Consider the following 576,716-nt stretch of genomic DNA (forward strand, 5'->3'; position numbering starts at 1 on the left):
ACAATATTTATTCTTCCAATCCATGAGCACAGAATGTTTTTCCATTTCTTTATGTCTTCTTCAATTTCCTTCATAAGCTTTCTATAGTTTTCAGCATACAGATCTTTTACATCTTTGGTTAGATTTATCCCTAGGTATTTTATGCTTCTTGATGCAATTGTGAATGGGATCAGTTTCTTTATTTGTCTTTCTTCATTATTTCTTCATTATTAGTGTATAAGAATGCAACTGATTTCTGTACATTGATTTTGTATCCTACAACTTTGCTGAATTCATGTATCAGTTCTAGCAGACTTTTGGTGGAGTCTATTGGGTTTTCCATGTATAATATCATGTCATCTGCAAAAAGTGAAAGCTTAACTTCATCTTTGCGAATTTTGATGCCTTTGATTTCCTTTTGTTGTCTGATTGCTGATGCTAGAACTTCCAACACTATGTTAAACAATAGCGGTGAGAGTGGACATCCCTGTCGTGTTCCTGATCTCAGGGAAAAAGCTCTCAGTTTTTCCCCATTGAGAATGATGTTAGCTGTGGGCTTTTCATAAATGGCTTTTATGATGTTTAAGTATGTTCCTTCTATCCCGACTTTCTCGAGCGCTTTTATTAAGAAAGGATGCTGAATTTTGTCAAATGCTTTTTCTGCATCGATTGACAGGATCATATGGTTCTTATCTTTTCTTTTATTAATGTGATGTATCACGATGATTGATTTGCGAATGTTGAACCAGCCCTGCAACCCAGGAATGAATCCCATTTGATCATGGTGAATAATTCTTTTTATATCCTGTTGAATACGATTTGCTAGTATCTTGTTGAGAATTTTTGCGTTCATATTCATCAGGGATATTGGCCTGTAGTTCTCTTTTTTTACTGGGTCTCTGTCTGGTTTAGGAATCAAAGTAATACTGGCTTCATAGAATGAGTCTGGAAGTTTTCCTTCCCTTTCTATTTTTTGGAATAGCTTGAGAAGGATAGGTATTATCTCTGCTTTAAACATCTGGTAGAACTCCCCTGGGAAGCCATCTGGTCTGGACTCTTATTTGTTGGGAGATTTTTGATAACTGATTCAACTTCCTCACTGGTTATGGGTCTGTTCAAGCTTTCTATTTCCTCCTGATTGAGTTTTGGAAGACTGTGGGTGTTTAGGAATTTGTCCATTTCTTCCAGGTTGTCCAATTTGTTGGCATATAATTTTTCATAGTATTCCCTGATAATTGCTTGTATTTCTGAGGGATTGGTTGTAATAATTCCATTTTCATTCATGATTTTATCTATTTGGGTCATCTCCCTTTTCTTTTTGAGAAGCGTGGCTAGAGGTTTATCAATTTTGTTTATTTTTTCAAAAAACCAACTCTTGGTTTCGTTGATCTGCTCTACAGTTTTTTTAGATTCTATATTGTTTATTTCTGCTCTGATCTTTATTATTTCTCTTCTTCTGCTGGGTTTAGGCTGTCTTTGCTGTTCTGCTTCTATTTCCTTTAGGTGTGCTGTTAGATTTTGTATTTGGGATTTTTCTTGTTTCTTGAGATAAGCCTGGAATGCAATGTATTTTCCTCTCAAGACTGCCTTCGCTGCATCCCAAAGTGTTTGGATTTTTGTATTTTCATTTTCATTTGTTTCCATATATTTTTTAATTTATTCTCTAATTGCCTGGTTGACCCATTCATTCTTTAGTAGGGTGTTCTTTAACCTCCATGCTTTTGGAGGTTTTCCAGACTTTTTCCTGTGGTTGATTTCAAGCTTCATAGCATTGTGGTCTGAAAGTATGCATAGACTTTTTTTTAAGCTGCTGGTAATGAAAGTAGTAAGAGGTAGGCTGAAAGAAGATACACTTTTAAGTTAGAACCAAGAAAATTTGTTAATGAAAGAAGAAAAATGGGGTATTACTCCAAAGCTTTTGGACTGAGCAACTGAGTTGATACTTGGTATAGTTGTTAAAAGGTTTGCCATTTTCTTTTTTTATAAATATAACTGATGGTCAAGTTAGTATCCATACAACACCCAGTGCTCATCCCAAGTGCCCTCGTCAACACCCATCACCCACTTTCCCCTCTCCCCCACCCCCCATCAACCCTGTTTGTTCTCATTATCCAAGAGTCTCTTATGGTTTGCCTCCCTCTCTATCTGTCAATTTTTTCCCCTTCCCCTCCCGCATGGTCTTCTGTTAAATATGTCAACATCCACATATGAGTCAAAACATATGGTATCTTTCTCTGACAGACTTATTTCACTTAGCATAATACCCTCCAGTTCCATCCGCGTTGCTGCAAATGGCCAAATTTCATTCTTATTGCTAAGTAGTATTCCATTGTATATATAAACCACATTTTCTCTATCTATTTATCAGTTGATGGACATTCAGGCTCTTTCCATAGTTTGGCTATTGTTGAAAATGCTGCTATAAACATTGGGGTACATGTGCCCCTGTGCATCAGTGCCCCTGTATCCCTTGGGTAATTTCCTAGCAGTGCTATTGCAGGATCATAGGGTAGATCTATTTTTAATTTTTTGAGGAACCTCCACACTGTTTTCCAGAGAGGCTGCACCAGTTTGCCTTCCCAGCAACAGTGCAAGAGGATTCCCATTTCTCCATATCCTCGCCAGCACCTATAGTCTCCTGATTTCTTCATTTTAGCTACTCTGACCGGTATGAGGTGGTATCTCAGTGTGGTTTTGATTTGTATTTCCCTGATGACGAATGATGTTGAGCATCTTTTCACGTGCCTGTTGGCCATCTGGATGTCTTCTTTGGAAAACTGTCTATTCATGTCTTCTGCCCATTTCTTCACTGGATTTTTTTTTTTTCAGGTGTGGAGTTTGGTGGGTTCTTTATAGGTTTTGGATACTAGCCCTTTATCCAATATGTCATTTGCAAATATCTTTTCCCATTCCGTTGGTTGCCTCTTAGCTTTGTTGATTGTTTCCTTTGCAGTGCAGAAACTTTGTATCTTGATGAGGTCCCAATACTTCATTTTTGCTTTTAATTTCCTTGCCCATGGAGATGTGTCGAGTAAGAAATTGCTGCAGCTGAGGTCAAAGAAGTTTTTTTTCTGCTTTCTCCTCTAAGGTTTTGATGGTTTCCTGTCTCACATTCAGGTCCTTTATTCATTTTGAGTTTATTTTTGTGTATGGTGTCTAGAAAGTGGTCTAGTTTCATTCTTCCTCATGTTGTTGTCCATGCACGTTTGTTAAACAGACTGTCTTTTTTCCATTGGATACTCTTTCCTGCTTTGTCAAAGATTAGCTGGCCATACATTTGTGGGTCCAATTCTGGGTTCTCTATTCTATTCCATTGGTCTATGTGTCTGTTTTTGTGCCAATACCATGCTGTCTTGATGATTACAGCTTTGTAGTAGAGGCTAAAGTCTGGGCTTGTGATGCCTCCCTCTTTGGTTTTCTTCTTCAAGATTACCTTGGCTATTCAGGGTCTTTTGTAGTTCCATACAAATTTTAGGATTGCTTGTTCTAGCTTGGAGAAGAATGCTGGTGCAACTTTGATTGGAATTGCATTGAATGTATAGATTGCTTTGTGTAGATTGTATTGACATTTTACCAATATTCTGCCAATCCATGAGCACGGAATGTTTTTTCATTTCTTTGTATCTTCTTCAATGTCCTTCATAAGCTTTCTATAGTTTTCAGCATACAGATCTTTTACATCTTTGGTTAGGTTTATTCCTAGGTATTTTATGGTTCTTGGTGCAGTTGTGAATGGAATCAGTTTCTTTATTTCTCTTTGTGTTGCTTCATTATTGGTGTATAAAAATGCAACTGATTCCTGTACATTGATTTTGTACCCTACAACTTTGCTGAATTCATGTATCAGTTCTAGCAGACATTTGGCGGAGTCTGTGGGGTTTTCCATGTAGAGTATCATGTCATCTGTGAAAAGTGAAAGTTTGACTTCTTCTTTGCCAATTTTGATGCCTTTGATTTCATTTTTTTTGTCTAATTGCTGATGATAGGACTTCCAACACTATGTTAAACAACAGTGATGAGAGTGGACATCCCTGTCATGTTCCTGATCTCAGGGGGAAATCTCTCAGTTTCTCCCTATTGAGGATGATATTAGCTGTGGGCTTTTCATAAATGGCTTTTATGATGTTTAAGTATGTTCCTTCTATCCTGACTTTCCCAAGGGTTTTTATTAAGAAAGGATGCTGAATTTTGTCAAATGCTTTTTCTGCATCAATTGACAAGATCATATGGTTCTTCTCTTTTATTAATGTGATGTATTGCATTGATGTGATTGTGAATATTGAACCAGCCCTGCAGCCCAGGAATGAATCCCATTTGATCATGGTGAATAATTCTTTTTATATCCTGTTGAATACGATTTGCTAGTATCTTGTTGAGAATTTTTGCGTTCATATTCATCAGGGATATTGGCCTGTAGTTCTCTTTTTTTGCTGGGTCTCTGTCTGGTTTGGGAATCAAAGTAATTCTGGCTACATAGAATGAGTCTGGAAGCTTTCCTTCCCTTTCTATTTTTTGGAATAGCTTGAGAAGGATAAGTATTAACTCTGCTTTAAATGTCTGGTAGAATTCCCCTGGGAAGCCATCTGGTCCAAGACTCTTATTTGTTGGGAGATTTTTGATAACTGATTCAATTTTTTTGCTGGTTATGGGTCTGTTCAAATTTTCTATTTTTTCCCGTTTGAGTTTGGGAAGTGTGTAGGTATTTAGGAATTTGTCCATTTCTTCCAGGTTGTCCAGTTTGTTGGCATATAATTTTTCATAGTATTCCCTGATAATTGCTTATATTTCTGAGGGATTGGTTGTAATAATTCTATTTTCATTCATGATTTTATCTATTTGGGTCATCTCCCTTTTCTTTTTGAGAAGCCTGGCTGGAGGTTTATCAATTTTGTTTATTTTTTTCAAAAAACCAACTCTTGATTTTTTTGGATTCTATATCTTTTATTTCTGCTCTGATCTTTATTATTTCTCTTCTCCTAGGTTTGGGGTGTCCTGGGTCTTCTCCTGGGTTTGCTGTTCTGCTTCTATTTCCTTTAGGTGTGCTGTTAGATTTTGTATTTGGGATTTTTCTTGTTTCTTGAGATAAGCCTGCATTTCAATGTATTTTCCTCTCAGGACTGCCTTCGCTGCATCCCAAAGCGTTTGGATTGTTGTATTTTCATTTTCATTTGTTTCCATATATTTTTTGATTTCTTCTCTAATTGTCTGGTGGACCCATTCATTCTTTAGTAGGGTGTTCTTTAACCTCCATGCTTTTGGAGGTTTTTCAGACTTTTTCCTGTGGTTGATTTCAAGTTTCATAGCATTGTGGTCTGAAAGTGTGCATGGTATAATCTCAATTCCTTTATACTTATGAACGGCTGTTTTGTGACCCAGTATGTGATCTATCTTGGAGAATGTTCCATGTGCACTCTAGAAGACATAGAGTTCTAACTATATCTGTCAAGTCCATCTGGTCCAATGTATCATTCAGGGCCATTGTTTCTTTATTGATTCTCTGTCTAGATGATCTGTCCATTGTTGTAAGTGGAGTATTAAAGTCCCCTGTAGTTACCACATTCTTATCAGTAAGATTGCTTATGTTTGTGATTGTTTTATATATTTTGGTGCTTTCGAATTCAGTGCCTAGACATTTATAATTGTTAGCTCTTCCTGATGGATAGACCCTGTGATCATTATATAATGCCCTTCTTCATCTCTTGTTACAGCCTTTAATTTAAAGTCTAGTTTTTCTGATATAGTATGGCTACTGCAGCTTTCTTTTGACTTCCAGTAGCATGATAGTTCCTCATCCCCTCACTTTCAATCTGAAGGTGTCCTCAGGTCTAAAATGAGTCTCTTGTAGACAGCAAATAAATGGGTTTTGTTTTTTTATCCATTCTGACACCCTATGTCTTTTGATTGGAGCATTTAGTTCATTTACATTCAGTGTTATTACTGAAAGATATGGATTTAGGGTCATTGTGTTATCTGTAGGGTTCATGTTTGTAATGATGTCTCTGGTACTTTGTGGTCCTTATAACATTTCACTCACCAGAGTCCCCTCTAGGATCTCTTGTAGGGCTGGTTTAGTGGTGATGAATTCCTTCAGTTTTTGTTTGTGTGGGAAAACCTTTATCTCTCTTTCTATTCTGAATGACAGGCTTGCCGGATAAACGGTTGTCAGCTGCATATTTTTTTCTGTTCATCACATTGAAGATTTCCTGCTATTCCTTTCTGGCCTTCCTAGTTTCAGTAGATAGGTCTGCTACTACCCTTATGTGTCTACCTTTGCATGTTAAGGCCCATTTATCCCTAGCTGCTTTCAGAATTTTCTCTTTATCCTTATATTTTGCCAGTTTCCCTATGATATGCTTTGCTGAAGCTCGATTCATGTTGTACCTAAAGGGAGTTCTCCGTGCCTCTTGGATTTCAAAGCCTGTTTCCTTCCCCAGATTGGGAAAGTTCCAAGCTATGATTTGTTCAAGTACACCTTCATCCCCTTTCTCTCTCTCTTCTTCTGGAATTCCTATGATATGGATATTATTCCATTTGATTGACTCACTTGTTTCTCTAATTCTCCCCTTGTGGTCCTGGATTTTTCTTTATCTCTCTTTTTCTCAGCTTCCTCTTTTTCCATAATTTTATCTTCTAATTCACCTATTCTCTCCTCTGCCTCTTCAATCCGTGCTTTGGCTGCCTCCGTTTTATTTTGCACCTCATAGCAGTTTTAAATTCATCGTGAGTATTTTTTAGGCCCCTGATCTCTGTAGCGATAGATTCTCTGCTGTCTTCTATGCTTTTTTCAAGCCCAGAGATTAATTTTATGACTATTATTCTAAATTCTTGTTTAGTTATGTTGCTTAAATCTGTTTTGATCAATTCTTTAGCTGTCATTTCTTCCTGGAATTTCTTTTGAGGAGAATTCTTCCATTTCATCATTTTGGCTAGTTTTCTGTCCCTTATGAGTTTTAAAAGCTTGTGATGTGCTCTGCACCTGCAAGCACTGCTATATTAAAGGGGGGTTATATACTGCCCATGGCATGGCCCTTAGGAGATGTGTTTTTTGGAGAGTGTTACTTGCTCTCTGTTGTTGTGACTTTGGTTATTTTATTTCCCTACACATAGTGATGTTTTGGACCTCCACCTTGTGTGCTTTGATTTGTTCCTTGAAGTACCCTCATACGGCTCTGGTGAAGATTCAGTGAGTCAAGTTGCTGCCTAACATCACTCATCTGGTCAGTAAAGTCCAGCTGTTGTTCGAAGCCACTCCACTGGCTCCAACATCCAACAGTGGTTCTAAACCACCATGCTGTGTAGCCACTGGGCAGTGGTCTCCATAGGATCTTGCTTCAGGTATCAGTAGCTCCAAGAAGCTTGTGTTCACTTCTTCCTTCTGACACACCAGAGCCCTCAGAAACAGCCAGAAAGACAGTGAACTCAAGAGTTCTTGGGGGCACCACACCTGTTTCTCATTGTTCCTGATTGCCAGTGGAAGTTAGCTTCTAATGCCATTGCTGGAAGATTTCCTTCATGACCACATAGAAAGACCAGGAATTATACAAAATGGAAGCCTCTTATAGGAAGAAGCGTCAGGCACAAAATTCAGGGTTTGCCATTTTCTAAGTTAAAAAGACGGAGAGAGGAAAAATAAAGAGTTGCATTTTGAATCTATTAAGTTTGCAATGTCTATTGAAAACCCAGAGGTTGGTAAGGCTTACATGGGCATCTGTTGCTTTTGCCTCCTATTGTCCATTTACCCTTCTTCTTTTTAAAAAAGTTTTTATTTAAATTCCACTTTGGTAACATACAGTGTTATATTAGTTTCAGGTGTACAACATAGTGATTCAACACTTTTATACAGCACTCGGTGCTCATCACAAGTGCACTCCTTAATCCCCATCCCCTATTTAACTCCCACTCCCCTCTGGCAACCATCAGTTTGTTCTCTATAGTTAAGGATCTGCTTCTTGATTTGTCTCTCTTTTTCTCCCCTTTCCTCATTTGTTTAGTTTCTTAAATTCCACATATGAGTGACATCATATGGTATTTGTCTTTCTCTGACTTATTTTGCTTAGCATTATACTCTTCAGCTTCACCCATGTCATTGCAAATGGCAAGATTTCATTCTTTCACTGTGAAAGAATGTGTGTGTGTGTGTGTGTGTGTGTGTGTGTGTGTGTGTGTGTTCTTTATCCATTCATCTATCAACGGACACAGGCTACTTCTGTATTTTCGCTGTTGTAAACAATGCTACTAGAAAAATAGGGGTGCATTTATCCTTTTGAATTAATGTTTTTGTATTCTTTGGGTAAATACTCAGTAGTGTGATTGTTGGATCATAAATAGTTCTATTTTTAACTTTTTGAAGAAACTCCATGCTGTTTTCCACAGTAGTTATACCACATTGCATTCCCACAAACAGTGCAAGAAGGTTCCCCTGTCACCACAGCCTTGCCAATCCCTATTGTTTCATTGTGGTTTCGATTTGTATTTCCCTGATGGTAAGTGATGACAAACATCTTTTCATGTGTCTGTTGGCCATCTGGATGTCTTCTTTAGAAGAATGTTCATGTCTTCTACCAATTTTTTAATTGGGTTATTTGTTTTTTTGATGTTGAGTTGTGTAAGTTCTTTATATATTTTGGATACTAACCCTTTATCAGATATGCCATTTGCAAATATCTTTGCCTATTCCATAAGTTGTCTTTTAGCTTTGGTGATTGTTTCCTTCCCTCTGCAGAAGGTTTTTATTTTGATGTAGTCTCAGTAGTTTATTTTTGTTTTTATTTCCCTTGCCTCAGGACACATAGAAAACAGTTGCTACAGATAATGTCAAAGAAAGTACTGCCTGTGTTCTCTTCTATGATTTTTATGATTTCAGGTCTCACATTTAGGTCTTCAATCCATTTTGCTTTGTTTTTGTTTTTGTTTTTGTTTTAATATAATTTATTGTCAAATTGGTTTCCATACAATACAAAGTGCTCATCCCAACAAGTGCCTTCCTCAACGCCCATCACCCACTTTCCCCTCTGCCCCACCCCCCCCATCAACCCTCAGTTTGTTCTCTGTATTTAAGAATCTCTTATGGTTTGCCTTCCTCCCTCTCTGTTTCAAACTTTTTTCCTCTTCTTTGCCCTCCATGGTCTTCTGTTAAGTTTCTCAAGATCCATATATGAGTGAAACATATGGTATCTGTCTTTCTCTGACTTATTTCACTTAGCATAATACCCTCCAGTTCCATCCACATTGCTGAAAATGGCCAAATTTCATTCTTTCTCATTGCCAAGTAGTATCCATTGTATATATAAACCACATCTTCTTTATCCATTCATCAGTTGATGGACATTTAGGCTCTTTCCATAATTCGGCTATTGTTGAAAGTGCTGCTATAAACATTGGGGTACATATGCCCCTAAGCATCAGCATTCCTGTATCCCTTGGGTAAATTCCTAGCAGTGCTATTGCTGGGTCTTTGAATTTATATTTATGTGTGGTCCAGTTTCTTTCTTTTGCATGTTGCTGCCCGCCATTTGTTGAAGAGACTGTCTTTTTTTCCCATAGGCTATTCTTTCCTGCTTTTTTGAAGATTAGTTGGCCACATATTTGTGAGTTTACTTCTGGATTTTCTATTCTATTCTATTGACCTATGTGTCTGTTTTTGTGCCAGTACCATTTTGTTTTGATCACTACAGTTTTGTAATATACCTCGAAGTCTGGAATTGTGATGCCTCCAGCTTTTCTTTTCTTTTTCAAGGTTGCTTTGGCTAGTTGGGGTCTTTTGTGGTTCCATACAAATTTTAGGATTATTTGTTCCAGTTCTGTGAAAAATGCTGGTGATACATTGATAGGGATTGCATTAAATGTGTAGATTGCTTTGAGTAGTATAGACATTTTAACAATATTTGTTCTTCCAATCCATTAGCATGGACTGTTTTTCCATTTCTTTGTGTCCTCTAACATTTCTTTCATCAGTGTTTTATAGTTTTCAGAATATAGGTCTTCACCTATTTGGTTAGGTTTATTCCTAGCTATCTTATTTGGGTACAATTGTAAATTGGCTTGTTTCCTTAATTTCTTTTTCTGCTGCTTCATTGTTGGTGGATAGAAATAGAACAAATTTCTGTGGATTGATTTTGTATCCTGTGACTTTAATGAATTCATTTATCAGTCCTAGCAATTTTGGGTAGAATCTTTCAGGTGTTCAACATAGACTATCGTGTCATCTGCAAATAATGGAAGTTTGGCTTCTTCCTTACAGATTTGGGTGACTTTTATTTCTTTTTGTTTTCTGATTGCTGTGGCTAGGACTTCCAGTACTATGTTGAATAAAAGTGATGAGATGGGACATACTTGTCTTGTTCCTGGCCTTAGGAAAAGCTCTCAGTTTTCCCTATTAAGGATGATGTTAGCTGTGGGTGTTTTACATATGGCCTTTGTTATGTTGAGGTATGTTCACTCTAAACCTACTTTATTGAGGCCTTTTTATTATGAATGGATAGTATACTTTGTCAAATGCTTTTTCTCCATCTATTGAAATGATCATATCATTCTTATCCTTTCTTTTATTAATATGATGTATCACCTTGATGTGATTTGTGAATATTGAATCACCCTTGCGACCGAGGAATAAATCCCAGTTGACAGTGTGTATGATTTTTTTAGTGTGCTGTGGGATTCAGTTTGCTAGTGTTTTGTTGAGGATTTTTGTTTCTATGTTCCTCAGGTATATTGGCCTGTAGTTCTTTTTTAGTGGTGACTTTATCTGGTTTTGGTATCAGGGTAATTCTGGCTTCATAGAATGAATGTGGACATTTTCTTTCCTTTTCTATTTTTTGGAATAGTTTGAGAACACTGGGGATTAACTCTCCGTTAAATGTTTGGTAGAATTTGCCTGTGAGGCCATCTGGTCTTAGACTTTTGTTTGAGAGTGTTTTAATTACTGATTCAACTTCTTTGCTGGTTATTGGTCTTGTCAAGTTTTCTATTTCTTCCTGTTGGCAGATAGTTTTTCATAATATTCTCTTTTAATTGTATTTCTGTGGTGTTGGTTGTTATTTCTCCTCTCTCATTTGTGATCTGATTTACTTGAGTTCTTTCCCTTTTTTTTCTTGGTAAGTCTGGCTAGAGGTTAATCAATTTTGTTGGTTTTTTTCAAAGAACCATCTCTTGATTTTGTTGATCTGTTCTATTGACTTTTTAGTTTCCTTATCATTTATTTCTGCTCTAGTCTTTATTATTTACTTCCTTCTGCTGGTTTTAGGTTTTGTTTCTTTTCTAGCTCCTTAAGGTGTAAGTTTAGGTTGTTTATTTGGGATTTTTCTTATTTCATGAGGTCAACTGTTTTGCTATAAACTTCCATCCTAGAACCACTTTAGCTGCATCCCAAAGGTTTTGGACCATCACATTTTCATTTTCATTTGTTTCCATGTATGTTTTATTTCTTCTCTAATTTTCCAGTTGACTCATTCATTGCTTAGCATCATGTTATTTAACCTCCTTGTATTTGTGGTCTTCCAGATTTTTTAATTTTTTTTTTTTGTGGTTGACTTTTAGTTTCATAGTGTTGTGATCAGAAAATATGCATAGTATGACTTCTATCTTTGAATTTGTTGAGGCTTGTTTTGTGGGCTAATGTATGATCTGTTCTGGAGAATGTTTCATGGACACTTGAATAAAATGTCTATTCTGCTCTTTTAGGATAGAATGTTCTGAATATATCTGAATAGAATATATCTGAATTTATCTATTAAATCCATCCAGTATGTTGTTCAAAGCCATTGTTTCCTTGTTGATTTTCTGTTTAGATTATCTGTCCATTGATGTGAGTAGGGTGTTAAAGTCTCCTACTATTATTGTATTATTATCAGATTAGTTCCTTTTATGTTTTTTATTAACTGTTTTATGTGTTTGGGTGTCCTGTGTTTACAATTTGCATAAATATTTATAATTGTCATACCTTCTTGTTGGATTGTCCCCATTATTATTATATAGTGCCCTTTGTCTCTTATTATGGTCTGTTTTTAAATTCTATTTTGTTCCACATGAGTATTGTTACCCTGGCTTTCATTTGACATCTATTTCCATGAAGGATGTTTCTCAATCCCCTCACTTTCAATCTGCAGGTGTCTTTAGGTCTGAATGAATCTCTTGTAGGCAAAATGTAGATGAGTTTTGTTTATTACCCATTCTGTCACCCTATGTCTTTTGATTAGAGTGTTTAACCTATTTACATGCAAAGTAATTATTGATAATTATGCACTTATTGACATTTTATTGTCTTGTGATTGTTTCTGGAGATTTTCTCCTTTCTAGTCTTTCCCTCTTTTATACAGGTTTTCTTTAGTTATATATTCATATTTCTTTCTCTTTATTCTTTGTATATTTACTAGTGGTTTTTGATATATAGTTACCAGTAGGTTTGTATATAACCTCCTCTGCATATAGCAGTCTATATTAAGTTGATGGTCATTTAAGTTTGAACCCATTCTTTACTCCTCTTCTCATGTTTTCTGTATATGTTGTCCTTTTCGTATCCTTTTTTTTTTTTTTTTTTTTTAATAAATGTTACTCATTTTTGTGGGGGAGAGGGGCAGAGAGGGAGGGGGCAGAGGATCCAAAACAGGCTCTTCACTGACAGCAGAGAGCATGATGCAGGGCTCAAACTCATGAATCGTGTGATCATGACCTGAAGTTGGCTCCCTAACCGATTGAGCCACCCAAGCACCGCTCATATCCTTTTATTTTGTGAGTTCGTTAGCTGATTTTTTACAGAAATATTCATATTTACTCTTTTTGTGTTTCCCACCTTTATACTGTCACTTTTGATCTCTCCTTTCCATTCAAAGAATCCCCTTTAATATTTCTTCCAGGGCTTATATAGTGACCATTAGCTCCTTTAGATTAGGTTTGTTCATTTGTTTGTTTTTTCTCTGGGAAACTATTTATCTTTCATTCTATTCTGAATGGTAGCCTTGCTGGATAGAGTATTAGCTGCAGATTTTTTTCCATTCAGCACTTTGAATATATCATGCCGCTCCCTTCTGGTTTGCCAAATTTCTGTTGAAAAATCTCCTGCTAGCCTTATGGGTTTTCCCATTAAGTTACTATCTTTTGTCTTGCAGCTTTAAAATTTTTCTTTTTTTATATTTTTATTTATTTATTTTGAGAGAGAGAGGGAAAAGGCGAGGGGCAGAGAGAGAGAGGAAGGGAAAGAATTACAAGCATTCTGTCAGTGCAGAACCAGATGCAGGCCTTGATCTCACAAACTGAACCATGAGATCATGACCTGAGCTGAAATCAAGAGTCAGATGCTTAACCAACTGAGCCACCTAGGTGCTCCTAAAATTTTTTCTTTATTATTATATTTTGCCAATTTAATTACAATATATATTGGTGTGGGTCTGCTTTTCCCCCAAATTAGGAAGCTTTTCAACTATTGTGTCTTCAAATAAATTTTCTGTCCCCTTTTCTCTTTCTTCTTCCTCTGTGACTCCTATAATATGAATGTTATTACGTTGATGGAGTCACTGAATTTCCTGAGTCTATGTTCATTTTGCATAATTTTTCCCCTCTTTTATTCAGCTTGATTACTTTCCATTACTCTGTCTTCTAGGTCACCAATTAATTCCTGTGCTTCTTCCATCCTGCTATTCTTTCTATCAAGAATTTGTTGAGCCCTTTATTAACATTTTATTTGTTGAGCCCTTTATCTCTGCTATGTTGTTCCTTATCTATGTGTTAAGGATCTCACTATGTTTTCCACTCTTTTCTCAAGTTTAGTGAGTATTCTTATGATCATTGTGTTAAGCTTTTCAGTCCTGGGGGTGGCAGAGCTGAGCCAGCAGCACCCACCCTCCAGCTTTCCATGCCTCCATTCCACTGACTGTTTGTTGCTCCATCTGCCCTGCCACCATAATGGAACAGGCCATTTCCTTTGTCAAGGATTTCCTGGCCAGAGACATCACCACTCCAAGATGGTGGTGGCCCCAATCAAACAAGTCAAGCTGCTGCTGCAGGTGCAGCATGCCAGTAAGCAGATCACCACAGACAAGCAATACAAGGGCATTGTGGACCATGTTATGTGTTTCCCCAAAGAGAAGGGTGTGCTTGTCCTTCTGGAGAGGGAACCTAGCCAATGTCATCTTCTACTTCCCCATGCAAGCCCTCGATTTCACCTTCAAGGATAAGTACAAGCAGATCTTCCTGGAGGTCATGGACAAGCTCATGCAATTCTGGAGGTATTTTGTTGCCATTTTTATGTTGCCTCTGTGCAGGCTGCTGTCTCTTTAAGGGCAGCAACTCAGCTATCACTTGCCCTCGTGGCTCACCCAGGGCTGAGTCAGTTGACTTTTTAAAGCTCTAGGCTCCAAGTCCCACTGGTTATACAAACTCATGGAATTCAGCCCCTCTGGTTTCCAAAGCCAAACATTATGGGGATTAGTCTTGCTCATGTGAGCTCCTGGTATAAGGGCCCATTTCTCTGCCCTATCTGTGTATGCAGCTCCCTCCCTCCTGTGGGCAGCCTCCCTCCTCCTTTCTGCCCTTCCTAACCTTTTAGAGGCAGCTTCCTCTCTATATTTGTTGTGGAGTTTGTTCTGCCAGTCTCCAGATCCCTATCTGCTTTATTTACTTGGTTGTGGATAATAACTAGTTGTAAGGTTGGAACAGGTTGAGCCAGCTTCCTCCTACCCTACCATCTTACCAAGCTCCTCCTACCCTTCTTCTAATAAGAGTCTCACTGCTCCATCTTCCTTTCAGAAACACCCTCATCCACTTCAGGCCATCACCTTCCAGAGGGGTTGACTCTGGTTCCAGGAGTGGGTATGGAATTCAGAGTATCCTACTTCTTCAGCCATATTGCTCTGTCTGAAGATGATGCAATTAGGAACCATGAAATTTTTGCTGGCATGGTTGAAAGGCATTCTCTTTCCTGCTGCTTGCTGAGGGTATAGAATTCCCACTTAATAGCCATCTTATCACCACCAGCAAACGTTGGTTGAGTGGCCAACGTCGGCTCAGGTCATGATCTTGTGGTCCGTGAGTTTGAGCCCCGCGACGGGCTCTGTGCTGGCAGCTTGGAGCCTGGAGCCTGCTTCAGATTCTGTGTCTCCCTCTCTCTGTTCCTCCCCTGCTTGTGCTCTATCTCTCTCTGTCTCTCAAAAATAAATAAATGTTTAAAAAAAATTTTTTTTAATGTACCATCTTTTGCCTGTGGATCTATTTACCCCATTTGAGGATTGTTCATGATCCTAAGAGAGCTAGACATCAACATTGGAATTGGATGGAGAAGACTGAGATCAAGAGATGTGAAGAATGAACTTGGAGGCAAAAAGAGCTGGATATGAATCCTGGTTTATACATTTTCCAGAAGACATTTTAAAAGTTTCAGTTTCCACATTGAAAAATAGGCCTGCATGTTCTATTTCTCTAATACTCTATAATTTTCAGCCCTCCCTACTTACCTGGCTATTGTAAGGACCAATCTAGTGGTGACATATGCCCATTCTCCTCAAGAGCATTTAGAAATCAATGACTTCTATGAGTCATTATGGACTGAGAGCTCATCATAGTTCTTAAAACTGAAAACTCGATTATCTTTTTTAAGTGGAGTTATTAGTAACCATATTTTAACACGATTTGGAAATAAATGGAGTATCTTAAATATACTGTATCTTGATTTTTAGAAAATATTTGATAAATTTTCTCATAGTATTTCTATGGATAAAATGATGAAAGCTAATGTCACTGCAATGCTTAGTGGAGGTACAGCTGATTGAATAACACATTGAAAGGATATTGATTAATGGTTCTGAAAAATATTTGCTTAATGGCATACCACCTACCAGTTTCTGTTCTTGGTCCTGTCAGGTACCATATTTTCTATTAATAACATGAAAGAAAATTACATATAATTGATTAACACAACCAACCAGAGATTAAAAATGATCCTGATATGTTAGCATATTGTACAGAAAATTTTAAAATAATAAACAAATAGTAAGTGGAAATTTAGCCTCAGGTTAAGAAATTCTGGACTTCAAAGCAAATCTTGTTCAATAGATCTGAGTGTATAGTTTATTACAAATACAAATTTAGTTGGGGGAAAAGTGTGGTTGCTTTTTAGCTAACTTAGCTTGAGATATCAGTAGAAGTGTAATACCCAGAACTCCAGAAGTAATGTATCCCACATCATTCAGCACTGATGAGGTATTATCTTGTGTTATATTCTGAAGAGAGATGTAGTAGAAAAACTAGCCTATGTCCTGGAAAAAGTGACCAAATGGTGGGGGATCTGGAAACATGGAGGCTGAAACGGGTTCTGGACTGTGTAACTGAGGAGGACAAGGACTAAGGGGAGATGTGGTCATCATGTCCTTCTAGGCTGGCATGGAGCACAGGCTATAGACTTGCTCCTCCTACCAGAGAGGAGGGCCCAGACCAAGAGGGAAATGGAGCAGGTGAACTGGGCTCTGGTTCAGGATGAGAACGAACCAAAAACCACTGAGTACATCTCCAAAGGCAAGCACTCTGTCACGGGCTGGTCTTTGACAAGAACTGCCTCCTGCTCTTCATCCATGTGCTCATTTGCTCATCTGACAAAACTAAATTTGAGAAACTTGTGGTTCCTTCAAAACCGAAGTTTATGAAATTTATTATAAGTTATTAAGACAAGAAGTTAAATCATATAGACATCAGCTCCTTACAATGTATATAGTTTCACAAACGTGAGGCAAGTCAAGAGGTGCCCACGGGTATCTTGTCTCACTATTTACCTCTTGCAGCAATTGTTTTGCTTCAGTCACTACTGGCAACCAAACTGGAATTTATGTCTGGTTTTACTCCATTTGTATAGATAGCAGTGAGGAGAATGAGCTCTGGAGACAGACTGGTTTTGCTTGAATTTTGGTTTTACAGTGTAGGTTTGGGATATGTTACCTGAACCTTCGAGCCTCTTTTTCCAATCTGAAAACCGGAAATAATTGACCTACACATGGGGTGGTTGTGAGAATCAGATGAGTTAGTGCATGTAAAGCACTTAGTGCAGCTCCTGCAACTGAGCAAACCCTCAGTGAATGTTACTGTGATTGTAATATTGGTAGTAATAAACCGTGCCCACCTTTGCAATGTAGTTCCTGGGTTTTACCTTCAAATTCACTCTATGTACTTCAGATGCTGAATAACTCAATTTGTTTGGGTCATCGTCCTGCTTTGGGAGTAGAATTTGAAAATACGAAATGGGGCTTCTTAAACAGATAAAGGGAAGCATGGTATGGTAGGAGCAGGAACCTGGTCCCAGTCCATTCAGACTAGCGCTGTGACTAGACAGACCACTTAGGCTAAACATCAGTACAATGAGAGGATTTTGTTCTTTCCTGGCTAAAATGTTTTGTCCTAAATGAGGCCATGACTGGAAAAGACTAATAAATCATGAGGATAGACAGAAGGAATGGGAATACTAAAAAGCCTAAACATTGACTACTTAGTCTGTGAACCAAAGTGCCTCCTTTACAAGCTCCAATGAGCAATTAATGGTCCTTGTGAGCTGTATAAAACAAGACAATAATAACCATGTCTTCCAATTACTTCCTATTAGAAATCACTAAAACTCCCCTAAATTTTAATAAGGGTGTACTTCATTCAACTGAAGTGAGGTTAAAGGTGACACCTGCCAGACATTGCCATGCTAATCACATACAGTCTTTCTTATAGTCTGGCATGCTATGTTAAAGGGTCACAGCCAAATGGAATAGAAAATTGCCTGCTGTATAACCCCAGAGTGTTGTTTATTTGATTTGCACTGGAATTCTGCAGATTGATTACAGGATCAAGAACAGATGGTATTAAAAGAATCCTTTTACTGCCAGATGGCCTCCTGAAGCTTTAACCTAGAGCCACATGCTCTCTGTATCAGTATCTAGCCCCAGTAATCAAAGGCACAAGTTTCACTAAACCCCCACCCTCTCCTTCCTCTACTCCCTTCCCCCAATTTAGCCAGCACCTCCAGTTTGAATGTACTGTGCCTACAAGGAATAAGATGCTTCGTTTGCCAGGAATTCAATGTCACAGAAAAAATAGACCCATAAATATACAATTCTTATGTAACGGGATAAGTGAAATGTAGAAGTGTGTGTGGAGCAGTGTGTGAGTATTAGAGGAGGGCTTTCTAGCTCAAATGAGGAATTGGGGAGTCAATTTAAATGATAGAGAGGACTCCATCATTGGGGGATGATAGATACTGTTTTGTTAAATAGCAATTAGCCAGGGAAATAAATGGAACAGGGAGGGGTGGGCCTTCTAAGCAGAGGGTGAAACATGAACATAGACGTGGCAACAGGAAACAGCATGGTGACCATCAAATGCACTATAAGCAGTTCCATGTCGCTGAATCACAAAGTACGGGGCGGGAGGTAGAAAATAATTAGACAAAAGAAGTTGGCGAGGGCTAACCTAAGAAGATCCATTTGTGTGCTGCTAAGTAGCGTAGACTAGTGGTTCACAGTATGGCCCATGGATCAGCAGTCTCAATATCACCTGGGAATTTGTTGGACTTGAAAATGCTCAGGTCCTATCCTGGACCAAGTGAATTAGAAATTCTGAGGGTAGGGTCCATGAACTGCTGATTCCACAGTTGATTCTGAGGTCCATTACAGTTTGAAAAACATTTGTGTAGACTTTATCCTATAGTAGGAAAGGAACTTTGAAGACTGTTAAGAAGAGTGCCATGGACTCTTCATGATATCAGATATGCACTCCCACATCTTTTGTGATTTTAGAGATTATTGCTCTAATGAAAGGCCACTCAAGAAGATGGACTTGCATTTGGGAAACAAAGTCATTTACATTTTCTCACATATCTATAAAACTATCAAGCTGGATAGAATCAAGCTATTGGGAAGGAACATATCCTGAAAAATCCTTATCATAGAGATACTATCTGGATAGGCTACAAAAGATATGTCTGGCACATTTGGAGATATTTTTCCTCATTAGTCAAAAATTACACTAGAAATTGTTGTTAAACTCATTCAGATACCATATATATGTAAACTTTGAAAAAGTGGCCCATCCTATCCATAATCCTGTACTTTTCAAGCTTTATTTTTAGCAGTGGAATGTTTTTGTTTTGTTTTTTTTTTTTTTAAAGAATCCTTTATACCATCTTCCAATATATAAAATAAATAAAAGTCAAGTCACTCTGGTTGAAGCTCAGGAAGGGGAGCACTTTACTTGTCCCCTTTAATTGTCTCTGAGACAACACCATCAAGCCCATTGTTTTAGAATCATTGATCTATTTTATTCCTGGTAGGCATGAATAATCCCACTTCATTAATAAGGCTGATGGTAGCTGTATCACACTCAGAATTTTCTAGAGAAACAGAACCAATAGGATGTATGTACATGAGTATGTGGTGTATCCTTCCAGTAGCATGATAAATAGTTCTCCATCCCCTCACTCTCAATCTAAAGGTGTCCTCAGATCTAAAATGAGTCTCTTGTAGACAGCAAATAGATGGGTCTTGTTTTTTTATCCATTCTGATACCCTATGTCTTTTGGTTGGCGCATTTAATCCATTTACATTCAGTGTTATTATAGAAAGATACAGGCTTAGAGTCATTGTGATGTCTGTATGTTTTATGCTTGTAGTGATGTCTCTGGTACTTTGTCTCACAGGATCCCCCTTAGGATCTCTTGTAGGGCTGGTTTAGTGGTGACAAATTCCTTCAGTTTTTGTTTGTTTGGGAAGACCTTTATCTCTCCTTCTATTCTAAATGACAGACTTGCTGGATAAAGGATTCTCGGCTGCATATTTTTTCTGTTTAGCACACTGAAGATATCGTGCCAAGCCTTTCTGGCCTGCCAAGTTTCAAAGGAGAGATCAGTCACGAGTCTTATAGGTCTCCCTTTATATGTGATGGCACGTTTATCCCTTGCTGCTTTCAGAATTTTCTCTTTATCCTTGTATTTTGCCAGTTTCACTATGATACGTCGTGCAGAAGATCGATTCAAGTTACGTCTGAAGGGAGTTCTCTGTGCCTCTTGGATTTCAATGCCTTTTTCCTTCCCCAGGTGAGGGAAGTTCTCAGCTATAATTTCTTCAAGTACCCCTTCAGCACCTTTCCCTCTCTCTTCCTCCTCTGGGATACCAATTATGTGTATATTATTTCTTTTTAGTGTATCACTTAGTTCTCTAATTTTCCCCTCATACTCCTGGATTTTTTTTATCTCTCTTTCTCTCAGCTTCCTCTTTTTCCATAACTTTATCTTCTAGTTCACCTATTCTCTCCTCTGCCTCTTCAATCCAAGCCGTCGTCGTTTCCATTTTGTTTTGCATTTCGTTTAAAGCGCTTTTCAGCTCCTCGTGACTGTTCCTTAGTCCCTTGATCTCTGTAGCGAGAGATTCTCTGCTGTCCTCTATACTGTTTTCAAGCCCAGCGATTAATTTTATGACTATTATTATAAATTCACTTTCTGTTATATTATTTAAATCCTTTTTGATCAGTTCATTGGCTGTTGTTATTTCCTGGAGATTCTTCTGAGGGGAATTCTTCCGTTTGGTCATTTTGGATAGTCCCTGGAGTGGTGAGGACCTGCAGGGCACTTCCCCTGTGCTGTGGTGTATAACTGGAGTTGGTGGGCGGGCCGCAGTCCGACCTGATGTCTGCCCCCAGCCCACCGCTGGGGCCACAGTCAGACTGGTGTGTGCCTTCTCTTCCCCTCTCCTAGGGGCGGGATTCACTGTGGGGTGGCGTGGCCCGTCTGGGCTACTTGCACACTGCCAGGCTTGTGGTGCTGGGGATCTGGTGTATTAGCTGGGGTGGGTAGGCAAGGTGCATGGGGGCAGGAGGGGCAGGCTTAGCTCATTTCTCCTTAGGTGATCCACTTCAGGAGGGGCCCTGTGGCAGAGAGGGAGTCAGATCCGCTGCCGGAGGTTTGGCTCCACAGGAGCACAGAGTTGGGTGTTTGCGCGGAGCGAGCAAGTTCCCTGGCAGGAACTGGTTCCCTTTGGGATTTTGGCTGGGGGATGGGCGGGGGAGATGGCGCTGGTGAGCGCCTTTGTTCCCCACCAAACTGAGCTCTGCCGTCCGGGGGCTCAGCAGCTCTCCCTCCCTTTGTCCTCCAGCCTTCCTGCTTTCTGAGCAGAGCTGTTAACTTATGACCTCCCAGACGCTAAGTCGCTAAGTCGCGCTTGCTGTTGGAACACAGTCCGTCCAGCCCCTCCGCTTTTGCCAGCCAGACTCGGGGGCTCCGCTTGGCCGGCGAGCCGCCCCTCCGCCCCGGCTCCCTCCCGCCAGTCCGTGGAGCGCGCACCGCCTCGCCGCCCTTCCTACCCTCTTCCGTGGGCCTCTCCTCTGCGCTTGGCTCTGGAGACTCCATTCTGCTAATCCTCTGGCGGTTTTCTGGGTTATTTAGGCAGGTGTAGGTGGAATCTAACTGATCAGCAGGACGGGCGGTGAACCCAGCGTCCTCCTACGCCGCCATCCTATTATCACATTTTCAGTATGTGGTGTATCCTAATTCACTAGTCTATATGTATGTGTAATAGATACATCTACATACAGACAGAAGGGAAAAGGGGGAGATTTATTATAAGGAATTCACTTGTGTGATTGTGGGGGGCTGGCAAGTCTACAATTTGCAGGGCAGGCCAGCAGCCTGAAAACTAGCAAGAGTTGACATTGTAGGCTTGAGTCCAAAGGAGTCTGGAGGCAGAGCTTTCTTCTTCCTTCAGGGACCCCAGTCTTTTCTCCTAAGGCCTTCAACTGATTATATGAGGCCCACCCACATTATGGAGGATAATATGCTTCAGTCAGTATCTACTGATTTAAATGTTCATCACACTTTCAAAAGACCTTCACAGTAATAACTAGGCTGGTTGACCAAACAGCTGGGTCATAATCACAGCCTAGGCAATTTGACAAATAGCTGAAATAGATGGTGATTTTCCTCGCTACTATAGTAATAAAAAAGGTTCTGAAGAGCTAGGTGACCAGAGACAAAAACCAAACATCTTAAAGTGCAAATGTATTCAAAAATTTCTTCTTTGCAATGAATAATGTAACTAGAGGGCTAGCAAGTGCCATATGAGGAAAGGCAGGGAAAAGCAAGCCTAATTTTGGTGAATTTATCTTACCTCAAAAACAAATTATAGAGTAGAAATTAGTCACCAAAACTCTGCCAAAAACTAAAAACTTTTCATTAAAGAGCGTTTAACATTTGAGGCTGATACAGCAGCAGATTAGAGTTTCATGCATGGCTCTGCTATTTCCTAGCAACTGGTTCTTATTACCAGGGATGTTAGTGAAGGAAATGAAATTCTTGCTTGTTGAAAGCTGAGCTCATGCCAAAAGAATAACAGCTCTTCAATTTAAAGGAAAGTAGTTCAGAAAGGAGTGGCAGAATGATAACCAATACAGGTCATGCATGCATTTAATCACTTAACAAGTGTTTGGACTGTAAACTGTGATCTCTTGCATGGCACAGCTCAAATCTCAGAATGGAACTTCCCTCTACATCCACTGCCAGGCTGGACTACATGAGTTACTAGGCTGGTACCACCCTTATCAGTTTGGCCACGGCCATTGGATCAGGGCAGCCATTTTGTACATCAACAACCTGTGAGGTAATTTAGCACACAAAAAAGAAAACTCTACCCCACAGAGAAGATAGTGACTAAATTACCAAGTCTTAATTCTCCCCTTGAGAAAGTTTTGAGTCCTAAAAAGAAAGTGAATCAGAAGTAGCTGGTAAGGGGAACAAAGTCTAAAAAACACAAAGAGAAGCCAAGGGATCAGAGCACAGAGCATGACTTCACAATATAGAAGAGGGTCTGACAAGAAAAAGAGAATGATAATACCATGTGATTAATGTCACAACAGCAAGGCATGTAAAACACTGTGGGGAAACATTGAAAAGGTACTTGGAAGGTGACTAAGAATGCCTTTTTGGAGGAGACCATACCAGTAGCAGAGTAGTAATAATGGCAGGCACTGTCAAGGATTCCATAAACTTCTATTGAGAGGGTGACTGATGGCTCCCTACAGCCAGAATTGGATCTTGAGGAAGAGAAACTTTCTAGTTCTCAAATTACATTGGATTGGCATATAGCCCAGGCATGTGTCTGTGGCTCTCTTTACTTGACTTCCACTTCTCTTGCTGATACTTGGTTCCATGTGGCCCCACACACTTTTTTTTCCCTATGTGTATTTGCAATAAGACCTCTTACAATCAAGAGTTGATGTTACTTGTAACACGAAAACCAAATATGCCACTTTGGGTTCATCACTTATTATACAATTAGGAAATTTTGCAAATCAAGGCCAAAACAATCTAAAAGCCAAAATTTGGCTTCAGAATAAGTCAATGTCCTTAAAATTCAAATTTATAAAATGGAAAAAAAAAAAAGACTTACTCCATCTAATTTTTTATTTTAATCCCTGAAAGATTTCACTTACATAAATTGTGACTGATACGTAGTAGACAAATGAAGACGGAATTTATACTGCCCTCCTTTCCAGTTAGGGATTGGAAACCATGAGTCCAAAAATCAAAAGTTAAAAAAAAAAAAGAAAAAGGAAAAAAAAACAAAAACAAAAACGGAGCGCCTGAGTCATTTGAGCATCCCACCCTCGATTTCAGCTCAGGTCATGAACCCAAGTTTGTGGGATGGAGCCCCACATCACGCTGAGCATGGAGTCTGCTTAAGCTTCTCTCTCTCTCTCTCTCTCTCTCTCTCTCTCTCTCTCACTCATACCCCCACTCCTCTCTCCTGCTTACACCCTCTCTCTCACTCTACCTAAAAAATTAAAAAAAACAGAAGTTACTGTCCCTCAAACCATATTCAAATGTCAGATTTTCCACAAAACACTGAATCAAAATGAAAATGAAACATATATGTACATACACACATATTTTATGAAAACCAGAATTATTAACTGGTATATCGTTTGGTTCAGTCTCTCCTTCCAGTTGGGTTTCCTTAATTGTCAGACTGCTACAGGACACAAAAGCAACACAACATAGACAACCATTGAAAAATGGAGAGAAATGTAGTTCCCTTTACAGATTCATTCAGCCATTAGTTGTGATTGTAATTGTAATTCAGCCATAACAGTGATTGTACCAACAGTGGTGTTAGTGGTTCTATCAACTGTGCAAAATTATTTGTTAATAGTCTCTTGCAACAGATAAGCTGAGTTAAAAATTTGAGCATCCTAATAACTACAAAGATGAATTTTCCGTTTACTGAACACAATGTAACATTCCTAATGGAAATGCATGCAGATTTGCATTGTGTTAACTTGAAAAAGCTGAACTTCAAACATCAGTAAAATTCTATTTTCAGCACAAAATTAGGAACAATGTAAATCAAATTTTTTAAGCTTGAAGAACTATAATTTTAAATTGGAGGAAGGATGAATGAATGATAAACTGTGTTTATGTTAGTGGCATATGTCTTAGCCACTTTAAAAAAATTTTTATAATTATTTTTGAGAGAGAGAGAGAGTGCAAGCAGAGGAGGGGCAGAGAGAGAGGGAGACACAGAATGCAAAGCAGGCTGCAGGCTCTGAGCTGTCAGCACAGATGTCTTGGCCACTTTTGATCTTAAACATCTTTGTCAGTCCTATGAGAGCAATTCAAGATGAAATATGCAAGTTTTGAATTTTGCCAAGTCTTTAGGAGCAATCATTTACATAAAATGAAACTATAATGTACTTTCTCCGCTTTAATGATATGCCAGTACCATTCATGTCAATAAAATTTCTTCAGTTTATTGACTGGCAACTGGGTCTAAAGAGGCAGAGAAGTCATAAGTTTATGTTTCAGGCTATTAGGTTCTGATGGTTAATTTTATGTATCAACTTGGCTGGGCTAAGGGCTGCTAAGATTACTGGTAAAACACTATTTCTGGGTGTGTCTGTGAGGGTGTTTCCAGAAGAGATTAGCATTTGAATTGGTGAACTAAATAAAGCAGCTGATCCTCCCCACTGTGTGTGGCATGATCCTATCTGCTGAGGGCCTGAATGGAACAAAAGGCGGAAGAAGGGCAAATTCACTTTCTCTGCTTGAGCTGAGACACCCATCTTCTCCTGCCCTCAGACATCTTCACCCCCTGGTTCTCTGACTTTTGGACTCAGATTGGGATGTATACTTTAGCGCCCCTATTCTCAGACCTTCAGACTTGAATAGCTGTCCTACTTCTCCAGATTACAGATCAAGGAATTTCTTGGCTTCCATAATTCTTATTGGTTCTATTTTTATAGAGAAACCTAATATGTAAGTGATATTTAGAAAATCTGAAATATACAGCTCATTGGATATAGTCATCCTGTAGGTTTCTAGTTCTAGGAGTTTTATGGGTTGTTTTTTGTTTGTTTTTTTTGCCTTTTTTGGGGTTCTGAAACCCTTTGACAGTCTATGACTCTAACCCCCAGAAAAATGCATATATGCACATGTACTCTCCATTCTGCCTACATGTACCATGGACCCCAAATAAAGAAACCCTCTTTAGATTGGCAATATTTGCGAAACAGAGGTGTGGGTAAGCAAGTACATGAGCCCTGCAACAAAGTAGCAGCAGTTCAGCACTCAATCTGTACTATGCACACGTGTAGATGGAATGTGGTCCTGGTTTCAAATTACTGTTTTAATTACGTTTCCTTCAATACTCTTTAAAGTCCTGGAATGTCTCTTTGTATTAAGGATCAAGGACTTTTAGACCATTAAACCAAAGATGCAACTAGGTCCCTGACGTTATAAATATTTGCAAATATTCTTTTTGGTAACTATTAGAGAACAGTAATGATAAGGAAAAAAAGTTAAAACACAGGAACAGAACAAACCACACTCGTACTAAATTTGTTATAATAAAAGTAAAATATGAGTGAACTAATCAAGGATTTTTTTTCTCTTAAAATAGGTTCTTAATCAACTTGTACCAAACACACAAACACACACACACACACAGATACACATATAAGGCTTAGAAAGCCAAGCTCCAAAATGACATGAACGTACATAGAATATGTTAAAATATATATATATATATATATATATATATATATATATATATATATTTAATGTTTATTTATTTTGAGAGATGGAGAGCATGAATGGGGAAGGGGCAGAGAGGGAGGGAGAGAGAGCATCTCAAGCAGGTTCCATGCTGTTAGTGCAGAGTCTGACACAGGGCTCAATCCCATGAACCATGAGATCAGGACCTGAGCTGAAATCAAGAGTCAGATGCTTAACCAGCTGAGCCACCCAGACGCCCCAGTATATATTTTTGATTATTGTTTAAGACTATGCCCTTCCCTAAAAGAATGCAAGATTTGAAAATCCAAAATACAACACAAGGATTTGTGGGTGTGTGTTTTTATTTAGAAAGTAATTCTTAATTGTCTAAGCAAAAGAAAGGTACAAAATGGTTTCTTTAACTAGAAGTTTTGTCTGTTCAATTGCCTGTCATACAGACGTAAGAAAAAGCATTTACCTATAGGATTATTCATTTGGAAAATGCAAAATGTGAGTTGAAACATATCCTCAAAGGAAAAGAAAGCCCTATTTTAAAGACATTTGAGAGCTCTAAAAATCATTATTTTCTCTACTAGATGAAAATCTAAAGACCATTCTCCAGGGGAACAGCAGCAGTGGACAGATCATGAACTCTCAGATTCCCTGTTGTTAGTGGGGATGGAAAACCTCCATTTTATGAAGTTAAGATTAGAGGAAGTGTTAACAAAATAAAGTCAGCTACACATTGAAAAAAATTCTGATACTAGTCCATTAAGGGAACAAGGGAATTACTAGAAATAACTCTGAAATTCTTTCCCACCAACACTGAACTTAATTACAGACAGGCGTTGTAAACAGAATCTATGAGAAGGAAGAGCAAAACAAGTAAAACAAAGAAATTCCTGCATAGTAAGTATTGTTTTGTTTATGTGTTTCATTATGAACAAATACATTTTTTATTTTTTAATTTTTTTATAACATTTTTTATTTGTTTTTGAGAGAGCACAAGCAGGGGAAGGGCAGAGAGAGGGTGGACAGAGGATCCAAAGTGGGCTCTAAGCTGACAGTAAAGATCCCAATGTGGGGCTTGAACTCATGAAAGGTGAGACTGTGACCTGAGCCGTGACTAAGTCACCCAGGCACCCCAAACAAATATAGTTCCTAAATGTTGTATTCTCAATGTTAGACACATCTTCTATGTTTATAAAAATGAGGTGATTTCTAGGGGTTTGGTAAAGAACAAACTAGCTTGTCAGGTTTGCATTTACTTTAAGAAAGGCAAATCATCTCATGTTTTCCTATAACAAACAGACCACTGTGAATTATTGGGTCCATGCTCATAAAATACCAGATTGCTTTCTCTTAGGAAAAACAGATTATGATCAGAAAGTTTTGAAATCAGAGAACAGAGCTTAATCAGAAATTCCTCCCAGGGACTATGGGAAGCAATTGAGGATGAATCAGAACACTCAGACTGAAGAAGCATCAGGTACTAGTTGTGTGTTCAAGGTTTTCCTGATGCCACATTCAAATTTATGTAAGACATGCAAGGCATGCGAGCCCCTGCCTTGCATCTTAGCACTTGGGAGGGCCTTTGGAATAGAAATGGAAAAGGGACATAGCTCCTGAGGGAAGCTGGGCAACTGTGGACTACTGACTGGAATAACTTTGGGACAATGTAGAAAGAGGGAGCATTATTTCGAAGGAAAAACAACAACCCATTGTATATATTATCAAGGACTAAAAATATCAAAGTAAACTTTTAGAAATCCTTGATAGCCTTGAAAAAAAATACATTTTTACAAAGCGTAAAGTAACACAGATTCTGAGAGCAGGGCGGGTGACTGGGTGGCTCAGTCGGTTGAACATCTGACTTCAGCCCAAGTCATCATCTTGTGATCTGTGAGATGGAGTCCAGCATCGGGATTTGTGCTGACAGTTTAGAGTCTGGAGACTGCTTCAGATTCTGTGTCTCCTTTTCTCTTTGCCCCTCTCCCACTCATATTCTCTCTCTCGCTCTCTCTCAAAAATAAACATTTTTTAAAAATTAAAAAAATACAGATTCTGAGAGCTATAAACACTTGAAAGCAGAAAGTGCTTGCAGTCTACTACTTAAGGTGGCATGATCTAAAACAAAAATTCTTAATAGATGGTAAGAAATTATCTAAAATGCATCCTCCACCAAATTTGTTTTTTTAAATCCTGCCTAAGGCTGAGATTTTTTTTTTTTTATTGACTTCTGAATAAGAATTTGGAAAGTCCCAATGTGAAATGTCCAAGAAGAAATTTCATGATCATAGCTCAGTGGTGTTCTTCCGTGATAAACATGGGAAAGCAATGTTACATTCCATTAACCTCACAGAATGGATTTTAGGATGTGTTACCTAGGCCTTCCTTCAGCCTCCTAGAGTTTACTTTCCTTCTCTTAAGGGTTCTTCTTTATGCTGCAATGAATTATGGTCCTAGTTTGATAGAAAACTTGAATACACAGTTTCAAACTTCTTTCCCCCACATATTCACCAAACATCTTAGGCAACATCTTTCACTTCTCTCAGCCTTAGTTTCATTATTTGTAATACAAAAATGAAAATATATACCACTCAGATCTTCCTTCCTAGGGCTTGAGTATAACTCCTTTTCTAAAACATGCAGTATCTTTCCCCTATATCTGAGAATTTACTTCAGTTTGATAGCAGCTCTATTTTCTCTTAGTTATGCTTTCAATGTTAGACATCTTACATGTTTATAAAAATTGTATTTGAGGGGATTTCTAGGGGCTTGGGAAAGAACAATCATATGGTTTACAGGTTTTGCATTTACTCTTAGAAAGGCAAATTATTTATTTTAGAAAGGCAATTATTTATCTTCAGCCATCCAATTTATTATGGATTTTTTTTCCACCTTGGCTCCTGAAAAGATACAAAGAACAATCCTGTCATTTCCTTTGTCTCTCTTTCCCACATTTCTTGTTTTTCATGGGTAGAAAAAATTTATACTCATATCCATACTAACAACATGACCTGTCCTTTTTCCCCATCATCCCATAAAATGTTGTCAGTCTGAAAATTTCAGACCATTAATCCATATTCACTTAAAAAAAATTTTAAGGAAAATTGCTCTAAGATTTCTCCTCTTACTATCAATCCACATCCATCTGCAGCCATCACCCCAAGACCTGTCCCCATCCCCTGCTTCTACCTGACTCGTGATCCACGGGGAACACTTTTGACTTACAGTCAGTATTTCTGATTTGAATTCTGGTTTGATTCCTTAAAAGCTCTAGAAAAATCCCCTTAATCAGAGTTCCCAGTTGGGTTCACTATCAGCATCATCTGGGAAGCCTTTTAACTGTTGAAGCAAAGTCTTGGAGGTTGAGTTGAGGAGTGAAGTACAGGAATCTATTTTATGAAATGTTCTCCTAGGTGATGCAAATGAAGACTTAAGTTTGGGATCAAGTTGCCAAATCCCCTGAATTACTTTCCTAGCCTACAAAATGCCAGGCCTATTTTATACTGATATCATGAAGGTTAAGCAAGGCAATGTATGGACAGAGCATTATAAATTAAAAACTAAATATAATACAAGGTATTATAAGTCAATATTCTTGTGGAATTTGGAGTAGAATAAGTCCATTGTCAATCATTTCTGCAGCAACATACACAGAGGCTGAGCAACAAACATTATCAATGCTAATGATCTGAAATGCTCATAGTATAAAATCTCAGGGCATACCAGAACACAACTTTAAAAGCATATAAAGTGATTTTAAAACCAACAGACAAAATATTTTTACTGTACTTTCAAATAAAAAACATCTAAAAATAAATTTCACCCTTTCTGGCTTCTTGAATTACATTGACTTCATGGTGGGAATTTGCTTCTCAACGTCCTAGTGTTGTAGGAAACCAGAGAAACATTGGAACACTTTGAAGCCAAATTAAAGGAAGAAAACTGATGTGCAAATACTGGTCTCTGTTCTTCCCATACCTAAGTTGTTTCCTGAAACTATAATAATTGAGATGCTAAGGGAGGTTTACTAAATCAGTCCCCATTTTGTGCATTTTATATTGCAAGGAAATAAATGGTACCCTAATAGCTTGGAAAAAATACTGCAGGAGGCGACTTCAGCTTTGGAGAGTTTCTAATTCATTATAATTTCTAGGATAAAATATTTACCTACAGCTTTTAAGTTCCTGGAGAGTTTAATCTACTTAAGCTAATGCAGGCTGGTAGAAAGGGATTATTACTCTAAAATAATTGAAATTGTCATTTTGCAAAGATCATGGGCTTTACATTCAATCTATCATGGATGCTTGATTTTCCTCTTTCAAGAAATAGAAACATTTGAAGTTTATTTTTTTCATTCTTTGGGGGGGAGGCATCTAATAAGCCTATAATCTAAATTTCATAATTTACAATCCAGAGTTCAACCTCATTAATTCAACAACACTTTACAATATCTGGCTGCTGTTCCTCTCTGGTCCCCTAGACTTCATTTCTCCAAATACCCTTCATTCTATATGGAACTCCTTTTGTTGTTTCTGCATGTACCAGTTGTATGATGACCTGGAAGGTGCAGAGATGACCTAGTGTGTGCAGAAACAATATCATGAGCACCCTGTTATCACCTATCCTCTCTCTGGAAAATCCAACTTCTACTCATTCTTCAAAATTCAGCTCAAGGATCCTCTCTCCTAGAAAGTTTTCTGGGCCCTCGCCTGATTTAGCTGCCCCTCCTCTGGGATTCCCTACCATCCTGGGCATATCTCTGTCCTAGCACCAAACACAACAGGCGAAAACGATTTCCACATCTCTCCCACACACTAGATGCTAAAGGTTCAGGTAATGGACCATGCCTAATTTAACTCTGTATCCACAGCACTTAGCTCAGGGTCTAGCACCATAGATGTTTGTTGGTGAAGGAAGTTTCTGTAATGAATAAGTGATATGATCTAAAGATGTATTACATGAAACCTCAGAAAATCAATTATGCCACTGTAAGTATTCCAATTTTTGGTGTAGCTAGATTTTTTTTTTTAGGTGGGAGAAGGTGAACTCCACCTCTCTGGTAAGCAAGTAGGCAATACAGACAGTCACCTTGGATGATATTCCTTGTTTTGTCAGTTGAATCATTCTTATATGTAAAGGAAACATAAGCCAAGTTCCTCTGCCTATAGAAAAGGCATTCCTCTTTGGAATGCAAAATTCCAAGAATGGGTGAACTTATTTGCATAAGTATCCTGGCCTTCAAAAGACCTTCCCAATGGGCCAGAGTATCCCTGAACAATACTTAGGGACAGGGAAGGACAGGGAAGGAAGGATCCCCAAAATAAACCTGGAGGGTAGAAAAGTACTGAATTGTTAGCTGAACTCAGGACTGAGTGGATAGAGAAGAGCAATAAGGATCCTGGGTCAACAAATGCCAGATGCCAGAACTTCATCAGCCCAGCCTCAGGGAATTTTTGGACCATGGGCAAGTAGCTATGTATGAACCAAAAGAGCCGGTTCTTAAAAGCTATAACAATTGGGGGATCCTGGCCTTCGCCTGGCACAGAGTTTCTGAATGTCAAGGTAATGGGTCATCTTCACTGCTGTGATGGGTGTTTTTTCATACCAGCACCAACAAGAACAAAGCAGAATAGTCGTAGCCCACCCCATCATCTCCCATTGCCCCTCCTGTGTCAGAGGCTACAGATTGATTTAGACCATTTTTCATTGCTGTTTCCCACTGTAGAGATTGGAAAAGCAAATCTAGGACTTGCTTCCCAACTCTTTTGCAGGTAGGAATGGTTGTGTGGCCCATGTATGACATTCAAGCAGAAGTCTCCCAAGGAACTTGACTATGCCTTGTTTCCATATAAAATGGAGAAACATATACCTGGTACCACCTGCCCTCCTTTATTCCTACCTTGAATATATGCTCAGTGCTTGATCTTCAGCAAGCATTTTGCAGTCTAGAGTAAACAAGCCATTACATTATGGATGGCAAAGCAGAAAGAACCTAGGACATTGATACTATCATGGAGCTGCTATATCAGCAGATTTCTTATCACTTAAATAAAATAAAATCCTATGTGTTTACACTGTTGTTAGATTACCTGTTACATGCAGTTAAAGCATTCTTAACTGATATAATATTCACACCCACAGTCCTATTCATCAGATACTAGTAACCACAAGTGAAACCTAGACATCTGGGGGAGGTAGACTTTAGCAGGAAATCTGGTAGAGTGCTACTCAGTACAGAATCGTGCTCTCAAGTATTGCATTTTGGGATGCTAGGGGGATGGTCTCTTCAGCCAAACAAAGGACAATGTAGAAATGAGTATGTTCATTTTTAAAGTTCAGGATTGAAGAGCAAACTCCAAATACCAGAAAGTGAAAGAAAAGTAAGCTGAATAAAAAAACATGTGCTGACACAGGAATCTCAAACCCTAGAATAAGAAGTAAAACTTCTAGAAGGTCAAATACAAACCAAATTGTTAATAGTGGTTATTACTTGATTCTGTAGTTGGAGTTGGAAGGAAGTGAGGCAGCCATTGCATTTTAAAATATATTTTTGTATATTTCTGCATTCTTTGAATTTTTATTATAAGAATGTATGGCTTTGCTAATAGGAAAAAAATTCTGATAAATAAACCCACCTCTAAGATGATACTTATCAAATGGTTACTATGCATTCTTCCATTTAATCCTTAACACTATGCAGTGAGCAGTTTCTTTATTTTCACCAATAAAGAAACTAAGGTGTAAGGACATCAAGTAACTTTACAGTATCACACAGCTAGTGCCTGGGAAAACAAGGACTCAAAGATTCCTCAATCCAGATTCAAAGTCCATTCTCCACCCACTGTGCATACTGCCTCTCCCAGATGTTTCTGTATGTGCAGATTTTTTTTTTTTTTTTTTTTTAGCGATCTGATTTATTTTTTATTTAAATTTTAGTTAACATACAGTGCAATATTGGCTTCAGGAGTAGAATTCATTGATTCATCACTTATATACAACACCCAGTGCTCGTCACAACAAGTGCCCTCCTTAATAGCCATCACCCATGTAGACCATCTCTCATCCACCTCCCTCCATCAACCCTCAGTTTGTTCTCTATTGTTAAGAGTCTTTCTTCGTGGTTTGCTTTCCACTCTTTTCTTCCCCCCGCCCACCTTCCCCATATATTCGTCTGTTTTGTTTCATAAATTCCACGTGAGTGAAATCATATGGTATTTGTTTTCTCTGATTGACTTATTTCACTTAGCATAATACATTCTAGTTGTATTCACATTGCTGCAAATGGCAAGATTTCATTCTTTCTGATGGCTGAGTAATATTCCATCGTGTATATATACATATATAAAACAAGAATGAGCCTACCTTCTTTTAGTGTCTCATTAGGGATTTGCTTACTGTTGTTAAAAAAGAAGCCTAGGGGTTGCCTGGGTGGCTCAGTCGGTTAAGCATCTGACTTCAGCTCAGGTCATGATCTCATGGTTCATGGGTTTGAGCCCCACATCAGGCTCTGTGCTGACAGCTCAGAGCCTGGAGCCTGCTTCGGATTCTGTGTCTCCCTCTCTCCCCTCCCCTGCTTCTGATCTCTCTCTGTCTCTCAAAAATAAATAAACGGTAAAATAAAAAAGAAGCCTAAAATGAAGTCATTTGCCCTCAAAGACAGAAAACCAAGATTTAATTACAATTTCAGTCTTTCCCAGGAATGTGATCTTTTAACATTCAATCTGACATGTCCTGATCAGCACTAATGCTGCATGACAAAATCTTCCCTTCCCTTCCTCCCCAAAAGAAGATGTCCTTTTTTTCCCCTTTTTTTCCTTTTTCTCCTTTTACTAATAACTTCTTGTCCCACCCTTCTTCCTATAAAATCCTTCCATTTTGTACACCTCCTCAGAGCATCTCCCCACTTGCTGGATGGGATGCTGCCTGACTCATAAATCGTTGAATAAAGTCAATTAGATCTTTACATTTACTCAGTTGAATTTTGTTTTTTAATACTGTTTACATTTGTCAAGACCGTCTAGGGCTAGTGTGTCCCTGGAGTCCAATCCTGGTAACTTTGGGGAAGAGCTTTAAATGCATTAGTCACTAAATATAGTAAACCAGACATTCAGAAGGAGTTTCATGGCACAAAGAATCGGGTGACTGGTTATGCTGTATCTCTAAGAAGGAAATATGTTTAAATGTGAGGAAAATTAATTCTTCAAAAGCAGGCATCATAGCTATATAAAATATTGGCATGAGAAACCAAATCCAGACTGCATCTAATGTCAGAGGAAATGAGTGCTTTATTTGATTAAAAGGCTGACGTGAAATTTTGCCTAGTGTAAGTCAGGAGGGCTGTCTGGAATATTTCATAAGACTCCAGATTCTGTATCTATTTTTTAGAGCTCTTGAGGCCTATATAAGGACTTGACCCTGGGTTATCCAAACTAAATCTTGGATAAGCTTCCATTAACTTATCTTATTTGCATAAGGCTTATTTTAAGAGACTCTGAAATTACAACCTACAACCATAAAGTATTAGAACATAAATCACCTCTAAGTGGGAGAGATGTTTGAATTCTCTGCTTAGTCAATAATCCAGTATTAGGCCATTTATGTATTTATGAATTGTATATATTCTCAACACAGGAAGAAATGTTATGGTGAAAAGACTTTATATGGTGTCAACTCCCTAAATGGCTGTGAAGGAGAGTCAGGTTTAAGTCCAAGTTTTGCCATTAATAAACTCTATGATACCCAGATTTTTATCTCAAACTCAGGCTTGCATATGCAGCTCCTTAACTCTACATGTCTAGTTATTATTTTTAAATTGATTTCTAGTTTAATTGCACCATGATCAGAGAATATATTCTGAAAAATTTTAGTCCTTTAGCAATTTTTGAGACTTGGTTTATGACTCAGAATATTTCATTTTTTATAAATGTTCTTAAGCATGCTTAAAACAAATATATACATTGCAGTTGGGTGAAGTTAGGTCAAGTTTATTAATGACATTGTTTACATCTTTAATAACTTCTCTTTTTTTCTGCTGACTCCATTAACTACTTAGGTACTTAAAAATCTAATACGATGGCAAATTTTTGAATGTCTATTAGTTTTTAAAAAATTTTTTATGTTTATTTTTGAGAGAGAGAGAGACAGAGTGCAAGTGGGGGAGGGTCAGGAGAGAGAAGGAGACCCAGGATCTGAAGCAGGTTCCAGGCTCTGAGCTGTCAGCATAGAGCCAGATGCAGGGCTCAAACTCAAGAACTGTGAGATGACCTGAGCCCAAGTCAGACACTTACTGACTGACCTCTCCAGGTGCCCCTATGCCTATTAATTTTTGCTTCATATAATTTGAAACTGTATTATGATTTTTTTAAGCTTTATTTATTTTGAGAGAGAGAGAGAGCGAACACAAGTAGGGGAGGGGCAGAGAGAGGGAGAGACAGAATCCCAAACAGGCTCAGTGCCATCAGCACATAGCCCCATGTGGGGCTCAAAGTCACAAACCTGTGAGATCATGACAGATCAAGAGTTAGTTGCTTAACTGACTGTGCCACCCAGGTGCCCCTGAAACTGTTTTATTAAGTGATTGCAGATTTACAACTGTAATAACTTCCTGATTAATTAAACGGTTTATCGTTATAAAGTGATCTTTCAGCATTGTCAACAACAGCCAAACTATGGAGAGAGCCCAAATGTTGAGTGACTGATGAATAGATAAAGATGTGGTAGGGGTGCCTGGGTGGCTCAGTCAGTTGGGCGTCAGGCTCTTGATTCTGGCTCAGATCACAATCTCACAGGTTTGTGGATTCAAGCCCCACTTCTGTCTCTCTCTCCCCTGACAGGGCAGAGACTGCTTGGGATTCTCTCTCTCTTAATCTCTCTTTCTTTCTCTCTCTTTGTCCCTTCCCTGTGTGTGTGCACTCTCTCTCTCTCTTAAAACTAAATAAATATAGGGGTGCCTGGGTGGCTCAGTCTGTTAAGTGACCAGACATTGGCTCAGGTCATGATCTCACATTCGTGGGTTTGAGCCCCAAGTCGGGCTCTGTACTGACAGCTCAGATCCTGGAGCTTGCTTTGGATTCTGTGTCTCCCTCTCTCTCTGCCCCTCTTCTGTTTGTGCTCTGTCTCTCTCTGTCTCTCAAAAATAAATAAATGTTAAAAAATTTTTTTTAAATAAATAAGTAAACATAAAAAAGTAAACATATAAAATAAGTATACATGTATGTATATATATATATATATACACACATATGTATATATATACAAACATATATATATATATATATATATATATATATATATATACACAATGGAACATTACTCAGTTATCAAAAAAAATGAAATCTTGCCATTTACAACAACATGGGTGGAACTAGAGGGTGTTGTGCTAAGCAAAATAAGTCAATCAGAGAAAAGACAAATATATAATTTCACTCATATGTGGAATTTAAGAAACAAAACAAATGAACTTTTGGGAAGGGGGATAAAAAGAAAAGAAAGGGAAACCACAAGAGACTCTTAATGATAGAGAACAAACTGAGGGTTGATGGAGGGAGGTGGGTGGGAGATGGGTTAGATGGGTGATATTAAGAAGGGCACTTCTTAAACAAAAAAGAAGGGCACTTTTTCTGATGAGCACTGGGTGTTGTGTTGTATGTAAGTGATTAATCACTGAATTCTACTCCTGAAACCAATATAGCTCTGTTTATTAACTAAAATATAAATAATAATAGTGATCTTTTATTTTTAATAATGTTTAATGTCTATGTTATCTGACACTAAGGCTATCTTATCTGACCAGCTTTCTCTTACTTAGAAATTGAATGGCATATCTTTTTTCTATACTTTTAACCTTTTTTCTCTTTAACATGTATCTGTTATATGTTTTATATAATTGACTTTTTTGATTCTGCATGACAACCTTTTTTCAAAAGTTTCCTGTTCTTTTAGTAGACACTCTAGAAATTACAAAATGCATACTTATTGCCTTTTATAGCCTAAAATTAATCAACTTTATCTTTTTTCCAGAGAACTTAGAATACCTTTCTCCTCCTTTACCTACTTACGTATTGTTGTGTATGTGAGTTTCATCATGTTTGCTTTTTAAATCTCATAAGACATTATTGTTTTATGTGTTCAGTGCTCCCACAGATTTGACTACAGACTTACTGATGTGGAAATGTTGGCGTTCAGAGCTAATGGCCAAGAAAGAATTATTGAGACACCTTTGGTGCAAAATGGTTTTATTAAAGCATGGGGGCAGGACCCGTGGGCAGAAAGAACTGCACTGGGGGTGACAGGTGACTGATTATATACTTTCTTTGGAGCCTCCTTCAGATTCTTTGTCTCCTCTTTTCTCTGCCTCTCCCATGCTCATGCTCTGTCTCTCTCTGTTTTTCAATAATAAATTAAAAAAAAAAACCCATTAAAAAAAAAAAAAGAATTTTGGAAACAAAGTTTCCAGGACCTTGAGGGGGATAGCTATTAGGAAAAGGTCATTTATTACTCTTCAATAAACTTAGTCATGAGAACTTTCAGATGTATATCATTGGCCCTATGCTTGGAGGATGACTGCTAACATGTATTTGGGGGGTTAGAGATAAAGGAAGTTTCCAAGGAATTTTTATATGTTAAAGTAGATTTACAGGATCCTGGGGGATAGGGATAATGTTAAACTAAGGTTGCCTTTTGCCCTTAGCAAAGCTGTTCAGAGGCAGCTGAGCTCATAGAGGAAGGTCACTCTGCCTGTCTCAAGGACTTGTCGATGGGCTGTAAGTTGTAAGGAAATTGAATTTTTTTTCTTTTGCCTTTGTTTCCCACATCCCTTACCACTTTGCTTCTCATTCCCTTTTGCTTCTCTGTCCCCCAGGCTGGGGGCTCTTTCCTCCCATATGAAGTATAGATCCTGAATCTCTTTATTTTGCTGATGGCAACTCTGCTATCCTGAAACGTCTTTATCTTATTCCTTTCCCTTGAAAAATATTTTCACTGAATATAAAATTTTTCATTAGAAATTATTTTTCTGTCAGCCTGGTGAAAATATCATTCCACATGTTTTAGTTCAGCTATCTAACTGCCACTACTTTGAATGTAATCTTTTTCTCTGTCACTCTTTAAGATTTTCTTTGCCTTTGATGTTCTCTAGTTTCCACTGTGTGCCTAGTGTGGATTTTTTAAATTTAATCTGTTTAGGAATTTATAAACTTCCTGAATTAGTGAACTGATATTGTTGGGGAGAGGAAAATTTTATTCTACCCTTCAAGTGTCTTTTGGCTGGTCTAAGAATTAAATGGACACCAGACAGATAAACCGGAGAAAATCAAATTTAATTATGTGTTTATGGGGGCTCCATTAGTATATGGGACTCATAAGGAGTCAGGCAATTGAGGCTTATATGCCATCCAGAGCTAAGAACTGGGTAGAGGTTTGGGACTTGAAAGGGACGAAGGACAGTTCCCAGGAAAATGAAAAAGAATAAACGTTGCTGGGCCATATAAAAACGATGAGACATAGACGAATCTTAACAGACTTCTCTAGGTTCCTCCCTGTCTACTGCCTCTAGTTCATATTACACCGTAGTCATCTATGGCTATTGCTCCCTTCCTGGAGTAGGTCCTCTATCTAAGTTATTTTAGACAGGTGGAAGGTCAAAGGTTCTTCCTGAGCCTTCTGTTTCTTAGATATAATGACTCTAAAATGAATCCACATGCTGAAAGGACACATTTTAGAATGGCAAAGTTTGTTCCCCTGTGGTAGTTTTCAACATTCTGAAAAATTTTCAATGATTGTCTCCTCATTTGGAATCTTGTCCTCATCCTTTCTCTTTCCTCTCCTTCTAGAACTCCTAGTACACGTATGTTAATCTGTCTCACTCCATCTGTCATGACTTATATCTCTTTTCTGTATCTTTCACCTTTATGCCTCTCAGTGGTATATTCTGAATAATACCTATCATCTGTCTTCTAGTTAACTCATTCCAGTTGTGTCTAATTTGAATTTTTTATTTTAGTTATTGTATCTTTTGTTTCTAAAAGTTCTGTTTGGATCTTTTTCAAATCCACTGTGGTGCCTTCTGTAACAGCCTATTTTCTGCCGTTTCTTGCCTTTTATTTCTTGAAGCACAGTAAATATAGTTGTTTTTATAATATGTCTCTGAATATTAATATCTGAAGTTTTTATTGGTTTGTGTTTACTCTGAGCTAGTTCTCATTCATAGTGTGCTTGATTTTTCCTTGTGTGCTTGCTTATCCTTTACTACATGTAGATCATTATCTCTGAAAAACTTATTTGGAGGAATCATTTGAAGCCTAGTATGAAAGTGGCTTTCCCCCAAAAGGGTATGTTTTTTCCAGGTTCCTAGTGTCAGAAGCTGTTTGGGACTATTTAAAACTGAATTCATTACTTGATGTTCTCTTGAACCACATAGATTGTCAATTTGGTTTGCCTGTCTTCTCAAGGGCTAGATGTAGTTCTGGATTTTGAGGGGGTGATTTTACTTTCGGGGTTTGTGTGGGTTCTTTTCTTTTCTTGCTTATTTGATATCTAAACATCTTTCTTTGTAGTAGTCAAGGTGGAGGTTGTTGCTGTTGTTTTTCTTACTTTACTTTTACCCCACAGGTGTAGCCCTCTGGAGTCCCAACTTTTCATCATGAGGGTTTGATTCTGGCCCCCATGACAAAGCTGAAGTCAAATTAGCTCACATGGACAAATCCTTTTCAGGGAAAACACCTAAGTAATATATTTAGATTTTTGATCTGGTAATTTCTTGGTCTCTTGTCAGCCCTTCAATCCTTTTAAAGAAAGACTATTTTAAAAATTACCTACCATTTTGAACTGTAGTCAGTAACAGGATTGATCCAAATGATATAGGCTGCCATATCCTTGGAACCACCTGGTAGTAGTTGTTTTCAGTTGCATATTTTTTTCAGGTATTTGATTCATGCCTTCTTGTGGGGATGCCTAGATGACATTCTGGTTAAATGGTATTGTGAGCTTATCAGTAGGCCCTTCTGTTTCTTAACAGTTGGCCAAATTGCCCTCCAAATATTATCTCTTTTACATTAATACCAGCAAATAGTTTTATATTTGGTATCTTCACTTTTTTGACATCTTGATCTCTCATCCTTATCTGATGCTAGTGAATAGTCACTATTGATAAGACACTCTTCTCTCTTGCCTAAAGGCACTAAAGTGATAACGTGTTCCCTTGGTATTCTTCCTACCTCTCTGACAGTGGCTTAAAATACTTGAGTTCCCTGGGACTCAGTCTATTTTCATTCTGCATTCTTTCTCTAGGTGATCTCACCCTTTCTCAAGGATTTAAACACCATCTATATGCTGAGGACTCCCAAATTGATCTCTCTGACCCCTAACTGTTGGCATGCCCTAAGTTTAGCAATTGAAATGCCTTTCTGTTCTACCTACATTCATTCCCTTGTCTTTTCATTCAGTCTGTGGCTTTAAATATTATCCATACCCTGACAACTCCTAAATCTTTAGATCAGACCTCTTCTTTCAACTCTTGATTTGTATATCCAATTGAATGTCTAATAAGAATCTTAAACTTAACAGTTAAAAATTAAACTCCTGATTCTCCACCCACCTCCCAACCTGCTCCTACTGTTTATCCTACCCCAGTTGATAGTAATTCTATTCTTCCAGTTGCTCAGCTCCAAGATCTTGGGTGTGTCCTGACTTGTCTCTTTCTCTTATACCTCACATTTAATCCATCAGCAAATCCTGTCAGCTATACTTTCAAAATATATCCAGAATCTTTATCATCCTAGGCCAAGCCATACCCTCAATGCTCATCTGAATTGTTGCAATTGTCCTCCAACTATTCTGCCTTCTGTCAGAGTACTTAGCAGTCAGAGTAATCACTATGCCTGGAAAATTAGATCATATCACTCTCCTGGATACTCAGAGCCATCTAACGACTTCCCATCACACTTAGAATATGAGGTCTTTGCCATGGCTTAAAAAGACTTGAATGATATGACCTTTGACTGTACGTCCAACCTCATTTTCTACTATTCGTTCTTCACATTCTGTCCAGTGATCTCTTTGGTGTTCTTCAATCATGTCAGGCTTTTTCCAACTCAGGACCTTTGCACTTGCTATTCCCTCTATTCAAAACATTTTTTTTTCTTTCTCACAAAGAACCCTAAGTCTTGCTCCCTTGCTTCTTTTTTATTTTCTTTTCAAATATCTTCAGTGAGACTTTCCTTAACCACTCCTTATTTAAAAAGTCTCCCATACCACTTCCTGTCCACCTTTGCATTATTCTTCTTCATAAAAAGTTCTGATCACATAACTAACTGTGTATTTCCTTGTTTATTTTCTATCTCACATGCACTAGGGTGTAACTTCCATGAAGGGGAAGGGGCTATGTTTTATTTGCACTGCCAAAAAGAGTTACACTCATTTTTACTTTCACAATTTCTGTGGGTCAGGAGTCCAGGCATGAATTTACTGTGTCTTCTGCTCAGGGTTTCACAAGCTGCATTCTTACCTGGAAGTGCAAGGAGGATGAATCCACTTCCAAATTCATTCAGAGTGTTAACAGAATTTATTTCCTTGGGCTACATGACTGAGAGCCCCAGGTTTTTGGCTGCCTGCTGACCAGAGGTCATCTTCAGGTCCAAGAGGCTGCCTGCAAGGTCTAGAGGAAATCCTACTTACTTCATTAAGCCAGCAAAGACAGTCTCTAAGTTCATGTTAGCAAGATGGATACACATATTGTAATTACAGAGTGACATTCATCACCTTAGCTATATTCTGTTGGTTGGAAGCAAGTCATGGGTGCCACCCACACTTGAAGGGAGTGAATTATTGAACATACTGTGGCCACCCTGGGTTCTGTCAACGAAACTAGTGTACAACTGGTGAATAGATGAACAAAACTATAATCAGTTTATTTACATGAGGTTTTTAATCCAGAGAGTCCCTCTTTGCTCAAAGATAAACCATCAAATAGAAATTATTTTGATATTTTAAGGTTCCCACAACGGTCTATGCAATTGTTGTTTTGGGAAAACTGAAATTTGTATTTGTCAAGTCACAATTGTCAAGATAAATGACTTTCCCATATTTCTAAAATGTCAGCAAAATATTTTTGCTAACTTAGTAGATTTGACAATGAAAGAACAATGGCAATTTCTCCATGTCTTCTAATTTCAATTTTATCATACTTTTTTCTTCTCCCTAATTCAGCAGGTTTGAGAGTATTATGACACTTGGTAAAAAAAAAAAAAAAAAGGGCGGTGGGAAGGACAGTGTCCGTTAAGAATGTCTTTGATGAAGCAGTAAAGTTTTTAATGTATTTGATTGAATTTCGAAACTTTTATGTGTATCTTATTAATGTTAAGTGACAAAATGGCAAGTACAGATAAAGAACTGCTGTAGCATCCCAAAGTGTGATGTTTGTCTTGAGAAAAAACAATTGTGTGATTGTATCGAGAGTTGAGCTAGCTAAGGTTTTTTGTTTGTTTTTTCCATAGAGTACCATTTGTGCTGGAAAGAAGGACAAACTGTGGTTATCTAGACTTGCATATTTGGCAGACATTTTCTAAAATATTAATGAAGTAAGCCAAACAGTACTGAGCCAACCTGGCACTCTTGATGTAACCCCCACTTACTCATTACATGCTAACTTTTTCATTTATCGTTGGATTCAATTTGCTAATATTTGCTACAGATTTTGTGTGCATGCCTATGAAGAATATTGGCTGTTTTATTGTAATGTCTTTCTGTAGATTTTGATTTCAGGGCAATACAGACCAAGCCTATCCTTTTCTTTTGTTTTTTTTGTTTTTGTTTTTGTTTTTTTGTTGTTTGTTTGTTTGTTTGTTTTTGGAAGAGCTTGATTCATATTATTTCTTCTGAAATGTTTGGATAAATTTGCCAATGAAATAGTCTGGGCCTGGGGCTTTCTTTTGTGGGAACAATTATTGTTACTTTTATTTAGAGAGAGAGAGAAAGCACGAACTAGGGAGAAGGGTAGAGGGAGAGAGACAGGGAATCTCAAATCAGGCTCCATGCTCACTCAGTGCAGAGCCTGAAGCAGGGCTCCTGGGATCATGACCTGAGCCAAAATCAAGAGTCGGGCGCTCAACCAACTGAGCCACCCAGGCACTCCTGTGGAGACATTTTAAACTACAAAATCGATTCCTTCAATAGATATAGGGTAAATAATGTTACCTATTTCTTCTTGAGTGAGAGTTGATGTTTGGGTCTTTTAAGGAATTTATCTAATTCATCTAAGTCAGAGGTTGACAAACTTTTTTTTTAAGTGCTACATAACAAATATTTTAGGCTAGCAGGCTACATGGTCTCTGCTACAACTACTCAGCCATACACAATATGTAAACAAACATGCAGTGCTGTATTCCAATAAAACTTTATTTACAAAACAGGCAATAAATAGCCCACCTCTAAATTACCAAATTTATTATATTAAGTTCTTAATAATATTGCCTTACTATCTCTTTAATGTCTATAGAATCTGTAGTAATGTTCCCTTTCTTGTATTCTTTCTAATATTCTTTCTAATATTGGTGGTCTGTGTATTTTTTCTTTGACTGCTCTAGCTAGAGGTTTATCATTTTTATTGACCATCTTTAAAAAAATCAGCTTTTGGTTTCATTAATTTTAGTCTGTTGTTTTCCTGTTTTCAATTCATTGCTTTATGCTTTTACCTTTAAATTTTTTTTCTTCTTCTTATTTTGGATCTAAATTGCTCCTCTTTTTCTAGTTTCCTGAGATAGGGGTTTAGATTATTCAGATCCTTGTTTTCAAATCTAGATATTTAGTGCTATACCTTTCCCTCTAAGCCCAGTTTTAGCTGTGTCATACATCTTAATATGTTTGCTTTTTATTTTCATTCAATTCAAAATTTGTCTGATTCTTTGAATTTTTCTTTGACTCATGGCTATTTAGAAGAACAGTGATTAATTTATGGAAGTTTGGAAAATTCCCAAATATCTTTCTATTATTGATATCTAGTCTAATTCTGTTGTGGCCAGAGAACAAACTTTATATGGCTTAATCTCTTTGATTAGTTTAGATTTATTACATGACCCAAAATATAATCTACTTTGGTGAATATTTCATGTGCACTTAAAAAAAGAATGTGTATTCTCTTGTTAGGTGGAATGTCCTGTAAATGTCAGTTAAGTAAACTTAATTATTGTTCAGGTCTTTTAGACCCTTGTAGATATTCTGTTTATTATTATATCAATTACTGAGAGAGTGTTGATGTCTCGAGCTATTTAATGGATTTGTCTGTTCTTCACAGTTCTATCAGCTTTTAAAGATCTCTTTTTAGATGCATGTGCATTTAGAATTGTTACATCCTCTTAACGAATCGACCTCTTTGTCATTTTGTAACCTGCTTCTTTATTCAGGCTAAAAGTCCTTGTTCTGGTCTTTTTTGCCTGATATTAATATAGCCACCACTCCAGTTATCTTTTTTGATTAGTGCTTGCAAGTTATATCTCATCTCATTATTTTTTAACCTATTTACATCTTCATGTTTAAAGTTGGGGTTTTTTGTAAAGTATAGAATTCCTTTAAAATCTACTCTGACTGGGGTGCCTGGGTGCCCCATTTGATTAAGTGCCAGACTCTTCATTTTGGCTCAGATCGTGATCTCACAGTCATGAGGTCAAGCCCCACATCAGGCTCCACACTGGGCACAGAGCCTGCTTAAAATTCTCTCCCTTTCCCTCTGCCCCTCCCTTGCTCATGCTCTCTCTCTCTCTCAAAAAAAAAAAAAAAAAAAAATCTACTCTAACAATTTCTGCCTTTGAATTGGGGTGTATAGACCATTTACTTTAATATATGGATTGCTATGTGTGTATTTAACTCTATCATTTTGTCAGCTTTTTCTTATTTGTCCTATTTTTGTTATAGTCTTGTCTTCTTTTGGATTATTTTCTAGTTAGTTTTATCTTTTATTTTATTATTTAGTTGTATCTTTTTTTTATTTTTAGTGATTGCTCAGGGACTTATAACAATTTACCTCTAAATAGTACTATACTACTTCACATAAAATAGACCTTTACTACATTATATTTCAATTTCTTCCCTCATTCTTTGTGCTGTGTTATTGTCAGATTTTTTTTATTGTCATAGATTTTACTTTTATATATGTGTGAATCTCACAATATATTGTTCCAGTTTTTGCTTTAGACTAGGGGTTGGCAAATTATGGCCAGCAGGCCAAATCCAATCTATGGCCTGATTTTGTATGGCCCCTATTTTTTTTTTAGAGTTGTAAAAAGGAGAGAGTGAGAGAGAACAAGAGAGGGAACAAGGATGGGAATCTGTTTCTTTGCCTAGCTTCAAGATTTTATCTTTGTTTTTTAGTAATTTGACTATTATGTGTCTAGGTGTTTTATTTGTAAATTATCCTACTTGGAGATTTGTGAGCATCTTAGATCTGTGATTTATTGTCTTTCACTAATTTTTGAAATTTCTCAGCTACTATCTCTTCAAATACTTCTGCTTTGTCTCTTTTCTCCTGGAATTCCAATTTCATGTGTGTTAAATTGTTTGATATTATCCCCCAGGTTTTGATTCATCTGTCTTGTTTTATTCACTTATTATTGTTCTCTTTGTGTTTCACTTTGGGTAATTTCCACTGACCTATTTTCAAATTCCACTTCTTTCCTCAGCTGTGCCAAGTCTATTGATGAACCCACCAAAGGCATTCTTCATTGCTGTTAGCATGTTTTGTCATCTCTAGCATTTCCATCCCAGCTAAAATTTACCATTGTTCAGGCAGGTTGTCCATCTTTTCCATCAAATCCTTTAACACCTCAATCCCAGTTACTTTATGGTCTCAGCCTCACAGTTCCAATATTTGGGAGTCTCTGAGTTTAGTTCCATCATGCTTTATCTCTTCACAATGGGTTTTTTCTTACATTTCTTTTAGTCTTAGAATTTTTGACTGAATGTCAGACATCTGTGGAGATTAGTAGAGACAGATGAATAATGTCTACACCTGGCCATTAGTGTGAAGGTCTGAGCAAATCTAGTCAGTTGAAACTGGTTTTGATTTTGTTATTTTTACTTTTATCGTACTATGGTCTGTGTGTTCCTTTAGGGATGGGCTGCTGTCACCTTGTACTTGGAGTCGGACCCAAGTGCCAGAGGTTTATTTCCTGGCTCTACCCTCAGCTTTCAGCAAGCCTTGGTTGCCTGTGTCATCCCACAATCTTGTGCTTCCCGAAGTCACAAACTGCTATTGTTTATTATTTCATACTGAGCTGATGATGGGTGGGGGTAGAAGTTCTTGGTTCTCCTTGGCCATTCTCAGACTTAGGTAGGGTCTGTGTACTTGGTACCTGTGGTAGTACCTTCTCAGAATTTCTGGCTCCTCTCCCATGGCAGCTAAACATGGCAGGGGCACTACTCACAGTTCTTGGACAGAAGTGTTCTTATGTCCTCCCAGTAATAGATTTCTGCTTGGTATCGGGGTAGGATCCTGGGCCTAAGAGATGTTCTGCCTCTCTCCAAGGGCAAGTTTTGTACTTACCCCTTCCCCAGAGGCAATGGGCCCTGGATACAGGAAGGTTTGCTGTCTCCACCAGTGTCTAATTGCTTTCTTATACCAGAGAAAGGTCTGAGGAAGTGAGTAGTGTTTCACGTCTGTCATGCAATACCATTCCATCAACCATTACCTGCATGTTTTGTCCCTGAGGGATCTCTTCCTACCAAGCTCCTTCCCTAGGGGTTCTCATTAGTACCCAGTGGAGATTTATAGGAAGGAAACCCTGGATGAATGAATGTTAATTACTGTCATATCAGGGCTCCCACTTATTCTAAGGGTATATTTTAATCCACATTCGGCCTTTAAAGAATACTCTAAAAATTCAGGTGATTCCTGTTGGAAGACAATTCTTCCAGGGTCTCCTATTTCCAAGTGATTTATGAATAGAAGCACTGACTTCATTTTGGACCACCTTTTCAGCCTGGGAAAATACAGATAGGTTTGATTACTGTCTACTGTCATAAAGATGTCTCCCTCGAGAGCTAAGGGCAAGCATGCTTAATACCTATTACAAAATATTTAGGTTCTCTGAGCTCAGGGTTCCTCCCTTGCAGTGCAACCCACTGCCTATATAGGTTTCACCTGGCCCTCTTCTGATGGCACTGTGGGATTGGGGATCAGAGATCTAGTACAAATACTGACCCTCTGATAAATGCTATTACAGTGAGTAATAAAGTCCTTTTTCTCTGATTCAGGAAACTGTGGCACACTAACTTATAATTTGAAAGTAAAGTAAAATCTTAGACTCTTCCAAAGATAGATAGATAGATATATATATATATATATATATATATATATATATATATATATACACACACACACACACATATATTTCTGCTTTAGTATTCTATTCTCTGCCAAAGGGTAAACGATTCATGTATCCTGTCTCCCCTTGAAAGGTCTTGTTGAGTTCCTTTGGTTACCTGCTCTGATGGGTGTTAAGGAAAATTACGATTTATGGGGCACCTGGGTGGTTCAGTTGTTAGAGCATCTGACTTCAGCTCAGGACATGATCTTGTGGTTTGTGGGTTCCAGCCCTGCATCAGGCTCTGTGCTGACAGCTCAGAGACTGGAACCTCCTTCAGATTCTGTGTCTCCCTCTCACTCTGCCCCTCCCCTGCTCATGTTGTGTCTCTTTCTCAAAAATAAATAAACATTAAAAAATTTTTAATTATGATTTCTTGTTAGGATGGGGTAACATTCTCTTGCAGCTTTCTACATCTTAAGGGGAGACACAGCTCCCAAGGTATACCTATTTGATTACTTTCTATTGCCAAAGATAGACACTTACTGATTTGTAAAGTCTATTGTTCTGCTAATGTACGTGTTTAGCTTTTGAAAGCAGCATAAGCTCAGACGAGGAACTCTAAGAATTTTGAAAAACTGTCCATGGGATGTTTCATCACAGAGCTGGAAGCAATGGACTAAGAATGTTGACCTTCCAGCATAGGTGAGGCCAGAGAGGGTGGAAGAATCTGATTCATGAGAGACATTCTGCAGAATGTACATGTGAAGTGGCCACCAAGTCTTCTAGAAGACCAGGGTGTGTGTGGGGGCGACATTTAGGAAAACTATAACCACTTGGTGTTAGAGAGAGGGCTTTTGAAGCTCTCAAAAATGAACAGGAGTATATGACAGAAAACCCTGAAAAGGATACAAAGAACAGATAGAAGAACAGCAAGTGGTATTGTGAGAAAACTCACTACATTCACTCTCACTTTCTGGTAAACAGAATCTAGATTTTTTTTTTTTTTTTTTTTTTTTATGTTTACTTATTTACTTTGAGGAAGAGAGCACAAGGGGAGGGGCAGGAGAGAGGAAGAGACAGAATCCCAAGCAGGCTCCATGCTGTCATGCAGAGACTGATGTAGGGCTCCATCTCATGAATTGGGAGATCATGATCTGAGCTGAAATCAAGAGTTGAACACCAACTGACTGAGCCACCCACGTGCCCCCAGAATCTAGATTTCTTTTGTGAGATTTACCTCTTCTGCATTGTGAAAGTCTGGTTAGGGCTCCCAACTAAAGTGCCCACTCTTCCCCTATCCAAGTTTCTCAGGATGCCCTGAGTCACAAAAGATAGAAAAGCAGTTGGAAATGATTCATCACTGAGCTGTTAGTTTCTCATACATCGATCCTAGAACAGCCTTGGTTCCCATCTTCTTAAAATGTGGCTTAATTTTTTCTCTAACTCTGTGAATTACCCAATATTCCCATTTTGCTTAAGTTTCTGTTACCTGCAACCAAAGAAATCCAATTGATACAGGGTAATACAGGTCAATTGATAATACAGTATCCATTGATACAGGTCCAACAGAGGGCATGACAGAGGTCAAAGGAAGCTTTTGAACATATGTAGCCTGAAATCTAGATACTTTATTTGAAATTATTAAAAGAACATGTCAACAACTGTCAAATTGGGTATGGTACAATAATCGATTTTATGTTTCTGTGTGCTTATAGTTAATTAGCATTTTCTAATGGTTAGGCTAGTGTTATTTTATTGCTACAACTATAATTAGAGTTCATTCTCATATCTCCCATGTTAGAAATGAAAACAAATGAGAATGAACTGAAATAATATCCATTACATGCTACAGGAAAAATATCAAGAAGGGGGTGCTAACAGTAGCAAATGATCTATGTTACAATGAAATATAGCTATTTTTGCTTTTTAAGATTCTATTTATGAACCCAATTGTACTAGGCAAACTGTATGTGCAGAAAATTTCAAGAACCAGATACCCCAAGGAGGTATTAAAAGGGAGAAATATAGTGGAGTGCAAAGTACAATGTTCTCAACAAATGTCTCAAAAATATGCACCAAGCAAAAATGAGACAAACTGCTACAAACAGATCACCCTGACAAGTAAGTGCTTTTGGAATGAAAAATTAATTTTTTGGCTAATCTTTCCCTCTCATTATATAGATGAGGCTCTATGGCTTCTCCTCTCCATTATATAGATGAGGGAGACCAATTGGTTTTTCCAAAGCTTACAAAGGTACATTTCACACATGGCTTAGATCGGGGAGCCTTTTTGTGAAGAGGATAGCAGAATGTTTAAATTCTCTTCAACTTAGCAATATAACTTGTAGAATTAAGAGGTTTTAAGATTCTCTTATATACATTTTTATATATTATAAACATACAAGGCTTATAGATCATACATAACTATATATAATGTATATAATCGTGTGTGTGTGTGTGTGTGTGTGTGTGTGTGTGTGTGTGTATACATCTCCTGAGTCCTTTTTAGTGTTATCTCATTACTGTTCAAAAATATAAAAAAGAATTTATAATAAAAGATATGGTTGTGTTCAGATATAATTGGGATAAGACCACCTAATATGTATTTATCTTTAATATCCAAGATTTTTTTCAAATATAACTAAGCAGAATAAGAACATTCTACCACAGGTTAGTTTCAAACAAGATTACTCAACCTTGGCGCTACTGATATTTGGGCAGGATAATTCTTTGTTGTGAGGGGCTGTCCAATGCATGATAGGGTATCTAGCAGCATCCGTGGCCTCTACCCACCCCTAGATGCTAGTAATACCCCTAGTCACAAGCAAAAATGTCTCTTGACATTGCAAAATGTCCCCTTGGGGCAAAACTCCTTGGTTTAAAAACACTGGTTTTAACATCATGTCTACAACAAAGCAAATACAACTTCCAGCTGTATGATAACACTCTGAAGTCAACTATGATTAACCTAGAGTTAAATTTTTATTCTAATTCAAAATATATCATGGCTAGACCCAAGTTAAATTAATTATACCAGTTTTTGTCTAGAGCTGAACATCCAATACAGTAGTCAGTCACTAGTCACATCAGAAGGGAGATGTATAGTGAGGGTGAAATACGCACTGGATTTTGAAGACTTGACAGAAAAAAAGAATGTAAAAATATCGTAATTTTTATGTTAACTGAGCTAGTTTGGGTATACTTGGTGAAATATTAAAATTAATTTCATCTGCTTTTACTTTTTTTAAAGGTGCTACTATAAAATTCTAAGTTACATATATGGCTCACATTATATTTCCATTGGACAACAATGGCCTAGAGACTGGAAGTGATTTAGTATTAATTTATAATAAGTTCTTCAGTCTACCAAATAAGCTACAAAGACTTTGTAAAGCTCTCCACAGCCCTATGAAACCAGCTCATAACTCTTTTGAGCATCACAATTCTTTATTGTCATGCCTAAATGATTTGTCTCCTTCTTTAAACCAATTACTTCTATTCCAATGCTTTATTCTCAGTGTTTCAACTGGTTCTTTTCTGATTGTTGATTTATCTTCATGTTGTTTTTTATCATTCTTTTGCATGTTAGTTTCTTTTGTACACTCAGGCTCTTTCCTTGTGGGATGTTGAGATGCTGCGGCATCCATCATACTTAGAAAATCATAAGCAGGAAGAGGAGGTTTCCATTCCTGAGCAGGTAAAATTGCTGGAAGGAAGATACAACCAAAGGTTAATAATAACATCATCATACAGTTACACTATAAAATATTTTATTTTGAAAAATATATGTGTAAGAGTAAAGGCTTTATCAGTTTTTACTTATCTAAACAAAACTAGATTTTGTCATTGTCTAAGAAACTTGATACATCTGTCATTACTAGCCATTTTCATTTTTTATATTATATTTGCAAACTCTTCTATTCTAAATAAAAGTTAGTATCAATAGAAAAAAATTAGGTCCAGAATCTCCCTGCTAGTTAACCCTTGTTGAGGTTAAAAAAAAAAAAAAAATAGCAATGTGGTAATGAGATTACATACAGATACAAGTTAAAATGAAAAATCCTCCTGTTTCCCACCTTACCCAACTTTATCCCAAAAAACTGAAAATTTTTTTTTAATTCCAGTATAAATAACATAGTGTTTTATTAGTTTCAGGTATACAATATAGTGATTCATCAATTCTACACATTACTCTCTGCTCATCTTGCTAAGTGTACTCTTAATCCCTTTACCTAGTTCACCCATCCCTCCACCCACCTTCCCTCTGGTAATCATCAGTTTGTTCTCTGTAATTAAGAGTCTGTTTTTTGGTTTGTCTCTTTTTTTCTTCAATTTGTTTCGTTTTTTAAATTCCACATATGAGTGAAACCATATGGTATTTGTTTTTCTCTGACTTATTTCATTTAGCATTATAACTTCTAGGTCCATCCATGCTGTTGCAAATGGCAAGACTTCATTATTTCTTTATGGCTGAGTAATATTCCATTGTATATATATATATACCACATCCTCATTATCCATTTATCTATCAATAAACAGCTTGCTTCCATAGTTTGGCTGTTGTAAATAATGCTGCAATAAACATAAATGCTGCATATATCTTTTTGAATTAGCATTTTCATATTTCATGGGTAAATACCCTATAGTGGAATTACTGAATCATACGGTCTTCTATTTTTTTTAAATTTTTTGGAGACCCTCCATGCTGTTTTCCAAAGGGGATGCTCCAGTTTGTAATTCCCCAACAATGCATGAGGGTTCCTTATTCTCTGCATCCTCATCAATACTTGTTGTTTCTTGTGTTTTTTATTTTAGCCATCCTGACAGGTGTGAGGTGATATTTCATTATGGTTTTGATTTGCATTTCTCTGATGATTAGTGATGTTGAGCATCTTTCCATGGGTTTGTTGACCATCTGGATGTCTTCTTTGGAGAACTATCTGTTCATGTCTTCTGCCCATATTTTAATTGCATTATTTGGTTTTTTGGTGCTGAGTTGCATAAGTTCTTTATATTTTTTGGATATTAACCCTTTCTCAGACATGTCATTTGTGAATGTCTTCTCCCATTCAGTAGACTGTCTTTTAGTTTTGTTGATTGTTTCCTATGCTATGCAGAAGCTTTTTATTTTGGTGGGTCCCAATAGTTTATTTTTGCTTTTGTTTCCCTTGCCCTAGGAGACATTATTAGAAAAATGTTGCTATGGGCAATGTCAAAGAGGTTATTCCCTTTGCTCTCTTCTAGAATTTTTATGGTTTCAGGCATCACATTTAAGTCCTAATCCATTTCGAGTTTATTTTTGTGTGTGGTGTGAGAAAGTAGTCCAGTTTCATTCTTTTGCATGTAGCTGTCCAGTTTCCCAACACCATTGTTGAAGAGACTATCTTTTTCTCATTACATATTCTCACCTCCTTTGTCAAAGATTAATTGACCACATGATTGCAGGTTTATTTTTGGGCTATCTATTCTGTTTCATTGATCTGTGTGTCTATTTTTATGCCAGTACCATACTGTTGTGGTTACCACAGCTTTGTAGTACATCTTGAAATCTGGGATTGTGATACCTCCAATTTTATTCTTTCACGAGATTGCTTTAGCTGTTTCAGGGTCTTTTTTTCTGGTTCCATACACATTTTAGGGCTGTTCTAGTTCTGTGAAAAATGATATTGCTATTTGGTTTGGGATTACATTAAAATCTGAAGATTGCTTTGGGTAGTATGGACATTTTAACAATACTAATTCTTCTAACCCACAAGCATGGCACATCTTTCCATTTGTTTATGTTGTCTTTGTTTCATCAATGTTTTATAGTTTTCATAGTATAGTTCTTTTACCTCCTTGGTTAAGTTTACTTCTAGGTATTTTATTATTTTTGGTGAAATTTTAAACGGGATTGTTTTCTTACTATCTCTTTCTACTACTTCATTGTTACTGTACAGAAATGCAATGGATTTCAATATATTGACTTTGTATCTTGCAACCTTATGGAATTCATTGATCAGTTTTTTTAACGGAGTCTTTAGGGTTCTCTACATACAGGATCATGTCATCTACAAATAGTGACAGATTTACTTCTTCCTTAGCAATATGGATGCCTTTTCTTTTTGTCTCATTGCTGTGGTTAGGACTTCTAGTACCATGCTGAATAAAAGAGGTGACAGTGGACATCCTTTCTTTTTCCTACTCTTAGAGGAAAAGCTCTCAATTTTTCACTGAGTTCAGTGATGTTAACTGTAGGTTTTTCATATACAGACTTTATTATGTTGAGGTATGTTCCCTGTAAACTTACTTTGTTGAGACTTTTTATCATGAATGCATGTTATGATTTGTGAAATTTTTTTTTTTGCATCTACTGAAGTGATCATATGGTTTTTATCCTTGGTCTTGTTGATGTGATGCATCACACTGATGATAATTTGTGGATATTGAACCATCCTTGCATCCCAGGAATAAATCCCACTTGATCATGGTGAATGATTTTCTTAATGTACTTTTGAATACTGTTTGCTAATATTTTGTTGAGGATTTTTGTATCTATCTTCATCAGAGCTTTGGCCTATATAGTTCCTTTTTGTAGGGTCTTTATCTGATTTTGATATCGTGGTAATGCTGGCCTCCTAGAATGAATTTGAAAGCTTTCCTTACTCTTCTATTTTTTGGAATATTTTGAGAACAAGGTATTAACTTCCTTAAATGTTTGGTAGAATTCACCTGTGTAGCTGTCTGGTCCTGGATTTTTGTTTGTTGGGAGTCTTTGATTATTGACTCATTTTCATTGCTGATAATCAGTCTGTTCAATTTTTGCTTCTCCCTGATTCAGTTCTGGGAGGTTCTAGGTGTGTAGGAATTTGTCTATTTCTTCTAAGTTGTCCAATTTGATAGCATATGATTTTTCATAATATTCTCTTATAATCCTTTGTATTTCTGTGGTGTCGATTGTTATTTTGCCTCTATCATTTCTGATTTTATGTGTTTGAGTCCTCTCACTTTTTTTTTCCTCCCATGATCTGGCTAAAGGTTTATCAATTTTGTTGATCTTTTCAAAGAACTAGCTCCTGGTTTCACTGATTTATTTTTTTTTATTTTTTTTAATTTTTTTTTTTAGCTTTTCTGTACTTTATATGGGCTCTGATCTTTATTATTTCCTTCCTTCTACTGGTTTTGGGTTTTGTTTGTTCTTTTTCTAGTTTCTTTAGGTGAAAGATTAGAGATTTTTCTTGCTTCTTGAGGTGGGCCTGTATTGCTCTAAACTTCCCTTTTAGAACAACTTTTGCTGCATCCCAAAGATTCTGGACCATTATGTTTTCATTTTTGTTGTCTGTCTATATTTATTTCCATTCTCTCTGTATTTATTTCCTTTTTGATTTCTTGGTTGGCCCATTCATTGTTTAATAGCATGTTACTTAACCTCCAGGTAGTTGTGTTCTTCCATATTTTTTCTTGTAACTGACTTCTAGTTTCATAGAGTTGTGGTCAGAATAGACACATAGTATTATGACTTCAGTCTTTTTTAATTTATTGAGACTTGTTGTGTGGCCTAATATGTGCTCTATTCTGGAGAATGTTTCACGTGCACTTGAAGAGAATGTGAATTCTGCTGTTTTAGGATAGAATGTTCTGAGTATCTGTTAGATCCATCTGGTCCAATGTATCATCCAAAGCCAATGTTTCCTTGTTGATTTTCTGTTTGGGTGATCTATCCATTGATGTGAGGTGTTAAAGTTCCCTACTATTATTGTATTACTCTCAATTACTTCCTTTATGTTTGTTATTAGCTGCTTTATGTATTTGGGTGCTCCCATGTTGATGTATAAATATTTATCATTGTTTGTATCTTCTTGGATTGTTTTTTTTATGAATATATAGTGTCCTTTTTTTGGTCTGTTGTTATAATCTGTTTTAAAGTCTATTTTGTATTATATACCTATTGCTACCCTGGCTTTCTTTTCATTTCCATTTGCATGATAAATGCCTTTCTGTCAGTTCACTTTCAATCTCCATGTGTCTTTAGGTTTGAAATGAGTCTCTTATAGGTAGCATATAGATGGGTCTTGCTGTTTTTAATCCATTCCCTCATTCTGTCTTTTTGAATGTAGCATTTAGTCCATTTACATTCAAGGTAATTATTCATAGGTATGCATTTACTGCCATTTGATACTTGTTTTATGGTTGTTTTAGTAGTTCTTTGTTCCTTTATTCTCTTGCTTTATTCTCTCATGATTTACTGGGTTTCTTTAGTGATATACTTGGATTCCCTTCTCTCTCTGTCTCTGTCTTTTTTTGCATATCTGTTACTAGTTTTTGACTTGTTGTTACCATTAGGTATATATATGTAACATCTTATGCATATAGTAGTGTAGTCTATATTAAGTCTATATTAAGTTTGAACCCATCCTTTACTCTTCCCATGTTTTAAGTATATGATGTCATACTTTACATCCTTTTATTTTGTGAATCTCCTGATTTTTACATATAAACTTAATTTTACTGCTCTTGTGCTGCCTACTTTTCTTACTCCTGCTCATGGGCTTTCCTTTCCACCCAAAGAGTCCTGTTTAATATTTTTCATAGGGCTATTTTAATGGTCACGAATTCTTTTAACTTTTGTTTGTCTGGGAAACTCTCCTTCTATTCTAAAAATATTTTTTAACGTTTTTACTCATTTTTTGAGAGACAGAAAGAGACGGTGAGTGGAGGAGGGGCAGAGAGAGAGGGAGACAGAATCTGAAGAAGGCTCTAGGCTCTCAGCACAGAGCCCGAGGCAGGACTCGAACCCACAAACTGTGAGATCATGACCCAAGCTGAAGTTGGATGCTTAACTGACTGAGCCACCCAGGCACCCCCTCTCATTCTACTCTAAATGACAGCTTCACTAGATATTCTTGGCACCAGAGATTCTCCTTTCAGCACTTTGAATATATCATGCCACTCTCTTGCAGCCTGCAAAATTCCTGCTGAAAAATCTGACAGCCTTATGGGATTTCCCTTGTAGTAACTGTTTTCTTTTCTCTTGCTGCTTTTAAAATTCTCTACCAGTACTTTTTGCCATTTTAATTACGTGTCTTGGTGCAGACCTCCTTAGGTTGATTTTGTTGGGGGCTCTCTGTGCCTCCTGGATCTACATCTGTTTCTTTTCCCAGGTTTGGGAAGTTTTCAGCTGTTATTTCTTCACATAAATTTTCTGCCTGCTTTTCTCTCTCTTCTCTTTCTGAGATCCCTATAATGCAAATGTTATTACACTTGATGGTGTCACTGAGTTCCTTATGTCTATTTTCATTTTTCATTATTTTTTCTTTCAGCTTAATTGCTTTCCTCCAAGTTGCCAATCCATTCTTCTGCTTCTTCTAGTCTTCTGTTTATTCCATCTAGTGTATTTTTACTTTGCTATTGAGTTAATCTCTGATTCTTTTTTGTTTTATAGATCTTTGTTAAAGGTCTCACTGAGGTCCTCCACTCTTTTCTCAAGTCTAGCAAGTATCTTTATGACCATTACTTTAAATTCTCTGTGAGGCATATGACTTATTTCCATTTTGTTTAGCTCTCTTGCTGTGATTTTTGTTCTGTTCTTTCATTTGGGACATATTCTTCTGTCTCATTTTTTCGAACTCTGTTTCATTGTGTTAGGAGAGTCAGGTATGTCTCCTGCTTTTGAAAATAGTGGCCTTGTGAAGAAGAGGTACTGTAGTGCCCTGGATTCCAGGGTCCCCTGTTCATCAGAACCTGGTGCTTCATGAATGTTGTTGTTGTGCCTATTGTAGTTGAGCCACTTTTGCTTCAGTGCAGTTGTCTGCAATGACTCTGCCTGCTGTGGACAGGGCAATCCCTGTGTTGTTAGTGGGCCAGTCTGGGGCCACCTTGGGCTTCAGCTGAGCCAGAACAGGTATTTGCCAGAGATGCAGTAGTACAGGGCATTTTCCCTGTGTTGTCCCCTGAGGAGCTTCTGTTGGTGGGTGGGGCCTGCAGTCTGACCAACTGGTTTCCCCCAGCCCACTGCTGGGGCTGCATTTGGACTGGTGTTTGTGGTTATCTTCTTCTCTCTCCAAGACCAGCTGGACCACTTTGAAGTGGTGCTGGTCCCTGTCACAGCTGCTGGTACACTGCCATGCTTGTGGCAGCACTTTGGATAGGCTCCAGCCAAAGGCATATTGGAGGGGCATGTCCACTGGAGAATGCAAAGGAGGATTAGTAAGTTAGGTGGAGAGTGTTGGCACTGAGCTGTTTCCCCCAGGTGTCATGTATCTAGGCTGGGGGGCGGGCAGGGGAGGGAAGTGGTGCCTGCCAGCTCCTTTTGCTTCCTAGAGAAGTCTCCTAGAGATCCCTACCACCCCCAGCACACACTGAGATTAGTAAATAAATCTCCTTCTGATATACCCCAAGTGTTTTTCAAACTGCTTCTTATATTCTGTATCTCTGTTTGGCTGTTTATTATGCTCTTTAAGGGTGGGGACTCCACCCTCCAAGTTCTCCCAGAGAACTCACTAAATTTTAACATTCTAAGTGTTAAGCCCTGCTGGTTGTAAGAACTTATAAAATTAGGCTTCTCTGGTTTTCAAAGCCAAAATGTGGGGGTTTGTCTTCCCCATGTGGGTTTCCCATGACTGTAGTGTTTTGTGTGAGGGTCTGTTTCTCTTTCCTCTGTGAGCCTGCAGGGTCTCTCTCTCCTGAGGATAGTCTTGTGGGTCTCTTTAGCTGCTCACCATGTCTCTGCCCTTTATACCTTCTTTGCCACCCCTTGTCTACAATTAGCTGTGAAGAGTCTATTCTGACAGTTTTTGAGTCATTTTCTGGGTTTTTACATTGATGTGGGTGTTATCTAGTTGTATCCATGGGATGAGGTAAATTTAGGATCTTCTTGTCATTTTCCCAAGAAGTTCCCCTGCAACTATTTCTTATAAATCATTACAGAAAATTTTTTTTGGAACAAACACATTTATTGTTTAGACAAGTATTCATTTACATTTTAAAGCATTTCGTTTTTGAAAATTTTTTTTCTTAAATTTCAGTGTATTTGACACACACAGTTACATTACGTTCAGGTGTGTAACATATTGATTCAATAAATTTTTATGTTATGCTACACTCACCATAAGTGTAGTTACCATCTCTCACCACGTAATTCCATTAAAATAGCATTGACTATATTCCCTATGCTATACCTTTCCATCCCCATGACTTATTCATTCCATAGCTGGAAGCCTGTATCTCCCACTTACCTTCACCTGTTTTTTCCCATCCCCCCTTTACCCTTCCTCTCAGGCAACCATCAGTTTGTTCTCTGTAGTTATACGTCCAGGCTTTTTCCTTGTTCATTAGTTTTGTTCTTCAGATTCCACATAGAAGTGGAAGCATATGGTATTTGTCTCTCTCTGACTTATTTCCCTTAGTGCAATACCCTTTAAGTCCACCCATGTTGGTGAGCATGTGGAAAAAAAAGAACCCGTGTGGAGTATTGGTGGGAATGTAAACTGGTTCAGCCAATGTGGAAAACATTGGAAAACATCTCAAAAAATTTAAATGGATGGCACAAGAACAGACACTCAGATCAATGGAACAGAATAGAGAACCTAGAAATGGACCCACAAATGTATGGCCAACTAATCTTTTACAAAGCAGGAAAGAATATCCAATGGAATAAAGACAGTGGTTCTGGGAAAACTGGACAGCAACATGCAAAAGAATGAACCTGGACAACTTTCTTACACCATACACAAAAATAAACTCAAAATGGATGAAAGACCTCAATGTAAGACAGGAAGCCATCAAAATCCTTGAGGAGAAAGCAGGCAAAAACCTCTTTGATCTTGGCTGCAGCAACTTCTTACTCAATACGTCTCCAGAGGCAAGGGAAACAAAAGCAAAAATGAACTACTGGGACCTCATCAAAATAAAAAGCTTCTGCTTTTTATTAAAAGCGAAGGAAACAATCAGCAAAATTAAAAGGCAACCGACAGAATGGGAGAAGCTATTTGCAAATGACATTTCAGATAAAGAGTTAGTATCCAGAATCTATGAAGAACTTATCAAACTCAACACCCAAAAAACAATCCAGTGAAGAAACGGGCTAAAGACATGAACAGACACTTCTCCAAGGAAAACATCCAGATGGCCAACCAACACATGAAAAAATGCTCGACATCACTCATCATCAGGGAAATACAAATGAAAACCACAAGGAGATACCACCTTACACCTGTCAGAATGGCTAACATGAACAACTCAGGCAACAATAGATGTTGGTGAGGATGTGGAGAGAGGATCTCTTTTGTATTGTTGGTGGGAATGCAAGCTGGTGCAGCCACTGTGGAAAACAGTATGGAGGTTCCTCAAAAAACTAAAAATAGAACTACCCTACGACCCAGCAATTGCACTACTAGGCATTTATCCATGGGATACAGGTGTGCTGTTTCAAAGGGACACATGCACCCCCATGTTTATAGCAGCACTATCAACAATAGCCAAAGTATGGAAAGAGCCCAAGTGTCCATCGATTGACAAATGGATAAAGAAAATGTGGTGTGTACACATATATACAGTGGAGTATTACTCGGCAATCAAAAAGAATGAAATCTTGCCATTTGCAACTATGTGGATGGAACTCGAGGGTATTATACTAAGTGAAGTTAGTCAGAGAAAGACAAAAATCATATGGCTTCACTCATATGAGGACTTTAAGAGACAGAAACAGATGAACATAAGGGAAGGGAAACAAAAATAATATAAAAACAGGGAGGGGGACACAACAGAAGAGACTCATAAATATGGAGAACAAACTGAGGGTTACTGGAGGGGTTGTGGGAGGGGGGATGGGCTAAATGGGTAAGGGGTATTAAGGAATCTACTCCTGAAATCATTGTTTCTCTATATGCTAATTTGGACATAAATTTTAAAAAATAAAAAAAATAAAAAATAAAAAAAATAAATAAAAATGGAAATACCATATGATCCAATAATTCCGGTACTAGTATTTACACTAATTTGAAAAGATACATGCACCCTGTGTTTATTGCAGCATTATTTACAATAGTGAAGATATGGATGCAACCCAAGTATCCATCTATAGATGTTTTTGAAGCTTTTGATTTAGTTTCCATACACTTTATGAAAACAAGTTCATTTTATAAAAATAACTATAGACAGGAATACTTAAAAATTGTGATAGAAGCAATTGTACTATAAAGAGTGATTGGATAGTGTCTTAGATAGGTTTCATGGTAGTGAATTTGAACATTATTTTAAAACATTGGTCAGAAGAGAAAAACTGATTTAATCTGATAACATATAAGTAAATTCGCTAACTCTTCTCCATTTAGTAGACATACTTTACAATAAAAAAATTAGAGTGTAGTTGCCCATTTAAAATAATATTTTGAGAAATAAAATAAGGAAATGTGCAAGTAAGCCTTTAAAAAATAAATTCCAGTGAAAGAATCTCTATACTATTAACATGAAAAAAAATAATGTTGATAAAATACAAACTTGAGCATGTCTCATAAATGAAATAAATACCTTTAAAAGCTTAGGAAATTCATATAAATTTAAATTTCCAGAGGCGGATTAAAAGCTCCAAGAAAAATTTGCATAAATACATATGCAGTTTATCTATACTTGATATATAATTTCCTCATGCAGACTCAATTATATGAAATCCTAGTACATGGTATATAGGCAGGTTATTAAATTTAGGCTACACCTGTAGTTGATATTTAAAATTACTGTTGTGAGGTTAGCAGATTCAAAAGTGACCAACATTTAAAATATTTTCTTCAATATAAGGAATAGGTAAGAGGTAAGAATGTTTGTTGTTTGCAAAATGCAGATAAAGTATGTTTATTAAAGACATTAAGTTATCCTTAAGGAAAGTCCAACTTGAAACATAACAAATACCTAGCATATTTATTTCTAGGTAAGGTAAACACTGCAGCCTAGTGGCCTGACATGATGGCAAAATGCCTGTAGGTAGGCATTTCAATTCTGCTAACTGTTTGCTAAGAAAACTGTACAAAGGTCCCAATGTTTTCAATTCCAAGTAAAACTGTACTCTCATCATGTATGAATAATAAATGCTTTATCAAATTAGTAATGATAATAATAGTTAACGTTTATTGAGCCTTTACTGTGTGCCCAACATTATTCTTTTAATCTTTACAATCCTGTGAAGTAAGTATAATTTTTATCCCAATTTTGTAGATGAGAAAATCAAGACCTAAAAAGGCCAACGAACTTGAAGAAGGTTAAATGGAAATCTCAAATAAGAACAGCAAGTTGTCACAATTTTACAGAGATTAAGATGTGCAACAAGCATAGTAAAGCAGTCACACATGGCATTGCATTACAGATTCAGGCTTTTGTGGGAGTAGCTACAACACCCCAATCTCAGATCTGTCTCTCAAAGAGTGACGACAGCAGGTCCTGTTAGCACAGAAGACAAGACCCAATACACCAAAGTACTACTCAGTTTGCTTCTTTCCTGCTGCAGAGGCTGCACGAATAATTTAAGAATAGGAACACTGATATAAAGAAATAATGGAAATCAAAGAGTGACTTGGCAAAGGCATTAACAAAATTACAATGGAAGATACACCAGTCTCAGGAAACTAAAAAGAAAATAACTCTGGTTCTTTCCTCTTGGTAATTTTGAGTTGAGGAATCAAAGCCCTACTGACGTTCCTTGAATGAAAGGATCTCTATAAGAATAATGGTAATACTTCAGATTTTACACCTTACAAAGTATTTTTATGTACATTACTTTTACTTGATTTTTAAAATAATTATGTGACATACAGTAGGAACTATTAATCTCATTTTACAGTTGCAGAGGAGGAAACAAAGACTTCCCTAGAGCCACACCATTAGTAATCAAGGAGGTTGGATAATGAGCTCAGGTTTCTGTACCTTTGAACATCACCACCTTTTTTACTTATTTTTTTTAATTGAAGTACTGTTGACATACAATATTAGTTTCAGGTTACAACAGAATGATTTGACATTTATATATATTATGAAATGATCACCATACATCTAGTTACCATCTGTCACCATAGAAAATTAGAATATTAACTACATTCCCTATGATGTACTTTTCATCCCCATGACTTATTTTATAACTGAAAGTCTGTACCTCTTAATGCGCTTTGTGTCTTTTGTCCATCCCTCCTCCAATCCCCTCCCCTCTGAAAACCAGTTCTGTGTCTGTTATGTTTTTTAGATTCTACATATAAGTGATATCACACAGTATTTGTGTTCCTCTCTCTTATTTCATTTAGCATCACTCTAGGTCCATTCACGTTGTCACAAATGGCAAGATTTCATTCTTTTTTATGGATGAGCAATATTCCATTGTGTATAAATATCACAACTTCTTTATCTATCTATGGACACTTGGGTTGCATCCATATCTTTGCTATTGTAAATAATGTAAATAATGCTGCAGTAAACATAGGGGTGCACATATCTTTTCAAATTAGTGTTTGCAATTTCTTTGGGTAAATACTCAGAACTGAAATTACTAAATCACATGGTATTTTATTTTTAATCTCTTGAGGAATCTCTACACTGTTTTCCACAGTGGCTGTACCAATTTACATTCTCACCAACAGTGAACAAGGGTTTGCTTTTTTCCACATCCTTGCCAATGCTATTTTTTGTCTTTTTGATACTAGCCATTCTGACTAGTATAAGGTGAGATCTCATTGTGGTTTTGATTTGCATTTCCCTGATGATTAGTGACGTTGAACGTTTTTTCATGTGTCTGTTGGCCATTTGTATGTCTTATCTGGAAAAAATGTCTAATTAGGCCCTCTGCCCATTTTAAATTGGATTATTTGTTTTCTTGGTGTTGAGATATATGTGTTCATTATATATTTTAGATATTAACCCCTGATCAGATATATCATTTACAGTATCATTACAAACATCTTCTCTCATTCATTAGGTTCCCTTTTCATTTGTTGATAGTTTCTTTTGCTGTGCAAAAGCTTTTTAGGTTGATATTGTTACAACTGTTTATTTTACTTTTGTTTCCCTTGCCTGGAGAGACATCTAGAAAAATATTGCTAAGGCTGATGTCCAAGAGTTTACTGCCTATGCTTTTTTTTTTTTTAAGTTTATTTGTTTTTGAGAGAGAGACCATGTGCATGCACTAGCAGGAGAGGAGCAGAGAAGAGAGGGAGACACAGAATCCAAAACAGGCTCCAGGCTCTGAGCTGTCAGCACAGAGTCTGGTGTGGGGCTCAAACCCACAAACCATGAGATTATGACCTGAGCTGAAGTCAGACACTTAACTGACTGAGCCACCCAGATGCCTCTGCCTATGCTTTCATTTAGGAGTTTTATACATTTAGGTCTTTAATCCATTTTGAGTTTATTTTTGTGTATGGTATAAGAAAGTGATCCAGTTTCATTCTCTGGTATGTAGCTATCTAGTTTTCCTAACACAATTTATTGAAGAAACTATCTTTTTCCCATTGTATATTCTGGCATCATTTGCTGTAGATTAATTCACCATATAAGAGTGGGTTTATTTTTGGGCTCTGTCTTCTGTTCCATTGATCCATGTGTCTGTTTTTGTACCAGTACCATTCTGTTTTAATATAGCTTTGTAATATTGTTTGAAACCTGACATTGTGATATCTCCAGCTTCGTTTTTCTTTCTCAAGATTGCTTTGGCTGTCTTTTGTGGTTCCATACAGATTTTAGGATTATTTGTTCTAGTTCTGTGAAAATACTATTGGTATTTTGATCCGGACTGCATTGAATCTGTAGATTGCTTTGGGTAGTATGGCCATATTAACAGTATTAATTCCTCCAGTCCATGAACATGGTATATCTTTACATTTGTTGTCTTCAATTTCTTTCATCAGTGTCTTCAGAGTACAGGTCTTTTACCTCCTTGGTTAAATTTATCCCTACGTATTTTTTTTTTTTTTTTGGATGCAGATGTAAATGGATTGTTTGCTTAATTTCTCTTTCTGTTATTTCATAATTAGTATTTAGAAACATAAAAGATTTCTGAATATTAACTTTGTATCCTCCAACTTTATTGAATTCATTTATCAGTTCTAATAGTTTTTTTTTGGTAGAGTTTTTAGGGTTTTCTATATATGGTATCAGGTCATCTGTAAATAATGACAGTTTTACTTCCACTTATCAATTTGAATGTCTTTGATTTTTTTTTTTTTTCTTGTCTGATTGCTATAGCTAGGAAAGTGGTGAGAGTGGATGGACATCTTTTCTTGTTCCTCATCTTAAAGGAAAAGCTTTCAACTTTTCATCATTGAGTATGATGTTAGCTGTGGTTTTGATATATATGGCCTTTCTTATATTGAGGTACATACCCTCTATACTCATTTTCTTGAGAGTTCGTTCATATGAACAGATGTTGAATTTTATCAAATGCTTTTTCTGCAACTATTGAGATGATTACATAATTTTTATCTTTCATTTTTCTAATGTGGCATAGCCTGTTGATTGATTTGCAGATACTGAACCATCCTTGCATCCCTGAAATAAATCCCATTTGACTATGCTGAATGATGCTTTCAATATATTTTAAATTCATTTCGCTAATATTTTGTTACAGATTTTTTCATCTATGTTCATCAGGGATGTTGGTCTGTAATTTTCTTTCTTTTTTTTTTTTTTTCTTGTAGCATCTATGTCTGGTTTTGGTATTAGGGTAATGCTGGGCTTATAGAATAAATGTGGAAGAATTCTTTCCTCTTAGACTTTTGGGATACTTTGAAGGATAGATATTAATTCTTTATTTTTGGTAGAATTCACCTGTGAAACCATCTGGTCTAGAACTTTTGTTTGTTGGAAGTTTTTTTATTACTGATTCAATGTTGGTGGAAGTAATTGGTCTATTTAAACTTCCTATTTTTTCCTGGTTTGGTCATGGAAGTTTGTAAATTTCTAGGAATTTATCCATTTCCTCTAGGTTGTCAAATTATTTAGCATATAATTTTTCATGGTAGTCCCTTATAATCCTTTGTATTTCTGTGGTGTTATAACTTCTCTTTCATCCTGAGGGTATTTGAGTCTTCTCTCTGTCTCTGTCTCTGTCTCTGTCTCTCTCTCTCGATGAGTCTGGCTAAAGGTCTATCAATTTTGTTTATCTTTCCAAAGAATCACACCTTAGTTTCATTGATCTTTTCTACTATTTTTTTAGTCTCTACTTCATTTATTTCCACTCTAATCTTTATTATTTCCTTTCTTCCGTAACTTTGGGCTTTGTTCTTTTTCCAGTTCCTTTAGGTATAAGGGTGTATAAGTTTTCTTGTTCCTGAAGTAGGTCTATATTGCTATAGACTGCACTCTTAAAATTATTTTTGCTGCCTCTCAAACATTTTGAACCCATGAGTTTCCATTTTCATTTGTCTCTAGTTTTTTTTTGTTTTTGTTTTTGTTTTTTTTTTTTTAATTTGCTCTTTGATTTCTTTGTTGACCCACTGGTTGTTTGGTGATATGTTGTTTAACCACTATGTGTTTGTGGGGTTTTCTTCCAGCTTTTTTTCCTTCTATTTCTAGTTTCATACCATTGTGGTGGGGAAAAATGCATGGTATGATTTCATTCTTCTTAAGTTTATTGAGACTTGTTTTGTGGCCTAACCTGTCATCTTTCCTGGAGAATGTTCCATATGTACTTGAAATAAATGTGTATTCTGTTGTTTTGTATAAAATGTTCTGTATATATCTATTAAGTCCATCTAATGGACTATGTCATTCAAACTCACTGTTTCCTTATTGATTTTCAGTCTGGATGATCTTTCCATTGAAGTAACCAGAGTGTTAAAAGTCCCCTACTAGTATTGTATTACTGTCAATTTTTCCCTTTATGTCTGTTAATATTTGCTTTATATAATTAGGTGTTCCTATGTTGGGTGCATAGATATTTACAACTGTTAATCTTCTTGTTGGGTTGATCCCTTTGTTATTGTTATGCCCTTCACTGTTCCTTGTTACAGTCTTTGTTTTAATGTCTATATTTCCTGATAGAAGTATTACCCCAGCTTCATTTTGTTTCCATTTGCATGAAATACCTTTTTTCAATCTTTCACTTTCAGTCTGCATCTGTAAGTCTGAAGTGAGTCTCTTGTAGGAAATATATAGATGGGCCTTACTTTTTTCATCTATTCAGTTACTCTGTGTCTTTTGATTGGAACATTTTTGCCTACTTAAATTTAAAGTAGTTATTGAGGGTTGCTTGGCTGGCTCAGTCAGTACAGCATGCAACACTTGATCTTGGGATTGTGTATTCAAGCCCCACAATGGGTGTGGAGATTACTTAGAAATAAAATCTTAAAAAAATAATTATTGATAGGTGTGTACTTATTGCCATTTTGTTAACATTTTTCTAGTTGTTTTTGTAGTTCCAATATGTTCCTTCATTCTCTTGTCCTCTTTCCTTGTGACTTGATAACTTTCTTTAATGTTAGGATTCCTTTCTCCTTATTTTTTGAGTATCTATTATAGCTTTTGGTTTGTGGTTACCATGAGGTTCATATAAAACACACTCTGTATAAAGTAGTCCATTTTAAATGGATGGTCACTTTAGTTTGAAAACATCCTAAAAGCACTACATGTTTACTAGTTTCTCCCGCCCCAAAGTTTTATGTCTTTGGTGTCATATTATGCATCTTTTTCTTTTGTGTGTCCATTAACTAATAACTTTAGAGATGGTAGATTTGACTACTTTTGTCTTTTAATATTCACTCTAGTTATAAGTGACTGATCCACTATCTTTATGTCTGCTTTTAACAGTGAGATTTTTTTCCTTTCATAACTTCCTTCTAGTTATGGCCTTTTCTTTTCCATTTAAATAAGTCTCTTTAGCATTCCTTGTAAGGCTGGTTTACTGGTGATGAACACCTTTAATATTTGTTTGTCTGGCAAATTCTTTGTCTTTCCTTCAATTGTGAATGATAACCTTGCCAAGTAGAGTATTCTGGGTTGAAAGGTTTTCCCTTCAGCACTTTGACTATATTATGCTATTCCCTTCTGGCCTGCAGAGCTTCTGCTGAAAAAATCAGCTGAGAGTTACACACAAGGGAATACCCGTAAGACTAGTTGATTTTCTCTTGCTGCTCTTAAGATTCTCTCTTCATCCTTAATTATTGTCATTTTAATGGTTATGTCTTAGTGTGGACCTCTTTGGATTCACTTGGGGCTCTTTGTGCTTCCTAGATCTGCATGTCTATTTCTTTCCCCAGGTTAGGGAAGTTTTCAGCTATTATTTCTTCAAATGTTTCTGCCCCTTTCTCCCTCAAGCATCCCATGCCCCCCAGAATGCAAATGTCCATCTGCTTGTTGTCTCAGAGATCTATTAAACTATCATCATTTTAATTATTTTTTTCTTTTTGCTTTTCAGCTTGAATGATTTGCACTACCCTTCCATCCATTCTTTGCATTCTCTAATCTACTTTGATTCCCTCTAACATTTTTTTCCTTTCAATTGTATTCTTCAGGTCTGATGGGTTCTTTCTCATAGTTTTTTTTTTTTTTAGATTCAAGTTTTTATTTACATTCTAGTTACTTAACATAGTGTAATATTAGTTTTAGAAATAAAATTTAGTGATTCATCACTTACATTTAACACCCAGTGCTCAACACAAGTGCCCTTAATATCCATTACTGTTTTAACCCATCCCCCCACCCACCTCTTCTCCGGCAACCCTCAATTTGTTCTCTATAGTTAAGAGTTTGTTTTATTGTTTGCCTCTCTTTTTGCTTCCCTATGTCCATCTGTTTCATTTCTTATATTCCACATGAGTGAAATTATATGGTATTTGTCCTTCTCTGACTTATTTCGCTTAGCATAATACACTCTAGCTCCATCCATACTGTTGCAAATGGCAAGATTTCATTTTTTTTGATGACTAATGTTCCATTATATGTATGTATGTATGCATGTATGTATGTATATAAATATATAGACACACACACACACACACACACACACACACACACATTTTCTTTATACATTCATCAGTTGATGGACATTTGAGCTCTTTCCCTAATGTGGCTATTGTTGACAATGCTGCTATAAACATCAAGATGCATATATCCCATCAAATCAATATTTTTATTTCGTCTGGATAAATATCTAGTAGTGTAACTGTCATATTGTAGGGTAGATCTATTTTTAACTTTTAGAGGAACCTTCATACTGTTATCCAGAGTGGCTGCACCAGTTTGCATTTCCAACAATGTTAAGAAGGTTCTCTTTTCTCCACATCCTCACCAACATCTGGTGTTTTGTGTATTGTTAATTTTAGCCATTCTGATAAGTGTGAACTGATACCTCATTGTAGTTTTGATTTGCATTTCCCTGATGATGAGTGATGTTGAGCATCTTTTCCTGTGTCTATTAACCATCTGGATATCTTCTTTGGAAAAATGTCTATTCATGTCTTCAGGCCATATCTTAACTGGATTATTTGTTTTTTGGGTGTTCAGTTTGATAAATTATTTATAAATTTTGGAAACTAACACATTATCAGATATATATGTTGCAAGTATTCTCTCCATTCTGTAGGCTACTTTTTAGTATTGCCCATTGTTTCTTTCCCTGTGCAGATTTTTATCTTGATGAAGTCCCAATAGTTCACTTTTATTTTTGTTTTCCTTGCCTCTGGAGATGTCTCTAGTAAGAAGTTGCTATGACTGATGTCACAAAGAGGCTATGTTCTCCTCTAGGATTTTTGAGGGTTTCCTGGTTCATATTTAGGTCTTTCATCCATTTTGAATTTATTTTTGTGTATGGTATAAAAAACTGGTACAGTTTCTTTTTTTTTGCATGTTGCTATCTAGTTTTCCCAACACCATTTGATGAAGAGGCTGTCTTTTTTCCAATGGATATTCCTTCCTGCTTTGTCAAATAGTTGACCATATCTTGTGAGTCCATTTCTGGGCATTTTATTCTATTCTATTGATCTATGTGTCTGTTTTTATGCCAGTACCATACTGTCTTGATCACTACATCTTTGTAACATAACTTAAAGTCTGGAATTGTGATGCCTTCAGGTTTGCTTTTCTTTTTTAAGATTGCTTTGGCTATTTTGCATCTTTTCTGGTTCCATACAAATTTTAGGATTGTTTGTTCTAGCTTTGTGAAAAATGCTAGGGATATTTTAGATCAGTTCTAGCAGGTTTCTGGTGGAATGTTTTGTTGGATTTTCCATACAGAGTATCATGTTGTCTGTGAAGAGTGAAAGTTTGACCTCCTCCTGGACGATTTGGATGTCTTTTATTTGTGTTGTTTGATTGCTGAGGCTAAGACTTCCAAAAATATGTTGAATAACAGTGGTGAGAGTGGACATCCCTGTCTTGTTACTGACCTTGGGGGAAGGCTCTCTGTTTTTCCCCACTAAGGATGATATTAGCATTGGGTCTTTCATACATAGCTGTTATGATCTCGAGGTATGAGCCTACTATACATACTTTCTTAAGAGTTTTTATCAAGAAAGGATGCTGTATTTTGTCAAATGCTTTCTCTGCATCCATTGAGAGGATCATGCGGTTCTTGTCCTTTCTTTTATTGATATGATGAATCATATTGATTGTTTTGTGGGTATTGAACCAGCCCTGCATCCCAGGTATAAATCACTTGGTTGTGGGGAATAATTTTTTTAATGTGTTGTTGGATCCGGTTGGCTAATAACTTGTTGAAGATTTTTGCATCCATGTTCATCAGGAAAGTTGGTCTATAGTTCTCCTTTTTAGTGGGGTCTTTGTCTGCTTTTGGCATCAAGGTAATGCTGGCTTCATAGAAAGAGTTTGGAAGTTTTCCTTCCATTTCTATTTTTTGGAACAGCTTCAAGAGAATAGGTATTAACTCTTCCTTAAATTTTTGGAAATTTAATCTGGCCCTGGACTCTGGTTTTTAGGGAAAGTTTTGATTACTAATTCAATTTCTTTACTGGTTATGGGTCTGTTCAAATTTTCTATTTCTTCCTGTTTCAGAAGACATCCAGATGGCCAACCAACACATGAAATAATGCTCCACATCACTCATCATCAGGGAAATACAAATCAAAATCATAATGAGATACCACCTCACACCTGTCAGAATGGCTAACATTAACAACTGATGCAACAACAGATGTTGGTGAGGATGCAGAGAAAAAGGATCTCTTTTGCACTGCTGGTGGGAATGCAAACTGGTGCAGCCATTCTAGAAAACAGTATGGAGGCTCTTCAAAAAGCTAAAAACAGAACTATCCTACGACCCAGCAATTGCACTACTAGGTATTTATCCAAGGGATACAGGAGTGCTGATGCACAGGGGCACTTGTACCCCAGTGTTTATAGCAGCACTATCAACAATAGCCAAAGTATGGAAAGAGCCCAAAGGTCCATCTATGGATGAATGGATACAGAAGATGGTGTGTGTGTGTGTGTGTGTGTGTGTGTGTGTGTGTGTGTGTGTGTACACACAATGGAGTATTACTCAGCAATCAAAAAGAATGAAACCTTGCCATTTGCAACTACATGGATGGAACTAGAGGGTATTATGCTAAGCTAAATTAGAGAAAGACAAATATCATATGACTTCACTCATATGAGGACTTTAAGATACAAAACAGATGAACATAAGGGAAGGAAAGCAAAAATAATATAAAAACAGGGAGGAGAACAAAACATGAGACTTATAAATATGGGGAACAAACAGAGGGTTACTGGAGGGGTTGTGGGAGGGGAGATGGGCTAAATGGGTAAGAAGCATTAAGGAATCTACTCCTGAAATCATTGTTGCACTGTATGCTACCTAACTTGGATGTAAAATAAAAAAATAAATTAAATAAAAATAAAAATAAATAAGTAAATTCTCAACCCAGATCTATTTTCTTGTGGTTCCAAATTCTGGCTCTGGACTAAAGGAGATGCTGGTTGGAATCTAAGTTTCCTCATTTACTGGTTAATTATGTGACTTTAAACTAGTTATCTTACTCTTCTAGAGTAACAATACTTCCTATGACTCTTAGGAGAATTCATGAGATAACACATGTGAATCACTAAGCATTTAATAAATGTTAGTTACTATCATTAAACTTAATGGTAGTAATTTATGGGAGTAATAAATACCCCCAAAAAGACTGTCCCATGGATAGTTCTATCAACATATTAATATTTAGGATACTTATAAACATTACAATTCAATTAATTTTAGCATTCATTAGTTATAATATAAGTTTAAAAATCTATGAAAATATAGAACTTTGTGTATTAAAACAGAAAACTTACTGATAGGACTCTCAAGTCCTGCTTCTAACTTCTTAAGCCACAGTAAAAGGTTTTGTTCAGTGATTGCCTGTTCTGAAGGAAATGCAAATACCTGGCCACCTGAATGCAGATTCACCACAACAATAAGAGGAAGGGGAGGCAGAGCATTAAAGTATGTCTGTAGGATTCCTCTTCCCGCAGGAGTATTCTTTCTACAAAAGGGAGCAAATGAATATGTTAGTATTTCTTTCTATAATAAAATTATGAAAATAATAGTTTGTATAACATTAAACTTTAAATATAGTATCACATCATTAAGTTTATAAAAAGATGCCCTAAAAACTAAGAGGTCTATAATTATGTTATTAGTAGTCAGATTCTTAAAGAAATGGGCACTGTGTTTCTCTCAGGAGAAAAAAAAGACAGTGATATTTTCATGAAAGCCAGTCATAGTTCAAAGATTTGTCAATTTAGGTTTGATATAATCAGTAGGTTCCTCCCAAAGTTGAGCTAAGTGTCTGATCACATGTCAACTCAAAAATTAAATGGTTACTAACTATAAAATAAGATACTTATAATAAATACTACAAATAAAATTGTTTTTCCTCAGATAAAAAGAGAAAGGGGTTAATTTAAAATTAAAAATACTTTTTAAAATTATGAACAAACATGGAAACCATAACTTTTAAGATACCCAGCTTTCCTGGGGCACCTGGGAGGCTCAGTCAGGTAAGTGTCCAGCTTCAGCTCAGGTCCTGATCTCGCAGTTCATGGGTTGGAGTGCCGTGTCGGGCTCTGTGCTGATAGCTCAGAACCTGGAGCCTGCTTCAGATTCTATGTCTCCCTTGCTCTCTGCCCCTCCCCCGCTTGCACTCTGTCTTTATCTCTCTCTCAAAAATAAATAAACATTAAACAATTTTTTTAGGGGCTGAAGCATGGAAGATGGTGGCGTAGGAGGAGGCTGGGCTCACCTCATCCTGCTGATCGCTTAGATTCCAACCCACATCTGCCTAAATAAGCCAGAAAACTGCCAGACTAGCAGAACAGACTCTCTGGAGCCAAGCGTAGACAAGAGGCCCATGGAAGAAGGTAGGAAGGGTGGAGAGGCGGTGCATGCTACAAGGACTGGTAGGAAGGAGTCAGGGCACCGGAGGGGGACCCCGTGCGGCAAGGCAGAGCTCCCAAAGTCCGGCTCACAAAAGTAGAGGGGCTGGACTGCGTGAGTTCTGATAGCCAGAGGGACTTAATTTCTGGAATGTTAATAGTCAACAGCTTTGCTCTCCAAGAGCAGGGAGGGCAAGAGGATGCTGGGAGAGAGAGTTGTTGAGCCCTGGAAGACAGAGCTCAGCTGGGCAGGGAACAAAGGCAGAGGCAAACACCATTTCCCTCTCCCATCCCCCAGCCGAAATTCCAAAGGGAACCAGTTCCCGTCACCGAACTTGCTTGCACCACGCAAACACCCAACGCTGTGCTTCTGTGCATCCATCCCTCTGACGGGTCTGCCTCCCTCCCGGAGCTGCAGGGCTCCTCCTGCAGGGGACCACCCATTGCAAAGCTAGGTAAGCCTGCCCCTCCTGCCCCTGTGCACCTTGTGGATCCACCCCAGCTAATATGCCCTTGGCCAGATCCCATCGAAGCAGCACCACAAGCCTGGCAGTGTGCAAGTAGCCCAGGCAGGGGCCACACCACTCCGCAGTGAGTCCTGACCCTGGGAGAGGGGAAGATAAGGTTCATACCAGTCTGACTGTGGCCCCAGTGGTGGGCTGGGGGCAGACATCAGGTCTGACTGTGGCCCTGCCAACCAACACAAGTTACTCCCTACAGCACAGGGGAAGTGCCCCGCAGTTTGGAGCTACTACATGGACTACCCAAAATGACGAAACGGAAGAATTATCCTCAAAAGAAACTCTAGGAAGTAGCAACAGCTAACGAATTGATCAAAACTGATTTAAGCAATATAATAGAACAAGAATTTAGAATAATAGTCATAAAATTAATCACTGGGTTGGAAAAAACATAGAGGACAGCAGAGATCTATTGCTACAGATATCAAGGGACTAAGAAATAGTCATGAGATATTAAAAAATGTTATAAATGAGGTGCAAAATAAATGGAGGTGGCCATAACACGAACTGAAGAGGCAGAGGAGAGAATAGGTGAATTAGAAGATAAAATTATGCTAAAAGAGGAAGCTGAGAGAAAGAGAGATTAAAAAAAATCCAGGAGTATGAGGGGAGAATTAGAGAACTAAGTAATGCAATCAAACAGAACAATATCTGTATCATAGGAATTCCACAAGAAGAGAGAAAGAGGATGAAGGTATACTTGAACAAATCATAGCTGAGAACTTCCCTGATCTGGGGAAGGAAAAAGGCACTGAAATCCAAAAGTCACAGAGAACTCCCTTCAGATGTAACTTGAATCGATCTTCTGCACTACATATCAGTGAAACTGGTAAAATACAAGGATAAAGAGAAAATTCTGAAAGCAGCTAAGGGTAAACAGGCTCTATCTAACTTATAAAGGAAGACCTATAAGACTAGTGGCAGCCCTACCTACTGAAACTTGGCAGGCCAGAAAGGAATGGCAGGAAATCTTCAATGTGATGAACAGAAAAAAATATGCAGCTGAGAATCCTTTATCCAGCAAGTCTGTCATTCAGAAGAGAAGGAGAGATAAAGGTCTTCCCAAACAAACAAAAACTGAAGGAATTCATCACCACTAAACCAGCCCTACAAGAGATCCTAAGGGGGACTCTGTGAGTGAAATGTTACAAGGACCACAAAGTATCAGAGACATCACTACAAGCATGAAACCTACAGACACCACAATGACTCTAAATCCATATCTTTCAATAATAACACTGAATGTAAGTGGACTCAATGCTCCAACCAAAAGACACAGGTATCAGAATGGATGAAAAAACAAGACCCATCTATTTGCTGTCTACAAGAGACTCACTTTAGACCTGAGGACACCTTCAGATTGAAAGTGAGGGGATGGAGAACTATCGATCATGCTACTGAAGTCAAAAGAAAGCTGGAGTAGCCATACTTATATCAGACAAACTAGATTTTAAATTAAAGGCTGTAACAAGAGATGAAGAAGGGCATTATATAATGATCACAGGGTCTATCCATCAGGAAGAGCTAACAATTATAAATGTCTATGTGCCAAATATGGGAGACCCCAAATATATAAAACAATTCATCACAAATGTAAACAACCTTACTGATAAGAATGTGGTAACTGCAGGGGATTTTAATACCCCACTTACAACTATAGACAGATCATCTAGACACAGGATCAATAAAGAAACAAGGGCCCTGAATAATACATTGGATCAGATGGACTTGACAGATGTATTTAGAACTCTGCATCCCAAAGCAATAGAATATACTTTCTTCTCGAGTGCACATGGAACAGTCTCCAAGATAGATCACATACTGGGTCACAAAACAGCCCTTCATAAGTATACAAGAATTGAGATCATACCATGCACACGTTCAGGCCACAATGCCATGAAACTTGAAATCAGCCACAGGAAAAAAGTCTGAAAAACCTCCAAAAGCTTGGAGGTTAAAGAACACACTACTAAAGAATGAATGGGTCCACCAGGCAATTAGAGAAGAAATTAAACAATATATGGAAACAAATGAAAATGAAAATACAACAATCCAAACGCTTTGGGATGCAACGAAGGCAGTCCTGAGAGGAAAATACATTGCAATCCAGGCCTATCTCAAGAAACAAGAAAAATCCCAAATACAAAATCTAACAGCACACATAAAGGAAACAGAAGCAGAACAGCAAAGACACCCCAAACCCAGCAAAAGAAGAGAAATAATAGAGATCAGAGCAGAAATAAACAATATAGAATCTAAAAAAACTGTAGAGCAGATCAACGAAACCAAGAGTTGGTTTTTTGAAAAAATAAAATTGACAAACCTCTAGCCAGGCTTCTCAAAAAGAAAAGGGAAATGACCCAAATAGATAAAATCATGAATGAAAATGAAATTATTACAACCAATCCCTCAGAGATACAAACAATTATCAGGAAATACTATGAAAAATTATATGCCAACAAACTGGACAACCTGGAAGAAATGGACAAATTCCTAAACACCCACACTCTTCCAAAACTCAATCAGGAGGAAATAGAAAGCTTGAACAGACCCATAGCCAGCAAAGAAATTGAATCGGTTATCAAAAATCTCCCAACAAATAAGAGTCCAGGACCAGATGGCTTCCCAGGGGAGTTCTACCAGACGTTTAAAGCAGAGATAATACCTATCCTTCTCAAGCTATTCCAAGAAATAGAAAGGGAAGGAAAACTTCCAGATTCATTCTATGAAGCCAGTATTACTTTGATTCCTAAACCAGACAGATACCCAGTAAAAAAAGAGAACTACAGGCCAATATCCCTGATGAATATTGGAGAACTGGACAGCAACATGCAGAAGATTGAAACTAGACCACTTTCTCACACCATTCACAAAAATAAACTCAAAATGGATAAAAGACCTGGATGTGAGACAGGGAACCATCAAAACCCTACAGGAGAAAGCAGAAAAAGACCTCTCTGACCTCAGTCGTAGCAATTTCTTACTTGACACATCCCCAAAGGCAAGGGAATTAAAAGCAAAAATGAACTATTGGGACCTCATGAAGATAAAAAGCTTCTGCACAGCAAAAGAAACAATCAACAAAACTAAAAGGCAACCAACGGAATGGGAAAAGATATTTGCAAATGACATATCAGACAAAGGGCTAGTATCCAAAATCTATAAAGAGCTCACCAAACTCCACACCTGAAAAACAAATAACCCAGTGAAGAAATGGGCAGAAATCATGAATAGACACTTCTCTAAAGAAGACATGTGGATGGCCAACAGGCACATGAAAAGATGCTCAATGTCGCTCCTCATCAGGGAAATACAAATCAAACCACACTCAGATATCACCTCACGCCAGTCAGAGTGGCCAAAATGAACAAATCAGGAGACTATAGATGCTGGAGAGGATGTGGAGAAATGGGAACCCTCTTGCACTGTTGGTGGGAATGCAAATTGGTGCAGCCACTCTGGAAAACAGTGTGGAGGTTCCTCAGAAAACTAAAAATAGACCTACCATATGACCAAGCAGTAGCACTGCTAGGAATTTACCCAAGGGATACAGGAGTACTGATGCATAGGGACACTTGTACCCCAATGTTTATAGCAGCACTCTCAACAATAGCCAAATTATGGAAAGAGCCTAAATGTCCATCAACTGATGAATGGATAAGGAAATTGTGGTTTATATACACAATGGAGTACTACATGGCAATGAGAAAGAACGAAATATGGCCCTTTGTAGCAACGTGGATGGAACTGGAGAGTGTGATGCTAAGTGAAATAAGCCATACAGAGAAAGACAGATACCATATGTTTTCACTTTTATGTGGATCCTGAGAAACTTAACAGAAATCCATGGGGAAGAAAAAAAAAGAGGTTAGAGTGGGAGAGAGCCAAAGCATAAGAGACTCTTAAAACCTGAGAACAAACTGAGGATTGATGGGGGTGGGAGGGAGGGGAGGGTGGGTGATGGGTATTGAGGAGGGCACCTTTTGGGATGAGCATTGGGTGTTGTATGGAAACCAATTTGACAATAAATTTCACATATTGGAAAAAAATAAAAAAAATAAAGGAAATAGAAGCAGTATAGCAAGGACACACCAAACCCAGCAGAAGAAAAGAAATAATAAAGATCAGAGCAGAAATAAACAATATAGAATCTAAAAAAAAAAAAACTGTAGAGCAGATCAATGAAACCAAGAGTTGGTTTTTTGAAAAAATAAACAAAATTGATAAACCTCTAGCCAGGCTTCTCAAAAAGAAAAGGGAGATGACCCAAAGAGATAAAATCATGAATGAAAATGGAATTATTACAACGAATCCCTCAGAAATACAGCAATTATCAGGGAATATTATGAAAAATTATATGCCAACAAGCTGGACAACCTGGAAGAAATGGAAAAATTCCTAAACAGCCACACACTTCCAAACCTCAAACAGAAAGAAATAGAAAACTTGAACAGACCCATAACCAGCAAAGAAATTCAATCAGTTATCAAAATCTCCCAACAAATAAGAGTCCAGGACCAGATGGCTACCCAGGCGAATTCTACCAGACATTTAAAGCAGAGATAATACCTATCCTTCTTAAGCTATTCCAAAAAATAGAAAGGGAAGGAAAACTTCCAGACTCATTCTATGTAGCCAGCATTACTTTGATTCCCAAACCAGACAGAGACCCAGCAAAAAAGGAGAACTACAGGCCAATAACCCTGATGAATATGGATGCAAAAATTCTCAACAAGATACTAGCAAATCGAATTCAACAGCATATAAAAAGAATTATTCACCATGATCAAGGGGGATTCATTCCCAGGCTGCAGGGTGGTTCAACATATGCAAATCAATCAATGTGATACATCACATTAATAAAAGAAAAGAACCATATGATCCTGTCTATCGATGCAGAAAAAGCATTTGACAAAATTCAGCATCCTTTCTTAATAAAAACACTTGAGGGGCACCTGGGTGGCTCAATCGGTTGAGCGTCCGACTTCGTCTCAGGTCATGATCTCACAGCTCATGAGTTCGAGCCCTGCGTCGGGCTCTGTGCTGACAGCCCAGAGCCTGGAGCCTGCTTCTGCTTCTGTGTCTCCCTCTCTCTCTGCCCCTAACCCACTCACATTCTGTCTCTGTCTCTCTCAAAAATAAATAAAGATTTAAAAAAAAAAAAAAAAACAAACACTTGAGAAAGTCGGGATAGAAGAAACATACTTAAACATCATAAAAGCCATTTATGAAAAGCCCACAGCTAACATCAGCCTCAATGGGGAAAAACTGAGAGCTTTCCCTTGAGATCAGGAACACGACAGGGATGTCCACTCTCACCACTGTTGTTTAACATAGTGTTGGAAGTTCTAGCATCAGTGATCAGACAACAAAAGGAAATCAAAGGCATCAAAATTTGCAAAGATGAAGTTAAGCTTTCACTTGTTGCAGATGACATGATATTATACATGGAAAACCCAATAGACTCCACCAAAAGTCTGCTAGAACTGATACATGAATTCAGCAAAGTTGCAGGATACAAAATCAATGTACAGAAATCAGTTGCATTCTTATACACTAATAATGAAGCAACAGAAAGACAAATAAAGAAACTGATCCCATTCACAATTTCACCAAGAATCATAAAATACCTAGGAATAAACCTAACCAAAGATGTAAAAATCAGTATGCTGAAAACTATAGAAAGCTTATGAAAGAAATTGAAGAAGACACAAAGAAGTGGAAAAACATTCCATGCTCATGGATTGGAAGAATAAGTATTGTTAAAATGTCAATACAATCTACACAAAGCAATCTACACATTCAATGCAATCCGAATCAAAATTGCACCAGCATTCTTCTTGAAGCTAGAACAAGCAATCCTAAAATTTGTATGGAACCACAAAAGACCCCAAATAGCCAAAATAATATTGAAGAAGAAGACCAAAGCAGGAGGCATCACAATCCCAGACTTTAGCCTCTACTACAAAGCTGTCATCATCAAGACAGCATGGTATTAGCACAAAAACAGACACATAGACCAATGGAATAGAATAGAGAACCCAGAATTGGACCCACAAAAGTGTAGCCAACTAATCTTTGACAAAGCAGGAAAGAATATCCAATAGAAAAGACAGTTCTGTAACAAGTGGTGCTGGGAGAACTGGACAGCAACATGAAGAAGAATGAAACTAGTCCACTTTCTTACACCATTCACAAAAATAAACTCAAAATGGAGGAAGGACATGAATGTGAGACAGGAAACCATCAAAACCCTAGAGGAGAAAGCAGGAAGGAACCTCTCTGACCTCAGCTGCAGCAATATCTTACTTGACACATCCCCAAAGGCAAGAGAAGTAAAAGCAAAAATGAACTATAGGGACCTCATCAAGATAAAAAGTTTCTGCATTGCAAAGGAAACAATCACCAAAACTAAAAGGCAATGGACAGAATGGGAAAAGATATTTGCAAATGACACATCAGATAAAGGCTAGTATCCAAAATCTATAAAGAACTCACCAAACTCCACACCTGAAAAACAAATAATCCAGTGAAGGGGCAGAAGACATGAATAGACACTTCTCTAAAGAAGACATCCAGATGGCCAACAGGCACAAGAATAGATGCTCAACATCACTCCTCATCAGGGAAATACAAATCAAAACCACATGGAGATACCACCTCACGCCAGTCAGAGTGGCCAAAATGAACAAATCAGGAGACTAAAGATGCTGGAGAGGATGTGGAGAAACGGGGACCTCTTGCACTGTTGGTAGGAATGCAAACTGGTGCAGCTGCTCTGGAAAACAGTGTGGAGTTTTCTCAAAAAATTAAAAATAGATCTACCCTATGACCCAGCAATTGCACTAGTAGGTATTTATCCAAGGGATACAGGAGTGCTGATGTACAGGGGCACTTGTACCCCAATGTTTATAGCAGCACTCTCAACAATAGCCAAATTATGGAAAGAACCTAAATATCCATCAACTAATGAATGGATAAAGAAATTATGGTTTATATATACAATGGAGTACTACATGGCAATGAGAAAGAATGAAATATGGCCTTCTGTAGCAACGTGGATGGAACTGGAGAGTGTTTTGCTAAGTGAAATAAGTCATACAGAGAAAGACAGATACTATATGTTTTCACTCTTATGTGGATCCTGAGAAACTTAAAAGATCATGGAGGATGGGAATGGGAAAAAAAAAAGTTAGGGAGGGAGCCAAACCATAAGAGACTCTTAAAAACAGAATAAACTGAGGGCTGACAGGTGGTGGGAGGGAAGGGAAAGAGGGTGATGGGCATTGAGGAGGGCACCTGTTGGGATGAGCACTGGGTGTTGTATGGAAACCAATTTAAAAATGAATTTCATATTAAAAACATTTTTTTTAGGGGCGCCTGGGTGGCTCAGTTGGTTGAGTGTCTGACTTGAGCTCAGGTCATGATCTCACGGTCCATGAGTTTAAGCCCCACATCAGATACTGTGCTGACAGCTCAGAGCCTGGAAACTGCTTCAGTTTTTCTGTCTCCCTCTCTGCCCCTCTCCCGAGGCACTCTGTTTCTCTCTCTCTCAAACAAAAAAATTTAAAAAAAAATTTTTTTAAGATGCCCAGCTTTCCTGAAACATCACATTCCACATTATGGAAAATAGTGTTTTACTGTTGAGATACCTACAAAGATAATTACCCTGGGGGAAATTTGTCTTAAGCAGTAGACTGTCAGTGAACTCTTCATAGAAAAAAATGTACACTGCCTCATTCTTCTAATTTTTCAAATAAATTAAAAATGAACTTTTCATCTAATGCATTTGAACAATGGATAGTGTGTAAATATGTGAACTGTGTTGACAGACATTAAATGTACACTCACACTCTTTCCCTCTCAAAATAAATAAAAACATAGAAAAAAGAAAGGAAGAAAAATGCCAAAGTATCACAATGTTTATTTTTCTGTATTTGCCAAATTTTCCTCAATGGACATCAATTAATTTTTTTTTAAGTTTGTTTATTTTTAGAGAGAGAGCGCACAAATGAGATAGGGGCAGAGAGAGAGAGAATTCCAAGTAGACTCCACAGTGTCAGCACAGAGCTCGATGCCAGGCTCAGTCTCACAAACCATGAGATCATGACTTGAACCAAAGCCAGACACTTAGCCCGTTGAGACATGCAGGGACCCAAATTACTTTAAAAATGAGAAAAATTACTATGTCTCAAAATCTGCATGACATGAAAGCAAAGGCAACAAAAGTAAAATAAATAAGTGGGACTACATCCAATTAAAAAGCTTCTGCATATGGGTACCTGGATGGCTCAGTCGATTGAGCTTCTGACACCTGATTTGGGCTCAGGTCATGATCCCAGGGTCAAGGGATTGAGTGCCAAGTCAGGCTTTGTGCTGAGCATGGAGCCTGCTTAAGACTCACTCTCTCACTCTCTCTCTCTCTCTCTCTCTCTTTCCCCCACACGCTCGTTCTCAAAATCTTCTATAGACAAAGGAAACCATCAACTAAAAAGGTAAACTTTGGAACGAGAGAAAATATTTGCAAATCACATATGTGGTAAGGGGTGAATATCTAAATGAGGGAAGAACTCACATAACAGCAAAAAATACCAATAATCCAATTAAAAATGGGCAGAGGAACTGAATAGACATTTTTACAAAGAAGACATAAAGATGGCCAAAAGGTACATGAAAAGATGTTCAAGATGAGTAATATTAAGGAAATTCAAACCAAAACCACAATGAGATATCACCTCAAACCTGTTAATATGGCTGGTATCAAAAAGACAAACGATAACAAGTATTGTTGAGGATGTGAACAAAAGGGAACCTTCAAGAACTGGTGGTAGGAATGTATATTAGTGCAACCACTGTTGAAAACAGAGGAGGTTCCTCAAAAAATTGAAAATAGAACTACCATATGACCTAGCAATTCTACTTCTGGGTATGTAGCTAAAGGATATAAAAACAAGACAGTGAAGAAATACATGCATTCCCATGCTTATTGCAGTATTATTTGCAACAGCCAAGATACAGAAACAACCTAAGTGTCAACAAATGAATGGATAAATATGGAATATTATTCAGCCATTAAAAAGAAGAAAATCCTGCCATTTGCTACAACATGGATGGACTCAGGGCATTCCACCAAGTGAAATAAGGCAGACATAGAAAGACAAATACTTCTACGTGAAAAGTCTAAAATAGTCAAACTCACAGAAACAGAAGAAAAGTGGTTGCTGGGCACTGGGGGTTGGGAGAAATAGGAAGAGGATGGGAAAAGGAACAAACTCTCAGCTACAAGATGAATAAGGTCTGATGATCTCATGTATAAATGGTGACTACAGTTGGTAATACTATATAGTTGAAATTTGCTAAGACAACAGAACTTAAATCTTAGTCCCCCTCCCCCCGAAAATTAAATATATATATATATATATATATATATATATATATATATATATATATACACACACACACACATTTTTAAAGTCCCCTGCAATTACCACATTCTTGTCAATAAGGTTGCTTATGTTTGTGAGTAATTGTTTTATATATTTGGGGGCTCCCGTATTCGGCGCATAGACATTTATAATTGTTAGCTCTTCCTGATGGATAGACCCTGTAATTATTATATAATGCCCTTCTTCATCTCTTGTTATAGCCTTTAATTTAAAGTCTAGTTTGTCTGATATAAGTATGGCTACTCCAGCTTTCTTTTGACTTCCAGTAGCATGATCGATAGTTCTCCATCCCCTCACTTTCAATCTGAAGGTGTCCTCAGGTCTAAAGTGAGTCTCCTGTAGACAGCAAATAGATGGGTCTTGTTTTTTTATCCATTCTGATACCCTATGTCTTTTGGTTGGCGTATTTAGTCCATTTACATTCAGTGTTATTATAGAAAGATATGGGTTTAGAGTCATTGTGATGTCTGTATGTTTTATGCTTGTAGCGATGTCTCTGGTACTTTGTCTCACAGGATGCCCCTTAGGATCCCTTGTAGGGCATATATATACATTTTTAAATGTTTGATGTAATGAATATGTTACTTAGATGGAGGAATCCTTTCAAAATGTATACATGTATCAAATCACCACAATGTACACTTTAAATATCCTAAAATTTTGTCAATTACACCTCAATGGATCTGAAAAAAAAAATACCAGTCAACAAAATAAAATTCATCGTAGAAAAGAATTCAATCTAAAACAAGGTCATCTTTTAGTTACTAAAATATCCTGATAATAATATACTTACAGATTTAACCAGCAAGGGGTAAGTGAATCCAAGTGTTTCTCTTTTACCAGCGTCAATATTGTTTTTGTATACTGAGGATTTATGCTGCCATCACTGAATAAAATAAGTAATGGTTTCTGAAGTCTTAAATAAATGGGAAGGTTTTCCACAGTTATTTCTGGCTATTAAAAAAAAAAAGAAAAAAAACATGGAAAATGATGAGGCAGAAAATAGAAAATAATGTTCAGATCAATCATGCAAGTTTAGTCTATAAAATGTAATTAAAACATATTTTAAGTGGAGATTTTGCTTTACTGACTAAACCTGTGACTATCAAGAGCTTTTCATTTTTTTACAATTTTTAAAAATGTTTATCTTTGGGAGAGACTGACAGAGAGAAAGGGAGGGAGAAAGCGGGATAGGAGCAGAGAGAGAGAGACACACACACACACACACACAGAATCTGAAGCAGTCTCCAGGCTCTGAGCTGTCGGCACAGAGCCTGATGCAGGGCTCAAACCCACAAACCACCAGATCATAACCTGAGCCAAAGTCGGACGCTTAACCGACTGAGTCACCCAGGCACCCCTCAAGAGCTTTTTATTTAAGCCCACTTTATCTTAATGAATTATTTAAAAAAAAAAAAGTACTAATTTCAAAATAACTTAAACTCCCTATTTTACAAGGATGTAACACTTCTAATAACTTCTTATGCTAAAATCTGGACCAGATTAGCCAACATGTGACATATGACAAACAAAACTCTTATTGTATCTAACATAAAATTTTTGAAAAAAGAAATGCTGATATTTAAAGATATCTTTCAACATCTATGATTCCTTAAAAATCTTATTTTGTTTCAATATTATAGATTTTAGTGTAATTAATATTATAAAAAATATGTTTAAACAAATAAAAATATCAGTCTCATTTCTTTTCTTTTCTTTCTTTCTTTTTTTTTTTTTTTTGGTTTAAGCTAAATACCAGGCTCTGGTATGTAGTTTTCCTTATTTAGTTCTCAGAGCCACTTTCCTCTGTCAATTCTCATTTTTCTTCTAATTCTTTCTCTTACACACTCAAAATCCTCTTCTTATACGTTCCTCTTTCCTATCTTAGATCTTAGATCCTCTCTTCTCCAAATTTCCCTATGTTGTCTTCTTATATTAACTATCATGTTTCATCATCTCTCATCTTCTATATGAGTTCCATCCCCTCCATAAAATTGACACATCTCATCAGGCTAGCAGATCTCCTCACTCTGAACAGATTTGAAACATTAAGGGAGATAGAGCCACCTGAACTACAAAGCTCAAGATGTGATGCTGGATACTGAATCAAAAAGAACCAAGATACTTTACTTTCCCTGCTCTCAAAGAGCTCATACTTTAGAGGAGGAGACCGGTACACAAACTGCTATGATCCAAGAAAGAATTAACGTATGACAATAAAATTAAGCCAAGAAAACAAAGTAGGGAAGCTCATGGATGATTTCAGAAGTGATATTTGATCTGGTCTTGGGCAAAAACCAAGATCTTGACAGAAGAAGGTATGTGCCAGAGCCAGGATTCCAGATATAGGGAGCATTGTGGGGACAGGCAGAGAGGTGTGAAGGGATACATGCCATCTGGTAACAGTAGGAGTGAAGCATGCCAGACTTAGGCATGCAAGAGGCAAATGTGGCCATAAGACCAGATGGTAAAATGTCTTGGTAGGTTTTCTAACTCCCAGGAATACTGAGAAGATCTGGAATCAAATGAGTGACATGGTTAGGTCTGTTTTAGAAATATGACTAACTAGAATACACATTTGTGAAAAGACACACAGGTGACACATTTCAGGGAAGAAAGACCAAGAGTTCTGTGCGTTTAGGAGAAAAGATCAGAAACTTCAATTTTGGAATCATCAGCTGGTATAATGATAGTAGAAATTATGGGTATGGATAAAATTTCCTAAAGAAAAAACAGCGAAAGAAGAAAAAGGGGTTGAAGATGTAATTCTAGAGTGGCCAGAGGGTTGAAGGAGGTATCTGGAATTGCAAAAGCCAGAAGAATAGAGAATTTTGAGAAGGAAAAGCATTGTCAATGGTTTTGGTTGCTACTTACAGGAAAGGTCATCAAACATGGTAACTGGAAGGTGTCCTTTGGCTATTTGAGTATACAAGAGGCTCTAACTTATGCATAATAAAACCATAAAAAAGGAACTCAATGTATCTGAGAAAAGTGCTAGAACTATTTGTTCAGAAGGATGTTTAAATATGACAGCCTTGGATAGATCATTGCTCATGTAGTTAATTATCATGTTTTTCAGATTTGGGCATATTTCCCTGGCCTAATTTGTCATCAGGTTCATCATGCCATATAAAAAATGTTTACTGTCTGGTCATCCAGTCCTCTTCCCTATCCAGATGAAGAAACCAAAGTGTTTCTAGTACTTCAGTGCAGGCCAGGAGATGAGCTTGCAGCTGGCTGGCTGCTACGTACTCTCATTTAAATCTCCCAACACAGAGAAGCTTTAAGAAATGTAACAACCACTTGAGGGTTTTAGAATTTATGGAAAGGTCATAAACTAAAAGCAAAACAATTTTTATTATAGCTGTTCAGTTTTTAGTTGAATGCTGCAAACCAAAACATTGTAAACTGAAATACTGCCACAATGCTTATCACATGTGCCTTAAAAATAAACAGATTCTGATAGTTGTTAAGTTTGCCCAAACTTTCTCAGCCATAAAGCATATAATCTTAACAAAAAAAAATAGATACCAATTTTTATATATTACGCAAAGATGAAAGAGTAAAATGTTCAGATTTCCTCTTGTACAAAATAGGAATAAGTATTAGCAGCCTTAAACATATACACGCCCTCTGGACTAGCAATTCAAATTCTGTGAATTTACCATGATTATGTAATCATGGAAACACCCAAAGATTATCCTCAAGGTTGGTCCCTGAGTAAAACAAAACTAAAGACAAATATTCAACAACAGGAAATTAAACAAATTGTGGTTTTTTAGTACAACAGAATATTATGTAGATACTAAAAAAACATTATGTGTGTGTCTTCATTTCTTGATGGAAATATCTCTTAAGATAAAAAGACAATCACATATATACACATGGGTTTTTTTTTAAGTTTGGGAAAATATTTCCCCCAATTTTAAATTTGGTTAAAGAGGTTACAGTTGATTTCAATTTTCTTCTTTCATAGTTTTCTGTATTGTCTGGGAGAAAAAAAAGGTAAAGGCTTATAATAATTCCAAAAATATTACACTATGTTTATGGCTAAATAAATATTCATTTAATATGTCATTGAAGACAAAAATGTTACTTTAATAATTTGGAAAACTACATCATGAAAATATTAATGATTTGACTAATTACAACCTGTAACTTGAATGGGGGAGGGAACAGAACCAATGCCACAAAAACACTTAAAGGCTACAGCCATTAATTTAACCTAAAATGTAATGTCATTTAGATCATCATGGCAAGAAACATAGTAACAGGAGGATGGTCATTATTTACTGCTGATTATAATGCTTATGTCACTTTAGAAATATAGAAAAGCATAAACTTGTTACATTCTAGCTATGTTTAATATAAATGCGAAAACAAGTGAAATCAAGAAATGCACGTTAAAAGTGTTATGCCCTTGAATCCACTATTTTCAAAGGAAGCACTGGAAAAGGCCTTTCATAAGACACTACTTTGTTCCAAAACTGTATAAATAAGAATCTTAGCTAACATTTGTTTAATGTTTACCAGTGGCCAAACACTACCCAAAACACTGTACACAGGTCTAATTTGGTTCTCATGATAAGTCTCTGCAGCAGGTACTACTACCAACTACATTTTACACATGTGGAAAGTGAGGCACAGAGAAGTTAACAAAGAGCCAGTAAGGAAACAAGCAAGGATTTAAACTTAGGCAGTCTGACTCCCCAGAATCCATGTGCTCTATACCAAGTTTCAGCCTAGATTGAGTACTTCCTTCAACTAGCCATCAGCTACACTAGTCTCCACAATAAAAAAAATAATCCAAAAACATGTAAACTTTTGGCAGTGGACTACAGAAGCTATATCATAATGAGTGAACAAAACAGAGCAACCCAATGAATTTTCAGCTCATAAAACATCATGCCCTCTGCCAAAAAAAGCTGGAAAATTGTGTATTAAAATATACTATTTTTAACTCTTCTAGATTCTCTATTTCAAATAATATCCTTATTATAAAATATACTCACAAATGTCTCCAGTAATGCATTTGTCACTATTTGAACTATGTCTTGCACACGGGAGTTAGCGAATGGAATGCTCTCTACTTTGCCCTCTTTGTGTCTGGCCAGCAGCAGAGCTGGAAGTGTTGCCCCATATTTATTTGACCTATGGAGAAACACAGTATTAAAATTTCCAATAAAATATAGCAAGTCATCAAAAACAAATAATTACACCAAGAGGTCAGATTGGGAGGAAGCAAATGAGAAGCCCTACTACTAAGGAAGAAATGAACTCAATTTGCAGGCAAATTTATCTTCTTTGTGAGGCTGTCTGAAGAAATTTAGGAGCCTTGACAACCTAGATTAAAAGAAAGCAACAGATAATAATCTAGACAGATTCTTTTTTTTCTAGACAACTTACTCATCAAGAAAATGTCTAAATAGGATTAGGAACATACTGAATGGTTCTCAATCTTTTTGGACTGCTCACCATACTGCTAAGCAAGGAGACAAGCATTTATTAGAAACCTACTATTTGCCAGGCACTCTTTTAGATGCCTTTAGTTTTCACTTAACCCCAGAACAGCCCTATAATGTAAGCCACTATCACCCCCATTTTATAGATGAAGAAACCAGGACTCAGAGAGTGATAAATGGCAGAGACAGGATTCAAACTGAGGTGCCCCAGATATAAACTCTATGCTCTCTCTACTGTAACACAGCCTAAATCTGCTCCTTCTTACCACTACTTTTGCTAACTAAACTAAAGGGAAATCACTAAACAGAAAAAAATGATTTCTGTAAAACCACCCCTGAAGTAGTCACATTTATATGATGTAAAAACTGATGCTAGAACCAAGTATAAACATTATAATATTATAAACATTAGTGGACAGTCCAGCCTTTAGATTACCTCTTAAGCTGATCAGTTGGTTATAAATAAAACATACTCTGAAAACTACTGGTCTAGCGCTTTGGATCTTAGTTAAATGCACAATGACAGCAGAACAGAACATAGTGGGTGACTATCCATGTGTCAGGTGAATAAGTCTCTTATTTCTTAAAGATCTGGAGTTCAGTATTTACTTTTCAAAAGTCACTGACTTCATGGGCAGAAATGGAGCTTGATCATCAAAAGTATACATCACCAGTGTTCATGATGGAAGATTTAAGCTCAGAAATCACAATTAGGAATACTATAATAAGCAAGATAAACTAGGGAGGGGGCTTACCAACTCCATCTGGACATGAAAACAAGCCATTAATGCAGAATGTGATATAGATGTATTACTGTATGTATTGTATATGTAATAATCTCCAAATGTTCAGTCCTTCATTCTGAGGCAAGTGAAATATCTGAGTTCCACATTCTACAAATAAAGCAACTTACATGGCTAAAAGAGCAACAACATGGGGAAATTCTCATTTTTATATATACCTTGGTGGCAAATCAAAACCTGGACACTTGAAGAAGTAAAATTTCCCCCAAAACTATGACAATTTCAGAGAACCAAAGTTGCAGATAATAGAATCCAAACCGGAAAAATTTTTATAGAAAGATGAAGTATTATGAATCCAAGGTTGCCCCAGTAGGGACTCTAGCCTAAAGCAAAAGAATATCTAAGAATTCTAAATAGCCAGATGCTGCTGCCCAGATCTTCTTACAAGGAAATTAAACATTTAATTAAAAATCAAAGTTAGTTATATTGCTGCCCTATTTTCCTTCAACTGTGTAAAAACTAGCAATGTATTATTTTGCAAACTTCTTCCTCTCTAAAATTAGAAGACCAATAAACTTACAGTATCAAAACATCTTCTTCAGAATAAATTCCAGTGATAACACATCCTCTTAGGTAGTTTCCCGCTTTGGTGAAATCTTCTTTTGCTATAAATACATAGACAAGACAAAAATCTGAAACCTTTAAAATTATGTGTGCTATTCAACCAATGGACAGATTTATAAATGATTGTGCTTTATTAGAAATTAATTATAAAGATAAATATTTACAGGTAGATCTTATATAACTTAGTGGTTCTAAAATCTGTGTTCTTTTTATGACATTTGATTACTATAGAAATGTAAATTGATATAATGCAATTATGGTTCCCTAAACAAATGTACTGTAAATGTGGATTTATCAGATTTACAGCACTCTAATCATACAAAGTTACTGAATAAATATTTGTTGCTTTTTAATTTACACTCTAAGGTGGGTAAATAGAGTTGGTTGCCTTATATACAGTTTGGAAAGAGAAGGAGATATGTGAAATAATGTGTGCACTGTCATTACAAAATCTAAAAGTACCTATATATACAGAAAAAATAGAAGATTAGAAATTATAGTCCTTTAATAATGTCTGTGTTAGGATTCTGCAATTATGAGGGATTTGTATCTTTTTTTATTTCCTGTATTTTCTGTAATGTGTTTTTGTTACTTTTGAACCTTGATTAATTTATGCATCAGTCTTTTCTCATTTGTTAGGATATTTAAAAATTATTATTTCTATAGCATTCTGAATACAGTATCATAGGTAATAGTATATTCTGATTCATGTTAATGACTATCTTATAACCAAGAAGCAACTGTGAATTAAATACTTGCAGACCAATGAGAAAAGAGCAGAGGAAAACTTATATAAATGATGTGTTCTTGCCAAGTGAAGACCAAATGATAATTTAGCTCACTACAAGGAAGGTTCATGGCAGTTCAAACAGAAAATTCATGATGGAAGAATTGAGTCATAAAGCACCTCGTGCTCTGGACATGCTGAACCCAAAAGATCTGTACCTTAGCAGTCACGACTATATCTCTGGTGTGAGCATCAGCACTCTTACCATCAGGTAACCACAAGGTTATGTTCTCTAAAAAGGATGCATACTTTCCACAAGACTGAGAAACACTGCAGGAAAGCCAACTTACTAAAGTGGCACAGTCAGCTAGTAGGCAGCATTCAGAGCTATTTATAACCATGAATTTAATGAGAAACTGTTACTATCACAGAAAATATTTTCTAAAGCCTGTGTTACACCAAAGCAGAAAAGGTTCATATGAAAAAAACTGGAAAGAACTGAGTCCCTATACTTTCATTTCTAAGAGAAAACAGAGCTAAATTCTGGTCAATAATTGATGATCATTAGCTAAAGCAGTGATATAATGGAACCTGTTTCAGCTTCTTTTCTTTTTTGGTAAAGAACAGTGGAAAATTACACTAATATTTCCATGTACTTTCCTCACACAGAAGCCTCTCTACTCATGAATACGTTTCTTAAAAGGCTCTTCACAAATTTACTTGCTCATAATGGAAGCATTTAAGACTGTAGAAACATATCCACTTCTACTAAACCAGACTGCAAGTTATCCTCTGAACACTTAAAACCAAGCATATTCTCCTCCTTGGTGAAAACAGCATATATGTCAGAATATACTGCAACCCCAAGTATAAAAAAATAATCAGTTAATCTAAATAAAAAGGTTTTTAAATCACAATAAATGTATCTGGGATGTAATAATAGTTATAATATTTAGTTGTGTAACTATAAACATGTTTTAATTGCATAAAATAAATACAGTAGTTTAGCAATACTGTTTTCCCACTATCACATTTTATTGAATAGTTACATTTATACACACACATATATACACATACTACTACACACACTTATTTTCTTAGCTCTGTCAACAAGAGTTGAGAAACAAGAGCCCTCCAGTAACTAAAAGCACTCCTAATCCCTAGATCTTGGTTTCTGAATTCAATGTCCCACTAAAAGGAACCTAGACTCTTGGAGAAATGGCTGATCCCACAAATGAAACTGGGAACATCTTGTGCCAAAAGGACATACTGAAAGAATGATGGAGACATGTCAAAAGGACACAAGAGTCAGATTGAAGGGGCTCCCACTGACCAAATCTGAGATGTTAGCAAATGAATGATTGTAACTGATTATAACCCACAGAATAAAATAAGAACTCAGGTGTCCATACTGAAAAACAAACAAATTAGAAGGAAAAGCTCTTACAGGAGAACTATTTGAGTATATATATAGAAGGAATAGGGAGTTAGAAATTTTCCACTGGCAACCATCATAGTGATAGTTTTTCAAGCAATGGATTCTAACACTGGAGTGCAAAAGTATAATGAGAAACAGGACGTTTACAAAGTCTTACATTCTATCCCCACAACATACTTATTAATTACAGAGGGAAAAAAACAGAGAGAGACCTCGCAGATACAACAATGGACAAAGGAGACATTTTCGCCCTCATTGAATTCGCATTATATTAATCTTTAAATCATTAGAATCTACATGAACAATAAATCAGTATCTGATATAAAATAACTGCACAGTAAATGTCAGTAGTTATATTTATGAGTCAAATACAAATGTACATAAAATGTTAATGAATTCATAGTAGCCTTTTACTGTTACACATTTTCTCATTCAATAGATAATTGAAAGTACAGTAACTATCACCTGGACATCTGCAAAAAACAAAAACAACAAAAAAGAGAAATGAATACCTGACTGAAAAGTCTGAGAACAATCAATCTAGTGAAATAATAAAAAAGCATTGTCCCCAGATTACATCATTCTGGCACAGCAAAACGATCTCTATATATTTTAACACTATACCTTTGACTTGTGTTGAGAGACAATTATATGCAAATCTTAGCATTTGTACAAAATTGTCATAAAAGTATACTGTTTCCTGTGCTGATCTCTTACATAAAAGATATATGTAAAATCCCTCTCAGCATTTACAATCAGGGAAAAGTTTTCTCTGTGGATGAGTCAGCATCCTAACTTTTATGTTGCCATTTATCATATAATGATGATTAGCTGGCAAAAATTTCATCTTTTTGTTTCCAGTTGATACCAGATTACTTAGGGTTAAGTTTTATGATCAACTGCAGTGTTTTCAAAGTATTCTACATAATTATCCCCTACTCTTTTATGGCTTAACTCTTATTCTTGTTTTAATGATCTTATTGTATGTGTACTTTTTATTATCTAAAGACCTTAATCCTTTTTGGAAGGAGGCCCAGAGTAAATAATAAATGGCAACCTTAGGGCACCAGAGGTAGACAGAAGACAAAGTCAACGGTGGAAGCAAAAACATTAGAAAGGCAAAAATACAGGAGTAAAAAATAAACTCCCTCATTTCACAATTTTTCATAAAAATACAAATGAAAAAGCTATCCCCTCTAGGATTTTGCCTTCTAAGATGGGAAGTCACAGAACACACATTCATATTCTTATCATTTCTTTCTAGTAAGTTATGTTGGCTTTTATTTTAAAAGATTGTGAAGGCCAAGTAGAGGGGAAAAATTACTAGACAGAAATTTGTAGAAAGCAAACTTAATAAGTAGATAGAAGATAGTATCCACTATCTGTAAGTTTGATGCTAGATATGGGGATATTCTTTCCATAAAAATATCCTTAAAAGATTGTATTCAGAATTTGAAATTCATCTTAAATGAAAGAAAAGAAAGGGGGCAGGTTTGTTAGATAAATGCCAACAGCTAACATGATGAAAAAAGAAAAAACACCACTAAGGATTTTGTTATCTAGTCAAGAAACCATCCATATGCAAAAGCAAGAGAATAACATTCTAAGCAATATTACCAGTTAGGAAGAATGCCCTGTGTACCCTTCCTTTAAAACTTATTGTAGGACATTCCTATGAAGCTAGAAAAAAAGAGTCTAAAAATAGAGAAGATGTGATATCAAAAGAACACTCTAGTCTATGATGCTATCTATGTAAAACTAACAAGGTAAAATTAATTGCTATCAGCAATGTATCAACGTTGAATGAAAAAAAAAAAAACATTAATTTGGGGCGCCTGGATGGCTCAGTCAGTTAAACTTCTGACTACGGCTCAGGTCATGATCTTGTTTCGGGAGTTCGAGCCCCACGTCAGGCTCCGGGCTGTGGAGCCTGCTTTGGATTCTGTGTCTCCCTCTCTCTCTCTCTGCCCCTTGCCTGCTCTCTCTCTCTCTCTCTCAGAAAATGAATAAAACATTTAAAAAAATTAAAAAGAAAAAACATTTGAAATGCATCAAAAATAAGATGAAGTAATTGATGGATGGAAGAAGGATGGATAGATGCACAGGCATGTGCTAAGTCAAGTACAAGTTAAATGCTAATAGTAGAAACTAGATGATGGGTATATGGCTGTTCACTATAAAATCTTTCAACTTTTGCTTTAAGTTTGAAATTTTTCATAATAAAATGCTAGAAAAATGCAAAAAATTCAAAAGAAATATATAATGCAAAAAAAAAAGTTCAAGAATAATGATAATCTGAGTTTACAATACAAGACTATAGAAGCCCATATAGAGAAAAAGATGACAGAAGAAATTGAAAGCATATTCCATGTAGACTAAACTAACTAAAGAGATAATAGTGAAGCATAAAACAAGCAATGGACATACAAATAAGTTGAGACAATTATGTGTAAAGGACCGAAGTTCACCTGGAAGAGTCAACAGGCAAAAAAAGGCAAACCAGAGTTGACCCAATTATATATTCAACATGTATTAAAAAACTATTATATTAGGGAGATAAAAGTGAATAAAAGAGAAAACATTTAAACATATATATACACACATACAGACATGGATTTAATATGGTGACAGTGGAATCAAAAAAAAGAGGGGAAAACGGATAATTAACTATTTAGACAAAAATAGAGTTGTCTCCTAACTTCATATCATGCACAAAAAATATCTAAATGGTAAAGACTTAAAAAGAAAAAAGGTCAAAGAACACAGTCAACAAGTGGAAAGGTATTCCATGGAACAGAAAGAAATACATGCAATTCATATATATGATAAGGGGTTAATTTCCAGAATATATAAAGAATTCCTACAACTCAACAACAATAACCCGATTAAAAAATGGGCATAGGACTTGAATAGACATTTCTCCAAAGAAGATATACAAACGGCCAACAAGACATAAAAAGATGCGCATTATCACTACTTATTAGGAAAGTGAAAATCAAAACCATGATCAAATCAAAACCTAACACCCATTAGGATGGCTACTATCAAAAAAACAAACAAACAAACAAACAAACAAACAGAAAATAACAAGTGTTGCTGAGGATATGGAGAAATTAGAACCCTTGTATACTATTGGTGGGAATATAAAATGGTACAGCCACTAGGGAAAACAGTATAGTGGTTCTTCAAAAATTTAAAAGTAGGGCTATCATATGACACAGCAATTCCACTTCTGGGTATATATCTAAAAGAATTGAAAGCAGAGTCCTGAAGCTATATTTGAACACTCATGTTCACAGAAGCATTATGCACAATAGCCAAGAGGTAAAAACAGCCCAAGTGTCCATCAACAGATGAATGGATAAGTAAAACGTGCTATATACATACAACGAAATATTATTCAGCCTTTAAAAGAAAGGAAATTCTGACATATGATACAACATGGATGAACCTTGAGGACATCATGCTAAGTAAGCCAGCCAATAAAAGACAAATACTGTATGATTCCACTTATAGGAAGTACCCAGAGTAGTCAAGTTCGTAGAGATACAAAGTGGAACGGAGGCTGCCAGGGACTAGGCCAACAGGGAAATGTAGAGTTGTTTAATAGGTACAGAGTTACAGTTTTGCAAAATGAAAAAGCTCTGGAGATTAGTTGTACAATAATGTAAATATACTTGTCACTAGTGAACTATATGCTGAAAAATAGTTAAGATGGTAAATTATGTTATGTGTATTTTATCACAATTTTAAAAAATATTCAAAGGAAGATAATATAGAGTAAGAAAATATTATAAATTAAAGCAAAAAGAAAATATACAGTTGAATACTAACTGATAAAGATGATAGGGATTTTCTATAATTGAAATCAATGGGAGAAATATCAAAATCAATAGATTTGAAACAAATTTTAAACTGTTAAATATAAAATTATTAAAGCTAAAAACCAAACAAACTGGGGGAAAATAATTGAAACAAGTGACAAGAACTTAATAACCTTAATACATCAAAATCTCATAGTAATTCATTAGACAAGCACTAAAAACCCATTTCTAAAAATGAATAACATATAACACACAGCTTATAGAAAACATAGTTATTCTCCTTTTGGGAATTTATAAATTTATAAATTTATCCATTAAATGGTCTAAATTCCACACAAAGATGCATAAATAAAAATATTCTTCACAGCAAAAATAAAAAAGGAAAACAACAGGTGTTATTTGTTGGTAAATAGTTAAATTACAGTATATTCATCCAAATATACAGCCATAATGTTTTTGAAGAATACTAATCACATGGAAAAGATGAACCCATGTAATATTAAATAAAAACAGCAAGTTACTAACCTAGATACACAGTACTAGTCCAATTATATTAAAACATATTAAAAGCAATACATAGGTACAAAGAAAAATGAGGGAAGGAATTACATCAAAATTTGATAACTCTAATTTTGGATTTTTATTTTTTCTTCAAATTTCTCTGCATTTTAAAAATTCTATAATTTGAGTTCTCTATAATTTAAAAAGATACTAATTCCTTTTTAAAAATAAAGCTAGTAAGCAAGTTTTTAACTATTACATAATTTAAAAGTTCACTTCTACTCACCTGTGGTCATGTTTGGGCTAAATAGTCCCAGCACAGACACACTAGAGTAGGGGATCAGGTCTTTATATAATTCCCCACTTAAATATTCTTCTGCTTCCTGCACAGATGTTATGTTCACTGGGCATGAAATCCTGTTGCTGAATGAATATATAACTACATTCAAAATTAATTTTTAAAGACACTTTTCAGCTTGCAAAAAATAAAAAATAAAACATATTGAACTTAGCAAACACTATATTCCACATGATAAATATCTGACAAAACAAAGACAATTAAATACTCTTGTAATTAAAAAAAAAATCACCCTCATTAAATAAAATTTCTATCTCCCCAAAAGTGATGTGGATAGGCTCTCCCCACCGTTTATCCTGTTATCTCAATTCATTACTCCTTAACCTATTCAAAGTATGTCAACAAAGCATGGGAATTAGAAGGTTTATAGACCTAAAATTTTTAAAGTCTTAGGAAGAATGTGAATACTTACAGCAGGATAAATTTTAGGAGATCTTCAGTTCCTAACATACCAGCATAAGATACTGGGTGCTTGCCTTCCTTGTACATCTTTACAACTGGAAATTCAGTGACATTTTGCTTAGTACATAAATCAGACCAATCTGCACAGTTCACTCTAGTAAGCAGCATAGTGGATGTGCCTAAATAAAACGAAAATGCACATTTTATAAATATTAGTGTAGAAAACTCAGTTGGGTAGACTTGACAATATTTTTATTGTCCATTCTTATTTTAACCTCTCATCAGCATGAACTGTTTCTGCAGGACTCTCTCTTCCCCTGATTTTTGCAACACCTTCCCCTTCTGGCTTATTTCCCCACCTCCTCTGCTGTTCTGTTTTGGTCCCTTTTGCATGTTCTTCTGACAGCAGAGATAGGAGTTCCTCAAGGCTCAGTTTAAGTTGCCTTCTCTTGTTATACACTCTCTTCCCAGACAATCTCAGTAATTATCAACAACAGAATGAATCCTATATTTATATCTTTGGCCCAGCCTCTTCCTTACAGTTCTAGACCCATGTATCCCTACTGCCTTCTGTATTTCTCTTTGAATGGAAACGTCCTCAAATTCAATACGTCTAAACCCAAATATGGTTTCCTGCCTATAGGCTGCCATTCTTACACAAATCAGAAAACAAAGTATCACCTTTAGTGTCACTCCATTCCTAAACTTCCATGTCTAGTCAAATCAATCAGCATGTCTTTTCCATCTTATCACCTAAACTTTATTTTAGAGTTTCAAGTTTTTATTTAAATCCCAGTTAGTTAACATGTAGTGTAATATTAGTTTCAGGTGTGGAATTTAGTGATTCATCACTTGCATACAACACCCACTGCTCACTTAAAAAGTTAAAAATAGAACTGCTTTACCATCCAGCAACTGCACTACTAGGTATTTACCCAAAGGATAAAAAGTAGAAATTCGAAGAGACACATGCTCCCTGATGTTTATAGCAGCACTATCAACAATAGCCAAATTACGGAAAGAGCCCAAGTGTCCATCGACTGATAAATGGATAAAGAGGTGGTATATATAAATACACACACACACACACACACACACACACACACACACACACACACACACACAGTGGAATATTACTCAGCCATTAAAAAGAATGAAATCTTGCCATTTGCAATGATGTGGATGGAGCTGGAGTATTATGCTGAGCGAAATAAGTCAGTCAGAGAAAGACAAATAACATATGATATCACTCATGTGGAATTTAGGAAGAAAACAGACCACCTAAACTTTAAATACAATTTGACCTTGGGGCGCCTGGGTGGCTCAGTCGGTTGAGCATCCGACTTCAGCTGAGGTCATGATCTCATGGTTTGTGAGTTCGAGCCCTGCATCAGGCTCTGTGCTGTCAGCTCGGAGCCTGGAGCCTGCTTCGGATTCTGTGTCTCCTCTCTCTGCCCCTCCCCTGCTTGTGCTCTGTCTCTCAAAAATAAATAAATGTAAAAAAAAAAAAAAATTAAATACAATTTGACCTTTGAACATGGGTTTGGAATGCACAGGTTCACTTACACATGGATTTTTTCTGATACAGTACAGTACTATAAATGTATTTTCTCTTACGATTTAACATTTTTTTCTCTAGCTTACTTTTTGAAAGAATACAGTGTATAATACACATAATACACAAAATATATGCTAATTGACTCTTTATGTTATCAGCAAGGCTTCCAGCCAACAGCAGGCTATTAGTAAAGCGTGGGGGAAGTCAAAAGTTATATGAGGATTTTTGACAATGCGGGGGAGTTGGTATCCCTAATCCCCACCTTATTCAAGGGTCAACTGCCTCTCACATCTGTCCATTTTTCATTACTGACTGTACTCCAGCCGTCATTTCTCCTACATAATACAACAGGCTCTTACTTTGTCTCCCTGAACCTGATTATGTCTCTACCCTGAACCTAGAGATAGATATCTTTTCAAAACTCGAATCTGTTTTGGGATCAGCCAACTCCTACCAACCTTTGCCATTAGGTCTCTCTCATCCCTTCAGATCTCTGCATGTATGATCACTACAAGAAAGCCTTCTCAGACACGCTAATCTACATCAGTTTCCTATGCTCTTATGAACCATCTCCTGTCCTTGTCTCATTAGTTAATTACATACTCATTTGTGTTGTTATATGACTAATGTGTCTCTATGAAGAGAGCTCCTTGAGAGTAGGGACAGTGTTGTTTTACTCAACACTGATTTTCACATCTAGAGGAGTCCTTCTACATGAAACACCTAAACAGTGTGTGAATAAATGACATACAGGAGACTCATATAAGGCTTCAGGTACCCCATCCTATCTAAATACTTTATTTTCTGCCTAAAAAACATATAGTAGAATCACAAATACAGATTCTTACTTGTTCTGTAAATAATATATGTAAAGTTCTCCAGAATATGTAAATTGTTAGGCAGAATGAGATCAAAACCCAAATAAAACAAGAACCACACAACTCAACTACCGAGAGTAAAAAATACATTCTAACAAAAGGAAACCTTAATATTGTATCAAAGAAGGAAACTGTATTAATTTGGGATATTTCCTATGTAGGGTATAACCTTATCATATAATTAAAGTTGTAAACTGAAATATTTTAATATTTTGTCACCAAAAAATTTTAAATATTAAAAATTTCTATCTTAAATAATTCTAGATTATACCACTCAGATGCAATAACTTATCACTTCAGATTTCCTGTTAGCTATCTGCTTCATAACTCATACAGGGTGCAGTCTGTCTTATTCACCACTATATTCCTGCTGCACAGCACAATGTGTGCTACTTAGTACGTACCCAGTGAAAATTTGTGGAATGTACCCTGACATTTCTTCGTGAACAAAATTTCATTTTTAACACTAAATTATATTAAACCTGAATATTGTATGAACATATAAACAAAAATAAATCCTTATTCCTTCTGAAATTACATCTGCTAAATGACTTCTCTACAAAGTTCTTTTATCTGTTATTTTAATCATTTCGTCAACAAATATCTAGTGATACTTATTCATACAGAGTACTGTATTATATAATGCCACCCAAGTATGAAACATAGAACTATTACAAATGCAGTTTTTTCCCTTCAATAGGCATTCTCAACAGGTCTATCACTGCTAAAAAAGTTATTATTCCTTTGTCCCTGCAGCCCTAGTTGAAAAATTTGATGTTATCTTCAAAACTGAAAAATGAATAAAACGGGGAAAAAAAGTGATAAGGCTAACTTATATTAAAGTTATCAATTTAAAATTTTAATTTTTTTCCCTATAAAATGGTTTTAATATTTAGGGGCACCTGGGTGGCTCAGCTGGTTAAGCATCTGAGTCTTGGTTTCGGCCCAGGTGGTTCATGAGTACAAGCTCCGGGTTGGACTTAACACTGTCAATGCAGAGCCTGCTTGTGATTCTCTCTCTCTCCTTCTCTCTCTGCCCCTCCCACACTGGCACATTCTCACTCTCTCTCAAAATAAATAAACTTTAAAAATTAAGTAAAATGGTTTCAATATTTAATCATGTTTCAACTAGAACAGTCTAATATTCTAAGATGCCTGCAGTATTACATCCTCCATACTTTATCAATGCAGGAATTTCAAACAGTGTTCCTAATTTAAATGAAAAAAAACAAAAAAAAAAACCAAAAAAAACAAAACAAAACAGGTTCTCTAAGCTAGAGGCTAGGTAAGTATAAATACTTGATATTTGCTGCCACCTTGTGACTGAGGATAAAATATCCTTCACCATCTTCGACTAAGATGAAAAGTGGCTTAAATGCCCAAAGTATTAAAATATTCTCCTAATTTACAAAGTTATAGTATGGCCTTCAATGCAGACATAAAACACTATAGTTACCTATACATGTCTCTACATTAAGCCCCCTGAACTTCTAAAACACTCCATTTATCCAATATCTAATTACTAAAAGGACTGTTACAAAGAACGTACTAAATGAAAAGAAATCACGTCTTGGGTTGGTTATCCGCTTTTTATTCTACAAACACATACAACTCAGAGTCCTGGGACTGAGAGATCAGGTAGGCTCTTTATTTGATCATTAATAGAGAAGAAAGTAAAGGAATCTTTTTCCATTTTCATTTAGTATCTGACAAATGGGCTGGATGGAGGGATAATTCTATTATTCAGGGACATTCTCTAATTATTACTTCAATATGGTTTATATTTCCCCCCTTTTATTTTCTCTCTTCTAATATTTTGCCAATGAGCCTGGGAACCTAAATGAAGAAACTTGAATCTTTCCATAGATTGTAACCATAAAGAAGAATCTGAAAGAGAGTAACAGGATTTGCTTTTTTTAAAAAAAGATTAGGAATCACAATATCTACAGACTTAATAATATCTTTACTTCAAATAATCAAAAGTTGGACCAAATGTGGTTAACAAATGAACTGAGGAGAAATTGTTCAAAAGTGATTTTTTAAATCTCTGATGTTTTTAGGGGCGCCTGGGTGGCGCAGTCGGTTAAGCGTCCGACTTCAGGCAGGTCACGATCTCGCGGTCCGTGAGTTCGAGCCCCGCGTCAGGCTCTGGGCTGATGGCTCGGAGCCTGGAGCCTGTTTCCGATTCTGTGTCTCCCTCTCTCTCTGCCCCTCCCCCGTTGATGCTCTGTCTCTCTCTGTCCCAAAAATAAATAAAAAACGTTGAAAAAAAATTAAAAAAAATAAAAATAAAAATAAATCTCTGATGTTTTTATTAATATAGAACATGTTATATTTAGGACTGACTTTCTGGAAGCAATTTCTTGAGTTTACAAAAGTCCCCAATATATAAATAAGTTGTACACTAGTATATATTTTCCACTAAACTCTACTATATTAGTTTATACATTTATTCAACAATTATTAAAAACCAAATATTCTACAGTGTGAGACAATATGTCAAGTCCAGTGAGCTAAGTATAAGGCATGCTACCTATCCATAAAGAACTTACTAAATAATGAAAGAGCCTGTAGGTTAGTGGCCAAAAAAACTAAATGTTAGAAACATTCATATAACAGCTATGAGAATAAGGCTGTTTAACTAGAACAACTTCTATTTATTTACAAGAAAAACAGTAGGAAGAAATCATATTACAGATACGAAGCATGATACATTCAATGATTACAAAACACTATCCTAATCCATCATCTCTTTTTTTTTTTTATTTTTTAATGTTTATTTATTTTTGAGAGAGACAGAGACAGAGCACGAGCAGGGGAGGAGCAGAGAGAGAGGGAGACACAGAATCTGAAACAGGCTCCAGGCTCTGAGCTGTCAGCACAGAGCCTGATGCGGGGCTCGAACTTACAAACCATGAGATCATTACCTGAGCTGAAGCCGGACACTCAACCGACTGAGCCACCCAGGCGCCCTCCATCATTATCTCTTTCTTACTAGCAATACTCCTTATGTGTTTGCTAGGATGACGGCATAAATATTTTGAGTTCAAGTCCATTCCTTGGATTCCATCATTATCTCTTTCTTACTAACAATATTCCTTATGTCTTTGCTGGGATGATGGTATAAATATATTGAGTTCAAGTCCATTCCTTGGATTCTTATTTGCCTACCACTGGATCAGGTTTCATAGAACAGTTAAATGATTGTGGCTATTAAGAAAGGTCCTGTGGGGCACCTGGGTGGCTCAATTAAGCATCTGACTCTTGATTTTGGCTCAGGTCACAATCTCACGATTTGTGAGATCGAGCCCTGCTTTGGGCACGGCATTAACAGAGTGGAGCCTGCTTGGGATTCTCTCTTTCCCTCTCTCTTTGCCACTCCCCTGTTCACACACACACACACTCTCTCTCTCAAAATAAATGAATAAACAAAAAAGAAAAAAAGAAAAGAAATACCATATAGAGCTAGATTGTATAATGCTAAATCAGATAAGTCAGTCCGTGGAAAGAAAACTACCATCTGATTTCACTCATCTGTGGAGTTTAAGGAAGAAAACAGATAAACACAGGGGAAGGGAAGGAAAGGAAAAGAAAAGGAGAGAGAGGGAAGCAAACCATGCAAGACTCTTGACTATGAGAGCAACTGGGGTTGATGAAGGGAGGTGGGCGGAGGATGGACTGGATGGATGGTGGGTATTTAGGAGGGTACTTATGGTGAGCACTAAGTGTTGTATGTGGGTGATGGGTAACTAAATTCTACATCTGAAACCAATTTTGCTATATATGTTAACTAACTAGAATTTAAATAAAAATTTGAAATAAAAAAATATCCTAGTTCATGAGGAGCTAACTGTATAGCTTTAAGAATACTGAGATCTTGGATCGCTGATTAGACTGTGACTGAGTCTTATGTGTCAAATTTTTAAGTGTATTCAGTATTTATTTAATAATATTTAAGAGTAACTGATTCAGAGTAGGCACTCAATACATGAATCAATTCAGCCAAAAAGATTACTGGATTGACTATGTGACCTCCAGTACTTAATACATAGGCTCTCTACTTTCTACTGAAGACAGTTCTATGAAGAGAGCCAAGACGAATGCTTCTGAGCATTTTTGAAACTCATGGTTCATTAATGTAATGTTAAAGACGCAAATATAATTACTTGAAATCTTATGTGGTTTTATTCATCTTTAGCATGATACGGTTTTACAAATAGCTACAGCTCAGAATCAAATAAGCATGCATACCACATTACAGTACCTTTCAATTTAATTGCCAAATCGATATAGGATTGCAGAAATGCCATGGATACTGCCTGCCCTACATTGAAACAAAAAATTCAACAGATATTGCAACATGCATATCTCCATCCATATCTATATATTAACAAACATATAGATTGATGGGGTTTCCCAAAATTGTTATTTCTTAATAAGAAATTCTAATATATAGTCCTCAGTATTATCCAAACATTCAAGAAGATTCCAAATGCAACTAATTTTCTGCACTCATACTGCAAGGAATATAGTTGAAGGGCTATTATTTGAAGATAAAAGCAATATGTTTCCTTTAGATCCATAAGAACTGTTAAAATATTAAAATCATTAGCTGGAATCACAATAATTTATCTAAGTTAGTAAATTGTTCAATATGTGCAGTCTACCTGGGAACTATGAAAGCTATTACATAGCTGTTACAACAGGCAATATATAGAACGCAAAAATAAGATCCGCCAACTTTAAATGTTCTAATATGTAATATCGTCCCCTCTAAAGGTTCATACTCACAACCAGCGTAGAAAAGCACTATGCTATCAGAAGCCACTACTGTCGCATTAAATGTCTCTTCTGTTAGTTCCACTGTGAGTTCCAAAGGTAACTGTGTCTTCCTATGTCTGTAAACAGTTTCTGCCACTTCATCATCTTGAATATCTAAAATGTTCAAAAAGAAATTAATGTATATATAAATGCATAAATTACATAAATTCCACTATAGGACAAGCACTGTGATGGACACTAGGGGAAAATAGTAAACAAAACAGATATAGTCCCTGACCACATGGGAGTTTCCATTTACCGAAAAGTCAGACAATAAACTGATCACTGACTAAACATATAGTTATAAATTGTGTCAGTTTAAGGAAGGAAAATAGTACAATGAGAGATTGTAATAGGGAGATTTAGATTTGGAGATCCAAAGCCTTCCAGCTAGAGAATTTAAAAAAATGTCTTAGGCATAAAGAATATTTTCAAAGCCTCTACGACATAAAAGAACTTAGCATATACTAGGTATTGAAGGAAGGCAAATTTGACCAAAACAAGATGGGATGAAAGAATAAATGGTATGAGAAAATTCTAGGGTAGGCAGTAGCTACATCATAAGAAGCCATACGAGCCAAGAATTTTAGATTTTATTCTAAGTGCATCAAGTTATGTGGATTTTGAATATGTAAAAACCTTTCATTAACTTAGACCGACCGACCAACCAACCAACCAACCAACCAACCAGTGGACTCATTCATTTATCCATCCATCCACCATCTGTGTATGGGGTAAACACACACACACACACACACACACACACACACACACTCTTTGAATTTGTAAATATTCTGTTGGAGGTTTGTATAGATTATATAGTAACACTGAAGGGACACCTAAATTGATGAGAGAAACAAAGTTTCCTAGAAGCGTTGACACTAGCTGAATATTAAAAGAAAATGAAACTTAGGTAGGCAGTGAAGGAAGGCAGAGGAGGCATACAGAGGAAAGAGAACAGCATGTGCAAAGGCACAGTGGCATGAAAGGGCATGCAACTAGAAATGCAAACCCTGACTGGCTACCTGATGATATTAAAGATTACTGTTAATTTTTTAGATGTAATAATAGCATTAATCATGCTCATTTTAAAAGGAGAATCTTTGTATTTCTGAAATACACAGGGAAATATTTTGGAGCGAAACTATATATTTGGGATTTGCAACAAAATAATAAGGGGTGGGCCAAGAGTGACTGGAACAGGATAGCCATGAGTTGATGGTAGTTGGGTGGAGCCAGGTAATGGATATCAGGAGATTTGTTCTATTCTCCTGTCTACTTTACGGTAAGTTCATAATTCTCTATAATAACACATTACAAAGACAGGAAGGGAGGGGGATAATATAATAAAAATTGGAAGTATTATTTTCATATGATTTCAAATGCTATAAAATAAAATACTAGATCTGGACGATAGTACATCTCAGCAAGTTTCAGCTGTGTGACTAATCAGTCACGTTACTCTCTGGGCCTCAGTGTTCAAATATAATAGCTGTACTACACTAACTTAAATATAATAGTTATATGTTCAAATATAATAGCTGTACTATACTAACTTAAAGGAATTTTAAAATACCACATTTCATGACACTAACAAGTTATGACTCTAATACTAAAATTAATAAAGGCCTATTTTCTTTTTTACTGTATTTTTTCCTTCTTATTCACATACTTTCATTTTCCTTCCAGTCCTTTCTTATTTCCCAATCTACTCTTGTTCTTCTCTTCTTCCAACACTTTCTTTTCCTCTTTCCTATTCTCTCAATAAGCTACCCTCACTTGTAAATTGACCCATTGTTTGGCTCTACCTTTCACCAATTCATCAATATATACACACTTTCTTTTAAGCCATACGTGTTTAATCCTTTTTCCATATCATCCTTTTACAGAATTCAGTCCATTTCATTCTGATTCATTCTGTGCCCATTTCCTTTGAAGGCCATTTTTCTTTGTGTTGTGTACTTATGTGGCAACAAACCCTTTCCTAATCCTCATATACAAATGGGAATAAAACAAGGTTGGGGGGACTATGTAGATGGACATGACTATGTACACTATTACGGGCCAATATGGATTATAGATGTAGAAAGTTAAGACACACATACACGCACAAAAAACCCTACAACAAAACAAGACTCAAACGGCAAAGGTGTCAAAGGAACTAGGCTGAGGAGAGAAAGCAGGCAGAGAGTCAAAAGAAAGAGAAGGCCACACCACAGGGCAAACTAAGGCCAGACAGTCAGGAAGCAATATAGGGGAAGCAATAAGGAAAGCTTGAAACAAGCAACTCCCACTGAGGACAGGAATCTCATTAAGCTGACACAGGGGCGATTCCCTTGACTGGAGGGTGGACTATATGAACCATGATAGGAATAAAGCTGGGAGCAAGAGACCAGAACACAGGTTCCGTGTAATGACAATGCTATGGAGAACTCTGGCTTAAACCACAAGCAGTTCCAACCTCTGCATATTAGAAAAAAACTAGAACATAGCTCAATCCAAGAAACTGGTCACTGGTAACTGTTAAGGCTCAGAGCCCTTATTAAATTTATAATATAGATTTTGATCAAAATAATGAATGGACTTCATGAAAAGAATATGTAAACTGCTCCCTTCTTAGAGCTCATACTCGTATTATGTAAAACATTCAAGTATATACTAAATGAATACAAAAATGAACAAGACATAATCCCTACTTTAGAGATATTATAGACGAGTGGATAAGAGAGAAATGTAAGTGAGCAATTACAGAATAGCATTAATCTTATGAAAGAAGTATCAGTAATAATAACGATCATAAATAATTTCAAGCCAGAATGCTTAAGTTCTAGACCAGGCTCCATCACGTGCCATTTGTGAGACCTTAACTCTGCTAAAGTAGAGTAGATACTCTAGAGTAGATCGCTTAACTCTGCTAAAACACCGATTCCACTACAAAATGAAGGAGACATCAGCTGAATGAATGACAGTCGAAGCAAATAATGTTTAGGGGAATAACCCTGAAACTACAAAATACTTCAAAAATATAAGCAATAAGAATAAAAAGAAATATAACATGTCAAAAGAAATTTTAAAATGTTATTGAAATTTACTTCCAAATTGTCAACAATCAGATTTATTTACAAGTACAACAATATTTATTCAGATTTTATTTTCTAATAGAAAAAATAAAAATAAAATACAATTTTGTGGCTCCTGGGTAATTTTTAAGCATGAAGTAGACCAGCAGAGCGGGAAGAACTGATTTTGAAGATAAAGGCACAGATGTGAAAAGCTAGAAGCCTGGCATGCAATAATGAAAGGTATCACACTAAACAAAATACAGCATCCCTACGTTTTCCACCAAATAAACTTGACAAAATGTAATGTGAAATGGATTTCATTAGGTTTTTTTCATAGGCTTGAATGTCAAAATATTCTAGGAGAAAGTTAATTCATTGAAATGTCACTGACCTTATGGGTACTGAGCAGGAATGAGGGGAAGTGGGGGAAGGAGCATCACAAAACATATTACCCATATCTGGACTTTGCACATCCTCATCTTCATCTTCTTGCATTTCTTCAATGTGTGTATTACCTTCCACACGGGATATTATTAATTCAGTATCATGTAACACCAAAAATTCCACTGGCGCTCCCTAGAAATACATGAATTTTTAAAAACATGACTAAAATATAAGAAAGCATTAAAAAAAAAATGTTTTACTTGTTTGATATTAAAATGAAACTAAATCTTTGAACTTCAGTTTTAAAATTAAATATAAGGGGCACCTGGGTGGCTCAGTCAGTTAAGCATCCGACTTCAGCTCAGGTCATGATCATGCGGTCCGTGAGTTTGAGCTTCGTGTCGGGCTCTGTGCTGACAGCTCAGATCCTGGAGCCTGCTTTGGATTCTGTGTCTCCCTCTCTCTCTGCCCCTCCCCCACTCACACTCTGTCTCTCAAAAATGAATAAATATTAAAAAAATTTTTTAAATAATATTAAATACAACAAAAAAGGAAATTCCACAATCCCTATAGAAAGTATCCAAAGCATACTTTATATAAAGATAGTGTGCACTACTGAAAAAAAAAAATGGGAAAACAGAAATGAAAGCCTCATTTGCTTCTTGTCACAACTACATTATTCAACTGAAGTCTGAAACATTTCACACATAATGGTATGTCCCACCTCAATATAAAAGGGATATGTGCAATTTTATTGCAAACAGGACCAATCAAAATTATTCTGATACTCCACAGAAATATTCAAAATAATATCTCATCCTAAAACAATTCCAGTAAAATATTCAATTGCCTGTTTAGCTAAAAATGTAAAACTAATATCTGCCCCCAGATACTTTAAGAATATTTTAAGACTAGACTATCTAGTCCATTGAGATTAGTCCATTACAATTTCTTTCACTAATACCCAATGATCACATTTTAAAACCATGAAATTTTAGGCCACTAGATTACTTCAGTAAATAATCCCTGATTATAACCATACATTTGAATAAAGCTATAAAATAACTCTACGTGTATGTGTTCTTTGATAGCACATATCTTCATCTTCTTAATATTACATTCAAAGCAAGCAATTTTTCACTTCTACAGAAATATAACGGAGTTAAAAGTTTAAGCAACAAAAGTCAAACTAAATTTGTTTGAAATACACATAGATATTGTTGTAGGATATTTTTGTATTCAAATGCAACATTCACATTGCTTCTCGGCCTTTTGGCTAAGATCAAGTGTAGTATCTGTTCTTATCAAATGCAACATTCACACAGGAAAGAACACAAACTTTAAGTATATAGTTTGACCAATTTTTACGAAGTTGATACACTTCTATAATCTCCATGCAATTGAAGATATAGAACATTATTACCAGCACAGAGGCCACCCTCTTGCCTCTCCCTGTCATTACCCTCCCCCAAAGGTAATCACTAGTCTTTCATCACCATGTACAATTTTGCCAGTTTTTCAATTTGTTTAGTGGAACTATATACAGTTTGTACTTTTTTGTGACCACTTGTTTTGCTCAACACTATTTGTGAGGTGTACATTTAAAAGCAGTTTATTGTGGGGCGCCTGGGTGGCTCAGTCGGTTAAGCGTCCGACTTCGGCTCAGGTCATGATCTCGCAGTCCGTGAGTTCAAGCCCTGCGTCAGGCTCTGTGCTGACTGCTTAGAGCCTGGAGCCTGTTTCTGATTCTGTGTCTCCCTCTCTCTCTGACCCTCCCCCATTCATGCTCTGTCTCTCTCTGTCTCAAAAATAAATAAACGTTAAAAAAAAGATTAAAAAAAAATAAAAAAAATAAAAGCAGTTTATTGTTTTTCAATGATGTAATCATTACATGAATATAATAGTATATATGTATGTATGTATGTATGTATCTAATGCATGCGTTTATCCATTATATTGCTCATGGACTTGTGTTATTTACAGCTTGGGACTATTATAAATACTAACTGCTATGAACATTACTGTAGCTGTCTTTTGGTGCACATGTATACGCATTTGTACTTAGGAATGGAATTGCTGGTTCACATGCTATATGTAGCTGCAGCTCTAGGAAGCACTGCCAGATACTTTTCCAATTTTCGTTGTACCAATTTTCACTCCTACCAGTAGTATACAAAAGTTCTTGTAACTCTACCTTCCTAAGAATCACTTGGTATTGTTACTTTTAAAATGTTTAGCCCATTCTGGTGGGTGAGTATTGGTATCTCTTGTTGTTTTATTTGCATTTCTACCTACAGTTTATTTGCTAATTGGATAGGGGAAATGCATCTTAGGATGGAGAGAATGAATCGTCTCCACCTTAATTCAGTATTCAAATGTGGTATCATTAAGTGAGAAAACCAGACCTCATCCACTTTAAGATAAGATAAAATACAAATAAACCAACATCTTGTCCAAAATGCTTAATGAAGCTAGGCAATCTAACTTCCTGTTTTTAGACAACATAAGGGAACAGAGGAACAAGGTAGATAACAGCAAAAGGAAACGGACAAATCCAGAATGAGGAAAAACTGGCCCCATTAATCTAAAATGTTAGTTGTTGAATCTAGGTAGTAGGTATTTGATTGTTCACTCTATTGTCCTACCTCTTGGTTTGATTTTATAAAAAATGCCAAAGAAAGGAATGAAAAAACTTAGATTTTAAGATTTTAAATTTTAAAAATTTAGATACTAAGAAAGATTCTAGGCATTAATACTATCCTCATAAAACTATGCTAATACACAAAGAACTCTTCTCAAAGCTTCTGAACATGTGTCCTCTCAGCCTAGAACATTCTCTCCCCATATATCCACAGGCATATTCCTTTGCTTTATGGTTACTAATCAGTGAGGTCTTCCAAGTCTACTCTCTCACCTTACCTTGACTTTTTTTTCCATTGTCCTTAACACCATCTGACATTCTACCTATACTGGTTTTGTATTTGCCTCCTGCCACTAGTATATTAGCTCCATGAGGGCAAAAATTTGCTTTTGTTCACTGTTATATCCTCAGAGCCTAGGACTGTGCATGAAACAAAGCAGGTATACAAAAAATACTTATGGAATGATTGAATGGATGAATAGTGTTTATTGAGCACTTACGAATGTATTGGCCCTGTGCCAATTTAGCACTTTATATATATTTTTTAATATACTGACCCAACTACTCTTTAAATAGATATTGTTATGAACCTTACTTTACAATGAAAAAAAAAAAAAAAAAAAAAAAGAGAGACACACACATAGAAATCAAGTAATTTGCCCAGAGTTACAAAGCAGGATTTGAACTAGGCAGTAAGATTCTAGAGCATAAACTCTTAATACTATATTGCTAATCACTGCCATAGGGAAAAAAAAAATTGGAAGAACTAATGCAATACTAACAGATATGTTTTATACCTTACTATATATTACAAGGCTTGTAGTGTAGTAATATGAATATACAATACTATCTCTGCAACCACTTCTATACTTTAAGGACCCTCAAAACCTTTACCTGGAAAGAGAGAAAGAAAGAATGATTATACAATCCCAGGATGAATATTACTGCCCTGAGGAGAAGGTTAAAAAAAAAAAAAATTGCACTGAACTCAATAAAGAGACTCATAGAAAAGACTATTCTATCCTTTACAGAAAACATCTTTGCAGAGATAGCTATCTTATAACCTATCTTACCTCATACTATACAAAATTTTTTATTTTAACAATTTAAGAAATCAAAACTGGGAAACGAGCAGGAGCTTTAACTTTTCCATAAAACCTACCTCCAAATAATAAATATTACAATTTCTCATTTAAGGATCTTGATCGACTAGGAAAAAAATAGCTTCAGAAAGTATTCTTTCCACGACCTGGCTAAAAAGCAGAGCATACTAGCCACATACTACACACATTTGAACAATACTACAGTTTTTAAAATATTTTCATATTTTGTCTTATAAATTCCTAATAAGTTAGATGGGAAGGTTTTATGAATATTTCACAAATGATAAAATTGAGCTTGGAGAAGTTAATTCATTTTTCTGATCTCAGAACGAGAAGGAACACAACTCAAGTCTTCTGACTCAACCTAGTATTCATGCCATAGACTTAGGCAAGAGAATTTACGTTTAATCTGTCTGGCAGTTCATAAACGTATCAATCAATCTTTAGCATATTTATATGATATTTTGAAATGTTCAGAATTAAAGAGTTCTTAAGAAAAATTTAAGAAAAATGTAAGAAAAAAGGGACAATAGCAGAAATTTACAAAGGAAATACAAATGGGAAATAAGCCTTTAAAAATGTTCAAACTCACTAGTAATCAAAGGCATGCAAATTAAAACAAGAGCTTTGTCTATAGAGAAGATTTTTTTTAAAGATGGTAATGCTCAGTAGGGGCAAAGATTTATGAGGAACAAGAAATTCTAAACCCTGCTGGTTTCTGGAGGGCAATTTGACAATGTATTCTATAAACATCCTTAAAAATTCCCACTTCCTTTGCCAAATTTCACCTCCAACAATTTAGCCAAAGGAAACAATCAGTGATGTTCAAGACAATGTAAAAAGGCAGGCATCATAGCACAATAGCAAGTAATTAAATATGATTTTATGTGAAAAGTAGGTTATAGAGCATGACCCTAATTTTCTTAAAAATATATATATATTTTTTTAAGAAAATGATGATATATATATATATATATATATATATATATATATATATATATATATATCTAGTATATATACCTAGGATATATAGATATGGAAATAGACTAACAAATGAGGGAAAATAAATAACACCAAAACGTTAACAGCAATAATCTTTGAATAGTGGCAATTTACAGAATTTCTTCTATAATAAGCATATACTTCTGACCACATGTATTAACTTTCTTTTAATAAACATTGTAGACCAATATATAAAATGACTAACCTCTTCTGCTCTTCTGAAGACCACATTAGCATGTTGAGGAATGTCCACTTCCAAAGAGTCCCTTTTTCAAAATGGAAATAAATGTTTTACATTGCTAATCTGAAGAATCACAGTCATCAGGATGTCAATATGAAAGAGAACTATATGTTCTTATACTGAACACAATTTATGAAAAAAGATTACAATTTAGTGACTCTCAGAAAGTGCAGACATAAAGACAGACCAGATTTGCTAGTCTCCATCTTGATCTAGAACTTCATATTAGCAAAGTTTAAAGGTCTAAATTTTAATCAAGCTACTAATTAATGCACAGAATTTAGCTCAGCGACTGGCTCTAACTATATGACAATTTACTAGAGATTTGAGTTTATTGACAAGTGAATATACTGCCATATTTAAAAAACAGAAAAACAGTGTTTTGCTAAATACAGTGACTATACAATGTTTAAGATACCTTAACAAGAGTAGAACTCCCGCTTTCCCCAGAAGACGCCAAGCAACCCATTCTGCAGTTCTTCTGTCAGCTTCATGTGTTGCTTGCTGACTAACAATAAAAACCAGTGGTAATCCTAGTTGCAGATGAACGGTTGAAACCTGTTGAGGGTCTTCAGCAACTTCAGTCTTCATTTAAAAAGAGAACAAAATGTCTTCACTGTGAGGAAATACGGTTCCAACATTTGGATGTAAACTCTAATTCTTATTAATAAAGTCATGAGTAAGAAAACCAAGTCTGTGAAATAAATCCAACATTAACAGAAATCATCTCAGCATTTCCTGAGGTTAAGCTTCTCAATGTACCTATATAGTTCAAGCATTATAAAACTAACATATTTACAAAGAGTTAAACGTGAAATTACAATGACAAGGAATAAGCATATTATAAAGAAATAAACAAACAAAAAACAATAAATAAAACAGTGTGGTACTGATAAATGAAGAGATATTTCAAATGAAATAGAATAACTAAGGAATAAGTCCTTTCACATAAGAATTAAACATGTAATAAATGACACAGAACCATGAGGAACATCTGAGTTTGGACAGCAGCTTGAACATATACATCTAATTTTACTCCCTCAAGAAATCCCAGGAAAACTACAGCAGGGAGATTTTTTTAAAAGAGATAAACATACATATGTGAAGAAAGGAAAAGAGAAAAGGCAAAAAATTTTTGGAAGCTAAAGAACAGAATAATAATGGACTTAGAGTCTAACAAAGCAAACCCATAAGCCATGAGAGAAAGCTAAGAAACAATTCAATTTTAACTGCAGAATCCTACAATTGCTCAAGATCGGTCAGTGCCTGGTATCTCTGGTACTGGGAGAGAAACACTGGAGGGGGAAGTGGCAAAAAGGCTAAAAAATAAGGAGGAATGGGTAAAAGCTTTGGAGAGAAGTTAGATCCAGAGATTCCTCTCCCTGACTCTAAGAGCTTAGGCAACTGTCCCTCCCTCACACCAGAAGAAATCTGGGGGGAACTTCAGGAAAGCTGAAAAGTGTGAATACCACGCCAGAAGAGAGGGGAGTAAGTAACCAAATGCTGAGGCACTCCTAGCTCCCTACCCACTCAGTTCCCAGAATATAGTGGCCAGACTTCTGTCCTCCCAGCAGAAGACTCGAAGATCCTTTTCCAAGAATTGTGAATAACCCCAAGAAAAAATCTGAGTATACTGACATTAGGGTTCATCAAAAAGAAACACCCTATGGAGCTCAGAGTTAACGAGTCTCATCTACATTCTCAGAACTTCCAATCAGCTTTTTAGTTTCATATTCTAACTCACAAACAGATATCCAAGAAGTAACAAACATCTGAGGAAAGCCTCTAACATAAAAGAGACCAGAACAAACAGAAAAATACAGAACATGGAAAAAATACAGACTATTCAGGAGGAAGGTTCAGAAAACTACTTCTCATAAGTTCAAGGTGATGGGAAGATATTGCATCCATAAAGAAATAAAAAATAAAGTTTAATAAATCTGCCAGAAAGTAGAGCAAAAAATGAAAAATGGGAGAGAAAATGTAATAAAGGTGAAGGACTGGTTCAAGAGGTCCAATGTCCAACTAAGAGCCCCAGAAAGAGAGAAGGAAGAAAATAAAAGGGGAGAAATCATCACTGAAATAAACACAAAAGTTTCCTATGACTGAAGGAACATAAACTGCCAGACTGAAAGAGCCCACTGAGTAACCAAAGAGTGGATAAAAGCACATACACAGGAAGATGTATTCTTGCAAGGTTTGCAATTATTGAGGATTTTTTTTAATCCTAAAAGTTTCTAAAGAGAAACTTTTTTCTCTTTAGAGAAACAGTATTTACCGATGGTAGGCGGAATCCTAAAATGGCCCCCAAGATTCCCAGCATACAAATCTTGTATAATCCCAATTCCTAGGATAGCCATTCCCTTAATTAGGTTACATTATAGAAGACTGTCATAGCACAATGCAGCCAGAGCCCTGCTGGCTCTGAAGGAGGAAGCAGCAATTTTTTGAGAAGACCATGTGGCGAGGACCTGAGAATAGCCTATAGGGGCTGAGAGCAACACCAGCCAACAAGCAGCAGGAAAGTGGAGACATCTTACTACCACATGCAACTGAATTATACCAAAGCTCGAATGGGTAGAACAGCATGAAGGAATAGAAAGACCTGTTTTCTTCTTTGTGTATTTGGAGAACAATAAGTAATTTAGCATTATAAAGTGAAAAGGAGGAACAAGCAATAAGGATGGAGATCTAGCAAGGGCCCAAATTATTAAAAACCATTATATCCTCCAAAGAAAGTAGGGCTTTCTTCTGTAAGTAAACTGAAATCATTTAGAAACTGTAAGATGGGTGCCTGTGTTGGTCAGCCAGTTAAGCGTCCAACTCTTGATTTTGGGGCCTAGGTCATGATCTCGCAGTCGTGAGATCGAGCCCCACTTCAGGCTCTGTGTTGAGCATGGAGCCTGCTTAAGAGTCTCTCTCTCCCTCTGCCCCCTCCCCTGCTCACACATGCATGTGCACACACACACTCTCTCTCAAAAAAAAAAATATTATAAAAAAATAAACTTGTAAGAAATATTGTAACGTGTTTAAAAATATTACTCTGACAGCAATAGTGAGTATAAACTCAACATGAGTAAAAAAAAAAAAAAAAGGGAAGACTAGAGACTAGATCAGTTACTATTACTAAAATAGGACATGAGAGTTGGTGAAAACTTCAATTAAGGCATTAGCTGTTAGAATGAATTCAAAAGATATCTAGGTTGTAAAATTATAGAGGTGGGGAGATGCAGAAAATGAGAATGATTTCCCAGGTTTCTGTTACTAATGACTAGACAGTAATTAACAAAGATAATGGAGAAAGAACAGATGGTGGAGAAGGACAACACATTGATGTTGGACATATTGAGCTTAAGGAGAGATACAGCTAATTAGTAGTTAGATATACAAGAGATACAGTGTAATTAGTAGTTAGATATATGGGTCAGAAAGTGCAAAGAAAAATTTGACCTGAAAGTTCTGATTATCAAATCAGTGTAGTTAATGCTATAAAAACAGATAAGATCACTTGGAGGGTATATTCTGAGCATCTATCACTGTGTATATAGAAAAGTACTCTAAAACCTAATGGCTTCAAATAACAAGAATCACTTATTTTGTTCATATATTTGCAAGCTTATCTCTGCTCCATATGGCATTAGCAGGGCGCCTGGACTGGATGCTGGAGGTCGGCTTTAAAGATGGATCATTCATTGGCTAGCAAGCTGATGCTGACTTTAAGAGCTCAGCCATCGCTGTGCACTAGGGGCCTCAATTCCTGTTCACTAGAATTTCTCCTCAGATTTAATCTCACAGCATGGTACCTGGGTTTCAAGAATGAGTAACCAAAAAGAACAAAGGAGAAGCACAAGGCATTCTGTGACATATAGCCTCAGTAGTTACACATCATCACTTCAGCCCCATTCCACTGGTGAAGGCAGTCACAGAGGCCCAACCAGTGTCAAGGAGAAGGGCACAGACTCCACTGGATAGGCACAGTGATAAGGTTAGCTTATGGATAAGGAGATGCTTATGGAATGGGAGATACTGTTATTTCCATCTTTGGAATATACAATCAAAGTCCGATGGGATAGGGCTTTGGAGGTCTTGGGGAGAGGAACCAGTGTATTTTGCAAGTAGGAGAGATGTGAATTGTTATGGTCAGCAGTCAACCCTCTGGCTGTAACAATTCACACCTCCCCCCACCCATATGCAAAACACACTTATCAAAGATTCTCAGGCTTCATCCCATCAGACTTTTGAAGATCAATGCAAAGTCTAAGATCTCATCCTCTACATTCAGGTCCAGGTGTTGATGAAGTTCCTCTAGTGTGGTCCCAAGGATAGAGGACCTTCAGAACTGTTCTCAGTCTGAAGACCTATGAACTAAAGAGATAAATTATTTGTCCCTAATACATACTCAACAATGACTGAGCAGGCACGGGATGAGGGCTATATACACTCCTGTTTCAAAGGAGAGAAAAAGGAGGCACACAGTAGTCATTAGGGCACAGGGTTCTTTAGTCCATCCAGGTACATGTTGCCAGTTAATTGATTATGGCTCAGTCCTACTCCCTAAGGGTTGTTCTCTGAGGCTTTTAATGATAAACTCTGGGCCCTCTGTCCCCCAGCTCATCCTTTCTTTCTTTTTTTTTTTTTTCAATATATGAAATTTATTGTCAAATTGGTTTCCATACAACACCCAGTGCTCATCCCAAAAGGTGCCCTCCTCAATACCCACCACCCACCCTCCCCACCCTCCCACCCCCCCATCAACCCTCAGTTTGTTCTCAGTTTTTAAGAGTCTCTTATGCTTTGGCTCTCTCCCACTCTAGCCTTTTTTTTTTTTTTTTTCCTTCCCCTCCCCCATGGGTTTCTGTTAAGTTTCTCAGGATCCACATAAGAGTGAAACCATATGGTATCTGTCTTTCTCTGTATGGCTTATTTCACTTAGCATAACACTTTCCAGTTCCATCCACGTTGCTACAAAGGGCCATATTTCATTCTTTCTCATTGCCACGTAGTACTCCATTGTGTATATAAACCACAATTTCTTTATCCATTCATCAGTTGATGGACATTTAGGCTCCTTCCATAATTTGGCTATTGTTGAGAGTGCTGCTATAAACATTGGGGTACAAGTGCCCCTATGCATCAGTACTCCTGTATCCCTTGGGTAAATTCCTAGCGGTGCTACTGCTGGGTCATAGGGTAGGTCCATTTTTAATTTTTTGAGGAATGTCCACACTGTTTTCCAGAATGCCCAGCTCATCCTTTCTAGTTTACAAAAAAAAGGTGCTGTGTTTGCAGCTGAGTAGATTTCTCAGCCTGTTCCTGCTGATAGAAATTTGGGGATCCAAAGAACTCTTCATTTTGTGCTGTTTCTGTGCTGTGCTGTGTCCCTTTCTGTATAAGCTGGTGTAATTCTTTTAAAAACTTGTAGTTTCATGGGGCACCTGGGTGGCTCAGTTGGTTAAGCGGCCGACTTCGGCTCAGGTCATGATCTCGTGGTCCGTGGGTTCAGGCCCCGCGTCGGGCTCTGTGCTGACACCTCAGAGCCTGGAGCCTGCTTCAGATTCTGTGTCTCCCTCTCTCTGACCCTCCCCCGTTCATGCTCTGTCTCTCTCTGTCTCAAAAATGAATAAACGTTAAAAAAAAATTTTTTTAAACTTGTAGTTTCTTAATCATAAAAGCTATAATCCATTCCATTAGACAAAAGACAAAATCAAAAAAGTCCTTGATAGATAGAAAAAGTAACAGATTATTACCAAAAAATTGCAATTAGTAATTTTATATATCCATAAAAATACTATGTACTTTATGTAAAATATTATAGTAATATATATTTTAGAAAACAGTATAATATATATTTTATATAAAATACATAAATGTTTTATAGTTGATATTTTTATAAAATATTTTATATTTTTTATAAAATATTTTATGTATTTTATGTAAAAATATATAAATTGTTAAAAAAGAACATACAAAAGTTAACAAAACACTCCTGTATTGGGGGGATTACCAATATTTTTCTAAAATTCATGTTACTATTAAATTACTTAGAAATTAATTTTCAAAAAAAGGATATAAAGGCGAAATGGATTGTAAGAGATGCTATGAACTACTATACACCTATACCTTGGATAAACTAGAAGATGTGGATAAATTCCCAGACACATACAATTTACTAAGACTGAATATGTAGAAATAGAAAATCTGAACAGACATATAACAAGGAGATTGAATCAGTAATCAAAAACCTCTCAACAAAGAAAAGCCCAGGCCCAGATGGCTTCACTGAAGAATTCTATCAAACATTAAAGAAGAATTAATGCAAATCCTTCAAAACTCTTCCCAAAAAGAGAACACTTCCAAACTCACTGTAGGAGGCCAACTACTTTGATACCAAAGCCAGGCAAGATACTGCAAGGAAACTGCAAGAAAATATCCCTGACGAATACTGATGCAAATATCCTCAACAAAGTACTTGTAAACTGAATTCAACAGCACATTAAAAAAACTAAACCCATTAGCCAGTAGAATTTATCCCTGGGATGAAGGGTGGTTCAAAATCAATCCATGTAATATACTACATTAGGAGGACAAAGGACAAAAATCACAAGGTCATCTCAACTGATGAAGAAAAAGTATTTGATCAAATTTAACAGTCTTTCATGACAAAAACATTCAACAAACTAAGAAGAGAAGATTACCTCAACATAATAAATGTTATATATGAAAAGCCCACAGCTAAAATCATACTCAACAGTGACAAACTGAGAGCTTTTCCTCTAAGATCAGGAACAAAGCAATGATGCCCACTCTTGCCACTTCTGTTTAACATAGTAATTAGTTAACAGAGCAACGAGGCAAATCAATCAATCAATAATAAATAAATAGCATACAATTAAAAAAGAAAAAGCAAAATTATCTCTGTAGACAGATGACATGATCTTCTATGCAGAAAACCCTAAAGATTCCACAAAAAGTACTGTCCAAACTAATGAATGAATTCACAAAGTTGCAGGATATAAAATCAACACTGAGAAATCAATTGTGTTTCTATGCACTAACAAGGAGCTATCCAAAAAGGAAACTAAGAAAATAATCCCATTTATAATAGCATCAAAAAGAATAAAATACTTAGGAATAAGTTTAACCAAGAAAGCAAAAGACTTATACACTGAAAACTATAAAACATTGCTAGAAGAAATTAAAGAAGATGCAAATAAACGTAAAGACATCCCAATCATGTTCATGGGCTAGATTTAATATTGTTAAAATGTCCATACTACCCAAAGTCATCTACAAATTCAATGCAATCCTTATCAAAATCCCAATGGCGGGGCGCCTGGGTGGCTCGGTCGGTAGAGCGGCCGACTTTGGCTCGGGTCATGATCTCAGGGCTCGTGAGTTCGAGCCCCGCGTCAGGCTCTGTGCTGACAGCTCAGAGCCTGGAGCCTGTTTCAGATTCTGTGTCTCCCTCTCTCTCTGCCCCTCCCCTGTTCACGCTCTGTCTCTCTCTGTCTCAAAAATAAATAAACGTTAAAAAAAATTAAAAAAAAAAAAATCCCAATGGCATTTTTACAGAAACAGAAAAAAAAAATCCTAAAATTCATGTGGAATCTCAAGGGACGCCAAATAGCCAAAAAAATCTTAAGAAAGAATAAAGCTGGAGGCCTCACAACTCCTGATTTCAAAACATACTGCATTTAAACACAGACCAATAGAACAGAATAGAGAGCCCAGAAATAAGCTCTTGCATACATGGTCAAATGATCTTTGACAAGGGAACCAAGGCTATACAATGGGTAAAAGAAAGTCTCTTCAACAAATGGTGCTGGGAAAACTAGATATCCACATGCAAAAGAATTAAGAAATTTTCATCTTATACCCATACAAAAATAACTCAAGATGAACTAGCAACCTAAATGAAACTATAAAACTCCTAGAAGAAAATGTAGGGGAAAGCCTTATGACACTAGAACACAAATGATTTCTTGGAAATGACATCACAGGCACAGGCAACAAAAGCAAAAATAGACAAATAGAACTACATCAAACTTAAACACATCTGCACTGTGGGACGAAATAATCAAAAAGGGAGAAAATACTGCAAGCCATTATCAGATAAGGGGTTAATATCCAGAATAAAGAACTACAACTTAACAACATCAACAACAAAATAACAACTTAAAAAAGGGCAAAGGACTGGAATAGACATTTCTCCAAAGAAGATATACAAATGACCAACAGGCATATGAAAAACTTAACTGATCATCGGGGATATGCAAAGTAAAACCACAGTGAGATTATCAAAACTATTAGAATGGCTAATATTAAAACAACAATAACACAAAATAACAAGAATTGGCAAGGATGCGGAGAGATTAAAAACTCTTGCACACAGTTGGTGGGCATGTAAAATGATGCAGCCACTATATAGAAAAGTATAAAGTTTGCTCAAAAAATTAAAAACAGAACTACCATATGATCCAGCAAGTTCATTTCTGGTATATATCCAAAAGAATTAAAAGCAAGATCTCAAAGAGAGATTTGCAAACCCATCTTCACTGCAGCATTATTCACAATGGCCAAGATGTGGAAGCAACCTACTCATCAATGATAAATCAATAAATAAAATGTTATACATAACACCTCAAGAAGGGAGGTGGGTGTGGGGATGTGTTAAATAGGTGATGGGGATTAAGGAGTATACTTGTTGTGATAAACACCAAGTGATGTATGGAAGTGTTGAATCACTATATTGTACATCTGAAACTAATATTACATTGTATGTTAGCTAACTAGAATGTAAATAAAAAAGTTTTTTTTAAGAATGCCAATATTCACAACATAGAAAAAAAGAAGGTAATCCTGACAAATACTACAACATGGATGAACCTTGAGGACATTATGCTAAGTGAAATAGCCAATTACAAAAAGACAAATACTACATGATTCCACTTATATGAGGTCTCTAAAGTAATCCAATTCATAGAAACAGAAAACAGAATGATTGCCAAGGCTGGAGAGATGGGGAAATGGGGAGCTGCTTCTCAATGGGTACAGAGTTTCATTCATTCAAGATGAAAAAGTTCTAGATATCTGTTGTACAACAATATGCATAGACTCAACAATACTGTTTTATACACTTATAAGAGGGTAAATTTATGTTATGTATTTTTTGCCACAATAAAAAAAAGGAAATGAGGCAATAATGAAAGGAGCCAACACCCTGCTATATATAATGCTGCACACTGCCACATGAGTCTTCAAGGAATAAGAGAAGCTAAATGAACAAACCATAATAGCATCCTTCTAATTACCTACAGAAAAGAGTAGGTTTAACTTAATTCAAGTGTCTTGAATCTGAGACAGCGTTCTCAGATGCACAAATAAAAAATTAACATTTTCAGATAAATTATACATTTTTATCTGTTTTTAAACATTTTATCAGATATTTGGACTTGAAGAGTCTCCTTGGTATCCAGATAAAATCTTTATTTCTATATACCAGAATAAATTGAATCCAATATAGAGAAACCCATCAGCATCTAAAATGTTTTTGGTATTAGCCAACAGGACAATAACCAAATCATCTTCCTATCTATCTTTAACATCGGGAACCTTAAGAAGGCACCTAGGTAACTCCATACCTGCCAGAATGTCTCTTAATCAATTCAAGATTGAAACCCACTTAAAAATTCTATGTTCAAGATTTATTTTCAGTTTGTGAGGATTAAAATGACATGCCCACAACCTGATTATAAGACATAGTTGTGTTATATATCTACAATTAAGTATACAAGCACTCTATCTTCTTAATACACACACACACACACACACACTCCCAATCTTCACCTATTTTCACATGCTTAGAAGTGAAATAATAATGTCAATCATTGCAATGATCAAGCACACAAAAAGTCTGCAAAAAAGTCCAAATCCCAGTTAATAGTTTTATTAATGTTTACAGATAATGTAAACACATGAATTATCTCATATTCTGGACCCACAAGCCTAGGCTAGTTTACAAGACACCTTACTAATCATACAAAACCTAACTATGAGTGAACCCCAAAAGCCTGTATATAGATTAATGTGGAAGACAATAAAGGAGGAATGGTTAAGAGAAATGTGAGAGGGGAGGATGAGCATCAGTGGGGTTGTGAGAAAATAAGAACAAAGTAAGAAACACTACCAAAGTAAACTACTACTAAGTCTTATTGTTAAGAACTTGTAAGAAGTAATTAAATTTAGGTACTAACTTCAAGGACCTCTCTATTGCCACCCCCATCCCCTGTTCTAGCTTACTATACCATCAAAAGGCATAAACCAGGTACATCAAATCTTGTTCTAAGAGGTGTTTTCTGTCAGTGTTTGGCCTTTGTTTTTTAACCTCCAGTGTTTTCTCCAAGAACAAAAACAACCTCAAATACTGATGTAGCCAAATGTTTAAAATACCAAGATGGAAAAGTGACCAAACTAGCTCAGAACCCTTTATCATCTTCCCATTCCTGCAGGGGTAAGCGTTAGCCATCCCACCAAGAGTCACAGGGAACCTTACATCAAGGCTTGTCTCCCTTTTCTGTACTTTGCATTCATTTGCTCTGTTCGGATGGGGACAAATCCACTAATCTGTGCTTTTGGACTGCCAAGGCTTTCTAGGCTGACACCAAGGTTTAGATTCTCAGCCTAGCTCTCCAACTTAGCACTGATTTTCAGTTCTGTCTTTCAGATCTTTCTTGGCTCCATGCTACTGGCCATTCCTACCTATCCCTGTGTTTAGCCAGGCTTCTGGAACCTCTGCCTGAATACTACATCTCAGTTACCTAGTTATCTAAGGGAAGTAAGATGCTGAGGCAATAAGACACTGAGGCATCATTTTGTGAGAGGGTTGAAACAAAATGCAATTTAGCTTACTTATTTTTTTAACTAGTACCTATTTTTTATTTACTATGAAAAATGGTACATGTACACCAAAGTAGAATGAATACTAAATGAGGAATATAATGACCTCCACACAGTACCCATTACACAGTTCCAACAGTTGTACACTTGTTTTTTTTGTTTTGGTTTTTTTTTTAATATATATATAATTTATTGTCAAGTTAGCTAACATACAGTATATACAGTGTACTCTTAGCTTCAGGGGTATATTCCTGTGATTCATCACTTACATACAACACCCAGTGCTCATCCCAACAAGTGCCCTCCTCGATGTCCATCACCCATTTGCCCCCTTCCTCCCAACCCCACCAACCCTCAGGTCGTTCTCTGTATTTAAGAGTCTCTTATGGTTTGCCTCCCTCTCTGTAACTATTTTTTTTCTTCCCCCATGGTCTTCTGTTGTTTCTCAAATTCCACAAATGAGTGAAAACATATGAAATCTGTCTTTCTCTGACTGACTTATTTCACTTAGCATAATACCCTCCAGTTCCATCCATGTTGTTGCATATGGCAAGATTTCATTCTTTTTCATCGCTGAATAGTATTCCATTATATATATACCCCATCTTCTTTATCCATTCATCAGTTGATGGACATTTGAGCTCTTTCCATAATTTGGCTATTGTTGATAATGCTGCTATAAACATTGGGGTATATGTGCCCCTATGAATCAGCATTTTTGTATCCTTTGGATACAATAGTACTAGTAGTGCTAATGCTGGGTTGTAAGGTAATTCTTTTTTTTTTAAGTTTATTTATTTTGAGAGAGAGTGAGTGGGGGAGGGGCAGAGAAAGAGGGAGAGACAGAATCCCAAGCAGGCTCCACACTGTCAGTGTGCAGAGCCTGATGCAGGGCTTGAACTTACAAACCACGACATCATGACCTGAGCCAAAGTCAAAGGTCGGACGTTTAACCAACTGAGCCACACAGGCTGCCCTTAGGGTAATACTATTTTGAATTTTTTGAGGAACTTCCACACTGTTTTCCAGAGTGGCTGTACCAGGAAACAAACTCCAATTTAGAAGGGACTTGGATTGACTAGTATTACTAGTATTACTAGTAATTACTTTTGGGTGAATAGTGGCTTGGAGCAGGGGCACCTGCTCTGCACAGTTCTAGGAGTGCCATTTACCTTGTTCTTTCTAGAACGTATGTTTCAGGAGCTGCCATTCACATATAATATAATACAAATGGTGTACATGGCATCGTGCTTTCAAGGAAGGCCACATTTCACTGAATACCAAGTCATTATGAAATCTTCAGAGTTTTTGTTTTTTAATGTCAAAACTAGCATTACAGGGGCACCTGGATGGCTCAGTCGGTTGAGCATCTGACTTCGGCTCAGGTCATGATCTCACGGTCTGTGAGTTCAAGCACATCAGGCTCTGTGCTGACAGCTCAGAGCCTGGAGCCTGCTTCAGATTCTGTGTCTCCCTCTCTCTCTCCTCCCCGGCTCATGCTGTGTGCGTTTGTGTCTCAAAAATAAACATTAAAAAAAATTTAAAAACTAACTTTCCATAATTTCTGATAAGTACATATAGTAAAGTGAAGTAAGACCAGAGAATTGCCCTCCTCATTATCTATCTTTAAAAAAAAAAAAACAGTTTTAAAACATAGCAAAACAAAACTAATAAGCAGAAACTTTAGGAATGGGACAGGACTTCAAGCCAGAATGTGGTAGTCAAAAAAGGAAATGCATATTTTTAGTAAAACTTGGGATTAGTTCTAGTCCTGCCTCAAAGAGCAAAAGTAGTACTGGTGAGTAGACAAAATCCTGAGAATTCTTAGTAATATTTCTGCATTGGGTAAAAAGGAAAGGAGTCTAGAGAGAACTGAGGCTTGTGAAGAACTGAACGTGAGCTGGTGTCTTTCTCAGGGTTCTATGCTGAAATGGAAGACAAAACAAATTCAGGGGATATTCTCTCCAAGGAAGTAAGAAATATGCCCCCTCTGCCATGTGAAAGGAAAGGAAAAAGATTTATATACCGCTTTAAAAAAAAAATATTTGAAGGCAAAATCCAACCAAACAAAAACTGACTCAAAATAAACTCCGGAATGAAGCCAGTAAAACTGGGGCTGATAAACTCTGAATCTATTTAAATGTAGAAGAAAAGCTTTTATAAGAGAAGGGAATTATAGTTACAAAATAAAATACAAGTATTACAAACCTTAATAATTAAAAATAACATAAAACTAACAAAAATCAGAGGGGTAAGAGGAGGGCCGCCTGGGTGGCTCAGTTGGTTAAGTGTCTGACTTGGGCTCAGATCATGATCTCACAGTTCGTGGGTTCGAGCCCCACGTGGGGCTCTGTGCTGACACCTCAGGTCCTGAAGCCTGCTTCAGATTCTATGTCTCCCTCTCTCTCTGCCCCTCCCCCACTGGCACTCTGTCTCTCTCTTAAAAATAAATAAACATTAAAAAAATGAAAGAAGGGTAAGAGGAGCTAAGATGGAAATAAATATATTAACTTGATTTTCTCATTTTTCACAGCAAAAAGTAGATCAATTCTATCTAAAATGAAAATGTGTAGTTTTTAAAAAAATAATTAGTTTCTTAATGTTTTTCATAATCATTTTCAACATTCAAAACATTTCCTAAAGAGCCCACAAATGAACAAATGATATATCAAAATTTCCGTAATCCCTCTTTTCACATCACCTTCTTTTTCCTCTGCTGAATTCAAGTAAGAATATAAATTTCTTAGTATAAAGTAGCACATACAATAGGATGTGTCCATTAATCCACACACCCACAGACACTGTATGTATCTATATGGGTACAGACTGGTGTGATGGTCATCTGACTTCTAATATTTCTGAGTGCCAGGATTAGATGGCTTAAAAATTTTTTTTTCTTTATATTTTGCCACACTGTTTGGATTATTTATAATACACATGCATCATTTTTATTTACAAAGGAAGTAGTCAGTAAGAAGGCCTACTGAAGGTTTTGTGCATGCTCAGGACAATCCTTCAAACTTTCAGAGAGAAAGGTCTGATGATCACCATCTCTATAAATTCTTCCCAGCTAGCACTAAGGAAAGTGGGGCACCAGAAATGCTATAGCCCAATATTTACCAACTTTTAAAGTAGCCATCAAAACATTCACAAAAGAAGTCTTTCCTAACCATGATATGATCTTTGTGATCTTGGAGTGGTTGCAGTTCATTATAACTACCAAAGAGGGGGGCCTGGATGGCTCAATCACTTAAGCTGCTCACTCTTGATTTTGACTCAGGTCCTGATCTAGATTCATGAGTTCGAGCCCCACATCTGGCTCCACACGATCTTCTTGGGATTCTCTCTCCCCCTCTCTCTCTGCCCCTCCCCTGCTCATGTTCTCTCTCTCTCTCTCTCTGAAATAAATTAAAAAAAAAAAAAAAGAAATATTTATTTAAAAAAAAAACTACCACAGAATATTTCCACTTACACGAAGCGATATTTGGATTTCAATGCAACAATACTTCCAGGCATTAAAATATCATTTCATGAATATTATTCTATTCTACCTTTAATAAGTAGTTACTCATAAATCACCCTCAATGAGTATGTCCAAGGAAATGGGAAAAGATAGAGCACATCTAAATAAAATTTAGCGTATCTGTGGATGAAAACTTAATAAATTTTATGTATGAATTATCTAATATATTAAAGTAAGAAACATACCAGCAGAGGTGCTTCCATTGTCTTAATAAATCGATGAATGTTTAGTGTAGCCAGTGGCTGTTCCATCAGTGTTCTTCTACATTGCTGGGTCAAATCCAAGACTTGTTTACAATGAAAAAAGTAGAAATGTGCATTTTCTATGGCCTCAGTGCTGCAAATTAAAAATTAGGGACACAAGACAACACATGAAGAAGTTCAACGTATGATCTTTCTACCATCCAGAAAGACATAGTTCCAAGTATCTTTGCCTTTAAGTCTCATGCTATTGAATTACCTTTTTAGTAAAAATGTAAAACAGTAAAACAAAATAAAATGGACCTAAGCGAAAAAGAAGGTACAGTTTTTGAGTTGTATAAGCAACTTTTTTCCCTGAGCTCTTTAATATGGTAGTTTCTAAATTAGATTACAGGCAGGTCTACACAATTTTTTTTTTTTTTTAATAAAAGACTGTCACCTTGAGGACAAGGAGATTATCTTCAAATGTAGTTGCTTTTCTAGAACTATGCTAAATAAAGCCTTGTAACACAAATTTTCTAGGTTTAATTTAAACTCAAATCTGTTTTGAATAAACTTCAGCCAAAACATGCCTTAAGATAGAAACCATGTGACAGTTTGTGGGAGTTTGTGAGTTTGTATCTGAAATATTACAAAACTCAGCAAATATGGCTTATAATTTGAGTTCTGGCATCCTGTCAATATGACAATTCAAAGGTAAACTTATAGTGGGTAAGTAAGGTTTGCCAAAATTAAAATAACATTTTAAAAATCTCCATATGGCATTAGTAGGGTTTGGTAAAAACTGTAAATTTTTATTTTTAAAATGTTATTTCAATTCTTGATACATGCTTAAACTGAGATCTGAGGTTCACTGATTTCAAATTTGATGATAAACCAATTTCTAATAGATTTACTGATTAAAGAAATGATCACTCAAGGATTACTTAATGTGTACTAAATACAAAAGACTCAGATGAATAAGATAATTCAAATACTTGAGGGGCTTAGAATAAAGTGAATATATTTAGTTTTTTTAATGTAGTTTATAAGTGCTATAACATGCAAAGTGCTATGAGAAACAGAAATATTTCATTCTGCTTCAAGTCAGGGAGAAGAAACAAAGGGAGAGGAAGATCACAGAGATTAAAAACAGTAAAGAAAAGAATGACTTCTCCAAGAAGATAAGACAAATGGGTACTTTAGACAAAGGAAATATATAGCCAAGACCCAATCAAAGTATGTAATTTTTTAAGGAGAACCCTAAATATACTGAAAGTAAAGTGCTGAAAGCAGGAGGACCCAGCTGAGGTTGGACCTCATATCATAACCTCTGAAATAATAAAATAATACTGGAAAATTACTGAATCAGAGATCATGGGTTGTAGGTAACCAAAAAGGTAGTGGGGGGGGGGGGCTACTTATTGGAAGTGTAGAACTATATACTACAGGATACAAGGAAAATTCAAGTAAGTGGATCAGAGAATGAACGTATAAATCTGAATAGCAAGAGTTCAAGGGACCTTCATTTTGCCATTAATACCTTTCAGCTCCCAACTCTCTCTATAATGACAACTCTCTCGGGGCGCCTAGGTGGCTCAGTCAGTTAAGCACCGACTTTGGCTCAAGTCATGATCTCACAGTTCATGAGTTTGAGCCCTGCATCAGGCTCTGTGCTGACAGCTCACAGCCTGGAGCCTGTTTCGGATTCTGTCTCTCTCTCTCTCTCTCTCTCTCTCTCTCTCTCTGCTCCTCCCCTGCTCATGCTCTTCCTCTCTCTCCTTCCAAAATAAACATTAAAATATATATACATATATATGTATATATATATATATGTGTGTGTATACACACACACACACACACACACACACGACAATTCTCTCTGCTTTACTTCTACATGGGCAAAACATTCCTATAAGCAAGAGAGCCAAAACACTGTATAGTTTAGTTTCTCCATGCTCAATTCCAAGTTCCTGAGAGGGGACCTAATTTGCTCAGATAAGCCAGTGGGCTGGCTGACCGTGGATCAGATGGCCATCTCTGATTTAACTGACAGTGATAAATGGGGTGAGGGTATAACATGTTTCTTGGTCTATACACAGATTCTTAAAGAAGGGAGTACGGGGAGGTAACAGAAACCCCTCGTGTTCCTATGGTATCTACCTCTTATACTACCTATCATGTACACCTCCCTTAACCAACATATAATTTCAAACAAATTCAGGCGCAATGTGCTATAACAACTAATATACTAGACTTATCCAGTGTTACAGCCCCAGCAACTAGAATAGTGCCTACCACACAGAAGGCATTCAATAAATATTTGTTGAGTAAAAGAATGAACAAAGGAAAAAATGCATTCACCTCTCCTCTACTAAGAGACAACCCAAAGTCATAGCCAACTTCTTCATCTAGAAGTCATGCCATATGACTATTGTACTCTGAATCCACAGTACCTTCCTGTCATATCAGGTCTAGGTATGATCACTCACCATCTTGCTATCCACGAAAAAATGAGTATTCAAACATCTCCAATGCATCATACACTCAAAAGTATACAAAAGAAAAAAAAAAGAAGAACTGGATATCTTAAAATTCTCATTTTAAAAATAAGGGAAAGCAAAAACCCCTCCAGAACATTACCATGTTTAGCCATAGATCAGAAAATATACTACGTATATAGTATATCTTGCTGAACAGAATTTGTAAGATAAAATGACAGAACCTATATACATAATAAATAAATAACTTAAAAACACTCCTCTATGTTTTAGGCATGTCACCTTTATTTACAACTATAAAGTTGAAAATAATAAATAAAGAAGCTAGTGACACACACAAAAAAGTATAAACAATTAACCCTCAGAAAAACTGTGGAGCTAGGATAGAACCGCCATGAGATGAGAATAAGAAGGCTTCCCCCAGTCTACACTGGGAGTAGCAAACCAGCTGCTCATCGTTATCTCAAGACTCCATGACTTAGGGCAAAGCTCTGTGGTACCGTCAACACAAGTCTCAAATTGTTAAAAATATTAATTTTTATACAAACAGTAAACACGCATCATAGTTTTATTTAACTCGTTAATAAGGGAACCAGCAGAATGACAGTTCACGAACAGATTAATGTAAAAAGGAATACGAGCTAACTTTGTACAGAGTGGTAAAAACAGAACTTCTCTTCTCAGGAACTTAATTCTCTGCCTACCCACTCCTCTCAAAAAACCATTTCACTTAATCTGCTTTCTATGCTCTAACCTCTAAATTTACAAAGTTGTAAAATGTCTGGGGTTTAATTAATTGCGTATAGTATATCAAACAGTCACTGTTTTCTGAGAGGTTAGCAAGAGGGCTCATTAAAAACTCTTGCATGGTGTAAGTCACAGAATCACCATTTTACTTTGCTTTGGGTTAATTTTCCTGACAAGCATTTTAAAGCCACATCTTTAAAATACATGGCTATTCCTTGTATCTGTAAGTACTAAAGAAAAGAAAAACTTCAACCCTAGGTTGCCCAGGCAAAAAGTCAAAAGAAGGTCTCAACCTAAAATTGTAAGCTAGAAACTAGACATGAAAAGTAAACACTTAAAACGTTCTGCTCAAAAACTGTACTTAAATATATTTAAGACTATTCTGACAAAATAACTTACAGAACTCTCAGAAAGAACTTCTGGAGCTTAGTTATGAAAGCTGTTATTTTATCACCTATCTGATCACTGTGGGAGATGTAATCCTAAAATACACTTGGCCACTCATGGGATCACATCTTGTGGCTTATCCATTTTGACTTTGTTCACCTTAGCCTAATATTACCTCTGTATATTTAAAATCATTTTCAGACTGTAGAACAGCAGACAATAGTAATGAAGGGGATTTCTGGTTTCATTTATATATTCACATCTGCTTACAATTCCTTTCGGGTAAGTCCACAATGTGAGTCTGATGGAGATGTTGAGTAAGTAATGTAAAAGAAGCAAACTTAAAATTGTTCACATATGCCTCTTGTACTTACCCAATACTTTCCAAAAGGGCAATTTCCGTGGTCAGGACAAACTGGTACGTGGTCCCATACACAAAAGCAGCTTCCATGACCGCTCTATGCTCTGAAGAAGAGATAAGGGAGTTGGGAGACATGAGGAGCCAGTTTGTGTGACTCTCTTCTGAATATTGCCCTACAGCCTTTTAGGCTCTATTATAAAGAAAAATCCCTTGTAGAGATCCCAGTTGGGAAAATGCAGGCAGTTAAAGCAGTTATGAAAAGTCTATTCTATTCAAGGAAAGAGAAGAGTTAAGAGGGAATAAAAGTGAGTTATACTTGAGAATATAACATATGACAAATCTGTACAGTTTTTTCCTTGTAGTGGGGGAGAGACTATGCATCTACCATCCGACTTTTATGTATTTTAGATGTGTATATGCCTGCTTATTGTTTCTGGCTTGGTTATCTTTTAATCAAACTTATTCTTATATATAGCTCAAAAATAAACAATTCCACAAAGCATAAAAAGAAAAACAACAATTTCTCCCCATTTTCAATTCCCAAGAGACATCTGCTTTCAATTCTCTCTCTGTTTCTTTTGGTATTTACCTCCAAGTCTTTAAATGACATTCTCACACTCTTATTTCCTGATTTTGTTAAGTGTTATTGCTATTACCTATTGACTTCCCACTTTGGCAGATGACAAATTAGCTCTTTCCCAAAACCTCACTTCACAAACATACATATTTCTATCCCCTCGATAATCCCAATATAGTTCTAATTTTTATTAGCTCAAATATCAGTATTTACATGGTTGTAACTCAGCAAATATTATTTACAAGTGAGACATAGGGTGTAAAATGAACATTTCTCTTTTCTCGAACAACTACCTTTTCCACTGGCTATAACTTTTTAATTTCTACTTAAATTTCTTTCTAAATTCTTCCACAACTGGCTAATGCTCTCAATACTCCAAACAGATCTGGCACACTATTGGCCTCCTCATCCTGGAGACATTTCTGCACAGCCTTCTGGTTTGCTGCAATGTAGACTACTGCAACTTGATGTGCTGCATGGCTTTCATCCTGGGAACTCACTTCGTCATCATCCTAGGAATTCTCTTACTCTTTCTCTTGTGTTGGGTCCTTTGGCCTGTTACCCATATCTTCTTTCTTTTTTTTAAATATGATTTATTGCCAAATTGGCTAACATACAGTGTGTACAGTGTGCTCTTGGTTTTGGGGGCAGAGTCCCATGGCTCACCGCCTACATGCAACACCCACTGCTCATCCCAAGTGCCCTCCTCAATGCCCATCACCCATTTTCCCCTCCCCCGCCCCCCATCAACCTCTAGTTTGTTCTCTATATTTCAGAGTCTCTTACGATTTGCCTCCCTCCCTCTCTGTTTATAACTATTTTTTCCCCTTCCCTTCCCCCATGGTCTTCTGTTAAGTTTCTCAAGTTCCACATGAGTGAAAACATATGATATCTATCTTTCTCTGACTTATTTCACTTAGCATAATACCTTCTAGTTCCATCCACGTTGCTGCAAATGGCCAGACTTCATTCTTTCTCATTGCCAAGTAGTATTCCATTGTGTGTATGTATGTATATATACATATACATATACATATATATATGTATATGTATATATATATATAAATCACATCTTCTTTATCCATTAATCAGTTGATGGACATTTGGGCTCTTTCCATAATTTGGCTATGGTTGAAAGTGCTGCTATAAATACAGGGGTACATGTGCCCCTATGAATCAGCACTCCTGTATCCTTTGGATAAATTCCTAGTAGTGCTATTCCTGGGTCATAGGGTAGTTCTATTTTTAATTTTTTGAGGAATCTCCATACTGTTTTCCAGATTGGCTGCACCAATTTGCATTCCCACCAACAGTGCAAGAGGGTTCCCATTTCTCCACATCCTCGCCAGCGTCTGTTGTTTCCTGAGTTGTTAATTTTAACCACTCTGACCAGTGTGAGCTGGTTATCTCAGTGGGGTTTTGATTTGTATTTCCCTAACGATGAGTGAGGTTGAGCATCTTTTCATGTGCCTGTTGGCCATCTGGATATCTTCTTTGGAAAAGTGTGTCTATTCATGTCTTCTGCCCATTTCTTCACTGGATTATTTGTTTTTCAGGTGCTGAGTTTGGTTAAGTTCTTTATAGATTTTTTTTTTATACTAACCCTTTATATGATATGTCATTTGCAAATATCTTTTCCCATTCCATCTGTTGCCGTTTAGTTTTGTTGACTGTTTCCTTTGCAGTGCAGAAGTTTATCTTGATGAGGTCCCAGTAGTTCATTTTTCCTTTCAATTCCCTTGCCTTTGGAGATGTATCGAGTAAGAAATTGCTGTGGCTGAGATCAAAGAGGTTGTTGCCTGCTTTCTCCTCTGGGGTTTTGATGGTTTCCTGTCTCACATTTAGGTCCTTCATCCATTTTGAGTTTATTTTTGTGTATGGTGTAAGAAAGTGGTCCAGTTTCATACTTCTGCATGTTGCTGTCCATTTCTCCCAGCACCATTTACTAAAGTGACTGTCTTTTTTCCATTGGATACTCTTTCCTGCTTTGTCAAAGATTAGCTGGCCATACATTTATGGATCCATTTCTAGGTTCTCTATTCTATTCCATTGATCTATGTGTCTGTTTTTGTGCCAATACCATACTGTCTTGATGATTACAGCTTTGTAGTAGAGGCTAAAGTCCAGGATTGTGATGCCTTCCCGCTTTGGTTTTCTTTTTTCAAGATTACTTTGGCTATTTGGGGTCTTTTGTGGTTCCATACAAATTTTAGGATTGTTTGTTCTAGCTTTGAGAAGGCTGCTGGTGCAATTTTGATTGGGATTGCATTGAATGTGTATATTGCTTTGGGTAGTACTTACATTTTAACAATACTTATCCTTCCAATCCATGAGCATGGAATGTTTTTTCATTTCTTTGTGTCTTCTTCAATTTCCTTCATAAGCTTTCTATAGTTTCCAGCACATAGATCTTTTAAATCTTTGGTTATGTTTATTCCTAGGTATTTTATGGTTCTTGGTGCAATTGTCAATGGGCCAGTTTCTTTATTTCTCTTTCTGTTGCTTCATTATTGGTGCATAGAAATGCAACCGATTTCTGTACATTGATTTTGTACCCTGCAACTTTGCTGAATTCATGTATCAGTTCTAGCAGCCTGATGGTGGAGTCTTTCAGGTTTTCAGGTAGAGTATCATGTTGTCTGCGAAAAGTGAAAGTTTGACTTCTTCTCTGCCGATTTTGATGTCTTTTATTTCATTTTGTTGTCTGATTGCTGATGCTAGGACATCCAACACTATGTTAAACAACAGTGGTGAGAGTGACATCCCTGTCATGTTCCTTATCTCAGGGGGAAAGCTCTCAGTTTTTCCCCATTGAGGATGATATTAGCTGTGGGCTTTTCACATATGTCTTCTATGATGTTTAGGTATGTTCCTTCTATCCTGACTTTCTTGAGGGTTTTTATTAAGAAAGGATGCTGTATTTTGTCAAATACTTACTCTGCATCTATTGACAGGATCACATGGCTCTTACCCTTTCTTTTATTAATGTGATGTATCACATTGATTTTTGAATATTGAACCAGCCCTGCAGCCCAGGAATGAATCCCACTTGATCATGGTGAATAATTCTTTTTATATGCTGTTGAATTCAATTTGCTAGTATCTTGTTGAGAATTTTTGCATCCATGTTCATCAGGGATATTGGCCTGTAATTCTCCTTTTTAGTGGGGTCTCTGTCTGGTTTGGGAATCAAGGTAATGCTGGCTTCATAGAATGAGCCTGGAAGCTTTCCTTCCATTTCTATTTTTTTGGAACAGATTGAGAAGAATAGGTATTAACTTTGCTTTAAATGTCTGGTAGAATTACCCCTGGGAAGCCATCTGTCCTGGGACTCTGGGAGATTTTTGATAACTGATTCAATTTCTTCACTAGTTATGGGTCTGTTACCCACATCTTCTTAACTGTTTTGCTCCCTTGCTCCCATTCTCTTCCACCTTCCTGTGAGAGGATATAGGAAATACACATTTTGTGAACTTACACTTCTGAAAGTGTCCTTATTCTATACTGTAACTAACTGTAGTTGTCTGCATATTGAATTCTAGGTTCAAGTAATTTCCCCTAAGAATTTCGATAGCATTGCTCCATTTTCTTCAGTTTCTAGGGCTGCAACTAAGAGGACAAATGCCATTCTGATGCTTGATCCTTTAAATGTATACACTCTTTCATTATTTCTGGAACATTTTAGAACAGTGTTAGTTCCCAATATTCTGAAACTGCATAATAAGATGCTTTGGTATGGCAAAGCATTCATCCATTCATCCATTATGCTGGGATTCAGTGAGCCCTTTCAGTTTGGAAGCTCAAATCCTTCAGTTCTGGGAAATATTTTCAAAGTATTTATTTGAAATATTTCTTCCTTTTCATTTCATTTTCCCTTTTTTCCTCACTGCCATTTCCAGGCAGTCATCTTCCTCTTCCCCGTGGATCTTCTACCATTTGAGTCAATTATCATCAGAGTATTCCCCTCACCATTCTGCCTTTGAGTGGTAGATGACCACCCCAGCCGGAGACAACTCCCCTCATTACACACACACACACACACACACACACACACACACACACACACACAATTGGCTTCTGTCACACTGTTACTCTCTCCAATACTACTCCCATTATAATCCTTTGTGATTTTATTATCCCCATAGATGATCCTTGCAAAATCCTAGCCTCTCAGTCTTTGGTCTTCTCTAGACACTTCAGTGATCTCTCTTCAAATCTACTTTAACTACTCACTGCTATGATCCTACTCCAGGCCTTGTAATAACCCAATCACTGCAAACCCCTCCAAAATCTCAGTGTCTAGCATCCCCAGCACTACCTCTTCTCTCCATAAATACACACACCCCTCCATCTCAAATTTACTCTGTCTAGTACATAATCCTCCAGGAACTACAGTCTTACCATTTTCACTGTCCTTCACTCCTTCAAGTCTTCTCTTCCCTCTTAACCCAGCTTACATTCCATGGTCAGTCTTTATATAATCACTCCCCTGCCTGTCTGGCTAAAACACAATCCAGGTTAAATCAGCCACTCTGCCTATTCTGTACTTACACCTATAAAAGTAAACATGGCTGGAGGGGGCAAAAAACAAAAAACCTGTTAGCATCACCATAATACTGATCTCACTTTAGATTACTGATATCAACTCTTATCGCTGCCTAGCAACCATTCTTTATTTTCAGGCCTTCTAAAACAACTATTTAATCTCTTCTCTCCTCAAGCTATCTGATGATTTTATTTCTAGTTCACTGAGAAAACACAGCCAATTAAAAAAGCAAAACCAAAGAAACTTCCATAAGCATTATATTTATCTACCCACTTAAAATTGAGGCCCATATTCTTTGTCTTCCCTCCTTTTACCACAGATGAATTTTCTGTGCTCCCAACAAAGAACCAACCCTCCCCTCATTCACTAGATTCAATCCCCTCTTGTCTACTCAGAGATGTTGCTTCAGTAATTCTCCCCACTTTTTCCTCCATGCTGTATTTACCCCTTCCTACTGGATCTTTCTTGTCAACATACAAATATGTTTCTTAAGAAATTCTTCACTTGACCCACATACTCTTCCAACCACTGCCCCATTTTTCTAGAAATTTCTTTAATGAGTCTCCATATTCACAGTCTCCCGTTGCTTTCTACCTATTCTCTTATATCCCCATTAGGCATTTACCCTTAGCACTCTACAGAAACTTGTCAAGGTCACCAACAAATTCCATACTGCTAAGAATGGTCAATAGGCAGCTCTTATCTTAAGTAACCCTTCAGCATCATTGACACAACTGTTCCTATCTCTTCCTCAAGATCTTGTCTTTGCTTACAGGGCATCTCTACTACACAGTCCATTCCTTCCCTTTACTGGTTCCTTCTCACTTCAGTGACCTGTAAATGTTGACAGATCTAAACAGTTCAGTCTTCTCTTTTCCATCTAGGATCATTTACTTTGTGATCTCTTCTGGTCTCACAGCTTTATCTCCCAAATTTATAACCCTAGTGTATATCTCTACCATCAAATGCAGATTAGTAATATCCAGCTACCTTGCTGATATCTCTTCTTGGGCATATAAAGGGTATTTCACAAGCATGATGTCCAAAAAGTCTAGAGCTTCCTCTCCAAACTATTTCCAATCTTCCCCACCTCAGTTATCAGCAATTTCACCTTTAAAGTAACTCAGGCTAAAACCCCAGAGCCACCCTTGTCTCTGCTATTTCTCCCTCACTCGGAATCTAATATGTCAGAAAATTCAGTTAGTCCTACATCCAAAATACTGCTAGAATTCAAATTTATTGCCACCTCCACTGCTCACACCCTGGTCCAAGCCACCCACCATCATCTTTCGCCTGCCTTATTGGAATAACTACCTAATTTTCCTTCCTTATTCGACTGTTGCTACTTCCAGTCTATTCCAAACATAGAAGTCAGATTGATCCTGTTAAAATATACATCAGGGAGTTCTGCTTCCACTGTAGCAATGTAAACCCTCTCTAGCTCATCCCTCTCACTGAGGACAAATAAAAACTATGAACAGTAACCTGAAAACCCTGAAATGTAAACAAAAACAGGCTGACTGTAGAGTATTATTTTACAAGTATATTAAATTCAGTGGCATGCTATGTAGCCATCAAGCTTTATGTTGATAAAAATTGTGATTTCCAGGGTGCCTGCGTGGCTTAGTCAGTTGAGCAGCTGACTTTGGCTCAGGTCATTATCTCACAGTTTGTGGGTTCGAGCACCACATCAGGCTCTCTGCTGTTAGCACAGAACCCACTTTGGATCCTCTGTTTCCCCTCTCTCTGCCCCTCCCTCTTTCTCTCTCTCTCTCTCTCAAAAATAAACATTTTTTAAACAGTGATTTACAATAAATGATTTTATTTCCTAGAGCATATGTGATTTTTAAAATATCTTTAACATTTTATATTAACATGATCAAGTTACAACCATTAACAAATAAAAGTCCTGAAAGCATAACTATACTTTGTTCATGTTTATAAACTTCTTTACTACAAAATTATATATTAATGCTCAAGATGATGCTGTCAGAACTATACATTTTTTTTTAAATCAGGAAAAAGTCATAAATGGTATATATTAAAAAAGAAAAGCATTTAGTCAACATTTATCAAATACTATAGACTACTATACCAGGTACCATGAGGACTATAAGGAAATAAAAATAGTAATTAACACTTCCAGAGCACTACTATACGCCAGGAAATATTTTAATTATTTGAATTCATTTGGTCCTCACAATAACACTAAAAGGTAGGCGCAAGTTATTTTCACCATTTTACTGATTAAAAAGCCTAAAGTTACATTAAGTTGTCCAAGGTCACACTGTAAGTTGTCAGGACAGGGTATCTAACCTAGGCAATCTGGTTCCAGGGTTTTTTTCAACCACGATACTATGCTGCTTGTTTAAAGAAAGAAAACATACTAGTAAGGATGCCATTTTAAGTCCTTCAACATTCTCAGAGAAGTGTAGAGGCACAACAAAGATTAAAAGAAAAGCTCAATACCTGGTGTTCCGATGGCTCTTACATATGAGAATGCAATGTTTGCTTTTCCTTTCAGAGAATTTTCTATGTTCTGTAGGTCTTCCAGGGTGGTAATATATTTTACTTCATTAAAAAGAAGAGCACTGAAATAAACAGAGATGTAATTTGTAGAAAAATCTGATATATAGTTATCTAACACATATTTTGAGTAAGTTAAAGAACCTAATCAAAAAAAGAAACTTAAATCTTTTGAACAAATTATCAGTAGTAAGAACCTAAGCATTTTAATACTGATTTAAAATCACTCTCTCAATCAACCAGGAACAGTTGTGAGAAATGGTGCTCATTCTCCACCCAAACCACGTTAATATATTTAAGTTGTATTCACTAACATCCCACTCTGGTCAAAGAATCCCTTACAAATCTCTAAGCCTTGAACACATTTCAGCCCTTTACACATCTAAACTGAAGGTTTCTTTTCAGAGAGTATAAGGCTCTGCATGACCTACTTCTCCCAACTCTGTACTGTTTTACCATTCCTCAGGTCTACATACTTTTGGCACACCTGAGGGCCTTTGCACACACAATTCTTGTTGCTGAAGACTATTCCCTCTGCTCCTTCTCACTTATCTGGTCTCAGTTTAAATATCATTGCCTCAAAGAAACCATCCCTGTTGGTCCTATGTAAGTAGGTCTATAGCATTTTCTCTTTAACTTACATTATCTGATCCTTCCTAGTTCTTATCACAATTTATAATTGCTTATATATTTATTTACTTGCTTATCCCTGCCTTTCTTATTGAACTGTTTCCTTCTTTCATCAGGACCTTGCATATTTTATCACTATATCCACAATAGCTTAGAACATAGTACACTGTAAGTAAACAATCAATATTTGTTGAATGCATGAAAGAAAAAACAAGGTGGGAATTATTTATTCTCATTCATTTGAAGAAGTGCAAATCCAAAACAGAAAAAGAGCTTACTTACTCAAAAATACATTTATGGAATTGAGGAGCCGGGAACAGAACATAAAACAGGTCTCTTCATTCCTAATTCAATGATCTTTCCACTTGACCATAATTCTTCCAAATCATCTTTTCAGTGTATAGATCAGACTAATTAGTCATATTTCTTCATCCAAAAGAATCTCCTTTTTAAATTTTCCAATTCTGTATAAATTATCCATAACAACTCATTCCACTTAATCCCCGTGTGTGTGTGTGTGTGTGTGTGTGTGTGTGTGTATTTTTGTTAGGCTAAACTTAAAGAATTTTTTTAAATTGTCCCATGTTCATGTACTTAAATAAACTATTTCCAATAGATTAGTCAACCATGGTTTCTTCTTAAGGAAAACATGGTACTTTCTGCTTACACAACAGTTCTCAAACTTTTTGGTCTCAGGATACTTTTGTACCTTTAAAAATCACTGAGCCCCTCAAAGAGCTTTTGTTTATGTAGGTTATATCTATTTATAGTAATTAAATTATAAATTAAATAGAAGTTAAAATAGAAATTAAAACAGCAATTTAAAAATATTTGTTATTTATTGTAAAAATAATAAACACCACTGCATAGTAACACTTTATTTTAAAATAACTAAATTTTCCAAAACAAAAGAAAAAGTTGGTGATAAGAGTAGCATTGTTTTACATTTTTGCAAATCTCTTTAATATCTGGATTAACATAAGACAGCTGGATTCCCATATCTGCTTTTTCACTCAATCTGTTGTGACATCACACAGTATATCATATAGACTCTGAAAACTGAATTCATAAGAGAATGAAAATGAAAAAGGCAAATAATGTCTTAGTATTATTATAAAACTATTACTTTATGGGTACCCTGAAGTAAGTACCCTAAATTACACTGGCTTACATCTACATTATAGATTTCTTCAATTTTTTAAAAGAAATGTAAAACTTGATATTCTGTAATTGCCAGGGCTCTTTATTTTTTTAAATTTTTACAGTTTTTTAAAGTTTATTTATTTATTTTGAGAGATAGAGAGAGAGTATGAGTGGGGGGAAGGGGCAGAGAGGGAGAATCCCAAGCAGGGTCCACACACTCAGTGCAGAGCCCCTGTGGGGCTCAAATTCACAAAACCGTGAGCCACCCAGGCTTCCCTCTGTTTTGTTTTTAAAAGAAATATTTACAAGGCATTACTCACTATATGCTAGATATTTTCAAGTTTTCATTTAAATTTAAATCCTCAATGGCATTATTTAAATATTATTTATTACACACACACATACACACACATACACGCACACACACATGAACACACACAAAAAACAGTTTGAGGGATTAAGTAACTTGTGGAGGTCATAGTGACAGTCACTGGTAGAGCTGAGATTCAAACTCAGGTCTTCTGGCACTAAGGCCAAACTGTGCTATTATTGGCTACTCATAAATGGGAAACCAGGTGAAAAGGGAGGTATCCAATGAATAGTAAGGGAGTCTTGGTGGCAATTTGGGTTTTTTGCTGCTTATACATTTTAGCTAGCCTGTCCAGAATTACCTTTGAGACATTTCAGTCTGTGGGGAGGTGCCATCTAGTGAACTTAACTGAGCTACCATGTAAACTGTAAGCCTGGAAATTACATCTGCCCATTCACCTTTATTGTTCTAGCAACTCTAATCCATTTGCTTCAAAAACCGTATCTGGGAGTAGAAATCCCCCTAACCTTGCTTCTCAACAAAACTGGCAACTATAAATTAACAAAAGTCAACATTTGGGGGGCACCTACCACATGTCAGGCATAGTACTAAGCACTCCATGGTAATGGTAATTTTATCAGTTTGGGAACTGACCAGCTCTGAACTCCTCTCTTTTGCTTTGGGGATTTCCAGTTTTCTATGTATTCAAGTCCCTCCCACACACACACATCAAAAGTTAATGATGTCATAAACTTGCTCTTCTAGGCTTCCTGCTGCAAGGCATGGCCATAAGACCCAGGATCACTTACCTAACATTCTGGACCAGAAGCCAGTGATGTAAAGTATACGGGACAGTATAGAATTATTTCAAGAGGCAACAGAGCAACAGTCAGCTTTAAATGACAGGGGCGCCTGGGTGGCTCAGTCAGTTAAACATCTGAGTCTTGATTTTGGCTCAGGTCATGATCTCCCAGTTCATGGGATCAAGCCCCACGTCAGGCACTGTGCTGACAGTGCAAAGCCTGCTCAGGATTCTCCCTCTCTCTCTGCCCCTCCCTGCTGGTGCTTTCTCTCTCCCACTCAAAATTAATAAACCTTTTTTAAAAATGTTAAAAGCAGGAATGACAACAGTATCAATGACAGCCCCAGCACAGGTGACACCGGCTGTGGCATCTGACACTCAGCAGTAATGCGGCAGGTCATCCCCAGACTAGTTGTGTATCATGCTTTGACTATAATTTAGAGCCGTATTAAGTCTGAGTCCAGTTCTCCAGCCCTTCTAGTGAGCCTGAGATTTCCTATGTCCACTCCAAATCCTTTTCTGCTTAAGCCAGTCAGACCCAGATTTAGAGGCTTATAACTAAAAACACTCAGAAATGCACTCAGTCTTGCTTAATTTTCATAGCAACCATCTGAGATCAGTACTATCATTAACTCCATTTTGCAGATAAGGTCATGGGGCTTAGAGAGGTTACCTTGCCTAATGTCCCAAAGCTCATTAAGTAGTCATTATCCATGAGATAATAATAACCAAAACTAATGACATTCATAATCTAATGATCTCCATGATTGTTTCCCAGTGGCTTCCTAACTTTAATAAGTTTTTAATGTTAATTTCCAGAATATGGGGACATCGAAGGATCTCTAGGATCCATGCATAAGCCTGTGCTCTTTCATTCAAGTCACAAAGAGGAGAAAACTGACAGAAATGGGTAAAAGGAAAAGTCTGTCTTGGCATTTCCTTGTTTAATGATGGGGTAAAACAGCCTGGGGTTGCTCTGACCTGGGCGCTCTCCTTGCTCTAGAAAGGCATTCCTTTTGCTTGGCATTCTTTTCCAGACACCCTCCTATCACAACCATTGGGTACATAAGATATATAACCCAGAACTGAATGGGTGTCAAAAAAAAAAAAAAAAAGAAAGAAAGAAAGAAAAAAAAAGAAAAGAAACTGAAGAGTCTATTTGACCCTGCTTTTGGAGCAGCAGGCATTCAGCCTTTTTTTTTTGGGAAAAAAAGACTATTTTTACATTATGTTTCTGTCATTACTCAGATTCTAAAACGCCAGTAAAAAAGGGAATATTCTCTTCTATTTTCCCATACCAAAATCCCTGTGACAAAAAAAAAATATATTTTTTTTTTTTTAAAGAAAAGAGGGTCGCCTGGGTGGCTCAGTCAGTTAAGTATCTGACTCTCGATTTTGGCCCAGGTCATGATCCCCCGGTTCATGAGTTCCAGACCCGCATCAGACTCCCTGCTGACAGCGTGGAGTCTGCTTGTGATTCTCTCTCTCTCTCTTTCTCTCTCTCTCTCTCTCTCTGCCCCTTCAGTGCACACTTTCTGTCTCAAAATAAATGAACTTTAATAAAAAAAGAAAAAAGAGAGGAGGAGGGGAAGGAGGGAAAACAACACAGGGAGAAGAACAAATTATACAACCTTCTAATCCTCATTTGAGATTATAGTGCCTTAATCTCCTATACCTCACTTGACCTCCCTCACACTGGTTAGATATATGATATTCTCAATCAACAAATAAATATTAGTTGCTATTTTAACTTTATTTTTCTAAATATTACCCCTTTTCATCCAAAAACTGGGAGTAAAATTTTCCTCATGTAATTATCAAACCACTGAATTCCACGAGATTTAACTATGTATATTTTAGAAACCATGGCTAAGAACTTCTAGAATATAAATCCCAATACTCATTCTTAATATAAGTTGCATTTATTTTGCAAATTGGTATCACTTTCCATATGGTTCAAAACACAAGGAACCAAAAAGTTAACAGTCTACCTACAACACCTTCCCCCAATCCCAGCTCCCCCATTCCATTCCTGTAAACCTGTATTATCAGTTTCCTGCGAACCTTCAGTATCTGTGCCATATACATACAAGCCATAAACATATATTTATATATGCCTCTGTTAGAAGACAATCCTCCCTGGATTTCTCAGTGTTCCTACACAGTCCAAGTCTCCTGCAGATGAAACCTGCCTGGCAGGATATGACGTTGGAAACTGTCTCGTCGGCACCTTCTAAGCTAGTCTCCTTTCCTCAGAAGCCATCAGCTCCCATTCAAAGAGCAATAAAACCTTTCCTATCTTCCCTGGAGACAAAGAGAAAAATTTAGGGACAGAAACCTCCTTCTCCTGCCCCAGAGAGGATTTGTTAACTTTCAGAGAAAAAGATAAGCCTAGCACTCAATCTCCAGAAGGAAATATTAGATGTTCCAGCTCCTATAGAAGCTCAGAGAGTCATAATTTCTGAGTTCTCCTCCAAACCTTACTATCAGTACAGGTGTAAGCATATGGTTCTTACTTTACTGCTCTGTGGAGAACTGGGTAGAGGGACTTAGCACTACCATGCTGCCCTGGCTGCTATCACTGTTGAGGGGTCTGATTGCTGATTCAGAGGGCTGGTGTTTCTGCAATTATATACCCAAGCAGGGTAACATCTGAGACCCTTCAGAGTTCTGGACTTAATACCTGCTATCTTACACACATGCAGCTGTATGATACTCTAAACACTTGGTTTATTTGACTTAATACATCCAGAAAAAATCAAGGCAAGAAAATTTTAATAGATCAATATGTCAGTATATTTTTAACCAATGATATTTTAGGAATATTTTAAATATCTTACCAAAAACATACTTAACTGGCAATAAATGGTCTAAAATATAGAATTCTTTAACTATTTTGTGTCAAGCTTACCCTAACTTTATACCTGTTATTCTATTTTTAGATTTTTACTAACTTAATCTTTTTCTCAATTGCAATTTTCCTATATTAAAAGAATAAAAAGTTAGCTAAAACCTTGATCTCTCTTTCTGCCAAAGAAGCAAAGTCAAATATAATAGCAGATCACTGGTCTCAATCAAAACACTCTACATAAAGAACAAATTAAAATGCTTTGAAGAAAAAAATAGCATGGTTACACCTTTTTAAAAAGCAAGCCAAATAAAACATATAAATATTCTCAAATGCACATTTTAAGTATATATAAAAGTATTTTTAAGAAATATAAAAACAATCCAAACATTATCCACAAACATTTATTTTTTTTTAAGAAGTGGATTTAGGTCAAAAATAACTGACAAGTTAGGGGCACCTGGTTGGCTCAGTTGGTTGAGTGTCTGACTTTGGCTCAGGTCATGACCTCACAGTTGGTGAGTTTGAGCACCATGTCGGGCTCTGTGCTGACAGCTCAGAGCCTGGAACCTGCTTCAGACTCTGTGTCTCCCTCTCTCTCTGCCCCTCTCCCGCTTGCAAGCGCGCACACGTGCTCTCACTCTCTCTCTCTCTGCCCCCCCTCAAAAATAAACTTTAAAAAAATTTTTTTTAAAATAACTGACAAGTTAATTGAAATTAACATATTTGAATAAATGCCAGTAAGTTTTGGCTCAACAGTTTATTGCCTAATAAAATTCTTAACTTAAACTTAGAAAAATTATTTACATATAACTATATACATACTATATAATATAAAATATATACGAATAGCTCTTATGTACATATTTAGTATCAGATAATGCTATCTTAGAAAAAAGATAAAGCTCTTATGTATGTATTTAATATCAAATAACAGTGTCTTAGAAAAAAAACACTCAAGGATATAAACATAAAGAGCTGTTTAGCTCCAGGTAATGGGATTATGAAGCATTTTAGGTGAGATTTTCATGGCTTTCTATATTTCTCATGCATTCTACAATAAAGATATTGTTCCTGTAATCTAACTAGTTTCTTGTTTCAGTCTTTTATTTTAATGTTTATTTTGAGAGAGCAAGAGAGTGTGCAGCAAGTAGGGCAGGGGCAGAGAGAGACTGCATGTGAATGGAGGAGGGTCTGGGAGAGAGGGAGAGAGAGAATCCCAAGTAGGTTCCACACCATCACCGCAGAGCCTGACATGGGGCTCAAACCTACAAACAATGAGATCGTGACCTGTGCCAAAACCAACTAAACCACCCAGGCATCCCTCCAGTCTCTCATAAAATAATAAAAATTCAGGAAGATCAAAGGGCACAAATTTAATACACAGAAATCAGTATTCATATATTTATATATATTATACATATAACTATACATCATACTTCTGTATTTCACATATACGTGTATTATACATAGATACACGCCCATAAAATATCAATGTGTGTATGTTAGAAGACAATGAAAGAAAAGAACCCATTTACAACAGAAACTAGAGAGATAAAATATCTAGCAATATACTTAAGTGTCCAGTCATAAATGATGAACGTATTAAAACACTATTAGAGGATAAAAAAGAAAAGCTGAACAAATGGAAAAAACATCAGGATCTGGGATGGGAAGATTCACTATAGAGAAGTCAACTGTCCCTAAAATAATTTCTATGAATTTAATATCAGTAGGATTTAGTCAGGGAGGGGAAGAAACCAGACAAGTTAATTTTAAATGTCATATGTAAACAACACAAATAAGCAATTCTAAAAACAGAAATATGAAGGGCCTGGACCGTTCAGATATTATATTATAAAGGCTCAATTATTAAAGCAATAGTACTGTAATATACAGAAATGAAACAGAAAGTGCAAAAATAGACCTAAATATATATTTATGAGAGTTGAGTATAAAAGGCAACATCTTGAATAATGAAAGATCCACTAATCTCAGTTGTGTTGAGTTAATTATGTAGCTACCTGGCTAATATAAATCCATTCCTTATACCATTCACTAAGTTAAATTCCAAACATCAAAGATTTAAACGAAAAACAGAAACCATTATAACACTAAGATAATAAATACAACCACATAAATAAAGCAAAAACAATTTAATGGAGAAAGGATAGCTAAAACAATTGGACATCCACATGCAAACAAATGAAATTAGACGCTGGCTTTACACTTTCACAAGAATAACTCAAATAGATCAGAGATCTAAATGTAAAACATCCAACTATAAAACTTTTGGAAGATAACATAGAAGAAAATCTTGGTGACCTTGTATTGGGCAATGAATTTTTGGATACAACACCAAAAGCACAATCCATGAAAGAAAAAAGTGTTAGGCTGGAATTCATTATTATTAAAAACTTCTGCTTTGGGGAACATGGGTGGCTCAGTTGATTAAGTGACTTTTTTTTTTCCTCTTTTCAAATTTTTATTTAAATTTCAGTTAGTTAACATACAGTGCAATATTGATTTCAGGAGAATTTTTAAACAATTCATCACTTACATACAACACCCAGTGCTCATCATAAGTGCCTTCCTAATACCCATCACCCACCTAGCCCATCCCCACCTCCCTCCCTCCATCAATCTTCAGTCTGTTCGCTATCATTAAGAGTCTCTTATGGTTTGTTTCCCTCTCTCTTGTTTTTTTCCACCTCCCCGCCCATATGCTCATCTGTTTTGTTCCCTAAATTTCTCGTCTGTTGTTTGTAAATAATTTATTGTCACGTTAGCTAACATACAGCATATACAGTATAGTCTTGGCTTCGGGAGTAGATCCCAATGATTCATCAATTACATACCACACACAGTACTCATCCCAGCAAGTGCCCTCCTCAATGCCCATCAACCATTTGCCCCACCTCCCCAACCTTCCACCCCCATCAACTCTCAGTTTGCTCTCTGTATTTAACAATCTCTTATGGTTTGCCTTCCTCTCTGTAACTTATTTTTCCTTCCCTTACCCTATGTAGGATAAGGATAAGTATTAGGATGCTCAAATTCTGCATGAGTGAGAACATATGATATTTGTCTTTTTCTGACTGGCTTATTTCACTTAGCATAATACCCTCCAGTTCCATCCATGTTGTTGCAAAAGGCAAGATTTCAATCTTTTTCATCACCAAGTAGTATTCCATTGTGTGTATATATATATATATATATATATATATATATATATATATATATATACCACATCTTCTTATCTATTCATCAGTTGATGGACATAGGGGCTCTTTCCAATAACCTGGCTATCAAGCACTGCTATAAACAGTGGGGTACATGTGCATCTATGCATCAGCACTACTGTAACCTTTGGATAAATTCTTAGTAGTGCTATTGCAGGGTCATACAGTAATTCTATTTTTAACTTTTTGAGGAACCTCCACAGTTTTCCAGAGCGGCTGCACCAGTCTGCATTCCCACCAAGAGTACAAGAGGGTTCCCCTTTCTCCACATCCTCCCCAGCGTCTGTTGTTTCCTGAGTTGTTAATTTTAGCCACTCTGATGTGGGGTGGTATCTCAGTGGGTTTTTGATTTGTATTTCCCTGATGAGTGAGGTTGAGCATCTTTTCATGTGTCTGTTAGCCATCTGAATATCTTCTTTGGAAAAGTGTCTATTCATGTCTTCTGCCCATTTCTTCACTGGATTATTTGTTTTTCAGGTGGAGTTTGGTAAGTTCTTTATAGATTTTTTTATACTAATCCTTTATACAATATGTCATTTGCAAATATCTTCTCACATTCGTCTGTTGCCTTTTAGTTTTGTTGATTGTTTCCTTTGCAGTGCAGAAGCTTTTTATCTTGATGGGGTCCCAGTAGTTCATTTTTGCTTTTACTTCTCTTGCCTTTGGAGACACGTCAAGTAAGAAATTGCTGTGGCTGAGGTCAAAGAGGTTGTTGGCTGCTTTCTCCTCTAGGGTTTTGATGGTTTCCTGTCTCACATTAAGTCTTTCATCTATTTTATTTTTGTGTATGGTATAAGACGGTGGTCCAGTTTCATTCTTCTGCATGTTGCTGTCCAGTTCTCCCAGCACCATTTGCTAAAGAGACTGTCTTTCTTCCATTGGATACTTTTTCCTGCTTTGTCAAAGATTAGCTGGCCATACATTTGTTGGTCCATTTCTGGGTTCTCTATCCTATTCCATTGGTCTATATGTCTATTTTTATACCAATACCATACTGTCTTGATGATTACAGCTTTGTAATAGAAGCTAAAGTCCAGGATTGTGATGCCTCCTGCTTTGGTTTTCTTTTTCAATATTACTTTGGCTATTTGGGGTCTTTTGTGGTTCCATACAAATTTTAGGACTGTTTGTTCTAGTTGAGAAGAATGCTGGTGCAATTTTGATTGGGACTGAATTGAATGTGTAGACTGCTTTGGGTATACACATTATATCCAATGTGTATACCCATTATAACAATATTTGTCCTTCTAATCCATGAGCATGGAATGTTTTTTCATTTCTTTGTGTCTCCTTCAATTTTTTTTCATATGCTTTTTATAGTTTTCAGCATACATATCTTTCATCTCTTTGGTTAAGTTTATTCCTAGGTATTTCATGGTTCTTAGTGCAATTGTAAATGGGATCAATTCCTTGATATTTCTTTCTGTTGCTTCTTTATCGGTGTATAGAAATGAAACTGATTTCTGGACATTTATTTTATATCCTGCAACTTTGCTGAATTCATGTATCAGTTCTAGCAGTTTTTTGGTGCAGTCTGTTGAGTATTCCATGTAGAGTATCGTGTCATCCGTGGAAAGTGAAGTTTGACTTCTTTGCCAATTTGGATGCTTTTCATTTCATTTTGTTGTCTGACTGCTTATGCTAGGACTTCCGACACTATGTCAAACAGTGGTGACAGTAGACATCCCTGTCGTGTTCCTGATCTCAGAGTGAAAGCTCTCAGTTTTTCCTCATTAAGCATGATATTAGCTGTGGGCTTTTCATGAATGGCTTCTATGATGTTTAGGTATGTTCCTTCTATCCCGACTTTCTTGAGGGTTTTTATTAAGAAAGGATGCTGTACTTTGTCAAATACTTACTCTGCATCTATTGACAGGATCATATGGTTCTTACCCTTTCTTCTATTAATGTGATGTATCAATTTGTGAATACTGAACCAACCCTATAGCCCAGGAATGAATTCCACTTGATGGTGGTGAATAATTCTTTTAATATAGTGTTGAATTCAATTTGCTAGTATCTTGTTGAGAATGTTTGCATCCACAGTCATCAGGGATATTGGCCTGTAATTCTCCTTTTTAGTGGGGTCTCTTTCTGGCTTGGGAATCAAGGTAATGGTGGCTTCATAGAATGAGTTGAGAAGCATTCCTTCTGTTTCTATTTTTTGGAACAGCTTGAGAAGAATAGGTATTAACTCTGCTTTAAATGTCTCATAGAATTTCCCTGGGAAGCCATCTGGTCCAGGACTCTTACTTGTTGGCAGATTTTTGATAACCGATTCAATTTCTTCACTGATTATGGGTCTGTTCAAATTTTCTATTTCCTCCTGTTTGAGTTCTGGTAGTGTGTGGGTGTCTAGGAATTTGTCCATTTCTTCCAGATTGTCCAGTTTGTTGGCATATAATTTTTCATAGTATTCTCTAATAATCGTTTGTATTTCTGTGGTGTTGATTGTGATCTCTCTCTCCTCTTTTATTCATGGTTTTATCTATTTGGGTCCTCTCTATTTTCTTTTTGAGAAGTCTGGCTAGGGGCTTATCAATTTTACTCTTTCAAAAAAACCAGCTCTTAGACACATCAATCTGTTCTACTGTTTTTGGATTCTATATTATCTGTTCTAATCTTTATTATTTCTCTTCTTCTGCTGGCTTTGGGCTTTTCTTTGCTGCTCTGTTTCTAGTTCCTTTAGGTGTGAGGTTAGGTTCTATACTTGGGATCTTTCTTGCTTGTTGAGATAGGCCTGGATTGCAATGTATTTTCCTCTTAAGACTGTCTTTGCTGCATCCCAAAGGGTTTGGGCTATCATGTGTTCATCTGCTTCCATACATTTTTTAATTTCTTCTTTAATTTCCTGGTTGACCCATTCATTCTTTAGTAGGATGTTCTTTAATCTCAATGTATTTGGAGGCTTTCCAAAGTTTTTCTTGACATTGATTTCAAGTTTCATTGCGTTGTGAACTGAAAATATACATAAATATAAAATATCTCAATCCTTTTATATTTGTTGAGGGCTGTTTTGTGACTCAGTACACGATCTATTTTGGAAAATGCTCCATGTGCACTCGAGAAGAATGTGTACTCTACTGCTTTTGGATGAAAACTTCTGAATATATCTGCTAAATCCGACTGCTCCAGTGTATCCTTGAAGGCCATTGTTTCCCAATTAATTTTCTGCCTACATGATCTGTCCACTACTATAAGTGGAATATTAAAGTCTTACAGTATTATTATCAATAATTACAGTATTATTGTCAATAAGTTTGCTTATGTTTGTGATTAATTGATTTATATATTCAGGTACTCCATGCTGGGGGCATAAACATTTATAATTGTTAGCTCTATTTGATGGGTAGACCCCTTAATTATTATATCATGACCTTCTTCATTTCTTGTTACAGTCCTTAGTTTAAAATCTAGTTTGTCTGATATATGTATGGCTACCCCAGATTTCTTTTGACTTCCAGTAGCACACTAGATGGTTCTCCATCCCCTCACTTTCAATCTGCAGGTGTCTTCAGGCCTAAAATGAGTCTCTTGTAGGCAGCATAGAGATGGGTCTTTGGTTTTTATCCATTCTGATACCCTATATATTTTGACTGGGGTATTTAGTCTATTTACATTCAGAGTGATTATTGAATAATATGGATTTGTGTCATTATCTGTAGGTTTTGTGCTTGTGGTGATGTCTCTGGTCCTTTGTAGTCTTTGCTGCTTTCCACTCACAGAGCTCCCCCTTAGGATTTCCAGCAGGGCTGATTTAGTGGTCATGAACTGCTTTAGTTTTTGTTTGTCTGGGAAAGCCTTTATTTCTTCTATTCTGAATGACAGCCTTGTTAGATAAAGGATTCTTGGCTGCATATTTTTCCTATTCAGCACATTGAATGTTTCCTGCCACTCCCTTATGGCCTGCCAAATTTCAGTAGACAGGTCTGCTACTACCCTTATGTAGGTTAAGGCCCATTTATCCCTAGCTGCTTTCAGAATTCTCTCTTATCTTTGTATTTTGCCAGTTTCATTATGATATGTCATGGTGTTCATCTGTTTTTGAATTTGAAGGGAGTTCTCAGTGCCTCCTGGACTTGGATGTCTGCTTTCTTCCCCAGATTAGGGAAGTTCTCAGCTATAATTTGTTCAAAGAAACCCTCTGCCCTTTTCTTTCTCTCTTCTTCTTCTGGAATTCCTATATTTGAATATTATTGCATTTCATTGAATCACTTAGGTCTCTAATTCTCCCCTCATGGTCTAGTAATTTCCTATCCCTCTTTTTCTCAGCTTCATCATTTTCCACAAGCATATGACTGGCTCTGGTCTGGAGAAAGTCATGCAACCCTGAAAACTGATCTTCATTCCTAAGGCTGTTTACAAGGTAGAAACTGGTTCTCTCTGTATTTTTTGTTCCTCAGTCCATCATCCAGAGAGGTTTTTCTCATGTCAAAATACAATCCCACACTTCCATAGCCTCTCTTTCTCCTCCTTTTGTCTCTCCATCAAAGGGGTTCCCCTGTTCCATGCCTACACTGCCCGTTTTATCTCTCCCAATTTGCAAACATGCACCTCTGTCCCACCAAGGTGTCTCTGTACACCCATGGAGATGTTTCTGTCATTCTGTAACATGGATTCCTGGAATTCCAAGTGTTTTGACCTCAATAATGTATTTGAGGGACAAGGGAAATTCTGGTTTCCCTACTTTTCTGCCATCTTGACTCTCCTGAATATCAAAGATCCGACTCTTGATTTCAGCTCAGGTCATAATCTCAAGGTCATGGGATTGAGCCCATGACCAAGCCCCACATGGGGCTCCATAATGGGTGTGAAGCCTGCATAAGATTCTATTTCTCCCTCTCTGTGTGTCCCTCCCCTACTCTTTCTCTCTCTCAAAAACAAACAAATAAACAAAACTCCTATTTTGCAAAAGATACTGCTGAGAGAATGAAAAATAAGCCAAGCCTGGGAGAAAATATTTGTGACAGGTCTGATAAAATATTTGTATTCATAAAACACAAAAGAACTCTTAAATGGTGTTGGGAAAACTGACAGCTACATGCAAAAGAATAAAACTGGACCATCATCTTATACCATGTACCAAAATAAATTCAAAATGGATTAAAGACTTGAATGTAAGACCTGGAATCACAGAACTCCTAGAAGAAAACATAGTCAGTAAGCTCTTTGATATCTGTCTTTTGGACTAGTCCCCTCAGGCAAAAGCAACAAAAGCTAAAACAAACAAATGGGATTAGATCAAACAAAAAAGCTTTTACACAGCAAAGAATATCATCAGCAAAAGGAAAAGACAACCTACTGAATGGAACAAAATATCTGCAAATCATACATCCAATAAGGAGCTCATATCTAAAATATATAAAAGAACTTATACAACTCAAAATCAAAAAAAAAAAAGAAAAACCCACCGGGATGCCTGGGTGGCTCAGTCGATTAAGTGTCTAATGTCAGCTCAGGTCATGATCTCACGGTTTGTGGGTTTGAGCCCTGTGTCTGGCTCTGTACTGACAGCTCAGAGCCTGGAGCCTGCTTCGGATTCTGTGTCTCCCTCTCTCTCTGCCCCTCCCCTGATGACTGACTCCCAGTCTGTCTTTCTGTCTGTCTGTCTCTCTCTCAAAAATAAACATTAAAAAAAAACCCAAATAACCCAATTTAAAAATGGGTAGTGTACTTGAGTAGACATCTTTCCAAAGAAGACCTACAATCAGGTGCATGAAAAGATGCTCAACATCACTAATGATCAGGGAAATGACAATCAAAACTACAATATCACCTCACATCTGTCAGACTGGCTATTATCAAAAAGACAACAACAACAAAAAAAAGTGCTCATGAAGATGTGGAGAAAAAGGATCCCTGTAGATTCTTGGTGGGAATGTAAATTGGTACAGCCACTATGGAGAACAGAGGCTCCTCAGAAAGTTAAAAATAGAACTACCAGGGGTGCCTGGGTGGGTCAGTGGGTTAAGCATCCAAATCTCAATTTCAGTTCAGGTCATGATCTTGCGGTTGGTGAATTCGAGCCCTGTATCAGGCTCTGTGCTGACTGCGGGGAGCCTGCTTGGGATTCTCTGTCTCCCTCTCTCTCTGTCCCTCCTCTATTTACTCTCTATGTCTCTCTCTCCTTCTCTCTAAATAAATATATAAACAACAAACGTTAAAAAAAAAAAATAGAACTACCATATGATCTAGAAATTCCACCTCTGGGTATTTATCTGAAGGAAACAAAAACACCAATCCAAAAGAATATATGTACTCCTATATTCATTGCAGCATTATTACAGTAGCCAAGATACAGACGCAATCTAAGGGTTTATGGATAGATGAATGGATTTAAAAAAATGTGACACACACACACAATGTAATATTACTCAGTCATAAAACAGAATGAAATCTTACCATTTGAGACAACATGGATGGACTTAGAGAGTATTATGCTAAGTGAAGTAAATCAGAGAAAGACAAATACCATATGATTTCACTTATATGTGGAATCTAAAAAAAAAAACAAAAGAATAAAACAGACACAAAGGGGTAGGGGTTAAAGGATGGGCAAAATAGGTGAAGGGGATTAAAAAGTACAAACTTCCAGTTGTAAAATAAAGTCATGGAAAGAGAAATTCATTGGTTTGATGAGAATCTGTGAGACCATGAGGTTCTTGATCTGTGCAAAGTATTAATGTGTAACAGCTGCCTATTCTAGGATTTCTCTTGAGGCTGGCAAGTGTCCTGAACCAGTTGCCATTTCTATCTTGCTGGTCTGACAGAGTTGGGAAGGTCCAAGCTTTAGGACCCACTTTCCTTTCTTATCCAATGTTTTCCTGCCAAAACCCTGTGGGCTGATAATTGCCTTGAGGTGGAAAACGGTTTGCATTTACAACTGTAAGTTTACTCATCCTTTTAATTTATATAAGGTTTTTATACACAATTCTCAATTCTTTAAGACAGGACAACAGGGGCGCCTGGGTGGCTCAGTTGGTTAAGCGTCCAACTTCGGTTCAGGTCATGATCTCACAGTTTGTGAGTTCGAGCCCCGTGTCGGGCTCTGTGCTGACAGATCAGAGCCTGAAGCCTACTTCGGATTCTGTGTCTCCCTCTCTCTCTGCCCCTCCCCTGCTTGTGCTTTCTCTCTCAAAAATAAATAAACATCAAAAAAAAAAAAAAGATAGGACAACAAATTTTGGTTTTCTACTGTCATATGAGAACATTAGGCCCCACCAACACATCACTAGGTCAGGAAAATCAAGTGCTACAGCAAAAAAAATTAAGTCATGGAGACGTATTGTGTAACATGCTGACAGTAGTCAACAGTATTATAATAACTTTACATGTGACAGGTGGCAATTAGACTCATTGTTGGAATAATTTTGCAACATATAAAAATACCAAATCACCATAATGTATGCCAAAAACTAATAGGATATTATATGTCAATTATACTTCAGTAAAAAAATAAAATTAAAAATTAAAAAATAAAAAATAGAGATTCTTGGTTGTCAAAAAGCCACAAAACTCAACCAAAAGAAAACAACCCAGTTAAAATACGGGCAAAAGATCTAAATAGATACCCCACCAAAAAAAATATATACAGATGGCAAATAAGCATATTGAAACATGCTCAACATCATATGTAATTACAAAATTGCAAATTAAAACAATGAGATACCACAACAATTGGAATGGCTAAAATTTTCTAAAAAGTTGACAATACCAAATGCTGACAAGGATATGGAGCAAGAGGAACCCATTCATTCCAAGTGCTCCTACAAAATACTACAGCCACTTTGGAAGACAGACTGGCAGTTTCTTACAAAGCTAAACATAATCTTCCCATATGATCTAGAAATCATACCCCTAAGTACTTACCTAAATTAGTTGAAAACATCATCCATTTAAAAAAAGTTACACACCAACATTTACAGAAGCTTTATTCATAAATGCTGAAACTTAGAATCAACCAAGATGTCTTCAATAGGTGAATGGGTAAACAAACAGTGGTATAACTATATGATGGGATACTATTTAGTGATAAAAAGAAATGAGCCATCCAGAAGAAATGGACAGACGTCTCTCTAAAGAAGATATGCAGATGGCCAACAAACACATGAAAAGATGCTCAACATCATCATCAGAGAAATGCAAATCAAAATGACAGTGAGATATCACCTCACGTCTGTCAGAATGGCTAAAATCAAAAACACAAGAAACAACAAGTATGACAAGGACGTGGAGAAAAAGGAACCCTTGTGCACGTTGGCAGAAAAGCAAACTGGTGCAGCGACTGTTTAAAATTTAAAATAGAACTATCCTACAATCCTGTAATTACATTATTAGGTATTTAGCCAAAAGAATACAAAAACACTAGTTCAAAGGGATACATGCACCCCAATGTTTATTGCAGCATTATTTACAACAGCCAAATTATGGAAGCAGCCCAAGTGTCCATCAATAGTTGAATGGAAGAAGAGGTGATATATACATACAATGGAATATCATTCAGCCATAAAAAGAATGAAATCCTGTCATTTGCAACAACATAGACGGAGCTAGAGAGTATTATGCTAAGTGAAATTAAGTCAGAGAAAGACAGATACCATGTGATTTCACTCATAGGTGGAATTTAAGAAACAAAAAAGTAAAGTGGAAAAAAAGAGAGAAACCAAGAAACAGATGCTTAACTATAAATAACAAACTGATGGTTACCAGAGTGTGGGGGGGGGGGGGGGGGGATGGGCGAAATAGGTGATGGAGATTAAGGAGTGCACCTGTGATAAGCACCGGGTGATATATGGAATTGCTGAATCACTACACTGTACATCTGAAACTAATATAGCACTATATGTTAATTACACTGTAATTAAAATTGAAAAAAAAAGAAATGGGCCATCAGACCATGAAAAGACATGGAGGAACATTAAATACATATTGCTAAGTAAAAGTAGTCAATCTGAAAAGGCTACGTCTGTATGATTCCAACTATATGACACTCTGGAAAAGGCAAAACCACAGAGACAGTAAAAGATTAGTGGTTGGGGAGTGGAAGAGAGGGATAAATAGGTGAAGTACAGGAGACTTTTTTAGGCTAGTGAAACTATTCTGTTTGATACTGTAATGGTGAATACATGTCATTATACATTTGTCAAAACTCACAGAACTGTACAACAGAAAGCATGAATCCTAATATGAACTATGTACTTTTGTTAATGTGTCATTATTCATTCATTAACTATAACAAATGTACCACACTAATGCAAAATGTTAATGAGGGAAAATGAATACAAAGGAGAAAGGAGGTATACCAGAATTCTCTTCACTATGTGCTCACTTTTCTCTAAACCTAAAACTGCTCTAAAAAAACAAAATCTAGGTCATCCTCTAAACCTGAAAGGGTAAGAGACTGGTAGTGGTGTCTTTTACACTAGCAACCATATCTCAGAGATAATTCCTAGTGCCATAGGCAGAAATTTACAAATTGCAAAACCTAGGTTTGATTTACTAATTCTTCTTTTCACTAAAGTTGTTTGTTTTGCACAAAATTCTAAAACTGGAAAAAATGGAGAAGGACCTAAGATGATGGAATAGCAGGAGGACCCTAGGCTTGCCTCATCCCTGGAACACAGCTGGATACATATCAAATCATTGTAAATACCCAAGAAGTTGACCTGAGGACTGACAGAATAAAGTGCAAAGTGAGTGGGGGAGAAGAGCCACATCAGGGAAGGTAGAAAGTTCAGAGACATAGTTTGGGGGAGAAACAGATGGCAGGTGCTGCAGAGGGAAGGAGCTCTGGTCACGGACAGAGTTCAGACAGACAGAGACAGAGGAGCGCACAGGGGTTCACACAAGGAAAACACTTCCCCAAAACCTTTGGGAAAATGAGAGGGACTGCTTTTGTGAGCTTTTGTGACCAGTGGGGCTCAAAGACTGGAGGAGTTTTGGAGGTCCTTGGCAGGACTGATGCGGAGCCCATCAGGTGCTACAGTATTCCTGTGAATAAGGGCAGATAGCCTAGGAGCAGATGGTGGGATCTGAGGATCCCCTTGGACTCAGTGCGAGAGACGGTTCCCCATTCTTGGAGCATACCTGGGAGACGTGGCAGTGCCATTCTGGGGACAAAAGAGCCAGCAGCCACCATTTCCCTTCCACGCCTCTCAGCATAGGTGCAGAGACACCTGCTGAGGGTGACTAACCGGAACACCAGCTTTTTGCTGTGCTTTCCTCCAAACTCCACAACTCTGTGCTTTGATATGACTGTCCTTCCGGGACAGACCTGCATCAGTTCCAGAGTGGCTACACCCTCCCCCAGAGGACCGGTATAGCTCCCCACCATGCCACATCCCTACAGTTTGGAGTTTTAAAACTCAGTGGCCTGGTTGGATAGACCCCAAGGTGCAATGTACAGCTAGGTGGGCAGACAGCCTAGACACAGCCAGGGATCTGAGAGATGCCTGGGACATATGAGAGGAGATTGTTCACACTTCTGGAAGGGCTTCCCAGATAGCAGTGGGCTCAAACTTCCCTCTCTAGAGATGAGAGAAGAGGCTGGCACCATATCCCTCCCCAACCCCTCAGCATAAACTAACTTCACTAAGCAGTACAGCAAGAACAGTGGCAGCCTAAACCACTTAACACCAATCCCTATCCCTCACCCCCACTGTACTCTGCTGGTGTTATTTCTTAGGTAAGTGTGCCTGAGAACCCCAGCAGTAGGCTCATCCCCCAAAGATCAGCACAAATCCCCTGCATGCACCAGGTCTACTAACCATAGAGTTTTGCAAAACTTCAACTCTAGTGGAAATAGCATCAGGTCTCATTAAACAAGGAGATTAGAGCACACCTAGTTAAAACTCGCCACACTCTGGCCAAGGTCCAAACACTTGCCTGCTGCAGGCAAGGAGAAACTCTGGGAGGACTGACCTGAGAAAAGAGCCATAAAACACAGCAACAGAGTACTCAAGCACATACAACAGACACACATCCTGAAGCATCAGGCTCTGGACAGTATATGACAGCTTCTTCATAAAGCCATTATTCTCAGGAGCAGGAAACATAACAGGCTTTCCTAAAACACAGAATAAGAGACCTAGACAAAATGCCAGAAAAGGTCATGGCCAGGGATCTAATCGAAACAGACATAAGTAATATGCCTAATCTAGAACATAAAGCAATAATCATAAGGATACTAGTGGGGCTTGAGAAAAGCAGAAAAGACACTAGGGAATCCCTTACCACAGAGATAAAAGACCTAAAAACTAATCAGGCCAAAGTGAAAAATACAATAACTGAGATTTGAAACCAACTGGATGTAGTGACTACAAGGATAGAAGCAAAGGAATGAATAAATGATATAGAAGATAAAATTATGGAAAATAATGAAGGTAAAAAGAAGAGGAAAAGAAAAATATTAGATCATGAATGTAGACTTAGGGAACTCAGTGACTTCATAAAGTGTAATATCATTCATATCATAGGAGTCATAAAAGAAGAGAGGGAAAAGGGGGCAGAGGTTTATTTGAGGAAATGATAGCTGAAAACTTCCCTATCTGTGGAAGGTAGCAGACATCCAAATCCAGGAGGCACAGAGAACTCTCATCAAAATAAACAAAATAAATAAATAAATAAACAGTAGGCCAACACCAAGACATATCATAGTTAAATTTGCAAGATATAGACACAAAGAAAAAACCCTAATAGCAGCAAGACAAAAGAAGTCCCTAAATTACAAGGGAAGACAAATAAGGTTAGCAACAGATCTCTCCACAGAAACTTGGCAGGCAAGAAAGGAGTGGCATTATATATTCAACATACTGAATGGGGAAAATATGCAGCCAAGAATACTCTATCCAGCAAGGCTGTCATTCAGAATAGAAAGAGAGATAAAAGGGTTTTCCAGAAAACAAAAAGTAAAGGAGTTCATAACCACTAAACCAGTCCTGCAGGAAATATTAAAGGAGACTCTCTGAGTGGAAAAGAAGACCAAGGGTGACCAAGACTAGAAAGGAAAAGAGAAAATCTCCAGAAATGAAAAAACAAGTAATAAAGTGGCACTACATTCATAACTACCCATAATCACTCTGAATGTAAATGTACTAAATGCTCCAATCAAAAGACATACAGTGTGTGAATGGAAAAACAAAAAGAAAAAAGACCCATCTATACGCTGCCTATAAGAGACTCATTTTAGACCTAAAGACACCTGCAGATCAAATGTGAGGGAATGGAGAACCATCTAGTGTCAAAAGAAAGCCAGAGTAACCATAATTATACCAGACAAACTAGATTTTAAGCCAAAGACTGTACCAGGAGATGCAGAAGGGTACTATATCATAATAATGGGGTCAATCCAACAAGAAGAGCTAACAATTGTAAATATTTATACCCCCAACTTGATAGCACCCAAATATATTAATCGATTAATAACAAACATAAGGAAACTCATTGAAAATAATATAGTAATAGTAGGGGACTTTAACACTGCACTTGTATCAATGGACAGATCATCTAAGCAGAAAATCAACAAGGAAACAATGACTTTGAATGACACACTGGACCAGATGGACTTAACAGATATGTTCAGAACATTTCATCCTAAAATAGCAGAATACACATTCTTTTCAAGGGCACATGAGACCTTCTCCATAACAGATCACATACTAGGTCACAAATCACATACTAGGCCTCAACAAGTACAAAAAGATTGAGATGAGATGATACCATGCATATTTTCCTATCACAATGCTATGAAATGTGAAGTCAATCACAAGAAAAAATTTAGAAAGTCCACAAATATATGGAGACTAAAGAATATCCCACTAAAGAATGAATGTGTCAACCAGGAAATTAGAAAGAAAATAAAAAATACGTGGAAACATATGAAAATTAAAACAGGATGGTCCTAAAACCTTGGGATACAGCAAAAGTTGTCATAAGAGAGAAGTATATATATAGCAATACAGGCCTACCTCAACAAGCAAGAAAAATCAACCACACCTAAAGGAGCTAGAAAAAGGACAACAAATGAAGCCTAAAGCCAGCAGAAGGGAAATAATAAAGCTTACAGCAGAAATAAATGATATAGAAACAACAACAAAAAAAACCCCCAGCAGAATAGATCAATGAAACCAGGAGATGATTTTTTGAAAAAATTAATAAAACTGATAATCTCCTAGCCATACTTATCAAAAAGAAAGAGAAAGGACCCAAATAAATAAAATCATGAATGAGACAGGTCACAGATATATAAACAATTGTGAGAGAATATTATGAAAAATCATATGCCAACAAATTGAGCAATGTGGAAGAAATGGATAAATTCCAAAAAACATATAAACTACCAACTGAAACAGGAAGAAATAGAAAATTTGAACAGACTGATAACCAGGAATGAAATTGAATCAGTAATCAAAAATCTCCCAACAAAGAATGGTCCAGAGCCAGATTTGTTCTTGGGCAAATTCTACCAAATATTTAAAGAAGAGTTAATATCTATTCTTCTCAAACTATTTCAAAAAATAGAAAAGGAAGGAAAATATCCAAACTCATTCTATAAGGCCAGCATTACCCTGATACCAAAACCAAAGACCCCACTAAAAAAGACAACTACAAACCAATATTCCTGATGAACATGAATGCAAAAATTCTCAATAAATACTAGCAAGTTGAACCCAACAGTACATTAAAAGAATAATTCAGCATGATCAAGTGGGATTTATTCCTGGGCTACAAGAGTAGCTTGCAAATCAATCAATGTGAAACACCTAATAAAAGGAAGGATAAGAACCATATGATCTTCTCAATAGATGCAGAAAAAGCATACATCAAAATACAGTATCCATTCTTTTTTTTTTAATGTTTATTTTTGAGAGAGGGAGAGAGAGAGAAAGAAAGAGAGCGCACATAAGTGGGGGAGGGGGAGGGGGGGGATACAGAGGATCTGAAGCAAGCTCTGTGCTGACAGCAGTGAGTCCAAACAGCATCCATTCTTGATAAAAACCCTCAACAAAGTGGGATAGTGGGAATATACCTCACCATCATAAAGGTCATATATGAAAGACCCACAGCTATTACCTTCAATGGGGAAACACTGAGAGCTTTTACTGTACGGTCAGGAACAAGGGAGGGATGTCCACTTTCATCACTGTAATTTAACCTAGTATTGGAAGTCTTAAGCCTTAGCAATCAGACAACATAATGAAATAAAAGGCATCCATATTGGTAAGGAAGAAGTCAAACTTTTGCTATTTACAGACAACATGATACTCTATGTATAAAACCCAAATGACTGATACACAAAATCAGTAAAGTTGCAGGATACAAAATCAACATATAGAAACTGCCTGCATTTCTATACACCAATAATGAAGCATCAGAAAGAGAAATCAAGGAATTGATCCCATTTACAATTGTACCAAAACAATAAGACACCTAGTAATAAGCCTAACCAAAAAGGTAAAAGACCTGTGCTCTGAAAACTATAGAACACTTATGAAAGAAACTGAAGAGTACACAAATGGAAAAACATTCCATGCTCATGGATTAGAAGAACAAATATTGTTAAAATGTCTATACTACCCAAAGCAACCTACACACTTAATGCAACTGCTATCAAAATACCTCAGGCATTTTTCACAGAGCTAAAACAAACAATCCTAAAATTTGTATGGAACCACAAAAGACCTTGAATAGCCAAACCAGTCCTAAAAAGTAAAGCAAAGCTGGAAACATCACAGTTCCAGACTTCAAGCTATATTACAAAGCTGTAGTCATCAAGACAGTATGGTACTGGCACAAAAACAGATGCATAGAACAGAAAACCCATAAATGGACCCATAACTATATGGTCAACTAATCTTTGACAAAGCAGGAAAAAAATATCCAATGGAAAAAAGTCTCTTCAACAAATGGTGTTGAGAAAACTAGAGAGCAACATGCAGAAAAATGAAACTGGACCACTTTTCATACACCATACACAAAAATAAATTCAAAATGGATGAAAGACCTAAATGTGAGACAGGAAACTATCAAAATCCTAAAGGAGAACACAGCTAACAACCTCTTTGACCTTGGCCAGAGCAACTTCTTACTGACATGTCACTGGAGGCAAGGGAAACAAAAGAAACATGAACTATCGGGACTTCATCAAGATTAAAAGCTTCTGCACAGTGAAGGAAAACAATCAACAAAACTAAAAGGCAGCCTACGGAATGGGAGATATTTGTAAATGACAAATCTGATAAAGGGTTAGTATTCAAAATCTATAAAGAAATTATCAAACTCAATACCCCAAAATAAATAATCCAGTTAAGAAATGGGCAGAAGACATGAATAGACATTTTTCCAAAGAAGACACACAGATGGCCAATAGACACATGAAATGATGCTCAACATCACTCATCACCAGGGAAATGCAAATCAAAAGTATAATGAGTGGGGTGCCTGGGTGGCTCAGTCAGTTAAGTGCCTGGCTTCAACTCAGGTCATCATCTCATGGTTCACGAGTTTGAGCCCTGCATCAGGCTCTGTGCTGTCAGCACAGATCCTGGAGCCTGTTTTGGATTCTGTGTCTCCCCCTCTCTCTGTCCCTACCCCACTCGTGCTGTTCCTCTTTGTCTCTCAAAACGAAATATTAAAAAAAAAAAAAAACTACAATGAGATATCACTTCACACCTGTCAGAATGGCTAAAAACAATACACAAAACAGCAAATGTTGGCAAGGATGTGGAGAGAGGGGAACCCTCTTAGATTGTTGATGGGAATGCAAACTGGTGCAGCCACTCTGGAAAACAGTATGGAAGTTCCTTAAAAAGTTAAAAATAGATATACCCTACAACCCAGCAATTGCACTAATAGGTATTTACCTAGAGGATACAAAAATACAGATTTGAAGTGGCACATGCACCCGATGTTTAGAGCAGCACTAAGGACAATAGCTAAATTATGGAAAGAGCCCAAACGTCCATCAACTGATGAATGGATAAAGAAAATGTAGTATATACACACAATGGAATATTATTCAGCCATCAAAAAGAATGAAATCTTGCCATTTCCAACAACATGGATGGAGCCAAATATCCTATGTATTAACTAACTAGAATTTAAATTAAAAACTTGAAAATAAATAAAATCAGTTAAGTGTTTTTTAAAAATCTTGAAACTGGGGCACCTGGGTGGCTCAGTCAGTTAAGTGTCCAGCTTCGGCTCAGGTCATGATCTCACGGTTTGTGAGTTCGAGCCCCATGTCATGCTCTGTGCTGATAGCTCGGAGCCTGGAGCCTTCTTTGGATTCTGTGTCTCCCTCTCTCTGTGCCCCTCCCCCACTCATGCTCTGTCTCTCTCTCAATAATAAATAAACATTAAAAAAAAATTTTTTTAAATCTTGAAACCAAAAAAATAATAAATAAAATTGGAAAAATATTTTAAAAATAAATAAAAAATAAATAAATGAAAAACCAAAAGCTATTCATTTTTTTAAAGGGGTAAATTCCTTTGTAGCAATGGCATAAAGGAAACCACAGTAAAGCGTATCATCTACAAGTCAAAAGAGAAAAGATAAATTTTGCACAGATAATTCTTTAAAAAGGAAATTCACAAGGTAAATGACAAACTTGGGGTAGGAAAGATAGTTTGTTTCCCTCATATAAAGTATCTAGAAGTTAATAAGAATAAAGTTCAAACATGATAGAAAAATGAGCAAAAGATACCAAACAGCAGTTCATTTCAATGAACAGTACGTAACTGCAAAAGAGTACAGGAGGGAGAAACTCTTGCCAGACACTGGGTATTTCAAACCGATGGTTTTAGCACATAAAAGTAGGATGACAGAATGAAAGGCGTTTTTTTCCCTCATGGTTATTTGGAAGGTGCAGCTATGATATGACACACGATTTAACACAGTCCTTCAACATTCTAAATATCACTACTGAAAATTTTTGTAAAATACTATATTTCACAAGTCATTTTTCTTACATTTTAAATTAAAATGAGGACATTACCTCTTTACAATTCTTCTTTCTTGAAATTTATTTTTCCCCCTCAGTTTCTTCTTCCCATAAGTGTTGGTCTTGTGTAGGATGCTCCCTGGATAACTTGTATGTTGACAACACCTAGACCTGTACTCCCCAAGGGCTCAAATCCCCACAGCTGCCTACTCTAGACTCAGGTCTGATGTGCATTCCCTTGTTAAAGTAGATTCCTCTTCCCCTGTAAACCTGTCCTTCCTTGCCTACTTCAGATGTTGATCAGAAAGGATTTGGGATAGAGTGAGATTGGAAAGACAGAAAAGAAGAGATTAGGGATTAACTAGAGTTTGTAGTTTTATGATTGTAAGCAAATTAACTTTTACTAAATCCAGTTAATTTCACCTCCTAAGCATTAAAAAGAAAATCCCCTCTTTGCTATCTTTATTTTATCTCCCTAGATTACATAATGGACACACAATGGTTTCTATGTGTGCTTGGACTTCACAAATCTGTCTCACACTCACCAGAAAAAGCTTTCAAGTACTATTCTGATCACATCACTTATCTGCCTAAAATCCTCTGTTGAGCAATCAGGTGTTGAGGTGGTCAGTTAGGACAATGAGCCAAACTTAACAATCAAGCCTTTATTTACCTACTGTGATAGCAAGAGCCAGAGGCCAAAAGAGAGGCACCAGCTCCACAATGTTCCATTCCTTGCCCCACTGACCATGGGTTGGCATTAGGCCAGAGTCATATGGGTGTAGTTCAGGTGCAGGGAGGCATTGCATTCCCAGGGGCCCCAAACAAATGGCTCCTGACTCTTTATGGACTCCGGGGCTCAGGAGAAAGAAAGGGGGAGGAGCCAGAAGTGGAATGGTACTAAGTGGAGAAACGTGTCTCAAGCAAAGACCCTTGATAAGGTCTTAGTGGAAGCACCTAGGAGGTGCCTCAGCCAAGGTCCCTGATAATGAGGCCTTCGAATAGAGACACTTGGGCTAAAAATACAGGTGTACCCATGAGCATGTCTGGCCTCAGGGACTGGAACTGTGAGGTGCTTGGTAGTTAGACCTTAACTTTCTCTAGAAAACTGCAATGCAGTGGGCATGCACCAAGTCTGGTGTGGGCAGGACACCTTCCCCCATGAGGCCTACCAGACAAAGCCTGTAAATGCCTGTTGTCAGGCCTGATAGATGACACAAAGATTCTGGCCTGGAGCTGAACTCCTAACTCTTCAGTGGCTACCCCAAAAGCCACAACTTCTTTACATGGTAAACACATATCTCTTCATCTGACCCCATACCTACTTTTCTGCTCTCATGTCCTGCGTCACATTTCATACTCCAGTAAAAACTGCCCCCTCCAAACTATTCTAACCTCTATGCATTTGCTCACAGTGTCCCCTGATCTCCCCACCTTCTGTTTCTTCACCAAGCAAACCTTCACTTATCCTTTAAGAATCATCCCAAGTGCTACATCCATCAGGAAGCCTTCTTAACAAATATCCACCCTCATTCTAGACACAAGTAACCATTCTCTATGCTGTGGATCCTTAAGCCTTATGCATCAAACTTCTATTTTACTTACTACATAATATTTTCTGTTTATGTATCTAACAAAACACTAAATTCCTAGAGAACAGAAGTCATATATTTTTCTATTATGTATCCCCAATGCCTACTGAGTATCAGGTACATAGCAGAAACATGGGGAATCATCTATTTGTGGAATTAGTATTCTATGAATCAGCATTAGCACAGCACTAGGAATAGGACACTCCTACAGCAGGATTGAATGACACAAGCTGCATGGGGTAACCAGTTCCCAGCATCGACAGCCTCTCCACACTAAGGCCCAATTGTTTTAAAACCACTTTGTCAGCAGGTTGTCCAACATGGGCCTGCTGCTCCAGGATTTGCTATCAAACTTGTCAAAGACAATCTTAAATCTTAGTATTGCCTCCCTAACCCTCAAAGAATCTTCTTTCTCTGTCTCTTCACCCTCTCATATCTGGGTCAAAGATTGTCATCAGGTATCCACTGTAAAAATGGCAGAAACTAGGGAGCTTCTTGAGAACAAGCATCATATCTATTAAAACTAGGACTTTGCTAAGCTTTTTATGACCCCCACCCTGAAGACACCTTTCTCTAGGGGGGAAGTCTCTGCACAGCCTAGCAGCTCTTAGGAATTCCTCTTCAAAAGGCCATTGTTCACCCTCTACAACTGGCTTCTTGGTCTACAGGCCTTAGACTCCATGGTTGTCAGTGAGTTCTGAGAACTTTTCATTAATATATAATTAGTACTGGAACATTTAAAAGTATCCATTTGCAAAGTGATAACCACAACCTTCCACCTTTAAGTTTTGTGTCTTGTCGTTTAACTTTCACCCAATTTTTATGGGAATCCAGTCAGAGAGAAGAAAGAGGGGAGCCAAGCAGAAAACAAACACACTCGGTGTCAGCAAAGGTCTTAGTGGCGAAGAGTCCAAGCTCAACATTAAACTGGAAAAGTCCACGTTAACTTGTGTCCCTAATGAAGTTGTAGTTTCCAGCTGTCACCAAAGAGAGTATCAGACTTCATTCAGGAGGAGACTGCACAAATGGACTCCACATAGGCCTAAACCCCAGGTCTAAAGACTCCATGCCATAGAAGTTAAATTTAGATTCACTCTCTCTCTCAGTAAACACTACAATGTGTGTTGAGACTATCTGCACAGTTTCTGTACCTACTGACCAGGCACAGAGCTACAGACTCCAGAAAAATCAGGCTGGGGTCAGAAGCATGCCAGACATTTTAAAACTCCTAGTGAGAACAGCAAAGACAAACTTCTTACCTGGTAAAATCCTTACTTCACAGGTACATTCAAAAGCAAAAGCAATACTATGACCATGTGGTCCTGCTGTGCCCTCTTCTACTTTTATACAAAGATGTATCTGTATCCTTTGCCAGTCAAGAAATTTTAGATCCTCTACGTAGGAAGACAGACCAGTAATTTGTGTGAAATTAATGCCTATGAATATAATGTTAAAACCCTAAAATATTTTAATGGGTTGTGGTTTTCTAAAATGAAATCAAGAGATTGTTAACAATAAGTGAATGAGTACCCCCTATACTTACAAGAGAACATGAGCAATGATAGCATTCACGTCAAACAAGGTATCAGTAGGGAATTCTCTCAGTAAGATGTTGCCCCTATAAAAAAATTTTAAAAAAGCATTACAGAAATATTACCCTGGAACTCATTTTTCTTGTCTTTCTAATACAGTAGGTTGTAAGTTCTTTGATGTTAAGAGCCTGGGTGTTATCCATTATCCCATTCACCTATCAGCGTGCTGACGGTAAAATATGCACAAATATTTATTGAATATACGTTCAATAAATATGTTGACTTGGAAGAATGTAGGCCCAGAACTTGGCAAAAAAACTAGGAAAACACATGAGTCTCAACACAGCTTCCTACCAACCTCCTTGTCACATACACACAGATTCCCTAAATGTGCTGGGAAGGAGACAAATAGGAGAGACAAACAAGTGTCCTCAGCAATTGGTCTGAGGAGACAGTATCTGTCCTCACTTCTTAGGCCAAATCCCAAGAGTTTGACAAAAAGATTTTGAGAAACTTCAGAGAGACTAGCAGACCAAAGTGGAGAGGAATCTGTAACTGGGACATTGGCAGATGTCTCAAAATACCTTTCTTTCACACCCAAATATGGACCTGACAGATCTACTCAAAACACTAACTTTGTTAAATGCTTACTTTCCAGGCACTTATAGTAGTAGTTTACATAAGAATTCTCATGTAATATTCAAAACAAGTCTGTGAGGTAGCTGTTATACCTATTTTAACTAATTTTATAGCTAAAGAAGCTAAAGTTCAGATAACAAATCTAGGACTTAGACCTTTTGCTAAACTTCATATAATCCCCCATGCATACAACTTTATCCTGGCTTAGTGATATTTTATATATTTTAATATTCTAGAAGTATAGCTTTAATTTGGCTATCACACTCAAAAACAGTTTACCTGAATAAATACACTTTCATCAAATCCTTTTCTTTTCCACAGTATCTTGATGTTTCTTCTTTGACACAATTAACCTTTAAAAGATTATATTTAAGGTTTAGAGTATATATCAAAAGGTCAAGTTTCTTGGTTATGGAAACAAGAAGGAAAATTAAACAGTAAAATCTGTCTCCAGGTCAAATTAAAAAAAATTTTTTTAATGTTTATTTTTGAGAGAGAGCGAGAGCGAGCACGAGTGGGGGAGGGGCAGACAGAGCGGGAGACAGACTCTGAAGGAAGCTCCAGACGTTGAGTTGTCAGCACAGAGTCCAATGCAGGGCTTGAACTTGTGAACTGTGCGATCATGGCCTGAGCCGAAGTCAGATGCTTAACCAACTGAGCCACCCAGGATCCCCTCACATTTTTTATTTTACTTTTCTTTCTGATTTGTATCCTATAATCGCTCATTTATTCAAGTGGGTTACCTCAGAGAAACTGTTTCTATACCTAAGAGTTATATTTAATTATACTTCAGAGTTTAAATTTAATTCAATCTTATGGAACAAGTACAAGGTAACCAGGTAGAAAAGGAAAGAAACCATTTAGGCAGGACAAAAAATCATGAGCAAAAGCCAAGAAGCAGAAGTAAGTGGTAAGTTGAGAGCATGAAAGCATCTCAGCAGCTGGAACACAGGTACGGCAGATACTGCTGGTTTCTATTTTTTTTTTCTTTCTTTTTAAACATTTGTTTATTTTGAGAGAGAGAGAGAGAGGCAGAGAGAGACAGGGAAAGAGAGACAATCCCAAGCAGACCCCGCACTGTCAGTGTAGAGCCCAACATGGGGCTCAACCTCATGAACCACAAGATCTTGACCTGAGCTGAAATCAAGAGTCAAATGCTTAACTGACTGAGCCACCCAGATGCCCCACTGCTGGTTTCTTATCCAAAATCCATCCTTCCCTTTTGTTTTATTAACAGAACTTCCCTAAACACAAATGCCCCCAGTGAAAGACTTTTCCAGGTTCCCCAACAACTATAGATGGCCAAACAATGTTAGGGAGAAGTTACTGGGGTCGAATCAAAGAAGGTTCTTAAAGGAGAGCTGACTTACACTTTTCCCACTTCTTCCTGACAAAAAACAGACAAGACAGTGCCAGCAGTAATTATGGACCATGAAGCATCTTTAAAGGATAAACCCTTGCTGAGGATGATGCAACAGAAACAGCAACATGAATGTAATGGAAGGCAAGGGAACACAAAGATAAGCAGGGAAGTTAAATGAGTATCACGTCAGTACAGGGCAAGGATGAATGAGATCTGAAGTAAAGCAGAAAAGGACAGAAGAGATTTGAGAGATTTCTCACCAATACAGTAAGTAAAACTAGGGAGAAGACTGAGCATGTGTATGCAGTAGGGAATAAAGGAAAAAAGAAGGAGATAAAAAGAATGAAGAGGTTTCTAGATGGGGCAAAGGGTAGCCACCAACAAAATTTACACTAAACTAAGGTTAGAAGAAAAACAGTCATTTCATTTTAGATTTTGTAAGTTTTGGTTTTGTTTTTTAAATGGGTTGGCTGTTTTGTATGTGTGTCATTCAATTTAATTTTAATGGAGTTTGAGGAAGCAGAATGACAACTAGGGAAGCTACATTTGTTTTCAAAAGCTACAAAAGGAGAACTGATACTCAGAAAAAAATACCAGGAATAGAGAAATTAGAATTAAAAGTTGGAATACTGCCATAACCAAAAAGAGTGAATTTTAGCATATGTAACTTTTTAAAGAATTCTTTAGGGGTACCTGGATGGCTCAATCAGTTGAGTGGCCAACTTCAGCTCAGGTCACGATCTCGTGGTATGTGAGTTTGAGCCCCACATTGGGCTCTCTGTTGTCAGCATAGAGTCCGCTTCAGATCCTCTGTCCACCCCACCCCGCCCCTTCCCCTGCTTGCATTCTCTCTCTCAAAAATAAACACTAAAAAAAAATTTTTTTAAGTCAGAGCATAGGGAATGGTTAACATTAGGACAATAGATTTTTTTTCCATTCAGCCGTTTAACATATATATGAACACCTACCATATGTTAGTCACTCTTCTAGTCACTGGGGGCACAATTAAGTTCCAAATAAAGATTTTTATCTTTAGAACTTACATTCTAAAAGTAGGGACAGACAATTTTAAAAACTAATTAATATGCAGCATTAAGTCCCACAAATTAAAAAAACAGTAAAGGGATAGTATGTAACAGGACATTTTATACAGGTAATCAAGGAAGGCTTGGTGGGGGGAGGGGAGGTGACCTTTGCACAAAGAACTGAAGCAATGTAGTGATGCATACTATTATATAAGTATGTTGAAAAGAGGAGTTCTGACAGAAGAGAAAATACTTGCAAAGGCCTTGTAGAAATAATACATCAAGCAGGTTCAGGTAACAAAAAGATGACTTGTAGGTGTCAGGAACAAACTGAGCAGGTTGGAGAGGCAGAAAAAGAAATGAGAGGAAGCCAGTGTCCATAAGAGTGAAGAGTTTCAAGTTTATCCTAACTGTAACAGGAAGCCTTTTGGAGGGGTAGCAATGTGACCTGACACATTTGACTTATGCATAGAGAAGAATTTAGTAGGACAAGAGTGAAAAGAGAAAGGCCAATTATTAGAAGGCTATGATAGTTTCCCATATGAGAAGTCATGAAGGTCTTTGACAACAGGGGTCAAAGTGGAGGTGCAGGAAGTGCTAAGATTTGGGAAGTTTTGATAGTAGAACCTAAAGGTTTATTGATGGGTTGGTTATGACAAAAAGTCAAAGATGATTCAAAGGTTTTTTGTTTTAAAGTCTACTTTGATATAGTAAGATAACTAAACCAGCCTCCTTTTGGTCATCACTTAACGATACATCTTTTTCCTTCCTTCAATACTTTGAAGATATCTGAAGACTGGCTTTATTTTAAGATGCATTTCTAAATAGCATACATTTGGGTTTGGTTATTGCACTCAGCTTGGCAATCTTTGTCTTAACTGGAACATTTAGTACATTTATATTTTAGTGTTTTCTTCATCTACCTCTGCCTCCTGAAATCTTAACTTTTCAAGACAATCTCAAAATGCTACTTTTTGTAAAGTCTTTCCAAATACCATACGTGACCTTCTGCCATGACCATCAGATATGAGCTTCCCTTCTTTAAACCTCAGTGGCATTTTATCTGTATCTCATATTACAACAATTATGTTCTGCTAGTTATTGAAGTGATTTGTGTTTTATCTCCCCTATTTAGGATCTAAACTCTCCAAAGAAATAAACTGGGTCTTTATCACATATCTATCTAAAAAACTAAATGAAGCAGCTCATTTCAATGTCATAAACATTTACCAAATATTTATTATGTGCAGAGAGTGAGCTAGGTACTTAATATTTGTCTGCCTTATTCACCAGTCTTGTTTCCACACAGCTTAGCATCCTCAACTGTAAAATCAAGACTTTACGTTTCTGTTAGTTCATAAAGGCAACACTCTAGGCATGAACTTTAATATTCTATTTTAGTTACCAGATATACAGTTACTAGTTACTAAATAAATAGTATGATTATCCCTTTTGAATGTCATACAAACTTAGTATTTCATCTCTAAACTTTAGTCTAGAATTTTATTAAAAGCTCCTCAAAGATGAGCACCATTATCATTCTAGAGTGTAATCAGCTGTTCAAAGTTAACCCAGTTATATACTGAATTAAGAAAAGACTTTTTTTTTAAATGTTTAGCAGTGACATAGAAATATAGAATTGGTCTTTTCCCCTGGTTCCTCACACATTCCTAAAACCCTTGTTATTTCCTGAGTGACAGGAGGGCTAGGAGTATCCTTTGTTCTAACACTTGGTCTTTAACCCCAGTTCCTTATAGAAGAGCTTCTAAGACCCTTGGAAACTCCTAGAGTATCTTTTTGCATGCTAAAACACTGATCACTGGGGGGCCCTAGATAGCTTCAAGATGGGGGCTGCTCACTAAAAAGACAAAGGCATGATTAGAAGATTGAACTTTCTGCCCCATCTCCCATCCTCTGCGCTAGAGATGAAGCCAATCACCAGTGGCCAATGATTTACTCAATCGTGCCCACATAATGGAATCACCATAAAAACCCTAAATAACAGGGCTTGAAAGCTTCCAGGCTGGTGAACACATCTAAGTAATGGGAAGGTGAAACACCCCATACTACAAGAGGACAGAAGCTCCTGTGCTCAAGGCTTCCAGACCTTGCCATATGCATCTCTTACATTTGGCTGTTCCTGAGTTCTATCACACATAATAAACCAGTAATAGTACACAAAGTGTTTTCTTGAGTCCTGAGAGCCATTACAGCAAATTATTGAACAAGCAAGGAGGGGGTTTTGAGAGCTCCCAGTTTATAGCCAAGTCAGACAGAAGTTGTAGGCAACCTAAGAATCTACTCCCTATGATTGGCATCTGAAGTAGAGGGCAATCTTATAGGACTAAGCCCTTAACCTGTGAGATCTGGGTTACATGGGTGGTCAGTATCATAAGTGACTGGTGTAGAAAACTCACACATTTGATGTCAGAAGTGTTCTGTGGATAGAGGGAAGAGTTTCCCTTTAATAGGCAAGGTTAGTTAACCTTTCTATGCTTCCTGCCCTGGGAACTCTAGCTGCAGGGACCAAGTGGGTCAGCAGCCATCTCTCAGAAGCAGAAGGCTAATGAACTAAGAAAGAATAAATGTACACAGAAAGTCAGGCAGACACTAATCTGACAGAATTTAATAATCACTGGGTTATTAATCATTCAATTTTCTGAGGTACAAATTCTAAGATTAAAGTAAATGAAAAGCTCATGTAGCTATCTAATCCATGATGCATGTGGAAATTTTCCATAATACTCCATGGCAAGTTCGAACATTTTTTGAGAAAAAAATTAAATACGTCATTTCAAGTTAGGCTGTTTTGACTTTGTCCTAAAAATAAAGGAAAAACTGCAACATAAGCAATTATAAAGACTTAGAAGAACAGAAAACAAAAAAATACTTCAATTACCTCAATTTTGATACTTCAGTTTGTGCTAATAGAAACTGAATAAATAGTTGAATGTGGAGATCTACTATATTTGTCAGGCAAAACAAAGCAAAAAAGCCTAAGTATAGCATTAAAAACTGAAACAGTTTATAAAACAAATTAAGTTCTAAGCTAACAAAAAATTCTGAACAGCTTTTTTCTTTATCTACATGTACTAATTTACACCATAATCTGGAAGTATCTTCTGTGCTTCTGTTTTTTCTTATGAAAAAAAGGTAGAAAAAAAATATTTTTCCAGTTTGGAAAAAGATCTGAAATGTAAGTATTTTTAGATACTCAGCATTAAGTCATATAATTATAAAATGTTTGTCACTAATAATTTAGTAACAAAAAAATATCTTTCTACCTTTGCAACTGAAATTCCAAAGTCCTGGAGAGGTTTAACAGCCTCATTCAGTTCTTCAAGAAATATGGAAGTTCTTGGCGAATCTAAAATAAGAAATGTTTTATGAATGTTTTATGGCTCGCTCCTTAGGAAAGATGAATTTTTAAAATTAAGGCCCAAAGCTGCAAACTGAAAAAGAAATGGATTGGTTTGCCCAACAAGTATATACAATACAACCAATAATCAAGTAAACATACCTGGTTATATAATTTTATACCCTTACTTCTTATTGCCTCATTATTCTTATTTCTAATGTTTTTATGATGATTTTAATTTTGTAAGTGAATTTTAAAAATTTCTAAAATAAGAATAAATAAATGTTTAATTCAAAGCTAACATTCGGCATTATTTTTCCAAGTTTCCATATACACAACACACATGTATACATGCACAAAACTTTCAAAATGATTTTAAAATACCATTTTCAAATCACAATTATAAGAACCAACAGAAACATGGATTAATTTCACTTACTAATTCCAGGAATAGTATTTTTTAAGGCATAAAGACTTAAATGAGACCATTACATTTTTAGTTATGTTCAATACTTACATTGGTTAATCAGTGTAATTAATGGTATACTAAAGCAGAGTATTAAATAAAAGCATTACTAATTCTTCACTTAAAGTTTTAAAATACTTTAAACATGTCCACTTGCTAAAAATATCAAGAAGTATACTTTCAGAAATGACTAGATGAGGGGCGCCTGGGTGGCTCAGTTGGTTAGGCATCGGACTTCAGCTTAGGTCATGATCTTGCGGTTCATGGGTTTGAGCCCCACAACAGGCTCTGTGCTGATAGCTCAGAGCCTGGACCCTGCTTCAGATTCTGTGTCTCCCTCTCTCTCTGCTCTGCCCCTCCCCCACTCACATTCCGTCTCTCTCTCTCTCTCTCAAAAATAAATAAACGTTATAAAAAAATTTTTTTAAAGGACTGGATGAAATTCAGGTGTTACTCTACTAATAGCTAATTCTTATCTAGTATTTACTAAAGACTAAGTCACATGAATAAAGTCATTTAATCCTCACAACAAATTTATAAAGTATTATTTCCTCATTATGGATGACAACAAAAACACAGAGAGGCTAAGTGATTTAACCAAAATCACACAGAAGGTCAACTGGCACAATCATGATTTAAACTCAGGCATATATATTTTAGTAACAGCTTTATAGCACATAATACTAATCTTGACAGTATCCCAGCAATACTACTGATTAAATAGCAAGAGAAACATCACAAAAATCACGTCAGAATATAAAAAATACTTACCGGCTTGACAAAAATAAGCTAAGGAGGCTTTTCCCGGTTGCAATGTACTGAAGTATTTCTGAGGGCTCAGTTCTGATAGAGAGTCTACTGCTGACTTATAAAAAATGCACATCATGACAAAAGAGATGCCAACTCTATATATATTGAAACTGGAAGACATCATCAGCTGTAGTTGTACATGGGCAGGAGATTTTTGTCTGTTTTGTTCACTGCTGTGTTCTGTTGCCTAGGACAATACCTAGCAACGGTAGGTATTCAACAAAGTTTTGCTGAATAAATTTGTTAAACAAATGAATGAAGTAAAATCTGCAAGAAGAATAATGTAAGACATTACTTACGTATTTGATTTTGTTAATACTTTCCTATTTCCTTCCAGTAAACATTTGAGAGGGATATCTATAATGACATTGATTTGATAATACGATTGATTCTGGATACTTGCAAAAGAGATCAAAGATATCCAGAAAATACAATATGAAATATTTTATGTTTAATAGATCTTTACTAGAGTATGTTAAGCTAATTGTCATTTTTAAGGGTTCTAAAACTAAGTCTCAAACCTTATCCACTCCTTGTTTTAAATTGGTCATTTTATCTTTCTCTACCCAAAGTTGATTTACAATGAATACTCAAATAGTTATTTCATACCATTACCATGGGAGTGAGGCATCCAAAACCTACATCTATTATGTTTACATTCTTTTTACTTTAAATTTCCTGGAAGATAGCTATTAAAACTATTTAAGGGGCACCTGGGTGGCTCAGTTGGTTGAGCGACCAACTTCGGCTCAGGTCACGATCCTGCAGTTCATGAGTTGGAACCCCACATGGGGCTAGCAGCTATCAGTACAGAGCCTGCTTCGAAACCTCTGTCTCCCTCTCTCTCTTCCCCTCCCCTGTTATGCATGCATGCATGTTCTCTCTCTCTCAAAAGTAAATAAAAATTAAAAAAAAAACTTGGAAACCAATTTGACAATAAATTTCATATTAAAAAAAACTAATAATGTTCCTTCTAAATATAGTTTTCATTTTATTTGTTTATAATTTTTTAATGTTTATTTGAGAGAGAGAGAGAGAGCATGCGCGCACAAGTGGGGGAGGGGCAGAGAGAAAGAGAGCAAGAGAGACACAGAATCTAAAGCAGGCTTTAGGCTTGAGCCATCAGTACAGAGCCCAACACGGGGCTTGAACTCACATGACCTGAGCTGAAGTCAGATGCTTAACTGACTGACCCACCTAGGTGCCCCATAAATACACTTTTTTAAGTATACGACTTAGACTTACTTATACAGCTTAGACATTTAAGTATCTTTTTCAACCCAAGTTTTAATTCAACTCTACCTTCTGAACTCAGACTTGTTTCAATACTCTCCTCTCTTCTTCCAAGCTGCACTTACTTCCATGCTGTCCTCTACATCTGTTGTCAATTCTTTGTCTCCCATTTTGCCACTTTCATATTTCTCTCCAACAATTTCTTCTTTCAGGAAGTTTTCCACTGATGATCTATAGTATCTAAGTTCTAAAAGAAGACAGTTTAGGAAAATTAATATAATATAAAAATATCATACTTCCAGAAGGGAGAGACATACCCACAGGTATAGGTGAGATTTTTAACTTTTTTTAATTTCAAATAGAACCCCTACCTTTCAAACAAAAGATCACTATCTCAAAACAAGAGACAGAAAAAAATAGCAAAAAATTACTCACAATGAGAGGGGTAGACTTTCTGTAAGAAATAAAATAATAAAAGAATGAAAATTTAGGGAAAATTGTACTAGATAATCTGCTCTTTCAATACGATCAGTAAGCATATAATACCTCTCCTTTAAAAGCAGGTATTCCTAAAAAAGGAGCTAATTACTAATTACTTCTTAACATTCTTTTCATTAGAGCTAATTTATATCAGTGAACAAATTTGTCATCAATATTTAATAATGAGCCAAGAGTGCAAAAATTCAAGTAGAATGAGTGAGGACTGTGAGTGAGAGGCATATAAAAAAGTAATTTTAATGATATAATTAGGGAGTATCCTTGGCATTAACATTGATTACACATTTTAGCCATTTTAAACCAGTGTATTTTAAAGCCACTTTATATTAATGAGGATGGTTTAAAATAGGTCATTCAATATTTTCTTTATTGGGGGGAAGGGAAATGCATGCATCCTGAGGCTAAGGGAATAACTATATAATGTATTTACTATATGAAATAACCAAAACCTAATTAAAAATGAACCTTTTAAGTAAAAGTACATTTGAACGAGTCAAGTATAAATATAATTTTTCCTGGACTTGTGGTTATAATTCAGTTATTTTAACACTAAATTGGACAGTAGGGTTAACACATTATTTTTTCCCCTAGAATGAATTTTGTAGCAGTAAAAGGTCTAACTGCACATTCAGTGCTAGAATACTTTCCCACATCTATTTCATTGGACAAATGAAATTATAGATGTTGAAGTACTACGCATTTGGTCAATTAGAGATGTTGGTGATTATTCTGACATACATATTTTCAGGGATAGGAATTCATTAGTAACTGTAACCTTTGCAATTTTTCCATCTTTGATAAATTTGATTATTTAAGTAATTACTTAAAGCAGAGAATATTGCAGAGATCCACCAGAAATATAATTTATGTGGTCTTAATAAAATAAGCACTGAATAATGATTTAACCAAATCTATGACAACCACAGTTCAGAGGATGGGGAGACAGAAAGTAAGGGAACATACAATTAGTGTGGGAAAAGAAATAAAAGAGCTAAATCTTCACTTTCACAAGACCAAAAGCCAAGTTTATTGGAAATAGGAAGATGAATGCCAAAAGAAATAGGGAACAATTGAAATAATTCCCCCTAAGGAATAAGAAATTGGAGGCAGAAGACACCAAGGGGACTTTTGAAGTCTTATATAAAACCATCTGACTCTTTAAATACCTTTTCATTTTGATTGAAAAGTTAAAGTCATTGTATTTGGACTATATCAAAATAAAAAGCTCTGCACAGCAAAGGAGACAGCTATCAAAACTAAACGACAATCTAGTGAATGGGAGAAGATTTGCAAATAACATATCCAAGAAAGGGTTAGTATCCAAAATATATATAAAGAACTTACATAATTCAACACCAAAAAAAACCAAAAAACAAAAACCAAAAAAAAACCAACAAAACAAAACAAAAAAACAAAAACCCCAAGTAATCCAATTTAAAAACGAGCAGAAGACATGAACAGACATTTCTCCAAAGATGGTACACAGATGGCCAACAGACACATGAAAATACGCTCAACATCACTCATCATCAGGCCAATGCAAATCAAAACCACAATGAGATGTCACCTCGAACCTGTCAGAATGGCTAAAATCAAAGCTCAAAAAACAACAACTACGGGCAAGGATGTGGAGAAAAAGGAACCCTCATGTACTGTTGGTGGGAATGCAAACTGGCGCAGCTACTGTGGAAGACAGTATGGAAGTTCCTCAAAAAATTTAAAATAGAACTACCCTATGATCCAGTAATTGCACTATTGGGTATTTACCCAAAGAATATGAAAACACTAATATAAAAAGATATATGCACTTCTATGTTTACTGCAGCATTACTCGCAATAGTCAAATTATGGAAGAAGCCCAAGTGTCCATCCATAGGTAAATGAGTAAAGAAAATGTGGTATGCATATGTAAGTATGTACACACATACATATATATACATACATACACCCACATAATAGAATATTATTCAGCCAAAATAAACAATGAAATTTTGCTATTTGCAACAACATGGATGGATCTAGAGGGTATAATACTAAGCAAAGAAGTAGGAGAAAAACAAATACCATATGATTTCACTCACATGCAGAATTTGAGAAATAAAACAAAACAACAAAGAAAAAAAGAGAGACAAATCAAAAAACAGACTCTTAACTACAGGGAACAAAGAGTTACCAGAGGGGAGGGTGGCGGGGGATGAAACAGGTGAAAGGGATTAAGGATACACTTATCTGGATGAGCACTGAGTAACATATGGAATTGTTGAATTGCTACACTGTACACCTGAAATTAATACAATGCTGTATGTTAACTACACTGGAATAAAATAAAATAAGAATTAAAGTTGTTACTTGTATGTAATCAAATTTTCCATAGCTTCTACTCATATTAATCCAACCTATCCTTGTGGGGCCACAGAAGACTGTTCATTTCACATGCATGGAAAATAAAATGCATTTGCCCAGAGACATGTTCTCCACATAAAAATATCTTTAAATTAAAAAGAGAAATTTTGATGGGAAAGGGTGGGGAATGAGAAGACCAGCAAGAACAGAGTAAAAGCAAAGATACAAAAGGTACTCGGTGACTTTTTCCCTCCAGTAGGTAGAAAGTAGAATAGAAAACAATACTTAATGATTCAAAATCTAAATATCAATAAAGAGATGAATACCTTGAGAAATGTGACATTGGTACCTTGGTGTAGTAGTTCATTGGTATGGGGTAAATAGTTCCAGTTCTGTAGAAGTTGAGATTACACTTAGCTTCCTGCACCTCCCACCTGTAGTGAGTTAGCTGTGCCCATTGTGTGACTTAATCTGGCTAATAAATGTAAGCAAAAGCTCATGTTTCTTTCAGGCAACAATTTAATAGCCAGTGTGTGATAGGGCAGGATTTATTTTCTTCTGTCACAGTCATTAAAAATGCTCAATTTGTGGCTGTTCCTCAGCATGAGTCCCAGAATGAGCACAACAGAGAACCCTCACTGATTTGTAATTAGCATGTGACATAGGAGGTAATCAACCTTATTGCCTTAAACTACTGAGATTTGAGGGGTCATCACTACAGCATAATCTAGTTTATCTTCACTATTATACAAACTAGAATGAGGTGCTACCTTAACAAGAACCCCAAAACATTGGCTTAGAGGCCAAGAAGCAAGGACTGTTCAGGATCTAATCAAGGAAACTTTCATCAGAGACTGGAGCTTGGCAATCCACAGTAAGGAGTGACAAAACATTTGCTGAAACGGTCACTATAATAATTTGGAGGTGACACATACTTAATGAATTTATAATGAGCATGTACCCAGGCTTGTGTGGCTAATGAACCTCTTTATGGCCCTAAGAGAGGAGGCTGGTAGTCAGAAGATGAACACTGTGTGATAGTTGCTGTTGGTTATGTTTAATAAGATATTCAAAGAAAGGTAGTCAAAGAACCACTGCCATCCAAGAGACTAGCTGGTTAATACTTACACAGTCCTTTAGCCCCCACCCTTCTGTCAGAGAGCAAGCTGACAAGCTGCTCAGCCATGGAAAGGGGCCATACTATCCAAAGCCAACTTCAGATGTGGCCAAAGATAATAAAGACGGAAAGACCTCTTGCAGAGTAAAGCCAAGGACCATGGAGAACTATGCCCCAGGGCATATGCCAGAATGTGAACTATTCGATACTGGTCTACAATCATGAGATAAACAAAGAAATTGAGAACAAATGTCAAAAAGTTTTTATAGTCCTTTTTACACAGTAGTTTTGTGTTTTATGAATCTAAAAAATTTTTAACAGGCTTGTCATGTGCTAGGTGTTTTCATTTTATTTTTCTTATAATTCATTTTTATTGTATTTAACAAAAATTCAAAGTAAATTGGAATTTTAAAAAACTGGTCATTCTTAGCAGATAGTTTGAGAAGCACTGACCTAGAGAAACCAGTGAACAGAACAAAAGCCCTAACAATAACTGCCCAGTGATATTTCAAAGTTGCTACAGTCTAAAGTCTGGTGTATGTCTTCCATTCTTCCCCTCTCCAAATTGGCACATGTATTATAGTTATTTGTCCCTACACTATCCTATGTATCCAAGTGGAGGTGGGAAACAGGTAACTTATAATGTCCTAAGACATTAACACTACTGGGCATTACTTAGAGATCCTGGACTGTTGAGCTTGGTACAGTGATTGAATGGGATTTGAGGGCTATATCCATTGGGAAGGGCCAAAGATGAATTACATGTAAGAAGGAGAATATCTGTTGACAAAAATGGTGGATTGTTCAAATGTTTCTAGTTCTCTACACATGTTAAAATTGTACTTCTCCACTTCCTTGAAATAGGAAGTGACTTGATTTGGCCAATGAAATGTACAGTGACATATGTAACTTCTGGGAGCTTTTAAGAGTCAATATAGGGGTGCCTGAATAGCTCAGTTGGTAGAGCATCCAACTTTGGCTCAGGTCATGAACTTGTGGTTCATAAGTTCGAGCCCGGTGTCAGGCTATGTGCTGACAGCTCAGAGGCCTGGAGCCTGCTTAGGATTCTGTGTCTCCCTCTCTCTCTGCCCTTCGCTGCTCATGCTCTCTCTCTCCCTCCCTCAAAATAAATAAATAAATAAATAAATAAATAAACAAACATTTAAAAATTAAAAAAAAAAAGAGTCAATATATACGGGCGGGGGGGCGGGGGGGGTGGGCGGTCTGGGTGGCTCAGTCAGTTAAGCATTCAACTTCTGCCAGGTCATGATCTCATGGTTTATGAGTTCGAGCCCCACGTCGGGCTCTGTGCTGACAGCTCAGAGCCTGGAGCCTGCTTCCCATTCCATGTCTCCCTCTCTCTCTCTGCCCCTCCCCCGCTCATGCTCTGTTTCTCTCTTTCTCTTAGGAAATAAACATTAAAAAAATTTTAAAGAAAGAGTCAATATATACATTTCATGAATCACAACTCACTTTTCTTCTGCTGTAATGAATGATAACACTCAGAATGAGGCCTTCTCAGGCACCTGGGTGGCTCAGTCGATTAAGCATCCGACTTCGGCTCAGGTCATGATCTCATAGTTCATGGGTTCGGGCCCCATTTCGGGCTCTGTGCTGACAGCTCAGAGCCTGGAGCCTGCTTCAGATTCTCCGTCTCCCTCCCTCCCCCCCAACCCCGCCCCAACCCAGCTTGTGCTCTCTCTCAAAAATGAATAAAAATTTTTTAAAAATGAAAAAAAAAAAATGAGGCCTTCTCTGCTGAACCAAGTCTCAGAAAGAGGACAACATAAGGCAAAGCTCCCAGATAACCCAGAGAGAGCAGAAATTAAACACTTGCTTTAAACCACTTTAGTTTGGGGGTTGTTATTACAGTATAACCCAGCCTAGCCTTATCGGTTTTAATAATAGCTAAGGGGAGAGTGACTTGAACATAAATACATATACTAGATTTTTAAAGCAGAAAATGTGAAAGAATTCACAGGAAATTGGGGCGCGTGGGTGGCTCAGTTGGTTAAGCGACTGACTTTGGCTCAGGTCACGATCTCAGTTTGTGAGTTGGAGCCCTGCATCGGGCTCTGCACTGACAGCTCAGAGCCTAGAGCCTGGAGCCTGCTTCAGATTCTGTGTCTCCCCCTCTCCTTACCCCTCCCCTGCTCACGCTCTGTGTCTGTCTCTCAATAATAAATAAATGTTAAAGAAAAAAAAAATTCACAGGAAATTGACCCAATTTCATTATAGGGAAGATTCTAAAAGAGAAGAGGACTCTTTCAAATGCAATGGACTATAACCACAACAGGTGTCAATACTAAAAGAAGGCGGAAGTCATAGGCAAATATTTGCCAATAGTACACACATCTCCCAACTACATGCAGACTCCTACCCTTAGAGCCTGGAGGGTCCCCTCAATTCATCAGGATAATGTTCCTGTCAGCACTAATCAGAGTTGGTATGCAAGATGTAAGTTTTGCCTCATCCCTAAACTCTAAACACGTATGCCTGCACAAGTCATTTAAAGTTGGAAAAAATGTGTGACAATTAAGGTCAAATACAAAAGGGTGACAAACACTGTAAGCATGGAACAATGAGACTGTAGTACAAAAAGAGCTAAAGAGCTAAAGCTTGCAAATAAAATGCATCAAAATTTTGTTCAGCACCTGAATACTGAGAGAGCCCCCAGGGGGCAATGAGGAGGAAAAATTTCAACAGGAAAACTCATCTCCTTGCAGGGAGGGCAGGAGGAAGGATCTGCCTTCATGTGTTCCACAGCTGGAGCAGCTGGTGAGTGACTCTTCCCACTTTGGGATTGGGTCCTATTTATAATAATACTAGAAAAAAAGTTCTGCTTTTAAATGTTTGAAGACCACTGTGCTAGAATAATGTACCCTTCTAGAACAATATTCAACCATTGTGCATTTGAACACTTTCATATTTTAGAATATCAAGCAGCAAGTTTTTCTAGAAGACTTTGGTTAGTTTCCCCTTTATAGACTCAAATTTCCCTTATGATTAACAATAAAACTAATGGTTTCCCACGCAAGAAAAAGAGGAAATTAACAACTGTAAACATTAAACAAATCATACCAAAATCTGTGGGCATCATTCTCTGGGAAAAGACACATTTTTTATTGTGCAACAAATGGAGCATATAATGCTTACAACTTCCTGTAAGAACATTCTGGCAAAAATTAGCTTAACAATTTAATGCTGCTACTAGAGACAACCTGCTCACTGAACCAGCCTCAAATAAAATGTTGATTAGCTCTCAGCACAGTTTATCAGCTAAGACTCGGTGCAGGACAAAAAAAAGACTCAACATCTCTCCACTTCACAGCCCCTTCACGGCAGCTGGGGCAAAATCCTCTATCTGCCCCAACTGCATGCCCATCATGCACCCCTAAAAAAGGAAGGAGAAAAGAGACAGCTATCTGGACTTGCTCTGGGATAAAAAAATTCACAAAACTATTTCATAGTAAAACTAGTATGGGTATTATCCTGATGTTGTTTACTATGACTCTGAGTAGAAAATATAAAAGAAACAGACTTTCATGGTGAAAGTCTGAAAGTGAAAGTCTATTCGTGAACTGAAACAGGTACCCCATCATTATGGAAGATACAAAAAAAAAAAGGCATGTCAGGGAATAAGAGGTTCCCCTGATTGTGATGAGTGCCTAAAATCACCAAACTCTGAATTCATGCTTAATTTACGCACTTATGCACATAACTGCTTAACTCACTTTAACTCACTGCTGCCATAAGCACTCTGTCGCAATTCAAAAAGAATTGTGTAAGTGCCCTAACCACATTCTCGGAAGTATCTTGTAAATTCCAATAAACATGAGATCCTTCTCTAAAGTGTGGATGTTGGATTAGACCTATTAATTTCTTTCAACAAGTTGTACACTACTCTAGGCTGCAATGAACAGCCTGCTCAGCTGACTGCTCCGCTGCATCTGAGGGATCCACATAACTGTGCCAGGCCTAAACGTCTATCACAGTCTGTCCTATGAAGAATCCAAAACACACCAGTATCTGGCGCCTGGGTGAACCACTGTCCCAGAATCTGTAGTACAAAACGGACTTTAAAGTTCCCTGAAGATCACTTAGCTTGGAAAGAAGGTAGCAACACTCCTCTTGCACAAAACATTAGGACAAAGTATGGTGAGTTAGGGCAGGCAGAGTTGGTGGAACCAGTACATGTAGCAGTGTCTTTCACAGGGATACTGAATCTGTGATGTGCCCATTCTAAGGAAAATACATCATTTTGTGTCACTTTGCTCATTTTACTACCAAACACAAGAAAGAAAGAAAAAAAAGTCAGCAATGTCATGTCAGTCCAATACAGGTTGGAAGTTCCCTCACTTATTTGCAGTAATAACACAGCATTTGTTTTGTACCTGTCTGAGGCCCAAGAGTAGCGCCACTGTCCACCGAAAACAGGACTGAGGTCTGAAGGAATACGTGTGGAATTTAAGGAGTACAAACCATTCTACTTCTTCCTAGACAGTACGTTCATCAACGACTTACAGTTCTCTTTCTGCCTTTTTTCTCTAAACTTATGCCCAGAGCATCTTTCCAAATTGTAACTTTCAAAGACCCACATTCCCCCTACTCACTTGTCGCTTGGACCTCCATCTCATCCTAATACCCCTCTTCCTTTAAGAGACATTTTCCGAGGAAATTTTTTGCTTCAAGCTTCATTTCACCCTTCTCATTCCATCCTTTCTCCCCACAAAGGGGTCATGTTTTTCTCGCCGCTTATGCAGGGGGAAAAAAGAAGAAAGCAAAGCGGCCCTCAGAAGGATCCGGGCGATCCCTTCTAAGCCAAACTCCAGAACTCGATGGTGCGGCCCATCCGTGCTGGCGGAAACCACAGCCCCTCGATTGAGGGACCAGCGCTGCCACTTACCTGCGGAGACCTGCGGGCCAAACCTACCCGGAAGGACCCGGACTGTTCCCGCAGCCAACAGTTGCCGCCACGTGAAGAAAAGGCAGAAGGCGGCGCCGTGCCCCTCTGGCGGGCAGCGGCTAACCGATGCGCCCACCTACTAGATAGAGCGCAGCACTCAAACCCTTCACACTTACTGCCACCACCGCACGGAGGGGTCGACCTGCAAAGCAAAAAAAAAAACAAAAAAAACAAACAAAAAAAAACCCCAAGGCTCCTCCCTCTCCTCGTGCTCCCTACGTGCGGCCTCTCCAACCAATGGGAAGCGCAGGGGGCGGAGCGAAAGCCGCCCCAGGTGACAGGCGACTACCAAGTCCTCCCGCCGGCGCGAGCTGGCCGTGTAGTTGCCGGGCCAATCGGCAGTGTGGGTGGGGAGTGGAGGGGAGGGAGAAGGCGAGGAAAGTGGGTATCCAATCAGATCTCAGAGCCTTCGAGCGACGGGTCCTGTGGCCCGTGGCCTTCCGAGTGCAGCGCGCAGGGGGCGTGCCCACCTGGGCCAATCGGCGCGAGCCCACGGTGCGGAGCGAGCGCCTCAAATGCTCGGGTTTCTCAGCTGATTGTCTCCAGCCGAGAGTTGTTTTTTGCAGCTACCGAGCGGAGCCGCAGCAGGAGGAGCCGAGACCCCCGGAGGGGGGGGGCGGGCGGGGAGAGGAGGCGGGGTCCGGAAAACCGCGGCTGCTCTGCGCGGGGCTCCGGGTCCTGTCACGGCGCTTCCTGGGGTTGGAGGTTGGGGTGGGTGGGGGGTAAGGGGGAAATCCTTCTCCCCCTCGACGGCGGCTCCGAGTCCGGCCTCTTCCTTCCCGCGCTCTCTCGCCCGCTCCCCAGCCCCCTCATGAGGGTGCCTGTGCCGGGTCCGGCGGCCGGCCGCGAGCCCTCGACGCCCGGAGGCGGAGGCGCCGTCGCTGCCGCCTCAGGCGCCGCGGTGCCGGGCTCGGTGCAGTTGGCGCTGAGCATCCTGCACGCCCTGCTCTACGCCGCGCTCTTCGCCTTTGCCTACCTGCAGCTGTGGCGGCTGCTCCTCTATCGGGAGCGGCGGCTGAGTTACCAGAGCCTCTGCCTCTTCCTCTGTCTCCTGTGGGCAGCGCTCAGGACCACCCTCTTCTCCGCCGCCTTCTCGCTCAGCGGCTCCCTGCCCCTGCTCCGGCCGCCCGCTCACCTGCACTTCTTCCCCCACTGGCTGCTCTACTGCTTCCCCTCCTGTCTCCAGTTCTCCACGCTCTGTCTCCTCAACCTCTACCTGGCGGAGGTAAGGCGGGAGGACGGGCATGCGGGGCCGGGCGGGTGAGCGGGGCCGCTACGATCAACTCGGGCTGAGGGCCGGGGGGGAGGGGGGATCGGACAGTGAGAGGCGGACCCGAGAGCAGCTTGGGGAAACTGAGGCACGCCTGGAGTGTGCGCCAGCGTTCTCGCCCTAAACTTAAGAAGCGGATTGACTCGGTTTCTCAGAGGCTGGCGGGGTTGAGTGAGTGAGAGTGTGGGTTCCGACAACTTGAAACAGGACAACCCTTTGTTCGGTGTTTTGGCCCTCCGAGGTAAGGTGTTGGTGGCACCAACAAAGTGGCATCGCAAGAAGTAGCGGCCCCGGTAGCTCCGCCAAAGCTGGACTGTGTTGAGAGAGGTTGGATGCTGAGGTAGCAGCAGCTCTGCTGAAGCTGGACTGCTGCCAGCCATTACGTCACCAGGCAGAGCTGTTCCTCTGCTATTGTTGCTGCGTTTCTTTTATTAGAAGCTTATATTCCCTCCTGCATCTCCTTTCCTGTGGCTCGATAAGCCTCACACAAATTCCGTTCGATAAGTTCCCCAGCAGGGTTAATGATCGATAACCGATGCCGAGGGTCGGTATAAAGACCTCCGTAACGCTCTTAATGTTGGCCCCACTTGCTCCATGCTTTGGCTATATATCCTACCTCTTCTAGCCTAGTGGTTTATTTAGAGCTAATTAAGATAGAAAATACGAGCTTAACCTATGACTGTTGCGGAAACAAACCACTAAACTGTTTTTGCAATAACTTAATAGCTGGAACCTAATCACACCCCCTTTCTCTTTTATGGGGAATTGCTGGTTGGATTGCATTGTTCTGCAGCGCTTAGGTATTTGACCCATTTCAAACAGGTTTGAGAGTGGAAGGTTGTCAATCATGTGTGTCAGCTAGTGGAATTTAAGCCACAGAATTTTGAGAATTGCCCAAAAACTCTCCCTTCCCCTCCCCCACCAAAAAAAAAAAAAAAGCTTGAGGAGGGGTGGAAACAAGGTGACATCATATGCTTAATACTGACTAATATAGAACAATATTGGTCTATGCAGCTAATCCTCTCAAAGGCTTTTGGAGGTGATGAGAATTAACATAGTTCTGTGCAAAAGTAAAAAAAAAAAAAAAAAAAAAAAAAACATTTGAGGCAGATTGTTTATATTCCCTGTGTAAACCAACTCTTTTCTCCCATAATAGATGGGGAAGTAGAATGCATAATTTTAAAATTACAGTCATAACTTCAGCTTTTTACCACACTGAAAACAACAGTTGGAAATAAGAAACAAAACTAATTTAACTTGAATTCCTTTCCTTCCCCACCCTTTGGAAGTCCAAGCAATATAATGACAAAACCGAAACAGTAAAAAGCAAAAGTAAAAAGCATGGGTAATCATAAATCACATAATCATGCCGTAGTCATGTCACTTATTTGATGATGTTCTCATCTTCTAGTTGTTGTTTAAGCTTCTGTTTTAACACTTCTGTCCTTTGTAGTTAAATCGATACATTGTGTTCTTCCTGACACCATTTCTGATAGAATACCAGAGACCTCTCATTTGTTTTACTCTAGCTTCAGATATAATTTACCTGAAAGAGATTAGCAATTCTTATGCCATGATCATCAGATAATTTGTTTTTCCCCTATACATTTGGACTTATAAAATCTTATTAATAATTCACTGTAAAAATATTAGGCATTTCATAAAGTAGCCAAATACTCATTTTTTGTTTTACCTTTTTTTTACCATTTTAGATATAAGATATGCTACAAAGGGCATAAATCTTAAGTGTACAGCTAGGTGAAATTTTATGTATGCCTACACTCGTGTTACCACCACCCAGACTAAGACAGACGACATTGGTGCCCCAGAAGATTCCCTTGTGCCCTCTCCCAGTCATACCTCTCACCTCTAGGTAATCACAAAGTGGCTAAATACTATCACAATAGTAAAAGCATCTATAGTTAAGTTCAAAATTATGAAAGTATGCTTCTACAGCATAAACTGCATCATATCTAGATTGGGTTTTCATGCTTTTAATTGCTGATGTTCCAAGCTAAATGAGGAAGAATTAAAAGTCTAAAAGTCTTGTTAAGAGAATCTTTTGTTTGTGTGATGTACTTTTCAAAAAGCAGTAAAACACAATAAACCAAGACACTGTAATTCAGAAGATAGATCAAAGCTTTTTCCTTTTGGAGTGTCTCCTAAAATTGTAGATTGTCTATGCTTCTCTTTTTATAATGAAATTAACAAATTTAAGACACATAACTGTACTTAAAACAACAAATTTTCAACTGAGAAAGATATCTTGACCAAAAACCATTTCCTTATTCATTAGAAAAAAATCCAGAGGAATCTGTATTTAAAAGAGAATTTGAATTTACATTATTAGAAGTACACTTTCAATTGATCCTTCTGAATTAATGAAGCTTTTTCAGTGAGTTCTTGGTATTGTAGAAGGATGGTAGGGAAAGCCTATGTAGTGGCAAATAACAAAACATAACTGACATTTGATTTTTTTTTTTTTACCAAAAGATCCTATACCTGTTTGAATAGTTGTACTTCTTGATTACCAAATCACTCTCTTTGCTGTCATTAAATGCCAATTTCATCTTATTGTCAGCCTCTTTAAAGCACTTGTTGCATACGTTTCTCACTGATTAAAAACATTCTAACTTTAAGGACTTAGTTACAAAGAACCATGGAGCAATATAAAAATAAAGTTAGAAAAACAACCATTACTACTTTGAATGCATTTTGGTGGTTCGTCTAAAACTCATTCAGTTTTCAAAAAGTTAAAACTACCTAAATCACTCTTTCTTTTGTTGACTACACTTGAGTGGAATTGAGATAAGGACAAGAAGCCCTTTTGAAATAACTAGACTTTTCAACTTAACCTCCTGGAAGCAGATAGTTGGGGAAAAAAAAAAACTGTACACTAATCTAAAAACACCTACTAAACTTTTTCTGGCATGATCAATAGAACAGGTACTTTACCAAAGAAAGGTTCACACTCCTGCACTTTTACCAGGGAAGACTTTAGTCTTTAAAATAGATTATCTGATAAAAAGATGCTACCTACCACTGGAACAAGTAAAAGCACTTAAGATGAGAGTTGATAGTATACTATCTTTGGAGTATTGTTATATACCCCAGAATCAACGAGTTCATCTTCAAGGCCCATGTTAACCTTTTTTTCTTGCAGTTTTGTAACATGATTGCCAGTTGCTTAATTGGGATAAAATATGGTGACCTAATCACAATGCCAAAACAACCAGGAAAATTAAATTTAGGAAAATTAAACTCCTACAATCATGGATGCTATCATTGTGCCTGACAATGAATACATTCTTCCAAATACGGATGATAGGTCAAATAGTGTGTAGTTAAACTTACATGTACTAGGGTGTCGTTATAATGTTTTGTGATTTCTCACAAAAGCATTCCACCACCAAAAATGGAAATTCTTTAAGGATAAGTTACTTTATTATATTTTTATCTCATGGCAGCTAGAACAATGGTGAATATATTATTGAATGACAATCTGGAAAAGGCCAAATCAAGAAAATATTTAGCCATCTAAAATTTGGACATTAACTTCATTTTGGTGAACATTTGAAGTAAATTATTTATGTACTTTCTAAGGTCTTTATGTTTTCTACTGAAAAGCTTGCCTATGGTATGAATGCCAAGATTCTTTTGGATTATTGTGACATAACTAGATAAAAGTTCATTTTGGTTACCACAGGTAAAATATTAGTAATGAAACCACTTTAATATATCTGAGTTTTGCTTAGCAATACTATTTTTATATCATGGTAAATGGCACATAGTAATTAGGACTTTGCTAATTTGGTTTCAACAAAATCTATTAAATAGAAAAGTCTGTAAAACAAGTCTCACATCATGAGTCAGTTACTATTTGCTGGAAATAGTGGTTTTAGTTCAATGTTGGATTTTGTAACATTTGTCTTCACAACCCCCATGATACAGGTAGATACAAGCAGGGTGTGATTTGCCCAAGGTTAAATGGTTATGCATCAGATGTAAAGCTACCATATAGCCAAAGGCTATAAAGTCTTATCAAGTGATTGATCCTTATAATATATTCTGATGGTCACCACCAACTTTTCATTATTTAGTACTTTACTATTTGCTTTCCCACTTTCCCCCATTTCAAACCTTTACTCTCTCCAGCAAACTCTTTCTTCCCCCTTCATTCTCAACATATGACCCTCAGCTCCTAGTTTATAGAAGTAGAAACCAGGGCCATCTGGCTGAACAAAGATTCAGAAAAATACCTTAAAATGCTGCAGAGAGTATTCAGTCTTTTTCAAAGAAGTGAAGAAATTCCTCAGAGGTAAAAAAACAAAACAAAACACGCACACGCACAGAGTGAATGCAGAATGTTAAAGTACCACACAGATGTTTGCCTTGGGGTTGGAGGTGGTTATTAGCTGCTTCCTGCTGGCCTAAAGCTTGGATGTTAATTTTATGTGTTGGGGGTCTGGCAAGGTGACATTGGAGGCAATACCTTGTGATGAAGTCTAATCAGAGACTTCATTCCCTCCAACTTAATCCCAGAATTCTCAAAGTGTATATCTTCAGGAAATGGACTATGAAAAATAAGCATTTTGTCAAAGGTTGATGGGCTTTGTGCCTCTCTCTGCCTTGGTCTTGGGTGATGGAGGTACAAATTGGGAAAGAAAAGTCTTTCCTGAGAATGCATGGCAAATTTATTCTCACACAAGTTCACACCACTTCTGTCAACTTGGAGAAAAAAATAAATAAAACCCAAACTGAAAATGTAGTTTATTGGTATCCTGGCTTGGTAGTAACCTCAAGAACCTGGAAGGAGCAGATGCAAATCATTTGTAGATGAGTATACTTTAAAGTTTTTTTTTTTAATGTTTATTTTTCAGAAAGAGAGAGCACGTGCAGATAGAGGAGAGGCAGAGAGACAGGGAGACACAGAATCCAAAGCAGGCTCCAGGCTCTGAGCTGTCAGCACAGAGCCTGATGCAGGGCTTGAACTGAGGAACTGAACTGAGAGGTCGTGACCTGAGCCAAAGTCGGATACTTAACTGACTGATCCACCCAGGTGCCCCTTGAGAAGTATACCTTAAACCCAGAATCCTAACAGATAAAATTTCACAGAACATAAGCATAAGATGAAAAATTACACTACAGAATCTACACTACCAAGATTAAAGATGTTAGAATTAATCAAATACATAACAAAATTTTTATGTGAATTAAGAAAGTAAAAAGTATTGATATATGACTTTAAAACTTTAGGCACATTTGGAAATCATTTTTAAATTAAAAATATTAAAATTAAAAACTGGAATGAATGGTTAAACAACAGATTAAACAAAGAAATTAGTGAGGATCTGAAAGTAAGATAACCCAGAATATAGCTCAGAAAAATAAAAAATCAAAACTATGAACAGGGATTAAGGGAGAATGAAAATAGAATGAACAGGTCCATTATATGTCTAATTGGAATTTCAGAGAAATTCTTCAAAAGAATAAAGACTTAGAATTTGCCCAAATTAATGAAAGACACCAAGTTTCTGATTATGAAATCCCCCCTGTCAGCCTGCTCATGCTTTCTCTCTCTCAAAAATAAACATTTAGAAAAGATTTTAAAAGTATGATACAGAAATCATGGAGCTGAAAATAACACAAAATCTGATGTGAAAATTCATTTGAGGGTTCATCAGCAGACTAGATCAAACAGAAGAAAGGATAATGAACTCAAAGACAAGTCATTGGAAATAATTCAGTCAGAAGAGCAAAAATAGAATGAGAAAGAATGAACAAAGCTAAAGAGACTTGTAGTACACCATCAAACAGACCAGTATATGCATTGAGTCCTAGATGGGAAAGAGACAGAGAAAGGACCAGAAGGCTTATTCAAAGAAATAATGGCTGAAAACTTCCCAAATCTGGAGTAGGAAATGGACATCCAGATCCAAGAAGCCAGAAGATTATTAAAAAAGAGGAATCCAAAGAAAGACAAATTATAATCAAGTTGTCAAAAGCCAAAATTATTTTTAAAAGCAGAAGAATAGAGCCTTTTCACTTACAAGGGAATCCCTATAGGACTGTAAACAGATTTTTCAACAGATATCTTGCAGGCCAGAAAAAGTGGGATGATCTAAAGTGCTGAGAGAAAAATAACTGCCAACAAAATAATATTTACTTTGTAAAAATATCCTTCAAAAATGGGAAAATAATGACTTTTCCAGATAAACAAAAGCTGAAGGAGTTCATCAACTGCCTTACAAAATACATACCTGCCTTGCAAAATAATGCCAAAGAGAATTCTTCAAGTTAAAACAAAAGGATGGTAAAAAGCCACATAATAGCATAATTATGAAACTCATGTAAAGATAAATACATAAACAAATATAGAATTGTATTATTGTAATGGTGGCGATTAAATCACTTTTAATTCCAGTATAAATGTTAAGGAAAAATGATTATAAAAATGTTAAAAGATACACAAAGTGGTACAACAAAAAAATGTTAAGGGGGAGAAGTTAAAGTATAGAGTTTTTGTATACAGTTGAACTTAAGTTATTATCAGCTTAAAATAAACTGTTATATTTTTTGTACACCCCAAGGTAACTACTCACACATACCTATAGAAGTTATACAATAGTAAAAGGGAAAGGAATCAAAGCTTATCAATACAAAAAAAATCAACAAATCACAAAGGAGAATAGCAAATGATGAAAAGACAGACCAAAGAATAACAAGACTAAGAAAAATATCAACAAAATGGCAATAGTAAATCCTTCGTTATTAATAATTACTTCAAATGTAAAAGGTTTAAACTCCCCAATCAAATCATTTAGAGTTAACTGAGTTGAAAATAATAATATAAGACCCAACTATATACTGTCTACAAGAAACTTACTTCAGATTTAAGAATACATATAGACTGAAAGCAAATACTAACAGAACTGAAGGAAGAAATAGACAGTAATAGCATAATAGTAAGAGACTTCAATACCCCATTTTTAATAATGGATAGAATATCCAGACAGAAGTTCAAAAAGGAAACAAAGCACTTGAGTAACACAATACACCAAATGAAACTAACAGACATATGCAGAACATTTCACCCAACAGCAGCAGAATACACACTCTTCTCAAGCACATATGGATCTTCCCCCAGGGTAGATGACATGTTAAATCACAAAATAGGTCTTCACAAATTTAACAAGACTGAAACCAAGTTTTTTTTTTTCTGACCACAATGAAATGAAAATTAAAAAGCAATTGCAGAAGTAAAATTGGAAAATTCACAACTTTGGAAATTAACACACTCTTGAACAGCCATTGGGTCAAAGAAGAAATAAAAAAGGAAATTAGAAAATATCTCTCATGACAGGGGCTTCTGGGTGGCTTAGTCAGTTAAGTGTCCGACTTTGGCTCAGGTCATGATCTCACAGTTCATGAATTCGAGCCCTACATCAGGCTCTGTGTTGACAGCCTGGAGCCTGCTTCAGATTCTGTGTCTCCCCCTCTCTCTGTTCCTCCTCTGCTCGCTCACTCTCAAAAGTAAATAAAGATTTAAAAAAAAATTTTTTTTAATATCTCATAACAAAGGAAAATACAACATACTCACACTTATGTGAACAAAAGTAGCACTAAGAGAGAAGTCTGTAGTGATAAATGCCTACATTAACAAAGAACAAAGATCTCATATGAACAGTCTAAACCTACAACTCAAGGAGCTAGAAAAAGAACCCACTAAGCCCAAAGTTAGTGGAAGGAAGGAAATAGCAATGATCAGAGTAGAAATAAATGAAATAGAGAATAGAAAACTACAGAAAAAAAAAAAACAGTGAAATTTAGAAAAAAAGAAAAGAAAATTATAAGTGAAAGAAGAGACTTTACAACTGATGCCACAGAAATAAAAAGTCTGAAAAGACCTATACCTAGTATGGAGAGCAAATCAGTAATCAAAAACCTACCAACAGAGCAAAGTTTAGATTCAGATGGCTTCACTGGAGAATTCTACCAAACATTTAAAAAATTCATGACAGTTTTTCTTACACACTCCCTCCAAAAATTGAAAAGAACATTTCCTGGGGTGCCTGGGTGGGTCAGTCAGTTAAGCATCTGACTTCAGCTCAGGTCATTATCAGTTCATGAGTTTGACCCCCACATCGGGCTCTGAGCTGTCAGCACTGCTTGGGATTCTGTGTCTTCCTCTCTCTGCCCCTCTACTGCTCATGCTGTGTCTCTCTTTCTCCCAAAAATAAATAAATATGAAAAGAAATTTTAAAAATAAAACATTTCCTAACTCATTTTATAGGGCCAACATCACCCTGATACCAAACCCAGCCAAAGACAATACATGAAATCTACAGGCCAATATCCAGATAAATATAGATGTAAAAATCCTCAAGAAATATGAGTAAATTGAATCCAAGAACACAGTAAAAGGATCATACACCAAGTTGGATTTGTCTCTGGGATGCAAGAATGGTTCAACATAGAAAAATCAACTAATGCAGTACACCATATTAACAGAATAAAGGGTAAAGTTATGTGATCGTTTCAATAGTTACAGAAAAGCATTTGACAAAATTTAACATTCTTTCATGATAAAAACTCTCAACAAAGTAGGAATAAAAGAAAATTACCTCAACATAATAAAGGCCATATATGGAAAGCTATAAGTAACATCATTTTAATACGTCTTGAAATATGTCCTAATTTTTCTTTTGGTTTCTTTTTTAACCCGAAGGTTGTTCAAGAACGTGTTGTTAAATTTCCACATAGTCGTGAATTTTCTATTTTTACTTCTGTTTTTGAAAAATATAAGGAACATAAAAATTTAAATATATTAAATATAAGGGCATACAAACAGTGATCATTCATGGAATAAAATTTCCAGCAACAGGATACACTTTCTTTTTATTAAGGAACAGTTTTAGAAATTGAGCACATACTAGAGCATGAGAGCAACATTAACAAATTAGAGACAGTGACGAAGTGATTGAGAGTACATCTCAATACCAGCTGTGCCTATGTCCCTTCTCCATAAATGGGTAATAATAATGCCCATCCCATAGGGTTGTTATGAGGACTAAATGATACCAAATTCAGAAAAAGTAATTATGGGGGCACCTGGGTGGCTCAGTCAGTTAAGCGTAAGATTTCAGATCAGGTCATGATCTCATGGTTCATGAATTCGAGCCCCACATTGGGCTCTCTGCTGCCAGTGCAGAGCCGACTTCGGATCTTCTGTCCCCCTCCCTCTCTCTACCCCTACCCCACTTGTGTTCTCTCTCTCTCAAAAGTAAACATCTAAAAATTTTTTGTTAAAAATAAAGGAAAGGGGCGCCTAGGTGGCTCAGTTAAGCATCCAACTTCAGCTCAGATCATGATCTCACGGTCAGTGGGTTTGAGCCCCATGTCAGTCTCTGTGCTGACGGCTCAGAGCCTGGAACCTCTTCAGATTCTGTGTCTCCCTCTCTGTCTGCCCCTCTCTTGCTCATGTTCTCTCTCTCTCTCAAAAATATAATAAACATTTAAAAAAATAAATAAGGGAAAAGGTAATTATGAAAAATAACAGCAAATATTAGCAAATCAAATCCAAAACTATGCATAAAAGATAACACATCCTGACGAAATTTTTTTATCCCAAGAATGCAACATTGATTTAACATTCAAAAATCAACATAAGGGCGCCTAGGGGGTTCAGTCGAGTAAGCAGCCGACTTTGGCTCAGGTCATGATCTCATGGTTCTTGGGTTTGAACCTGGTGTTGGTCTCTGTGCTGACAGCTCAGAGCCTGGAGCCTGCTTCAGATTCTCTGTCTCCCTCTCTCTCTGCCCCTCCCCCCACTCATACTCTGTCTCTATCAAGAATGAATAAATGTTAAAAAAAATTTTTTTTTTAATTTTTTTTTTCAACGTTTTTTATTTATTTTTGGGACAGAGAGAGACAGAGCATGAATGGGGGAGGGGCAGAGAGAGGGAGACACAGAATCGGAAACAGGCTCCAGGCTCCGAGCCATCAGCCCAGAGCCGACGCGGGGCTCAAACTCACGGACGGCGAGATCGTGACCTGGCTGAAGTCGGACGCTTAACCGACTGCGCCACCCAGGCGCCCCTAAAAAAATTTTTTTAAATCAACATAATAAACCTTATTGACAATGTAAAGGAGAAAATCATATCCTCTCAATAAATGCAGAAAAAGGATTTGACAAAATCCAACAACCATGATTTTTTTAAAAATCAACTTTTAGCAAAATATGGTAAAGAAGAGAAATTCCTCAATATAGCAATATAAATTTATAAAAAATTTATAGCCAACATTATACTTAATAATGAAAGATTGGAAGATTACTTCCATGCCTGGCTGGCTCAGTTGGTAGACCATGTGACTCTTGATTTCAGGGTCATGGATTCAAGCCCCACATTGGGTATAAAGATTACTTGAAAGGGAGAAAGAGAAATAGGGAGGAAGGAAAGGAAAGGAAAGAAAAGGAAAGGAAAGGAAAGGAAGAAAGAAAAAAGAAAGAAGAATTGGAAGGAGAGAAAATTGCCTCCATTGTAGGAGAGAGAGAGGAAGAAAAAGGAAGAAAGAAAGATACATTACTCCCTAGGACAAGAAGATACTTCACTTCTTATCATGGCCATTGTGCTAGAGGCCCTAGACATTGCAGTAAGGTAAGAAAAAAAAAAAAGACTTAAAAATTACAAAGAAAGAACACCAAGAACCAACCCCCCCCAATTAACCCAATTAAAAATGGGCAGAAGACATGAACAGACATTTCTCAAAAAAAGATACAGATGGTCAATATACCCAAGAAAAGATGCTCAACATCATTAATCATCAAGGAAATGCAAATCAAAACCATAATGAGATATCACTTCACACCTGTCAGAATGGCTAAAATCAACAACAAAAGAAATGCCAAATGCTGGCGAGGATGTGGAGAAAAAGAAAAACTTGTGCACTGTTGGTGGGAACGCAAACTGGTGCAGCCATGTGGAAAACGGTATGGAGGTTCCTCAAAAAATTTAAAATAGAACTACCATACCATATAATCCTATCCTGGGTATTTACCCCCCCAAATACAAAAAAATACTGGGTATTTATCTAAAGAATATGAAAGAATACAAAAACCCTGGTTTGAAAAGATATATTCACCCCTATGTTTATTGCAGCATTATTTATAATAGCCAAGACATGGAAACAGCCCAAGTGTCTATCAATTGATGAATGGATAAAGTAGATGTGGTATAAGTATATACAATGGAATATTACTCAGCCATAAAAATCAATGAAATCTTGCCATTTGCAACAACATGAATGGATCTAAAGGGTATAATGCTAAGTGAAATAATTCAGAGAAAACATGCCATATAATTTCACTCATACATGGAATTTAAGAAACATTTGTAGGTAATATGATTGTTTACGTACAAAATCCTAATAAATCAACAAAAAATTGTTGTAGCTAATAAGTGAATTTAAGAAGTTTGCATGATATGACTATATTTTATATACTAGCAGAAAACAATTAGAAAATGAAATAAAAATAGTGCACCACAAATTAAAATACTTAGAAATATATGTCATAATAGATGTGCAAGTCTTCTACAATGAAAAGAAGACAACTACTGAGAGAAATTAAAGAAGCCCTAAGTAAATGGTAAAATGGACCCTGGAAAACTCATTATTATTAAGATGTCATTTGTCCCCCAAATTCACCTATACATTCAATGCAATCCTCATTAAAATCTCAGGATTTTTTGGTAGTGATTGCCATGATGATTTAAAAATGTAAGTGGAAAGGGGTCCTGGGTAGCTCAGGCAACTGAACACCTAGCTCTTGGTTTCTACTCAGGTCATGATCTCACAATTCATGTGTTTGAGTCCCCACGCTGGGCTTTGAACTGGCAGTGCATGTCCTTCTCGGGGTTCTCTCTCCCTCTCTCGGCCCCTTCCCCACCTCTCTCTCTCTCTCTCTCTCTCTCTCTCTCTCTCTCTCCCTCTCTCCCTTTCTCTCTCTCAAAAAAAATAAATAATGCTTTTAAAATAAATGAATAAAATAAAATAAAAATGTATATGCAAATACAAAGGACTTAAAATAGCTGAAACAATTATGAAAAAGAATGAAGTTGGAGAATCATACTACCTGATTTTAAGATTTATTATAAAGTTACAGTAATCAAGACATTGTAATAATGGGAAAAAATAGACATGTAGGTCAATGAGGCAGAATAAATACAGAATTAGGCTCATACATATGTAGTTAATTGATTTTTTTTTACAAAGATGTGAAGGTAATTTAGGGAGGAAATGAATGCTATTTTTAAACAATAGTGCTGAAATAACTGGTTGTCCATATTGAAAAAACTGAATATTGATTCTTACCTCACACCACACACAGAAATCTACTTGACATGGATTATAAGCCTAAATATAAAAGCTAAAACTTGTGAAAGAAAAAAAAAAAATCTTCATTGCCTTGAAGGAGACAAAGATTTCTTAGGAAACAAAAACATGAACCAAAATCGACAAATAAGACTTTATAAAAATTAAACTTGTTTGCAAGGCAGATAAGGAAAAGGCAAGTTACAGACTGGGAGAAAATATATCTGACAACAAACTTGTATCCAGAATATATGAAGATCTCTTACAGCTCAATTATAATAAAATTCAATAAGAAACACATGAAAAGATACTCAAAATAATTAGGAAAATGAAAACTAAAACCACAATGAGATGCTACTAAATATAGTAGAAAGACTAAAATTAAAAACACTGACTATACCAATATTGGCAAAAATGGAGATTAATTGGAATGCATGCACTGATGATAGGAACATAAAGTTTTACAACCACTTTGGAAAACGGCAGTTTCTAAAAAGGAAAACAAACTTGTCATAAACCTAGTCATTATAGTCCTAGATTCCCAAAAGAAATGAAAGCATATGTCCGTACAAAAACTTGAATATGAATGTTCACAGCAACTTTATCAAGCTGAAATTAACGTAGATGTCCAACAAAACCAGAGATAAACAAATGTGGTATATCCATACAAAGGAGTACTACTCAGCAGTAAAAGGAGGAACGAGCCATTAATAGACAAAACAACATGAATGAATCTAAATATTGGTAGGCAGAATGAAAGAATCCAGACAAAAATGAACTCACACTATATTACATTTATATTAAATTTTAGAAAATCCAAACTAGGGATGCCTGGGTGGCTCAGTCGGTTAAGCATTCAACTTCAGCTCAGGTCATGATCTCACGGTTTGGGGGTTCGAGCCCTGCATCGGCCTCTGTGTTGATAGCTCAGAGCCTGGAGTCTGCTTCGGATTCTGTGTCTCCCTCTTTCCCTGCCCTTCCCCCCCCCCTCTCAAAATGAACATAATAATTTAAAAAATAAAGTTCAAACTAACCTATAGTCATAGAAACTGGATCACCAGTTGCTTGAAGCCTGAGGCAGAAGGGAAGATGTACAACAGAGGTATAGGATGAAATTGAGAGGGTGTGGAAATATTCTATATTTGATTGTTTTGGTGGTATATGTATGCATAACAAAACTCACCAAATTGTGCACCCTAAATACATGCAGTATGTTGTACATATATTATTCCTCAATGAAATTGACCCCCCTCAAAAAAAAAAAACAAACAAAAAACCTCAACCCAGTAAAGAATTCTGCTTGCAATTTACTCCAAGACTAAAATCTAAAGTGGGGAAGAAATGTAAAAAGTGCAGCCCTATCATGTACCAGTTCTACATAGCTTTGTAAAGTTACTTGGGTAAATTATTAACTTCTCAGTACCTATTTTCCCATTTATAAAAATGAGAATAACAATAGTACCTACCTCATAGAATCATTGTGACAACTAAATTACATAATTCATGTAAAATCTTCAGAGTGGCCCCTGGCATATATGTTGATTATTAGCTATTAATATTAAATTTCAAAGAATTGGAATTCCATAGACCATATTCTGTCACCACCAAAACATTGTTTGAATTCAGCAGCAAAAATAATGTGTGAAATTTTATTTGGTAAAACTTCAAACACATATGAACACATAGATAAAGGAAAGAATCACAATGGAATTTAGAAAATACTTAGAACATGATACTAAAAATATTACATAACAAAACTTGAATGAAGCAGCTAAGTTGGCATGCAAGAAGCAAATCTAGAACTTTAAATGTTTACACCAGAAGAGAACCTGAAATTTAACAAGCTAAGCATCCAATTTTTGTTAGAAAAAGGAAAATAGAATAAACCCAAAGGAAACAAGCAAAAGGAAATGAATGTAGAGATTAATAAAATTAATCTGAAAACAGACAAGAAAGAGGCTTAACAAAGCCAAAAGCTACCCCCTACCTTTCTTCATATCAGCTTCTTCAGGGATGACCATGCACGTGCTCACCATCTTCTTCAGCCATGCGAATGTGTCTTTGCCCCATCACTCTGCCAAAATAGCTGTTACCTTAAGATCCACAGTGAACTTCATGTCAACAAGTTCATTACACATTTTTCAGTCCTCACCCAAGTTAATCACTCAGCATCAAATGACCATATTTTTCTTTCTAACACACTGCATAGCACTTTTGCTAGCACACTGTTCTGGATTTTTTTTTTTTTTTTTTTTAACTACCTCACTAGCTACTGTTCAATCTCTGCCTTGCCAACAGAGGTTCACGTTTCTTAAGACCTGAGCCTCGGGCCCCTGTTCTTCCCAAGTGATCACATCCACACTCATGGCATCATGCCACCTAAAAGCAAATGACTCATACAAATCATACATCTTCTAACATCTCTTAACATTCTAACATTCACTTCTCTCCACCCACAACAGCTGGTACAAGCTACAACCATTTATTGCACGTCTATGGCAGTTAGCCTTCTAATTACTGTGTATGTATCCTCTGGTTGCCACCATTCCATTCTGCACACTGTTGCCAGTTATCTTTTTAAACAAAAATCTAATTTATTATAAAAGTCCCACCCCCAGATTCCTCCATTGGCTCTGATCACTCTTAGAATAAAGACAAATTCTCTCGTACATGTTAGAAGACACTTCATGGTTCCAACCTCATTTTATACTGTGTTCCTCCTTATTCCTCATCACGCCAGCCACACTTAGCATTCTTTCAGTCCTTTGTACTTGCCATCTCCCTTATACCACAGAACCTTTCTATGTTCTCTTCCCTCTTCTTAGAATGTTTTTTTTTCCTTTGCTTAGTTAACTCTTAGCTCCAAGGTAACATTTCTTCAGGAAAGCCTTCATTCAACTATCCAACCAGATTAGATTCCAAAATTATAGACTCTTAGAGCATTATGCTCCTTTCCTTCATATCATTTGCACATTTGTGATTTTATATTTGTGTGATTTATTTGTGAGAGCTTACTGGACTGTAAGCATTATTGGAATAAGGACCAGTCTATTCTTGCTGTATCCCTAGCACCTAGCTTAACACCTGGCATGTAATTGGTGTTTAATAAATATTTATTGAATGGATAAGTCCCTTGTTCACCGTATCTTAAATATTCTGGGGTGAAGGAATCCCTTAATATATAGTTTCACAGCAGAACTTTCTCCATTCATTTTTCATTTTTTCCCCTCTTTTTCCAATTATCTACCTCCTCCCCTCAAAAAGAATGTTTGCTTTAAACAGGGATCTCAAACTCAAATGCCCAGAGAGCCCTGGACACTCCATTTGAGAGATAACAGTGAGTGGTAAGTGACTGTTGTCAACTAGAAAGCACATATCTAAAGAGGACAGCCACATTAATTCAGTTGCAGCTGCGAGCTGGCATTGCCAAATCATCTGGTTTTTCATGAGAAGTCAGAAGTTTGGATTTTTTTTAATGGGAAATCTTTTTAAATAATGACAGGAGAGGGGAAGGAAAAAAAAAAAAGAGGTTAGAGTGGGAGAGAGCCAAAGCATAAGAGACTCTTAAAAACTGAGAACAGGGGCGCCTGGGTGGCTCAGTCGGTTAAGCCTCCGACTTCGGCTCAGGTCACGATCTCGCAGTCCGTGAGTTCGAGCCCCGCATCGGGCTCTGTGCTGACAGCTCAGAGCCTGGAGCCTGTTTCAGATTCTGTGTCTCCCTCTCTCGGACCCTCCCCCGTTCATGCTCTGTCTCTCTCTGTCTTGAAAATAAACGTTAAAAAAAAAAAATTAAAAAAAAAAAACAACTGAGAACAAACTGAGGGCTGATGGGGGGTGGGAGGGAGAGGGGGGTGGGCGATGGGTATTGAGGAGGGCACCTTTTGGGATGAACACTGGGTGTTGTATGGAAACCAGTTTGACAATAAACTTCATATATTGAAAAAAAAATAATGACAGGATATTGGAAGTATTGTTCAAAATACCATAGGCTAACACTGGATAAGCCAAACAAAACATTTTGTGGGTCAAACTCAACCCATGGGCTACTAATTTGTATTTTCTCCTCCCTATTTTACTTCTGTGTTATCTTGCTTAAAGGAATAAAACAGATCAACACAATCTTGTCTTTATAATTTCCATGTAACAAAGCTAAATTACATTTAATGCCCATTAAATGAACTCTGAGTAAGGTACACCTTAACTTAAGGGAAATTTATGGTGTCCTAAGTCTGACCAAATATAAAGCACTACATATCACATGACAAACCATCAATGTCAGCCTCCCTCCACTATACTACATATTGTTTAGGTCAGCCACTATTGTACATATATTTTGAAGGAAATGTTGCATGGGCTTAGGCATCTAGTACTGTAATATAGATGATCAATGCAACGATTCAGATAGTTGAGCAAATTAACGGAATTTAAAAGAAATGTTTCTTTCTCTCTGTCTCCACAAATAAAATCAGAATCTCTAACTCAAAAGTAGAATTTCTCATCTAATTTGTTTTAAATAAAGAGAAACTATTAAGTGACACTATTAAGTGTCTATTAAGAGACACTATTAAGTGTCCTTGTTATCTTTTAATTTTAACTTTGTTAAGACTTCTGTTTAAAGTAGTATAACTTTAGTATCCCTGAACTGGAAGTCTGGTAATCTGAATTCTAGTCCAAATTCTGTTTTATTTGGCTAATTGATATTTGCCAAATCATTACTTTTCTGGGCCATTTATTTAATTTGTAAAGTGGTTAGTGTCCGTGATATGCAAGATACCTTTAATCCTAATAGCCTGACACTAATAAAGTAATCTAGAATTTGAGGGTTTAAAAAAAGAAAAACTTCTGGGGCCCCTGGGTGGCTCAGTCGGTTAAGTGTCTGACCTCGGCTCAGCTCATGATCTCGCGGTCTGTGGGTTCGAGCCCCGCGTCAGGCTCTGTGCTGACAGCTAGGAGACTGAAGCCTGCTTCAGATTCTGTGTCTCCCTCTCTCTCTACCCCTTCCCCACTCGCGTTCTCTGTCTCTCTCTCAAAAATAAAATAAAAATATTAAAAAAGGGAAAAAAAGAAAAACTTCCTACTATATGACCTAGTTCTGAGATTTAATACAGTGTGAATTGTGAGTTCTGTGAGTTGTGAATACACTGTGAATTCTATCTCTGAGATATGAATGCCAATTTTAAAAGTTACACATATTATGTTAAAACTAATCAAAGTTTGTTTGGGACATAAATACATAAATATTTAGAATCATCTGCTTTCTAAGATAAGGGGTAGCTGGATACTTCAAATCTTTATAACTTTTTAAAAAATTCAATTATAGCAGCCGTTTTTCCTTAAGATAATGATCACACTCTAGAATTTTTTTTCAGCTTTAGTCTGAGGATAAAAATGCTTGAGTAATATTTTCTTAAACTTTTTTGCTTTTTCCTCACTGAGGAAACGCAGTACTTAATTGTATAGTACTTTATTCAACTGCTGATGGAAACACTTGGGCTAATTTAAGGTGATACAGTGTACTCGAGGGAACTTTTCCGTCATACCATGGAATTAAAAGGTTTTTAAGCTAATGTAATTATGTTACGTTCAAACTGATTTTGTTCAAACGGTTACTGTTTTTAAGAAATCAGGATAAAAAGTAAGCAGTGTTCCTTTTGCTTCTTCCTTCCCTGGGATATTCTATTACTTCTTCTGATAATATTCTGCCCATTTTTTTCTCCACCATTATCAGTCAGACCAATATTCTCCAATGAATCTGGCTCTCTTTCTCTATCTTCACAAAAAGCAATTCTGCTATTTTCCTGGTTCAAAAAGCATGAAAGGCTTTGTGAAAAATCAGTAATATACAATGGGAGATTTAGTGTTAGAAAAACCTTTTTAAAGGATAAAACAGTTTCAGCACAAATTCAATTTAAATTGGTTTCCTAAGGAGTCTAAAACCATGAGTGGTTTTAGATCAGAAATAAATTAGATCAGAAATAAATTCTGGGGGCTCCTGGGCGGCCCAGCCAGTTGAGTGTCCGACTTTGGCTCAGGTCATGATCTCCCGGTTTGTGAGTTCAAGCCCCACATCAGGCTCTCTGATGTCAGTGCAGAGCCCTCTTGGGATCCTCTGTTCCCCACTCTCTCTGCCTGTCTCTCTCTCTCTCTTTCTCTCTATGTGTCAAAAAGAAATAATAAACATTTTTTTAATAAAAAAAATCTGTATATTCCTTGACATAAAATATGTTAAATTATCTTCAAAAACTGTCCATACTAAGCTAATGAATAGGCCATAGTAATCTATTATGTTTTAGAGTGATTTTCAATAATGAAAGCTCATAAATTTTTCTTCTCATAAAATTAATACTTCATTCCTAGAAAATTTATTTATGATTTAAAAAAATACTTCTGGTTAAGTAAAGGGTATGGTAAAGGTACTTAATAGCATGCAAAATAACACAAAATGAAGGTGTTAAACTGCTCTAGGTCATTATATTTTACTAAATTTGGTTTCTGAATATATTTTTCCTGGACATGTTAATTCTTCAAATCTTGAACAACTAATAAGCAGTTGCTGTGACATACAGATGACACCACTATTAATAAAGCAGCATTTGTCATCTTAAAAATTAGGGAATTAACTTCAACTATATACCATCAAAGATCGAAATGTGTGAATATATCAAAGAAAACCAGGATTCATATGAGCCTTGATTAGGAGTCAGGACATCTGGATTTTAATTCTTTCAATTTCCTATGTGTTCTTGGACAATCCATTTAATCTCTGAAACTCAGCTTTGTTATTTGTAAAATTAAGTTATTTAATTAAATCTCTAAGGTTTCTCTTAGTCCAGGAGAGACCAGTGATAAGCTCAAGTTGTCCTCTCCCAGCAGAGTCTTACACATAACATTTATTCTCCTAGCAACAATATGTGGCACCTATGAAGTATTGTAACCAGGAGAGCTTGCCTAAGACACGGTATCCAGAGTTTTTACTGGGGGACGGTGATGTAGGAATGGGGTGTCTTTGGGGCTGACCTTTGTTTCTTAATCTCCAGCCTTCTCAAAGGTCAGATTGATACCACATGGCTCAGGCCTTCCACCATAAATCACATCATTAGCATAGACAATTTTTTGTGACCCAAGGCTCCAGGTAAACAAAGACACATGCAAAACTTTGAAATTATCTTCCAAGAGCCAAGGAAGGGCCAGATCTTTCCTTGAAATGTGCAGAGTTTAGGCAGCTCAGGCCTGCCGGGTTAATCCTTCACTGTATATCTTGTTTCAGTGAAGTAATCCATTAGTACCTCCTTGAGAAAGGGTGCTTGATAAGCAATTTTTTGAGGCTTTTCATGTATGAAATATTTTTATTCTACTGTCATACTTGATTGATAGTTTAGGCAGCTATAGAATTCTAGGTTAGAGATAATTTTCCCTAAGGATTTTTAAAGTATTGCTCCACTTCTAGTGTTGTTATTAAAGTTTGAAAGCCATTCTGATTCTTGATCCTTTATATGTGACTTGTTTTTTTCTTTCCTGAAAACCATTAGATTTTTCTTTGACCCTAGTGTTCAGAGAGGATGTCTCTTCATATGAGTCTGCTTTCTATCCATTTTGATGGGCATTGAACAGACCCTTTCAATTTAGTCACATGTATCCTTTAGGGAAACATTCTTTCATTATTCAATGATTTTCTCTCCTTTGTTTCTGTTCTCTTTTTCTGGAACTCCTAACATTTGGATGTTGGACCTCCAAGACAGATTCTTTTCTTACCTCTTCTCCCTTATTTTGCATCTGTCTTTTTACTCTACTTTTTTGAGGTGATTTCCTCAACTTCCAGCCCTTCTCTTTTTCACTTCCACAAACATGTTTAATTTCTATGAGCTTTTTTATTCTCTGAATTTTTTATTAACAGAATCTTTTTTTTTCATGAGTGCAGTATCTTATCATTCTATTAACAATAGGATTTTTTGTTTAGGTTTTTTTTCTTTCTGTATAATTTTCTTTTTCCTATGTTTGTTTTGATCTCCATCTTTCATTAAAAACTTTTAGGCTATCTGATTATCCTTGGGTGTCTTCATAATTAAGAATGGAAGTTCTAAACATGGGTGAGACATGTACACATTGTAGGGTGATCTGGCTGGTCAACTGGCTATGAAACCACTGATGCTAGTAAATTTAGGTCTTTTCTCTTGGGATGATCAGATTGTTCATGGTGAAAAAATGTTGTAATCCTTTGACAATAGAGGTCTAGTTTACAGCACTTTGAGAACCTACTTGGGGAAAAAGGTAAGGGATGGAAGAATCCCTATACTTGGTATTCATCATTAAACTCTCTTTTTAGCATGATGCCAAACTACCAACTGTGACTGCCATCTAATTTTCCAGGCCAGAGTAGTCTCTCCAAAAAAGTAAGCACCCAGTCAGGATGATTAAGGGGCATTTGCCCAGGTGATAGACTAGTAAAGAGATTTAAGCATTTAACTGCTCTTAAATAGCTTTTATCTATCTCTGTTTTAGCTACTTCCACATCTCAGTTTCAGTGGTATTTGGTTTTCTTGGTTCCTATATCTTTTGAAGATTGTGAAATGTATAGTAGGTTGGTCCTCAACCCTCCTCACCACTGTCATGGGATTCATCTTTCTTGGATAATCACACATTGTGTTTTGAATTTCCAAGACTACCCTCAGCCTCGATTATTTGCTAGAAGGACTCACAGTTATTATACTCATGGTTATAGTTTATTACAGTGAAAGGATAGCATAACATCAGCGAAGGGAAAAGACACATGGAGTAAGGTCCAGAGGAAACCAGGTACAAGCTTCCAAGAGTCCTCTCCCGGAGGAATTACAGGATATACTTAGTTCTTTCTGTAAAGAGATGTGACAACACATATGAAATGTTACTTACCAAGGAAGCTTAATAGAAATTCAGTGCTAAAGTATTTTATTGGGATTGAAACAGGTAAGCACTCTGCCAAAGACATACCAAAATTCCAGACTCCCAGAAGGAAAGCAGATGTTGAGTATAAATCATATTGTTTGCACAAACAGTTTAGGCTCAATGAAACACCCTTATCATGTAGGGAATGTTGGGAATCCTCCTGAAATCCAAGTTCCCAAATACCAGCCAAGGAGAAGCCTTACAAGTAGGCTTTTTAAAATTAACAGCCTCAAGCACACTATGTTAAATTTTCTGCACACACATCCATCTGCTTTCTAGCTTCTCAATTTTTGTTTTTGTATCCTTTTCCATTCTACTCAAACTTGGGAGTTAATGCCTTTTTTTCATGTTTATTTATTTATTTTTGAGAGAGAATGGGGGAGGGTCAGAGAAAGAGGAAGACAGAATCTGAGACAGGCTCCACGTTGTCAGTGCAGAACCTGTGGGGCTCGAACTCAGGAACCGTGAGATCATGACTTGAGCCAAAGTCGGATGCTTAACCAACTGAACAAACCAGATGCCCGGGGTTTATGCCTTTTAAGAAAATTCCTTTACTATTGTTTTAGTGGAGTTTCATTTGACAACAAAATTAGATATGTATGTTCAATATTAACCTGGAACTGTATTTGATTATAAATCAAAACTCCCCAGTTTGATTGTATAACGTCATTTTTAAGCAACTTAAAGAAAACAGATGAAGCAGAGAGAAAATACTTGTTTTTATTTTAGGGGAACTTGGGTGGCTTAGTTGATTGCACATCTGATTCTTGATGTCAGCTCAGGTCATGATCCCAGGATTGTGGGATCAAGCCCCGCATCAAGCTCTACACTGAGAGTGTGGAGCCTGCTTGGGATTCTCTTCCCCCCCCCACCCCTGCTCCCCTCCTGCTCATGCTGTCTCTCTCTCTCTCAAAATAAATAAGTAAACATTTAAAAACTAAAGTTTTTATTTTAATTCCAGTTAGTTAACATAAAGTGTTATATTAGTTGCAGGTGTACAATATAGCAATTCAACAATTCCATATATCACCTGGTGCTCATCTTGACAAGTGCACTCCATAATCCCCATCACCTATTTAACCCATCCTCCCATCCACCTCCCCTCTGGTAACTATCAGTCTGTTCTCTATAAATCCATTTCTTCATTTTTATCCCTTTGCTCTTTTCTTTTTCTTAAATTCCACATATGAGCGAAATCGTATATTTGTCTTTCTCTGACTGACTTATTTGCCTAGCATTATACTCTCTAGTTCCATCCATATCATTGCAAATGGCAAGATTTCATTCCTTTTTGTAGCTGGATAATATTCCATTGTATATATATACCACATCTTCTTTGTCCATTCATCAATTGATAGACACTTGGGCTGCTTTCATAGTTTGGCTATTGTAGATAATGCTGCAGTGAACATAGGGGTACATGTATCTTTACAAATCATTGTTTTTGTATTCTTTGGTAAATACCAGTCATGCAAGTACTAGATCTAGTATATTTCTATTTTTTAACTTTTTGACTCTCTCTGCCCTCCCCCACTCACACTCTGTCTCTCTCTAGCAAAAATAAACATAAAAAATTAAAAAAAAAAAGTATTATCCACTCACTCAACGTCCACGTGAGTGGGGCACTGCTGATTTGGGAGTATACCAGACAGCAGCTGCTTAAGCATGGGGACACCGAGTCATGAAGCTTGTGCCCTATCGGGGATGGATTACTGGTGCTCTTGAAACGTTTTTTAAAAACTATGTGTGCTAATGTAATAGATTCTGAAATTTACTGGGATAATTTGTATTCCTTTTCTTGCAACTTAATGCCAAAACTTCTTCATGTGCCTTAAATACATTATATCGTCCCCTTTAATAAATATTTTTAGCTAAATTACATTGTGTCTTTAATAAAATATTTTAAGCAATTGTGGAAATAATTGAAGAGCCTCCATACTGTTTCCCACATGGCTACACCAGTTTGCATTCCCACCAACAGTGCCCAAGTTTTTCTTTTTCTCCTCATCCTCGCCAGCACTTATCATTTCTTTTGTTGTTGATTTTAGCCATTCTGACAGATGTGAGGTGATATCTCATTGTGGTTTTGAATTGCACTTCCCTGATGATGAGCATCTTTTCTTGTGTATGTTGGTCCTCTGTATGTCTTCTTTGGAGAAGTGTCTGTTCATGTCTTCTGCCTGTTTTTTAATTGGATTACTTATTTGGGGGGGGGGGGTGAGTTGTATAAGTTCTTTATATATTTTGGATGCTAGTCCTTTATCAGATATGTCATTTGCAAATATCTTCTCCTGTTCTTTAGACTACATTTTAGTTTTGTTGACCTGTTGATTTCACTGTGCAGCAGCTTTTTATTTTGATATAATCCCAATAGTTTATTTCTGCCTTTGTTTCCCTTGCCTCAGAAGACATATCTAGAAAAAAGTCACCATGATTATGTCAAAGAAGTTACTGCCTGTGTTCTCTTCTATGATTTTTATGATTTTAGGTCTCATGTTTAGGTCTTTAATCCATTTTGAATTTATTCTTGTGTATGGTGTAAGAAGTGGTCCAATTTCTTTCTTTGGCATGTTGCTGACCAGTTTTCCCAACACCATTTGTTGAAAAGACTGTCTTTTTCCCACTGGATATTCTTTCCCACTTTGTTGAGATTATTTGGCCATAAAGTTGTGGGTTTGTTTCCAGATTTTCTATTCTATTCTATTCTATTGACCTATGTGTCTATTTTTGTGCCAGTATCATACTGTTTTGATTACTAAAACTTTGTAGTATTACTTGAAGTCTGGAATTGTGATGCCTTTAGCTTTACTTTGCTTTTTCAAGATTTCTTTGGTTATTCAAGGTCTTTTGTGGTTCCATACAAATTTTAGGATTGTTTGTTTTAGCTCTGTGAAAAATGCTGGTGCTACTTCGATAGGGATTGCATTAAATGTGTAGATTGCTTTGAGTAGTATAGACATTTTAATAATATTTGTTCTTCCAATCCATGAGCATGGAATGTCTTTCCATTTCTTTGTGTTCCATTTCTTTCAATTTCTTTCATCAGTGTTTTATAGTTTTAAGAATACAGGTTTTTCACCTCTTTGGTTATATTTATTCCTAGGTATCTTTTTTTTTTTTTTTTTTTTTTTTTTGGTCCAGTTGTTAATGGGCTTGTTTTTTTAATTTCTCTTCCTGCGGCTTCATTACTGGTGGATAGAAATGCAATAGATTTCTGTACATTGATTTTGTATCCTGTGACTTTACTCAGTTCATTTATTGGTTCTAGCAGTTTTTTGGTGGAGTCTTCAGGTTTTCTATATAGAGCATCGTGTCATCTGCAAATCTTTTTTACTGATCGGAATGACTTTTATTTCTTTTTCTTGTCTGATTGCTGTGGCTAGGACTTCCAGTACTATGTTGAGTAAAAGTGTTGAGAGTGAACATCCTTGTCTTTTTTCTGACCTTAGGGGAAAAGCTCTCAGTTTTCCCCATAAAGGATGGTGTTAGCTGTGAGTTTTTCATATATGGCCTTTATTTTGTTGAGGTATGTTCCCTCTAAACCTAACTTGTTGAGGGTTTTTATCATGAATGGATGTCGTACTTTGTCAAATGCTTTTTATATGTCTATCAAAATGATTATAGGATTCTCATCCTTTCTCTCATTGATGTGATATATCATGTTGATTCATTTGTGAATATTGAACCACTCTTGCAACACAGGAATAAATCCCACTTGATCATGGTGAATGATTTCTCTAATGTATTGGTTTCAGTTTGCTAGTATTTGATTGAGGATTTTTGCATCTAAGTTCATCAGGGATATTGACATGTATTTCTCTTTTTTTGTGGTGTCTTTATGTAGTCTTGGTATCAGTGTATTACTGACTTCATAGAAAGAATTTGAAAGTTTTCCTTCCTTTTCTGTTTTTTTGGAATAGTTTGAGAAGAAGAGGTAGTATCTCTTCTTTAAATGTTTGGTAGAATTCCCTTGTGAAGCCATCTGGTTCTGGACTTTGGTTTGTTGGGATTTTTTTTTTTTTTTTTTTAGTACTGATTCAGTATCTTTGCTGATTACCTGTCTGTTCAAATTTTCTATTTTTTCCTGTTTCAGTTTGGTAGTTTATGTTTCTATGAATTTATCCATTTCTTCTAGGTTCTAGGTGTCCAATTTGTTGGCATCTAGTTTTTCATAATATTCTCATATAATCGTTTGTATTTCTTGGTGTTGGTTGTTATTTCTCCCTCTCATTTGTAATCTTATTTATTTGAGTCCTTTCTTTTTTTCTTGATAAGTTTCTCTAAGGTTTATTAATTTAAAAAAATGTTTTTTCAAAGAACCAGTACCTGGTTTCATTGATCTGCTCTATTGTTTTTTTAAATTTCTATGTTATTTATTTTCTGCACTGATCTTTATTATTTCTTTCCTTCTGCTAGTTTTAGGTTATGTTTGTTGTTCTTTTTCTAGCTCCTTTAGGTGTAAGGTTAAGTTTTTTATTTGGGTTTTTTCTTGCTTCTTGAGGAAGGCCTATATTGTTATAAATTTCCCTCTTAGAATCACTTTAACTGCATCCTGGAGGTTTTGGACCGTTGTGTTTTCATTTTTGTTTCCATGTACTTTTTCTTCCCTTATTTCCTGGTTGACCTCTTCATTGTTTAGTAGCATGTTATTAACCTCAATGTATTTGTGGTCATTCTAGATTTTTTTTCTTGTGGTTGACTTCTACACAACCTTCTGACATAATGGTCAGAAAAGATGCATAGGATCTTTTTTTTTAATGCTTATTTATTTTGGAGAGACAGAGAGACAAGAGTGCGAGCAGGGGAGGGGCAGAAAGAGGGGGAATCTGAAGCATCTGAAGCAGAATCTGAAGCAGGCTCCATGCTGTCAGCACAGAGCCCCATGCAGGGCTCGAACTCACAAACTGTGAGATCGTGACCTGAGCTGAAGTTGAATGCTTAACCGACTGAGCCACCCAGGCACCCCTAGAATCTTTTTGATAGATCATTCAATCTTCATCAATTTGTTGAAGCTTGTTTTGTAAGCTAATATGTGATTTGTTCTGGAGAATGTTCAATTTCTTTCATCAGTGTTTTATAGTTTTAAGAATATAGGTTTTTCACCTCTTTGGTTATATTTTTTTATTAAAAATTTTTATTTAAAATTTATATAAAAATTTTATTAAAAAATGTAAAGAATGTGTGTTCTGGAGTTTTAGAATGGAATGTTGTGAATATATCTGTTAAATCCATCTGTTCCAATGCCATTCAAAGTCATTGTTTCCTTATTGATTTTGTTTAGATCATCTGTCCATTGATGTGAATGGGATGTTAATGTCCCCTACTATTATTATTATTATCAGTTAGTTCCTTTATATTTGTTATTAACTGTTTTATGTATTTGGGTGTTGCTATGTTGGGTGCATAAATATTTACAATTGCCGTATCTTCTCGTTGGATTGTCGTCTTTATTATTGCATAGTGTCCTTTCTGTCTTGTTAAAGTCTTTGTTTTAAAGTCTAATTTGTCCGATGTAAGTATTAATATTCTGACTTTCTTTTGACATCCATTTGCATGTTAGATGTTTCTCTATCCACTCACTTTCTATTTATTTTTTAAGGTAAGCTCTACGCCAAAAGTGGGGCTTGAACTCACAACCCTACGATCAAAAATCCCAGTTAGATACCCTCACTTTCAATCTGTAGGTGTCGTTAGGTCTAAAAGGAGTCTCTTGCAGGCAGCATATAGATGGATCTTGTTTTTTTAATTCATTCTGTCACCCTACACCCTATATCTTGATTGTAGCATTTAGTCTATTTATATACAAAGTATTTATCAATAGATATATATTTATTGCCATTTTACTTCTTGTTTTGTGGTTGTTTCAGAAGATTTTCTCTGATCCTTTCTGGTCTTTCTCTCTTTCATGGTTTGCTGGTTTTCTTTAGTGATATATTTATATTTCTTTCTCTTTATTCTTTGCATATTTATTAGTGAGTTTTGATATGTGGTTACCATTCAATTTGTGTGTAAACTCTTCTGCATATAGCAGTCTATATTAAGTTGATGGTCATTTAAGTTTGAACCCATTCTTTACTTCTTTCCTCCCCATGTTTTAGGTATATGGTATCATATTTTATATCCTTTTATTTTGTGACTTCCTTGGCTAATTTTTTACAGAAATAGTAATTTTTACTGCTTTTGTGTTTCCTACCTTTATAACTGTCACTTTGGTCTCTCCTTTCTACTCAGAGTCACCTTTAATATTTCTTGTAGAGCTGGTTTAGTGGTCATGAACTCCTTTAGTTTTTGTTTTTCTAGGAAACTCGTTACCTCTCCTTCTATTCTGGATGGTAGCCTTGCTGGATAGAGTATTCTTGGCTGCAGATTTTTCCCATTCAACACCTTGTACACACCATGCCACTCCCGTCTGACTTAGAAAGTTTCTGCTGAAAAGTCCCCTCCCTTGTAAGTTACTGTCTTATTTTGTCTTGCTGCTTTTAGTTTTTTTTTTTTTTCTGTATCACTGTCTTTTACCAACTTAATTACAATATGTTTTGGTGTGGATCTGCTTTTGTTGATTTTGATGGGAATGGATTTGCTTTTGTTAATTTCGATGGGAGTTCTCTGTGCCTCCTGAATCTGGATAGCTGTTTCCTTCTCCAGATTACAGAGTTTTTCAGCTATTATTTCTTCAAATAAATTTTCTGCCCCTTTTCTCTCTCTTCTTCTTCTGGGACTCCTACAATACAAATATTACATTTGATGAAGTCACTGAGTTCCGTAAGTCTATTCTAAATTTGCAATTTCTCTTTTCTCTTTTTTGTTCAGCTTGATTACTTTGCAATACTCTGTCTTCTAAATCATTAATTCGTTCCTCTCATTCCTCCATCCTGTTCATTCTGTCAAATGTGTTTCTCATTTTGTTTATTGAACCTTGTATTTTTGCTATGTTGTTCCTTATTTCTGTGTTAAGTGTCTCATTTATATCTTTCACTCTTTTCTCATGTCCATTGAGTATCCTTATGATCGTTGCTTTGAATTCTTTATCAGGCATGTTACTTATATCTGTTTCACTTAGATCTCTTGCTATGTCATTGTTCTGTTCTTTCATTCTTTCATTCAGGTTAAATTTCTCTGTTTCCTCATTTTGTCTGCCTGAAAGAAGAAAGTTAAAAAAAAAAAAAAAGGTTTTAGTGTCATAAGAGAGAGACAAGAATGTATTGTATCCTGTGTATCTCAGAAAGAATAGGCTGCTATAAAGAAAAATATGCTTTGAAGGTTAAAAAGAGAGAGAGAAAGTTCTTAAAAATGAAATATAGGCATTGAGAGGTAATATCTAAAAAATGTCTGGCTATTCAATTTATAGCTAAAGCCTCATTTTTTATATGCAAGCAGTAGCAATGGTAGGCTTGAAAATGGTGCACTACTCTTCATGGGAACTTAAGCAATTGAGATGGAAACTATGGATAACTGTGTCTGTGAAAGTAATTGCATCAATGCCAAATTTTCCAATAAAGTTTCCACTTGAAAATTCCAATGAAAATTCCATTTAAGTTTCTATTTGAAATCAACAAAAGTGAAAAAATCAACTAGGAAAAAAAATAAATTCTATAAAATGCATCAATTCTATAAGTATTTCATTCCCTAACATCTACATGCAACATGGGTCTACATGCAACAGAAAACAATAAATAATATATAGCTGTAGTGTCACTCTTTCTCAAATCTTGGGATACCTGTATGAATTAAACTTACATTAGATAACATTCACAAATAAAATATATTTGTCGTACTCTGATCTTTCTTCCCTTTACTTGAGGAGTTCAATAGGGAGACAAAATACGGAAGTTGACATTTTAAAATGGAAAAATTGTTTCAGATCACTTATAAATAGGTTGAATTTTTTTAATAAAATAAAGTGTGCTAAATGATAACAGTATTTTATATATTCATTAATTCAAAAATTCTAAATCAACATTTTCTAAACAAGGGGCTACTACTTTGTGGGATAAAGATAGGTTATATGATGAAAAACATTTGATATCGATCAAGCCATAGAATTCTTTATACTTTTGTAGTAAAGAACAATATCCTTCTGTAAATGGCTCATTTATTCAGGTTTTTTTTTGTTGTTGGTTTTTTGGGGGTTTTTTGGGTTTTCTTTTTTTTTGGTATTAAGAAAGACCTGGAAAGATATGGCCCCTCTGACATAAATTGACATCAGCAAGTCATTTAGATGTGTTATTTACCATTCTAAACTTCAAAAAAATCTACGTTTGTTATGTTTCATTAACTACCCTTTACTGTCTTAACAAATAATATGTAATTCCATGACATTTTTTATATTACTAATTTTTGGTTTATTCAGGATCTTGTCCTATTAGCTATATTCTATAAAGTACATATTCTGTATTCTACTAATATCAGATCATTGTTTTTAACCTTATTATACCCCAAATGTGATGTAAACCACTGGTTGTATTTATGACGCATTGTAATGTACTCTGCAAATCTAGGCTGATTTTTTTAATTTTTAATTATTTAAAATTTTAATTTTAATTTTTTCCTGAATTTCATTTAATTTTTAAAAATTTTTTCCTTATTCTCCTCAACTACTTCTCACCCATTTTTTATCCCTGTACATGACCTGTAACCTTATTATATTTCCCACCTTGTCCCCATTCTCTTCTTCATTTGAAACTTTTAAGTACCTTCACTAAAATTTAGCTTTCTCCAGATGACACTTTGTGCCTTATAAACCATCCCCCCCAATCTCAATTTGTGGGAAGAGCAATCAGACTACTTTATGTTTCCCAATACTACTTACTGATGTTATACCATCATCATCTCTGAAATCCATGCCATCTGATTAGGTCATCATTGGCTATAATAATAACTCGCACTTTCCTAGATGAATCAGCACTTTCTTCTGCCCTGATCTGCTGTTATATAGATCTTTTTCAAAGCCCATATTGATAATCCATCCAATGAGACTCAATTCAGTGGCTTCTCAGAGCTCTAAAATCCTCCCTTTCTATTTTAGCCACCCAAAAGCAAGGCCACACCTTGGGTCAACTCTTTAAAATGAAGCAATTCTTTCTAACTAGTGTCTTCTATCTCTTTTCCCTTATACATCTTAAAATCATCCTTTTATCTGTTTCTCAACCTTATCCCAACTTTTAATCACTTTACTACTTCTGTTTTTCCTACTCCATTAGCCACCTTGTGATCTCTTTTGCACTTAGAACCTACGATCAATCTAGTATTCCCCTTACTTGACTTCTTGCTGTGCCAACATAGTTCACTCACCCACTTTTTCTTTCTCTCTAATAGTTTTGCATATTACAGTTTTAAATTATTACATGAAAAATGCATCCTAGTTATTTAAACTTTTTGTAATGGCATCCATTTTCTTCTATTAGATTTTTTCCGATTTTAAAATTAGGAAATCTTGCAAACTGTATCCACTGACAACTGCTTGACTTTACCTGGACCTCTCTGCTTCTCAATATATTCCTTTATAACCCTTCTATTCATGTGTTCCAAATGTTTTCCATATTACCAGTGCTTAAATCTAACATCCCTTCCCAGGATATGACCTTGCCTCCTACTTTACTAGAAAAAAATAGAATCCATCTGCCCAATTCTCTCAGCCATCTTCTCTAGATCAAAATGTTTGTATCCATGCACAGCTACATCCAAATTTCTTATTTTAACAGCTGGTTTATAGATTATTTTAAATTTTCTGTGCAGACCTCCAGGTTTTTCTTCAACTATTTTTTTCTGACCTCTTGACTCAAAAGTATGTATTTTCCTTTTCAAGCTTCTTCTAGAGCCTTCTTTAATGATTGAACTCTCCCTTCCTCTCTCCTGCTCCCCATTTATCATTTCACCCTCTCTACTCTGTTTCTGACCAGCAGATTATTACATTAGAAACAATGAAAGGTCTGAGATTTTACCTTACTTGCAAGCTAACAGATTAATTTCCCACAGTTGTATATACATATACTAACAGAAAACACAAGACCCATGGGGTCATTACTCATTGAAAAAACAACCAAAGCAACGTCTTGCATCAGGTCCCTAGCCCCAGTTTCCATAAGGTTAACGGAGTGAGGGCCAGATGTTACCTATGCCTGCAGCAGGTATGTTACAGGGGAAGAACCCTGAAGTAAGGAAGGGAGGCAGACAGTCAGACCTTATCTTTACTCCGGAATGTAAGCCAGGAAGGATAGGGAGACTTTACTACCCCCTGAATGTCCCCACAGAGGGTGATGTTCTCTATCTTTATTCTATTATTTGGGAAACAAATCTTCCCTCTGGACTTAAGGTAGAGATAGTATCACTAGTATTCAAGGATGTTTGCTATGCAAAGCCCTTTGTACAGAAGACCTAGACCATGCATAAATATGCAGTATTCATTTAAAAAAATGTCTCAACACAGATTTTCCCAGATTTCTCTTATCTTCAAATATATCTCATAGAGTCTATACTCGCTGTCTTTGTTGTCGTACCCTCTATTAACTCCATGTACATTTGTTCTATTATTCCACTGAAAACTATTCTTTTCAAGGTACCAATGACATACTGGTAACCCAACCATATGACCTTTTCTTAGTCATTCTTGACTTTCTGCAGAATTTAACAAGGGCTATACTTGCTTCCTGTTACCTCTAAACTACTCTACTGTTTTCTATGACTAGTTTGATTCTTAGATCTGTCTCCTTTGCCCATCTGTCTCTTCTTCCCTCTTTGTTTTAATTCTATTAAATGTGAGCATATCACAGGTTGTCTTCCCATTCTACACTGCTCTCAAATATCTTCTAGTCTTAGTTTCAGTTGTTACTTCTGTAGGTGGCTGTAATTTCCTTCCTATATTCCAAAACTCATCTGTCTTCTCAATATTTCTTCCTGTAATAAATTTTAAAGCTAAGAATCAATTCCACAACCCCGCTTTTTAAAAATTGTTGTCAGTGGGGCCCTCATTCTATCAGTTCTTTATTATTTTTTTAAGAACAAATTTATTTCTACACACAACAATCTTACATGCATTTCCAAAGAATTATGGTGAGTGAAAAAAATCCAATTCCTAAAGGTTACATAGTGTATAATTTTGTTCATATAACATTCTTTTCTTTTTTCTCCAGTATAATTAATGTACAGTGTTACATTGGTTTCAGGTGTACAGTGTAGTGATTAAACAATCTGTACATTACTCAGTGCTCTTCACAATAAGTGTACTTTTAATTCTCTTTATATATTTCACTCATCCCCCCAGTCACCTCCCCTTTGACAACCACCAATTTGTTCTCTATATTTTCTCTAAGAGTCTTTTTTTGTTTGTCTCTTTTTTCTTTGTTCATTTGTTTCTTAAATTCCACGTATGAGTGAAATCATATGGTATTTGTCTTTCTCTGCCTAACTTTTTTCACTTATTTCCATCTAGATCCATCCCTGTTGTTGCAAATTTCACGATTTCATTGTTTTCTATGGCTGAGTAATGTTCTATTGTATGTATGTACCATATCTTCTTTATCCATTCATCTATCAATGAACACCTGGGCTGCTTCCATGTCTTGGCTATGCATGTATACATGCATGCATGTATCTTTTTGTATGAGTGTTTTCATATTCTTTCGGCAAATACTGAGTACTAAAATTACTGGATCATATGGCAATTCTACTTTTAATTTTTGGAGGAAACTCCATACTGTTTTCCCCAGTGGTTGCATCAGTTTGCATTTCCACCAACAGTGCACAAAGGTTTTCTTTTTTTCCACATCCTCGCCAACACTTTTTTCCTTTTTTCTTTCTTTCCTTTTTTATTTTAGCCATTCTGACTGGTATGAGGTAGTATCTCATTGTGGTTTTGATTTGCATTTCTCTGATGATTAGTGCTGTTGAACATCTTTTCACGTATATGTTAACCATCTGTATATCTTTGGAGAAATGTCTGTTCATGTCTTCTGCCCATCTTTTAATTAGATTATTTTGGGTTTTTGTTTTGTTGTCGTTGTTGTTTTGTTTTTTGGGTTTTTTTGGTGTTGAGTTGCATAAGCTCTTCACATATTTTGGATATTAACCCCTTATCAGATATTTCATTTGCAAATATCTTTTTCCATCCAGTAGGTTGTCTTTTTTGTTTTGTTGATGGTTTCCTTGGCTGTGCAGAAACTTTTTATTTTGATGTGGTCCCAATAGTTTATTTTTGCTTTTATTTCCCTTACCTGAGGAGAAATATCTAGAAAAATGTTGCTATCACCAGTATCAGAGAAATTACTGCCTGTGCTCTCTTCTAGGATTTTTATGTTTTTAGTTCTCACATTCAGGTCTTTAGATTCATAACCTGAGAATGTGGTTGAGTAGACTCACTCAAGTTCGACAGTATTTTAGCTAGAGTTCTTTACACCATTGTAATCCATTTTCTACACTTCACCTAAGAAATCACTCAAACATAAAGTCATATTATAGAGCTTGTGGGGGTTAAAGACAATTCTTTAGAATTTTTACACAAGGCCCCCATGATTGCCCCTCCAATTTCAATTTGTGCTGCATTTCACTTACCCACATTATAACAACATGCCAAAATACTTGCTTTCACTTAAATTCACTATTCATTCATTCCAACATTTTCTGAAAACCTACTATGAACCAAGAATTATGCTAGGCACTGGGGCTATAAATATGAGTAAATTATGTTCTCTCTTAAGAGGGAAATAAAAATGTAAATAAATGCCATAAAGTATGATTAGTAAGACAAGGATACAAACTAGTTCCTCTCTTCTTAAGGCACTTAAGGTGACAATATAAAAGATGACTCTCAAGTAAAATCTTGGGGGATGAGATGGAATTTGTTATATACCAAGAAAACTTACTTCAGGTAAAGTAAAAAGACATATGAATGCACAGAGATGTGAAACTGAATCCCTTATTTTAAAAGCTGTAAATAATCCATAATGACCAGACCATAAGATTGAAGATGGGATAAAAGGATGCAGTGTTGAGAAGGTGGGGTGAGATGATGAAAGACCTGTTATGTCAGAGGAGTGTGGGCTTTGTCCTGGAATAGTATGATCAGATTTACTTTTTAAGAGGGAATTGTCCCATTATAGTAATAATTTATTCAGGCAATAGGTGCCAAAACTACTGGATGAAAGTTTGAAGAACAAAAGATATTTACATAGTCTGTAAATACCTCTCTACATTGTACTCATTACAATGAGAAAAATGGTAACTTAGTGGAGAAACCTGGTGGTGTCTACCAGGTGGAGAACACTGGTAGATACCACCTTAACCAATTGCTCAAAGTGAGCATCATTGTAATGGGACAAATCAACATCTTGAGCCTCCTCTTATAATTCACTGAGAAGAAAACAGCACCATCACTTCTGTGGTATTCTTACCAAAATGCATTTCCTGAATCTAATTATGAAGAAACAGATAAACCCAAACTGAGAAGCATACTGTAAAATCACTGAAAAGACAATAGGAAAAATAGGAAATTAAAGGAGTTTAAATGCACAGATTAATGTATAATCCTGGAATTTTTTTCCATAAGTGGCATTATTGAAACAAATGGCAAAATCTGAATAAGGCCTGAAGATTAGATAATAGTTGTATAAATATTCAATTGTATGATTTTTGTAATTATATTGTGGTTATGTAAGAGAATTTTATTTTTTAGGGAAGTATACATTGAAGTGCACATTTAGGGTTAAAGGGGCATCACATATACAATTTACTGTCAAATGATTTTTTTTAATCATATTAAAACACATTCATATAGGGGCGCCTGGGTGGCTCAGTCATTTAAGCATCCGACTTCGGCTCATGTCATGGTCTCATGGTTCATGAGTTCGAGCTCCGCATCAGGCTCTAGGCTGACAGCTCAGACCCTGGTGCCTGCTTCAGATTCCATCTCTCTCTCTCTCTCTCTCTCTCTCTCTCTGTGTCCCTCCCCTGCTCAGGCTCAGACTCTCTCTCTCAAAAATAAACATTAAAAAAATTTTAAAAACATGTTCATATATAGAATATGCTATTTATAGCAGCATTATTCACAATATGCAAAAGGTAGAAGCTACTCAAGTGTCCATTGATGGATGAATGAACAAAATGTGGTATATACATACAAGAGAATCTTATTCAACCTTAAAGGAAAAGAAAATTGTGACACACTTTACAACATGAGTAAACCTTGAAGACATTATGCTAAAGTGATATAAGCCAATCACAAAACAACAAATGTTGTATTCCCCTTATATGAGGTTCCTAGAGCAGTCAAATTCGCAGAGACAGAAAATAGCATGGTGGTTGCCAGGTACTGGAGGAGGGAAAATGAGGAGTCATTTTTTAATGAATACAAAATTTTAGTTTGGGAGGATGAAAAAGTTCTGGAGATGGATGATGGCAATGGTTTGCACAGCAATGTGAATGTACTTAATGCAGTTGAACTGTACACTTAAAAATCAAATGGTGATGGGAATGCAAGCTGGTGCAGCCACTCTGGAAAACAGTATGGAGGTTCCTCAAAAAACTAAAAATAGAACTACCCTACGACCCGGCAATTGCACTACTAGGCATTTATCCATGGGATACAGGTGTGCTATTTCGAAGGGACACATGCACCCCCATGTTTATAGCAGCACTATCAACAATAGCCAAAGTATGGAAAGAGCCTAAATGGATGAATGGATAAAGAAGATGTGGTATATATAGACAATGGAGTATTACTCGGCAATCAAAAAGAATGAAATCTTGCCATTTGCAACTACGTGGATGGACCTGGAGGGTATTATGCTACGTGAAATTAGTCAGTCAGAGAAAGACGAATATCATATGACTTCACTCATATGAGTACTTTAAGAGACAAAACAGATGGACATAAGGGAAGGGAAACAAAAATAATATAAAAACAGGGAGGGGGACAAAACAGAAGAGACTCATAAATATGGAGAACAAACTGAGGATCACTGGAGGGGTTGTGGGAGGGGGGATGGGCTAAATGGGTAAAGGGCACTAAGGAATCTACTCCTGAAATCATTTTTGCACTATATGCTAACTAAATTGGATGTAAGTTTAAAAAAAATAAAAAATCAAAAATCAAATGATGAGTTTTGTGTAATATATATTTATAAAAATAATTAAAATTATATGTAGACAGCTGAGAAGAAAAGGAAATGTAGTAAAATGAACACTTATCTTCTAAAGATAAGAGTAAAGAATAGAAGCAGAGAGACCAATTAAAAAGCTGTTGTAATATGTACCTTAGTAGTGGAGACAGAGGAAATGGGTACATCTGAGAATGATTTAAGTGGTATGATTTGGACTCCTGTATCACATCTACCTTCTGCTTAACAAAAATACAATGGATATGAGTAGATGCATAGGCTGCTATCTTTGAGCATTTGCCTAACACTCATTTGCCCTTCATAACTTGGCTCTGGCTCAAGTGTGACTTCCTTTGAGAAGTCCTCCCTGACTCTATGCAGTCTTTCCCCTTTCTCCTCACCTCTTACCACTTCTTGGACTGAATTAGTCTTTCTCCCTTCCTAGATGTTGTGATAGCATCTTTTGCATGGACATCACAATATGTTAAAATAAATGGTTTATCTATTTCTTCAATACACTGAGCTCCTTGAGAGCAGAAACAGTTACTATATTTATGAATCGACAGCACCTTTCAAAATGTGTGCTCAATAAATGCTTGAATGAATGTAACATGTTATTGAGTACATATACTGTTTTTGTTTATAATGCTATTATGCTTGCCTCTTTCCTTCCATGCCCCCAAAGTTCATACCCTATTTCAATAGTCTTATAACTAGTCTTTCTACTTCAAGTACATAATTTCTCTAAAGTAGTCTGTGCATTGATGCCATATTAATGAAATTTCATATTTTGCAGCATCTACATAAAAAAACTTCAGTATCTTCCCGTTAGAAATAAAGTTCAAATTCATCAGTGAGAAATTAAGACCTTCTGCACTATGCTCTCAGAATTTACCATGTTCATTTCAAATTCTACTTACCTACCTACTTAATTTTATTCAACAAGTATTTGAGAACCTGCCCTTTGCAAGGCTTTGTGAAAGAAGGAAGTTTACTAAGTATGATATATGCTCATTCTCTTTGTGTTCATTTTTTGGTCCCCTGTTTCCTTTTGCTACTTCATTTCATCTTAGGGGAAAAAAAATCTTTGGAAAATATTCAGTCATATTCATATTTAAGTAAGTAGTTCCATTTTAACACAAAATGTGAGTAATATAATGAAGTTTAGAAAAGGTGGCAAGCTATCCAGCACAATGTCTGCCTCACAATAAAAGTTCAATAAATGTTTAAATTGAGTTCATTCTGTTTAAAATTTTAAAGATAGAAATTTAAATTTGGGACAAAGAAAATTATTATTGTTTTAAGCCTTTGGAAACCTGCTTGTTTTTGCTTCATGGTAGTTCAAATGTTAACATTTGAGTTTATTTAACTATTATTTTTTGTAACATTATTATTTGTAGTTTATCACTTTGAAACACAAAGTCAAAACAAATTCAAGAATACTATATTACACATTTTCAAAAACCTTTCTATACTCTTTTTATAGGTTATATGTAAAGTCAGATGTGCCACTGAACTTGACAAACACAAGTAAGTTTCGTGAGTAGCAAGATCTAATTTTTTTCCCAATAGACTTCTCAAAGTAGAAGGTCATGGTAGTTGAGGGTGCTGTAGCAGTTTTATAGGAAGTCCAGTGGTTAGATTAGCACATCAGAAGTGAATTGCGGATTCTACAGTTCTCCCCTCAGCCATATTGCTGCCTAACACCTGTTTTTGCTGTTCTGCTGCTGTCATGCTTTAGACGTCAGATATAGTTTCATAGGGCCTACACATATTAAAGTTAGATTATACTTTTTGGGGCAAGCGTGTGTAGAATAGTTGCATGAAATAAGGAATGTTTTGGTACTGATTAATGTCAAAAATGAGAGTGCTAAACTGGGGAGTTAGGAGACTTGGGTTTCAGACCAATTCTCCCGCTAATTCATTGGCTATTCAACTCATTTAACCTCTATATTTTGGCTTTCTAAACTATTACAATCCTCTGGACATAGGGACAATTTCAAGGTCCATTTTGGGTTTCAAGTTAATATTATTATTTTTATTATTTAATCTGAGAGAATATTAAGATCTAAACTTCTCAAACTAAAATTTTTGTACTTTGTACACTTAACAAACAAAGATTGCTTGTGACAGATTACACATTACCTTCAATTAACCTCTTTTAAACTATTTCCAAAGGCAGACAACATTTTATGATTCCCACTGTTGAAAATGATCCAAAATAAAAGATATTAGGATGCTGAATAAATTTCTGGCTCATCTTAATTTGGGTTATAAATGTATTTGAACTGGGATTACTTTCATATAGAGAGCTGTCACAGCTACTTAATACAGGTAGCCATACCTTACATGAAGAGTTTTTATGTGGTGGTCTAATTTTTCTTTACGAGATATAGGTGAGCGTTTCTTTTTCTTTTTTTAATGTTTATTTTTGAGAGAGAGAGCACAAGCAGGGGAGGGGCAGAGAGAGAGGGAGACAGAATCTGAAGCAGGCTCCAGGCTCTGAGCTGTCAGCCCAGAGCCCCACACAAGGCTCAAACTCATGAATGGCAAGATTATGACCTGAGCTGAAGTCAGATGCCTAACCCACTGAGCCCAGGCACCCCAAGGATACAGTTGAGCATTTCATTTTCAGAGTTTCTCTGTATGCATAGTAAATATGCAACTTTATAAGAAGCCAAGGTATTGAAACGCCACATATACTGTCCCTATGTTCTTCTTTAGCCATGTTTGAAAATGATATTTGCTATGGATAATCAGAAGCTCATAAGAATTGAACATTATTTAAAGCACGTTTCCCTCAACCTCTTAAAATTAATATTAGTGATCAGTTTACATTTAGATAGAGTGTATTAACTTTCCAGGAAAATTATAAAAACCTGGTAATTCCTAGAATGAAAAGGTCAATGAAAATATGGTTAGTAGTTATAAAAATGAAAAAGGCAGGATTCCTTGAATTAGTGTTAAAATAATCTTATATTATTCTTCCTGGTAGAGGCAACTGAATTCAAGTCCACGTGAGATTATTTTTAAGTTAATGTTTTAAAATCTAATGCCATTTTTAAAAGGTTTAGATACTAATTTTATAACAGCAAAGATATCTCAAGTAACTCTGAGTGGTTATTTAATTTGTATTTAATTAAATCATAAAGATTTTATACTGAAGGAGTTATTGTACCTAAAATAACACAACTAATTCAGAATTAAATCTAATCTCTCATTAGTATATAGATATCTAATAAATTTATTTTTTCCTTTCAGAATTCTGTTGCATTTGGGCTTCATACTGGCAAGCCTTCTTTTTTTAGTGGTGAACTTGACTTGTGCAGTGCTAGTCCATGGAGATGTCCCAGAAAATCAATTGAAGTGGACGGTGTTTGTTCGAGCATTAATTAATGATAGCCTGTTTATTCTTTGTGCCATCTCTTTAGTTAGTTACATATGCAAAATTACAAAAATGTCATCAGCAAATGTCTACCTCGAATCAAAGGTAAGTATGTTTCTTAAATTTATGCTTGAAAATATAACTTCAAATCCTCATCCTATGAAGCATGTTTTAGTGGAAAGCCTATGTTTTTTTTAAAGAGTATTCTGAATGTAAGGTACATTTTTGAGCTTGAAAGAATGGTCACAAGATATTAAAGTGCATTCATAACTTGGCCCTTACTAAATAACAATTTTTTAAAAAGTTTACATTGAGCATACTATATTTTCTGTGACTTATACCCTCTACATTGTAGGATAAATCAAATAGACCAGAATTTACATGAATGTATGACAAATGGTCTAATATATAAAGCCACATTAACAATTTAAGATTTCATCAGTAAGGGTGGCAGTATTGCCATTAAACAGTTTACCAGATTATGTCTGCATACATTTGAGTTAGCAATGTTAAGATGCTATACTTCCAAACTGGTGTTTATTTGCGTATAAAGATTTAGAAAATGTTACTTCACCCCATAATGTGAAGACCCTATGATTTTGAAACAGCTAATCATGTAATTAAATTTATAAATGCTTTGCTTCTGCCTTTCCTTATACTTTTTGTTTGGATCAACAAACAGAAGCCAAATGCTAACCTGTTAACAAAGAACTATAGAAGTTTCTACCACTAATCGACAGCGTGGTTGAGCAGTGAATCCGTCATCACAGTGTATATTTGATACTGGATGTGAGGGTATAGATGTGTGGATTTAGGGGTATGGTTTACACATACACACAAGCCTGTTTTAATTAGGCATCATTACCTGTTCACTGAAGATAAGCAAGATAGTGTCTTTAACAGAAGAGTTCTCTGAAATATACTTAGATTTCTATATTGTTGTTATCCATTATATAATCCTAGTAAGTTAAGGTGCTTTAATTCAATGTATCAACTTGTCCTTTAAATTTAGGTACAGACTTTAATTTTACTTTTTAAACATGTATCAGTAGAATGCAGGATAAAAATAAAAATATATATGCAAAGAGAGAGAGACTTTCAAAAGTATTAATCTTATCTAGGAAATTATTTTATCAATTAAAGGCTTAATTGTATAAAAGGTTAGCTCAGAAATTTAAATGTTTTAGCTCATTCTAGCTTCAGTTTAAGTGTTAAAAATAATACTGTCACTGTTACAGTACATAATCTTTTGGTGTAGCAACAGCATCTTCACTTAATGTAATAACATCACCGTAACATTCAGACCTGTGCTTGTCTAGTGATAAAGCATAAATAGATTTGGTTGAACTTACATGGCTTCTTTTCTGGATATTTAACAACTTTTAAAGTTTGGTTTTACTTGCTTTGAAATGTTTCTCTGAATATAAGTAAAGTTGCCGATCTAAGAAGAAAAGCTCATCTGATAACTTCTCCAGAATTATTTCAAACATCCCCTAACTATGATATGAAAGGTATTCATTTTTTTATTATTATTTTAGAAGTTTTACATTTAACAGGCGCATGGATTCAGAATTCTCTAAGAACATTACAGAGGGAAATGCTTAAATACATAACTTTAAAGGTAAACATAATAGATCTTTTGTATTACATTGTACTGTTATATAGTTCTTGGTCTTCCTAAGTTGATTATAAACTTATTTATTCAAAGAGTACAGCCTCTTGCTTTCACATTCTCCTTGTAAATAACTAGGCTCATTTTTATTTTTTGACTTCTGGACAGTAATAGCCATTTCTTTTATTTAGTCCACAAATATCAGCTAAGCATCTGCCTCTTCCCCTTTTAAACTGACCCTGTTTCCTACTATCCCTAAGAACATTTCCTTAAAAGCTCAGACTTGGATCCTTTGTTTTTCTTTTTATTCTTCCTTCCTTCCTTCTTCTAAATATTCATTGATAATGATATCTTACATAATTTGTTTCAACAAAATCTTACCTACCTTATTTCTAAATGGCACACAATATTCTTTCCTGTCTCTATATCTTTAGGCTGTTTCATTTTCCAGGAATGTCTCTCCCCCACCCACTGCTCTATTACTGTTTGTCCTCATCTTACCAAACTTTGAAGGCATTAACTCTAATGTTTCTCCTTTTTATGAACTTGATTTGATTCTTTCCCCTTCATCTCCAAAACAAAATTTAATTTTTTTAATGTTTATTTATTTTTGAGAGACAGAGAGAGACAGAGCATGAACTGGGGAGGGGCAGAGAGAGAGGGACACACAGAATCTGAAGCAGGCTCCAGGCTCTGAGCTGTTGGCACAGAGCCTGACGCGGGGCTCGAACCCATGAGCCGTGAGATCATGACCTGAGCTGAAGTCAGATGCTTAACCGACTGAGCCACCCAGGCACCCCTCCAAAATAAAATTTAGAAATAACTACCTGGATTCTCTTTTTATTTTTATTTTATTTTATTTTATTTAACATTTATTTATTTTTGAGGCAGAGAGAGACAGAGCATGAACGGGGGAGGGGCAGAGAGAGAGGGAGACACAGAACCAGAAGCAGGCTCCAGGCTCTGAGCCGTCAGCCCAGAGCCCGACGCGGGGCTCGAACTCACGGACCGCGAGATCGTGACCTGAGCTGAAGTCGGATGCTTAACCGACTGAGCCACCCAGGTGCCCCTGGATTCTCTTTTTAAAAAAAATTTTAAATTCTTTTAGCAGCTAGAACAATGCTGTGTATTGGTTCTCTTTTTCAAAGTAGCAACTCTAACTGGGTTTTTAAATATTAGGTTATTGTCGATTTGAATAGTTTGTTTCTGCTCTTCCAATTTTTGACTTTCTTACATATTTAAGGTTTTTACTTTGTTCTTTGTCTGTGTTCTTATATAGATACGTGATTTATTATTTTGTAAACTAATAAGATATTTAGAGCAACATGTTTTCTCAAGTACTGCTTTGGCAGCTTTCCATAATCTTGTTATATTGTACGAACATTCTTATTTAACAAAAAAAAAGAAAATTTTCTATTTGAGTTTAAGCCATGTCTTCAACATTACATATTTAGATATCAATGTGAATTAGATACTGTCTTTACATATAGGTCTTCCTTCAACTTACTTTGATGGAAAGTCTAAAATTCATACATCTATCTTATTCAGGTCCCCTAACTTCCTTAAGAAGTTATCAGTTTTACCCTCTGCTTGACTGTGTATGCATTTCAGCCTAAACAGTATATAATTTCTGTACTCCAGTTTCTTGAAATAAAGTCTCAACTGTTAAATTTAAAAGCTTAATTGCCAAAAAAAAAATGACCTGAAGGATTTCTTGTTTGTTCATCTCCATAGCTATTCTACATTTTATCCTCAACCCAGTCCAGATGTTTTGTACTCAGACTTCATTGTATCATGGATAGAATTGTCTGTTCTGACCTATACTTTGACCTGTATCAAGAAATATGTAAGAAACATTTATCTTAAAAGTCACTATTGTACAATGTTGAGGATATTATCTATACAGCGTTCCCCAGAAAAGATATTTTTCTCCAGTTCAGTCCCAGGTAAAACAGTATTGATTAAGTCCTTCTTTTCTCTGGCCACTATGCCATTCAGAGGCAAATATGTGGTTTACCTCTACATCAATCATAGATGACCTTATGATATCCACTTTGGTTCTGGCTCTACCTCTAGTTTTATTTTACTTTCTTATTCCCCCACCACCACCAGACACACATTCTTATATATTTTTTATTTTGTTTGTATCTCTGTAACTACTTCAAATTCTCTTTTGTAATGAGGGTGGTATAAATAAATAAATTAACATAAAAAATGGCATTGGATATACTGTTGGATATGTTTGTATCTCTTTTTTCAGATATATCAATTTTTAATTAATTTGGAAAGGCCTTACTGAGAGACAACATATCATAGTGATTAAGAGCTAGAAACCTGATTGGGCACCTGGGTGGCTCCGTTGGTGGTACATCTGACTTTTGATTGTACCTCAGGTAACGATCCCAGGGCCCTGGGATCCAGCCCCATTCGGAGCCTCATTTGGGTAGGTCTCCACACTGAGGGTGGAGCCTGCTTAAGATTCTCTCCCTCTCCCTTTACCCCTCCCCTGCTCACTGTCTTTCTGTCTCTTAAGAGAGAGAGAGAGAGAGAGAGAGAGCTGGAAACCTGAGATCAAAGAGATAAGGCAATAAATCCCATCTCTTCTGTTACTGGCCATATGGCATTGGACAAGTAACAGTATCTCTAAGTTTCATTCAGCTGATCTGTAAAATGAAAATTTTGATAGTGTTGATCTTATAGGTTGTTATGAAGATAAGAGTAGTACCTTCTAAGGTGGTTATAAGGATTAAATGAAATTTCATATAAAGTACTTAATATAAGGCCTAGCACTTGGGAAGTGCTTATGAATGTTAGCTATTATGATCCTAACGTACTAAAGGCTGGTAACGTAACTTCAAAAAGTTCTTGAATACCTGAAATAGTTGGCAAAATTTATCTGGAGAGGGGTGCTATACATGTAATCAGATTCTCAGAAGGAACATTGATCGAAAAAAAAAGAATAAGAATCACTGAAAAACTGAGTTTCTCTTTTAAATATTTTAATTTTACTCGACTCCACTTTCTTTACCATTTCGCATGGATTTCGGTAAGGGTTGAAGTCTCTTAATAGGTGACATTTCATCTAATATTTAACTAACTTTTCTTTAAAATCTTTAGAACAAATATTGAAATTATGTAATGGCATTTTTAATCATAGGCATTTTTGTTCTGTGATCTACTGTAACTTTTATTACAATTTCAATTTTCTTTTATTTGCATGCTCATGATAGACAATGCTTTTAACTTTTTATCTATTGCTAACATTTCAAGTGTGTCTCATTAACTTGGACAAAATATAGAATTATTTTGATTGTTTTTTAGAAACCTTTTCTATGATAAACAAACAGTTTGTATTTATTGACATGATTGCATGTTACTATTGGTCTATTTCTCCCATTAAGTTTTTTTTATTGCTGTTTGCCTTGACTTCATTTGTATGATTTCTGTGGTATATTTGAATTTATTTATTTTTTCTCAAAATTACACATAACTATTAACATTAAAATGCATACTGATAAAATTATTTTTATTCTAATATTTCTTCCAACTTCAGAAAAAAATAATAATATTTATAACAATATAGAACATAATGGACAAAATAACTTATCTACACAAAAAGATTTAAGCCAATGTAGATGCTTAGTCCCTGTAATGACAGGTTGGGATTATCTGTATAAGAGAACACTCAAAGGCAGGATGGGAATAGAAGTTAAGCTGTTAGGTTTATATCTCTGGTCAGGGAAATGCAAAATTTTATATCTGATGAAAGTGTAAAGGCAATAATTGTCTGATACTTATTGTCTCCTAGCCCAGTGGGCCATGTGCAAATAATGCATTCTCTCTCTCTCTCTCTCTGCCTCTCTCTCTCTCCTGAATTCCTAACAGTTTTAATTATTATGTAAACCTTTCTGTCCAATGTTCACTTAACCTTTTATCCATATTAATTTAACGTATTAAAATGGAAAACAGCATCAGCATCTTACAGAGACACAGTAACATTCAATTAGACTGATTTTTTTTTTTTGAGAGAAAGAGATAGAGAGCAAGTGGGGGAGGGGCAGAGAGAGAGAGAGAGAGAGAGAGAGAGAGAGAGAATCCCAAACAGGCTCCGCACTATCAACACAGAGCCCAATGTGGGGCTGGAACTCATGAACCATGAGCTCATGACCTGAGCTGAAGTCAAGAGTCAGACACTCAACCAACTGAGCCACCCAGACTGATATTTCTGATCTTCCATGCAGACTAGCTGATCCTATAAGACCAAAGCACTGATTTATGGTAATTTAAGCCATAATTAAAGAAATAGACTAAAATACTATCAGTGTCTTTTTCCATCACCCTAAAATATTATGTAACCAGACTTTGGGAGGATGATGGGTAGAGAAATAGAGACTGCACCTTCCTCTGTAATAGGTACGATTGCCATCTTCCCAATACTTTGCTATAATTTCTCTCTTGAATTATGAGGATTTACTCCATCCATCTTAAGCTGTGGCACTTGGCTGCCTTTGTTACTCCAGTTCTTATACCCCAAGTCTTATTTCCTCTTCTGTTGCTGAGCAGACCCACCACACACTTGTCACATTTTTAAAAATCCATAGGAGTCAGAGATCTAATTTCATTGTCTTGGAAGCATGAACCTTTTTGAACCTGTTTAAATTTTATAATTATCGAAATACAGTTGACCCTTGAACAACAGAGGGACTAGAGGCACTGACCCATTACACAATTTAAAATCCACGTATAGCTTTGACTCCCCTAAAACTTCTTTTAATGTCTTTGGGGTTTTTTTTTTAATTGAAGTACAGTTGACACACTGACTCCTCCAAAGTTTAACTGCTAATAGCCTACAGTTGACTGAAAGCCTTACCAAAATAGAAACAGTCAATTAACACACACCGTGTATACTGTGTGTATTATATACTGTATTCTTACAGTAAAGTAAGCTAGAGGAAAGAAAATGTTATTAAGTAAATCATAAGGAAGAGAAAACATATTTACAGTACTGTACAGTATTTGTCAAAAAATCTGTGGATAGTAGACTTCAACCTGTTTAAACAGTTCAGCAGTTCAAACCTGTTGTTCAAGGGTCAACTGTTTATTTTTTAATTTACTAATTGAGACTACTTTGTTTTCTTACTTTTGATCCTTAGTTTGGCATTTTATTCTCAAAATGGAAGTAGCATTTGTGAGATGTTTTCCAAAAATATGTGTTGGATTCTGCTTCTGGTAATGGCTAAGTAGCTTCTATTGGACAAACCTTCCACAGATAGCAATGATAAATTCTGGACAAAATATAAAAAGCACTGAAGGCACTGGAGAGCAACCACTTAGAAGAAGGAAATAACACTGAGTGAGTTTCCTGTTTTTTACAGCTTCTAACCTGAGGGAAGTTCTCATCCACGGGGCAGCCAAAACTAGAAGAGAAAACCTCTGTTTAACTTGCTTGAAGAATCAGAAGACAAAATTCAAGTAACTACCACAGATGGAAAATGAGTGGGAAATTTCAGGAAGAAGACAGCCAGATAGAGGAAGCCCCAAATTCTAATGATAAATTCTGCCAAATTTTTATCTGATACCTGAACTGCACGTGAGCAAGGCAGAATTCAAGCAGCGCAATTAAGAAGAAAGGAATTGAACTGATATTTCAGTTGCTCTCTATACATGGAAGACAGTTTGGGATTTGAGTCTAACCACATTAGTTTTTGCTTGAAAAAAAAAAAAAAGGGAAAGAGAAAAATCAATACTTTTTAGAAGAATATAACAGAATCCAGACTCTCTAAAACATGTCACTCACAAGGGGCAGAGCACAATCCAAGATTACTAGATATATGAAGAAACAGGAAAAATATAAGTCATACTTAAAAGGCAAAAAGTAAAACTCAAAAAACAATCTTTGGAGGCAATCCCCCCTTCCAGATGATGTAGGTGTTGGCTATATCAGACAAAGATTTTACATTATGCTTCAGTATGTAAAAGAAAATACACTTTGATAAATAAATAGGAAAACTCAGGAGAACTAAAAACTATAAAAAGAATTTCTAGAATTAAAAAATACAATATTTAAATTAAAAAGTCACCAGTTGGGCTTAACAGAAGATTGAAGATGAAAGAAGAAAAAAAATCAATAAATCAGCAGAAAGTATCCAATTTGAAGCACAGAGGAGAGTAGGGGAAAGATGATAATAAAATGAACAGAATCTCGGGACCTAAGTATGCATAAGTGGAAAAGGAAAAGAGGGAGAAAATTATTTTGGAAAAAATATTTGAAGAAGTAATGACTGAAATTTTCCAATTTTTGATGAAAGACATAAATTTACAGCTCAGCAACCCCAATCAGCATAAATATAAAGAAAGTGTCACACAGGTTCATTATAGTCGAAGTACTTAAGACCAAAAATAAAAACGAAATCTTGAGAGCAGAGAAAAATGACGCATACATAAGGGAACATTGATTCAAATGATCACTCACTTCTCATCAGAAATAAAGGAGTCCAGAAGACATGGAAACGACATCTTCAACATGCTGAAGGAAAAATGTTATCAACTCCGAAATCTCTATCCAATTAAAATATTCTTAAAGAATGATGAAGAAATAAAAAATCTTCCAATAGAACTAAGAGGGTTAGTTACCAACAGACCTGCACTACAAGAAATGTTAAGAAAATTCTACAGCCTAAAGGGAAATAAAGTAAACTTGAATTTCATCTCTTCAGGAAGGAATGAAGAACACAAGAAATAGTAAATATTTGGGTAAATATAATTTCTTAATTTCTAAAAAAGAAATATGACTGTGCAAAGCAAAACTTACAATGTGAGGCTTACATATGTAGATAAATAATTCTCTCTATAGTATATATAACAGTGATAGCAACTATAGTATAAAGGACAGGGGATAAATGTACCCATAATGTTGCAAAGTTCTTACATTTTATGTCAAAGTGGTATGATGTTAACTATTAGACCATGGAAGTTAAGGATATATATCATAATCTTTAGAGTAGTGGTTCTCAAACTTTTTGGTCTCAAGACCCGATTAGACCTCTGAGAATTATTGAGGACTCCAATATCTAGTGTTATATCCATCTATATATACATTATTAGAAATAAAAATTGAGAAATTCTAAAAATATTCATTTCTTAATTCATTTAAAATAACAATAATATATTATCCATTATGTTAACATGAATAACATGTTTTTATGAAAACTAATTGTATTTTCCAAAACAAAAATAAATTAGAAGATCGACATTGTTTTACATTTTGCAGATCTCTTTAATTTCTGACTTAATGGAAGACAGCTGGATTTTCATGTTTGCTTCTGCATTCAATCTGTTGTGATATGTCATTTAGGTTGAAGTATATGAAGAAAATCCATCCTCACACATATATGTAGTTGGAAAATGGAGGAGAATTTTAAAACCTTTTCAGATAATTGTGGATATTCTTCTTTAATACTACACCAAAAATCTGAAGTGGAGGTTTCTTGAAGGTTAGTTGCCATGCAGAATCTAAAACCATATTAGTGAACTTTCTGTACTACTATTGGTCTATCTTACACTTTGAATGATTGTGTAACATCATGCATTGATCATTGGAAGAGAGTGGTCAAGATCTTCAAAATGATGATACATTTCATTGGACAGTATTCAAAATCACATTTATTAATATTGCCTCCAATGTCATCAGAAAAGTGTTTAAGTTTTTAGAAGCTGCCATGCCAGTCTTATCATGGACATAAGAGTTTACAAGTTCTCAAAAATTCTAATTTTCATTAGAAAATTTATATTTCACCATTGACAATAGTGTCAGATATTTTCTATGAAGTGAGAGGATAATTTCACTTATTTTTAAAAATACATATTCCCGGTAACCAAGCATGAATAAGCATTGTTTGTCTTCCATAGTTGTCTGTTAAGTAAAAAATGGCGTTCCATGAAAAAGTCTAGTTTAGCTCACAAGTCAAACAACCACATAAGTGATTTTCCTCAAGACTACCACTATACTTCAGTATGCAGCAGAATTGCTTTAAGTGCATGTCTCATGTCATCACGCAGAATTTTTTTAAAGTTTATTTATTTTTGAGAGAGTGAGAGCAAGCATGAGTTGGGGAGGGGAGGTGAGGGAGGAAGGGAGAGAGAATTCCAAGCAGGCTCCACACCATCAAGGCAAAGCCTTTAGAGAGTGAGAGCAAGCATGAGTTGGGGAGGGGCGGTGAGGGAGGAAGGGAGAGAGAATTCCAAGCAGGCTCCACACCATCAAGGCAGAGCCCAACGTGGGGCTTGATCTCACAAACCATGAGATCATGACCTGAGCTGAGATCAAGAGTCAGATGCCTAACCAACTAAGCCATAGGCACCCCTCATCACACAGAATTTTAAATAGACACATACTTTAGGTTGATAATTAATAAATATTTTCATTGCTTCATCAAGGATATTCTTAAGTCACACTGACTTTCTTTTTTAATCAGGAATTCATAGTAGTAAAGAATACAATACAGTTTGGGGCCACTGCCTTGCTTTGTACTAAGGCCCAGAAGTTTTCCCTATCATTGCTTTTGTACCATTAGTGAACATATCAACACAGTTGACCCAGGATAAAAAATCAGAAGAGTTTTCAACACTTTGGATATTTCAGTGCCACTTATGTTTCTTCTCAGACATTGACATAAAAGAATACCTTTCTGGATGATTAGTTGATGCTCACACTGGATTATTACAAACAAAATTAGTCCTGCTTCATCAAGTTCAATCATTTACAGGACAAAAATATAAATCTATAGATAAGATATTAAATCTTTGTTTTCAGTTAAATCTTCAAATCAGTTAATTTCTGTACTATTGGAAAATGGCAATGCCATAATTTACTGAATGGACTTCCCCTCCGGCAGGCATTCAGTACTGTCCACTGTGTAAGGCTTTACTGGTTTCTCAGCTACTGTGTGTGCTTTCTCAGCCAGTGCAATATAGTAATATAGCCTGTAAATATTTGAATGGTGTTTTCATTTCTAATTTGGAAAGTTATAAAAACAATTTTTAGTGTTTAAAGTGCTCCCACATCTGCATTTAAATTTCAATTCCTCTTGCTTTTAAACTCTGGTCTCAAAATGACGCTGCAGCCTAACTTGGGCCTTAATATTATTCAGAAATGTTCTGTCATAGAAGACACAACAAGATAAATTATTAACGTTTGTAAAGCCTATTGAAAGATACTTTTCATTACATTTTATTTGATAAAACAAAACAAGAAATCAGTTTCATACAGTTCCTTTGAGGTAGTTTCCTTACTTTATTGAGTCAGAGAGTTCTAATCACTTTCCTATTTCTCAGCATCTTACAGATAAACAGGGAAGTTGTATGTTAAAGATATTTTTTATTGTGGTAAAATATATATAACATAAATTTTACCATTTAATCATTTTTAAGTGTATAGTTCAGTGGCATTAAGTACATTCATATTGTTGTACAACCATTGCTATCTATCTCAAGAACATTTCATTATCCCATAGTGAAACTCTGTATCCATTAAAAAAAATAATTTCCTATTCCTGAGACAATAATCCATTCTTAAATATTAAAAAAATATGTTTTCATTTTAGAGTAAAATATGATTAATTTTTAATATGAGTTTAATATCAAATTTCAAATTTTTTAAAGTTTTTGAAGAAAGTTCTTAAATATTGTAAAACAAATCTGTCAGGTATACCAATTCTTATTGTCTTTCCATGGAGGTACAAGGATTTCAAAATAACTACTTACCGGATGATAATGGAGTTTCAGCAGGTATAACCAAAGAAACCTAGTAAGAGGCCAGTAAAAGTAGGAAAACAGTCTGAGTTCATCTCTGAAAATGCACATATTTATACCCTAATTCTATTATATCAGGAATTCTATAAAACACAAGAATATACATGCATATAAAGTGTTGACATCATCCCTTATCATGTAGCCTCTGGAAAACTCTGCTGTACATCCAAAAGAGAATTAGAGTACAATAAGTAAATAACATCTTAGTATTTTTTTTATCAGTTTGATTTTGATCTTTAAGGTCCCTGGACCACACTTTAAGAACTGCTACCCTAGAGCAACCACTTAAAGTGAAAACAAAACAAAACAAAACAAAAACTGGAAAAGTATAGTTAAAAATCCAATAGATAAGTTAAAATGTAATCCTAAAAAATATTCAATTAACCCAAAAAAACACAGGAAGTAATAGATAGAGGAAAAACAAACACCAACAGCAAAACACAAGCAGAAGCAAACAGAAAACAAATAGTAAAATGTAAGATTTAAATCCAAACATATCACCAATTATATTAAATGTTAATGGACTAAACATTCCCATTAAAAAATAGAGATGTTCAAAATGGCACTTTAAATATAAAAAAAAGGTATGTCAAAAATAAATAAGTGGAAACTATAATATACTATGCATTCAGTAAGCATAAGAAGGCCCTTTAGTATCAGATAAGATAGATCTAAACACCAAGTATTACCAGATATAAAAAGATACCTTTCATCAGGAAGCAAAGAATATTAGCAAATATAAGAGGTATATTTCATCAGAAAGACAAAAAAATTATAAATGGGTACATGAAGCCAAAAATAGTAGGAAATAAAGCAGAAAAAAAGATTTACCAAAATAGTGAGAAATAAAAGGGGGGAATTTGTACAATTATAGTTGGAGATTTTATTGCCCCCCCCCAACAATTGATAAAACAGTCAGTACAAAAAATCTGAACAGCAATACCAACACCCTTGAGCTAACTGACTCTCAGTAACTGGAGGGTACACATTCCTTTCAATTGAGCATGGAAATGGTCATCAAAATAAACCATACAAGGCACCATAATAAAAGTATCAATACATTCAAAAGAATTGGAATCAAAGAATGTTTTCTAGCATAATGCAATTAAATATCAGTAATATGATATCTAAAAAAAATCCAAATATTTAAAAATTATAATTCTAAATAACCCATAAGAAAAGGAAGAAATCACAAGGGAAATTAGAAAACATTTCATATGGAAGGATAACAAAATACAATACATCAAAATTTGTGGGTTACTGCTAAAATAGTGCTTGAAGAGAAAAATATATCTTTAAATGCTATATTAGAATGGAAGAAAGATATAAAACTATGGCCTAAGATTTCACCTTAGAAACTATGGGGGAAACTAGGACAAAGTTAAAAAAAAAAAAAAAAAAAGAAGTAAGTCCAAAGCAAGTAGAAGGACTGAGGGACTGAGATAATAAAGATAAGAATAGAAATCAGTGAAACAGAAAATAAACAATAGAAAAATTAAAGCCAAAAGTTAATTCTGTGAATAGATGAACAAATTTTATGTACGGAAACAAGCAGAGTGAAGATACAAATTCCCAATATCATGAATGAAAGAGGGAATATCACTGTAGATCTTAACAGGCATTAAAAGAAAAATGAAGGAATATTATGAACAGCTTTTTGTGAGTAAATTTGACAACTTAGAGGAAATGGACAGATTGCTTTAAAAATACAATGTAACAAATTGGTAGAAGATAAAATATTAGTTCTGAATTGCCCTATATTTATTAAAAAAATTTTGATTTGTTATCAGAAATTTCCGTCAAAGAAAACTCTAGGCCAAGATGGTTTCACTGGTTAATTTTATCAAATCTTTAAAGATAATACCAATATTAAACTCTTTTGAGAATATAAAAGGAAAGAACTCTTTCCAACATATTTTATAAGGACAGCACTACTGTGATACCAAACTTGACAAAAATATTACAAAGCACATAAAAGCTACAATACTTAAAGACTCAGAATCTAAGCAATATGTAAAAAGGAAAAGATATTATAACCAGGAAGAGTTTATCCCAGGAATGCAACATTGGTTTCACATTGAAAATCAAATCAGTTTAATTCACTCATTAGGAGAACAAAGGGAAAAAATAAATGTGTAATAATTTGAATAGATGTAGAAAAAACATTTGATAAAATTCAGCACCCTCCATGACTTAAAAAAACACGGAACTCTCAGCTAATAGGGTATACAAGAAACAATCCTCTATCTGATAAAAAGCATCTATAAAAAACCTTCCATCAATATCATACTTAAAGTATTGTTTTGCCCCTAGGATTGGAAACAAAGAAAGAGTGCCCATTCTCACCATTTCTATTCAATATTCCAAGAAAACAAGAAACAAAAAGTATAAAATTGGAAATAGAAAAGTAAAACTGTCTGTACTTAACAGAATTGCTTTTGTAGAGCATCTTAAAGAGTCTGCTAAATAACTACTAGAATTCATGAGTGAATTTAGCAAGTTCTCAGGATACAAGGTCAAAATGCAAAATTATTGTGTTTTTATATATACCAAGAGCAGTCAATTAGAAGATAAAATTCAAATCACATTTATGTTAGCATCAAAAAACAAAATACTTAGGAACAAAATTTCTAAGGCACCTGGGTGGCTTAGTTGGTTAAGCATCTAACTTTTGATTTCTGCTCAGGTCATGATCTCATGGTTCATGAGATTGAGTCCTGCATCAGGCTCTATGCCGACAGCATGGAGCCTGCTTGAGTTTCTCTCTCTCCTTTTCTCTCTGCCCCTCCCCCGCTCACACTCATGTTCTCTCTCAAAATAAATAAATAAACTTAAAAAAAAAAAAAAGAAATTTTCCAAAAAAAAACAAGCAATATCTCTGTACTTAAAACTACAAAATATTACTGAGAGAAATTAAAGAAGACTATAAATCAATGAAGACTATTGTTCATGGATTAGAAGATGCAGTATTGTTAAGATGGCAATTCTTCCCAAAATGATTTACAGATTCAAAGCGATCCTAATCATAATTCTACGATGTGGTTTTTAAAAATAGAATTTGGCAATTTTATTCTAAAACTTATATGGAAACTCAAAGGACCTAAAAATACATTTAAAATGGTGCATTCTAATAAAACTTTGTACTATGATGAAAGTATTCTATGCCTGCATTGTTCAGTATGGTAGCTAGCCATATGTGACTATTGAGCACTTGAAAAGTAGCTATTGTGACAGAGGATCTGATCATTTAATTTAATTTAAGTGTAAATAACCAAATGTGGCTAATGGCTATTGTATTGAACAATGCAGAAAGAAACACTGAAAAAGCAGGGGACTTACACTACATGGCTTTGAAATTTAGGATACAGCTACAATAATTAAAACACTATGCTACTGCCATAAAAGAGGCAAACAGATCAATGGAACAGAATAGAAAGCCTAGAAATCAATCCACATATATAAGGTCTTCTGATTTTTGACCAAGGTGCTAAAGCAATCCAAACGGAAAAGGAAACCTTTTTAACTAATGAGGTTGGAAAAACTGGATATCCATATGAAATAAAATGAAGCCCAACTCCATCTCATACTATAACGCACATAAAAATATTTCAAAATGGATGATAGACCTAAATGTAAATGAAAAAATTCTAAAACTTCTGAAAATAAACACCAAAAAGTATCTTTACAACTTGGGCATAGGCAAAGATTTCTTAGGTCATAGAGTAATCAGAAGGAATAGATTGACGAATTAGACTTAATTAAATTTTAAATTTCTCATCCAAAGAAAAGACTAATAAAATGCAAAAGCAAGCCACAGACTTCAAGAAAATATTTGCATATTTCTGACAAAGGACTCATTTCCAGCATATATAGAGATCTCTTACAACTCAATAATAAAAAAAAAGACAACCGAATTTAGAAGTGGACAATGATATGAATAGATTTTTCACAAAGAAGATATACAAATGGCCAATAAACAAAATGTCATTAGTCTTCATGAAATGCAAATTAAAACAAAAATGAGATACTACCACACAACCATCAGCATGCTAAAATTAAAAAGATTGAAAACCGCTAATGTTGTCTAGGATGTAGAGCAACTGGAACTCTCATACTTTGTTGGAAGTATAAAATTATACATCCATTTTGGAAAGAGATCAGGCAATTTCTTATACAGCTGAATTTATACCAACCATACCACCCAGTAATTCCATTCTTAGGTATTTACCCCAAAGAAGTGAAAACATATGTCCACAGAAAGATGTATATAAGAATATTTATAGAAACTATCCATCAACAGAAAAAATTGTCATATAAACAATCTCATATAATTATTAAGTGGAATTAGTGTGATTAACTATCCTGGTTTCTCTGGGACTGAGAAGTTTTCTGGGACTTTCAGAGCTAAAACTAGGAAACTCTTAAGCAAATCAGGGCCAGTTAGTCATTCTAATTATCCACCTCAGCAATACAAAGACCATAGAATTACTAAAACATCCAACAACATGGGTGAAGCACAAAACATTATGCTGAGTGAATGAAGTCTACAAAAGAGTTCATATTCTATGGTCCTCTTTATAGGAAGTTCAGAACTAAGGTGTGGCAAAAACAGAAGCAGGAGAGTATACATCTGAGGGTTTGGCTGATGGGGAAGGGGTGCGAGGGAACTTTCTGGAGTGATGGTAATGCTCTCTATTTTGGTAGAAATGTGGGTTACACTGGTGTATACATTTGTCAAAACTTAGTGAATGGTAATTTGAAGTTTCTGCATATCTACATTTTAAAAATACCTGTAAACAAATATTGAACTCTAGCTAGTGACATGCATACCAATGTGTTAATAATATGCATACTGAAGTGAGGTGTGACTCTTCTTTCCTTGTGTGGTATGGAATTTCTAAAAAAAGTGGTGTAGATGTTAGAGATGGAAGAAGGGAGAATAATACCTTGAGGATTGCTTCTGAGTGGAATTGTCTGTTATTGACTCCATTCATTTTAGAAAGATTTTCTTTAACTTTTTGACAACAGCTTCCATGTTGCTGAATCCATTTTTCTGTTTTGTTTTGTAATCCTGTGTTTTGCAGGAAGAATCTTACTTTGCTTTCTAAATCAGTGAGCTTCTTTCATTGTTATATATATGTAATCTAGCTGTAATTTTGTTTTATTAATTGCCTCAGTGTTATTGACTCTTTGCTAACTTTTCTCACAACCTTTTTTTTTTTTTTTTTTGGCTTTTATAGTATTTACAAGTATAAGCAAAATATCTCCATATTATGTCTTTTAGTAGTCATTTTATTTCTCCAGAAAGTTACTTAGGATTATTTTAAAGGATGGCAGTGCTTACAACATTCTAACTTCTTGTTATCTAATGTTTCTTTAATACTATAGTACTTTTAAAATTGGTTCTGGATTGGCTTTAGATTAGCTTCTGTTTAATGTTTTGTTTTTTTTTTATATTTTGAAGAGAGAGAGAGACAAGGCATAGGCAGGGGAGGGGCAGAGAGAGAGGGAGACAGAATCCGAAGCAGGATCCAGGCTCTGAGCTGTCAGCACAGAGACTGACACGGGGCTGGAACCCACAAACCCTGAAATCACAACCTGAGCAGAAGTCGGATGCTTAACCAACTGAGCCTCCCAAGCACCCCTAGATTAGCTTTTTTATTCACAACTTTTTTGGGTATTCGCAAAAATAAAAATGTACACTGTAGAAAATTTTAGCCTTGATTTTAGAAAATTTTAATCTTGTTAGGGTTTTACTTGTTTTCACGCATACTTTTTGTTATGGTAATGAGGTAGGTCAAAAGAGTACTCTCAGCACCTGGGTGGCTCAGTCGGTTAAGTGTCCGATAATGGGCTCAGGTCATGATCTCCCATTTTGTGAGTTTGAGCCCCATGTTGGGCTCTGGGCTGATAGCTCAGAGCCTGGAGCCTGCTTTGGATTCTGTGTCTCCCTCTCTCTCTGCCGCTCACCTGCTTGTTTGTGTGTGCTCTATCTCTCAAAAATAAATAAAAAATTTAAAAAATAAGAGGGTACTCTCAACATCTTTCAAGGTATCTTTTATCTTTTAGTTCTCCTTCTTCTTATATACCTCTAAAATGTGTTGTTCTTATAAAGAAGTCAGTTATAATAATGGTTCTTAATCCTACCAAACCCAGTGCACGCTTCTAATAAGGTTTTTTTTTTTAGTTTATTTATTTATTTTTGAGAGAGAGAGAGAGAGAGAGGGCACACATGCACATGGGAAAGGGGCATAGAGAGAGGGGAGAGAGAGAATCCCAAGCAGGCTCCTTGCTGTCAGTGCGGAGCCTGATGCAGGGCTCAAACCCATGAACTGAGATTGTGACCTCAGCCAAAATCAAGAGTTGGATGCTCAACAGACTAAGCCACCCAGGCACCCCTCTAGTAAGTACTTTTTTTTTTCTTTAACGTTTATTTATTTTTGAGACAGAGAGACAGAGCATGAACGGGGGAGGGGCAGAGAGAGAGGGAGACACAGAATCTGAAACAGGCTCCAGGCTCAGAGCTGTCAGCACAGAGCCCCACGCGGGGCTTGAACTCACAGACCGTGAGATCATGACCTGATCTGAAGTCGGACGCTCAACCGAGTGAGCCACCCAGGTGCTCCTCTAATAAGTACTTTTAATAATTTTTTTCTATCCTGAAATTAATAGATTATTTTAATCTACCTACACACATAACCAAAAACTCAATGTAAGTGCCCTTAATATAAAGAGGAAATAAAAGGAAAGTAATTAACAACTATTTCAATATGTAAATTTAGGGGCATGATATACTAGTCAGATGCTTGTTATCTCTACACAGAAACCTAATGGGACAGCTACAATGCAGTGGATCTTTTTGGCAGTTGTGTCACTTCTCAGAATAATGTTTTGGTTTTTTGGGTTTTTTTTTCGGCATGAATATATTTTTTTTTAATTTTATTTTTTTAAATTTACATCCAAATTAGTTAGCATATAGTGCAACAATGATTTCAGGAGTAGATTCCTTACTGTCCCTTACCCAATTAACCCATCTCCCCTCCCACAACCCCTGCAATAACCCTCTGTTTGTTCTCCATATTTAAGAGTCTCTCATGAGGGGGACAAAACATCAGAATAATGTTTTTAATGCATAAGATAAATAGGATTACAAAGGAAACCAATTGTATTGAAATACAGACCCCATGTTAAGAATCCCTGCAACTCCATTGGGTGTGAGTACTAAATTGTGAGTGAGTACTAAATTATAAGAGTTTTCTATTTGGGGAAACGATGGAAGCCTCGATATTAAAATGTTATTGATTCAAAAGTGCATTTGAGTGCCTACATCATTTTGTCGTCAACATAATGACATCAATAGGGATTAACTAACATCAGCTCTCTAATAGAATGAAGCAAATAACATAAGAGCTGTATTTCTATTCTAATTTTGTATCTCATTGGAAACCAAGTGTATGAAATGGAATAATGCTTCTATTTCCCATACTTTTCTCATTAGGACTAAACTACCTCTCTGATTAATATCAATTTTGCCAACTTATTTCTTCATATTACTTAGGGGAGTAGGGTAACCTTGGCAGGACAAAATCTTCCTCCAGCTACCATTGGGCAAGTTGGCAAATAATTTATCTGTATTAATAGGGTAATTTAAACCCAAGTGGTTCTGAGAATAGGAATCATAAAGCAGGATAATCAAGAGTTTGTTTCAACAGGTGCTCACTCAGTGTTTTCTAAGAGTGCATTGCAAGAGGTGACCATGTTGTATGTGTATGAACAGCCTGTCATGACAAATGTGCAATGTCATGATGATGAGTTTTATTTCTTTTAGGGTATGTCTCTGTGCCAGACTGTTGTTGTAGGCTCTGTAGTCATTCTCCTCTACTCTTCAAGAGCATGTTACAATTTGGTGGTGATCACCATATCTCAGGATACATTAGAAAGTCCATTTAACTATGGCTGGGATAATCTTTCAGATAAGGTAAGTAGCTACCATGTATTGCTAATCTAATAATTTAATAAGGAAGTTAGCCTTAACTAAGAGAACATTTTAAGTGTTTGACTTACAAACAAACACTTTTATGGAATCTCTAGCTACTAACAGTAATCAGACTTAAAGCTTTATGTATAAAAATCCTCATTTACACATGTCACTTAAAATCATTAGTGAGAATATTTTCTTTTCTTTTTGCAAATAATACTACTAGTGACATAAACCTACTGTTCATAAACCTATCTTGCTAATTTTTTTCAAGGACAGTGTTTAAATACCTCTAGATAAATGGATTGTCTGTCATTAGCTAGTGAATATATCTTTAACTTGTTAGGATAAAAGTTATTCTCTCAAACCCAAGACCTACATATAATCTAAATATGTGGTTCAGTTTGTTTAAATAATGACTTTTTTGAAAATCTAGTATCATCAGTCATGTTAATGGGAGAGCATTCATAGTTCCTTGGGTGTCCAGGTATTTGCTCCAATAATTCCCAGTACTCTATATTTAACCTCCCAGCACTCTCCATCCCCTACCTAAAAGTGTAGTTTGACATAGCTACCTGTCATATGTTTACATTAACTTAACTTTGTAGTGAATTGAAGACATTCTGGAATACCATTTTATAAGAATTTCAGTTACCATTCTAAAGAAAAGGAATTTTCATATGTGGTTCCAGATGGCAGAATCTCTTCACTCCTTTTGCCATTTCTCTCTCCCAACATCTAGTAGGATAAGCAAACACAATACGAAGTTTAGGCCCAAAGACATATTTTTAAATAGCAGTGGAGCTGAACAATTTGATATGTGACATTTCTCTACAGGTGTAACTCAGTAAGTGCTATTATGTTGCCCATGGAGTAGTTAGAATGAGTAGTCTCTTTTATAACTCTCTTCAGACTTTGGGTCCAAAAAACGAGATCACTCCATTTTATCCATATGTTAAAAATATTTTCATAAATTGATGAATTGAAAAATAGCTTTTTATTCTACTTAACATCAAAGCACATTTTTACATCCTTTAAAGGATATGAAACCACAAAATATGGAAAATTGGAGATTTATGTGCCTGTGGTTGATGTGTTTTCAATTACCCTACCTGACGCAAGTTAATTGTGGAGGGTGACTGCTTACACATCAGACAGACTTAAACATTGCTCTGTCACACTCTGTTTACAGGCTCATCTAGAAGATGTGAGTGGAGAAGAGTATGTAGTATTTGGAATGGTCCTCTTTCTGTGGGAACATGTCCCAGCATGGTCTGTGGTACTCTTTTTCCGGGCGCAGAGACTAAACCAGAATTTGGTATGACATCATAAGATTCCCCAATGCCTGTTGCCCTTATCTTTAAAAACAGTGGAACATTTATATTGATTTTCTATTTTTGTCAAAGTTTAAGACTAAAAAGCATTCTAGATCTCATCCTTCTTTCTTAGTTGGAAAGTAAATCTTCATATGTTAATATTTTGTTCACAGGCACCTGCTGGCATGATAAATAGTCACAATTACAGTTCCAGAGCTTACTTTTTCGACAACCCAAGACGATATGATAGTGATGATGACCTGCCAAGACTGGGAGGTTCTAGAGAAGGAAGGTAGGTGTTCAGGACAAGCACTGAATACATCGAAAAGGAACAAACTGAAGCTTCGGGGCTAGTACTGAATACATTGAAAAGGAACAAACCTAAGCTTTTTAAACATTTTTTAATGTTTATTGATTTTTGAGAGAGAGAGAGAGAGAGCATGAGTAGGGGAGGGGCAGAGAGTGAGAGACGGAGACCCAGAATCCAAAGCAGGCTCCAGGCTCTGAGCTGTCAGCACAGAACCCGATGTGGGGCTCAAACTCAGGAACTGTGAGATCATGACCTGAGCCTGAACTGTGAGATCATAACCTGAGCCGAAGTCGGAGGCTTAACCAAGTGAGCCATCGAGGCGCCCCAAGAACAAACCTAAGCTTTGACCCAAATATGTAAAAAGTGATTTGGTGATATACGTCAATAAATAAGATAATTTAAACCAGACCTTAGAGCAGTAGATGCTACACTTATAGTGGAACCTATACTATAAAAAACTATCATCTGACTCTAATGTTACCTTTATTTGAGAAATGCCTTTGGGAGTAAAATGGTACCATCTTATTTCAGGATCCCATGTTGCTTCAAAGCTGGCAGAAGTTAGTAAGTAGGGAAGGAATACAATTAGAGTGATGTATATGTTTCCTTATCTATAGTGCTATTCAAAGCCCACAGGAAAACCCTAGATTAACCTTTTGGGAATCTTAGATGCTATAGGAAATCTTCTTGTGTCCTTCTTACTCTAAAATCACTGCAACTCCATACTATTAGCCGTGTATCAGGGCAAAGTGAAAAGCTAAAAGCATACCTCCATAATACTTTGAGCTTGATATAACATTTTCTGTAATTCTCATTTCATCTGGACAATTTACTTAACCTGTTTTTTTTCAGCCTGTTTTTCACCTATAAAATGGGGATAACAGAATTTATCTAATAGGATTGTTGTAAAAATTAAATAAGGTATGTGTGTGTATACATTACTTCATGTATATACACAGAAACATGTCTTACAAGAGCCTAGTCCATAATAAACAGCACTATATTATCATCTGATAATCAAGTTCTAATTCTGACGTATTTATTCTTTTGTAATATGTGATATAAAATCAAGGATATTAGATAAAAGTCATTACATTTTGTAGAAAGCCATCATATTACTTGGCAAAGAATATACTCAATATTTGAATACTGTATTATGAAATTCATTGAACACTAAAAATGCCAATGTGACTTACATCCTGATCACACTCCTATCACTTTTTTGCCTTTTCTTGTTGCAGTTTATCAAATTCGCAAGGTTTGGGCTGGTATGGCACCATGACTGGGTGTGGCAGCAACAGCTATACAGTCTCTCCCCACCTGAATGGACCTATGACAGACACTGCTCCTTTGCTCTTTACTTGTAGCAATTTAGATATGAGCAATCACCATAGCTTGTATGTAACACCACAAAACTGACAGCATTACCGAGCCGTGATTCTTCCATTGTTTCTCATGAACGTGTATATTCGATGTGTTTAAATGCCATCTACATAAACATTCCATTATCTGTTGCACCTGAAAACACAGCCTGGAAATGTGGTTCAGCAGAGAACACACCTGTTACTTTTGACTTCTTCATAGCAAAATGAAGTAAAATGGGAAGTTTGGAGTGGGAGAAAAGAAGGATTAGATCTTAAGGCACTTGATGGCTGCAAACATCCTGACTTTGGAACATCAAATGCATATTTGCACTTTTATCTTTGTTCTGAAAGAGTACACTGCAGTCCCCAAAGTCACACTCTAGGGTTCACACTAGGATATTATATTGTACACATAATTAGGAGGCAATTTCCCTATGAAAATCAAAGCCTGTATATTCAGTGGTATATTCTATGTGGAATTCTTACCCAATAAAAATTTTACAGTGTGAACAGTGTGCAGGATTAAGGTATAACAACGTACCATTCTTTTTAAAAATCTACTTAAAAATATGTGATCACTGAAGATAGTTCTTTTAAGCATGATTGTAAAATACCAACCAAAATTATTCCATCATTTTTTTTAAATGACAGAGTAATCCTTTACAATGATGACCAGCAGTGTTCTTTGGAAAGCCACAGTCATTTCTTCAAGAAGAAAGTATACCGGTGAAAATGATGTGGCTACTTTGAGTAGAATTGGTCAAGTGATCATTTTGTATGATTAAGATATATTATAGTAGTTTAAGCATGGCTCTTCAAGAAAGCAATAGTGATTTTTGCATAGGGAGATTTGGGTAGAAACTTCTTGGGACTAAACACATTTACAGATGCATTTAAGAATTATTCATAAAATGTACAATTCTAAGTTAAAACATGAATACATTTTCAAAAGCATCTGATTTGGCTGAACAAGATACAGCTGATTGTACCTATTGAATCAGGATTGTCCTCAGGTAAATTAAGTCATGATACATTATTGCAGTAAACTCAAGTGCAATACTTTGTAAGACATATAATTCCTCCTTTAGTTTTCCCATTTTTATATCTTGTATATGGGCAAAGCCAGATTAAATTTAATTCAAATTAATTCCAGCACTAGACTAAATAAGAAAACTGATGTACTAACTAGGTAAGTACAAAACCAGTGTTTAACAATATTGGAATACTTCTAGAATTATATTAAAACTGTCTTGAATGTCCTATCCCAAATCTAAAAATATATATATATGGTAGGCTAAGGTAATAAAGGATTTTAAAATGCACTTTCTACCAGTATCTATATGGAAAGAAGTAGATGCTGAATACCTCAAGATGCCAAGGGAACGGGCAACATTGGGAAGTTGTCACAATTGTGCTTAAAGATAACTGGCTACATACAGTTGTCTGCTGATCTATTTCTTCAGAACTGCAACTAATACAACTGTCCTGTTCTGTCTTTTGACTAGAAAGTTATGTTTTATTTCTACTATCATTTAAAATACCTTTCAGGGTTTTAATAATTGCTTATTCGGTGATTTCATAAGAGTATAACAGGAATAAATGAAATTTTTAATGCTTTTGATCTTTTGGGAGGCTGGTATACAGCCAAAGAAATTTCTTCTTTTTATCATACAAAATGACTTTGAACTCAATCAGAAGCATAAGCCTATAGTGACAAATGTTACCTTGGGTCTGTTTTAAATTCTCTGATTGTAACCAAATTACTTAAAAATTTATAGTACAGAAGTTAACCTTGGTATTTACATGACAACATAACATACACTTAACCGGGTATATTTTGATGACAACTTCAGTTCTTAGATTTCTATTCAGAATGCCAACTATTTATTTTCCTAATAATGTTGAGTATCTAATTACCTAGAACTATCTGAAAAGATGTGTTATCTCTTTTAATCCTTGAGGTTCCAAGTAAATAAGATAAATTTTTTTCTAAGGCCTCCCTACATAGTGTTCCTATTTGACCAGATAAGCAAAGATTACTTTAAAAAAAAAAATCCAGATAAAATATCTTGGTTCTTTCAGTGGCATTAGTTGATTCTTCCAAATTTCAGATTTGTAGACTTATTCTTATCACTGACTTAGGGTACCTGAATTCTTGCATTTGTCCCCTTGTACACATCTCCCACAATACATCACCAAAGACAAAGAAAGATAAGCTTCTGGCCCAATTTTTGCTTAAAAATTCCAAAGCACTAGGAGCACTTTAAGTTTGGTCTCGAAAGAAGGAGCTGTTTATGAAATCAAAGGGCTACCGATTCCCTGCTCATCCTGCACTGAAGCACATGATGACAATTTCAAACCTTCCTTTTTGGTTCATTAATTAGAACAGTGAATTTCATTGCTTAAGTGTGTAATTCTACAGTGATTAGCAGTACTTGTTTTTATTGTTTCATTTGGGTGGTCATTAATTTTGAAACTCTTACCACTCAGTGTAGCTGGTTGTAGTTTTATGAAAGATGTAATTTATAGCTAAAGTGGCTTTTTTATGCATAGCTGCCTTTTTTATTGTTTAACAGTGTTTCTCAGCTATACAATCAGTCTCAAACTGGTTGTGAAAGTATAGCTGTGGCCAATGAATGTATTTATTTGTTTCACTAAATTGTAACAAAACACTACTGTTAAAAATAAAAGTGTTTGTGCTTTTATTTGGAGGTCTGGTTTTCTTAAATGTCTCAACTGACGACACTGACTTCTATCATACAAGCATAAGAACCCTGGTGCTACCAAAGAAAAGAGAAAAATATCAGGAATTACAGATGAAGTTTGCTTTTCGTGAGCTTATATTTATATCTGGACATCGTGTCTCTTAATATTGTACACTAATTTGACATGAACTGGCACACACTTTATTTAAAAATAGCAATATGATTGTGATAGTATGTTTATTCAAATATTTAAGAAAAATCTTTGTAAGGGGCGCCTAGGTGGCTGGGTCGGTTAAGCATCCAACTTCGGCTCAGGTCATGATCTCACAGTTTGTTAGTTGGAGCCCTGTGTGGGGTTCTGTGCTGACAGCTCCGAGCCTGGAGCCTGCTTCAGATTCTGTCTCCCTCTCTTTCTGCCCCTACCCCACTCACGTTGTCTTTCTCAAAAATAAACATCAACAAAACTAATTTTTAAAAAAGTACAATGCTTAAAAAAATTTTTTTGTATGACATGACTTCCAACACCTCTTTCTCTTTGAATTTTAAACAGGAATAAATTTATCTAGCCTGTAATCTTGGGCAGCTAGTCATTGATTACTTGAGAAATTCTTCAGTGATGTTGCCTTTTCCCCCTAAAAGAAGAGTTCTTACTATTTTTTCCATAATAGAATCCCTTTATAATTTGCCAAAACCACACCAAATTTTGAATGCAATTTCAGGAGATTTACTGGCCACCCCCCCCCCTGAAGTCCACAAATCCTTGGGAATCTATTAACTCTTGTTGTAAAGAATATTTGGAGTGAAGGTATGACCTCTAATGCAATAAAGTCATTTTAAAAGCAATTTATTCAACAAACATTTATTAAGGGTTCATATGCCAAAAACTATGCTATGGAGATGCAAAAATGGATAAAGTTCCTTTTCCTGCCCTTAAGGAGCTCACATTCTAGTAAAGGAGGCTTAAAAAAAATACAGTACAATAAGTGACACAGTAGAGGTAGGTTGTAATTACAGTGGTGACATTTAAGAGGAAATTAGACGATCCTCCTTGGGTGAAATAAGGAAGATTTCACAGAGACGGGCTCTCTGCTGGCCTCCAGGGAGACACGGGAATTTTCCAGGTGGGGAAGGATGGCTAGAGCACCTGATGCAAAAAGAACAGCACGCATCAAGGTGTGGAGGCCTGATCCTGGCACATTTGAAGAATTAAGTGTTTTATCAGAGCATGGGGGCTGGGGTGGCACTGGAGACACATCAGCGGACCTTGTTAGAGTGCTTCTAGAAAGCCTGCTGTAGCAGCATGGTGGGGCACACGAGGGGAGACAGGCTGAGAATAAGGAGACAGGTTAGTGTAGTGCTCTAGGTTAGAGCAAACAAAAGGGAAAGACAGAGAAATGGAGATAAACTCCACAGCGCTTAGACACCGACTGGACAGGGGAAGATGGAGAGGAGTGAGCCTAGAGAATTAAGATGATGATGGTTCTGAAATTAGCCAGAGTAAGGAACACGGGCATAAGAATCGATTTGGGAGGAGAGTGATTAAGATATACAAGCATCTGTGGAACAACAGTAAAGACATGTAGTAAACAGATGGATTGACAGGTGTGGACTAATAATCAGGATTTAGAAATCATTGAATCAGAATTACTCAAGAGTGAAAAGTGGTGGTGATTAAGGGCAAGAATGAAAGTCAGAGGAATAACATTTAAGGCATTAATCAAAAGAAGCTACAAAGGGAAGTATCCAGAAGTGAAATATAAGAAACCCTGGGGAGAAAAGGAACCCTGGGACTGCCAACAGTGTCAAATGCAGGAAAACAAAAGTCAAATGGCTTGTGAACTGAACTGTGAATTTATAATTTGAATTTTTGACTTCAAAAGAAGCAATTGTTAGGAACAACAGAGCCAAAAGCAAGATTTTGGTTATGGAGCAAGTGGGAGGTGACAAAGTGATGATGGGAATACTCTTTCAAAACAACTGACTTTAAAAGAGGGCAGGGGCAGGACATGAAAGTTTGAGCAGCATACAGACAAAATTACCATTTAAACCCATCTTCCACATGTTCAGATACTACAAATGTCCTTTAAACTTTTACACATGGCACTTACTCCATACTCCTTTGAGTCTCCAAGAATATTGACTTAATTAGTAAATGTCTTTCTTTTCCTGCCTTATTCAAATGAGGGGTGGGAAGAAAATATGACATATTGTTAAACTTAGCTCTGTGATTATTCATTTAAAATATACTGAATACAAATTCATACATTCATTCAACAAATATGTATTGGGCACCCACTATGTGCTTACTACGTGCTTGGCACTACGCCAGGCTTTAGAAAGGGCACAGAAAAGAAAAAGTATACAGCAGTATAAAATGATATTTCTAAACCATTATATAAATAAATCCTGCTTTATTAATAATGTGACATCTCAACATGATACACCTGCTAAAACGCATAGAGGGCACATCCTTTTGAGGTATAGTTTTTTTCATCCACAATTACCATGTGATCAAAATTCTTATACTTCTTCAAATATTTTTATCATTGAAGGACTGCCACTAATGAAAAGCTCCCGAAATTGGTTAAGTTTTAGGGAGAAAAAGGAAATGAACCTCACGTACAAAAAAAATTATACGCCCTATGACTATACATATCAGGCATTAAAAGGGCAACAAACTCAAAAAGAACTTTACAGTGGAACTCAAAATGATTCCTTATTCTAAGGCTTACTGTATGATAGTTCCACTTTTATTTTTTCCTGAAAAAATCATTTAAAAAAATTATTCAGTATTACACACTGAAGTATTTATAAGGCTCAAAGGGCATGATGCCTGAAACGGACTTGCAAATGATTTAGGAAAAAACAGTATATGTCTGTATATATACAGAGAGAGCATGAAAGATGAAGCAAGTGTGAACGATTCGTGAATCTGGGTAAAAGAGTTCTTTGTACTATCCTGGAAACTTTTCTGTAAATTTGAAATCATATAAAAATAAAGAGTTTCCCCCAAATTTTATTCAGCACTAGGTAAAGTATTAGGAGAATAAATATATAAATCTATTCAACTTTTCACAATGTTTAGAAATCCCTTAAGTCTTTGAGTTGGTATTATATCTTTCTAGACACCAAAACGAGCCAATCAAAATAGCAATATAATTCTAAAACAGATTTACTTCATACCAACGTACTTTTTGGGTTGCCAGATAAAACACAGGATTCCCAGTTAAATCTGAATTTTAAACAGGAAATAATTTTTGGTGTAAGTATGTCTCAAATATTGCCTAAAGCAAGCTTACCTTAAAACATTATTCATTTTTTACCTGAAAGTCAAATTTAACTGGGCATTCTGTATTTTTTTTTTTTTTTTCACTAAAGCTGGTAACCCTCAATGTACTGAAAAATTTTAGGCTGTTAATTATGGATTATTCATGAGCCTCCTCAGCATTTTCCTATAAAGCGGTCAACACACCGACCATAGCTTTATTTATATTACATCTTCCTAACACAAAATTCTTGAGAGACTTACAACATTTACTTAGTTTTAACATATATGAATTTGATAATCCTCATTTTATTCAATGTTAAACTTTAAAATTTTTACCACATCAACAAAGTATTACTTTTACTCACAATAATATTGTACACAGACTTAACACAATTAAAAAAAATTGTCTACTTAAAACAATATAATTCTCCTTTTACAAAAGCAGCTTTATATAAAATGTTTGGCTTAAGAATGTCATTGCTCATATGCCTCTGAATGAAATTCCACTCTTTGGCCTTCATAGTCCAGAAACAGGCACATTTCAACTTGTTTTCTGTTTTCTTTAATGAATATTTTGTAACAAATTCCTGAAGTTTTCTAATTCTTTCACACTTGTGGAAATTCTGTAAACAAACAAAAAAATTTCACTCAGAAACGATCATAGATATCTTTTCTGTTATTCAACTCTGCATTTTTTAGAGCACAGAAAAATTTTCAAGTAATTTATTTCAGTAAATTTAAAGATGTATAAACCACGTAGTCAATTTTGACGTACTTGAGTTCTTAATTTGATGTGGTAGAACTAAGATAATATTGCCCTGAAATTAGTTATTTTTAAGTATTGAAAACTTAGTATTAAAGGTTTAAAATACAGAATTATAAAGTACATAAACACTAAAATACTTAGATATTTAAAGTATTCATAAGTATAGTCACATGCTTAGCATTTAAAGTACATAAGTATAAATTACATAAGCATTAAAATATGTAGTTTAAATATGCGTAAGTATATGAATAGTGAAATTCATCAATATTCCATATTTAGTAAATACACAAAGAATCAAAGCTTTTGGACTACAAAGAGTGACAATAGTAAATATGTGACCAAATTATTTTCACTACTTTTTATGAAAGTTTGATTATTATTTTGAAGTGTATTTTATTCTGCTCTCCACCATGAAAAAAGTACCATAATTCTCAATGAACTAAAACGTTAAGTTTCTGTGTACTAGAGAATAATTTTGAAGGTCAATTATTTCAAACCCAAAATATTAAATCATATTTTTTTTAAAGTGAAGAAATGTCATCCTTAGAAAATGTTGTTTGTATAAATCTCTGCATTCTCTACAAACAGTAGTCAGCAGGAAATGCATCTATACATAAAGTATAGATGTATAATGTATACATTATAATGTATAAAGTATAATGTAGGTTCCTTATTTCAAGTTTATCTTCCAATCATTTTATAAAAATTATTTTTAAAGAATTATTAACCTTTTCACATAATGGTGAATCCACAAAGAAATTGTATACATATACCTATTTTGAACAACATGATTTTTTCCAGGACCTTCAAAAAATATGTGGGCAGCACAAAAACTACTTTTACATAATTAGAAAAATATATACAAATTCAGTAAAATTTTATGTGAATACTGAATTCTAATCAATAAATTAATCATAATTATAAAAATCAATAGACGAAAGTAAAGAATATCATCTAATGATTGTGTGTGCCTACATTTCATAAGATCACAGAATTCTGTAGTGAAAAAATTTCACTAAAAAGGATATTCCTTACCCGTTTTATCTGAGAGTGTATGTGTTGCACTAGATTTACTTGGCTAACAGAAACAATTTAAGTACATTCAAACTAACCTTCCAAATGCATTAAATAATGATACTATTTCTTGTCGGGTTAGATGGAATTCATAGCTGGGCCCACTTTCTGGCATATTTGCTATCAGTTTCTCAGAAAACAAAATCTTCAGAGCAGTCCCCAAACCCTGTATCTATAATAGAAATAAGAAAAAAAAAAGTCAGAAAATTCTTTGGGTAGAGAATAAATGAAAAATAAGATTGAGCTAGATTTACTTACCTGAAGCTTTCCCCACAGTCGACACTTAAAACAACCAACACAATCCATGATTCTTGAAATATTTCTAAAATGCAGTCGAAAGTCCTCCTGAAAACAATTTAACGAGATTTTACTTATATTTAGCATATAATCAAACACTAAGTGTTTTCTGAGTGCCTTCTATGTGTCCAGCACTGTGCAGGGGACTAAAGGGGATTGAAAAAGGGGAAGAGAATTAAAATCCACATTCACTGAGTACCCCTGGGTACCAGAATCTACATACACAATTTCATTTTAACTTCCCCGCAAATCCAAAAGTAAACGTTATTATAATCTACGTGAATTAAAAAAACAAGGTTCAGAGAGGTTAGGTTGCCTAAACTCCCATGTGTAGGAAACAGCAAACAAAGACCCCTGGCCTGCCTGACTCAGAAACTAAACTATCTGCAAATATACAAAAAGGTAACTGAGTTGAGATGTTTTGCTTTATGTGATTATTAACTATATGTAAATATCAGAAGAAGGGGGACAGGGGTAGAATGGCATCATTTACCAAGAAAGAAAAAAAAGGGGCACCTGGGTGGTTCACTTGGTTAATATCCGACTCTTGTTGGTTTTGGCTCAGATCATGATCTGGCAGTTTGTGAGTTCTAGCCCCTGCCTGGGATTCTCTCTCTTTCCCTCTCTCTCTGCCCTTCCCTCGCTCAAGCTCTCTTCCTTTCTATCTCTTGCTCTCTCTCAAAAATAAATAAATAAATAAACTTAAAAAAAAAAAAAAAAGAAAGAGAGAGAGAGGGAGGGAGAAATTTCAAAATTTGGCTTCATAAAAGTTAAAGCTTTGCTTTCCGGTATTAATTAGGTAAAACAATCAGATATTTTATTGTTAATAATATTTTACCATATTTTTATTTTTAAATATATTTATAATTAATATTATCATACAGAAATATACAGAATATAGTGAACATCGAGGTATATGTCACCAATCTTTAAAAGAAACTATCACAATTACCACAGAAACCTCTATGTATGCCTCCAAAGTCCTGTATCCTACTCTCTATAATTATTCTGAATTTGATGTTTATTGTTCCCTTTTTGGTTTATACTTTTAATATGTAGATATATATTCTATAACACTAAGGTATTACATTGTTTATAATAGGACAAAATTAATCCAGATCATCCAAAAGTAGTATATGTCCTTAAGGAATAAGTAAAAAAAGACAGGAAACCAAGAACACATCCTACTTTTACTCCAATGGAAATTATTAGTTTGCCAAGTGACTCCTCTGTCCTGGACTTGTACTGGAATCCCAAGCTTTAAGCAGGAAATTTGACATACATTTCTGACTGAATATCCATTGTACCAATCAGCCCACAATTTGAGGAGTGTGTAGCACTTCTCTATTTTTAAATGTGACAAACCACATACTGGGCAAAACCAGAAGAGAACAGGACCAATGACTTTAAAATGGGAATAAATCAGCAAAGACTGGAACCCACTTTCAAAGTGTATTCACAATTCATCCTGAGGATACTTCTTCCCTAGATGCTTTATTCAGCTTGAGACTTTGAAGTAGGTGTAATGTACAAAAGATTTTTTTCTAGGATCCCAGATCTTGTATCTTTATTAATATAAATTTTGTATTAATTTAGTATAAAGCCCAAGTCAATAATATTACCATTTGTTAACAATATTCTACATCTGTTTCTGTACCTTTTGCACTGAGTTCAGTAAGAGGTAATCTGAATTTTAAACCTACTTTTTAAAAATATTTACCCAGTAATATTACTCTAAGTAAATTTTGGTGATTTAAGATTTCCTTTAAACTTGTGTTTTAACCTTGAATTAAAGAAAAATCACACTTCGGGCACCTGGGTGGCTCAGTCGGTTAAGCGTCCGACTTCAGCTGAGGTCATGATCACACGGTTTGTGGGTTTGAGCCCCACGTCAGGCTCTGTGCTCACAGCTCAGAGCCTGGAGCCTGCTTCGGATTTTGTGTCTCCCTCTCTCTCTGCCCCTCCCTAGCTTGCACTCTGTCTCTTTCTCTCTCTCAAAAATAAATAAAAACATTAAAAAAAAATTTTTTTTAATCACACTTTTAACAATAACAGCATAGTAAAATTACTCTAAAGCAGATGTCCCCATCCTATGAAGTGCTGACCTCTGAAGGGTTCAATAATTACAAGGGCCTACAAAATCCATATGTAGACAAGCATTGCCTACATACAGAATAGCTCTCATGTATGCACTATAAATTTCCAAATGAATATAAATACTATGATCAATAAAACACAACTTTTACCTAAAAAGTGTTACCAAATGTATTTTAGCCTTTTGGTAATTATATTGTCATAATCTATAGACACAAAAAATACTAGTCTTATAGGGAGAGCTTAAAGTTTTTGACTTTAGGGACTCACATAGTTGGAAAGGTTGGAAGCCTCTGTTCTAAAAGACTGTGCTTGCTTTTGTAGACACCTAAATTCTGGATTTATCTGGATCTGGATCTATGTTTGTTAATTCAAATACTTGAATATGGCAGCTCTTGAGTAAATCTTTGTATGGCATACACAGAGAGTAAGCATGATTGCTTACAATAGCCAAAATAACATTGCAAAATTAAAGCAAAGCACAATTGCTTATGTGAATTTAATATGCCAGAACCAAATTAATAAGCTAGAAATTTACTACATCAGAACAGGAGAAAATATCTGTGACTTCACAAATATCAATGTCCAATAACCTAAATATATTCCAAAGTTATCTCGGATTAGGAGAATTTATGATCCTTAAAACAACCAGAACCTAAATCACTTATAGATTCTCCTTGTTTATGTATACAGCTTTTAGGTCAGTACTTAAAATTATAGTCAGTGGGTAGAATGAACAAACATGCTGTGGTTACATACCGTAATTTACATTCAGTGAAACCAACTGACCAAAACACAATTCTCACCCAATCCTTAAATGTTTTAAAAGCCTTCAAGTGAGATCCTACTCTATTTTGAGTTGAACACTAAACAATTCTTTCATGCAGTCTTCTATGTCTAACCATACATTGACAGAGTATAAAGCAGATGAGTTTTTTTTTGAGAGAGAAGGGGCACAAGTGAGCAAGGGGCAGAGAGAGGGAGGGAGGGAGAGAAAGAGAGAGTGAGAGAGAGAATCCCATGAAGGGCAGAGAGAGAGAGAGACAGAGAAGCATGGCTCACCCCAAGCGGGGCTTGAGCTCACCTGATGTGGGACTTGAACTCACAAACCATGAGATCATGACCTGAGCCGAACTCAGATGTTTAACCGATTGAATCACCCAGGCACCCAAGATGAGATTTTAAAATGAATTTATATATACCCGAAACTAATATAACACCCTATATTAATTATAAAAAATAAAACTTAATGTGACTGTTCAAATCCATTGTGTTCACCATAAACTACTTTAAGAAAGTAAACTCTCTGATATTAACAAATTTTCTTGTTTTTTTACTTCTTTATTATAAAAGAATTCAGAAATCTGAATTCTGAAAAAATCCTATTAAACTCCATAGGACATCAAAGATGAGTGTTCCCCCATCCTTAGGAGCCCACTGAGTGGATGCCAGCTCCATGACTCCTAAGTGTCAATGAAGGCAGAGTCAGACACATAGTCAGGGAGAGGGAATGGCTACAGCCATGACCAAAGTACGTTCAATATTTCCACAATGGGAGCGAGACCAATGTGGCATGGAGATGTGTTTCTTCATTTCCCCAGGCCCAGCAAGGAGGCCAGCTCCCCACCCCTACATCTGGCCCATCCTCCAAACAGGTCTTGGGCGGACCCCACTGCCAAGGCCCTAGGGCTTAGCATGTCCATATCGTCCTGAAACCAAAAGGCCAGGGCTCCTTTGGCTCAACCTGTCCCACAGTCACAAGGGCTGATCCACATTGGACATCTCCAAGCCGGAGATAGAACTCTGGGAGACTGCATTTATATGGATCCTGAGACGAACTTTGATGGATAGTCAAAGATGTCATTAAACTTGAAAAAAAAAAAAAAAAAAAAAACTGAATGTTTCAGAGTTTTGATAAAATTAAAACATTATGAGAAATATTTCTAATCTGCACAATATAAAAAGAGTTGATGCAAAACAAGCTCCTATAAAACAGCAAGTATACTAAAAATAAGGATGACAGTGAAAATAGTAGAAAAAAGTCTTTTTACAGTATCTTCCCCCTCACTTTTAAGTTCCTGGAAGCTGCCTGGGAAGTTATATAAGCACTGAAGTATGTATTTCTAGCAAGAATGCTTTCAGTAGGAGGTAGATGGGAGGTCAAAAATAACTATTATTTCATAGCAAAAAAAAAAAAAAGAGTGCAAAAAGTATTGTGTTTGCAAACTGCATAAAATCAGGTTCTTTCCCTATAGAAAGAAACAAAGAATAACAAAACAGAGGAATATTGCCATAAATATTCTGAAAAAAATCAGATCAAGCCCAGAGCTCCCGAGGGCCACCTGCCTTTCCTTACTTATAGTTTTGTAACAAAGAACAGTAACATAATTTTACTTGAGTCCCCAAATAAACTGGAGTCTGCTGACGGTAGAAGCTGTCCCTTCCTTTAATGAAAGAATCCTATTTTGCATATAGTGAGTGTTTAATAAATCTTCCTAGTAATATTTTATATTTGTAGGATTTTGATGCAAAAATACACAAAGATGGTCTTTGCCTGAGCTTATACCCCTATTAAGAGACAATCCTCATTTTGTAGCGTATCATGTCTTTTCTTCCCATGGCTACATTGGCTTTCCTAAATACCTTTAATTCCTGCTGAATGAGATAAATGACAAACACTGTGCCCTCTCTCCCTAAAGAGGATCTTTGTAATTTAACCAAAACCACTTTCAGAAAGACAGACTAATATTGTCATTCATGCTCTAGATTCCTCTCCCTTAATTTACAAGTTCTATTTGCTACGAGACCATCAATGTGAAAGCCATCTGTAAAGTGTGCAGTGACACACAGATTTCAGTCGTTAACTTTGAACACAACACAAACTAGATATTAAGCTGACCTGCATTTGGACTTCCTTTTTTCGAGGAAAAGAAAGTTTATGACTCTGGCTTTTCATATAATTTCATATTTATATAATAAGATTTATTGTTAATTATAAAAACATGGGCTTATATTCATACCTGCATGAGTTTGAAACTAAAAATTAAGTTAAAGTATAAAATCATTACCTTTAGTTTGTTTGCTTCTTTTTTATCCCCGGCAAAAAAGGAATTCTCATCAAAATGCAAAGGAAATGACCTGCATTTCAAAACAGAGAAGATTCATTTTCAGGTATTATAAAATATTAAAAGTCCCGCTAATACAACATTTCACAGGTCGGTGATGAATAATATAATTAAATAGAGTAGAAAATATAAGGGCGCCTGGGTGGCTCAGTAGGTTGAGCTCCGACTTCAGCTCGGGTCATGATCTCACGGTTAGTGAGTTCAAGCCCTGCATTGGACTCTGTGCCGACAGCTCAGAGCCTGGAGCCTGCTTTGGATTCTGTGTCTGCTGCTCTCTCTGCCCCTCCCCAGCTGCACTCTATTTCTCTCCCTCAAAAAATAAATAAACGTTAAAAAAAAATGTTTTTTTTTTTAAAGAAAAGAAAATACAGTAAAATCAACACTCTTGCCCCAAAACAAATTCTTATCCACAAATCTAAAACAACTACATAATATAGAAGTTTGGCCCCAAACCCAGTGTGTTCAACCGAATATGAACATAATGTAGGTATCAAGTACTACCAGAATAATTCTTTAAAAACTTGTGGCTTATAGTACCTAAGTCAAAACAAAAACAAAATGCAATTCTAAAAGACCTATGTGCAAAATTAACTTCTAATTATTTTTTTTTAATAATTTTCCCTTCTTTAAATTCAATGTTCAAGAATTGAACTTTGGATACCGCCTGTCACTCTTCTATTAATATTTTAAGTTGTACAAGTTGTAATATGCAATTTACTTGATTTCATGAAGTATTTCCAGAAGTAACATTTTGTTTTCTGCATCCTGAACTTTATTTCCAGTGAAGAGTTGAAAATCTGGGCGCTCAAAGAATGGTACCACTTTAGATAAAGCCCTTAATTCTATTAAGTAGAGAAAATACAAATTCTTAAGCCTTCTTGGACCTTCTCCTTCAGTCAAAATTCCATCAAACCGCTGCTGAAATTCTGTAATGTTGTGTCCCCATTTCTTTTCCAACCACGTTTCTAAGAACAAAGAAAAATTAAATAAATATTAAAATCTGAATTTTAAAATTAACTTTCAGTTTACTTACATTGGGTTATTTATGCCTACAGAAGTTAGTTTCGTTTTGTATTTTAAAATATATAACAATGAAACGTGCTTTTGTAATTTAAATTTTAATAGTTCTACATTAATATTTTATCTTCTAGGATCCATCCTTAAAAGAAAAATAAATTCACTGTTGTACTGAGAGATATGGTTTCACAAAAATCAAATTTTTGAATATAAACATATTTATAAAACCAAAATACACAATTTAAACATGACTATCCAAAATTACTAATAAGTTTGAAGCCCTATTTAAAATTATAGTTACTATATTTTGCTCCTGAGACACAGAGCTACTTTAAATTCCAGAAGAAATAGGTTGCTGATGAAAATCAACCGTGGTCTTGTTTTGCAACAGCACTTTTAAAACATAAAGAGAAATGGGAAATGCTTTTACCCATTAAACTCCAGGCCTAAAGCTGGCACACAAATAAAAGGGTTTTAATACAGTAATATCTAATGAATAACAAACTGTACTTTTAGGAGCTATTTTAACTCCCGTAACAAAAGAATATTTCCAAAGTGATGTGTACAATTTTGAGCAGTTTCTTAAAAGAAGGTAAAGAGAGCTCTGATCATGCTGAACATGTCCTTATAATACAGTTCCTACATTCCTGATTACTACCAGTTAAGAATGAATTTTTACTGCCTAATATTCAATAGGGTCAACTTTTTCCCATTAAGGTAAATACCAAAACATTTTAAGAATATCTGAAAATAAATGTGGTAAAATAAATAGCATTGAATGTCACATACCTTGTAGAAGATATCGTGCACTCAAATGCACATTAATGCTTGCATGTAGGCCAGATATAAGTCTGTAGAATGCTCTTTTTTCTACACAGAGGCCTAAAAATAGTAATTTAGTAAGAGAAACTTCATATGTGAAACTTGTACCATTATAAAATTAATTTCATATGTCTTTAAAAATGAAAAACATTTTTAACATTTAAATTTGCTTAAAAGTTTCCAATTACCTTCTAGCCAGCTGTAAAAAGTGTTCTCTGAAATTGAAAGAAAATAAGTCACAAAGCTGTAAAAATGCCAAAATGTAAGTTTTTCAATATATAATAGCAAATTTGTGCCAAACAGTGATTTAAGAATTAACAAAAGGTCAAATTTTTATTTGCAATTTCTCCAAAGAAAGGAGAGAAGTTCTTGGTGTGGATTCAATTAAATACTATTCTCTTGCTCATTCTTTATTTTATTTCTTTTCTTTTCTTTTTTTTTTTTTAAATAGGCTTCCTGCCGAGTGCAGAGCCCAACATGGGGCTTGAACTCACAACTGTGGTCTCAAGACCTGAGGTGAGATTAAGAGTTGGATGCTTAGGGGTGCCTGCGTGGCTCAGTTGGTTATTCAAGCCCCACGTTGGGCTCTGTGCAGAAAGCTTGGAGCCTAGAGCCTGCTTTGGATTCTGTGTCTCCCTTCCTCTGCCTCCCTCTCTCTTTCTCTCTCAAAAATAAATAAACCTTAAAAAAAAAAAAGTAAAGAAAAGAAAAAAAGAGTTGGATGCTAAGGGTTAAGCCACCCAGGCACCCACTCTTGCCCAGTCTTTAAAAGGAGTCAGCATTGCCTTAGGTAGCCCAGGTCTCATAACTTTCCAGGTAAAATGTTTTACGTGAGGTCAGAACACAGGTGATGCTATGAAAATTAATAACTCATATGCTTTTCTAAATTTGAAAGTAAATAGAATTTATGAAATAGAATTGGTAGTGTATTATTTGCATTCAGCTTATGCCATTTTATGCCATTCAGTATATCAAAGAAGCAATACATGGAAATGTTATAATACCAAATATCGCTTATATTCTATGACCCAATCAGATCACTGTTCCTATACTTAGACGTGGTAATTCTGCTTTTAGAATTATGTTCTAAAGAAATAACTCAAATGATGAAGGAGTCAATAATTTGTACAATGATTACATGTAACTTTTAAAACCTGAAATAATCAAAATGTACAATAATGGCTAAATTAACACGACAGAATACTATATAACTAGGTAACATGGTAGAATAATATAAAACTATTTAAAATGGTAAGAATATGGAGCATGACAATACATGAAAATGTTTATTTGAAATAACATAAAAAGGCACGGGTATAATTTTTATAACTAGGTAAAGATTCTAAGCATGCATTTACTACAGATGGCAAACGTTGTACTATACAGTTCTTTTGACTAAAGTTCCTTGTATTTATATTAAAAATGAACTAAACAAGCATAAAAGTAATAGAAGGAATGACAAGTATGCAATAAATTAGACTATCTAAAAACTTAAAACATCTATTTGTCAGAAAGCCTTACAAGCAAAAGTAAAAGGCAAACAACTAAGTAGGTAGAATGTATGTTACAAATATAACAAAGGGATAATACCTTAAATACATAAAAAGCTCATAAACTAAATAAAAATGCTAGAGTGCCTATTTAAAGCAGGCAAATAATAGTAGAAAATTCACAAAGGATAAACTACAAATGGTAATAACAGATAAAAATTACTCAATTTCACTAGTAATAAAAATGCAAATTAAAACTATAGATATACCACTTTTAATAGCAAAGATAAAAATATGACAATACTCAATTGTCACTTGAAAAGGATCAGGTGAAACTAGCTGCACATTGATTGGAAGGGATGTAAATTAGCACATCCTTTCAATGACAAAATGCAACCTGGTGATACGTATGAGAAGCCTAAAATGTCTATAACTTTTGATCCAGAAATTTAGGCTGTTATGGATGAATATGTCCCCCCTAAAATTCGTATGTTGAAGCCCTAACTCCCAATGTGATGGTATTTGGAGGGGGAGGATTTGGGAGGTGATTAGATTAACTGAGGTCATGAGGGCAGGGTCCCCATGATGGCATTAGAAGCTTCTGATACGGGCCCAGCGGATCCTAGAGTTCTGCTCGAGGAGTAAAGGAGAGGGAGTTTTCCCTGATAGGGGTCGGGAGGAATGCCTAGCTTCCATGTGCAATAGGTAAAATGCACAAGTGAATTATGAGAGGCTGAGGCAGGTTGTCTCTACTGCCTGATCCCAGGCACAGTCAATTTTCTCTTAATCTGTGCTTTCACCTCCGGAATCTTAGACATGAGTATCAGAGTAGGAAGAAAAGTTTGCCAAATAAACATCTGAATGTATCTGCAAACATATATATAACATATGATAAAGAAATTATATTTACCTTCACTTTTTCCTGAAAAACAAAGCAAAATGTTTATTATTGTAAACTCCTTCCAGATGTCACTTTAAAATGCTATACTTCCATAAAAATAAGACTCTGAATAATGGTTAGTTTTAGTCCATCAGTTCACCCGCCTAAGCAAAATCTGACAGTAAGACACTTGTGAGAGCAACTCTATCTAGTATCTAGGCATAATAGGAATTATGCCTGATTTGCCTCCAGGGCATCATCTCCAAGAGCCTGGATAAGGAGTGGTTTTAGCTTATACAAGATTTAATATGGGCTGACAGGAGAGAAAAATCTAATCTATCATCTGAGAGCACTCTCAAGTATCTTAAGGACTTAACGGTTATTTGGTTGGCAGAGCCTTTTTCCACGTTTATTTATCCTAAATCTGTAACACAGTTTCTGCTAAAGATTTGTGTTCTTGCTTTGAAACCTCCAGACTGACATTGTGAATCTTTACCTTATTCAGGAATATTTTTAAAGACTATGTGTTATGATTCAAATGAGGCACAGTTCAGCGGTTTGTAAGCAACTGTTCAGTTACTATTAAAAACCTGTCTTCGTTTGCCCACGCTGATTCAATGCCATCATTGTTGGATTATTAAAATAACATATGCTCATTGCAAATACATATATTTTTTTAAAAAAAGGAGGACACAGATGGAATAAAAAATGTCACTCATAACTCCCTCCACCCTATATAAATACTGTTTACATTTTGGTAAATGTCCTTTTTCTTTGCAAATAGATATTTAGATTTTATATTAAGTATGTTTTTACAAAAACATATTATATATACTATATACATATACATACTGTTTGATACCTCAGTGTGCTATTGGTCACTACTTACACAAATGAATACAAATTTTCAGCAACATTTCTAACAGCTGCAGTCTACTACATGAATACACCATAAATCATCTAAACAGTTCCTTAATGAGGAACATTTAACTTATTCCCACTTATCTTTCAGATAAGTGAGGGTGGTTAATTAATTTATCAGATCATAATGTGAATTCCTAGTGAGAATCCCCTCTTACCTAGAAATTTGCATTTCATCTTATATTAAGTCAATAGCTTCCAGTGAGTTACCATATGTGACTCCATATAAACCCAAACCCTTGTTTAAAGATGTTCTTTCATTTCGAATCTAAGAAAGACTAGTCTGCCAACATTTAGGGAATGATGCAATCTTACTGCTTTCCAGGAGGAAATTTGTGTTTATTGACTCTATGAGATCAGCAGCTTTTCAAATGAATTTTAAAAATGAAAACCTCACACATTTGCTAAAAGCACATCAAAGATTTCATCAGTAAGCACATGTTAAGAGAACAGGGATATATATTTCCTAAGCAAAAAATCTGAAATCATACACTGAAATGGTTTACTCAACAAACCATTCTGCCTATTATAGACTGGGCAAGGTTTCTGAGTTTCAATTTTATACCCTCTCTGCACCTTCACAGTGCCTAGCGCATAGTACACGGAGGGTAATCATTTGCTGAAGGAACAAATGATCTTCACGATTGTAGACAAGACCATTAAATGAGGACAGCAATTTTCATCAATCATTTATTTAACAAACTACTACTCCATCTGCTATGTGTCAGGCTCTCTGCTAAGAGATGAAACCAATAAATACTCCCCATATGTCCAAAGTACTAGGTAGGATCAATAGATACATAATAGTAAAATAATGCTGCACAGTGGAAAGATGGTAAGAAAAACAAAGCATAAGACCACTTTATGAGGACAGAGAGGTTTCTTCCAGTTAGGAGGGTCAGGGAGAGCGCAAAAGGCAGCATTTGGGCAAGACCTTGAGCGTATGGAGAAAATGAAAAATGTTAATGAAACATAAAGACGTGAATTTTAAATCAGACTCCCAATATATACAATGATTTCAAGTTCTGGGAAAGATCTGAGGCAGAATGTTTTTGGATATTCATTTAACTGGAAAATGAGCAAAAACAGTGAAAAACTAAATACAGATGTTATATAAAAATGCATAGAAGAATAAATATTTAACCCAATCTCCATCCTATGATAATCTAATACCATGAACTTCATTACACAAATACTTCTTACTGGAGTATAAATATTTTAAACACCAATTTCTCTATAAGGGGGAGGCATAACTTCCATGGAAATAGGAATATATGATCTCAAACGCTCTTGCCAACCCTTACCTGGCCTTCCTCTTCCTTCTAACCAAAGTTCACTGCCTGATAAATAATATAACAGTGCAAATAAATAACTCACCTTGACTAGAAGCCAAAGGATTTAAAGGTCTTTTAATTGTCTGTGGCCTAGAAACAAAAGAATTCAATTATAGAATATAATTATGTTACCTATCATGTTACAATTATTTAAATAAAAGTGAAATTATCTCAGAGAGTTTCTTAATGACTATATCCAAAAGCAAACTGTTTTACTGAGCTTATAAAATATTTAGTTTTCTCTAATTGCTTTAAGGGAGGGTGGTTGTTATCTGTTTTAGCAGTAATAGCTTCTGATCTTTTCCCATTGTAGCAGCCAGAAGAAAGTCATTTCTTAATCACTTCTTCAAACAAAGGAAGAAAATACCAGTCACGCTCTGCTCCTAGAGTCATAAATGTTTCTATATACATTTCATATACATATACACATGTGTATGTGTGTGTGTTTGAGTGTGGCACAAAGCACACTCCTAAGTGAAAGACGAACAAACAAAAATGTAAATACTCAACCCAAGCATTCAAATAAAAAGGGGAAAAAAGTAGTGTGGGTAGATTATTTTCCACTTAGTTAATCTTAGGTACATCAATTTGCTCTGTGGCCACCAAGTTTGTTATGATTTTAGTAAAAGGTATTTTTTTTCAGATATATTTGTTTTTAAGAGACAGCGCAAGCTGGGAAGTGGCAGACAAAGAGGGGGACACAGAATCCGAAGGAGCCTCTCTGCTGACAGCAGTGAGCCCGATATGGGGCTGGAAATCATGACCTGAGCCGAAGTTAGACGCTCAACCGACTGAGCCACCTAGGCACCCCTATTTTAGTTCACATTTTAAAAAATACCCTTCAGGGGCACCTGGGTGGCTCAGGTGGTTAAGCGTTCAACTCTTGGTTTCAGCTCAGGTCATAATCTCACAGTTCATGGGTTCAAGCCCAGTGTTGGGCTCTGCACTGACAGTGTGGAGCCTGCCTGAGATTCTCTGTCTCCCCCTCTCTCTGCCCCTCCCTTGTTCACACTCTCTCTCAAAAATAAATAACCTTTAAAAAATAAACAAAGTAAGTTAAAATAAATAAAATTAAATAAATAAAAATTAATTAAATTAAATTAAATTAAAAATTAATTAAAATTAAATAAAAAATAAACCTTCAGGGGCACCTGGCTGGCTCAGTTGGTAGAGCATGTGACTCTTTTTAAAAAATACTTTCTTTGGGGCGCCTGGGTGGCTCAGTCGGTTGAGCGTCCGACTTCGGCTCAGGTCATGGTCTTGCGGTCCGTGAGTTTGAGCCCCGCGTCAGGCTCTGTGCTCACAGCTCAGAGCCTGGAACCTGTTTCAGATTCTGTGTCTCCCTCTCTCTCTGCCTCTCCCCTGTTCATGCTCTCTCTCTGTCTCAAAAATAAACGTTAAAAAAAAATTTTTTTTTTAAATAAAAAATACTTTCTTTTAGTTTATTTACTTTGAAAGAGACAGAGAGCACAGCAGGGGAGGGGCAGAGAGAAGGAGAGACAGAATCCCAAGCAGGCTCCACGATGTAATCACAGAGCCTCATGTGGGGCTTTAACTCACCAACCTTGAGATCATGACCTGAGCTGAGATCAAGAGTCAGACACTTAACTGACTGAGCCACCCAGGCGCCCTGAGAATGTGACTCTTGATCTTGGGGTTGTAAGTTCGAGCTTCTAGATGGGTAAGAGATTACTTAAAAATAAATCTATGAAAAAAAAAACCACCTTTAGAGTGAGTCAATATGTCAAACATCCCTAATAATAAACAAGGGAATTTAAATTAAACACATGGCAGAGATGAGTAAATTATGAAAACTCTCCACTTCAAAACTGGAGAAATTCAAGTCAAAAAAAGAAATAAACTGATACACAGTGAGTGTTCAAGTGTTACCCATTATAATTATTCTCTGAAATTAATTTAACTTCAACTTGAAAGCAGGTAAAATAGCTATAGCCACAAAAAGACGAATACAGAGTACCAAAAAGAGAATCAGTAATCTATTCTCTATTACTAACTACCTGATCTTGGGAAATGAAATAAACCTGGCTGGCTCTAGGTTATTTCATCTATAAAATGAGATTCTATAATCCACCGAAGGAACATGTATGAAATGTCCACAGTACTCCCATAAAAGTCTAACACTATTCTGTTTTTTAAAGAAGAAAAAAAATATTTGTTGAAAGTCATGTCCACATGTTTCTCCAGAGGGGAACTAGATTAATTAATAAGTATTTTCTATGTCCAAATATATCCTTTAACAAAGTGAATGTGATTTGCAATTTAGAGTCATTATGATTTTGTTTGTTTAGAGAAATCACTGTATCTTTCAGGATTTTCTAAATGAAATGACCCATACTTAAAACAGTTTTCTTCATAGATGACATTCCATATCTTCCAAGCATCTGGTCCTTTGTAACCCGTGTAGCGCTCAGGGTTAAGGAGCAAATCTACATATTCGGCATCAGGAGACTGTATATCTGTAAAATAAAATGTTTCATTAAGTCTTTTCCTTCAGTTACCTTAAAAAACTGGTATAATAGACTGTACTCCACTGATTCTAAGGCACTACAAATGTAACAGTGCATCCAGACTTTAAAAACAACCTTTTACAAGAGAGATGAGAGAAGGAACAAACAGCCACATTAAATGTACTCACTAGTTGCAAAAGCATCCTGCTTTTAAAAATGATGAAAAATAGGAATACGTGAATTTTAGAATTGAAGAAATATGGTAGTTCAATTCTCATAAGCTACCCAGGCAAAGAATATACTGTGTATTTCCACCCCCCCCCCCCATATTAACCACAAGCAATTCATCAGTAACTAAGGTAAATGAAGATTATGACTACCATACACTGCTTGTTGCCAAAAACTTCCTTCTTAACACGAGCACCATTGAGATCCACTACAAAGCTGTCCCAAAGGTATCATCCTAAACATGCAAAAAATTATAAGCAGGGTATTAGCATCAGCACTATTTATTAAAGGGAAAATCAGAAGCAAACTGAAACATCCAACAGAGCAGAGCCTGGGCTCTGGAGCCAGAGTGTGTGGGTTAGAATCCAGTCCCTACTCCTTATTCAGTGTGGAACTCAGGGCAAATTACATATATTCTAGGCATTGGTGTCGTCATTTATAAAATGGGGATGATATACACTACTGTGATTTAAGTTTCTATGTTTAGAGCTTAGAACAACAGTAAGAATATAAAACATATTAGCTAGTGGTATTATGACATATCTTAACAGACCATTATACAATCAACAAAATTGTTAAGTACAAAGACTATCTAATAAAATGAAAAGATAAGCAATTAGACACTAATGAAAAACATATAAAAATTGGTGGCAGGGACGCCTGGGTGGCTCAGTTGGTTAAGTGTCCTACTCTTGATTTCGGCTCAGATCATGACCTCATGGTTGTGACATCAAGCCCTGTGTTGGGCTCTGGGCTGAGTGTGGATCCTGCTTAAGATTCTCTCGGGGCGCCTGGGTGGCTCAGTCGGTTAAGCGTCCGACTTCGGCTCAGGTCATGATCTCGTGGTCCATGAGTTCAAGCCCCGCGTCAGGCTCTGTGCTGACCACTCAGAGCCTGGAGCCTGTTTCAGATTCTGTGTCTCCCTCTCTCTCTGACCCTCCCCCGTTCATGCTCTGTCTCTCTCTGTATCAAAAATAAATAAACGTTAAAAAAAAAAAATTAAAAAAAAAAAAAAGATTCTCTCTCCCTCTGCCTCTCCCCCACTCACGTGCACGCACAGGCTGTCTCTCTCTCTCTTAAAAAAATTGGTGGGATATTGGTTTCTCATATGTTCTCATATAAATTTGTATAATGTATTATAACTTTGAAAGCAAAAAATGGCCCTGGTTCTCCAGGGGCTTTGGGAAATTATTTAATATACATCAACACCTTATTCATTTATATTGTTTTATTTTTTTTGAGAGAGAGAGAGCAAGCGGCACAGGCAGAGAGAATCCTAAGCAGGCTGAGCCACCCAGGCATCCCCCCTTATTCATTTATAAGGTGTAACAATGTGAACGAATAATGAAGAAGTGGGCAAAAATGCCTCAAAGCAGCCAAAGTAGATGACAAAATCGGAGCACACAGGCGTATGCATGAAAGTTCATCAAGCTCTCAACAGACCTACTTCTTTTTAAAAACGCAATGACAGATGCGCCTGGGTGGCTCAGAAGGTTGAGAGCCCAACTCTTGATTTCGGCTTAGGTCACGATCCCAGGGTCATGGGATCAAGCCCCACATTGGGCTCCACGTAGAGAATGGAGCTTAAGATTCTCCCTCTGCCCCTCCCTCCTGTTCTCTCTCTCTCTCTCAAATAAAAAAATTTTTAAACAAAACACAATGACAAAAACAAAAATAAAACTAAGTTTGGTTAGTTTTATCCTAATTAACAGTACACTCGAGACATAAATTAGAGGAAATTTTGCTTCTAGAAGTAGCACAGTGACAACATCTAGAAATAACTGACACTTCATGCAGAAGTAGCAATTAACATAACTAGGAAAAGTAGAAATAAAAACTTAAAAACAAATTTGCATAGGGGCGTCTGGGTGGCTCAGTCAAGTTAAGCGTTCGACTCTTGATTTCAGCTCAGGTCATGATCTCATGATTCATGGGTTCAAGTCCCATATCAGGCTCTGCACTGATGATGGTGTGGAGCCTGCTTGAGATTCTCTCTCTCCCTCTCTCTCTGCCCTTCTCTCACTCACACTCACTCACGCTCTCTCTCTCTCTAACCAAGTAAACATTAAAAAAAATTTGCATGAACTCCTCTAGTTGAGGAACAGATTTTCTATTCATCTCAACTAATACTAAAAGTATTGCCACAGTATATATAGCAAATTATAATAAATTCATAAAAACTCTCATTTTTAAAATATACAAATAACGGCTCAGCATCTAGTACTTTAAGACAGAAAACTAATCACCAAGAAATTTATTAAATTTTTCATATTCTGCCTAATTAGACGTAAACATTAGGTGATTGGTAATTTTACTTACAGTAAATACTTCATCTTGCCTCATCTTTTTAATAAAAAATAATTGTTGCAATAACCATGTTTTGCCAGATGACAAAAGCTCAAATTTCTAATTAAAATGTGTAAAACACCTTTTGTCTTCTACCTACTATTTACATAATTTCTTCATTATAAAGCTATCCTTTTTTGTTTTAATATTGATCCTCCTTGAACAGAAGAAACAAATATAAATGGACAAGTGATTCATCCAAGATAACAGAAGTCCACGGATAACAAATGAATTATTGATTCTCAGTCCTTGCTACACAAATATAAGCATGTAGCCTCAAAACAATGGTAAACAAAGTTAAAGTATTACTGTTCGTTCTCTAGCACTGCAGGTCTAAAAAAATGTGCTGCATGTTATAAGCTTAATTTTATCTCACACGGTAACACTCAGGCCAAAGAATCTTTGTGAAAAAGACAGTAAAATTAGGGGGTTGAGAGAGTATTTTATCTCCCTAAGTTTACTAGTCTAAACCTTGGTGTAAGTCCACAACTCCTTATCCAACATCCCTGGGGTCAAATGTGTTTTGGAATTCAGAACTTTTCAGATTTTAGAAAAGTATTACAGTATATGCAACATATACTGAGTAGTATTACTCCAGCAGGGACCAGGGAGCAACTTTTAATCAAACACCAAAAATATTTCTGTAGTGCAACAGGTGAATATTCACACTAAATGAGTCTCTGCTAAACTTAGGGGGGAAATACTCATTTTTCAGAGCTTTCTGATTTTGAATTGTGAACACAGGATTATAAATATTATCTGACAGAACATGGTCATGTTTTACAGTAGGGGAAGCATACGTTTCTTTTTTTTTTTTTTTTTTTTTCTTCCAAAGTGAAACCACCAGGTTAAAAATAAGTACTTTCCCTTTGCCTTCCTCTTTTGGGGGGGAATTGCAGGATTCGGCTCTCACTTACAATTAAAATGATCTGTACCACTCTTTTTGCTAAGATTTTCAAAAGATCATTAATCTGCTTCAAAAGAGCGCCACTGAAGGATATCAAAATTCAGTCTGATTTGATTTTGTTTAGCCAATTAACAGGCTAACCATTCAACTTAGAAAAAGGAAGATACTAGGAATAGGAGAATAGGAGAATCCATAAATCTGATGAAAGGGTGCCAACAGGTGCTAGGGCTCCTGGATATGAACACGACCAGCACTCTGGCCCAGCTCCAGATGCCTCAGAGCAACTCATGGTTCATTCTTCTCTTTCCCAAAAGTAACGCACACCATCATTAAGGTAAATATGTAACAATCCAAGGCCAGTGCAACAAAAGCAGGTTTTTGCAATCTCTACATTTGAGCTATTTATGCCAAATGCCTGTGTATATTACAAAAATTACATATACATATTACTTAGATATGCACAACTGTAAGACTCAGGAGGTAATTTTTTTCCAGAAACGGAGGTGTTTTTTGCTTTTTTTTTTTTTTAACTTCGGTAAAACATGTATAACGTAAAACTTACATTTCAGCCGTGTTTAACAGTTGTGCAACCATCACCACCAACGGTTTCCAAACTTTTCTATGACCCCCAACAGAAATTCTATAACCATTACACAATAACACTCCGTTCTCCCCTGCTTCTAACCTCTGGTTACTCTATCAACTTGCCTAAATATTTTATGCAAATGGAATCATGATAGTTGTCCTTTTGTGTCTGGCTTATTGCATTTAGCATAGTATTTGCAAGGTTTATCCATGTTGCAACGCATATCAAACTTTTTTTCTTTAATGGCCAAATGATATTCCACTGTATATATTTATTATATCCTGTTTGTCCATTCATTAGTTGATGGATACATGGGTCGTTTCTACCTTTTGGCTGCTGTGGATAATGTTGCCATGAATATGGGCATACGAGTATCTGTTCCCCTGTCTTTAATCTTTTTCGATATATACTTAGGAGGTGAATTATTAGGTCATATGGTAATTTTGCCTTTCATTTTTTGAGGAACTGCCAAACTTTAGAAACTGAGTTCTAAAAACCATTTAAAAAGATTTTTCTTTCCTTAGGCACAATTTGAAACGAAATGCACACGATAAAAAGCGTTATACCATCAGCTTCACAGAAGCTGTCTGAGGAGTCATCATGCTTGGTCCACTGAAGCACAGCCTTCTGTGTTTCCTCGCTTCAAATGAAGAAAACAAGTAGTGTTATCATTTTTTTAAAATTAATATTTCACAAGAAAAAAATATAAAATACTAAAGCAAAAAAAAAAAAAAAAAAAATCAAACCTCAGCGATTCATCCACAGCTCCAAGCCGTTCAGCTTGCTCACATTCTTCAATGAGATTATTGGCTACCTCAGAATACTAAAAGGAAAAGGGGAATAGATGGATTACAACTTACTGCGTTTTTAAAACTTTCTCAAGTTCAAAGTTATTTAAGTTTCATTTATACCTAGCACCATTTCCGTGGCTTCAAAACTTAAAAAAAACAGGGGTGCCTGGGTGCCTCCGTCAGTTGAGCGACTGGCTCTTGATTTCAGCTCAGGTCATGATCCCAGGGTTGTGGGATTGAGCCCCATGTCGGGCTCTGTGGTGAACGTGGAGCCTGCTTGAGATTCTCGCCGCCCCCCCCCCCCCCCCCCGGCAACAATCTGTGATCTCTCTTAAAAAAAAAAAAACAAAAAAAACCCTGAAAAAAATTAAGCCCTCATTTCCCCTGAAGCTAAAAAAAATAAGTAAAAGGCTCTGCCTCTTGCTTTTGTTGATGAAAACATTTACTATAATGGTCACAAAATAAAGAATATAGTTCTGATAACTCATTACAAGCTGTTCATGAAGAAAATCTCTGAGGTAGACGGAACAATGGGCAAGGCATCAGGAGGCAACCTCCCACTGTTCTAATGGCTTAATTGCAAGCACCAGTTTTCTCATCCATAAATAAGTGGTTAGACCAGATGATGTGGGTGTAGGTCTGTCTCAACTCTAAATATGATTCTACATATGCCCTGGAGCCTACGTCTTATAAAAAGTATTCTTGTATCTTCAGGTGTTTAAAATACGTTCTGTAACAACCGCATTTCTTCTCAATATTTAAGTCACACACGCACACTCACACTCACTCACACACACACACATGCACACACACTATTCTGCTGGGAGTGTATGTGGCACAGGGAAAAGTGAATGTGGATCATAAGATTTCACAACACACTAGTCATCACCACCACAGAGATGAAAGGCATACTGGAAGAAGTCACAAATTCAATCAGCAAATATTTATTGGGTGCCTACTACACCCTTATTGCTTAGGATGACCATGCAAACGACTGCCCAGTCTATGATACTTCCAAGGATAAAAGGGAACCCTAAAATAACTGAAATGATACGTTTTTGAAATATTTATTTACTGAATAACGACTTTGTTTCTTTACATTCATTGATTTGTAAGACAGCTCAATTTGAAGACTTTTCAAAAATAAAATTCTTTTTATGCAATTAAGTATTAAGGGGTGAAGGGATATGTGTTCAATGTACTCTCGGATGGTTCAGAAAATAAGAATATGCATACAGAAAAAACAAGATAACACAAATGAGGCAAAATATTAAAAATTAGTGAATCTGTAAAGTACACAAAATGTCTTTTATTAATACTGCAAATTTTCTATAAGCCATTAATTAGCTTAAGATAAAAAGTTAAAAACACATAAAAAATGAACAGAGGCACCTATTTCAAGTAGGAATATGAATTTATCCAATTAAAAACAAAACAAGACTTTCTTTTTTTAAATTTTTCATGTTTTTTTGTTTGAGAGCGAGCACACACAAGTGGGCGAGTGGCAGAGAGAGAGGGGGACAGAGGATTTGAAGCAGCAGGGAGGGGGAGAGAGAGAGAGAGAATCCCAGGCGAGCTCTGTCCTGTCAGTGTGGAACCCAATCTGGGGCTCAATTTCACGGACCCCAAGATCACAACCTGAGCTGAAACCAAGAGTCAGACACTTAACAAACTAAGCCACCCAGGCACCCCAAAAACAAGAATTCGATCAATAAGAGACTCTTCCCTGGAGCACCTAGGTGGCTCAGTTGAGCATCGAACTTTAGGCTCAGGTCATGATCTCACGGTATGTGAGTTCAAGCCCTGTGTCAGGCTCTGTGCTGACAGCTCAGAGACTGGAGCCTGCTTCAGATTCTGTGTCTCCCTCTCTGCCCCTCTCTTGTTAATGCTCTGTCTCTCTCTCCAAAAATGAATTAACATTAAAAAAAATTTTTTTTAATGAACTTCCAAAAGTTCTGAGTCCATCAAAAAATTAGTCTTTTGGGGGCGCCTGGGTGGCGCAGTCGGTTAAGTGTCCGACTTCAGCCAGGTCACGATCTCGCGGTCCGTGAGTTCGAGCCCCGCGTCAGGCTCTGGGCTGATGGCTCGGAGCCTGGAGCCTGTTTCCGATTCTGTGTCTCCCTCTCTCTCTGCCCCTCCCCCGTTCATGCTCTGTCTCTCTCTGTCCCAAAAATAAATAAAAAACGTTGAAAAAAAAAAAAAAATTAGTCTTTTGAATTAAATGATTTTCTGTTTGAAACAGCTGATTATAGCATCATTTAACTATGTGCAAAGTTCTGCCATTGGAGCCAACACATTAATAGCTAGGACTTTATTTTTTTATGTGAACAAGAAAACATAGAATGAAAAATGAGCAAAATTGGGGTGCCTGGCTGGCTCAGTTGGTAGAACATGTGACTCTTGATCTTGGGGTTGTGGGTTCAAGCCCCATATTGGGTGTAGAAATTACTTAAAAATAAAATCTTTAAAGAAAAAAATGAGTGAAATTACTTTAGAATCTATGGTGAAAAAGTGCAGAATAGTGATTGCCCCTAAGGGAAAAAATAGAAATTGACTAGCACAGAGTACCAAGGAACTTTCTAGGTAATGGTAATGTTCTATATTATAATAGAAGCCTAAATTACACAGGTATATGCATTTAGAAAATGTACACTTAAAATTTGTGCATCTCACCATGTTAATTTTATAAAAATTAAAGCAAACATTAGACTCTAATGATATACTTCTAGTTGTGTGGTGTGTATATACATGTGTGTTATATACGTATATATATATATAGAGAGAGAGAGAGAGAGAGAGAGGTTGAGAGAGAGAGAGAGAGACGATGACATATTTAGGATAATGTGTACTGATGCTTGCAATTTACTTTGAAATGCATCTAAAAAATAAGATTTTTTTAATGGATAACTAGAAGGATAGACAGATACATATGTGAGAAACGTAAGTTTACAATAATGTTAATGATACAAATCCAGGTGATGGGTATGAGTGTTCACACGAAAATTCCTTCGGCTTTGCTGGATATATAAAAATTTTCACAGTAACATACCTATTAAAAATTTTAATTCAGAACAATAACTTAGTCTACATGAAAAACCACATATACCAGAATGATATGTAAATGCACCACTATAGCTGCACAAGTTATTATTTTTAGACATAAACGAGTAATTTACAACTAGTAATTTACAAAGTAGGTGCTTTGGCTTTGTCAGTAGATTTGTGTGTTCTGGTGTTTATGTGGTCACAGATATTTCTATGCCCCTTGCGGATGGTAAATGATGACCTTTTGTGTAAGTTATATATCCTCATCAACTGTGGTGAGAAATCGAAATTTAATACTTCTTCCTTAAGCATGTACTTCTTTATTTCTTTCTAGTTATTTCAGCTAAAAGGATTCATTGTAAAATTTTTGATTACTAAATAGTAAAATAATTATAAGCTGTCGATATGCACTTTACAAAAAAATATAAAACCACTATAGGAAGTGGAAGACTACTCTCTCTATGCAGGATTGCTCACCCACTATTTCCCGTATATATTTTAAATAAACCTGACCTATAATTTGCCAGGTTTCCCACTGACAAGTCAAATGGCAGCCTGGCAGCTTAGGATATATCAGGACACAGAACAATTGGCTGATAACTCCGAGAGACCAGCAGGACAGAATGTCGATGCTGTTCCCTCCACTTCCCAAGACTGTAAGGAGTTAGTTGCCCCCAGAATTGTGTCTGCCTGGAATTGTTTTATCAGCAGGTATTTTATCACCCTGTATACTGTCCTTGAAAAATCATTTATTTACATTTAGGGAAGGTCAGGAAAAGAGGTACAAATTATTATTGGTCAACTTGATATTAAAGTAAGAACTCTTTAGTGTACATACATCTCAGAGGAGACAACAAAGGAAACTAGAAATACAAAGTATTTGGTCAATTAAATTGATCTTAACTTATTTTAATTTTTTTTAATGTTTATTTCTGAAAGACAGAGAGAGACAGCATAAGCCGGGGAGGGGCAGAGAGGGAGACACAGAACATGAAGCAGGCTCCAGGCTCCGAGCTGTCAGCACAGAGCCTGACACAGGGCTCGAACCCACGAGCCATGAGATCATGACCTGAGCCGAAGTTGGACGCTTAACCAACTGAGCCACCCAGGCGCCCTCACCTTAACTTGTTTTAATGCAACTATTAATATTTTGTTTAAAAAGTTTAAAACTCAGGACAAATGATAAATCATTCAGGATGCTGGGGCACCTGGGTAGCTCAGTCAGTTAAGCATCTGACTTCGGCTCAGGTCATGAACTCACAGTTTGAGTTCAAGCTTCGCATGGGGCTCTCTGCTGTCAGCACAGAGCCTAGAGCCTGCTTCAGATCCTCTGTCTTCTTCTCTCTCTCTCTCTGCCCTGCCCCCACTCACGTTGTCTTTCTCTCTCTCCCTCCCTCTCTCAAAAATAAACATTTGAAAAACATCATACAGGATGCCAGAACAACAGGCATAAACCAGTCCTGCCTCAGGCAAACCTTGGTATATGGTCCCTTGATGTACTCTTGTTACTCTCTAAGTGCTTTGGATTTTACTCCAAGAGAGATGGAACACATGAGAGAATTTTAAACAGAGGAGAGATACTATCTGAATTCTTAAAAAAAAAAAAAAAAAAATCACTCTGGCTGCTGTCTTTAGAAGAGGCTATACAGATGCAAGGAGGGTAAAGTAGGCAGACCATTTAAGAGGTTACTACAATAATCCAGGCAAAAAATGATGGCATCTTTAAATACAGCAGTAGCAATAAAGATTGTTAAGATTCTGGATATATTTTAAAGCTTTGTAATCACAAATTGAATTTTTCCTACCAAAATAGGCCTTGAGACAATAATAACCCAGTAACATTTAGCACCCCTAGGAACCAGATTATAATCTCTAAACACCATTTCCCACTAAAAGAACCAGGACTATTTAGAAAAAACGTTAATAGAAAAAAGATTAACTCCAAGCTCAGAGTAAGAAAAATGCAAAATAAGCCTAGAAGATCTTTTCATAATAGAAAGCAAAAATTCTAGGGGCGCCTGGGGTGGCTCAATTGGTTAAGCAACCGATTCTTGATTTTGGCTCAGGTCATATCTCACTGTTCGTGAAATTTGGGCTCTAGTTTGGAGTCTGCTTGGGATTATCTCTCTCTCTCTCTCTCTCTCTCTCTCTCTCTGCCCCCACACCTGCCCTCTTTCCCTCTTTCTCTCTCTCTAAATAAATAAATAAACATTTAAAAAAGGGGAAAAAAAGTCTACTAAGACTACTGAGATCATCTCAAAGGCCATGGTCACTTACTTGAAGGAGCATCTAGTGACCAAAGATGGAAAAACTCAAGCATCAAAAGGAATAATAAAAAATGACTACAAAAGAGTCCAGTACATTAAATATGTCAAAACTCCGAAGTTCATAATAACACTTAAAAATAAAAATCTTATTGGTCATCTCTGGAGATGCTAGAGCACCAAACTCATAATTATTCTGAAAACTGGTAAGCAAAGGAAAAGAATAAAGCATTTATACTGTGTGCCCTGCATAAACTGTATTTCAGGGCATCCAAATAGTTGACAAGAAATGGTTTTATAGAATAAAAACAGATAAGAAGTATGGAAAGAATGATAAAAATATGTTTTCCATCATATGTGGAATTTGAGAAACTTAACAGAAGACCAAAGGGGAAGGGAAGGAAAAATAAGTTACAAATAGATAGGGAGGGAGGCAAACCATAAGAGACTCTTAAATACAGAAAACAAACTGAGAGTTAATGGGGGTGGGGGTTTGGGGGGGCAGGGAAAATGAGTGATGGGCATCGAGGAGGGCACTTGCTGGGATGAACAGTGGGTGTGGTATGTAAGTAATGAATCACAAGAATCTACTCCCGAAGCCAAGACTACACTCTATACACTATATGTTAGCTGTCTTGACATAATTAGAATATCAGCATTTTCAAACCCCTAATGAAAGAATGCAACAAGTAATAATCATCAAAGCGGCTAATAAAACTTTCAGGTAAAAAGCTAGTGGGTAACTTTATAACAGATACATAATGAGCCCAATGATAGATCTTAACATCATAAGAAAAGAAAACCAGACATTATGTGTCTTCTGATATGATGTAATAGTAAGTACACAGCAACTCCAATCAATATATATCAGAAAATGAATCTGAAAAGCCTTAATACCAAAAAAGAGGGAGAGGGAATGGACATGGATTGAAAGACATTTAAGAGACAGAAACATACAAGTAGTACCAGAAAATAAGGAAGTGCTAAAAAAAGAGAAAAACCACAATGATGGGAGTATGTTAAAGGGACACAGGAACAACTGAAACAACTCCCAATAGCCGGAATAGAATGATTTGAACAGTAAAATAAAGTCATACCTGATTATAATCCAAAGTATAAAATAAACATCTCTTGATATAAATAAATGATTGAAAAAATAAGTAAATGGAGGGAGATATAAATCTCCCATACTGAAAAATTCCAATTTATATCCTTAAGAAGATAGAGCCCTCCTGAAGTATGGGCTGTACACAGTGAGCTCCCTCCAAAGAATGCAGTGTGGAAAGGGTGGAAAGTAGTAAATCTACAGTGGAGAAAACCTGACAAAAATTATGTCAGTCAGGTGATCAAGGTTAACATTAACAGTAATAAGTCATGTTGATACTATGTACCTTTGATGCGATGTGATGAAAATGGCACTTTAACTCTGTAGTCTTCCTCCCCAAAACACATAACCCCAGTGTAATCATGACAAAAACATCAGACAAATCCCAATTTATGGACATTCTACAAAATACCTGGTAAGTATTTCTCTAAACACCTTATCAAAAACAAGGGAAGTTTGAGAACCTGTCACAGCTAAGAGAAGCCTAAGGAAACATGACTATTAAATATAATGTGGTATCCTAGATGGGATCCTGGACAGAAAAAGGACATTAGGTAGAAATCTGAACAAAGTATGGACTTGAGTGATATCAATATTGATTCATTAATTATAACAAATGGATCATAATAATGTGAGATGTTAATTATAGATGAAACTAGAATGGGGTATATGGGAACTATATTATCATCACAATTTTTCTGTAAATCTAAAAGTATTATAAAATCAATACTTTTATTTATAAAGGTAAAAATACTTTTAAAATCAATACTATTTAAAAAAGAGACTGGGAGGTGCCTGGGTGGCTCAGTCAGTTAAGTGTCTGACTCTTGATTTCGGCTCAGGTCATGATCACAGGGTCGTAGGATCAAGCCTCACATTGGGCTCCACACTGAGCACGGAGCCTGCTTGGGATTCTCTCTCTCCCTCTCTCTCTGCTCCTCCCAGCTCGCACTCACTCTCTCTCTCTCAAAATAAATAATTTTTTTTTTTTTTTAATTTATAAAAAAACAAAAGAGAGAGAAAGAGACCTAAGAGACACAGGAACCAAACACAATGTGTGAAATACGTTTGAATCCTGTTTCAAACAAACAAATTATTATGAAATGGAGAAATCTGAACCCTGACAGTGGTTATATTTTTTTAAGTATTTTTTTATCTTAAAAATATCTATGAAACTTTTGTAAACAGAGCGATTTTTCTGTGAATGGCTTTAAAAATAATTGGGAAAATGGAGTGCAAGGTACAGATGAAACAAGATTGGCCATACACTAACTGCTGAAGCTCTTTATTTATCTCTCATGTTTTCTATAATAAAAAGCTGAACAAAAGAAAAAATAAGGAATTAGAGCCATTGAGTATAAATGACTCCTAATGGGTTTTACTGTGAAGGACAACAGAGAAGTAGGGTCATGCCTGGCAGGAGAAATGAGTTTTATGAGTTTTTTGTTAAGATACTAGACACATTAGTAAGTGTATGTACATACCTTGTAGCTTGCCGATTTAATTCCATCAGGAACTTCATCCTGAAAAAGAAAAAAAAAATGCTTTTGTATGACATTTAGTCTATCTTCTGAAAAAAAATTTAAGTTTCTATGATTTATGAGATTATTTTTATTTATTTATTTAAGTTTACCTTATTTATTTATTTAAAGTAATCTCTACACCTAATGTGGGGCTTGAACTCATGACGCCAGGATCAAGAGTTGCATGCCCTTCCAACTGAGCCAACCAGGTGCTGCTTTGAGATTATTTTTATTTTTATTTTTATTTATTTATTTATTTTTAATATATGAAATTTATTGTCAAATTGGTTTCCATACAACACCCAGTGCTCATCCCAAAAGATGCCCTCTTCAATGCCCATCACCTTCCCTCCTTCCCACCCCCCCATCAACCCTCAGTTGGTTCTCAGTTTTTAACAGTCTCTTATGCTTTGGCTCTCTCCCACTCTAACCTCTTTTTTTTTTTTTTTCCTTCCCCTCCCCCATGGGTTTCTGTTAAGTTTCTCAGGATCCACATAAGAGTGAAAACACATGGCATCTGTCTTTCTCTGTATGGCTTATTTCACTTAGCATAACACTCTCCAGTTCCATCCACGTTGCTACAAAGGGCCATGTTTCATTCTTTCTCATTGCCATGTAGTACTCCATTGTGTATATAAACCACAATTTCTTTATCCATTCATCAGTTGATGGACATTTAGGCTTTTTCCATGCATAGGGGCACTTGTACCCCAATGTTTGAGATTATTTTTAAACAGAATTGTTTAGGAGGCGTCTGAGCGGCACAGTTGGTTAAGCGTCTGACCCTTGATTTCAGCTCAGGTGACCTGAGCTGAAATCAAGGGTCAGACGCTTAACCGGTTGAGCCCTGTGTTGGGCTCTGCTCTGAGTGCAGACCCTGCTTGAGATTTTCTCCCTTTGCCCCCTCCACTTGTGCACTCTCTTGCGCTCTCAAAAAATAAAGATGAAAAATAAAATAAAATAAAATAATAAAGTGTTTTTAAAAATTGCTTTAAAAAAGATTCAAATTTTCAGTAACTGTAAAACCAGTTGCTTTTTCTGACCAATGTTAATATAGCCCATTTAATGTGTAAGTGCAATTAAATGCCTTTATTAAGTGTCTACCATATTTTGAGCATGCTTAATAAGCCATATAAATAAGTTATTGGTAAACTTGAATTTCCCCAACTAATGTTTCCTATTACTAAATATAAATACTAGAACTTTGGGAAATAAAACAAAACATTTAAATTGACAATATCACTTTAATGATATTATCGTAACAGAAATGGTTTCACAAGTTAATCCATCCATTTTCAAAAACTTTTGTCTGAGAATATACTAAAAACATGATTCTTAATTATTTAACGATAAAAGACCCATAAATAATATTTTACATTTGCTTTAATTCCATATGCCAGATAGGTTATATAGCAATATTTTATTTGCACATATAAAAATAAACCACTCAAAAATATAGCATCACTTCACACCCATTAGGATGGCTATTATCCAGAAAATAGAAAATGGCAAGTATTAGTGAGGATATGGAGAAATTGGAAGCCTTGTACATTGCTGGTGGGATGTAAAATGGTACAGCCACTGTGGCAGAAGGCATGGTGTTCCTCAAAAAATTAAACACAGATTTACTAAATGATCCAGCAATTCTAATCTTGGGTGCATCCCCAAAAGAACTGAAATTAGGAATGCAAACATAGTCAGTCAAAGACAAATATCATATGACTTCACTCATATGAGGACTTTAAGACACAGAACAGTTGAACACAAGAGAAGGGAAGCAAAAATAATACAAAGACAGGGAGGGGGGCAAAACATAAGAGACTCTTAAACATGGAGAACAAACAGAGGGTTACTGGAGGGATTGTGGGAGGGGGGATGGGCTAAATGGGTAAGAGGCATTAAGGAATCTACTCCTGAAATCATTGTTGCACTATATGCCAACTAATTTGGATGTAAATTAAAAAATTAAAATAAAATAAAATAAATAAAATGAGCTGCAGAGTATTTCAAATAAATAAATAAATAAATAAATAAATAAATAAATAAATAAATAAATAAAGTTATTCAAGAAAGAAAAAAAAAAAAAGGAATGCAAACAGATACTTGTGCACCCATATCCCAAACAGCATTATGCACAATAGCCAAAAGACAGGAATAACCCAAAAGTGAATCAAGAGAACGGATAAATGAAATGCAAATGCATAACAATGCAATATTATTCAGCCTTAAAAAGGAATAAAATTCAAATACCATGTATAACATGGTACTATGGATAAAACTTGAAAACATTAGGTTAAGTGAAACAAGCCAGACACAAAAGGACACACTGTGTAATAATTCTCCTTATCTGAGGTACCTAGAATAGTCAAATTCATAAAGAAAGAAAGTAGAATAGTGTCTGCCGGGGGCTAGAGGGACGGGGGAATAGGGAGTCATTGTTCAGTGAACACGCAGTTTCAGTTTGTGAGGATGAAAAGGATGTGCACGTGGATGGTGGTGACGGTTGCACAACAGTGGGAATGTACTTAATGCCACTGAACCGTGCACTTAAAATGGTTAAAATGGTAAATTTTATGTTATGTATATTTTATCACAATAAAAAAATAGAAATATATGCTTTTAAAATGAAAAAAAAAAAAAAAGGCTTCATGGAAAGTGTAAAATTCTCTGCTTCCAGAGTAGAACACTTCAAATTTTAATGCTCTGAGAATTCCTTTTTTTTTTTTTTAAGTTTATTTATTTTGAGAGAGAGAGAGCCCACATGAACAGGGAAGAGGGAGAAAGAATCCCCAAACAGGCTCCATGCCCATCAGTGTGGGGCACAATGTGGGGCTTGATCCCACAAACCATGAGATCATGACTTGGGCCACAATCAAGAGTCAGAGGCTTAACCGACTAAGCCACCCAAGCACCCCTAATACACTGAGAATTCTTAAGCAACACCAGGTGTTTTGTTCATCCACTCCCCACCCAAGGAAAACAAAACACCATGAAGAAAGGAGGGAGTTTGTTTACCTGCCAATTAATTTCATTCTGTTATACTATAAACACACCTTTGGGTAAGATGTAAGAAGAAAAACAAACATCCTATTAATCTCACCAGTAAGTCACAGGATTATTACGAAAGAATAATTCAAAATAGGTTTTATATTGGTAAGTTGAGGTTTTTTAATATGTAAATATTAAACATTATATTTAACCTAAGGATTAAAAAGTTATTTTAGTTGTATTGCCCCCTTTTTAAAACATTGCAGTTATTTGCAAAAAGGTGTAACAGTTGTCACATGTATACTTGGTTCTTACCGACTGACACGGTTTGACAGCACAGTCTCTCCGACCACACTGGTTGATATCGTTCCAGAAAGGACACGGCCTCTTCAGGTTTACCTATAGGATAATAACAGAAAAAGTTACAAGAGTAAGAATCTTGAGATTATTATTCAACAGGTGTTGAATTATGATGTGATAACCTGGTCATGCTATCAGCTGCAATTATTCTTTTTCTTCGCTTACAGGTTGCCAAGTTCCAGTGATTGTATCAATGTGTAACTTGTGTTAAGTAAACTGGTAGACTTGGTTAGAAACACACAGACTGGTACTAAACAGATCCTGAAGATGGGAACTAGGAGCCAAAGTAGCTCATATCATCACTGCTCAGCTAATACTTTTTTTAAGCCAGTAACAGGCAACTGTTGAACTCAGACGATAACTACATATTCCAATGATCAGATATTTTAAGCCCTTTAAGTAGATATCTCAAGATAAAATATCAACAGTGACTAGTTAAAATAATACAGGTCAGAACAAAGTCACGCTTCTCAAAAAAATGTAGTTATTTTAATTAACTGGAGTCAAGCCAGTATTTTGGGAAAGTATGCATTGGCAATTTTGGTAACAGTATAATAGTTTCTCTTCTGAGTTCAAGTTAACCAACAAGTTTCTAACTCCAGAGTGCAAAACTCAGTTGTTGAAATTGAAAGTACCCAATGGATGGTTTCAGAACCACACTGTTCACTCTTGTGAACTGAATTTTAAATAATGGCCACAATTTTGAAGTTCAGGAATTCCTAAGAAAATACAATTATCCATTTAAACTTTAAGTATTCTTATACAAAAAAATTAAAAACAAAAATACCTTGTAATATCTAAAGTAGTCGCTTTCAAGAAGTTTTTGTAGTCTTGGGAAAAGCCTGTAGTTATTAAATCTATCAATGGTTTCAACATCACAGGTACAATCATCCAAGTAACCACTAACCTGTTACAAAGAAAATAAAACAATACATCAAAATACCTTAGTTGCAACAGGGTTCTTTTTCCTGACAAGGTTAGGACTCAAGCAACTCTTATCTTCCCTCCTCATGATTTTCTGAGATGAGACATGACAGTAATCTAACAATGCGATTGCTCTTGCTATACACCTACAAGAATGTGGTGCATACCTTTTGGAGGGTACACTGAGCTCATCACACACCCATGCACACACACACATAGGCAGAGTTGGTCCCCTGCAGCCACTTTGTAACCCTGCCCCAGACCTGACCAGGGGTCAGTATCTAACCCAAACCATGTCTTGGTCCCTGCTCCAGGAATCTGGACTTGAGAATAAGAAGAGATCTCTCTCCCTGCAGCTTGACCACTAAAGCAAATAAACTCAGACCATATTCCATCATGTGAACTGAGCAGCACATGAGCCAGTCAGCAAAAGAGAGGAAAGATTTTTAAAGATACACAGTGAAGCAGAGACAGGAAACAGAAAATATCTGATACATGGATTCCCTGGGGTTTTCCAGCTCCTACTTCCACCCAACTTCCTTGAAGCTCAGTTGCATTCCTATCCTTGGCCTTCCTGAGACTCCCATATTCCCAGGATTCAACTGTCTCTGTATTCCCTATTAAGTTTCCTACAGGATGTATAGGTAGGGGACATGCTTGGTGAACGTATAAAAAGAAGTGATACTGAATTTATAAGATAAACAATAATTCATTATAAGGATTTACCAACTCTCAAATACTAGTCCATGACAGTTTATTTGTCCAGGTTTGAAATGGTGCTTAGAAATCACTTATCATTAGCAGCACAGAGATAGCAAATTGACCACTAAGCCAATTCTGATCTTCAAATGCTTAAAACTAATATCTTAATGGTAATTACGATCAGACAATGTTATCAGAAGTGAAACTAAGGGCATTATGCTAAGTGAAATTAGTCAGTCAGAGAAAGACAAATATCATATGACTGTACTCATATGAGGACTTTAAGATACAAAACAGATCAACAGAAGGGAAGGGAAGCAAAAATAATATAAAAACAGGGAGGGAGACAAAAATAAGAGACTCTTAAATATAGAGAACAAACAGGGTGTTGCTGGAGGGGTTGTGGGAGGGGGGATGGGCTAAATGGGTAAGGGGCTTAAGGAATCTACTCCTGAAATCATTGTTGCACCATGTGCTAACTTGGATGTAAATTATAAAAAATAAATAAGTTATAGAAAGTAAAAATTAAAAAAAAAGTGAAGCTAAAAGTCTTAGACGTTTGTTTGGCGCTGTGCAAACATCTAACAGAATTAATTTAACATTGCTAACATTGTAACATTGTAAGTAACAAATATATCATGATTTAAGAACAGTAACTAGATTTTTTTTTTTTTTTTAATATAGAGCATGCTGTAGAAAAGAGATCCTTATCATACTTTGGTCTGCATACTTGCTTTACAAACTACTTTCGATTATATTTCAGAGAGACTTACTGTCAAAAAAATTTTTTTAATCTACTGGTAAGGAAGCAAATACTTTACTAAAATACTGAATGTAGGTGTTTTCCATTGGAATATGTAAAATCCTACCCTATTTTTAATTTTAGAATGTCACAAAACAGGAATGCAAAATTTTTACCTAAAAGTAAATACTTTTGGATGATGAGAGATAATACTTTGGATGATGACAGCAATATTTAAGAACTAAGATTTTGTCCCAATTTGTATAGTCTTATTTGTTTTGGACTAATGCAGGTTCTAGAAATCTGATCTACATATTTTTTACTGCAATAACTACTTATTTCCATTTCATATGCAAATTTGTCCTTGTTTCCTGCTAAAAATTCTCTTGAGTATACAAAAATCTTCAGGTCCTAATTTGGGGTACCACAAAAGTGCTTTATTTTTAATTAAAAAAATTTTTTTTAATGTTTATTATTGAGAGACACAGAGAGACAGAGCATAAGCATGAGAGGGGCAGAGAAAAGGGGATACACAGACTCTGAAGCAGTCTCCAGGCTCCAGCTGTCAGCACAAAGCCCGACATGGGGGCTCGAACTCTCAAGCTGTGAGATCATGCCCTGAGTTGAAGTTGGATGCTTAACCGACTGAGCCATTCAGTCACCCAAAAACAGAAGTGCTTCTAATCTAGATGATTTGATTTTTCATCTCTTTCTTTTGAGCCTTAAAAGTAGAACTTCTAAGGACATAAAATAGCTACTTTTTCCTCTTGGATACAAATTATTACACAAAGAAATAACAGGCACAGAGACTACAAACGCCAAAGGGACACATGCCTGATAGGGACAGTAGGTCACAAAAAAGAAACAAGCACATAAAAAAAAAAAAAAAAAAAAAAAAAAAAAAACAAGAGAATGGTTTTGAAGCAATTACTTTTTCCCCTGAAATAATTCATTTTTAAGGTAAAAATCTATCTTTGAAACTCAAGTTCAGGCATCACCTCTTTTGGAAAGCTACCCCTGGAGTACCACTCATCCCCTGCTGAGTTAACTGTCTCCTATGTGCTCCCATGGCATTCCACATACTCCTACATAAGGATTACCTCACTCCTTTGAATTTATATAGTTCACTACCTCCCTCTAGAGTTTACAATCCTTGAGAGCAAATCATGTTTGTTCATTTTGTATTCCCAGTCTTCAGCACTGTACTTCTAGAAAGCACACACTAGATGCTCAATATTTATTTGTGAAGTGGATGTGTGAATGAATGAATGAATGAATGCTGTCTACTGTCACTGTCATTCCCTGGAGACCAGCATCACAGTCTGATGATGACTAGGTTCCTCACATCATCTATGGTAGTGCTCTGTGCTCCAGACTACACAGGCCCAAGTGGTAGGAATGCACTCAGAGCAAGGGAAGCAAGCAGCGAAGGCAAATTACCCATCACATCCAACATTTTACCAATCTATACCTTAACTACAAAGGAAGCTAGAAGAAGCCACAAACCATAAAGGAATGCAAGGTGCATTCACAGCAGAGATGGCTTTGGCCCAGAGATCCCAAAGAGGGAAGACAGGACAATGGTAGATTGGAAACCCTCTGACCTTTACCTACAAAATTGAGCAGGAGGTATTTCCAACTACAACAAAAGGTAGCAGGGCAGCTAAGGAGGTAGGGCAGGGATGGAGGAATTTCAATAGATGGAGAAGGCCCAGCAAAGGAGAGGCAGGAAGATACTTGGAAACCAAAGCCATGTGACAGTTCAGATAAGCCTGCCAACAGGCAGAAACTGATCACTGGAAGAAAGGTTGGCAGGCATGATGCCAGGTCCAGTTCTAGAAACTAGAGAACCAGGCATGTTACAGGAATAGAGTCTCAAGAAAAGATTAAGGAAGAAATGCAATTAACAGACCCAGGGCAGAATCTTGGAAAACAAAGCAGTCTTAGTACCTAAACCAAAAGATGGACATTGATCTGGAACAAGGATGACCTGATACTGTGAACTGTGTAGCAGCTTCAGGAAGTGCTAAGGCTGCTTAAATAATTGTCACACTATCTCCTAAACTGAAACAGATTCTGACCCTACCATAAGAATGTGAATTTTTTTTAATTCTTTTTTAAATTTTTATTTATTTTTGAGAGAGAGCAGGGGAGGGGCAGAGACAGAGAGAGGGAGACACAGAATCTGAAGCAGGCTGCAGGCTCTGAGCTGTCAGCACAGAGCCAGATGCAGGGCTCTAACTCACAAACCGTGAGATTACGACCTGAGCCGAAGTCGGACACTTAACTGACTGAGCCACCCAGGCACCCCAAGAATCTGAATTTTTTTTTAAAATGCACCCCGCGCTCCCTACCACACACATGCACAAAGTGACTGATGCATGCTAAAAATTGAAGCTCATTGATCCATGCTTTAGGTGATAATCAGCCGTGGGTACGGAGCCAAACTAATAGGTGGCAAATAGAAGGCCCTTGCGGAGGAATGTAGATATAAGGACCAGGGTAGGTCTGACATAATGTCACCCAGCTTAAAGTCCTAGTCTCTTACCAGTTGAAAAGCTTTTGAAGGCCCTTCTACTGCAAACTCCCAAGCACACAACAATCCCCTCCTATATACTCTGAAGAAGGAGGCAATATATAACAATGGTTAGCACGTAGGCCCTGGACTCAAGCCTTCTTGGGGTTGAATCCCATCTCTGCTACTTACCAATTTTAAACATACCCAAATTTTTTAACCTCTCTTAAGCCTTAGTTTCCCATGTGAACACAATATAGCAATACTAATAGTTCCAATCTCAAAGAGTTGATATCAAGATGAAATGACATAATATAAATGCCAATGTTAGTATTACCCTACCACTGCTTAAATGCTTCTGGTGAAAGTGGATGTACGATTACCCCAAAGCAACTCACATTTTTTTTTTTAATGGATAAGAAAAAAAAGGCCAAGTTTGCAGCTAAAATTTTCCAAAACTTTTACATCTGTCACCCCAATGGAACATAGATCTAGACAGCCAAAAGTTAGCTGCAGAGGTAGCCTCAATTACTTTCTCCATGGACTCTGACTGGTTTGGACCAAATACCAAAATATAAAAGGCAAGAGAAAAGAAAATAACACGGGCCTGCTTGTTCCCTATTTTCTGCTTACAGGTACTCTTTAATTTACAATGAAAGACAAAAAAAAAAAAAAAAAAAAAAATTCTAAACAGTTTCCTTCTGTGCCAACAACTTCTAGTCCTACCAGACTATCATTTTTTTCCAAAGCACTTTGAGAATATATTCCTCATACTTGTATGAAATATGAAATGCCTTTTAAAAGTGCTCAAAGTGGGTTTTTTTGGCAAAGACCTTTAGTTGTATGTAATTTTAGAGTGTTCTGTGACCATTAAAAAGAACTTGAAAACTATTCATTGAAAAAAATTGATGGGGGTGTCCGGCTGGCTCAGTCAGAAGAGCTTGGAACTCTTGATCTCAGGGTCCTGAGTTCAAGCCCTATGTTGGGTGTAGAGATTACTTAAATTAATAAAACTCGATGACAGCATGGAGCCTGCTTAGGATTCTCTCTCTCCCTCTCTCTCTGCCCTCCCCAGCTCTCCAGCACACACTCTCTCTTGCTCTCTCTAAATAAACTTTTCAAAAGTTAAAAAAACAAAAAAAGAATGTTGACAGAGACACCTCTGTTAATGGAAACAAGGAAACACCAAAGATTCTATACTGGGTGGTTCCAAGGACACAGAATGCTACGAGCTATTTCTGCTTTAAAGCCTTAGTCTTTACAACTTTAAATTGTTGTTAAATAACCCAACGTATAGCAACCAATGAGACACATGCTTTGTTCCACATGCTTTGTTCACAAAGGCCTGGAAGGCAATAAGTACTCAGAGACAATGGACATCTCTCCAGTATAACCTGTTTCAAAGATCCCTCTAAGTTTCAATCCAGGCTTATTTCCACCTACCATGCAACATATTACCAAGTGTCTCTTCTGTGGCCTAGCCACTCTAACAAACAAAAACTATTTTTGAAATTGAGCTAAATAAGACACTAGACAGGTAAATCTGCTGAAATAGATGTAGGCAAGTGTATCTACAATGCACTCCAAATGAAAATAATCCATCTTGGGGTGCCTGGGTGGCTCAGTCGGTTAAGCGGCCGACTTCAGCTCAGGTTATGATCTCGCGGTTCGTGAGGGCTGTGAGTTCAAGCCCCACGTCGGGCTCTGTGCTGACAGCTCAGAGCCTGGAGCCTGTTTCAGATTCTGTGTCTCCCTCTCTCTGACCCTCCCCCGTTCATGCTCTGTCTCTCTGTGTCTCAAAAATAAATAAATGTTAAAAAAAAAAAAAATTTTTTTTAAAAAAAGAAAATAATCCATCTTGAAATAGTCATTTTGGATGATCTGCACTATTCCCCTTTCATTAGCCTGATAGAGATTTACTACACTCATAAGTAAGTGGATCTGAGCGTTATTAGCACTAGCCATAATACGATTAATAAAACATTTGGACTACATGGGAGTTTTACAACCTCATTTCCAATTAATTTAAATGAAAAACATGTCCATACTGCCTCCATATCTGGGCTTCAATATTTCTTCTGAGTTTACTTCTTAATCCTGGGATTCCACGCATTGAGACTAAAGTTCTGTTACATTCATTCTCTCTACTGGTGCATAATGGGGAAAAGGAAATAAGAAATTCTGTCAAAAGGAAAACAAGAAATCTTGTCTGAAGAATCTTCATTCATGGGGTGCCTGGGTGGCTCAGTCAGTTGAGCATCTGACTTCAGTTCAGGTCATGATACCACAGCTTGTGGGTTCGAGGCCCACATCAGACTCTGTGCTGACAGCTCAGAGCCTGGAGCCTGCTTCAGATTCTGTCTCTCCCTCTCTCAAAAATAAATAAACATTAAAAAAAATTTTTTTAAGAATCTTCACTTACTTGAAGCTCATACCTATTACAACAAATACAAATATTATTTTGGTTTAAAGAAAGGGTAGGTCATGATCATGGGGTTCTTTACACGAACTGTTACAGGCTTGTATACCAAAAGGGGAGGACAAGGCCAATTTTCTGTGCAAAAATGAAAAAAAAATTTAAATAGAATGATAAAATAAAAAGTGGGAAGCTGTATATAAGGAAGATTTACAAGTCTAAGGCAATCTATCACTTATTTGCAGCAACTAACACAGAAGCACTGCTATCAAAAGAACTTACAACATACAGCGAAAATGGTTTTAGTAGGATTTGATGTCAACAGGCATATGTAGTAACTAACTTTAAAGATTCATTTGGAGCTATCCACCCATCTGAAAGATGAATTCCAGAAAAACATGCAAATGGCCCACTCAGCAGAAAATGGAAAGAATATATTCCTGCTAGCATAGTGCTAACATCCTGTATTATAACTTGCCTAATACTTGCTAAGCACCCATTATGTACCAGGCTCAGTACTCTGGAGTATCAAGAAATGGGACTAAATTTTTAAATTTTTAGTTTATTTTTTGATCTCTTAAAACTCGTTCACAGTAGGCTTCCATGAATGTTTATTAAATTTAATCTGATTATTTGTAGAGCTCTGCACATTTTACTTCAATGGCTTTATAAGGCTAAAGAACCACATGTTGCTTTGGCTCAAATTAGAGCTGATATTCTGTTAACTGAACCCCTATACCGGGCCCCCATGCAAGAGGGTAATGAGGGATGATGATGCGTAATTCAAAGTAGAAGTGGTGCGAGAGAGTGGCAACAGACAGGGAGAAAAAGTCTATTAACAATACAGATTCAACAGAACTTTGCAGCTAATTGGGTATGGCAAAGAGAATGAGAGATTTTAACTTGAAATATTTTTTTAAACAGGGTTTTGTGTTTTTTGTTGTTGTTTTTGTTTTATTTACTTATTTCGACAGAGAGAGAGAGAGAGAGAGAGTGAGAACAAACAGGGGATGGGCAGAGAAAATCTTTTTTTTTTTTTTTTTTTAATGTTCATTTATTTTTGAGAGAGAGAGAGAGAGAGGGAGGCAGAGAGAGGGACCCAGGATCCAAAGCAGGCTCCGTGCTGACAGCAGAGTGTCCGATGCAGGGCTTGAACTGGTAAACCTCAAGATCATGACCTGAGCCGAAGTCAGATGCTTAAACTTCTGAGCCACCCAGGTGCCCCAGAAAAGAGAGAATCTTAAGCAGGCTCCACGCTAAGCTGTCAACCTGAAGCCTGACTCGGGGCTGGAAGCCACAAACCATGAGATCATGACCTGGGCCCAAAGCAGGAGTCCCCTGCTTAAGCAACTGAGACACCCAGATGCCCCTTTAACTTGTATTTCTAAACGTTAGGTCAACATTTAGTTTTTGATTTAGTGTCTAGCAATATTTACTGACTTGTTTGTTTGTTTTAAGATTTTACTTTGTAAGTAATCTCTACAACCAACATGGGGCTCCAACTTACAACTCTAAGATCAAGAGTCACATGTTCTACTGACGGAGTCAGCCATGCACCCCTGCTAACTTGTTGTTTTTTTAATGTTTATTTATTTTTGAGAGTGAGACCACAGAACAGGGCAGGGGCAGAGAGAGGGAGACATAGGATCTGAAGCAGGATCTGCACTGTCAGCACAGAGCCCTATGTGGGCTCGAACTCAGGAACTGTGATGTCATGACCTGAGCTGAAGTTGAATGCTTAACTAAGCCCCCCAGGCACCCCTTCTCACTTGTTTTTTTAAAATGCTTAGGATCTCTGCCTCTCCCCAATCTCCAAAGAACTTTATTCACTAACTTGTATCACACCATAGTTATCTCTATATTCCAAACACTCAGGTCAACATACACACTGTGTATAAATGTTTGTTGAATGAATAATTTCCACCATTCATCTCCCCTTATCTTTTCTTCCACCATTTATTTCCTTTATTTCTGTGTGTGTGTGTGTGTCTCGTTTCCATTCACATCTATATGCTTGTCTCCAATTTTCTATTCATATCTGTTATTGCTTGTTCCCTCTCCCCATTTCCCACCTTACCCCTATCTCTTCCATTACTGACCATAGTAGAACTAAAATGCATTCTTTTTCAGTCTATTGAACTGAAATTGATGGTCTCTGTTCTTAAGTTGATTTAAATAGATCATTTTTAATTTTTCTTAGATTTGTTTTTTACTATGGGACCCTCAATTTATTATTTTTTAAAGTTGATTCTAAAAAAAAAACAAAAACCTGTCACTTTTGTTCTAAATGGAAAAGAAAGGGATCTAACAGATTTTTGTGTTGGGGAGTATTCAAATCTTGAAAATGTTACAAAACGGGGGGGGGGGGGAGGAAGCTTAAATACTAATCAGAAGGAAAAAAGTGTAAAAAATGTAAAACTCCCCAATTTTAAACAGATATCTAAAAAGGTTATTGGAGAGGAAAGTGAAAGTTGAAAGCTCAACATGTACTTTTATTCCATTATCTAAAACTCTAGACTATAGTTGAAAATGTTATATTGGACATCTTCTTTCAACACTAAATACCTTATTTTGAAGTCTCTTATTTCTACTTTATTTTTAAATGTTTACACTTTGTGTTATGTTATATTTGTAACCTGAAGAAAAATGAACCTTCTTCCTTTTAAGTACTTGACTGTATGCAGTTTGCAACCTAAAGGAGCTTTCCCATCTTAGTTGGAAAGCAGCAATTTCCTTTTAACCTCTTACTCATAGCCAGATAACACCTCAACTCCCAAATCATTCAGCAAAACGACAGGATGCAAGAATATAAAAGTGAAAGAGACAGTTCTTCCTCCCATAATATGTAAAGCTGTTTCTTTCCTCTGTGAAAGAGTAGCATTGTCCCTACACAAATGTTATTTCTGATAAAAAAAAAAATAATAGTAAAATCCACTTAAAAGGAAAAATTTGGATTGCCTACCTCAATTTTGTATAAAATGTAATTTTTATCAACAGAAGCCAACCAAAACGTGACTTTAAGAGTAATTGTATTAAAATATAGGATCACGTAGACCAGAAAACCTCTAGATTTCTTTAATGTTTTTTTTTTTTTTTTCCTCAAGGAACCCACATCTCATGATCATAATAAGCTTGTAGTCAAACTTGTGCGCTGGGGGGTAAGGCTCATCCTCCCAATTCAGACCAGCCAAATGGGTGTCACGGTAAGAGAATCTCATTACATTTAGTAAATAGAAAGGACACACAGGGCGAGGAGGCACTGCAAGCCGCGGCCTCAAAAACACAAGGCAGATGGGCTTAGAAACAGTAAAGCCTCACGAAACGATTCTCCTGCCTGACAACGACATCTGAAAGTAGCCTCCCCCACCCTACAAAGGCGTACCCTGCCCAGGAAGGATGGCGAAGGCACCTAGCATGAACACATCGTACGCAGTTCCAGGTCAAGTTAGAAGTTAGGAAGACCCAGGTTCCGCGAAAATAACAAATACTGAGTGAGCGTGCACAGTGTGCACGCCCTCCCCGCGCAGGGAAGACCAACAAAGATGTATAAACCAACTCGGTAAAATCATACAGCATGCACCCACACCTCTCCCCCCACAACGGATCCGAAGCGCCGGAGGGCACGCTGACGTCCAGGCTGCGGTGGGAGACCTGTACAGACCACGCCAGGCAAGCCGCAGAGGGCTGAGCCCGGCCAGGGAGCAGAAGCTCAGGGGGCTCATCCCGGCGGGTGGAGACGCAGAGGCACTCCTAGCCCCTCACCTGCCGGGGTGCGCGGGACAGAGCGCAGGGCGGAGGCGGGAAGCACCGGGAGCGGCCGCGCGGCCGCGCACAACCCTCACCTGGCAGAAGCACCTTTGCGCCGCCGTCTCCGGGGGCTGCTGCCCACCGCGACCCGAGCCGAGCAGCCACACGGCCCCCACGAGGCCGATCAGGAAGCCCCAGCGGCGGCCCATAGCCGCTCTGGCCGCTCGTCGCCCGGCCCCTCCCGGTCCCAGCACTCGGGCGCAGGCCGCGCGTCCGCTGATGAAGCCCGCGCGGGCCGGCCCCCGGCGACGCCCCACCTCCCGGCCGCCTCCCAGGCCCGCCCTCGGCTCTCCCGCCTCTCAGCGGCCGCCACCTCCCGGCTGAGCCTGCGGACGTGCCAAGGCGCCCGCTCCGGCCGCCCGGGGCCTCGGGTCGGCTTCCTTCCCCGCGCGTGAGGCTGACGCACGAGCCCGCTTCCCGGCTCGGCCCCGCCCGGAGCACCGCGCCCGTCCCCGGCCCCCAACGCCCGGTGCCTGGAGCCTGGCCCCGGCGCGCCCGCCGCAACCCCAGCGCGGGCGTTGGGGGTCCTTCCCGCCGCCACCGCGCGAGCGAGCGAGCGAGAAACCCAAGGGGTCTGGGTCTCCCCGCAGGGCCCGCCCCACCCCGCGCAGTCCCGGCCAATCCTTCGGTCTTTCCAGACGAGGAAGTCAAACCGTACCAATTACGCATCCACAGTGTCCCTGACAGTCTTAAAGCTGAAAGGGATTATGAGTGATAACCTAGACCAGGGCTGCATAATAGAGTTTCTAGTCGTCACATCGAAAGAGCAAAAAGAAACAGGTGAAGTTCATTTTAATAATCTATTTTATTCAACCCAATATGTGCAAAACATTTCAAAATACACTCAATATTAAATTATCCATATTTTATGTGTTGTTTTTGAAAGCTGGTGTACATTTTATGCAAACTAGCCACATTTCGTAGTCAAATGTGGCGAGTGGCTACTGTATCAGTCAGCACAGGTGGAAACTACCCTCTCATTTCATAGAAGGAAACAGGCCCAGAGTGAGGCGATGCAAGGGGCGAGCTGGATAGTGAGAGAGCCATGTCCTATAAATCCCAGCCATGGGTCTAGTCTAAAAGCCCCCCCCCCCCCAGGAGAAATTTTCATGGTGAAACTGGAAAGCTTCCCAACACCTTACACATTAAAATTTCAAATTAAAAATTTTTTGGTATGTCATTTTTTAAAAGCCACCATTTAATGAAGTAGCTTAGGATATGGTAGGCCCCAAATAGGTTTTACTTCTGTTTTCTAGCTGAGAAAAATAAGCGTAGAAAGTTTATATATGTTACTCAAAGTCACATGGTATGATAGAGATGAGACTCAAACTCAGATTATTTCTTACTTCAATGCCCATAACCTATGGTCTGTCCATCACTTATTAATCCAATCTCCCTCTTTACCTAGGAAGTTTGTTTTCATCAGACCTGTGTACGGATGTATTTATCTCTCCAGGGCCCAACCCAGCTCACTCATTCCCTCTTCTATGTGGTCTTCTTGGTTTCCTCTTCACCCATTTCCAGTCTCTAAATGAGTTTTGATTCAATAAACTTACTCTATGCCAGACTGAGCTTGACATTACAGATATGAAGATACAGAAGGCCCAATCCCTGCACATGGAGAGACACCCCATGGAATTTAGCAGGTGATCTTTGATGACATTTCTGCTTCATGTTTCTACAACTGAATCGTAATCTCTTTAAACTTCTTAAGCAGGGATTATGTCACAAACATACCTGTGACTCTCAATACCTTAACAAAGCTTCTCTTTGCAAGTGTTTGTAAAATGAATGAATGTTTTATATTATATATATATTATATATATTAATGTATATAATATATATTAATACTGGCTACAGTATTAATATTTGAAGATATCAAAATATCTATCAAAAATAAGAGACATAATATGAAAATGGAAAAACTAAACAATAAAGCCTAAAACTGCAGAAGGAAGCAATCTGAACATGAATCAGCTCCGGATTTCACCCTGATGCAATAAGCCTGTAATTTGGGAGAGCTTAAAACTGTCAATATTCTCAGGATGAAAGCTTCCATTCCTAAGATTTGAACTCTTGCCCACAACAAATTTAGCAAACTTGTAATCAGAAACAATCACTATATAAGACTCTTTTTTATTTTATTGTTTTTTCAGCTTTATTGAGGTATAATTGACTAATAAAATTTTAAATGTATGTCATAATGATTTGGTATACAGATAACATTGTGAAAGGATCCCCCCATCAAGTCCATTAACACATCCATCATCTCACATATTTACCCTTTCTTCCTTCTTGGTGAGAACATTTAAGTTCAACTCCCTTAGCAAATTTCAATTTTACAATACAGTGTTTCCAACGATAGGCACCATATTATACCTTAGATCCTCAGAGTTTATTCATCTTATATTAGAAGCTTTATACCCTTTTACCAAGGTCTCCCTATTTTTCTTTTTTTAATTTCACATATAGGTGAAACCATGCATTTGTCTTTCTCTGGTTTATTTCACTTAGCATGATGCCCTCAAGGCCTATCCATGTTGTAGCAAACAGCAGGGTTTCCTTCTTTCTCATAGCTGAATAATAACCCATTGTATATGTATACCACACCCCCTTTATCCATGTAGCCATTGTTGGGCACTTAGGTTGTTTCCAAACTTTGGCAATTGGGAATAGGCGACATCAAATATGGGAGTGCAGACACCTTGTCAAGATAATGGTTTCATATACACCCAGAAGTGGGATTGCTGGATTTTGCTTTATTATCTTGATAATTATCATTTTTCCTTTCAGATTTGTAAGGGACTTTAGAATGTGCAAAATACAGTTTTGTGCACCTGATGTAACTACACTGACACTTCCCTAAGAATCCTTCAATTTGGTCCTTTGTGTGAGTTCAGTTTTTCCACTCTGCCTTCTCTGGCAGTCATCTCACCTGTGTTAGGGCCTAGGCAATAACTCATTAGTCATTCAGGAACTATTAAGGAGCACCCACAGGGTACATAGTTCAACCTTTGCTTTCCAAAAGTCCAGCCTCCAATTTATTATACCTTAGCTAAACAACATTAAATTTTTTACAGATGAACAAGGCCATCTAGTTATTCTAATACTAGTGATTATAACAACAACATAACTTAGATTTAGTGTACACAGCATTTCTTGATGGAATTCTGATTACTATGTAAACAACAGCTGTTATTATTATTTTTAATGACCAAAGCAGGAAATGGCTTGAGCCCAATTTCTCAAAATGGGGCATGGAGATTTACGTAGGGAGCTTCTCAGTACCTAAACATTTTCTGGCACTGAGTAGGCTAGAAGGAACTAATTTAAAGAGAAAAATTTGGTCAAGGAAAAGGAGTATTATGACACTCAAGAGGAAAAAAGGCTAAGTAAAAACCTAAAGGTTTTATTAGATCTATTTATCTAATATTCGTTGACTATAAATGTGCACATGGTACATTGCTAGAATTTTCTCTCAAGATGCTTGAGATTATTTGAGCTGGGGGAGAAATACCACCTAAGCTCTATCTTCACCTCCTCTCCCTCATATTCCTGGAAGAACAAGCTACATATAGTAGAAACTGATAAGTTCCCATTTATACCTTACCCCACTGTGCGGCCTGATTTCCAACTCTACCTTTCTACTCCTCTATACCTGGCCTTGTTATGGCCAAATTAATTCCCATTTTCATGAGATCATGAAATCTCTGCTGCATTTTGACAATGCTGATTTCTCCTTCCTTCGATTCTACTTTCTATGTACCAAACACTCCAGATTCTCCTTACACATTTCTTTTTTAAAAGCATGTTTATTTATTTTGAGAGAGACAGAGAGAGAGAGAGCACAAAGAGAGAATCCCAAGCAGGCTCCATGCTGTCAGCACAGAGCCCAATATGGGCTTGATCCCATGAACCATGAGATCATGACGTGAGCTGAAATCAAAAGTCAGATGCTTAACCGACTGAGCCACCCAGGCACCCCTCCCTCCTTATACTTTTCTAATATTATTTAACTGTCTCCTTCGTGGGCTTTCCCCGGCCCACCTCTAAGATGTGAGTGTTCCCCAGGATTCTATCCTCTGTCCAGTTCTCTTCTTCTATACTCGCCCCTGGAGAAACTTGACCAGTCTCATGATTTTAAATACCTCCTCCCTGCCAATGACTCTCAGATCTATTTTTCCACTTCAGATCTCTCCCTTGAGCTTCAAAATCCAACTGCCTATTGGACACAACCATCTGCTTTTCTTAGAACTGTTTGGTCACACCACCATCCATATCTAGACACCTAGAAAGTAGGAAGCCACCCTCAGTTTCTCCCACTTTTTCACCAATGAATAGATTGGTTGATCTATTGATCAACCAAGTTTGCCAGTTCTTTCTTCAATTTAGTCCCTCCTCTTCATCTTTATGACCAAGGACTTCGTTTCAGCCCTTATTTTTTTTTTTTTTAACATTTATTTATTTTTGAGACAGAGAGAGACAGAGCATGAACAGGGGAGGGGCAGAGAGAGAGGGAGACACAGAATCCGAAACAGGCTCCAGGCTCTGAGCTGTCAGCACAGAGCCCGACGCGGGGCTCGAACTCACGGACCGTGAGATCATGACCTGAGCCGAAGTCGGGCGCTTAACCGACCAAGCCACCCAGGCGCCCCAGTTTCAGCCCTTATTGTCACTCACCTGATTTATTGTCACAGTTTCCTAAATGATCATCCAGCCTCTAGGCTTGCACCTATTCCAAACAGCCTCCATGCTAGCCTAGTTTCTCAAAAATAGCAATCTGGAGCACCTGGGTGGCTCAGTCAGTTAAACATCCGACTTCGGCTAAGGTCATGATCTCGCAGTTCGTGAGTTCAAGCCCTGCGTCAGGCTCTGTGCTGACAGCTCAGAGCCTGGATCCTGCTTCAGATTGTGTGTCTCCATCTCTCTCTTCCCCTCCCCAGCTTGCTCTCTGTCTCTCTCTCAATAAATAAATAACTAAATAACTATTTAAAAAATAGAAATCTGACCATGTCACACCTCTGTTTAAAATCTTCAATGCTCCCAACTATCTGAGGACTCAAATTCAAAATTCTCAGCATGACATTCAAGGTCCTCATGATCTGGCCTAACCTCTTTCTCCAGCTAGATCTCCAATACCTCTCTGTAACTCCTCTGTGCCTGGATTAGGTTTCTCCTCTTTGGTTCCATAAGTTCATATAATTGTGCTTAGCACATGGAATCAAATAGGTATTTATGTAGAATTTCTTCCCCTTTCAACAGAGGGGTAGTGAACTTGCCTCGGTAGTCTCGGGTTGCCCAGCACTTAGCATTTTGTGTGTGCTTCACAAGATGACTTCTGAGTGAATTAATGAATGTACACATAAATTAACTAATGAACTTGAAAAGATAACAGCATGAGATGTCACAGGGCAATGTGTGATCATGTTTTAAACAAACACTATTAGCTTACAGGCAAAGCAATCATTTGGGGCAGAAGTAAATCTGGATGGGACAGAGGACACAACTGAATTGGAATTGACAAGAGAAAATTCACAAAAGGTGTGGATGTGGGAGAATTGGTGACAAAGTAGGAGCTCAACTACCACCTGATAGGTTAGAAAAAAACAAAATAAACATCTAAAATTCATATAGAAAACATTTCAATATCAAGATTATCCAGTCAAGAAACAAGTGTGGCTCCAAACTCAGGGACTCTAGACTCAGCGTAATTCCAAGTAGACCAGACAGAGTTCCAAAGTGAAAAAAGGGTGGAGTAAGTGAAGGCCCTCCCTGCTGAATGTTAAAACTTCTCCCCTACCTCCAGCAGATCACATGTAACTCTCAGCTCCAAAACTTGCAGACCTTATGCATACCTGCTTTCCACTCATTGCCTCATGCCTGACCCCTCCCTCTCCTATTCTAAAAGGAGAGTAGAGAATTCTTCTAGGAATAAACAACAGCATCTGAAACAACAGAACAGTTAGTCCCCCTACTCACACACTCAGAATTCAACTTCCTTTTTATTTAATGCCTCAGTCTATGATCAGAAAACCAAGGCTCACAATGTTGTTAAGGAAAGCCTCCAACATGACATAGCTCAAAACAAATAAGAAAATAGGAACTTTGAATGAAAAAAGGGAAGGAAGAAGAAAAAAAAAGCTATAATCAATATCATCAAACATGCAAGAGCAGGAGTCTATAAAAAGGAAAAATTACAGAGCAAGAAACAGATCTTGGAAACTATATGATAGCCAAAATAAGGTTTCGACAGAAACGTTGAGGAAATCTCCTAAACAGTGATATAAAAAGACAAAGAGGTAGAAATAAATGCAAAGAGATGGAAAAAATAGAAGGTTAATTAAAGGAGAACAGAGTCTGATTAATAAGGGTACCAGTAAAGGAGAACATGAAAATGGAGAGGAAATCATCTTAGAGGTTATTCAAGAAAATAGCCAAAAATGAAGGATGGCTATTTAGATTGATAGGGACACTGAGTGCCCAGTTCACTGGACGAAAAATTCCCCTGACAGATAAAATTTTCAGACAGAAAAACAAAAAACCCAATATCCTACAAAGAATTAAGAATCAGAAAGGCACTGATCAGAATCAGAAGCACTGGAAGTTCCAGGACAATGGAGCAAGGCCATTTAGCCAGCCAAGCTATTAATCAAGCCTGAGAATAGAATTAAGATATTGTTATGTATGAAGAATAATGTACATCTTTAAATCCTTTCTCAGAAAATTATGGGAGGATATGATCCAACCAAAGGAGTAAACCAGAAATGAGGAGACATGGGTATCCAGAAAGAGGAGATAGCACCCAAGACAGGACTTAAGAGAAGTTCTGAGAAGACAGCCCTAGAACCCAGATTAGTGCAAGGAGGGAGGCCTCAGGAGGAGTGTCGCCATGTAAACTGGACGGACACATGATGTGACTGACTTTATGGAAAACACTACTCAGAGGAAGTTAATAATTGTATTGTAAAGTTGGGGAAAAGTGATTAAAAAAAAAAAAAAGAAGAAGAGCATCTAAAAAATGAGGCAGCTTTTTAGGGCACCTGGGTGGCTCAGCGGGTTAAGTGTCCAGCTCTTGACTGGCTCAGGTCATGATCTCTAGGTTCATGAGTTCGAGCACCATGTCAGGGTCTGTGCTGGTAGCATGGAGCTTGCTTGGGATTCTGTCTCTCTCTCTCTCTCTCTCTGCCCCTCCCCCACTCACTGTCTTTGCCTCTCTCAAAATAAACTTTAAAAAGATGAGGCAGCTTTTAATTCCAGGAAGTTCAAATACCTTTACAATAAAACAAATGTAACTATTGTATATTGCTTGATTTATACAGCCCCACGATGAGACAAACATGGGATGTGATTTAACCAAACTTGTGTATATTATATGTATTGGAGGACAGAGGTAGGGAAAGTAGGGATCTGAAGTGATATAAGGATGCTAAATCTTTATCTTCCTTATTAGCAAGTGAAAAGATAAATCCTAAAATTGATCTATCTAGAAATAGAGCATAAGCATATTATTTACAAAGAAAACATGGAAGAAACGTGTTGAAGGGTTGGGGAATGGGACCTATGGGTAGAATAGGGTGGGACAATGGACTCCTCTTTCCCAATCTAAGTGTTGTAGTACTTTTTACTTTTTTAGTTTTTTGTTTTTTTTTTTTGTTAAGAGAGAGAGAGAGAGAGAGAGAGAGAGAGAGAGTATGCGTGCCTGAGCCAGCAGGGGAGGGGCAGAGGGAGAGAGAGAGAGGGAGAGAGAAAGAGAATCTTAAGCAGGTTTCACACTCAGCAAAGAGTCTGAGGTGGGGCTGGATCCCACGACCATGGGATCATGACCTGAGCAGAAAGCAAGAGTCAGACCCTCAACCAGGGTGCCACCCAGGCGCCCCAAAGTGTTGTAGTACTTTTTAAAAAAGGCCTTTATGTATTACTTTATTAAAGAAGAGTATTTCCCAGAAGTCTAGGAATTCCAACTTCTATTCCTACCTCAACATCTTACTGCTTAGCCATAGATACATTTAATTACATGAATTCTCGTGGGCATTTAGGGAGAGATATTTGGGATGACAATTTTCCAAAAACTCAAGTGTTGTGGCTGATTTGCAAGCAAAAGTAGTTGCTACTTGCCTATCTGGTACTGTTTCCCAATTTCTCTCTAGAATAATCAGTTCCTGTCCTATTAGTTATCTGTCACTGTGTAACAGATTACCACAAAACTTAATAGCTTAAAACAAATGAATATTTATCGCCTCACAGTTTTTGTGGACTTTTGTGCAATTCAGGAGTAGTTGAACTGGGTTGTGTGACTCAGTCTCTCACTATGCTGCAATCAAGACTAGGGCTTCAGTTATCTGAAGGCTTCCCTAGGGCTGGAGGCTCTGCTTCCAAGAAGCTTCACTCATATTGCTGCTGGCAGGCAGCCTTAGTTTCTTGCTGGCTCTTCCTTGGCATGTGGGCCTTTCCATAGATCTGTTGATATGTCCTCATGGCAATGCAGCTGGCTTCGCCCAGAGGGAGTAATCCAAGGGAGAGTAAGGAGGAAGCCCCAATACCTTTTATCACCTAGCCTCAGTAGTTGTATAAGGTCACTTCCACTTTATTTGACTCTTCTAGAGCAAGTTGCTAGATCCAGGGAAGGGGAATTAGGCTCTACTTCTTGAAGTGGGCAATATTAAAGAATTTGTGTATGTATTTTAAAACCGCAGCACCCATCAATGACACATCATAGGTAAGTAGATTAGGAGATTATCCGTAATATTTTTTTGAAGATCTAAATCTATCTCATCACTGTTTGTTATGACATCATTTTAAGTGACCCCCCCCCAAAAAAAATTAAGATATGCCTAGTTTTCTAAAAACTCTTTTTCTCTACTGTATGGTATTTTTATTTTTATTTTTTATATTAAAATTTTTTTAATATTTATTTTTGAGAGAGAGAGACAGAGTGCAAGCAGGGGAGGGCAGAGAGAGAGGGAGATACAGAATCTGAGGTAGGCTCCAGGCTCCAAGCTATCAGCACAGAGCCTGATGAGGGGCTCAAACTCTCAAATCATGAGATCATGACTTGAGCTGAAGTCAGAAGCTTAACTGACTGAACCACCCAGACATCCCTCTACTGTATGATATTTTAAGGTCCTAGAGTATTGATGACTCTTCTTAGTCTTTTTGTATCTGCTCCTATTATAATATCTGATATATTCACATACCCATTCATTCAATAATTTATATATATAATCATCTTCTGGGTATACAATAATAAGCAAGAAATAGTCACAGTCCTTGTTTTCCTAGAGCTTATAATCTACTGGGTGGAAAAGACACTAAACATTTAAGCATGCTTATGAATGTAAAATTACAAGTTGAGGTACATTTTCTGATGAAGAGGGATATGGTCTTATGGGTGCATATAAAAAAGAAACAGGGCTGTTCTGAGCAGCCATGTGGAAAATAGATAGGAGGTTCATCTGAAGTTGGACTTTCGCCAGATGGGTGACAGAAAAAGAACAAGGGTCAGGGAGTTTAAAATATTGGGCACTTATTTTGTGCTCATAAATATTTATTGGATTGAACCAAACTGAGCTGTCTTTTTTTTCTCTGTCTTATCCTCTCTTCTTTATTTCTTGTCAGAGGTGATATCTTTTGGTATCCACAGGCTAGTTTGACCAGAACAGTTGCAGCTGAGCAGGAGAAGGGACTACCCGTGCTCAATCCGTCTTCCTTGTTTATTATCTACTGCAATTTACAATTATATTTAGAAAAACAGAATATAATATTCATACAATACCCATAAGATTTTTTCCTAAGAAATTTGAAGACATCTTTTATGTGACTTTGGTAATTTAATTTGCATAAATTTGCACTTTATAGGTATATGTAGAACATACCTATTTAAACTCAAATATCCAGGACCACTGTATTAGATGAGATCAAATGGCATATATTTAGGGACTCTGACTGAGTCTATTGAATATAACAATAAATTCTCTCCAGGAACAATGCTAAGAAGAGGTGCAGCAATGGGGACCTGTTCTGCAAAAATTGAGGTCATTACTACCCTTAAAGTAAATAATTTAAAATCACTATTTAAAACACTATTGAGTGCTTACTGTGTGTCAGACATTGTGTTAATAGACACATATCTTATTTAATACTCATGATATCCCTACGAGACAGGTACAGTTATTACGCTCATTTTACAGAGATTTTTAAAGATTAAGTAATTTGCCCGAAAGCACAGAAATCTGAGTTCTGTCAGACTTTAAAAGCTCCTGACTCAGCCTACTTCAGCGTCTTCATTTTGTGCTCCGTTTCTCTATAGCCCACCCTCTTCCGGTCTCACTGGCCTCCTTTCTGTTCCTAGAAATGAGCCAAGCTCTTTTTTTACCTGAAGATCTTTGCACTTGCTGTTTCCTCTCTCTGAAAGTTTCTTCTCCAGTTTGTTGCATGGCTGGCTCCTTATCTCAGATGTTCTTCTAAATTAGTTCTCCTCACCTTACTGTATAACATCGCCATGTTTTATTTCCATCATAGTATTTATTACACTCTGAAATTATTTTTTCAGATCTTATCCTTAGTACCTCATTCACTGAATGAATGAATAAAATAGCCTACTCCTTCTGTTCCTGCAGGAACCGTGTTACCACCAATAGGCTATCTGTGTTATCCTGGTAGTCTATCCTGATACAGAGATCGCACATTGCCTACTTCACTGCCATCTCAGTGTATCACAAAGTCTTTGGTGGTTCCAGGAGAGCAGTGGTCTCACAATATCGAGGCCTCTCAGGGGACGAACAGACAACACCTTCCTGCTTTACCCAGCTCGACCTGCAGGGGACGGTGTCGCTGGAGGCCTCCTTCAGCGCACGCCGGCGCCCTAGGTGAACCGAGACGCAGAAGTGGGAGATGTGGAGTAGAGAGGCGGGGCCAAACGGAAGGGGCGTGGTCGCCCACGAATACGCCCCCCTCCCGGAGGCTTTCCGCCCTCGCCCCGCCCCTTTCCCCGCCCGGGCGGCCATGGCCATTCCCGGCATCCCCTATGAGCGACGGCTTCTCATCATGGCGGACCCTAGAGATAAGGCGCTTCAGGACTACCGCAAGAAGCTGCTGGAGCACAAGGAGATCGACGGCCGTCTCAAGGAGTGTGAGTGCATCTTTCTTAACATACAATCCTATGCCTGGACCTGCATGTGTCTCTCACAAAGCAGAGGCCCTTGGCCGAGCCCGGCAACCGAGCTCCGGGGGTAGGAAGGCCTCGGTCCAGGGACAAGGCGCTTTGTCATCCGGCCCTGAGGTTGGGAAGTACAGCCTCTTGAGCAGTAGAAATGGCCCACTCTGGTCCAGGTGACAGAGAGAACATCCCTATTTCTGAGATGGAAGTGGAAGAAGACTAGAGAAGGAATGGGAAAGAAGTGGGCCAGGGATGTTTGCCAGGTTGGGGTGCAAGAAGGGGGGTGTAGATGAGTCCTGGGACCCAGAACGGAGGCTTGAGTCATGGAAGCTCAAGCAAGAAGTGAGACTCGAGGTGATGGCTTGTTATTGGGGTGGAAAGCCGGAGCGGAGCCCATCGGTGGGACATAATAACCCTCCTCGTCTTTCCTCGTATTTTGAGTTGTACTCCATCAGGCACACAAGTTTCCCTTGCCTCCTGAACTAAAAGGGCGCTTGCGTATTTTCGTAGTGCACTTTCACTGAAAAGCCAGATGGTTTGATTAAATGAAGAAAGACCATAACCATATAATTCTGTGGGTCACTGCACCTGTTGACCTTATTTAGGGTGGAAAGCCATAGAGTATTAATCCGTGTAGGTGGCTGAAGAGATGAGGAAGGGTCTCTTTTATCATTTGGATTTGTAGTCGCAAATCCAAAAGTGTCAGTGTCAATATCTGTTAACAATGTAACAATGTTACGAATGTGCTTGAATAAGTATTGCCAATCAAGAAAATAAAAATATGGTGCTTTTAAACTGTAACATTTTGGGGAGCCTGGTTGGCTCAGTAGGTTAAGCCTCCAACTTTGTCTCAGGTCATGATCTCCTAGCTCGTGAGTTCGAGCCCCGCGTTGGCCTCTGTGCTGACAGCTCAGAGCCTGGAGCCTGCTTTGGATTCTGTTTCTCCCTCTGCCTTGCCCCTCCCCCCGCTCACACTCTCTGTCTCTCAAAAATGAATAAAAATTAAAAAAAAAAAAAACTGTAAGATTTCATTTTTAAAAATGTCCTCTGCAAATGGAATTATTTCTTTTGTGGTTTCAGTTAGTGGATATAAATTATATGTAAGGTGAAATAGACTGAAACAAACTTAAATAAATAAAGTAATACTTAGTGACTTAAACTCACTAAGATTATTGTTTAATTAAAAATGTTCAAATTATATTATTTCAGTAAGGGAACAATTAAAAGAACTTACCAAGCAGTATGAAAAGTCTGAAAATGATCTGAAGGCCCTACAAAGTGTTGGGCAGGTAGGTAATGGAGTTTGGGGTGTAGGGAGTGATGGTAATTTGTTTTTTTGTTATTGGCAAAAAGTAATGCTTTTTTTTCTTTCTCAGATTGTAGGTGAAGTACTTAAGCAACTAACTGAAGAAAAATGTAAGTGGATTGGACTGTTAAATAGTAAAGAAAAAAGAGTGGACTCTCCTTTCTCCCACCATGAACTTTTGAAATGCTTATTATTTTAATGACAGTAATGAAGGGAGATGATATTCTTGCCTAGACTTAAATTTTCTTTCAACTATTACCTTCTTGGAGGACAGGAATAAAACTCAACCTGCCATCAATGTGGATGTATTTATTTTTTACTTTCTATTTTTCAATTTGTCCTTTCATTCTCTTCCTCTAGTCATTGTTAAAGCCACAAATGGACCACGATATGTTGTGGGTTGTCGTCGACAGGTAACATTTTACATTTGTATAGTGCTTTATAATTGATAAAAGTGCTTTTGTATATATGTTATTTAATTCTTGAGGTAAGCAGGTCAGGCATTACGCCCGTAACTCCTAAAGGTGATGATTTGTCCAGATATAACTAACAAAACTTGATCTCAAACTATGGGCATTGACTCCTGGTATTCTCTACTTTCTACACTTATCACATTGTGTCAGTCAACTCTACATATTTAGAAATCTAAGAATTTTGGAACTGGAAAATATCTCAGGTCCATTTTATTTTAATGTCTTTTTTGAAGAGACTTAGACCTTATTAATTACTTATTACTTATGTCTTATATTTAAACATTCGGAAATGTTACTCAAAGACTTTGCTGTAGCCTGAGTTGATTTGGTGATTTGGTATGCCTTCATTTAGATTAGAATAGGCAAATTGAAATAACTGCCAATTTCATTTTCAGAATACATGTTGGCATTCAAAAATGCCAACAAATGGCTTTAAATAATTTAGTAGCCTCTGAGGCCAATTTATGTGCTATCCTATTCTTCAGGAAGGATCCTTAAAACATTCTTATAAATTCATTGAAAGAACTTTTTGTGAGTATTTGTCATATCAGGTTCATGTTTGAAAATATTGATACAACATGACTGTAGAGTAGAATATAACACAGGGACTAAATCTTATTCTTGCATTGTGCCTAGCATATAAATGGGAAGACATTTTCTAAATCAAAATATTAAATGTCTAGTCTGACAAAAGATTTTATGTCCCTTACAGGGCCTTCTGGATTCCAAGAGTTGGTATTTCTAAGATATTTCATGGTTGTATGAGGGCAAGAGTATTTGAAAACTGGAAAATCTTAGAAAAGCCTGAGTCTGTATTCTCTGTAGATATAAATGTTGAAATAGATTTACATTGATTTTTGTTCGGCTCTTTTTTTTAAGTACCTCACTTATTAGCAACTTTTTTTTTTTTTTTTAAGATTTTATTTTTAAGTAATCTCCACCCCCAAGGTGGGGCTCCAACTTTCAACCCTGAGAGCAAGAGTTGCATGCTCCACCCACTGAGCCAGCCAGGCGCCCCACTAGCAACTTTTTAAAGTTCAATCCATTATATTAAAACTAGTATTTTTGCCTATCTCCACTTCATTTTACTTGGCACTAAATCCTGAACTTAGAGTTCTTTGCAAAATCCTGTGAAAAGTAGTAATTTGTATTCTGAAATTGTATTGGCAAGTTGTTTTTTGAACTATCAAAAAGTAACTTAATTTTGGAAAGGTAACACCCTGAGTGTGAGGTGAATCTGTTGGATAGTCTCTATCTAATTCTAGCCAAATAAGTTACCCTGCCTAAGTATGCCAGTAAGTTGTTTAGTATGATTCAGCCTAATATATAATTTATGTAGCATGGTATCTGGCATGTGGCAAAAGCATGAATGATGGTTCTGGGGTTTTTTGTTTTTGTTTTTAGCATTTTAATAAAAACCTCTAAAGGGGTACAAAATGAGTATATTTCTCCTATAGTCAAGTAACATGTTCTTCCCCAAAGCTGTAGTTTTTAAGATAAATCTAAAGGGCATATTACCATATATAAATATATCAGAGTAACACCGTATACCTTAAACTTATATAGTGTTATATGACAAATTTATTTAATAAAAAATAAAATAGATTTTAAAAGAAAAAAATAAAGGGCACACCTTTAAAGTGCTTCCCTTTCCTTACCCCAAAATATTCACCTACAGATTTCTATATAAGTGCTTTGGTACAAATGTACCTATAGATTTCTGTATAAGTGCTTTGGTACAAATTGCCAAAGTCACTATATTATAGTGCCTGAATCAAAATAAACTATGAAAATAGCCTTTGGAAGTAAAATAAAAATATCCATTTTTTTCTTTAAAAGCAAGGCATTTTCCACCACAAACTTTGTATATTAGTGATTTCACATTTCACGCTGAGGTTGCATAAAGGGCATTATTTTTTTAAAGGAAGTAACTTTGAATTATTACTTTTACAAGCCCTTCTGTTGGCATGGTGTTTATAATCTAATATTAGTGTTCTCTCTGAAGACTGAAAGTGATTATGTGGCTTCTAAATATTGTGCTTTTTCTTTTTAAAGTAGTATTTCCCCTTTTAAGTGTTTATGTAACACTTTTTGTTTTATAAAATTAGCTTGACAAAAGTAAGCTGAAGCCAGGAACAAGAGTTGCTTTGGATATGACTACACTAACTATCATGAGGTAGGTTTCTTATTCTACCTTTTCCTTTCACAGAGAGAAGTTTTTATGCATAGTATATGCTTCTTGAGATCACTGAATATTTTGCCACTTTTTCCCTTTTACTAATTTCTAATTAATGTAAACACATTTTTATAAGATCATCTATAGATGCTTACATAAGCAAGTAATTTATACTCTGTAGGCTGAGAGAAAATACATCTTGTGAAAGAAAAATACACACCTTATCATTTTAGATATTTGCCAAGAGAGGTGGATCCACTGGTCTACAACATGTCTCATGAGGACCCTGGGAATGTTTCATATTCTGAGATTGGAGGACTATCAGAACAGATTCGGGAATTGAGAGAGGTGGGTAGTGGACGCTTTGGTCTCTGAACTTATTAACAAATAGTACTGGTTTTATGATACCCAAAGGGAGAAAGAAAATGAAAGATTACTTTGTCCAAATAGTGGTTACTGAATATTATACATTTAATATTCTTGCTGAGAGAAAAATAGCACTGAATTTCTAGCTCTGAAAATTATAGGTATTAAAAAAAATTATAGGTTTTGTTGATTTGGAGATAATTTGGTGTTGGAAAAACTCTGCTCTTTTTGTGACCAAAAAAAAAAAAAAAAAAAAAACCTAATAATTGATATAAATCCAATGCCCATGCTATCTGTGGTTTTGATTATCCTAGGTTGCTGGGATCAGAGCATATATAGATAACGTGTGTAATACAGTTTTTCCCGTAACCCTACTAATAATTAGCTTCCCATCCTTAAAGTCAGTTACCTGTACCTTAAATACATTTTTTTAAGATGTCAAAACAATTTTTTTAAAGTAATCTCCATACCCAATGTGGGGCTTGAATTCAAAACCCCGAGACAAAGAGTCTCATGCTCCACAAACTGAGCCAGCCAGGCTTCCTGTACCTTAAACATGTTATTTTGATAAAGCTGTTTGCTGCCATTTAAGAAAAATATTGGCCTTAGGGTGACATAACCCTTTTAAGCTCTTCGGATCAAATCAGGATTGCCTTGCTTCATGGCACAGATGGCTTTTTTGTTTGTTTGTTTGTTTGTTTGTTTGTTTTGAGAGGGGAGGGACAGAGAAAGAGAAGAATCCCAAGCAGGCTCTGCTCTGTCAGCACAGAGCCTGACACAGAGCTCGATCTCATGGACCTCGAGATCATGACCTGAGGCATCAAGATTCGGACACTTAACTGACTGAGTCACCGAGGTGCCCCACAGATAACTTCTTAACAATTCTCTTTAAAATTTTTTTTTAATGTTTATTTATTTTTGAGAGAGAGAGACAGAGAATAGGAGAGGGGCAGAGAGAGGGAGACACAGAATCTGAAGCAGGCTCCAGGCTCTGAGCTGTTAGCACAGAGCCTGATGGGGGCTTGAACCCACGAACTGTGAGATCATGACCCGAGCTGAAGTCAGATGCTTAACTGACTGAGCCACCCAAGCACCCCTTAACAATTCTCTTTAAAAGCAAATTACATTGTCCCATTGGTTTCATCCTAATTTATGATGGCAATATGTAGGAATGAATGAGGATAGTTGGTATAGCTTACATCATCTGATTTAAGCCTTAAGCCAGTAGTTTTCAGATATCAGCATATTAAGTTTTCTGGAACTCTTATTAAAGATACAGATTCCTAGGCCCTCTGCATGATATTGATGCAGTAGATTGGGGGTGGAACTCAAGAATTAGCATTTAAGCATTCCAGGTGACTATGAAAGCAAATTATTCTCCTCCTCTTCCTCCTCCTTCTCCTCCTTCTTCTTCCTTATTTTTAAAAAAATGTGTATTTATTTTTGAGACAGAGGGAGAGACAGATCATGAGCAAGGGAGGGGCAGAGAGAGGGAGAGAGAGAATCTGAAGCAGGCTCCAGGCTCTGCGCTGTTACCACAGAGCCGGATGCAGGAGTTGAACCCATGAACCATGGGATCATGACCTGAGCCAAAGTCGGACACAACCAACTGAGCCACCCAGGCTCCCTGAATCCAAATTATTTTTGACCATACTTGAGGAAGCACTAGCCTAATTCTAAATAAAAGTCTATTCTTCTCACTTTGTGGTTAATGAAAGGGCAACAGGAAGAGCAAGTGCTTCATGGAACTATGAAATCTTGTCTTTGACAGTGATTTGCTACATCAGCCATAGGAGTAGAAAGAATGTCTCTCTGTCTCTCTCATACAAAAACATACACATACATAATCCACAAAACATGCACATGTGGTACTTTTCCATCTGCAGACACTAAGAATATGGATTCTTACACTTTTTGCTTAGTCACACCTCATGAACACAACTATTCAGTAGAAGCTTATGTCTCAAGTTACTGGTACTATAAAGAGTTTAAGCTGGGCATCAAACCCTCAATTATTCTCCAGCTTTCTTTCCTTAAATCAGTCTTAGTAGGATATTGAGAGCAGACTATATGGTTCTTTTTTTAAAAAATTAATTTATTTACTTTTCTAATCTCTATACCTGTCATGGAGATTGAACTCATGACCCTGAGATCAAGAGTCACGTGCTGTCCCAACTGAGCCAGCTAGGCGGCCTTAATATATGGTTCCTTTAAGGCTGCTATGACAAAATGACAACATGTGAAAATTTTTTATGCCTTTTCCCCTAATTGCCGTTCTAACTTACTAAATTTCTTCATTTCATAATTATTTTGTGTTGCATTCCCAAATGCAAAATAATATAGATCTTTTTTGCTTACCTCATTTTTTTTGTAGTATGATTTTTCATTGAGGCGTGATTTACATTCAGTAAAATGCACAGTATTTTTTTGTGAAGTTTATTTATTTTGAGAGAGAGCAGCAGCGTGCATGTGTGAGCAAGAGAGGGACAGGGAAGGAGGGAGAGAATCCCAGGCAGGCCCTGCACTGTCAGCTGCAGAGCTTGATGCAGGGCTCTAACTCACGAACAGTGAAATCACGACCTGAGCTGAAACCAAAGTTGGACGTTTAACTGACTGAGCCACCCATGTGCCCCTGCAGATGTTTTGAAAAGTTTATTTATTTATTTTGAGACAGAGCATGTATACGCACGCACATGAGTTGGGGAGGGGCAGAGAGAGAAGCCTAAGCAGGCTGTGCGCAGACAGCTGGATCGAACTCACGAACTGTGAGAACATGACCTGACCCAAAATCAAGAGTTGGACGCTTACTGACCGAGCCACCCATGTGCCCCTAAAATGCACATACTTTTTAAGTATATAATTCAAATGTGTTTTGACAAATTATGTCTGTGTAACCATCTCTTTCGTTAAGTGTGTAGTTTGTTAACATAACTACTACAGGCTTTTAAATTGATTTTTACATAAAAATTTTTTCTTAAATCTACCTGAAGAAGAATCTCTAATACAAATATCTTTATAGGGGTTCCTGGGTGGTTCAGTTAATTAAGCATCTCACTTTTGATTTTGGCTCAGATCATGATCTCAGTTTGTGAGATCAAGTCTCAAATCAGGCTCTGCACTGACAGTGTGAGCCTGCTTGGAATTCTCTCTACCTCTCTCTCTCTGCCCCTCCCACACATGTACATGTTCCCTCTCTCTCAAAATAAATAAATAAACTTAAAAAAATAGCTTTACATAGCATAGAATTCTAGATCTATTATGAATTACAATATGTACACCTAATTGTGCTGATATTTTACTTGAAGTATTTTAAAGTTCATCAAAATCTTTACTGACTTTTTAAGAAACATGCAACTTCTTTTCTAGGTGATAGAATTACCTCTTACAAACCCAGAATTATTCCAGCGTGTGGGAATAATACCTCCAAAAGGCTGTTTGTTATATGGACCACCAGGTTAGTGTTGAATTATGTCTGACCTAGTAATAAATGAATGAATGAATACTTACTTTTTTAAGTAAGGTGAAAATTTAAAGTGAGCTATTACAACCTCCATTCTATTCATAGTGGGGAAGGTATAGGAGATGTGTGTCTGCTGTTCTCTCAGGTGTGCTTAGTCTTCTTGTGCCTCATAGGATATGCATCTTAACATGCTGTATGATTCTAGTGCATTGGTCCTGTGTGGTTCACAGACCTCTGGCTGTTCCCGAGACACTTTCAAGGAGTCTGCAAGGTCAGACCTTACTTTGATAATACTAAGACATTAGTTGCCATTTTCACAGTGTTTACTTCTGCGCTGGTGATGCAAAAACGATGTGGGTAAAATTGCTCATGCCATAGCATGAATCAGTTAAGTCAGTGGCATGAAGTGGTACTATTAGTCATTGTGTTATTGACTGCTCACACTTGTAGTATGAAACAAAACAAAAATAGGAGTTTTACTTTAACATGTCCTTATCGAAGCAGTAAAAATTATTTTTATTAAATCCTGATCTTTGAATAATGTTTTGTATCCTATGTGATGAAGTGGAAAATCTGTGCAAAGCACTTTTGTTGCGTAATGGATAGAGTAGTTATGTCTAGGAAAAGCACTTGTGCAGTTATGTGAGTTGCCAGCTGAATTAGCTGCTTTTCATGGAATATAATTAAAATATTTTTTTTTTACTGTTCATTTTTTTTTGAGAGACAGAACAAGCAGAAGTGGGGGAGAGAGGGAGGGAGACACAGAATCTGAAGCAGTCTCTAGGCTCTGAGCTGTCAGCACAGAGCCCGATGTGGGGCTCAAACTCATGAACCATGAGATCATGACCTGAGCCAAAGTCAGACGCTTAACTGACTGAGCCACCCAGGAGCCCCTGGAATATAATTTTTTTTTTAATGTTTATTTTTGTGTGAGAGAGGGAGAGAGGGAGAGCGGGGGAAGGGCAGAAATAGAGGGGGACAGAGGATATGAAGCAGACTTTACACAGACAACAAAGAGCTTGATGCAGAATTTGAACTCACGTACCGAGATCATGACTCGAGCCGAAGTTGGCCGCTTAACTGACTGAGCCACCCAGGCACCCCTCATGGAATATCATTTTGTCTTTCAAACATGATTTACAGACATTTCTGTCATTGTCAGGCTGGTTATTGGTTATTCAGACTGGTCATTGCTTATCTGGCAAACATTTTTTCAAAAATGAATTAAGTTAGCCTGTTATGTTAAAACAACTAACACTGTCTGTAACCAGTGAGAAAAAGTTGAGCTTTCAACCAAAATTAGTTTTTGAAAACTTATATCTGACAACTTTCTAATGCTAATACTTAGGAGATGAGATGGGTGATATTCACAAATGTGAGTTTTAAATACTTGTATATTAAAAAATGCCAACATGTGGAAGATTTTCATAACTCACTGAACCAATAGTTTCCAAATAAGCAATATTTGATGTTACAATATGCATAGGTAAAAGATCCATTCATTATGCAGGATAGACCAATGGATTATCAGGTAACATAAAAGGCTTCTATTGTAGTGCCTGTAAATAGGGGTTGAGATGTTTTTGAATATAGGTATTCAGTATGCTTAGAATTACAAGAGATGTTTTGAATAAAATTTAAAATTTTAATATTGAGAGTAGAAGTGCTTTAGAATTTTAAATGGAAATTCTCTTTAGGATTTAGCATTCATTTTGCAAAATTTACTATCTGAAGGATAACATTCTTAAAAGGCTTTTGAGAATTTGTTTTGCTTTCCATCTATTTAGGACTTCTTTTGTCATTTTAGGTACAGGAAAAACACTTTTGGCAAGAGCTGTTGCTAGCCAGCTGGACTGCAATTTCTTAAAGGTAAAGGAAAGATTCTTTTTGTAGCTGTTGAGATTAAATTTTATTTGAATTGTTTTATGTTTACCTTAATGTTTTTTCCTTAATCAGGTTGTATCTAGTTCTATTGTAGACAAGTACATTGGTGAAAGTGCTCGTTTGATCAGAGAAATGTTTAATTATGCCAGGGATCATCAACCATGCATCATTTTTATGGATGAAATAGATGCTATTGGTAAGAATAACACTTTTTAAAATTTATTTTAAACTTTTCTTGAAAGTGTTGGAAAATTTTTAAAAAATGAAAGGAATTCCTCTTCCTGCCCCCACCAGCTTTACCTCTAATTGTAATTTGTATGAAGTAGCAAAATGAATTGACTCTTACTTTAAATTCTTTTTTTTTTTTAATTTTTTTTTTTAATGTTTTTATTTATTTTTGAAGGAGAGAGAGAGAGAGAGAGCATGAGCAGGGGAGGAGCAGAGAGAGGGAGACATAGAATTTGAAGCAGGCTCCAGGCTCTAAGCTGTCAGCACAGAGCCCCATGCAGGGCTCGAACTCACGAACTATGAGATGATGACCTGAGCCGAAGTCGGATGCTTAACCGACTGAGCCACCCAGGCACTCCTAAAAAGAATTCTTAAAGAAGTTTAATTTTGACATTGACAAAATGAGACATGTCATACCAAAATCAATTCTAACTTTGTCAGTATGATTTTTACTATTTAATTCTTAATCTTCATGTTTTTAACTCCAGACATTATCATTCTTTTGTTAAATGATGATTGTAGAGGAAGAGAGTAATCCATGATTTTCCATATCATTATTTTAGGTGGTCGTCGGTTTTCTGAGGGTACTTCAGCTGATAGAGAGATTCAGAGAACTTTAATGGAGGTAATACTTGGTAAAGGTTTAAAAAGAAGCCTGTATGTATATATGAAAACATGGGTATTGGAAGGGCAAAATATGTACAATTGTTTAAATGAAGAACACACTTAAGTATGAAATTTGAAAATTTGATCTGGAATAAACACATTTCTCTACCACAATCTCTAGTAAGAAAATATCCACCAGAAAATAATAGGGGTATCTACAAAATTCCATTTGATGTACAGGTATATAATTCCATGTATTTTGAACAGACCAACCATTTAGATGTTTAAATTTTTTTTAAATGTTTATTTACTTTTGAGAGAGAGGACAGAGTGCGAGCCGGAGAGGGGCAGAGAGAGAGGGAGACACAGAATTTGAAGCAGGCTCCAGGCTCTAAGCTGTCAGCACAGAGCCCAATGTGGGGCTTGAACTCATGAACTGAGATCATGAAGTCGGGCGCTTAACCGGCTAAGCCACCCAGGTGCCCCAACCATTCAGATACTTAAATTGTATATTGTTCTTCTGATAATTCACATTCTGTGAACACGATCTTGTGCTAGTTTTGTTAAGATGTGTTATGAGAAATGGACATATTAAAACTGGTGGCAATAAATGAGTTATGAATGCGGCTGCTCTAAAAATCACTAATACTTTCTTCTCTTGCTTTATTGCTGAGAATAAGAAGAAACTAAAATAGTTTTGATAACTGAAGAAGATGGATGATGGAATATTAGAACGTACATATAGCCTTTCCCCACTCCAAATTCTGTGAAAGCGATGGCAAGATCCCAAACACATTTTTCAACGTCTACAAAGACAAGCTAGGTAGCATAGGTAATACAGTGCCAAATTCTACCTCAGTAGGAGTATTTGAAAATTGCTTTTTGTAAATTATAATGATCTGCTTAGAATATATACAGTATTTTCAAGTTAGTAATAGATTCTCTTAGAAACCTTAAATTGAGGTATTTTAAGACAACACAGATGCTAGTCTTATTCAGGTAACTGATGTGTTGTTAGCTAACAGATATTTTGGAAAAGAAATAGACATATTGTTAAGCTAGCTATATTTAAAAAAATTTTTCTTAATGTTTATTTATTTTTGAGACAGAACATGAGCAGAAGGGCAGAGAGAGGGAGACACAGAATTCAAAGCAAGCTCCAGCCTCTGAGCTATCAGCACAGAGCCCAATGTGGGGCTCAAACCCACAAACCACAAGATCATGACCTGAGCCGAAGTCGGATGCTTAACCAATTGAGCCACCCAGACGCCTCATGCTAGCTGTATTTTATTATTTAAAAAAAATTTTTTTTAAATGTATGTTTATTTTTGAGAGAGAGAGAGAGAGGGACAGAATGTGAGTGGAGGAGGGATAGAGAGAGGGAGACAGAATCCGAAGCAGGCTCCAGGCTCTTAGTTTTCACCACAGAGCCCAACATGGGGCTCGAACTCGTGAGCTATGAGATCATGACCTGAGCCAAAGCCGGATGTTTAACCGACTGAGCCACCCACGTGCCCCCATGCTAGCTGTATTTTAAAGAGTTTGTTGAATGCAGTTAGGTGTTTCAATATTTATTCAAAAAACCTTTTAGGAATTGAAGTATGTTTAGTGTCTCAGTATTTCTATATATAGTAGAATTATTTAAAAGTTATTTAATAGATTTATTATCAGACTTATAGAAATGTCATTGTATCTGCTTATCTGAATGTAAATTTATGTTTGGCTAACTTAAGACATACATTAGATTTTATTAATAGTGTTTATTTTTAAAAGGAACTATGAAAACAATTTGAATATTGGAAATTAGATCCACATAGTTTAGTTTTTTAACTCTTGACTAGATGGAAGCCTTCAGATTTATTAAACCTTTTTGATAGCTATAACAAGGTACATAATTAAATAGTCTGTCTTGGAACTATGAGGCTAGAAAACATGCTTTTATAAGAGAAAGAAAAGATACTCCATCAAATGGTCATTCTGAAGATTGCATACTATCTGTAGACAATATATTTTATGGTATTAGACACGTAAAAGTTGTGTATGGTTTAGTTTTTAATGGTTGGGATGTTTTATAAAAGTCTGTCAATGATTTTTGTTTATAAATGTATTAGTTACTGAATCAAATGGATGGATTTGATACTCTACATAGAGTTAAAATGATCATGGCTACAAACAGACCGGATACACTGGATCCTGCTTTGCTTCGTCCAGGAAGATTAGATAGAAAAATACGTGAGTTAAAATTCTTTACCTGCTGTCTGTTCTCTTTGTCTATGCCCATTTCTCTTTCCATATCTCTTTCTCATTCCCTACTTTAAAAAACCTGACTGCAAAAGAATTTATTTTAATTTTTTATTTTCAGATATTGATTTACCAAATGAACAAGCAAGATTAGATATATTGAAAATCCATGCAGGTCCCATTACAAAGCATGGTGAAATAGGTAAGGAAATAACCTATTTTATGTATATTTACATTTGGTAAGTGAAGCAAACTGCTATTGGATATTGCTGATAATCTACCAAATCTGGTCTTAAATTCAGCAAATGTCTTAAAAACAGCTAATATTTGTTGAGCATCAACTTTATGCTAGGAATTATTCTAAGTGCTGGGGATGTAACAGTGAACAAAACATGACAAATTCCTACCATGTAGACATTCTTGTCAGGAAAGACAAAGTCAGTAAAATATTTGGTATATTAGACGGTGATATGTGCTATGGATAAATATAAAGCAAGAAAAGGGAAATAGGTAATGTGAGGAGCCAGAATGAATATTTACATTTTTTAAAATGTATGTTTATTTATTTTTAATGTTTATTTATTTGAGAGAGAGAGAGACCGAGAGCAGCGTGAGCAGGGGAGGGGCAGTGAGAGAGGGAGAAAGAATCTGAAGCAGGCTTCAGGCTCTGAGCTGTCAGCACAGAGCCTGATATAGGGCTCAAAGTCACAAGCTGTGAAATGGTGACCTGAACTGAAGTCGAGCACTCAACTGACTGAGCCACCCAGGTACCCCATAATGTATATTTATTTTTGAGAGAGTGCAAGTGGGGAAGGGGCAGTGTGAGGGTAGGGGGCGGGTACAGGGTCCGAAGCGGGCTCTGCGCTGACAGCAGACAGCTCGATATGGGGCTTGAACCCATGAACTATGAGATCATGACCTGAGCCAAAGTCGGACACTTAACCAACTGAGCTACCCATGCGCCCATGATTATATACATTTATGTATTTATTTTTAACTTTTTAAAAAATTTATTATTGAGAGAGAGACACAGAATGTGAGCAGGGGAGGGCAGAGAGAGGGGGAGACACAGAATTTGAAGCAGGCTCCAGGCTCTGAGCTATCAGCACAGAGCCCCATGCGGGTGTTGAACCCACAAACTATGAGATCATGACCTGAGCTGAAATCAGATGCTTAACCGACTGAGCCACCCAGGGGCCCCTATATACCTTTTTAAATGGAGGTGGAGAGGAGGAAGCAGAGGAAAGCCTAACCAAGAAAGTGATTTTCAACCAATGACCTAAAAAGGTGAAGGAACTAGGTATAGATATTTAAGGGAAAATCAAGCAGAGGGAACAGCAAGAGGAAGAACTTGAGGCAGGTATATGACTGGAACATTCCAGGAGTAGCAAAGAGGCCAGGGTGTCTGTGGCAGTGTAATCGGGATAGTAGTAGCAAGTGAAATCATAGAAATAATGGGAATCAAATTGCATAGAGCCTTATTGAGGCCATTGTGTAAGAACTTTGGCTTTTATTTTATTTTTGTCATTGGAAGATTGTGAGCAGAGGAATGCTATGATCTTACGTTTGTTATTTTAACTTTGTAATGTAAAAATTAGAAATACATAGAAGTGGAGATAAGAGTATAATGAACTTGTAACCCTAGGTACTCATCACCTACCCAGCTTTAATAATTAATAACTCTTGGCAAATCTTGTTTCATCTGTGATCTCTTCCACCTCTTCTTACCTTCCTTCTGGATTTTTAAAAAGCAAGTCTCAGGCATTATATCATATCATCTGTAAATATTTTATAATTGACTTATGTTAAATAAGATCATTCTGGTTGCACACAGAAGGGCAAAGACAGAAACAAGAGGATAAGTTAGGAGGATATTTGGATAATCCAGGCACAAGATGGTGGTGTGGTCTCAGGTGGTAGCAAAGTCTTACAATAATGAGATTCTGGACATATTTTGAAAATAGAAGTGACAGGGCTTGCTAATGAATCAGTTATGGGGTGTAAGGTAACGAGAAGAACCAGGAAGACTTAGGTTTTTGACTCATGCAACTGGAAAGATGGAGTTGTCATCATTTAAAATGGGGGAGACTGGAAAGATTAGGTTTTAAAGGGAGAATAAAGAATTTGATTCTGAATATATTAAATCTGAGATACCAATTAGAGATCGAAATAAAGACGTTGCTTGGTAATTCTATATGCATGAATAGTTTATTGGGATGGTGTATTCTGGAGATATAATTGTGGATAATAACAGCATAAAATTTTTTTTGAAGTCTTGAGATGAGATTTCTAAGGAAGTAAATGTAGATAGAGAAGATGTTCAAAAACTGAGCTGAGGGGTGCCTGGGTGGCTCAGTTGGTTGAGTGTTTGGCTTTTGCTCAGGTCATGATCTCACGGTTTGTGAGTTCAAGCACCACATCAGGCTGGCTGCTGTCTGCACAGAGCCTGCTTCAGATCCTCTATCCCCTTCTCTCTGCCCCTCCCCTGCTCATGCTCTCTCTCTCTCAAAAATAAAGAAACATTTAAAAAAAAAAAAAAACTGAGCTAATTCCAATTTTAAGAAACTGAGATGAAGACCATCAAAGGAGACTGAGAAGGTACAGTCATAGAGGGAAGTTAAACCAGGAGCTGGTGATGTCTTGGAAGATAAATGAAGAAATTGATACAAGGAGGGAGTAATTCCCTGTTAAATGCTGACAGTGAGTCAGATAAAAAGAGTTCTGAGAATGGATCTTTGGATTTACTATGTGGAGGTAATTGGTGACCTTATCAAAGCAATTTGTTTGGAGTGGTGAGAGAGAGAGAGCCTACCTCAAATGAGTTTCAAGGAGATTGTACAGAGAGGCATCGTTTTTAGACATTTGTTTCAAGGAATTCTGCAGCAAAGAGAGAAGAAATGTAGCTGTAGTGGAAATGGAGGTGAATGAAAATTTGGGAGAGTTTATTTAAGATGGAAGAATTTACAACACTTTTTTAGTGCTTAATGCAAATAATCTAGGAGAGAGAGAAATTGATAATGCACTTTCCTTGAAGAGAGGTTGGCCCTGTCTGTGAGCATAGACTTGTCATTTGTGAGGATAGGAGGGAAGGCAGAATAAATAGATACTGATGATGGCAGTATCTGAAATATGGCAGAAACTTACAAAATTTTTCTTCTGAATGCATTTATTTTCTCAGTGAAATAGGAAGCAAGTTCAGAGCGAAGATGGGGAAGTATTGCTAGACATTTGAGGACAGAGAAAAAGTTAAAAAGTAGTTAGCTACGATAGTGAGAGAGTGGACTCTAGGATGGAGGTCAGCAAACCAATGATATGGGCCAAATTCTATCTGATGCCTCTTTTTGTAAATAAAGTTTTATTGTAACACAACCACTCCCAATTGTTTATATATTGTCTATGACTGGTTTTCCACTGCGTTAGCAGAAATGCATAGTTTTGACAGAGACCATATGGCCTGCAAAGCCTAAAATATTTACTTTCTGGCCCATTACAGAAAATTTGCTGACCCCTGGACTAGGGGATTCTAGTATAATCTATATAAACCAGGGAGCTTTATAGACCCTTAGAAGTTAATGGTCCAGAAATAGTTACAAATAGTTGATTATTGCCTCTCACCAACTTTCTCATTGCTTAAGTAAATACAGTTTTGAGCTAGAAAGACTGAGCTTAACTAGGGATGCCAATGTATAGGTTTCTTCAATACTGAGCTCTTGCTAGGTACCAGATACTATGCTAACCTTGGGAATCCCTGCTCTCAGGAAGGTTATATGAACTTGAACCTGAGGGAAAATTAATTAATGAGTATCTATCTAATCTCAAAAAGAGACTGACCTACTCTAGATTGCCTGGCAAAGGGTGTCTCATCAGAATTACATTGTAGTAGCTCATGCTGTCTCTTATTTCTGTCCTTATTCTATATCAAGTCCACAACTGCTGTTCCAAACCAACAGCTCTTCATTTCAAGTCTGTCATGTGGTTAAGAAGATCACTTAACCATTACTATTACCATAGATCTGATACCTCACCACTTGGAGCTTGCACAGACACCAGAAAAGCTAGCCATTTAAAATGGTTATATAAAAATATATGAGGGGCGCCTGGGTGGCTCACTTGGTTAGGCATCTGATTTCAGCTCAGGTCATGATCTCGTGGTTTATGGGTTCAAGCCCCACGTCAGGCTCTGTGCTGACAGCTCAGAGCCTGGAGCCTGCTTCAGATTCTGTGTCTCCTTCTCTCTCTGCCCCTCCCCTACTTGTGCTCTGTCTCTCTCTCTCTCTCTCAAAAAAAACATTAAAAAATGGTTTTTAAATACGATAAAAATGTGAAAATTATTTCTGATATTTGTTTTTGGTATATTTTATATTAATGTGACTAAATTCCATTGTGGTTACAGTTGATTTTGAATATCTTAGGTTTATTCAAATTAAAGATTTGGTTATAGTTTTTTTTTTAATTTTATGTTAATTTTTATTATTTATTTTTTTGAGAAAGAGAGAGAGATAGAGAGCAAGCAGGGGAGGGGCAGAGAGAGAGGGAGACACAGAATCCAAAGCAAGCTCCAAGTTCTGAGCTGTCAGCACAGAGCCCAGTGTGGGGCTCTGACTCACGAACCATGAGATCATGATCTGGGTCAGAGTCAGACACTTAACTGACTGAGCCACCCAGGTGCCCTGGTTGCAGTTTTTCTAAGATTCCTGGCTTGACAGATATCTTAAGTTCACATGTGCATAATTGTTTCATTGCATAGAAACAGGTTAAGATGCTTTCAGATCTTGATGCTATTTCTTGGTTTTAAAATGTCAAAAGCATGTTTATTTCTGCTTGGTGCTGGTTTACTTAATAGAAGTATAATTTTTGGTAGTTAATATTGTGGAGGACTTGCTAAATATTTTGGAGGAATGTCAACAGAGATGATGCCTAGCTGGTCAAATTCAAAGCAAGGTCTGCAGTTAAATTTTCTATATAGGCATAAATCAAGAAAAAGCCTAAATTTTTTTAAAACTAATTTCCAGTATTTTTTCCTAAACAGATTATGAAGCAATTGTGAAGCTTTCAGATGGCTTTAATGGAGCAGACCTGAGAAATGTTTGTACTGAAGCAGGTATGTGTTTAAAGTACAGTTTTTATTATTGATGTTGATTTATTTAATTTGCTAAAAATGTGTTTGGATTTGTCCAAAAGAAGAGCCTGGGCTTTGCGAGGATTTAGGTACTTGTTTTTTTTGCGGGGGGTGAGGGAGGGGGAACTGATTCCAGGAAGCAGGAGAGAACAGGAAAGTGCAATGGAAAGAGGTAAAGCTATTGTAAGGGTGCATCATTGACGTAGCTGCTGTAGACAGGTGGGATTTGATTTGATGACATCTCAGACAAACATACAGAATGGCTGATCTATGGGAGACTGGAGCATTTATTTACCAGCTGTCATCCCCCACTAGATGATAATTTACCCTTGGGGATGTTAACTCCTTTATACTTCTAGATGCCTTAGACCAGAATGTGGTAAGACTTGCATGTGATAGCATACTGGCCCCCTGAAGTAAGTCTGAGACTGTACAGAAGTGTCTGCCACAACTGTGGCTGAAATTAGACTGTGCTAGCACCAGAAGTATCTGCTGCAAAGTGGATAACTTGTTTTCTGATACTAGTCTTAGCAATAAGCTTTGTAAGATTGATTTATGAATTTTGTGATCATGCAACTGTATAAAATGTAATAGTTTTTTAATACAGATTTCTCTATGGATTGTGTGATCCTGTTTTTAAAAATTTTATTTCTGGTATCAGGTGGCATTAAAACCATACATAGAGCCATTTAGTTTTTGTCCTCCACACAGAATCTTAAAATTAAAAAAAATTAATTTTTACCCTAGTTTTTATAGTTACTGACTTTCCTAGGTTGCGGGTGAACAGTTTTTTTTTTTTTTTTTTTTTTTTAAGTATTACAATATGTCATTTCCTCTTGTTTTCATATCACCTTTAGCATTTCTTATAAATTTAACAGTTTAAAGAGGCTGCTCAGATATGGCTTCTCCATAGCAGTATCTTCATGGGTATATGGTGACTCAGTACCTGGATCAGAAATCTGCAGGTTTAGAAACTCAGTACAGATCAGAGTAAATCATGCTCACAAAGACCTCCTAATAAACAAAACACATTAAGTGGTAAACTTGGATGTAGCTTGAACTACTTAGAATAATTTATGACAGTGTCTTTCCAAAATCTACACTGGACCAAATTATTAGAATATTGCTTTGATGAAATTGGAATCTAAACAAAAGCAATGTCATAATCCTAAAGGTTCGCACCATCAAATTATATTTGTTTTTTGCTTTTTTTTTTCAGTTTTATCAACAAATAATTGACATATATCACTGCATAAGTTTAGGTTGGACAGCATGATAGTTTGGTTTACATATATTATGCAATGATTTCCACAATAAGTTCAGCTAACATTTATCTTCTCATATAGATTCAGTTAGAAAAAAGGAAAAATATTTTCTCCTGTGATAAGAACTCTTAGGATTTACTCTCTTAACTTTCTTATATATCATATAGCAATGTTAGCTATAGTCCTTATGTTGTACATTACATCCTTAGTACTTACTTATCTTACAACTAGAAATTTGTATACTTCACATATTGTAAAAACATTTTAGGCTGGGGTGCCTGGCTGACTGAGTTGGTAGAACATGTGATTATTGACTTCAGGGTGGTAAGTTCAAGCCTCATGTTGGGCATAGAGCTTACTTAAAACAAAACAAAACAAAAAAATGATTTTAGCTATTTCCAGTAAAGAGCTATAACTTTGGTATAGATTACAATCTTAGCTTTTTAAATGGCCTGGGGTGTTCATATTTGGAGACACTAAAATTCTTTGGTTTTCTTATTATCAGACTTTAAGCCTTTTTTGTTAACATCTTTCTGCAATGTAGAATAAACTTGATTCAGTTATAGTTGTCTTTTCCATTCACATCCTGAGATTAGCCTTTTTGGATTGGAATGTAACTCAGGCTCAGCCATTCACTAAATAATGGTTTGGAAACAGTCATATGCACAAAGTTTGGAAAAATAAGTAGTCTTCAAAACAGGTTTTATTTTATTATTTTATTTTATTTTGTTTTGTTTATTTTTATTTATATCTTATTTTATTTTTATTTTATTTCATTTTAAAGTTTATTTATTTATTTTGAGAGACACAGAGAGAGCTGGGGAGGGCAGAGAGAGGGGAAGGGAGGGAGAGAGAGAATCCCAAACAGCCTTTGCACTGTCAGCACAGAGCCCAAGCCCAATTCAGGGGTCAATCCCATGAACCGTGAGATCATAACCTGAGCCAAAATCAAGAGTCGGACGCTTAGCCAACTGAGCCACCCAGGCACCTCCGAAACAGGTTTTAAAAAACTTCAATATTAAAAACTAGAAATTTCCATTCACCTGATTTCTGAGTACAACATAGAATGGCTATTTCCAAGACTAGGTAGAAATCTTGGAAGATAGAAAATAACCCTTGAAATCTTCTATTGCACTCATTTTACATAAATGAAAATATAAGCAGATCTTCAATGAAAATATTAGTACATAGTGATAACTTACCAGCTTTAGCTTATCATGAAATTGGGATTGTCTCAAAATCTTGGACCCATATCCATGTCAAGTAGTATTTGACAAGTAACTTATCATTAACTTGAAAAAGTTGAATTGTGATACTTGAGTGTGAAATTCATATAAAATATCAATTTGTACATAAAAAAGGTAAATTTTAATTATGTGGTTATTGTCACTGATTTTTGATAAAGCCCAATGTTGACTTTGTTTAATTCCTATTCTTTAAGCTTTTGATTATTAAGAAGGAAAGGCTATCAAAATTACTGAAGGTGTTTTGTGTTTTCCCACATTATACACGTGTTCCCTCCTTCCAGGCAATTGTTGTCTGTAGAGTTAAGAAACCACAGCTTAAGATGTGTATGTTTTATTGATAGTAGGGCTTTATTTTGCTTTTTCGGAATGTCATTAGATACAGGGACTGTGTGAGTTAGATTTTAAATATCCAGATAGTTTTCTCATTGTTGTCTTGCTTTTGGTTTGGAAAATAATACTCAATATCGCTAAGCAAATTAATTGAACAATGATGGTTGTTTTTAATAAATTAGAACTATTGTCTCAGAAGTAGTAAATCTACGGGCAACTGGCTGGCTCAGTCAGTGGAGTGTGTGACTCGATCTTGGGGTCATGAGTTCAAGCCCCATAATGGGGTAGTGTTTACTTCCAAAATAAATCTAGGCTCCTTCACATTTACTCCACAGAATTAAATTACTTAATTTTCCTGAAAAAAAATTTTTTTATTGTTTTTTATTGAGATAACAATTGTCAAATATTTCAGATATACAACATAATTATTTGATATATATATTGTAAATGATCACTACAATAAATCTAGTTAATATCTGTCACCACATATAGTAAACAAGGTATTTTTTTCTTTGATGAGAACTTTTAAGATCTACTCTCAGCAATTTCAAATATAGACTACAGTATTATTAAGTATAGTCACCATGCTGTATATTGCATCCTCAGGATTTATTTTATCCTTAGAAGTTTGTGCCTTTTGACTACCTTCACCGATTTCGCCCACTCCCTCTTAGTTTTCTTACAATAAATTATTTACATGTTATATATAGCAGTCATGTTGTTCTGTTCTCCACAGGTATGTTTGCAATTCGTGCTGATCATGATTTTGTAGTACAGGAAGACTTCATGAAAGCAGTCAGAAAAGTGGCTGATTCTAAGAAGCTAGAGTCTAAATTGGACTACAAACCTGTGTAATTTACTGGAAGGTTTTTGATGACTGCATGACAGATCCTGGCTTAATGTAAAAATAAAGTTAAGGAAAATAATGTATGTATTGGCAATGATCTCATTAAAAGCATATGAATAAAAATATGTATGGATAACACTGTAAAAATTAGTAATTGAGTAATTCTACTTTTAAGATTGGTACAGAAGAAATTTGTATGTTTGTTAATATTGCATTTATTGCAGCAAAAGTTATGACTATGTTGAAGCTTTTCGTATTTGCTGTGTGACCATTTTTGTAAAACATTGAAAGTAGTTTGAAATCGTAGTATGAGAGCATTTCTTATGACTTATATCATTTGTTTTCCTCATTTTAAAAAGTTGAATAAAATCTGTTTTAGTTCTCCTACATATATTTTTGTCTTTTTAAAGATTACATTTATGATGGTCCTTTTAGTAAATTATTTAATAATAAAAATGAATTCTATTTAGATTACAGGCTTTTGAATTTTAAAACCGTACACACACTCAGTGTTCCTAACAGCGTCTTGTTATATAAAGCATAGATGTGTATATCTATATTGATAATGGAAGGTCTTTATTCACTCTTCACCTATGATTAGACTGTATGATAGCTAATTGAAATAGTACATGCATGTCCATAACCATTTTTTAGATTGATTAAAAGTAGTATTTGCTAACAAATGTGACTTGGTTTTCTTGATTTATGTGAGATGATAGTTCCCTTTTCAGAATATTAAGGTGTGGACCCTCTTCCCAGAAAAAGTCAGATGTACATACACACAATTTTGCATACACTAAAATTTAAGGAGATTTATTATTTCCCAAACTCACCCATTGGCTCTGTAGGTATCTATGGATACTAAGCTAAGAGTGTTTGATGTAGGGGATGTTGATGTCAGAAATGTTCAAAGCAGAAGTTCTGTTACCTACACACAATTCTTATATCATGTGGACTTAAAGCTTTAACAGATTAAAATAGGAAATTGTTGGCGTCACCTGAGATTATCTTATTAAAGGTGCTGTTTAAACAAAAACAACTTGACTTCACTTTTCATAAACACTAAAGAATGTGCGATATATGACTTGGATAATTATACAATCATTTTTCAAATTAAAAAGTTACTTGCAGAGTATTGTATGTCTTTTTATAACTTTAAAAGGTAGAGAATAGTTTACAGTGATAGAGAAAATGGAGCACTCAAACTAGCCGTCTAATACTCAAGTTATTGAATGGTTCTATTTCTATATATGTTGGTAGTGTGTTTGATAAATATGACAATATAAAAATAATAGTATGTTTGTCAAGGGCGTGTAGGTCAAATATGTGATTCTTTTAACCTTATTCATTGCAATTTGCAATTTAATGACTTTCTCACCTTTTTACTTTGGTTTATTTTTTGGTTATAAGAATCAGTTTGGTTTACAAATCTTGAAAGTTTAAGTATGGATTCTTCCGCTTCTAAGTTTGATATTCCTCGTGTTTAAATTAAATGGAGAACAGTATCTTCCTAGGCCCAGAGAAAGTATATACCTCACTTCTATTAACAATATAGTATTAACAGACTCAAACTCCTTTTTAAGATGAAAGCCATGTATTTTATTAATATATTTATATTATATATAATTAATATTTCAACATAAACTTAGCATTAAAGGGAGAGACCTTCAGTATGATGTGTAATTTACTGAGTGAGCTATCGGTTGTTTCTATTCCTTAGGATTTTCTATATGCCTTTGTTTCTTGAGATTTTGTCATAGTCCCAAGTATTCTTGAAAGCCCACCATTTCAATTTGCTTAAAAACCAAGGGTGTTTCATTTTCTGTGTAGCATAACACAGTTTTAAGATGAACTCTTCATTTATTACTCTTTCGGTTATAACCTCACCACAGATTGCGCAGGATTCTGAGGGGAGAAAATACAGTTTTCCTTTCGGATGCCAGTCTCTGGTGGCTAGGATGTTTGCCGGTTCTTACACTACAGATTTGCGTCCTCTCTGGGAAAGGTTAGAGCTGGTGCGTTTGGTCCCACTGCCTTTCCCAGGACCTTCAGTCGTTGCCCCCTCCTGCCGCAGCCCCATCTCCTCCACACCCGGTGAGCTTCGGCCGTTGCTCCTCCGAGGCCCCGCCCCCCGCGTCTGCGCTCTGGCGGAGGGGCGGGGCAGCGGCGCGCTGACACCTGGCGGCCGCGGGGGGCGGGCCGAAGGCAAGCGTGGGCTGGGATTGGCTGGGATAGCGAGGGGTGGGGAGGGGGGAAAGGAGGGGAGACGGTTGTAGGGCTCTTGCTAGTGCCCGAGCCTGTGCGGCCTGAGGGGCGCGGAGACTCAGGGGGAGGGAGACGGCAGCAGCATGGCGGCGGGGTATGAGCCGCCCAACCCTCCTCTTCCCCGCTGTCGCCGCCGTCGCCGCCGGAGTCGCTGGGACCCTTTAGTCTGCGTGTGTTAGTTGTAAGCCCGCTGCCCGCCCGTCAGCCCTCTGGCCCACCCGCCCTCCTCCCTATCTCTGTCACTGGCAGCCCGAGGGTCGGGCGGGCCGGATAAAACTCCCTCTCCCACCCCGCCCACAAGCCTCGGGGCCCGGACCATGGAGGACGTGAAGCTGGAGTTCCCCTCGCTCCCGCAGTGCAAAGAAGACGCCGAGGTGAGTTTGTCCAGTGACTGCCACGCACAGGCCTTCCCGTGCGGCTCTTCGGCCGCGGGGCGACCCCAGGCCCCAACCGTCGAAGTCCCCAAGCTCCACCGGAGCCCTGTTGCCTCCTGAGAACGTCCTGGGACCTTGGGGAGAAGCGTCACTCACCGAATTCCTTTGACCCTCCTGAGACCCCGGCGGAGGGGCTGGTGGGTCTATTCTGCTTAATTAAATGGGAAGGGCAAAATTAGTCCTTTCTCCCCCAGGCTCGGCGTTGAGGACTGACTTTGAGTAAGGTTCCCCTTTTTATTGGCAAGGCAGTACGAGGGTAATGTTTTAAATTTCAATTTGAGGGATATATTTGGTGTCATTCGCATGGGGGACACATGGTCCCACATGTGAGATAGATCTGGGGCCTGAGCTTTCCGAGTGCGCCTTCAAAAAGTTTTCCAAAGTAGTTGTTTGGTTTTGTTTTTTGGTATTTTTGAGGGAAAGCCGTGACCCGCAGAATAAAATGTCACAAAGCTAGCTCATTTCAATCTAAAAACTTCAATCATGAAACTTGCCCTTTGGAGGGGAGTTGTTACTGAGAATGAAATTGGTTTTAAACTGTCCTCCTGATTTCTGATTTGGGCTTCTTTTTACTCCACCTTATATCTTCTTTGACCAACGTTTGTATTGAGTTTTTTCCCCATCTATTGCTAGTTTAAAATACTTTCTGATGTTGCAGACTACTAAATTAGAATTTTCTGAAGACTAAATTAGTAAAAAAGACAAGGATACTCAGTTATGCCCTAGTAGGATCAAGATAGAAATTAAAATTTCTAGGTCTAAATATCTTAAAAATAATTGGAAAGTAAAACTTGTTAAGAAACCATTCAGTTTATACCAAATATTCATTTTTTTGAGTATCTTCATTTGGGGTTCACATGTGGAGGGATCCTTTGCTTGTGGTAGTGGTCTTTCAGAAATTCATATTTTAAGAGTAGACTCTTAAATAGGAAAAAAAAAGTTGAATTTAGGTTAGTCAAAAATGAATTTACACTTTTTTATTTGTTTAATATGGAATAATGTGAATGAGGAATATGCTTTTTGTCCTTAAAAATGATTCAGTGATTTCATCGTGAAAGCAACCTTAGAAATAACGTAGAACATTCTCTCTTTTCAGGTGAAGAGAGTGTAGTTTACTGAGAATAAGTGATATGCCAAGTTAACAGTAGCATAAGACACAGTTGAGAACCTTGGTCTCTTGGTTCCTAATTCGTTGTTTTTAATACACCTCAATTTTTCCCTGCTCTAATCTGAAAAATTCTAATTTAAAATGTTTGCAGACTTGAATTTAATCTTTTATTGTGTATATAATATGCCTTATCCCTGTAAAAATGATAGTCTTACTGGGAATATAGCTTTCTTTCCTGTGTAAGGACAGAAGTAATTCTTAAAGCCCAGTAGATAATGATGCAAATGTTACTTACTGAAAGCCAGTTCATGCCTTTTTACATAGCATTGGATGTTTGTTTTCTTTTGGTTGCAAGTGACAAAAACCAGCTCAGACTAGCTGAAGCGAAAAGAAACGTAGTTAAATCCAGAAAGGTGGGGATGCAGCTGGTCTCAGGGACTTCCTAGACAGTATTATGATGCATCAGAACTGCCTCGGCCCCTTATCAGTGCTTGTCTCTACTTTCGGCATTTCTGCCTTTACTCTGCCTTCTCTGCAGATACGGACTTTGACTGTCAGCTGTTCAAGGTCATACCCTTACAAAGCTTACACATTGAAGAACAACAATATGTGTAAGCTTCAGTATTTGAAGTCTAGAGGATTGGCCTAACCTAGGTCATGTGCCCATCCGTTGGATTAGTCCCTATAGCCAGAATGGAGAAAATACAATGAAGAGCCCAGTATATGACCTAGAATATACCCACTTGTGGCCAGGGGAGTGAAGTTTGTCATTGGTAGCCCTCCCACCAAAATCATAGGGGCATTTCCACAGGAGATGGAAGGTGCTTTCTGGGCAGACAGAACTAGAAATAACCATTAAATAGGGCATATAGTTACTCATGATAAACTAATAAAGCAGTGTTAATTTTCTAATTTGCCATGAAATATGTAAAGTATCAAATGGTCTTATGTAGTTATGATGATCAGCCAATAAGAGTGTTCTTCGACCTAGGAAGCATTTCATTGAAACCTAAATTACAGACCAAATGTTGCTTTAGTAAACATGGAATTCAAGTAGAGAGATTTTTATGCATGCACTTAATGATTGATGTGATCAAGCCATGACAGCTTGATGATCCTATCATCTCTGTAAGAATATTACTTCCTTGTTTCTTGAAACACTGGTCAGGGCATTCTTTTAGGACAATTCTAGCAAAAATTTAGCTGTGTTCAGATTGGTTTGGAAACAGATTGTCACTCCTTTGTTTAAACTTGGCTGTGATTTCCCATTGTTTTGAGGATGAAGTTCAAACCCTTAACTTTAAAAAAAAATTTTTTTAATGTTTATTTATTTTAGAGAGAGCACCAGAAGGGAAGGGGCAGAGAAAGGGGGGGGGGGGCAGAAGATCCAAAGTGGGCTCCACGCTGACAGTAGAGAGCCCAATTTGGGGCTTGAACTCAGGAGCTGTGAGATCATTACCTGAGCTGAAGTTGGAGGCTTAACTGACTGAGCCACCCAGGTGCCCAACCCTTAATTAACATCTGCAATGTTGTGTGTGATCTGGCATCTGCCCTTTTTTTTTTTTTTTTTTTTTTTGAGTTTGTTTATTTATTTTGGAGAGAGCACCAGTGAGGGAAGGGCAGAGAGCAGCGAGGGAGAGAGAAAGAATCCCAAGCAGGCTCCAGAGAGAGAGGGAGAAAAAGAATTCAAGCAGGCTCTGTGCTGTCAGTGCAGAGCCCTATGTGGGGCTCAATCTCAAGAACTGTGAGAACACAACCTGAGCTGGGAGCTTAACCTGCTGAGCCATCCAAGTGCCCCCTGCCTACCTTTCTAACCTTATAATGAGCTACTCTTCCTCTTGTTCCCTTCTCTGTTTGCCCTAGCCATGTTCATCTTCTCTCAGTTCTTGGGATGTTTTAGGCCCCACCCCCACCCCAGGACCTTTACATTTGCTATTACCCCTGCTCTGGCTGCCAACACTACACTTGCCCTCACCTAATTAACTATTTGCTTTTCGATTAGATCTCAATTTAGGTAACATTTTTTCAGAAAGACGTTCCCTGATTTTGCCAACTCCTCCTGTTCACAGCCCCCCCCCCCCCAATAGTTTAATCCTGCAGGTACACAATTCTCTGTAGCACTTGGTATTTTTATACCTTCCTTGTAACAGATATCATACTGATGGTTTTCCTTAATGTCTATTCTCCATATAGACTGAAAGTTTCCTAAGGGAGTTTATTCACCAAAATGTTCTTGCCTTATTCCCCACTGTTTCTTGCACTTACTCCCCACTGTTTCTTGCACTTACCACAGTGTCTGGTATATACCATAAGCTTAACAAATGTTGAATTAATATAAGAATCTTGGTTGGTTTTGATAGTAGAGTCTTGTGACAAGATTACAGTAGGTTTTTTTTTTTTTAGATGTGAAGAAGAGAGCAGCTTACACGACCAATTTTTAAATTAAAAAAAATTTTTTTTTACATTTATTTATTTTTGAGAGACAGAGCACAAGTGGAGGAGGGGCAGAGAGAGAAGGAGACACAGAATTGGAAGCAGGCTCCAGGCTCTGAGCTGTCAGCACAGAGCCCGACGTGGGGCTCGAACCCACAAACCGTGAGATCATGACCTGAGCTGAAGTCGGACGCTCAACCGACTGAGCCACCCAGGCACCCCACACTACCAATTTTTAAATAAATTAGTTGCATAGTTAGGGCTGTTGGTTTTATAATTCAATAATTGTTTTCTTTTCAGATAGAAAGTGTTATTTATTTCAGTTGCAATTTGGCAACTTAAATGTTACTCTTTCTGTTTTCTCTTTTGACTCCCATAGTACAGAATAAAAAATAGGAATTGCTTCATATTTCTGACTGAAGATCCTTTAAATTTAGAATGTTGCTGTTTAAACCTGACTATAGAGTAGAATTACTCAAGGGGCTTTTAAAAAATAACCATTCCTGGGCCCTATCATCACCTTCTCTGATTTAACTGATCTGAGATGGAACCAGATAATTCTAATGGCAGCTAGGTTTATGAGTAACTGACTTAAAATCATCTTACTTGAATGCCCTTCTGCCTCTCTATATCCCTTCAATATTTATTTATTTATGAGTGCACCTGCATTTATAATCTATTTTGGTATTTTTTTAAATGTTTTTATTTATTTTTGAGACAGAGAGAGACAGAGCATGAGCAGGGGAGGGGCAGAGAGAGAAGAAGACACAGAATCTGAAGCAGGCTCCAGGCTCTGAGCTGTCAGCACAGAGCCTGACGTGGGGCTCAAACTCACAGACTGTGAGATCATGACCTGAGCTGAATTTGGACGCTTAACTGACTGAGCCACCCAGGTGCCCCAATCTATTTTGGTATTTTTAAAGATTTTTTTAAATGTTTATTTTAGAGAGAAAGACAGAGGGTGAGTGGGGGAGGGGCAGAGAGAGAGGGAGACACAGAATCCAAAGCAGATTCCAGGCTCTGAGTTGTTAGTACAGAGCCCCACGCAGGGCTCGAACCCACAAACCGTGAGATCGTGGCCTGAGCCAAAGTTGGACGCTTAACTGACTGAGCCACCCAGGTGCCCTTATTTGGTATTTCTAAATGTTCTAGGTTTTAGCCAGCCTGATACATGTGCTGATAAGAATTAAGTTTTTATTTTATCTAATGGTTACAGCCTGTATCCTTTGCTGAGTTTATTTACTTACTTATTGATCTTTGAACATTTTTATAACATTTCCTACTCCCAACGTTCAATTTCTATCCCGTCAATGCAATTGTATAGCTCATGTAACTGCATTTGTATGAGAAGGAAGGAGAGAACCTGAAAGAAGTTTTAATATGCCGTACCTTCTAGGTCATATTGATGATTGAAGGATTTTCACTTGTGAATTAATTTTCACCAGAAGCATGATATATATCACAATTAGGGGTATTTTGGTTTAGCTGGGTTGCTTTGGTTTGAAAAATGTAGTTGGACTGCTTAACTAATCATCTGTGTTTGGGAAACCAATTCTACTAATTAACTATAGTAGTAATTCATAATAGATCATTGGGAATTTGCCCTATTACTACTGCCATATCTAAAAGATGGATTTTAGCAGCAGTGTGGGCAGGCTGAGATTAAGATTGAGTGTAATATAGGTTTGGTTGTAATATAAGATATGGTTAGAAACATGTTCAGACAGATGGATGTCTGGTAGAACAAGACAGTGAGCATGAATGACTTAAAATCTTGGTCTAGTATTCTAGAGGCATAGGCAGAATTGGTAGACAAGGCAGGATTAAGATTTGTTTTGCAGAGTAATAATCAGGACTAGGTAAACAAAGACGATAGGCGCTTGAGATCAAAATCTAATGCTAGCACTAGGAATAGTTAATGACATTTTCTGTGAGAGAAAGCCTTTTCGATTTCAAAGGATCCATACCTATTACAGCAAGTCTGATGGTCACAAAAGTAGGCTATGTGCTTATTTGTTAGGTGTATAGGAATAATTTTTCATTCTCTCCTGCTATACAACTTGTTTTTTACTCCTGTAATGTCTTCCTTATATAAATATAGCATACACGTTCCATTGTATACAACCTTTTGGAAGTTCAAAATTTCTTTGAAGCCTCTTGATTCACTTAAAACTTCAGGTAAATTTTGCACTCTGTCCCATATGGTCATGTTTGTTTTAGTATAAAAATATTTTAAAGTATAGTGAAGATACTTTTTCTCCAAAAAGAAAAATTTTCTTGGTAAAATTGATATATTCTAGAAGGAAGCACATTTATCCTGTGTCTTTGAGTGCCTTCTGACATGTTTATTGTGAGATATTCCCTGGAATATGTCCTCCTGTTTTTCTTTTTTCATGCATAATTTTTAGAGATTTCATTTGAGATAAACTCAAAAGTACACATTTCTTTAATCACTTTTCTTCTTTCTGGCAGCTCTGACAGGTTTCCTCAGGAAGATAAGGCTGTCAGACTAATCAAGAATCTTTTTTCTTTTTTTTAAGAAAGGGGAAAAAAGAAAGATCCATAGAATCTAGTGCCATATATCTCCAAAATGCCTGTCATGTACTTATGCTGTGGCAGGCACTATGCTCAGTGTTAGGGGTACCATGATGAAAATGACAGTCTTTGGCCTAAGTTCTTTAAAAACTTTTCAATATAAAAGGTTATAACATATTGGTAAGTTAAAGAAGCACATGAACATTCATGTGTTCAATGTACAAATTGATTACATTTCCCCCTCTCTTGGCTTGGAAATTACATACTTTATTTCTGTTAATCCCTATTTTAATAATATAATCATTTTATGTAGTCAATATTTGTTTGATTACTGTTTGCTATATAGTTCCTTCTTACATTGAGAGGCTGTTGGGTGTCAGTTTTTCTGGAGTCAGACTGCTTTAACTCAGTTACTTAGGCTCTGTACCTAAAGTAGAAATGAAAGATAGAGAAAACAATACCATTTCAAAAATATGTTTTGGAAGTTCCTTTAATAGGAGTCTACTGGTAGTAAACTCTCTGTTTTTGTTTGAATGGAATCAATCTTCTTTCTCACTCTTGTTCTTGAAAGATGATTTGCTGAGCATATATTCTAGGTTCACCATTATTTATTTCACTACTTTGAATGCATTATTCTTCAGTCGTTTATTCTTGCAGTTGAGAAGTCAAGGACAGTCTAATTGTCTCTTTTGTATTTAATATCTTGGTTTTGTTGCATGCTCTCTTTTCTTAAGTAGGAGTAAAATTTATACAGAGTGTAATGCACAAATATTAAGTCCACAATTCAGTAATTTTTATTAAATATATACACCAGTATAATCCTACTCTTATCAGGATATATACCAGTTCTATTAGTGTAGAAAGTTATTTCATGTTCATTTCCAGGCAATCCCTACCCTGCTCCACAATAGGCATTGAATAATATGATTTCTGTAACCATAGTTTAATCTGTTCTTGAACTTTAAATAGAATCGTGTAAAGTGGACTCTTTTGTTTATGGCTTTTTTAATTTAACATAATATGTGTGAAATTCACCTATGTTGTACTTATGGGTAGTAGTAGATTTTTTATTGCTGAATAATATTTCATTGTATGAATATACAGTAGACATTTGGGTTTTTTGGAGTTAATGATGGATAAAGGTGCTTTAAATAGTCTTGTGTAAGTCTTTTTGTGGAGATATGTTTTTATTTCTCTTTGTTAAATCCTAGGAGTGGAATTGCTAGATTATAGGGTAGCTGTATGTTTATCATTTCATTTTACACTCCAGTTAGCAATGTTTGAGACTCCTAGTTGCTCCACGTCATCACTAACATTTGGTGTTGTGTTTTTAACTTTAGCCATTAGTGGTTATGTAGTGGTATCTTGTGCTTTTAATTTGAATTTCCCTAATGACCAGTGATGTTGAGCACCTTTGTGTGCACTGTTGGCCATTTATATACCTTCCATGGTGGGATGTCTGTTCAGTTCTTTTCCCATTTAAAAAATTGGGTTGTCACTTTATTGTTGATGCAATATTTATGTATTTTGGATATACGTCTTTTGTTGGGTATATAAATTACAAATATTTTCTTTCAGTTTGTGGCTTGCTTTTTTGTTTTGTTAGCAATGTATTTCATTGAGCAGAAGTTTTTAATTTTCATGAAATCGAATTTATCAAAATTTTTTTCCTTTATGCTTAGTATCTTTTGTGCCCTCTTTAAGACATCGTTGCTTTTCCCAAAGTTGCAAAGATATTCTGTTTTCTTCTAGAAGTTTTATCATTTTTGCATTTATATTTATACACATACACCTTTTTTTCCCCCATTTATTCAACAAATATGTATTGAGTGCATACTGTGTGCCAGGCACTGTCATCAAATGTTGGGAATACATACAACAGTGAAGACAAGATGTTTGTATGTGAGGAGGGTTTAGAGTGGGAGGTGATGAGGGGTCAGGATCAAGATTTATTTTATTTTCTAGATATTTGTCTAATTGTTCCAACACCATTTGTTGAAAGATTTTTTTTTTTCTACATTGAAATGCCTTGTTATCTTTCAGGAAAATTAATTGAGTGCATATATGAAGGTCTTTTGGACTCTGTTCTTTTCCATTTCTCTCTTTGCTTTTAGTGTGGAAAAAGAATTTCTTCTCTTTATGTGTGGTGTGCTCTATTTAACTTTGTATTTCTTTCCTTTATCTTGCTTGGGAATTGTGGAGCTACTTATTTCTGAGGTGTGGTGTCTTTAACCAGTTTTGGACAATTCTTATTAATATCTTGTGTAATTTTTTTTTTTTAATTTTTTTTTAACGTTTTATTTATTTTTGAGACCGAGAGAGACAGAGCATGAACAGGGGAGGGTCAGCGAGAGAGAGACACAGAATCTGAAACAGGCTCCAGGCTCTGAGCTGTCAGCACAGAGCCCGACGCGGGGCTCGAACTCACGGACCGCGAGATCATGACCTGAGCCGAAGTCGGCCGCCCAACCAACTGAGCCACCCAGGCGCCCCAGTATCTTGTGTAATATTATCTCTCCTTTATTTTCTCTCCCTTCTGGAACTTAGATTTTATGGAAGTTAGACTTCTTAATTCAATCTTAATAAGTCTATTAACTGATCATATTTTCCAACACTGAATTTAGATCATTTTTTCAATTCTATTTTCCAGTTCACAAGTTCTCTCTTTGTCTACTGTTTAGTCTATCCACTGATTTTATTTATTTATTTATTTATTTATTTATTTAATGTTTTATTTTTATTTTTGAGGGAGAGAGAGACAGAACACGAGTGGGGGAGTGTCAGAGAGGAGACAGAATCCAAAGTAGGCTCCAGGCTCTGAGCTGTTAGCACAGAGCCCCACGTGGGGCTCAAACCCATAAGCCCTGAGCTATGAACTGAGCCGAAGTCTGCTGCTTAAACCAGTATTTTCCTCCTCTTAAAATTTGATTCTTAATTGTGAGCTCATTGGAATCCATCTCTGTGAATTATTTCTGATCTAGGTTTAGGGTATGCTTCTCCAGAGAGAAAATGCATTTGTTTTTTCCAAGAACCCATGGACATGATCTACCCAGGACCACTTGACATTCAATTTTCACTTGACCTCACAAAAATAATTGAATTCTAATGCCAAAGTTGAGCAAAGGCCAGGTTGTGGCCACCACTACTACCACATTCTACTCAGAGCCAAAGCTCAGAAAGGCAAAGGTACTCATTTTCTGGGGATGAGGTGAGTCATCCCCCACCCTCCCTGCCAACCTCCCCAGTTTATCATTCACTGAGAGTGTTGCCTTTTGGGTGTTTCTCATTTACTGAGAAACACTCTCATTTACTGAGAGTGTTTATCCACTGAGAGTGTTGCTTTTTGGTGTTGATCTGACTTCCCTCTTGATCAGGTCCTAGGCTCTGTCTTATGTCTCACATATACAGTGTCATTTAAATTAAGGCCATGGTGAGGATGTGGAACAGCTAGAACTCCCATATGTTGCTGGTGAGAGTGTAAATTGGTTTTGGAAAACTTTTGATAGTGTCTAGTAAAGCCAAAAATAGGCCTACTCTGTGACCTAGTAATTCCATTGCTACTTTTTTTTTTTTAAAGATTTAATTTTTTAAGTAATCTATACACCCAATGTGGAGCTTGAACTCACAACCCCAAGATCAAGAGTCACATGCTCTTCTGACTGAGCCAGCCAGGTGCTCCTCCATTGTTACTTTTATATCCAAGAGAAAGACATGCATGTGTGTATCAAGGGGAACATAAAATAATTTTCATAGCACCTTTATTCTTATTTGCCCAAACCCTGAAGCTACTTAAATCTCCACCAACAGGATAATGAGTAAATTGTGGAATATTCATACAATAGTATACTGCACAGCAATAAAAAGGACCAAACTACTAACATATGCAACATGGATAAATCTCACAGGCATTAGGTTGAGTGAAAGAAGCCAGACATAAAATAGTACTGTTGTGATTCCATTTATATTTGGTTCAAGAATAGCTAAAACTAATCTATATTGGTAGAAGTCAGTGGTCACCTCTGAAAGAGAGGGTTTTGACTGAGAAGAGAAAGGAGGGAACTTCTGGGATAACAGAAATCTTGATCTGGATGGTGATTACAAGGATATATTGCTTGTAAAAATTCATTGAGCTCTACGTTCATATTTGGGCATTTTAACACTTCATTCTGTGTTCTTTTATACTCCCATTTTAAAAGAACAAAGGTAATAAGGCCATGAAAGATCAGTAGATCCTCTCAGGATATGGCTTCTCAGGTTTATAGTCTATTTCTGCTACATTGCCAAGATCCATTTTCAACATGTAAAACAAAAAATACTTAGTTTCTCCTCTTTATTAAAAAAAAAAAAATTGCTGGCTGTCATTGCAGGAGTACTATTCTGTCTTTTCTGTAGCCAGACTCAAGAAGTTTGCTGCTTGGGGTACATTAAATTGAACACAACCCAAGGAAGTGTTGAAAGCAAAGAGTTTTTATTACTTGTCGCAGGTGAGGAGACAGGGAAATGGCTCTCAAAGCACTGTCTCCCCTTGGGGTTCATGCATGAAGCTTTTGTTCAGTGTGCTAGGAAACAGAGCCAGGATGCTTGATACATTAAGGAACTTACATATATTTTGTTACCTAGGCTCTTGGGTTCAACTTTGCCTGCTTAAGTATGTCAACATACTAGTGCATACATTGTATGTTCAAAAAATGGTTGGAGAACCTTGCCCATAGGAGATCTTAGTCTTATAATGAGCTAAAGGTAACTTTAAGGGCAACTCAGGGCACTTCTACATAGGTCAAAAGCTCCAAACTGGGTCAAACTGGCTCAAACTGGCTCATGCAAGGAGGTAACTCTGGTGGAACACCTAGCCATAGCTGCTTGTTCTGCAAAACACCACATTCTTTCCTGCTTTCCTTGCTTTTCCCTCTTCTCCCTCCTCCCATCTGCTGATAGCTTGCCAGCCCTCTGATAGGGGTAATTCCCCATTGCATCCTAGCTAAGATGGAATTCCATTACAGGTATATAATATTTCTACCTTATGTGTTAAAAATACTTTTCTAATTTAGAAGAGCTAGGTGAAGGGTAAGGGGAATTCCTTGCACTATTTTTAACTTTTCTGTAGTCCTAAAATTATTTAAAAATGAAAAAGGTTTTTTATCTGTTTAAATGAATGTTTAAATGAAGTGTATTTGACATAGCGTTATATTAGTTTCAGGTGTATTACATTGTGATTGGACATTTCTGTATTTTTAAGTAATCTCTACACTCAGTGTGGGGCTTAAATTTACAGCCCCTTGATCAAGAGTCTCATACGCTACCAACTGAGCCAGCAAGGGACCCCTGGACAGTTCTGTACATTACGCAGTGCTCACATTGATAAATGTAGTTAACTTCTGTCACCATACAAAGTTATTCCAAATTATTGACTATCTTCCCTATGCTGTACTTTTCAACTCCATAACTTATTTTATAACTGGAAGCTTATACCCTTTGATCCCTTTCATCTGAAAATAAAAGTTGTGTTGTTGGTTTTTTTTTAAAGCTTTTCCAGTTTTAACTTTAGGAAGCTCATTTCTATTTATAATTTTGAGTTTTAAGCAGTCAGGTTAGAAACTTGGAATGCAGTCCATTTACAAATGAGGATTTGATTCTTTATCATATCAGTTCACTGGAATTGCTTTTTTCTTGTCCCAAATTTTAAAATGTTTTCTGTCTTTTGCCATTGGCATTTTGCATTATTTTCCAACTTGTTTATATTGATCTGCATTCCAAAAAACAGGATGAATTCTTTACTTCCATGAAATGTATATTTAAAAGGAATTGAACTGAAAGAATCTTAAGATGAAGTAAGGTATGCGAAAGCCTGTTTGATAAGCATCTAGAGGTTTAGATCAGGGATGGCAAATACCTATTACTTAACACTCTTTGAGTCCATTGCAGATACTGCTCATTGATCAGAGTACTCATCTTCCAGAGTCTTTGCTCACAGTGTTTTAGCTATCTACTGTCAGTTGATTAGAGTTAACTGAATGACAAAAAGCTATTTGACATTTCTGACTCGGTGGATCAGTTTTTGGGAGAAATTTCTGGAATATCCGTTCTTTTAGTTAATGAGCTATTCTATCCGTTGTATGAAGTAACATAATCATAATTTTGGAAGCCCAGTTACCTAAAGAATACCTTAATCGTTGTTTCTTGCACTTAAATTTTTAGGTGTTTGTGAAGCCAATTGAATCTATTCATAGAATATTAAGTATAATGTATTTTTTTTTTTTAATCCATACACTTGTATGTCACATCTTAAACTTTTAATTGGGTAACATTTTTCATAATGTTATTTATTTTTATTCTTGGGTTTTCTTTCTATTTTAAGGAATGGACCTACCCTATGAGACGAGAGATGCAGGTAAGATAACCTTTTTGTTTATTCAGGCCAGTCCATATTATTATTATCATCAAATAACTGATTTCACAAAGGATTTAAGACCTGTTGGCTCATGATCTGTAGGTTCCTCATTGAGTATTTAAAAAATCAACATATTTAAAGGTTAACATTAAAAAATGGGAAATGAATTGTTGCCTTTCTTCCTTATAGTAGAATCATGGTTATATATATATATATACACACACACATATACATACTTATATGTATGTATATACATATAAATGTAAATATACATATATATATTACCATGATTCTACTATATACATACATACATGTATGTATATATATGTGCTGAGTCACTGTTTTTCCTTATCTGAAAAATTGGATACAATATTTATATTTCTGTTGAAAACAGTTTGCTTTCTGTGTTTGGCTAGTTTAGACAAGTCTATAAGATTTGACTATAAAGCAAATCACTCTTGAGTAATTGTTCCTCTTTGTGTCTGATTTCCAGACACAACTTCCATAATGAAGTCCTCCAGAAGACTGATTTGAATACTCCAAATGTGGAATAATAAAGTGATAGCTAACCTTCATAGCAGTTTGTTTTTCTTTTGCATTTGTTACTTACAGTCACTCTGCTAGCCCTAGAATCAAGCAGTGTCTCCTGTTCCTAGAAATACCTTGACTTTTAAAAATATGTTTCCTTTTTCTATTAGTGAAAATTCTCTTTTAAAAAATATCTTAGTACCTATGAAGCATTTACTTGGTGCTATGGGAAATGCAAAGGTGAGTAAAATGTAATTTGTGCCCACAAGAAGCTGATAGGAGAAATCAGACCTTTACGAAAATAATTATGATGTTTCATAGAAGAGAACTACAGAATTATACTGTATTATTATCTAGGCTATGGTATAGGTCAACTAAAATCTTTCTATATTGAATTCACATAGAAAAATTTTAATCTAGTATTTGGAAAGTATTTAAATTGCTGAAACTGTCAATAGGCAAGCAGTTGATATTGGTCTTTTTTAAACTTTGCAAGAATACTTTTATTAACTGAAGGAAACAGTTCTAATCTTCTTGTATCTTGTGCTACTTTTGATTTGGCTGAATAAGGTTTTGTGTAATTCCAAAGGGGTAATTTTTCTTTATGTCTACTTTATTTCTAGAGTAGAGAATATAAGTAAAATAAGAGATGTGTTATTAATCTAAAAGCCAGTCATACAATATGCTAATTTTATCCAAACTGCTTATAAAAAGCACTGTGGAAGTTCAAATATCTGACTTTTCAGAACTGTATTTAAACTTTAAATGTTTCGTTTGATATATAAAGCAAATCTGCATTTCTCTTCCTGGTCTTCGCTCAGTGTGACTAGGGAATATTCCCTAGATAGCAAGCTTTTTAATAAATTATTATAACAACTATGAAAACTCCACAAGTCCATTTATGTGGTACATAGTTTGTGTATATTTAAATTGTTGATGGTAAATATCTCAATTTTTTTTTCTAGGAAATTTTACCTGGATTGTTTTTAGGCCCATATTCTTCTGCCATGAAAAGCAAGGTATGAATTTTAGATTAAGTTCATCAAGAGACTTTATTAACCAGCTTTTTTGGAATAAATTTTTTTAGTTGTAAGAGAGAAGGTCCACAAATATTGCATGTCACTCTGGAGTACCTGCCTCTTTCCAAATTTTACTGTACCAGTGATTCTCAAATATTTCATCATAAATCACAAATGAGCTTTTCTGTATTAGTTTTTTCATGAATCCATGTGTTTGAAAGATTTACCAATTGATAATTGACCTTTACCCTCTAAAAGATTAGGTATCTGTCATTGCTAATCATATCTCTGAACAGTGAGATAGAATTAAAGCCCAAAATAAGTGTATTTAACATTTTAGTTTATCTTTCCTTATCAAGGGTAAATGTGTGTATATGTGCATGTGTATGCACGTGTTTTAATTGGTAAAATCTTATTTCTGTTTTTCCAAACTTTAGAGACCTAGATGCTCCAGGTTGTAAAGTATTATACCACATATATGTCTCTTGTCTCCTATATAGTCAAACTGAAATGGATTTCTTTAGTTACACATTTAACATGGTAGATTCTTTTTTTTTTTTTTAATTTTTAATTTATTGATTTTTTTAGATTCATTTTAATATATGTAGCAATTTGCCACTTACTAGGGGATTCAGTCTTAGGAATTATGACAGTGCTACTAATTTGCTTTGAGTTATAATGTGAAACAGTGTATCACAAATGTTTTCTCTAATACCTTATTTTGAAGTCACTATTCTTGTGTATGATACCTACTCTACCTATGGTAAGTTTTGTAAAAAAAAATTTGTAGAATTTTTTTTTCTTTTTTCTTTTTGTTTCGTTTTGGAGACAGAGTGTGAGAGTTGGGGAGAGAGAGAGAATCTCAATCCGGCTCCACGCTCAGTACACAGCCCGACGCAGGGCTCAATCCCATGACCTTGGGATCATGACCTGAGCTGAAATCAAAAGTAGGATGCTCAACCGACTTAGCCACCCAGGTGCCTGCAAAACTGTAGAATTTTTAAATCTAATGATTTAATTTAATGTATTTATGAATTTTGGGTGGGTGGGAGTTTTTTTTGTTTTGTTTTGTTTTTTAATGTTAGTTTATTTTTGATAGAGATAAAGGATGAGCAGGGTAGGGGCAGAGAGAAGGGGAGACACAGAATCAGAAGCAGGCTCCAGGCTCCAGCTGTCAGCACAGAGTGCAATGCAGGATGTCGAACCCACAAACCATGAGATCATGACCTGAGCTGAAGTTGGGCGCTTAACCAACTGAGCCACCCAGTTGCCCTTTGATTGGGAGTTTTTTTAGAGTTAGAGTCATTTCTTTGAAACTGGAAGGCTTTTTGACTATTGAGGCATATATAAGAGTAAACCTAGTTTTGATGGTCTACAGCTGGGTTGGAAAGGCACAGTGTTGCTTAAAAAAAAAAAAAGTACTAAGGAAAGGATAGAGTAGTTAACTATAGACTTAACTGATTTACTTAAGACAAACAAAAGCCAAATAATGTAGTATTCACAAAATAGTATTCACAAAAATTGTTAGATTACTTTTTGTATTCCCACAGCATTTTATAAATATATCTATTATAGTATTTGTCACATGAAATTATTTGTTTATAGATTTCCTCAAAACCTCTTTACCATCGCCTTCACCATGGTCTAATTATTAGACTGAGGAAAAGTTTCTATGGCGAAATTTGATTATTTCTCATTTTGAATCACCATAGAACAGCTTGTCTTCCTTTTCATACCATCATCCTAAAAATATGTAACAACAACAAATAATAACAGAGATAAATCTTAGGGAATAAACTCCCTTTCTAATACTTGTTTAGTTAAGCTTATCTTTTATTACATTCAAATACAGTTTTAATAAAAGGGACAAATTGGGGCTCCTGGGTGGCTCAGTCAGTTAAGTCTGACTTCGGCTCAGGTCATGATCTCGTGGTTTGTGAGTTTGAGCCCCTGAGCATCAGGTTCTGTGCTGACAGCTCGGAGCCTAGCGCTTGCTTCAAATTGTGTCTCCCTCTCTCTCTGCCCCTCTCCTGCTCATACTCTGTTTCTGTCTTTCAAAAATAAATAAATGTTAAAAAAATTTTTTTGAAAAGGGACAAATTTAGGCTTTTTGTCAGTAGTGAATTGTTTCTTTTTATACAATTTTTTCTGTAGTTTGTAGGTATGAGTAAGTCATAATTTGCTTTATATAAATGAAAATCCATTGGAAAGTAAAAGTATTCTGTATGCTATTACATTTGGGTCCTATTTTGTTAAGGTTTTTTTTTTTTTTTTTTTTTTTTTTTTACTTAGTAATAGTTTAATGTGCCTTCAATATTTGTGTTAAAGCAGATTTTTATCCATAGTTATATATATCTTCCTGTGATTTCTCACATTAATAAAGTATCTTTATATATCACAGATCAAGTATAAAGAATGGATATTGAATACATTTTGACAGTTTAGTAAATGTGAATATGAAACATTGATTAAATATTAATCCTACCAAGTGTTTACCTCCCTTCTTTTAACTCAGGGTACACTCAGGAAATACAAAGATAATTAAACTCTATCTAATATATGCCAGACATCAGAACATTTGCTGCAAAAATTAACATTTTAAACTTTTGAAAGCCATATTTTCTTAGCTCAGGCTGCTGTAATAAAATACTATAGACCAATGGCTTAAACATCAGACATTTATTTCTTGTGGTTGAAGTGGCTGGGAAATCTGAAATCAGGGTGCCAACATGGTTAGGTTTTGGTAAGGGCCCTCTTCCTAGCTTGCAGATGGCTGCATTCTTGCTGTATCTTTACATGGCAGAGAGACAAAGTCCTGATGGCTGTTCCTTTTTTCAGGGCACTAATTCCATCATGTGGGCTTTACCCACATGACCTCATCTAAATCTCTGATTACCTTCCAAAGGCCCTATCTCCTAATACCACCTTGGAAGTTAGGACTTCAACATACAGATTTTAGGGAGATACAAACATTCAGTCCATAACAAATATAAATTATTCTTTGACTTCTCTGATGGATTATTAGTATTATTGTTCTGGACTATTTAATGCAGAAAGTGGGAATTAAATATATGAGCGTAAGCTGAAAAGTTTCATAGAAAACTCAAAATTATGAATTCTGATTCCTCATGCCAGCATGATTTGTTAAATATATTTAACAAACATATAGTTGTTGAACAGTTAATATTTTCAAGGCACTGTTATACATACTTAATATGAATCTGTGAACAAAATCATAGTTCTCTTGGAATTTACATTCTATTAAAATAACACGTATATGTATTATGCCACATATAGTATATGTATATAACATGTTATATTAAATGTTAATGTATTTAATATATTAAATTGCTTTGAATGTCACATTAAATTGCTTTAAATGTATAGCCAAAAGACACCACAGAATATATCATTTGGAGTTGCCAGTTAACTTGAGAAAAATTTTTAAACTGAAACTTTAGTCTGTGAACTGTATATGTTAATTCTGGCTTGTATCAGAAAAAGTGTACTGAAAGAGGCAGGGAGATTTGGGCCCTGGTATTCCAATTAACTATGTCAGTGATGTTCAATAATTGTTTATGTCTTAGCAGTCCCTTCTAAAGAATAAAGTTTGTAGTCAGTATATGTAATTACCATTTACTGAACGCCTGCCATGTGCCCCAGGCACTGTGCCAAATTCCTTACATATATTATCTTATGTAATTCATCTAACCACTCAGTGGAAAGGTTAGTACCGAACCACAGAGCTCAGGTCATTAGCAGAGCTGGAAGATAGAGGTTGGGATTCTCATGACTAAAAGCCTTTAACCACTATATAGTATTGTTTACCAAATAAATGATCTTTAAGGTCTCAACAAGCCCTAAAATTATGGATGTAAAATAATCTTATTAGCCTTTTGAGCTTATGTAGTATATATTAATCTTAAATCATTGAAATATTTTACCGATCACTTCAGGTAAATTATTGTAAAATTAGCTTTAATACCCTGTGCCTAAAGTTCAGATGTGGCTATGTAATTTTAATGTTCAGTCCTGTGTATTTCAGACACCTGTGTTACAGCAAGGCGATGTTTTGTATTTTAAACTATTTCTCTCCCTTGTCCCTCTCTTTTTATAGCTACCTATTCTACAGAAATATGGAATAACCCATATAATATGCATAAGACAAAATATTGAAGCAAACTTTGTTAAACCAAACTTTCAACAATTATTTAGGTAAGAATTATGGTTGTGATGTATTAAAATGTTATGGGTAGCAAACATGTATTTTTATTTCAAGTTAATTTTATTATAGCAGACTTCTGTACATATCTGTTTTATAAGGATGCTCATCTAGGTATATCATTTAAAAAATAAACTTCTTTAAATTCTTAAATAAGTAACTAAATCATATAATGCAGAATTTTAAAGATTCAAAAGCATGTATAGTATACTGAAAAGTTTCCCTATCCTTATCCCTTAGATAGCCAGTTCCCCTCTAGAAGCATTCACTGTTACTCTTTGAGTATCCTTCCAGGATTATGTTGTATATACAAACAGTCCTACAGATAAACTTTTATTTTTTACACTGGCTTAAAGATTTTTTTTTTTTAATTTACTTTTAGAGATTGCTTCATATCATTACTTAGAGAGCTGCACTGATTTTTTAAATTTTCATAGTAATCCATTGAATAGCTATACTAAAATTTATTCAGTCTGTCTCCTGTTGTTGGGTATTTAGATTGTTTCCAGTCTTTGCTAATATAGCAGGTATTCCCATACATTTCATTTAATTCATGTGTGAATATATCAGTTGGATAAAGCGTAGAAGTGGAATTATTGCATCAAAGAATATGAGCATTTAAAATTTTAATGGATGTTGCAAATTGCCCCCCAATGAGTTGTATCAGTTTACATTCCTACCATGAAGTGAATGAGAAGAGACTATTTCCTTGGTATCTCTAAGACAAATTGTAAAACAGTTGTAATTTTCCCCAATTTTCTAGAGTAAAAATGATGTCTCATGTAGTTCTAATTTGCCTTTCTCGTTTATCTTCTAATGAGTGTGGTTGAGCATCTAATGGTTTTTAGTTTTATTTTAACTTTATTTTAAAAATAAATCTATATATTACAGTGATATAAAAAAGGGTGCAAAAAAGGTGTGTAAATAAAGTATGTCTCTTTTCTCCTCTAAACCCAAGCTCCAGCTTCTCTCTTGGGAGGCAGCTACTATTAACTCAAATATTCTAGAGATACTGTGTATCTATATAAAACATATTGTTGTAATTCTCTGATTGATTTATTGATTGTAAAAATGAAAGCAACCTGATTTTCCATCAGAACAGGACATTCTGAAATATATTGTGTAGGGGTGCCTGGGTGGCTCAGTCAGTTGAGCATCCAGCTTTGGCTCAGGTCATGATCTTGCACTCTGTGAGTCTGAGCCCCACATCCAGCTCTGTGCTGACAGCTCAGAGCCTGAAACCTTCTTCATATTCTAGGTCCTTCTCGCTCTCTGCCCCTCCCCCACTTGTGTGTACGCTCTCTCAAAAATAAACATTAAAAAATTTAAAAAAATATATATATATATAGTGTGAATGTACAATAGAATCCTATAACCATGAAAAAGAATGAAATATTTCTGTGTTGATATGGAATAATCATTAATATTTATTAAAAAAGCAAGGTGTATAACCAAGTGTATATATACTCTCAATGTGTTTAAAAATACATACATTAGACATAGGTTCTTGTATATGCATGGAAAATTTCTAGACTAACACACCAGAAATTTGACAGTGGTTGCTTCTGAGAAGAGAAATTTAGAGTCTGGTAGAAGGGCCTACTTTTTTATTGCAAATATTTTTATACTGTTAGAATTTTTTACCATGTGTACATATTTTTCAGTTAATAAAAACTTTTTTAAAATTTTATAAATATTTTAAATTTATAAAAATTTTAATGTTTATTTGTGTGTGTGTGTGTGAGAGAGAGAGAGAGAGAGAGACAGCATGAGTTGGGGAGGGGCAAGAGAGGGAGACACAGATTCTGAAGCAGGCTCCAGGCTCCAAGCTGTCAGCACAGAGCCCGAAGCTGGGCTTGAACTCATGAGCAGCAAGATCATGACCTAAGCCGAAGGCAGATGCTTAGCTGACTGAGCCACTCAGGTGCCCCTAAAAACTTATTTTAACAAAGAGATGTTCTATTCTAAAATAAAATAGATTGAATTTTTTTTCTAATTGTGAAAGAAATCCTTCTTCTTTATAGATACTATGGAAAATACAGAATGACACTAAGAAAAATATAAAATCATCCACAATTCCACAACCCAGAGAAAACACTTTAGTTAACATTTTGGCATGTTCCTTCTAAATCTTACTCTATCATACATATGTGTATTATGCATACACACATATAGACTTACATATATTAAAGAAAATTAAAGTGTGATATTTTAAAATGCCATCCTATACATTTCTAATTTGTGTTTTTGTTTTTAGTACCAAAATGTCCTGTGTGCAGCTATTTTATCCTAATGGAAGAATTCTTTCTCCTTAGATTTAGAATATTGGCTTATAGATTGATAGTTGTGCTAATAGTTTTTGACACTCAAAATGGTGTGCAATAAAATATGCTAGATTGATTCTGAATTAACTTTTTTTCCTATGAAGCCGTGTTTTATGTAACAGTTCAGTCTACAAAATCACTTGAGGAGACAGCCATTATCAGAATCCTTTTGGTTTTTACATTGGATTATCCTTGGATACTGAGTTTTGGGTTCTCTGTGATAAACCCGGAATTTACTGAAGTTGTTAACCACCTAAATAAGAACTGTAATTTTTAAGGCAATATTGACTTTAAAAATTAATTTTGTAACTTAATTACTATAGATGTATTAATAAGCAAGTAGTCTTGGATAGGTTAGAAATGGAAGTTTTTCACAAAATAAAATAAGCCTAGCATATGAGTAATATCTTATTTTCAGTGTTTTCCAAAGTGTAAAATTGTAGGACAGGTGGTCTCTTGGTTGAATTTTTTTTTTTTTTTTTTTTTTTTTTTTTTTTTTTTTTTTTTTTTTTTTTTTTTTCTCTCTACTGAAGGTTAGTTCAAGCAATGAATATTTGACTCCCATCATTCTGGCTCCATCAGACTTCCTATTTTGATTACCTTCCTCTCTTTGAGACTTTGGGCTTACTCTGAATCGTCCTATATAGGGTTGTGAGGAGTGGTCACAGGGCCACTCAGAGAAGAATCTTCTAATCCATGGGGAAGTTAGTAGAAATAGAAGAATAACAATAAGGAATACAGACACTTTTTGTCTTTATATTCTAGGTCCACTCTAATATAGAGGAAAGTTTCTTCCTTCTTGGGATTTTACAGTTTTAACTAGATAGATTTTTTATACTATAAAATATCAGAGAAATATTAACTTGTTATTTAAGGCTGAAGCATTTAAAAATGCTATGTATGTATTTAAGCAATATAAAATCTATGACCCAGTTCTTGGGAATATGACACTTTGAAAGTTGTTTTGCATTATTTTCTTGGTTGCCAAGAAATTTTGTAAATTTTTTTATACGTAGATAGAATTTTATCTGAATGTGTGCTTATCACAAAATATTCTATTTTCAGATATTTAGTCTTGGATATTGCAGATAATCCAGTTGAAAATATAATACGTTATTTTCCCATGGTAGGTATAAAATATTTTAATATTTAGAATTTGTGATTTGACCTCTTAATTATGGTTCTAAAACTTAATAATGAAACTAATTCTTTCCCATGCTACTTTTACTTTGTTATGACTGAAAATTGTGGGATTATATTTAAAGAAAATTTATTATTAAAACCATTTTATGATCGCTAAATATCTGAGAAATCACACCTTGAGTTTATTAAATTCAAATAAAATTTTAGCTCCTGTATAATTAAAAAAAATTGTAAAGTCACATTTGTAGTATTTTGGAAATTCTTGAATTAAGGTGATTTGCATTCATATAAATTAGCTGGAATTTTTTTCAATAATTTTTTATTCTGTGTATTTTATGCTAATATTACTCCAGATGTTTTATTAAAACACATGTCTTTTGCCTTCAGACTAAAGAATTTATTGATGGAAGCTTACAGACTGGAGGTAAATAGTAATTTCTTTATGTAGCCAGTGTTTATTTTCAGGAGATTATGTGTTATAGTTAATTTTTTAGTTACCATTTGTCTTAAATGAAGGGTATGGAAGTTGGAATTGTATGTAATAGACTATTCCCAAATTTGTTTTTTCCCAACTCCTTGTTTCATTTGGATAGGCTTTCTTAAGTAACCCTATACAACCATTTTTGAATTCTGGGTCAGCTTTAAATGTCTTTAATTTCAAAGTTTACAGGTAATATAAATTGTAAAACTTGAAAGTTAGTAAGTATCTAAATGGTATGTATAAAACATAAAACGTTTAAGAAAGGATTTATCTTACTATGGTATAGTACATGGTTTCAATATATTTTAGTTGCTGAATTAGATATATATATATTGTCAGAGTAATTATTTCTTGTTTTTCAGGAAAAGTTCTTGTCCATGGAAATGCAGGGATCTCCAGGAGGTATGAAGTTAGAGATTATCTTTTTTTTCTAGCATTTAATTAATGAGTTGTGTTTTCTATTTTTTTCTAAAATATTTTCCCCCTCTTCAGTGCTGCCTTTGTTATTGCATACATTATGGAAACATTTGGAATGAAGTACAGGTAAGAAAGTACTCTGAAACCTAGCCAATTTAAATTCTCATTAAAATGAAGCTTAATGGAAACAGTTTGGGAGTTTGAAGTTGATATTCTCTTCATCATTTTGTCATCTAGTCATGTTTGATTAGGCAGGTTCTTATATTCCATGCTTAGTCGTTTAACCTTTGTAGCTTGTCTACCTTGTGTAGATATACTTTAGGCTAATATTTTGTGGTTTTAGGGAACTAGTGCTAAATGTTATTTTAAGAAGCTATGATAGTTACAGTTGGAAATAACCCTTGGAAAAGTAATTATTTACTACTAGAGAATTGTTCAGTCTGAGTTTAAAAACTTAGACACACACACACACACAAACTCGTACACACAGATGTTTATTGCTTCCCTTGTTTAGAAGGCTAATCTAGGGGCATCTGGGTGGCTCAGTTGGTTAAGCGTCCGACTTTGTCTCAGGTCATGATCTCACAGTCCATGGGTTCGAGCCCTGCGTTGGGCTCTGTGCTGACAGCTCAGAGCCTGTAGCCTGCTTCAGATTCTGTGTGTCCCTCTCTCTCTGCCTCTCCCCCACTCATACTCTGTTTCTCTCTCTCTCTCTCTCTCTCTCTCTCTCTCTCAAAAATAAATAAACGTTAAAAAAATTATAAAAGGCTAATTTATTACGTTTTCCTTTAACAATAGTTGGGTGAAAAATTACCTAGGCACTGTTTCATCTTCTGTTCATAATTCAGTGTAGTCTTTCTTATCCAGAATCAACTTTTCCAAGCATACTACCTAGATAAAAGAGAGAGAGCCCCAGAACAAAAGAAAAAACTGGTCAATGTACAGTGTTTCCTGTTCTTAGTGTGTCTTGTACAAGTTAGAAATCTTGTAATCATTGACACCTCCTTGTCATTCATTCCTTACCTCCTAAACTGACCCTTTACCAACCTGTTTTATGTCCTAAAATATACCTTGAATCTGTCACTTTATCTTTCTCTTCATCATCATTTAATCTTCAATCCAAGCTCCAATCATGTCTTTCCTGGACTCTTCCAATGGTAGCCTTCTTAGTGGTTTTATGTATCCTTTTGTTTCTCCAGTCGGTTTTTTTTCTGCACTACAGTAGGAGTGAACTTTTCAAAAGATAAATCTGGTCATATAATCACCATACCCCCAAAAAGCTCTCAAAGGTTTCTGATCCTTAATAATTTTTAACATGGCCAGTGAAACTTTGTGTGATATGCCTGTATCAACTTATCTATCATTGTATCATGTTCTCTGTTAGTCTCTTCATTTGAGCTGTATTCAGCATTGGATCCACATGACTAATACATACTAGACATTCAAATACTTGTTTAATTTGTTTGGTATCCTTTGTGTTTAAATTTCTTAAAAGTGTGAGTTCCTAGGGATACCTGGGTGGCTCAGTTGGTCGAGTGTTCCACTCTTGATTTTGGCTCAGTCATGATCTCAGGGTTGTGAGATCGAAGCCCACATTGGGCCCTGTGCTGGGCATGGAGCCTACTTAAGATTCTCTCTTTTCCTCTTCCTCTGCCTCTCCCCCCACCTGCTCGCACACTCTCATTCTGTCTCTCTAAATAAAAAGTGTCAATTCTTAATATTATTTGAATACAAATCATTTATTTAATTGAAAAAGATAAATGCTGGCTAGACGTTATGTTTTATATATTCTCTTTATTATTTGGTGTCTTGTCAGTAATAAAGGTGAAAATAGCTTCCATACATTGGGTCTGTGGCAGGTACTATTCCAGGCTCTTTTATCTCATTTAAGCCTTACAACAACACAAGGGAGTAGATAGAGTTCTCCTTGTTTAAACAATGGTAATATTTTGAGCATGTACTGTGTGATAGATACTCTACAAAGGTGCTTTACACTTATATCTTCCATCTTCACAGTAGCCTATCTAGATAGGAATTATTATAATCCCTAATTTACAGATGAGAAAAATAAAGTTTAGAAGGTTGAGCAGCTTCCCTTAGAACACAAGCTGGTAAATAAGCGGGATTGTGATATTTCATCTGACCATGCTGTCGATTTTTCCTCTACATCTCCACCTCTCTGTAGTAAAAGCTGTATATGATTTCCTATTTTAGGTAAATTTTTGGGATAAGTTCTTATTTTAGGTAAATTATGAAAAAAGTGAGATTACTCATGAAATAATAACATCACCTTAGTTTTCTTTTTTTGTTTTCAGAGATGCATTTGCTTATGTTCAAGAAAGAAGATTTTGTATTAATCCTAATGCTGGATTTGTCCATCAACTTCAGGTAACTTTTCTCTTCTTCCTCTTTAAGGTATCAGAAAATAGGATAATTCATTTTCTTACGTCCATGTAGATTAAATGTAGAATTTACTTTAAATACCTAAAAATTGCCATAATCTAATTATTTATTTAATTTTATTATTTTTTTTTTAACTTTTCAAATTTATTTTAAATATAATCTATACACCTAACATGGGGCTTGAATTCAGGACCCCGAGATCAAGAGTTGCATGCTCCTCTAACTGAGCCAACCAGGCACCCCCTAATTTGATTTTTTATTCAAGTTTACATTTCCAGTTAAAAGTTTTTTCTTTTTCTTTTTTTTTTTTTTTAAGTTTATTTATTTTAAGAGAGAGCGAGGGAAAGAGAAAATCCCAAGCAGAGTCCACAGTGTCAGTGCAGAGCCCAATACTGGGCTCAAACTCACAAACCATGAGACCATGACCTGAGCCAAAGCTGGATGCTTAACCAACTGAGCCACCCAGGCGCCACTCAAAAGTATTTTCTTAAAAGCTGCTATTACTGTGAAAAAAGGGTTAAAGGCACATTGTTAAATGTAAGATAAAATAATTGTTAGAAATTTCATTTTTTTCCCTCTATTTTGATTGTACACACAGAGACAAGAGTTTTGATTCTAAGTATACTATGTATAGAAGCTTTTATATTTTATTTTCTATATTATAGGCCTTATTTTTTCCATGTTTCAAATTTTGTTGGTGCCTAGAAGATGAACTAAAAAGACAGTAAGATAAACCTGTGAGGTATCTGATTAAACTAGTTTAATTTTTTCCAAAAAGGAAAATTATGGATTAAAGGATGTCTTCTTACTCATTCCATCCAGTTATGCAGGAGTAAATAAGTTTCTTTGCCTTTTAACCCTGTTGTGTAAAAACGTTGTCTTTTTAAATTGATTTTTTTATTTAAAGTAATATATACTTATATATACTTATGGTATTATATATACTTATGGTTAAAATTCAACAATATATATACAACTGTACCAGCATTTTTATATGTATATATACATATATGTACATATGCATCATAACTTTATATTATTAATTCCTTATACATAAACCTTTAGATTGTTTCTAGTCTTTCATGATTATGAACAATATTGGGAAAAGTATCCTGGTAGGTACATCTTTGTTTACATGTGTGAATATGCCTGTAAGATATATACATATATAGAGAGAGCTATTGTTGGGTCAGAGGCATTTGAAATTTGATGTTATCACGTAGTCTTTTAAAAGGCTTAAATAATGTAAGCCACCAGGAAACTGGAAGTACCTTTTTCCCAATATCACATTCAGCACCAATAGCCAAAAATATTTTATCAGATTTTTCTGATCATTGTCATCATGGTGGTAAAAGTGGCAACTCCAGTGGTTTGCCCATCTTTCTATCAGATTATTGATATTTTTCTCATTGGTTTATAAGAGCTCTTTATATATTAAGGAACCTATTTTTAGCTAACTGAGTTGAAATGCTATTTTTATTATATACTGAACTCTTATCTATATTTGGGCCTGTTTCTGGACTTTGTGTTCTATTCCATTGCTCTGCTTACTGCTGCAATTGTGTCAAACAATTTTAAATACTATATTATATAAGTAAGTTATGGTATAGCTCAAGATTCCCTCATTAATGTTCTTTCTAGAATTTTCCTGGCAAGGTTTTAACATTGTGTGTGTGAGCTTTACTGAAAAGGGCTCTATATTTTTTATTTTATAACTATGTTTACAGTTCAGAAAGAATTGATACCTTACATTTTTAGTCTTTGTTTCTAACTATATATTCCATTTATTCAAATCAATTTTTATGTCCTCTAGTGTTTTAAAGTTTTCTTTTTGGGGGCACCTGGGTGGTTCAGTCGGTTAAGCATCTGACTTCAGCTCATGTCATGATCTCGCTGTTTGTGAGTTTGAGCCCTGCATCGGCCTCTGTGCTGACAGCTTCGAGCCTGGAGCCTGCTTTGGATTCTGTGTTTGCCTCTCTCTCTGCCCCTCCTCTGCTTGCACTCAGTCTCTGTCTCTCAAAAATAAACATTTAAAAAAATTTTTTTTTTAATCTTTCTTTTTGTAGAATATATGTATTTCTTATGAAATTTACAGTATCCTATATTCAACACAGTTTACTCAGCAGAATAGCCAGAATCTTATTACAGGTTATCCCTCCACTTAAAATAAAAGCCACAGGCCTTATTTACAATGACTTTTATAGCCTTACACTTGCAGTCCTTTACCTTTCAGTTCTAATCTCCTACTATCTCATTTGCTTACTATGTATGTTCCAGTCACATTGACCTTCTCACAATTCCTTGAAAATACTATGCATGTTCTCATCTCAAGGCACTTGCCCTTATTCCCCCCACCGAGAATGCTTTCCCCCAAACATCTGCATGGCTTGTTCCCTTAATTTTCCTTTGACTGCATTATTGCAATAGCATTCTAATGGGTATTAGGAATACTTGCTTCTGCCCTTACCTCCTAAATCCCTACATTCAAAAGAAATATTAGTTTGGACAAAAATGGTAGCAAGGGAAGAGGTGAGAAGAGATCACATTTTGGATTTGACAGTATAGCTGACAGGATTTGCTGATGGATTGGATGTGAAGAGAGAAGATTAAGATGAATCTAAGCCTTTATGGAAGATATGAAAGAAACTGCATGAGAAGATTTAAGGGGAATAAAATCAAGTTCGGTTTTGGTTACATTAAGGTAGAGAGGGCTGTTAGGCGGTAGGCAGTTATACATATCAAAGTCCAGACTTCAGGGGAAAGAACCATATATCTAATTAGTATTATATAAATGCCAATGAAAGCCCTGAGACTGGGTGAGATCACTACGGGAATGTAGATAGAGAAGAAGTTCCAAAACAACCCTGATGCACTCCAACATGTAGAGGGTGGGGAGATGAGGAATTAGCAGAAAAGATCGAAAAGAATGGCCAATGGGATAGGAAAAAAATCAGGGTGGCTTGTTTGAGAAGTCAAGTGAAGGAAGTGTTTGAAGAAGTAGGGAATGATCCTACAAAGGCTGATAATAGGTCAAATAAGATAAGGGCTGAGAATTAACATTAGGTTAGGAACATGAGGTTATTGGTGTCCTTGACAAACAGTAGAAGGCAAAGGATAAGCCTAATTGGTCAGCATTCAGGGAAAAATGGGAAGAGAGGAATGTGAACAGCAAGAATAGATAATTGCAGGAATTATGCTTTGAAGGGGAAAACAGAAATGACAGCTGGAGGGGAAATTAGGGTTATTAGGGGGGATTTTGTTTGTTTTCTAAAGTCTAGCATATTTGCTGTCTGGGCAATTCCAGGAGAACAGAGGAAATTGATATTATGCCAGAAATGGATAGTATGGTCTATTCTCTTTGTTGAGTTTATTATATTTATTGTTTATTAACCCATTGACCTTGAGAGTTGATATGTCATCTCTTTCATTACTACATTTCTTCCTTGAGTCCTTTTATCTCTTCTTTGTATTCATTTCAGAAATGTCATATTCTCATTGACTTCATAGAGAATTAATCATGTTCATTTGCTTCATGGAGTGATTTTCGTTTTGTTTTTTTTTTAATGTTTTATTTATTTTTGAGAGAGACAGAGACAGAGCGTGAGTGGGGAAGGGGCAGAGAGAGAGGAAGACACAGAATCTGAAGCCATCTCCAGGCCCTGAGCTGTCAGCACAGAGTCCCCCGACATGGGACTCAAACCCACAAACAGTGAGATCATGACCTGAGCCAAAGCCAGACACTTAACTGATTGAGCCACCTAGGCGCCCCCATGGAGTGATTTTCATGCTGTGTTCTTCATATGACTTTTGGTTTATAATGTTGCTTTTTTTCCCCTTGTGACATCTTTATGCTAAAAAACCTACAATGGTTCCTTTTTGATTATAGGTCATCTTTGAATTAGAAGTATTCTTCTTAGATCAGCTATTTGCCCAACAGTGAAGTTGTGGGAGAGGAACCTGGGTAGTGGTTGGGAAAGACAATAGCTTAAATTTTCCCAGTTGTCTTAGAAGACTTTCTTACCAACACTTTTCTCTGGTGGTATGACTACTCGATGGAGTAGGAAGCAGAGCCCCCCACCCCATGTCACAGGTTTTTCTCATTTAGATTGATGAACACCTCATGCATGTTAGAATCACCCAGAGGAAGCTAAGCTAAACCAATTAAGTGAGAATCACTGGGGGTGAGACTTAATATTTAAGGTTTTTTTTTATTTTTGAGAGAGAGAGACAGACAGAGAGAGCACAAGTAGGGGAGGAGCAGAGAGAGAAGGAGACACTGAATCTGAAACAGGCTCCTGGCTCCGAGGTGTCAACACAGAGCCTGACGCGGGACTTGAACTCATGAATCCTGAGATAATGACCTGAGCTGAAGTTGAATGCTTAACCAACTGAGGCACCCAGATGCCCCTGTATATGTATTTGAAGCCTCTCCGGTGATCTTTAGGTATAGCCAGACTTGGAGAATTACTGGTTAAGGTTTTATTTTTAACTAAGATCAGATACTTGGCTTCATGCTTCACCTTACTATCATATAGCCTGTTTCTTGCAAAAATATCATGTGTGGGCATTTACATTTTCCCTGATAAGCCCTACCTCACCCCACAGCCCACTCACATTTCCTGATCATCATACTATTTAAAGGCTTGTTAGTTTTATCTTAGGCACACCATCTTTCTTTGGAGAACTCTGAAGTGTACCCATTCTGCCTGATTTTTGCAGTCAGGCATCTTGTGTTCTAGCTTGTCTGGTTCCATTTTTTTTTTCTTAATTTACTGTGGAATATAATACACATATAGAAAATGCATAAGATGTAAATACACATTCATGTAACCACCATTAGGTCAAGAAACTGAACCTATGCTAGGATCTCAAAAGCCCTGTGATGCCCCTTCCCAATCACAGACACTCTTTCTCCTTTTATAAAGGTAACCACTATTCTGACCTATTTGGTAATTATTTCTTTAGTTTTCATTCTTCTCATATTTACGGTTATGGTTGTTTCCTAGTTTCATCAAATGAGGTGTTCTCTATTATCAGAGGAGAGGGATAGAAATGCCTTTATTCTTCCATGTTTGGAGGTAGAGGACTATTAATTTTAAGGGATCAGAAAATCAAATACATATTTGAATCCATTAAATGCCTTATTAGTCTCATTTTTAAAGGGGTGCCTGGGTGACTAAGTCAGTTGAGCGTCTGACTTCAGCTGAAGTCATAATCTCGCAGTTCATGAGTTAGAGCCCATGTTGGGCTCTCTGCTATCAGTGTGGAGCCTACTTGGGATCCTCTGCCTCTCTCTCTCTGCCTCTTCCCCTCCTGCATGTGCACACACTCTGTCTCTCAAAAATAAATATTAAACAAATAACTCTTCTCCAAAATAGGGAGCAATACAGTATTAAGGTGAAATGAGGAGAAAGGAGTAATAAGTTACATTAAAAAAATAATAAAATATTCTACGAAAACATTTTATCTTTATTGAACTTTATTTCATTTTATTCTTAGTCATTTTATGAGATTGCTTGTTTGGGTTTGTGGGGTGTGTGTGTGTGTGTGTGTGTGTGTGTGTTTTAACAGAGGAGCTTAGATAACATGTAATTAACACCGCAAAGGCTTGTGTTTTAACAGAGGAAGTCAGAGATCATATAGCTAATGCCCCAGTGGCAGAGAACATATACCAGCAGTTCAACGTATGATACCCTAGTGCAAGCAATTAGCTTGACTTGATTTATAGTTTCATCAGTAAATGCAAAATTATGAGGTCAGAATTTTAAACTTGTATTTCTCTTACAACAATTATGGCACCAGATTTTTCAGTATCAATAAGAATACCAGTAATGAACATGGTAACCACTGTTTTGGGTACCCAAGAATTTAAATGTATATTCAAGTTAATTAAATCTTTTTTAGGAATATGAAGCCATCTACCTAGCAAAATTAACAATACAGATGATGTCACCACTCCAGATAGAAAGGTCATTATCCGTTCATTCTGGACCCACAGGTAAGGATGTTTTTTCATTTTGGAGAAGGTTGGGGAGAGAGATGATGGTATGAAAGGTAGAAAGCATCTTTTGCTCTTTATTGGTTATACTGAACAATTCAAATTGTTTAGAAAACTTGGGGCAGACTATTGAATTAAAACAAGGTAATTGTAAATTTTAATTTTATACTGAATACATGTGTATTATATTGAGCTTCTACTGTGTAAACACCACTGTACTTGGTTAATAGAATAGGCTAGTTAGAAGATCACATTTCTGCTTCGTTTTAGTTTAAGTCTTTAAGTGGTGTAACTGCTGTAAAGATTAAAATAAGAGGGATCTGGAGAAGGGGCTTTAAGTACACTCCATGATCTTACTAAAAATAAAAGATGGTTAAATAAGTGAAAGCATGTTTCAAGTTAAATAGGGTGACTAACGTGAGCCACCCCAGTTTTTCTCTTGTCATCAATATTTCAGTCCCTTCTCCCTTTCTTCCCTTTTTCAGAGTATTCTCTCCATTATTTTCAAAGTTAATGATCCAAGCATGCTCTCAAAATCTTTTAACTTTATCTTTCTTCTCCAAGACCTTTGTTACCCTTGTTTGTATCCTTTCCTTTTTACTCAATCTCAGTCTATTTCAGGTTCATATTGGCCTCCTATCCAAACTCTAACTTGGTTTATTCTGTACATTCTTGCCAGATTTATTTTCATAGAAGATAGTTCATAAAAGATAGTTCTAATGTATTTTTCCTGTACAAAAGCCTTCATTGGTTTTATTCCTACAGAAAAAAACATAGAGTGTCATAGTAAGTAAAGGCACTTCTGATCTTGGTGTCTCTCAGAGTTCCTCTTTATATATGCATTCCAGAAAACTGAACTCATGGTTTCATTTGTGTCTTCTTTTCTCCACCTAGAGTGCATCACATTGTCTCTCTACCCTTAAAAACTTAGTTCACACGTTACTCAAGAGAAAGGATGATTAACTTAAACTTCCTCCAATCCCTAGTTATTTGGAATTCCTATACTCTAGAGCTTTATTTGTACCTCCTCACTTTCTGCTTGCATTAGTTGTTGATGTCTCTTACCTCTTTTAGATCCAAGTTCAGCACTTCATCTGAAACTCAGCTAGACCAGCTGTATTTAGCTTTATGGCTAGCATATTTTCTTCATCCCATTGCCTTGATATTCTATCTTTATTTTATTGATCTTATAGTGAGACATTAGTTTCATGTTAGAATCCAACCTCTGATACAACATTATTACCATGATTTAGCCCAACCTTTTGGGCATAACTTTAAGCTTGTGCCATTGTTAGGCAAATAACACAGTAGACCCTTTACCATTTTAATTGTTCCCCTAAGTTTTCCTCCATGGAGACTCAAATTTCTTGACTATAACTATTGGCCATATAGGGGTAACTTTGATTCTATGTGGAAAATTTCTGTACTAGCAGACTTTGATGTAAAGAGTAGGTAAAATAAAATCTGCTCTGTGACATGCCATCCTTTCTCTTAGTTTTAGACTTCTTGGTAATCAAACCACAGCTTCACTGGAAAAATATTTTCAGCAGTGTCTATGAAAGCAAAAAGATAATCATATCTCAAAAATAAGATTGCAAAAATACAAAATTAATCTCTTAAATTTTATGTTCAAAGTCACAGGTTTATGGTGCCTAAAAAACAAACTTGGCAACCAAACATTTAGGTACCATTCTCTCTTTAAAAATTCTGTTTTCAAGATATTTTAAAAATTAATGATTGTGGGGCACCTAGGTGCCTCAGTCGGTTAAGCATTTGCCTTCCATTCAGGTCATGATCTCACACAAGAGATTGTGAGTTCGAGCCCCACATCGGGCTCTCTGCTCTCAGTGCGGATCTTCTGTCTGCCACCCCCACCAAAAAAATAAATAAGTAAATAAATAAGTATTAATGATTGTTATTTGTAATATCTAAGACATAGTTAATTCTCAAGAGGGGAAATATATCCTGTCATGAAGATATAAAATTGTTTGGGTAACAGAAGAATTTACTAACATTCACTAAAAATTCAGTCATGGAATTCTAGTGAATATCCATACATTTATGAAAATGAAATTTTTACTAGATCTAACATTGTAGCAATTGGACTTATGTAAGTTCCCATTATATGTTATATTCATGCAATAATTTTTAGGCAGTTTGAAGAGAACACATGAAGAAGAAGATGATTTTGGAAACATGCAAGTGGCAACTGCACAAAATGGCTGACTCGAGAGCAAGATTACAGAGGATGTGAATTTCTATTTGGGAAGGAGAAAATACTAGAGACAATAATAATGTAAAATGGTAAAAATACAAGTAGTTTTTTTTTTTTTTCCAATTATATGTTGCTTCCAGACGTGTTTCTCTGCAACTTGTTGAGCAACATTTTAAGAAGATGTTGGACTTCTGCCATAGATGGCACTGATGGTTTTACTCCTTTTTTCTTTTTCCTTTCTTCTTTTTTTTTTTTTTTTTTTTTTTTTTTACACTTTACAGTTTTATTATAAACCAAGAATTTTGGACTTGCAAAGAGGTATTATTGCAATAATGCACTTTTCATACTTGAAATTTATTTGTATGATATAAAGTTATTACTTTAAACAAAATGCAAGTTAGGGGGGATTTGTTTATAAAATCTGGGTAATTTATAACAAGAATTTCCTAAAGTTTGCTAAAAATTCATTTTGTGTTCTATATATTACATTTTAAAAATAATTTTACAGTTCACTTTTATGATGGAACCTCTTATGGAAACATTAGCAAATGCAGAAATCTGCCACATACCTGTTTTAGTATAATTCAGTAGCTTCATTACCCTTTTATTTTTTTAAACTTCTTTATCCCTTATTAATAATCTTTGAATCATGACATTAGCCAACTCTTCTTACTTTAACATGATCCAAGTATTGCTTCTATTCCTATTATCTTCGTAATTTGTTTATTCTAAAGAAAAAAAGTATAATGAACAAAGGAAGATGTTTTGCTTGGTGATACCAGATGCTAAAAACAAGGAGTTTTAGACTTTTGAGTGACTTTCCTTTTTTCCTTAACAGCCAAATGTTGTGTTTGTTCTTTTTAGAGTTGCCGACCCCATTTTTTCTCTGTCCAAAATAGTTCGAAATAGAATCTAATAACCAATGTAGCACTATTTTTTTTCTAAATGAAGCCCAAAAGAGAAAAGTGCCTTGCATTATTAAAAAATTAAAAATAAAAAAATAAATCTTCACGACCTCTAAATTAGTATGTATAACGGTGAAAAGTTTTTAACGTTCTTTTGTAATTTCTTTTTCTTTTTAACCACAAATTAGTTAAAACAGAGTCTGCGGCTTAAAGAAACCTCAGTAAGTTATTAATGTGAAATATTTACTCCTTCATTTTATGTTGTCTTAATGAGTCTGTGAGGTTGTTCTGGCTCAGATAGCAGCTTTTCTTGAAGATGCATTTATTGGGGAAAGTGGTTTGTGGGAAACCTCATTGTATTTAAAATTAGTGTTTTAATTCTTTACATTGAGTTAATCCAAATTTCCCCCATAATTTGCATTAACAAAGTCACTTTATGGATCCTTAATTCTCCATATTTTTATTTATACATATAAAGATTGTTCTAAGAAAAACATTTTTGCTATTTTAAGTATGCCATGAGGGAGGAGAGGAGTGTTTTTAACTTTTTATAGTTGATTTAGGGTAGCACAAACAAAACTCCTTTATATCTCATTTTTCAGTCCTCTCTTGAGGTGCTTTACTGATGGGAATGATTTCCATACATTCCCTTGGTACCATCAGGTACTATGCAAGGTAACCCATTACACCAAGTTACTTGTTTTGCTTTCCTCCCTACAATGTAATATAATACAGTAAAAAAGCTTTTTTTTATCCAGCATAGCAGGAGAGTGGAAATGAATTAAAATTGTTTTATTAACTAAGAGTTAATTCCTATTGACCGAGGTGGTATTCTTCTGATTCCTTTCTCTTCCCCTATTTTACCACCCTGAGAAGAGCCTATGATTAATCCCACTGTGGTCTTGTATTCTGTTGTGTGATTAGGTCATGGTGTGGTAGTCCAGTAGAGTCAAGATTTGCATTGTGTTCAGAAATTCCACTTGGCAAAATGCCAGATAACACAGCTTTCCTGTATATAGATCACTATATAGGTCAGCAAAAACCTCTCTTGCAATCTAATAATCTGTGATGCTTCTTCATTCAGCAGAAACTCTGCTTAAAAGAATCTTCGTAATACTACATTTAGGTTTTAAAATGAGGGAGTTAAGATTTTTAAAATTAGTTTCTTAAATACATATATCCTCTCTAGTCTAGCCAAAAATACAGATTTGGTCATTTATTAATTTAAAGCTGGTAATTTTCCACTTTTTCTAACCACTGTAATTTTTATGTTGTCACTGAAGTGCCTGCCCAGCACTGTATATTAAAGACTGTCTCTTGAACGCTAGGAAAAGGGACTATCATCTTCTTGAGTACAGTACTAATGGGGACAAAACATGAAGTTTATTTTTCTTTCATGTAAGAACACCCCAAGTTTGTTTTACCTAAATTCAACTAGTTCTGGTAGCTCTTCTAGTCTTTCTTCTGTTTGGTTCCATTTCTGTTAATTCTTTTATTTCTACAGATGTTTTGTGATAGTTACCTATAATACATTTAACCAATCATGACTTTTTTTCTAGACTATTTGAATAATGTATGAGTGATGTAGCACCTAATTTTAGACATTAAATATGTTATCTGGGCAAGGATTTAAACTGAAATTGCAGGAAAACTGCTTTACTGTCCACGTTAAAAGTATGAAACAAGTATTGAAAATATGCAAACTTGAATGGCAGTATTCTTACCTTCTAATTTTAATTAGTTCATGTTAATTTCTTATCTATTATGTGTTTAAAGAGCAGTTACCTTTATTTGTATCTACTCTATGGTGGAAATGTTAAACCATGATAGCTTCTGGCTTCTGATACCAACTCTCAACCACTTAACTTTTACAGCAGAATATTTGTTTTGGGGGGAGGGGGATTTTGTGCTTCATATGAGTTTAGAAGTAATGTCAGAAAATGTTAAGCATGTCCTTTTTAAGAAAATATAAGGTTTCTAATTGTCTAATTACCATGGTAATTCAAGTGAATTAGAAGTATTTAACTGCAATCTTGAATTATAAAGTTGGGATGCATACACACACACACACACACACACACACACACACACACATATATCAGGATCTCAACTTGATGTAAAGTAAATGAGCAGTTACCTGGCGGATTTTTTTTTTTTTTTTTATGACTGGTTTAATCCATAATTCCATAACAAACTTAGCTTCACTTCAGTATTTACTTTATCTTTGTCCATCCAAACATGCTCCAATGTGGAAATGATAGGAAATAACTAAGATTACTAAAAGATTTTATTTTATTTTTAGAAAGATAAGTTTCTAGGATCTTTGAATGCTGGATTTTTTTGTCTTACCCATCCATGGCAGCTAAAAAAAAAAAAAATCAAAATATTCAGGTTTACATGTTAGCTCTCTCATAGGGAGTTGCCATACCTCACAGTTCAAAGTGTATTCTGTAGATCAGTAACATTATACTGACATGTAATTGCAATTTACTATGCAGCAAAAATGATTCAAGAAGAAAAATAACCTACAGTGTCTATTTACCTTTGTATAGGGAATTGCTTAAGTTACTCTGCTTTTAACATTTGTACTTGGATAAAATGCTTATGTATGTATAGGAATGTCACAGTGCAAGATGCTGCTAGCCCAGGCACAAAGTATTAAAATTATTTTGTGAAGATTGGTGGTTGTATTAAAACTGTTGTGCCATTATACCTCAAAAAGATTGAAACGTTCATTTATACTGCTTATGCCTCAGAACTTCTTTAGATTGTTGTCTTCTAGGTAAAAGTAAGCTGCTTTTACTACCTCAGATTAATAAGGATGAACAAACATTGGATGTTAAGCATTTAAGAGTATCTTCCAAAAACACTATATGGTCACACACACACACACAAATCCAGGCAAGGCCTGAATTTTAGCTCAAGAATATTTCTTAAGTATTAGTTGAACAGACTTGGAGTCGGAAGTGAGTAAATTCATGTCTGAAGGAAAGAGTATAAATCATCCACAGAGCAGCTTCTAGCCTGTTAAAAACAACACTACTTGTGTTCACAGTACCATATTCCCCATCAGCCTACATACTACTCTTCATCAAATCTAAGATGCTATCACTACACTGTTCTTTTAGATACCACTAAAAGGCAAAATATTGTTGAATAAACTGTGGCAAGCCATTGATCAGAAAACGCATCCTGATTTCCAAAATGTTAGCATAAAAAATGTGCATCTTAGAGTCAAGGAAATATAAAAATACAAAATATATGAGGCATGATAAAAATCACAACTGTCACTTCACCCTATCTTTTCAAAGCAAATAATGCTTTAAAATGTGAATATATAGTTTATATATTATGAAACGTTTTATGCAATTTTCTCAAATTTACTCACAATATGAGTTAGAAAATTTTAAACATACTCTGGCTAACTTTAAAAAAAAAAATTATTTTTTTATTTTTGAGAGACCGAGTACAAGCGGGGGAGGGGCAGAGAGAGACACACACAGATCTGAAGCAGGCTCCAGGCTCTGAGCTATCAGCACAGAGCCCAACCTGGGGCTTGAACCCATGAACCGTGAGATCATGACCTGAGCCAAAGTCATAGGCTTAACCAACTGAGCCACTGAGGCACCCCAATGGCCAGCTTTTATTTATTTATTTTCTTTCTTTCTTTCTTTTTTTTTTTAAATTTTCTTCTTATATAACTTATTGTCAAATTTGTTTCCATACAACAACACCCAGTGCTTATCCCAACAGGTGCCCTCTTCAGTGCCCATCACCCATTTTCCTTACCCCCCCCCCCCCCACTTCAGTTTGTTCTCAATATTTAAGAGTCTCTTATGGTTTGCCTCCTTCCCTCTCTGTAACTCCCCCCCCCCCCCCCATCCCCCCTGGTCTTCTGTTAAGTTTCTCAGGATCCACATATGAGTGAAAACGTATGGTATCTGTCTTTCTCTGCCTGACTTATTTCACTTAGCATAACACTCTCCAGTTGCATCCACATTGCTACAAATTGACCAGCTTTTAAAATAAAGCTAAAAATACAGGGGTGCCTGAGGTGGCTCAGTCAATAAAGAGTCAGCTAACTCTTTTGGCTCAGGTCATGATCCCAGGGTCATGGGTTTGAGCCCCATGTAGGGCTCCACACTGGCTGAGTGTGGAGGCTGTTTAAGATTCTCTTCCTCTGCCCCTCATCCCCGCTTGCACACTGAGGTTAAAACTTTAAATAAAAATAAAGCTAAATACAGATCACCACTTTCATCAATGACAATTTTTATATACTTTATAACTCTTATAGGGAGGGTTTAAAAGACCTTAAGAACACTATTTAAAGGGATTTACTGAAATACCAACCTTGTAGACAATTTTATTTCAAATTATTTACAAGAATGGTAAAGCATATAATTTTGCCTTCTTTTAGGTTTATTTTTTTAACATGGGTTTTAAGTACCATAATGTACTTAATAAAGCTACCATCGTGCCAAGGTTGTAGGACTCCTGAAAAGGCAAAACTAGCTGAAAAGGCAAAAGCAGGTTTGTTGCTTTTACTAGAAACATCAGTTCATAAGCATGGGTCATTAGCAGGTAAGTAGTGCACCCTCTATTGGTGAAGGGTTTCTATGGCTTTAGAAAGCCAACTTGAGCTTACTACAAGGACAGAAATCCTAAATCCAGTTGAGGTTTGTGTGAGTGAGAGGGATGACAAGTGGTGGGTCTTTACTTTCCCAATTAATTTTACAAAGAGTACACAAAACTGAAATCTTCTGAACCAGGACATAACCTAATAGTTCAACAAAAAATGCAAGAAAAACACAGACATTAGGATTCTAATGAAAGACTTTTCATCATATGAACAGGTTTAATGTAACATGGAATGCAAAAGATTAGAACCATTAATAAAATATCCAATTTTCCAACTTAAAAAAAATAATTAAAATAAATAAAATCAAAACAAGATAGTGACCAGAATAATAGTACCATGACAATCACAGTAAATAGAAAAGCTTCCATCAACATTTCAAGGATTTAACAAATGCAGTATGATACTTACTTAAAATATTCCACTCAATTTTGTAATCTTTCATAAAAATGTTACTTAGAAGACATCAATGAAAAGATGAGAAATCAGGTTAGAAATACACAATATGCCAAGATTCGCTCATTCACTGTTAAAAAGTACCTCATATTTGCTCTTAGGTATTTTAAACAAATGAATAATTATATTTCACATATAAGACAGGTGGTACCTTAACTGCATAAGAATTATATAAACTTTCAGATGTACACTTAAATTGTTTTATTTTGAATCCTGTCACATTTTATAATTTTCATTTCTACTTACTGAAAAGGCTAACCAGGTTGTTTGCCAGTTCAGTATTAGGACCAACAAATGTTGGTCTGCACTACATTTAGTTATCTTACCCAATTTCACGTAATATATGGAAAAATGATAACACTCCTAAGTGATTTTTGGTGTTTCTTTGATTGAAACAAAAATATTAATTTTGTGAATGTGATATAGCCTTATTTATGGTATATATATATATTTTTTTAATGAGCAGTACAGATTGCAGACACATAACTCTATACTACCTATACTCTTAACTACAAAGAAATGAAGCCAAACTTTAGAAAAATACAATGCAAGAAAAGATTCAAGTTAAAAATATATTCCTTTGGTTAAAAATCATCCCCTTTATAAGACTCATTTGTAATCTAAACTCACAGCATGTCCCACAGGCCAAAGTAATCTTCTAAGTGTCATTATACCTGTTGAATTACCATGTTATTTTCAATCCAGTATTTATGGAGGTCACTGGGTTGCAGCAACAAAATATTTTAACTCTAAGAAGAGTATTGCCTTGTTGCATTAGCTCCTTTGATAAATGTCTTTCTTAAAAGATTTTTACTTTAGAAACCTCCGACACATGTAGTTTTCTTCAGATACTGTATATCCAAACTTTTTATAGAAACCAACATTTTGTGGTAGACATTCAAGGGTAATCTTATAACAGTTCAGTTTCTTGCTTAGCAAAGTAAGGGTTGATAACAACCTGCAATTCAAAAAGCAGGGGGAAAGCATAGAGCATTTGTTAATGAAAATGCATTTGAGTAACTTAATATAAATGAATAAATATTATATAAATAAAATTTCAAATTTATATTAGAAATGGGTTTAGGTCATGACCTTTCTCACTATATTCATTTAAATATTCAAATTGTAACTGGACAAGCTTTAAATCACCCAAAGCATTTTACTGTTTCAAATATAACTTATCTAAGTTGTCTCTAGCACATTAATAGAACAATACTAAATTCAACCTAAAATTAATGTTAACACTGGGGCACCTGGGTGGCTCAGTCAGTTAGGCCTCCAACTTCAGCTCAGGTCATGATCTCGTGGCTCGTGAGTTCAAGACCGGCATTGGGCTCTGTGCTGACAGCTCTTGCACCTGGAACCTGCTTCGGATTCTGTGTGTCTCTCTCTCTTTTTCTGCCCCTCCCCTGCTTGCTCTCTCTCTCAAAAATAAACAAACATTAAAATTAAAAAAAGGATTCATGTTAACACTAAAGACTGTCAACTTTTTAAAAAAATATGGCCAAAATTTTGAATCTTTTTCCTAAATCTATTCAAACTACTTAGGAACAGTCAACATTTCCACATAAAATGAGTAAAAGCTTTGTTCTGTATCATTTTTAAAGCTAATATTTGTGAAAGTATATATCAGATTACTTCTGGATTGCTCTAAATAATATGAAATAGAAACAAAACAAAAAAAGTATACATTTTTCAAATCCTTAAAGAATCCAAACCCCAGTATAAGACTGTGATTCTAATGGCCTTAGGGAGAAAAAACTAGATCTACAAAAATTTACCCAAAGGGTTTTCTCATGTTCGCACAGACTGAAAAGTTGTATCATTTTGAAGACAGAACATCTTGACTGAAGTTAGGAAACTATAAAAGGTATGACATTTAAGTGGACTAGAATATTAGAAATTGGTCTGTTTTGTTCACTGATGTATCCCAAATATCTCAAGTAATATCTGGCACATAGCAGGTCCTAACTTATTGAGCAACTTCCTTAAAATTCAGAAGAGATGGTATTAAGCAAGTTAAAAGATTTGGATAGGGACGCCTGGGTGGCTCTCAGTCGGTTAAGCGCCTGACTCTTGATTTCAGCTCACATCATGATCTCACTCTGAGTTCAAGCCCCACATCAGGCTCTGCGCTGAAGTGTGGAGCCTGCTTGGGATTCTCTCTTCTCTGCCCCTCCCCCCCCACTCACGCTGTCTCTTGTCTCTCTAAATAAATAAACAAAAAATTTAGATAAATGCATAGAGAATTATACAGGAAAGGCTATTTTAGTATATGTTTCTAAAACTTAAGAGGCTGAGGACATTTCCTTTGTTTTTAAATAAGACTGGGAAATAGGTGAATCACTTGACTCGGCCAAAAGTTTGTTTCCTATTAGTATGAAAATATTAAAAGTCAATAAAAATGTTAGTCTATAAGACAGTATACTCCCAATTTCCTAACTTCATGATAAAACATAAAAATACTTTGTTTCTTCCATTAAATTTAATTTAAACTACAGGGTGAGCTTAATTAAGGACACCTAAAAAGAACTTCAAACAGGAAAACATTTTTTTAACAAATATCTGGGTAAGATACTACTAACTAAAACAGAAAAAGTATCTAATTTAATGAGGGTTACCTTGTTTCTGCCTACTTACAGTTTGCCAAGCTGCTTTCCTCGGCATTCATCACTAACAACAACATCTTCTACTCTTCCTCTCTGAAAATATTTACAGCATTTAAGGGACTAAGCATGTAGTTTTGTTTTTAGCTACATCAACAAGTGACAGAATTCAATGATAACAATATTTTGTAAACTTGGAAGTTCACAGAAACCAAAATGCAACCCTTTTTTACTTATTATAGAGGAAATAATATAATGAACCAATTTGTAGCCTAATCTTGTTTTGTCTATATCGAAAATCTTACCACTCCATTGTTTTAAAGCAGATTTCAGAATCCACAGAACCAAAATGTAATCTTGTCATGTTCCATCATCTTACTCCTTGCTTAATAGCAATTTCTTTCAAACATCCAAATATAATTTACTAATTTCTAGTAAAGAAAGCCCACCAAAATTTGTACCTCAGAATACATTTGAAGTGTTTCTAATTTTCACTGGATTAGCTAGGTTCTCATGAGTCATGAGGAGTGATCAGGAGTTAGAAATGTCACAGAGCAGAATACAGTTGAATAATGTGGTTTGTTTGAACTGTACAGGTGCACTTATGCAGATTTTTTCTAATAAATGCAATACTGTAAATGTATTGTCATTATGATTTAATAACATTTTATTTTCTCTGGGGTGCCTGGGTGGCTCAGTCAGTAATCATCAGACTCGATCTCAGCTCAGGTCATAATCAAACTCTGTGTCAGGCTCTGGGCTGACAGTGAGGAACCTGCTTGGAATTTTCTCCCTCCCTCTCTCTCTGCCCCTCCTCTGCTCACATTCATTCTCTCTCGCCTTCAAATAAACTTAAAAAAAAAAAAAAGTAACATTTTTTTCTCTAGCTTGCTTTATAAATAAAAATACTATATATAATATGCATAACATAATCAACTGCTTATGTTGTAGGTAACCAGTCAACATTAGTTTTGGGAGTCAAAAGTTACACGCAGATTTTTGACTGCAGAGTGTCAGCATCCCTAACTCCAATCTTGTTCAAGGGTCAACTATATAATATTCTGAATCTTTTAGTGCTTGGAAATGGATGTGGGAATTTGTGTTACTGTATATACAAAGTATTATTTTGTTTGTTTGTTTTTTTAAATAGCATTAGGGATTCTAAACATCACTGCCAAATTTCATGATGCTGACTTGGTTTCCCTATGACTATACCAAATCTGACACCTTACAAAACAATGTTTAGCAAACAATTCAGATAGTTAATACATCTTCCTCCTAACTCTGAGAACACAAGACGAAAATGTTACTAAGTGATGTCTAAGAAGCAAAACTTTTTCCAGGGCAATACAGCTCTCATTTTACATTGAAAAGCAGTGAGAAAATAGATTTGTCTAATGGAAACTCAAAGTTGATTTTGCTAGAAAACATTTGTTCATTTTATTCATAAGCATTAATGTGAACACATACCTTAGCACAGGAATGGATGAATTTATGTTCTATTATCAGAGTTGCTGTAGCCACAATTTGTCCTAAAGTCACATCTTCCACAACTGTAACATAATAGTCCCCAGATTTCTTCATGTGCTCAAAAGATTCTGTGGAAATCGGACAAGTGTTATGTGGTAGACTTTAAACTTTATTAGGTGCCATAAAATTATTAGGATTAGCTGACTCATTATTGAATATTTAAAGTGATTTCACCATGGCAATTTACTTTGTTTTCTAAAGAAAATATTAATTATTATGGGGTGCCTGGGTGGCTCAGTCAGTTAAGCATCTGACTTGATTTCGGCTCAGGTCATGATCTCAGGGTTCGTGCCCTGCGTTGGGCTCTGTGCTGGCAGTGCAGAGCCTGCTTGGGATTGTCTCTCTCCCTCTCTCTGATCCTCCCATGCTTGCTCTCTCTCTCTCTCTCTCAAATAAACTTAAAAAAAAGTTTTCAAAGAAAATATTAAAAATGACCAAGTGGTTGAAACATCAGCAATTACTATCAATTAGAATACAGTCCATACATTAAAAAAAATCTGCTAGCAAAGTACAACTATTAACAGCTATTTTAGGTGAGTAACACAATGCAAGTAAATTACAGAGGCTTCCACTTCTGTGACTAATGAATAAAAACTCTAATATGTTTATTACTTTAAATAAGTTTCTTTAACCTTTACACTCAATATTAAAAAAAAAAAAAACTGCAAACCTCTTGTTTTTAAAAATTTTTAACGTTTTATTTATTTTTGAGAGAGAGAGCATGAGCAGAGGAGGTACAGAGAGGAAGACAGGGAATCCCAAAGCCCAACATGGGGTTTGAACCCTAAACTGTGATATCATGACCTAAGCCAAAGCCGGACACTCCACCAACTGAGCCACACAGGTGCTCAATTTACATGCTCAAATTTTAATTAAAATGTTTACATGGCTCCATTCTGTAATTTTTAGTCTTCTGGCTTCAAAATATTTTGACAGTGATCTGGTGTTTCAGGACTCTGACTTGCTTTAGAAACAGAATCTGGCACACCTGGGTGGCTCAGTTGGTTAAGCATACAACTCTTGGTTTTGGCTCAGGTCCCATCTCCTGGTTTCTCAAGGTAGAGTCCCACATCCGTCTCCATGCTTACAGTGTGGAGCCTGCCTGACATTCTCTTTCTCTCTCTCTCTCTCTCTCTCTCTCTCTCTCTCTCTCTCTCTCTCCCCCTTCCCCACTCACTCTGTGTGTGTGTGTGTGTGTCTCTCAAAAATAAATAAATATTTAAAAAATTAAAAAAAAAGAATCTTTGTTTGCTTTGAAAGCACCTTGTGAAGTAGCTAAAAAATGTTTCCATACCTAATCATCCCAAAGTCACATGGCAAATAGGAGCAAAGATGGAATACTTTTCTCTCAAATTGATTTTTAGCACTTATCTTGGGTTTCTCATCTAATCAGACATACAGGCAAAGAGGAATTCAGAAATAAAAACTGATCCTAATATTCTCACATACTATTTATTTCCAGTCTTGTTCTAGATAGGGTTCTGGAGTGGGAAGAAGAAATAAATTCAAGGAAAACAGTGAGAATCAGAAAAGAGTGATCTTCATCTTGGGAGGATCAGCTACAGTACAAAAAAAAATTACCTGGTGACAGAAATGAAGAAATTGTAGAAAACAGGAAACGACAGTGTTAGAGCACTGGATGGGATCAGGAAGGTTCTAATCCTTTCTTTATCAGTAACTATCTGTGATCTTATGTCATTTGACCTCTCTGGATTTCCATTCTTTCATATGCATTATAAATTTTTTTTTAATGTGTATTTATTTTAAGAGAGAGACAGGCTGTGAGCAGGGGAGGGGCAAAGAGAGAGGGAGACACAGAATCCGAAGCAGGCTCCAGGCTCTGAGCCATCAGCACAGAGCCTGACGCAGGGCTAGAAAGAGATCATGACCTGAGCAGAAGTCAGACGCTCAACTGACTGAGTCACCCAGGCACCCCATCTCTCATATGTATTATAAATGCTTATGACACTGGTTGACCTTAAAATTCAATATAAACAAACTAAATAAATTGAGAACATAATGTCTCAATCACTCTTTTTTATTTGGTGATGAGATTTCCATGATTAACCTAACCACATGAAAAATACTATAAGGGGCGCCTGGGTGGCTTAGTCAGTTAGGCAGCCAACTTTGGTTCAGGTCATGATCTTCTGGTCTGTGAGTTTGGGCTCCATGTCGCATTCTGTGCTGACAGCTCAGAGCCTAAAGCCTGCTTAGGATTCTATGTCTCCCTCTTTCTCTGCCTCTCTCCTGCTCATGCTTGGTCTCTCTCTCAAAAATAAACAAACAAACAAACAAAAAAATACAATATAAAACAATCTCTAAAGATGTCACCTAGATTTAATGCTACGATAATTGTCTAAAAGGTATTTTGTAAAACACGAGAATTGCTACATTTGGATTCTAGAACAGGTAATCACATTAAACATTTAAATAAGAAAATGGGCATCTGAGTGGCTCAGTTGGTTAAGCATCTGACTCTTGATTTCGGCTCAGGTCATGATCTCACAGTACATGAGTTCAAGCCCCAGGTGATAGCATGATAGCACAGAGCCTGCTTGGGATTCTCTCTTTGTCCCCTCCCCCCGCCTCTCTCTCTCTCTCAAAATAAATAAACTTTAAAAAATAAGAAAATAGCTAATTATCCTATGAATAATTTCCAGCTATTTGAACACAAACACACGTAGACACTGAACATAGCTCTAAATGAAAAATCTTGTTTCCCTTTATTTTCATTCAGGAAAAAGATGCTGTAGTACTTACTCATAAATTGTTCAGGGTTGACAACTCCGGTTTCAGTCAGCTGACCTAGTACTTTAAAAAAACCTAGTTTTGAAAAACAGATTTCAAGTCATGAGAAGACCAAATGAAAAATCTATCAAAAGCAATGTGTGAAGGTGGTGGGATTATGGGCACTTGTGTTTTCAGAACTTTCTGTAATCATTTTGAAATTAATCATTTTATTATTTAAAAATATTAAACTGAAACCCATTTCTCTTTCTATAATCACTACATGAAACAAAGAATAATAGGTTTTACCAAGGATTTTGCCTGGAAAAGGATTTTTTAAGATTTTAGAATCATGCAGACCTTAATAATTCAATATTTATAAAACAAGCAGGTATATTTTTCGATGTAATTTGCATTAAATTTGCTGCAAGGAATGCCAAATTTTCCCAAATACATGCTTTGGCTTTATTTACTTAAACGTGCAAGATCGTCATGGTCAAATATGATATTATTTTTGAATTAAAATATAAATATTGTTGAGACTAAGTTTTAAGGAATACTAATTAATTTCATTAATGTTAAATCAATGTGAACATTTGAGAACTTTGAGAATCTTAACTTCTACACACTCAATAATTAGTCTGACCAAAATTAGTTTCTTCAGATTTCCTACTAAAAAGAAAACTAAAAAGTTGACTTCTTATTACCAAAATTTAAGGAACTCATTTTGGAGAATTTATATTTAAAAAAAAGAAATATATGTAAACAAAACCTCTGCAACCTTTCCAAGTAAATTATCTCCACCCTCATTTCCCATCCAGCTTCTTAGAGAAGACTCTTCCTTATTGTCATTATAGATGATAATTTTACCTTTATGAAAAGTCTTTTTAAAGGATTAATTAGGAAGGAGTAGTGTTGTACTTAAGACATTTGAAATATTTCACAGTGATACCTGGTCTTAGCCATTATATATACATATTGGAATTGAGTGTCTCAGTCACTTTAGAAATTAAGTACCAAAAAAATCCAAAAATCAAATATTATTTTTTAATATTCTCAGCATCATCATATTTTGTGGAGAAAACAGAATGCTAATTACAGTTGACTCTTGAACAACACAGGTTTGAACTGTGCGGGTCCACTTGTACATAGATTTTTTTCAATAAGTACATTACAGTACCATAAATACATTTTTCTTAATAACATTTTTCTCTATCTTACTTTATTGTGAGAATATAGTATGTAACACATAACATGAAATATGTATTAATCAACTATCTCTGTTATTGGCAAGGCTTCTGGTCAACAGTAGGCTATTAGTAAGTTAAACGTTTGGTGAACCAAAATTTAGACACAGATTTTCAAATGCACAGGGGTCAGTGCCTCTAACCCCCCATGTTGTTCAGGGGCTAACTGTATAATTCTAACCAAGATTTGTAAACCAAGTCCCTACCTCTATTTAAGTCAGCAGTACAAAGGGGCCTCAAAACCAAACCTTCTCCAGGATGTGTTGGGGAAATGGCTGGAGAAAATGTTGCTGTATTCTGGCTCCAGTCCACTTCTTTGAGTAGACTTGGGTCAAACATAGGAGTTTCATCAGGTTTCATCTTTGTAGTAAGGTCTAAAATAAAATTTTAAATGGTAAGGCATTTATTTAATAGGGAATTATGGCTGGTAAGAAAGTCTATTTCTTAATAAAAGTTAATGCAATTAGAAAATTCTTTTAACATATATGCAATATATGTTCTATCCCGAATCTAGCATAAATGCCACAATCACAGATGAACAGAAGACTTATGGTTAACATCAGATAGTAAACAAATGACTAAATTTGTAAGTTTTAAACTTTAAAACCATGTTTTCTAGCAAGTCTTCTAAAATATTTTTCCTATCGGCTGGTGCTAGCATAGCACTGTGATTAGCTGACTTTTCATGGGCTTTTACTTTTTTTTATTATTGGGCTAAGAGATGGTTGGTCTTACCACTAAGAAAGACTTATTGGCCATACTACTTGGTTTTTTATATGAATCATAAACAGAAGATAATTGATAAACTGGCTTAAATTATTTACTCCACATTCACTGTAGTATTTGGTCTCAGCTAGTAAAGATTCATATTAAGGGTATCTGTTGGATTTTGTTTTCAGACCAGATTTTCTAAGAACCTATAACGTAATTTTCTCAGCTGCAATTAGGAAGCGTGAGAAGAGCCAGTGTTATTCATACTATTAAAAAATAATCAGTTATAGTATTATCCTCTTGTTTGAACATTCAGAAACTGGTAGATTCTTACTAGGTGTGGTCTAATAAAACAGCGTAAACAACAGATACAAGGACAGAATGAAAAAATTATATAAAACGTAAAAATGGAGGCAGTGGCACGTCTGTGGAACCCAGAGTTGCAAGAACAGAATCTTCGTAACAATTATTAGTAGACTGTAAAGCAACCCCTAACTTTCATTTCTATTCCTTTACCCAGTTAAAAAAACTATTCTATTTGATACTTGCTTCTAGCTTTCCTTTGAAACAAAGATTTTAAAGATATATATCCATGATATTAACATAACAAAAGGAAACAAACAGGAAAAATTAAAGTCTATTTGATGACAATTTTCCCAATAACCTCACTCCAATTATGTTCCCTATTTCCTAAATCATGATATGCTTAAGGGAAATTAGTCTGAACTTTTCCTTAAAGGTGGATTAAACCTCTGCATGTGTAACTGACAACCATACAGGCAATGCTGCACTTACAGTAGAGGCTTTGGGAAGGTAGTATGGTATAATAACAGAAGTTAACATTTGTTCAGCATTTACAATAGGTCAGACATTATTCAAAGAACCTCACACATTACTAATTCATTTACTTCAACAATCCTACAGGATAGGGATGATTATTATCTCCATTTAAACAGACTAGGAAACGAAGTAACCTGCTCAAGATCACAAAGTTAGTGGAGTCAGGATTTAAACTTAAGATGGAAAAGAGCATGAGCTTTGGAGTCAAGCTGGTGTCCAAATGTCAAATGTGATTATAGCTAATGTATTCAACTCTAACAATCCGTTTACTCATTTGTAAAATGGAGATGAAATTATTAGAAGGACGTGAATTACTATATACAGCACTTAACAGTGCCTGGCATACTGTAATTGCTCAACAAGATATACTTCAGTTAGCAGCTAATTAGAATTCATGTTTATAAATCTTTAATTTTTTTCATCTTTAAATTAATTCATGAGTCAGGCACCGTGCTGGGTACAGACAGGGGCTACAAAAAAGATGACAGGTTATATGTTTATATTAAACTGAAACATTCTTGGATAGAAAAAAAAAATCATAGTTTATTATGTAGAACACCAAGGGGTTTTTTCCCCCTCAAAAAGGACTTAAATATGTTAAGCTGTAAAAAACAAAACAACTATATCTGGTTCTAAGACTAGTAAGAAAAGGAAATAAATTGTGATGATTAAAATATTAAAACAGTCATTCATATTGGGGCACCTGGGTGGCTCAGTTAAGTGTCTGACTCTTGACCTCAGCTCAGGCCATGATCTCATAGTTTGTGGGATAAGCCTCACATCAGGCTCTGTGCTGTCAGCACAGAGGGATTCTCTCCCCTCCTCTCGCTCTCTGCTCTTCCCCCACATGTTCTCTCTCTCTCAAAATAATAAACATTAAACACACACACACGCACACACAATCTAGGGGCGCCTGGAGCGTCGGACTTCAGCTCAAGTAATGATCTCACGGTTGTGGGTTCAAGCCCCACGTGGGGCTCTGTGCTGACAGCTCAGATTCAGAGCCTGGAGCCTGCTTCAGATTCTGAGCCAGCCTCCCTCCCTCCCTTTCTCCCTCTCTCTCTCTGCCCCTCCCCCACTCATGCTCTGTCTCTCTCAGAAATAAACAAACATTTTAAAAAACCACACATTCATATCAAATTTAACAAGCTTACAGTCCACTTGAAACAGATTTTGTATCGGTTAACTTTAATGCATGCATTTTAGTGTTTGTCCCTGGTAATTGGATCCCTGAGGCTTTTGGGTATTCTCTCATCGCAAACATGGGTAACAACATTTTTTCAGGTAGGCAGATAAACAGGCTAGATATTTATCAATAGAGTAAAATGTACACATTAAATACAGAAGCCCAAAAGTGTTAAAAATTTAGTTCCTCAGGGCAACACACTATTTAAACAGTTTGATGTTCATTTTATTTAACATACAGTTGTAATCATGAACTTTAAAGAAAGCTCAAAAGGGAATTTCGATGAACATTAGAACAATTTAAAGTAAGTAGATTACTTTTTCCTATGAAGTTGCCTGAGTTTACAATAAAATGTAGTCTAGAAAACACACAAAATACAGTTAATAATTTCCAAGAGAGAAGGGGGAGAGGAGGTACACAGGAGAATTAGGATTACAAAGCCTTTAACTAATGAATTTTAAACAGTAAATACTAATATTTTCCTGTGCTTTTATTTAACCAGATGGTCCTATTCCCTGAATGATCATAAAAAAATAGTATTGGCTAAAATTTATGAAGTGCTTTGTACCTGTTAACTCATAAAAATACAATGAGAGATCTTTCATTATTATCCCCATTTTACAGACCAAGAAATAGGCACAGTAACTTGCTCAAGATAACAGGGCCAGTAAGGAACAGAGTAAGGATTCAAAACCAGGCAACAGAGCCGGCTTCATAGGCACTGGGCCCCACTGCAGTTGCCCTGGGCCTCACACTTGGTTCTACTCTCTGCTGCCACAGAATTGAAATTCTTAACAATTTTTAAACAAAGAACCCTCTATTTGCATTTTGCACAGGTTACCACAGACTATGCAGCCATTGCTGCATGACTCCAGATTCTGTACCTTTAGTAATGAAGATGCACTAGTGAAGATGAATTCCCTACTTCATTGTACAAGTTAAAAATTTAGTCAAAAGCAACACCTGTAAACTATATTTGGAAAACAAGAGTATTCGACATGTCAACAAAATACATTGAACAAAGCATTCTGGATAGAAATAAGAATCCATTAACTGGGCAATCAGAAATTAACATCAAAATGTCTTGATGAGTTATTTTACAAAATAAAGCCATACTTAAAGTTACTTTCCTTTATCTCACTCCATCCCCATTTAGTAAAATTCTGCTGGTGCCCAATTAATATGCTGGGGAAGTTAAAATAGTATGTGATTTGATTATCAAATTTCAAAAGATTTTTAGAAAGGAATGAAATAGATTTGGTTTACAAAAAATTATTTTAGGATCTTAAGGTGCGCTGAAGTATTGCAAAACTAGGAAATTTCAGTAAACAGAATTGCAGATGTCTGAAGCTGAATCTCATCATCAACACTAGGGTGACTGATTTTAAAAACTAAACCTTAACCCTCCCTAAATATTTCTCCAGAACCTTTCCAATTTAACTGTGAAGTTAGCATGCATTTACAAGGCCCATATAAGCCTAACAGCCCAATAAATGCCTAGTGAATGAATAACAAATGGTATAAGACTTACTCGGTCACAACTCAGAAAATCCAAAAGAAGAAAGTTTCCCAAATTGCCACAAATGATATCACAAAAACGATACACCAAATTCGTTTTTACTAGGATCATCAAGTTCTCGTTCAATTGACTATTCTTTGGGCAATTTCAACAATTTAGTTTCCCAACTTGTACAGCAGACTAAAATACAAACAGGGAGGAGATGCTGCTAGAAGCAAGCAATTGAGAGCAACAAGTAGTAGACACTGGGAATGAGGATTTTTAAAGTTGATACAAAAATTTAAAAAGCATAATCCAAGGCTAAACCTAAACTGCTTTACATATCTCAAGAGTTCCTGGGTCATCGCTACATTACTTCATGACATGGTGAATGGGGGAAGGGGGAAGTTTTGCTCTTTGAGACTTTAGTGTTTGTCTACATGCACTTCGTAACAATTTCGATACTAATTTGACTAATTTTTTAATCTAAAGAACACTTTATTCGCTGATGATTTTTAACAGACCTTGCCATATTTATTAAGCTATGAAATTATACTTCAGCAGAGAATTTTAAAAAGTATTTTCTGATCGTTTATTTGATCCCTATAATCTGGTACTATTCCCAGGCTACCCATTAGGAAACTGGAGCACGTGGAGCCTCAAGGTAACACTGCAAATGTGTGAAGTGGGACTTAGAATCCTATCTTGTTTTCCCATCTTGAGCTCTAAAACACCATATTCCATAGACTACAATCTTCACATCATCGTACCAGACAGGTAGCTTTAATTCTAAAAAATATCAGCGAATTCTACCTAAAAGGCTGATCTAAATGATTTCTTGAGACCCATTCTAAGATTTATTCATGAGTGCATAACCTAACAAAACTAATTCTATAATCTCCCGTTTCAATTTTGCACGAAATTTTAAGAGTTCGGTTTACATAAACATCAGTTCCTCCTATAAGGAAAATCATAGTGTTCAGTGTGTCTAGGGGTACGAGCCCCGGGAAAAGACACAAAGGATGTCCTTCCCTTCCGCAGCTGAAGCCCCAGTTTAGTCAGTGCAGGAGGTGATCTTCCGGGCAGAATCAGGTCCTCAAGTGGCTCCCGACCGCCGCGGGGTGCACCTCGGAAAGGAACAGGGAAAAGGGGGATCGGGGCATTCGTGCCCCTTCAAAATTGATGGCAGCAAGGTTTGTGAGCAGTCTCGATCCCCCACGTTAAAATCTGGTGAGCGAAGAGTTAGTTTCGACCCCAGACCCTGTGCCCACCACGGTATGGCTGGACCACTAGCCCTCATCCCTAACCTCTCTCTGACCCAGGCGCGCTCAACTTGCTCCGAACCGCACTCCACCACCACATGTGCACCCACCTGGCGAGGCTAAATGCGCGGCTCCCGGAACAAACACCTCCCACCCGGGCCTAGCTCTCCTCGCCCGGGGACAGCGGTCACACCTGTTTGATAAATGTGAAGGCAGGCCCACGACGGCCCCCTGGACACCAGGCGCGGCCCGGCTCTCGCTCCCCGGCCCCCAGCCTCCCTCACCCGTGGAGGCCTCGCGGTCGGCGCTCCTCTCCAGGCCCGTCGGACTCTCACCCACCCGGGCACACAGTACCGGATCCGGATCCGGCTTCAGCGCCAGCCCCACCTCCTCCTCCACCTCCCGCGCCACGGTTGCCGTCGCGGCCGCCCCTGCGCGAGCCGCCACCGGGACGTGGCAACGCCGCCAACGCCTCCGCCCCACCCCGGGCCGCTTACGCAGGGCCTCGCGCAGGCGGGCGGAGGTGCTCCGAGGGCGAGGGGCGGGCCGGGGCGGGGCGTGCGGCGGGCTTTCGCACGTGGGGCGCGGCGAGGACCGCCCCCGCGGGGACTCCGCCTCCCGGCGGCGCGGGGGCCCCACCCTGGCTCGCTCCCTGCGGTCATTCCCGCGGCCTCCAGCTCTCGGCTTCTCGGGAAATAACTCTGCTTAGGAGTCAGCGAAGCACCGTAAGTGGTGATAGTGTGGGCCTTTTGCTTTCTCGGAACCCGGAGGCTCGGCCTCTTGCCCTCTGCCGTTGCCCCTTGTTGCCCCTTCTCTTAATAGTGCATTTAATTAGGACTTGGGCGACTGGCTGGCAGCTGGAAGCTCCTCATCCCGTTTTCTGAGTCACCTCCGTGAAGTGAGGCCACTGCAGTCCTTTCAGATCCTTTTTGGATGAACCACAGGGTTAAGACACCGGTTCTCAGCTGTGGCGGTTTCGCCTGCCAGGAGACAGTTGGCGATGTCTGGAGTTTTTCAGCCTGTCTGTGGGAGAGATGTCACTGTTATCTGCCAGAGGGTAGAGACCACCTAGGCTGTTAAACGTAAAATACACAGCAGGGACCCACGACAACATTGGAGAGCTAGTGGAGATGCTGAGGTGGAGAAACCCTGGATTAGAAAAGAAAAAAAAAAATGACTTTTGAGTTCCCATTTCCAAAACAGATGTCCTCATTTTACGGGTTAGGGAACTGAGGTTCAGAGAAGTAATTTACCAAAGTCATATAGCTACTAGCACCCCTTCCTTGCCTTATACCATAAATTTCAACTTCTTGGAATTGCAAAGTATTTTATCCTTAATACTGTTTGAAGAACACTGTATGTAGTCTGCCAGAAATGATATTTTCTGCTTATTTGTGAGATTTAAGTTTCAGTGAACACTTTTACTGGTTCATGTATTCTCACACCTTCAAACGTCTGTGTGGCTGATGGCATCCACATTTCTGTATCCATCCTTCTTTTTACCGTTTTGCATAGCAAAAATGTATAAGACGTAAAAAGAAACACCACAAATCTCAAACATAGATCCTTGTTTACTTATCACACTTCTGGCCCTATGTTTTCGATGAATTTCTTCTGAGCAACAAAATGCTGTAAAATTTACAGTTTAGCAAAAAGTATAGCAATCAGTTACACAATTTATCACAGAACACAGTTCTGAGAGGTACCCCAAAAGATCTCCCGCATTTCAGACGTATTCCTCCTTATCCCTTTTGTGCCACAGAAATATGATTTCTCCTTAATAGTCACTCTAGCCAGCACACTCTAGCCTCCTCCTTTGCCTGTTGGTTTACTTGCAATGAGGTAGCCAGGTGACAATCTCAACTTCTAGTTTAATGGAATCATTGGTGTGTTCTCTAGTGATTTTTATTTATTTTTTATTTTTAAATTATATTTGAGAGAGAGTGAGTGAGCAAGCAAGTGAGGGACAGGGGCAGCGGGAGAGAGGGAGGGAGAGAGAGAGAGAGAGAGAGAGAGAGACAGACTCAAGCAGGTTTCTTGCTCAGCATGGAGTCCAACGCGGGGCTTGATCCCAGGATCCTGGGATCATGACCTGAACAAAAATCAAGAATTGGACGCTCAACTGACTAAGCCACACAGGTGCCCCTATTTTGTTTTTTCAATTGAGATATAACTCATGTATAACATAACAAGGATTTTATATATGTATGTATTGCAAAATGATTACTTCAGTAAGTTCAATTAACATTCCTCACCATACATAGTTACAAATTTGGGTTTTTTTTGTGTGTGATGAGAACTTTTAACATTTACCCTCTTAGCAACTTTCAAATATACAATATTGTTAGCTATAGTCATAATGCCTACGTTGTATCCCCAGGAGTAATTTAACTTATAACTGGAAGTTTGTGCCTTTTGACCCTTTCAGTCATTTTGCTCCCCACCCCCTACCTCTGGCAACTACTAATTTTTTCTCTATATCCATGAATTTATTTGTTTGTTTTGTTAGATAGAACATATAAGTAAGATCATAGAGTATTTGTCTTTATCTTTCTGACTTGTTTCACTTATCGTAATGTATTAAAGCTCCATCTGAGTTGTTGTAAATGACAGGATTCCCTTTTTTATTGTGGAATAATATTCCACTATTTGTATTTGTATTTATATATGTGTGTATATAAACAAACTTCTTTATACATTCATCTAACAATGGACACTTAAATTGTTCCCATGTCTTGGCTATTGTTAGTAATGCTGCTATGAACATGTGGGTATGTATATCTTTTCTAGCTGATGGTTTAATTTTCTTTGGATAAATATCCAGAAGTGAAATTGCTGGGCCATATGGTAATTTCTATTTAAATATTTTTGAGGAACATGTTTTCGTTTTTGTTTTGTGTTGTTTAGAACAGTTTTTTTTTAAGTTTTTATTTTCATTCTAGTTAACATACATTGTTATATTGGTTTCAGGTGTACAATATAGTGATGCCACAATTCCATTCACCACCTGGTCCTCATCACAGCAAGTGCGATCCTTAATCCCCACAATCTGTTTAACCCATTGGTTACATAGTTGCAGTGGAACTGATAACCATCAGTGCTTTATAGTTAAGAGTCTGTTTCTTGGTTTGTTTCTTTCTCTCTCTTCCTCCACCCCCATGCTCCTTTGTTTTGTTTCTTAAATTCCACACATGAGGGAAATCAAATGGTATTTCTTTCTTTGACTTATTTTGCTTAACGTTATACTCTCTAGCTCCATCCATGTTGTTGTAAATGGCAAAATTTCATTCTTTTTATGGCTGAATAATATTCCGTTGTATACATACATCACATCTTCTTTATCCATTTATTAATCGATGGACACTTGGGCTGCTACCGTATCTTGGCTCTTGTAAATAATGCTGCAATGAACATGAGGTGCTATATCTTTTTGAATTAGTATTTTTGTATTCTTTGGGTAAATATCCAGGACTGCAGTGGCTGTATTATGGGGTAGTTCTATTTTTAACTTTTTGAGGAACTTTCATACTGTTTTACATAGTGGCTGCACCAGTTTACATTCCCACCAATGGTGCAAGAGGGTTCCTTTTTCTCCACATCCTTACCTGTACCTGTTGTTTCTTCTGTTGTTGATTTTAACCATTCTGACATGTGAGGCGATATCTCGTGGTTTTGATTTGCATTTTCCTGATGGTAAGTGGTGCTGAGCATCTTTTCATGTGTCTATTAGCCATCTGGATGTCTTCTTTGGAGAACTGTCTGTTCATGTCTTCTGCCCATGTTTTACATGGATTATTTGTTTTTTGGTGTTGAGTTGTATAAGTTCTTTATATATTTGGATACTAGCCCTTTATTGGATATGTCATTTGTAAATATCTTCTCCCACTCAGTAAGTTGCCTTTTAGTTTTATTGATTGTTTCTTTCACTGTGCAGAAGCTTTTTATTTTGATGTAGTCCCAATAGTTTATTTTTGCTTTTGTTTCCCTTGCCTCAGGGGATCTGTTTAGGAAAAAGTTGCTACAGATGATGTCAAAGAGGCTACTGCCTGTATTCTAGGATTTTTATGGTTTCAGATCTCACATTTAGGCCATCAATCCATTTTGAATTGATTTTTGTATATAGTATTAGAAAGTGGTGCAGATTCTTTCTTTGGCATGTTGCTGTCCAGTTTTCCCAACACCACTTGTTGAAGAGACTGTCTTTTTTCCTATTGGATATTCTTCCCTGCTTTGTCAAAGATTAATTGACCATATGATTGTGGGTTTACTTCTGGATTTTCTATTCTGTTCCACTGATCTTTGTGTCTCTTTTTGCATCAGTACCATACTGTTTTGACTACTCCATCTTTGTAATATAACTTGAAGTCCAGAATTGTGATGTCTCCAGCTTTACTTTTCCTTTTCAAGATTGCTTTGGCTGGCTGGGTCTTTTGTGGTTCCACACAAATTTTAGGATTATTCTAGTTCTGTGAAAAATGCTGTTAGTATTTTGCTAGGGATTGCATTAAATATGTAGATTGCTTTGGGTAGTATGGACATTTTAACCACATTTGTTCTTCTAATCCATAAGCTTGAAATGTCTTTCCATTTCTTTGTGTTGTCTTCCATTTCTTTCATCAGTGTTTTGTAGTTTTCAGAGTACAGGTCTTTCACCTCTTTGGTTAGTTTTATTCCTAGATATCTCATTAGTTTTGGTACAATTGTAAATGGGACTGTTTTCTCTTAAAAAAATTTTTTTTTTAATTAATTAGGCTCCATGCCCAATGTGGGGCTTGAATTCATGACTCTGAGGTTAAGAGTCACACGCTTTACTGCCAGAGCCAGCCAGGCACCCCTAAATGGATTGTTTTCTTAATATCACTTTCTGCTGGCTCATTATTGGTATATAGAAATGCAACCAGTTTCTGTACATTGATTTTTGCATCGTGTGACTTTACTGAATTTATTTATCAGTTCTAGGAGGTTTTTGGTGGAGTCTTTTGGGTTTTCTATATATAGTAGTATCATGTCATTTGCAAGTAGTGGAAGTTTCACTTCTTCCTTTCCAGTTTGGATGCTTTTTATTCCTTTGTCTTGTCTGATTGCTATGGCTAGGACTTCCAGTAATGTGTTAAATAGAAGTGGTGAAAGTGGACATCCTTGTCTTGTTCCTGACCTTATGGGAAAAGCTCTTAGTTTTTCACCCTTGGGTATAATGTTATCTATGGGTTTTTCATATATTGCCTTTATTATGTATAATAATAAACATATAACATATGTTATATATGTTCCCTCTAAATCTACTTTGTTGAGGGTTTTTATCATGAATGGATGTGGCACTTGTCAAATGCTTTTTCTGCATCTATTCAAATGATTATATGGTTCTTGTCCTTTCTCTTACGTGATGTATCACATTGATTGATGTGCAAATATTGAGCCACTCTTTCCCAAGAATAAATCTCACTTGATTGTGGTGAAAGATTTTTTTAAATGTATTCTTGGATTCAGTTTGCTGTTATTTTGTTGAGCATTTTTGCATCTATGTTCATCAGAGATATTGGCCTATAGTTCTTTTTTTTTTGGGGGGGGGTGTCTTTATCTGGTTTTGGTATCAGGGTAACACTGGCCTCATAGAATGAATTTGGAAATTTTCCTTCCTTTTCTATTTTTTGCAATAGTCTAAGAAGAAGAGATATTAACTCCTCTTTAAGTGTTTGATAGAGGGGTGCCTGGGTGGCTCAGTCAGTTAAGTGTCCAGCTCAGGTCATGATCTCATGGTTGTGAGATTGAGCCTCGTGTTGGGCTTCACACTGGGCATGGAGCCTGCTTAGGATTCTCTTTCTCCCTCTCTCTCTGCCCCTCCCTTCCTCTCAAAATTAATTAATTAATTAAAAAATAGGAGAGGAAGCTTGAGATGGTGGCATAAGAGGACGCTTGCTCACTTTGTCCTGCTGATCACTTAGATTCCACCCACATCTGCCTAAACAACCCAGAAAACCACCAGAAGACTAACAAAACGGACTCTCTGGAGCCAAGTGTAGACGAGAGGCCCACGGAAGAGAGTAGGAAGGGCAGAGAGGTGGTGTGTGCTACCTGGACTGGTGGGAGGGAGCTGGGGCAGTGGAGGAGCAGCCCGCCCGGCAAGGCAGAGCCCCCGAGTCTGGCTTGCAAAAGCAGAGGGGCTGGAAGGAGTGAGTTCTGACAGCCAGCGGGACTTAACATCTGGAATGTTATAAGTCAACAGCTCTAGTCAGAGAGTGGGAGGGCGAGAGGACACCGGGAGGGAGAGGTGTTGAGCTCCGGACGACAGAGCTCAGCTCAGCAGGGGAACAAAGGCGCTGGCCAGCGCCATCTCCCTCTCCCATCCCCCAGCCAAAACCCCAAAGGGAACCAGTTCACCTCACCGAACTTGCTTGCACCATGCAAACACCTAATGCTGTGCTTCTGTGGATCCATCCCTCCAATGGGTCTGCCTCCCTCCTGGTGCCACAGGGCCCCTCCCACAGGGGACCACCAATGGCAAAGCGAGCCAAGCCTGCCCCTCCCACCCCCATGCACCTTGCGGATCCACTCCAGCTAATACACCAGATCCCATCAAAGCAGCACCACAAGCCTGGCAGTGTGCAAGTAGCCCAGACAGGGGCCACACCACTCCACAGTGAGTCCTGCCCCTGGGAGAGGGGAAGATAAGGTTCACACCAGTCTGACTGTGGCCCCAGCCATGGGCTGGGAACAGACATCAGTCTGACTGTGGCCCCGCCCACCAACTCAAGTTACTCCGAACAGCACAGGGGAAGTGCCCTGCAGTTCTGCGCCACTCCAGGGACTATCCGAAATGATAAAACGGAAGAATTCTCCTCAAAAGAAACTCCAGGAAGTAGCGACAGCTAACGAATTGATCAAAAACGATTTAAGCAATATAACAAAACATGAATTTAAAATAATAGTCATAAAATTAATCACTGGACTTGAAAAAAGTATAGAGGACAGCAAAGAATCTATTGCTACAGAGATCAAGGGACTAAGAAACAGGAGGCTTTCTGGTTGTGGAGTCTAGGGAAGATGCGCAGAAATGGCACCTCGAAAGAGGAAAGAAAAGAAAGAAGAACAGGTCATGAGCCTTGGACCTCAGGTAGCTGAAGGAGAAAATGTGTTTGGCGTGTGTCACATCTTTGCATCCTTCAGTGACACTTTTGTCCATGTCACTGATCTTTCTGGCAAGGAAACCATCTGCCATGTGACTGGTGGGATGAAGATGAAGGCTGACTGAGATGAGGCCTCTCCCTACGCTGCCATGTTGGCTGCCCAGGATGTAGCCCAGAGGTGCAAGGAGCTGGGCATCACCACTGTCCACATCAAACTCCAGGCCACAGGAGGAAATAGAACCAAGACCCCCAGACCTGGGGCCCAGTCAGCCCTCAGAGCCCTTGCCTGCTCAGGAATGAAGATTGGGTGGATTGAGGATGTCACCCCCATCCCCTCCGATAACAACTGCAGGAAGGGGGGTCGCCGTGGTCGCCGTCTGTGAACAGGATTCCTCAAATTATTGTTTTCTGGTAATAAACTGCCTTTGTGTAAGCTAAAAAGAAAAGAAAAGAAACAGGAGGAGCTAAAAAATGCTATAAATGAGGTGCAAAATAAAATGGAGGTGACCACAGCTCACATTGAAAAAGCAGAGGAGAGAATAGGTGAATTAGAAGATAAAATTATGGAAAAAGAGGAAGCTGAGAAAAAGAGAGATAAAAAAATCCAGGAATATGAGGGGAGAATTAGAGAACTAAGTGATGCAATCAAACACAACAATATCCGTGTAATAGGAATTCCAGAAGAGGAAGAGAGAGAGAAAGGGGCTGAAGATGTACTTGTACAAATCATAGCTGAGAACTTCCCTGATCTGGGGAAGGAAAACGGCATTGAAATCCAAGAGGCACAGAGAACTCCCTTCACACGTAACTTGAATTGATCTTCTGCATGACATATCATAGTGAAACTGACAAAATACAAGCATAAAGAGAAAATTCTGAAAGCAGCTAGGGATAAACATACTCTATATAAAGGGAGACCAATAAGACTAGTGACAGATCTATCTACTGAAACTTGGCAGGCCAGAAAGGAATGGCAGGAAATCTTCAATGTGATGAACAGAAAAACTATGCAGCTGAGACTCCTTTATCCAGCAAGTCTGTCATTCAGAAGAGAAGGACATATAAAGGTGTTCCCAAACAAACAAAAACTGAAGGAATTCATCACCACTAAACCAGCCCTACAAGAGATCCTAAGGGAGATTCTGTGAGTGAAATGTTGCAAGGACCACAAAGTACCAGAGACATCACTACAAGCATGAAACTTACAGACATCACAATGACTTTAAACCCATATCTTTCAATAATAACACTAAATGTAAATGAGCTAAATGCTCCAACCAAAAGACATAGGGTATCAGAATGGATAAAAAAAACAAGACCCATCTATTTGCGGTCTACAAGACACTCACTTTAGACCTGAGGACACCTTCAGATTGAAAGTGAGGGGATGGAGAACTATCTATCATGCTACTGGAAGTCAAAAGAAAGCTGGAGTAGCCATACTATATCAGACAAACTAGACTTTAAATTAAAGATTGTAACAAGAGATGAAGAAGGGCATTATATAATAATTACAGAGTCTATCCATCAGGAAAAGCTAACAATTATAAATGTCTAGCCACCAAATTTGAAGGCACCCAAATATAGAAAATAATCACAAACATAAGCAATCTTATTGATAAGAATGTGGTAACTTCAGGGAACTTTAATACCCCACTTACAATAATGGCTAGATCATCTAGACACAGGATCAATAAAGAAACAAGGGCCCTGAATAATACATTGTATGAGATGGACTTGACAGATGTATTTAGAACTCTGCATCCCACTTTCTTCTCAAGTGCACATGGGACATTCTCCAAGATAGATCACATACTGGGTCACAAAACAGCCCTTCATAAGTATACAAGAATTGAGATCATACCATGCATACTTTCAGACCACAATGCCATGAACTTGAAATCAACCACAGGAAAAAGTCTGGAAAACCTCCAAAACCATGGAGGTTAAAGAACACCCTACTAAAGAATGAATGGGTCCACCAGGCAATTAGAGAAGAAATTAAACAATATATGGAAACAAATGAAAATACAACAATCCAAACGCTTTGGGATGCAGCAAAGGCAGTCCTGAGAGGAAAATACATTGCAATCCAGGCCTAGCTCAAGAAACAAGAAAAATCCCAAATACAAAATTTAACAGCACACCTAAAGGAAATAAAAGCAGAAAAGCAAAGACACCCCAAACCCAGCAGAAGAAGAGAAATAATAAAGATCAGAGCAGAAATAAACAATATAGAATCTAAAAAAACTGTAGAGCAGATCAATGAAACCAAGAGTTGGTTTTGTGAAAAAATAAACAAAATTGATAAACCTCTAGCCAGGCTTCTCAAAAAGAAAAGGGAGATGACCCAAATAGATAAAATCATGAATGAAAATGGAATTATTACAACCAATCCCTCAGAAATACAGCAATTATCAGGGAATACTATGAAAAATTATATGCCAACAAACTGGACAACCTGGAAGAAATGGACAAATTCCTAAATACCCACACACTTCCAAAACTCAATCAGGAGGAAATAGAAAGCTTGAACAGACCCATAACCAGTGAGGAAATTGAATCAGTTATCAAAAATCTCCCAACAAATAAGAGTCCAGACCAGATGGCTTCCCAGGGGAGTTCTACCAGACGTTTAAAGCAGAGTTAATACTTATCCTTCTCAAGCTATTCCAAAAAATAGAAAGGGAAGGAAAACTTCCAGACTCATTCTTTGAAGCCAGTATTACTTTGATTCCTAAACCAGACAGAGACCCAGTAAAAAAAGGAGAACTACAGGCCAGTATCCCTGATGAATATGGATGCAAAAATTCTCAATAAGATACTAGCAAATCGAATTCAACAGCATATAAAAAGAATTATTCACCATGATCAAGGGGGATTCATTCCTGGGATGCAGGGCTGGTTCAACATTTGCAAATCAATCAATGTGATACAACACATTAATAAAAGAAAAGAACCATATGATCCTGTCAATCGATGCAGAAAAAGCATTTGACAAAATTCAGCATCCTTTCTTAATAAAAACTCTCGAGAAAGTTGGGATAGAAGGAACATACTTAAACATCATAAAATCCATTTATGAAAAGCCCACAGCTAACATCATCCTCAATGGGGAGAAACTGAGAGCTTTCCCCCTGAGATCAGGAACACGACAGGGATGTCCACTCTCACCGCTATTGTTTAACATAGTGTTGGAGGTTCTAGCATCAGCAATCAGACGACAAAAGGAAATCAAAGGCATCAAAATTGGCAAAGATGAAGTTAAGCTTTCACTTTTTGCAGATGACATGATATTATACATGGAAAACCCTATAGACTCCACCAAAAGTATGCTGGAACTGATACATGAATTCAGCAAAGTCTCAGGATACAAAATCAATGTACAGAAATCAGTTGCATTCTTATACACTAATAATGAAGCAACAGAAAGACAAAGAAACTGATCCCATTCACAACTGCACCAAGAAGCATAAAATACCTAGGAATAAGCCTAACCAAAGATGTAAAAGATCTGTATGCTGAAAACTATAGAAAGCTTATGAAGGAAATTGGAAAAGATAGAAAGAAATGGGAAAACATTCCGTGCTCATGGATTGGAAGAATAAATATTGTCAAAATGTCAATACTACCCAAAGCTATCTACACATTCAATGCAATCCCAATCAAAATGGCACCAGCAGTCTTCTTGAAGCTAGAACAAGCAATCCTAAAATTTGTATGGAACCACAAAAGGCCCTGAATAGCCAAAGAAATATTGAAGAAGAAGACCAAAGCGGGAAGCTTCATAATCCCAGACTTTAGGCTCTACTACAAAGCTGTAATCATCAAGACAGCATGGCATTGGCATGAAAACAGACACATAGACTAATGGAATAGAATAGAAACTCAGAATTAGACCCACAAAAGTATGGCCAACTAATCTGTGACAAAGCAGGAAGAATATCCAATGGAAAAAAGACAGTCTCTTTAACAAATGGTGCTGGGAGAACTGGACAGCAACATGCAGAAGCATGAAACTAGACCACTTTCTTACACCATTCACAAAAATAAACTCAAAATGGATAAAGGACCTGAATGTGAGACAGGAAACCATCAAAACACTAGAGGAGAAAGCAGGAAAAAAACCTCTCTGACCTCAGCCACAGCAATTTCTTACTTGACACATCCCCAAAGGCAAGGGAGTTAAAAGCAAAAATGAACTGTTGGGACCTAATGAAGAAAAAAGCTTCTGCACTGCAAAGGAAACAATTAACAAAACTAAAAGGCAACCAACAGAATGAGAAAAGATATTTGCAAATGACATATCGGACAAAGGGCTAGTATCCAAAATCTATAAAGAGCTCACCAAACTCCACACTTGAAAAACAAATAATCCAGTGAAGAAATGGGCAGTAAACTGAATATGAATAGAAAAATGAATAGACACTTCTCTAAAGAAGACATCCAGATGGCCAACAGGCACATGAAAAGATGTTCAACGTCGCTCCTCATCAGGGAAATACAAATCAAAACCACACTGAGATACTACCTCACGCCAGTCAGAGTGGCTAAAATGAACAAATCAGATACTGGTGAGGTTGTGGAGAAACGGGAACCCTCTTGCACTGTTGGTGGGAATGCAAACGGTGCAGCCGCTCTCTGGAAAGCAGTGTGGAGGTTCCTCAGAAAATTAAAAATAGACCTACCCTATGACCAGCAGTAGCACTGCTAGGAATTTACCCAAGGGATACAGGAGTACTGATGCATAGGGGCACTTGTACCCCAATGTTTATAGCAGCACTCTCAACAATAGCCAAATTATGGAAAGAGCCTAAATGTCCATCAACTGATGAATGGATAAAGAAATTGTGGTTTATACACACAATGGAATACTACATGGCAATGAGAAAGAATGAAATGTGGCCTTTTGTAGCAATGCGGATGGAGCTGGAGAGTGTTAGACTAAGTGAAATAAGCCATACAGAGAAAGACAGATACCGTATGTTTTTACTCTTATGTGGATCCTGAGAAACTTAACAGAAGACCATGAGGGAGGGGAAGGAAAAAAAAAAAAAGGTTAGAGAGGGAGGGAGCCAAAACATAAGAGACCCTTAAAAACTGAGAACAGGGGCGCCTGGGTGGCTCAGTCGGTTAAGCGGCCGACTTCGGCTCAGGTCATGATCTCGCGGTCCGTGAGTTCGAGCCCCCCGTTGGGCTGTGTGCTGACAGCTCAGAGCCTGGAGCCTGTTTCAGATTCTGTGTCTCCCTCTCTCTGACCCTCCTCCATTCATGCTCTGTCTCTCTCTGTCTCAAAAATAAATAAACGTTAAAAAAAATTAAAAAACAAAACAAAACAGAACAAACAGGGTTGATGGTGGAGGGAGGGGAGGGTGGGTGATGGGTATTGAGGAGGGCACCTGTTGGGATGAGCACTGGGTCTTGTATGGAAACGAATTTGACAATAAATTTCATATTTAAAAAAATAATAATAAAAGAAAATAAGCTGATGCTTTGCCTAGGTATCTAGATCTGACTTGTAATTCTAACTGTAACCTGAGCAACCCTGGAAAAGTTATCTTGCCTCTCTGAGTCTCGGGTTCCTCTTCTGTAAAATAGAATACATAAAACCTCTTTCAGGGACAGTTGGAAAAAATAAATATGATAATAAATAAATAAATAAGTATTTGGTAGGATTTGAAGCCATCTGGTCCTGAACTTTTTTTTTGTTGGGAATTTTTTGATTACTGATTTAACTTCATTGATGGAAACTGGTCTGTTCAAATTTCCTATTTCTTCCTCATTACATATTGGGAGGTTTTGGGGAATTTATTTATTTCTTCTAGATGTCTAGTTTGTTGACATGTAAACTTCCCTCTTAGAATTGCTTTTGCTGCATCCCAAGGGTTATGACCCATTGTGTATTCATTTTTGTATCCATGTACCTTGTTTTAAATTTTTTTTAATGTTTTATTTATTCTTGAGAGAGAGACAGAGAGAGAGAGAGAGAGAGAGAAGGAGCATGGGCAAGGGAGGGGCACAGTGAAAGAGGGACACAGAATCCAAAGCAGACTCCAGGCTCTGAGCTATCAGCACAGAGCCTGATGTGAGGCTTGAACTCATGAGCCGTGAAATCATGACCTGAGCCGAAGTTGGATGCTCAACCGACTGAGGCACCCAGGGGCCCCAGTATCCATGTACTTTTTAATTTCTGCTTTTATTTCTGGTTGATGCATTCATTGTTTAGTAGCATGTTATTTAACCTCCATGTATTTGTGGTCTTCCAGATATTTTCTTGTGGTTGACTTCTATTCATTATGGTCAGAAAAGATGCATGGTATGATTTTAATCTTTTTGAAATCGTTGAAGCTTGTTTTGTGGGCTATTGTGTGATCTGTTCTGGACAATGTTCTATGTGCACTTGAAAAGAATGTGTATTCTGGAGTTTTAGGATGGAATGTTCTGTTCCAGTGTGTCATTCAAAGCCATTGTTTCCTTATTGATTTTCTGTTTAGATGATCTGTCCATTGATGTAAGTAGGGTGTTAACGTCCCCTACCATTATTGTGTTATTATCAGATTAGTTCCTTTATGTTTGTTATTAACAGTTTTATGTATATGGGTGCCTCTGTGTTGGGTGCATAAATATTTACAATTGTCATATCTTCCTGTAGGATTGTCCCCTTTATTATTATATAGTGTCCTTCTTTGTCTCTTGTTATTGTGTTTGTTTTAAAGTCTAGTTTGTCTGATATAAGTATTGCTACACTGGCTTTCTTTTGACAACTGTTTGCATGTTAGATGTTTCTCCATCCCCTCACTTTGAATTTGCAGGTGTCTTTAGGACTAAAATGAGTCTCTTGTAGGCAGTATATGGATGGGTCTTGTTTTTTTATCCATCTGTCACCGTATGTCTTTTGAGTGGAGCATTTAGTCCATTTACATTTGAAGTAATTATTGATAGATATGTATTTATTGCCATTTTGTTTCTTGTTTTATGGCTGTTTCTGAAGATTTTCTCTGATCCTTTCTGGTCTTTCTCTTTTTCCTGGTTTACTGTTTGTTTGTGATACATTTGGATTTCTTTCTCTTTATTCTTTGCATATTTTAGTGGCTTTTGACATATGATTACCATTAGGTTTGTATATAACCTCTTTTGTATATAGCAGTCTACATTAAGTTGGTGGTCATTTAAGTTTGAACCCATTCTTACTCCTCTTCTCCCTACGTTTTAGGTATATGGTGTCATATATTACATCTTTTTATTTTGTGAGTACCTTGACTGATATTTTATAAAAATATTCATTTTTACTGTGTTTGTGTTTCTTTCCTTTGTACTGTCACTTTTGGTCTCTACTTGAAGGGTGTCTTTAATAGTTCTTGCCAGGCTGCTTTACTGGTTACGAACTCCTTTAATTTTTGTTTGTCTGGGAAACACACACACACTCTCTCTCTCTCTCTCTTCTGAATGATAGCCTTGCAGATTATTTTTTCCCCAGCATGTTGAATATAACATGCCACTCTCTTGTGGCTTGGAAGGTGTCTGCTGAAAAGTCCTCTGATAGCCTATGGGGTTTCCCTTGTATGTAACTATCTCCTTTTGTCTTTCTGCTTTAATAATTTTTTCTTTATCAGTATATTTTGCCACTTTAATTATAATATGATTTGGTGTGGATCTGCTTTTGTTAATTTCGTTGAGGGTTCTCTGTGCCTCCTGGTATATCTTTGTGCCTCCTGGATCTATATATGTATTTCCTTTCCCAGGTTAGGACAGTTTTCAGCTATTATTTCTTCAAATAAATTTTCTGCCCCCCTTTTCTCTCTCTTCTTCTTCTGGTACTCCTCTAATGTGAATGTTATTAAATTTGATGGAATCACTGAGTTCCCTAAGTCTATTCTCATTTTGCATTATTCTTTTCTCTTTCTTTTGTTCAGCTTGATTAGCTTCCATTACTCTGTTTTCTAGGTCACTATTTTGTTCTTCTGCCTCTTTCATCCTGCTGTTAATCCTGTCAAGCATGTTTCACATGTCATTTATTGAGCCCTTTCCTCTGCTATGTTATTCCTTACTTATTGTATATTCTTGGCTCCTTTTTCATAAATTGACCATATATGCATGGGTTTATTTCTGGGCTCTGTTCTATTGCACTGATTTATGTAGCTGTGTTTATGCCAATACCATACCGTTTTCGTTATTATAGCTTTGTAATATAGTTTGAAATCAGGAAGTGTGATGCCCGCAGAATTATTCCTCTTTCTCAGAGTTGCTTTGGCTATTTGGGATCTTTTGTGGTTCTGTTACAAATTTTAGAATTGTTTTTTCCATTTCTGTGAAAAAATGCCATTGGAATTTTGATAAGGATTGCATTGAATCTGTAGATTACTTTGGGTAGAATGGACATTTTAACAATATTAATTCTTCTAGTCCATGAGCATGGAATATCTTTCCATTTGTGACTTCAATTTATTTCATCAATGTCTTAGAGTAGGCATTTTATTCTTTTGAAACAATTGTAAATGGAACTGTATTCTTAATTTCTCTCTTTCAGATAGTTTGTTATTAGTGTATAGAGACTCAACTCATTTTTGTATATTGATTTTGTATGCTACAACTTATTATTCTAATGAGGTTTTTTTTTTGGTGAAGTTTTTAGGGTTTTCTATATATAGTATCATGTCATCTGCATGTAGAGACAGTTTACTTTCTGATTTGGATGCTTTTTATTACTTTATCTTGCATCATTGCTCTAGCTAGGACTCCCAGTACTATTTTAAATAAAAGTGGTGAGGGTAGACATCCTTGTCTTGTTCCTGATCTTATAAGAAAAGCTTTCAGTTTTTCACAATTGAGTATGATGTTAGCTGTGGGCTCATTGTATATTGTCTTTAGTATGTTTAGGTATTTTCTCTCTGTACTCTGTTGAGAGTTTTTATCATGAATGGATGTTGTGTTTTGTCAAATGCTTTTGCTGCATCCTTTTAATGTATTGTTGAATTCAGTTTGCTAATATTTTGTTGAGGATTTTTACATCTGTGTTCATCAGGGATATTAGTCTGTATTTTCCTTTTGTTTTAGTGCCTTTATCTGGTTTTGATATTTAATGCTGGCCTCATAAAATAAGTTCGGAAGTGTTCCCTCCTCTTCAGTTTTTTGGAAGAGTTTGAGAAGGATTTGTATTAATTCTTTAAACATTTGATAGAATTCACTAGGGAAGCCATCTGGACTTTTGTTTGTTGGCGGTTTCTGATTACTGATTCAATCTGCTTACTAGTAATTAGTCTGTTCAGATTTTCTCTTTTTTCATGATTCAGTCTTTGTAGGTTGTATGTTTGTAGGAATGTATTCATTTCTTCTACATTGTCTAGTTTGTTGGTATGAAGTTGTTCATAATACTCTCTTATTTGTATTTCCATTGTGTCAATTGTGACATCTCTTTAATATCTGATTTTATTTTGAGTTTTCTCTCTGTTTTTTCCTTGGTGAGTCTAGCTAAATGTTTATCTTTTCAAAAACCAGCTCTTGGTTTCATTGATCTTTTCTACTGATTTTTTTAGTCTCTGCTTCATTTATTTCTGCTCTGATATTTGTTAGTTCCTTCCCTCTACTAACTTTGAGCTTAATTCTTTTTTTAGTTTCATAAGGTATAAAGTTGGGTGGTTTATTTGAGATATTTCTTATTTCTTAATATAGGTATTTATCACTGTGAACTTCCCTCTTAAAACTACTTTTGCTGCATCCTATAAATTTTGGTATGTTATATTCTCATTTTCATTTGTCTCAAAATTTGATTTCTATTTTTATTTCTTTTTTGACCTATTGGTTGTTTGGTAGCATGTTGTTTAATCTCCACATAACTTGTCAGTTTTCCAGTTTTCTTCTTGTAATTGTTTTCTAGTTTCATACCATTGTGTTTAGGAAAAAATGCTTGATATTATTTCAGTCTTTTAAATTTATTAAGATTTATTTTGTGATCTACCCTGGAGAATGTCCCATGTGTGCTTGGGAAAAATGTTTATTCTGGTGCTTTTGGATGGAATGTTCTATAAATGTCTGTTAAGACCACCTGGTCTAACATGTTGTTTAAGTCCTATGTTTCTTTATTGATTTTCTGTCTGGATGATCTATCCAATGATGACAGTGAGGTATTGAAGTCTCCTACTATTATTGGATTGCTGTTTATTTCTCCTTTTAGGTCTGTTAATATTTGCTTTGTATATTTAGGTGCTTCTATGTTGGGTGTATGTAAATTTACAAATGTTCTGTCATCTTACTGGATTGACCCTTTTATCATTAGAAAATTTTTTAATCATAAAAACCATAAAAAAATTTTTTAATGTCTATTTATTTTTGTGAGAGAGATAGCAGGGGAGGGCCAGAGAGAGAGAGGGAGACACAGAATCCAAAGCAGGCTCCAGGCTCTGAGCTGTCAGCACAGAGCCCAAACCAGGGCTCAAACTCATGAATCACGAGATCATGACCTGAGCTGAAGTCAGATGTTTAACCAATTGAGCCACCCAGGTGCCCCTATATAATTAACTTCTTTGTCTCTTATTACAGGTTTGTCTTAAAGTCTATTTTTTCCTCATACAAGTATAGCTACTTTAGCTGTCATTTGATTTCCATTTGCATACACTGTCTTTTCCCATACCTTCCCTTCCCTGTGTGTGTTCTTAAAGTTGAAATGAGTCTCTTATAGGCAGCATATAGTTGGGATATTTATATATTTAAAATCTCTTCAGCCACTCTGTGTCTTTTAATAGGAGAATTTAGTCCATTTACGTTTAAAGTAATTATTGATAGGTATGGACTTACTGCCATTGTGTTCATCGTTTTCTAATTCCTTTGTTCCTTTTTCTTTTGTTCTCTTCGTTTGTGATTGGATGATTTTCTGTATTGGTATGCTTACATTCCTTTTCCTTTATCTTTTATGAATCTAGTATAGGTTTTGCTTTGTGGTTACAGCATGGCTTACATAAAACATATTTATAACTGTCTATTTTAAGTTGATAATAACTTAAAATTTTTTAAAAAAATATTTATTTATTTTTGAGAGACAGAAAGAGAACACAAGCCAGGGAAGAGTAGAGAGAGAGAGAGAGAGGCCCAGAATTCAAAGCAGGCTCCAGGCTCTGAGCTGTCAGCACAGAGCCCAATGCAGGGCTTGAACCCACAAACCACAGTGAAATCATGACCTGACCTGAAGTTGGATGCCTAATTGAGTGAGCTACCCAAGAGCCTCAAGTTGAGAACAACTCTTAAGTCCAACTTAATTATAAAGCTCTACATTTTTACTGCCCCCCTTTTATGTTTTTGATTTAACAATTTGTATTCTTTGTGTATCCATTAACAAATCATTGTAGTTATAGTTATTTTTCACTACTTTTGTCTTTTAACCTTCATACTAGTTTTATAAATGATTAACCTACCACCATTACATTAAATTATTGTGAACTTAACCTTATATTTACCTTTACCAATGAAATTTATACTCTCATATGTTTTCCTGTTACTAATTAGCCCCCTTTCATTTCAGCTTAAAGAAATTCCTTTAACATTTCTTGTGGATTCGGTGTAATGGTGCTGAACTCCTCCAGCTTTTGCTTGTCTGGAAAACTCTTTTTCTTTCCTTCAATTTTGAAGGATTTTTTTTTTTTTTTTTTTTTTTGCCAGGTAGAGTATTTTTGGTTGGCAGATTTTTTTCTTTCAGCTCAGCGAATATGTCATGCCACTCCTTTCTGACTTGCAAGAATTTGTTGAAAAAATTTGTTGATAGTCTTATGGGTGTTTCCTTATACATAACAAGTTGTCTTTCTCTTGCTGTTTTTAATATTTTGTCCTTGTCTTTAACTTTTGATAATTTAATTATACTGTGTCTTGGTGTGGGTCTCTTTGAATTCATCTTCTTTCGAATTTCCTGGATCTGGATGTCTGTTTCCTTTCTCAGGTTAGGGAAGTTTTCAGCCATTACTTCTTTAAAGACTTTTTTCTGCCCCTTTCTCTTCTCCTTCTGGGACCCCTATAATGTTGGGCCTCTTGATGTTGTTCTATTAGTCCCTTAACCTATTTTATTTTTCTTTTTGCTCCTCTTTTTGGATGAATTCTACTGCCCTATCTTAGAGTGTGCTGATTTTTTCTTCCACTTCATCTGCTATTAAAACTTTCTATTGAGGGGCACCTGGGTGGCTTAGTCAGTCAAGCATTGGACTTTGGCTCAGGTCACGATCTCACAGTTTGTGAGTTCGAGAACTGCATCGGGCTCTGTACTGACATTTCAGAGCCTGACATCTCAGATTCTGTGTCTCCTTCTATCTCTGTCCCTCCCCCACTTGTGCTCTCTCTGTGTCTCTCAAAAATAAATAAATGTAAAAAAACATCTTCTATTGAATTTTTCAGTTCAATTATTAAATTCTTCAGCTATGTGATTTCTGTTTGGTACTTTCTTATATTTTTCATCTCCTGTTGAAATTCTCACTTTGTTCATGCATTGTTTTCCTGACCTCAGCAAGTGGTCTTTATGACCATTGTTTTGAACTTCTTGTCAGGTAAATCACTTATCTCTCTTTCATTAAGGAATTTTTCTGAGGTTTTAGTTTGTTGTTTTGTTTGGAACATATTCCTCTATTCATTTTTCTTGACTCTTTCTGTTGATTTTCTGTGCATTAGATAAAACAACCACGTTTCTCGGTCTTGAAGAGGTGGTCTCATTTAGGCAATGAACCTTATTATTCAATCCTGACTTCCTTGTGGTTTTCTCTCAAAATTTTGTGGTTGTCCAAATGGCCTTCTATGTTCTTAGTGGCTTCCAGTAGTTGAGGGTGTGCCAATATTTCTCATCCCAAAGGGGAAGATCTCAGTCAGCACTAAATGCAGACAGATTAGAAGCAGACGCTCAGGGAGCATCTTTTTAACTTTTTAAAAAAAAAATTTTCATTTTGAGCTCAGAGAAAGTATAGAAACCCTTGTAGTTATAAATGTCTGTATTAAAACCTTTTCATCATTGGTTAGAGCTGATTAGTCTTTCATACGCATACATAATTACCCCCACAGATATCTTACTCATCCATCAACAAGTTCTCACTATTTTACTGTCACTTTTATGAACACACATCCACACACGTATGCATTCCTAACTCTAGACATAAGCCCTTATTGTTTTAAATTACTTTTGCTTCTCAGAACTACAAAGATCATGCATCAGGTAGATTGGAAGGCCTCTGATACTCAGATTTGGGTATTTTCATCATTGAGCCACTTCTTTTTAAAGTATGTAAATATACCTCTTGGAGCACCTGGGTGGCTCATTCATTTAAGCGTCAGACTGTTGGTTTCGGGTCAGGTCATGATCTCATGGTTTGTGGGTCGACCCTGCATTGGGCTCCACACTGACAGTGCAGGGCCTGCTCAAGATTCTTGTTCTCCCTCTCTCTGCTCTTCCCCCCATCTCTGAAAATAAAGAAATAAACATTAAAAAAAAAAAAAAGATTCTCTCTCTCTCCCTCTCTCTTTGCCCCTCCCCTGCTCATGCTCTCTCACTCTCAACAAAAAAATTAATTAAATTAAGTATGTAAATATACCTCCTTCAGGGGCAGACTGGGAGATGTGTGTTTCTGTCTGCTCCCTCTGCACATCAAGCCCTGAGGGGGATAGACAGTTAAGAATTGTTTCTTTGTTTGCTACCAACCCACTGAATCCATGAACACGAGTCCCACTGGCTACCAGTGCCAGGTTATCAAGAGATGTGTCCTCTGGGGGGCAGCCACAAAAGCCAGGGTGGCACCCGTTATGCATAAGCTCCTTTCTCAAAGACGTTGGTAACGTGGAGTGGGACAAAGGGAGAGCACAAAGATGGTGCCTGCTGGCCTTCCTGGTTTCTGGAGAGGATGGCAATGGGCCTCTAGATGTGCGTTATGATAGAAGCCTGCCCCACAGGTCACAGCTATTGAGAGATAAACTAATAGGCCTCTTTCACAAAAAGGTTGCGTGTCAATCTGCTGCCTCTGCAGTGTGCAGTGAGGGATGGATACCTCCTTAAGAATGGTTTCTCTCTTACAGTCTTGTGGTACCTGCAAACATAAGCCCCATTAGAGGGCTTCCTCTGGGAGCAGCTGCAAAAACTGGGGCACCAGACATGTGGACGAGCTCCTTTTTGGGATATACTGATGACCTACCTGGAGTGAGGCAGAGGGAGAACAGGAAGATGTCCCTATCAGTCTCTGTGGTTTCTGGAGAATATTGCAGTTGGCCTCTAGAAGTGTTTTAAATTAGAAACCTGCTCCTCAAACCAAAGCTTTAAAGGTAAGCAATAGCTTCTTTCGTGGGGAAACTGGGCATGATTCAGTCTGCTCCCTCTGCGCTGGGCTCTGAGGGCCAAGCCATGGTGAGTCCACACAAATCCTGTAAGAACTATTAGTTCACTATAGACTGTGGATCTGGTGGATGTAAGTCCCTGTTGGCTTTCAGAGCTAGATGTTTTGTGAGTCCATTTCTCAGGTAGAAGTCTTAAAAGTTGTGGTGCCAGCTCTGGTGTCCAACCCCTTCTCTCCTCAGAGAGAAGCTGGGAGTTGTGAGCTCCCTCCTAGTTGTGTGTTGCTGCTCCAGGGATGAGATTGTGTCTGAGGCTTTCCCACTCATTTCAGTGGGAGTTTTTTCTCACTTGCCTGATGTGTAAGAGTTACTCAGCTAGTTTCTAGATTTCTTTCAGAGGGGATTGTTCTGTATGTAGCTGAAGATTCAGTGTGTCTGTGAAAGGAGGTGACTTTAAGGTTCTCTTTTGTCACTGTCTTGAACCAGAAAAACAGTTTGTGGATTCTTATAAGAAATGCTATATCATCAATGTTTCTGCTGGCAAAGATCATGATACTATGTGGGAAAACATGCTATCAGTGATTGAGTTGAGAAATGATTTGGGAGTGTTGGGTTCAATGAAAACTGTTAAGAATACCTTAACCCATTTATTTCATTCATATTTTTCTTGTAATATTTGCACAAGAATTATATATAACAATCTATGTCTACTTACATAAATGTCTCTTTTGCTAGGTTTTGAAATAGAATTTCTAAGTGTTAAGAAAGTATGTGTTATAGTTTTTAATTGGCCGTATTGTTTCTTTTTTTGTGGTATATAAACTAATGATAGGTCTTACAGTAGATGTATCTTAAGATTTGATGAAATAGTACATACCTTAAGCATATTAATGTTCATAAATGATTTGATCCTTATGTTAATACTGGGAGATAAGACAGGCATTATTATTTCCATAAGACAAATGAAACTCAGGTGGTTTTCATTTTGTTATAGGTGAGGCTGTGTTATATTTTATAGACTTTTAAACTTAACCTAATAAGATAGTTCAGTAATTTATTTTTTATAATGTTAAACCAAAACTTTATAGCATTTTTACTGTTGAGTAGATCATGTTACATAATGACACTTTTTTGAAAGTGTGATGTTATAAAAGAAACATGACTGGTGATAAAGCACAGGGCTATTTATGTGTGGAGTTAGGGACACTCGGATATGACAGCAATTCCTGGAAGGGAAGCAAAGGATCAAACCTAGGAGAAATGTGGTTGTATGTAAAACATCTCAAATCTAATCGAACTGTGAAGTGTATTTATTAACATGTTATAGATAACAACATATGTCTTGTTGTTCAGACCTTCAAAAGTGGCTCATTTTTTCGTAGGTGCTGTGTCTTCACATTATACAGTTGCCTATATCTACTGCTTGGTAGTCAGCTTCTTGCTTCCAAGCAATAGAAACCAACTGTGGAAGGATTGTTAGTTTATAGAGTCAATGGGAAGGCTGGAGAACCAACCAGGCTCAAAAAACAATAGAGGCCAAGTGAGGCTAGGCAGCCAAGAACAGCCAGCTGCCCAGAGTCTGGGGAAACTGTTTTGGTCTTTCAGTTTCCTCCTGTCCAGAGTCAGACATTGTTGAATTTTCAAAATCAGACCCAGGGCAGCCAGAATAAGCACGTGTACACTTTATTATAATATATTATGCCATATATATTTTGTTTAAATATGATTGAATGGAACATTTAAAATGTGCATTTAATGAGGCCACTTTTGGGGCGCCTGGGTGGCGCAGTCGGTTAAGCGTCCGACTTCAGCCAGGTCACGATCTCACGGTCCGTGAGTTCGAGCCCCGCGTCAGGCTCTGGGCTGATGGCTCGGAGCCTGGAGCCTGTTTCCGATTCTGTGTCTCCCTCTCTCTCTGCCCCTCCCCCGTTCATGCTCTGTCTCTCTCTGTCCCAAAAATAAATAAAAAACGTTGAAAAAAAATTAAAAAAAAAAAAAAAAATGAGGCCACTTTTAGGTATAAAGAATTGCTTTATTATAATTACTTTTCTTTTGAAGAGTGCTCTTAAATACTGGAAGACATTCCTAGAACCACAACATTCATCCTGCTGTTGGCACAGCCTATTTTATTAACTCCTTCCTTGCTGAAAGTTAAAATATATAGGTATTTCCTCCTGCCCCTGCGCAGAAACTAAGCCAATTTTATTGTGAAATATATTATGATTCACCTTACTTGCTGGAATTCACCTATAAAACTAGGTATGGCTATGGGTGGCAGAGAGTCATTTTTAGGCATTCCTTGATTATACCATTCTCCAGTGTCACTTGACTTCCATCTCTGAATTCAGTCTTTAAGTATCTAACATATAGTTTGTGTACCCATTTATTTGTTTATTGCTTACTGCAAAGGTAATGAATGGTTGTTTTAAAATCTGTAACATTACAGAAACACAGAACAAAGAGTGACCATTCCCCATAATCCTGCTCTCAAGGATTATGTTAATATTCCTGTTAATAATATTATGTTAATAGTTTGGTAGATCTTCATCCAGACTTCCTGGGTTCCATTTCCAGCTTTTCCATTTAGCTGGCCACCTTGGACAAGTTATTTGTCCTCACACTGCCTTAGTTTCCTCATTTCAGCATAATAGTACTGGCTTACAAGGTTTTGTGAGGGTTTAATAGATAAGATGAAAAGTGTTCAGCATAATTACTAGCGTGTAGTAAGTGCTTGATAAATGCTAGTTTGTGTGTATTGGTCAAGATAAGCTAGATTATATTGCAATAACAAACAATCCATCCAAATCTCAGTGGCTTAACACAACAAAAATTTCTTGCTAATGCTGCATTTCTTACACAGATTAGCAGGGTGTTCTCTCCATGTAGTCAGTCAGGGGCCCCGGCTAATGGAGGTTCGACCATGTTGTGGCCACACTCTATAATACGTTGTGCTTTTAGTCACCATAAAGAGACTATAAAATCACACATGGATTTTTTACTGCCTCAGCCCATAATTGACATACTCTACTTCCATTTACAATTTATTAGTCATAACTAGTAACCATGGCTCTGCTCTGCTGCAAGTCAGGTGTGACATGTGAAAGGGGAGTGCAGAATATTTTGGTGAGTGCTACAACCTGTGGCAAGGCCATTCCTCCCCCTACTCCCCAGTGTGGCATAATATTATCCAAACTGTGTTGCAGGTTTTTTTTTTTTATTTCATAGTAAGACTAAATTTATTCAATACCCTAGTAAAAGTTTTGATTATAGTTATCCAACAGTATAAAAAGTACAAAACAGATTGGTAGATTTCTAATATATTAATACAAAGTGCATGACTACATACAGTACATCCTACAGGCAAAGAGGTGGAAGGGGAAAAAGAAGGCCTTGGTTGAGGTCTAGTAATAGATAAATAAATACAGAGGTAGAGATGATCCATATTATGGTATATTCTAACACCAATACTGCAGCCAAAATGTACAAAAAAAAAAAAAAACATTTTGAAACAACAGGAGGAAGATGATAATGGCTGGGACTCTTGTAATTTACCTCAGAGGCTGTGGGAGAGCCAACCCAACTCACAGTGTAATCTGTGCATATGGTGGCTTGTAGTTTTTGCCATAAGGAAGAAATATAAAATTTTAGGTTTGGATTAAGAACTATAAAACTATAGGGTGCCCATAAAAAGTGGCTCACTCCTTACTGTTATTTATACTAATTTTTAAAATCCAGTTTTAAAAATAAGCACTGCTGGCACAAGAACGGACACTCAGATCAATGGAACAGAATAAAGAACCTAGAAATGGACCCACAAACGTATGGCCAACTAATCTTTGACAAAGCAGCAAAGAATATCCAATGGAATAAAGACCGTCTCTTCAAGTGGTGCTGGGAAAACTGGACAGCGACATGCAGAAGAATGAACCTGGGCCACTTTCTTACACCATACACAGAAGTAAACTCAAAATGGATGAAAGACCTAGATGTAAGACAGGAAGCCATCAAAATACTCGAGGAGAAAGCAGGCAAAAACTTCTTTGATCTTGGCCGCAGCAACTTCTTACTCAATACGTCTCTGGAGACAAGGGAAACAAAAGCAAAAATGAACTACTGGGACCTCATCAAAATAAAAAGCTTCTGCTTTTTATTAAAAGCGAAGGAAATAATCAGCAAAACTAGAAGGCAACCGACAGAATGGGAGAAGATATTTGCAAATGACATATCAGATAAAGGGTTAGTATACAAAATCTATAAAGAACTTATCAAACTCAACACCCAAAAAACAAATAATCCAGTGAAGAAATGGGCAAAAGACATGAACAGACACTTCTTCAAGGAAGTGCATCCAGATGGCCAACCAACACATGAAAAAATGCTCAACATCACTCATCATCAGGGAAATACAAATCAAGACCACAATGAGATACCACCTCACCCCTGTCAGAACGGCTAACATTAACAACTCAGGCAACAACAGATGTTGGCAAGGATGCTGAGAAAGAGGATCTCTTTTGCACTGCTGGTGGGAATGCAAGCTGGTGCAGCCACTCTGGAAAACAGTATGGATGTTCCTCAAAAAATTAAAAATAGAACTACCCTATGACCCAGCAATTGCTCTACTAGGCATTTATCCACGGGATACAGGTGTGCTGTTTCGAAGGGACACATGCACCCCCATGTTTATAGTAACACTATCAACAATAGCCAAAGTATGGCAAGAGCCCAAATTTCCATCAATGGATGAATGGATAAAGAAGATGTGGTATATATATATAACGGAGTATTACTTGGCAATCAAAAAGAATGAAATCTTGCCATTTGCAACTACGTGGATGGAACTGGAGGGTATTATGCTAAGTGAAATTAGTCAGAGAAAGACAAAAATCATATGACTTCACTCATCTGAGGACTTTAAGAGACAAAACAGATGAACATATGGGAAGGGAAACAAATATAAAAACAAGGAGGGGGACAAAACAGAAGAGACTCATAAATATAGAGAACAAACTGAGGGTTGCTGGAGGGGTTGTGGGAGGGGGGGGTGGGCTAAATGGGTAAAGGGCACTAAGGAATCTACTCCTGAAATCATTGTTGCACTATATGCTAACTACTTTGGATATAAATTTTAAAAAATTAAAAAATTAAAAAACTAGAAAATAAAAAAAATATATTAAGTGTAAAAAAAAAATAAGCACTGAGTCATGTTGTTATAGGGTAGGCAAATGATCCTCCCTGATTATGAAAAGTCTGAACCGGTGATAGGTTATTCCTGAACGTTTAGAAAAGAGGCACTGAGAGTACTTTGGTTTGGGTTCAAGTAAAAAGCGTTCAAATGAAGATTTTGGAATTGAAGAGCTCCGTCTTCAGGATGCATCATCTGACATCTCAATGTTCACAAAGCCTGACTGAAAGAAGCCATACCTAAACCAGCCCACTCAGCATTAACACACACCTCTTTTCTTTTAGAATTTTACTTTAATATAGAGTGGAAAAACAAACAAACAAACAAAAAACCCAAACCCTAACAGGTTAAAATCAAACAACCACTCTACACAGACAAAACCTTCACAGAGGTCAACTGAAGTAATCCAGAGCTAAAACTGAATTGTGCAGATTTTCAATGAAGTCACCAGTTGTGTAACACAAAGGCAATTATTTACACACTAGGCAAGCCCTCTAAGAAATGTGCCCCAAGAAGCATTAACCTTTGTTTTTTGTGTGTGCCATCCTGAAGATTTGCACATTTTTTTTTAGATAATTTAACATTTTTAATAGAATGTGATCTCTACCGTGCGGTAATGCTGTGGTACTCTTTATTTAGGATTCCTCATCCTAAAACTTGACATTTCCCCAGAGGAGCTTTGATTCTGCTTTAGAAGTTTCAATATAGATTAAAATCTTTATCAAAAATCAATACAGAGGGAGGTGACAGAGGATGCAACATATATGCTCAAGTTACCTCTTTGTATGTTTAGAAATTACTCCTTCAAGGTATTTGCACCAGAGAGCTTTGTCCTGCTTAATATTCAGTAGTACAGGTTTGAATCATCAGAACCTTGGCAAGACCTTAAATTATTAACAACTACCTCTTGGGGCAAGTCCGTGTTACTGAGTTATGACAAATTTATTATCATGAAGGAAAACAAGCACAGCCAGTCATCCTAAAAATGCCCCAACCACTGCTTCTCAATATAGAAAGACTAAAACTACATGTTTATCATACAACAAATCCCATCTCTGTCCTCTGAAATTCCCCTAGTTTCATTCATTAAAAGGGGATTAAAAAAAAAAAAAAGACTTAAAGAGCACTTTACAGCATCATTCAGCTTTCCTATGAAATACTCAACATCTTAAATATTATGTATACTTTTTTTCTTTTAGTAAGCTAGACACTGGCTTCAGAGTTTGTGGAACTGGAGGAGAAATAACAACCCATTCAAAACTATTCTAGAAAGTGTCTTTTGGAGAATAGCAGGTATCCAAGTTAAAAATAGGAGGGTTTTGTTGCTTTGTTTTCTTTCCAAAATTTAAATTGTTTTTTTTGTTCCCCTTCTACCTACACCTCAGTCACCACTCCTGAGTGGAGATGGGCAGAGGCTCTGGCCCCTGCTCCTCCGGCTTCTTAGCAGCTGCTTTCTTATTGCTGCAGCAAGGCTTGAATAGATGTGTGTCAATGAGAACTTCTCCAAAACGGCCTTTATAGATAATCCCACAACGTATTTTCTGTCTTTTCCAGTATGTGAGATCTAAAAAGGAAAAAAACTGGTGTTCTGTTAGAGCCAGAAGCCATCTCTGTATCTGAGCCACCATCTGACGGGTTACTGTAACAAGGAGACTGAGCTGGAAAGGCACTTGAGGTGGTACTGTGAGCATCAGAATTGTGACATTTAAATTCCTTCTGTAGTTTACTGATCTGGTTGCTTTTTATCCTGTTTCCAGATAGAGTTTTCACTTTCTTTGGTTTCAATGTTGTCTTCAGACTGAATCCTGCCCTTGTATCTACCACATGATTCCAGTTTTTTTTTTTTTTTTTTTATCCTGCTGGCAATTTCTTCCATCTTTTCACAAGCAGGACACAGGCATTACAGATGTCTCCTGAACAAGTCTCATGCAACCCAAAACAGCTCTGGAAGTCCTTTTCATAGCGTTTACTGTCAGTGAATCGAGAACTGGAGGACTTTGCTCTGCAAATACAGCAGCCGTCTATACTTTGGTACATCTTTGGCTTGTGAAAACCAAACATCTCTTCTTCTGGGCAGTAGTCTTCCAAAATCAGCCGTTCCACGCACAATAACGTTCCTGAGGTCTGGAGTGCACGCCAAGCTAGCCCCCCCCCCCCAGCCCCCCTTCTAATTGCTCCCTTCTCCTCAACTGTCTTGTCTAGAAAGATGGTCTACTGCAGTTCTGCAGTTGCTACCACTGGCCGGGAAGGTGTAGTAGATTCCCCAGTTCTTTTTTTTTTTTTTTTTTTTTTTTTTAATATATATCATGAACATCTCCCCATGTCAATATGTATTAATTCGTTGACTATTTATTGAGCCCTTCTTTGTAGAAGGCCTTGTTCTGGGTACTGGGAATGAAGAAGACATTTAATAAACCCTGTCTTCATGAAATTTATTGGATTGCAAACAGATAAGAAATAAGATATTTTTTAAGTATAATATGTTAGAAGGTGATAAATGTTATGGCAAGAAAAAAGAAAGGGAAGAGGCAGAGGGAATTTGGGTGGTACAATTTTAATTAGAGTGGTCACTGAAGGTCTTTTGAGGTGATTTGAGTTAAATTCTGAAAGGTGTGAGAAATATCTTGTGAATATCTTTATGGAGAGAACATCCTAAGAAAATAAAACTATGTGGCTTGGTGATGTGAACATGAAGATGCATTTTCCTATTTTTGTATATGTTTAAAATTTTGTATATGTTTAAAATTATGAAAATAATTAAAAATGAAAAGTAAAGCTGGTTATAAAGCTGATAATCAGATTTTATAGCCACATTTTGGAAAAGAAAATCAGATAAAAAATATAATAAATATTGTCAATTTCTTAAAAAACAAAAGAAAGGTTTTACCAGTTTACCTCCTTAGAAACAAAGCTTTAACTTGTTTCTTTGTAGCCTCACTAACTGCTATACAATCCAGCACTTGATTATTGCTGTTTCTCACTGCATAATGTTTCCAATTATTTGTTAAACTTTTAATTGTGTCTTACTTTTTATCCCTCCTATCATTCCCTTTAAAGTGATTAGACATATAGTAAATTCCCTATAAAAGTTACAGATTGAGAAGTAAAACTTAGTGATGACTTTTTAAAAATAAAATCTCGGGGCGCCTGGGTGGCTCAGTTGGTTAAGCGGCCGACTTTGGCTCGGGTCATGATCTCGCGGTCCGTGAGTTCGAGCCCCGCGTCAGGCTCTGTGCTGACAGCTCAGAGCCTGGAGCCTGTTTCAGATTCTGTGTCTCCCTCTCTCTGACCCTCCCCCGTTCATGCTTTGTCTCTGTCTCAAAAATAAATAAACATTTAAAAAATTTTAAAAAATAATAAGAAAAAAATGTAAGTTTAATAAGTATCTTTTAAAAAAATCAATGAACATCTTAAAAGCTAAAAACATAAAATCTTATCCTTATAAAGAAACTCCTGACACATACAACACAGATGAGCCATGAAGACCTGCTACCTGAAATAAGTCAATCATAAAACTAGAGCAGGGGGGGCGCCTGGGTGGCTCAGTCAGTTGAGCGATCGACTTGGGCTCAGGTCATGATCTTGCAGCTCATGAGTTCAAGCCCCACGTCAGGCTCTGTGCTGACAGCTCAGAGCCTGGAGCCTGTTTCAGATTCTGTGTCTCCCTCTCTCTGACCCTCCCCCGTTCATGCTCTGTCTCTCTCTGTCTCAAAAATAAATAAACGTAAAAAAAAATAAAATAAAATAAAAATAAATAAAAATATAATCTCAATTGTTAATAACTCTCAAAGCATTTTGCTGTGTTGAGAATGGAAAAAATTAATAAATAAGCCACACAAAATATATCCACAAGCAATTTAAAAGTTTGGAGTATTAGAGAACCGGTTTAAAAATACTTTGAGTATTGGGGCACCTGGGTGGCTCAGCCAGTTAAGCTTCCAACTTTAGCTCAGGTCATGATCTCGCAGTTCATGGGTTTGAGCCCGTATCAGGCTCTATGCTGACAGCTCAGAGCCTGGAGCCTGCTTCAGATTCTGTGTGTGTGTGTGTGTGTGTCTCTCTCTCTGCCCCTTCCCCGCTCATGCTGTGTCTTTCTCTCTCAAAAATAAATAGACATTAAAAAATAAAATACTTTATTTTTTCAAGTAATTGGCTGGATGTGAAATACAGTTTGAATAGAAACATTTCTTAGTCACATACTTATCATGATTCTTTCACTAAAAAATTTGTTTTTTCAGTGATTTACTTTCTGTTGCCATACAACTAGGCTACACTGCACAAACATTTTGAGTAACTTCTGTCAATTTTTCCTTAAGATGACCAAGAGTCTGAACAATTAGATGATTATGGTTGAAGCAAAAAATGAAATCAGCGTTGTTCAGCCCAGAGAGTTTACTGAACTTTATAAAAGTTATTTGGCCAGATTGTGAGGTAACGCCCAGACACCAATGAGGAGTGTATCTGAAGGATCACTCATTTAGAACCACCCTGTATTTAGGGGAAGTGGTGACAGGCTGGTCAAGGAAGACGTTTGTTACAGACAAATTTGTCAGTGTTAGTCACACAGTTAGAACATAATGTTTAGAAGAAAATGCATGACACTGTTGGGAAGCTATGTTGGAAAAGCTGTGGCCAGAGAAAAGAGATTACAAATTGTACTTCCATGACAGAGATAACTTGGAAATATGCATAAAAAGTTTTGTTTTCATAATTTAGTTCACTCTAGTTATCCATTTTATATGAGGCAGAATCTCCGTTTTGAGAATATCATTACCTTAGGAAGGAAGGATTACTACATTATGCTGACATTAAATTAGAAATATTTTTAAGATTCAGAATGATTATTTTTTCGGCATCAGACTGTCTAATCATAGGCCTTATCTAATCATTAAAACAGTTTCCGAAAAGTGGCCATTTCTCATTGTCAAACACAGAAACCATGGCATCATCATAATTCACAGGTCACCAAACTACTTTTAGACCATAAACCAATAATTTTGATGTCTGAACCTCAATTCTCTCATCTGAAAAAATAGAGACACAGATTACCCTCCTTCACCATTTTATTGGTATGTTTTGAGTATACCAATTTCATGAGCCTCGTTCTTCTCAGCAGAAACTTGAGCAAAGGGAAAAATAAAGAATAATAATACAACCATTCATGGTGCCCTTGAAACAATGTTCCCATGTTAATTGCTAATCCTCCTCTGAAGGGAGAATTTCCTTATATTTCTACCTAATTACTAGAGGTACTTTACACTGCTCTGTCCTACCTAGCACGCATTCTGTGCTCATTCATCATTTATTCATTCATTCTTTTAGTGAGTTGGTCATTTACCAAATATTAAGATCTTACTGTGTGTCAGCTAGGGACTGGAGATACAAAGAAGGATAAAACAGTTCCAATTCTCGTGGAACTGATAATAGAGGAAGGGAGACCATCACTATAAGTAGTTACAAATGCACTGAGTTTATGCAAAAGTAGTACGGGGTGCTATGGGAGTTTTCAGCAGGGGATTAGGTAACCTATTTTAGATCAGATTGGGTTTTAGAGACATCAAAGCTAAAATAAGAAAACTGAGGAGGAGTTGGCTAAGTAAAGAGTATAGGGGAAAGTGATTTAGGCCGAAGGAATAGCACTGATAGATTTTGAGGTACTGAAAGGAAAGCCAACATGGCTACAATGTAGAGAGACAAAATCCAGATCTTGGAGTCTTTATTGTTTGGTCTTTATTCTGAGAGTAATGGGAAGCCATTGAGGATTTTTATTTTCTGTTTTATATGTTTAAACAGGGAAGTAACATAATCACTTGCATTTTTAAAAGATCATTCTAGGCACTATGTGAAGAATGGAGGAGAGGATGGCCCACAAATAATACATGTGGGTAAACAGAAGACAATTGGAGGAAATGAATTAGGGAGTTGGCAAAGAGGAAGAGGAAAAAGTGGACTGATTCAAAAGATATTTAAAAGACAAAATCAATAGGATTTGATTGTGAGGGAAAGATGAATCAAGGATGACTTCCAGATTTCTGGCTTAAGGAAATGGGTGGATGTCATTTATTTAAATAAGGAATACTGGAGGAAGAGAAGGTTTGGGAAGGAGAATCATGAATCATAGTTGACCAGTACATAGCATACACAATAAGCCCTTTAGAATACAAAAATCTCAGTATAGAGATTATACATAGATATGCAAATACAGGTTCTCATCAAAATCATACTCATAACTTGATCCTTAAGTCTTTTTAAATTATGGATGATATTTATATACTTTGAGTGGTCCTTTTCAGTCCTATTCTTGGGCATTTCAGATCCTTTTAGGCCAGGTCTTGGGTGTTATACTGGTTCCAGCTTTAAATTACATGATTTAAAGCCTCCTCTTTGTTTCTTTTTTTTCTTTTTCTTTTTCTCCTCTTTCTTATAGATTATAAAACCATAACTTCTTCTTTTCTTTTATCCTAACATCTCTCACATAGGATCTGATGTCGTCTGAAGATCATTCCCGTAGCTTGAATTTTCTTTATTTCTTACATATTTTTTTTCTCCATTGGGTTATAATAACTCAATAACTTCCTTCCCTCCAGCTACTAATCTTCCCTGTGTTGTACCATTTCCAAAACTTAACAACAACAACAACAAAACTGTCATGAAGGAAGAAGCATTTTTAATCACAAGCCATTATTGCCAAATATTGCTGAGGAACACCTGTTTCACAGTAATGAAACAGATGTTTTGAATGAATGTCTACAGATGTGTTTCAGTCTTCACAAAAGATACAGCTAAAAAATAAGAATATAGAAAAATTGAAAATAAAGTAGTAGAAAATATATATTAGGTAAATACTGAGTGAAATAAAGCTAGTATAAATCTATTAATATCAGAAAATGTGAGATTTTAAAGCAAAAAGCAATTAAAGAGGATCACTAGAGATGATAAAAGGATCAAATCACCAGGAACAACAGGGAGCTAGAGACAAATTCCACAATTATAATGAGAAATTTCAACAGCTATTTCTCAGTGTTAAGCACACAAAAAAGCAAAGTTAACAAGATTGTTGAAAACTTGAACGAAACAAATTAATATGCTTGATTCAATGGACATATACAGAACGCTCCACAGAAAAACTGCAGAATACTTTTGATAATATTTCAAAGTGGAATACTTTTGATAATATTTGTAGCCATATATTGGGCTATAAAGGAGGTCTGAACAAATTTCAAAGGACTGGTATCATACATATTGCATTCTTTGATCACAGTGGGATAAAATGAAAAATCTGTACTGAAAAAATAATTATAAAAGTTCGTATGTTTTGGGGCGCCTGGGTAGCTCAGTTAAGTGTCCAACTTTGGCTCAGGTCATGATCTCGCAGTTGGTGAATTCAAGCCCTGCATCTGGCTCTCTGCTGTCAGCGTGGAGCCCACTTTGGATCCTCTATTCTCCCCTCTCTCTACCCATCCCCCGCACTCTCTCTCTTTCTCTCTCTCAAAAATAAACATTAAAAAAATATTAAAGTTCTGGGGCGCCAGGGTGGCTCAGTCAGTTGAGCATCCGACTTCGGCTTAGGTCATGGTCTCGTGGTCTATGAGTTCAAGCCCCATGTGGGACTCTGTGCTGACAGCTCAGAGCCTGGAGCCTGCTTCAGATTCTGTGTTTCCCTCTCTCTCTGCCCCTCCCTTGCTCATGCTCTGTCTCTCTCTCTGTCAAAAATAAATAAACATTAAAAAAATTTTTTTAAATATTAAAGTTCTTATGTTTAGATACTAAGAAATGTATTAATGAATCAATGATAAAATAATGGAAATTTGAAGATCTTTAAACTGAAGGATAAAAATATTGCATATTAAAAAATGATGGAGATTGCTGCTTCTAGACATGATGGAGTAACTGGTATTGGACTTCACCTTGTGTCACCAATAACTTTAAAAGTAGCAAGATCTGTGAAGCAACTGTTTTCAGACAGTAGATGATAGCACAGGGAAATGATCCTTAAAATAAGGGAAACATGTAAGGTGTCCTTAATGTTTGCCTTCCCTTTCTGAATGAGGGCACTTTCTGATGTGTGGTGTAGGTCTCTCTCAAATAAATAAATACAAACTTTAAAAACAAAGAAAAAAAAAGAAAATGGAATATGACAGTATGTAAAGGAAATAATACATCATTACCAGGATGGTTATATCTCACGAATCCAGGATTAGTTTACTATTAAAAACAAAACATGCTTGATAAAATTCAACACAGTTATGATTTTTTGAAAAAACTTCTTAATAAAGGAATAAAAGAGACCATTCTAACCAGATAAAGGTTACCTTCCAAATACAACAGCTAACGTTATTCTTTTTTTTTTTTTTAACGTTTATTTATTTTTGAGACAGAGACAGAGCATGAACGGGGGAGGGTCAGAGAGAGGGAGACACAGAATCTGAAGCAGGCTCCAGGCTCTGAGCTGTCAGCACAGAGTCCCACATGGGGCTTGAACTCACAGACCGCGAGACCATGACCTGAGCCGGTCAGATGCTAAACCGACTGAGCCACCCTGGCGCCCCCTTAATTTGATATATTGAAAGCATTCTCATTAAGCTTAGGAACAAGTAGCATAAAGGAGAAAAGATCTAAGTGGATCTTGTGGTGAGAAAGATACCCCTGGAACTCTGCAACACCGGCTCAATATAAGTAAATGAATTATGTTTATTGATTATAAAACTCAATATTGTTTTCTTAAAATAATGTCTTCCCAAAATGATCTATAAATTCAATGCAATATCAATCAAAATCCAAATGAAACTTGTGTGTGTGTGTGTGTGTAACTCGTTAAACTATATCTATAATTTATATGTAAGAGCCATAAATATACTTATGAAGAAGAATAAGATGGGGAGATTTGCCATAGAGGTTACCTTATTAAAAAGCTATAATAACTGAGCCTTTTGGCTCCTTGAACCTTGTCATGGCCGTTGGCAAGAACAAGCACCTTACAAAAGGTGGCAGAAAGGAAGCCAAGAAGAAAGTGGTTGATCCATTTTCTAAGAAGGATTGGTATGATGTGAAAGCACCAGCTATGTTCAGTATAAGAAATATTGGAAAAACACTAGTCCACCAGAACTCAAGGAACCAAAATCACATCTGATGGCCTCAAGGGTCGTGTTTTTGAAGTGAGCCTTGTTGATCTGCAGAAAGTTGTATTCAGAAAATTCAAGATAATTTTTGAGGATGTTCAGGGCAAAAACTGCCTGACTAAGTTCCATGGCATGGATCTTATCTGTGACAAAATGTGCTCCTTGGTCAAAAATGGCAGACCCTGATTGAAGCCCATGTTGATGTCAAAACTACTGATGTTTATTTGTTTCATCTATTCTGTATTGGTTTTACTAAAAAATGTAACAATCAGATTTAGAAGACCTCTTATGCTCAGCACCAACAGGAGATGATGGAGATCATGACGTGGGAGGTGCAGATAAATGACTTGAAAGAAGTGGTCAATAAATTGATTCCAGACAGCTTTGGAAAAGACATAGAAAAGTCTTGTCAATCTCTTTATCCACTCTATGCTGTCTTTGTTAAAAATGTAAAAATGCTGAAGAAGCCTGTGTTTGATTTGGGAAAGCACATGGAGCTTCATGGTGAGGGTAGTGGTTCTGGAAAAGTTACTGGGGATGAGACTAGTACTAAAGTTCAATAAAACCTGTTTAAAATTTAGATATTTAATGGTGACAAATAAAAAAAGGTTTTAAAAAAAAAGGGACGCCTGGGTGGGTCAGTTGGCTAAGCATCCAACTTTGTTCGGCTCAGGTCATGATCTCAAGGCTCGTGGGTTTGAGCCCCACATCTGGCTCTGTGCTGAAAGCTCAGAGCCTGGAACCTGCTTAATATTCTGTGTTTCCCTCTCTCTCTGCCGCTCCCTGACCTGTGCTCTGTCTCTCTTCTCTAAGATGAATAAACACCAAAAAAAAAAAAAAAAATAGACAAAAACATATAGTAATTTTAAGATAGTGTTACTGGTTTAAGGATAGAAAAAGTGACCAATAGAATAGAACAGGGTACCCAAACAGAACCACACCTATATGGAAACTTGATTTGTGACAGATTTTTTTTTGTGGATCAGTGAAAGAAAAAATGGACTTAAAAAAAGTGTTAATACAGTTTAAAAGCATGACATTAAACCCCTACCTCTTATCATGCACTAGAATAAATTCCAAATAGATCGATGATTGGAACGAGAGGGGCAAATGATAAAACTTCTTTTTTTATTAATAATGTATTTTTTAATTTACATCCAAGTTAGTTAGCATATGGTGCATTTCAGGAGTAGATTCCTTAATTCCCCTTACCCATTTAGCCCATTCCCCTCCCACAACCCCTCCAGTAACCCTCTGTTTGTTCTCTATATTTAAGAATCTCTTATGTTTTGTCCCTGTCCCTGTTTTTATATTATTTTTGCTTCCCTCCCTTAATGTTCATCTGTTTGGTATCTTGAAGTCCTCATATGAGAGAAGTCATATGGTATGTCTTTCTCTAATTTCGCTTAGCATAATACCCTTCAGTTCCATCCATGTAGTTGCAAATGGCAAGATTTCATTCTTTTTGATTGCCGAGTAATACTCCATTGTGTATATATACCACATCTTCTTTATCCATTCATCCATCGGTGGACATTTGGGCTCTTTCCATACTTTGGCTGTTGTTGATAGTGCTGCTATAAACATTAGGGTACATATGCCGCAGGATCCTGTGGATAAATGCCTAGTAGTGCAATTGCTGGGTCGTAGGGTAGTTCTATTTTTAATTTTTTGAGGAACATCCATACTGTTTTCCAGAGTGGCTGCACCAGCTTGCATTCCCACCAGCAGTGCAAAAGAGATCCTCTTTCTCAGCATCCTTGCCAACATCTGTTGTTGCCTGAGTTGTTAATGTCAGCCATTCTGACAGGGGTGAGGTGGTATCTCATTGTGGTCTTGATTTGTATTTCCCTGATGATGAGTGATGTTGAGCATTTTTTATGTGTCGGTTGGCCATCTGGATGTCTTCCTGGGAGAAGTGTCTGTTCATGTCTTTTGCCCATTTCTTCACTGGATTATTTGTTTTTTGGGTGTTGAGTTTGATAAGTTCTTTATAGATTCTGGATACTAACCCTTTATCTGATATGTCATTTGCAAATATCTTCTCCCATTCTGTCGGTTGCCTTTTAGTTTTGCTGATTGTTTCCTTCGCTGTGCAGAAGCTTTTTATTTTGATGAGGTCCCAGTAGTTCATTTTTGCTTTTGTTTCCTTGCCTCTGGAGACGTATTGAGTAAGAAGTTGCTGTGGACAAGTTCAAAGAAGTTTTTGCCTGCTTTCTCCTCGAGGATTTTGATGGCTTCCTGTCGTACATTGGGTCTTTCATCCATTTTGAGTTCATTTTTGTGTATGGCATAAGAAAGTGGGCCAAGGTCATTTTTCTGCATGTCACTCTCCAGTTTTCCCAGTGCCATTTGCTGAAGAGACTGTCTTTATTCCACTGGATATTCTTTCCTGTTTTGTCAAAGATTAGTTGGCCATACGTTTGTGGGTCCATTTCTGGGTTCTCTATTCTGTTCCATTGATCTGAGTGTCTGTTTTTGTGCCAGTACCATACTGTCATGATGATTACAGCTTTGCAGTACAGCTTGAAGTTCGGGATTGTGGTACCTCCAGCTTTGGTTTTCTTTTTCAAGATTGCTTTGGCTATTCAGGGTCTTTTCTGGTTCCATACAAATTTTAGGATTGTTTGTTTGAGTTCTGTGAAGAATGCTGGTGCTATTTTGATAGATATTTCACTGAACATGTAGATTACTTTGGGTAGTATTGACATTTTAACAATATTTGTTCTTCCTATCTAGGAGCATGGAATGTTTTCCCATTTTTTGTATCTTCTTCAGTTTCCTTCATAAGCTTTCTATAGTTTCCAGTGTATAGATTTTTCGCCTTGTTGGTTAGATTTATTCCTAGATATTTTATGGTTTTTGGTGCAATTGTAAATGGGATTCATTCCTTGATTTCTCTTTCTCTTTCTTTATTGTTGGTGTATAGGAATGCAATTGATTTCTGTGCATTGATTTTATTTATATCCTGTGACTTTGCTGAATTCATGAATCAGTTCTAGCAGTTTTTTGGTGGAGTCTTTTGGGTTTTGCATATAGAATATCATGTCATCTGTGAAGAGTGAAACTTTGACCTCCTCCTGGCTGATTTGGATGCCTTTTATTTCTTTGTGTTTTCTGATTGCTGAGGCTAAGGCTTCCAATACTATGTTGAATAACAGTGGCAAGGGTGGACATGCCTGTCTTGTTCCTGACCTTAGGGGGAAAGCTCTCAGTTTTTCTCCATTGAGGATGATATTAGTGGTGGATCTTTCATATACGGCTCTTATGATCTTGTGGTATGATCCCTTTATCCCTACTTTCTTGAGGGTTTTTATCAAGAAAGGGTGCTATATTTTGTCAAAGCTTTCTCTGCATCTATTGAGAGGATCATGCGGTTCTTTTCCTTTCTTTTATTGGTGTGATGTATCACATTGATTATTTTGTGGATATTGAACCAGCCCTGCATCCCAGGTATAAATCTCACTGGATCAGGGTGAATAATTTTTTTAATGTATTGTTAGACCTGGTTGGCTAGTATCTTGCTGCGGATTTTTGCATCCATGTTCATCAGGGAAATTGGTCTATAGTTCTCCTTTTCAGTGGTCTTTGTCTGGTTTTAGAATTGCTGGCTTCATAGAAAGAGTTTGGAAGTTTTCCTTCCATTTCTATTTTTTGGAACAGCTTCAGGAGAGTAGGTGCTAACTCTTCTTTAAATGTTTGATAGGTGGGAATGTGAGCTGGTGCAGCCACTCTGGAAAACAGTATGGAGGTTCCTCAAAAAACTAAAAATAGAACTGCCCTACAACCCAGCAATTGCACTACTAGGCAGTTATCCACGGGATACAGGTGTGCTGTTTCTAAGGGACACATGCACTCCCATGTTTATAGCAGCACTATCAATAATAGCCAAAGTATGGAAAGAGCCCAAATGTCCATCGATGGATGAATGGATAAAGAAGATGTGGTATACATATACAATGGAGTATTACTCGGCAGTCAAAAAGAATGAAATCTTGCCATTTGCAACTACGTGGATGGAACTGGAGGGTATTATGCTAAGTGAAATTAGTCAATCAGAGAAAGACAAAAATCATATGACTTCACTCATATGAGGACTTTAAGAGAGAAAACAGATGAACATAAGGGAAGGGAAACAAAAATAATATAAAAACAGGGAGGGGGACAAAACAGAAGAGACTCATAAATATGGAGAACAAACGGAGGGTTACTGGAGGGGTTGTGGGAGGGGGGATGGGCTAAATGGGTAAGAGGCACTGAGGAATCTACTCCTGAAATCATTGTTACACTCTATGCTAACTAATTTGGATGTAAATTTTAAAAAATAAAAAATAAAACAAGTTAAAAAAATATTTAAAAAAATGTTTGATAGGATTCCTCTAGAAAGCCATCTGGTCCTGGATTCTTGTTTTTTGGGAGATTTTTGGTTACTAATTCGATTTCTCTACTGGTTATGGGTCTGTTCAAATTTTCTGTTACTTCCCGTTTCAATTTTGGTAGTTTATATGTTTCTAGGAATTTGTCCATTTCTTCCAGATTGCCCATTTTATTGGCATATAACTGCTCATAATATTCTCTTATTATTGTTTGTATTTCTGTTGTGTTGGTTGTGATCTCTCCTCTTTCATTGTTGATTTTATTTATTTGGGTCCTTTCCTTTTTCTTTTTGATCAAACTGGCTAGGTGTTATCAGTTTTGTTAATTCTTTCAAAGAACCAGCATCTGGTTTCGTTGATCTGTTCTGTTTGTTGTTGTTGTTATTGTTGTTGTTGTTTTTTGGTTTTGATAGCATTGATTTCTGCTCTGATCCTTATTATTTCCTGTCTTCTGCTGGTTTGGGGTTTATTTGCTGTTCTTTTTCCAGCTCTTTAAGGTATAAAGTTAGGTTGTGTATCTGAGACCTTTCTTCCTTCTTTAGGAAGGCCTGGATTGCTATATGCTTCCCTCTTATGACCGCCTTTTGATAAAATTTCTTGAAAACCACATAGAAAAATATTTTATGGCTTTGGAGTCCAAATGGATTTATTTCTTTTTTTTTTAATGTTTATTTTTGAGAGAGAGAGTGAGAGAGTGAGTTTGGGGGTGGGGAGGGGCAGAGAGAGAGGGAGACTCAGAACCTGAAGCAAGATCCAGGCTCTGAACTGTCAGTACAGAGCCCGACGCCAGGCTTGAAGTCATCAACTGTGAGATCATAACCTGAGCTGAAGCAGACATTTAACTGACTGAGCAATCTAGGCGCCCCAGTCCAAAAAGATTTCTTAAAGGAGATTCACAAAGTATAAATCAAAAAACAAAGATGACAGCCAAAACAGTCTTGAAAAAGAAGTCCAAATTTGGAGGATTCACACTTCCCAATTTCAAACCTAGTACAAAACTACAGTGATGAAGATACTATGGTGATGGCATGAGGAAAGACACATAGATCACTGGAATAAAATGGAGAATCCAGATATAAACTCTTCCATTTATGGTCAATTGATTTTTCACAAGGGTGCCAAAATAATTCAATGGAGAAAAAAATCATCTTTTCAAAAACTGGTCCTGGGACAACTGAATATCCACACATGAAAGAATGAAATTGGATTCCTACCGGAAACTTACACAAAAATTAACTAAAAATGGATCATAGACCTAAATGTTAAAAAACAAAACAACCCCCCCCCCAAAAAAAAAAAACCCACTATAGAACTGCAAGAGGGATAACTGAGTGGCTTAGTTGGTTAAACATCCGACTCTTTATTTTGGCTCAGGTCATGATCTTATGGTGATATCGAACCCCACATTGGGATTGCGCTGGGCATGGAGCCTGGTTTAGATTCTCTCTCCCTCCCCTGATTGCACTTGCTCTAAAAACAAAACAAAAGCAAGGAACACCCCTCCCCCCCCCCCCCCCCCCCCCGCAACACACACACATTTAAAACTACTAGAAGAAAACATAGGGGTAAATCTTAGTGAACTTGGGTTAGGCAGTGATCTCTGAGATACAACCCCAAAAGACAAGTGACAGAAAAGAAAATTTGAAAAATTGGATTTCATCAAAATGAAAAACTTTTGTGGAAGAAACTATACCATCAAGAAAGTAAAGGACAGGAGTGCCTGGTTGGCTCAGTTGGGGGAGTTTGTGACCCTTGATCTCAGGTTGTGAGTCTGAGCCTCATATTGGGTATAGAAATAACTTTGAAATAATTAAATCTTAAAAAAAAAAAGCAGGGGAGGGGGAGAGTGCCTGGGTGGCTTAGTCAGTTAAGCTGTGACTCTTGATTTTTGGCTTGGGTCGTGATCTCACGGTTTGTGAGACTAATCCCTGCCTTGGGCTCTGTACAGACAGCACAGAGCCTGCTTGAGGTTCATTCTCTCTCTCTCTCTCTCCCTCCTTTGCTTTTGAGGGAGCATGTGCACTTTCTCTCTCTCTCAAAATAAATAGGCAAAAAGAAATTAAAAGACATCTCATATAGTGGGAGAAAATACTGAGGGTGGTAAAGAAAGCCCTCTAACAGAGCACAGATGTAAATGCTGGCGGTCAAGAAAGCAAGCCCTGTTAATATTAAGGCCTGAAGACATATGGATAGGGCACCAACAGTATCAGCTACACAGTCCCAGGCTCTCTTCAGTAGAATTAGGCAGGCCCTCGTCTTAGCTTGAGTTTCCTCAAAAAGTATACATAACCTGAGGCAAAAGACTTATGTGCTATTATTAAGGCAAGCAGTTCCAAGAAACAGGGATAGGAAAAGAGAAATGAAGCAGAGGAGGGAGAACCAATATGAAATTGCATTGTGGACTTAGGCCATTATTAAATGCTATTGATTGCTTGATCTCTTGGGCAAGTCCTTAAGAAGCCTTAAAAAAAACCCTTGAACTTTTGCACTTGAAAACCTAAGAAGCACCTGAATACAATTTTTAAAATACTGGTTTTCCCTCACAGGGTTAGTTGATATCTGTAAATTAAGACTCTCTTAGACCTCATTCATACCTTAGGTTCCCTTTAATCAATATCCAACACATAATTGGTGGTAATGGATAGCAGGGATAATTGCAATCCACAGAATAATAGCTACCATTTAGTAAGTACAAGGCAGTTTTATATAATATCTAATCCTCACAAAGTAGCTTTTGTTATACTGATTTTATTAATGTCCAAGCTGAGATTCAGCTAACTTAAGGAGCGTGGCCAATATCACAAAACTAGCAAGTAGCAGACCAGGTTTTGGAAACATGTCTTTTTTTTTTTTTTTAACTCCCATAAACAATGTTCTTTCTATTATATCAGGATGCCTCATAGAAGAAAGGATTGAAATTCCTAAATCTCATCTTAGCCAATACTTTTAAAAAATGTTATTTATTTTTTAAATAGGTCATACAAACACATGGTTTAAAATGCAAGAAATACAAAAGCATATTCAATGAAAACTCTCCTTTAAACTCTGTCCAGTTCCTCTTTTCAGGGGCAACTAATTTTACCAGTTTCTTGTGTATTTTCTCTAAAATATTTATGCATAAATATAAATACTATTTTTTACCCTTTTATTTAAATGTTTATTTTTGAGAGAGAGAGTGAGAGAGAACATGAGTGGGTGAAGGGCAGAGAGAAAAGAAGGCAGAGGATCCGAAGTGGGTTCAGCACTGACAGCAGAGTGCCCAGTGCAGGGCTCGAACTCATTCATGAACTATGAGGTCATGACCTGAGCCATAGTCAGATACTTAACCGACTGAACCACCCAGGTGCTCCTGTGTTTTACCCTTTTAACAGAAATGGAGTTATTCTATGAAATGTATACTGTTGTTAGACATCTTAGAGTATAAAAAAAATAAATGGTTGTAACATTTTAGGCTTTGTGTGTATAAGAGTATGTAAAAAGCACTTTTCTAAGATGCATGTTTCTGATGAATTCTATTCAAGCTATAATTTATTATTGTTTGGCATGTCTATTACCTCTGCTCAATATAGCTTTTGTTTACTATTTCTTTGTCATGAAAGAGCCAGATAGTAAATATTTTAGGCTTTGTGATCTCTGTCATGACTACTCAACTCTGCTGTTAGAGCACAAAAACAGCCATTGACAATATATAAACATGCTGGATTCCAATAAAACTTTACTTACAAAAACATGTGGCAGGCCAGATTTGACCTGTAGGTCATAGTTTGCTGACTCTCTTAGGGGTGCTTTTTTTTTAAACTAGAAAAAACAGCATTGTGTACCAGCACACCAGCATTGTACAGGTACAGCAGCATGATGAAATAAATCCCTGATTTGTACTGTTGGTCAATTTCTGTAGGGTCAACCCTCCCAATAAAATGGCTGACTTCAAGGTCCCAAAAGTTTAGCAATCAGATTGCAGAATTCCTAAATATTTAACAATGGTTCTCATGATCTGATGAGAGACTGTTACAGCCTACCACTGCATGCAAAACCTTGGGATACAGGATAATGTACTAGGAGTAGCTAAAGCCAAAGAAAATATAGGGAGAAAAAAGTTTTGCTTTTTAAAAAAATTTTTTTTATGTTTGTTTATTTTTGAGAGAGGGAGAGCACTTGAGTGGGGGAGGTGAATAGAGAGAGGGAGACAGAGGATCTGAAGTGGGCATTGCGCTGATAGCAGAGAACCTGATGCAGGGCTCAAACTCATGAAGGTGAGATCATGACCTGAGCCAAAGTTGGATCCTCACCTGAGCCACCCAGGTGCCCCCTTTGCCCTTTTTCCTTCCTTCCTTTCTTTCTTTCTTTCTTTCTTTCTTTCTTTCTTTCTTTCTTTCTTTTACTCTTAAAGGTTTTGATACACATGAATAAACAAAATTTGTAGAATGTACCTTCCTCATACTCACTGGCATTTTTGTTGTTTTTAATTGTAAAACATGGAGAAAAAATTTTATGTAGACAGATCACTTTTGTATTATCAGGAAATCTAGTGACATTGGCACTGAAGTTAAGTGTAAAGTGAAAAGGGCTGGAACAAAAAATATGTGTATGTGCATATAAGACATGTATGTTATATGTGTGTATATTATGTATATGTGAATATTATATATAATATTTAATATATTCTGAATACACGTGTTTTATAGCACATATCATTTTTACGTCCTTTTCTGGTTTAAACTTTTTTCTTTTTTCTATGTCTAGTGATTTTTTATTTGATATCAGATGTTCCAAATGTTATGTTGTTAAGTATTTGCATTTTGTTGTCTTTTTTTCAGTTTTGAAATTTATTTTTGCACACAGGTTATTAGGGTAGTTGTGGATCAACTTGATATTTTCAAGGATTATTTTCAGCTTTGTTAGAGTGTGTCTAGAATAGCCTTTGCTTACGGGCTAGTTTAGTTTTAATATTCCACCTTTACCCCTCTGATTGCCCTGTCACTCAGCGAGGTCTCTGTTCTGGCTGGGTACAATTTGAACATCTCAGAGTCCTCTCTGTGCTCTGAGAATGTGCAGCTTACAGCCTCTAGTAGTTGTCCAAAAACAGTTGTGTCATATATTTTGTCCAGGTTTCTAATTGTTTACCGTTGGAGAGCAAGTTCCATACCAGCTCCTTCTTCAGGATCAGTAATGGAGCTCGACATCTTGACAGTGTTGAATCTTCCACTCCCTGTGTATTTAGGTCTTCTTTGCAATTTTAAATAAACTATTAAAATTCTCTCCATAAATTCTCTGCATACCATCTAACATTTAGAGTTAGCATTGTTCCCAAGTCTTCATACTTTTATTCCATTGCAAAGGGTATCCGTTTAAGATTTTTATTTTCTACCTGCTAGTTGCTAGTATGAAGGAAAAAAAATATTGTAGATTGATTTTACTAAGCAGCAACTTTGTATGTTGATTTTTCTATCCAGTAATTAAAGTATTAATTATTTTGAATTATTTAGAATCATTTTCAAATATGGAATAATGATAGTTTTGTTTCATTATTTTTTAAGTTTATTTATTTCTTATTTAAGTAGTCTCTACACTTAAAGTGGGGCTCAAATACACGACCCCAAAATCAAGAGCCTCATGCTCTTCTGACTGAGCCAGCGAGGTGCCCATAGTTTAATTTCAATCCATATGTGCGTGTGTGTGTGTGTGTGTGTGTGTGTGTGTGTGTGTGTGTGTATCCTTGCCCTACTTCACTTTTTAAGAGGTCTAATTAACTACTGAATAGATGTTCCTTTCTATTTGTAGTTAGCTGAGATTTTTAAAAACTTTTAATTCCAGGGGCGCATGGGTGGCTCAGGTGGGTAAGCTTCCAACTCTTGGTATGGGCGTAGTTCATGATCTTGGTGTTTTGTGGGTTGGAGCCCCACATCAGGCTCCACGCTGACAGTGCAGAGCCTGCTTGGGATTCTCTCTCTCCCTCTCTCTCTGCCCCTCCTCTTCTCACTCTCTCTCTCTTGAAATGAATAAACTTAAAATTTTTTTTAAATTTTAATTCCAGTGTAGTTAACATACAGTGTTATATTCATTTCAGGTGTACAATATAGTGATTCAACAATTCCATATATTAGTGCTCATCAAGATAAGTGTCCTTTTCAAAAACACAAGGAACAATAAGTGTTGCTGAGGATGTGGAGAAAGGGGAACCATCCTGCACTCTTGATGGGAATACACAGTGGTGCAGCCACTGTGGAAAACAGTAGGGAGCTTCCTCAAAAGGTTAAAAATAGGACTACCCTACAATCCAGTAATCAAACTACTGGGTGTTTACCCAAAGAATACAAAAACACTAATTTGAAGGGATGCATGCACCCCTATGTTTTTTGCAGCATGATTTACAATAGCCAAATTATGGGACCAGCCCAAGTATCCATTGATAGATGAATGGATAAAGAAGATGTGAGATGGATATCTATCTATATAGATATATATATCTATATTTATCTACCTATAGGTAGCTATCTAGCTATCTAGCTATGGAAACAGACTCTTAACTATAGAGAACAAACTGATGGTTACCAGAGGGGAATGGGGCGGGGGAGACGGCGATGGGTGGAATAAGTGATGGGGATTAAAAAGTACACTTTCCATGATGAGCACTGAGTAATGTATAGAATTGTTCAATCACTATATATTATACATCTGAAACTAATAGGACACTGTATATTAACTATACTGGAATTAAAATTTAAAACTTAATAAAAAAATAAGTATACTCTGTCTCCTATAGTTAAGAGTCTGTTTTTTGGTTTGTCTCTTTTTTTTCCTTTATTCCATTGTTTTGTTTCTTAAATTACACATATGAGTGAAATCATATGGTATTTGTCTTTCTCTGATTGGCTTATTTCACTTAGCATTATACTCTTTAGATCCATCCATGTTGTTGTAAATGACAAGATTTCATTCTTTTTTCATGACTAATATTCCATTTGTGTGTGTGTGTGTGTATACACATATATATGTATATATATAACATCTTTTTTATCTGTTTATCTACCAGTGGACACTTAGGTTGCTACCATAATTTGGCTAATGTAAATAATGCTGCAGTAAACACAGAGGTGCTTGTAAACCTTTGAATTAGTGTTTTTGTGTGCTTGGGGTAAATACCTAAGTAGTGTGATTACTAGGCCATGGGGTAGTTCTATCTGTAATTCTTTTTTTTTTTTTTAATTTTCTTTTTACATTTATTTATTTTTTGAGAGACACAGAGAGACAGAGCACAAGTTGGGGAGGGGCAGAGAGAGAAGGAGACACAGAATCTGAAGCAGGATCCAGGCCCCGAGCTGTCAGCACAGAGCCCAATGCAGGGCTCGAACTCACAAACCGTGAGATCACGATGTGAGCCGAAGTCGGACGCTTAACCGACTGAACCACCCGGGTGCCCCTATCTGTAATTCTTTAAGGAATCTCCATACTGTTTTCCACAGTGGCTGCACCACTTTGTATTCCCATCAACAGTGCAGAAGGGTTCCTTTTTCTCCACATCCTCACCAACACTTGTTGTTTCCTATGTTTTTGAGTTTAGCCAGTCGGACCAAGGTGTGAGGCCATATCTTATTATAGTTTTGATTTGCATTTTCCCTAATGATGAGTGCTATTGAGTATCTTTTCATGTGTCTGTTGGCCATTTGTGTATCTTCTTTGGAGAAATGTCTGTTCATGTCTTCTCCCCATTTTTATTTTTTACTAAAAAAATTTTTTTTAATGTTTATTTTTGAGAGAGAGATAGAGTGCAAACAGGGGAGGGGCAGAGAGGGAGATACAGAATCTGAAGCAAGCTCCAGGCTCTGAGCTGTCAGCACAGAGCCCAACACGGAGCTCAAACTCACAAACTGTGAGATCATGTTCTGAGCCTAAACTGGACGTTTAACCAACGGAGCCACCTGGGTGCCCCTTCCACCCATTTTTAAATTGGATTTTTTTGTTTTTTGTTTTGGTGTTGAATTCTATCAATTCTTTATATATTTTGATTATTCACCCTTTATTGGATGTCATTTGCAGATATTTTCTCCCATTCAGAAGGTTGCCTTTTAGTTTTGTTTCTTTCACTGTACAAAGCTTTTTATTTTGATGTAGTCCCAATAGTTTATTTTTGCTTTTGTTTCACTTGTCTCAGGAGACCTATCTAGAAAGATGTTGCTAACGACTAACATCAGAGAATTACTGCTGCATTCTCTGCTAGGATGTTTATGGTTTCAGGTCTCACCTATAGGTCTTAATCCATTTTGAGTTTATTTTTGTGTTTGGCATAAGAAAGTGATCTAGTGTCATTCTTTTGAATGTAGCTATACAGTTTTCCCATATTGAAGATACTTTTTCCCATTGCATATTCTTGCCTCCATTGTTGAAGATTAATTGACCATATAACTGTGGGTTTATTTCTGGGCTTTCTATACTGTTCTCTTGCTCTACATGTCTAATTTAGTGCCAGTGCCATCCTGTTTTGCTTATTACAGCTTTGTAATATAACTTGAAGTCTGGAATGTGATACCTCCAGTTTTGTTTTTGTTTTTCAAGATTGCTTGGCTATTTGGGGTCTTTTGCAGTTCCACACAAATTTTAGGATTGTTTGTTCTAGTTCTGTGAAAAATGCTGTTGATATTTTGATCGGGATTGCATTAAGTGTGTAGATTGCTTTGGGCAGTATGGACATTTTTTTAAAGAATTTTTTTTTAAGTAATCTCCACACCTAACATGGCACTTGAACTCACAACCCTGAGATCAAGAGTCATGTACTCCACTGACAGAGCCATCCAGCTACCTCTGGATAGTATGGACATTTTAACGATATTTGTTCTTCTAATTCATAAGCATGGCATGTCTTTCCATTTCTTTGTGTCATTTTCAATTTCTTTCATTAGTGTTTTATAATTTTTAGAGTACACGTCTTTTACCTGTTAGGTTAGGTTTATCCTTAGGGATTTTGTTATTTTTGCTGTAATTATAAATGGCATTGTTTTCTTAATTTCTATTTCTGCTGCATCATTGTTAGTATATAGAAATGCAACAGATTTCTGAACATTGATTTTGTATCCTGTCACTTTACTGAATTCATTTATCACTTCTAGCAGTTTTTAAGTGGAGTCTTTAGGGTTTTCTATCTATAGCATTATGTCATCTGGAATAGTGGAAGTTTTACTTCTTCCTTACCAATGTGGATGCCTTTTGCTCCTTTCTGTTGTCTGATTGCTGTGTCTAGGACTTCTAGTACTATGTTGAATAGAAGTACTGGGAGTGGACATCCTTATCTTGTTCCTGACCTTGGAGGAAAAGCTCTCAGTTTTTCACCCTTGAGTGTGATGTTAGCTATGGGTTTTTCATATATGGCCTTTATTATGTTGAGATATGTTCCTTCTAAACCTACTTTGTTGAGGGTTTTATCATGAATGGGTGTGGTACTTGTCAAATGATTTTTCTGCATCTATTGAAATGATCATATGATTCTTATTCTTTCTCTTACTGATATGATGTATCATATTGATTTGTGAGTAATGAACCACCCTTGCATTCCAGGAATTAATCTCACTTGGTCATGGTGAGTGATTTTTTTTAAATGTACTGTTGGTTTCCATTTGCCAATATTTTATTGAATATTTTTGCATTTATGTTCATCAGAGATATTGGCCTACACTTCTGTTTTTTGTGCGTGGTGTCTTTATCTGATTTTGGAATCAGGGTAATGCTGGCCTCATGGAATTAATTTGGAAGGTTTCCTTCCTCTTCTGTTTTTGGAAAAGTTTGAGAAGAATAGCTATTAACCCTTTTTTAAATGTTTGGTAGAATTCACCTGTATAGCCGTCTGGTCCTGAATTTTTTGTTTTTTGGGAGTTTTTTATTATTATCATTAATTTTTGAGAAAGAGCAAGCGCAAGTGAGTGAGGGACAGAGAGAGGGGGGAAGAGAGAGAATCCTACAAGGGGCAGAGGAGAGAGAGAGAATGTGGAGCCAGAAGCAGGGCTCGAGCTCACCTGATGTAGGGCTCCACTTCACGAACCACGAGATCATGACCTGAGCCGAAGTTGGATGCTTAACTGATTGAGCCACCCAGGCACCGTTTTCTGGGAGTTTTTTGATTCCCGATTCAGTTTTCATTGGTGGTAATTGGTCTGTTCAAATTTTCTATTTCTTCCTGATTCTGTTTTGGGAGGTTATATGTTTCTAGGAATTTATCCATTTCTTCTGTGTTGCCCATTTGTTGGCATGTAGTTTTTCATAATATTCTCTTCTCAATTGTTTGTATTTCTGTGGTGTTGGTTGTTATTTCTCGTTTTTATCAATTTGGTGTTCTTTTCAAAGAACCAGCTCCTGGGTTTCATTGATCTGTTTTTTAGTTTCTACATCTTTTATTTCTGCTCTAATCTTTATTGTTTCCTCCTTTTGCTGGGTTGCTGAGTTTGGGTTTTGTTTGTTCTTTTTCTAGCTGCTAATAAGCCATCTAAGACTGGAGTTCATGAAAATTTTTAACCTCTGTATCTCTCTAGCAGTGCTTTTTGCCTCAAAGTTTATTATGTCTCATATTAATATGCCATACTAGCCATCTTTTGGTTAAAATCTGCATGATATATGTGTTTTACCATTCTTTTATTTTAAACTTCTCTCTGCCTTATTTATTTATTTATTTTTTTTTATGTCTTTCAAAGAGAGTATAATTGGGTTTTAATTTTATCTAGTCTGGCAATCTTACCTTTTATGAAGCATTTAATCCCCATTATCATTTAATATCATATCTCATATATTTAGGTTTAAATCTATTATTCTACTTTGTGATTTATATTTGTCTAATTTCTTTTTCTCTATTTTATTGAATTCTTTTGGATTCATTAAGGTTTTTTGAATAATCATTCTATATTTTCCCCTTTACTTAGGAGTTATGGTATGTTTTTAGTCTTTTTTTTTTTAAGTTTATTTATTTATTTTGGGAGAGAGAGTGTGTGAGCATACACCCATGAGCAGGGAAGGGGCAGAGACAGAAGGAGAGGCAGAATCCTAAGCAGGCTCTGATTGAGCCACCCAAGTGCCCCATTTTTCTATTCCTTTTTTTTTTTTTTAATGTTTATTTTTGAGAGAGAGGGAGAGAGACAGAGCATGAGTGGGGGAGGGTCAGAGAGAGAGAGAGGGGAAGACACAGAATCTTATGTAGGCTCCAGGCTCTGAGCTGTCAGCACAGGGCTCGATGTGGGGCTCAAACTCACAGACCACGAGATCATGACCTGAGTTGAAGTCAGATGCCCAACCAACTGAGCCACCCAGGCACCCCCAATTTTTCTATTCTTATACCGGAAACAGTATTAGTTATTACGGCTTAAAAGAAATTCTTTTTAAATTAAATTTTAATTTTTCTATTTAGAGAAAGTGTAAGTTGGGGAAAGGGGCAAAGGGAGAGAGAGACAGAATCTCAAGCAGGCTCCATGCTCAGCATGGAGCCCGAACCCAGGGCTCAATCCCACAACCCTGGGATCATGACCTGCACCGAAATCAAGACTCGGATGCTTAACCAACTGAGCCACGTAGAAGCACCCCTATGGCTTGAAAATAATTCTTAATTCAGGTCCTGTTGGGTTCAGTTCACGTGTGTTGTTTCTTCTTGATTGCTGAAGATGCCACAGGCTATAGCTATATGGATCAGAAAGCATCCACTTAGTGGCACTGCCTAGGCTGAATCATCAACTGTGGTCCATTGACCTCCACAGAGTCTAATAGCTGTCTCAAGAGTTGAAACATTTGACATACCCACTTAGTATATTTATTGAATGCCTACTATATGCTGGCATTGTGAATGTTGTAACAATCCAAACAGTCTCTGTTCTCATGACATTTATATTCTAGTTTATTAAAAGGAAATTAGTTATTGTTTGTTGAGTACAATGCTTTACTTAAAAAATACTAAGGGCCTTCTTCATGATTATTAATGAAGTTTGGTCCTTTATTGGTCTTTGTTCTCTGCATTTTAAATACTTCTGAAGACATGGTAATTTGAAAAATGCTTGATTGCTGGTGATGCAGTCTTCAACAGAGGTCCATGTTTTAGTGTGTACATCATTCACTGGATAAAAAAGTATGGATTTCTGTGAATTGAGGCCAAATTTATGGCAGCTATCTGTGTAATGAGGCCAAATTTATGGCAGGCTACAACACCTGCAGGAGTGGAAAAGGCTGCCACCAAAACCTGAACATACTCTGAAGGTACCTGCCCCCCTGCATCCTTCCTGAAAATACCCTACCCACCGAGAATGCATGTCTTTACTTTCTCAGTCTGTAAAGAGGGATGGCTGAAAAAAAAAGGAAATTTTGCAAATAGTCTTATTAATACTACTAGCCTTTTATGAAAACTAGTCACACAGAGAAGTAACTGAAAATTGCTCTTTTGGATACATGCTGACTCAGGGAGGGGACTGGTGGAAATTTCTTTGAATTCAGGTTTAAATTATTTCCCTTCATAGAAAACCAAAAAGATACCACACCAAGCTGAATGACTCCATTGTTCACCTTAAATGCTGGTGGGTGACTTAGAAAGCTGGCTTATTTTAACAACTGGAAGGCAGAACTATACATTTCTGCACAAGATTGGTGAATTAATATTTATCATGGAAACTATGAGTTATTTCAGATTCTTCATTACATGTCATGGATATTACAGTATTCATAGTAAAAATCACGATTAGTCATCTTTTCTAAAACAGTTCTTTGACAAATGTGTCTCTGAGATTCTAAAAGACACAGGAGAAAAAAAATCAGAGCACATTGTAACCCAGTCAAGACATAAATGATGTACGTTCTTGCCAGATGATACTTATCAGAATGTTTACCAAAATGAGGCTGCGTTCAGTGCCCTCTGTTAGCTCCTTTGCACGGTTCTGTGTATATCCTGTAAAGATTGGCCTGTCGTAACTCACAAAGATTAAAATATTATTCCTCTTTATTTCTATATCTTTATGTAGATCTGGGTCTCAAAATTCTGTGACCTAAAAAAGAAAAAAAGAAATGGCCTAGATTAGGGGGACCTGGCTGGCTCAGTCAGTAGAGCATGCGAGTCTTGATCTCAGGGTTGTAAGTTTGAGCCCATGTTGGGTATAGAGATTACTTAAAAATAAAATCTTGAAAAGAAAAGAAAAAAGAAAGAAGAGAAGGGAAAAGAAAAAAAAAAAATGTCCTGGATTCTAAACATGGCATTTGCTTTTGGCTTCCTTTAAATCACTTGTGGTCAAATTTGCTAAAACTTGTAGCCTGATAAAACAAAGGAGAAACTTTTCCTGGGTGGCTCACTTGGTTAAACGTCTGACTTCAGCTCAGGTCATGATCTCGGCTCAGGTGATGATTTCAGCTCAGGTCATGGTGTCACTCACGGTTGGTGAGTTCGAGCCCTGCATCAGGCTCTCTGCTTGCAGCACAGAGCCTGCTTTGGATTCTCTGCCTCTCCTTCTCCAAACATAAATAAACATTTAAGAATAAATAATAAATAAGTAAACATCATCAGAAGGTGGGGATTAAAAAAACCATTTTTAATAGAACAAAAAAATGTATATATTGAGTAGATTCAAATTGGCATGAATTATAATTGTTATCCTGGTTGCTTCAGACAGCTGATAGTGGACTGTTCAGTTGTTTCCACCAAAGTGCCCAGAAAGGCCAGTGAGTGTGAATGAGAGTTACCTCTGCCTCAGTGTTTTATCACAGCAGATTATGTAATTTACCATCATGTTTCTATTGTAGTTTTTCCATTGGAATGGACAAGCACACCATGTTTCATTTATTCCACAGCTATCTATATATTAGTATCTAGTATGTTCAAGGCTCTGTGTTAGATTCTGAAAATATGATGGTGAATAACAAATACATCAGAGTGTTCAGAAGTAAGCACTTTATCACCATTTTACATAACAACAAACACTTCTCTCATATTTTCTTATAAAAATTAAATAGGAAGTTCTGTGTAACCTGAGACATAGTAAGTGCCCAAAACATGAGTGCTTGAAAGACAACATGAACTATATGAAATGTATGAATCTTGATTAGCTCTCAAATAGCAAACAAACAGCTCAAAAGGATGACATTCTTGGGTCAATTATGAACATTTAGAGTCCAAATGGATATGTTTATGAAAGCATTATTGTTCATTTTCTTCAGTGTGGCAACAACAATGGGATTATGAAAGAGAACATCCTTGACCATAAATGATGCTTGAGGAAGTATTTGGGGTGAAGCATCATGATATCTGCAGCTTAGTTTCAGTGTTTCAGAAATAAGTATAGTCATATAAAGAAGAACGTTAACAATGGTTTCATGTTGGTGGTGGGTTATGGATGTCCATCATACTGTTCTTTTAGCTTTTCTGGAAGTTTGAAAACTTCCAGCATGAAAGTTGGGAAAAAGGTTTAGTTCCTTTTTCTCCCCTGTTAAGAATAATTTACAATTAAGCAATTCCCCCAAAGGGAATCTATCCCCCAAAATATTAGTTAGAAATTAGAGACCATACAAATTTAAGACTGTTTCAGGAAGGATTTTGTTGTTTTTCTTTTATTTATTTTTTTCTTTTTTTTAAATTTTATTTTTTATTTTTTAAAATTTACATCCAAATTAGTTAGCATATAGTGCAATGATGATCTCAGGAGTAGATTCCTTAGTGCCCCTTACCCATTTAGCCCATCCCCCTCCCACAACCCCTCCAGTAACTCTCAGTTTGTTCTCCATATTTATGAGTCTCTTCTGTTTTGTCCCCCTCCCTGTTTTGTTTTGTTTTTTTTTATAAATATTTTTTAATGTTTTATTTATTTTTAAGACAGAGAGAGCAAGAGCAGGGGAGGGGCAGAGAGAGAGGGAGACACAGAATCTGAAGCAGGCTCCAGGCTCTGAGCTGTGAGCACAGAGCCCAATGCGGGGCTTGAACTCACAAACTGTGAGATCATAGCCTGAGCCAAAGTCGGACGCTTAACCAGCTGAGCCACCCAGGCGCCCCCCCCTCCCTGTTTTTATATTATTTTTGCTTCCCTTCCCTTATGTTCATCTGTTCTGTATCTTAAAGTCCTCATATGAGTGAAGTCATATGATTTTTGTCTTTCTCTGACTAATTTCACTTAGTATAATACCCTCTAGTTCCATCCACGTAGTTGCAAATGGCAAGATTTCATTCTTTTTGATTGCCGAGTAATACTCCGTTGTATATATATACCACATCTTCTTTATCCATTCATCCATTGATGGACATTTGGGCTCTTTCCATACTTTGGCTATTGTTGATAGTGCTGCTATAAACATGGGGGTGCATGTGTCCCTTTGAAACAGCATACCTGCATCCCATGGATAACTGCCTAGTAGTGCAATTTCTGGGTTGTAGGGTAGTTCTATGAGGAACCTCCGTACTGTTTTCCAGAGTGGCTGCACCAGCTTGCATTCCCATGTTGTTGTTTTTCTTTTAAATCTAAGTTACCTAAATCAAGGGTAAATGCAGATCTGAGGCAACATTGTTCCTGAACTTTGTCACAGTAATTTAACTTTTATTTGCCTGAACTCTGTTTTACCTTGTACATTCACCTTTGCCAGAGGAATTGTCTCTTCACAGTCACTAGCAAGGTACTTTCACTTAGTCCACACAAACTATTACATTATAGCAAACCAGGGGGTCAGGGGAGTGTGGAGCCAAGATTATCAGAAGATACAGTTTCACTTGGTGAGTTTACAGTTTTATTGGGGGGTTAAACATGATGAAGGTGAAGAACACACTCAGAACAATTTAGAAGTTACAGTTGAAAATAGTACAGTTCCAAAGGGACTTATAAAGAGGAAGCTGTAGCTAATATCAGCTTAGAAACAAAGCTGTCACGGTAATCTAGATGTTAACAGCAACTAGACATCCATTGATTTAAGACCTTCCCATAGATTAAATTTTTCTTCAAGTCCCAAGCAAATGCAGGGCACCACCACTGGAATTTTCTGATGCTACCCTCATTAACAACTCAGGCATTCTTTTCCCTGAAGTTGAAGGCAGGGAGTAACATTATACATGTAATCATACAGAAATTGTTTTTTGACCGTGGTTTTCATCAAGTCCACAAAGCTCCAAATAGTAAGTAAAGAATGTATCTACCATGCCAAATATATATTGTTTACTGCAATATAACACAATAGTAAGTCCTTCAAGTCAGACTTAAGAGAGTGTCATTGACTTTCTCAAGCAATGCCCGAAAAAATGATTGATCCCCTAAAAAAGTGATGGTAGGAAAAAATGAGCTCAGTTTATAACAGGCACTAAAAACTTCTGCAGAGTCTGTGACAGATTCATTAAAAATGTTTATCCTGTCTGACCAAGACTATTAAAATTATGATATATTTGCTCAGGCAGCTTCTGCTAATACAAAATTCATCAACCTGATATTTTGCTGAAGACTGAAGATTCATTTTTAACTAAGGGAAAATGTAGAAAACTGTTTCTTTTTACCTGTAGGTGGTGCTATGTATTGTATTATGTAAGCACAAGCCTGCCTAGTTTTGAAGTTGGAAAGCTTGCTAAAGATTATGCATCTTATTTTACAGATAAACAAACTGAGACTATTGAAATTTTGTCCTGTTTAAAGTAAAAATTCTGGGGGCGCCTGGGTGGCTCAGTCGGTTAAGCAGCCGACTTCGGCTCAGGTCATGATCTCACGGTCTGTGAGTTCGAGCCCCGCGTCAGACTCTGTGCTGACAGCTTGGAGCCTGGAGCCTGTTTCGGATTCTGTGTCTCCCTCTCTCTGACCCTCCCCTCTTCATGCTCTGTCTCTCCCTGTCTCAAAAATAAATAAAACGTTACGAAAAAAATTTAAAGAAGATAAAGTAAAAATTCTGGTTAGAGGCAGATGCAAGACTATAGCCTCTTTTGTAAAATTTTTAATGTATGATTTATTAGAGAAAAAATTAGTCATTCCATAATTAATTCAAACAGTATTCTACTGTTGTGACAGGTTTAAGAGTTTATTTTACTGATTCACGAAGTCTTCTTTAGAAAGTTCTAAAAGAAAATTTGCCTAACTTAAATGAAAACAGATTATAAAAAAAGATGATAGGCTATCATTATGCATACATCTAAATTATTTTACCAAAGAGGAATGCCCAGTGGTGAAAGAACATGTTTAAAGAAGTAATTCATTTAAAAGGAAACACAAATTCTTAATAATAATAATAATAATAATAATAATAATAATAATAATAAAACTCACTGGGGTGCCTGGGTGGCTCAGTCCTTTAAATCTCTGACTCTTCATTTTGGGTCAGGTCATGATCTCAGGGTCATGGGTCCTGGGATCAAGACCAGCCTCAGGCTCCATGCTGGGCATGGAACCTGCTTGGGATTCCCTCTCCCTCTCTTTTTGCCCCTCCCTGCTCTCCCTGTCTTTCTCTCTGTCTCTCAAAACAAACAAACAAACAAACAAACAAACAACAAAAAACACAAACAAAACAAAAAACCCACAACTCACTAACAATCAAAACAAAACTAAAACAGCAGTGTGGCACTCCTTATTTCTTCTAGATCAGCAAAAATTCTGTGATTATCCTCAGAGATATTGAGGCAATGGTAAAATAGACACCTCGCCCCCTTGTCAGTGGGAGTGTAAATTGGTACCACTTTTCTGAAAGTTAATTTGACATATGTTATCAGGAACCTTAAATTGTTCAAACTCTGACGTTTAGTAGTTCAGCCTCTGGGCTCTTGCCTGGAGGGATAATAAGAAATGTGGACAATGAGTTATATACAAAGATATTGATCACAGCATTATTAATGGTATATATAAATAAGAAAATCATTTTCTAAATTAGGGTGTTGTTATGATTTTAGGCAGCCATTTACAGACTGCTTGCAAATAATTTTAACTAATATAAGAATATATACATAATATTTTACTGAATTAAATAGGAGGTTAAAATCTACAAATCTGGTGTTTCCTCAGTTATATAAAAACATTAACCATACTTGGAGAAAAAGAATGAAAAACACTAACAGAGGTTTTTCCTGATGTGAGATAAATTAGTACTTTTCTCCCTACTTTTCAAGTTAATTATACTTTTTACAAAAGTATACTAAGTATATTTATAGACAGATTTTTTTTTTTTTTTTAAGAAATAAGTAGCATTCATTCATTCATTGAAAGTAAGCTCTAGGCCCAGCATGGGGCTTGAACTCACAACCCCAAGATCAAGAGTTGCATACTCTACTGACTGAGCCAGCCAGGCCTCCCAGTTAAGTAGCATTTTAAAAGATTTTGAAACTTGTCACTCTGTAGATCATCTGAGGCTGGGAGATTCTCTGTCTTCCTGGTTTGCTCCCTTTTACTGGTAGTCAGAATGAGGAAACCCTACAGTGTTATTTCCCAGAGGCAGAATAATTATGGCTGACTCACTCTCCCTTTTAACTCTTTGAATAAGACTGAGAAAAGTCAGTTGAGCGTCTGACTGTTTGTGCTCAGGTTGTGATCCCAGGGTCTGGACTGAACATGGAGACTACTTAAGATTCTCTCTCTCTCTCTCTCTCTCTCTCTCTCTCTCTCTCTCTCTGTCCCTCTGCCCCTTTCTCTGCTCATGCGTGCTCTCTCTCTCTCTCTCTCTAAAAAAAAAAAAAAATGAAATAAAATAAATTGAGAAAGTTTCTAAACCCCAAAGTCTAAAGTTCATTTTACTATTATTTTTTTATGTTTACTTATTTTTGAGAGAGAGACAGAGCATGAGCAGGGGAGGAACAGACAGAGAGGGAGACAAAGAATCTGAAGCATGTTCCAGGCTCTGAGCTGTCAGCACAGAGCCCGATGTGGGGCTTGAACTCAGGAACCCCGAGATCATGACCTAAGCCAAAGTTGGACACTTAACTGACTAAGCCACCCAGGTGCCCCCTAAAGGTCATTTTAAATGATCATCATGTCTAAACACACCTCCCTTAATATATGTTGTCCACTTTTCTTCTTCAAGATTTTATTTCTCTCTTCTTTGTTTTAGCCTATGGTTTTTGTTGACTCGATTTTAAAATCTATTTTTGTGCATTATAATTCATATTAAGTTTTCTAACTAAGAAACTTTTCTAACAGTGTTAATACATTCATAATAAGGAGCAGTCTTGCTAGCTGCTCCTTAGTTCATTCTTAAATTGGTTACTGAAAGCTGCTCAGTTTAATTGAAGAAGCCACCTGCTAGCTCCCAATATCCAACTTAAAACCATTCATTCTTGTTCTAGGAAAAAAAAAAATGTTGGCTCATCTGAAACTTCTCTTTGTAATTAAAATTGTCTTGTAATGATGCAACTCATAAAAAACATATTCAGTGTTATGTAGTGAAAAGAGTCTAGAATTAAACTGTGAGAGACCTTGACTTTTGTCCTGGGGATTGGTTTGCAGGACAGTGAGGAATGAATGCTTTAGCATTTCCATCTGGCATTAATTACATGTGTAATCTTTGGCAAATTATTTATCCTCAGCTTCTTTGCCTATAAAATTACAGTGGTGGCCTGATGAACTGACAGAGGAGGAGAATATTTGAAATTGTGCTTACATTAGAAAGTCTGGGGCATGTAGCTCCCATCCACTTAAGATACCTTCTGATTTTGAAATGTTTTGCTGCTCACAGCATCCCTTCATAACAGCATCTACAGTAAGGAACCTCCTGGACCCTTGTCTCTCAAATTTGATCCCAGATCCCATAATTTAAAGGTACTGTTGGCTTCCATTTTCTTAGTTACTCAGATAAAGACAGTGCTTAAGTGTTTGATCAAGGGGCATAGAAGCTGCTACTGAGCTCCTAAAATAATGCCTCGTGTCAGCCACAGCCATGAAGACATCTGGAAGAGTACAACAGCCATATGTGCAGATATTCCTTTGTTTTGCCCAGGGAAATGTTGGCAGAAACTAGTGTGTACTCTAATCCTCCCCATCCAGGGCCTGCCTTAACATGGGCGGGAATACATAGTTGGCTACCTACCACAAGGCATGATTTGAGGGGATACCAGACAAGGTGCTTCATCCAAAAATACCTTTTCCACTGCCAGTTAATCCAACGTTATTGAGCTTAACTTTGGCCCTTAAAAACCACCACAGATGCTTTAAAAGCACACTTTTCAAAAATGGGAAGAAAACTAACTTTAGGAGAACAAGGAGCACTCATAGTGTATAGTAAGTCAAGTTCAAACTAAAACTTTGGTGCGGCTGCCAGTGAAACTGTAAGAAAGGTACTTCTGTACATTTCCTCTGACAGGAGTCCAGGGCATCCACATCCTAACACCTTGAATGATACATTAGCATCTTCACATTTCACATTTTCTTTATTCACTCCTAGGTTAGCAAATGTACCACGCTTTAATGGTAAGACAATTTGTGATGTCTCTCGGTTTGCCTATTTGTGTTTGAGTTGCTGTTGAAAACATAGATTTCAGGTCAAGATTTACTTTGTGCCTATTTTTAAAGTATTTTTTTGATCTGAATCATACTATAGTTTTTGGCCATCAGTGTGTTTACAGGGAAACATATTTCTTTCTGGGTGCCTTCTTAAACAACTACATTTAAAGGCAATAATAGTGAAATAAATAAACTTTTAAATAAGAGATAATGAAAATATATTAAGTATAGGGGATATTTCTATGCCTTGCATTGTAAACTGTAAAAAATGAACAGGCTTTATGTTCTCTCAGTTCTTTGAACTATTCATAGTTTATAAACATAGTCATGGTATTAGCTTATAACATAAATCTATCATCTTAAACTTACTTTATATTAATTAGTGCTGAAGACAAAAGTAAGACTCTGAGAAAACAGAATTCTGAGCATCCCAGATAGGTAGTATAGCATGATCATGTTTGGCCACAGCTTGCCTAGTGAGATTTACAGTATACTTGACCCATTTTGTTGATATTTTTGTGATTCCTCTTCCTCTGCACATGAGAAAAGTATTCTCTCAAGTTTTAGATGCTTATCCATGTGTTCAACAAATTATCTGTTGGGCACTCACTGTTTCCTGGGCGTTATGCTTATGCCCAAAACTACAAAGATGAATGAAAGCTCTCAGTGTTAGTGGGAGACAAAGACAATTGCAATGTAAAGATGCACAAACAACTATGTTTGAAGTTTGAAGAGGTCTCATGGGAGGGAGCTCGTGGCTCTGCCTGGGAATGTCAAGGAAGACCTGCCTGAGGAGGGGATGATTACCAGGGAAAGATACACTTGCCATCAAGGTTGAGTGAGAGAGAAAGGTGTATGTAGGAAGTGCCTGGCTGAGCTGCAGAGCACCTAGCCAGCCTGAGAGGTTCTAGGAAGCTGCTCTGAGAAGGACCCACTAAGGGTTGAAGAAAGATATGGGATAGGAGGGTCTTCGAGAAAGGCAGAGCAGAGGTATTGGCTTCACTTATTTAGGGGATAGCAAGTATTCAGAAAGGCCAGGAGACAGGATCTGTGAGGGAGTTGATGAGGGAGGGATGAGGAGAAATAAACTTGGGAATGATAGCAATAGCTAATACTTACTGAGTTTTTGCCATGTGCAGTGCACCATGCTGAACACTTAGCATGTATTAGCTTATTTAATCCTCATATAATTCCATGAAATAGTTAGTATTATTATCTCCATTTTACAGAGGACGACATTGTGGTAGCATTAAAATATGCCCACAAATTCTTTGATACACTTCCTTTGAAGATGTAGACCCTAATTCCTCTTCCCTTGATTGTGGGCTAGTTAATGGCTTCCTTCTACTTAATAAAATATGGCAGAGGTGACGATTTGTGACTTTTTTTTTTAAAGTTTATTTATTTGTTTTGAGAGAGACAGAACACAAGCAGGGGAGGGGCAGAGAGCACTTTCAGCACAGAGCCTGATGCAAGGCTTGAACTCACGAACCGTGAAATAATGACTGAGCTGAAATCAAAGTCAGTCGCTTAACTGACTGACCCACCCAGACACCCCTGACGATGTGTGACTTCTGACACTAAGTCATAAAAGGCATTATGACCTCCTTGCTCTCTATCATTCACTCTGGAGGAAGCCAGCTGCCATATGTTGAGGATACATAAGCAACCCTATGGAGAGGCCCACATGGCAAGAAAATGAGCCCTCCTGCCAGTGGCCATTATGGAACTGCAGCCTCCTGCCATCTGCCATGTGTGGGAGCCATTCAGAAAGATCCTCTATCCCCAGCCAAGCCTTCAAATGACTGCGGCCCCAAGCCTTGACTGCAACCTTATGAGAAATCCTGAGCCCAAATTACCTAGCTAAGCCCCCTCCCTAATTCCTGATCTCCATACAACTCTGGCATAAGTGTGTGTTGTTTTAAACTACTAAGTTATGAGGTGATTTGTTAGGCAGCACTGGATAAGTAATATAGGTAAGGAGGCATCAACATGTTGAACAACTTTCCCAAGTTCACATAACTCATAAATTACAAAATTCAAATTTGCACCTAGACATTCAAACTCCAGAGTCTGTGCACCTAAGCTGTACTCTTTGCCTTGAGAAGTAGACGGGGGCCTGTCTTTAGAGATCCAGTGCTTACATTACATTTACATACACACGCACCTATATATACACACATGTACACATACACACGCTTTCTGTGTTTTTTTCTTTTCTTTTCTTTTCTTTTCTTTTCTTTTCTTTTCTTTTCTTTTCTTTTCTTTTCAGGACTTTATCTTGGCAGTAATAGGGAACCACTAAAAGCAACTGCATTTTAGAAAGACCTTTTGGTGTAGAGGCCTGATTGCTAGGGCCACAACTGGACTTAGAAGAACATTGTCAGGTAATCAAAGTAATCCAGACAGAGAATGGTGAGGTCTTAGACTAAGGCATGAGAGAGAAAGGATTAGACAGGTTCAACAAGTATTTATGGGGTAGACTTGAGGGACCCCTAGGTGACTGACTAGGTATCTGTGCTGGCCTGTGAGAGGGCAGGAGGGGCAGTGGGAGGACTTTCAGAACTGAGTCCATCATGGTGCCGCAGTGGATGGGTTAGTAGAGGATATTGGCAGCTGGGGGGACAGTGGGAGAGGATCATAATGAGTTCTGCCCTGGACATGGTGCATTTGAGATGTCTTTGAAACATTTAAGAGACACTCAAGTGGTATCTGTGCTGGACTGGCACTGTAGAGGAGTGGTCTGAGCTGAACTGGAGATTTGGAGGTCACCAGCCAGCCTTTTAGAGGACGTTGAAGTGACAGCATGGATGACTGAACCCTGGGAGAGTGTGTGCAATGAGGGGAAGAGAGCCCTCTCCAAGGAGAGAGAAGCCAGAGAAGGGAGAACCAGAGCAAAAATGGCATCAGAAGAGGGGAAAGGGAGTACAGTTAGAGTGTCAAATACAGCCTTATTTTCTGACACATGCCACTTTCTGAGTCCATGAAAACCAGGCCACTGTGACTTCTAGGCCTGCCACGTGGAAGAGCGCCTGTGGAGAAGCTTCTGCACTGCGTTCTGAGGCATCTCTGAAAGCTCCCTGTGAACTTCCTGTGTGCGCCTGGTCTTATAGCTCATCTACTTAACTCATTTAGGCTCAACATTTATGTGAAGTTTAGCATCCAGAAAGCATGTAATAAATGAGTTTTGGAAGACACTAAATGCTTATTAATAATACATGCAAGGCAGTGGGTAGGGCAAGGCTTGACTCTATTTGCACATGCACAAGTAATGGAAGAAGACCTCTTGAAGAGTCCCATTGACTCATTAAATAGCTGCAGATTTTAATGAGGGTTTGATGTTTCCCATAGAGACACAAAATTTTATTTCTCTTTATTTCTGTCTCATTAGTGTTAACAACAATATAAAAAGGAGTCCCAGGCCTGGGATTACAAAATTTTTCCTGATATTTTTAAGATTGAGTTTGCAGATGTAGTTTGGGGAAAGTTAACATAGACTAAGCTGAGGGGCACCTGGGTGGCTCAGTCGGTTAAGCATCTCTTGATTTTAGCTCAGGTTATGATCTCACGGTTTGTTGAGTTCGAGCTCCACATTGGGCTCTGTGCTGACTATGCGGATCCTGCCTGGGATTCTCTCTCTCCCTCTCTCCTCTTACTCTCTCTCTCCCCCTCCTTTCCTCAAAATATACGTTAAAAAAAAAAAAAAGATTAGGGGCACCTGGATGGCTCAGTTGGTTAAGCGTCCCACTTCAGCTTAAGTCATGATCTCAAAATTCTTCATGAGTTTGAGCCTGACATCAGGCTCTCGTTGTCAGTGCAGAGCCTGCTTTGGATCCTCTGTCTCCCTCTCTCTGCCCCTCCCCTGCGTGCTCTCTCTCTCTCTCTCTCAAAATATAATAAACATTTAAAAATGTATTAAAAAATAATAAATAAAAAAATAAAAAAGATTAAACTGAGATTCTAAAGAGGGCTTCTTTAATAACATAAGCTTCTTTCACTGCCAGCTGTTCTAATGGTAACTTCCTGTCCATCTGGTAGTCATTATTTTTAAAAGTTGTATTTAAATGAAATAATGTCAGTGCTTAAACTTTTTTAGTAATTAGATATAGTGATTAGCTTCTTTTTAAAAATTATCCTTGGATTTTCAATTAAGAAAACCACACAGTCTTGAAATAATTGGTCCATAATATAGTTTCAAAAGCCCAAAACTTTTACAGACTAAAAAATACTGAATTAGAAAAATTGAGTTCCGTGGCTTTCATATTAAAGGTAAGCAAAAGTTTCCTACATATTTAACTAATTAAGACAGTTAGAAAACTTTAAACCAAGTTTCAATGCTATAGCTCTTTATAGTATGAAAATTGCTATAAATCTGCTGGGTATTTTAACTGAGGATGCTCATTTAGTAGGGTTATTAAGCCCTATAACATAATGCTACTTACTGAAGGCTTGTTTTGTTTATTTTAAAACTCTCCAAAAGTAAAAAGGCTGGGAAAAGAAGAGAGTTAATTGAGTTCATCTGGAAGAAACTCCCATCTAATCCCCCAGTGTAAACCTTCTTACCCTTAAATCCTGCCCTACTTTGTCTCTGAGCCCAACCCCTGCCCAGGTCCTTCTCACCTGCCTTGAATCTTATGCTCTGTAGCTGAGTGGTGAGGCTTCATTCTGTCATTTAAAATTATTCTATAGTTATTTCATAGGTACTTAGGACAGGTTGGTTTCTACAATTTACTTTTCTTGAAGACAACATTCTCGGCTTTATCTCCATTTTCCCATAGTGGATTAAACAATGATGATCACTGAACTTCCTGTTTTGAGTACTGTGACAGTTAATTTATGTGTCAGTTGGGCTAGGCTGTGACACCCAGTTGTTTGGTCAAATACCAGTCCATATGTTTCTGTGAAGGTATTTTATAGATGTGATTAACACTTAAATCAGTAGACATTGAGTAAAGCAGATTATGTGAGTGGGCCTCATCCAGTTAGTTGAAGGCTAGAAGAGCAAAGACTGAAGTTCTCAAGACTGGAACATAGAAACCCTGCCTGAATTTCCACCCTGCTGCTCTGTGGATCAGACTCCAGACTGCAGTATCAACTCTCCCCTGAATCTCTAGCCTGTTGCCTGCCTGCCTGCCTGCCTGCCCTCGGATTTTGGATTTGTCAGCCCCCAGTATCACATGAGTCAATTCTGTAAAATCTCATTCTCTCCTACTGGTTCTGTTTTTCCGGAAAACTGTGACTAATACAAGCATGAAAAATCTACATTAAAGGATAGATATGATTGTAAGAGATTTCAGTGGGCTGTATTATTTTTATAGTAATCCTTTGAAGAAAATATCTAGCTATCAGTTTGCCTGATAGTGATAATGCCTTCAGGAGCCTTAAAGAACTTAACCAGTCAGCCATTGTTCCCGTCTCCAAACTGTATTAAACTCATGCCTCATTGAATTAAAGAAAAAAAAAATTTTTTTAACGTTTATTTGTTTTTGAGACAGAGACAGAGCATGAACGGGGGAGGGTCAGAGAGAGAGGGAGACACAGAATCCAAAACAGGCTCCAGGCTCTGAGCCGTCAGCACAGAGCCCGATGCAGGGCTCAAACTCACGAGCTGGGAGATCATGACCTGAGCCGAAGTTGGATGCTCAACTGACTGAGCCACTCAGGCGTCCCTAAATTTTTTTTTAAAGAGAGAGAACATGAGAGTGGGGAGAAAGACAGGGGGAGCGGGAGAATCTAAAGCAGGCTTCACGCTCAGCACAGAGCCCGATGCAGGGCTCAATCCCATGACCCTGAGATCATGCCCTTAGCCAAAATCAAGAGTCAGATGCTCTTGCCATCCAGGCACCCCATGCCTCATTGATTTTTAAAAATAATTTTATTTGGAAATAATTTCAAACTTACAGAAATGTTACAAGAGTAAGAATAATACTGGGAAAACCCAGATACCCTCTACTTGGCTTCATCTACTTTATCCATTTAATTTTATCGTTGTGCATGCATTGTCTCTCTCCCTGCAAACACACACACACAATTTCTTTTTCTGAATCATTTGAGAGTATATACCTGTGTATACCATAACTCTTCACTTCTAAACGCTTCAGTGTATTTCCTAAGAATAGGGATATTCTCTTACTAATATAATACAGTTATCAACACAAGTAAATTTAATATTGATATAAGTATTATAAGTACTTATAAGTATTCCATGATCTGTATTTCAATTGTATTCTTTGGTCTAATATTGTCTTTTAAAGCATTTTTTTAAAGTTTATTTATTTATTTCGAGAGAGATAGAGCAAACAAGGGAGGGGGAGAGAGAGAATCCCAAGCAGGCTCAGCACCACCAGCACAGAGCCTGACACGGAGCTAGAACCCACAAAATGCAAGATCATAACCTCAGCTGAAACAAAGAACCAGACGTTAAACCAACTGAGCCATCCAGGTGCCCCAAGCATTTTTTCTTTAGTAAAGGATCAAGTTACCGTGTTTCTCTATTCTGGAACATTTCCTTAGCCTTTCTTTGTCTTGTATGACATAGGTGCCATCAAATTTCTATGAATTTGATGCAAAGTTGTTCAGCTAATGCTGGTTTTAACAGAACTCGGAGTCAGAGATAAATCAATATACAATGTAATTTTCTTTCTAGGACTTCATTAGGATCACACAAAATTCTGACTAGAAAACACATACCATAATAATGCCTGACTAATCAGCTTGATGGTCCTCTCTTCTCTAATATACTTTGCTAATCTAAGTTTTCCTGTTTGCCCTGGGCACAGTCAGTGCATAAGACAGACCCTGTGTCTGAAGTTCTATGACTAAAGAGCTTTTCTGAATTGAGCTGGGCTTGGGAATTAAAACCAGATATACTTTTCAGTTAATTAATTCATAACATAAAAGAAAACTAAGAGCTTGAGTTTTTTAAAAAATTAATGAGAAGACATTGAAGTCACTGGGAACAAGCTTTTCTAAAGTATGTTCTCTTCAGTATTATTTAATATATTTCCTAAAAAACTAATATAATTAAGCTAGATTTAGCCCATAGTAACCTCTGGCTTTTCTTTCTTTCTTTCTTTCTTTCTTTCTTTCTTTCTTTCTTTCTTTCTTTCACAGAGGGGAACATTTGATTAAATTACTATTAGTTGAAAATACTATTCGATGGGGAAAAACCCATAAGATATATAAAGACAGATAACATTAAAATAGGTCATTGGGAACAAAAGATCACATGATGTAATACAGATAACTAAGAAAAGAATTCTTCATTTTGAAATGCATTTTTATGCAATGTCATATGGTCTAGTTAAAATCACTGTCATGGTACCTTTTGGTCCAAAAATGGAAGTCATATAGTATATCATGTAACATCTTTACTTTGGCTGACTCACTGTCTTGGCATTGTTTTTACTGCAGATATATATAGAGATGGCTCATGTCATACTTTGGAAAAATGTCTTTGGACAACAGAGCAGAAAGAACACAGTTAAGGAGACTTCCGAATTATTAGATTTTTAAAAAAAAATTTATTTAAAGGCATAATCTGTGAGCAATGAACATAACTTACTTTTTTTAAAACAGGAAGAAAATTAAATTAGAATTTGTTGGGGTGTAGGGAGGGTTGTAAATGTTTAGGTGATTAAAATTAGCTGATTTACCAGTCAGGAATCCCCAAAGTAGTAGATGTTACTTCTGTGAATATAAAAACTTTTTTGTTGTTTTACTTAGAAAACTTGATGAATCAAATGATTGCCATTTAAAAAAACTTAATACCATTCTCATTTAGAAACCACCTAATTGTGGGGCCTATAACCAGGGTCAGAAAGTTCAATAATAAAGTTTATTAAGACAGGTGGCTCACTTATCCAACACCCCTAACTTGGGAAACCCAAATGGCCTTGGCTCAAAGGAAGATCTCCTAATACTAAGTGTAAAACATCTCTGATGAAACAAACATTTCCAGACACATCTCTAAACTATTTTCCATTATTTACCATACAGGAGGTTAGATGTGGTGCAAACGAAAGGTGATTATTTTCAGTTAGTGACAGCCACTCAGTCTTCCCTGGGACACCTTGATAAAGGACAAAGACAGACTTCTTTCTCACTGGGTAAAGAGAATAAATTGTTTCCTTCTGAATGAGTCTGTACCAGCTGAATGCAGAAGCAGTCATGTGCCAGGGATAAGTTCTGGCCTTTGGCTTCCTGCTTCTTCCAAGTGGCTTTCCACCCCTTAATGTATCTACATGGAATTTGGGGAGGCTGCTCCCTACTTCCTCCCAAAGAGACAACTCCTCCAATGAGTCATGTAGACGCACACTCGAATGTTTCAGGCATTTTCTTGTCTAAGTACAGACAGGATCGCATTGCACCAGCATCCCATGTCACCTACAGCTTCAGCAGCCTCCTCCACTTTCTCAGAGTGCCATGGCCTAGTGCCACAGCCCTGGAGAACCAGGGCATGTGTCTAGGGATCCTACAGAGTGGGAGGGAAAAGCTGGTAATCGATGCCCATTTCAGAACAAGAGCAGCAGGTGTTTGTGCTTTGCCCAGGCTGGGGGTATAGGGTGGGTGAGTGGGTAAAAGTGTGTTGGATCTGGGGTGGGGTAGACTGGTGGAGCTAGTAAATGGGTGTAGGGTTTGGATTGCCTGCAACAGTATTTCAAGCGTTAGGTATTGCTTTTTAAATCACCATGAATAATTTCTTTTCCGTTCTCCCAAGAGAGTTCAAATATGATCATTAAATTTTCTAGCTTTTAGAAGATTATGAACCTAGGACTCACCACTATTGGCTTTTATTTACCAGAATGCAATTAGATGATTGGATAAATTATTGGTAACTTTGCCAATAACTGTGATTCCTGTGGGATTATTATGAAATGCTAATTTTTTAAAACTTTTAAGTCTCCTGTGTTAAAAAATTATTCTGAAAAATTATTCTAAATTTTAAAATTTAACTTAAATACTTTAAAAATTATTTTAAGATTTATTTTTGTTCAAATAGTAAAGAAGACTTCATTCAGGACTCTTGTGGTAAAAGCATTGCTGTAGGGGTTAGAGAGAGAGAGTGCTCCAAATACAATAAAGACAGCTGGAGATTAATAGCCAGCGAGCAGAGAGAAGAGGTCAGTGGATGGAAAATTACCAAGAGGAGACATTGAGGATGGGGGAACTTGCCAAACCACCTTAACAGGATTCTTGCCAAAGGTAGGACAAGGACAGACACATAAAAAGTGGGGGGATAAGGAACACCAGCCCAGCAAGGATAAGGGTGGAGACTGGAGGCTGAGGTTTTGTTGAGAAAAGGTCTTAGAGGAGCCTGACTAAAGTTTGGTCAAAGAGAGTCTTTGTCATGCGTACTAAATTTGGTTGTCCACTACAGAAAGCGTTCAAGGAAGGGCTCTGGTAAAGTTAATCTGGGAGCGGAGAAAAGCCCTCTCAGACTTGTAGTTGGGAGCTAATTCACACAGGGTTGCTATGAGAGGGCCCAGTTCTTCTCTTTTGAAGGGTGGCCACAAATGCCGCAGTGGGGAGCAGGGTCAACAGCTGGGCCAGCCAGACCTTACAGACCTTCTGCTCACTATGGCCCACCCCATCTAGTCCAGCCAAACAATTTGCTGTTAAACTAGATCGAGAGATTATTTTTGTATATGCTGTAAGAAAGTAATTTAGTTTCATTCTTTTGCATGTAGCTGTCCAGTAGTTGGACCACTCTTACACTATACACAGAAATAAACTCAAAGTGGATTGAAGACCTAAATGTGAAACCTGAAACCATAAAATTCCTAGAAGAAAACATAGGCAATAATTTATTTGTCATTGGCCATAGACACCTTTTTCTGGATACAGCTCCTCAAGCAAGGGAAGCAAAAGCAAAATTAAACTATTGGGACTGCACCAAAATAAAAAGCTTTTGCACAGCGAAGGAAACCATCAACAAAAAGGCAGTGTACTGAACGGGAGAAAATATTTGCAAATCGTATATGCAAAAGAAGTTAATGTTTAAAATATATAAAGAAGTTGTACAACTCAACACCAAAAAACCGAATAGTCTGAATTAAAAGTAGGCAGTGGCCCTGAATAGATATTTTTCAGAAAAAGTTGTAAGGATGGCCAACAGACACATGAAAAGATATTTAATATCACTAATCATCAGGGAAATGCAAAAACCACAATGAAATATCACCTTACACCTGTCAGAATGGCTAGAATAAAAAAGACAAGAAATAACAAGTGTTGATGAGGATGTGGAGAAAATGGAACCCTCATGCACCTTTGGTGGGAATGTAAATTGGTGCAGCCACTGTGGAAAACAGTATGGAGGTTCTCAATAAATTAAAAATAGAATTGCCATATCATCCAGTAATCCCATTCCAGAGTATTTGCCCAAAGAAAACAAAAACACTAATTAGAAAAGATATATGCACCCATATGTTAATTGTTGTTTTATTTACAATAGCCAATATACGGAAACAACCTTTGTCCATCAATTGATGAATGGGTAAAGAAGATGTATGTATATGTGTGTGTATATATATACATATATAGAGAAGGAGAGAGAGAAAATTACTCAAACATAAAAAATAATGAGATCTTGCCATAAAAAATAATGAGATCTTGCTAATAATGTGCACATACCTAGAGGTTATAATGCTAGAGCAAGACAAATACCATATGATTTCACTCATATGTGGAATGTAAGAAACAAAACAAAGACAAAAAAACAGACTCTTAGGGGCACCTGGGTGGCTCAGTTGGTTAAGTATCCGACTTCGGCTCAGGTCATGATCTCATGGCTCATGGGTTTGAGTCCCCCATTGGGCTCTGTGCTGACAGCTCAGAGCCTGGAGCCTGCTTTGGATTCTGTGTCTCCGTCTCTCTCTGCCTTTCCCCCACTCATCCTCTCCCTCTGTCTCTCCCTCAAAAATAAACAATCATTAAAAACAAAAACAAAAACAACAAAACCTCTTAAATGCAGAGAAAAAACTGGTGGTTACCGGAGGGGAGGTGGGTAGAGGGATGGGTGAAATAAAGGGGATCAAGATGAGGACTGAGTAATGTGTAGAAGTGGGTTTTCGTTTGTTTTGTTTTTAGATTTTATTTATTTATTTTTTAAAGTAAATTCTCCACCCAACGTGGGACTCAAACTTATGACCCCATAATTGAGAACCACATGCTTTACCGATGGAGCCAGCCAGGCACCCTAATGTGTAGAAATGTTGAATAATTATATTGTACACCTGAAACTAATATAACACTGTATGTTAATTATACTTAAACAAACAAACAAAAAAGCCAAGCGTGCCTGGGTGGCTCAGTCGATTAAGCTTCTCACTTTGGCTCAAGTCATGATCTCGAGGTCCATGGGTTTGAGCCTCACAACAGGCTCTGTGCCTCCAGCTCGGAGCCTGAAGCCTGCTTCGGATTCTGTCTCCCTCTCTCTCTGCCTCTTCCCTGCTCACACTCTGTGTGTGTGTCTCTCTCTCTCAAAAATAAACAAACATTAAAAAAAAAAAAAAAAGCCAACTAGGTCCAGGGAGTCTTGGAAGTCTTTATTGTTGCATGTCCCAGAGTCAAAAGAGAAGAATCAGATCACCTTTTACTAGGCTAATGTATTTTTTTGAATTGGACAAACATTTTTAGATTATAAACTTGATCTTGTTTGTAATCACTTCGAAGGCTTGTTCAATTTCTGTGTGTGTGGTAAGGTATACATGGCATAAAATTTATCATTTTAACTTAAAAAATTTTTTTTCATTTTGAGTACGCAGTTCAGTGGCATGAAAGTACATTCGCATTCACCACTATCCATTTCCAGAACTTTTCCATCACCCTAAAGTATTTAACACTAAACTCCTAATTCCCCCTTCCCCTTAGTCCCTGGAAACTCTCATTCTACTTTCTGTGTCTATGAATTTGACTACTCTAGGTTGTGACTGGCTTATTTCACTTAGCATAATGTCTTCAAGATTCATTCATGTTGTAGCATGTGTCAAAATTTCCTTCCTTTTTAGGGCTGAGTAATATTCCATTGTATGTATATGTGTGTGTGTGTATGTAATATATATATATTACATATATATATATATATATATACACACACACACACATATATATACACATATACATATATACACTTTACCTTTATATATACACACACACACACACATATATATATATATATATATATATATATATATATATACCTTTATCATACACATACACACCATATTTTGTTTATACATTCATCTGTCAAAGGACACTTGAATTGCTTCCAGCTTTTGGCTATTGTGAATAATGCTGCTGCAAACATAGATGTAAAAATATCTGTTTCAGTCCTTTTAATTTTGGGGGGGTATATACTAGAAGTGGAATTGCTGGATCGTTTGGTAATTTTTTTAAATTTCTTGAGGAACCATCGTACTGTTTTCCACAGTGTCTGCACCATTTTACATTCCCACTAACAATACACAGGAGTTCCAGTTTCTCTGTATCCTCATCAATATTTGTTCTTTTCTTTCTTTCTCTCTTTTGTTTTTTTTTTCTAGTAGCCCTCCTGATGGGTGTAAAGTGGTATGTCCTGGTGGTTTTGATTCGCGTTTCCCTGATGATCAATGATGTTGAGCATCTTTTCATGTGATTATATTTGCCATTTATAGATCTGTTTTGGAGAAATGTCTGTTCAAGCCCTTTGCCTATTTTTAAATTGTTTTTTTTTTTGTTGTTGTTGGTGGTGACTGTAGGAATTTTTTATATATTCTGGATATTAATTCCTTATCAGACATATGATTTGCGAATATTTTCTCATTCTGTAGGTTTCCTTTTCACTCTGTTGATAGTATCTTTTGATATATAAAGGTTTTAAATTTTGACGAAGTCCAATTTATCTATTTTTTGTTGTCTGTGTTTTGGTGTCATATCAAAGAATTCACTGCCAAATTCAATGTCATGAAGATTTTGCCTTGTATTTTCTGCTAAGAGTTTTATAGTTTTAGGTCTCATGTTTAGGTTTTTCATCCATTTTTTAAAATGTTTATTTATTTTTGAGAGAGGAGGAGGGAGGGCCAGGGCCGGTTGGGGGCGGAGCAGACAGAGGATCCGAAGAGGGCTCTGTGCTGACAGCAGAGAGCCTGATGTGGGGCTCAAACTCACGAACTGTGAGATCATGACCTGAACAGAAGTTGGACGCTTTACTGACTGAGCCTCTCAGGCGCCCCGGGTGTTTGATCCATTTGAGTTAGTTTTTGTATATAGTGTAAGGTATGAGTACAATTTCATTTTTTTTGCATGTGGATATTCATTTTTCCCAGCACCACGTGTTGAAGGCTGTCTTTTCCCCATTGAATGGTCTTGGCGCCCTTGTGATTGATCATTCAGTTTTATCTCATGTTGAGGAGAGGAAACTGCTAGAATTGTATCACTTTTAGATGTGCATTTCACTTTTCAATAGGTTTTCAAAATCTATGTATCCACCACAGTTTTTCACCAGCCTTTTGTTAGAAAGTCAGTGGGAGGTAGTGACTTTACCTTTATTATGTATGACAAGGCCTGGCCCTATGAAGGATTCTGCCAGTCTGATGTACTTGTATGGTTTGAGGAAACGCAGACCTCTCCAAATTTTCTTCGTTGGGTGTCCTACAGATTGGGCTTTCCTCCTAAGGAATATATTCCTTTAGTCTAACAAACCTTTAGAATGCCAGTACATGTGGGAGGAATAAAAAACATTAGTCATTTACACACCAGTGTGAATTCATTTACAACATTACATTCCTCACAGTTGATTAACTGAGAAGAAGGGAATTTTAACTTAAACTTTATTGGAGGTTTGGGGAGAAGGAAAAACACTACTTTAAGGAAAAGGCCACATTCCAAGGAGGGCAGGCCTGGCTTTCGTGCTACCCTGGGCAGCATGAGGCATTGAGCCAAGAGAAAACCGTAGCGCAGAAGGGGAAGTGGCAGAATCTAAAGATAAATTTTGCCTACTTCACAGCTATGTCAGGGAGAGGTTCTGGAAGTGAGCATGAGTAATCCATTGATGTGCATGTGCATGACCTAGACCCGTCTCTTTTATGTTTATTTTAAAGCAATAGCTCATGTTTCTCCAGGCCTGGCAGCATTTCTTTTAGTTATTAGTTATTTCTTTTAGTTATTAGCCTGCAAATAACTAACAGAGGATTTTCTTTCTGTGACCCTCGCCTCTACCTCCAACACACACACACTCACACACATTTCTCTCTTTAGGATTTGTTATGATTTTGTAATGATTCTAATTTGAGTTGATTATGCATATTTAAATAGTAGATATACTGAAGGTGGTGAGTACTGGATATTTTATTTTATTTTATTATTTTATTTTTTGAGAGAGGGAAGTTGCAAGTGAGAGAGGTACAGAGAGAGAGAATCCCAGGAGGGGAAGAGAGGGAGAGGGGGAGAGGGGGAGAGGGGGAGAGGGGGAGAGAGGAGCGGGGGAGAGAGAGAGAGAAAGAGAAGCAGGTCTCACCCAAAGCATGGCTCAAGCTCACCTGACATGGGACTCGAACTCATGGACAGTGAGATCGTGACCTGAGCCAAAGTCAGATGCTTAACGACTGAACCACTCAGGTGTCCCTGGATATTTTAATAGTTACATTCCTACATTTAAAGAATTAGAATGTTTTTAAAATTTTTAAAGAGTGGCATTCTGTCCTTTAAGCTTCTGTTTCTAGCCAAAATCATCTCTACTACACACTAGAGAAAAGCAGTTTTAAAACTTGGTTCAGTTATCTCTAAAATACCTTTTATTCACAAAGGAAAAGGTGTATCCAGATCACATTCAAAGTTTGTATGTCATTAACACCTTAGTCTCACTAATGTGGCCGCAGAAGACTTCACCACTGCTGGATGTAAGTCTCAGAAAAAGTACCACGAAGGCCAAACACACTCTTTCTTAGTTTGCTACTAAGGTTTTCCCCTCTTCTATTATGGAACTACTTCTCTGTCACTTCTTGGTCTTTGTACTGTTATACGGGAGTGGACTTGTGACAACAGAGTATAAGATACCACATATCACCCTAGCCAATACTTTTCCTCTAACAAATCACACTTGACTGTGTTTCAGAAGCTAATGACAGGCTGTCTTGTGCTATTATGAGGAAGCTGGGGTTTCCACTTTCCATTATCTTTTAGCTGCCATCTACTTTCTTTATTGTTTGTTTCTTTGTTTGTTTTTGTTTTTAACTTATGTTGTCCAACTTCAGGACCACAAATCTAGTGACTAATATCCCCTACTCTTAGATAGCCTATATGACCTTCCCTGAAAAAAATGTATACAACAAAGAAAAACGTACTTTAACACAATAATGGTCATCTTGCTTGATTAGCTCATATAGTTCCTTTGCGTTTTGAGGAATATGGTTTTCCCTGTTTGGAATTATTACTGTTATTTGAGGTAATCTATGACTAAAATAATACAGTAGCTAATAAGTTTTTGAGTAGAGTAGAATGGAATAGAAAGCATCTTTAACCTTGTGATATTTTTGATAACATTTTTCTTGTAAGATTCCAGTGTGGCAGCAGGGGTATATCATACGTCCCAACTCATCAAATTCTGCACATTAAATATGTGCAGTTTTTTTGTTATTAACTATGTCTCAACTAAGCTGTTTATTTAAAAAAATAATAATTTTGTTTCTGTGAAAGAGGCCCAGTCTTGCCAAAAAAAAAACCACAAAAAACATTCTAATAAACAGAAAGAGATACCATAATCATGGATTGGAGGGCTCAATATTGTCAAAATGTCAGTTCTCCCCAAAGTAGTGTAGAGATTGAATACAATCTCAATCTTAATTCCAGCAGGGATTTTAAGGTAGAAATTGACAGGATGTGATTCTAAACTCTCTACAGAAATGCAAAGGATCTAGACTTGCAGAACAGTTTTTGAGAAGAATAAATCTAGAGAACTTAAGTTATCTGAGTCAAGATTTACAGTATAATGCTACAATAGTCAAAGCAGTGTGGTGCTGTCAGAGGAGAGAAAAGTGTGGTATGAGGACAGAAATAGACGGTCACTTACTGGGCAACTGATTTTTGTCAAAGGGGCAAGCAAGATAATTCAATGAGGAAACAATAGTGTTTTCAACAAATGGTGCCGGAATAACTGGATAACCACATTAAGAAAATGAACTTTGACCAATACCTCACATCATATACAAAACTTCATTTAAGATAGATCCCAGACCTAAATCTAAAAGTTAAAATTATAATGCTCTAGAAAGAAAACATAAGAGAATACATTCAAAAACTAGGGGTAGGCAGCTATTTTTAGATAGGACTCAGAAAGCAATAACCATAAAAGAAAAATTTATAAATTATACTTCTTCAAAATTAAATATTTTTATCAAAAACACTATTAAAAATAAATAAGCAATATATAGCCTGGAAGGAGTGGCAAAATGTTATCTAATCTAATAAAGGACTTATATCCTTAGATCCTGAATATATATATAACTGTGTAACTCAGTAATAAAAACAATCCACTTTTTAAAAGATGGAAAAAAGCCTCAAACCAACGTTTCACAAAGGAGAATATATGAATGGTCAGTAAGCACATGAAAAGATGTTCAACGGCATTAGTCATCAGAGAAATGCAAATTAAAACCACAATGAGCTCATGCCATACACCCATTAAAATAGCTAAAATTGAAAAGACTGACAACAGCAAATGCTGGTGAAGCTGTAAGCAACTCTTATATATTACCAGTGGAAATATAAAGTAGTACATCCACTTTGGGAAAAAGTTTAGCAGTTTTACCTATCCTTTTTTTTTTTTTTTTAATTTAAATTCAAGTTAGTTAGCATATAGTATAGTCTTGGCTTCAGGAGTAGAACCCAGTGATTCATCTCTTACATATGACCCCCAGTGCTCATCTTAAAAAATTCCCTTCTTTTTTTTTCTTTTAAAGGAATGAAATAAAGGCTTCTAGTGTATTTACTTCTCATCCACAGGCTTAACAAACCTAAGCAGAATGTAAGAAAGTAAATCTGCTGCGCTGTATTGTCTTCTCTTGCGGACCAAAGTGCAGTACGAATGAATCTGGAATAATGTGTTATAAATTCTTTTAGCTAGAGGTAGGTAACTGAGAGGTCATCATGTTACATTTTTAAACTTTTCATTACTGTGGTCTATTTCATGCCCATCACCCATTTAACCCATCCCCTCACCCACCTCCCCTCCAGCAACCCTCAGTTTGTCCTCTGTATTGAAGAGCCTCTTCTGGTTTGCTTCCCTCTGTGTTTTATCTTATTTTTTCTTCCCTTCCCCTATGTTCATTTCTTGTATTTCTCAGATTAGCAATTTTACCTACCTTTTGACTCAGAAATTCCACTCCTCAGAGAAATGAACTACATGTTCACAAGAAGGCTTGTACAAGGATGTTCCTAGTAGCTGTATTTATAATAATTCCAGAATGGAAACACCCCCAAAGTGGATCAATAGAGAATGGATAGACAAATTGTGTTGTATTCATACTAGGAATGAACTAGTGATATTTTCAACAACATTGGATAGATCTCAAAAATATGCTGAGCAAAAGAAACCAGATATAAGAGGACATTTAGTGTGATTCCACTTATAGAAATTCTAGAAGAGGCAAAAAATAAGGTAGAAAAAAAAAAGCAAACGCAGTGGTTTCCTCTGAGGGTGGGATTTGATGAGAAGGGACATGGGGGCACTTTCTGGGGGGATGGAAATGTTCTGAATCATAAGGGTAGTGTGGTTTACATATAGGTATCCATTTGTCAAATGGTACAGCTATTTGTGCATTTCAGCATATGTATATTTTTACCTCAAAAAGCTGTAGAACAATAATAATTGAGTGAGGAGTTGGTAGAGGTAAAAATGGTGCAGGAACAGGAGGATATTGGTGATTGTTAAAATTGTGTGATGGGTACATGGGAGTTCTATTTCATTTACTTTTATTGATGTTTGAAATTTTTAATAATGAAAGTTTTAAAACATGTTTGTAAAATATAAAAAGTTGGGGTGCCTGGGTGGCTCAGTCGGTTAAGCATTCTGACTTCAGCTCAGGTTATGATCTCTCAGTTTGTGGGTTTGAGCCCGTGTCCGGCTCTGTGCTGACAGATCAGAGCCTGGAGCCTACTTCGGATTCTGTGTCTCCTTCTCTCTCTGCCCTCCTGCACTTGCTCTCTGTCTCTCTCTCTCAAAAATAAATAAACGTTAAAAAAAAACCTTTTTTTTTTAATATAAAAAGTTAATTGGATGGGTGGATCATGGATTGTTCTTGCTGCTGTACTTGGGTAATATTCGATTATCCATATTAATGGAGCAGAACAACAGTGGCTTAAGATCACAAGCGTTTGGAACCATTTATTAGCTGTGTGCCTTTGAGAAAATTCCTTGATTTCTCCATAGCCCAAGTCCCTTTGTGAGGCTTCAAGGAGATGAAATATGTGTAAAGTATTTTGCCAAGTTCTTGCACAATAAATGTTGGTTACTATTACTAGAGGAAGGAAAATGTGGCAGAGATCACTCTAACAAAATTTATTCTTATTTAATTTGTTTTCTATTTAATTTGAATGGGACTGTGCCTCCTATTTGGGGAATCAACACAATGAAGTCAGGCTGGGGAAGGTGTGTCTGAGAAGAAATTACAAAAGGGTTCTTGCCCTTGCAGTGAACTCTTCTGCTTCAGGTTTAAAAAACTTTATCTCCATGAGACCCACTACAAATCCCTAACATAAAACTGAAAGAACAATAACACAGATGATCCTGAAATCTTGTTTTCTTGTTTGTTTGTTTTTTGAATTTGTATTCTTTGTTTCTTTTGAGGACACCTGTCTCTGGGATGTTTTGCTTGGGCTAGTATTTAAATTGGCTCCGTTTTCTACTTCAAAACAGCTAGTGGTAGGGAGAGAAGTCTAAGTTTTTTGGACCTAAAAATAGCAAAATAAATAATCCCCAGCTGGCTAATACAAAAAGCAAGCATATAACCATATTCAATCTCAGGCCTGAGGTACGTAAGATTCCCTCTGAGTTTCTTCCCTTAGCAACTTTCACCTCCATGTTTTCACATTGCTAAAGGCTAATCCTTTTCTGTGTAGCTGGAATTCTCTCCCTCATTCATTAGAGGAATATTTCATAGGCCCTGGGAGGTAAGACTGAGCACTGCCCTTGTAGTTCTAGGGCTGGGAGATACTTGGAAAATAATAAGTAGCTTGTGGGGACCCAGGGACCTCCCCTGGAGGTCATGAGTATGGGCCTTGTCTGATGGGAAGGGCTCCACTGGTCTCTCTTTCTTGCTTTAAATAGTGTTGGTTATAGTGTTTGCTTGTTGGTGTCATTTTTTTTTAGAGGACCTAAATGGAATTCGCCAGAAGGAGCTGGCTTTAAAGACTTAGTTGTGGTGAGAATGTTTCCAAATCCCTTACGGAAGTTTCTCTGAGCACCGCAATATATTTTGTTTCAGAAAAGCAGATTTAGGCACATCTGCTCAGGGTCGAAGTTCTCCGCACACCCCTCACCGTGTTGCCGAGATTCCCACGCTTCAGCAGTCTTGCCGGATGGGGGTGACTTCTCTCCTTCCCTTCAGACCTCCCCTGAGGACGTGCTCACGTGCTCATGTCTGTTTCTGGCCCTCCCCGTTCCTCATCCCCAAATGTAAGGAGCATCTTTTAAAATGGAAATTGGCCTTCCCATGGGTGTTCCATGACATCTTGTTCTTGGAAGCTTCAATATGTTAAACTCCTTTATCTTATACTTTTGTAAAACTTTTTTTGTTGCTTTCTCATCTTTGTTCCTCCACTGCTTTTCAATAATATAAGAATTGATGCTAATTAAAGTTATAGCTGACCCTTCACACTTCTGTCTTTCCTCTAGATGATTTTCAGTAGCTTGCTTGTCTCCGTCACATTCTGGCTTCCCTGTCTGTACTTTTGAAACGGTTGGCTTAATTTAGCTTCACTTGAATAATTCAAACACATACTAAATTACTTCACAGGATCTGTCTGTTTAAGTATTTTAATCAGTTGCTTTTTCTAAAAAAAAAAAAAAAAATCACTCTTTGAGGGACAAAATATTCAGGGATTAAATATTTTAAAAAAGTTTAGCGATTAAGTATTTTCACACATATTTATTGAGCACCTACTGCTTCCTCATGTTAGGATTGGCATTTTCTCACTGCCCTTCCAACCCTCCTGCCTTCTTGCCCTCCCCCTGTACTTCTTTCCACATCCTTCAAGCCCCATCCGCTGTGGTCCCCGTCAGGCAGTTTTCTGGGGCTGCTCTGGCCCCCAGTGTTCTGTGACCCGTGAGCACTTATCACCTCCATTGCTCCCTTGGCAGTTAGTCACAAATGGCCATGTGGCACATACCAGACTTCTCATGTAAATGTGCCATCTTGCATGATTATCAGAGTCTTTTCATCTCTGGGTCCTTAATATACAATTCTTCTTCTGAGTGCTCAAGATATTAGATTTATTAAACAGGTAATAGCTCCTTGCCTTCTACTTCTCCATCTTCAGCTTTGGCAACGCACTTTGTTTTTCACCTCTCCAGAAACGTGTCTTCCTTTTTCTCAAAAGAATAGCCAACCATGAATCAGCTTTACCTGCCTCACTGAGGAGCACATCTGAATGTGCAGATCTCAGAACAAAATGAACTGACTGGCCTCCCGGGATTTTTGACCTCTTACTTAGAGACAGAACTCAATGAATTATGTGCCAAACAGTTATTATACACATCTCTCCCTCCCACCCCCTTTTAAAAATAGTTGCCTAACAGATTGCAAAAGACTATGCCCTGGGCTTTTATGGAGCACAGCTCTTAGCATAATTTCTTAGAATATAAATCAAGGGCAAGGTTTATAATCAAATCTCGTAGGTTTAGAAGTCATTTTTTGTTTAGAGATCAACATGGTTTGATCTCAAGCAGTTCTTGGGACTAGAGGAAACAATGTTAATTCATGTTGTTTGCCTTAAAAAAAAAAAAAGCAAACAAAACTAGAAGATCTTCATTCCACAGATTTGTCTTGACCAGTGACAATTAAAGAAAACATCTGTCCAGTTCCCTCTTTAAAGATCTTCATAGGAGGAATTCTGGGCATGTGTCGAGTCAAGTTGACACTGTAGACCTCCATCTACGGTACAGCAAGGTCTGGACAGGGCATCACACAGAACTCAGTTCCAGCTTCCCGCTAAGAGTAAGTAGAAAGTATTTGCTCTTCGTTATGTGGTTGCTTTCAACAAAATTTATGAGAAAGCAAAAGGAAGTTTCTAAGCTCCCACCAGATGCCAAATACTTGGAGCACTGAAATGAGACTAACGCCCAATCAAAAAAGAAAGATAACACATTTAGGACAAGACAGCAGGGCCTCTTTTGAGAATACCTGAAACTGAAGCTTTTGCAAAATTTATGTGAAGACATAGGCTGATTATAGAAAATTATTTCTTGAGTTGGAGATTTAGGAATAAAAGTCAAACCTGAGATGACCTCAAAACAGGCTGTTTGCTGTCTATTCTGTGCTCTTGTTAAGTGGGTTTCTTTCCTGTTGAGGCTATTTTTGAAGAGCTAGCTTCCTTTTCCCCATCTTTGCTACAGATCAACTGGTCCTGTCCACCCCAGAACAAATGGTGGCTTTTCAAAATGTCCCCTTGTAGGAAAACATATATGTAGGTCTCGCTTAGTCCGTGATACTACATGCCTTTCCCTTTCTCACTGAAGCTGCCCTGAAATAGCTTTCCTGATTTTTTCAGAAAAGCCTTCTGACCGTTTTACCTACCTGTAATCACTCCTTATCTGGTACTTTCTGTATGAACGAGGGGCATTTTCAAAACAAACAAATCAAAATAGACTCCAGGCATTTTCGAGATTGTTCTGCTCTGTAGCAATGGTTCTTATCTACATTTCCCATCCCGTTGACTTCATGTTCATACATTTATAAGGCACTCTCAAATCATGAAAGCCTAATTTCTGGAGAATCAACATCTCATTCAGAATTCCTCTCTCATAGAGTCAGCCTCTATAGAAGCGCTTTCTCAAGTACAGGGACTTCTTCTATACTAATCCAGGCAGTGAGAGAAGGTATCCGTAAGTTCCTTGGCTCCTCTGCTATGACCCAGATGGTTTAATACGATTTGGGTTGACATCTTCACAACTGCTTATGAGTAATGACACTGTCATGCCTATACTGACCAGAGCCTTGAGCTTAAAGTTGATTATCTAGTTGAGCTGATAGATCTGTTCTTCTCTTCTTACCCAGGCCCTCTTGTGACTAACCCCTCACATTTACAGAATAATGGTGTGGCCTGTGAGCATGAAACAGAGCAAAGCCAGCTGGACCACAAGGGGACTGAACCTCTGACCCTGGGCTCATTAGCTCCATTCTTAAACTAGGGCAGCCAAATAGCCAATTAGCGATTCACTTGGCAGCAGGGGCCAGACTCATGTGCTGATCTAGTCCAGACCCAGGAAAGTACACCAAAAGCAGTGGCAGCTTTTCAGTGGTTAAGAGCAAGACCCCTGTATTCCCATTAGGTCACAGTGATTTTTCGTGTCACGCTGAACTTTAGAACCCACCAACAATCTATCTTTTAAAAATGCAGCTTTTACTCTCCAATACAAGAGGAAAATATTTGCCACTTCCTTTTGTGTGTGTGTGTGTGTGTGTGTGTGTGTGTGTGTGTGTGTGTGTTTCAGTAATCTTGCACATTTTTTCAACTTAAATTATACTGTGTGTTCTGCAGCGAAACTTTTGGTTCAGCACTGGGTTGAGATTCATCCACGTTGTTTGTGTATTGGAACTTATTCACTGCTATTTTGATTCCATTTTACAGCTGTCTTAGAATTTATTCTACTCTGATGGACATTTGGTTGTTTCTAGGGTTTTGTTATCATAAGTAGTTCTGCTATGCACTAATTCCTGTGCGTGTCTCCTGATATGTACACGCAAGACTTTCTCTCCAGGGTATGTACATACCTAGGATGGGATTGCAAGGTCATAGGATATACGTTTAATTTTATCAGATGATGTCAAAGTATTTCTGAAGTGTTTGGTTCCGATTTATACTCAAATCAACAATAAGTATTCTAGTGGTTCCACGTCCCAGCCAATACCAACCATTGTCAGACTTTGAAAATTTTGCTAATCTGGTACATATGAAACTACATTTTAAATGTATTTAAAAGTTGTATTTTTCTCCCATTTTCTAGAATACTAGTGAAATTGAGCAGTTTTTGTAGACTTGGCATTCAGTTTTCCTCTTTCAAGAAGTACCCATTCCAGTGTTTTGTCCGTTTTTCTTTTGGCTTCATCACTGAGCAGCCGTGTGTATTTCTGTTTTAGATGGTAACCCTCTGTCCATGATGTGTTACAAATACCTTCTCCCAATTTGATTTGCCTTTTTACATTTTATATCTTTATAGTTCTCATTTTGATACAGTTAGCTTGTACTTCTTGGTGCCTTGTTCATACACAAACTCTTTTCTCAGTGTCACATAAGTATGCTCTCTACTGTCATCTTTTAAAAGTTTTACAGTTTTTCTTTGACATTTAAGTCTGCAATTCATTTGGAATGGATTTGGACACTCTGTACACGTACGAGGTAGTGCTCCAAATTCCTTTGTTTCATAGAGATAATCAGCAGCACCATTCATGGGGAAATCCTATTTCATGCTGATCTGCAAGACTGGCTCTCAGAAAGCCAGTTTCCATACGTGTGCAAGTTTGTTCCTAGAGTCTCTGTTTGGACTCTGGTTATTTCACTCACCCCGGAGCCAACACTACACTGCGAGTCCAGTGTGATGTGACCTCTTGCCATCCAGTGAGGTTTGTCCCCTCTTGGTTGTTAGGAGTGTTTTGGCTATTGGCCCTTTGCTCTTCTGGATTAGAAGAAATGTGTTTTCCGAATGTTCCTTCGAAGAGCTAACTGAATTTATAATTAGGCAAGGCAGACAGAAATAAGGTTTAAATGGTCTGCTCAGTAAACCTGAGAGTAAATGTGTTTACCTGAATTTTATTCTGGTCATAAAAATAAAATTCACAAAATTTAGATTTGACATGAGAATTTGTGCTCATAAAAAGTGTTTTCTTTATCATTCAGTATCTACAAACCATATTAATACAGGTATGTTAAACTTGTTTGGTTGGTTGTGCTGTTTTTATCATAAATTTAATTAACATTGGACTTGGACCACTTCCCTGAGCAGTAATACAGATAATGCCTGGCCAATGAAGCCACATGAGACTATAATTAGATTCCGTGAGATAATGGTCTCAAATTATTTTAAGTGCTTATATTTTTTAGCAATATGTAGGCCTGTGCCCAAATATCAAAAGGGAAACTCAACTAGGAGTTGAGCGTATGCGTACTGGTAACTGTTTAATAAAGGAATAGAGGATTTTCATGTACACATTCAGCCTGGGAAACTTTGTATTGTTTATTAAATAAAGCAGAGAAAGCCAGAGGAGAATCAGCACAGTGGGAAATAAGGTCACCAGATAAGGCTTTTTTTGCTACTCTGTTTCCTGTTCTGGGTGGCTCTGCAGTCCACTCTGAGAATTTCATTCCTTTTACTCAGATTGAAAATTTCCCATTTCCTGTCACTCTCTACCACCTCCCCCATTCTTGAGCTGCCAAACCGAAGCCGTTCAAAGAGATGAAGACGCAGTTAATTTGTTGAAGAGCCCGGGGCTTTCGGTAAACAACTTCTTCCTGGATATTACTGTGTAGAGATGACTGGACCTTTATCAGCAGATTAAGAATTGACCGAATTATTATCGTACCACGTCTCTTAGGTCTGTGCCCACACGGCACAGCTCGTCCTTGCCACTGCAGTTCCGGAGAGCCGCAAAAAGAGGGAATGGCTGCAATAGCTGCACAAACGTTTGGGGAGGTGGGTGTGACAGGATTTTTTTTTTTTGGAACAAAGCAGAGCACGGATGGCAGTTAGCAGCGTTATCCGTGCAGGAAAGGCTTCAGTAAGGATTAGTGATGATGCTGTCACAAAGGGCTGAATTCAGAAAGCCCTGTTCTCTTAGGAATTCTCAAAGCAGTGAAGATGTTACCATGTTTTAAGTGATTATCTAAAACCAGCAGCAGACCTTGTCAAAAGTCTATAGGGTAGAAACGGTTATGAAAGGTATGGGATAGGACTGCGTCTTAGAGGATCAGAACCAATTTTGCGTTACAAAACCTAACATTTCACTGGGAAAGTACTATAATCAGTGTAGGTATAGTGTTGAGTACTTTAAACATTTGTCTTTAACTGTGTGTGGGATTTCTTCCAGATAAATTAAAGGTCAGAAACCCAGGTTGGTCTGATCCCATCACATCAGCAACTGGTAATGAATTAAAAGCACCTTAATGAGGCTTTTTTTTTTTTTTTTTTGAAGCGTGGTTGACACACGATGCTGTCTTAGCTTCAGGTGTACAACATGGTGACTTGGCAAGTCTATACATTATGCTGTGCTCACCACAGTGTAGCTGCTGTCACCATGCAGTGCTGTTTCGGTACCACCGACTGTGGTCCCTATGCCACACCCTTTATCCTCGTGTCTCACTGCATAACCGGAAGCCTGTCTCTCCTACTCTCCTTCACCCATTTTGCCCATCCCTCACCCGCCTCCCCTCTGGCAGCCATCAGTTTGTTCTCTGTATTTATGGGTCTGTTTCTGCTTGTTTATTCATTTCCTTTGTTTTTTAGAGTCCACATGTGAGTGAAATCATATGGTATTTGTCTTTCTCTGACTTCATTTAGCATTATACTCTGTAGGTCCGTCCATGCTGTCACAAAAGCCAAGATGTCATCCCTTTTTATGGCTCAGTGATACTCCTGTGTGTGTGTGTGTGTGTGTGTGTGTGTGTGTGTGTGTGTGTCTACTGCATGTTCTTCATCCATTCATCTATGGATGGACACTTCGGTTGCTTCCACAGCTTGGCTGTTGTAAGTAATGATGCAATAAACATAAAGGTCAAAATTGTTTTAGAATATTGTTTTTATTTTCTTTGGGTAAGTACCCAGTAGTGGGATTACTGGATCATATGGGATTTCTATTTTAAAATTTTGGAGGAACCTCCATATTGTTTTCCACAGCAGCTGCGCTAGTTTGCATTCCCACCAATAGTGTGCGAGAGTTCCTTTTTCTCCATATCCTCACCAACACTTGTTTCTTGTATTTTTGAATCTAGCCATTCTGACAGGTGTGAAGTGGTATCTCATTGTGGTTTTGATTTGTAAAGTCTTTTAACATAAAAAAAAGAACAAAAACTATGTTAAACATAAAAACGTACAATCTGCCACAAGGTTGCTTTTTTGTCTAAGAGCAGAACCGCCAAGAGACTTTCCTTCTACAAAGTTTGTGTCTCTAGTAATGTGTTAATTAATGACCATCCTTTCATAATGTGTGTGTGTGTGTGTGTGTGTGTATATATATATATATATATGTATATATATATATATTCAAATCACCACATGTCCACTTTAAATACCTTACAGCTCTGTCAGCTTTACCTTGGTAAAGCTGAAAAAACTAAGTTCATGTCTCTAGGTCCCTGACCTTTTTAGTTCAAGGTTATGTAAAAAATAATCTGTACCAAGTTAAAATTACTGATTAACTACATCATCGGCAGGTCTCTAACTTGCTGATTTAGGAGAAATGGAGTTGGAAGAGAGCTTGGTAGTTCTCCTGTCCCCAGTGCCTTCATGTTTACATGAAACTAAGCCACACAGCAGAAACCTAAAACTGTGTCTCTGGAAACCCTGGCCACTGTTGTTTTCACGGACTGATGTCATTTCTGTAGTGGGACTACTACCAATGGAGTTCCTCAAGATTTGTGAAGTGTTTAACCCTACTGGGTAGGAAGGAAATCTGGGTCCCACTTCTAGCTCTGCCTTCACACTAATTAATTATAGCTGGGAGACTGTGAACAGGTCCCTTGGCCTCTCATCTAGAAAATGAGGATGGGTTGTGTGATTCTTTAGAAGAGACTGTGTATATGGAAGTATTTAGCATGTCTCCTCACGTGTAACTGGTGTGCAAGAACTATGTTTGTTTCCTTCATACTGAATCATGCTGATGCTGTTAAGAATTCTAAGTTGTATTAATTCCTTGATTTCCAAAATAGCCATCATTATATTCAATGAACAAATATGTGTTAACTGATCCTAGGTAGAAACGATGAGGCTCAGACCCAGTCCTTAAGGGAGTAGCTTATTATTATGGGCAATAATAATGATGATTGCTCTTAAGTTCCAAAAAGGACCAAATTTAGTGGCTGTTCACGAGTAAGAAAATTTTTGGCTGCAAGGAAACTTAGAAGTGTTTATTGAAGAGAGAACCCTGGAGCTCTTTCTAAAATTTCTAAAACCCCAGAAAGATGGGATCTCAACAGGTGGGAGACTGGAAGAAAGTCTGTGGAACGTCATGGAGATGGGCGAGTGTAAAGTGTGTCCAGAGAACGTGGGCCACCCAATTTGGGATGAAGGCTGTTGGAAGATGAGAAAAATGCGGGCTGGGATACAGACCATAGGAGACCTCTTAGCACCTGCCTGGGGACTTTGGCTGTTATACTGTAATCAACCAAGGTCATCAGGGTGGCATGTAGCCAGTGCTGTGCTGGGACTGAATTAATGTCAAAATTGCCAGTATGGCAAGTGGGGCAAAACCGAGACAGAAAAATCAGCCATCAGGAGAGAGGCTATTCTCACTTGCACAGAGGCCTTAAGACTCTAAGGGACTTGAGTATGCCTTCGTCTAAATCTACTTCAGGGCTTTTACCAAGTGACTATACAAGTTGGTGACCTGTATTTAAGATGAGAAAAGGAGATACATTATTTAAATGTTGTTTTAATGGGAAGAAGCCCTTATATTTGGAACAAGGATTGTTATGACCTGGCCTTAGAGTACAAAGAAAAGCCATGGAGAAGGTGATAGGAGCTTTGCTTCTAGAGGCCATGGCATCCTGGCAGGCCCAGGACAAAGACCTGAATTCAGGTGTCCATGATAGCAGTGACAAAAGATTGCCTGAGGGAAAAACCAACCAGACTTGGCCTGATTAAATGCAACAGATAAAGGGAAAAAGTCCAGGACTGAAGTTTTGCACCTGAATGATATAATTAGCATTAACACCAGGGAGCAGATTCATACATGTGAGTTGTGGTCTTTTAGACCAGGAGTTATTTTGCCGTTTAAAACAAATTCTGCCCGAGGCAACAATGTCTGTTCATTTGTCATATTTCTTTTTATACAATCTAATATTTAAATATTATGCGGTTCATTTTTAAGTAGTAGAACAAAAAATGGGGTGGAAGAATCTATCCTAGAGATTAAGTATCAACTATCTGGTGATACTCTGGATACCAGCAAGTTGTTCTCCTAACACAAGATGTAGGCAAAGTTCTTCCCAAAGGCAAGAGTTCATTTCTACGGTTAATGCTATGGAAACAGTAAAAACACAAAGTACAAAAAGAAACATAAATAAAAGATTTTGCTTTTATTTAAAATAAAATGCATTTATACAGTCTTTAAACCATGGATTATTGGACAATACTGGTAATCCACCCCTCCCAGCCCCCTCTTGGGTTATGTGACCTAGGAATTTTGACTATAGCACCAATGCCGACTGTAACAGCGCAAAAGACAAGAACATGGCCAGTCCAGGCATTAGAGTTAAGGACATTGTGGCAAATCATGACTATAATGAAGTCATTCTTAATTTAGCAGATATGAAAACTGCACATTAATTATATTTTTAAAAGCATTTAATTAATGCAAAGATGCTACATCTAAGACATTTGCTAGTTGTGAGTTTTTTTAAAAAACTGTACAATTTATAAAATTTGTGTTTGTACATTAGTTACACAAAATGCATACTTCATAGACCTTTACTTCATATTGTAATGCAAAAGTTGCATTATTTTAGGCAGACAGTGAATATGCTGGTGAATACTAAAAGTGTTGTAATACAACAGGGTGTGAAAGTCAAAACACAAGACAATATACATACATGCTTATTCAAGGACAAAAACAAACCAAGCATAAGGGACCAATAGCATTTTCCTTCAAGGTCAAACAATAACATTATTGAATATCAGGCATCTTCCACAGGCCTGATTTATTTGGGGATGGGAGTGAGGGATGGGGAATCAATAGCTACCAGAAAGTAGGCATTTTTAAAACACATGATCAAATTAAACATACATTAAAACACATGCATTAAACATGATAAATAGACTTCATATAGTTTAAGCCCTGGATAGCTTTAAAGTAGATGGCTTGAGTTTCTTAGTTTGGCTAGCTTAAATCAGTGATGTTTTGTTCCTGACTTGCCCACTACTTTCCTTTTCAATTCCTGGCCCTAAGGAATGTGTGCCATATTCATGTCCATATATTGTATCATGATAGCAGATTAATAGTCGTGCTTGTTAGTGCACATATTAACTGGTCTGGTAAGGCAAAAAAGTTTTCATGATAAAATGATAAATTTCAAGCTTACTTTATTAAGCAGCATATAACAAACAACAGCTTTCAAAGTTAAATATTGTTATGGCCATGGAGTTTCATTACACAACATTTCTATTCACACCCAGCCACTGGTAAGTTTGTAGAACATCTCTTCATCTAAACTCTCATTTTGGTCTTTCGCACGCGTTGAGAGAAATATGTAGCCACCAATGAATTCGTGAACCACTTTGCAATCTACTTCGGTACATATGAAGGACAATCGTACTTCATCTGCAAACTCTACCGTGACCTGGAACAAAGACAAAGAACTGTCAGTCTCGGTAAAACTCCACATGGTTAGGCACAAGTGACGCTACTGTGCTATTTAATGTCTGCCCTATCACAAGACTATTTGTCGACCCTCAATTTTTTTTTAATCCTAAACTAATAATGCCTTCAGTTCCAAAAGAATACAAGTTGACTAGCCCCTCCCCGACTCCTTTTTAGTTTTCATGTTCTGAAAAGGAAGACTGAATGCAAAGGGTTTAGGTCATTATGTTCCCAAATGGTCTCTGGTGATTCAATTAATGAGAATGTCTCTCTTCAAGGCCTGAGAGAAAACCTACTTCCTGCATTTAATTTAATATTTGCTTCAGATACTTAACCTTTAGGTATCATGTTTGAATACAGTAACAACCCCTCTTATCCATGGGGAATATATTTCAGGACCCTAAGTGGATGCCTGAAACCATGGATAGTACTGAACCCTACATACACTATGCTTTTCTTTCCTTTACAGATATACCTATGATAAAGTTTAATTTGTAAGTTAGATACTGTAAGAGATTAACAATAACAGAATTATAACAATATACTATAACCAAGTTATGGGAACATGGTCTCTCTCTCAACATACCTTATTGTACTGTACTCACCCCTGTGATAATGAGAAATGACAAAATGCCTATATGACGCGAGGAAGGTAAATGACATAGGTGCTGTGACATAGTGTTAGGCTCCTACAATATATCAGGAGGAGGATGGGTTATCTGCTTCTGGATCAAGGTTAACCACAGAAAAGTAACCTATTATTCGATGCAGTAATAGGAAGTGCTACAATAAACCCAATGTCCCTAAAACACACAGTTTATCAGTAAAAGATTGTTTAAATGATACTTATGTACTTCAAGTCTGGGGGCAGCATGATATACAGTAGTAGCTGTGCCAGGTTTTAGAGCCCCTGAGCATCTGACTTTGGATCCTGATTCTGTGACTAAGTGTGTGGTCATAGCAATCATGGCCCACGGGCCTCTACATGTGAGTGTCCTCATTTGTAAAGTAGGGACAATCCAACTATCCCGCACAAGGCTGTGGTGAGATTTAGAAATAGGGGACAAATACAAAAACATCTAGCATCATGACTGGCACAGAGTAGGCATTCAATAAACAGCAGCTGCTACTAGGAGTGAAAGGGATTTAGCATTACAGGAAAACAATCTTCTAAGCAGATCATTATATTCTTAGAGTTCTAATAACTGGGCTAGTTATGAACTAGGCAAGTTTAAGTGGGAAATGAATAACCAACCATGTTTTATACTTTACTTTAAGAGGTAATGGTACAATCTATAGAATTTGTAAGTCTTTTAATTCTTAAGTTTTAGAAGGGCTATATATATATTTAAAAATTTTCTTTCTTGAAGTTTATTCATTTTTGAGAGCAAGGGGCAGAGAGAGAAGGGGTCACAGAATCTGAAGCAGGCTCCAGGCTCTGAGCTGTCAGCACAGAGCCCAACGTGGGGCTTGAACTGGTGAACTGTGAGATCATGACCTAAGCCGAAGTCGGACACTTAACCGACTAAGCCACCCAGGTGCCCCAGAAGGGCTATATATTAATTCAAGTAACATTGTTATAGCTTACTATTTATTTTATTTTATTTTATTTATTTATTTATTGAGTGAGTGAGTGTGCACATGAGCAGGGTAGGGGCAGGAAGGGAGAGAGTGAATCCCAAGCAGACTGTGTGCTAACACTGCACAGCCCAATGCAGGACCTTCGTCTCACAAACCTTGAGATCATGACCTGGGCCAAAACCATGAGTCGGATGCTTTAACTGACTGAACCACCCAGGTGCCCACCCCTAGCTTACCATTTTTATTTCCCAGTTCACATTCCACTGTTTCATGTTACTGAAACGCCATGTTTTGATTGCATCTCCTGTGCTGGCATCCATCCTAATCAGTCTGTTATATGCAATTCCAATAAGTTCTTCTTTTTTTCCTCCTTGGAACCTATAGTATTAAAACATAATAAATGTTTAAAAACACGTTGGGGGTGGGAGGAATGTTGCTCTGTTTTTCTTTTTTTTTTTAATAGAGGGTGCAAGTGAAGCGAGGGGCAGAAAAAGAGAAGTGGGGCTCACCTGATGCAGGACTCAAACTCACAAACTGTGAGATCATGACCCGAGTCAAAGTTGAATGCTTAACCAACTGAGTCCCTGTTTTTAAGATGTGCTCTTTAACTCTCAAAAAAGTGATATTCTTATATAAGTAAAAATAGAAATGCTATCATTTTGAGTTTTTTGGGGGGAGAGAGAGAATGCACAAGTGGGGGCAAGGGGCAAAGGGAGAGAAAATCTTAAGCAGGCTTCATGCTGAGCGTGGAGCCCGATGCCGGGCTCGATCCCATAATCCTGGGACCATGACCTGAGCCGAAATTAAGAGCTAGACACTCAACTGACTGAGCCACCCAGGCAGCCCAATCATTTTGAATTTTTAAAGTAAAAATTACAAGAATAGAAAATACATTTCAATATTCTTTACTGTAAAATTGCTTAATGGATCTCAGCAGGTACTTTAAATGTTTAATTGAAATAGATTAAGTAAAAACATACACATTAAGATTTATACATAGATGTTTAGTAGCAGAACCACTGACCTTGCAATAAAGTGTGTGATGCCAAATTCTGGTAATGACTGCCATGCTTGAATAAATCTCATCTTGGCTTCAATTAGACTCATCTGAGCTACATTCTGGTGGGCCTCCAAGATTCTTGCTGTTATCTAAACATGATTAAACATCACCTTTACCATCAGACAATATTCTTTCATTGCAGGAGCAAAACAAAAGTAACCAACTGTGCCCCACCCCACAATTACCTCTAAGAGTTGGAATTAGGAAATTTCTGAAGCCACATTTAGGAATTTTAGTTAAATAATGACTCTTCAAAATAAACCTTGATGTATTTCTTTTTGATTTCAGTTTCCAAATATCCAGAAACAAAAAGTACTTTCAGGAGTAATAACTGCCACTCCCAAAACATATTCTAAGGAGACACACATATTTTGCTTTTATAAAACGATATGTTCTAATCCTGTACATGACAGGTTTTAAATTTAGCACCAAAACACAATATCAGAATGAGTACCTGCAATATAAATTCGTAGTGGACTATTTATTAGCACCTTTAATACTTGAAACCACCATAAAGATTTTTTTAATTTCTAAAGGTATCATTAGGAAAGTTAACTTTTAAATTATACTCACATTGGGATGACTACTCCCACAAAGAGTGGAAATCCATGAAGGCGATGGGGTGGGGGGGGGGGTGGGGTGGGGGAACTGTAGCTAGGGCTTTAAATATTTTATGTATTTATTTTCTTTCCTTTTCTTTTTTAAATATGGAGAACTTACCAAATCTCTTATATAGCCTGGCTGTAGATGGCAATGCGAGGAAAGAAAAAGGAAGCAGAAAGAAAAAAAAAGGCAATCAGAAAAAATGGCAATGAAGCAAAGAAAAAGTTGCGGTAACCTGCAAACCAAAATTCCAGCCAAAAACCATGCAAAAAAAATTACTTCAGGTAGAAACCAAGCAAAGTAAATGCAAGCATGAAAATGAAAACGAGAAAGCAGCGATTACTTTCCACTTTGAATACTGAGAAACACTTCCATATTATTTCAGATTGTTAAGTGTTACTAAAATTATGGGTAGAAATTTGTAGGGAAAAAAATAAAAAAGAGCAAATACCCTTTCCCTGCTCATTTACCAGTTCTTACTGGTTAGGGCAGAGCTAATGATTTTAGTAGGAGATCAAAATTAACATTCAAAAACCTTTAATGTTTTCAGATTGAGTCAGATAATATGACCCATGCACCACTTTTCAGAAATAAGTTGAAGGCATAAAATAAGTGCAGTGACCATACTGTTTCTTTATTTACACAAGAAAAGCAACCCCCCTCAATTACCATCTGTTTTTTGCATCCTTTTTCCTGGAAGGGAAAATGAAGAGATGCTATATACTACACTAGAAATGGTGGCTATACACACAGTAGTCTATTTCCATTTGTATTAACATGGATAAAATACCCAACAACTCTTTTCTTTAAAATGTAAAAATGCAGTTTGGGAGTCACAGTCATATGAAGATATATATATATATATATATATATATATATATATATATATATATATATATATATATATATATATATATATAGCAAGTTTAAATAATATACAGTTTTGGGGATTTAAAGTAGATTAAATATAACAAATTCTCTGTATTGGTGGGCCCAAAGGAAAATCTTATGCCCTGATAGGAATAAAGGACCCCATGGCCTGGACCTCATCCTACTGGACTCCTGAACACCACTGTACTATATAGTTTAACTATTAAGCCCTATGTCCAACGACGAGTACAGCATGTGACACACAATAAGCAACTAAACTTCTGCCAATCAGCACTTTCTAGGTGTCAGGGCAATACATGGTCTCTACCTTCTGGGAACAACCCATAAATTTAGTCAGGGAAAGAAGGATTACAAAAGAATGTGTGTTTGATAAAATGCCAACGTGGAAGACAAGGCTGGAAGAATCCTTAACCACGGACCACACATACTGCCACCCTACCAGTTGAAGACAAATAGTCACTGTTTCTGTCCCCCAGAGAATTTTCACTTGACAATGTAGTTGAGAAATCAGGGTTGGAAAACTATCTTTTAAAAGTGAAAACAATCATTTGAGAGGCTTCTGAGAAAACAATTCAGTACCCATCTCTGACAGCTAAGCCAACATTTGGCAGTCTTCACAGTTAGACTTGAAGATCTTTTTTTCCTGGTACCTCACAGTGAAAGAAGCTTGCTAAGATTTGAAACTGTTCCTTGCCTTTGAAGGCAAATGAATCCACTTTCAGAAACAAGGATTTTTTTTTACAAGTAATTTTTAAATGAAATAACGAAGAATAAAAAAATAAAATTAGTACTTGATTCACTTTCCCTTTTTAACTTACAATCTACATTCCACAAATCTCCCCAGGGCAGCATTTCCTCCATTCCTCACTACTCCCACATTGTAGGGACTGTGGGATAAACAATTTCCATGTAGCTTACACAACCTCTGAAACTTAAAGACAAATACTTGGTAATTAACCTTCTGAACATTTCCAGCTAAGTAATTTCAAACACGTATGATAAACATTATATTTAAAGTTAAGAATTAGTAAGTGTTCTGGGTATTTTATTGGGCCCTCCCAGTAATGTTTTAAAATTATTCTTGAACGGTAAAAATCAAACTAGATAGAAATGAAATATTTATTTTAAAGGCCTTCTTCACCCCACCTCACACTGAAGCCTTTGCCTTTTATGGCATGATGTTTGGTGTAGAGAATACTGGGGGCTATCCCAAATGAAATTCCCCAGCAAAGAACCTTTTATGTTGTACTGAAGAACCATTTTCCTAAATAGCAATCCTTTTATGGTATTAATTTCCAGGAAAGGAATTCTAAACAAAGTGAACAAAAGCAGTGAATGTCAATCAAAATTTACCAAACTCTGTCACATCACGCAAATCTTGGTTTAGGTTTTTGACTGTTAAGAAAAGACGATGTTAAAATGTAGACTATTTCTACCATTGTAAAGTTTATCTCCAAAGCTGGAAAAGTCCATTTTGACAGTGCGAAGTTGTTCTAGACTTTGCCGGGAAATGCTGGCTGTGCTTTGTACCACACACATATACGGAATAAAACTGCATGAATTAAGGAATTCAAAGCATACACACCATTTCAATTCCCTGAAAGAACACCCTGTTAACAGAGCGGTTTCCTTAGGTTGTTTAGAATAAATACGCTTCCAACTATTTTACCTTATGATCTGTCCTATTAAAATGATAAACATTTTTTAAAATGACTTAACTGACTGAAGGCCATCCACATCCCATTTTATATTCCAGCCACCTGATATGAAATTCAGACCATCATTAAAGCCACAAAGTTTTAACAGGGGAAACTAAATTTACAGTACATGTACAAAATCATGCGAGAAGAAAAGAGATGAAATGAATCAAATACCTGCTTGTTCTTGTACTTTTTTAGATAGCGAGGGGACACCAAACATTCAGGATTTATATCAGTTGTGATCTGCTCTGGTATTAACTGAGGATCTGGGTTTAAATGCTGCATCTTCAGGAAGGAAAGAATATTTTGGACTTCTAAGTTGTAAGAACTGTCTGCCATGGTCTTGCCTTTGGAGGCTAATCTGCAGGCTGCCATCCAGTGTGCATACTGTTTTTCCTGTTGAAAAGAAATACTGAAATATGAAATGTATCACATGATGGGTCCTTTAAGTATAAAATGTAAGGACGACTGGTCAACTCACTAGGGAACTGAAGAAAACTGAAGTTCACACTTTTAATTGGAAAACTTACATTGTCACAACGAAGCCAGATTTCATTCATGCCCTCTGCAACTGGAATCAGGAGTTTAATGTTAAATTTTTGGCCTGAAATGTTTACATCTGGGGTAACTTCACATCCTGTAATAAAAAAATTATTAAAATGGTCAAATTTACCTTTAAGAAATCACAAGCCACTATAGGTAGCTCTCATTTTATGGTATCTTAACATGCTGAATTTTGCTGTTTTGGAATCTTTAAACTGGGAAGCAAGGTTTTATCGCCCAATAATTGTTTGAGGTGGAGCAAAAGAGATCTAGTGTAGAAAAGGGGTATAATGCAGTTTGTGGTCCTCATAAAACTTCATTGAAGAGAAGGAAAGGGTCCTGTTAAAAGGATATTACCAAAAAACACGACCCCACAAGTTTGATATTGTGCTGTTTTAATATCATTCAGTTCCTTAAATCTCAAGGTATTTGGGACTTTTAAGTTGCTAAATGTATAGGGATAACATTTTGGTAAGAATAAGCGACTGTTCAAAAGTAACCTCTCTGCCCACTGTGGGGCTTGAACTCATGGCCCCGAGATCAAGAGCTGCCTGCTCTACTGGCCAGAAGCCCCAAGAATAAAGGACTTTTATGATGCCTTTTCTGTGAAGCATTAGCTAGCAGCTTTACAGAAGGGCACACAGGTGGGCTGAACATACACTCAGTTAGATGGCGGGATAATGGCTGGCATAAACAAGTAGTAACAGTGTAACAGTGGAGAGGCACCCTGCAATCTGACCTTGTTCCACGCTTCTCTGTCACTTAATTACTGCCCATTTGTGGAACATCTCTAAGCCCAAATTTCCCAACCTTAAAACTCTACCTCACAGGAATGCCGTAAGGATAAAGAAGATAACAGACATGTCAGAGCTTTCTAAACGGTATTCCAGTTATCACCCTCAGTGTGTCTTAAGACCAGCAAGTAGGCTCCTAGACTGTTAGCAGGGCCTGTGGTCACTTTGCTCTGTGTACCGGAGCAACATCTCTCTGTACAGAGAGTATAAGGAACAAGATAATAAAGCTCTCTACATCTACCACAAAGAAAGGACAAATACAAAGCACTGTATTGAAAACAACAGAATATTGTACTTTTTTTAATGTTTATGCACTCTGATAAGAGGGAGTGGGCACTGCACACGCATGCAGGGGAGGGGCAGAGAGAATCTCAAGCGGGCTCCACACTGTTAGCGCAGAGACCAACTGTCGAGCCGGACGGTGGCTCGATCCCGTGAACCGTGAGATCATGACCTGAAATCCAGAGTCAGACGCTAAAACGACTGAGTCACCCAGGCTCCCCAAGAAACAGAACATTTTAGATAAATGGAAGATCCTCTTCTCCTTTCCAGAAACACCTATCATGAATTTAGTGGACTTTCTCCCTGTTTGCTTTCTTTTAAAAAATATTAGCTACAGCATTTACCTCTTTCTGTACAAGGATTACAAACTATCAGGAAGTTTGCATTTAATCTGCAAAGGTAACACAAAGAGGAGACGTTTGAAGATAGTTCTTTTGCAGATTTCATTACTCACTGAAGCAGACTTAAAAGTACACAATCCCATAATCATGTCTCTTTTAAAAGTAAAACACCAAAAAAACCTAAAAAGCTTGGCGAGGCATAGTGAGTGGTAACTCAGGTGCTACTGTAGGCGCAAAGGCACCTGTCAGGCCACACATCTCAGACAATATTCACTCCGTGCCACCTCGGGTACTTACGACCATGGCAATGTGCCACGCTTCACTGTAGCCCAATTGCTGCTCCTCTGACACGTTCTAACCGCAGTCTTCAAACTCTTTGAGTCCTGCAGCCCTGACACCTTCTCCCCATCATGTTTTCACTTCTTCCTTTTCCTGAGTCCAGCCTGGACACCATTCACCAGCTATCACATCCAACTCCCTAGACTCACCGTATTTCCATTAATACACATTAACCAAGACCTTAACCCTGGCTCCATCCAACCACCTCGCTTTTACTTGCCTATAATAGGCTGCTGAGCACTCTAAGGAGGGGAGGGGGAGAAAAACCACAAAACCAAGCAGATAGGTTTCACCAGAAATTCATGGATTCCCAAACTCTACCTGGCCCTCAACACTTGCATCCTGTGTTTTCAGACACTCTCAACAATGTTTATCTCAAATCTTCTCAGGCCTCCGATGCCGCTCACTCTCAGGGGACAACTTCACATCTTTTCTCCAAGAAAGCCATGAGAAGTAGTCACACAGCTTCCTACCACCACAGCCGATAAAGCTTGCTGCCCTCACTCCCACAGTGGGATGGCATCTCTCTGATCCCAAGTGGGCTGTTTTCTGCCATCCCAGGAACCTTGCTCCATCACAGAGATCCTCTTCCTCTCCCAGACACTACTTCTCTATTTCTAGTGTGATGTTTCATCAGCATTTCACTTCCTTGAGTCTCTCCAATCTTGAAACAAAATGCCTTTCTCCTCCACCTTATACCTCTCTCTGCTGTTACTGCCCTCTTTCCTCCCTCCTTATTACAGGTAAGGTTCATCAAAAAACTATCTTTGTTTCCTATTTACTTCTCAATGACTGTACTTTGGCTCCCATACTCAAAAGGCCACTGAAATCCGCTCCAATCTGTTCTGCATCAAGGCCACCAACCACCTCCAATGTGGCTAAATGCTATGTCGGCTTCACAGTCTTTATCTTACTTTTCTGTAGTATTTGATGCCAGTGATTACGCTGTCCTTTTTGAAACAACTTTTATCTTAGTTCCCACCATGTCTCATTTCCATGGTCTCCGTAAGCATTTTTTGTTTCCCTTCCTCTAATCTGCCCTGTATCTCAAACACAGGTGTTCTACAGGGTTCTGTTCTTAGCCTTTTCATATTATAGACAACCATTCTAATGGCTGCCATTTATCATTAACGCTAAAACTGATACCATAAGTATCTGCAGTGCGGATCTCCCGTGATCCAGTGGCCTACAAGTTACCTCCAACAGCTATCCCACAGGCACCTCAAATTTAAAATAACCCAAAACTAAACTCACTGTCCTTCTCCCCGAAATAAGCTCCTCTATATTCTCAACTCTATCCATCCAACTTGTACAAGCCAGAAATAAGTCCCTCCCCATGAGCCTCTCCCAAATCAATCACTCAGGATGCTTGCTGACTGGGCTTTCTCAGGATCTTCTGAATTTGAACCCTTTTCTCCATCCATATTGATCACCTTAATCTGGATCACTGTCACTGTTCTAAAATTATTCCTCTATACTGTAGCCAATATAAATAGGATGGATCCTGTTATTTTCATGTTAATACTTTCTCAGTGACACTTCATTGCTGCCAGTTTAAAAAACAATCCCTAACATTTTTATCCTCCAAAACATGCCAATTTCTTCAGCTGTTGTCCCTCATCTATGTAGAAATCAGATTCAATAGCCACTAGGAAGCATTCATCCTCTGACTTGATTGAACTCTACATTCCAACAGCACAAAACCCCCTGTGGTTGCTGATGCTTTTCTCCAGGAATTTCTGCATACCAGTCTCTGCCACAAGGTTTTTACCAATTCTCCTTCCTTCCATGGGCCTTGAGTTAGACACTGGATCTAACTCTGGCATTATTTCTGCCAGGATATTCCCCACCATCGCTGAACACTGAGACAGCACACACCCTTATCTTTGCTCCTCCTTGGACCTGTTACTTTTTAAAGTACTATTCATTGCCCAAATTGTCACTGTTTATCTCCCAAATGCTCTAAACACCCAGAGGGGTGGGTCTGTAACCTGTTCCTGCTCATGTCTCCAGGATCTAGCACAGCTGGGGCACAGGAATTCAATCAGTATTGGAACTGAATTTGTTTTTAGAACTTTTCATTTTAGATCTCCAAAGGCCTTAGAGAACATCTAGTCCAAAGTCCAAAGGCATGGAGAACACTCTCATTTCTTAGAGGAAGGTACTGAGGTCCAAATGGGCTATTTTTCTAAAATCACAGGGCTTATTTAGTAGCAGAACAGGAAGTAAGCCACTTGATTTTTAGGCTAGTGATATCTTCATTAGTGTGATGTGTGGGAAAATGCTCTTTTGGGAGGACATGGAAAAGGTAGGATGACAGCACACTGTAAGCCATTTTCCATACTAGGACTTGACTTCTCAGTCATGCAGGGGGGAAGGTTAGGGATATAACACGGTTAGAGAAAGCAGGGGTCAGAAGACAGATCTAGTCTCTAAATCAAGAGCAGATAATCTGGGCTGGTCCTGGGCAGCTGAGGACAGAAGCAAGAACAAGAACTGCAACAGATTCTAAAAGTAACAAATAACAAAAGAGACCCAAAAGTTAACTCATGGGTCTTGGAGAGAAAGGCAGTTAGCCTAATTCAAAGTTTTAGGAAAATTACAGTATTCCAACACATGGGCAGAGCAATCTTCTACCCAGGCCAGGGGTTTCCTTTTTTTAAAACAACAGTTCAGATAACTAGTGAGCAGAACACAGAGCAGAGATTTGGACATTTCGTTGAAATATACTAAAAGTATCCTAATGTACTACGTAGAAAAGAAAATGAAGACTATAGATCAGGGAAAGCACCTTTATATTTTAAGCAATAAATACAATATTTTGAGAATAATTTCTGTGAATGAGTCAGGGGCCCCCTTCTTGGGTACTTTTGTCCAAATATGGACATTTTTAGTTAGAAAGGCATATTGCTTTACATATAATGATAAATGTACATGCAAAACATAACCCAGAGGAGAAACGGGTTGGGCCAATAGGAATGAGCTTCTTGGACAACTAGCCTGCCAAAGGAACTGCAACCAACAGGCCGTGAAACCAGGAGGCTACCCCGCAGCTCCATAGCCTGGAAACACCATGCTCCTTTCTCAATTCTGCCTCTCCAACCCCATAACTTAGTTGGGAATTGAAGTCTTACATGAATGCATCTGATTGGAATAAAAATCTCACTGCAAACAAACAAGTCCAGAAAATGTATTTTAGTTTTCTAGCCTTTGCTGTAAGAGTGTGGAACAGTGAGATGACAATCCACCAAGCATGCTGGTGCCAAGGGTGCAGGGAGTGTGGTGTGGGCACATAGGAGAGCAGTTCTCGCTGGAAGTGAGCCAAATGGTTTTAGTGAATATCCCCATAAGTGAAGTGGTGATCAACAATCTGCAACACCCTGCAGATAAATCACGGCAGGAGGCAGCAAGATGTCCTCTAGCCGTAGAAGAACCAGACCAACCTGGACAGGAAATTCTCCTTCTGCCTGAACCACTGCATCAGTCAGATAAAAGAAGTGAAGGAGCAGTGTGAAGAACCAAAGAAGTCACCCAAGTGGGGAGTGAAATGGAAAAAAAAAAGACCAAAGCCAGTAGCTCTGAGTCCTCAGCCAGGAGCAACTCAGGCCACAGCAAACAAGGTTGCCACAAGGGAGTAGAAACATGTCCAATAACATGTGCCTCAAATACCAGCCCCTTAGTGACAGCTTTGGATTTGAAGAGACAAGAGGAAACCAAAGAGATTCAGGTTGTTGACGAGGAGGAGCCTCAGAGGTGTATCCTGGGGCTACCCCAGGAGCCAAACTGAGAGCAGAGTGTCGAACGAAAATGTTCAGGAAGGTGTTGTGGGAGGGTTAAGAAGTTGGCCAAACCCCATAGGTGCCTGCTGCCCCATTGCGGAGCCAAAAAGAGACTGGGGGTCGTGAGGGGGACCAGCTTATCATCAGTGAAAGTCAGGAAGAAGAGTAGGATGCTGATGAGGAAGGGAAAAGCCAGCAAAAACGGAGAGGACTACAACACAGATGAGAATGAAGAAAACCTGAATGACCTAATGCTGAGGATGAGAAAAGAGGCACCACAGATTTACTTGACGAGAAGAAAAGTGGAATCACTTCAAATGAAGACTGTACACAAAGAGATTACAACGAAATATTTGTGGGAAATGGAATGCTTAAAATTGTGACAAAAACTATGTACCAAAAAAAAGAATCTAGACCTAAAAAAGTACCATAAAGGAGTAATGTATCTGCTGAGGAACACACCCCTGCCCCACCCAGCAAAGTGAAGTTTATTGACTGTTAGCCAACAGAAAGTTTCTCCATCAACACTGGTCACTCCAAGGCTTTCCTTACCTCTTAGGTTCATCTGATGAGCTGGTGTGCCACTGGATTCTTCTTTGCTCTTATAGCAAGAAATAGATGTATCTTTAAAGGTGCACCAATATTGCTTGTAACCTTTTAGAGTCAGTTTTTTCGGCCTACATGTCAAACAGAATTAAGAGAAAAACCACTTTTGAAATAACTTTATCAACAGTATGTTTCAGCAGCAAAGTTTCAAAACATTAAAAGTCTGAGGCCAAGTTTTACATATATTCAACTAAGTTCCCTTGGGCCAGCATGTTATATTCAATGTTGCTGTTATTGGATTTGTCCCCTCTCGATCAATCTACTCAGGAAGATCTCAAACAGTGAATGGGTAGAGGAGAAAGGAGGGCCAACAATCTAGTATTTCTGTCAGTGGTAGCCATCTCTAACACTAGCAGGTCACATGGAAAGGACAAGAAACAAAAGGTGAAGTAAATGTCACCAATCGGAAAGCTCCTAGGTCCTATAATCACCAGCAGATTCCTGAGTGTGTGCAAGGCTGCCTTTGGAGCCTCTCTGAACGAGGGTACTGGTCTCTCTCAGGGTGTAACTGAATGGTGCTTCAACTTGCCACCCAAGGCCAACACGAAGATGACAGTAATCATGACAGAGAGTGGGTAAGTAAAGGTGTGAAATGCGAGAAGAAAGGGGGTAGGGAGCGGCATCTGAAATCATGCCCTTATCTTAGAAACTTTCCATACGGTAAGCTGTTATATGTTTAGCTACAGTAAATGGTTTATTCCATAATGGCTTCACACCTTCTATTCCATATCATCTCCTCTCCTTTCTCCCTTTTCTGCTTTAATGCCTAGATTCTGTGGACTGTGCCCAGATTGATGAAAGTCTAGATAAGATACACAAAAACCTTATTATAAAATATGCCGTGAACAAATGAATAAAATTCAATAGAATCTGGGGCTCTGAACAAGGAAATAACTGCTGGCAATAATAGTTAATTATGTCTTGCTTTCACCCGGAGGGGATGTTTTATGCTAAAATGCCACTGTATGTTTCAGTCTACATGATGCAATCTAGGTTACATAATGTTTGCTTTTCCCCTTTAAGAAAAATGTTTATCAGATGAAACAACTCACGAGTACTGCAATTTTAATTTGGTGAAGATGGTTATTTTCTCTCATAATTCATAATGCATATGCTAAAGTAAATTCCAACATGAATGTGACTACAAAATTGATACTTGTCATTCATTAATATTTGGAATTCCTCCCCTTTTGTACTTACTTAAAAACTTTAATATAGTCAGCAAGTTCAGGAATAGAAGTGATGTCACCCTAGGGAAAGAATTAAATCATTTTTTTTCTGATTTTTCTTAAAATTTGAAACTCTAATATTTAGTATCTGTCATCAAGTATCAGTGTATTCAATAAACAAAATTACATAACATACAGATTATTAAGGTTTTAAAAGTACAATCATAATGTATGGTCATATGTACAAAGCCATTTTTTTTAAAGTTTGTTTTGTGAGAGAGAGAGAGAGAGAGAGAGAGAGAGAGAGAGAGAGAGAGAGAGAGAAAGGATCCCAAGCAGGCTCCACGCTGTCAGCGCAGACCCCAATGTGAGGCTCGATCCTACGAACCATGAGATCCTGACAGAGCTGAAACCAAAAGTCTAACCAACTGAGCCACCCAGGCACTCCACAAAGTCATTTTTAAGTGGCATACAAAGCTAATAAAAAATGTGATCAAAATGGCAGTTCATATAACCTATAAGAACATATTATTCTAATTCAGCTAAAATTGTTTACATCTGCACATGAAAATTTTATAAAATCCTAACAGCCCTTAGGTCAGTGTTTCTTCTGTAACAACTAATTCCTAAGCTTTAAAACTAAACTTAGCATTTAAAATTTTTCCCAAGATCTGCTTTTCTCTTTTTGTAACATTTTAAATGTGAAGCTCACTGAATGGATGTTACCATGACTTCACTCTACCTTTTACTCTGCAGAAATGTTCTTCCACTGCTTGTGAGAGAATGTGCAGATATCTCGAGATCTATCTTTACTGTATCCTAGAGACTAGAATATTAATTTAAAATTTTTCCCTGAAAGTTTCTGATAAGTCAACACCTGTGTTCTCTAAAGCATTAAATCCACAAAAAGGTAAGAATTCAAACTAAACTAGTAGGGAAAAAGATTCACCATACCAAAATTGTTGATGTTTTCCCTCCTTCCAAAGTGATCTCCAGGTCTGAAAGAGCAGCATCAACTTCGTCTACTTCTTTGTCACTGTTGTTCAAATGATTCTCTGATGTCATGATTGACAGCTTATTGATGTGATACTGAAAAAAGAAATGATATTTTATTTAAATGTCTGTTCTAACTAGTAAAACTTTAAAATGAGATCACTATTCGCATCTATATTGAAAGCTTTTCATCACCTAACTTGAAAAGATATAGTGTCCAAGAACTAGAATAGGAAAATAAATGGCAATGCACCTAAAATCAGTGTCCTAAACATCCCAATAAATATTTATCCAGGATATATGAAAATGATTTAGTTTGGGAAGCCCTAGGACTTAGAGTTAACAGGTTGTCCACTAAGCTCCACATGAGCAGAGATTTTTTTACTCTTTTCTCCCCACTGCAGTATTCCGTGTGTCTAGAACAGGTCCTAGAACCAATGAATACTGAATGAATTAACAGAATATGCATCAGGTCTTTTGTAAAAATATATTAACATTGATTACCTTGTGTTACTATTACTACCCTGCAGAAGAAAATTAGTTGAAAGCTAAAGCCCTTCTTCCCCTGGCCCCCCAGCCTCAATTCAGTGCTGAAAACATGATCAGAGGAAGATGATGTTTATATCTGTTACGTAACAATGATAAGATGGATTACATTTATATGTAAACACACACACGTGCATATTTGTGTATATATACCAGAGTAGTGGTAAATACTCCTTATGCAGCTAGAAAAATCTTTGCATAAAGAAAAACTAGTAATGATTTTAAATATATTTAGGTCACTTAGAACAAATATTAATAATCTATTAGATTCTGATGCTAAACCTTACAGAGGTTTCACACAAAGGTAAGTAGAACTTTTGAATCACTTAATCTAAAAAAAAAACCTCTCTTTTTTTTTTTAAGTTTATTTATTTTGAGAGAGAGAGAACGTGCATGTGTGAGCACGAGCAGGGGAGGAGCAGAGAGAGGAAGACAGAATCTCCAGCAGGCCGCACGATGTCAACACAGAACCCGATGTGGGGCTCGAACCCACGAACTGGGGCTTGAACCATGAATCATGAGATCAAGACCTGAGCTGAAATCAAGAGGTGACATTTAACCGACTGAGCCACCTAGGTGCCCCTAATCAGTTTCCTTTCAAAGCATTAAGTAGCACTCCAAATTTCTAAAGTATTCATTCATTGAATAGGATCTATTCATGGGAACACTGAATGAACTAATCTGAGACCAACTGTCAGTGTTCCTCTGTATTTTAAGATTAGTGAATTGATAATGAATAGTCTTTGGCTATACCTTCAACTGTGCTGAAATGAGATCCCTCCAGTGATAGAAACTTCCATGTTCACAAATCATGGAGAATGTGGTAGGTTGAGGCCCTCAGGAAGTTGCCTCAAATGTCAGTAACATTAAGAATCGTCAAGAGAGTTGGTTAAAAATACATATTCTTAGGTTCACCCCACAGAGATTTTAATGTAGCAAATCTGGAGTCCAGCCCAGAATCTGCATTTTTATTAAGTGACTTAGGTGATTCTGATGCAGAAAGTCCTTTTAAGTTATACTGTAGAAACCCTGGCTATGAATGGGAATGGTCATAAAACCCCAGCTTTGCTTTCAGAGGTGCATCGGTTATCTTTTAAATGTTACAATACAGACTTGGACCTAAATACTTTAAAAACAGTGTTATTAACCTTTCTGTTTTTGATCCACTCCTCCTTACTTTGTTTCTTTTTACTGTTGTAGATTTACGTTACACAGGGAACCAGAAGCCCCAAGTTCAGAGTGCAGACTAAAATAAAAAGAATAGGCATTTCTTTCCCATCTTCTCAAAGTTTCCCCCTTCTGTACTGGATGGATTCTTAGAGCCTTTGGTTCAGTTTCTGGGAAGGCTTCTAAGAACTCAGGATTTGTAGTCCAAAATTCTCTTATAGAATCTAGATTCTAGGGGCACCTCGGTGGCTTAGTCAGTTAAGTGTCCGACTTTGACTCATGTCATAATCTCACGGTTTGTAGGTTCGAGCCCCAGGCTGGGCTCTGTGCTGACAGCTTGGAGCCTGCTTCAGATTCTGTGTCTCCCTCTTGCTCTCCCCCTCCCTCTCTCAAAAATAAACATAAAAAAAAAATAATAAATCTAGATTCTCAAATGGTTCAGGAGAGCTATGCTTTGGGACATTGTGTCCACAAATTAAAATTCATGTCTTGAAGTGTTTTCTACTGCACTAAAATGGACTGTCTACTGTACACTGGGTGAGGGAAAGCTATGAAATGGTTCTATTTCTGTGAAAATACAACTGTGTGTGTCTATCTGACCCTTGGACAACATGGAGGCTAGGGGCACTGACTCTCCCAAAACCTTACTAATAAAAGTCTGCTCTTGACCAGAACTTTATCAATAAGAAACAATTAACATATATTTTGTATGTTATATATGTATAGACTTATTCTTACAATAAAGTTAGAGAAAAAAATGTAAGGAAAATACATTTACTGTAATGTATTTATTTATTGAAGAAAATCTGCACATAAGTGGACCCATGCAGTTCAAGCCTGTGTTGTTCAAGGGTCAACTATATTCTCACTCAGCAAATTTTTTTCAGCACCTACTATGTGCTCATAGGTACGTCTGTATCTGTTGGTTTTTTAAAAAGTGCATTATTTTTATAATAAAAAGATAAATACTATATAATAAAAGTCTGTGATTTTCCCCCACATACATTTTATATGTACTACTCTTCTGTCATTGGCAAAACCGTCACTAGAAAATTATAAGCCTGTATTCTAAGTGAGAAAGATGTAGGTAGAAAACTATAAACCAAGTGAGATACTTTGAACAAAATTACTCCAGAATTTAATTCACGAAATTCTTCAGATAGTCTGAATTATCCAAAAACACAATAGAAGATTCTTAACTAGCTGATTAAACAAGTCTCTACCTAAACTAATTTATCTGCCATCAAAGATTTTCCTTGTTTAAGCTTTGTTTCGACTCCCTTCTTTTATCATATAAACTAAGGAGAAATGAGCTTTTCTTCTACTGTAAATAGGACAATTTTTTAAGTCTTAACCAGAAAACCTTCCTGGATGCATACAAACATTTGGAAGACTGGGAGCATTTTTATTTGTGTTCTAAAGAGAAGAAAATAAAATCCTTTTTACAGTGAAAGCTTTTAATAAGTAAATGTCAACTTTGCTTCCTGTACTTAAAGAACACTAATTTTGTCAGGACTTCTGGCAAAACCAGAATTCTACCATAATCTGAGAACATTCACCAAAGCCTCATTCAACTATGTGAACTGTAAGAATGACTAATCTGTGGTCAGCTGGATCCCAGTGTTTCTAAGAAGGCAGATCTGTGGATGCCACCCTAATGTTATTTTACTAAAGGGGGAAAGTTTCGAAAATATAAGCACTACTGTATTCTTAAAAAGTTGGTATGCAAGAACTACAGTTGAGAAAACACTGGTTTAATCTAAGGAAAACATTACCTACTTAAAAAAAAATTTTTTTTAATGTATTTTGAGAGAGAGAGGGAGCGCCGTGTGCCTGTGAGCAAGGGAAGTGCAGAGAGAGAAGGAGAGACAGAATCCCAAGGAGGCTCGCATCCTCAGCACAGAGCCTGAAGTGGAGCTCGATCTCATGAACTGTGAGATCATGACCTGAGCTGAAATCAAGAGTCAGACACTTAACCGACTGAGCCACCCAGGTGCCCCTAACTACACCTTAAAGATTATCATTCTGAAAACTAATTTATGTTTTGTTTCAGTAGTCCATTAAAATTTATCACCTTTAAAATGTATTATTTTTGCTATAGCCACTTAAAAAATATTATCAGCCCCAGCTACTTAGGAAATTATGCAAGTAATAAGCTTCATTTTAGAAATGGGATTTTCAACGTAGATCTTATTTCTAAAGCAAAATGGGGTAGTTTTAAACTAATATATATGTGGGGTGGGAGAATAGTTTTCTTCTATAGGATACAAAAAAAAATAGCTGAAGTATATACCACTAAACTCTGAAAAAACAAAAAGTTAAATTCATGTATTTACTTTGCCTTCTAAGTGTATATTCATTTTCAACACAGCAAAAAGCAAACACTATCAAAATGCTACTGGAATTACAATGCAACTTTACTATTTAAAAATAATCCCCTATCCTTTCCATTGAAAAGTCCCATTTACCAATACTCTCCACTACCTGCAGGGCTGCAAACATCATCATTTCTTCTTCTGTGCATTCAATTTCTTCTAGGAGAATAGCCCATTTGGCCTGCTCATAAAGCTGATTGATTCTGATTGCATCATACTGCAGCAAAAGAGACATAATCCTTTTGTAATACATCACCTTTAACATAAAATAACTTGGAAACTGAATATTCACGTTCAACGCTTGGAAAAAAAAAGTTTTAATATACATTTTTTCCCTGGGATTTTTATTTAGTATCAAATACTCAATAATGAGAACGATACTTACAGGGTTAAGTATGTCTATATATACCCACATCTAATTTTCCATTAAAAATAACACTGAGATGTCCAAAACATTATTATCCAATATTAGAAATAGATTCTGTGTTATTTTACAGGGAAACAATCATCAGATATTCCAGAGTTCTTAAGAAAATGAATCTGATTTGAAAGACATTTAAAGGGTAAAAGTGACTGCTTTTCAGTGTTGGTACTGCAACCTGCCACACTAAAATGTTATAATCAGAGAGTAAATTATCTTAGGGAACATCTTATTCACTAGGGAAAAGCATGCTTAGACAAAGTGTCAGGTCCTTGTAAAGAGCAATTATTTTAAGAATCTGAAATAAGACAGTACATATTTGTACTTGTGGAGAAGATTTATTTATATATTGCTGAATTATCCATTTAGTTACATTAAGAAAAATTAATAGTAATGTCTTAACAATACATAGCATCCCCTTCCCCAGCAAATGTAACTATGTTCCTAAAACAACTTTGGTTTTACTAAAATGAGACATGATATGACCCAAAAGGGACTAAAATTATTTTTATAGTTCCAATATATACATTTTACAGTTACAATAATTACTTAAGCACATAATAAAAAATGAAAACTATATACATGAAAATCTAGACACTAATCTAGACATGAAAAGGATGAGAGGTAGTCAAGAGAGGTTCCTTTCCTCCCAAGGATGATAAATAAGGAAGCAAAAGATCCAAATCTCTGTGCCATATGTATTCTAGGGAAAAATACTTGAGATTTCATAGCAAATTTAACTCTTCTAGGAAAAGCAAAGTGATACAATCATTTGATACTAAAAACATATTACAAAGTTTGGCTATTAAATGGGAAGAAATGTAGGCTTAAAGAATTTTTAAGCAACATCTTTTGATTTATAATTAGAAATCTGAAAGTCATTTAAAAGGTACTATTTCAGAAAAATCTTGTTTTACAAAAAGCACAGCTGAAGAGAAGTGTTAAAAAAACAAAACAAAACAAAAACAACCCTAAAACTAACTTTACCAATTCTGTAGTACCAAGCTAGTGCTTTTAAAAATACAAATCAACCAAAAGTTCAATTATTTTAACAAAAAAGAAAAAAGGTTTAATTATGCTTCCGACTTACTAACACAATAGAATTATTTCAAATATAGATGCCTTTGTCTAAAGCTTAGGCTTTTAATATTATTCAGACTTGCTATATATGAATGATTCTTAACCCCATCAACTGCAAAAACCAAACATCCAAATGAACAAAACAAAAAGAAAAAAAAGAAGAGATCCCTCTAAAACCCTCGGTACCTTTGGATTCAAATCAAAAAAGCTGTAATACTTGAATCGGAGAAGCAAGGCCTCATTTTCCTTCACATCCTGTTCCATGAGAGATCTTGAGGAATCAAGCCACCTGGACAGATTAACAAGGGCATTAGAACAAAGCAAGACAAGATTAATAAAGTATCTCTACCTCTCACTGGAGAAAGAAATTCTTCAACATATCTGCATTTTAAAACTTACCCTTGGTTGATTTTTGCTTTGTCTAGAAGAGCCTGGGGCTTGAACATTTTTGCCAAGATTTCCGGTGATGTGATTGGCTGACTGACAGCAAGTATACCAGGGTTGCCTTCTGACAAAGCACTGTCACCGAACCAAGCAGAAGTTGGTGACAAGGGGCTTCCATCATGAGCGTCGTAAGTGGGGGTCATTGTTTTACTATAAAGTCCTGGGCTTGAATATATACTTCCTAATAAATAACATGAAAAACAGGTAGTAAGTATGAAGCGCAGAATCTTAGTTTTCAGTAATACATACTACGATGATTTAAAGCAAATTGTGAAACAAAAGCTTCGTTCTGGAAGGAAAGCTTAGTGCATTATTTTACCTGTCTTGAAAACATGTAAAATTAACTTTAACTCTACTTGTATAACATTAGAACATGTAATAACAAGGTCAAAAGAATATAATTAAGTTGGCAGAAAATCTGGGGGAAAAAATCAGTTCAAGAGAATTAGAAGGAAGACAAGTTAAGGATATAGCTGAAGCAGACAGACCAAGTTTTTGTTTTTAATTGTGGCAAGGCTCACCTTTCAGAGGGCCAATGTAAAGAACATCAGTGCCTATAGGAAAGGAAAGAAAGGAATTCAGAAGATAAAGGAAAGGCAACAATAGAAGACAGAAACAAAGAATGAAAAGGAAAAGGAAATGGGAAAAAGAAAACAACAGATTTTTTCCTAATATGAATCATAAACTAAAGTTAAGTATTTCAAATGAATTTAAGAGTAAAGAATCTTAGAAACTGTAACCTAACTGTAAAATAAATGTTTTTGTCCAATCAAAAGAATGAAATTGTGCTCAAGTGTCCAGGGACAAACATATCCACATTTATCACCCTTTGAAATCCGTACCTTGTTCTAAGAACTCAATGTAATTGAATAAATGCACATAAATTAAGAGAACAATTTTATGTTAATGTTTTCTTATTGAACAGCTAAACTGGTTCCAACAGATTTACAAATAAAGTATTAAAGCAAAGGGGTAGATAAAATTTTGCTAACAAAGATACATTTTATAATTAAGCCCCTGAAGGCAGGGATATTGTATCTTCTAATTCCTCAGTGTTCAGTAGGCCAGACACAAAGTAGAGGCTACATAAATAAAAACTTGAATTAAATCAACTGACAATATATCCTCTATCATCTAAATTATAAAAATTAGGAGATAAAATTAAGACTTAAAAAACAAAAAGTTCAGAATGGCATTAAGTAAAAGCATCTCCCCTTGAAGTCCTAACTCTGTTCATTATATTTTGTCTTCATAATTAAAAAATGTGTAAATGAGTATCACACTGTTAATGGATGATGGAAAGAGAATGGCTGTTTCCCTTACCTAATTTAGGAATATGTTTAGGAATTTCCTTTCCACTCTAACAATCCCTCCCTACCACCTCACCCCAATACAATGATAGAAAAAATTACCTATGAAAAATTGGTGACCATGCTAGAGATTTTTGTAGTTGTCATGACCTAGTCTAGGAAAAGAACACAAAGGGAAAAAAAAAAAAAATCTTGCTAGCCACAGGGTATCTGATTTGATGTCCCCAGTAAGTATTCTTCAATGTTAGTGACTAAAGCAACTTGCAGAATCTAAATGTTGTTAAACAAGCAACAAAGAAAGCTGTCAACTCTCCTTTTTAGCTTTAAAGAACACTGGAATAGTGAGTGATATCCTTAAAAGCTAGAACTTTAAAACTACAACGGCATTTTGCGAAAGGGTTACTACTTGGGCACCCATACTTATTAAAAGGGCTGAAAACAGGGGTGCCTGGGTGGCTCAGTTGGTTGAGCGTCCGACTTCGGCTCAGGTCATGATCTCACGGTTCGTGAGCTCAAGCCCCACATCGGGCTCTGTGCTGACAGCTCAGAGCCTAGAGCCTACTTCAGATTCTGTGTCCCCCTTTCTCTCTGCCCTCCCCTGCTTGCACTCTCCCTCTATCAAAAATAAATAAACATTAAAAAACATTAAAAAAAAAAGGTGGGGGGGGGGCTGAAAACATTACTCCAGCTCAGCTTGGCAAAGAATAATCCTGCTAGAGCATATATGTATAAGGGATAGAAAAACATTACCTTCTAGGCAAAATCTTCTCATTGTGTATTTCAAAGATCTAGCAAAATAAACCCTTTACTAGGAATGTCAGAATATTGAAAATTCATTCCTAGTATGATGGACTGTAATTACGATTCAGAATTAAAGTTAGAATTGACAATTTTCTTCATGAAGTTTCTAAAACGAAATATATTCCCCTAAGTCACAAAACATTTAATGGAATCAGCCACCCAATCGATTCTCTTCCTGCTCAATTTCCTATACTTTGTATATTCTACACTTCATATTTGATCACTTCGTTGTTCCTATTCTTATTCTGTTAGGCACTCCACAGTCATAACTCATTTAGTGTTTCCAACAATCCTATTATTCTCATTTTAGAGGAGCAAATGGAGTCACAGAGAGATTAGGTAACTTGTGCAATGTCAAAAGCTATTAAGTTTCAGAGCCAAGCTATAAATCCGCCAGTCTGATTGAAGCTATACACACTGCCTCCTGGGCACCATAACTTATTTAAGCCATTTCTAATTGGTGTGCATTTATTTATTTAGAATTTTGACTTCACCACTGCTACTGCAAACAAATGCCTTGCAACAGTTGTGTTTGTACCTATTTTCTAATTCTATCAACACTGCTGGGACAGAGGATATATGTGCATTCTACACTCCTTCTAAGTCTCAGTTCAGTGACAATCCCAACTACCCTGTAATTCCTGATTGCCCGATTTAAACATATTTGAAAAAAATAAATAAATAAAACTTACTTGAAGCAGAAAGCTATTACAGAGCAAGATGAAGCAACATATTTAGTCAGCAATAAAATGGGAGTTTGCTGAATTTTGTGGTATGATAACAAAAACAGTAAGGAGGAGAGAGTTCAACAAGCACTACATTTTAGGGCCACTTACTATAAACATTAAAAACCTTATGTAACTTTAGAATCTGTCTCATAACTTGGTTACTATAAATTATATTCTTATACATTCTTTTTTAAAAGAGAGTACTAAAGAATTTAATACATTTTAGATAATTTCTCATCAAAATATCAATCTCATACCATACTTAGAAAACAAATTTCAGGTAAATTAAAAATAAAAATGTTGACATTACAGGAGTTAAAATATATAAATATGAAACAATTACATAAAAGCATAAAAAGGAAATGTAGAAGAATTGTTATAATACTTGTGAAGATTTTCTTAACCAAGAGTGAAAAACCCCGAACTATAAACAACAAATTTGACTACGTAAAAATGTAAAACTTTGGCATAGTAAAAAAGACCACAAAGAAGATTTAAAAAATGCCAGTATAGGGAAAATATCTAAGATACCAAAAGATTAGTGTATCACTAAAACAAAAATATAAATAAAATGGATAAAGTCCGTGATTTGAAACTAATAGAAAAAAATGTAATGTCTAATGTACATTATTCAACTATTATTCATACTAGTGTTTATCAGGGAAATTAAAAATGTAATTCTGAGATACTATTTATTGTCATATTAGCAAAATTCAGTAAAGATTTACAACATTTAATATAAGGCAGAAGGTAGGAAAAGGGGCATTTTCATGTACTGTTGATGGGAATGTAAAACTATTACTTTTACACTCTTTTTTGGAATATATTTGAATTTCTGGGAAACTTTTTGGAGTAGAGAAACAGTTCAGTATACATTTTCTACATGGAAAGTTTTGGCACTATTTATACTAAACTGGGGAGACCTTTTACTCCAACACAGAAAGATCACCAAAACGCTGTTTAATGGAAAAACTCCAACGGAAGAACAATACATAATACATACTAGGCTACCATTCACGTTATAAAAACAAAATGAGACATGCAAGTATATCACAGAGAAAAGGTACTGGCGAGTTGCGCTCCAACTGTCTACAACACAGTCACACAGCAATCAAGAAATGGCTACTTCTTAAGAGGGAGCAGCAAGGGAATAAGCTGAAGCAGAATTTTCACCTTCAGTTCATTTTCTGTACTATTGGAATTTTTTTATAATGAGACTGTATGAATTCTGTAATTAAAGGAAGATAAGATCCATGAGTACATTACTACCACGTGAGAAAACACAAGTTACAAATGTATAACACCCCACCCCCACCCCCTCGGGAGCTGCCCGTGGCTTTATTTATGAATCTGGTTTTTGGGTAGTCAGAGCAGGAGACTCCACTTCAGTGCAAATCCCTCTTTCAGGAGCCATGACTCACCAGAAAAGGGTGCTCGGATTTTGTTATACATGTTTGCTTTGTGTAAATGTTTACAATTTTATATTAAAGGGGAAATAAGCGTTATTTCTGAGTGTGTATTTTTTACTTTAACAGATTTTAAAACTATGATCCTTTATATATGTGTTTTGGGGGAGCTATGATAAGTTTTATGGCAACCAGTTGGTATTGTTAGCTTTCTATTGTCATCAAAGTACATAAAAATCCTATTAATCCCCTTCTCCTCCTCCTGCCCTTAACTCTGGTATACACCAAAAAGAAAGCTTTACTCTCCTTCTTTTATCATTATAAAATAATAAATGTATTTTGCTAGTATGAAAAAAAAAAAAACAAATGTATAACACAGTCCCACTTTCATTAAAAACAAAAATGAATACATAATTCTATAATATTTGAATTTTTACACTCAGCATGCATTATTTTTATAATTAAAGAACAGTTTAAAAAAATACCTTGGGGAACCATAAAGTGAACTACATGAAGACTTCAGCCCTGTACACATGGGGCAGAGTCAGCCAAGAGGCAAGCAAAAGCCAGAGCTGTCCTGTGCAGCCCATGCGAGGATGTCTCCCAGCCTTAAAGAAGGTGCTTGGCTTGGGGAAAGCAAACCCTCACACTACTCCTTTTTAATTGGAAACATTTTAGGATTGGACCAGAAGAAAGACTGTGTTCCATCAATGAAACCCCACAGGCTTGGGCAGACACCTGTGGCTCCTCAACAAAAGATGTTCACCTGTGTCTACACATCTCAGCCTTCCTAATGAGAGCTCATTTCCCTTGTACTGTGGATCACCCAGTGCCAGAAGAAAGATTTTTGAAATATGAAAATTACTTTTCAGCCTCAAAAAGACTCTTTGAAAAAAAAGCTGAGTTGGTATAGAGGCTGTTAACTCAAAACCAGATTGAAGTGTTGGAAAATGTCTTCAGAGTAAACTGCTATCCTGGCATTGATATTGGAGAAGACTAAGCTCAAAAACTGAACCTAGAACAAGAGAATCCAGATCTGGTTCCAAAACTGGCATACAAAGCTGAAAAGGTCCCACAGACAATCACTTGTTTTCAATAGTGAAAAAAAATTTCAACACAAATCTCCTGGAATAGGAAGAAAACTAAACATGTGAAATTATCTTACAATTGCAGAACATGAAGAATCAATGGAAATATCAAGTATTAAAAATGTGATGTTTTCTGCATTTAGTCTGTTGTCATTTTTTTCTGAAAATATACTGTAAATATTACTATTATAGCATGGGACCTATTATATTTGGGCACTTTTAGTTACAATAAAGGCCTTTCCTACATATTTTAATAAATATTTTCAGAAAAAGGCAGCTATTGTTTAAGTCAGAAAATTTAATAATTTAGTTTGCTAAAAAAATAAAAATTAAAAAAAGTTAAGTATCTTAGTGCTTAAAATGGCAAGCTCCAAATAGGAAAAATGGCATCTTGCTTAAGTGATTTTCCTAACAGTGCCAAACAAGTGAAGTATTGATTAATTTCTGTATATTTTAGGACCCAGAATTTTCCTTTCTCTAAGCTGCCTTTAAAATTTTTAAGAAAAGTTTCTAATGAGATAATTTTCTATTTCTATTTACATAGTAAATCTTAAATTAGTAATCTGTTAAGTCAGTACTACACTGTAAAGTTAATTCTTACTTGGAAAAACTCTTCCCCAGACCCGGGATCAGGCTAGCTCAGTGTGTTCCCTCCCTCATAGGAAATTAGAGATCTGCTATTTTCCTTCTTACGGCTAGGAAGTGGTGAAGCACTCAAGAACATGCCATCTGAGCATAGCTGTATGAGCAAGGCATTTAAAAACTCATAAAATTTTATAATTCTGTGTAAGAATCTGACTAAAGTCTGAGAATCAATTCACTCATGATACTTAAATCTTGGAACATTATTTTTTTTAAAAACTTAGCCTTGCTGAAGTATAATTTACGTGTTAATATTTTACCAAACATTCCTATTACTATTCACAATATTTATTTCAAATATTGTAAGTGGAGAGATGATATTATGTAATGCTTAGAAACATGAATGTTGGGAGCCAGCAAGTCTGGATTTGAATTCTAGCTCTGCCTCTTATTATAAACTTGGGCAAATCATGTAACTCTTGTCGGGTTCTTTCCTTTTAAGTAAAATGAGGATAATACCACCAAAATCACAGGGATCTTTGAGGATCAAATGAAAGATAAAGCATGTATTAAATAACAGTTATCATTTATCGAGTATATATATAATTATTGACCATGCTCACACTGAGATGCTCATAATTCAAAAAGTATGCAGTATTAAACCGAGCCTGAAGAGTCTATCTAATCCTTACCATACCTGCCGTAGAGAAATTCTTGTGAAGCATAGTGTCTGACATCCTGAAGATGTCATGTATTGAGATACATCGACCTGTTGCTATTTATTATAGACACAGTATGCAAGTGACCATATTTTTCAGTATTTGGTCCAATAATCAACTAAGGTGCTGACAAATCAAAAAAGCATACAAACTAGATGGAGTATACATCTGTAAATATTCATCTGTAATTTAAAATCTCTCCAGTTTACTGTATGTAACACCTCAAACAAAACAAAACAAAAAAACAAAAATGAACCCACATTACCTAGTCCCACTTACATTCACTATAAACTGAAAGCAGGGATGATGTCTACTATCAGATGCCTTCAGCAATATAAATCATGCATAAATCAAATTTTAGAATTAACCTTACTCTAATGAAAGACACACTACCTCCTCAATTTGTAGGCTTCTTGCCACTAGTCACAACTCTATTCCCTTCATTCCCTCCTCCACATATGACTGGATATAAATTTGATATTCTAAAATTATTTATTTTGTAACATGACTCTATAATACACTGTCTAAATTCCTCAGCCTGACATTAAATACCCTCCAGTGTGATCCTGAAGTTCCTTGGAGGTCTTTCCCCATGAATTGGCTCAGCTGGATTATTCACATCGTGTACTATTCTTTTGCCAAAGTGTTCCTTGTCAATATCATTCTGCTTGGATTGCTGTTTCTCACCATCAAAATCCTAGTCAGTGGAACTTTTTAAAAGCTGAAGTCACAAACTCAGTTTCCCAACCTATAACTAAATATACCCTATTTGGAATTGTTTTGCCTTCCGAATTCCTATAACACTATTTGCTACAACATTTATATATTACCTCCTAAAGTACAGTAACCATGTTTTTCAATTAGCCTATAAACTTATAAGAACGGTCTTATTTTTTGGTATCTCCTAAGTGCCAATCAGTACATGTATAAAGACATAAAAGTTACAAGTTACATAACCTTAGACATTCCTAACCTTATTGTGCCATTTCTTCAACCTTAAAATGAGTAATAATATAATCTGCAATGAGCTGTAGTGAGAATTAAGTGAGTTTCCTCAAATAAAATATGCTAAAGTAAATTTCCATGAGCATAATGTATAAAATGGGCATACACTAAGCACTAAATTGTTTGTTTTCATTACTGTTATCACCCCAGAATTTTTAAAAACCAAGAATAAACTGATTTAACTAATTCAGTTCATTATGGTAACTATAATGTCCAGTCTCTGCATATGCCCAGAACTGAAGAACCATGTAATTTAATTGGTCATCTAGCTACCCAAAAGACACTGCCTATGCTCCTGCTAGATGCCACATAACTGAGTTAGGTTCTGGTAACAAAAACGTGAGAGACAGTTCCATCATGCAAGGAACTCACAATTACTAGGTAAAAATATGCAATTTTTTTTTTTTTTTTTTTTTTTGCAATACCATGCAATACCAATGCAATACCAAACACAGAAAAGTCCAGTGACTTAAGATAGAAGGATGCCTAACTCAGGTTGGGGAGGTAATAGAAGGAAATTTGTGAAAACTTCTTAAAGGAGCAAAACCTTAATAAAGGAAAAAGGTGGAAAGGCAAAGGGATCAGCATATGCAAAGCACAGTTTTAAGTAACCTGGCAAAAGTAATATCTTAACTAAGTAATCGTGGTTTTCAAAGAATACAGGAAAAAAAGAGCTAAATACTACAAAACTGCTGGTTTCTGCAGTGCAAAGAACTGAGCCCACTTAAGGCACTGCCCCTTTTTGACTATTCCTGAGCAGAGAACCAGCCTTCCTTTTTATTGATGCAACTACTAACACCTGACATGATCTACACATGATAGACCCTCCCTGGTGGTGATTTCATGATTGAGAGAAAAAAATGCTGAAGGTGAGTTTTTTAAACTTGACTACTCTCCTGACCTTTGTAATCCATTTGTCAGAAAGACATAAGTATACAGACACATCTATGGTTCTCACACTGAGCCTTTGCTTAGTCAAAGTCTCACCTGATCCAGGAGTGATAAGAGGCCCCTCTAATTCAAGTGCCTCATCTTCAGACTGGTCATCTAGCTTTTTCTTTTTTTTCTTTGTTGGATCTCTGGGTTTTTTCAAGAGAGAAAGTTCTTCAGGGTGTCTGATATCTGTTAAAATAAGAAAAAAGATTATTTTACTAGCATAGTGTAAAATTTAAACACTTTATATCTGATAAATTCATCTATTAATCCATTCCAATGTAAGAATTCATAATTTGCTTCTGTGTACATATGTGTTTGTGTTGGGCCAGACATTACTGCCACGCAAAACACTAAAGTGTGGCACTTCTAAAAATAATCTACCAAAGCATTCAATTCATAGCTATGTAATAAAATAGTAACCTTGAATTGGAGAGAAAACAATCTGCTAGAGTACAGAAAGAAAATATTAGAACTCTTACTTACATATTTATTTTTTAAACATTTTAGAACCATAAAAAATTAAAATTTATATCCTAGCCATAGCAATTAGGCAAGAAAAAGAAATAAAAACATACCAATTGGAAAGAAGTAAAATTGTCACTATTTGCAGATGACATGTTAGTATATATAGAAAGCCTTAACTACTCCATCAAAAAGCTGTTGGAACTGGGGTGCCTGGGTGGCTCAGTCAGTTAAGCATCCAACTTCAGCTCAGGTCATGATCTCACGGTTTGTGAGTTCGAGCCCCGTGTTGGGCTCTGTGCTGACAGCTCAGAGCCTGGAGCCTGCTTTGGATTCTGTGTTTCCCTCTCTCTCTGCCCCTCCCCTGCTCACACTCTCTCTCTTCTTCAAAAATAAACAAACATTAATAATAAAAAAAAAAAAACCTGTTGGAGCTAATAAAACTGAGTGAAGTTTCAGGGTATAAAAGCCTATTGTGTTTTTATACATAAATAACAAACTGAGAAAGAGACATCAAGAAAACCAATCCCATTTAAGTAAAATACTATGGAATAAACTATACCAAGAAAGTGAAAGACCTGTACACTGAAAACGAGGAGTTGATGAAAAAAATAAAGACACAAACAAATGGAAAGATATTGTGTTTGTGGATCGGAAGAATAGGTATTATTAAAATGGCTATATTACTCAAAGCAATCTGCAGGTTTAATGCAATCCCTATAGAAAGTCTAATGATACTTTTCACAGAACTAGAACAAATAATTCCAAAATCTGTATGGAACCAAAGAAGACCTTGAACAGCCAAAACAATCGATAGAAAGAAAAACAAACCTGCAGGTGCATGCTGCTCGATTTTAAACTATACTACAGGAGTACCTGGATGGCTCAATTGGTTAAGCATCCAACGCTTGATTTCAGATCAGGTCATGACTTCATGGTTGTGAGACGGGAGCTTGACGCTGGGCTCCACACTGAGCATGGAGCCTGCTTGGGATTCTCCCTCCCTCCCTCCCTCTTTCTTTCTCTCTCTCCCCGGCCCCTCCCCGACTCATGCACATGTGGTCTCAAAAACTGTACCACAAAGCTGTAGTAATCAAAACAGTATAGTGTTAGCACAAAAACAGATATATAAATCAATGGAACAAAATAAAGAGCCCAGAACTACACACACGCACGCACACACACACACACACACACATATATATATGGTCAATTAATTTATGACAAAGGAACTAATAATATACAATGGGAAAGAATAGTCTCCTCAATAAATGATGCTGGGAAAACTGGTCAGCTATATTGAAAAGAATGAAACTGGATCATATATGAAAATTAACTTAAAAGTGCTTGAAGACTTGAATGTAAGAACTAAAACCATAAAATTCCTAGAAGAAAATATATGGTAATAAGCTCTTTGGCATCAGTCTTAGAAATATTTTTTTGGACCTGACACCAAAGGCAAGAAAAACAGAAGGACAAATAAACAAATGAGACTGCATCAAACTAAAAAGCTTCTGCACAGCAAAGGAAACCAATAGAACCAGAAGGCAACTACTGAATAGGAGAAGATATTTGTACATCATATGTCCGATAACGGGTTAATATCCAAAATAAGTAAATAACTCATACAACTCAATAACAAAAAAAAATCCAATTAGAGGATCTGAACAGACAGCTTCCCAAAGATACACAGATGGCCAAAAGGCACATGAAAAGATGCTCAACACCACTAATCATCAGGGAAATGCAACTCTAAACCACAATGAGATATCACCTTACACCTGTCAGAATGGTTATTATCAAAAAGACAAGAAATAATACGTGTTGGAGAGAATAGGGAGAAAAGGGAAACCTTATGCACTGTTTAGGAATGCAAACTGGTGCAGCCACTATGGAAAACAGTACAGAGGTCCCTTAAAAACTTAGAACTATGACATGATCTGGCAGTTCCACTACTGGGTATCTATCCAAGGATAACGAAAACACTAATTCAAAAAGGTAGCTGTTCACTGCAGCATTATTTACCATAGCCAAGATATGGAAGCAAGCTAAATGTCCACTGATAGATAAATGGATAAAGAAGATGTGGTGTGTGTATAAACACACACACACACACACACACACACACACACACCCCACACTCTGGAATATTACTCAACCACAAAAAAAGAATGAAATCTTGCCATTTGCAACAACATGGATGGACCTAGAGGATATTATGCTAAGTGCAATTAAGTCATAGAAAGACAAATACCACAATTTTACTTGTCTGTGGAATGTAAAAAACAAAACAAAACAAAACCAAGATGCAGTGATACAGAAAACAAACTGGTGTTTGCCAGCAGAGAGGGGAGTTAGGGGGGTGCAATGGGTGAAGGAGGATCAAGAAGTAAAAACTTCCAGTTATAAAATAAGTAAGTCATGGGGACATAATATGCAGCATGGGGAATATAGTCCATAATATTATATTAATTTTGTATGGTGACAGATAGTAAGTGCCCTGTGGTGATCATTTTGCAGTGTATACATGTGTTGATTCAGTATGTTGCATACTTGATACAAATACAATATTTTATGTCAACTATACTTCAATAAAAAAAAAACCTTTCTATTACATGGTAGCCATCATTCATTCTGTATGTTGTAAGTTACACATGACACATGAAGTAAATTTAAGTACTTTCGTATCATTACCAAATCTGAAAGTTTTAATCGATTCAAACTTTTCTGCCTTGTATCAAATGGCTATAAATTTCTGTGTTTATCTTACTCATTTTCATGTGAAGAATCTGGTAAGAGAAAAAAATGGCTAAATGACAGTAACAAAAGAATTAACAGCCCATATAAATAGATATAGAATATTATGTTACATACCCTGTCCATAAATTGTTGCAAGAATTGTTAAGAAGTCAGTTTTACCTAAATTGAGCTAAAGATTCAATGGAATCTTTGCCAAAATTCCAACTTGATCTTTTATACAAGATGACAAGTTGATTGTAAAATTCGTATGGATATGAAAACAATCCTAGGATAGTCCGAGCAATTTTTAAAAGACTAAAGTTGGAGAACTTACACTACCCAATATCATATAGCTACTGCAGTTAAGACAGTGCAATTATTAGCTACATGATAACATGTATATATGAAGAGGAACCAGAAGCAGACCCACATATAAGTAGTCAATTATCTTGGACAAAGGTGCCATGGCAATTCAAGAGGAAAGGAAAATCTTTTTTCAATAAACAGTGCTGAATGAGAGATTCATACATTAAATGGATCATAAACTTTAAAAAAGTAGACAAAGATTTCTTACATAGAACACACACATTCCACAAGAAATTGTCCTTTATTAAAAAACAAATAGGGGTGCCTGGGTGGCTCAGTCGTTTGAGTGTCCGACTTCGGCTCAGGTCATGATCTTGTAGTCTGTGAATTCGCGCCTCAGGCTCTGCGCTGACAGCTCAGAGCCTGGGGCCTGCTTCAGATTCTGTCTCCCTCTCTCTCTGTTCCTCCCCTGATCACACTCTGTCTCTCTCTCAAAAATAAAATAAAAACATTAAAAAATCTGCTCTTTGAAGAATACTGTTAAAAAAAGGCAAGCTGTATATTGAGAGAAAATATTCACAAAACATATTACATATATTTGACAAAGGAGTTGTATTTAAAATTTATACAGCTCAATAATAAGCAGACTAATGGGCCAAAGATTCGGATGAGCACTTCACCAAAGAATATATAATGGTCAAGAAGCACAGAAATACTCAACATTATCGGTCAGTGAAATGCAAGTCAAAACTGTGAGACATTATGTACCCACAGAGTAGCCAACATTAATAAGATTGATAATACTCAGTGTTGGTGAAGATGTGGGGAAGGAACTGAAACTCTCATACTCAGATGGAGGGAATGGGAAACATTTCTGAAAACTGTTTGGCAGTTTCTTATAAAGTTAAACACACAACTCAACCATTCCACTTCGAGTTACTAACTGAAGAAATTAAAAGCACATATGTAACAGCTTTACTCATAAAAGCCAAAACTGGAAATAACCCAAATTGATAAACAAAATGTGGTATTTTCAGATCAGTGGAATACTACTCACACTTTGGAGCACAACTCGTGAGTAAAAAGGGAAAACTGATACCTACAATAACATGAATGTATCTCAAAATCATTACACTAAGTGGAAGAAGCCAACTAGAAAAGCATATATCCTACATAATTCCATACATAAAATTGCAAAAAATGACAACAAATCTCTAGTGACGGAGCAAATAAATGGTTGTTTGACTAAAGTTTGAGAGCTAATGCAAATATTCTCTATCCTGACTATGGTGTCCTCAAATTGTATACTTTAAGCGGGTACAGTTTATTGTACACCAATTATACCAAAATTAGATTAATTAAAAAATAAAGAGTGTAAAGAGGAGAGCCAAGAACAAACGAAAATGAAAAATGGAGCAGAAAGGAGGAGGACCAGTCTATGTATCTGGCAGCACTATGCTCACTGTATGTCAGGGTCTGAGTAGAACAGACGACAAAATACAAAAGGACCGCATAACCTGTGATGTTACAGACTGCTAAGTTACTGGACCAGAGTTTTATACGTGGCAGTTTGTAACTTCAGGAGCTCACAATATCCATTAGATTCAATCCAGTATTACAAAGTCAGGAAGCTTTTTGTTTGTAGGGGACCCGAAACTAGGAACGGGGCAGACGGGTGTAGAGCTGGTGAGACACAATCTGAGGCACAAGCGCACAGCCCAGCTAACCGAATCCTGATCTCAGTTCTACTACTTACTAACTGTGACTGTGGACAAGCTACTCAGCCTGCCACCATCTGAGTTTTCTCACCTGTGAAATAACAGTACCTCAGGAGGTGATTGTGAAAATTAAATGATTGATACGGGGCCTGGCACATAACAAGTACTTCCTATTAGGTATTAATGTTTTTCTCTAATTTTCTCTATTAAAAAATATACAATTATGGTAGAAATTTGAAAATTATAAAAGTGGTTGAGTCACTTAAAACCTATTCTTGAAAAATGGAGTATGACTATGTATATAAGTGATTATTTTAATAGATGTATAAAATTCCACTGTGTAAATGCAGTATAATTTAATGATTCTTCTAATACTGAACCCATGATAAATAATGACTTTACAAATATCTGTGTACATATTTTTCCACATTTTATTACTTCAAGAATTCACTAGAGTGGAATTACCAGATCAAAGGTTATAATAATTTTAAGACAAAAGTGGAACAAGATGGGCATATGAGTTATTTTAAACTGGGCATTCCAGGGGCGCCTGGGTGGCTCGGTCGGTTAAGCGTCCGACTTCGGCTCAGGTCATGATCTCGCGGTTTGTGAGTTCTAGCCCCGCGTCGGGCTCTGTGCTGACCGCTCAGAGCCTGGAGCCTGTTTCAGATTTTGTGTCTCCCTCTCTCTCTGCCCCTCCCCTGTTCATGCTCTGTCTCTCTCTGTCTCAAAAATAAATAAATGTTAAAAAAAAAAAATTAAAAATAAATAAATAAATAAATAAATAAATAAACTGGGCATTCCAGTTTATATGCAAACTGGAAAAACAGTGTATTTCCTTGTTTTAATTGACATTTATTTATTTACTAGTCATGTTGAACATCAAGAGTTTTTAGCCATTTATATTTCCTTTGCTCACGTTTCTATTAGGAGTCTTCAAATCAAAGTGAATCTGTATGTAAACTGCATGGTAACAATCACTGCAAACCACACTGGACTTTCTTTTTTTTTGAAAGATGTATTTTATATATACCGTATCCTATGTTTAAAAAATAAGTCCAAAAAAATCTTTTAGTAACTATATGGTTTTTTGGTTACTCTGTTGGTTATTTGAATTTTACTCTTAGGAACACTCTGGTCCAAGTCATGTTTTTGTTTTATTCTGTATTAACAGGCTATTTTCTGGGGAATGTTTTTCTGAAATACAAAAACAGAATTACCAGAAAAACTGTCCTGAACAGACATGTTACCAGAGAATAGGTGAACACAACTGTTCTTTAATTATTACTAAATTTGGGGGAAGTACATTTTAAGTACTAAGCAGCAGAAACCATGTTAAAAATAAATGCTTGTTCCTTAAGTTCTCTCTTTATCTAGAGAGGGAGAGAGTGAGTACAAGCAGGGGAGAAACAGAGAGAGGGAGAAAATCCCAGGCAGGCTCCATGTTGTCAACTGGGGCCATGGGTGGGGCTCAAACTCAGGAGCCGTGAGAACATGACTTGAGCCAAAATCTAAGAGTCGGATGCTTAACTAACTGAACCACCTAGGTGCCCCAAACTCTTGCCACTTTCTTAGAAGCTTCCAGGCATAGCTGATTTCTTTTTAAAGTTAGAAATATTGCAGCATATTGTTTAGCTAAAGTTACCCAGTTAAAAATCAGATTCTCTTCATTCTTGTATATTCAAAGTATAAAGTTTATCAACTTATCTTCCAATGCTGTTTTTGAAGTTTAATGGATTAGCACTAATTGCTATGATTATGTAGATTCAGAAATTCTTAAGATATTTCAAGTGTATCTTTTGAGCCATAGTTATCTTACTAACAGAACTGAATCACCATTTTCTAGAGTACTTTTAAAAGAAACAAGATTTAACATGCTAAGGGACCAAATCACTTATGAGTTGCATTTTCAGTTCTCAGTATACCCTCAGCTCTAAATGCCGTCACTGACATGGTGGGAGAAAACAAAGACATTAGACAATCCCAAGCTTCTAAATAATCAGTTGACTACACTACTTCAGTATCAAGTGGGGACAGGGTGGTGATGGTAATCTATCTCTCCACCCATTGGTTCCCTCAAAGTAAATCATGTGCTGGTACAGGGTGAAAAATCTAGAAAAGTCTAGAAGAACATACAATGAGTCACTCCTGAGAGATAGGACATGCCGCTGTCAAAATTCACCATAGTCAGGTTTAGTGGAAGAGGGGAAGGCAAGCATGTTTAATTTGAAAAGGCATCCCAAATGTTTCTGGCATGTCCCTTCTGCTTGAGAATCACTATACTACATGAGTCATCCTTTGAGATTTTTGTTCCTAGGTCATTTCCTGTCCAGTTCACAAACCAGCTATTAATGTTATTAGAAGAATGAATCCTGTTAAGTGTAACTAGCTTTCTGCTCAGTCATAAGCATATAAAAAGGTCATAAGCATATAAGAAAATCATAACCATATGTGTCCAGGACAATTGCTTGTGAAGTTAAAAATAATACTCATAATACATGCTTTGGTCATACCCCATACACTCTCAGTGACTCAGGGCTTCCAGCAGCTTGTTTTATAAAAACTCTAGTGATGGATGTTAACTAGACTTACTGAGGTGATCATTTTACAATGTATTCAAATATCATTATTTTATATATCTGAAACTAATGTTATATGTCAATTATATCTCAAAAAACATTAAAACAGGGTAGCCACTGGCTATACGTGAAGGTGGTTTTTTCATTTCGTTATAATGAAAAAGCAAAGTAAACCTACACCCTCCACATAAGATACTAATGATTTCATTTATACAGGAATTTAGGACTGATTTACTTACTGTGTCTTGTATCAAGAAAGACTAAACTGGTGAATTTTGAAATCTGAATCACATGTAAAAGTGGGCCAGGTGAAGAGCATAACTAATTAAAGTTTATACTTAACTAAAATATACCTGGAGGACTAGGAGATATTTTGTCTTGAGACTTTCTTGTTACACATCTGTATTGAGCTGGTGCATTAATTCTCACTCCTCTCCAAAATCATACCAAAAAAAAAAAAAAAAAAAAAAAATATATATATATATACACACACACACACACACACACACACACATAAAATATGTACTTATAAGGACAAAAGAATGGGAGAAAACAGCACATAAAAAAGTCAGAAAAACTTGGGGAGACATAAGCCAGATTGGGAGAGTAGTCAATGATGTAACAAAGTGAAGAAAAATAAAATTAAGGGGTTTGCAAAAGGAGATACCAATGGGAAATACGCTGACTCACAGTACCAAATATCAAGCACTGAAAACAGACATGAAAAATGAATCCGGTCCCATAATGGATTAAACTTACCTCCTAGATACATGCCCTTTAGGATTTCTTAGAAGAGAATCTAAACAGCCCTAGGGAAAAATCTTCTAGATAGTGACATTTGATAAAGCTTACTCGGTAGCTAAATATCCTACAGAGGGGTGACAAGCTAAACCTATTGGTATTTGTAGTGCCCCATTATTAAGTATATGAATGGACAATCAATGATTGATAGACATTTGATAAAGGAGTCTGTGGAGGGTTACAATTCTAGAGATAACTCCTTAAAATTTCTGTCCCTGCTTATACACAATCATACACTAATCTAGAGACTACTGAGAAGAGACTGCAAAAGGAATTAAGACTACTAATCATCTGATTTAAGGGAGATTATCTTGATTCTTTCTGTGAGTCCAATGTAATCATACGAGGCCAGCCAAACAGAAGAGGAAGGCAGTAGAGTGAAGCACAGGAAAGAGGAGACAGAAGGGAGGGCCAGACAGATGTGAAGAGTAAGGACTAGACTTGCTATTGCTGGCTCTGAAAATGGAGGAAGGAAGCCACCTGTTGTTAAGGAATTTGGGAGGACTCTAGAAGCTGAGAATGACCTCTCACAGACAACTAGGGGAAACCCTGGTCTCTACAGTCACATGGAACCAAATTCCACCATGAAGAATTCTTTCTCAGAGACTTCAGGAAGGAACACAGCCCTGCTAACACCTTACTTTCAGCTTTATAAGACTAACTAGAAGAGCCAGCTGAGCCACACTGTGCCCAGACTCTTAACCTATGGGAACCATGAGCTAATAAATTTGTGTTGTTTTAAGCTGCTAAGGTTATGGTAAAATTTGTTATGGCAGCAATGGAATGAACTCACAGAGCTTCTAACATGAAAAAGACCTAATGAAAAGAAAAACAACTTGTGAAACCAGAGATAATGCAGAAAATAGAAAAACAAAACAAAACCTTCTTAACTACAGTTCTTAGTAAGACAGTGACATCTATGACAGATGAATAGGATGTTATAAAGAACAGCTAAAGATTAAGAAAGATCTTAGGAGATGCAGTGAAAGCAGTTCAAAGAGGGAAATATATACTAATATATACCTCAAGAAATAAAAAAAGTCAAACAATCTAATCTTACAGATAAAGGAACTAGAAAAAGAAGAACAAAGCACAAGGTGAGTAGAAGGAAGGAAATAAAAATGAGAGCAGATATAAATGACATAGAGCCTAAAACAAAAGAAAACAAAACAAAAATCAATGAAACAAAGAGGTGGTTCTCTGAAAAGATAAACAAAATTGATAAACCCTTAGACTCATCAAGAAAGAGAAAGGACCCAAATAAAAGCAGAAATAAAAGAGGAGAGGTAACAACCAATACAGTAGAAATGCAAAGAATTATGAGAGAATACTAAAATTATAGGCCAACAAACAACCTAGAAGAAATAGATAATTCCCAGGAAAATACTATCTTCTAAAACTGAATCAGGAAGAAACAGAAAATCTGAACAGACTACCAGTAACAAAAAATAAAACCTACCAAAAACCTACCAAAAAATAAAAGTCAGGACCAGATGGATTTGTGAATGAATTCTATGAAATATTTAAAAAAGAGTTAATACCTATTCTACTCAGAGTATTCCAAAAATAGAAAGAGAGAAAGGTTCCAAATATGTTCTATGAAGCCACATTACACAGATACCAAAAACAAAGACACCACAAAAAAAAGAAAACTACAGACCACTATCACTGATGAACAGATGCAAAACTCCTCAACAAAAACTACTTTCAACAATACATTAAAAGGATCATTCCCCATGATCAAGTGGGATTTATTATGGGGATGCAAGGATGGTTCAATATTCACAAATCAATCAACATGATACACCACATCAACAAAGCAAAGGATAAAAATCATATAATCATCTCAACTGATGTGGAAAAAGCATTTGACAAAATTCAACATCCATTCATGATACAACTCTCAACAAAGTGAGTGTAGAGAGAACATACCTCAACATAATAAAGGCCATCTATGAAAAACCTATAACTAATATTATACTCAGTGGCAAAAACTGACAGCTTTTCCTCTAAGATCGGGAACAAGACAAGGATGTCTACTCTCACTACTTTTATTCAACAGAGTACTAGAAGTTCTAGAAACAGCAATCAAAAATAAGAGGCATCCATACTGGGTACAGAAGAGGTTAAACTGTCACTATTTGCAGATGGCATGATACTATACACAGAAAATCATAATGACTTTGACACATAACTACTAGAGGTAATCAGTAAAACTGTAGGATACAAAATTAATACCCAGAAATCAGTAGTGTTTCTATATATATCTCAATAATGAAATAACAGAAAGAGAAATTAAGAAAACAACTCTACCTAATAACTGCACCACAAAAAATAAAATACCTAGGAATAAACTTAACCAAAGAGGTGAAAGACCTATACTCTGAAAACTATACAGTACTGATGAAAGAAACTGAAGATGACACAAACAAATGGGAAGATACTCCATGCTCACAGACTGGAAGAATTAATATTGCTAAAATGTCCATACTACCCAAAACAATCTAAAGAGTCAATGTAACCTCTATCAAAATGCCAACATCATTTTCACAAAAATAGAACAAATAGTACTAAAATTTGTATGTAACCACAGAAGACCCTAAATGGCCAAAACAATCTTGAGAAAGAAAAACAAAGCTGAAGGTATCACAATTCCAGATTTCAAGATACACTACAAAGCTGTAGTAATCAACACACTATGGTACTGGCATAAAAACAGACGCACTGATCAATGGAATAGAGAACCCAGAAATAAACCCATGCTCATATGGTCAATTAATCTGTGAAAAAGGAAGCCAAAGGGGGGGGGGGGGCAGCCTCTTCAATAAATGGTGCTGGGAAAACTGGATAGCTACATGTAAAAATAATAAAACTGACTACTTTCTAACACAAAAATAAACTCAAAATGAATTAAAGACCTAAACGTGAGATCTGAAACCATAAAAATCCTAGAAGACAATGCAGGCATTCTCTGACAATTACCACAGCAACGTGAAGCAAGAGAAACAAAAGCAAAAATGAGACTACACCAAAATAAAAAGCTTTCCACAGCAAAAGAAACCATCAACAAAACAAGAAGGCAACCTACCGAAAGGGAGAAGATATTTGCAAATGATTTATCCAATGAGGAGTTAACATCCAAAATATATAAAGAACTCATATAACTCAACACCAAAAAACAATCCAATTAAAAAATGGGCAGAAAACCATTTGAATAGACCTTTTCCAAAGACATACAAATGGCCTACAGATGCATGGAAAGATGCTCAATGTCACTAATCTCCAGGGAAACACAAATCAAAACCAGAATGAGATATCACAGAACACCTGGTCAGAATGGCTAAAATAAAAAAGACAAACAACAAGTGTTAGCAAGGATATGGAGAACAAGGAACCCTCATGCACTGTTGGTGGGAATGTAAATTAGTATACTCACTGTGGAAATCAGTATGGAGTTTCCTCAAAAAATAAAAAATAGAACTACCATATGATCCAATAATTCCACTACAGGGTATTTACCCAAGAAAAATGAAAACACTAACTTTAGAAGATATATACACCCCTATGTTTATCTGCAGCATTACCTACAATAGCCAAGATATGGAAGCAACCTACATCCACTGATAGATGAACAGATAAGGAAGATGTGGTGTATGCATATATATTCCACATTATATATCTATGTACACACACACAAACAGAATATTATGCAGCCATAAAAAGGATGAGATCATCCATTTGCAACAACATTATGCTAAGTGAAATAGGTCTGAGAAAGTACAAATACCATACGATTTCACACATATGTGGAATCTAAAAAAACCAAATCAATAAACAAACAAAAATCAGAATCAGACCTAATAAATACAGAGAACAAACTGATGGTCGCCAGAGGGCAAGGGGTTGGGAGGGATGGGTAAAATATGTGAACAGCAGCGGGGGATACAATAGCATCATGTATAAACGTGATGAATCACTATGTTGTACACCTGAAGTTAACACTGTGTCAACTATACTCAAAAACTTTAAAAAAAAAAAAAAAAGAAAAGAAAGATCTTGGGTATTAACAGTGGGAGAAGGAGTCCTTTTTGTTTTAATTCTTTTTTTCTTTTTGAGGTTTAACTTACATAAAATCCACAAATCTTAAGTGTATTCATGAATACCTGAGTAACAAACATCCAGATAAAATAGAAAACATTGGAAATTTTAATTTGATAGTCACAATAAAAAATCCAATAGAAGACATGTTAAGTCAGGTAAAAGAATCAATCCAACAACAATGCCTAATCAATTACTAGTAACAGAGAGAACAGAGAAAATAAAAAAGAAGAATTAGGGCATATTACCATGAAATTTCAACATGGCAGAGAAAAGAACAGATCCTGAAATTAGTTTCCAGAAGGGGAAAAACAGTTTACAAAAGGATGAAAATAAAAATTAAGAACACCATCAGGACTATTACTACCAACACTGAAAGCCAACACACAACTTAATAACACTTCCCAATTCTGAGGAAAAATAATTTTCAAACCAACAATTCTATCAAAGGACAAAATAATGTTAACATCTCAAAAATTTACATCCCATTCACTTTTTTCTTACTGTGCAGATGATACAGTCCACCAAAATAAGTGAACAAATCAATACTGGGGAAAATGCAAGGATTAAATATGAGAGAGGAGAAGACATTGTGCCTGGACGATGGTAAAGGGAAGTCCTGGAGCCATGACTACATACTTGAGACTAGAAAACATCCACTTCAGATTGGAGCAGGAGTACTGAGCGGCTTCAGAGTTTGTCTAGGGAAAAAAAAGGGGGGGGGGGGGAGGAAGGAAGGAGTAGATGATATCATAGAGAATGTAGAATACAGAAGAATCAGCAACTGATACAGGTTGAAAACTAAGCAAATGATAAACAAGAAGGCATATGAGAGGATAAAGTACACACTTTGGTTCACCAAGTAAAAATATACACCTTGTTGAAATAATGTAAGTAGTAATTATTTAGTCAAAAATTATAATAGTTATGATAAGGGGGAAAAGAAACATTTCAGCAAAAAGAAGTGAACAGATATCTAAAGCTGATAAAATCAAGAAATAATGGTATATTATTTAGAATTATGGAATCAGGGGCACCTGGGTGGCTAAGTAGGTTAAGCATCCAACTTCAGCTCAGATCATGCTCTTGTGGTCTGTGAGATCGAGTCCCACGCTGGGCTGGCTATGTGCTGACAGCTCAGAGCCTGCAGCTGGATTCAGATTCTGTGTCTCCCTCTCTCTCTGCCCTTCCTCCACTCACATTCTGTCTGTCTCTCAAAAATAAATAAACATTAAAAAAATTAAAAAATTAAAAAAAGAATTATGGAACCAAAAGTCAGAAACAACGAGTAGAAAGTGGCACTAATGTGAATAGGAGCTGGGGAGAAAGAGGGCAGAAAAGTGATTTTATAAGCCATTTTTTCTTTTTCACGTTTTAAAATTAGTGTTTAACATAAAGTGTAGTATTAGTTTCAGGAACAGAATTTAGTGATTCATCAGTTACATATATACCTGGTACTCATCACAAGTGCCCTCCTTAATATCCATCACCTATTTAACCCATTCCCCACCCCCCCAACCCTGTAAGTCCTTTTTGACTTTAACTCAATATAAAAGAAGCAGGAAAATACAACCCCTTACTAGCTATTAAAGGGGAAAAAAGAAACTAACAGAAGCAGGAACAGTCTAATTTATAAAAATACTTTTCATTTGGTATCCTTTTTCTTCTATCTGAAAAACTTCCTATAACCTTTTCACGGTTCAGGTCTGCTGGTGATGTCTTTCACCTTTTGTCTACAGAAGTCTCAATTTTTGTCTTCATTTTAAAAAGATTTTGCAGTTGGGTAAAGAATCCTAGGTTTTTTCCTGCAATAATTTTCAGATGTCTTCCTATTGTCTTCTGGTTCATGTAATTTCAGAGAAGTCCGTCACTATTCTTTTATTTGTTCTTCTGTATGTTTTCTCTGTTAGCCTTTGAGGAATTTATCCTTATTCTGGTTTTCGGCAATTTAATTCTGATGTATCCTGGCATAGTTTTCTTTAGGTTTATTCTGTTCTAGGATCATTGCATTTCTTAGATCTGTGGATTTATGGTGGGTTATGGTTTAAACCATCAGTTCTTCAAATAATTTGTGTCCCTTTCCCCAACTCCCATTCTTTGTGGGACTCTAGTTTCATGTATGCAGACGGATTAATCATTCTATGAGGCCAGCATTACTCTAATACCAAAAACCAAAGGCATTATAAGTAAACTATAATAGGCTAATATCTATGCAAAAATCTTCAACAAAATATTAGCAAGTAGATTCCAACAATGCATAAAAAGAATTATACATTGTGACCCAGTGGGATTTATGCCAACCATACAAGGGTGGTTCAACATCCAAAAATCAACATAATTCATCTCATCAAAAGACTAAATTTAAAAAAAAATCACATGATTATACCAAAAGATGTAAAAAAAAAAAAAAAAAAAAAAAAAGACAAGGTCTAATACCCATTCATGATTAAAATCTCAGTAAATGAGCATAGAGGCACATTTCTCAACCTGATAAAGAATACCTACAAAAACCTTTTAGCTAAGGACACACTTAATGGTGATAAAGTTGGAGGTTTTCCCACTAAGATCAAGAGCAAGGCAATGATATCCTCTCTTACCACCGCCTTTCAATATCTTACTTGAAGTACTAGCTAATGCAGTAAGAACAGCGAATAAAAGGTATACAGACTGGGACGGAGAAGACTGTCTTTATTCACAGGTATGATCATCATCCCTATAGAAAATCTGAATGCATCAACAAAAACTCCTCAAATAATTATAGCAAGGTTGCAGGACACATAGTAAAGGTACAAAAGTAAATTGCCTTCCTATATACCAGCAATGAACAAGTGGAATTTGAAATATAAAACATGATACTATTTTCTTAAGTATTTTTAAAAATTTTTTAAATATTTACTCATTGTTGAGACAGAGACAGAGAGACAGAGAGCATGCAGCAGAGGGGCAGAGAGAGAGAGGGAGACACAGAAACCAAAGCAGGCTCCAGGCTCTGAGCTGTCAGCACAGAACCCAATGTGAGGCCTTAAACTCATGAACCGTGAGATCATGACCTGAGCCAAAGTCGGATGCTCAAGCAACTGAGCCACCCAGGTGCCCCTAAAACATGATACTATTTACATTAACATACACAAAAAGAAGTACTTGTGTATAAATCAAACAAAATATGTATAAGATCTAAATGAGGAAAACTACAAAACTGTGATGAAAGAAATCAAGAAATAAATAAATGGAGAGATGTTCCATTTTCATGGATATGAACACACAATATTGTTAAGATGTCAGCTCTTCTCAACTTGATCTACAGATTCAATGCAATCAAAATCCCAGGAAGTTATTTTATGAATACCAACAAACTAATTCTAAGGTTTATGTGGAAAGGCGAAAGACCCAGAATAGTCAACACCATATCAAGAGAGAAGAACAAAGTTGGAAGACTGATGCTACATGACCTCGAGACATGCTATAAAAGTAACATAATCAAGATAGGGTGCTACTGGGGAAAAAAAAAAAGCAAATAGATCAGTGGAACAGAAATATAGTGCCCAGAAATAGACCTATATAAATACAATCAACTGTTCTTTGACAAAAGAGCAAAGGCAATACAATGGAGGAAAGATAATTTTTCAATATATGATGCTAGAACAATTGGACATCCACGAGTAAAAAATAATTTAGAACCAGACCTTACACCCTTCACAAAAATTAACTCAAAATGGATCACAGTCCTAAGTGTACAATGAAAAACTGTAAAACCCCTAAGTAACATAGAAAAAAATCTAGATGACCTTTGGTTTACTGATGACTTTTTAGATATGATGACAAAGGCATGATCCATGAAAGAAATAACTGATAAGCTAGACTTCATTAAAATTAAAATTTTCTGTTCTCTGAAAGAAACCGTCAGAGAATAGAAAGACAAACCAGACAGTGGAATATCTAATAAAGTACTGTTATCCAAAATACGCCAACTCTTAAAATTCAACAATAAGAAAACAACCTGATTAAAAAATAGGCCAAAGGGGGCGCCTGGGTGGCTCAGTTGGTTGAGTGTCCGGCTTTGGCTCAGGTCATGATCTCTCAGTTCATGAGTTTGAGCCCCATGTTGTTGGGCTCTGTGCTGACAGCTCAGAGCCTGTAGCCTGCTTCGGATTCTGTGTCTCCTTCTCTCTCTCTCTGTCCCTCCCCTGCTCATGCTCTGTCTCTCCCTCAAAAAAAAAAAAAAAAAAAAAAAAAAAGGCCAAAGACCTTAACAGACACGTCACCAAAGAGGATGTACATATGGCAAATGAGCATATGAAAAGATGCTCCACATCTTATGTCATCAGGGAAATAAAAATTAAAACAATAAAATGTCACTGCACATTTATCAAAATGGCCACAATCCAGAACACTGATACCACCAAATGCTGGTAAGGATTCAGAACAATAAGAACTCTTACTCATTGCTGGCACGAATGCAAAATGGTACAGCTACTCTGGAAGACAGTTTGGTGGCTTCTTAAACAACTAAACCTATTTTTACCATGTGATCCAACAATCACACTCCTTAGGATTTACCCAAAGGAGTTGAAAACATAGGTCCATACAAAAGCCTCCACACGAATGTTTATAGCAGCTTTACTTACTAACTACAAAACTTGGAAAATATCTAAGATACTCTTCAGTAGATAAGTGGAGAAATAAAGTGTGGTACATCCAGATAATGGGATATTACTCACTGCTAAAGAGAAATAAGCTATCAAGCCATGAAAAGATACGGAGGAAACTTAAATGCATATTACTATACAAAGGAAGCAATCTGAAGAGACTACATAGTGAATGACTCCAATTGTAGGATATTCTAGAAAAGGCAAAACTATGGAATAACTGTAAAGAGATTAGTGGCTGCTAGGGGTTGGGAGAGAGGGAAGGATGAATAGACAGAGCACAGAGGATTTTTAGGGCAGTGAAACTGCTCTGCATGATACTATGATAGACAAATGGCATTATGCATTTGTCCAAACCCACAGACTGTATAATACCAAGAGTGAATCCTAGTGTAAGCCCTGAACTCTAGATGATAATGATGTGTGCAGTGTAGGCTTATCAACCGTGCCACTCTGGTGTGGGATGTTGACAGCGGGAGGTTGTACATGTGTGGGGACACAGGGTAAATGGGAACCCTCTGTACTTTCTGTTCAATTTTGCTATGAACCTAAAACTGCTCTAAAAACTTCTCTAAAAAATAAAGGTTTTTCCCTTTTTTTAAAATTTTTATTTCAGAGAGAGAGCACGCGAGCGAGGGGCAGAGGAGGAGAGAAAGAATACTAAGCAGGCTCCACACTCAACACAGAGCCCCCTACATGGGGCTTGATCCCACAACCCCAGGATCATGACCTAAGCATGTCAAGAGTCGGACACTCAACTGACTGAGCCACCCAGGTTCCCCTCCTCTAGTTTTTTAAAACACAAGAACTTTAGATGGCTAATACAGATACGAAAACATACTTAGCTTTATAAATTAAAATGAAATACTGTTATTTTTTCACTCAAAGAACCAAACACTAAAACCCAACAATATTCAAGTGTTAGTGACATTTTGGGACAATGGATTTTCATATGTTGATGGTTGGAATGTAAACTGGTACAGCAGTCTGCCCCTTATTCATTTTATTTTCCATGGTTTCAGTTAACTGTGGTCTGAAGCAGATGATCCTTCTGACGTATCATCAGAAGGTCAGTAGTAGCCTAACTCTATGTCACAATGCCTACATCATTTGCCACACTTCATCTCATCATGTAGGCATTTTCTCATCACAAGAAGTGAAAATACAGGACAATAAGATATCTTGAGAGAGAAACCAATTCATAGGACATTTATTGCAGTATATCTTTATAACTGTTCTACCTTCCTATCTATTATTAATCTCTTATTGTGCCTGATTTATAAATTAAACTTTATCAAAGGTATGTATGTACAGGAAAAAGCACAGTATATATAGAGGTACTACTATCTGTGGTTTCATTCTTCTACCGGGGCACAAAATTGGGGGACTACTGTATAACCAACCACTTGAGAAACTCGTGCATACAAATACAAAACTGCAAAAAAACAAAACAAAACAAAAACACCCACAGAGCAATGGCAGTAACGTCTTGTTTATGGATATATGTACACACACAAATATGGATAAATTCATGTGCATGTGTGTGTTAATGTTTTTTTAAAAGTACTAGAGGAATACACAGTAACTTATGATACTGAGCTTTGTGAAGGGAAATTATGAGAATGTGACTCAAGAAGTTTACCTATATTATTATCACTTTTTAAAAGAAAGTTTTGCCAAATGGCAAAAATTTCAGGTATTAATTCTAAGATAACAGGAATTAGGCAATTTTTATATAATTCCTTATACTTTTCTGTATTTTATTTTTTCCAAAAAATTCCATTAAACATAAAAAAAACACTGTAATTTCAGTCATTAGATCAAAATAGTAATGTCCTAAAGCTCCCCTAAATCTATGCTACATCAGAATTATGTACCAGTGATAATGACAATAGTTCACATTTTCTCTGATCGTTGAATACCTTCTGTCATGACATAACTGGGTCAGCCAAAAATAATCCACATTTCATTTCAGAAGGCATAAAGAGAATTACTATAAGACAGTTCAAGTTGTAGACTGCTTAAGGAAGACAATACTCATAGTCATTTCCTTAAGAGCTGTGTCAGGACCTTCAGTGAAAGAAGTGACACAATCTGCCTGAATCACTAAAATCAAAGGGAGACTTACATGAAAGAAAACAATGCAAAAGCTACACTCTGAAAATAATGCCTTTTTTCTTCTCCTTCCCAAGAAATAAATTAAGTCATCAGAATGAAGTATTACATAATAATACATACCTGATACACTTCTAGTAAGTCAAGAGCCTATGTTAGACTCCTCCTGATCCATCTTACCTCAACAATTTATCTTAAAGGAATACAAAACTTTAAAGAATGAAGTGAAAAATGAACACACATATACAAACATAGATAGCTCACCCCAATCCCTATTCCATGAAATAAGCTAAGGGTCAATATCAGTCATATATATGTCACACAACTCATAATTTCAAGAAGAATTTAATACTTACTAAAAGTCTTACAGATGTCAGAAACAGCTTTGAAGACTCTATCAGAGAAATTCACTTTCACCTTCACATACTTCATGTTGGGAAGTTGTAGGCGGAGAAGTTTGTGCTGGGGGGTGAACTGAAGCTTGGCATCTGCCTGAATGCCGTACTTATCCAAGGTCCAATGTGTTTTAAGAAGCCAAGTTTTCTTCTTTTCCCACCAGAGAGCATGGTCAGACCAATCTTTTTTTACGTCTATAAAAAAAACAAGCAATAAATAAAACACTTAAAAAAAATCACTAAGATTACCTTAAGAGAAATTACAAGAGGAAAACTAAATTGGGTGTTTAATACAAGCAACTAATTAAATACTAAGTGTCTTTATGTGATAGGTACAAAAGAAATACTAAATAGCTGAGAAAACACCCTCTGCCTGTGAAAGGCCATAAACAAGGTAGCTGAGGCCATATACAGGATAACTAATAATGCTTACATCAGGTGCAATATGGGACACACAGCATGAAGAGTGACACTAGAGTCACTCAGAGAACAAGGAGAACCCTGGGGACTAGACTCGGAAAAATTAATGAGGTTGAGTTGGTAGGTTCTGAGCCCAGCTTTGAGGAATGGACACTATTCTGATAGGGCAGGTGAGAAGGCTGAGGTTTGTTTATGAGGCTGCAGATGTGTGCTGAGGTGCGTAAGGAGTACTGAAGAGTAAGATGCGGAATCAAAGTGAACAAAAACGAATATCCTAGGTGAAGAAGAGCATGCGAAACAAAACCCATGAGTAAGAGAAAACAACAATAAAACCCAAGAAACTATATCCCAACCATAAAGGCTGTCCCAAATACATTCCAAGTAACGTACAAGTTACACTGACCCAACTCCCTGCACCATATTTTGATACAAGCATAACAGAAAACATTAATACCTATTGAACTATTTTACAGCCTTCTGCAATTATAGTAGATGAAATCAAATTAAGGAATAAACACAAGATCTGGCTTCCCTCAATAAAGCAGATCATAACAAAAAACCTGCAAAATAAAATCCAACCTCAGCTAGTTTTTATTTTATTTTATACTTTTTTTTAACGTTTATTTATTTTTGAGACAGAGAGAGACAGAGCATGAACAGGGGAGGGGCAGAGAGAGAGGGAGACACAGAATATGAAGCAGGCTCCAGGCTCTGAGCTGTCAGCACAGAGCCCGACGCGGGGCTCGAACTCACGGACCGTGAGATCATGACCTGAGCTGAAGTCGGACGCTTAACCAACTGAGCCACCCAGGCACCCCTTCAGCTAGTTTTTAAATAGCAATGAAAGTAGAGACTTTTTAGATCACTTATGCATTGAAGTAGGAACTAAAAATGGGGACAGGATATTTCAAAAAAAGAGCAGCCAAACAAAGCCTTCCAGGGGAAGAAAAAAACCTAGAAAATAACCTTCTTGCAAGTAAAAACAAAAGCTATTATTATAAAAAGCTCATTTTAATACAGATTTTAAAAAGCATTGGTCAACTTTAAAAACATGAGCTTAAAAGCATATACTAGTATGAAACTTTTTTAAAAAAGGCTTATTTATTTATTTTTAAAGAGAGAGAGAGCACAAGCGGGAAAGGGGCAGAGAGAGAAAGTGAGACAGAGAATCCCAAGCAGGCTCTGTGCTGACAGCACAGACACGGGGCTCAAACCCACGAACGAATGCACAAACAGTGAGATCATGACCTGAGTCAAAATCAAGGGTCAGACACTTAACTGGGCCACCCAGGCACCCCAAATATGGAACTTTTTAAAAACACAACTTGTATACCTGAAAGCCTCATGTAGTAAAAAATAAAATTTCCACATTGAATATGTGCCTAGAAACACCTTCTCTAATGGTAAAACTTACATTACATGATTGAACTACTCATTGTGAAAGAAAACACGTCACAAGTGGAAAAAGACTTTCAATTCTCTAGGTGTTAAAAAAAAATCCATTAGTAAGTACTTTAATGGGAGAACTATAGTTATTTGCAAGATTATATTGCCATTTTGAAATTTTGGGAAATTTGGGAAAACCCAATCATGTTATTTGAAGTTTGGCTGTGGAAATATATGTAACTCCTGTCTTATAAGCACTCACTTGTATCTTAAATTATTTTCCAGCACAGGATTTGTCGATTAACTTTCAGAAACCGCAAATCTGATCCAGCTCACAGAAAATCACCAAGGTTGGGACCTTTTCATTTACTGTGAGATAAATTGTCACACGTTATAGACAGTTTACTTTTCTCTTCCTGAATAGAGAACCTAAGGCAGAAAAAGATAACCTGCAAAGAATGAACCGAGTTGAGTAAGGCTGAACTGAACTGAACTAATGATAGGTAGGCATACAATACTTTCTTCCCCATATCTCAGTCCATTCGCTATATTGTACTCTGGTGCCAATGTCAACCATTAAGGAAGCCTTATCTCCCACTGGGGAGAGAAGGGAAGAAAAAGCCGTACCCTACTAATTACAGCAATAGTCTGCAAACACAGACTTCTATCATTTGGGTTCCCCCAAAAGGCAAACCTGAGATGAGTACTTTGGGAGGAAGCACACTTGAGGGGATTAAGAACAGTAGACGGATGGAGAAAAGTCTATTAAGGGTTCATTGACTGCTGTGGATAACTGGAGTTCAGTCGTGCTAGAGACCCTCCGAGGAATTATGTAGAACATGCCTAAGAATTGTCCCCACTAAGAAAAGAGAAGCTGGGGTATCTAACCACTTTCTTGGTTAAAGACTACTCCCAGAGCCATTAAATTCCTAGTACTTTCCGGCTGTCATGCTGGCCACCATTCACTCAGGCAGAGCAAACTCACAAAGCCCCAAATATTTGCATCAGGACTTCTACAGAAAAACTTTGTAGGCCCCTGATGAGATGATAATCTCAACTTTGCATTAAGTAGTCTTCAAACTCTAACCCCAGAAACAGGTACATCCCCTGATCTTCCTCTTTTAAGAATCTGACCCTCCCCATCTATTCCACCTCCCTTTCTCACAACAAAGGAGCAGCCCACCTGCATCCATCAAGAATAAACGTAGATAAGATCCAAAGATTATGTACTAGACATCCTATGAGTAGACTGTTCACCTATAGAAGAAAATCTTATTGACTGGTAAGAGCACTCTTTTTTTTATCCACAGAAAATGTGATTAACAATAAAGAAAAATTACACAAAATAAAAGCAGAAACAGGACACCAAAAAAGATCAGAAGTGTCAACAGTGCACATGCCAAGAGACAAAAACCGAGAAAAGCAGGCATTCTGACAGCAAAAATAGTAGACATGTTGGAAGATGGGATGGCTGGACCCTGGGAGACTGTGACATAATGTTCAAACAGGATTTTTGGTAGCATTCTTAAACACCAGGAACCTAATTGGCTTTAATTATAGGGTAATTGCTACTACAGAATAAGAACAAACAGCATCCATAAAATATTACTTGAACAAATATCCACTAAACAAATACAGTGTGCCAGAGGTACTTTCTAGTACTACAGACACAGTGATGCTAAGAACAAAGTCCTGGCATCTTTGAAGAAGGCCAATATAGTAGAGGGAGGCAGTGAAGAAAATAGGTAGGAGATGACATCAGAGAACTAGTCAGGAGCCTTGTAGGTTATAAAGTGGTGTAACTTTTATTATGAGGATGAGAGAAGCCACTAGGGCAGGGGCTTTCAGCCTGATATTAGAATTATCTGAGCAACTATTCAAATATACTAATGCCTGGACCCAGCCCAAAGCATTCTTGGTGTGTGTCTAGAAACTGGTTTTAAGCAGGGGAGTGTTAAGTTTCAAAATCTTTACTAATAATTTTGAAGAAATGCAGAGGTACAGGTGTGCAAATTGAGAGTGACACTGAGAGACTGGGTAAGAAATTAATGTGGGAGTGGAAATGATGAAAGTCTGAGTGCAATGGCTGGGCAGTGAGGAAACAGTATTAAGGAATACAGAGAGCTTTTCCTGAGTATTTTGTTACAGTAAGGAGCACAATAATGGATGGCAGATGGACAGAAAGGGATGGCAAGTCCAAGGAGTATTTTTAGTTTTGTTTTTAAGAAGGGAAAGCTGTTACATATCATTTAAACAGAGACTGGAATAATCCTGTGAAGCTCAAAATACATTAATAATGACCATCATTCCTTAATTTGTTCTTCAACAGTCACTGTGTCACAGTTTGACTTCAAAACTTTTTAGAGACTTGACTGAGCTCTCTTAAATACGCAAAACAATGTTTTCTCACCTTCTAGAAAATCTTCCTTTGGTGTTGGCTTCGTATTATACTATGTATCCTACTTTGAAACTAAGATCTACACGTCAAGTCCCACAACTGGCTTGTGATATCCCCTAGGATATCACAAGAATATAGCTATTCTATTCAGAAGCAGCAAAGACAAATTTTATACACTGATCAGAATCCTGAGAAAAATGATATTATACCAATTGAGAAACATTCACCAAGGCAAGCATAAGAGCCAACTGTAAAACTGAACAAATTTCGTGTGTTTGTGTGTAAAGCAGTGTATCTTGGTGCAACAGCTCTTGAAAGTACTTAAGTTATCTAGTACATTACAGTACAGCTTGTCTCTACAGTGACAAGTTAAACCATAACATATGCAACTGTAACTGCCATAAACACTATGTGCGCAAGGGTAGATTTCACACAACACATATGTTTATATATTCCTCCAATTAAAGACTGAGTAGAAGCATAAAAACTTTATGTTGATTTTATTTATTTATTTATTTATTTATTTATCTATTTATTTATTTGAGAGAGAGAGAGAGAGAGAGAGAGAGAGAGAGAGAGAATGAACGAAAACTCAGGGGAGGGGTAGAGGGAGACAGAGAAAATCTTAAGCAGACTCTATGCCCAGCATGGACTGACTCGGGGGTTAATCCCAAGACTGTGAGATCATGACATGAGCTGAAATTAAGAGTCAGACACTTAAACTGACTGAGCCACCCAGGTGCTCCCATGCTGATGTAAAAGTAAAATGGACATCTATAAATAATTCTGAATAAATAATGAAAAGCAAATGAAAATGCTATTGATTAGTAAAATAATGGTTTATTGTTTTGTGTGGTATTAGATTTATAAAGAAACGTTTGCATAATCTAAAACTTTAGAACAACTTTCCATGTATGTAACTCCCTTCTACATCAAAATCTAGGCCCTGCACCAAGTTCAAAACAAACATTTCTGATTCTTCAGAATGGCAGCCTTGGTGTTTCAAACACAGCATCAGACAACTGAATGTAACACACACACACACACACACACACACACACACACAGGAATAATCGGCCTAGTACTTGCCACACATGGGAGGAGTTAGCAAGCATCACCATAAAGGGACTTGTTTTATCAGCATTATAAAACCATTCAAGGGGTAGATCACGCTCAACCACGTTCTAATGGTCAATTTTTCCAATGTTACAATTTTCAGTTATATTCTAGGTATAGTGTAACCACCTCCTTTTATTTGGTATATTGTGATTTTATTTATTTTTGTATGACTTAAAAAATTAAATATTTTTTAAATTGAGAAAAATTATAAGAAAACTTTTTACAACTCATAAAATTTTTACATAATTCAAACTTTCATATCAGTTACAAATATGGTACAAAGACCTTCCCCCCCCCGAACCATTCATTCATTCATTCATTCATTCATTCATTCATTTTACCCTTTTAGAAAAGTTTATTTATTTAATGTCTACACTCAATGTATAGATGTACAGGGGCTCAAACTCATGATCCCAAGGTCAAGAGTCACATGCTCTTCAAACTGACCTGCCAGGCACCCCTATTTAACATATTCTTTTTTTTTTAAATTAATTTTTAAAATTTTATTTTTAAATTTACATCCAAGTTAGTTAGCACATATGGTATACTGTGATTTAAAATTTTTTATCTAGATAGTCAGAAGCAACATACCACAAATACAAACCTTCTCAGAAAGAAAACCTAAGGGAAAATATACAATAAAGTCACTGTTTGTTTTCCTTTTTTAGGGGACAAAACATTATTCATCAATTTTGCCTTTTTAGTAATTTTTTAGAATTCAAGAACTATTTTTAATTTCGTATACCCAATAAAGGTCTTCTATAATAAATTTTATTAGTATGTGCTGATTTTTCAAAATATTTTGCCAACACTGAATAATGTATAGAATTGTTGAATCACTATGTTGTACACCTGAAACTAATATAACAGTGCACATTAATTATACTGGAATTTAAAAATAAGTTTATTTAAATTAATTAATTAATTTAAAAAAACCACACTTTGCCAGGATTCTGGAAAGAATTACTCCTGTATTCCTTATTTAATTTTTTAAAATGTTTTATTTATTTTTAAGACAGAGAGAGAGACAGAGCATGAGTGGGGATGGGGCAGAGAGAGAGAGGGAGACACAGAATCTGAAGCAGGCTTCAGGCTCTGAGCTGTCAGCACAGAACCCAATAAGGGGCTAAAACTCATGACCTGTGAGATCATGACCTGAGTGGAAGTCGGACGCTCAACCGACTGAGCCCCCGGGCGCCCCTATTCCTTCCTTATTTAAAAGATCCAATCATGTTGTGCTCTGTTCCACATAAAAATAACACTATTTGCTAGGCATGCAAATTCATATCATTAAAATAGCAAATGGCTAAAACACTAACTGAATCAATATAAATCTTCCTCCTTGACCGTAACAGAATGCTCAAATTCATGTAGTTGAGTATCCTACAAAGACACCACATGTATATTCTAAGGAACAGAAGGCTTAGGGTTTCATTATTGGGGTGCTAAGTATACAAATATTGCTTATTCTACACCAAATGGCTTTGAGGCATTCACCAGCTCCATGAGTCACAAAAGAAAAGCAAATATTTCAAATGCTTTCTGCTACAGAAAATATGTCCCTCTTTATGCAATGACAGCTATCTTACACTCTAGAAAATATGAACAGAGAAAGGGGATACACTATTAACACACTATTTAATCTTGTCCTAATAAGGCCACAATTCCTTCTTGACCATTTTGATATGCAATTCTAAAACGCAACTATTTACTTTCATTTTAAAAAAATTTTAGGGGCACCTAGGTGGCTCAGTCAGTTAAGTGTCTGACTCTTGATTTTGGCTCAGGTCATGCTCTCATGGTTCGTGGGTTTGAGCCCTGCATCAGGTTCCACGCTGACAGCAGGGAGCCTCCTTGGGATTTTCTTTCACTCCCTGCGCCTCTCCTGCCTCTCCTGCTCTCGTGCACTCTCTCTCTCTCTCTCTCTCAAAATAAACTATGTATAAAAAAATAATAAATGAAATAAAAAATTAAAAATTTTAATTGTTTCAAAGTAAAAAAAGCCAAATAGAAAGTTAACTGAATTAACTTATTCAAGTACTCACATTTTAAAACTCACATTTTAAAAATAAGTAACTAATTAATAACAGTTTGAAATAAACAGGAAACAAGATGTTACTTTTAAGTAGCTTAGATTTCTAGTTGCATATTTAAGAAATAATATTCATTCAGGAAGGAAATACAAAATTTGTTTAGCATTCTCATAACTTCCATAAACCAGAAACAAAGTTTACATTAGATTATCTTTGCTAAGTCAACATTTTATTTTAAATTATAAGTACACAGACACTTGCTGGGCACATGCCTTATTTTTTGTAAACAGATATTTTTCTACTGCGCAAATATTATATACACTTTCTGCTGTTACCTTTTGTTTTGGGATCCTCTTAAAACCCCCAATTAGGTGGTAATAACTACTGCATGTCAAGAATTTACCGTCTTTACTGATGGCAAAAAACTCTTCGATCCTAGTAAGCTATTAACAAAGCTACTAATAAACAACTGGTTCTGACACCACTGCAAGCAAGCCATGCAAACCGACCAGGCCAGTCCACATCACAGGCCAGGGTCCTCTTGACCTCCAAAATAAGACTTTCAAACCCTTCCATTGCACCATTTACTTATAGTGCCTAATCACTCCTCTACCAAACTTAGAGGATCTTCCCTCCTTTACTTCACAACCAGACTGACTGAAACAATTACAGGCACAACTTGTTTTATTGTACTTGCTTTGCGGCAACCCAGCTTTGAGCGAATCTACTGGCACCATTTTTCCAAAAGCATTTGCTCACTCTGTGCTTCTGTTACAGTTTGGTAATTCTTGCAATATTTCAAACTTTTAATTTTTGTTATAGTGATCTGTGATCAGTGATTATGACTTGCTGAAGGCTCAGATGATAGCATTTTTTAGTAGTAAACTATTTTTAAATTAAGGTATGTATACTGTTTTTTAGACATAATGCTACTGCACACTTAACAGACTATAGTGTAAACATAACTTTATATGCACTGGGAAACCAAAAATTTCATTAGACTATATTATTGGGATATTCATTTTATTGTGGTGGTTGAGAACCGAATCCAAAGTATCTCCAAAGTATGCCTCTATTATAAATTTTATTATCATCAGGGTCTAAGACACCACTGGGCAATCCTAGGTTTCTTTCATCCACTGCTATATTTCAACCTTCACAACCTTCCTCAAATTCATGACTATCCTCCCTCCTTCTAGGTAGATAATCATGGATTCTACTTCAGAAAATACAGAAACTATCAGACTGGAACTATTTCACTTACATGCCAACCAAATCTAAAACCCTCTTGCATTTGAATCCGTACAGATCTTCTGCCTTTGTGTTATGATAAAAGAAGTGTCTAAATGTCTATTTATCTCAAACCCATCCTATTAACTATGCTCTGCTGCTCTTCCCACCTTCTAGGAACCACACTTCTTATACTGGCCCCCTAAGGTATCTCATCCATTCCCATGGCATTAAATGGCATCTATACACTTAACATTTCTAATTTTTTATCTCCAGCCCAACCTTCTGCATAGAGCACTAGCTTATACAACCTACTGCCTATCCCATATCTGCATCTGGATGTCTCGCAAGCATCTCAAACTTAGTATATCCAAAACAACCCAATTTTCTCCAATTCCTACTATCACTAAATAGCACTAACTGCCAACCCAGTTGCTCAAGCCAGAATCTAGAGGTAATGGATTCTTCTTTCCCCACCACCCCCCACATTTATCAGCAGTCCTTTCAGTTCAACTTCCCAAACTCTCCAGTTTCCACTGGCATGAACTTATTTTGTTCAGGTCACTATCACCTCTTCCACTGACCACTGGAACAGCCTCCTAACCAGTCTCCTCATTCCTTTCAGCACTTCCCACGTAATATCCAAGGTGATCTACTCAACACTCATGTCATTCCCCTGCTGAAAAGACTTTAACAGCTTCCAAATGCACTCAAAATAAAATCCAAATGCCTTATCACAGTCTACAAAGCCCCACACACTATGGGTTATTTACTTCTCTGAGTTTACCTTGTGCTATTACCCTTCCTCTGCTTCAACCACACTTTCCTCCTTCTATTCCAAGAACTAATAACCTCTTTCCTGCCTCAGTTGCTGTGCACATGCTATTCCACTCTGAATGTCTAAATACCTCTCATCTTTCAAATTTTAGTTTAAATTTCATGTTCCCAGAGAAGGCTTTTTCACCACCCTAAGATAAACCTTCCAATATCCTATGTCCCTCCATTATCTTCTATTTCAGTACACTGTGATACTGATGATCAAAATTTGCATTCGTTTTGTTTGTTGTTCATGGGAGGGATAAGTGTTTTCTTCCCTACTAGATTATAATCACTAAAATGAAAACAATGTCTATTTCAACCGCCATTATATTGCTAGCACCTAGAACACTGCCTGGCACACAATCCCTGATAAATGAATAAATCTTCATATTGAAAATTTTAAAGACCCTTCATTACTACCCCAAGAAAACATTAACCCCGAGGACACCACCAAGAAAAAACCCATTTTGTCTTCAACTTTAGAACTGAAACACGCTTCTATACTAACCAGAAACACAAGGGAGATTTCCTTAGACATGGGGAAACCAAACTGAACTGACTTCCTCTTCTTTCTCACATCTTCTAAAAAGAATGAATTACTTTGTCCAAGACAAACCCTACTGTATGAAATGATTATGTTCCAAAAGTTCATTTACCACAAAGAAACATTACAAACAATAGGTACATTCCAAATCAGACTGTTACACAAATAACATGTATCACAAGTTTTTTGGGGGAAATATGTAGACAATGGTTCAACTTGAGATGTTGTAAGGAAAACTGTCACCAGTGGCATCTACAGAAACTGGGTTAGAGAGGGAAGACAAGACTGCTGGTAAGCTGTGGGGGAGATAAGGGCTTCCTGCTAACCTAGGGTCCTTGGCTTCTCCCTGTCCTCTTTGCACAACTCCAGGAATTAACCTGCCTCCTTCCTCTTTTCCAGCTGTAATTTGTTGTCTTAAGCCAAGGTTTCTTACATTTACTAAGCTACTGACAGAAGAGTTTTAGTTTCTGCTTTCCTCTCTAACTGCTGAAATAAATATACAAACTCTTCTAATGTTTCTAATGAAATGCCAATAATGTATAAAGACAGGGTCTAAAAGTAAAATTAATGCTTCAGTAAGTTTTAAAATTCTCTCTATGATGTTATCCCTAATATCTACTGAAATGTAAGGACATCAGATATTAATTTCACTATTCAATCACGTATTCTTTTGTCCTCAGCTCTCCTTCCTCCTCACCTTTCAGAGGTGAGGATGCTGAGGATCCCCTCCCTTGATTTTAGGATGTTCCTTCTTGTTCTTGTCTCTTTAAGTATTCAGACCTTTAAAAGGCAAAGAGGAAGCAAAATGGATGAAAAATATTATTCTTCAGGTGCACAATCAATAAATGAATTAATAAACATTTTCCAAGTATTTACCATTTGCCACACTAAGCTAGGCCACAGGAATATAAAATTAGTAAGACCTCCCATCCTAAGGCACTTACCATCCCAAGTAAGGGACACAGACCAGTAAAATGAGCTAAAAAGGTAAAAGAACAAAATGCCACAGAAGCAACCAACTATAAGGAAACAGATGAATTGGGCTCTGAAGAAGAGGTGACATATTACCTGGAACTTAAGAGACATGGGAGTTCCAACACGTGCTAAGAGGAACTATACTACAGACCATGGAGGCTCTAAATCAGATTATTTTATGAAAGTAACTATGATGGGATTATGGAGAATGAATCAGAAAAAGGAAGAGCCTGGCAGCAAGAAATTTACTGCAATGTTCTGGAAGCAGGATCTGATTTAAGGCAGAAGCTGAAGGAGCCAAATATGATGAACATATATAAGTTAGAATCACAGGTCTTAATGATAATGACTATAGATCAGAGAGGACAGTTGGAAAGTGGAGAGGAAATCTAGAAAGCTCCTAGCTTGAGAATTAAGTGGACAGTAACAAAAGCACTAAGATTTGTTCATTGAACATTTAATATATATGGATAAAACTTAACACATTCTCATTTAATTCTCACACAATGCTAAGCATTAAATACTACTAAAATCCCTGTTTTAGAAATGAGAAAACCAAAGGATAGGAGTTACATAACTTGGCCAAAGATCATAAAGCTAGTATATACAGAAGCAAGACTCTGAATCCAGATCAATGTGACTTCAGAAGTGGCATTCTTTCTTTTTAAGTTTTCATTTTAATCACCTGGTGCCCATCACAAGTGCCTCCTTAATCCCCATCATCCATTTTACCCATCCCTCCACCCTCTGGTAACCATCAGTTTGTTCTCTATAGTTAAGAGTCTGTTTCTTGGTTTGTTTTTCTTTTTCCCCCCTGCTCATTTGTTTCTTAAACTTTGTTTCACTTGAGTGAAATCATATAATATTTGTCTTTCTCTAACTCACTTATTTCACTCAGCATTATACTCTTTAGCTCCATCCATGTCATTGCAAGTGACAAGATTTCACTCTTCTTTATAGTTGAATAATATTTCACTGTATATATATATGCATCTTCTTTATCGAATCATCAATTGGTAGATACCTGGGCTGCTTCCATATCCTGGCTATTGTAAATAATGTTGCCATAAACTCAAGGGTGCATGTATCCCTATGAGTTAGTGTTTTTGTATTCTTCGGGTAAAGAGTGGCAATCTTAAACAACACTCCATTAACCAAGATAAAATTATTCAGAAGAGAAACAGATTTGGACCTGTTAAACTGAGGTCAAAGGACTAATGTTAAGATTGATTTACATTTCACAGTGAAATCCTGATGATTATCCTGCACATTTTGTATAGGAAATATGTATTCAGGAGTGAGAAAGAAGGTAGACTGGACATCTGCAGGAAGGTAAAAATTATTAAATACAGTGGAAACACCAGGTCTTCCCAGATGGAGCAATGAGAAGTGAGATAGGCTTCATACGGGGAATGTATTTCCTCCCTTCCCTTCCTTAGCACCCGCTTTTCCTCTCCCAGAGCTAAGTGACCTGCACTGGTAAGAATACTATTTTGGGATAGATTTAAAAAAATCTTGAAGGCAAATGGCTACAGCAGACAGTAAAATTCTGGTGAGAGGTTCAACAAACTTTCCACGAAGTCTAACCTCACCAGACCTTACCGCAACTTGTTTAGCTTGTGCCTTTCCCCCACCAGTTATCACAGAGCTGCTATGAGGCTCATGTAAACTGGGAACTGAAAATGTCCTCAGAAATCAATCCAATCCAGGGCCCCTGGGTGGCTCAGTCGGTTAAGTGTCCAACTGTTGATTTCAGCTGAGGTCATGATCTCAGTCATGAGATCGAGTCCCATGTCAAGGCCCAGCATGAAGCATACCTAAGATTCTCTCCTTCTGCCCCATCCCCCTGGAGAGAGAGAGAGAGAGAGAGAGAGAGAGAGAGAGAGAGAGAGAGAGAGAAAAGAAAGAAAAACTCAACCTAATCTAAATTCTTCCTGTAGATAAGGAAACCAGCTCCAGTGGAATTAGTGACTTGCTTGAGCTCCCACAGTTCCTTAGTAGCAGAGATGAGATCAGAATTCAGTTATCACAGATATCTAACTGATATGTCAACCGAATAGTCAGCATGAAAAAATGGGTTCAGGGACGAAATTTATGTTGATCCAGTTTTGCCCAAAGTAAACACTGCCTCCCTGGCACAGAGAAACCTTATCACCAGAGAGACTGCCACTCTATTAGGGTCTCCAAGAGGTATGTGGAAATAGTCATTCAAACCATTCCATTTCCTTGTTCTAATACTATCCATATGTATTGGAATACCAATTTATTGATATATAATGGACCCCATCACCCACCACACAATTACCAAGAAGCTAATCAATTCAAGATATATACTAAGAAAAATAAGAAATTACACCAGAAAATTATGAACTAGACCATGAAAATTGTAATTCAAGAGAGGGAGGGGCTGGTCATAGAGGAGGTCCTGCCTAGAATCAGCCAAAACTACACAAGTCTCTCATCAGGTCAGTCTCTAAACACCAAATGTGAATGTATATTTAAATTATGAATGTTTCAAACTGATTTAATAACAGCAAATATAAGCATACCTCATTTTATTGTGCTTCACTTTACTGCACTTCACAGATAACTGTGGTTCTTAGAGATTGTACATTTGTGGCAACCGGGTGTCAAGCAAGTCTATCTGCAATCATTTTTCCAACAGCATTTGCTCACTTCATGTCTGTCACATTTTGGTAAATTTCACAATATTTCAAACTTTCTCATTTTTACTGTATTTGTTATGGTGATCTGTCACCTCTGATGCTACCATTGTGTAATTATTTTGGGGTACCACAAACCATGCTCATATGATGGCAAACTTAATCGATAAATGTTACATGTGTTCGGACTGCTCCACGGGCCAGCTTTCCACCATCTCTTTCCCCCTCCTCAGGCCTCCCTATTCCCTGACAATAACAATACTGAAATTAGGCCAATTAACAGCCCGGTTATGGCCTCTAAACGTTCAAGTAAAAGGAAGTGTTGCACATCTCCCACTTTAAATCAAAAGCTATAACTGATTAAACTTAGAGGCTGAAAGCTAGGTCTCTTGTGCAACACAGTTAGCCAATTTGCAAATGCAAAGGAAAAAATCTTCAAAGAAAAGTGCTATTCCAGAGAAAGCAAAACAGCCTTATTGCCGGTATGAAGAAGATTTTAGTGGTCTGGATATAAGATCAAACCACCCACAACATTCCCTTAAGCCAAAGCCTAATCCAGAGCAAGGCCCTAATTCTTCTATTCTATGAAGACTGAGAGAGGTGAGAAAGCTGACGAAAGTTTGAAACTGGCAGAGGTGACTTGTGAGGTTTAAGAAGCCAACTTCAGAATATAAAAATGCAAGGTGAAACACCTAGAAGATGCAAGTTATCCAGAAGAAGATTTAGTAGCTAAGATTAATGAAGATGGCTACGCTAAACAAATTTTCAATATAAACAAAAGAGACTTATATTGGAAGATGTCTTCTGCAACTTTCATAGCTATAGCTAGAGAGAAGTCAATGCCTGGCTTCAAAGCTTCAAAGGACAAGCTTACTCTCTTGTTAGGGGCTTATGTAGCTGATGACTTTAAGTTGAAGTCAATGCTCATTGACTATTCAAAAATCCCTAGGGCCCTTAAGATTTACGCTGAATCTACTCTGCCTATGCTCTATAAATGGAACAAAGCCTGGATGACAGCACACCTTTTTACAATATGATTTACTGAATATTTTAAGCCCAACGTTGAGACCTACTGCTCAGAAAGAAAGATTCCTTTCAACATACTACTGCTAATTGAAAATGCACCTGGTCCCCCAAGAGCTCTGATGAAGATGTACAATGAGATTAATGTTGTTTTCAAGCCTCCTAACACACCATCCATTCTGCAGCCCATAGATCAAAGTGTCATTTCATTTATCAAGTCTAATTATTTAACAAATATATTTCATAAGGCTAATGCTGCCATGGATAGTGAGTCCTTTGATGGACCTGGGCTAAGTAAGTTGAAAATCTTCCAGAGAGGATTCACCATTCTGGATGCCATTAAGAACACTCCTGATTCATGGGAAGAGATCAAAATATTAACAGGAACAGGAGTTTGGAAGAAGTGGATTCCAACCCACATGGAGGACTTTGAGGAGTTCAAGACTTCAGTGGAGGAAGTAACTGTAAGTGTCGTGGAAACAGCAAGAGAGCTAGAATTAGAAGAGGAGCCTGAAGGACTAAATTGCTGCAATCTTGTAATAAAACTTGAATGGATAAAGTTGTTTCTTATGCATGAGCAAATAAAGTGGTTTCTTGAGGTGCAATCTACTCCTAAAGATGAACACAAAAGGACAACAAAGTATTTAGAATAGGACATAAGCTTAGTTGATAAAGCAGCAGGAGGGTTTGAGACCATGGACTCCCAATTTTGAAAGAAGTTCTACTGTGAATAAAATGCTATCAAACAGCATCACATGCTGCAGAGAAATCGTTCATGAAAGGAAGAGTCAATCAATGAGGCAAACTTCATTGTTGTCTTAAATTATTTCTTTAAGAAATTAACTGGGGCCACACCCACCCCACCATTTCAGCAACTATCACCCTGATCAGTCAGCAGCCATCAACATCAAGGCAAGAGCCTCTACCAGCAAAAAGACCATGACTTACCGAAAGCTCAGACAGTGGTTAGCATTTTTAGTAATAAAAGTATTTTTTTTAATTAAGGTATGCACATTGCTTTTTTAGACATAATGTTGTTATTGCATACTTAATAGACAACAGCATAATGCAAACATAACTTGTATATGCACTGAGAAACAAAACAATTCTTCTGACTTGCTTTATTGCAATATTCACTTTATTGCAGTGGTCTGGAACCAAACCAGCAATTATCTCTGAGGTATGCGTTTAAAACTCAAAACGGTTACTGTTAGCAACTATTTAAATATTCTAAGAATGCATATACTAATATGCAAAATTAAGCTGAACTTTAAAACAAGTGAAAACCGCAAACAGGTGTCAATAGCAAATAAGCAATCTAGAAAAACTATGTAATCACTTTTGGTTTTATATTTGAGATTTATGTTATTATAAAATTAATACTCTACCATCTAAAAATAATTGGAATATCTTCCAAGTCATTTCCTCTCTTCCTGGTTTGACTCTTCAAAAGTCTAAATTAATCTTATTTTAGAGGATGACCCTCCCCTCTTCCAGAACTACTCTTTAACAACATAATTCTCAGTAGTGCATTCTACACTCCAACACAACACCATCATCTAAGACTTAAGTTTCTATAATATGATCATTAATATTCTACAAAGAAGTATATTGCTGATTTTCCATAGCTATTAAAAACAGAAACAGACTGCATAAAGTCCCAACACTACCTTAGCTGACATATTTTGTTAATCAATAAGGTACAAAAAAACCCACAAAAACCTGGCAATGAAGCATGCAAATATTTCATAACTCCATAATTGTCCCCCATTCCACTCCACTCCATCCAACAAATTAAGGGAAGACTACACCAAGATCATGCAAATAGTAATTATATTAACCTAACCTTTAAATCTTTGAAATTGGATATATCTCCTTGAATCCTATTCTGTTTCTTCCTCTCAGTTTTTCTTGGAACTTACCTCTTAAACAGCTGTTGAATTTGTCCCTTTCTCTCCTTTTACATTGCCTTAGTTGAAGTCCTCAACATTTCTTGCCTGACTACTATAATCCCATTTTTTTGCAAAACTAAGTTATCTTATAAAATGTAAATTTGGGGGGCGCCTGGGTGGCTCACTCGGTTAAATGTCCGATTTCAGCTCAGGTCATGATCTCGTGGTTCGTGAGTTCAAGCCCCGCGTCGGGCTCTGTGCTGACAGCTCAGAGCCTGAAGCCTGCTTCAGATTCTGTCTCCTACTCTCTCTGCCCCTCCCCTGCTCATGCTCCATCTCTCTCTCTCTCAAAAATAAAATAAACATTACAAAATTTAAAAAAATTAAAAATGCAAATTTGGTAATTTTACTTCTCTACTTAACTTTCCAAGTTCCTCTCTTGCTAGTGTTTTATAGGATCTTAATAGGTTATACAAATCTTAACCATCTGTGCCCCACATCCCTCTAGCTATCCCCAGCTACAACTCCTGCTTTGGCCAAGTCTGTGGCATAACTAGGTGTTTCAGAGCTCCTTGCCTGGATACTTTTTTCTTTGCCCACTCAGAAGGTGATAAAGTCCCACAGTAGAATCAGCTCAAATATTACCATCTGAGTCTTCACTGACCCTCCTGTCAAAACAGTTAAGGTACATATTAGCACTCTGAATAAGACATTACACTTCATTATATTTTAAACAAACAACTTCAATTGAGGGTCTTTGAGCTTATTCATCTTGTATCTCAAAGACAGAACCCAGGGTATGGCACACAGAATTAAACCAATAAACATGTGTAACAGGGGTGCCTAAGTAGTTCAGTTGGCATCTGACTGTTGGTTGCAGCTTGGGTCATGGTCTCATGGTTTGTGAATTCAAGCCTACATCGGACTCCGTGCTAGCAGCATGGAGCCTGCTTGGGGTTCTCATTCTCTCCCTCTCTCTCTGCCCCTTCCCAGCTCGCTCTCTCTGTCTCTCTCTCAAAATACACTTTAAACAAACAAATAAATAAATAAATGTAATATAGAGGCAACATGTTAAAAAACCTTAATATGGAAAATTGTTATTACTCCATGACAAAAGGTTTTGTCAAAGATTAAAAACTCTGTCAGTTTTAGGTGAAATAGGAAAATGAAAAAATAGAAAAACTGGTATTAAGTGCAGTGTAATTTAAAATATTATAAACATTGAGAACTGCTACATTTCTTTGTAAAAATTTATCAAGAGTTGTTTAACCAGTGCCCACCTATGCCTTGGCAAATCATTGTACTCCTTCTAAGTTTGGGTCAACTTCCAACATTCTATCCTTTGCACTTTCAATGTCATGAAATATCTCTGAGAGTTCCTTTCATAACAATTTTTTTTGCTTGTGTCACTTTGAGACATTTTCATCCTTCTTGTCATACCACATTCCTCATTTATGTCAACTTATCTGCCTTCACTAAATCCCTTTGGCTGCGTGTCTAGTCTCTCAATGGTGACAGCATCCACAGTCCATGGTGAGCTATTTCTTCTACAATTCCCCATCCATGTGTGATTCCAATTTCACTCCCAGTATTATCACTCTTTGTTTCTTTGCTGTACAATTCCCACTGTCAATGATCCATTTTTGTAAAATATGTCGTGAGTTTATTAGTGGAAGACAAAAAGGCAACACCGCTACACACTGTGCCTATGCATGAACTGTGTAACAAATATACAGTGACCAACCATGGGCAGACTCTGCAATAAGTGACATGAGCAGTCACTGGGTCACAATGCACACCTGTTATTTACATAATGAAGAACAAGGAGTTCTTACTTCAAGCAATTATTCATTCTTAAAGTATGGTGGTAACTAAAATGGGAACCCTGTTGTTGGATGGCTGGTGCTACTGACCTAAACCCTGATAACTGAAATGTGTATACTGAAAGTATACAAAGCACTGATGGTTTCCAAAAATCTATCTGATATGTCATTTTCTTTTTAAAATGGTTTTAATCTGTTAGCAGATGCTGTAAACTGCTTCAAAGTTTACACATCATTCAAATTGCCAACATACTCCTTTTTTTTTTAAGTAGGCTTCATGCCCAACACAGGGCTTGAGCACACAACCCTGAGATCAAGACCTGAGCTGAAATCAACAGATGCTTCACCGACTGGGTCACTCAGCACCCCCAACTGCCAACATATTTCAGTTAAAGTACCCCATTCAAGGGGCATGTGAGTAGCTAAGTTGGTGAAAAGTCTGACTCTTGACTTCAGCTCAGGTCACGATCTCACAGTCTGTAAGATAGAGCCCCACATAGGGCTCTGTGCTGGCAGCGTGGAGCCTGTGTAGGATTCTTTCCTCTCTGTGCCCCTCCCCTGCTCGTACGCACTCAAATAGACTTTTTTAAAATATGAATTAAAAAATAAAGTACCCTATCCAACTTTAAATTTAAAAAATGATTATTTTTCATTAAAGCTTCAATGACTGACTAAAGCTGATGGATTGATCAATTACAGAACACACTTAGAAACTAAAAAGTCACAAATTGGTATTTCTTTGATATAGCTCACTGACTGAAAATTTAGGAATTGGGTCATCAAAAGAAAACAGAATCAACTAAGCTTACAAATTGCCTTCTGAAGTTATTCACCAACTCAAAATAATGTCTATCAATTTCAATTTGTTACTTAATACTACAAAATATACTAACCCAAAGTAGTTGAGAAGCTTTATCAGATCACATAAACTGTGCATGCAACTACACAGTGCCCACAAATAGAGGAAAGTATGCCAATTATTCATTTCCAGTGGGTGGATAACTTTCTATCCAATCCTAAAGGCTTACTACTAATTTGGTTCAACTTGGCTTAATTCCTAGAAGACTGGACTGGGGAGTTCATGAATTATCAACATCTGACAAATTCTAAGACAGTAACATCAGGGTTGAATTTACCAGTTAGTATTTGACTCACAAATGTGCTAACTGTATGTCTTTTAAAGGTGATCAAAGGTGCTAACCATTCTACAGTTCAAAAAAGAAGTAATTTAGTGAGAATATTTTATTGGCTTTGACATTTTAAATTTATCTCAGAAAATACTAACAAATCCTCATACAGGAGTCTAGACTACTGAAATAAATATTTCTTGGAATCCAAGAGGTCTTTACTGCTTACATCTTATGTTACTGACATTCATACTTGAATGAGCTTCAAATTGGAAAAAATCTGAGGTCTCTCCCTGTTTAAAGTCTTGACTGGTATCTCACAGCTCTTAGTATATCTAACACTAAATCTTTTAAGCCTGGTTTATGAAGCACTTTAAGCACTTATTTCTTATGCCTGTCAAGCCACTAGTTCCCCAGGACTGCTCTTCCCTCATCAATAGACTTCTTTCAGTTCCTCAAATGGCCACCCTCTCTCACTCCACCTCTCATGCTGGTACTTCTCATCTTCTCCCAACCTGTTCTTCCTCCAATCCATGCCCTTATGCTAACATCCTCTGCCATTCTTCTGGCTAATTCCCACTCCACCTTCAACTCTCAGCTTAAAAGTAATTGCCTCCAAAAATCCTTCCCTATATACCAGAGGTCAGGTAACCAAGTAGATACTCCCATAACTATTTCAATTATCAACACTCATCAAATTATAGCAATCACTTATTTAAAGATTGTCTTTCCCCTACGACTACAAAATGAGTGAAAATAAAGAATGAGTTAATTTTGGTCACTTCCTGTCTCTCCCATTTGTAGTACAATGTCTAGCATTCAGTAGGTTCTCATTTAAAATATTTAAGTGGGTGAGTGAAGGAATAATAGGAAAGAGTATCATCTTCTTACCGAACTTTCAGGTGTCCTCTCTATAATCTTATCTCCTACTTCTCCAAGCTATTATTCAATACACCATAAATAGTGCAGTCACAATCTGGAATGCCTTTCTTCCTTCCTAACTAACTTTTCACTCTGGCCCCCTTCAAATAAGACCAGTCATTGCTCATCGTTCTAAATCTCCATCATCTTCCTGTACTACTTTTTTGGCATTTCACAACCAGACTGTCAAAGCAATCTTCTGTTTTCATTTTGGTACTAGAAAGCTGCTCACATTTTAAGCAGAGACTATGCCCCATTACCGAATATAATGCTTGGCCCTCCATAAATGTTTGCTGCTGCTACTACTGATGAGGTCAAGTTTATGTACCTCTTCTATCCCCACAAAGTCTCCTGCTATATACTGTTATAACCTATCAAAAATAGAGTGTGAGTGTACAGAAGTATATTCATGCAGGAACGTTTATACACAAATGTCCCATCTCACTCTAAAGTCTTTCGTTCCCTGTCTGAGATCTTTAAAGCATTTATTTATTCCTTAAACCCATAAGGTAAGGTACTTAATAGTGAGATATTCCAAAGGTCCATCAGGATCCTCAATAAAATAACAATTATTACAAACTAGTACTTACCAGGTTCCCAAGAACCGTTCTATGAACTTTTCACATATATATTCATTTAATCCTCACAAGAAACCTATAAGGAAGTATATAATTACCCCCATTTTACTTGTAAGGAAATCAAGACACAGCACTGTTAAATAACTTGGCCCAAGGTCATAAAGCTGATAGACAGTGAAACCAGTATTCAAACCTAGGCAATCTGGCTTCAGGTAACGTATTCAGAAAGTTCGGAATCATTCAACAAAATTCACAAGAGCAAGAAAATAAGGTGTTTCTGGTCAAATACTACATAAATACAGTGAAAACAAAGCAGACAGACTAATTCAATCTACAATTCAAGTTTACGTTTTAGGTTTACATAGCATTTAAAATATAACTGGTGATAACATTTTATTGAGCTCTTACTAACTACCAGGGATTCTGTGAATCCTTTTAATACCATCCTTAGTTCTTATACTAACTCCAAGAAACAGGTAAGTAAACTAAGGTTAAGTAAGATTAAATAATCAGAAGTTAAATAACATGCCAAGGTCACATATAAGTAGCCATGTCTTAGACTAAGTTCTTAAACTAACAAAGTTTACCTTTAATGACAGCATTTGCCTAAACCAGAATTTAAATTTACTGTAAATACCTTCTAATTCAGCATAATTAATCTATAATTTTACATACACTGGTACATAAAATCTACTGCTTCTAAAACATTCTTGTCATATTTTCTTTATAATACTACCAACAGTGATGCAAGGTAGCAAAATAAAGTTAAAATACATTCCTGGGGCGCCTGGGTGGGCTCAGTCAGTGAGTGACCAACCTCAGCTCAGGTCATAATCTTGCGGTATGTGGGTTTAAGCCCCTTGTTAGGCACTGTGCTGACAGCTCAGAGCCTGGAGCCTGCTTCAGATTCTGTGTCTCCCTCTGTCTCTGGCCCTCCCCTGCTTGTGCTCTGTCTGTGTCTCTCTCAAAAATAAACATTAAATAAATAAATAAATAAATAAATTCTTAATATGGTAGAGAACAAGTACTGTTTGGCTTACCTTTATAAAAGACACATTCTCAATCATTTATAAAATATCACTATTTATCTAGTTCAGTAAAAGGGAAAAATTTACATACCACTAAAAGAGCCTGGACTACAATCATCATTATTATCATCACTGCATTTACAAAGTCTATTCTGAAACACTTCATATTCATTAACTAACTTAATCCTTTAATAATCCTATGATAAAGTTACTATTCACTCCATTTTACAGCTGAGCAGCCAGAGGCACAGACAGGTCACACAGCACAAAGTTGTACAGCTAGAATATAGTAAAGTCAGGACCATCACAGCAGCAGGCTGTCCCCACACCCCAATCTATGCTCCACAACAAGAGCATTCTATCACAGCAACAGAACTCAACACCTTGCATAAAACTGTAAATTGATAACAGCAATCATTTGCTCTTTTTCCAAGTTATTTCTAAATTCAAAGATTAGGAAATTTCACAATACATTAAAGAATATTAAGCTGGGAAGCACTTATCCAATAGACATCTTCATCTATCATCAATAAAGCTGGCACTTTGTTGGTGTTTTATTCATAAACCTGAGTGTTCCATTAAGAAAAAGATATCTAGGGGCGCCTGGGTGGCTCACTCGGTTGAGCGTCTGACTTCAGCTCAGATCCGATCTCACTGTTCGTGGGCCTTGAGCCCCACGGTTGGGCTCTGGGCTGACAACTCAGAGCCTGGAGCCTGCTTCAGGTTCTGTGTCTCCCTCTCTCTGACCCTCCCTGCTCGCACTCTGTGTTTCTCTCTCCCAAAAATAAACATTAAAAAAAAAAATTAAAAAGAAAAAGATATCTAAATCATCATTACACTTGCTTTGAAATTACCATCTTTGAAATACTTGATATAGATTTTAGTTACAGCATAATATAAAACTAAGATAGTTAAATACTTGAGAAAAGATTCACTACAGATTATAAAACAGATTTCATCTCCTCTGAGCTAGAGATGATCAGCTTCCTAATTTTGGAATTATTTAAAGTTGCCCAAGGAAACACTGAAGGTGGCTGGTCCTCATACAATTAGATAGTAGATAATCAAGTCCAAAAACATGAATCATGAAAGAAATCCAAATGTAACGTCACATTTTAATCATTTACTACTTATCTTCTTCTCTTATACAGAATAATTCACTTAAGAGCAGAAATATTGAAACTGAGAAAAAATACAAGATAAAATTTTCAAAACATTTTTCCAGGTAACTCTAGGTAAGTCACTATGAATAAATAGTATAATATTCTCAGTGAAGGAGAGTGGACCAGGATTTGAATGAGGATCCTTTTTTTTTTTTTTTTAATATTTTATTTTTAATGTTTATTTATTTCTGAGACACAGACGTGAGCTGGGGAGGAGCAGAGAGAGAGGGAGACACAGAATCCAAAGCAGGCTGTATCTAGGCTCTGAGCTTCAGCAGAGAGCCTGATGTGGGGCTCGAACTCACAAACCTTGAGATCATGACCTGAGCCAAAATCAGATGCCTGAGCCACCCAGGCGCCCCTGAATAAGGATCCTTTTATCCACAACAGGATTATTTTATTTATTTATTTATTTTAAATATTTTTTTTAACGTTTCATTTATTTTTGAGACAGGGAGAGACAGAGCATGAACAGGGGAGGGTCAGAGAGAGGGAGACACAGAATCTGAAACAGGCTCCAGGCTCTGAGCTGTCAGCACAGAGCCCGACGCGGGGCTCGAACTCACGGACCGCAAGATCGTGACCTGAGCCGAAGTCGGCCACCCAACTGGCTGAGCCACCCAGGCGCCCCTCAACAGGATTATTTTAGAATGGTGTATCATCTAGTTGAAGGAGTTACCACATTTGAAAAACAATGATCAAAGAACTCTAATAAAATTACAAAGAGAAGGAAACAAATTTAAATGAAGGCTTGTTCTGTGTTTACCTATACTGTATAGATAAGGAAATTGAGACTCTGAAATCTCTGATTTAAAAAAAAAAAAATCACACAGCTATTAAGTGGTGTGATTAAAGATTAGAACCCAGACTGAATTCCTCTGTAACATTCCTAGAACATTAAATTCTGAAACTTTTCTTTGATTATTCAAAGATGCTTCATGATAGTATTTGTGACTAAAACTAAGTTTTCTAGTAGATTAGTAACAAATTGGTTTCCACTGGATACCACAGGTTAGGCAGATTTCTTACATATGACAACTTTAAAAGGCTCAACCCAGGGGCGCCTGGGTGGCTCAGTCGGTTAAGCGTCCGACTTCAGCTCAGGTCACGATCTCGCAGTCGGAGAGTTCGAGCCCCACATCAGGCTCTGGGCTGATGGCTCAGAGCCTAGAGCCTGCTTCCGATTCTGTGTCTCTCTCTCTGCCCCTCCCCCGTTCATGCTGTGTCTCTCTCTGTCTCAAAAATAAATAAACGTTAAAAAAAAATTAAAAAAAAAATAAAATAAAAGGCTCAACCCGGAGAAGAAAAAAATTGATAAAATGGACTTCATCAAAATTAAGAACTTCTGCTCCTTGAAAGATACTGTTAAGAAAAGGAAATGACTACTGGTAGACTGGGAGGAAATACTGCAAAACACAGATCTGAAAACACAGATCTTTATGTATCTAAAATACATAAAGAACTCATAAAACTCAATAACATTTGAATTATTCAAAACTCAAAATAATATTTTGTTTTAAAACAGGCAAAAGGTATGAAGACATTTCACTACAAAGATATACAGATGGCATAAACGCATGTGAAAAGCTCCCCATCATTAAGGAAATGTGATTTAAAATCATAAAGAGATACCCCTACATACTTATTAGACTGACTAAAATTAAGAAAAATATAAACAAAAGACCTGACAACACCAATGCTGGGGAAAGACTCAGAGCAATTGAACTCTCAAACTGTTTTCTTCCAGTTCTCATACAATACTGACAGGCATGCAAAATAATGTGGTCACTTTTGAAAAGATGGCAGTTTCTTATAAATTTAAGTATATGCTTAGCATACTACCCAGCAATTCCACTCCTCAGTAGTTATCCAAGAGAAATGAAAATATATGTTCATGCTAATGTTTACAGCAGCCCTATTCATAATCTCTCCAAACTGGAAATAACACAAATGCCCTTCAGCTGGTGAATGGATAAACTTGGTAAACATCCCTACAATAAACTACACAGAAATAGAAAAAACTGCTTTTACACTCATGACACATAGATGAATCTAAATGTACTATGCTAAAAAAAATTTTTACTTAGAAAAATTTTATATTATGCTAAGTGACAGAAACCAGACTCAAAGCTACATGCTCTGTGGCTCCATTTATAGGACATTCTAGTAAAGGCAAACTATCAGGGGTTTTCAGGAGTTGGGGTTAAGGGGATGGACTGATTGTAAAGGAATACAAGGAAACTTCTTGGAGTGCCAGATAAATCCTGTATCTTGACTACAGTAGTTTTACATGACTACATAGATTTGTTAAAGCTCAGCACATTGTACTAAGAAGGATGAATGTTAAGGTAATGTAAATTGTACCTCAGTAAGATAAACATCAACAAAAAACTAATATAAATGCAATTATGCAAATAATTCATTACAAATGAATTATAATGGATATGAATTTGTAACCACAAATCCAGTGTAGAACATCATATCTCCATTTAAAAAAATCATTTAAAAATATTCCTTTAGAATATTCACTTACACAGGGCATATATACCATTTTGTAACATACCATAGCATTAGCATTATTGGTTTTTATTTCAGTAAAATAATTATTTAAATAAAAATACTGCATACATTCACTTTTTTCCAAAACCAATTTCATTAGTTTCTAAACGGGCTGACTGCTTTCATGTGCCAAGAAACAATTTTATATCATTCCTTTGTTATAACTGAATAAAAAAACATTGCTCTTATAAAAAGAATTAATTTACTACTGAAGACCTCATGGTTATAGATTTTTCAAATCTCTGTAATACCATCATCCACTTATTGGTCCATTTGACTTCAGAAATCTTAAGAAAACAGCAGTTAAATAGCTTTTATTACATTTTAAAGAGGTAGGTGTGTGTCTGGAATGATAGCTATTTTTCTCGTTTAGGGGGTGAGAACACAAAGCAGCCCCAAACTAAACTCTGAGGAGTACAATTCTCTGTTTTCAAAGCTGTAACCTATTAAATAGTCCAGATTACATTTAACTCCTTTTAAAAGCAGTTCCCTTCCTCCCCCCACTGCCCCCCCCCCGCCCCATTCTGTATATTCAGGGGCTCTCAATGCCAGAGAAAACAGCCCCTCTCATTCGTATAACACTAATAGTTTATAAACGCATTTTCGCACATATTATCTCTTTTAATTCTCACCAAGGCCTATGAGAAAGTGTTTTGTTTTTTTGTTTTTTGTTTTTTTAATTTCCATTTTGTAGACATCAAAACCCCCTTGGAAGGTCAGATTAGTTGTTCAAAAATCACACACACCAGGTTAAGTGGCAGGGGCAGAATGCTGTTTTGGTTTTTTTTTAATTTTTTTTTTTTAACGTTTATTTATTTTTGAGACAGAGAGAGACAGAGCATGAACGGGGGAGGGTCAGAGAGAGGGAGACACAGAACCTGAAACAGGCTCCAGGCTCTGAGCTGTCAGCACAGAGCCCGATGCGGGGCTCGAACTCACAGACCGCAAGATCATGACCTGAGCCGAAGTCAGCCGCCTAACCGACTGAGCCACCCAGGCGCCCCCAGAATGCTGTTTTTTATTACTCTGGTATCCATTAGCATCTGCTACAGTCTGAAGACAGCCAACATTATGGGAAAGCTATACCTAACAATGTCTAGTAATATTAGCAACACTTGATGACCACAATGTATATTAAAGGAGAGTGAGTAAAGAACAGTTTAGTGACTACTAAACGTGGAATGAAATCCTGGATGGAAAAAACCAAAGGCCATTACTGGAACAAGAGGCAAATTTGAATAGAGATGCATATTAGACAATATGACTGAATCAATGTTTAATTCCCTGAATTCGATAACTGTAACATAATACGTGGAGAAAGTCCTTGTTCTTAGGTGATACATATTTTAAATATTCAGGAATGAAGGGTTCTGACATCTGCAACTTACTGAAAGTGATTCAAAAAAATGTATGTGTGTATAGAGAAATCAAATGGCAAGATGCTAACCGGTGACCTAGGTGAAGATTATACCGTACTCAGTTATTACTACTGAATTTATAAGATTGAAATTTCAAAAGGTGTTGAAGATAAAAAGTAAAACATTAATATTCTCTAAGTTTTCTTAAATAGCTATTAGTCATCTCCAATGAGATCTTTTGTTAAGAAACTGAATTTAAAATACACATTATTTTTAGTGCCTCTGTAAGTTAACTCTAGTTGAATCAAACAGTATTGGTTCATTTAAAAAACAACAGGGTACAAAACATGGCAGCAAACAACACATAATATTTCTGAGGAACAGCTCATCCTTTTTTAATGCTATGGCAATTTTTAGTAAAATTTACATACTGTCCTTAATTTTAAGAAGCCTAACATCTGCTAAAAACAGATAAAACCCAATGTCCAATTCTTATGGATCATTAACAGTATTCCAAAAAGAGCAGACATGCTGTCAGATAGTACATACTTAGCCAAAATGCAATCCATTTCAATATATATGATTTTACCATTGAGTGTTTCTCCCATCCCATTCCAAAAGATTTTTTTAACAATTTTTTGTAATCTTAATATATTTCACAATAAATGCAGTGAAGTTGCACCATGTACATTATTTTATTTCCATGAATTCAACCATAAGCCCTCAGGGAAAAACACTGTGGATTTCAATAGCATGGACACCATTTCACTAATAAACATGCCTTCCCCAAGGAGCACTAAGCACAAGTATGAGAATGGAGCTGTCCAGTTAACACATGCCTTTCTCCCTGTGTGCATCTTGCCAAGCTTCACTCCTAGTATTTAAAGGATTCTTGTGCAACAGATCCCACAATGTAAGCCAACTCTTCACCTGGTGCTCAACTAAAGAAATTTATTTTTAAAGTTTCTGAAGGAAAAACTAGCTACTTTGTACTTCTAGGAGACAATAAACGTATGACATAATTCACAACCACTTTAAGAGATTTTCAAAGGTTATTTTAAATAAAATCTATTTTTTTGTCACATGTACTAACTTCACAACTTAACTCCATCTGAACATGCAACTCCAACATAAATGTACACTATTATTCACACCAAGAACATAACACACTTCAATGCAAGGAGGACTTCTTTCTAAAGGCTACATTCAGAAACATTCCTTAAACTTTCTAGGTCAACTCCATATATTTCTTTTTAGTTATTCCTGAGTCCACCAATTTGTACTTTCTTTCTCTAGATTTTTAACCTGATCTAACCGCACTTCTACATTCTTCCTACTCGTAGACTCACAGCAAAAAGAAACTCAGAAATCACAATCTAGGGGTGTCTGGGTGGCTCAGTCGGTTAAGCATCGGACTCTTGATCTTGACCTCAGCTCAGGTCATGCTCTTTCAGTTCGTGAGTTCGAGCCCCGTGAACTCACAAACTTGTAGACAGAAATTCAGAAAAGAAAAAAAAAAGTTCAGAAAAGACATTTATAAAGTGATGTTGAAACACAGTGAAACAAAGCAGCTCTTTGGCATTTAGAATCCTCAATACTAAGTTCTGAGTACTACTGAGTAGTACTACTGAGTAGAACAGTTTTAGTATTTCTTGATCTGCAGAGGAACATAAGGGAATCCCATAAAATTGGGCCTCTTCCTTACAAAACTTAGTTTTGAATACAATTAGCTTATCATTTTATTCTGATGTCTTATTTTTATAATTCTTATCCCTGATGTTCTTTATATTAACTCTACTTTTTTGTTTTGTAAGTTGTATTTACTTAAGTAATGTCTACACCCAACATGGGGCTCAAATTCACAACCTTGAGATCAACAATCACATGCTCTTCTGACTGAGCCAGTCAGGGACCCCTTATTAACTCTTGACTTTAAAATAAAAAACACTCTACAGGTTTGAAAACTATTTTTAACAAAAAGTACAATAAATTTTTAAAATTCTATTTGAAGCTTTCAACCTGGATTTTTAAAAAATAATAAGGTAAAAATAACAATTTTTCATTTTCAGAATAAGGTATAAACATTGAGGGGACCACTGTGGAGATTATGTCTCTAAATCAGCCTAAACTAAGTCATAGATAGAAAAAGTTTTCTGTGACATCAGGATATAATTCTCTAAAGCCCGCTTCTTCATAGCATACACTCTTTATTTTCTTTTAAAAGGTCAGTGCAGAATAACATAAGTTTTACACTAAGATTTAAAGAAGCTTTTCAGATCTTTGAATCAAAGTCAGACATCAAAAAATCATAGTTTAATGACCTTAAGTGCGAAAGTTCTTTATAAAATTCCAACCATGTCGGGGCACCTGGGTGGCTCCGTCGGTTAAGCAGCGACTCTTGGTTTTAGTTCAGGTCATGATCTCGGGGTTCATGTGTTCAAGCCCCATGTCAGGCTCTACAGTGACAATGTGGGGCCTGTTTGGGATTCTCTCTGCCTCTCCCCCAGTCTCTCTCAAAATAAATAAACTTAAATAAATAAGTAAATAAAATAATGTTGCCGATACTACTAAGGAAGCATTATTTAGTTTTTTTAGCTTGCTTAATTGAAGTACCTAAGTTTGGGCTGAACACTATACCTTCACAATAAGGCTGACCGTGTTGTGTCATGATCTGTTTCTGATCACAGACCTCTTTGAGAATCTAATGAAAGTTAAAAAGCCTCTTCTAGGGGTGCCTGAGTGGCTCAGTTCGTTAAGCATCTGACTTCCGCTCAGGTCATGATCTTGCGGTCCGTGAGTTCAAGCCCCACATCGGGCTCTGTGCTGACAGCTCAGAGCCTGGAGCCTGCTTCAAATTCTGTGTCTCCCTCTCTGTCTGCCCCTCACCTGCTCGTGCTTTGTCTCTCTCTCTCTTCCAAAAATAAATAAACATTAAAAAAATATAAAAAAAATAAAAAGCCTCTTCTCAAAATACTCCATGTGCACATACATACAAATTTTTATTTTTTTTTAAATATTTATTTATTTAAATAATCTCTACACCCAGCATGGGGCTTGAACCCACGACCCCAAGATCAAGAGTCACACGCTCTTCAGACTGAACCAGACAGGAGCCCCACATACAGAATTTTAATACAATTTTGAAGGGAGGAGTCATCATACAATGTATCAATCCATAGAAATAATTGTTATCACTGGTTACACAGGAAGAAATCCTTAAAACTTAATCCTTCTGGTATTCATACAGATTCTGATGAGAGTAAGAAGAACACCAGACAGGCATCTGGGATCTGAAGACGTTGGTGAAAGCTGCAATACGTTCTGTTCTATGGTACCATAACTTCCAAAGCCATAGAAGTCAGATTCTGGTAAATGTCCATCTCTGCTCAGCAATGCCAAGACTCATGACCCTGTGCCATATCCACCTCTTATCATCTAGATTCTGCAAGCTGCTTTCATCTACTGTAGCTGCTGACAAGTCCACCCAGTCCACCCTTTAAAACCTTCAGGGACACAATGTTTCAAAAGGCAAGCCACAGCAGTTTTAAGCAACTCTGAAGAAAGTTCCTTTTTAATTTGACTAACCTGGTTTGCAAATTTTAGATCCTGCCCTACTGAATTTCTCCTCTTCTCAGTACCAGTAGGTAACAAAATAGTTTACCATTCAAAGAATCTAATCCTAAAACCAGGAGCAAAAAATCATTTAGCTCTACTTTTACCAAACAGATAAGTCAGAATAATGATGAAAAGCACTTTCTATTTGGAAGTCAAAATGTAACAGATCAGTACTGGTTCAGTTCAAGAAAAATGAAAGGTTTCCACGGACACAGCATTTCCTACTTTGCTGGGCTTCTTTCACTGCGTAAAAAATTAAAAAGTATCAACATGAAAAGATTCAGATTATAGTCAATATTAACATCAGTTCTGTCTGCAAATAGTTTATTCTCTATATTTCTATTTACGTCTGTGATTCTGCAATAAACAGTTCTAATCAATGCAATATAAATATAGAAGTCATTATTTATTCATCAGAAAAAGACTGGCTTTCAAGAACTGTAAGCTGTCTCAGTCACCTTCAACAGCTCCTTTTTCATAATAAGAAACATCTCTTATTGAAACCAGTGTATTAATAAGGTCCACTGATCATATATAAGCAATCTGATACAAATGCTTGTTTCCTTTGAAAACAAAGGAAACACTAATAATTATATTTGTTATTTTCTTCCTTAAATTATCCCACACTAGTGCTGGACAAAAAAGATTCACAAGTATTTTACAAACAGTGATTGGTGCAGTCAATCAGATAGGAAAATGTTAACCAACAGTTAATTGGATTAACACTAGGGCAAAAATCTCACTTTCAAAGGACTACCCAGGGGGGCTCGCTTTCCTGGGCTCTGTCTCAGCCCAACAATGCACAGTCCTAAGGAAGAGTCTACCTGGTAAGGAGCTTCTTTTGGGTCCTTCAGTAATTAAACTTCCTGCAGATATACAAAGAACGTCCACTTAAATGAATTTTGGCCTTATTTTGCAAATTCCATTGGGGCACTATTTCCCTAAATTTACAGGGTAGGTATACAACAATCCCTGAGTTAAGAAATATGTTTCCTGATAAATAACCACTTCTCTAATTTTCCAGAGTGGCTTGAAGAATAAATGCTGTGTTTAAATAAAGACCCCCCCCCCCCCAGAAAGGCAGTGCCACACCTCACCTTATCAGAACTGCAAGACATACAAAAGGCATGTTAAACTCAGGAAGTCGGACCTCTGAGCATTTCTCTTGTGATAAAATCATCTATACAAACATTTCAGTTGATTTTTAAAACTGAAAATTCCATCAGAAGCAAAATATGCACAGCAGAATTTTCTTACAGTCCATATTGTTGGATACCCTATTATTTCAACCTTGTCAGTTGTAAATCAATGTGGTATATACATTTGTACCCAAGCAAATACTGAGTCCCGAATTAGTTTAATTATGCCTGTTTTTTAAGCACAAAATTATTTTATGAGCTTGTTAATATACAACTGGACACTCGAAATAGCTTATTTAAAGCAGGACTACAGATAGTCAAACACTGCCCCACCCCTCGTAAGAGTGGATGACTGGAACATTTTAATACACTCCATCACGTAGCAGCACAGCTATAAGAACCTTCATACTGGCACCAGAAGTTACACATTTTCCAGTACAGTTTATACTTCAAAGAATTTCTACATCATCCTCAATACCAGATGTCGCCAACATTCAGGTACACTGAAGGCAAGTTATTGATAACCATAACTTGATAACCCTGTTAACGTCCCCCTTTCAACATAAACTTGCGCACTTCTCTCATTTCTTTCAACGTGAAGTCGCTGAATGCAAAGAAACAGAGTGTTTTCGCAATTTTAACTGTTTACGCAATTAAGTTTATTAATTGGAAGGCTGGAATCACTACATTATGAAATTTTCAAACAGTAACGACGTAAAACAAGATACAAAGGTGAAAAAGTCTGTTTCCTTAAACACTGAAAGACCTTTGAGTTTTGCAAAGTATTTGCGGGATTCCAAGCAGGATTTCCAAAATCCACCCCTCCCCCAGCCGCCTCCCCCTCCCCGCAGCCTCAGTCTGGAGGTCGTTATCCTGACGCGGCTGGGATGCTACTCACCGAGTTTTTCCACCAACTTGAGCATCACCCCTCCAATGTGCACTTCCCCGGTCACTCTTAGGGTGACATCGCGGTTCAGGTCCGTCACATGGACGCTCAGTTCCCACGTCCCATCGGCGTAGCAGCCATCTGGCATCCTTATCCCGTCCAGAGCCATGGCTCCTTCCTGCGAGCACGGAGGAAATGGCTCTCGTAAGCGTCACTCCCCCAAAGGAAGGCAAGTCCCACCGAATTCGCAGGGTCCGCCGCGGAGCGGGAGAAGGCGGAGGCCCCGAGGGTTTCCGCACGGCCTCGGGAGCGCGGCGGCGGGGCGGGAGCGCGGGCGGGATAGTGCGCCCCGCGCCCTTCCCGGCGGCCGCCCGCGCTCCCGCCCGGCGGCGGCCCTCGGCCGGACTCGGCGCCGCCCGCCCGCCCCGCGCGGCCCCAGCCTAGCGGCCCTCGCCTAGCGGACCGCGGCGGGCTTCACCTGCCGTACTGCCGGCCGCGCCGCGGCGCGGGGCGACGCCGCCCGCCGGCCCCACGTCCCTCCTCCCCGCCCGCTCTCCCCCTCGGGTCCCCGCCGGGGTCCCGGCCCCTCTCACCGCGCGCTCCTCGCGCTCCCGGCCCGGGGCTCGCGCGGCAACAGGCGCGGGGGGCGGCGGCGCCCGGACCCCCTCCTCAGCCGGCGAAGCGCTGCCTCCCGGCTGGAGCGACTAATGGAGTCCTGTCGTCGCGGCCCCTAGCCTCCCTCCCAGCGCTCCACCCCTCTCTCCCCGCCCCCTCAGTCGGACGGCTCGGGCTGGGCGCGCCTGCTCCCTCCTCCTCCGCCCGGACGAGCAGTCGCGAGCGGGCCGGACCGCCTCGCCCCCTCCCCCACTGTCCCCCGCGGCCGCGCCGCGGGCTAGGGGCCGCGCGGACTCCCGGGCTGGGGCGGGGTGAGGGCGGGGCGGCGCGCGCGGTGGTGGGGGGAGCCGAGCGGGGGAGGCGGGGGGCGCCCGCGGCGCAGCAATCTCAGCCCCGCCGTGCCGCTGCCCTTTTATGGAAATGAAGGACCGGGAGTAGGGATTGAATCCAACATCCGGGCTCTCGGCGGCGGGACCTGAGGAGGGGGAGCGAGGGGAGCGCGGGCGGCCTCCCGCGGGGGCGCGGTGGGCGGCAGGGCGCTGCGTTCCGCGCTCGGGCCTCGGGCTTGGCCGGGGCCCGTGGCGGTGGGTGTCTGCGCGTCCAGCGGGAGAAGTGGGCTTGTCCGTGAGAAACGGCCACAGGAAATTCCCAGGGCAAGGTCGTGTGGAGGGAACAAAGTCCCCCGCCCCCTCCCCACGCCTGGAGCCGGTCCCGAAGTCTCGGGGCGGGAAGAGGTGCCACCCTCCGGGAGCTGGAGAGAGGGGTTTGGGAAGTGAAAACTTTAGGAAGTAAATGGCCAAGCTAGCTGCATGAACATCCCACAAAAGAATGAGAAAACCCGGAGGGAGGCGAACCACAAAAACTGCTTTGCAAGCAATGTCCGGCACAATCAGCAACTCCTACTGGACTCCCAAGAGTTTGCGCTGTTAACCCGTTCGCAAGCTCCAGCCAGAAGCGAGTCAAATACCCTTACGATGGTCATTGGGGGGCGGGGGGCGGGGGGGATGCAGTACTTTCAGAAACTTTCCCCAGCTGCTCCAGCTTTTTGTATTTCTGAATCTTTATACGCAGCTTAGAAGTAACAGTCTAAGTCTTTTAGATGGCTAAACATCTTCTACCCCACCCTCGGCCACACCTTGAAAGAATTTTAATGGCTCAGGAACGGTGCCAGCAGGTTCAGGGAAGAACTAGAGAACTTTACCTGCTGAGACTGACTAGTGATAGAAAAAGGTCCCCTCCTGCGTCATACTCTACTTCCAGTTCCCCAATTTACTGTTGCATTCAATTCAGAAACATCCATTCAGGAACCTGCCTTGTTGGCAAACGCGTGCCTTGAAAAATTCAGGTCAGGAAGACACAGCTGAGGTATCTCAGGGCCCATAAAAGACCCCAGTTTTTAATTACTTTGAAGAGGAACCTACTAGGCAAATAACCCTTTTGTTCATCAACGCAATTGGGAAACGAGGTTAGAGGCTTCAAGAAAAGGGTGGGACCCGTGAAAGCGAGAAAGGAAAGCAACGAAATTCAGATGCCAGAGGTTTGGCATAAAAAATAGGGAAAACCACTACAGTATTTTCAGCTAGTCATCATGGAGAAATTGATGCCTCAAGTCGGTAGTCTCTCCACTCTCCCAATTATTTCTACTCATGGAGGGAGGTTCCAGACAATTCTCTTGGAAAGCAATATGAATGTCCAGAGAGGAGGGAATATTTGGGTAAATTATGGTGTTGAAAATATACAGGAAAACGTTAATAAAATAGGGAATTACTTGTTAGGGTGAAAAAAACCTGTACATGTGGCTGTAACATCACACGCTTATCTATTCTCAAATATTCAGAGAAAAAAGACTGGAAGGAAATACACCAGGATGTTAAGAAGCTGTCTGGGTGTTGAGATCAGGGGAGATTTTTTTCTTCGTCATTTTCTAAGACCCCAAAGCTTTGCATTCAGAACTTTTCTATCACTACCTTAAATTTCATCCAGCATCTCAATTTCTCTGTGCATGCCATTACATTCACAATGATGGAATAGGTACTGGACTCACAGCAGGATTGTCAGGGGTTTCCTTTTGTGTTTTTTAATGTCCCCAAATAAAACATGAGTTCTTTGAGAGCAGGGACTTCAAATTCTTTGCATTGCCCACAAATTTAGCTTGAAAACGAAGGAAATGGAAAACATGCTGGCATCAAATCAATACAAACATCAAAGGAAGTATAGGCGGTGGAGAAATCTCATTATCAGAGAAATCCTGGCTTTTACATTTTAGGTGTTTGTTTATTTCCACACCTTATCTTAAAAATATTTGGGGAAAGGTATAAGGATGCAAGAACTATGAGATAGCATGCATTATGAATGGCACAAAATGAGGGAGAGGGAGGGAGCAGGTGGAAAATGGAAGGATAGAGATTTATAATGGAGCCAGGAATGAGACTAAGAATTGTACCTTAAGGACTTTTGTAAGTGTTCCAGAAAGTTCCAAATAACTACTGCTTCTCAAATACGCCTTTACAGAACCAAAAATATCCATGTCCTTTCTGAATGTTCCCTTTCCTTCAGACAGATTGGTCGAAGCTGTCATGTCTCAGAAACCCGTTTAACACTCAGTTTCCACATTCTCGTTCTTTTCTCACTCTCCAGTGAGTTACTTTCTGAACAACCTCCCACCACAGTGTCTATTGCTCTGACTACTGCATGCTTCTGTGAACGTTCCCTACATTTAGTGACAGAGGAGGATGGTTAATGCTGTAAATAACAACTCCATTTCTTAACATGTGAAATTACTTAATTATAGCGTGACAAGAGACTTTTCTTTTAGACGTTTTCTTCAGAAAACCAGTAGTGTATATTTGAGCAGTATACAGCACAGGAAGGCAGTGACCCCGTGTTAAGTACCATTGGAGGAATAATTAGATTAGGATGGGTGCAGCTGGTCTCTTCCGGCCTTCTTTTTGAGTATTTCAAGCTGGCGCATGTTTTGAAGATGAAAGAGTCAGACTCCAATTGCTGAAACTGGGAATTTTTTTTTTCCAGTGTATCAAGTGAGACTTTCAAGTGCATTTCTTCAATGTTTACTTCTACCTAATGTTTTCCACTGTATTCATGTGTGGAATCTTATCTGAAATCCCCCACTAGAAGCCCTAAGACAATGCAATACTTGTGGTACTTACATCATGCTGAAAAGTAGCCGAGAACTCCAGTGTTTGGAAGAACAGCCCAAGCACTGAAAGCAGCAATATCCAAATAAGGTACCAAGCACTGGTCTTAGATTTAGACCAAATGATACCTCACAGATCTGCCGTCAAATGCAGCCCTCAGACTTGGTAATCCACAGGCTGACTTCAGCTTTTTCTCTGAACCTACTTAAACTGTGCTTTATATTTCTAAAAGGTTAACACAAAATATATCTACTGGGCTTGAAAGAATGAGAGGTTGGGTGATAGGAAAAACTAAGAGAAGGTTTGTGTGAGTATGAATGTGTAAGGGTGGCTAAAAATGCACTTTAAAATGCCATATGAGGCCAGCAAGATGAAATGTAATGAATTATTCTTGTCAAATACCAGGTGAGCAGAATTCTTTGTCCCAGGGATTGCCAAAAATGGAACATACTGGTAAAGCTATGAAGAAAGTAGAAATCAAGGGGCATGGAGTGTGAGCTAAGAATGGGAAGGAAGGTTGCAAAGGCCATTTTTTTTTTTTCAATATGTAGAAGTGGCCGTCATGGCAAACAGCAAGAAAAGGACTGGCAAATCTAGAATCGAGGAAGATTTTCTAGGGGTGAGGATGTTTCCACACAGACCCAAAGGAGGGCTCTGAGATAGGCAATGAAATCTCTACTTCAAGGGGAAACAAATGTGCTTACTTGTATTTACTGCTCTGGAGTACAGACAGTTTTTTGTAGGAAACCATGCTGGGTGATACTAGAAAAAATTTTTTGAACATCATGACATCTTGGGAAATATTCTGTCCTTGACAAAAATATGAAGAGTTCATACATAGGCTCACACAAAGTAGCTAATTGTGTACTTAGTACAGTGAATGGCACTGAGACAGACATGTAGACATATAACACCTGTCACAAGGTCTTAAAGGAACATCTATCTAACGTAGGAGGCTTCTATTTAAAACATCATAAAAGATATCCACATGCCAAAAGAATAAATTAGGTCCCTACCTTACACTGTATACAAAAATTAACTTAAAATTGATCATAGACCTAAAGTTAAGATCTAAACTATAAAATTCTTAGAAGAAGACATAGGAATAAACTGTTGTAACCTTGGATTAGGCAATGGCTTCTTAGATAAGACATCAAAGCAAATGCAACAAAAGAAAAAACTAAACTGGATCTTATCAAAATAAAAAAATACCTAAGTTTCAAAAGATAGCATCAAAAATGTGAGAAAAGAACCCACAAAATGGGAAAAAATTTTGTAAATCATAGATCTTTTAAGGGACTTATATCTAGAATATATAAAGAGCTGTTATAAATCAACAACAAGACAAATAACTTGATTAAAATGAGTAAATCTGAATAGACAGTTCTCCAAAGAGGATATACAAATGGTCAATGAGCACATAAATTGATGCTCAACATTAGGCACCAAGGGAGTCCAAATCAAAACCACAATGAGGCAACACCTCATACCCACTAGAATGATATAATAAAAAAGAGACAATAACAAGTGTTGGCTAGGATTTGGAGAAATTGCAGCCCTCTACTGGTGGGAATTCAAAATAGCTAGCTGTTTGGAAAAACAGTGTGGCAGTTCCTCAGAACATTAAATACAGAGTATCATATACCCCAGCAATTGTACTCTTAGGTATATACCAAGAGAGTTGAAAACAAATGTCCACACAAATATTTGTATACAAATAAAAATAGCCAAAAGATGGAAACAACCTAAATATCTTTCCTTTGTCATTTAAAAGACATTGGGATGTTTCCATCTTTTGGCTATTATCAATATTTGTATACAAGTATTTAAAGAAATGATTCATGAAAAAAAATCAGAAGGGAGAAAAACTATCACTCTAACATCTAAATTGTGAAGTACAAATCCACTACGAGGACTATGATAACCTCCAAAAGAAGGTCATCACTGACGTCATGGAACATTTTATGAAGAAAAGAAATCTAACTGGATCTGGAGGAGTAGATGGAGTCAGGCCTACTGAGAGGAGTAGTGTGTGAAATCATGAAATCACGAGGCAGACATGAGCTTGATATGCTCACCAGTCACAGAGAAGAAAGGAGGAAATGCTAAGGAGATGCTTTGGGGAAGAGTGGGCATAGAGTGAGGCCAGATGAGGTAGGACAGAAGTTTAGACTCTGAGACAGAAAACAGCAAGCCATTAAAAAGTCAGTGCATGGTGGGGGCACCTGGGTGGCTCACTCAGTTGAGCATCTAACTTTGGCTTAGGTCATGATCTCATGGGTTGTGGGTTAGAGCTCCACGTGGGGCTCGGTGCTGACAGCTCAGAGCCTGAAGCCTGCTTTGGATTCTGTGCCTCCCACTCTCTCTGCCCCTCCCCCACTCAGGCTCCGTCTCTCAAAAATAAATAACCATTAAAGAAAAAATTTTTTAAGTCCGTGCATGGTAGTAATATCATGAAAACAATGTTGAAATAAGATTAATCCAGTAAAAATATGCATGCTGGATTGGAAGAGCGAGGGACTAGAATCCAGAAAGTTGGTTTGGAATCTGTTCATAACTTAGATGTAAGAAAAAGTCTTTGGCTGGTAAGGTAAGTAATAGGGGTTGAGGGGTGGAGGGAATCCCAAAAGAGATATTATCAAAAAGCTTTTGAACATTTTTGATATTCTAAGTAGTATGCACTTTATATGTTCGTTACAACAACCCTGAGTTTTTATTATTATCCTTATTTAGTGTGTGTTACCTGACGGCCAGAGAACCAGGACTAAAACCTAGGTCTGAAAAAAAAAAAAGTCATAAGTGCTTCAAAGTTTTTATGTTTGGGTGATCAGGCAGGAAGAACAGTTGGGTGACTGAGCGGAGAAACAGAAATAGGAAGGAGATGATTTCAGGGAGCAAGGGGAAGATGAGATGTTTTAAAAATGAAATATTGAACTTGGGGTGAGAGCCATATATCCCAGTGGAAACATTTAGAGGGCAATTAGGTACATAAGCCGGTCTATCTTGTAAGAGGCTCAGATCACAGAGAAAAATCAGCAGCACAGGGGCAAGCCTGAAGAGATGGTTCAACCCCCAAAGGAGACTGACTCGTGGGTAACTTGCTCTCTAAAGGCAGAAGCTGGAAGAGGGGTCATCTAAAGCAATTGAGGAAGGGATCAGAGGTGAAAAAAATCAGGTTAGTTCAGTGTCAGGCAAGCCAAAATAAGGAAGGGGGGCGGGGGGGGGAGGAAAAGGAAAGGAAGGGAAAGGGGGAAATAAGGAACCATTTCAAGAAGGAAAAGGTGGTCAGTAGTATCAAAGATGCAGAGAAGTCCAGGAGAATAAAGAGTAATTGAAGAAAACAAAGACTGGCAAAAATCATTTTACAGCTGACTGAAGACAGGTTTCAAGGAGCTGAAGAAGAGAAAGGGAAGTTTATCAGTGAAAGGAAAACAAGAACTGGTATGGTAATTTGGAGGTGTCCCAGGAGCAAAGACAGTTTTTCAAAACAAGGGAGACCGGAGCATGCATAAAGACCATGGAAATTATAACGGGGAAGTAGTTTCTTTAAACCAAGATGCCACTGGGATTTTTGGGATAATTCCAAAGATTCAGAGAAATAGGAACAGGCCTAACCACAACAGAAGAAATACACGCCAGTTTCCAAGGTTTAGGTTGGGTTATTGGAAGGCTCTGACCATCTTATAGAAGTGGATACACCCAGCAAATCGTGCATAAACTTATTTATTATTTCTTAAACGTTTATTTATTTTTGAGAGAGAGAGGGAGGGAGGGGCAGAGAGAGAGGAAGACGGAAGATCTGAAGTGGGCTCTGTGCTGACAGCAGCGAGCCTGATGTGGGGCTTGAACTCACAAACCATGAGATCATGGCCTGAGCCCAAGTCAGACGCTTAACCGACTGAGCCACTCGGATGTCCCTAAACATATTTAAAGAAATATTTAGTATTAGCCAACAAGGGGGTGTGGCTGGCTGGGTTATTGTGCTGTTCAATGGATGCCCTCCCAGGAGGTCAGATTGGGGCCAGGATGTAAGAAAGGAAGGATATGATTAAGAGATTATTTCAGTACAACTAGGGCAGAGATTCCAAGGCGCATAAGGGAGAACCAATGGTGACAGCACAGATGCCAATTTGCCCAGGCACAGAGGTGCTCCTGGGGACCCGCTGGCCTGGGACAGTGTAGTCACCACTTGCAGATCACTGCAAGGACAGGCCAAGCTCTCTTCATGCCGTCAATTCCTACAACACACCAGAAACTGACTTGCTCCAGAGTTTCCCTGTTAATGAACACCCTAGTCTCCTCCCTGATTTCAGTGTTATTTAGTGTTTAGCTGGTTCCTCCCAAGTTTCAGTGCTAGGTAAACCACTGTCTCCCAACCCCCTTTCTGTAAAATGATCCCTACTCTTTTTGTGCTTTGTGTTAGTGTCCTCTTCACAGGTATAAACCTTCAATTCTTTCCAATCCAGGAGTTGCACTTCCACTAAAAGAGCCAAACCAGAAAGTCACCTACAATTCCAATTGCCTTGGGGTCAACCCAGTCTAACTTAGAAGGACAAAAGTGCTTTTTATCTACTTGCTCCTAAGAAGGTGCTCAGGTGACAGAGAATTGGCTGCAGCTTAACATCACCATCTGGTGCCTGGGAGGTGTCACTGCAAATCTGTTCTGTCCTTTAGAACTTAGTAAACAAATGGAAAAATCATCCCTGCACCCATTAAAAGATAAACTCTTTATTTTTGGATCTCATCCTCTCTTTCACACTGTGCTTTTGGAGGTATCCACCCTATTCCCACATCAGAAGTTTTTCCTGCTGCATCTAATTCTCCCTTTCCTTCCAGATCATTGTCATTGCCCTATAAACTGACTCCAGCATCTCCATTTAAAGGAAGAAAGGAAAAGGTCTCTTTTGATCACAAGGATCCCTCCACTACCCATTCACTGCTCTGGTCCCCTTGAACACAAAACCACTTAGAGAAGATACTTACATGCAACATGTCTACTTCTTCAATCCTAAATCTCTTTTTAACTCACCCCCACACTGGTCTGTTTCCACCACTGCCCTGCAACCTTTCTTTCGGTCACTAATGACCTCTGTGTTGCAAAACACATGGTGCTCTCTTTCAAAACGCGCGCTCCTCTTGGAATTTGGAAATTGCCATGTCCTTGTTTGCCTTCTACCTCTCTGTCTTCTTTTTTTCAGTCTTCTCTGCTGGCTTCTTCTCCTCTAGCCCATGTCTAAATTCAGCACAGCAGGTGTGGGACCCTGTCTGGGCCCTCTTTTCTTCTCTACATACGTTTTCTCTCTGGCTGATCTCCTCCTACCTTGACACTTATAAAACTGACTCTGTGCTGATGATTCCCAAATGTTCAGCCCAGACCTGTCCTTGGGGCTCCGGACTTGGAGATCAATGTGTGACAGGCATTTCAAACCAACACATGCAATGTGAAAATTGGCTCTCCCCCAACATCTACCCCTGTTCCAGAATTTTTCATCTCAGGAAACAATGCTGCTATCTATCTATTTGCTCAGCCTAAAAATAAGGTATCAGCCTTGATTTCCCACCTTGCTTTACCACCCCTCCTCCAGTGACTAATTTAATGCTAAGTCTGTCTCTGAAATAGATCCCAAGTGGATCCATTTCTCTGCATCTCCACCATCACCACCCTAGTCCCAGCCACTATATTCTCACTTGGATTATTTATTCAGTAGCCTCCTAAGTGGCCTCTCTGCTCTTTCCCTCTTCAGTCCATTTCCTACACAGTAGCTAGAGTGATCCTTTACATGTGCAAATCACAACCTTAACTCTTCTCTTAGAAACATCAAGGGTTTTCCATCAAACTTAGGGTAAAACCCGAACTCCTTACAATGGCTTAAAAGACATCACAGGATCTGGGTCAACCTACCTGGCTGACTTCCTGCTCACTGTGTCCAGTTAGCCTCCTCACTCTTCTGTGTTAGTACTTGCCATTCCCCCATGCCTCCAGCCTTTTCTCTGGCTCTTCCCATGACTCCATCTTTCTCAGCCCCAGCATCATCTCTTCAGAGAGGCCACGCACTTTATAGTAACCTTTGTCCCCACTCCCAAGTTACTTTCTATTTCCTCATCTGCTTTTTTTCTTCCATAAAATTTACCAAAACTTGAAATTATCTCATCTGTTAGCTTGTCTCCATCCCACCCAGCCTTCCCCTCTGCCATCACAATGTCAGCACTTTGAAGGGAACTTCCAATTGCATTGTGAGGACTAGCTCCCTGGGCACCATCAGTGTTGCAGGTCCACGTGAATGGAGGTCCTTGTGGCAAGCTGCCCTCGTCTGCCTTGTTTATAGCCCCCAGCACCTAGCACAGTGCCTACCACACGGAAAGTGCTCCGTAGTTGTGATATGAATGAAAGAATGAAATGTAGATGATTCCAAACATACACCTCAGATCCATGCCTCCAAGAAATGTAAATTCTAGGAGATCATTAGAACCAAGAGTATAAACATCATATAGAAATATTGATGTGGGGGTGCCTGGGTATCTCAGTCGGTTCGGGGTCCAACTTCAGCTCAGGTCATGATCTCATGTTTCATGAGTTCCAGCCCTGCATCGGGCTATCTGCTGTCAGCACAGAGCCTGCTTCAGATCTTCTGTCTCCCTCTCGCTCTGACCCTCCTCCACTCACGCTCTCTCTCAAAAATAAACAAACATTAAAAAAAAAGAAATGATGTGTTTCTCAGGGCCATGTGCATATTTAGTAGCATGGTGCTTCTGATCTTTGAGCTGTAAACAGTGTATCAATGGACATAGGTACTGTCCTCATCTTCACAAGAGAATAGCCCACTTGAGAAAATTAGTTTGAATTCAAGCCATGAAGTTTTTTCCTCTGAGTATTAAAAAAAAAAAAAAGTATTCTCCACTCTTCTCCACTGTCTTTGAATAGTCAACCTTAGCCCCTTCCAAACTAGACTCACTCCTCCCTCTCCCATGACTTCATCTCCTATTTCCCATTGAACATTGAAGCCATCTGGGTAGACACTTCTTGACCTATGCTACCAAACCTTTAACCCTGCTTGCTTCTGCACAGGGTGCCCTCTCCTCCTTTGCTGCCATTAGGCAGAGGAGACATCGTGTTCTTATTAAAGGTTAATCCACCTGCGCCCTGCATTCTATTTCCTCCTATTCTAGATTCATAAATTCTCAATTATCCATCTCTGGGGGCTTCAGACCCCCTCCTTAATGCTGAGACTTTGTATCAGCATTTAAATATGCTCAACATTTTAATGTCTTCCCCAACATTTGAAAGGCTGGATGGAGGACAGGTCACGAAGTCTACCCTGGACTTCACTGTCTCCTTAGTTGTTGTCCTCCCCATCATAATTATCAAAACTTCTCAAAAGCATTTTAAGCATGTATTTATACTCACTGTCTCCGTTTCCTTACCAACAAACCAATTTAATCCCTGTTTCTGCCTTCCATTCCACTGAAGTAGCTCATGTTGGGGTCATGAATTACCTCTCACTGTTGAATCAATTCATCATTGTTTCTGCCTCTCATCCCACTAAAGTGGCTCACGTTGGGGTCATTAATTACCTCCATGTCACTAACTTTGAAAGGCATTTTAAACCCTTACCTTATTTGATTTCTTAGCAGTTCTTAATCACTTCATCCTTGTGATACTTCCCTTGTCTCCTGTCACACCTTATTTTCCTGGTCCTCCCTTGCTTCTTCTCAGACCCATTTGTTGGTTTATGTTCATCATAACCATGATTTGTTGGATGGAGTCCTTGGGGTTCTGTCTGAATCTCCTTCTGTTCTCATTCAAAGATCTCTTTTTCGGGGTGTCACCCTAAATATTAAATATTAAAAATTAAATCAGATAAAACATTAGGCAGACCTAATGTAGGAAATGGTCCTGATCTGGTTTTGAGGAGATAGGCTGGAAGGCTTACCAGGGCTTTTCTATTATTTACTTTAAAGATTCTGCCAAAGAGCAAAACCCATATGCTCAGTTTCAGGTATACGCTGTGAAATTGTTGTTCAGAGTCCTGAAGAAACGAGTGTGTTTCATTAGAGGTTGGAGGTAAGGTGGTAAGGTTTGGGTCCTATTTTGAGTGTATTAACTAGAGACCGGACTGCCCAGATGCCATACCGCAGGGCTTGAACTCACAAACTGCGAGATCATGATCCAAGCCGAATTTGGATGCTTAACTGACTGAACCACCCAGGCGCCCCATGTAACAGATACTATTAAAGCTCTGTCCCACAGTGGGTACAGAGCAATGGTCTCCTAAGTATAGTCTCTGAACCAGCAGTATCTGCATCACCTAGGAATCTGTTAGACATGCATTCTGCAACCCCATCCCAGACCTACTGAATTCAGCAACCCCGGGGTGGGCATCTACAGTCTGGGTCTTATCAAGTCCTCCAGGTGATTACGAATATTTGGGAACCGCTAGCTTGTAGTATATGAGCTTCCTTTGTCTCTCTGAGGGGAGGCTGCAGTGCTGGGAATTTCACACCCCTGGAGTGCCCTTCAACTATGGAGGGTTGGGAGTTGGTGGATAAACGTTCCAGCCTCGTACCCCTTAGTAAGAGATTCTTAGGGATGCTCCACAAAGTCTCTCGAGAGTCCCCAGTAGGATTGAGCCCAGTTACCCACAGTGGTTACTTGCTCATTAATGATTTTTCTTCCTTCTTTTCCTTGTCTCACTTCCTCACTCATTCACAGAGCTTTCTGGAGCCAACTCTTAAATAAGTCACTTGTGCCCAAATCCTTACCTTAAGGTCTGCTTTTGGGGAGACCCAGACTAAAACATATAATACAAATACCCCATGTGAAGGAAGCTTTCCCTTTACCCCAGGCTAGATCAGTTCACCTTGTTACCTGCTTTTTTTTTTAGCCTTTTTCTTTTGCATCACGGCTTTTCCCACAGTTTATAATTATATATTTGTGTGATTCCTTGGCTAATGATTTCTGTCCCACCTTGAAGGAATGCTATCTATTGCACCTGTTATATCCTCAACACCTCCCAGGGCCTGGCACAAGCATAGACACGTAGTAAATGTTTGTTGAATGAACAAGGAATGGGTAGTACCATTTCACGCATAACTTGCGGAAGGCACATCTGAAAAATTCTCAGGTTTTCTGTCACCTACATTTCAACAAATTTTTCTTTTACATTTCTTCCAGGCTTCTCTTCTTTCCTAAGGTTCAGTTTTTTTTTTCACTCCATGTTTAGGGCAATGGCATTCTCCACATAATACTACTTTCTGTTAATTATGTCTGGATTTACCTTTTAAAGTATTTCCTCTCCAACCAATACATTTGTCCTTCTAACAATGGGATGGGCTCATTTTGTAATAGTATTTTTAATTTTCAAATCACAATATGTCTTGACATCCATCTTCAAAGCCTATAAAGGCTTTTCAACTGAAGGCTTCATTGGCCTTCTCACTTTTAACGGAGGTGAACATATAAATACATACCGAATACTTTCGCATTTCTGAGATAATTTAGTTTTGTCTGTGAAAAAATGGGGATGAGGACACTTCCTCCTTCCCCCCACACCTGAAAGTCTTTGCCCATCTCTGTTGCCTACATGCCCAAAGAGAGAGTTCTGTAGTTTTAAGTCAGATTATTCATTTGGACTGTTTTATTAATGGATGAGTTTATGTTAAAGTTTGTACCTATATACATTTTGTGTGTGTGTGTGTGTGTGTGTGTGTGTGTTAGGTTACCACACCTGGGGCAGCCTTAACACCTTTGTCTCATTCATGTGACTTCCAGAGACTCAGACCTCTCCTATTTGGGATGAAGAAATGATACCTCACCTAAACTTCAGTGCAAGCTACATTCTTCAATCCAGCCCGAGACCCCCTCCCTCCTTGTGGGAATATAAAGTGCTTGCTCAGCTATTAAAGAAGTAGAAGAACTTTGTTTTGCCTTTGGCTCTTTCTTTTCATGTGGTCAAGCCAACTGAGTATGCAGGATGCTTGGTGGCGTGGGATCTGGGAAGTCCGGGTCTCTAGTTAATACACTCAAAATAGGACCCAAACCTTACCTCCAACCTCTAATTAAACACACTCGTTTCTTCAGGAACTCTGAATAACAATTTCACAGTGTATGCCTGAAACTGAGCATATGGGTTTTGCTCTTTGGCAGAATCTTTTAAATAAATAATAGAAAAGCCCCAGTAAGCCTTCTAGTCTGTCTCCCCAAAACCAGACCAGGATCATTTCCTACATTAGGCCTGCCTAATGTTTTATCTGATTTAATTTTTAATATTTTGGAGGATGACTTTCACAATTTCCCTGAGGAGACCATTTCATAATTTAATATTTATCTCTCAGACAGGCAGTGTTTCCAGTAATCAACCCAAATTTTAAATTTTCATCTTGTTCTCTTGGATATTATTTCCTCTCTGTGAAAAGTTAAAATTTTCAAATATGGTATTAGTGTACCAATAATTTGCCAGGTCCTTCAAAAAAATTAATACCCTGAACCATTTATGTTTATTGTTTTTCTGAACACCTATGTTTTTTCTATCCTTTTATTATCTCCTTGAACTTATTTTCTACCTGTGGTCTCATTCTGTTTTTAAGTTGAAAATTCTTTATAGTGACTTTTTTTGTGGTAGAATACATATAACATAAAATTTACCATTTTAGCTAATTTAAATACAATTTAGTAGCATTAAGTACATTCACACTGTTGTGCCTCCACCATTACCATCTGTCTCCAGAACTTTCTCATCTTCCCAGACTGAAACTCTGTATCCATTAAATACTAACTCCTCCTTCTCCCCAACCACAGTCCCTGGTAAATACTATTTTACTTTCTGTGTCTATGAATTTGACTATTTTAGGCACTTCTTGTAAGTTCATTCTTATTTTTTAAAGAAGGTAACACATCTGGACTCTAACATGCTGTGATTTTAAATGATTACAAAAATAATAATAACCGGGGCACCTGGATGGCTCAGTTAGTTAAACGTCTGACTCTTGGTTTCAGCTCAGGTCATGATCTCATGGTTTATGAATTCGAGCCCCACATCAGGCTTTGTGCTGACAGCACAGAGCCTGCTTGGGATTCTCTCTTTCTCCTTCTCTCTCTGACCCTCCCCTGCTCACATTCTCTCTCTCTTTCAAAATAAATAAATAAAGTTAAAAAAAAAATATTACCCTTATTATATCTGTATTAACTCAAGGGTAATATTCAAAATATTTTTTTTAGATTTTTTTTAACATTTATTTATTTTTGAGAGACAGAGAGAGATAGAGCACAAGCAGGGGAGGAGCAGAGAGAGAGGGAGACACAGAATCCAAAACAGGCTCCAGGCTCCGAGCTGCCAGCACAGAGCCCGACACGGGGCTCGAACTCACGGACCACGAGATCATGACCTGAGCCGAAGTCAGCCACTCAACCAACTGAGCCACCCAGGTGCCCCTAATATTCAAAATATTTAATGGCTGGCATGGCAGGGGTACAGGGCAATCAGAACAAAGCTCAGCCCAGTCAGGGTGGATGATGGATGAACATAACAATACTACCTGACTTCTGCTTACAGCTACATGGCAACTCTTTTTCTCCTGTATAACTCACTCTGATGTTGCTTTCTTGCCTTGTAGTTTTAGATATTTTGTTTTCATGTAATAATGTACAGGTGATTCTACTGGCTCTGTGGATTTTTCTGCAGGCCTAATGGAGTCCTAAGCCCCCTAAAAAGTACATGAGGGAGAAGAATAAGCTCTATGTTTCAAGGAGAATGCTGTCGGTAGCAAGCCACAGAAAACTCCATCAAAGAGTCCTATGGAAGACAGGGTTGGAGGCTTGGCATAGAAGAGCATTCTGATCGGTCAATTTTAATACAAGTTAGAATTTATGGTGATAAACAAAAGGAACACATTTTAGGGGCACCTGGGTGGCTGAGTCAGTTTAGCGTCCGACTCTTGATTTCAGCTCAGGTCATGATCTCATGGTTTGTGAGATTGAGCCCCATGTTGGGCTCTGCGCTGACAATGAGGAGTCTGCTTGGGATTCTCCGTCTCCCTCTCTCTCTGCCCCTCCCCTCAAAATAAATAAATAAACATTTTAAAAAAGGAACACATTTTTTACAGAGGATACTAGAAGCTAGCACTCTGGTGGGAGGTATCAGTATAATTTTCTTTTTACTTTTAAAATAATTTTCAAAAATAACTTTCATATAGGGGCACCTGGGTGGCTCAGTCAGTTAAGTGTCTAGCTCTTGGTTTCGGCTCAGTCATGATCTCACAGTTTGTGAGTTTGAGCCCCGCATCAGGTTCTGTGTTGGCAGTGTGGAGACTGCTTGGGATTCTCTCTCTCCCTCTGTCTGTCCCTCCCCCCACCCAGAATAAATAAACATTTTAAAAAATGACTTTCATATAAACATACAGTGAGTACATGCCAGAAATTTATTTAACTTGTTAATGAAGGAAACAGCAGGATGGTAAAGTGATCTAAAGAGGATCTAGGAAGGTGATATATTGGATTGGTGAAAAGCAGAATGTTGGAGTAAGATGGCAAAATTTGATACAAAACTGGTAAATGTCCTACAGGGTAGTAAAAGCATGACCTTTGAAATTATCTTACTCACTATCGATTTTCTATAAGGCAATATTTAACTTTACTGAGTTTGGGTCCTAATTAACAGTAAACAGTAAATCAAACATTGCATTTCCTAGAGAATCAGACTTGTTAGGTGGTCTTGTTAGATAATACTTGGATACTTTTTCTTTACAGTGATGTGCAGAGAGCATGGCTTCTCAAATCTCCCCACTATCCTTTTGGGTTGATGGAAGGATTCCTCCTGCCCAGAAGGAAGTCCTGTAAGTTGGGAGAAGACTTTAGTAGGGGCTCACAAAGTTTTTTGTACCCCTAATCATGTCACGCTAAACCTTGGCTTATGCTTAGATAGTTACAAAGTATGCCTTTAACAAGTCACAACACCTAACATTTGGGTTCCAGTTCCAATTTCTTACTGTGCCACCAGTGCTATAGGTAAACTACAAGAACAATACTGTGAGCACCATGTATCCTTTACTTAGGTTCACTGATTGTTAGCACTTGTAAATTTGCTTCGTCTCTTTCCCTTTCTTACACTTCCACAAACACACTTCCCTGAACCATTTGAAAGTTAACTGTATACATCATGAAATTTCAGTCCTAAATATTATAGCATATAGTCCGAAAAACAAGGATTTTTTTTTTTTTTTTTTTTGGTAGTGGACACTGCAGTGCTTTGTCTAGATCCCCCTTCAGGGATAAAGAACTTATTCCTTCATAGTTTTGGAGTGCCACTGGCATATAGCCCTTAGCTGTTCGTCTTCTCTGGAAATTATCTTGGCTGAAGAAACTGTGTAGCCCAAGGTCACACCCCCTCAGGGCCATCTGTATCCTATGACTGACTGAAGCAGAGGCATGAAGGCCCGGATGCCTTCGTGACGCAGCATAACTCAGAAGGGTCGCTCCAGTGTCACGTCCTCCAGGGTTCATGAGGCCTCTGTTGAGACTGCATTGCAGCCCAAACTTTCTTTCTGCCCAGAAATGGGCAGAAATGCTTTTTATTTTCCCCCTTCCCTTCCTCTCCAAAGGTATTGATCCCAAGAGCACTTCTTAATAAAATTCCTGCATACTAATCTCCATTTCAAGCCTCAGGTTTGAACAGGTTCAAACCTCAACCTGTTTGGTGACAGAAGTGGCTTGAGAGAGCTAAAACTAATATCAATTGTAGTGACCCACTCCAGAATTTTACCATCATGACAGCTAAAAAGTATTTTCTCATGTTAGACTTAAACTCTCCTGTCTCAACGGTCTCCAAGATACAATAATGGAGAAAAGCAAAGCACCATGAGCTTCCATTTGTGGGGAAAAAAAGAGAATACATTTATACATATGTTCATACATGCGTAGAATATCTTTTTAAGGAAATACAAGAAATCTGTAGTAGGGTTGCCTCTGGGAGAGAAGATCAGGGGTCTGGGGGTAGAGGACCTACTTTTTTTTTTTTTTTTCTGTAAGCCCTTTGATATTATTCTCATTTCTATCATGCACTCGACTTTTTTTTTTAAAGAATGCAAACAAAATGAGACAAAATGGTAATTGTTGCTAATTTGGGGTGGTAGGAATATGGTTTTGTTGTATTGGTTGCAATTTTCTGTAGTTTTATAATTTTTTTTTTTTTATGTTTTTTATTTTATTTTTGAGAGGGGGGAGAGAGACAGAGCGTGAGTGGGGAAGGGGCAGAGAGAGAGGGAGACCCAGAATCCGAAG

General features: G+C 36.9%; 7 protein-coding genes, 1 long non-coding RNA gene, 2 other non-coding genes and 5 pseudogenes across 21 annotated transcripts; 8 read left to right on the forward strand and 7 right to left on the reverse strand.

Annotated features, from left to right (window-relative positions):
- Positions 1 to 48,885: 48,885 nt before the first annotated feature.
- Positions 48,886 to 185,577, reverse strand: TXNDC16 (thioredoxin domain containing 16). 3 transcript variants are annotated; one of them, XM_042943245.1, is made up of 21 exons: positions 185,377 to 185,577; positions 176,638 to 176,759; positions 175,241 to 175,546; positions 173,930 to 174,012; positions 168,537 to 168,610; positions 167,630 to 167,704; positions 138,523 to 138,644; positions 130,944 to 131,034; positions 126,941 to 127,091; positions 112,755 to 112,921; positions 112,301 to 112,361; positions 107,418 to 107,541; positions 103,874 to 104,017; positions 103,347 to 103,406; positions 96,657 to 96,825; positions 96,173 to 96,309; positions 89,353 to 89,437; positions 87,580 to 87,718; positions 83,361 to 83,521; positions 71,518 to 71,708; positions 48,886 to 50,983 (listed from the first exon to the last, which is right to left on the reverse strand). In XM_042943245.1, the coding sequence occupies exons 3-21, from the start codon at positions 175,401 to 175,403 to the stop codon at positions 50,715 to 50,717; spliced, it is 2,466 nt and encodes an 821-aa protein (XP_042799179.1). In that variant the 5' UTR covers positions 175,404 to 175,546; positions 176,638 to 176,759; positions 185,377 to 185,577; the 3' UTR covers positions 48,886 to 50,714. The 3 variants fall into 3 exon arrangements, with proteins under 3 accessions (XP_042799179.1, XP_042799178.1, XP_042799180.1); XM_042943244.1 differs by having other exon boundaries at positions 176,582 to 176,759; XM_042943246.1 differs by lacking the exon at positions 103,347 to 103,406 and having other exon boundaries at positions 176,582 to 176,759.
- On the forward strand, positions 108,606 to 108,770 carry LOC122223491 (annotated as a pseudogene).
- Positions 185,578 to 186,217: 640 nt separating the features above from the next.
- On the forward strand, positions 186,218 to 249,193 carry GPR137C (G protein-coupled receptor 137C). 2 transcript variants are annotated; one of them, XM_042943247.1, is made up of 7 exons: positions 186,218 to 186,661; positions 224,576 to 224,619; positions 226,351 to 226,579; positions 245,725 to 245,874; positions 247,067 to 247,192; positions 247,364 to 247,482; positions 248,742 to 249,193. In XM_042943247.1, exons 1-7 carry the CDS (start codon positions 186,248 to 186,250, stop codon positions 248,917 to 248,919), a joined length of 1,260 nt encoding a protein of 419 aa, XP_042799181.1. In that variant the 5' UTR covers positions 186,218 to 186,247; the 3' UTR covers positions 248,920 to 249,193. The 2 variants fall into 2 exon arrangements, with proteins under 2 accessions (XP_042799181.1, XP_042799182.1); XM_042943248.1 differs by lacking the exon at positions 247,067 to 247,192.
- A 5,930-nt stretch (positions 249,194 to 255,123) lies between these two features.
- Positions 255,124 to 298,679, reverse strand: ERO1A (endoplasmic reticulum oxidoreductase 1 alpha). Its single transcript, XM_042943249.1, has 16 exons — positions 298,410 to 298,679; positions 288,056 to 288,175; positions 287,224 to 287,307; positions 283,882 to 283,920; positions 275,939 to 276,015; positions 275,759 to 275,832; positions 271,014 to 271,134; positions 268,701 to 268,747; positions 266,433 to 266,444; positions 264,221 to 264,247; positions 264,000 to 264,092; positions 262,912 to 263,158; positions 262,137 to 262,206; positions 256,936 to 257,022; positions 256,716 to 256,849; positions 255,124 to 255,460 (listed from the first exon to the last, which is right to left on the reverse strand). Exons 1-16 carry the CDS (start codon positions 298,521 to 298,523, stop codon positions 255,400 to 255,402), a joined length of 1,407 nt encoding a protein of 468 aa, XP_042799183.1. The 5' UTR covers positions 298,524 to 298,679; the 3' UTR covers positions 255,124 to 255,399.
- A 10,685-nt stretch (positions 298,680 to 309,364) lies between these two features.
- On the forward strand, positions 309,365 to 331,466 carry PSMC6 (proteasome 26S subunit, ATPase 6). Its single transcript, XM_042943250.1, has 14 exons — positions 309,365 to 309,502; positions 310,739 to 310,818; positions 310,906 to 310,945; positions 311,196 to 311,248; positions 313,417 to 313,484; positions 313,718 to 313,832; positions 317,217 to 317,304; positions 319,118 to 319,179; positions 319,267 to 319,390; positions 319,986 to 320,047; positions 322,140 to 322,260; positions 322,391 to 322,471; positions 327,299 to 327,370; positions 330,967 to 331,466. Exons 1-14 carry the CDS (start codon positions 309,376 to 309,378, stop codon positions 331,083 to 331,085), a joined length of 1,212 nt encoding a protein of 403 aa, XP_042799184.1. The 5' UTR covers positions 309,365 to 309,375; the 3' UTR covers positions 331,086 to 331,466.
- Positions 331,467 to 333,237: 1,771 nt separating this feature from the next.
- On the forward strand, positions 333,238 to 370,634 carry STYX (serine/threonine/tyrosine interacting protein). 5 transcript variants are annotated; one of them, XR_006203815.1, is made up of 13 exons: positions 333,250 to 333,716; positions 346,208 to 346,240; positions 347,734 to 347,787; positions 351,905 to 352,002; positions 355,399 to 355,459; positions 355,864 to 355,900; positions 356,320 to 356,359; positions 356,450 to 356,500; positions 358,690 to 358,762; positions 364,682 to 364,775; positions 366,928 to 367,079; positions 367,272 to 367,308; positions 368,084 to 370,634. XR_006203815.1 is itself a non-coding variant. In XM_042943252.1 (12 exons), the coding sequence occupies exons 2-12, from the start codon at positions 333,660 to 333,662 to the stop codon at positions 366,999 to 367,001; spliced, it is 672 nt and encodes a 223-aa protein (XP_042799186.1). In that variant the 5' UTR covers positions 333,238 to 333,523; positions 333,644 to 333,659; the 3' UTR covers positions 367,002 to 367,261. The 5 variants fall into 5 exon arrangements, 2 of the variants coding, with proteins under 2 accessions (XP_042799186.1, XP_042799185.1); XM_042943252.1 differs by lacking the exons at positions 367,272 to 367,308; positions 368,084 to 370,634 and having other exon boundaries at positions 333,238 to 333,523; positions 333,644 to 333,716; positions 366,928 to 367,261; XR_006203813.1 differs by having other exon boundaries at positions 367,272 to 370,634.
- A 1,548-nt stretch (positions 370,635 to 372,182) lies between these two features.
- On the reverse strand, positions 372,183 to 387,113 carry GNPNAT1 (glucosamine-phosphate N-acetyltransferase 1). Of its 4 annotated transcripts, none has more exons than XM_042943256.1 (6): positions 387,095 to 387,113; positions 381,307 to 381,474; positions 379,887 to 379,949; positions 377,064 to 377,191; positions 375,628 to 375,689; positions 372,183 to 373,945 (listed from the first exon to the last, which is right to left on the reverse strand). In XM_042943256.1, exons 2-6 carry the CDS (start codon positions 381,458 to 381,460, stop codon positions 373,798 to 373,800), a joined length of 555 nt encoding a protein of 184 aa, XP_042799190.1. In that variant the 5' UTR covers positions 381,461 to 381,474; positions 387,095 to 387,113; the 3' UTR covers positions 372,183 to 373,797. The 4 variants fall into 4 exon arrangements, with proteins under 4 accessions (XP_042799190.1, XP_042799189.1, XP_042799188.1 ...); XM_042943255.1 differs by lacking the exon at positions 387,095 to 387,113 and adding an exon at positions 386,937 to 387,077; XM_042943254.1 differs by lacking the exon at positions 387,095 to 387,113 and adding an exon at positions 386,882 to 387,077.
- Positions 387,114 to 393,607: 6,494 nt separating this feature from the next.
- LOC122222714 lies at positions 393,608 to 394,119 on the forward strand (annotated as a pseudogene).
- Positions 394,120 to 406,633: 12,514 nt separating this feature from the next.
- LOC122223465 lies at positions 406,634 to 406,703 on the reverse strand. The gene has a single exon (XR_006204335.1). It is a non-coding gene; the product is annotated as a small nucleolar RNA U2-30 (small nucleolar RNA).
- Positions 406,704 to 406,870: 167 nt separating this feature from the next.
- On the reverse strand, positions 406,871 to 406,949 carry LOC122223466. The gene has a single exon (XR_006204336.1). It is a non-coding gene; the product is annotated as a small nucleolar RNA U2-19 (small nucleolar RNA).
- Positions 406,950 to 414,483: 7,534 nt separating this feature from the next.
- On the reverse strand, positions 414,484 to 415,256 carry LOC122222715 (annotated as a pseudogene).
- Positions 415,257 to 422,139: 6,883 nt separating this feature from the next.
- Positions 422,140 to 422,871, forward strand: LOC122222649 (annotated as a pseudogene).
- A 52,657-nt stretch (positions 422,872 to 475,528) lies between these two features.
- Positions 475,529 to 559,532, reverse strand: FERMT2 (FERM domain containing kindlin 2). 2 transcript variants are annotated; one of them, XM_042943257.1, is made up of 16 exons: positions 559,268 to 559,532; positions 558,687 to 558,852; positions 525,937 to 526,170; positions 506,168 to 506,302; positions 497,497 to 497,722; positions 497,284 to 497,386; positions 495,706 to 495,813; positions 491,470 to 491,604; positions 490,547 to 490,596; positions 489,293 to 489,417; positions 483,193 to 483,299; positions 482,837 to 483,058; positions 480,189 to 480,209; positions 479,433 to 479,557; positions 478,645 to 478,786; positions 475,529 to 476,807 (listed from the first exon to the last, which is right to left on the reverse strand). In XM_042943257.1, the coding sequence occupies exons 2-16, from the start codon at positions 558,841 to 558,843 to the stop codon at positions 476,634 to 476,636; spliced, it is 2,064 nt and encodes a 687-aa protein (XP_042799191.1). In that variant the 5' UTR covers positions 558,844 to 558,852; positions 559,268 to 559,532; the 3' UTR covers positions 475,529 to 476,633. The 2 variants fall into 2 exon arrangements, with proteins under 2 accessions (XP_042799191.1, XP_042799192.1); XM_042943258.1 differs by lacking the exon at positions 480,189 to 480,209 and having other exon boundaries at positions 559,268 to 559,530.
- Positions 502,383 to 502,920, forward strand: LOC122222713 (annotated as a pseudogene).
- On the forward strand, positions 519,503 to 557,107 carry LOC122222716. Its single transcript, XR_006203816.1, has 4 exons — positions 519,503 to 519,709; positions 528,067 to 528,131; positions 549,106 to 549,189; positions 556,282 to 557,107. It is a non-coding gene; the product is annotated as an uncharacterized LOC122222716 (long non-coding RNA).
- Positions 559,533 to 576,716: the final 17,184 nt, after the last annotated feature.

The sequence above is a fragment of the Panthera leo genome, chromosome B3 (assembly GCF_018350215.1).
Source record: "Panthera leo isolate Ple1 chromosome B3, P.leo_Ple1_pat1.1, whole genome shotgun sequence".
NCBI lineage: Eukaryota > Metazoa > Chordata > Mammalia > Carnivora > Felidae > Panthera > Panthera leo.

Excerpts from the sequence above, each read along its gene's own strand:
- ERO1A (XM_042943249.1), bottom strand. The coding sequence starts at position 298,523 with ATGGGCCGCCGCTGGGGCTTCCTGATCGGCCTCGTGGGGGCCGTGTGG. Across the intron at positions 287,308-288,055 it reads ACTACTTTAGATATTACAAG|GTAAACCTGAAGAGGCCGTG; the intron begins GTATTTTTGTTT and ends ATTATCCTATAG. Across the intron at positions 255,461-256,715 it reads TTATTTAATGCATTTGGAAG|AATTTCCACAAGTGTGAAAG; the intron begins GTTAGTTTGAAT and ends GTTTGTTTACAG.
- FERMT2 (XM_042943257.1), bottom strand. The coding sequence starts at position 558,843 with ATGGCTCTGGACGGGATAAGGATGCCAGATGGCTGCTACGCCGATGGG. Across the intron at positions 495,814-497,283 it reads TTTTTGATTTGAATCCAAAG|TATGATGCAATCAGAATCAA; the intron begins GTACCGAGGGTT and ends CTTTTGCTGCAG. Across the intron at positions 491,605-495,705 it reads TGATGTTTGCAGCCCTGCAG|TATCACATCAATAAGCTGTC; the intron begins GTAGTGGAGAGT and ends TTCTTTTTTCAG.
- GNPNAT1 (XM_042943256.1), bottom strand. The coding sequence starts at position 381,460 with ATGAAACCTGATGAAACTCCTATGTTTGACCCAAGTCTACTCAAAGAA. Across the intron at positions 375,690-377,063 it reads TCATCCATTCCTGTGCTAAG|AGAGGAAGAGTAGAAGATGT; the intron begins GTATGTGTTCAC and ends AAATATTTTCAG. Across the intron at positions 373,946-375,627 it reads GGAAAGCAGCTTGGCAAACT|GTTGTTATCAACCCTTACTT; the intron begins GTAAGTAGGCAG and ends TTTGAATTGCAG.
- PSMC6 (XM_042943250.1), top strand. The coding sequence starts at position 309,376 with ATGGCCATTCCCGGCATCCCCTATGAGCGACGGCTTCTCATCATGGCG. Across the intron at positions 309,503-310,738 it reads CGACGGCCGTCTCAAGGAGT|TAAGGGAACAATTAAAAGAA; the intron begins GTGAGTGCATCT and ends ATATTATTTCAG. Across the intron at positions 311,249-313,416 it reads TTGTGGGTTGTCGTCGACAG|CTTGACAAAAGTAAGCTGAA; the intron begins GTAACATTTTAC and ends TTATAAAATTAG.
- GPR137C (XM_042943247.1), top strand. The coding sequence starts at position 186,248 with ATGAGGGTGCCTGTGCCGGGTCCGGCGGCCGGCCGCGAGCCCTCGACG. Across the intron at positions 226,580-245,724 it reads ATGTCTACCTCGAATCAAAG|GGTATGTCTCTGTGCCAGAC; the intron begins GTAAGTATGTTT and ends TATTTCTTTTAG. Across the intron at positions 245,875-247,066 it reads GGGATAATCTTTCAGATAAG|GCTCATCTAGAAGATGTGAG; the intron begins GTAAGTAGCTAC and ends CTCTGTTTACAG.
- TXNDC16 (XM_042943245.1), bottom strand. The coding sequence starts at position 175,403 with ATGATGTCTTCCAGTTTCAATATATATAGAGTTGGCATCTCTTTTGTC. Across the intron at positions 96,310-96,656 it reads CTCCTAAAATTTATCCTGCT|CAACAGGATTTCATGCCCAG; the intron begins GTAAGTATTCAC and ends ATATTCATTCAG. Across the intron at positions 50,984-71,517 it reads AGGACTTGAGAGTCCTATCA|CAATTTTACCTGCTCAGGAA; the intron begins GTAAGTTTTCTG and ends TCTTCCTTCCAG.
- STYX (XM_042943252.1), top strand. The coding sequence starts at position 333,660 with ATGGAGGACGTGAAGCTGGAGTTCCCCTCGCTCCCGCAGTGCAAAGAA. Across the intron at positions 347,788-351,904 it reads CTTCTGCCATGAAAAGCAAG|CTACCTATTCTACAGAAATA; the intron begins GTATGAATTTTA and ends CTCTTTTTATAG. Across the intron at positions 355,901-356,319 it reads TGGAAGCTTACAGACTGGAG|GAAAAGTTCTTGTCCATGGA; the intron begins GTAAATAGTAAT and ends CTTGTTTTTCAG.